This window comes from Anas acuta, chromosome 2 (assembly GCF_963932015.1).
Source record: "Anas acuta chromosome 2, bAnaAcu1.1, whole genome shotgun sequence".
Classification (NCBI taxonomy): Eukaryota; Metazoa; Chordata; class Aves; order Anseriformes; family Anatidae; genus Anas; species Anas acuta.
In genome coordinates, this window is record NC_088980.1 from 1,205,758 (window position 1) to 1,694,369 (window position 488,612).

At 51.4% G+C, this 488,612-nt stretch overlaps 19 protein-coding genes, 7 long non-coding RNA genes and 3 other non-coding genes across 44 annotated transcripts; 14 read left to right on the forward strand and 15 right to left on the reverse strand.

The window, feature by feature from the left end:
* Nucleotides 1-2,855: 2,855 nt before the first annotated feature.
* Nucleotides 2,856-19,993, forward strand: LOC137851973 (uncharacterized). 5 transcript variants are annotated; one of them, XR_011093598.1, is made up of 11 exons: nucleotides 2,856-3,422; nucleotides 4,097-4,464; nucleotides 5,705-5,765; nucleotides 6,369-6,618; nucleotides 7,547-7,644; nucleotides 7,738-8,094; nucleotides 11,594-11,696; nucleotides 13,245-13,430; nucleotides 14,495-14,659; nucleotides 16,551-18,144; nucleotides 18,808-19,993. It is a non-coding gene; the product is annotated as an uncharacterized lncRNA (long non-coding RNA). The 5 variants fall into 5 exon arrangements; XR_011093594.1 differs by having other exon boundaries at nucleotides 6,369-7,644; XR_011093595.1 differs by having other exon boundaries at nucleotides 6,369-7,644; nucleotides 16,551-18,098.
* A 1,587-nt stretch (nucleotides 19,994-21,580) lies between these two features.
* SMARCC1 (SWI/SNF related BAF chromatin remodeling complex subunit C1) lies at nucleotides 21,581-99,771 on the forward strand. Of its 2 annotated transcripts, XM_068673148.1 has the most exons (29): nucleotides 21,581-21,919; nucleotides 28,197-28,316; nucleotides 32,031-32,116; nucleotides 33,472-33,498; nucleotides 35,708-35,789; nucleotides 36,679-36,771; nucleotides 39,573-39,642; nucleotides 41,945-42,014; nucleotides 43,086-43,161; nucleotides 45,014-45,139; nucleotides 45,824-45,942; nucleotides 47,219-47,343; nucleotides 48,089-48,148; nucleotides 48,813-48,850; nucleotides 51,226-51,347; nucleotides 54,074-54,145; nucleotides 58,524-58,637; nucleotides 59,416-59,569; nucleotides 59,896-60,009; nucleotides 62,214-62,273; nucleotides 65,943-66,201; nucleotides 66,846-67,007; nucleotides 75,721-75,776; nucleotides 77,674-77,788; nucleotides 78,678-78,832; nucleotides 84,020-84,154; nucleotides 87,797-88,055; nucleotides 97,655-97,831; nucleotides 99,365-99,771. In XM_068673148.1, exons 1-29 carry the CDS (start codon nucleotides 21,596-21,598, stop codon nucleotides 99,448-99,450), a joined length of 3,456 nt encoding a protein of 1,151 aa, XP_068529249.1. In that variant the 5' UTR covers nucleotides 21,581-21,595; the 3' UTR covers nucleotides 99,451-99,771. The 2 variants fall into 2 exon arrangements, with proteins under 2 accessions (XP_068529249.1, XP_068529250.1); XM_068673149.1 differs by lacking the exon at nucleotides 33,472-33,498.
* Nucleotides 99,772-105,935: 6,164 nt separating this feature from the next.
* CSPG5 (chondroitin sulfate proteoglycan 5) lies at nucleotides 105,936-111,042 on the forward strand. Of its 2 annotated transcripts, none has more exons than XM_068673151.1 (5): nucleotides 105,936-106,118; nucleotides 106,926-108,165; nucleotides 108,723-108,911; nucleotides 109,521-109,593; nucleotides 109,728-110,219. In XM_068673151.1, the coding sequence occupies exons 1-5, from the start codon at nucleotides 106,052-106,054 to the stop codon at nucleotides 109,776-109,778; spliced, it is 1,620 nt and encodes a 539-aa protein (XP_068529252.1). In that variant the 5' UTR covers nucleotides 105,936-106,051; the 3' UTR covers nucleotides 109,779-110,219. The 2 variants fall into 2 exon arrangements, with proteins under 2 accessions (XP_068529252.1, XP_068529251.1); XM_068673150.1 differs by lacking the exon at nucleotides 109,728-110,219 and adding an exon at nucleotides 110,617-111,042 and having other exon boundaries at nucleotides 105,937-106,118.
* Nucleotides 111,043-116,283: 5,241 nt separating this feature from the next.
* Nucleotides 116,284-125,741, forward strand: ELP6 (elongator acetyltransferase complex subunit 6). The gene is made up of 7 exons (XM_068673152.1): nucleotides 116,284-116,442; nucleotides 118,833-118,911; nucleotides 120,120-120,190; nucleotides 123,276-123,403; nucleotides 123,735-123,927; nucleotides 124,749-124,895; nucleotides 125,152-125,741. The coding sequence occupies exons 1-7, from the start codon at nucleotides 116,389-116,391 to the stop codon at nucleotides 125,275-125,277; spliced, it is 798 nt and encodes a 265-aa protein (XP_068529253.1). The 5' UTR covers nucleotides 116,284-116,388; the 3' UTR covers nucleotides 125,278-125,741.
* An 852-nt stretch (nucleotides 125,742-126,593) lies between these two features.
* On the forward strand, nucleotides 126,594-165,957 carry SCAP (SREBF chaperone). Of its 2 annotated transcripts, none has more exons than XM_068673153.1 (24): nucleotides 126,594-126,662; nucleotides 129,656-129,752; nucleotides 135,737-135,923; nucleotides 143,405-143,534; nucleotides 144,821-144,978; nucleotides 148,234-148,454; nucleotides 149,291-149,396; nucleotides 150,257-150,429; nucleotides 151,026-151,152; nucleotides 155,402-155,514; nucleotides 156,435-156,529; nucleotides 158,777-158,875; nucleotides 158,981-159,199; nucleotides 159,714-160,147; nucleotides 160,653-160,847; nucleotides 161,480-161,681; nucleotides 162,386-162,501; nucleotides 162,715-163,264; nucleotides 163,509-163,594; nucleotides 163,850-163,932; nucleotides 164,723-164,889; nucleotides 165,034-165,114; nucleotides 165,248-165,454; nucleotides 165,567-165,957. In XM_068673153.1, exons 3-24 carry the CDS (start codon nucleotides 135,802-135,804, stop codon nucleotides 165,810-165,812), a joined length of 3,930 nt encoding a protein of 1,309 aa, XP_068529254.1. In that variant the 5' UTR covers nucleotides 126,594-126,662; nucleotides 129,656-129,752; nucleotides 135,737-135,801; the 3' UTR covers nucleotides 165,813-165,957. The 2 variants fall into 2 exon arrangements, with proteins under 2 accessions (XP_068529254.1, XP_068529255.1); XM_068673154.1 differs by lacking the exon at nucleotides 126,594-126,662 and adding an exon at nucleotides 128,947-129,315.
* A 654-nt stretch (nucleotides 165,958-166,611) lies between these two features.
* On the reverse strand, nucleotides 166,612-178,274 carry PTPN23 (protein tyrosine phosphatase non-receptor type 23). The gene is given in 26 exon segments (XM_068673155.1): nucleotides 166,612-167,412; nucleotides 167,497-167,607; nucleotides 167,708-167,846; nucleotides 167,940-168,044; nucleotides 168,128-168,312; nucleotides 169,049-170,368; nucleotides 170,370-171,219; nucleotides 171,398-171,577; nucleotides 171,707-171,858; nucleotides 171,955-172,109; nucleotides 172,471-172,791; nucleotides 173,063-173,208; nucleotides 173,393-173,458; nucleotides 173,673-173,787; nucleotides 173,974-174,053; nucleotides 174,190-174,248; nucleotides 174,555-174,611; nucleotides 174,815-174,862; nucleotides 175,001-175,132; nucleotides 175,508-175,588; nucleotides 175,798-175,929; nucleotides 176,269-176,318; nucleotides 176,506-176,582; nucleotides 176,825-176,952; nucleotides 177,090-177,164; nucleotides 178,094-178,274. Coding segments are annotated over 26 exon segments (5,418 nt in total). The 5' UTR covers nucleotides 178,178-178,274; the 3' UTR covers nucleotides 166,612-166,842.
* A 3,208-nt stretch (nucleotides 178,275-181,482) lies between these two features.
* LOC137851983 (GTPase IMAP family member 1-like) lies at nucleotides 181,483-184,183 on the reverse strand. Its single transcript, XM_068673160.1, has 2 exons — nucleotides 183,909-184,183; nucleotides 181,483-183,350 (listed from the first exon to the last, which is right to left on the reverse strand). Exons 1-2 carry the CDS (start codon nucleotides 184,130-184,132, stop codon nucleotides 182,507-182,509), a joined length of 1,068 nt encoding a protein of 355 aa, XP_068529261.1. The 5' UTR covers nucleotides 184,133-184,183; the 3' UTR covers nucleotides 181,483-182,506.
* Nucleotides 184,184-184,541: 358 nt separating this feature from the next.
* Nucleotides 184,542-195,830, reverse strand: MYO1G (myosin IG). Its single transcript, XM_068673158.1, has 22 exons — nucleotides 195,411-195,830; nucleotides 194,894-195,102; nucleotides 194,715-194,808; nucleotides 194,428-194,593; nucleotides 194,289-194,342; nucleotides 192,164-192,259; nucleotides 191,964-192,080; nucleotides 190,244-190,450; nucleotides 190,021-190,166; nucleotides 188,934-189,048; nucleotides 188,666-188,836; nucleotides 188,523-188,593; nucleotides 187,539-187,613; nucleotides 187,299-187,431; nucleotides 186,912-187,078; nucleotides 186,616-186,823; nucleotides 186,011-186,234; nucleotides 185,771-185,915; nucleotides 185,582-185,686; nucleotides 185,385-185,498; nucleotides 185,008-185,162; nucleotides 184,542-184,927 (listed from the first exon to the last, which is right to left on the reverse strand). Exons 1-22 carry the CDS (start codon nucleotides 195,503-195,505, stop codon nucleotides 184,771-184,773), a joined length of 3,024 nt encoding a protein of 1,007 aa, XP_068529259.1. The 5' UTR covers nucleotides 195,506-195,830; the 3' UTR covers nucleotides 184,542-184,770.
* A 1,347-nt stretch (nucleotides 195,831-197,177) lies between these two features.
* LOC137852845 (small nucleolar RNA SNORA9) lies at nucleotides 197,178-197,311 on the reverse strand. Its single transcript, XR_011094072.1, has one exon. It is a non-coding gene; the product is annotated as a small nucleolar RNA SNORA9 (small nucleolar RNA).
* A 360-nt stretch (nucleotides 197,312-197,671) lies between these two features.
* CCM2 (CCM2 scaffold protein) lies at nucleotides 197,672-209,363 on the forward strand. Its single transcript, XM_068673159.1, has 10 exons — nucleotides 197,672-197,908; nucleotides 203,087-203,260; nucleotides 203,532-203,615; nucleotides 203,768-203,951; nucleotides 204,501-204,637; nucleotides 204,784-204,919; nucleotides 205,060-205,117; nucleotides 206,104-206,242; nucleotides 206,712-206,850; nucleotides 207,647-209,363. Exons 1-10 carry the CDS (start codon nucleotides 197,879-197,881, stop codon nucleotides 207,925-207,927), a joined length of 1,362 nt encoding a protein of 453 aa, XP_068529260.1. The 5' UTR covers nucleotides 197,672-197,878; the 3' UTR covers nucleotides 207,928-209,363.
* A 288-nt stretch (nucleotides 209,364-209,651) lies between these two features.
* Nucleotides 209,652-218,711, reverse strand: NACAD (NAC alpha domain containing). The gene is given in 11 exon segments (XM_068673156.1): nucleotides 209,652-209,818; nucleotides 209,913-210,035; nucleotides 210,115-210,246; nucleotides 210,330-210,476; nucleotides 210,719-210,802; nucleotides 210,905-210,993; nucleotides 211,089-211,340; nucleotides 212,522-214,067; nucleotides 214,168-214,779; nucleotides 214,782-215,837; nucleotides 218,473-218,711. Coding segments are annotated over 11 exon segments (4,164 nt in total). The 5' UTR covers nucleotides 218,581-218,711; the 3' UTR covers nucleotides 209,652-209,803.
* Nucleotides 218,712-219,982: 1,271 nt separating this feature from the next.
* On the reverse strand, nucleotides 219,983-226,925 carry TBRG4 (transforming growth factor beta regulator 4). The gene is made up of 11 exons (XM_068673161.1): nucleotides 226,772-226,925; nucleotides 226,251-226,682; nucleotides 224,775-225,092; nucleotides 223,594-223,765; nucleotides 222,858-223,015; nucleotides 222,542-222,652; nucleotides 222,020-222,164; nucleotides 221,480-221,722; nucleotides 221,177-221,288; nucleotides 220,970-221,084; nucleotides 219,983-220,105 (listed from the first exon to the last, which is right to left on the reverse strand). Exons 2-11 carry the CDS (start codon nucleotides 226,641-226,643, stop codon nucleotides 220,004-220,006), a joined length of 1,869 nt encoding a protein of 622 aa, XP_068529262.1. The 5' UTR covers nucleotides 226,644-226,682; nucleotides 226,772-226,925; the 3' UTR covers nucleotides 219,983-220,003.
* On the reverse strand, nucleotides 220,177-220,318 carry LOC137852843 (small nucleolar RNA SNORA5). Its single transcript, XR_011094070.1, has one exon. It is a non-coding gene; the product is annotated as a small nucleolar RNA SNORA5 (small nucleolar RNA).
* Nucleotides 221,797-221,940, reverse strand: LOC137852844 (small nucleolar RNA SNORA5). The gene has a single exon (XR_011094071.1). It is a non-coding gene; the product is annotated as a small nucleolar RNA SNORA5 (small nucleolar RNA).
* A 1,739-nt stretch (nucleotides 226,926-228,664) lies between the features above and the next one.
* On the forward strand, nucleotides 228,665-230,938 carry LOC137851631 (cathelicidin-3-like). The gene is made up of 4 exons (XM_068672925.1): nucleotides 228,665-228,913; nucleotides 230,229-230,336; nucleotides 230,451-230,534; nucleotides 230,787-230,938. Exons 1-4 carry the CDS (start codon nucleotides 228,740-228,742, stop codon nucleotides 230,859-230,861), a joined length of 441 nt encoding a protein of 146 aa, XP_068529026.1. The 5' UTR covers nucleotides 228,665-228,739; the 3' UTR covers nucleotides 230,862-230,938.
* A 739-nt stretch (nucleotides 230,939-231,677) lies between these two features.
* Nucleotides 231,678-233,952, reverse strand: LOC137851632 (cathelicidin-2-like). Its single transcript, XM_068672926.1, has 4 exons — nucleotides 233,709-233,952; nucleotides 232,631-232,738; nucleotides 232,463-232,546; nucleotides 231,678-231,825 (listed from the first exon to the last, which is right to left on the reverse strand). The coding sequence occupies exons 1-4, from the start codon at nucleotides 233,880-233,882 to the stop codon at nucleotides 231,715-231,717; spliced, it is 477 nt and encodes a 158-aa protein (XP_068529027.1). The 5' UTR covers nucleotides 233,883-233,952; the 3' UTR covers nucleotides 231,678-231,714.
* Nucleotides 233,953-234,211: 259 nt separating this feature from the next.
* LOC137851634 (uncharacterized) lies at nucleotides 234,212-235,131 on the reverse strand. Its single transcript, XR_011093306.1, has 3 exons — nucleotides 234,796-235,131; nucleotides 234,627-234,716; nucleotides 234,212-234,535 (listed from the first exon to the last, which is right to left on the reverse strand). It is a non-coding gene; the product is annotated as an uncharacterized lncRNA (long non-coding RNA).
* A 3,015-nt stretch (nucleotides 235,132-238,146) lies between these two features.
* On the reverse strand, nucleotides 238,147-255,020 carry KLHL18 (kelch like family member 18). 2 transcript variants are annotated; one of them, XM_068673166.1, is made up of 10 exons: nucleotides 254,794-255,020; nucleotides 248,238-248,368; nucleotides 247,898-248,038; nucleotides 246,057-246,255; nucleotides 244,739-244,899; nucleotides 244,351-244,487; nucleotides 243,285-243,522; nucleotides 241,483-241,587; nucleotides 241,066-241,177; nucleotides 238,147-239,820 (listed from the first exon to the last, which is right to left on the reverse strand). In XM_068673166.1, the coding sequence occupies exons 1-10, from the start codon at nucleotides 254,926-254,928 to the stop codon at nucleotides 239,434-239,436; spliced, it is 1,746 nt and encodes a 581-aa protein (XP_068529267.1). In that variant the 5' UTR covers nucleotides 254,929-255,020; the 3' UTR covers nucleotides 238,147-239,433. The 2 variants fall into 2 exon arrangements, with proteins under 2 accessions (XP_068529267.1, XP_068529268.1); XM_068673167.1 differs by having other exon boundaries at nucleotides 243,285-243,507; nucleotides 254,794-255,019.
* A 40-nt stretch (nucleotides 255,021-255,060) lies between these two features.
* On the forward strand, nucleotides 255,061-273,945 carry KIF9 (kinesin family member 9). 2 transcript variants are annotated; one of them, XM_068673163.1, is made up of 23 exons: nucleotides 255,061-255,198; nucleotides 256,126-256,183; nucleotides 257,386-257,547; nucleotides 257,885-257,981; nucleotides 258,309-258,474; nucleotides 258,579-258,685; nucleotides 259,186-259,410; nucleotides 260,437-260,520; nucleotides 260,638-260,730; nucleotides 261,169-261,316; nucleotides 261,910-261,974; nucleotides 262,744-262,821; nucleotides 263,397-263,465; nucleotides 263,767-263,871; nucleotides 265,203-265,258; nucleotides 266,410-266,500; nucleotides 267,745-267,878; nucleotides 268,049-268,231; nucleotides 269,249-269,457; nucleotides 269,899-270,078; nucleotides 270,959-271,074; nucleotides 272,840-272,944; nucleotides 273,217-273,945. In XM_068673163.1, exons 4-23 carry the CDS (start codon nucleotides 257,886-257,888, stop codon nucleotides 273,319-273,321), a joined length of 2,415 nt encoding a protein of 804 aa, XP_068529264.1. In that variant the 5' UTR covers nucleotides 255,061-255,198; nucleotides 256,126-256,183; nucleotides 257,386-257,547; nucleotide 257,885; the 3' UTR covers nucleotides 273,322-273,945. The 2 variants fall into 2 exon arrangements, 1 of the variants encoding a protein (XP_068529264.1); XR_011093602.1 differs by lacking the exons at nucleotides 265,203-265,258; nucleotides 266,410-266,500; nucleotides 267,745-267,878; ... (4 more) ...; nucleotides 272,840-272,944; nucleotides 273,217-273,945 and having other exon boundaries at nucleotides 262,770-262,821; nucleotides 263,767-263,832.
* LOC137851989 (uncharacterized) lies at nucleotides 271,478-272,840 on the reverse strand. The gene is made up of 2 exons (XR_011093603.1): nucleotides 272,314-272,840; nucleotides 271,478-272,131 (listed from the first exon to the last, which is right to left on the reverse strand). It is a non-coding gene; the product is annotated as an uncharacterized lncRNA (long non-coding RNA).
* Nucleotides 273,946-274,961: 1,016 nt separating the features above from the next.
* SETD2 (SET domain containing 2, histone lysine methyltransferase) lies at nucleotides 274,962-320,038 on the forward strand. Of its 3 annotated transcripts, XM_068673162.1 has the most exons (21): nucleotides 274,965-275,279; nucleotides 280,697-280,712; nucleotides 283,519-287,963; nucleotides 289,580-289,711; nucleotides 290,621-290,749; nucleotides 292,902-293,025; nucleotides 294,260-294,337; nucleotides 294,571-294,668; nucleotides 296,677-296,803; nucleotides 298,146-298,280; nucleotides 298,763-298,891; nucleotides 300,442-301,083; nucleotides 307,951-307,999; nucleotides 308,769-308,949; nucleotides 311,164-311,851; nucleotides 312,526-312,660; nucleotides 312,971-313,110; nucleotides 314,171-314,282; nucleotides 318,720-318,800; nucleotides 318,978-319,079; nucleotides 319,240-320,038. In XM_068673162.1, exons 1-21 carry the CDS (start codon nucleotides 275,242-275,244, stop codon nucleotides 319,399-319,401), a joined length of 7,743 nt encoding a protein of 2,580 aa, XP_068529263.1. In that variant the 5' UTR covers nucleotides 274,965-275,241; the 3' UTR covers nucleotides 319,402-320,038. The 3 variants fall into 3 exon arrangements, 1 of the variants encoding a protein (XP_068529263.1); XR_011093600.1 differs by lacking the exons at nucleotides 311,164-311,851; nucleotides 312,526-312,660; nucleotides 312,971-313,110; ... (2 more) ...; nucleotides 318,978-319,079; nucleotides 319,240-320,038 and adding an exon at nucleotides 303,558-303,735 and having other exon boundaries at nucleotides 274,962-275,279; nucleotides 308,769-308,857; XR_011093601.1 differs by lacking the exons at nucleotides 308,769-308,949; nucleotides 311,164-311,851; nucleotides 312,526-312,660; ... (3 more) ...; nucleotides 318,978-319,079; nucleotides 319,240-320,038 and adding an exon at nucleotides 303,558-303,826 and having other exon boundaries at nucleotides 274,962-275,279; nucleotides 307,951-307,980.
* On the reverse strand, nucleotides 319,789-325,720 carry LOC137851988 (tumor necrosis factor receptor superfamily member 16-like). Its single transcript, XM_068673168.1, has 6 exons — nucleotides 324,861-325,720; nucleotides 323,857-323,992; nucleotides 322,615-323,001; nucleotides 321,767-321,989; nucleotides 321,537-321,682; nucleotides 319,789-321,022 (listed from the first exon to the last, which is right to left on the reverse strand). Exons 1-6 carry the CDS (start codon nucleotides 324,918-324,920, stop codon nucleotides 320,718-320,720), a joined length of 1,257 nt encoding a protein of 418 aa, XP_068529269.1. The 5' UTR covers nucleotides 324,921-325,720; the 3' UTR covers nucleotides 319,789-320,717.
* Nucleotides 325,721-327,005: 1,285 nt separating this feature from the next.
* Nucleotides 327,006-328,175, forward strand: LOC137851992 (uncharacterized). Its single transcript, XR_011093604.1, has 3 exons — nucleotides 327,006-327,864; nucleotides 327,956-328,045; nucleotides 328,083-328,175. It is a non-coding gene; the product is annotated as an uncharacterized lncRNA (long non-coding RNA).
* LOC137851991 (D-serine dehydratase-like) lies at nucleotides 327,748-332,650 on the reverse strand. Of its 2 annotated transcripts, XM_068673173.1 has the most exons (8): nucleotides 332,568-332,650; nucleotides 331,666-331,896; nucleotides 331,274-331,554; nucleotides 330,220-330,406; nucleotides 329,241-329,362; nucleotides 328,974-329,163; nucleotides 328,786-328,891; nucleotides 327,748-328,665 (listed from the first exon to the last, which is right to left on the reverse strand). In XM_068673173.1, exons 2-8 carry the CDS (start codon nucleotides 331,812-331,814, stop codon nucleotides 328,576-328,578), a joined length of 1,125 nt encoding a protein of 374 aa, XP_068529274.1. In that variant the 5' UTR covers nucleotides 331,815-331,896; nucleotides 332,568-332,650; the 3' UTR covers nucleotides 327,748-328,575. The 2 variants fall into 2 exon arrangements, with proteins under 2 accessions (XP_068529274.1, XP_068529273.1); XM_068673172.1 differs by lacking the exon at nucleotides 332,568-332,650 and having other exon boundaries at nucleotides 331,666-332,516.
* Nucleotides 332,651-333,200: 550 nt separating this feature from the next.
* Nucleotides 333,201-361,462, reverse strand: NBEAL2 (neurobeachin like 2). 2 transcript variants are annotated; one of them, XM_068673169.1, is made up of 55 exons: nucleotides 361,266-361,462; nucleotides 356,851-356,939; nucleotides 355,164-355,295; nucleotides 354,121-354,202; nucleotides 353,741-353,853; nucleotides 353,552-353,634; nucleotides 352,588-352,673; nucleotides 351,857-352,124; nucleotides 351,645-351,751; nucleotides 351,331-351,414; nucleotides 351,162-351,245; nucleotides 350,924-351,022; nucleotides 349,358-349,929; nucleotides 349,144-349,276; nucleotides 348,945-349,064; nucleotides 348,537-348,864; nucleotides 348,366-348,448; nucleotides 348,131-348,223; nucleotides 347,546-347,717; nucleotides 346,908-347,041; nucleotides 346,649-346,808; nucleotides 346,473-346,575; nucleotides 345,737-345,890; nucleotides 345,415-345,573; nucleotides 345,174-345,333; nucleotides 344,945-345,030; nucleotides 344,004-344,705; nucleotides 343,743-343,921; nucleotides 343,504-343,663; nucleotides 340,861-340,998; nucleotides 340,451-340,756; nucleotides 340,131-340,280; nucleotides 339,621-339,778; nucleotides 339,413-339,537; nucleotides 339,218-339,338; nucleotides 338,960-339,117; nucleotides 338,557-338,690; nucleotides 338,322-338,429; nucleotides 338,082-338,177; nucleotides 337,866-337,990; nucleotides 337,634-337,774; nucleotides 337,407-337,537; nucleotides 337,217-337,326; nucleotides 336,996-337,113; nucleotides 336,819-336,916; nucleotides 336,607-336,723; nucleotides 336,443-336,532; nucleotides 336,232-336,341; nucleotides 335,953-336,125; nucleotides 335,706-335,800; nucleotides 335,484-335,600; nucleotides 335,240-335,401; nucleotides 335,008-335,156; nucleotides 334,784-334,919; nucleotides 333,201-333,743 (listed from the first exon to the last, which is right to left on the reverse strand). In XM_068673169.1, exons 1-55 carry the CDS (start codon nucleotides 361,314-361,316, stop codon nucleotides 333,639-333,641), a joined length of 8,247 nt encoding a protein of 2,748 aa, XP_068529270.1. In that variant the 5' UTR covers nucleotides 361,317-361,462; the 3' UTR covers nucleotides 333,201-333,638. The 2 variants fall into 2 exon arrangements, with proteins under 2 accessions (XP_068529270.1, XP_068529271.1); XM_068673170.1 differs by lacking the exon at nucleotides 361,266-361,462 and adding an exon at nucleotides 358,902-359,110.
* Nucleotides 361,463-362,027: 565 nt separating this feature from the next.
* CCDC12 (coiled-coil domain containing 12) lies at nucleotides 362,028-380,423 on the forward strand. 2 transcript variants are annotated; one of them, XM_068673174.1, is made up of 7 exons: nucleotides 362,028-362,206; nucleotides 373,130-373,200; nucleotides 378,502-378,581; nucleotides 379,408-379,469; nucleotides 379,554-379,588; nucleotides 379,765-379,841; nucleotides 380,058-380,423. In XM_068673174.1, the coding sequence occupies exons 1-7, from the start codon at nucleotides 362,057-362,059 to the stop codon at nucleotides 380,135-380,137; spliced, it is 555 nt and encodes a 184-aa protein (XP_068529275.1). In that variant the 5' UTR covers nucleotides 362,028-362,056; the 3' UTR covers nucleotides 380,138-380,423. The 2 variants fall into 2 exon arrangements, with proteins under 2 accessions (XP_068529275.1, XP_068529276.1); XM_068673175.1 differs by lacking the exon at nucleotides 362,028-362,206 and adding an exon at nucleotides 372,078-372,146.
* Nucleotides 380,424-392,990: 12,567 nt separating this feature from the next.
* LOC137851994 (uncharacterized) lies at nucleotides 392,991-395,250 on the forward strand. The gene is made up of 2 exons (XR_011093605.1): nucleotides 392,991-393,077; nucleotides 394,361-395,250. It is a non-coding gene; the product is annotated as an uncharacterized lncRNA (long non-coding RNA).
* Nucleotides 395,251-415,201: 19,951 nt separating this feature from the next.
* LOC137851995 (uncharacterized) lies at nucleotides 415,202-428,884 on the forward strand. Its single transcript, XR_011093606.1, has 3 exons — nucleotides 415,202-415,273; nucleotides 420,682-420,767; nucleotides 427,308-428,884. It is a non-coding gene; the product is annotated as an uncharacterized lncRNA (long non-coding RNA).
* Nucleotides 428,885-469,212: 40,328 nt separating this feature from the next.
* On the forward strand, nucleotides 469,213-477,092 carry LOC137851996 (uncharacterized). Of its 2 annotated transcripts, XR_011093608.1 has the most exons (3): nucleotides 469,213-469,440; nucleotides 470,190-470,448; nucleotides 475,531-477,092. It is a non-coding gene; the product is annotated as an uncharacterized lncRNA (long non-coding RNA). The 2 variants fall into 2 exon arrangements; XR_011093607.1 differs by having other exon boundaries at nucleotides 470,190-477,092.
* The last annotated feature ends 11,520 nt before the right edge of the window (nucleotides 477,093-488,612 follow it).

The following is a 488,612-nucleotide window of genomic DNA, read 5'->3' on the forward strand; positions in this document are numbered from 1 at the left end:
AGTTTGAAGAACAAATCACTAAAGCTTTAAAAGCAAACAAAAAGTAGTTTTAAAATGCTGGAAGCAGAAAGTTGTTTTTTTTTAAATAATCCCCAGACCAAAGACCCCCCATAAAGGAAAATCTGTCATACCTCGCGCATGAGTTGTCACCGATGGAACAAATAAGACAGATCATTTCCTGATCCCCTCTGTGGTGAAGGAGAAGGCTACAATTCCCTGCTGTACCTTTTAAAACTTCCGATGATCTGGATGATGTATTAAACGTCAGAAAAGGGGATACTGGATCAAACTGATAAATTGCTTTTTAAATCAAGCCCGAGAATTGTGAAAGAAAATTGTGCAGTCAAGCTGCTAAAAAAAAAAATATAAAAGGTGTCTCTAATGGAAATTGTTAGACTGGACTGTCAGTGGATAATACATCATGTCTCCATTTTTTATATGAAACTGCATGCTTTCATTTCTAATATCACTTAATGGCTCTCGTGAGGAGGCATGACAGGAGCCGTGTAATTCGGGGGCAGTAAAAAAGTTACAGGGGCTGAGTTCAGTGCTGGTCAAGAAAAAAAACGCATGCATTTCCCCCAGGCCCTCAATATGACACAGTTATAAAATATCCAGTTTTATCTCACTGCATGAAGTAACTTTATAATCCATTCCCAATAAAGTAGTAGTATCAAAAATGGAAAATTGCAGCACCTTGGAAGTGTACTGGCCCATTAAGGATCTTGGGAAAACAAACCAAAACACCACATTTTGTTCCTCTTTACCTTCTTAATTTTTTATTTTCCTCTTCTTTTTCCCATTTTTGCCTTGGCTCCAGCACCTTTTTGTGGTCTAATATTTGTTAAAAAGGATGCATTTTTCTTCTGAACTCCACTGGGCTGGAAGTCCAACCAGCAATGAGACCATTTCTTCAGCTTCAGCTGTGCCGTAAAATAAACCTCTGGGGAAAGATATTGCATGGCCAAATGAGACAATTGTGAATTCTTAAATGTTGTTTTTGGCTCAATACCTTAGAAAAAAAATATTTAATCAGATACTAAATAACTTTTTTGGAAACTGTGTTCTCAGTCTATTACATCAGTAACAAACCCCTAATAAAGCACTATACAGAGCATAATGGCTAATCTGTGACCCTTTTTTGTAAATCTTTAAATGAAAATATTATTGTCCCTTCTGAATTAACTCAAGACATCCCAGGGCCTGACGAGCACGTGCAGAAACACTGCGTCTTCACCCAATATTTCTTTGGGTGGTTTGAGTGCTTTGGCCGTGCACGGCCAGTTCATGTTTTTTGGTTCTTATTATCTATAGAGTAGATTACTCCCAGGACAGTCACGGCAGCTCTGTTTGATGGTAATTCTGCCTCAGTTTGTCACAAGAAAGTAGGGAAGGGCAATTCAGGAAGGTGTAGGCAAGGACAGCCAATGGTCACTGCCTGACCTTCCCAAGCAACCTCAGCAAAGGCTTCACACATTGCACCTTTCTTGTGTGAGATCTACTGATATAAGGGATTATAGTTTTATTTTTTTTTTTTGTTTGTTTTGTTTTTGCCTAAAGTACGCACACTGGGTACCCCACTGCCCCCAAGTCACCCGCACCAAGCGCTGCGCTCCCAACGGAGCCCCGTGGCTTGGTAGGAATTAATCACAGGCTGAGCCGTTTCTGTAATTGGATTAGGAGCTGAAATGAGTTGAGGAGGGAGGAAGGGCTGCGCGCTGGGAAAGGGCTTCTATGGGCTGCTGAGGGCTGCAGCCACACAGCGCCGCCATGGGACAAGATGGCTGCCGGCGCCAAGACGAGCCTCCCCCTCCTTGCCCCTCTAATATAACCTCGGGGGGCGGGCTGACAGCTGTGATTGGCTCTCCGGCCTGTCCCTCTCCTCCCTCCTCCCCTCCCAGCACGTGCAGGCACTATTTACCCGCTCTGATTGGTTCCGCAGCCGGCGCCGGGCCCAGCAGCCAATCGGCAGCGGGCACGGGGGCGGGGCGAGTGCTCGCCTCAGGTTCCCGCTCAGGGCCGCCAGATCGCGCTGTGGAGACGGGGGCGCCCGGTGGGGCCCCAGCGTCTGAGGGAATTGTCCAAATATTTCTTAAATTCACGTCCCTGGGCAGCCTGTCCCAGTGCCCGACCACCTCTGGGTGCAGACCCTTTCCCTAACACCAGCCTGACCCTCCCCTGTCCCAGCTCCATGCCGTTCCCTCAGGTCCTGGCGCTGTTCCCACAGATGAGCCGCACTTTTTGCAACCGACCTCTTATATTCTGACAAATGCTGTACCCTAGTGTACTTTTGCTCACTATAATATCCTTATAATACCAAAACACACCTCCATCCCAAAAGCTACCCCCCTCCGAGGTTCAACCACCCCTCACCGAGCTCTGAAATTCTCGGAGCCTATTTAAACAGAAATAGGAGAATTTTTCCCCAATCGCAACTAAGATATGCTTGACTAGAGCCACTCAAGCTCCACCTAAAAGATAGAAAACAATATAAATTGGCCCAAGAGAGAGGGGAGGTTAGGGAAGATAGGTCCTTAGGACCTCCTGGGCCCAGTCAACGGGCTGAGCCTCTCTTCCCCTCCCAACAATTGGGCTGTTTTTGGATGAGATTTGAATACTTGGTTATAAATCTTTCTAGAGTCTTTGATCCTTCTAACGCGTTAATTTCTAGGCTGTGTACCTGTGTGACCTGTGTATTTCATGCACGCTAGCTTGCTTTTGCAGACAGTCACTATCACTGGCAATCCAAAGAACCTGTGTACCTGTTGCTGTAATAAATCACACTTGATTGCATTGTTCCTGGTCGTGATAGCTCTAATTAAATGCAACTGGAGTAAGGGTGGATATATGTTATTTGTGAATCTGTGATTGTGATAGTTCAGTACCCTGAATCCAACCGGCCCCAAAAGACATATTTGTGCGTTAGGAAAGGCCCAAACTGTGGTGGCTCTGTGGTAACCTGGAGATAATACAGGCTGTAAAGCTTTTTATTCCTGCCTGCTCTGGTTGCTGAGTGGTTCAGTGCGCGTACCAGATCCTTTATCTCCAAATGATGTTTGTATCTTGTCGGGTTTTATCTGTGAAATGCCCTGAGGTTTGCTGTTTTCTACAGAGGGGAGATGTTAATTAGTCTTAGATGTGTATTAAGCTGTGTTACAGAGATGTTGGGTGTCTTTTTCTGATGGTTTGTTGAAGTAACTCTTCCCAATAACCAGTTGGCGCTTGGAGCTTCTTGAGCATCACCAGACTGGAAGTGCCACCATTCCTCTTCCCTCAGCACTCCGAGGCAGCAAGGAGCAAAGCGACAGCCCTCAGAGGGTTATTTCTGGAAGGATACAGGACCCAAAAACCACAAAGGAGTTTGTTGTGAACTCTGATCTGCCAGGAGGTCGGGAAAGTGGCAGAGCAGAGGGCATCACCCAGTGAGCTTAAGTCTTTAAGTGTTTCGTGTTTCCCTTTTTTAATAAAAGAGTTCAGAATTGATTACTTGGCTGCCAAAAATGGACCTGAAAATTCTTGTAAATGTACCCAGAAATCCAGGATAGCAATTTTGTAAGATGATGCCCTTCCCAGCAGTTTTTGTCTTGTTTTAGTGGTGGAGGATGGCACTGCCCCTCTTCTTGTTCTTCTTGCTTATTTGTCCAGAAGCTCTTTCATTGAATACTTAGAAATTTGCAATATTTATTCATTTTTCTTCCTATTAGTGTGCCGTGTAGTTTTTCTTAAAGATCCAAGCCAAGTTGCATTGAGGAAAACTGCAATATTTTGGAAGGATGTTGTGTGTTTGTTTATTTGCAGCAGAGGCATATTAAAATGAAACTTAATGTTAAAGAATTCTTCCTGATTTTTTTGCTTCATTCTGCTCTTACAAAACAAACAAAAGAAATTGCATGATAGTACCCTGAAAGATACTGGTGTTGTCAGATTATTCTCTCAGGAAGTACTGTGGTTGTGCTACTGCTCTTTCTGTGGTGTGTTTTGATTGTTTCAGTTGTGTTACCTCATTTATTTTTTTTCCCCAAAGTCCTGATTTGTTTGGTGAACTGGATGCTGCTGCCTGAATAGCTACTTGTTCAGTGTTTTCTTTGTGTTTCAGGCTGTGGCCTGGCCATAAAAACTGCATGCTGTTTGGAACGTGGCTGGGAAGAAACAATTATTTTTTAACTACAGCAGAAGCCGTAAGGTCTGAGCACTTCTGGGAGCTCTGGTGTGAGTAACAATCAGCTTCAGCCCGAGCGCTTGGCTTGAGAGAGCCAGGAACAGCTGCAGCTGCTCTGGAGGTTCCCTGCCTGGTCTGCACTGTTAAATCAGCTTTTTTTTATCACATTCAGTCTGCATATTTGCCATAAAATAGCGTACCTAAAGGAACGTCATCGTTTCCAATTCAGAATTAGTGCAGAAACATAATGAAATACTGACTTTGGAATGGGTAGTAGCTGAAAAGAAGAATGGAATCAGCAGCAGGTGGGGTTTTTCACTTTTGGCTTCGTCTTGATGTATTCTTGGCTGCTTTGCATCCCTCCAAAGCAGAGGAAACGAGGGGGCTGTCCAGTGGGGCACGCCAGGCAGAAGCTTGCAGATTTGTACTATTTTATTCTCCCTACTTCTAGACCCTTTGTGTAGTTACCTGTCATTTAACGAGATGTTGATGTTCTTTGCTCTATTATTAGTTAATCTCCAGGAGTTTTTTGAGAAGCTAAGACTTGAAGCAGAAGAAATATGACTTCTAGTGGGCTGTTCTAGCTTAAGAGCTGAATGTGCCCCTGTACGTTGATCTTTCTCATGTCAGTCTGTGGCAGACTCGATATATTTTGAAATCGACTTCTTTATATATTTTGAAATTGATTTCTTTTTTTTTTTTTTTTTTTCGTTTGTTTGTTTGCAACCGATCTGTGGAAACTCTTATTTTCTAATTTTGGGGACTGCTGTTAATATAGTAGCTCCTCTCCAGAGCTGTGGAAAGCTGGGTGTGCATTCTACACCTGGAAGATCCCTCCTTTCTGGCAATATGCCTAAACTAATGGCAAAAGTACGTGGAGTTACTCTTCTGTCTGGAAAGAAATGTTGTAGTTGATGTAATGCGGCTCTGTGAAACAGCAGTTCTGTTCCACCTTGCTTACCTGATGTACAGTTTGCTTAAACACAGGTTGTGTGTGGCTTACTGTCTGTCGGCTACTCTTGTTTTGGGGGCAGAAGGCAAAATCTGCTTTGTGGAGTCATCCTAGCTTCAGCAGAACAGCAGTTACCGAGGCTGTGGGAAGTGTGATGTGCCCAAGATACTGATGCTGGTGATAATTGCATAATGGTAACAGTAAATGTAATATATACTTCGCTAATTATCCGTATGAATGCTCCCACAGGTTGTCCTGTGTTATTTTCCAGAATGCTTGATGTTTGATATAATTAGTTGTACGATTTTTCCCAAGAGCAATTTAGTGCTAATAATTGCCTGCTGTTACGGATAGACTCCTGTTTCATAGTGTAGGCATTTTCTTTTCCTATGGTCAGATTCCTTTTTAGTTTTCTTCTCCTAGTTTTCCATACAACTAAAACCAGCAGAAGTCCTGGGAGTACAGGAACTTGGCTTTTACAATTCCAGTGTCAACGTTTTATTTCTGTCCCTTTGGGTGTTCTGGGACTCCCCTGGATTTGAGAGATTCGGTTAGGGTACGTATTAAGAATTCATTTCTTAATTTCTTTGCAGTTAACTCTCCTAGAGCAGTTGGGAAGCATCAACCCATCCCTTTGAGATGTTGATGGAAAATGTAAGCACAACTAGAACAGGTTCTGAGGCCAAAGGTAGAGATCTGGGGAAGCTTTCAATTCTCTTTGATACAATCCTAATACTATGGAAAATAATGATTTCTAAGGGCCCTAGACTTTCATAATATCAGTGTCTCATACAGCACAGCAAAATACAGGAAAACAGTAACTTTTCAGAAGCTTTCAATCTTTTCTAAGTAACTGGAACTGGTGCTAGCTCGATGTCAGTATTTCTTCAACCCACTTAGCTTATGATTATCTTTAATTTGCTGTGAAGCAGTTACTGTTCTCTGGCAATTATGATGTTTACACGGAGATGAATGCAGATGCATGCAATAAGCTGATTGTTCTGCGTAGTATTTCCTTCCGTGCACAAGTACGTGCATAATTACAGCACAGGTGCTATACAGCACAGACCACAGCGAGTAACCTTAACTCTCCTGTAAGGAATGCTGACCTTCCAGCTATCTTCTGCACTATTCTTCTCTTGAGGAGATATTTTGCTGGTGTGAAAACCCATTAAGCTACTGGTAAGCATATTGAACACTGTCCAGAGAAGTAGCTTAGTGTCTCAAGTGTTTTTTTTATTTATTATTATTCCACAGAGCATGCACTGGTGAGGATGAAGAGGCAACGCGACTGGAGCAGTAGAAACTGAACTGCAAGGTGGCCAGCTCTCCTCACACATGGTAAAAAGGAAAAAGTGTGGGAGGAGAATGGTAGGCTTAATTGTGGCAATTACCATCTCCTGAGCAGTGCTCATTAATTACTGCCATGCTGTTCTAAATAGTCTAAACTCTCAGAACACTCTCAAATAGCAGTCACTGGTGCCTGGTGGTCCACGACCAACACCAGGTAACGTGCTGAGGTCTGTGCTGTGCCTTGTTTTTCTTTTTGCTGATCTCAATTAAGATTTCCTGTACCTGTGAGCTCTGGAGGACCTTGAAAGCAGAAGGTTAATGTTGACTCTCCAAACAAACAAACAAAAACTCTCACCTTCGTCTCCTACCCCAAAGCGCCCTGTAGGAGATGCTGTTACCTCTTGTTTCCTGTAGAACGTGCGGAAGCAGGTCAGCAATCAAGAACCACATAATTCTGCAATGATGGAAGTGAAGAAATATTTTCATCATTAAACCAAGTCTTAAATCAACAGCTGTGTGATTTGTGAAAGCAATGTTATAAATCACACTGAATAATTTGATCTTACTGTACTATTTTAATGTTTCTTTAACTTTTTTGATATTTTTCTTGTGTACTAACGTATCATCTGGTATCAGTTTACCAGTAATTTGTACTTGGTGTGTGATCACTGCACTTGCTTCACCTTTTGCTTTTTGAAATCTTGTGGTTTTGTGTGTTCTTAAAGTCTTGCTTCTGTCAGATTGAGTAGATAAACGTTGTTAAAAAAGGAATTTTAAAGCCTTGTTTCATCATTGCAGCACTAGGAAGGGGTTACAAAGGGGTTACAAATTATTAACTTACGAATTTGCATGCCCACTGAATCTGTGCCACAAAGAAAAGAGTACTTGGTGCAGGAAACTTTGAATAATCCAATGGCAGTAACAAGATAACATATTTATTTATAAATTATATATACTTATAACTTTTGTATGTTTTAACAAAATATGTTTTATTGAAATTGGACCTGCCAAATATTTTTCTCTAAAACAATACCTGTTTTTTTTTTTTAAAAAAAAGACATCAACAACCAAAACAAAACCAAAAACAAATAAACAAAAACAGAATAGTTAATTCTACAAAATTTGCAAGTGAATTCTTGCAGGTACTCCTACTGGAAGACACAGGACAGCCTGGCAGTGTGTGTAACTATGTGCATCTCCAGGTGTAGAGAATGAGGAGCAGGAATCAAAATTGCTCTTGGTAAGTGGATATTTTGGGTCTCACGTGTAGAACAGTCAAAACCCCGCTGTGTTCACTGCTCACAGCTACCTTTTTTATTTGTTTTATTTCCAGAAAGTTGGAAAGATCCTTTGCTCCTAGGACAGAGCAGGGGAGAGCATCACGAATCTTGCTTCTGAGTCATTTGTGTATAGTGCCTGGCCAGTGGTGCTTCTGCTAAAATCTGTCAGAGCAGCTGCTTCCTCTTGAAGGAGAGACAAAAAGAATATTTGTAGTATCTTGGTGTCTGAGAATTGCCTGTGCATTCCTGTGTGGTGCCCTCCACCGCCAGCATCTGATAGATGAAGTCAGTCATTCCCAGCCAGCTCGTAAGCATCATAGTGCTGGAGAGGCTTCGTGATCAGTGCAGCCAGAGATGTTTTCATCACATGTGGTTTCAGGCTGAAGTTCTCCAGGAAACCTTGTTTACAGGTCAGTGGAAGTTTAAAGATAATTTCAACTGAGATTGACTTTGCAACAGCAGCTTTTAGCTGGCTGTCACACTCTGCTATAAAGCCACATAATACTTAGCTGGCAGATGTATTTTTTTCCCCTCAGTGAGTAAGATAGAACCTGAAAGGTGGTGGAGTCTGACCTGAATGTCTCTGTTTATACATTTTTGCGTGGAACAAACTATAGGATTCATTGTTAGTGGACGCTGTAGAGATAAATGGTTTCAAAAGTTGACTGGAGAAGTTGAGAAATGCACTGAGAACGATTCAGCACAGAGATGTCACCTCTGGCTCAAAAGGTCCTTGAGCAGGAGGTTGCTGCAAGGTGCAGAATATGCAGGCAGAGCATTGATACCTCCTGCTTGGGTGTACAGTTTTTCCTAGACATCAGGAAATAAGGTCTAGGAAATGATGTCTTTCCATTCTTAAGAATCTTTTTGGGCTAGTATCTCTTGATGCAAGCTGACGCAGCTCTCTTAATGGACAAAACGGGGGGAAATTTGCCTGAATTGTATTTGGCAAATTCATAATGCCCGCAGCTGTGCACCAAGACAGTTGCCTCTGAAAGACTCCAGGCTGAGCAGCCCCAGCTCTCCCGGCCTCTCCTCACAGCAGAGGGGCTCCGGGCCCTGTGGCATCTTCCCGACCCCACACCAGGCTCTCCCCAGTGTGCCCAGGTCCCTCCTGGACCGGGGGCCCAGCACCAGACCCCGCACCCCAGGGGTGTCTCACCAGCACGGAGCTGAGGGGCAGGGTCCCCTCTTGTGACCTGCTGTGCAGATTTCTCCAAGTATACATTTATTTTTTTTATTTCTGCTAGTGATCAATAACTGAACAAATTCCTAATGGATTATCCCCGTGTTACGCACAGGAGCACTGCTGATCTTCTAAAAGTGGCTACTGCAGTTCTTGCACTTTAATTCTGCAGATAAGAAGCCTCATTTTCAGGTGACTTATATTATAGAAATCCAGAGGATTCTGGAGGTAGTAGACCAAATTATAAGCTTCTAAATCTGTTTAAATGGCAATCTTAATCCACAGTTGCTTGCAACATGGTATATCAGGTCTCTTGTTGTACTTTAAGATAACTACATGCCTAACTCCTCAGCCCAGCTGAAATATTTCCTGCTTTCTGTATTCCATGACATTTTAGGCTTGCTCCCGTCGCTATTTTCCTTAATCACAAGGAAGGCATTACACTTTGTGTCACCAAGTTTGGTAAAAGACCCTGTATTGGTAGTGCTTGCTCCACGTCCCCCTTATCAATAGGGCACATCTCTTCATAGGGCAGCCCATGGCTAATAGTTTTATTAGGATGAATGTGTCCCTTAAATCAGCCTGCTGGGGTTCAAGAAGCTCTGATTTAGTGAGAAGTGCTGCTTGCTGTGCTGCCAGTGGGCTGAACTGCTCCATGCTTGGTCTGGTGGAGGCAGGTGTGGAGGCAGGACAAGGAGTAGCAGGAGAACGGCCAGGAGCAGGGGTTGTGGCAACATAAGTGCTGCAAACACAAAAGGGAATTGGGGCTGTTGCTTTTTGCCTTATCTAGCTCTGGCTGGTGTGGAGGGGAAGAAGGGGTGCTGCTCAGCAGCCAGGCTTCCCTTCTTGTTACCTCAGACCTGTTGTTTGCTGTGTAAAACCCAAGTCTTGATCTGGTTAGGTCTGGTCGCCTTCATTCCAGCTTGTTACTCCCCAGCCTGATTTTCAAATCGTGCACTAGGCAGTGTTTTCACTAATTTAAGCACAGTCTGTTCAATTTACAGTTGGTGGTTCTATCTTTGCCTCTGGTACATAAATGCTTTTAAGATTTTTTTTCCTCAGTGCTGTTTGCTCCTCTGTAGAATTGGCTGGGTGCTTGAGCTGGGGATAATTTTCTAATAAGTGGACTCCGAAAAATCTTTAAGATCATCCGTTGCATCTAGCTTCCATCCCAAGATGTGTGTGAAACTAGAAGTGCCCAAACAGGAATTCTTGTCATACACTAGGAATTTGTTCCCCCCTGGTAGGAGAAGAGACAAAGTGGTTTGGAGCATGTTTAAAATGAAGACTTCTGCTTTGGAACTCGTCAAATAAGTTTCTGAGGATAATTCCGGTGCAGCATGGTAGGATCTATCTTTGATCACTCCTGAACAAGTAGATGCATATAACACAAACCCAAAACGTAAATGTTTTGTCTCCAGCTTTTTTAATTAAAAAACTTTCCCTCTGCTCGTGTTGGAAACAGTTCAAAGTATCCTGCTTGTCTTGTTCCTGTGATTCTAGTGATGGTGTTTGAAGCTTCTCTTGGAAGGAAGGATTTGCTATCTCTGTAGATTTCTAAAGTGTGTATTTTACAAGCTATGCCATGTATTAAGAAGCTTTTAAAATACAAAGTTTATTCAACAGTCAGAAGAGAATGAAAGCCCTAAAATTCCTCTGTATTTAGCTTTGATACATTGAGTTTCTTGTTCAACATGAATAGAAACTTCTATTCATCCCTAGCTTTTATTGGGTCACCAGGTATGCTCGTAACCAAAAATTCACAGTGGAAATCTCGTGCTAATTTGTGAAAATAGGTAGAAACATTGGGAAATTGCAAATCAGTTATGTACGTCTGCAGTTTTTTTTTTTCCTCATGCTATTTAGATGTGGAATGCTATAAAATTTATAAATTAGCAGTGGAAATCAGTTTTCTTTGTTGTGTGACAAAGAACAATAGCGCAGACATGAACACATGTGTATGGGTTTTTGTTGGAGATGAAGGTAGTAACCGTTTCTGGGCAGCAATCTTTGTTTCTTGTTCCACGTACCTGGAGTGATGTGGCCAGGAACTGTGCAGTGGTGGCCTGGTTCCAGAGGCCTGGACAAAGCTGCAGCCCAGCTGGATGATGATGTGAAGAAGGTCTTGTGACAACGCACTTCCACAGCTGGCTCTGGAATGAGAGTGCTGTGAGGCAACAAATCTGCTTATTGAAATCTAAGATCAGAATTAACCACAACTTTGTGGTGAACAGAGAAATAGAATATTTGCCAGTGTCATTTTTTAATGTAAAATAAATCACTTATTTTTTTATCAGCTGATAATTAAGCTGCTGACTGAAGCCTTGTTGAAGAAGGAATGCACATTATTAGTGGCTACCACATCTGCATTGGCTGTAAGACTTTCTTAACTAACTTAACTAACAAAAATATACTTGTTAAGACCCCTCAGGTCCGTTCCTACGTTGAGAATTTAGCAATCTGTATCCCTTGAGGGATGATTTAGCCAAGACTAATAGTGTGCTGAGAACAGAAATGCAAGCATTAGCTGCTGATGTAAATGCTGTGGACATCACCACCACAGTAACCAGGTCCTGCAGCTTGCTGCTCTCACCCTGAGGTGGTTATTTTTCGTTTGGTTGCAGTCTGCATACTGGCTCCTGCAGCAGCACTTCTCAGATCAGCTTGAAAGTTGCAGAGATTTGGTGAACAAAAGCAGTTTAACAGCCTCGCCCCTACACCAGGGTACCAGACAAAATCTGCGTCACTGCTGGAAACCGCCCATTTTGCACGTATAAAAAGCATGAGCTTGTCCAAGCTACTGCCGTGTCTCACTTTAGCAGAAAGGTAAGTGGAAGTTTTGCCCTGTGGTTACTCAATTGTGCTGCATTTTTATTTAGAATATGTAGTTTTATTTTTAGCAGAAACTGTCATGATGTTAGACTCTGGTCTAATAAGTTTCTAAGCACTTTCCTAAAACTTATATTCCCAGGTATGTTTAAAAAAAGTTGCTAGTTCTTTATTTAACTATGGCTTAAAAATTGATTTAGGAATTTAAGTCCTTAATAAGCAGGTAACTGTTTCCTGAATAACGATGGGCAGAGCACACCTCAAACTTTTAGCCTGGCAGCAGTCTTCTACTGTTTACCTTTGTGGAGCTGATTACCTTGGAGTTGTCCACAGAGAAGGGAAAAAGAAGTGGTGTGTGGGGGGGGAACAGAAACAACAAAACCAGACAACTGAGATAATTCTGAGATATCAGGCCTGATGAAATAAGCATCCTTTGGATGCAATCTGTGCGATGGTGAGATACTAAAAATGTCTAATACATTAATTCTGACAAAGAAAGTCTGTGGTCAGGTGCAGTGGTAGTTCAGTATCCCGCTCATATCTTATTTGCTTACTTGTAGCCTTTTTCATTTACAAGTAATTTGATGAATACAAGTGTTCGTTTACAATTAATTGAATGAATTACAGTGAATTAGCAAGCTGCAGATCAAGACAAAAAGATTGTTACTCTTTCTAGTCTGATTATGTATTTTTTTCTTTTCTCAGAGCACAAAGCTGATACGACTTCATTCCGGCTGCTTAGGCTATAGGTAAAAGCAGTATTCTTACCCCCTGTCCTGGTCTGTCTGATCTCACAGCACCTGGACAGTTTTAGGGAAAGGGGCATTTCTTAGCAACAGCGAGGGGAAAAATGGTTGAGCAAACTGCCAGGGCTATTTCAGTTGCAGCTTACACTCCAGATAGACAAGTGAGCTAAAAATGGAGAATAAGACAATGTTGGTCAAAGTGACAGATGCTGCTGTCAGTGGATGGCTGGCCTAGCAGTTTTATCAAGCTTTTTGTAAGCACCAGAGCTGTGAGGAGCTTTTAAGGAAAATGAGAATGAGCAGCATGGGAAAAAGCATGGATATGTTTGAAGTGTTCTTTTTTTTATAAAAAGGCAAACAAATGTTGTGGATTCACTAGATCTGCAAAGAAACAGCCCTGTTGGCTTGGAAATAGAAAAGTAGAGACCAACACTAAACAAGTCCCTTAATGCCCTTAATTATCTTAATATGGTAACTCATCCGTGGTCAAGATGAGAAACAGCCTGTTGTAGTGCTCTTGCACTCCAGTTTTAAAGCATTTCTGACTCTTGGCTTTATTTTTCACCCTGCAAATCTGCTGCTGGTTCCTGTTAGTTGTGCTGGGGTCTGTGTATTTGTGACCATCTCCTCAGCCTGGAGAAGGTTATGCCAGAGAGGTGCCTTTCAGTTTCTCAGTGAATGGAAACTAGTGCACCTATAGAATGCAGACCTGGAAGTACTAGGTCTAAACTTCAGTTTTATTTATTAAATCTGAAGTGTGCTTCCCTTTCCAATTGTTTGATCTTCTTTCTTCTGCTAGCTGCTGAAACCTCTCACCATGAAGTGCAGCTGTGAATGGCCCAACTCTTGTATCCTGTGTAGCTGCAAAACCTCTCTCCAGACAACAAAACCTCTCTCCAGACTATAGACCCTGATACCACATCCCTAGGAGAGCAGATAGCCCTATAGGACCCTGGCTTCCATCCCATACTGTCCTTATCTCAAGGTAAGTCTAAAAGGATCCCTTGCTGAGCCATTGCACTCTTTGTTCTCCCTCCTTACATAAAGGAGGTTTAAAAATATGTGAATTAAATTGTAACCACGTTTCTGGAGGGTAATGAAAACCAGCCAGTGACGTTCTGCAGCTCACCTACAGACACTCCAGTGCAAGAAGGATGCAGCCTGGAGATCTTTGAGCCTCGGAGACCATGCTGTGCCTTGGCTCGTGCCCAAGGCAATTGCCATACTTGCTTACTGTAAGCTAGCTCACTGCTTGTAGAACCAACTCTGTGTCTTCTCTGAGGAATAGCATAATTCTGGAGACTTGCAGAAAGATTATTTGAAGTTCCTTTTAACCCTCTGCCTTGGAGAGCTACTTGAAAGCCTCAAAATCTAACGCTGCTTTTAACAGGCTGTGTGGTGGTGGTTTGGCAGACCCCCTGGCACCAGTTTTGTGTGTGTGGAATCACTGAGTCTGACAGGCTCTGCACTGAAACACTGGTGGCCTTTTTGGTGTGTTCTGTACTAGTATGAACTACGCTTCCTAATGCTGTGGAACTTAACGTTCAGTTTCTGTTCAAATATCTGAAGAGTGCAGCACTGTCAGTGCCTTTAACCACGGGAGGAGAAGAATGTGCACTACAGAGTTTGTGAGCGGGTTAAGGGACCACGAGGAAAATACCCTTTTGATGGTGCAACTGCAAAAGCATAACTCCACAATGGTTTTGGTATAACTTACTTAAATCTCTCAGCTCCTCGAATAAGGCTGCAAACAAGCGCCAAGCAACATGTAGCTGGCTGTCATTCAGTTCAGCATGCTGCAGGGGTGGGAAGGCTCGGTTGCCAGGTCCAGGCTGTCAGGTTGCCAGGACAGACGCTGCTGATCTGGGGCCGTGCTCGTGCTCCTCACTCTGTATCCCAGCACCAAAGGGAGGGAAAGCCTGCAATCAACCACACTTACTTTAGTGACTGTGCCACTTTTCTGTTTTATCAAAGTACTGACAGATGCGCATTGCTAATGATGTGTGTGAAGAGAAATCTTGCGGTCACCAAAATAACTTTTCTTTGCAGGCAACCCTCTCCACTTACACTTTGACACCTTGTTAAGAGAGGACAGATTGCACAGACTGCTGAGCCATAAACTCAGGACTCTGAAAATGTCCAATTTTGGAAAGAAGCAAGATCCAACTAGCAGTGCATTCCCAAAGCTACCCTCTTCACTTCTGCTCGCCTCCGGTAAGTTAAATAAAACTGAGTTTGAGGTGACATTTAAAAAATTAAATGTGGGCTTTTAACCAGTACCTGAGGGCAGCCAGTCAAAGTATAATGGAGTCAGCAGCAACCTTTCTTCCAGGGGAAGGAAACTTGACCTCTGTCATATAGTAACATCCAAGCAACTGAGTCCAGCAATTTGTAAGCTGTAGAAATTCTGATCACCTTGGAAGGATGCAGGAATTCTTGCTTTAGCCAAGATAAAACAAACAAACAAGAAAAAAAAAAAAAAAAAAAAAAAAAACACAAAAACAAACAAAACACCCCTTGCTATTCTTTCTTTCTTTGGTAGGGAAAATGCAACCCAAAAAGAAGCTGTTACGAACCTTTGTTTTAAATCAGATTAAATCAATATTTCCTTGGCAAAACTCTGACATCTTTTTCTCATTCTTCATCAGCCCATGTCAGCTGATGATTTTAAAATGATCGATGGCAGTTTAAGGTGAATGACAGAAGGCTCAAACTAGTTTCAAGCTCAGGAGAGGGCAACCCAGCTAAAACATATCCTAGTTCTTTAAGGAACTGGGGTTGCTGTTCCATTTGGTGTTCTTTAAAAGACATATTTTTATGCCAAATATATATTTTTAAAGTAACATAAATGGCCAACTTACAGTCTGTGCTTCCTTGACATTCTTGTAAGGGGACAATTCCTACATGTGCAGTACTCACTATGTTCTGCGGTTGCTGGTGCAAGCTGTAATGAACAAACCCGATGGAAATAGGAAAAAAAATAATACTACAAACAAAAGAACCCAAAACCCTTCATGTTGAAAGCACATCAGCAGCCTCCAGTGGTGTTCTTGGCAGTCAGGACCTCAGCTGCAACTTCACGATGTTCAGTCTGAGCTGAGGTAATTTAGCCTTGGATGGGGATGGATCTTATTGCCTGAGAGCAGTGCTGTGGAGGTATCATATATCACTATGAAATATCCACAAAAAAAATAAAATATATATACACAATATGAAATATCCAATATATATATATTCAATATGATATATCCACAATATATACACCCTTCAATATCAGCTGAGGACGTGATGAACAAATGCAAGGAACCTGTTGGAGGGTGTTTGAGCAACACACCAGGATAATTCTATCAACTGCTCAGCAGCTGTTTGGCTTTTAACTGATCTGGTTTCCTTATACCTCTTTCTTTTTTCAAGCATGTAGCCGCAAGCTTACACAAAAGCCATCCTTACTGATGGGCAGTATGTGTGCAGGGGGGGTGTGAGGCACCAACCGTGGAGAGTATGCACTAAGGGATGCTGCAGGAGAATTTTTACACACTTTTAACTCAAAGATCCTCACAGGGTTAGGTTTGTAGGGAAGATTTGGCTAGTGGAGTCATTTGGCACAACAGGCTTAGAAGATGGCTCCATTTGTGGAGCGTGGAATAAGCCAGTCCCAAATGGAAAAAAAAAAAAAGTTAACTGACATAGAAAGTGTATCAAGTTAAGGTTACGCAGCACTTCAAAGCAGAACACGTTTGTATTAAAATCAGCATGGTTAGTAATTGGAGAGGTCGTTAGAGGTGGGACAAGCCTGACGAGTTCTCCAGTGAGGTAAGCTTTTTAAAGTGGCTGTACCTGGACTGTATTTTTGTTCTTGAGGGCTGTAACTTCTTCACCTCCTGCTGTATTTGGGAAACAACCACCCTCCTGGAGCTGACACGTTCAGAGCTGCAGAGCATTGGCACTCTGTTTGAGGCTCTCGTGTTACATTTATTCTCTAATTCCTTTTTTTCTGCTCTGTTTTCCCTTGGGGGGAGGTAACCTTACAGCGGCAGCAACATAACCAACCGGTCTTAGGTCGGTCTGACTTCACCTCGGGTTTCTGTTCGTGTTTTATGAACAGGTTTGTTGTTGGAAGGGGAAAGGCAGCTCGAAGGAACATCCAGTCACAGCTCTCCTGTTTCCAGTCCTCAGGCACAAAAACCCATTTCTCTGCACCACGCACTGGCCACGTCCCCAGAGACTCCTCCAGCCCCTTCTTGCAGTCACATCCCTCTTGCTGGCAGCTGGGCGATGATGAGTTGAAAGAAAAGCTGTGGAAAATTGATCTGAGAAGGGGGAGTAGCCTTAGAGGAGCTGGGGAATACCTCCTTTACCTAGCATTGCCTGGGGCTGCGGGCACACCAGGCACTCAGATTGGGCTTTGCTGCTAATGGACTGCTAGGAAATGCATTTTGGATGCTGTTATTAAACGAACAGCAGCAGCTACTTGCTTGTTTCCACAGGCGGCGCTTGGCTGGCTGTGTGCCGGCTGCGGTGCTTCCCCAACCAGATGGGTTGGTTTTGAATTGAGTGCTGAGCGCGTTCTGCTCATTCCTTTTTTTAAGCATGGAGCTAAAAACACGTTACAGGGCTATTTTAGCTACAAGTTAATAGTAAAGAACTTAATTGCTTAACGTGTATTTATTTATAAACTTAATTTTGGAACGTAAAGTGTGGGGGAAGCCCCCAGTGTAGGGTCATCAGCCTCTTGAAACATCCTGGAAATGTGAACTCCAGAGCGTTCACTGCTCTTAAAATTTGGGTTTGCTTTGAGTATACATGTTTTTGTTTTATTTTGGTAAAAATGGGTAAAAGTTGAACTCTCTGCCTTTCCCTCAGTGGGAGCAGCAGTAGGCCTGTCTCTCCTCTCGTTATATTTTGAGAGCTTCCTATTTTTGAGACCAAAAATCAGTTAAAATCAGAGCTTCTCTCCCAAAGCTGACATTGTCTGGTGTTTTCCCAAGTTGGTGAGCAGCAGAGGGGGGAGAGGGGCTGACAGAGCATCTTGTTCTTAATCCTCACTTCTGGAAAAGGGCCAAAATAGTGCAGTCACCTGGGCAGAACGATGGAGTGCCTCCAGGTAACTCCAGCTGTAGCAGTTCCCTCTAGTGCTGGTGTGCTTTTCTGCTTTTGTCTTATTTCTTTTCCACAAGTGTTTTTTTTTCTTCCTCTTTTAATGCTTAACTGTTCTCTGCATGCTCAGGATTGCAGCGATTGCCCAAGAAGCCATGAGATGCTTAGTTAAAGGACCAATTTAACTAAATTAGTGCTTTAATTGCTTAGTTAAAGGACCAATTGGGCCGTGTGACCATCTTGTGTAGAACAGATAAAGCAGTTTGGCCCGAACCATGCATCTCAGCTCACATTTTTCACTGTACAGTGATCTTACTTTTACTTGGGTTTCTTGCTTTACCTAACTAACCGTGCTCCAAAAGCTGCCTTGGTTTGGGTCCTCCAACAAAGCTGATGGCTGATGGGCCCGGCAGCCTCTGCCAGCTCCTCCAGTTACTGGATTTAATTGCGTTAATGATCTGTACCTGCACTCTTCTACTAGCTCGTGTAGCCCTGAGGCTTGCAATAACTTGCAGTCCCTCTGTGAACAGCAGGACCAGAGCGATGCTGTCTTGAGGTGAGGACGCCAGATCTTCCTGGAAATGCTGGGTGAAGCAGTAGAGGTGAGGTTACTCTGGGAAGGTGGTGCTTGTCTGTTCTCCAGGGATCTGGCAAAGAAGTACTGGGTTCTTGACATGAAAATAATACCAGTGGTCAGAGCAGGATCATACCGTAGCATCGGCGTGTAAAGGCAATGCTAGGGAAAGTTAAAATTGAGACAATTCTGAAAAGGAAGCATGTAGAGGCTGGTCACTATTCACCAAGTTATTTTAGTATTAAGTATTTAATATTTAGTACTTTAGTATTAAGTATTTAGTATTTAGCTGGCCTTAGCTCGCATGTACTCTTCTAAAAGAATTACACTGGTATTTAAAGTGAATTCCATGAAAGGTGTTTGAGCTACATACGGCTCAAAGGATACTTCAGCTGCTGTGAGTGCAGAGACATGGGCTGGCTAAAGGATTCAGAATGGGATAAATAAACTTTCTTCTTTGTTGTCATTCTAAAATAACGTTGATCTGGAGTTTGAGATCACTCCTGGTGTGTGGGACTGAGTTACCTATGTGACAGTGAATAGTTTCAGTTACCCATATTATGAGATAACCACCTTCTGCAAAAAACAGTCAGCTTTGCCACAGATTAATTTCTGAAGCTACCAGAAGAACTGAACTTCCCTTTCATCCTTACAGATAGTCTCACAAGCACTGTCTTATGCTTCCTACCAGATCTGTGCTGTGCTTGGGCTCAAGTGCGCAGCATTTGCTTTGGAAGCCTTTTCAGGTGAGCCTGTGAAGAAAAGGAACCTAAGTGGAGGTGGCAAGGCAGTAGACTCAACACCACCAATGGACAGCTGAACTGGTGATCCTGGAAATGTGAACTCCGAAGTATTTACCAGTCTTAAAATTTGGGTTTGCTTGGGCACACTGGCAAACAGAGCTAGTGCTCTAAATTGGATCCGGGTGTGAGCTTTCAGCAGGTGTTGGGGGCTGGGACGAGGTGGGTATTGTAATATTCTTTGAGCATGATTGTAGGCTCTTAATTCCAGCAACTGCTCCTTCCTCTCCTTTTCACTCCACAGAACGTACAGCCTTGGGAGCCTCACGCGTTTCCTCTTCTGGATTCTGCACGCCAAGGTGTGGGAACAGCATTTTGCCTTTCAAAATGATCTGTGAAGTTCAGATTTCTGGATGTTTGGTTGTTTTTATTCTCCCCAAGTGTCCTTCCTCGCAAGTATTTATTTCTGGGTTGGAGTGTTCAGGGGCGGGAGGAGCTCTAGAAACTTGGGGTAAGCCCAGGAATGTTTTTATATCGGGATGATTTTGATGCAGAGCTGTTTTCAGTCTAGATTTGATAAAGTCGAAGTAAAAAATACCCAAGTGTAGCCTTGACACATTCTGTAAAATAGATTTCTTCATTCAGTGATACTCTGGTTTAGAGTTCAGGTAGCTCAAAGACTGCCCTCTGCCAGAGGGGTCTGGTTCCCTCGTGTAACGGTGCCTACAAACCTGCACACAGCCTGCAGACAGGTAACTGCAGCCTGGCAGGTAGGGGTAGGTGCCTTAGTTTGTACCAAAATGGGGAGTTCATGAAGAAAAGAAAAGCTCTAGGGTTAAGTGGGGAACCACCACACCTGTGTGCAGGTTTCTGTTAGTGTTTGTGTGAACCAAGGACTTTGCTCTTTAGGTTGGTTTGAGAAATGTGAAAATTGGAGAAGCCCCCAGCTTTGTCATTCACACTTTTCTGTAATTGAATGAAAACTGAAGTATGGAAGTATACTCAATTTTCTTTACTAGAATTTGACGTATTGTATAATTACATACAGATTATTTTCTGCCTGTCACTTGTTGAGTTTTTTATTTTGAATGATGGGATTCACAAATAAAACATTAGTAAATAAAGTGTTTTCAAAAGAGGAAAATTGGATAAAATTGCCTCATAATGACTTACTACACAGTACTAGATGTGATTGTGGAAAGACATGATAAATCTGAACGTACCCAGCAGTGAAGACTTGGTGCAGATCGGTTCATTGCATTTCAGTCCATCTGACTATTTTTTTTATATATTTTTTTTGAAGCCAAAATAAGCACTACGTTTTCATGTGCTTTGGCTCCTTACCCATGAATCTGTCTCTGTTTGAAATCCTTCGGGCTGTGAGATGGAGCCCAGGAGTGTGATCCCAGCTGCTGACTGACCCAGCACTACTTCTCCCTGCAGAGGAAGCCTCCACATCCCTGCCCTGTTCCCAAGCGATGCTCTGGGATCTTCTGATGAAAGCAGACAAATTCTGCTTAACATTCACTCGTGAATTTATTAAAGACTGACAGCATCAAAACTAGGTAGTTTTAAATAGGGTACGTTTGCACCTTATTTACTCTCTAGTTATGTTTCTCAATTTCCCTATCTTCCACTTTTTTTTTTTTCTTCTCCCCAAAACACTGTTTATGAGACGATTTTCTCTCTGTAAGCTCTGCTCACCAAGGAGCAGTGCTCCCAGCCTGAGGACGATGGGGCTCTACCACATCCTGTGGCAGCCGCTTAGGGAACAAACAGCCTGGGCTGAAGCTGCATGAGGTAAACACTTTTTGTTTCTCCACAGGAACACAAAGATTACCTGCCCTATACCAAGGGCTCAGCTGTTTAGGAACAGGGAAGGGAAAAAAATAAGAACCTAACTTCTGTAATTACTGTAATTACAGCTCCCAAGGGACAGCTGTGAGGAAGTGTGTGGGCTTGATGGGCAGCTGCAGGAGGGCGCAGGGCTCTCCACACAACTTGGCTGCCCAGGGAAGTGGTGGAGTCCCCATCCCTGGAGGTCTTTAAAAGACGTTTAAATGTAGAGCTTAGGGATATGGTTTAGTGGGGACTGTTAGTGTTAGGTCAGAGGTTGGACTCGATGATCTTGAGGTCTCTTCCAACCTAGAAATTCTGGGATTTTGTCTTGTTCGCTTCGGGTGCTGCACTGCCACCCTCCCCTTTGTTTCTGGTAGCGCCTTGTGGCAGTGGGCTTCCTCCCACGGGGTGGTTCATTAAGGCTCTGCTAAGCTGCCGTGTTTTTTTGTCACAGAATCGCACAGAATCACAGAACTTCTAGGTTGGAAGAGACCTCTAGATCAGCGAGTCCAACCACACATCCCTAAGCTCTACATCTGAACTTCTTTTAAAGACCTTCAGGGATGGTGACTCCACCACTTCCCTGGGCAACCCTTTCGGTAAAGAAGTTCTTCCAAAAAAAAAAAAAAATTAAAAAACAAAAAACAAAAAACAAAAAAAAAAAAAAAAAAACAATAAAAGCCGCTCAAAAACCACCACGAGCCAGCCTGTGAGGCAACCCAGCCCCCCGAAGGGTGAAGCGGGCGTGAGGCGCAGCGCAGGCGCCAAGATGGCGGCCGCGCCCTGTGTGTGTGTGTGAGGAACCGGGAGGGAGGGAGAGGGGGGGGGGGGGTGGCTGCGGGGCGGGGTTTCCCGGTCCCCCCCGCGGGGGCGGAGCGCGGGGCGGGCGGCGCTCGACGCATGCGCGGCGCGGGGCGGGGGGGAGGCGCAGGGCCGCGGCGGCGGCGCTCGGGGAGGCCAACAATGGCGGCGGCGGTGGCGGCGGGAGGAGGAGGTGGAGGAGGAGGAGGAGGAGGAGGAGGTGGAGCGGGGCCCGGAGCGGCCGCGGTGGCTGTGGCGGCGGCAGCGGCGGCCGCCGCGGCTGCTGGGGGCGGCCCGGGTTTGGCGGCGCTGTCGGTGGCCCGGCGGAAGGACGGCGGCCCGACGGGCAAGTTCTGGGAGAGCCCCGACACCGTGTCCCAGCTCGACTCGGTGCGAGTGTGGCTCGGGAAGCACTACAAGAAGGTGAGGGGGTTTTAGGGGGGGGGACACAGGGAGCATGAGGGGGTGGTGTTGGCCTAAAGGGCGGGGGGTGCAGCGGGGGCCGGCCCGAACAAAGGCGGCGGCGGCTGCCGGGGGGGGGCTGGGCCGAGGGGGGTCGAATAGGGCCGGGGGGGGGAAGCTGTGGTGATCGGGGGCTGCTTCGGGATGAGAAGGGCTGGGGGGGGCTGCTCAGGTAACCGGGGGTAGGTCCGGTAACCGGGGGTTGCTCAAACTGGGCCGGGGGAGCGGCTCTGGGAACTGGGGGCTGCTCAAATCGGGCTGGGGGGGCGGCTCCGGTACCTGGGGGCTGCTTAAATGGGGTTGGAGGGGGCAGCTCTGGTAACTGGGGGTGCTCCAGTACCCGGGGGCTGCTCAAACTGGGCCGGGGGAGCTGCTCTGGTAACCGGGGGCAGCTCTGGTACCCGGGGGCTGCTCAAACTGGGCCGGGGGGGGCAGCTCTGGTAGCCTGGGGCTGCTCAAACCGAGCCTGGGGGGCTGCTTCAGGGCACGGGGACCGCTTGGGGACGGTCCTGTTACCGGTCCTGGCCGTTCCGACACGAGCACAGCAGCTCCAGGCTGGGCCCTGCACTGTTGTGAGCTCCGAAACCGGCTGGGAAAACGTCTCAGGTTGTGGCTGTTGGTAAGAAACTGTAACACAAAAAGCAGCGCCCCTGCTCCCTGCCGTTACCGGTCACCAGCAGCATCGTGATTCCGAGCTGGAAGACCCCTGTGAACCCACAAAACTTCAGGTGTGTGAAGTGACCCCGAGCTGGTACCGGTGTCCAGCAGCACCGGGTCCCCGGAGGACCACGGCTGGCAGGAGCTGCTCCCGGTGCTGCCCCCCGAGCAGAGCCCCGCAGGTCGGATCTCAGCCCCGTACACCCCTTATCTGTGCCACGCTCCGAAGCAACCCTCGTCGCTCATAATTAGGCTGCACTTATCGGCGTTACCGGCTGTAAAGATTAGATACCTCTGTTTGTTCCGTGGGCTCCGCGAGGTAATTAAAATTGGGTAAAGAAACCCCCCTCCCTCCACCCGCTGGATTTCAAAATATCGCTGCGGAAAATCCTTTAAAAATTGGGAAGTGATTCTTGGCTGGGGAGACAAAGAAACGGGTGATTGTTGTAGGCGCTGCTGGGGTTTAGAGAGTGTCTGTGAGGCTCCCGGTGGACGCTGTGGTTGGAGCTGGGTCGTGCTGCTTTGTGCGGGGGATGCTTCGCCCTTAATCCCGTTTTCCTGTAGCCCAGGTGGCAGCTCTGCTGTGCACGCACGGCCTCTTTCAGGAGAGCACGCAGTGAGCAGAGGTGACCGTGCCCAGCTCGGTGCTGCCTGCCCGGTGTCTCCAGCCCCGGGGGCACCGAGGAAGCCGTGGCCGTGTTGGAGAGAACCCAGCGAACCGCAGCGAGCACAGCCCAGGTCCAGGAGTCAGCCAGCGAGGGGACAGAGAATTGCCTTTGTGAATCTGCTCGTTCCCGGTTCCAGATTAGCCAGGTCTTCAAATCCACGAGAATTCTCCATGTCTCTAAAGCGCAGCTCGAAAAATAAGAGGTTCAAATAATAATATGGGCAGCTTGTGCTGCGTAGCAGGAAACCAGCCCTTGTTAACCAGGAGCAAAGGGCTGCGCGGGCAGCGTGGCTGGTGATAAATTTGTCACGGTAGTGGCGTGGGTTTTGTGACCCCACGCTGCTGCAGAAGGGACGTCCTGCTGTCCCAGCACAAACCTCCCCTGCCCCGCTCCTCCGTGGCCAAAACGCCAGCAGCGAGGAAGCCAGCGATGGGCAAAAACACACCAGGGGCTCCTGCTGGGCAGGGGGGACTCAGCTGGTTAGTAAAGGGTGCTGCTACAGGGCGCAGGGATGTTGGGGCATGCTGTTTGTGAGGGCAGATACGATGACAGAAAATGATAATTGTTTGTTGAAGCCTTCAGCCCCGTCCTGGCTGCGTGTGGTGCATGAAAGCCTCCTTGTGCTGTTTCCCCAGGCTGGCAGCTGCAGGACCCGGCTTCATCCCAGGCCCTGCTGTGGGTATTTGGGGCTCGTGTCTGAATCGTGCCGGGGTTTTAAGTCCTGGAGGAGCTGAGAGTCCCGTTTCGTAGCGTTTGGTGTCCCTTAGAAGCAGGAATTTGCACTTTAAAAGCAGGGGACAACAGGGCAACGCACTTATTGTATAAGCGCTCAGCGATCTCGGGTGTTCCGTGCTCAGTAATTCCTTTGACATTGAGCAACAGATGGCTTATGTGAAATGCCTTGTCATGAAGTATTTAAAATACCTCCTCTTTTTTTTTTTAAACTTTGCATGTGCTAAGAAGGATATGGAGAATAACCCCAGCCTTACAGTTGCAGTCCCTGAGGACCATTCCCCGTGCGTTAGCATCTCCAGCTTGACACTTTGGGAGATGTGGCTACTTCTGGCTCCAAAAGCTGTGCCACTGAGACAGGAGGCTGCAAAAACATGTTTTTTGGGGTGTTTTGTTCTCTTTTTTTAAAGAGCAAGGGGAATGTTGCCTTGGAAAGGAGTTAGAGGAGAAGACAGAGCACGGGCTGTCTGTAGGGACGCTAACCCGTGTGAGGTAGGGCTTGGCAGCCCAGATGTTTTTCTGAATATTTAGGACCCACTTTTACAACTTCAGGTGTTCAGTGCTGGGAAGGGGCAGGGGTCTGGGTGCTGGGTGCTCAGCTGGGGGCCACCCACCCGCTGCTTTGCCACGAGCTGAACCCGGGGTGCTGACCTGATCGGGTGTTTCTTGGCAGGCTGGCTGTGGTTTAATAGGAGGGAGGTTTTTCCTTCGTGTTTGGAGCTCTTTTGTGCTCTCCCCCTTAAAAAAAAAGAGCTATAAGCTAAATGAAAGTATTTTAATGCTGGTTTTCCCCTCCCCGTTACCTAGCTATTTGAGCTGAAATGTTCTTTGTTTGGGAGAAGGAAAGGATTTTGTGTCAGGGCTACGCCGTGGAGCCGTAACGGGGTGATTTAAGGTTAGCAGCCACATCAGAACTGGACGTCCAAATCTGTCCCTGGGGTCTGCGGCAAGGGCTCGTCCGGTGCAGCCGTAATGGCAGAGCTCGCTGGGGAAGGTAAGTGCTTGCTGCTGCTAGGAGTGGATGCAGTGGTTCTTGGATGACTTGAGTTATACTAAAAGGCTTCCGAGCGTGTGCGGTTGCTGTTTGATGCCAGCGCAGCTCAATGACGCGTCGTGTTTTTCGTGTTAGTAGTTGGCAGGGAGGTGTGCAGTACAGAGCAGCCGTGACCAAAACCCTCTTACACCGAAGCTGTTGGTCCATCATTTCTAGAATTTATTGTTCAAAGGTCTTTTTTTGCTGCAGAATCGCTCTCTGCTTCCGTCTGCTGTGCAGAGCAGTGCAGGTGTGTTGGGACTTCAGCCTTCTGTGCTCCCCCGACAGCCCCGAGAATCCCTCAGGAAATTATCCGCCTTAATTTTGTTTCGCTACAGCCTACGAAGCCAGATCCGTTTGTGTTCCCGGCTGGTGTGCGTGATGAACGAGAGGTCTGGGTTCTTGTGCTTCCTTCTGAAGGCTTTGTCCTCGTTCAGGGGAAACCTCAGGCAGGGAAGTGCCTTTCCTGCACAAAGAAGGGGCAGAGCAGGGTGGCAGCGGGGGATTCCCAGCCCCTGCCTTCTGACAGCCTCCAGCCGGTGCCGCAGGGAGCAGCTGCCTGAGAACTCGTGTCTAAGATTGCATTTCCCAGGCACGCTCATGCCAACGTGCCTTTTTAAGGAAAAACATTATGAAAAATGCAGGAAGCCAGCATCAAAACCTCACCTCTGAGTCCGTTCTGTTCAGACAGGTGCCGGTTCTGCTTGACCTGAGCCCCGTGTTAAAATGGGCGCTCCTCAGCCCTTAAATCACAGCCACGTGTCCCCTGCTGCTGCTGGCAGTGCTGACTCCCAACTGCAAGTGACAAAGAAACCCCCAGCTTGGATGTTCCCTCATCAGTTCTCATTTTCTGGTTTTGTTGCTTTGTGCGAAGAGCGTTCTTCTCTGGTTCTTTCCTGAGTTACCTTCCTGTGGGATCCTTGGAGCAGGAGCCGAGATAACTGCACCTAGGGGATTATGCAGAAGGCAGAACGAGGCTTTGGTTTAGTGCCATGAAGAAGCTGTGAGCTTAAGTACACGAAATGGGTGGGAAGGGCAGGAGCTGAATGCAGGTTTGGGGTCAACGATTGCTTGTTTTGTTGTGTGGCTTCAGAAGAGATATTCAAAAGCCACTTCTGTATTATTTTTTTTTATAATCTACCTGGAGCGTGCCTACTGTGCATGCTAAAGGCATGGTGTCACAGTGTGCTCTGTTTTACTGGGGAAAAAATCTTCATCCCTCAATCTGTGTATGCACACAGAGTGCTGTGGGTAGCTGGGTGGACAGTTCCACCTCGAGGTAGCTGGACTCAAGCTGGAAGCAGCGGTTTTGCTTTTTGGATGTGTTTAACAGGTACGGCGTGTGAGCATCTGCATGACCAAAGCTGTTTTGGTAACAGGAACGGGATTATTTAATAGGATTGGGATTGTTTCATCCGCTGGGCTTTTATTTTCATGCTCGTGCAGATCTCAGGTCTGTCGTGCAGCAGGTTCCTGCTTTGCCTGCCCCTCCGAATTTGTGTTTGGGTGCAGGGTGATGGGCCCGGCTGAGCTGTGAGGACTTGGGTAAGGTGATGGTGTGGGGTCGAATGCCCAAAATGATGGGGGCTTTAGGGTTTCTAGCTGTGACGTGCTGCATCTGTGCACATTCTGGGTGTGACAGTTGCCTCTTCTAAACCTGTACGAAAAAATATTAATTAACAGCTTTAAAAATGCACAACACTGTATGCATGGAAGTAATCCTTCTTGGTTTAGCAGCCCTTAATGAAAAAAGGTTCTGGCAGGAGGATTGGAAGCGTTGTTCTGTGCCTCCCTGCTGGAGGGTTTGGCTGCCCGTGACAAAGGCAGGAGAGGGGCTCGCTCCCTGCTGAGCCGCAGCACCTGGCGAGGGGCTCGAAGTGCAGATGCTGGATTAAGTGAGGCATCTGGGCTAGTCACGTGCTGCATTTACTGTCCTGCCTCGCATCTGTAATTCAACAAAAGATTGCTTAAAACTGCTCTGAATTCAGCCACAGCAGGCAGGGCTTCTGGTTGGAAAATTATATGTATAAAAATAGTTGCTCGCTGAGAGGAGAGCAAGGCCAGGGGTTTTAAAAAAGCCTGAGAGCAAACGTCTTCACTTTTGGTTGGATTCTGACAGCAATAAAGACTGATTTATCGCTGTTTTGTATCTCTGTGGTAGCTGACGGGAATTGATAGGAATTGTTAATTGCAGAAAATTGTCCCAACTGCCTCCTTTCATCGTGGAGGGAGGAGGAGCAAGGAATAACCAGCTTTGGAAGGACACCGAGGGAGTCTTTGGGGTGTTTGTGTCCTTTGTTGCGAAGTTTGAATTTTTCAGATGTATGTCTGCTTGTTTTAACTCGAATCTTCAAGTAGTTGGATACTTTAACATCCGAATGGGAAAGTCAGCGTGTTTGTGGTGTCTTTCACTGCATAGATGGGACTTTGGAAAGCTTGGTTCCTGCTAACACCACCCCTTTAAACCTTTGAAGGTTCTGGCTCTGGTTTAAAATTATTTTTTCAGGTTTCTGGCTCCTTTTACTTTAAGAGGCTGTAGGAGAACCTGATATGGTACAAAAATGACTGTAGGGTAGCTGATACTGCCCTGTACCCTATGTGAACAAGGGGTGGTTGTTCTGCTCTTGGAGGTCTGGCTTGCTGAGAAAAATACATCTAGTAGGTGCATATAGTATACTACAGGTACTGAAAACTCTGCAGCCTATTTCTTTTTTTAATTCCGTGCTGTGATTTCTCCCTTTCCGTGTATGCTTTCTATTAGAAGTGTAACTTTGGGAAATGTTCATGTTGTTGCAAAGCATATGCTAAAGTTGCTGCAGAAAGCCTTGGGTATGTGTGGGCCAGAATTAAACCCGTTCCTTTAGTAGGATCTATGAAACAGATGGAAGTAGTTAATATTTGTTTAAAACACCCGTGGCTGTCATGGATTGATGATGATTCACAGATAGGTCCTATGTTTTAGGAGTACAGCTTGAAAAATGTGCGTCGTGCTTGTTCTGTGTGTGCCCCATCCTCCCTCCCCTGCCAGCGATCCTTAAATCTTAAACTGTGCCCTGCAACTGATAAAAGCGCTCTGGGGAATTAATAACCCAGCCTTCGCATTGTGTTATCCTCTATTCCAAGTGAGCGTGTGTGTTTTGTCTTTCAGTATGTTCAAGCAGATGCTCCTACCAATAAAACGCTGGCTGGGCTGGTGGTGCAGCTGCTGCAATTCCAGGAAGATGCCTTTGGAAAACATGTCACCAATCCTGCCTTCACAAAGCTTCCTGTGAGTACTGGGGTTAACCCTCTGCTGCTACAATAGCCTATTTTGTTCTTCATCCCGGGGCCGCGCTGCTGGCGTGCTTCCAGGTGACGGGGAGATGTGTGTGTCATCTGAAGCTTTTGTTAGTGCATCCTCTGGAAGGGGTGAAATTGCTCCTTTTTGAAAAGCAGGTTTTCAGTTCAACGCAGCTTATTTTCTATACGTTTGGAAATGATTTCCTGAATGCTGTGGGAAGGTTTTAATTTGTGGTGCACGTTCTGTGTAATCTGCTAAACCTTAAGTCGAATCCATTTGGATTGATGCACCCTAAATTGACTGAATAACATGCATTTTCCAAAAAAAACAAGTTTAATCAACAGAAATGCCCAGTGAAACCTTCTATCCCGTGATCCTATCAATGCTGAAAATTGGCTATGCCATGTTTTTGGTAGTGCATAGTTACCTAGTTCATCTAGGACAGTTTTCCAGCCACTCAGAATATTGGTATACAGAGATAATATTTTTGAAAATTGCTTTTACCATGTAAAATTCAAACTTGGTACATCATTACCAGCACTATCTTAGTGATAATGTTCAGAGATCAGCCCTGTTGTGCTTGGAACCCTGTACACCATGAAAAGATTCTTGCCCACATGAGTGTGAACTTTAAACACTCGGTGAAGAGGGATGCAGCAGATGTTCAGGACAATAAGCTCGGGATTTCAGTTGTGGAGGGCAAGGACTGCAGCATCCTCATGGTATCAAGCACCCAGTTGGCTCGTTTAGGGTAGGTTTTGCGGGCCAAGACAGCTGCCATAAATGTGTTTGTAAGCATTGTGGACATCAGCAGGAGGGTCTTCACTTATTGCCACAAAATACTGGGAACCTAAGATCGTGCAATTTAGGATACTCTTGGATATACAAATTCACTTGGGAATGTTTATAACTCATTACAGTATCCTAACCCGAAGTTTTTCTGAAAATGAAAGTAATTCTATCTTTGCTTCACCACTTACAGAATACTACTGTTTATTATTTTATGGTTGCTTTTTTCCAGCACAGTTTGCTTGTGTAACTTCTTATTAAGAGTGTGAACTCATGCACGTTGTTTCCAGAAGGAGTTTTCAGACTGGCTTACTGGGGGATTCTTGCGATGTGTGGGGACATACCAGGAAGCACCACAAGATGCCATTAAAACGTAGCTCACCTTCTTCCATTCTGATCTGGTGACATCTCAGTGGTGGTGAAAAGGATCAGAGATGAATGCTGTGGTGCTTTGCTTTGGCAGCGTGGACCATAAAACTGTACCCATTTTTCAGGAACAAGTTGGCACTTAGTACAGGGTGCTAATTTGGAGCTGTTGTTGGCAAAAATTTGGTACAGGAAGGCATCTGTAGCTGGATATGGGTTAGGTGAAGGATTGATACAGCATACTTGCAGTCCTTGTCTTCTCATCACTGCATTTAAACGCATGTTGTCTAACCTTAATAGTTCTCAAATACAAAAGTGTTGATTAATTGTCTTAAAGACAGCTTTGCATGTTTCAAGCAAAGATAATGGTAAGATACTAACTCTTAAAAGACAGCAAACTGTGAGGTCAGTTGGCATTAATTGCCTTGTTGTGCTGGATTTCGTTGTGTAGAAGTGTTGGGGAATCTGTAGGAGGTTGCTGACAGTTACATCTCGGCAGAACAAGTTTTGTCTAATTGCTAAAAGCTATTTTCCTTTCATTAAACCGGCTGCTGCCACTAGCATAAGAGGGTCCTGCTAGAGGCAGTAGAAATGGACGCCAGTCTGTGAGGGGAATTTGTGCTGTTCTTCACAGTGAGGTGTTGGCCGGACCTCCTGTGCATGTTGGCACGGCCAACACCTCCCAGAGCCTCCGGTAAGACAGCCAATACGCCAGGGAAGGAATTACAGCCTGGAAGAGCTGTAATTCAGGCTCCTGATCAGCCCATAAGGGACTTGAGGTTGCTAAGGATAGTGCTGAAACACGGGCGGCTCGAGCTCAGGTACGTGTGTGGTCGCCTTGGATCCTGACCGCTCTGCACACAGGAGGGTTCTCAACAGATGGAGGCCGGGAGCGGCGCTGCTCTCGTTGAATGCTTGTGAAGGATTTTGTTTATGTTGTTCTTGGACGCTGGCGTATCAGATACCTCACAGAACTGCTTTTCTTTCCACCAGCAGCCCTAGAGCCAAGGAGGGCAATGTTTCGTTTAGTTCCCATGCTCCCATATTAGCTTCCTGATTGAGGAATGAATTTTAGATGCTTGTCAGTAATGCCACGAGGATAGCTTGAAAAATGTGCGTCGTGCTTGTTCTGTGTGTGCCCAATCCTCCCTCCCCTGCCAGCGACCCTTTGGTGTTCGTTCTGTGTTCCTGAAGCGTCATTTAACTGAGTTAAAGAAAATTACCTATTCTGATTGAAAAAAGTAAGTTAGAATCCGGATTAGAAATGTTTCTGATAAGGAAAAGCTGCCCCAAAGCTGCCATGGGTGTGCAGTGCCTCCCTCTTTGTGTGCCCTCGGTTCCCTCAGAAGGCAGCTCGCAGGCGGCCATTGCTGTCTGGAGCCCGGCCACCAGGCCGCTCCCAGTTCTGTTTGCAGAATTGTGTGAGTTTTTTAACTGAGAAACATAAACCAGGCCAATCCTGGAATGTTCAACACTCCTGAGGGAGGACGGGTTTAATTTCTCCTTCCAGTACGGGGCTGGGGTCTCTGCAGCAGGCCTGTGGGGTAGGCGCTGCCCCAGGGCTGTGAGGCGTGGGCTTGCATCCTTCCTCGTGCTGCCAGGGGACACGGACACCCAGGCAGAATGTGCCTTTCTGCTCTGGAAGCTTATCTGGGTGACTGACTGGCCTAATTTTATCAGTTGGGTTTATTATTAGAGCAGCTTTCTTTAGATGTGCCTGAAGTTGCCTGGGGAATGGACCTGTTTGCCTAAGTAAACTCTTCGAAAGTCCTGGTTTTGTATAAAAGTTGCCAAGAGCAGCGCCGCAGTTATTAGAAAGAAGTTCATGTTTGTAACTAATTACATGGCTTAAATAAACTTAAATCGCTTTCTTTTTGTGGTTCAGTCAAATTGATTTATTAGTCCTTTTGGAAACAATCTGTAACAAGAGAGAAGGCCTGGTGAACAGAAACAGTTTTAATTTGTTCTGTAATCATGACATGTCAGTTTCTTTAACCAGTTTAGTTCATAAATGCTGTTGCATGTCTTTCTCCTTCCTGTTACAAATTGTGTATTGAGAACTTCAGATCCACAGCATGTCAGTACCCTGGGGATCATGCTTAAAACAGATTCCAGTGCTGCTTCTGTCTGGCTCAGCTGTAGCTGAGCTCTCCAGTTCTCCTCCATTGCTAAGATTACTTGACAGTAACTTATTTTTTCCGAGAATATACAAACATCGTCACAGGAGATATTAGCAAGATAGCAAAGAGAATTCCAAACTAAAATTAGGGGAAAAAAAGTGCCTTTCTGTGTAGGCAGCAGTCCTGCGTGACTTCAGAGAACAGGCTTGGTGAGACTCAGCAGAGCTTTCTGTCCTGCTTGAATTTCACTTCTTGTCAGAGTACCTGTTTGTGAGAGTGAAGAAATGAGTTGGATTTAGCGTTTTAGGGCAAATCACACAGTGACAAGGTGTAGATGTCTGAAACTCAGCTGCCAAGTATGTATTCATTGTTAAAACGATGACATGAAAGTGAATGTCACTGTTCTCACTTTCCTTTCTGGCTCTAGGCAAAGTGCTTCATGGATTTCAAAGCTGGAGGTACATTATGTCACATTCTTGGTGCTGCTTACAAATATAAGAATGAACAGGGCTGGTAAGTTTTTATTTTGATTTATACACCTTCTGCATGAAATTAAGCACATGAAATGGCTATGCAAACTACTCGAGATTTAATACTTTCTGGAGAACTGGGTAGGCAAGGGAGTTGGAGATGGGAAGAGGAATTTTTTTCCCCTGTTTTGTGGATGATAGCTTTTTTTTTTTTTTTAAAGACATACCCTCACTCCTAAATTTAAAGACAAGTTGTCCAAGTTTGAGCTCTTGAACTTCTAGGTTGGGAGCTAATTACAAACTTGAGACTTTTTTTTTTTTTTTTTTTTTTTTTACAATTTATGTGCTGTATAACTGAGCAAACTAACTGGTTATCTTACAATTTATTTTCCAGCTGTAAGATACAAATATATCTTACTGTGCTGATTATAGGGTTTAGTTATGGCTAGGAAAATACGAATCGTCACCATCACAAAGTAATAAATACAAAGTGATCCATTGTTTATCAACCTCCGTAAATGAGGAATGTGAGTAGTTTAGACACTGCCCATGTAGCTATTGACACTAGTATTAAAACTATTAATGTGATATCACAGTGGTGGTTTGACTTGTTCAATTCTAAATTATAATTTTTACAAGAAAGCAGTAGCGTGAATTATGATATTTGAGAACATGGGAAAAAGAATTGAGGATGAGAAGTCATGAGATAAAAGTAAGCAGAGATTGTTCTCGTACATGAATTTTAATAGCTCTTGATCTGACGTTGTGCAGACCTGTAGGAGCATTCCTGGAACTGACTGTTTCTGTGGCCCACAAGAGCAAATTAAAAGGCAAAAAATCAAGTTATTCTAGTACAGCCGGTTGTTTTTCAGGAGTTGTTTATACTCATATCAGCTAATTGGCTCTCTAAGATGGTTATATCAGAAAGCCATTAGTCTTTTTTTTCCCCCTACTCTGATATTGCCAACACCCAGGATGTGATATCTGTAACATTCTGCGTGGCGTCTCTTTCAGGAGCGCCTTGCTCTGCCTTAAGGCAAAAGAGTTAAATATTCATGAGTAGGACATACTTAAACGTTCCGCTTTCTTGCCTTAACAAATTTAGTTTTCATTCATTGAAATTTGTCAGCAAAGCTCAGATACACAGCTGCCTCCTCTCGTCTCACTCTCTTGCTGATTCCTCAAAACTAGTGGGTAGTGCCTTGTGTTTGTGCATGTGGGATGTAGAGGGAAGTAATACTTGAATTTAACTCTGTGGATCAGACTTAGATCTTGGAATGTATCCTTCACTGACTCAACCAAATAATATGTGGTGTTTTGCCTGAAATATGATATATTTTTTTAATGGTATGCATTGTCGCTCTTGCTTAACCTGTTTGTGAATGATCTGTCTTATAGGAGAAGTACCTTTCCTCGTCATAATAGGTATGTCTCAAAAATGCACTTATCCAGTGCAGCTGGACATACCTTGTCTATCACTGCAATTCACGTAGTTGTTGGCTAAAACCTGCCAGAGGGTATCAGTTAAACTGAGGACAGAGAATTGGTACTACCATTTTATCTAAATGGGCAACTACGAAGTGTTATTTCTTAATATATTGACATGCTTCTCTTAACGTATGGATTTCAGAAGCAGGTAAAAGTCTGGGGGCATGTATAGCATCAAGTGAATCTGGTGTCGATTTTAGGCAACCAAATGTAAAAATTTTGGTCAACCTTGAATGCCTTAAATGTCTTTTGTTTCATGGTTACTGAAGACTTTTTTTGGGTGTCTTGGAAAATAGTTTGTATTTATTTGGCGTTTGTTTTCTTTCACTTCCTTGAAGCTCTATTACACTTACCTGAGAAGCATACATTTTAAATAGACTATAAAGCTGTCAGTGCACAAATCCTGGAGAAGATTTTGGCTCTTAAAATCCTGTGCATCTAGGTGTAAAGTATTTTAATGCATTAAGTTGTGTTGTGCAGTGAACTGGCAGACCTCTTGATGACTTCTTCTAGAAGTCAGCATTGAGCTTTCAACATGCACAACGCAGTCTAGAGAGGTCACAGTTTTAAAATTAAAAGAAGATTTCTAATAAACATGTCAAATGTTATCATTAAATTATTTGCCAGGTCCTAAGAGTCCATTTGAGGATAGAAACAGGCTTAGACTAACAGCGGATGTTTGCTGGTGCTGCCCAACGCTACGGCATATTTATGTGGTGCCACCTGCTTGGACAACTTCTTTTTGAAAATACTAGAAAGCCTCAGACGAAGAAAAAACGTGGTGGCCTCAGCTGCGGGGTCTGTTAAATTTAGTAGTATAACGCTGGTGGGATTCCATTTTTGGGTAGTAATGGGTTTTGTGCCTCAAAATCAATTTTGCTTTGCTTACCTTCATTGTATATTTATGAACTTTTAAAGATTGATTTGCTGTGTTACTGGAAACAAGCTTGTGTTTAAAAGAAAGTGCCATTAAGGATGCGGCTGCAGCAATAAATTGTTGTGCTTGAAGTTGGGTGTGAAGTGAAAGCAGCCTGTCAGTCACCCCCGGGTAATTAGAGCACGGCTCCTTCGCTGCATTAAGCAGCATCTTGTGCTAAAATCCCGATTCCCGCCCTGACCGCCAGCTCAGCACTCTGGTTAAGTGCATTTTCAGGCTTATTGACAGCTTTTTTTCAAAACTAGCAGTGCACCAGGCAGTGTTTGACACCTAAGAGTCACCAAGCTGATCATCCAAAGCTGCTGAGGTGTGTGGGGTCAGGCCCAAATCCCTCCGAGGCCCCTACAGCCCTGTACCCAGTTAGTGGCCCTGAGTCGGTGCCAACACAGATGCTGAGCTGTGGCACTGGTGTCCTTACTGTCCAGCCTTTCCAGTTCTCTGGGGACACTGCTCCAGTTCTTCAGCTGAGGTGATTTCATCCATGACTTCTGCACGTGTCGGGGGACCTGGCAGAACACATGCTGAGGGCTCTCGGGGTTCTTCCTCCCCAGTAGGAAATCTCAGATTGTGTCACTCCATCCATTTCTTAAACCTGCACCGTTATTTCCAGAGTTTTTGATTACTTTGTCAATGACGTGGGGAACTTGAAAGCACCAGAGTCCAATAAAGACGATCGTAAAATGCTGACATGGATTAATTAGCGACCTACATGCTGGGGGTGGGGGTGTTCTCAGGCAGGTCTGTGGTTCAGGAGATCCCATATAATGGGTTGCTCTTTGTTCCTGGGTTAGCATCTGGGACTGGTGGGTGGGTGCAACTGAAAATAAGGAAAACACAAGAACTTGTTCGCGAGTTTCCCCCTCTAGTCATTGAAACCTACCTTGAATATTCGATTACGTCCCTATTTAATGATCCTTTGCAACTGTAGTGGAATGCACAACCCTGCTACAGGGTTTTTGCTGGATAATTTTGACCTTCATGTTTCCTAAACATTTCACGAATCAGTTGCATTTTGCTGATTGCTTCATGGTGATTCTTTTTCTTGTGAGAGTTACCAAGTGAAGCAAAAATATTTCTGATCGTGCTTCAAATGTTGTTACATAGCTACCGCAATATACTGCTTTTTATGTCAAACATGAAAGATTCTTTACTACTAAATGGAGGAAAGTTATTTTCTTTTTAATATTTTTGAATCATTTCCTTCAACAGGCGGAGGTTTGACCTGCAGAATCCATCCCGAATGGATCGAAACGTGGAGATGTTCATGAACATTGAGAAAACACTAGTGCAGGCAAGAAACTTGTACAAAACCAACTAGTTTCTCTGCGTGTGTTCATGTGCTCAGGAAATGTGATTCACTAGCACGTGTACCTTGGTTGTGATCCACTGAAGAGCTTCATCTGTAACTTCTGGGGGTGCATTTTAGACTCACTTGTTTTATCAAATGTACAGGGTTACTACCAGAAGGTAGTAGGTAACAGCTGTGTGAAGTCTGACTTGAAGTTATTTTTTTCCTTTTTTATTTTACTGTTGCATGTGAATAACGGAGTATTTTTCTCAAAGTCAAAAACCTGTGGCTTATACTCAAATAACATAGTAAAAATGTAACTTTCAGGTGCTTGTCAAAAATGGAAATAGGAGGAAGGACAGCAAAAATAAATGATACTTCCTTATTAAAAAGTATTGCTATTGTATGGCTGCTTTAACACATAAAGTACATGTTAAAATTGCAAATAGAACAAATATATTTGTAGACTGTAGAAGTGCTCAAATCTACATGGCAGATGAATTCTTTTTCCCGCAAAGTCTTCCAGAACCTGTCAAAAATTCTTTGTAATCCAAGACACAGTTTTCATTATAGATGCTTTTGTGAAAGCAGGAACATAAGAACAGCTACAATGGGTTGAGTTCCTCCATCCGTGATAATGTCCCTGACAGGGCTAACAGCAAATCTGCAGAGTCCAGATGTAAACACACGATAAGGCTGTGGTAGGGAGGTTGCAAGGGAACTAATATTGTCGTAACGATTTTGGAGCTGGAATTAATGTCTCGTATCTCAGCCTGATACGTGCAGTTCCTTTTGAGCTTTTTCAAGCATTGGTGATCGTAACAGGAATTTTTTGGTTTATGTCACAGATGGCCTACTAATTTCTTATTTAATTTCCTATTCCCTCCTCTAGAACAACTGTCTGAGTAGACCAACCATCTACCTCATTCCAGATATAGAACTGAAGCTGGCTAATAAATTAAAGGATATTGTCAAACGCCACCAGGTAACTGTTATGTAGAATTACTTAAAACATGTTGTGTCTCTTGTAACTTTGTAAGACCGAGTATATTTGTGTGCTTTCAGCATACCAGCTGCATTTGGATCGTGTCTCGACAGCACAAGGCAGCAGCAAGAAGTCAATTAAGACCAAATGTTAACTATTTGTAAAATGCCATTAGCAATTATCCTCACATGGAAGCAGAATCATAACTCTGTTCAGAAAGTAAAGCTGTTGAAGTTTAAAGTAGTAACCAGTTTGAGATTTATGATTTCTCAAAGACTTTGCTGCTGGCCCAGCAGTGTTGAATTCCTGCTTACATAGAGCAGAAGCTCACAGTTTATCCAAACCTGAGACCAAAAAGGTAGTGTGTCATACAACTATTCTAGATATGTGGGAACAAGCATAAAGAAGTTTTAATCTTAAAAGAGGTAGTGATTTTTTTTTTCTTGATTTATTTTACTTGATTTTTGTCTTGGGCTGAACAGAGCACAAGCAACATCCGTCTCCTTTCAGGTAGTGTATTTCCCCAAGAGTCAACGTCTTGCCATTGTGATTTAATACATTAAATGACGAACTGAACAAGATGAATAGCTTCACCTCTTCAAAATGTAAACAGTCTTGTCACTTGCCTTGAGAGAAATGTTCTGGAAAGTGAACTCTTCTGACAGATAGGACCAGGTGAAGAACTGGCTCTGAATGAGCCAAGATTACTGCTGGTTACAAGCTGTGTAACAAAAATGTAATGGAGACAGCACTGAAAATAGCTTGATGCAAGTAAAAGGATATTATTTTAAACGACCTGTAAACTGTCTGGGTCCCTTCCCACCCAGACTGCGGTGGTTCTTCATCAGTGAATGATTTAAGAGACTCTGGTGACAAAACTGCCTGCTTTAAAAGGGATGTGAAGAAATAAAAACAAATTGTTTTGAATTCTGCTTTTTGAGTTCTCTTCCTTTGAAGAATTCAAATCCTCAGAATTCTTCAGAATTCTTAATTTGTGTTGCTGCCAGTGCTTGCTCACTGTCTTGATTTTTACCCATTGTCATTTTCTTCCTTTCCTTCCCCAGTAATGTAGCTCCTTTTCCCCGATGTTTTCATGTCCTGCTGCAGTCTGTGCAGAAGAGCTGCATCACTCTTGCCCCAGCACAGTGGTAGTGGGATCTCTGGACTTAGGATCATCAGGAGGATGTTGTCCTCCCTGCACTCTTTGCAGATGATGTTACTGCTTCTTGTAGTCAGACCTTATCTGATTTTCTTTATAAATGTTGAGGATTCTTTTCAGAAGAACCAGAATAATAATTTAGGATCTTGAAAGCAGTTAAGGAGTGAGATGAGCATTTATATCTATCTGTCTCAAAAAAAAATGTTCTGGCAGTAGAGAACTCATACATCTTGTTATGCCTCCAGCTTCCAGTCGTATTCAGTTTAGCAGAGGCAGGAAATAAGCCTTATATTTTGCTTACATCCTTCAGAGAGCTGATTTAAAGTTATCTCTCCCTTTCTCTTCAGTCAACGTAGCATCTAGAAAGATTTCCTGTTCTCCTAGTTTCTCTGTGTTGTTTATTTGAAGCTCCTTAGGGAACAAATGAAACTTACTGGTATGATTCATAAAGGTCAGGTTAGATACCTGGAGAGTTCTCTCCAGCTCGTGGGCAGTGAAGGGAGAATTTCCATTATTGTTCTTGAACTCTTTGCAGGTCCTTCAGTCGTGCCTAACCATTTTCCTTCTCTTTGAATGATTATAAATTCTTCTCACTTTCCAGCTTTCTTTTTTGCTGCTACTCAGAGCACCTCCTCTCCTTCTACCCAGTTGTGCAAACTCTTGTTGGGGTAGAAATGATCGTTTCAGTCCCTGATATCAGAGTAGTCTCTGAATATTTCTACCATAACATAATGCATCTTCATGCTTTTTGAAATTTTTCTCCTTTTGATGCTGATCACTCCTTCAAATAAGTTGTTCATACATTGTTTGCTGTAAACTGTCCCATCTGCTCTTAAGTCCTTTAAATAAATCTGTCAAATAGTTATGGAGCGTAAATCTTAAATAACATTTTCATAAAAAAAAATTATAGCAAAGCATAATTCCTCTTCTGCAAAAGAGCCTGAGTTCTGTGAATTTCTGCTGTCTTTGCCAAAGGCTATTCATCTGTGGAGACTGGCAGTGTCTCTGCAGCAACTGGGAGAATCCAGCTGGTCCCCCTTGTGAGGAAAGGAGAGGGTTTTCTTGATTGACTATGTGGTATTACGCATTTGTTTAACAGATATCTAGTTATAGAGCAGAATCTTTTTCCATGCTGATACGGGTTCAGTAGATATATATATAAAATTGTGGCATCTACATAAGCACGAGGAGTCTGCCTGTTGCTTCTCATACATGAAGAAAATTCCTTCAAGAAGAAAAATTGTGCCTGTGTCTCAGTATGTGACTAAAAGTTGTGTAAAGTTAATGTTTCTGATTTACTCCCTCCTGTGATGTAGGAGTCTTTTTACAAAGAGTAGGAGTTCTTGTCATTTAATGTACAGCCTTGAATGCTGGGGATATCCTTCTCATGTTAGCCATTTCTAGTTAAGTTCCCGCTTGTCAGAGTTAATATTATGTAAATTGTAGTATTTAGAAATTGTCTCTTGAAATAATTGCTTTTTTCTAGCGCTCATTAGAGGTGGTATTCTTCATGGTTGCGTTGTGGTGAGCCTCGAATATTTCTAGGTTGCATGGAATGTGAGTGAAAAGAAACAACTGAGAAATTTGGGGTAATGTGAAGGTTTCTCATGCAGTGTTGTCTTTCATTTCACTCTTCCCACAGGGAACAGTAACTGAAGAGAAATCAAAGGCTACCCACCACGTTTATCCAAGTCCTACCTCAATGGATGATGGTAAAGATGCTTTCCAATTGTTTAAGTGGAAATAATCTTGTAACTACATTCTGTTAACGCTTATGGGAGACTTCACAGAGGCACAGAATGTTCTTAGCCTGCCTCTGAGAGCTACTTCCAAAGTGTTTTTAGGATTAACAACTCCAAATCAAATCATCGTGTGTCCTACTTCTGTTACGTATAACACTCACATCTTTAATAGAGGTAACGTTTTCAGGAAAGGGTGCATAACACTGACTACTCTTCAGTGATTGAGTTGGAAATCGAGCTATTAATATTTGTTGAATGCATTATTCAGCGTAATACAAAGCAAATGAACGTTTTCTTTGGCCCAAATAACATACTGAAGGGGACCAAAGCCTAAGAGTCTGGAAGAACTGAAGAAGAAATCAACTTAGATGAAAAATGAAGGAATATTGATGGATGTGGGGGTTTTAAAATTGAAGTTTCCACTGTTTTTTTTTTAGTTGTTTTTGTTTTTTTTACTTCCTTGACGTGTCTGCCCTGTGTGCAAGAATTGGTTGAAATGTTGAGTGAAACAGCATTAGGAAAACATGAGATGTGTGAAAGATCGTAGATGCCAAAGTAAAAGGGAGTGAAAACTTTCTGCCATGTTCCACTCTTCCCAGGCAATAGATTGGGAATGCTGATACGTTATCGTTGCATGTGGTTTGGCAAGGTGGATACAATAACATGTAGACTCGATAGATTTGGGTTGTTGTCTTTATTATGATGCAGTCTGTCTCTATAGGAAATAGGCACATCAAAAGCAATTAAACAGTTGTATCCTTCAGCAAATAGCTAAAACAAGCTCTTATTTTTTTCATCTCAAATACATTTCATTGTCTAGGGGATGATGATCGTTGAATCTGAGCTTTGCTATCATTAAGTTTGCTTTTTCTGGCAAGCCCTGGCATCTGATCTCCACTAGATGGAAGTGTTCACTTCCATACTGGAATGGTCACGGATTGTTTGTCCGCTGGTGCTTGGTTCTGTGTGTCCTGTACTTCTGGGAATATCACGTCTAGCTACAGCTTTGTATTTATTTTTAACCACCTCAGGTTCTTGGAAAAGGGTTGAACACAGTAGTTTCTGTCTTGTGGGCAGTGAACATGCAGGTGTGCTAGATAGAGCTCTCTTGCAAAGCCTGATTGCAGTAAGGTGAGAAAAAAGCTGTGAATTCAAGCAGGGTAACACTATACAGGTGCAAATATTCAGGGTTTTTCTCTGGGACATACTTTTCTTTGAGTTGCAGGGGATAGGTCAGATGTGCAGTGTGCAGTTAAAAAAAAAAAAAAAAAAAAAAAAAACACAAAAAAAACAACAAAAACACCACCACCAACAACAAACACCTTAAAATACCAGTCAAACTGAGCGTACACCCTATCACAAGATCAGCAAAGCATTAGCGCTGCTCAGTAAGCCTGTGTTAACACTGATGTGAAAGGAGAAATTTGAAATCCAAGTCTCACGAAACTCCTGGAAATGTTTTCTTTAAAGCTGGTTTCATCACCACTCCCCATCACATCACTCTCTTCCTTCAAAATTTTATTCTGTTCCTGCCGTCTTCTTAAATACATGTTGAGGGTAGAACTTGGTACTGGGAAGAGGGTCTTGTGAAAGAAGTGTAAGTCAATAAAAGAAGCTAATGAGGGGATTCAGAAGTCGTAAGGATTAAAAAAAGAGGAAAAATTTACCAGTTGACGACAAAGTGTTTTGGGATGTTTAATTTTTCCATTTGCACAATTTAAAAAAAAAAAAAAAAAAAAGTCCTGACAGACTGGAGAATCTCTCTCTTGTTACCTCATTTCTGTTGTCTTTAATTAGTCTTTAGTGAACGTCATTTTGGGGGATTTGCTCTGTCTTATCCCAACCAGACAAAGCACCTGGGAGATGAGATGGGACAAGATGAGCTGACGGTGCTTCCACCTGTCAGCCAGGAACTCCCCTCCCTTCTGTTGAGGAGCAGATGACTGTTTCAAGCCCCACTGGGTCTTAATCATGAGCTTGTTAGGGTATGAATATATATGGCCAGGGCAGGAAATGTAATAATTCGCTGCATTAAAATGATTTGACTCGTGTAACATCTGTCATATACAAGCAGAGCACGTGAATGTCTATGCATGGCAAAGTTAATGCAAGCAAGTGTATTACTGCTGCAGGTCAGGACACCGTAATTTCATTATAGAAGACTTCATCAGGGAGAATTGCAATGACTTCTCTATGCCTGGCTTTGGAAAAGCAGGCTGATGTTTGGTGTGCTAAGTCTGAATCTGATGCTAGATCTCTTTCCCCTTTGCAGATGAATGGCTGAGACCTGTGATGAAAAAAGACAAGCAGGTGCTGGTACACTGGGGATTCTTTCCAGACAGGTAAATAAAGGTGGGGGAGGAGAGCACACCCCAAATCTTTCTCAAGTTTGTTAAAGGCAAAGTACTGATTAGAACTTGCAAGGAGGTAAATCCATGTCCTCAAACAAGCTGCTCCTTCAGCTTGGTGAAGCCTACCTGTCCTGAAACCAGTGCACTGTGCTCTGTGGCTGTCAGCAATGAACCTGCATGGAGAACATCCCAACTGTGTAGGCTACAACTGTGCTCTTGTTCTGCAGAGCAGCAGGCTCAGACCTGTCTTTGACTCTTCCTAAAACGTAATCTAAACAGGCACTACTGCATTCCTGTTGTTTTGGCTCTGAATGACTGAATGTCACTGTTTCTGTTCCAGAACAAGCAGTGGTTGTCTTACAGGTATAACCACTCAGTAATTTAGTATTGTTTTTTTCCAAGAATTGAAAGGATTAATCGGTGGTTTTAACGCTGATCATGCATACTGATTTATGGTACTGTCAGGTGGGTGAAGTTAGGAAAGGAGCCTAGTCTTCTGCAGAGCCAGTAGGAAGGCTGCAATTTCCAAAGGGCACAGTAAGCCTTTCCACAAAGTTAGGAAGACTTTAAAGCCAAAAAGGAGAATAGTGTGTGTGGGAAAAGTGGATATAAACAATAGCTAGATCCTACAGCAGGAGGGATTGAAGTAGAGCATGCAAACTTTTAGTCTAAGAGTCTAGTATCTCTTGCTTTAAACTCATAAAAACAGAAACGACTTAATTACTGCCAGAGTTTGAACAGGTGACTCAAATTTTATCTGTACCCCTGCATCTGGAGCTGGAGCTGACTTCACTGAGATGGATTCTAAATTCAAAAAGCTAATAACGTGCATTAGATGCCCTCGACACCTCCCTTTTCCGTGTGCCCTATTCCAGTAGCAGAAACCAGTGATTATTCTTTTGTTTAACTTTCATTGAGTGGAAAATGATTTGCTATTCTATCCCAGCAGTATGATTTCAACATGTCAAAACTGCTGAATAAATATCCCTGCTGGTGATCTTTCTGTTTGAGCAGCCCAGGGGACCAATTTTGTTGTTTTTTTTTTCTGACTCTTCTCATTAGCTATGACACTTGGGTTCATGCCAATGAAATAGATGCTGAAATTGAGGATCCTCCAATTCCTGAAAAGCCATGGAAGGTAAGTCTCTCTTAAACAGTTTCTCAAAGTTATTGTATTGATACAGCTCATCCCCAGGTGTTACTGGCTAGATGTTTTAATGCGCTGCTGAGTATCAATGGCTGCATTTCCATATATATGGAAAAACAGCACTATTTCTAGAGCTGTAATGAAAATACCTGAAACATTTCCTTGGTCTGGGAAGGAACGCTGTTGAGAAATTTCTGGGGAGTGAAAAGGGCAAATTAATGCATCTCTGATAATGCCAAAATTACCATGTTTATTTTGGCATGACTTGAGGTGGTTTGTGTTAAAAGTAAATCCTTCCCCTGCTGCTGAAACGCAGCCATCTCTGGGATGAGACTGACTGGGCATGATAGTGTTATACAGTATTTAAGGAGGGGGTTGGGGAAAATGCTGTATCTTTATTTTTTTTGAAGAATGTTGTTAGAGGAAAGAATTACTAGTTAGAAACCCCAGGTTATTTCACACCTCTCACTGGGTTTAGAGCATTTTCTGTGTGCAGAAAGTTCATCTGTTCCTGTAAGAATGGAAATGGCCAAAAATATTCGGGCTTAGATTATGTGGAAATTGAGTAGCTTCTTAATGAGAATTTTGGAGAACTGAAAATCTCAAATTGAATTCTGTGGTACAAATAAAATCTTGTTTTTCTTCTTGAATTATTATTACTGTAGTGACAACTTAATCTTCAGTAAAGTAAAAGCAAAGTAGAACTGTGGTGTGGTTTTAGATCATGTGTGGCCATGGGCTCCCCGACTCCCCTGTTTCTCCTGGCTTGTTTGTCTTGGCTCGGTACTGATGTCGGTACCAGCTTCTGTATGCCCTCAGTACCCTGCAGGGTGCAAGTTTCTTGATTTGACTGAATTTACCAAAAGCCTTGATATTGCTAAAGAATCGTGGTACACGAATGCATGCAGCTGTCCCTAGAATAAGAGCCAACGAGAACGTCTCTGAGAAAACCAGCAGCTGTTTAAAGAATCCCTGAGGGTCTCATCTCATCTTCCTTCATGGCAAGATTCACTCTAATGGGAGCTCTGCTCTTTGCTGATGTCACAGGGAGGAAAAAGATCTTTCTGATTTAGTTCGTTGCAAGAGGACAATACAAAGCAATTGCAATCAAAAGTAGTAAATACTCCTTTATTGTCCTATTATTGGACTTTTTTATACATAACGTCGAATGTTGTTCTGTGTCTGTGCTCCTGTGCTGCTAATCTGAATAGCAGAGTTAGGAAAGGGCAGCTCAGGTCAGAAGGTAATTTGGTCTCTTCAAACACTACTTATTCCTAGTTGTTCCTCAGAAATAAATGGCACATACTATGCTTTTTGTGTATAAATCCACTGAAGCTCAGTTTATTTTCATTGTTCAGTTATGTGATGTGAACTGGAATTTATTTAAAGATGGTATTTTAAGTCAAGATAGTCAATGTTTTCTTTTCAAGATATGGCCAACTCTGCCTATTTTTTTTTTTTGTCTCCATTGTGGCACATCATATCCGCTAAGCTGATCTGTGTTGTACTTGAAAGATTTTGATGGTAATTTTTGGCATCAAAAATGTACTATTTTTGGGACACTTAATATAGAGCAATTGTCCAGCTGTGAGAACTGACCTCGCTCTTCAGATGACTTAAAAATGACTGAGGAACAGACAAGGCATTAAGTAGGCTTGCAGGCACGTTCATCCTTTATTGCATTGCCTCAGAATTGTCATTATGTGTAAAACTCATCTGAGATATCTGTAACTTCAGACCCTAAACAAAACTGCAGGTATTCCCTTTGTACTGTTAGGTCTGCTGTGGAGTTAAGTTTTCAAAACAAAATATCAGCATGTCAATATATTGTTTTGTTCTTTAGGTTCATGCCAAGTGGATTTTGGACACAGATATATTCAATGAATGGATGAATGAAGAGGATTATGAGGTAGATGAGAACAGGAAGTCAGTGAGTTTTCGGCAGAGAATCTCCATGAAAAATGAAGAGGTAGGTGGTTCTTTGCTTATGAGTGACCTGTTGAAACATTAATATTCCTTCTCTGTGCAAAAGTTGCTAAAATTCAATCTGTTTGAACAGATTCAGGTACCTATGATAATACAATCTAGTTTAATTTTCATCTGACATTTCTTCTGTTACATCTTTTCAGAAGCATAAATGTGTCCTTTTTATTTTTTTATTTTTTACCCTCATCCCCCTTGCTGAGGATGCTAAGAGATCAGACCCACTTTGTACTTTCTCTTAAGCGAAACCAGGGAGTGCATTGAACAGTGTTGTTTAATTTCCAAATTTTCCAATTTTTGTATCCCTCCTGATGCAGGAAGTTAGGACTCTGAAAACATGCCCGTTTAACCTTGAGGCCAGGCTGCTCGCTGGGAAATCTTTCCTGATGGATGGAGTATATTGAACACATCAGAAATTAGCTGTTAAATCTTGCTTATATAGCACAGTTCTTACATAGATAGTTACTGGGGTATCTGGGGGATGGCTATAAAAAAGTTAAGGTTTTCCACAATGTCAGATGTGTATTTGGAAAGTATGGAGCTGAATATGGTGCTTGTTATATTACTACTTTTAGCTCCTTTGTTATAAGATGTATTAAGGAAGAGTAGCCTCCAGCGTTTCAATAACTGTAGTATTTGGGATGAGCTAATACCTTCATTTCTCTAACAGCCTGTACGTAGTCCAGAGAGGAGAGACAGGAAAGCAGCAGCAAGTACAAGGAAGAGAAAGCATTCTCCTTCTCCACCCCCCACTCCTGTGGAGTCAAGAAAAAAGACAGGGAAGAAAGGGTAAGTATCTAATTCCTGGAAGCTGAGGCTAATTTTCTTGAAGATATACTTATGGGAAGATCTGTCCTCTGTCACTTTTCACACCTTAGATAATAGTAGAATAATTGTTTCTGCAATAGATTAGCGTGATTTTGCTAGTGCAATACTTATAATTTCCCTGCTCCTCCGTAGAAATGTATTGCCTGCAGGTGGAGGAGAATCTAGTGCAAGTCATGATATTATCTCAGTGACAAGGTTCAGTGCTGCATTGGGAGTAGAACTTGCCAAATGAAAGTTACTCAGCTGCTTCTAAAAGAAACCACTTCTGGTAGTGAAAGCAAATAGTATGTGTATGCTTTTTGAAGCAGAGAGACACAAATTGCTGCATTTAACTGAGAAGTTTTTAATCTACATCGCCAGGTGTCTTAAAGTCCACTTCTCAAATGTCATTTTACTGGAGTAGCACTTGTTGATTGCAGCTGGCCTACAGATTGGTGTTTTTTGTTTCTTATCCCCTTGGTACTCATTCAACCTTTATTTAAAGGTCAAGATTATATGCAGATAACAGCTTATCACTTACGGGGTTTGTGCATGGTATGGAGGAGAGTACTGAAGTCCTTAAAAACTCAAGTCTTGCTTAGTAGTCTTGTGGGGCTCTGGGGGGAAAAAAAAAAAAGGGACTGGAAATTTATCATCTGAGATGAGAAAGAATTAGCTTATCTGACTTTTCTGTTCCTAATGTCAAGTCTGAGTTAAATCCTGTAAGAAGAAGCTTCTGGCTTTGTTTCCAAAAAGACTTTCTCTCTACACAGAATTGATCATAAAATATATATTTTTTTAAAATGAGGCAGTGTGCCTTGAAATGGTCTGTTGCCGCCTCTGTTCTATGCAGCAGATGCCTTTATTGCAACTTTAAAAAGGAAAAATGTATGCGAACCACTGCTGCCTTGAATCTCACTAGTATGCAGGTGTTGCCAACATGCTGGAGACAGTTCTGGGTTGGAATTAAGAATTTATACAGTGGTGTTCTACAGTCTTGAAGCAAGATCATTAGTTATTTGAAACCAAGAGATACTTCTGGGTGAGAATCCGATTATATTGCGAAATTGAACTTGATAGTGTCCTTTCAAATGTTATTTTATTTTAGCAATATGGAGGGACTAGTTTTTGTTAACTCCACAAGCACCAACGTTTTCTCAAAAATATGTTAACCCAATCCTTTAATCCTGCTACCTAGTGAAGAATAATGTCTAGGTGAAAACGTCTGATGGTTGTAGCTGTATATGATCTCTTTTAGACAAGCAGCCTTATATGGGAAAAGGAGAGGGCAGAAAGAAGAAGATGAGCAAGAAGATCTTACAAAGGACATGGAGGATCCCACACCGGTACCTAATATAGAAGAAGTGGTACTTCCCAAAAATGGTAAAATATGTATAAACTGGATTCTTTGAATGTTAAAAGAATTGCTTACACTGTATAGAGAAAATAAATGTGTTATGAAATCTTTGGAATACTTCATGGCCATGGGGCCAGGTAGTCTGTGCTCATCCAAACTGATCTTGACGAGGATATGAATGTGGCTTCCAGGAAAGGCAACGGATTCACCTTCTTCAGGCTTCTTGAAATACATTTATGACAGTCCACTTGAATGTTTAGTTTGGCTATTTTAGGTTTGCTCTTGCCCAGTGAGTTCATGTGTTGGGGTATGAAGTTTCCTAGATTAAAAGAATTCTGATCAAGGTAGTGGAAACTCTAGTAACAGGCCTGATGCAAGGGAAAAGCATCAACTTATGCAGTAAGTAAAGATAGGTCAGAAATAAGTTAGCCTAACAAGTCCTTAACACCAAGACATTTTGGGTGTCACATAGTTTGACGTTCATCTGGTTTGAATTTGCACGTAAGAATCGTTCCGTGTTGTGCAGGTGGGAGGAGCACAGTACAGTGACTGCCTCGAGAGATGCTGCATTGTGTTCAGATGGGAAATTAGAGAGGAGCCAAATAAATGGTCTGTTGTTCTCCGACGACACTGACCAGATGAACTCTTCTGAACTGCAAAAACATGACCAACAAAATGGTTTATTGATGAGATAGTAAAAACGTGTTAAACTTTGATAATTGTATCTTGTCTGATGATTGCTCATTGGGATTTCAATCTTTCTTTTTGCAGTGAACCCAAAGAAAGACAGTGAAAACACACCTGTGAAAGGAGGAACAGTAGCGGACCTTGGTAAAATAAATGCAAAAAGACACATGAGTGCACACACACCCCTCTTAGAGTAAAGTCATGCCTGTGGGCAACAGAATAAATATTTTTAAATCTCTCAGTTTTAAAAAGAATCTATAATTCTACTCTTCTATTGAATTAATTAATTTTTCATATGTATTCCAGCTGGAATGTACTTACTGTTTCCCTTTTTAAGGCTTTTTCCTTGTAGGCATTGTTTATTTCTTCTGAAAGTGACATATGAGCTCTTTTTGGTATATTTTTTTTCTTACTGCGTGGATTAAGCATTAGGGTGAATCACAGGTTCCCTGAGCTTTGCTAGTCCTTTGGCGTAAGAGAGAAACTAGTGTCCCATATCCTATTATACAAGGCTACATCTAGGGCACTGGGCCAGGCAGTAATTAATTATGGGTTCCTAAGTGTGGAAAAACTCTAATTATCCTTCCTCTGTATTTCTGCTCGTATGTGTTCCTTTGTCTGGGATCATTGGGTGCCTGCATATGGATGAGATTGTCTTAATGATGTGTGGTCCACTCTGCTTTTCTTCTCACTTCCCTCCCAAAACAAATGAAGCAGTCTTTCCAATTAAGCAATTGCATGGCTAGAAAGGATTCTGAGTAGTCAGGTGCATTTTATTAGTTTAATTCCTGATACTTTTACCTTTCAGATGAACAGGATGAGGAGACAGTGGCAACTGGAGGAAAGGTAATAGCAGTCATTTCATACTGAATTTGGTAGAAACTGAGATCTTCATCTTCAGAAATTTACGCCTGTAATGTTTCTCAAGTGATATATGAAATCAAATTGGTTGCTGGTGGGCATGTCGGTTTGCTATTACAAAAATCCTGTGAATAGCGTGAGATTATTTTGTATTTATAAATCTAAGATTTTAGAAATGAGTAACAAAAACAGGTATAAAGTATTTTTAAAGAAACTGTTTTCAGATTCAGGTTTCTCGAAGGCTGTGCTTTCTCTTTAGGTTTCGGGACTAAATCTAAACCCTAAATACGTTTTCTGATCATTTTTAATGGATTTGCCTGTGTAGTGTCTGTATCTAATTGCGTTGTTGGTATGCCAGGCACTATTCTTAACAGCTTGCTGAGTAAGATGCCTGTCTGATCAGGCAGGTAAGAGAAAGATCACATCTGTTTTAGTTCATACATTGCAGGCCTGCTGACACAGATGCTTGGACGTGTCCTTAGTTACACATTAAGAAAATCTGACTTTCTCTTCATACTGATGTATTTCCAATTATATTGGATATTTATACTGAAATACAATAAATACCTGTTTTACAGAAGTGCTTAAAAATACTTTTTTCAAGTTTTAAATTAGGGAAAAAAGACCACTCTAGATAAGAAAAATGCTGTTTAGCTAGTAAGCAACCTTTCTTACAGGTTTTAGGCTCTGGTATCACACTAAGGAACAGTGGGTTTAAGTATCTTGGTACGTACACATGGACACGTTGCCAAAATTCTTAGGTGAGCAATCTGTTTCAGGCTAGGGACACCATCTTGGAAAGACTGCAGGCTTTTCCAGTATGAGAAATACTCTTTTTTTTTTTTGGTGGTGCACTTTCTCCACCCCTGCACGTAGAATGACCCCTAACTGTGGAACTCATGCTGCAAGTGTTCTTTCCCTGTCAAGTTGGAAGAGGCTTGCTTTTATGTGCTATCCTAAACGTTTGTAGGTTGTTTTTTTGTTTTGGCCATGTTTTTTATTTACTGAATGTATTTTGAGAGCAGAAGGATATTGAAGTTGTGGAGATGAAGAGAGGATGGATTTCTTTTCAGAACAGCCAATGTCAGGTCCAATGTCAGGTCACTAAATAGATTCAGAAGGATGCCTTGTCTCTGGAGGAATTTCATTGCCCCAAAAGATGCAACATGGTGGTCTTAAAATCTTGCTTTAGGGACGTGATTGTTTTTAACAGCCTTTTCTGTTTCTTTGAAATCTGACTGGCTTAGTAATTCAGATAAAGAAAATCATTAAAAATTGAATTGCCTGTGGTAAGGTACGGAGCTCAACTATCAGTTTTTTGTTAGAAATGCACAAGAAAAGTGATCTAGTGAAAGCCTTAAATTGCCTCGGCATACAATAATCTGTGCTGATGTCATATGTAGCCTTAATTTTCTGATGGGCAAGCAGTGATTTCTTTAACCTGTTAATGCATGTGACCCATTATCAGCACTTCATGCCTTCTTGTTAGAATATCCCCTATTTACTTTATTACCAACAGCCTTCCTAAAGAAACCCCTGCCCTCTCGTTCTCGCATCTGGGATCTATTAGTCTAAGTTCTAGCACGAAAGGTTTGTCCATCTCCTGTAACAAACACAGGGTGTTTATATTCTGTGCCAGAGTTTTCATGGCATGGTTACAATTTGAACTTAGTATCTCTTCTTCACAACAGGGAAGTATCCAAGACCAGCTTTATGATCGATTAATGTGAGTTTATCCAAGCAAAAATGTAGGGTAATGAGATGCAGTTTTGCAGACGTGAAATTATTACCGCTGACAAGTGTTTCCCAGTGAAACTAGGAGAAGTAATGAATCTGGTTTCTTTTAATGTTCTTTTGAGGAGTGAGAAAGTTCATGGGAAAGAGTGGCAAAAAATAAGTCATCTTTACAAATCATAAAAATTGTTGCAGCGTCAGTATCTGGAGATGGCAGCAAGAGCAAGGCTGACAACTTGCAAAATTCTCTGGATTTGTGCTGTATTTATGTCTCGTTGCAGTATACTGCAGTATTGAAATGCAGACATGTTCTCCTATAGTTAGACTTTAAATTTTATAGACAAGACTTGAAGCGTGATCTAGCTGTATTGCCAAGTATGTTCGTAAGGTTTGACAACTGTCCCTGTAAAAACTTTTTAGTGGCTTTATGCTTCCTTTATTCTTTTATGAAAGCTGATTGTTTCTTGTCCCTGAGGCTTTCCTCACTGACAATAGATTGCATCAAAAATTTTATGCTGCAGAGGATTGGAAAGCATTTGTTATAGGCTAACTCAGCTGCCTGAGAGTTCTTAGGTACCTTCTGTTGTTTGCAATGTGTTAACCAGTGCATTTCCTCTGTGATACAGGAAGATGAAGACCCTAACAAAGGCGATCAAAGTCGGTCAATTGATCCAGGTGAAGATAACGTCACAGAACAAACCAACCACATCATTATTCCAAGCTATGCATCTTGGTTTGACTACAACTGGTAAGAAAGTCATTTGGTACCGGGCACGTAGAGTTTTGAAGGTGGTTTCTCGTAAGTCATGATAAGAGCTGAAAGATTTTACTTCCTTTTGGGTCTAATTCCTTTGTATGGGTACATCTTTCCCACCCATAAATATTCCCAAGATGACTTCTGTCAGTTTTGGGGAATTGGGAGTGAGGAAGGGGATTTCAGATAGCACAGATATTCAGTCTGCTATATCAGCATTTTTTGTTTTGCATTGATTTTTCACGGGAGAATTAATTCCTTTTTCCTTCCCTACTTTCCTGATACTTGTATGAGGATAAGTCCTCAATTGTGCAGGGAGGTCAGTTGTTCCATTTCAGGATCCTCTTTGGAGACATAGGTTTGTGACTTGATATGACCACTTAACTTGCTAGGGTAATGCTGATTTTCTCTGTATACTGAGTTTTTTGTGGTGTGGGAATGAAAGGAACGAAAGTCTCTCTACAAGTTAAAACTCTTAGGTAGGTTTTTGTTTTTAATAAAAAGTTACTTTGGAAACAGGATAAGGAATGGATGTCTGGGAAGTCTGTTCTTTGAGCATGCGTTCCTTTGAAGCTCTAGGAATCAAGGCAGTGTTTGGACTGGAACCCAAAGAGAAATGCTAGGACACTTGAGTACAAGGATTCACGCCTTTGGTTCAATTTTCAGCTCTGGCAAACTTTATTACATGGAATCAGTTGCTTGGATGATGTCTGTGCTAGTAGCTTGAGTTGACCTAAATCCTCATAAAAAGAACCATCCATTTTCTTAGTCCCCTTGCTCTCCCACTTGGAGATGGTCCTGGAAGCAGAAACAACAAGGAACACAGCCTGAGTTTATAGGTGCTCCAGTTGCTTTTGAGCAGAGAAGCTTGAGGTGTATGTACAGCTCTGTCATGCATGCAGAGTGAGCTTGAGCTAATTGAGGTGTACTTTAACCCGAGGTAGGTACGTCTATAGCCTCTGTGCTCAATTCCCTTTTGTGAAATGAAGGTACAGTAATACTTCCCTACTGGGAAAATTATGTCAATGGTGACATTTTGTCACGAGCTGACTCTTCTGTTATTGTACAGGTGCCCTCTGGGAGCAGTTGGTTAAAACCTCCTTGGGGTGTATTTGTAGTAGCAGTAGCTGTGAGGGTGTTCCTGAGAGCTAAAGCAGCCTGTGAAGCACAGCTCAGAGACTAATGCAGCATTTCTAAAGAAAGAGAATGAACTTCTCACTGGCTCAGATGTAGCCGTGCTGACCTTATAAAAGGCAACCTCAAAACATCTCTGTGACAGGAAGAGTAGGTATCCATAAGGTAGCAGGATGTGAAAAAAGCTTTGATTTTTGCATTCTAGTGCTCCAGAAACAATCTGCACATTAAGCTGATTTGGCTTTGAGGCTGAAATAGCAGCACAACTTTGGGACTGACATTTTGGTGTCCCTGAGCACTTCTTTCATCTGGAGAAAGGTTTCTGTAGTCCTGGGGATGTAGAGAGCATATACTTAGTGCTGTGCAGCCTCAGACTTCAGGTGTGACTGCTCTTGTGGTGCCAGAAAGATGCTTCTTGTTTCATGTGAATATATAAACTACTGTCTGCAGCCCTCCCAAATTGCAAATATTTCTTTGTGTCCAGTTGCAACAAATGTGAAGCAAGCTGAGGAATAATTCTAATGTGCCTCTCTTAAAATGTATTATAAACTATTGTTTTAGCATAGTCATGACTAAAATTAATTTTCTAGTAAACAGAGAAACTTTTTGATGCTCAATTCATTTTCAGTGTAATCGCTTATGCTATGGGTGATTTCATTGCAAGAACCAAATAATTTGCTTGCTACTAAACTCTGAACAGTTTATCAGTTAATCTTCCTCTTTAAGTTAATGTTCTTTGCAGGAATGACAAGAATGAGCAGTGTCAGTATTGAAGGCCAACTGCATGTTTGGCCAAAAGCTGAAAAGATAGAGAAGATCATGTATTAAAAAATAATTGTACTTCCTTTAAAAGTAACTACTCTTAAAGGAAACTTGTTCTCCAGATTTTAATTTGAATGATGTGCCATTGTATGAAGTTACCCTCAAGTTATTTTAACAAGTCCTGCATCTCTGATACTTTATAAAATATTTTTGAATCTTGAAGCTCTTTCCTCCTTTAGTACTAGGTGTATTACAGCCGTGGTTTGGATTTTAGTTTCCTAATTGACCAGGGAGGTGCTGGCAGTGCTCTTGAAGCCAGTCAGTCTCCTGCCTGACTTGTGAGCAGCAGTAATTTCTGTAGATAAGTTTTGGAGTTGGGTTCAAAGCATGCGCTTACACTCCCGTCTTCTAAGTATATACCATAAAAGCGTGGTTTATTTGAGAAATTTTTGGTTTCTTGGGTGAGTGCTAACAGTAATTAGTCTAGAGCATGGAAAGATGCCTCTGTTGGAAGGCAGAACTTGTGAATGTGCAGATGAAAATGGGCTGCTGCTCAGTTTTCTCTTCAGAGTTTGTTTATGGCGGCATTGGGTACGTAGTTTTGCTTCAAATCAGCGACTGAATGTTGTGATGCCTTTTTAATATGGCTTTGTTTATTTGATGAAAATGCTTAATTCAAAGGTTCGTGCTAGAATACTTGGGTTTCTAAAAAACTAAGTGTTTTCCTTCCCATAAATGTGCTCTCAAGATAGTCATTTGAAGGCGTGTAGAGTACTCTAAGATTATTTACGATTTGGCATTTGAATTGTGTATTTTTGTTACAGTATTCATGTGATTGAGCGTCGCGCTCTTCCTGAATTCTTCAACGGAAAAAACAAGTCCAAGACTCCAGAAATGTAAGTAAAATGTGAATATAGGCGTGTGAGAGTTCAGCAAGATAAAGGAGGCTTTAGTGTCATGAATCCTTCAGACACTTCCTTTTGTACGTGTGTTAAACAGATACTGTCAGTGCATAAAAGAAGGAAAGAGCACTGCACAACTACTACTTGTAGTTTGATAATGTCTGTGCATTATTGTAGTAGTAGAAGTAAAACTTTCATTATCATTTCAATAGTTATTAATGGTTATCCAGGAAAAAAATCAAACTGGTTTTGCAGAAATAATATCGGAACAAACTCCTGGACTTTTTTTTTTTGTGGTACAGGACTTATCTTACAGAGACATGTTAAAAAAAAAAAAAAAATCCTGGTACTGTAGAACCTTAATGATCCTCCTGTTTTTCTTGCTCTCTTTTCATGACACGCTGTGTTTTTGAGACTTGAGAGTTTTGTGTTTAAGCACGGATGACAAGGTTTATTATAGGATGCTGTGTCAGACTGTGGAATGGATTTTCCACAGTTATCTGTGTTGATTTCATGGTTCCTTGAGCAGGTGATGGGTAATTCTGAAAGAAAGGTGAAGGTTGGAAAGTGAATATTAGGTAGTCTGATTAAAATCAGAGAGCTGGAGTTGTGCAGTGCAGGAAGAAAAGCATTTGTTTATAGCTGTTCCAAACCCTCTAGTGATTTTTCAATTCTGATCATGCCTCTTAAATGTAGGCAGAGTACTCTGGGTTGAATTTAGATCCAGTTTGACCCTATCTCATTGCCTTGTGGGGTCTGGTATCTGCAGCAGAACTTAAGTGTTCTTAATTTGAAATTATACAAACACAGTTGTTTGTAAATAGCTTTCAAGAAGTTTTAAAATAAATCACAATTGAATGCTGTCCTGAAATGTTGTAGGTCTTTCCAGACATCAAATTATTAATTTCTCCTCTGATTTAGTGAAGAGACGAGATAGATAAGCTGGTGATTTTGCATCAATTGCTTATTTTGGATATCTACTGTAAATCTTGTGTGTTAGTAAAGGAACAACTTCCCTTCCTTGAGAATTTTCTGTTACAACAGTAAATGTAGTTATTCAGTGCAGTCCTGAAAGGTGATTGATTAAAAGGAGATTGTTCAAAAGCTTTAAGTTGACTATGTACCTGCTTTTCTTAAAACGATTATCCTAAAACCTGAGAGTTCACAAAAGATCAGTGAACGCCACTGTATGCTCGTTGACTTGAGCAATAGAACCAGGCAAGTTAAGTTTACTTTATCATGGTAGCAAACCTCAGTTTAGTTGCAAAGCAGCTTTTGGGGATTTAAAAAACATTTTCTCGTGAACTGTGAAATCAAGTATTTGAGGGGTCTTCTCAGTATGTTGTAACCTGTGCAAAACTGTGCATTTTTCATACGTAATTCTCCAAACGAGCTTCTCTTAGTGTAAATGGTAGTGTTAATATCATCTTGTACTGTTCTTCCAACAGGTAAACAAAACAGAAAGTGTTGTTGTAGCTGAATCTCTTCTCAGGCATGGCTGGTATTTCGCAAGGGTTCTGATCTGATTTTGAGGTAGAAAAGATTAATTAACCTTTTCAGACTGGGAGACCTCTGACGGTAGCTGCCAGATGCCCAGAGGAGGTCACGGAGAGGATGGAGCCAGGCCTGTTACTGGGACAGCAGGAAAAAAATAAACTGAAACCCACCAAGTTTGAGGTTGATACCAAGGGAACTTCTTGAACTCTGAGCGAAATGAAGCACTGGGATAGGGGCCTGGAGAAATTGTGCAGTGTTCTTCCTCAAATGTTTCCTGGCTGTACAAGGCCCTAATTAACCCAGTCTGGATTCAGCGTTGAGTAGGAGGTTGGCCTAGAGACCTTCTGAGGTCTCTTGTATGCTGACTGTTTTTGAGTCTCTGCTCTTTGCTTCCAACTTCTCTATGTTTGAGTTTTGGAGGTAATTCTGTGTCCATAGCAATTCCAAAATGTATTTGATAGTAACTCTGCTTTAAGTTTTACTATTCAGTGTATTTTTCTTTGAGGGCTTCTAGTGCTTCGTGTTTAAGGCTGCAAACAGGCAGAGTTGTGAAAACACCTTTCAAGGGTTCTCAGCGTTGTTCCTCAACTTCCAGGTTTGGATAGTTAGTGGATAACTTCCCAGTAGCTGCAGCCAAAACCACAGCAATGGGCACCAGTTTGTGGCCCCTGTAAGTGAGGACACCCAGTAACTGCATGTTCCTCCTGGGCTGTTGGTTTGTCTGGAGAGAGCTTGGGGACAAACGTGAAGAAAGGTTGCCCCCTCCAACCTTGGTTACAGCCTGGTGGCTGGATCTGGAAGTATATTTGTCACTGATACGGGACTCCCTTCACCTCTTATAATCCTGGGGATGTTATTTTTGTCCCCGTGTAGGGATTGCAGGAGTAGCACGTGGTCTCGGCACTGTGTTTTGTAACAGAATAAACATCCTTCTGCGTGGAAATGTCTTGCCTACAGCTCAGTTTCCAGGCCAAACAAAATACCGTGTCTCAAGAGCTCGCACAGGTTCCTTCTTGTGACAGTAGGGCCTGGGGCCTGGTTTCTGTCTGGAAAGGGTTTTAACTAAATACTAGTTGACTTTTCTTTCTTGCTGTTGACAAGTTATAGCCGATGGGGCATGTCACTCTTGAAAACAGATTCCCTTCAGGATAAACTGCAGGGATATTTCTGTCTTAGGCTTTTTTTTCTCCACCTGGTAATGTGACCTTATTATTAAGCTATTAAACTTGTTCCTGCAGCCAAGAGCACTTTAAGGTAGCCTTTCTCCAAGCAGGTGGCAACCCAGTTCTCTCCAGGAACATTCAGAAATCTCCCCAAATATTCCTTTCTGGAAGAAGCTCCCTTTTGTTTCTCGCCTACCACAACAACATTCCACACCTGGTCCCATGGTGGTTTTCCAGCAAGTTCTATATATAACTTTAGAATGGAGGATGTGGGATTTTGGCAGGAATGGGTCCCTGCAGCATCTGTCTGCTTATGTCTTGCCTGTGAAAGACACTGGTGTTCATCCTCTGCATGATTTATATTCTCGAGTATTGAGTGCTGGCTGCATTCAAGATGTTAAATTTTTAATAGGGGGAGGTAGAAATTGTCCATTTATAATGCACCTTCTCATACAGATCTTTGCTTAGGGTCCTTGCCTGTGTCTGTTGGCAGATTTGGTTTTGTTCAATCTAAAGAACAGGGCGAGCAGTAAATTTATGGTAGGTTTTGTTCTGAACAGCTTGTATTAGGAAGCATTGGTACATTCCAGAATCTTATGGAAAAGATCGACCAGTGTGTACAGAGCAGGAAATGGGCTGAACCCCAAAAATTGCTTACTTGGACTGTTGTGCACTGAAGTATGGGAGTCTCATGGGAGTAGCTTCTTCAGCTGTTCCCAGCTCAGTGCGTGGGGAGTGCTGTGCTGGCTTCTGGATTCTTTCCCTCTGCTTTTCAGAGATTTTGTCTTCTCCATTTGGTTCTCTAACTTTTTTCCTTGTTGGTATTTCAATGTATAAAAAGTCTTCATATAGAAACAGTAATGTTCCATCCAGCATACAACTTCAGTTTTTCTGTGCAGCTTTTTTCCTTGCAGGCTCACAGAGAGGACCAACTAGGATTATTTATCCTGTTTCTGTGCCAGGACCAGGCCCTGTTAATTTTTCTTTTCTGCAGCTTGCAGTCTGTTGAGCAAATACTCGGTTAGTGACCAAGTTATAGCTGTAGTCAGAGTGCTTTGGAGTGGGGCAAGAAGGACGACCTGTATTTGGCCTCTTTCCACCGAGGATGCTGTGTCTGTCTTCTAGAAACTTAAAGCCAAAACGGAGTGGGTATACGACCAACTGTACATCCCTGATCTCTGCAAGTATTGTGTTTGTAGTAGAGCAGAAGCAAAGGTGTAAAAGAAGGTGTTAGCTTTCCTCTTCATAATGTTAGTGCTGGAAGAGCACATGTATCAAGGAGTTAACGCATCTTTTACCTTCTGGCATACCTGGTTCTAGACTTAATACTACTGCTTTTGGTTGCAATGCTTTCTGAGTACTCAGCAAATACTAGGTAACAATTTGAGCTGTTTAATTTTGAGTTTTACTTGCCCGCAACTCTTCGTGTGATTGAGATTTAAGTGTGCTTTGTGCTGCTAATAGTTACAGAGAAAATCCAGAATGAAACATCTGGAAGAGATGGATGGACTGTATTCAGTATATAAAACATAAATTCTGCTTGTATATTTTGATACTGATTTCACCTTACTACACTTCATCAATAAAAACTAGCTGGAGGTGTTTGCTTGTCAGTAATAAATGTGTTTGGAGAAGGTGAATCCTAAAATATATATTCTAAGCTTTGTTAGACACCAGTGTATGATATGAACTATGTGCCAATTGTCTTCCAGATACCTCGCTTACCGCAACTTCATGATTGACACCTATCGCTTAAACCCTCAGGAGTATTTGACCAGCACTGCCTGCAGAAGGAATCTGACTGGAGATGTGTGTGCTGTCATGAGGTAAAAAGCCAATCAAAAAAAAACAACAAAAAAAACACTAAAAATGGATTTTTCAGCCATTGCTTTCACTTTAACAAAAAGAAATAGAAATGCTCCAGTATGACAGGATAGGTGTGGGAAATAGCCATTGGGCTGCTGATTAGCAGACTGTTCCATGATTCTATGGTAACCAGAATGTTATACTATCCTTTATTTATAATATTTTGTGTGCTGAACCATGCCTACAAAGTTTGAATCTTAACTTGTAATATTTAGGTTCTAAATATTACAATATTACTGTTTAGTACAGTTAGTGGAGTTCTTTTCAGACTTCTTCGTTTTGCAGTTAAATTTTGTTGGTTTTATATGTTTCACCAGTCTGAAGTTGGGAGGTACAGCAGGGTCCTAGAGTCTGGAACTTGCTAAAAGTAGACCCAGTGAAGAACAGCTACAGATAGATGAGGGAAGCAAACCAAGGGTTGTGCAGCCCTCACATGGATATTCCATCTGCACATGGCTCCATGCATGCAGCCCTGTCTCTGCTTTGCCTTTGTCTTTCTTGATTTCCTGTTATCTCGAACCAAAATTTCATGCTTTGGTTTAGCTAACACACTGAAGTGATACTCTCAAGTCTGCACGAAACTCATATGTAATATTCATTGGTCATTGTGATTAGTGGAGGATTTTAGGAGATTATGGACCAGTTTGATCCCAAACCAAAGCTGCTTCCTTCGCTGTCTCCTTTCTACATAACCAAAATGGCTTTGTTAAGATTTTAATTTGTCCTGTTGTCTCATAGAGTACATGCTTTTCTGGAGCAGTGGGGTCTCATCAACTACCAGGTGGATCCAGAAAGTCGTCCCATGGCCATGGGCCCTCCTCCTACTCCTCATTTCAACGTGCTCGCTGATACGCCCTCCGGCCTGATGCCTCTCCACATCCGCACTCCCCAGGTGAGCCCTGCAGGTGGCATGAACTGTTTTTGCCTTAGATATGGGAAATTTGTAGCTCTAGCCAGTGTCTTGGAACATCTTAATAGAATAATGTATGCGTGCTTTGCTGAAATGTTCTCCGTCCAGGTTTGTGGCGTCAAGTAGTCAGATTCTCCAAAGTCACGCCTGTTAGTGTTGTGTGTAAGTGATACTGTGTAAAGACATCTCTATAGGTCACATTTTCAGCTTTTTTGTTCATTTTTGTTCTGCTTAACGTTGGTCTGAAAACCTTGAATAGCTTTCAGTTCCTGACCCTCTGACCTGTCTTTTGTTCTGTTTGTTTGCAGGTTCCAGCTGCTCAGCAGATGCTGAGTTTTCCTGAGAAAAACAAAGAGAAACCTACTGATCTGCAGAACTTTGGACTTCGCACAGATATTTACTCAAAAAAGACTTTAGCAAAGGCAAGTCTGTTTGTTTTTGTTTTGTTTTTTTTTTCCCCTTGTGGCTTCTATTAAACATTCTTCCTTAATTGTCCTCTACTAGATGACAGTGAAATGCCTTATGTTACTCTTTATATTCCTCTTTTAGGTTTCTTCCTTCTCAATGTAGGATGTTAGCATCCCTCACTCACAGTTCTATTGGATACCCAGCTTTGTAGAAGTGAAAATCGTGTGCCTATCGCAAGCTAGTCAGTACTGTCTGTCTCCAGACACTGAATTCATGTTACGTTTTTTGCATGTTTTACTTGAATGCTTCAGAATCAACAAACTTACAAATAATTCAGTACTGAAATTGAAATCTTTCAGCAGCATCTTTAACTGTCCTGTTTTCCAAGTCTGAGCAAGGTTTTCCAGACTGAGAACTAGAAAGCCATTTAATGATAAAAGGTGTCACAAAACCATTGTAGGGGACTTTTTTAGCACTGTCATTGCACCATACTGTATAATTAGTTAAGTTCTGAGATGCTGTTGCAGTGATGCTGCTGATTCCATAACCTGTTGACTTCAACTCCTGCTGCTGTTTGTTACTTGCGTGGGTACTTGATAGTGCTTGAAGCTACTGTGGAGGAATACGAGCTTAACACTTCAGCATAGCCTTCAGTCTGGAAGGTCTGCAGTGTTATGCTGATTACTGCCTCTCTCGGGCTGATGTCAGGCTAATTCTGTGTCAATGGTTTCTGTAAGTACCATGATTATTGTGCTAAGAGATCACAAGATAACTATATTAAATTGGAGGGAGAAAAAACCACTACAACACCACACAATGTTTTTAGAGATCAGCATTTTTTTTTATAGAGCCTGATTCCACATCACATTTCATGGAGTGACAAATTCTTTTAATTTAGAGAGAAATATTTACAAAGTTCATAAACCTTTCAGTGATTCTAGACTTTGGTTCTGTTTGCAAGCACCTGTAATAAATTTGAGCACACTTACTTGCAGAAGCTGATTTCCCTTTTTGCTTTGCGTGTTTGTGGCAACTGCACTTGTGGCCATTCATACCAGCTTGAGAACTGATCAGTAGCTTGATAGCTCACTTAGCTTAGTATTTCCTGTGGACTAATGTTATTTTTGAAATGCATGTTGAGATAGGATAGATTTATGTACCCCTTTTCCTTCTGGTGTGTTTTTACATAGAGACATCCAATCTAGATAAATTTATTTTATAAGCAGTTGACAATATGATTTTGTCTTTATTTGATGTGTATAGATTAGGGTTGCTGTAATAGTGGAAAAGTTTTCACCAAGAGTTTTGTAGCTTCTAGGAAATTCGAGAAGTTAACCCCAGGGTGCAAATTTGGGAGAAGTAACGATTGGAGCAAGTGATGGCTAAATATGCAGATTATCTTGCTACTACTACTGCTGTCTTTTCAGATAGCTCATCTCATTATCTGTTAAGATCTTTTTTCTCTCTACGGAGTTACTTCTTTTAGATAGCTGAATGGTATGTGTTGTTTTTTCTTTTGTTTTTGGACCAACCTGTGCTTTTACACTATCCAGTCTGCCTTGGAAGTATACCAGAGGTTTGAGAGGTGCTGAAGTTTGGTTGACATAACCGCTACTCTGTCGAAAAATGTGCCCTTTAAGCTGACAGTAGCCCAGTTGTGCCTGAATCGAGTAATTCTGTCTCCCTGACTGAGAGCAGCATCCATCTTCTGCACAGCAGCTGATGAGGGGCAGTTAGATACCGTGCTCTATCTGTTAGCTGCTGCTGTTCTTTGGTGGGAATTGTAGAATGCTCTGTGTAAACTGCTCTGTTCTTGACTTAATTTCACTGGCCAAAGTCAAACTGACAGGAATGCTATCAACTTTCCCGAGGATTTTTATTATATAGAACATCATCTTTTCACTTGGCTGTATTTGCGTGCAAGGATAGGTGGGAGCCAGGAGAAAAGGGTACCAAATCTGTACCCCCCCCAACCTCCCCAAAACCTGTGGTAATGCATTTCTCAGCATGTTTTAGCTATGTTAAGTAAACTTGTGAACTGAACTTGTGTATTAGATAACTAGGCAGTGGTGAGCTGTAGAAGGAATGTTTCAACAGGTGGGTGCTTTAGATATTGAGTTGATCAAATAACAAAAGATTCTTCCCCTTTGTTCTTTTTTTTTGTTTTAATTCTGTGCAAAGAAACGCATTTCACTTTTTTTTCTTCTGTCTTTTGTAGAGTAAAGGTGCAAGTGCTGGAAGAGAATGGACAGAACAAGAGACGTTGCTGCTATTAGAAGTAAGTTCATGAGGGGGAAGGAATTCTTACATAACTGGAGGAGGAGTGTGGTTGAGTATCTGTGTGTACAAGGCTGCCGGTCTGTCTCTTGTGACTGTGGCTTCTGAACTGGTGGTAAAAGGTTACAGCTCTCCCTCGAAACCCTCTCTTTATTTGACCATCATTGCTACAAGAATGCAACTACTAAAAAGAGATGGTAGTAACATCTGTGTACTCAAGGGACTTCATGAACTTTAAGGTTCAGTTCTGTTGAACTCATATCTGCAACCCAGAAAGTAAGCATTTGGGAATGTGTGCATAAACTCAAGAACAGATCTTGCAACACAGAGAGGTCTTCTCAAGAATTACACGAGATAACTGGAGTCACGTTGGTACCCTGAAAAATAGGTCAAAGAACGGTTGGCACACTGGATCAGGTCTTTGTCTCCAGATTGCTTAGTCTGAAGCTGTTGAATACGATAATTGAATCTTGAATTTCTCTTGAATTTCCTACCTGGGATGAAAACCATCACACAAGGTGTACTGCATAAGTACGTTCTGATCTTTCCTACTGGTGTCAGGGCAATGTGGTTTTTCATAGCGCTTTGTCAGAAGACTCTAGGTGGCCTGAAATAATTAATCTGCTGCCATTTCCTGTAAAAAGAAAAAAAGAAAAAAATATAATCTTGTACTGAGCTTTCTATTACAATATATTCTTGGGGTAGATGCTGGGTGGGATGTTTTTCTTCCTTTCATATAATCCAGTTTTGTTACAATTCAGGGTTTTTGCGAAAGAATTCCATTTTGGGATGTTTTTTGTTTTTTTTTTTTTTAACTTACAGATAGCTTAAACTAGCATGAAGCTCTGTGATTGCTCTGGCTTTTTTTGTTGTCGTTAATAAACCCATTGAAAAGTTAAGAATCTTTATACGACAAAGTGTGAGCAATGGATATGAACCGTGCTGAACAATACTAAACTTTTGTGCTACTTCTTTTCTGAACGAGACAAAGTGCCTCAGCAGCAGCATGCTTTGATTCAGCCTTCACAGATACAGAAAGCGAGTTCATCAAATAGCCAAAACATTTTTTTTTTATGTCGGACTGCACACTGTTTAGCCCACATTTTTGTGTCGGCATGTGGAAAAATTTTGCTTACAGGGTGAAAACAGCTAAGATATTGTTCGTGGTGTTCTTGTATGGAGCAAACTTAGGAGTAATATCTTGATACACTGTCGTCGTTGCTTACTGTTATTAAGATTTAAGATCCATTCTTTTATGTGTCTGTAACTTATGATCATACACAGCAAGTAGTAGCCTAATTAAATAATCCAGATGGCGTATTCATTTTTCTTTTAAAGAAAAAAAAAAACTCAAGTCTTGAGATTGCAAATTTATTTAATGTGAGTTTAAATTAATAATGTTCTTCGTGGATTTATCCTATGAATAAATCAGTGAAGAGAGTATATCAGTTCAAGCATAAGTGATTCAGTTATAACAAGGCAGCCCAGTCCAATTAAATCCTCAGGGTAGCTTTGGGCAAATATACATGCAGTGGAGTTCCAAAGAATAAATCGTATCTAAAATAATTATTGTCCTTCCTCCCGTTGACTGAGTGAATAGGGGACGCGGGGGAATCTCGCTCCCCTCCCAGAACCATCTTCCCTGCCACACTGCTGCTCTGCATCTCCGTGGAGTTGGAGGCACTTTCAGCTATTTATAGTAAGGACAACTGTTGGGAGAGCTCGTTTGTATAGCAGAAAAATAGGTAATGAAGGAGAAGGAGAGAAAAAAAACCCTGCATGGCCATAAAAAGCAAAACTTCATGCAATATGCCAGTGTGACTAACGACGGGCAGACAAAGACACCCAACTTGAGATGGAATTAGGGAAAGTGAAATTAATGTTGAACATCAAATAAATACTTCCCCGTGAGGATGACCTAGTGAACCGAGGAGTTTGATTTCTTGAAGCACTGGGGCAAGATCAGAAGGAGGTGAAGGAGGTCAGGCGAGGTTTATAAGCAGTTAGGGACCATTGATCGCCGCGGTATTGAGCGGGCTGTCCAACGTGGCTCGTCCTTTGTTCGTTCCCAAGCCAAAGTATTCTTTCTGCAGAGCTGTTAAAACCCCTCTCTTTGTCTAGTTTGTGGTCTGCAACAGTTTCTGTATTGTTCTTTCCATCCTAGGCTCTGCTGGAGCACAGCCTTTCCTCCTTCCCCTTCCCTCCTTCCCTTACTCTGCTGCTTGCCCATTTAATCTTAAACCCTGTGTTTTGGGGCCGGAGCAGGGAACCAGTGGCCTTCTGAAGGTGTACTGGGGTTGGCTCCCTCCTCCCCACCCAATTTAAGTAATGAGGTTTTTGGGAGAAATACAAGACTTCAGCAAGGTAAAGCTTAAACCACTTCCAGGTCATTTTTCCCAAGTTGGCTTTCAACATCCACAGTGCGCCCAAGTGCACAAGTAAAAAGCAAGTTGACTTCTATGCCAACTCCATTCAATTTGAAATTCAAATGGGATCTGTAAGTCAAGGCAACAGATGTTTACTGTTCACATGCAGCCTCTAGGATTAAATATTTTTGGAAGACTTCTGATAGGCCTTTGTTTGAGTTTGCAGATTTGTTTATTTTTCTTGTTTGGTTCGTTTAACTTAATAGGCCTAGAAATCAAATTGGTTTTTACTTTGCCTAGGTGACTTGATCATTAATCACATCAATAATGTAAAAGTTGTTTAGGATACTTAAGCTCTGATTTTATGCAATCTGAATGTTTAAATAATTAAGGTAGTTTTCAACAACAACAAAATCTGCTGAAGGGTAATATTACATTAGGCTAGCACTTTTTTATGGTACTAATTTATTAGGGTTTTTTTCTTGAAAATTAATGTCGAATCTTTGGTGTCTCATATTCGTTAAATTGTTTAATTGAAGCTTGGCTGAAGTAACTTCAGAAGTGACTGGAATTAAGAATTACAAATCTTTGACTTAATCTGGAAGGTCCTTACTTTATCAGGTGTCTTACCTGCATAATAACAACTTCTTAACTTGAATACTTGCTGAGAGTCGGACTGGGTTGTAGTTCCTAGAAAGCTGATCCCTTTTTGCTTCGTGCTACGGAATATATTTTCCCTTTTTCCTTGGTGTACTTTGATGCTCTTTTGTTTTCATTACATCTGCTGGATATTTAAAATGGACTTCACCATCATATACAGTGCAAGTAAAATAAACACCGTTCCTGCCCCAAAGGGCTTGGTGACTTAAGACATTAATTGGAGAGCACAAGAATGCCACTGCGGGGAGTACTGGGGGGAATTAAAAGAATTTGCTGAGGCTTTGTAGGATAAGCAAACTATTTCTCTGTGAAGTTTTTCATGTGAATGCAAAATGGGGAAATGCTAACTATTCAAATCTTACTATTAAATCCAAAGTCTTCTGACAGTTCTCTTTGGTATAGTAACAGCACAAAACTCATGTAATGCTCTCAGAAGCTTAACTCATGTGCCAGCGAGATGTGTGTTCTTCTTCTGCGGAATAATTTCACTACTGAAAAATTAGGATTTAAATCGTTGCTTGATTCTGTTGTTGTTGCATCACCAAAATAACTAACATCAAGTCTTTTTGCATAAAGCAGTAGTGTTCTTTGTGTTGTTTTTCCAGATTAGCTAATATATATACCATGATCTTCATCTTTTACAGGCTCTGGAGATGTACAAAGATGACTGGAACAAAGTCTCGGAGCACGTTGGGAGCCGTACCCAGGATGAGTGCATTCTCCATTTCCTGAGGCTTCCTATCGAAGACCCCTATTTGGAGAACTCCGATGCATCCCTTGGCCCGCTGGCTTACCAGCCCGTTCCTTTCAGCCAATCTGGCAATCCAGTGATGAGCACTGTTGCTTTTCTGGCATCGGTGGTGGATCCCCGGGTGGCATCAGCTGCAGCGAAGGCTGCATTAGGTATGAATTTGCCCCAGAAGTTTTTTTTTTCACCTTGTCTGTACAATATTCTGCTGTGTCAGCCTGCTCTTAGAATCAACTGCTTATAGAGGTTATTCAGGATGGATAATAAGTTCCTCAGGTCTGCTAATACCCAGGTTTGTGTCCTGTTGTTACTGAACCCACCAGTTTACAGACAAGCTAGAATAACTCCTAAAAGCCACTGAATATCTGAAGAGGGCTGGCATCCCCCCTTCTGTGCTCATTGAGTAGTAATAGTTTGCAAGCACTGCCCTGTAGTTGGTGTTGTGTGTGACCACTGTTGTTATTTAGCTCTTTAAAAATGCACAATGTTAAACCTGTAGTTTTCCTGTTTTAGCTTGTGTTAAAATTATAAGCCATGGTTATATTCCCTAAGAAACTCAATGAAATTGTTCCTCCTGCTTTTTTCTTTATTTTTGCGTGTAAAAAGCATTTTATAAAAGTGGGAGGAGAATCTCTTCTACTTGGTTTGAGAGGGAAAATTATCTAGAGTGAAAAGAAAGAACATTGAAAATTGAGAATGCATTTTGTCACAAGATCTACCTGCATGCTTCTCTGAGAAAATAACTTAAATTTTACCATAAAACGCATGCAATATGACATATCTGTGTAATTTTTAACAGAGGAGTTTTCTCGAGTCAGAGAGGAAGTACCACTGGAGCTAGTTGAAGCCCACGTAAAGAAAGTACAAGAAGCAGCACGAGCCTCTGGGAAGGTGGATCCAACGTACGGGCTGGAGAGCAGCTGCATCGCTGGAACAGGTCCAGATGAGCCAGAGAAAATCGGTAGGCTGTCCGTCGGTTCTGCATTTTGCAGAAATATCTGCAAATCAGATTTCAGCAGGCACTTTCTGACTCATAATAAACCTTAGGTTCGCCTCCAACGGGAGATGGGAATGGTGGTAAGGAGCGCGTGTGACAGGCCATTCCACTTCTACTCTCTGCGGATTATTAACTCCTGACAATGAATTAATGAACTTAGGGCCAGCTTTAGTTTTAGCCATTTGTTTTCCTACTGCTGGCTAAGTGAAAATGCCATCGCTTGGGATGTGTACAAGTCGAATGGGCAAAAACACCAGAGTGGAAGATTTCATGCCAGTTCCATGAGCATGAGAGCAGTTGAATGATGATGGCTTTCTAGCATCATAGTTATGGTAGAGCAAACAGAGGTTTATTGGCTCTTTGTGCTCCAGCCGAGCCTATAATGTTCTGTCACACCTTTTGGCAACTAGTTTTAGTGTAAGTATTGCACTGGGTACACTAACTGGTGGTAGCAGAAGAGCAGCTTTCTATTAAGAGGTGATCTGGTACGTGATGGTTCTTGGCTCTGGTTGTTGTACGTTACACTGCGTACTAACAAGCTCTTGTTTTGGAGTTCAACTGAACTGTTTTCTGTGGTATTCAACAGCTATTGTGGTATGAAGTTTGTTATCTGCAACTTTGACAGTTGCAAGTTGTTTATTTTTCACTATGGTGAGTAAAGGTGTATCTTGCTGCAACTCCCTATAAAGCTTTGTGCAACCCCATTCCGCCTCCGTTTTGGCTCTTCTACAGCAGTGAAATGAGTGAGGAGGGACATTCAGCTACCTACCTGTTAATTTTCCCAAAGACTTCCATCCTCCTGCGCTTGGTACAGACCTACCAGCTTGTCAGTACATCTTAATTTTTCTCTCCATCATTGTTGGCTGCTGTTTTCTTCAGCTTACCACAAGCTGTTTTGGAGAGTTTAGTGACTGCATCTTTAAATGCCACTGCAGCTTTGGATAAAACTGAATGGAATATAATCTGGGTCAACTGGGAGGCTTGATTTGGGCTGTGCTAGTGTGTCTCCTACTTGACCTGCTGTCACCCTCTGTGTAGAGGCATGAGCCTCATAAGATTTAAAAGTCGTGTGTAACTCATTAATGTGTTTCTTAAATGCAAAAAGAAATTAACAGGCCACTCAATCCTTCTCATCTTTTTTTTAGTCCTACGCTCAGTGGGACAGACTTGATATCAGGCAGCTCGGTGCTTTGGAAAGAGAGAACATGTTGGAAAGGAAACACTGGCATCTGGAGTATCTGCAGTGCTCTGCACAGAACTGTCAGAAAGCATCAAAGCTCTGTTGAAAGTTCAAGGGGGTTGGTTTTATTTTCAAGTCTACTATGAAACAAGTCTAGGTGTTACTCCATCCGAGACTAGGTTTAATGTGATGACTACTTTTAAAGTAAACTAAGCTTAGGCTTATACATACATGTTTTTTTTCTGCTGTGGCTCTGTTCAGCTCTTCCCTGTTTTCTGAGTACAGGTTTCACTGTAGCATGCACATTAAGGACCTCTGTATCGTGTATACTTTGAGTCTTAATTCTTAATTCTGCAGCACAGTTGTGGAAGTTTATCATCGGCATCATTAGTGATATCGCTGGTCTGGCAGCCCTTTCTGTAGGAGAATTTGCACACAAGTTGCAAATAGCAATTCTGAAGTGCCTGTCATTTAATATGGGGAGTTGGAGAGCAGATGACCATAACACGATTATTTCTGAATGAGCTGTGTGGTGAGTTCTCTAAGTAATACTGTCCTGTTATAGCTAATGCGATTTGTATTGGGCTGTGACTAATGGAATAAATTAGGACAACAGCAGATGGTTCTCCCTGGGGGAGCTGCTCAGCAAGAGTGAACTGGGTCACTCCGCAATCTGCAGCTCCTTCCACCTCCAAAACAGCTTTGCACTGGAGGGCGTAGGGGAATCCGTGGCTTGCACGTGCAGAGGTGTGTTGGGTGTTGAAGTGCAGCGTTGTGGTGTGTAACTGCTGAAATGGAGCCCTTTGGCATGACTAGACCCGAGGTATTGTATCTACACGTCGCCACAGAGAACTAAAAATGTCTACGGAGGGTTCCATACTGTAATTAAAGCTCATCAGTCGGTGTGTTTTAGAAATAAAATTATACCATAGCTCTGCGGTCTTTTGAAAGCTCTTAATATTGGCGAATTGTAGGCAGCGTGGGATGTGAAAGGGGGGAAATGGGGCTGGAAGAGATTCCTGGAGCTTACATCGATATCCAAGAATCTCATTCTCGTCCTCATTGTTCAATTTCTAAAGGCTGATGATGATTCTTTTTAGATTCATGTTGTAAAGCTTTGTTCGAATTAAGAACGGACTTGAGTGGTTCAGATTCTGTGATAAGCGTGGCGGGTGCTGGCTTTTAGTTTCCAAGATGCTACACAGCTGTGGGTTGTAGATTGTGGTGGAGGAGATTCCCTGCGTTTGTTTTATTGAGTGAATGGAGGAGAGCAAACAAAGGAGCCTGTTCTCCATCCAGGCCAGGGATTTTGCTCCAGAGAAGGGGAATATTTAGTGCACCTGTGGTGCGTAGTATCCCTCTTAGGTCTTTACTGAGTACGTGTGCTTTCTTAATAACTTTCCAAAGGTGATTAACTCCGTTGCCTGCATAGATGTGCATCGAATTAGGCACAGGGGAGTCTCTGAAGTGCCTGTGTTGGAGGCAGTTACTCGTGGATTGTAGAAATACTCTACCAAGTATTTCACTGGAAGCATTTCCAAGTGCGCGGAGGCCTCCAGCTGTAGCTCATCTGGGACAGCAGGCACTGGGGGGATGGTGTCTGATTTAGGGGCTCCCCTACAACTGTAAGCGACTTAAACAGATGATTGAATTTAACACTTTATGGACGATCGTGTAACGTTCTCAAATACACATAGCAGAAAACATACCCAGAAGAAGCTATTTTGCTTCATTTTTGGCGGGATGATTTCTCATGCGGTCCCTAGGGTGTGCTTTCACTCTGAAATAATGCACACATTACTAAAATAAACAGACACTGAACAGTTCCTTCGCTTTGCATGTGTGCAGGTGCCTGTAAGCTAGCTCCGTGCCGTTGGAGGGTTGAGCCCATCAATCCCCCCATCAATCCCCTTGTGATGGACTCGCACAGCTTCATGAATCTGGAATTCCTTCTCTGTAGCAACCTTGGGGCCACCGTGCTGTCCATGTGCGAGCTGCCTGGGGCGGTGGCAAAGGAAGCTCTGGTGGCCATTGAGTCCTGACTTTCTTTGAAAGATAAAAAATTATGGCTTAGATGGTAACGTATTTATCACGTTCAGACCCAGGATTTTTCTATAGCTATGGTATATTTCCTCTCAATTAAGTATTAATAGCTAAGGCTGACTTCTGACACGTTGCACGTGTCACCTTATTGAAAACAAAGGGGAAGGGATGCCTCGTGGGCAGCTCAAAGCTGGCTGCTGAGCTCAAACTTCTGTGCTCTGCATTTATATGTAGGGTTTGGCTTCCTGTTCTTCTAGCAACAACAGAAGCTACTTATCTGCCTGTGCTGCGAGTGTCTGCTTGCTGGTGATGCAGTAAATTATGACAGTGGAAATTTTACGGTTCCCCTTGCTGACCTGAAGTCGATTTAACTTCTTTGTAGAGTCACTGGGCTCCATCAGAAGGCAGTGATAAATTCTTCATGTATTAGAACACGGCCCCCCCCTGCTCCTGGAGATAACATGCAAAGCAGAACAAGTTGCCGGAGAGCAACAAATATTTGCTGCTTCAGGTGTTTGAAGAAGGGCGTGGAGAGGCAGTGCTTTCTCCTCTGCAGGTGCTTTCTTCCTCTAGAGAGATGCCTTGTGACCATCTGCCTGCTGTTGATTTAAGAAATGCCATTAATTTCTTTTCCCACATCCTGCAGGTTTCAAGGTATGATACCAGACCTGGCGAAGTGTTAAAGAGCTTCACCGGTGCCCTGTAAAAGGGATTATTGGGTCTTAAATTTCTCTTCTTTTTTTATTAGGAACACGTATCTCTAATTAATCAATCCTCGTTTTCATTGTCAGTTCTGTTTTCATTACCTCATCCAATTACGTCGTTGTGTTTTTAACCTCTTTCAATCATTAAGGTGTTTGGATCTCACTGAAATGCAGGAGTAATTTCTGTTATTCTCATGCAGAGGCTCAGAAACATGGTGTATTTTTTTAAAAATTTCTTCATTCTTGAATTCAAAATTAATTTTTTTGAAGCTCTAATGGCTTAGAGGTACTTCCTGCAGCCCGTAAGCTAGAAACAAACCTGCTTGAATCCCAATAAACTTATTTAATGCCCAAACTAATAACCGATCGCTTTTTTTCTTACTACATGTAGTATTTCAGCACGGTCTCCTCGACGTGTACAGGCACGGAATGGTTTATGCCAGTGGGAACCGCAGAGGCGTAGCGCTGTCACTGCAGATAGAGGCTCGCTGGCTAATAGAAGAGAACAGTTTTCAAAAGCCATTGACTACAACCTGCCTAAAGTTGTCATCCTGATTTTAAAATAACATTTGATCTTCTAGCCAGGACTCGAAAACCTAAGCTAAATCAGGATGTTCACAACAATCTTACTGTCACACACACACCCCTTCCAACTCTTCCTGCAGCTGGATGCGTCCCTCTGTAATACAAAAGCGTGCTGAGCTTAGGGAAAGGTTTGCTAGATGTAGCAGGGGAGAGTTGAAGGGCACTTGCCTTACTGAGAGATGCTGTATTTGTTTTTTTTTTTCCTTGAGATTTTTTTTTAAAGCTTGGGGGAAAAGAGTTTGCCCTCTTAGGGTGTGTGTTTGCCTTGGGACGGCTTCTGTGGCAGGAGTCACTCAACAATGGTCTACAAGTAAAAAATAAATGCTTAATAAAACTTGCCCCAGTACACATGGGGATTTAATAGCAAATGCCTTCGACCCCATGCTTGATAGGTAGCACGTTGTAAACCTCCACGAACTCGTCCTGTGCTGGTATCTTTGCTTTCTGCAGGTAATCACACGTTGTTAGTCACTGCTCCCCTTTATCTCGGGACTGGAAACCTTGACGTGCATCGTAATCAGAAAACCAAAACCACCACCCCAAGCTGATCTTAGGGTAGAAAGAGAAGTCAGTCCTATCTAACAGACCCGGGAACAAACTGGCTTTTTGGATAGAGCAGGAAGATTTGTGTCCTACAGGACTTGACTTTATGGTGTCTCAGGGGCAACTTGCATGATTCTTACCTCCAGCTTTCTATCACATATGACCAGGAATGTGTATCTAGCTGGGAGTGCTGTCCCCCATTTGGTGATCCTGAGCAAAAGGCATGCAGTTGCATGACAAAAACTTTGTAGAGATTTTTTTTTCCCCTCCAGCAGACTATAAAGGTGAGGCTGCAGGTTTGTGGGGACTGCTCAGACTGGAAGCCCTTGGGAGGTGAGAGCAGTGCAGTGGTACGGGGTGCTGAGACCTGAGTCCAGGCTGAGGAACCTGAGCTACAGGCTGTCAGCTTCCAGAACAGCAAACGAATCATCACATTATGAGCTCTTAAGACAGACATCTCCTCTTTTCTACTTAAAGCTTCAGTTTATGGACATTTTTTTGTAGCCTGCTTTACTCTGAGCTTCAGAACTGCTCTGCTCCTCCCTGCATTTAAGTTCTGGGTTGTTCATGCAGACCTTTTTTCTTTCAGTTATACTGTATCCTGATGGTAGGAATGACACTTCTAAGCACAGGTTGAAGCTCTGCTTCTAGGTTTGAAACAGCTGGCTGAGAAAATCTAACCTAGGTTTCCCCTGAGTTGTTATTAGGTCACCAAATCCTAACTTGGAGTTACAACTTCTGAGAAGGTGTGTCCCTATCCACAACGAAGTTAGTTTTGGTGGCAGATACTTCAGATAAGTAGGTTTATCTGCTTCAAAAACCATCATCTCTGTCAGAGATTGTTATTTTTTTCCATATATATTGAGGGGATTCTTGTAAAAACCTTTCCACAGAACAATTGCTGTTGAAGGAAAACATTTTGTGCATCTGTTTTGCTTCAGCATAGCACGTGGGAATTCCCAGTAAAGTAAGGGTTACAGAAAATGAGCACCCTTACACTAACCAAAGTCTTCAGAAGCTTAGAGTTGGATAAAGGCTTTTCACCAGCAGATTTATACTGGTACAAAAGCATATGCTGGAGCCAGTGATCTAAATAAGCTCCCTTTTTAATGCCTCCATACATGAAATTTTACTGGTGTCAGGTCTTTTGGGTCTCAGGTCCCAGACAAAGAGTACAGGATTGTGCTGAAGTTTCCCTTTTGTTCTTACAGAACATCTGGGTGCTGCAAACAGATCGGTGTTTCTTGGTTGAGTAAACAGTCCATATGGGAAATATATTGGGAAATAGTACTACATTATTCAGATTCCTTTGTGGTATTTGCTATCAATGCATTTGTTGTTATCCTCTTACCCTGAAGAGACCTGCTTTCGTTAGCAGGAACGTTTAATTAAATGTTCTGTAAAGGAATAAATGAATGAACCAAAGGCTATAAACAAACCAAAAGATCTGTCCTGAGGACAGGGATATACTAACCCCTGTTAAAACACTTCTCTTACAGGGTGCATGCATCCAGCACGTGGTAACAGCTTTACTGCTGTAGCATTGACAGAAGATGGATTTTTTTTTTTTTTTCTTTTGCCTCGTTTTAGTCTCGCATACCAGTTGGGCTATTTATTATCTCCCTTTGCAGATGCCAAAATTAGAAGGGATGATAACTGGTCAGCTGGTACTCAGACAGCAGTCTGTAACTCAAGGGGGTCTGGCTCTGTTTTGGCAGAACCCTTCAGATGTCTCTGTTGTGGCTGTTTGAATGCCACACAGACAGTAAATAAGAGGTTATTAGCTTGAAGAGCTCAGTCTCGTCAGCCAAAAAGCAAAATGAGCAGCAGCAGGAAGCATGTAGTCGAGTATCGAAGCTGAGGCTGGGCACTCCGAAGGTGCTTGTGGTCAAGGTCAGGTTTTTCTGTGTGTCTGGGAAACTCATTTTGGGTTCAAAATATGAAAAATGCATAAAAGGCAGTGGGTGGCGTCCAGACCCACACATCCAAAGCAGTGAGAAACCTGCCAAGTGTCCAAATGGTTCACGTTATGTGCTTCTAGCTTCTTGTGACAACGCCGTTGTGTTCTTTGGTGTTAGCACTGAAGGCACACGCTAGCTCTGCTTTTTTAGAGTATCTTGGAAATCGTGCTCTTTACAAATCTGGGAGCCTTATTTTCTTGCTCTGTACCAAACCAACAACCAGCTCTTATGCTCAGATGCGATGCGTGGCTTGTTGAGTGCCTAGCTGGGAAGCTGCAGTTGGGTTTTTAAGGAGTCGTAATAATATTTTGTTCTCAGAAAGCAAATAAAGCGTTTGGGTTTAACCTGGATCCCTTCATTGATCTTTCTTCAATACAAAGCCTCAAGTATTGCTCTCATTTCAGCTGAGGAGGAAGCAAGAGAGTGAATGATTAAGGCCTGAGTGAGAGGATTGTCCAAGAACATCTATCGCAGGGCACCTTTTGGACCAGTTTCTTTGACTCAAGCATCATTGTTCAGTTCTGATTCACTGGGACCTGTGGTTCTACATCGCATGTGAAATACCTGGAAAATCGATTCGATTGTCTGTAACCACACGCCGTGCCTGGCATCAAGTGCTAGCAGGCAGTAACAAGATATTTGGCCTCGTGTGCTCTGTGCTGCTCCCCTTTTGGTAACTCATACGATGTAGGAACTCAAAAACATCTTCATTCTTCTAAATGTGTTTCTGAGGGCTTGGATACTTCTCACAGTGCTCTGGGGGGAAACATGCTTTGAGGTAAGCTCAGGGTCGGGCCGTACCTGGGAACCCAGTGGTCATGGTGTTTGTGCAGGGAGCAGCAGGTACCAAGGATGCAAAACGGGGCACGAGGCTGGGTTTCATGCCAGAACCACCAAGGAGAAGAATTGCTCGCCTCCAGTGCTTTTTGGGGCGAAAAACAGCAAGAGGTGCTTAGTGTTTAACAACAGTGTCAGCTTTAACAAATTGGCTAGGGCTCAGTATTACTTCGGTGTTGAATAATTATTTTAAAGCCTGCTTTGGCAACCTTCAACGCAGAACTCCGGTTTTTTTACCACCTGCAAGATGCAATTTAGATCTTCAGTTGACCTGCAACGCGCGACAGTGCTGCTGGGTGGACCTTTCATCAAAAGCAGCTCAGGGGATCTTGTGCTAAGGAGGAATTACAAGTCTGGCAGCACTGTAATTGAGGTTAATCATGCAGCTGACAACCATCTACAGAATCAAATTGGCTGTATTGGGAAAAACATTTTATAATACTTCGCCTTACCAATGGGAATTACTGTATGACTTGAATACTGCAGAGCTGTACATTATACTCCTCTTTATGTAACTAAGATAGATAGATTTGGGGTTTTCTCCCTGTGTGGGTAAATCGGGTGTTTGAGTAGAGCACAGATAACTTAATGCTTTGTCCTTCTTGTTGGACTGTAAATAAAAGCCTGTTAAATTTAAATGTGCGAGTAAACTTGATGTTTAAAGTAAGATTAGTGTAATAGAATTGGGTTTTCCAGGAGTTTAGTGCTGTATGGCTTTCTTCATAAGCTACTGTCAGTAGAGAACAGAAAATTTCAGTTAACTCTGAAATAAGTATAATAAGTGGATGTTGTGACAATTCTAAGGACTTTATTTATATTCTCAGATGGAGCTGAAGAAGAAAAAATGGAAACAGAAACAGATGGGCAGCAGTCTGAGAAGGTAAGCTTAGTTCAGCATGCTGTTTCTGAAAAGATACTTCTGATACTTACAGACCTGAATTACTAAATTCCAAAGTGTCTGCTGAAAAAAAGGTAGGTGGTAGTGTGCTGGTCAGTCCTTAGTGAATGAACTTCCCTAACAGTTCCCAGTATTCCTAGTACTTCGGTTTTTAATGAGTGATTAAGTCACAGAGATGTTGCTTGTGCTGGACAAATGGCTGGCGTGTTTTTTCCTAGTCCTGAGAAAAAGTTGGGACTGGGAGGAAATGCAAAGCAGGCAATATCAAACTAATTGTAGAGACTTAAGCTGCAGAAGGACATTGGTTTGTTCTGGTTCATGACTTGTAGTAGTCCAAAGCAAGCATCACTTTGAAGTCTTGCCCTAGAAAAGTTTGTCTTTTGGCAAATTGCCTTTCCGAAGTTGAATACAGCTTTCAGCTCCGTCAGGATTAGAGAGATCAGGGCTTTCCTGGAAAATGGTGAGTTGTTTGGATTCCTTGCAGTATTTGGCAACCATTTTTGAGTAGCTTGTGTGGAGCTGAACAGACGACCTGAATGATTATTAGCTATTGTCACAAGTCTCCAGTGGCAATGTGAGTTAGGTCTGGTCAGTCTGTGCGATCACTTGGGGCTTTGTTGGCTGTTTCTGGAACCGTTCTCAGTTCCACGGATGTGGGCAAAGGAGATCTGACTAAATGAAGGTGTCCATAGCTGAGCTGGTCAGTAAAACTCCTCTGCAGAAGTCAGTGTTAAAATTTGGTTATAGGTGTGTGTAGTGTGTGCTTTTGATGTCAGGTGCGATGCAGCCTGCCAATAAAAATCAGATTAGAAATTAATTCCTTCAGGCTGTTGATAATGCTTACAAGAATGCAATTTTTTTTAAGAGGGAGTTTTATAACATCGTGTCTACAAACGCAGTACCTCTTTTCAGACGGTCAACATTAGGTCTGGAACAATCACAGCCAGTGGCATTAAACTGCAATTAAAACTAATATGCTGGAATTCGAACATCACTCTGCTAAATGAGTAGTGGTAGGCACTTATCTGCAACAACAGATGGCATTTCTGTGTTGCGTGCTTCATCAGAGGAATGAGATAAAGTGACGTAAGCGTTGCTGTCTGTACACTTGATGTTACTTCTCACTTGCTCTCAGATAGTTCTTACGCTGTATTCCTGATAAATAGTTGGGTGCACTTAGGTAGATGCACGTATAGAAGACTTCTTGGTTAGAGCTTGAAAAGATGCTTTGTTCTTTAAATCAGAATAAACGAGAAACATTTTTGGATTGGATTATTCATAAGTGGAAAATGATATTTCCAGTCCTATGCACGAAGCTGCTGCTGATTTTATGAATACTATCTTAAGGCACCTAGATTTTTAACAAATATTTGTATTTTACTTTTCAACCATTGCTCTTTCCCACCAATTCCTGGACAGAAGCACCCCCCTGCAATATGTAATTCCGTTGTAGTGTTTACTGCCACAAGATGCTGTTGTGACCTTGGCATTTGGAGGTGATGTGGGTATTGCTGAAAGCTGTATGAGTTGTTAGATGGAAAAGATAGGAGAATGGTGCACAAACCACCAGAATAAATGGTGACAGCATGCGGAGTAGATGATATTCTTACCTGTCATCTTACTTCAGGGTTTCATGTGCCTTCAATCGAAGCATTTTACCTGGGTTACTATATCTGGTAGATTTCCGTCCAGTATGGCAGTTCCTTTGTCTGTTCAGATTGTGGGCATGGTTGTCAAAATGGGCTGAAGTCGAAGTCAGTCTTTAAAACTTAATCTCTTCCTTTATGATAGTGAATTAATTTGAAAGCTATATAAACCATGTTAACATCGAATGTCTTGCGTAGCTCTCATTCTCCAAACAATCCTTCATCCCATTTAGGTTGAAAACAAAGTGGAGAGTGAAATTGAGGAAGGTGATAAAGCACAAGAAGGAGAAAACGAGAGAAACCCAGAAAAAGAACAAGATAGCGAAGTGACTGCAGACACCAAGACAGGTAATGATTCCCAGCTGTTCCTCAAGCTGCGTTAGCTTTAATAGCCTTCCTCTAAAATTGTTGGAATAGACTATAAACTCAACTGTGGCAGAAATATTTTGTCTTGCACATCAGGCTGCTTCATGGTTCAGTAGTAAATACTCTAGTTTAATTTCACTGCAAAGCTCAGGCACTAAATTCTTTCTTGAACTCATTTTAGACCTCAGCTGAGCTGAGCTTTCAGTGTGTGTTATGACTGGGTGAAGAAATTGCAATGGCAAAGTGAGTATAGGTCCCAAATTCTTTTTTTCTGCCTGTATTACACACCATTTGATCATTTTTGATGCAAAGAAATGGGACTGCTCACTTCTATGCTTATAAGGTGATGTGCTAGCTCCATTTCCCTGTGAAGTGATGTGAAGCCTTTGTTTTGACAGGTTAGCAAGTCCCTATTTTCCCTACCTAAGTTGTTACTCTTGTTATTTATTTTTAACACGTTCCCCTTGTACCTGGTGGATACATTGATTTTCTCTGGAACTTGCAATCAGTATTTTAGCACCAGGTAGAACAAGCCATGCTTGGATTCACGTATAAAAGCAGAGGTAATAATGGAGTTGATTTGGAAATGCAGCTACACGCGTCCTAATGAAAGAAAGCTGATGGCAGAAGATGAATTGACAGGAGGAAAACTAAAAATGTTTAAACTTGCCGTGTTTGTTGGATCAGATCCTCTAAAATTGTTCCCACGTCAGCATTTGGGCGAGTGGCAGTAGTGTTACAGAGGAATGTGGCTGTGGATGAATGGATTTGTTTGGCCAATAGCAGTGCGTGAAGTGCAATTCCCATCCTGAGTGATACTGTTAACAAAGGGAGAATGCACGTAACAAAGGTGGTGGGAAATCTCTTTCAGAAGAAAAGGAGACAGAAGAGAACAAGGAGAACGTTGATGCAAGCAAAGACAAAGAAAATGAGGCTGGGAAGAAGAAAGTGGAACATGAAATCTCGGAAGGAAACGTAGCTACAGCTGCAGCTGCTGCTCTTGCCTCAGCTGCCACCAAAGCAAAGGTTTGTTTTATGCAAATATGCGTTGGCTTGATTTCCAGCTCACGTTACAGCTGTTTTTAAAATGGGCCTTTGTTCCAGATCTGTGGAATTTCATGTTCTGGTCCCTAATACCTTGAAAGACCACATGTCATCTTGAATTTATTCTGCTCGAACTACGAAGTGCAATTGTGTATAATTTAATTTAGGCTGCTATTTGTATGTTTATGAAGTCAAGGAACGTCCATAAGAAAGAGCCCCAAAACTTTTGTCATCTTTTGTAAAGACTTTTCTCTGCTCCGTAGGGCTGGTTGTAATGTCGAAGGCATAGATCTGGATGGCAGCACCCTTACGTTGCCTTTCGTGCTGTGCCACTCTGTTCTGTGGCCTTCACACAAGCCCTCTGTACTTGGATCCTTTGTCTGTAAAAACAACGTGATGCTCAATTCCAGTGTTATAATTTGTTTTATAGACAACTTGGTGATATTTGTGTTAAGAGGTGCTGTGTGTCTGTTAATGATAGACAAAAACATGCTTTTAAACTTCTGTTTGTCTGTAGGCTCTTAATGAGCTGTGGTTTGAATCAGTGTTCTGTCTAGTAGCTTTTCGTTACCCTGTAATTACTAATTGCATGCTGTCCTTTGTTCCTTTTCTTTGAGCAGGAACCAGACTGCCTTTACTTCTTTCAGAATATCTTTTCCTAAACCTGTTTTCTCTTTTCATATTTTTGGGGACTCACATTTTAGTTTGGGTTTCTTACTGCTTTGTGATTCAGTGCCATATTCCACAGCATTCCATCTACTTTCTGGATACCAAAAAGCAAAGTGTGGATGGTATTTATTCCTGATGGATTTCCAGAACATAATGGTGGACATAATGAGGTGTTGTATGTGTTGTACTGACTTTCCAGTCTTGTTTTTTTTTTTGCCCCTTGAACTTTAGACCTATTTTTCCCAGATGCATCCTGTATATTGAGGAAGTATGATGATAGATGTTGTTGAAATAATACAATCCCTCCTTTATGAATCCAAGAGATTGAGGGTTTTTTTAGTTGGCTACCTTTCAAATTAGTTTCTAAAATCAAAAGCTGCATGAATTAACATTCCCCTTGTAGTCTTTTCCAACCTAAATGATTCTGTGATTCTATGATTTTCAGCCATGTTTTGTTTTAAAGTGTGGCATTTAATCTCTGTTTTATGGAAGTCTTCTTCCTCCAAATAATAAATTATATTCTACTTTCCTTCCTTTGGTGCTAATGAGTGCTAGAGGGAGAAGGGACTTTGCTAATGACAATTTTCATTATGATAATAATAATATTCTAGAAGAATTTTAGCTTTATATTACAGGAAATAATATAATTAGGATGTTCACACTTAGAGTAGAATTCAGGTTCAACAGGGATTTCTCTTTCCACTTGCATTAAAAAACCCAGACAATATTAAGGCTTTCAGTGAGCTGTAGCTTGCCTGAGAAAGTAATTCGGTTTTTCATATTAAGCTAAAGACCTGGTCATGTGAAGAGCTGTTAGTTATTTTCCTTGTGATTTTATAGCGGAGGAATATCGCAGTTATCTTCTAAGGAGAAACAAGGGTCAAAGGCAGGCATCTGAAGTTGTTTTTCTTTTGTGGTAAGTAGCTGTAGCAGCGAGTTCTGTTTGAGAAATGGCATCCAGCGAGTGTGCTCATCTTGGGGAGAGGTTCTGTATTCCTACACGGAGAATGAAGCAACAATTTTAAATGCATTTTTACAGGTTATGGCTTTGGTACAAACACTATTAGAATTATTTAAGACCCTTTTTCTCATTTTCTTCTTGGATTCTTAAATCGATGTAAGCAGGCTTTTTTCTTTCTGCACATAAGCCTGGTGGTTTGTTTCACACCAGTAGGTAGCTCAGCACCACTGTGCTGCATTCTCACTCCCCCTCCTCAGAAGGAGAAGAGAAGAAAAGATGCTCATGGGTCGAAATAAGGACAAGGAGATTGCCCACAATGCTAATTGGTGAGCAAAACAGACTTGGCATGACTATTAGTGCTCCCCCCAGCCCCCCTGCTCCACCGGGGGCTCCTCCACGGGCTGCAGCGTGGAGATCTGCTCCGTGTGGGACCCATGGGTGCAGGGGGACAGCCTGCTCCACCAGGAGCCTCTCCACAGGGCACAGGGGAACTTGTGCTGTGTGCTTGGAGCACCTCCTGCCTCCTCCTTCGCTCACCTTGGGGGCTGCATGGCAAAGACCATATGGCTTCTGAATTCCTGTTTTGAGATAGTTGCGATCTAATGCATCTTTTCTAGAAGCCACTGATCTCAAAACTGCCAGTGATGCAAACCCCCCTATAATTATCTGTAGGTTTTTTTCCGTGGGTGGTTAACTTGCTGTTAAGCTTTATTTCTAGTCTGGTGCTCTTCAGCCACTATTGTACCACTGCAGCGTTTTCCTATTGAATTAAAAAGTCTGGTTGGCAACTGCTTGTTCCACGTGTAGGTATTCAGAAATGGGAAATTCAGAAATAGAACAGACCCTGTTACTAAATTGATTTCTCCTTATTTGTGGGAAGCTGTATCCTATTTTCTGTTTATAGGCAAATCAGATTGTCTTTAACTGGTTCCTTTTGGCTGCTGCTCTAGAAATTTGGTGTAGAACCTTCTTCATCTCCTGCTTGAACGTGTGCAGGACAGGATTCAGCAGTTCTTCTCCTTGTGTGCCTTGGTTTAGATAAAGATGGCAAATACACAGACCTATTTCTTGTTTTCCTTTGCAAAAGACGGAGCCCTGCGAGCCTCAAAACAAAAGTGAGGTGAAGCACACGGTCTTCTTTCACAAAATAGAAGAGAGGAGGGAGAAGAAATCATTTTCTCTGCCTGTTGCAGTTCCAACTAATCTCCTGCGTGTGGATGAGAGGTTGTCACGCTCCCTGTGATGTGTTGCAAGGACACTACCTGTTTTCCAGGCATCTCATGCTCTGGTTTTACAGTTGCACGTACCCATTGTCACGCTCTTGCTGTGGTTAGCCCCTCTCCTAACTGAAGCAGGGGCTAAAAATGTTAGGGGTGGGTTAGGTTCTGTGAACCCGCCTGTAAGGTTTATTTGCTGGGTCTGTAGCTAGTCTTGCGATTCCTCTCTGAGTATTCACTCAGAAGGAATTTGTGAGCAGAGGAAGCAGTGGGTTTTGTGGCAGTGGGCATGATCCCAGGCAGGGAGGTGCTAATCCTCTTGTCCTCTTGGTGCTTACACGGGGAACAGAAATTGTTCTGTAACAGCACTCAGCCAGAGGCTCTGCTGGCTTGGGGATGCTCAGCTCTTCCAGAGTGGCAGTGTCCCAGAAAAATGTCAAAATGTCATATTTTTTTTTTGCTTTCTGTTGCTTGTTAAGCACCTTGCTGCATCCATCTCCTCAGTCAATTTAAATCACTGTTAACTTTTATCCGTTTTGTAAGCTTCAGGGTTGGCAATGACTTGTTCTTTGTCCACGTGAAAGCCCTGAGTAATGTCAGGCTAAGGAGTGTTTTCTTCACATCTCTTCAGAAACAAATTCTGCGAGGATTTCCTTTCTAACGTGTATTTTGAGACATCTTTTACCTAATCATGTGTCTCGCTGATCTTGTTAATTTGGTTTCATTATTAAAATCACACACATCAGGCAAGGCAAAATGACTGTCAGAGGCTTTGTGCACCAACAAAGGTGCTTTTGTCACTGCCTTTTGTACAGAGCAGCCTGTTTTATTAAGCCATATTAATTGATGTTGTATGTTCTAGTTCTGTCAGCAATACAATTAGTTTATTTCAGGTGTGCACCATCAAGTTTGGTCAACACTTCAGTGAAGATCCTGCCTGAATTTCGCACCAGCATGCCAGCAGTTGAACTTGGGATTGTTCTGGTTCCCTAAAACTGGACCTTACTGAAAAGGACTTCCCAAAGACTTGCTTTATTGTTGGTGTGTTGTCATTCAACAGCGTTCATTTCCAGTAAAACATTAATGGTGGAAACAACATCAGAGATCTGAGAAATTCTGCTTCTGGTCAGGATTACCACTTTTCTAATGCTGCTTTCCTCCTCGGTATTTCTTCCAGTTCCAAGCAAAGATTTGGGACACAGCCTGCTTAATGTGACTCCCTGCTTGCAGGTTGGGCTGGTTGAGATGAAGCATTTTTCTTCCTTATTCCCTTCTGCCCTCACCTTGCCCTTCTCAAAAGGCAGCCCCCTGTCCCCCAGCCCTCGGATGGGTCAGGCTGGCTCTGCCTCAGCGCCCTGCTCAGGAAACATCCTGGGACTGCTGCTACAGAAACTGCCCAGCAGCGTGTGCCCATGAAAAACGTTTTATTTTGAGTGTATTTTCAGTTTGAACAGTGGGCTTGCAGCAAAAGCTGGTAGAAGGCATCATTAGCATGCCTTTCACACTTGGCAAATGTGAAATGCTTTCACAGGTCGTCTTTCTATCTACCTATCCTATATATGTTCTCTATCTCTTAAGTCATGTACGTATCTGCCTGTGTATGTGTTAAAGCTAAATCCTCGCGAGGAACCTGTTTGCATTTTTCTGCAGCTCTGTTTCACACTGTTTATATACAGCTTTGCAACCTGGTTATTGAAGGAAACCAGAGGGTGTGTTTTTTTTTTTTTCCAGTTTCTTTTCATAGATTCATAGAGGTTTCTCTGCAGTGTCTGCCCTAGCCTGAGGTGGAACTGCTGCAGTAAGAAAGCTTCTGATTTAGCAGTATGGTGGTGAATGTAATGGGAATGTACTTTGCTAGATACATAGCTTCTAATTTAACTGAGCAAAAAAGAATGTAATGGCAGAGGCGTGCAAGTCATCTCAGTGTTTGTGTAGGTTTTTCCTGGTAAAAACCTCCTGTATGGGTTTTGGTGAGTGCTTGGATGACCTGCAGCTTACTGAGTATGACCCAACCTTTGCTTCTTTGTTTGCATTTCCCCTGAACATGCTGCGTTGCACATTCAGAAGGCTTTTGGGCAAAGCTGGTTTGCTTTCGAGTGCTGAGCATCCACGATACCATTTGTTTATTTATGTAAAAGCTCAGTAATCTTCCAAGGGCTTTTGGTTCTGAGCATAAAGTTGATAATCTAATACCCTGCTTTCTGTCCAGAAGTGGAACAGAATGGCTAAAGCTAGGTGCGGAGGTAGTTGGTAATTTGTTTCCTTAAAAGTGCTCTATTTTGTGAAATGCACGTAATGCAAAATCCTGTGTTTTCTTCTCAGCATCTAGCAGCAGTGGAAGAAAGAAAGATCAAGTCCCTGGTTGCCCTTCTGGTGGAAACACAGATGAAGAAGCTGGAGATAAAACTTCGCCATTTTGAGGAGCTGGAAACCATTATGGACAGAGAGAAAGAGGCAGTAAGTAGTGGGGACACTAATCTGAAATTCTGGATTGTTATCAGTCACTCCAAAGACTTCGTGCCATCAGCAGTTTCAGCTGTTTCTGACCTTTAGTCATTTCTTTCTACCCCAGCTCAAATTCGTAATTACCCCATTCTGTTGTGTCTGAGCCCTCCTTCTCTGTCCAGAATCTCCCTTTTATCATAAGCAGCAAACTGGCAGTATCCCAGATTTGCTTCCCGATCCTTTTTCCTGTCATGGAAGCACGAGTGTGGACTCAGACCTGGGCCTGTGCGTAGGCCTTGTGATGTGAATGATAACTGACAGCAGAATGGCTTTTCCCTCTAAAAGAGACTGAAATGGATGGAAACCTTGCTTCCCTAGAGGAAGAGAAACCAGCAGTGTCTGCCTTCTATTCCTGACCCAGTTCAGATGGGAGATGTGGTTTTAAGCAGGTAGCTTGTTTTTTTGGAGGTCATTCTCAGTAGCTCTTGGAAAAAAAAATCCTCGAAGTGAGATGCAGTGGCAGAAGGATACATGCTCAGGAGTAACAGCTTCTCATTTTGAGATGAGGGATTTGCCTGAGCTGTAGAGATAACAGCAGGTGCAAGAGAAGGAAGGAAACTGTAATGTCAAGAGATGAGAAAGGGTGATTGCTCACAGGGAACAGAAAGTTATCAAAGGAGAACAAAGCTCGATTATCAAACCTGACAATGAAGCATGATCGATATGGAGGATACAGAGGAGGAGGAGCTGGGCAAGTAAAGCAGAGAAATTGTTCGTTTGACTTCAGTCTGATGAGACAGTAGCCAGGGTACAGATTGTGACTGAGGTCTAGCCAGCTGCAGAAAGTAGTGACCCCGAGAGAGCACGTGTGGGGCATCTCAGGCAGGGTTTGTGTTGTTACTAACACTGTGTTGTGTACTAACACTGTTAGTACATCTCACTGAGGACTTGTGCATCCCAAAAATCAGCATGTAATATGAGAGATGCTGTCTCGGCCTACCAGTGACTGGATTACACATCAATTACCGAGTGTTTTTCCATCAGTGGGGCTTTCAGAGAAGCAATTTTTCTCTGGCTACTGTAAACATGACCCAAAAACTTATTTTTATCAGAGAGCAGTCAATTTTTGCATTTTTCTGTTGTTTAGCCTGCTCATTTTTGTCAATAGGCGATTACTCCAGGTGTGTTGAAGATATCGACTCATAGTTCTAGGGGTTTTCATGTTTGCCCTACCATGTGAATTTAATGGAATTTACATCCTCACTTTGGCATTAATCACATTGATAGAATTTGACGAACTGTGGTCTTTTGTTGTAGCAGAATGTCAGCAAGAATTTCTAGATTGCTCAGCATCCTCAGCCATTTTGGTGTGGTGTCTGCCTCTGACACTGATTGGCAGTGCAAGAAATGGACCTAACTATTCTGAAAAGGTTCTCTGTAGGTTTCTTTCTTCGGGGGATATATTCTATTACTGACAGGGTTTTTTCCACTTTGAGGCATATGACATTTTCCTTTTCAAAAAGTGCATACAAGTTTTTTTTCCTTGGCTGTCTAGTAGTTAAATTTGGACTTTTCACCTGTCACTATGGATGTTTGGTGGAATAATTAAAGCAAAAATTTCTTTAGTGCTGTTGCACGCTATGCATGTGTCCTTATTTGTTGCATTATAGTCAAGGTGCCTTCATTACAGTAAAGGTGAGGTGATTCCAAGTGTTGAAAGAACTCTGTGCTACAAAATGAAGACTGTTAGGTTTTAGGCAAAACAAATGTACTTGGTGTTCAAGCTGAGGTTATTTCAGTACTAATTCTGATTGTGTACCAAGGATCCTGTTGGTAGGAGCCTTGTTGACCCAGAATTTATAATCACATGTGAATGCTTTTCTTTACTGTTCCTGTTATTTTCTGAAGATGGAATTCGTAGTATGATGACAACTTGCATAAGTGTACATATAAAGCACTTGTAAGAGGCCCTTCCAATGGGAATCACTACAAAAATACGTTGCTAAAAAAACTGAAAATCATCAGGAGTGTAGTATTCATGAATGTGTACCTAGAGCACGTGGTGGATTTAATGAAATGAGCTGTAGGGGTTGTGCAGCAGACTAAAGCACGCTCATCTTCGCTGAGATAGCCAAGCTTCACTCTTGCCTGACACTAACCTGCAGATTTTATGGAGTTTGGAGAATGCAGATTACTGGTAATCTGCCCCCAAAAAATACGCTTTTACCACCATCTTAATTCTGATCTGTACAGCAGAAATCTGTAAACCTGCTTTGGAACTGGTAGCGACATGCAAGAACCTGATGCAGAACCAGGGTATTTTGGGCTCTGCACCAGTTTTAAGACCACCTTTTGTGCCATAACTTCTGTTTACGTGCCTTTCTCATCCTGAAGGGAGGGAATGTGTAAAAGAAAATTAGTGAAAAGTTCCCTTAAGTACAAGGTGTTTTTTCAGATACTGGATGCTGTTTGGTGATGCTTTAAAAAGCATTTTTTGACTGCTCTGACCTCTTAGATGAGGTGTAGCAGGATAGGGTGCCATGAAGAGAGCAAAGCAGGAGCGTAAAAGAATATAAAAAGTATGGTGTAGCAGTTCTTCTTGCTTAAGCCTTTGTTTCGGGTCATTTGCAGTAATTCTCTTCTGAACCGCCTGTCACCTACCGAATCTGTTTCCATACATGCACAATTACACCATTGGTGTATGTGTCTCCTCTTTTTATCGAGTTCCTCCCACTAATGGATCAGATTGGTCAAGGACAAAGGAATCACGGCAGCATGAATAATCACATTGTGGTCCCTACATGCCGAAAAACAGCCCCCAACAAGGAGCATGTATTATTCATCAGCTCTGTCCCCATCTGGTTCTGCTGGTGAATGTGTGCTCTGTAGTGGAATTTCATTTTCATCCCTGTTTTGTCAGCAGTCAAACTGCTAACACAAAGCATCGGTGGAGCTTCGGGATTTCTGGAGAACTTCCACGAGGTGGAAGTCTCCTTGGCAACCTGCTTTTCAGATAAATAATGGAGTAAATCTTAAACACTCATTCAAAATTTGTAAACTAGCTGCACAAACGCTTGAGAAATATTGAGAAATATTTTCTGAAACTTCTTTATCTTTTCATTTGGACATTAACTATGAGGCTGTATAATTTGCAAGCAATCTTTTTACATTAATTGGCCTAAGTTACATGAGGCTTTTCTTTAAATAATACTCATCTGTAATGCAAATCATGGGTGTTTGGATGTCAGGGTGCACAGGTCCTACACTTACAATGAAGGTACAGATCAGGGTCCTGCCTGTAGTCACTGAGCAATGCTCCTGCCTGCATCTTTGGTCCTTCCCTGGAATATCTTTGGTTTATTTCTCCTCATTCCAACACGCAGAAGATTGAGAGAAAAACATCCAGTTACTGCTAGAACTGCATTGAGGCTGAGTGTTCCATACGGTTATTATCGAGTAATGTGTTAATTTTATTACTTTAGGACAAAACAAGGTGACTTCATTGGTTCCGGCTGGAAGCTGGCCTGTACCCATTACCAAAAACTGCTAACAAATTTTTTGCTAATCAAATGCCAATCCTATTGAAATGGCTTAAATATGTAGTTCTTAACCATGTTCTTCTCTTTGCATTTTTTTTCCCCGTTTTTGACGTAGTTAGAGCAGCAGAGACAGCAGTTGCTGACAGAACGCCAGAATTTTCACATGGAACAGCTGAAATACGCTGAATTAAGGGCTCGTCAGCAAATGGAGCAGCAGCACAGTCAAAACCCACAGCAACCTCACCAGCACTCCGGTGGGCCTGGAATGAACCCGCTCGGGGCACCAGCACATCCAGGCCTCCTGCCCCATCAGCAGCCCCCGCCGTACCCAATGATGCACCACCAGATGCCACCACCCCACCCACCACAGCCAGGTAAGAACTGGAAGGAGAAATCCCCCGAGGTTAGTCGTAACCACTCAAGAGTAGATTAAAATAAGAGGAAAAGGTATTGCCGGATGAAATTGTACAAGGTTTTGTGGATGTTCTGTTAGGTGGTATTTTATATTGGTGTTTCTTGTAAAATGGAAGCAGCTTTAGCTCGATGATCCTTGTGGGTCCCTTCCAGCTCAGGATAATCTCGCTTTGCCTGTAGTGCAGCTTCATTTTAGAGTTTATGTCCCAGTATTAGATGTGTGGGGAGAATCTGGGGGGACTGGAAGGGACGGATACCTTAGCAGTGTATATAAATACCTGATGGGAGGGAATGAGGAGGAGGGCACCAGGCTCTTCTCAGCTGCAGTCAGTGACAGGCAAGCAGGGATGGGCACAAATTAAAATGTGAAATTCCATGTCAACACAACAAAACCCTTTTCCGTGATGATCCCCAAGCACTGGAGCAGGTTGCTTGGCGAGGCTGAGGGCTCTGTGCTTGGAGTTCGGTGCTCACTCCAAGCCTCTAAGGTGTTTGTTTCCTTTTTCTTTTTTTTTAAAAAGCTTGTGAGCTGCCACCAACTATCATTTTCAAATGCTTTTGAGCTCGTTTGTATTTCTTTAGACTTTTTTATGCCAAGTGATCTCTGCTCCTTCAACAGCAATCATTCCCTCAGATTCTCCAGTTCATGACACATCTAATCGGGTAAAAAACTTAAGGGAAAGGCCAAGAATGAGAAACAGAGGCAGAAAGCTCCTTAGGCAGCTTTATTTGGCAGGAGACCTGATTCTCATATGCTCCTACCCCCCTACTTAGGGCTTTGCTTGCTGCCTTCTGCCCTTCAGTTATGCTTGATGAGAGATGAGAATCACAGAGCTGTGTTGGTCAGGAAAATTGCTTGAAAGCCCAGCCTGCTGCTCTGGGTAAGCCTGGCTGGATCCAACAGCTGAGGGACTTGTCCTGTTGAGGTTTAGATGTGTTCAAGGATGGAGATGTTCCTAATACCAAGGGATGGAGAAATTAGGTGGCCAAGTGACCATGTCTAACAGAAGGAGGAACATCCGCTGAGAGTAAAAAATATTTCTGCCATTTACTCAGAACTACTACTTGTTTTTTGGCAAAATTAATAGCCCTGCTGTTAAGGGGCAGAGTTGCTAAGAGTATTTGTGGTTTTGCCTTAAAACAATTTTAATGTTGAAAGGGATTGGGACTTTGCACTTGTGCTGTGAAGATGTTTGTGGGAATTAGAATTGAAGGCTTTGCTATACTTGCATATCGTTGAAATGATCATTTAAACTGGAATGTATGAACCTGGTAGACTGGATTGCAGCAAAGAAGAGCTTTTGTCAGTTGTCAAATGCTTGACCTAAAGCCATTCTAAAATTGAATTCTAAAGCCTGATTGGTTGTTAGCTAAAAATCTTTCAGAAGATCTTGTGTAGCTGAAGAATCTGGAAAGTTTAGAGTGTCACAATCAAGAATAAGACATGGTAACCAAAAGTGCAAAATAGATTGAGTTTTTGCCTTAATAAAAGCCTGAGGTAAGGGCAGTTTGGAAAAGCCCTCTGTTGATTGTATGGTCTGAAAAAGAGCAAAAGTGCTTAGTAAACTAGCAGGGTTTGCAGATGACCATGAAATGTGAGGCATCAAATCCAATTGTGTGAATCTCGGCAGTAACAAAAACACAATTCAGCCAACAGCTGCAGAGCAGTGCCCATCGGAGGGGAAGATAAGAGTCATCCTGTGATCTAGATGCTTAAGCCGTCTTTTCTCAAGAGGTCAGGGTCAGCGAGTTCATTGAGCACTTGTGGACAAAAAGTTAATTCTGGAATTGTAGAACGGGGACGTGATAAAATATGCTATAATTTTTAGATTCAAATAATGCTGTGGTTTGATTTGTCTATTGTACGCTGTATTGGCAATTCAGTTTGTTCATTTAGTGGAATGAAGAAACGTTCTGTGAAATGGAAAAACGGCAAATTGAAAACAGTGCAAAGGGAGGGGGAATCACGCTGCATATCGTTAGACCCGCTCCTATTTACAAGGTGCTATCGAGGCTGAAAATGTAACAAGATTAAATGCGTTGTTGTATTCACTGGGGGACTAATAAAGCCTGATTTCTGATATATTTGCATCCCTGCTTCACATAATGCCTTATTACTTCAGCCCCATCATAATCATCCAGGCCCTCTGTATCTCCAGTGATCCCTTCCAGCGAGTACTATGCGGAGTGTGGTACGGTGTTAATTAGTCAGCACATCTCTTTTTCAGATTTGATTAAAGTTAGTCAATAGATCGACTCCCCCCCTCCTGTTAGAGGGTGGCAAGCTGCTGGACAAGGAGCAGCACTGCGGGCTCCCTGAGAGGGAAGCATCTGGTGCCGTCTGTCGGCGTGCAGGCACAGGAGGAGGTGGATTTGCCTTTCACTGAGCCCTGAGTTCATGGGCTCGGTATCTTTATGAAGGTGAGAATGCAGATGCCTTTTAGGAGACTGGGAGAATCTGAAAGCAAAATCCTTTCCTCTGTACTGAGATGTCTCAGACTGATCCTGCCTAAAAAGCAACGTAGTCCATTTTCCTCGGGCTCTTCAGTGGCAGAAATAAAATTTCTAGTTCTGTTAGAGATGCTGGGGAAGTCCACAACGTAGTACCAGAGCTCTTCAGCTTCAACATGAGCTGGCTGAAGGCAGCAGAGCTTTGCACATCTCAAGGGCAAGGAGAGGAAAGAGAAGAGCTCGCTGTTCCTCGAGCAAATTCAGGACTTAACATGCTGAGCCACTCCAGGCTGTATTTGTGGCAACAGGGATGCTTCAGCCCTCGGAGAAGGTAACTCACAGCTTGACCTGACTTTCTGTTTAGGTAGCTTAAGCTGCCTGCTGTGTGCCTTTGGTTTCTCTCACAAATCAGTAGGGTCTGTGCGCAGGCGGTGCGTGTGACAGACACGAAGCTGCCATCTCCAGAAATCCTGCTGGAACCCTGAGGCACTCAGCGATTGCATTTCGCGTGTGCACACACCACGTATTGTATACATTTAAAAAAAAGAAAAATCGCCTATTGCATCATTTTGGTCCTGTTGAATCTGTGTTAAATAACTACAGAATTCCTATTGTAATGTATGTATTTTCCTTAACTTCATTTTTTAGGGCATCTTAGCAGTAAGATAATTTCACGATACACTTTTTCATGCATAGATCAGGAACAAATTTTGCTCCTCAGCTGCTAATTTGGGGTCCTTTGGAACAAACTGGGGAACTTGACCTTCCTGGCTGGACGTCTGTGCCTGAATTTCCCTCAGTGCGTACCTCCTGGTGTCATGGTGGAGATCTGAAATTCTGGAGGGTTTTTACATAGATTGACCTCACCTAGCAGACGTAGTCCCAGCTAGAGAGGGCCGAGACACACATGTAGAAGAAATCTGAGAGCTGTTTTTTGTCAGTCTTAGCTGAATTGGTGAACCTCGGGCTTCGGAGCTGTCAGTGTGCTGCATGCCAGTGCTGAGCTCGAAATCCTTTTTGCAAGAAAAACAATCAGTTTTGTACCCAAATTCTGTCTCTGTCCATTAATAACCTGCTTCCCTGAAAGTGGACACTTCAAGGAGGGATGCGTGACTTGGTTCTCATCAGTGTTCCCAGCCAGGTTTCTGACCTTAACGGTGGCAAAAAGTGTAAGTGTTGGGTCAGCAGACCGTGAAGAAAAAGCTGAGTCCAGTGTCTTTAAAGTGATTGACGTAAGCTGAAGAGATGGCAAGGAAACAAAGTGATGAAAAGGTCTGAAAGGCGTTTAGAAATGGAAGAAAGAAATCGCTGCTTGCAGCTCCTCTGGATTCAGCGGCAGGCTGGGCCCTCTCTTTGCTAGTCAGCACGGCTTGATGGCTGAAAAGACACAGCTTGGAGTTAAAAATTGGAAGTAGGACTCTGCTGGGTCTGCCGTGACGTTCAGCTGAGCTTGGTGCCTGCTGCTCCAGCCTGGCTTTTGAGCTGGGCTGCCTTGAGTTTGTGCTTCGGCGCCGGGATGTGACCAGGTCCTGGTCAGCTCGGTGGTGCTGGTCACTGTTTTCAGACAAGTTGTTAACCCATTTCCTACATTCTTAACCCATTTCCTACGTTTTTGACTTTACCACAACTCTTAACTTCATTTTGACTGAGCTTATTTTCTTCTCTCCTGTCCCTGGAAGGCATTTAAAATAAAGAAAAATAACGTTGGATTCCAGTTTCTCACTGAAAAAATACACCTCGTAATTAGAATATAAAATAAAACTCCAATTTTTTTCCTGTGCTCCTGGCCTTGCAGCTGGTTGCATCATCTGAAGCACGTTTTAGGTTGCTCAGTGTTCGGGTTTTCCATTAAATACTGAGAAGTGCCTTGCCCAAGTGATGCCTGTGTGTGCTGTGAGAAACCTGCAGCTCTTGGAGGAAGGAGGAGGTGTGTACTAATAGCTGGGATTCGTTAACTCCTCCCTTCAGAGTGGATTTTCAGCTACTAAATCATTTCCAACCCAAAGCAGAAATAGAATAAAGAGGTAAGGATGCACCTTCCACCATGACTTGATGAGCAACTTCATAGCATTTTTCCCCAATATTTTCCACATTTTTTTTGTCGAAATACTTAAAAATAAAAATCCAAATTGAGCTACTGGTTGCTCTTTAATTTCCTGCTGAGCTGGCTACAATCACACGATTTTTTTTGTCCAGATCAGGATTTTAGGGTTCGCTTCCTTCTGGTAAATATTTTCCAAGGACTGTCGGTGCTTCCTTTTTTTGCATATCACGAGCTTGCTGGCAGGGGACTTTTACCTCGATTTCTTTGCTCTGCTTTCATGCTGAAGGCTGTTTGTGGGGCTGTTTGTGGGCACTTTGTACATGGTTTTGCCCTGCTGGTCATGAGGGCAGGCAGGTTTAAAGCCTTTCTTTAGGGCTTGTGTCACATCACCTGCAAAAACCTGGGTGTGCAAGTAGGAAACGAGCTGACCAGGGGACCACGATTCCCCTTGGGGATGCCAGGTGACATTTTGCTGACTTGCACTGTGCTGAACATCTGCAGAGCTTCCCCGGTGAGTTTGAGCAGCTCCTTGCGAGGAGGTATTATTGAGTTTTTATTAAAAACCTGAATATTTGAAGGTTCCCAGCGCTGCTGTGTGTGAGGCTTGTCCTTGCTGCTGTAACACACGAAGCGGCCTCTCGACAAAGGATCTCACGTTGGGTTTGCCAGACGAGCAGAGCGGAGTGGTGAGTTTTTGGCTGGCCCCAAAGCCTGCTGTGGTGTGCCCAGGTTTTCGGAGGTGCCCACACAACCCACACGATGCCTCTGCCTGGCATCGAATCCATCTGAGCGCACCGTGCTGGAGGGAAGCGCCAGAAACGCCGCGTGCAAGCCAAGTGGAAATTCAGCCTCTCCCCCGAGACTCGATGCGAAATGAGTTATTGTGCCAGGATTTCAAAATGCTTTCTCTGAAATCCTGGCCACGGAAAGGGGGAAATGCCCTCACGTAGCGCTGCTTTGCGTGGTAAATAGCAGGGGTGTGCAGGAGGACCGGCATCGGCTCGGGCTCTGTGCATCGCACCCTGACTGCTACAAAAATCCTCGGGGTTTGCCACTGTAGTGCCCCTCGGGCAGCTGATTTAATAGAGGTAGAGGCTTATTTAATTGAGATAAATACCTTGGAGATGCTGCAAAAACTGCTCCTCGTGAGCTTCCCTCTAACGTGAATCTGGTGATAGTGGAGCGCTTCGGAGCAGGCATTAGGAAATGTCTCCGATCTCTAACGTGTAAAGGATTTTTTATTTTTTTTTTAGTCCGCTAAATCTCATTTTATTGAACCTTTTGGCTTTATCTCTCCCTGCGTCTGCTGTTTTTTAAGCTCTCCCCCTTATGTAGGTCACACTTCCACGTTTTATGCTTGAGCTGCTGTCTCGAAGCGCTATCTCTTGTGAAATAAAACAGCGTATGATCTCTGTAGGGATGGCACTTCGGTTTTGCCATGGTGGTGGTAGTAATTTCCCCTCTGTTAATCCCAGTTTGGTTGGGTATCGCTTGATTACTGCTCAAATTCAGCATTTTGGAGTTCTCGATGTGATCAGATTGTTCCTCTGCAAGTACCTTAAGCTCATTTTAAGACAAAATCGTTGCTTATCCCATCAGAAAGGCGACGAATGGCCGGCCAGCCCTGTACTCACACACACTCTTCTCCAGCTTATGGGGAAAAAACCGCGGTGCCACTTAATTTTAAACCTCCAAGAGAGAAAAATACTGACAGATACCTCGGTTCAGATAGCTGGAACTTGCCAGCGAGTGTTGTTAGAAAATGTGGAGTAAGGATGCGATTCGAATTTACAAAGAAACCAATTTTTAAGTTGATTTAATTGGTGCTTACGACCTCGTGTGAAGCATCCCTGGGTATGCAGTAAGCCTGATCCAGCTTCGGGTGTTTCAGACGAGGCTTTCCCGTACTGATCATTTTATTTGCATGGGGGAGAGTCTTGCAGGCATGCAGTGCTCGAAGGAGGAAAGCCAAATTGTGCTTGGGGAGTTTCAGGCTTGTGTCAAAGGGCAGCTCCCAGACGGGATTTCTCAGTTCCTGGTTTTTCCTGGTCTGAAACACCACTGGGATGTGCTGATTTTTTTCCACTTTTCTCCCCCATCAGCCTTTGTTTTGCCAGTGAATAACTTCCCTGATACCTGTGAGTGTCTTGTCCTTTTGCTGCAAAGCCCTCTGCATCCCCGGGCTGTTCTGTCTCCCTTTTCTCATTTTGGCACAGGTTCAGACCTGCCACCGTGGTTTCAGCTGCCCGGTGCCTGCTCGGTAGCCTCCCTTTGCTTCTGGATGTTTGCAGATGCAGTTGTTCCCCTTCATTATTTTTTTTGCAGCTGAAAACACAAGAGTTCATTAAAAAATAAAGATGTGCTCAAGCTAGAGTTCTTCGCAGCATAACAACGTCGTCGTGGCGCACCGAGCGCGGCTGTCCTTGTCTTGTCTCCTTCCAGAGCACAACGTTTGAGTCAAGGTGAGGGAGGATGGGGACGTGGCAAGAAGCAGTGCTGATCCTGCTGGGGTGAGCTAACCCAGATCTGGACGCATCGTGCCAGTATTTAAGCTTGGCAGGCCAGTTTCTCCCTTCTCTGGCAAATTTGGCTTTTTATGAGGAGTTTGTGGCTTGGTTTGTGTGTGTACTGGGTCAGCGCAGAGGCTTGTGCTGCTGCCTCGGATCTGGTAGGGTATAAATCTTTCCTGGAAAGTAATTCCTTTGAGTTGGCAACAGCCAGGACACATTTCATAAGTGAAGAGAAGAGGCTTGCTTGGTATCAGTCAGCAAAGTGGCCAAACAAATCTCGTTTTCTTCTGGGTAGATGGAGGTGGCTGTTGCTGCAGGCTCTTGGTGTTGTTTTAAGCGTTTTAACAGAATTTTCAGCGACTGAAATTCAAGCTGTCCTCTCGTATGCTGTGACTGCAGTGCCACAGGTCCTCACGTAACGCCAGGCATGGCAGAAGCGCCCGCGTCTGTCTCGTGCAGATCAGGAGCTGCCCTCGTGCAACACTTGAGAGCTGACCTGCTGCCACCGAGCTCGTAGAAGCCACCGAATCGGTTTCTGCACATCGACAGCCTTGCAGGTTGGTGCAGAGCTGCCTGCTCCTCGTCTCCCAGCTGTGCTGATTCCTGGATGCTGGAGGATAACCACGGGCTGAGGTTTCTGAGCTCTGCCCTGATACAGAACCGAGACACAACAGCCTTGTGGGGATCCCTCCAGCTCTGCAGGAGGGTGGTGTAGGATCTGTGGGTGTAAACCCAGCAGCACCGATCCTGGAGCTCCTGCCCCACTCCTGCACGACTGGATAACCACATCTTTAAGTGCCAAGCTGTGCTGGGTTGTTGCTTTCAGTGACACTGATCTCGTGATGCCTGCCGTGTCCTGCCGTGCCCTTTCTGCCCACTCCCCAACCCCGAGTGAGCTGGACCAAAGCAGATGCGTCGATGCCCGTGGCAGTAAATTCATGCCAAGTCTGCTTAAATCTTATCCGAGCGCTGCGTGTCGATGTGCTTGAGGGCTGGGTGCCATGCAGGAGGACTGAGACAAGCAGGAGCCTTGTGAAATGCAGCGAGGACAAACGCAAAGCCTGAGCCTGGGAGGATTTGGACCATGCATGTTGTTAGACCACGCATCTGGGGCACTGGGCCCACCAGTATAAGAAAGATACGGATAAACTGGAGCCAGCCGAGGGCCACCGAAGACCATCAAGGGCTGCATCTTTCTGCATGGAGAGGCTGAGGATAAAGTTGTGCAGCGTAACGTTAGGAAATGCCCCGAGTTTCCTCTCCTGTTCGGTCTGGTGACCGGAGGAGTAAGGATTCGAGTCACCTACTCACCATCACCAGAGCAGGAAATCTTCGTCCCCAGCAGGAACAAAATAAAGGAATAAAATGAGAGATTAAAGGCTCAAACGTGGGCAGGTTTTGTGGTTGGCTGCTGCTCTTTAATAAGAAGTGATGGAAATGCCACGGTGTGCGCTGCAGGCCACTCGCCAGTGACAGTGTTTGGGGATAAACACACAGATCTTGTCTTCTGTGAATTTTGTGTTTGAGAAATTGGGTGTTTCCAGAGAGCTTCACATCCCAGAGAGCTTCACATCTGCTGCTTGCAAGCGTGCTGGTCTTGCTCCTGCGATGGAGCAGCATCAGCTTGGACATCTTGTTGTGTGACCGTGAGTTCCCGCGTTGTTTTGTGGTCTGGTGCTTCCAAGTCTCTCTGAATTTTGGGTGATTTTGGCATCGGGGCTGTATGAAGCCAGCGAGCTGTGGTGTGTTGGATCCTTATCCCCTGGTCCTGCCTTGCCTTTGTGCAAGGACAGCCTGCCTCTCTGCTGTGATGCTTTTCTGTCCTGTTCTCAGAGCCTTCCCCCTTGGAGGGTTGTCATCGGGCTTTGTTTCACATAAATGGTGAAATATTTCAGGTTTTGGGGTGAAGTGTGCTCCTCCGGAGTAAGCCTTTACAACCCCTGCCTAATAGCTGCTTCACTAACTACATATATATGTAAAAATATAATTGGATTACACAAAATAATCTCTTCAAATGAGGCTTTAAAGCAGCAATCAGCAAGTTTTGGTGTCCAAAGCTGCGCGGTCCTAACAATTCTTTTACACTGCTGAAACATGAAGGTCTCTCACAGAGCTGATAAGCAAAGGAGATTTATTGGAACCTCCAACACATCAGAGTAGTTTTTTTTTTTTTTAACAGTGGAAATACTTATACAGTATAATTTCTAATTAAATGATTTAATTTCTCCCGTTAAATTAATCCATTAGGCTCCGCGGCTGCTCTTTTTCATCAAGTGCTCTTAATTCAATGTCTCGTTTGTTCCAGCAGTTTGTTTCCTGTGCCTTTGTGTGGCTGGATATTAAATGCCATTTCAGCAAGGCTTCGTGTAAAGAGCTCCATTACCTTCCACCCGCTTCTCCTGCTGATGCTTTCGAGAGACGACAAGTGCCCAGGAGCTCTCCCTGCTCCCGTGTGCAAGGCAGCTTTTCTCCCTGCTCATACAACCGGGCTGTTTTCTACCCATATCCACGTTTCTCCACGTCTCAGTGCCTTGTCTCTTCCATCCTCTTGCAGGTCAGATGCCAGGGCCCGGCTCGATGATGCCTGGGCAGCCCATGCCAGGCCGGATGATGCCCAGCGTGGCGGCCAACATCCACCCGGCCGGCGGCGGTCCCCCCCCACCCGGCATGTCACCGATGTCAGGGAACCTCATCGGACCCCGCGTTCCTCTAGCAGCTCCCAACGGCATGTGTAAGTGATCTCCTCGGGTAATATTTCATTTGTGCCTGGCGTGGTGTGGCTTTTCTGTGGCTCGCCTCGCTGCTGGAAGAGTCACCGTGGTTGCAAACCCCTCCGTGTGCTGCAGGAATAATATCTGTACGTGTTGGCAGCCAAAAACTGGTTCCCGAGGTGTGCTTGAAGCTTTAAGTGCTCGTCTCCCCTCTAGGCATCCAAACGCACTCCATTGTCCTTTATTTTATTTATAACATCCGTTATTTTATTCATTACGGTGCTGAGGCTTTGTAGTCTTTGTCAGAAGCCTCTCTCGGCTAAGTCGGCGAGAACGCACAGCGGAGCCTCACGAACAAACCCCAGCTAAATCCTTAAATAGCTCAGAATATAAAAACTGACAACTTAGCGCCGTGGATTGAAAAAGAGGAAGTACTAATTTAAAAAAAAGTATATTGGGAACGTTCCTTCCATGGTATAAATACCCTGAAAACGAAGTCGATTTACGCCAGCCAAAAAAAAAAAATAAAGCTCAAGTCAGTAGCCACCGTGTGGGTGTTACTTGAATGAGCGTGAGGATTGTGGCCAAACCCGGGGAGTAGAAGAAAAGCTGAATGGCTGCTGCAAGAAAGCTGCTGCGGTGGCTTCCTCGATAAATTCAGCCCCGTTACCTGCAGCCTGGGACAAGCTGCTGGCCTCCCTCGCTGCTGTCCCCACCCAGCCAGGGATTGTCATTGCTTTTAGTACCTCTGGCCAAAAATAACTGGGAGAAGTCTTGCCCGTTTGGGCTCCAGCTGAAGGGAGTTGCCGAGGAGTACTGACTCACTGCTGTTCATCAGCAGAAGCATGAATTACTTCTCCTTCGGATGCTATTTCTGTGCAGATCCTTGCTCTTTATTCTCCTGGTGCTCTAGCTTTCCTTAGTTTTTTTTTTTTTCTTCCATTTTTCTGAGCCTCCACCTCTGGGAATATCTCATGTCAGGTTGTATTCCTGCCTGCTCTTTTCCTCCACCTCGCTTTTTTTTTTTTTTTTCCTCCCCTACTAAACAAGTCAGTCATGTTCCATTAGCATCTCCTCCGTGCGCACGAACGCTGCCCTTTTGTGGCCCTCGTTTTCTCCTCTTCCACTTGCTGCAGCTGTGGATTCCTCTGCTGTAACCTACATACGGCGTGCAGGGCTGTGTGTGTGCGAGGTGCATTGTTCCACCTATTTTAAACAGCACGGGGCCATACCTAAAGGCTTGAGCACGGCGATGAGAAATTCTAACCCCAGCTCTGAAAGTTGCACGATGTGAACTTCCCCACCCCGTGAGCTGCACGCCTCTCACCTCCCCTGTGCAAACGGGGAAGGTTTTTCCCCTTTTCCCCTCTTCCGCAGGGTGCTCAGGGGTAGGAGGGGTGCGATGAGACGTGCTGGGGGCTCCTGTGATTCTTCGAGGGGGGGAAGCCGCAGCCGTGGCCGTTCTTGGGGCTGGTTTGAGCCAGCCACTTGTGCGTGCTGTGCTCCTCCAGATGTTCAGCACCCAGCTCACCGTTTCTCTGCTGTCCTTGCAGATCCCCCCCCTGCGCAGCCGCCTCCACCAGCGGAAGGGGTGACCCCACCTCCGGCAGGAGCCCCGCCGGCCTCAGCAGCTCCCTAAAGCAGTCGAGGAAGAAGGAACTTCTACAGCAGCATAGTGGTGACCAAAAATAACTCCTCAGTTACCTTCTGTTCCCCGGGGGGCTTTTGCCTCCTGTTCACCTGCCCCAGCTCCTTCCCCTGCTCCCCTCCGCTCGCAGCCCGTCAGGATTTGGCATTCCTTTGGGAAATCTTTAGATCAGAAACGCCAGCGATGCTCCCGTGTTGCTGGTGGGAAGCCCTTTACGCTTCTTCTTGCCTTCCGGAGCGTCCTCAACTCTGGTTTTCTTTCATCTTGGTGTTTTGAGCTTTGGGTTCTCCTGGGAAGCATAAAAAACAAAAATAGGAAAAAAAAAATGAAGGTTTTAAGGTGGAAGCATTAACCGAGCTTTAGGATGCAGCACGTGCCCAATCCACCTGTGGCTTCGTGCTTCAGGTTCTCCAGGCAGAACGAGCAAAGCATCAAGATCGGCTGCTAAACCAGCGTTTTTTGGGCTGAAAAGGAAAATAAATAAGGGCGTGCTGTAGCACGGAAGGTGCAGGAATGCCAGCCATGTTCATTAGAGGGATCTGATCATTAAGGACAGTAGCTGAGTCCTGGGGCTGCCTCGCTAACTTATTAAAGAAAATATTGATCCAGTGCGAATGAAGCCAGGAGGAAATCAATTGGAATAAAACCACTCACCGGTAGGAGTTTTTCTTGCTCCAGTTTTTACCTTCCTTTTGCCTTTGAAGGTGGTAGTTGAACCTTCCCTCTGAGTAGTTTGGTCCAGTAGCCAACTGAGGAATAAAAAACCACGATTTTTAGTCCCTCTTTTTGGAGCATATACTTTTTACTTTTTAAAATGAACAAAATTAAAAAAATAAATAAAAAAAAAAAAAAGTAGGTAGCAAAGAAGTGCTAGCATACGGGATTGGGTTGGGATGGCTGGGGTGCGAATGCCACAGAACTACCTCCTGCGACAGCCGGCGTGGGCAGAGGGCAGCGGCTGCGGGATCGGGATCAGGATCAGGAGAGCCCCTCGTGCACACAGCATCTGCTCCCCCGCCGCCTCGAGGCTGCTGTCGGTGGGGTTGTGGCCAAGGGAAAAATTTGGGAGGGATCTGAACGAGACCAGCGAGAGGTCTCCCAAATAACCCGAAACCCGCAGAACCCCCTTTGTCACCAGGCTTAAAAACAAGGCTTTGCTTTGAGGAGCGCTCAGGTCATCGACTCATCAACAGGAACTTTCGGACTTCGGGTCCTGAGGGTGCCTGAGTTTGGGGTGAGCATTTCTGGGCTGGCTGCACCCCCGGGCAAGCGGCTGCGGCCTCGATACTCGCAGCGCGTAGGAATAACGCTTTCCACTGTCAAGCTCTAAGAATCCACAGTGCCTAGCAGAGAACGGTCAGGGCCCGCCCGCCTTCCACCTTCCACCAAGGAAATTCCTTCCCAAATCTTACCTTTCCCTGCAGGGGCTTTGGGGTGAGCGTGGGATTCTGGTTCAGACCGTAGTCCGGTTTTAGAATAACCTCAGGTTGTTTTTAGCGCGATCAACTTCAAATATAAAGGATCCAGACGGAGACTTATTTTTTACTGTACTAGTGCTGATCCTACAGAGTACCTGAATTCTTGACACTGTTGTGTTTCTGTATAAATAATACGTGTGCTGACTTTTTTTCATCCTGATCCTCTGGATAGGGCCGGTTTTATTCCTGCAACGCAGCCACCCAATTTTGTGAAATAAAAAAGTCTTTTTTGTACAAAGCTCGGGGCCCCCTTTGTCTGCAGTCTGGTTTCTCGGGGTGTGCGTCGGGGATTTGCTGAGCGCTGCTGCTACAACTCGGGGCTGTTTGGGGCGAGCACAAAGCCAGAGCTTGGTACCGGCGAGCTGGGAGACATCTGAGCACGGCAGGTGAGTGAAAGCCCTTCACAATGCACTCGGTGAGCTGCTCTGGGGAATATCTCAGCTTTTAAAACCTTTCATGAATGTGGATGAGGTAAAACAGCATTCAAGGCCCGGGATGATTTTCGTTTTGATTCCTGCTGTCTCACACCCTTGCTGTGCTATCGCTGCCTCGGACAACTGCTCCCGCTCGCATCCCTGGCTGAATTAAACACCTGAAAGAACCCCTCAGAGGTGGCGTTTCCAATAGAGGACTGGGCACACTGACCTAGCAGGGTCCCACCTGCTTGGGGTTTCCTCCTTTGTTGCAGGACAGCACCGGGAGGCACGTTTGGGGTGAATTTTTGCTCCTGCTCACACCTCCATCATGCGCAGGGTTTGCGGAGGAGCGGCGGGGCAGCTGCCCAGACAGCCACACGTGCACACGCCACAGCTTGAACCATCTCTGCATCTTAACAACATCCCCAAACTCCTGGCTGCTCGCCGTGCCTGGCAATACCAGCTCCACCGTGTGGTTCCTGAAAAGATCTTTTTTAAAAAAAAAAATAATAAAACTGAATTAAAGCAAAAACTGCGTGCTAGGACACCGAACGAGTTTGGGGAGCCTGAGGGTGCGCATTGCCCTCCGCCGTCCTCCTTGTTCCAATTCCTCCTCCTTTCCCATGAGAAACTAAAAGGATTTGGCGACTCTGGAAGCTCCTTTTCAAGCTGTGCAGCCCCAGGTTGGCAGCAACAAGCACGGAGCTGCTCGGGATAACCCCGAGGGTGCTGCCAGCCCTCGGGGACAGGGGGAAGAGGCTCGTGGAAATTGAAGCCTTTGGCCAGGGGTCACAACTCGGGGCCCCTTTTTGGCAGCCCCAGGGATGCTCCCTGCTGGTTCGAGGCTGCTGGGGGGCTCCTCGTGCCCGGGGGTCACTGTGTAGGGTCCGAAACGCCTCTTTGGGGTGAATTTGGATTTATTTCCCCTTGTTTTCCTTCCTTCCAAGTTGAAGCGTGCTGGGAACCACTTGGTTAGTGCTGAAACCAGCAGTCTGCTGCTGAGCAGAGCCGTGGGGAGGGCGGTCGGGAGCAGCAGACGGTGAGATTTGGGAAGACCTGGACCCACGGCTCAGACAGCAAGGATCCATTTGGATCCATTTCACCCAAAAGGAGCCCAGGATGCAGTAGAGGACGCGGGGAAGCGGGGGCAGCCTTGGTCCTGCAGCATTTGGAGGCTGCTTGGGGTGGTGGGAGCTCGGCTGTGTGCGCTCAACGGCGCCTTCGATTCATCCTCTCCTCCTCCTTCCCAGCAGCAAGGAAAGGAAAGCCTTGAAGCTTGAGAAGCGTTTCTGAAGTGCAGCGAGCTCGGTGCCACCTTCGCAAGCCTCTGGGCCCCGCGCAGAGCTCGGAGGGGCCGGGAGGTGCTGGGGGCACCGGCCCGGGCTGGGTTTGCTCTCACTTCTTGGTGCTGTGAGCGTGCCAAGGGTGCTGAGCGCACCCCGCAGGATTTAACGGTGCCGTTCTGCTCATAGGGCCGCTCAGGCTGATTTATTTTCCTGTATTTCTTTGATTTTTCTTAAATCTTTGCAGATCAGAGCTGCTGGGCGAGCCCTGAGCTCTGCCCTGCCCGCAGCGCGAGCAGCTCTGAGCCTGCTGCCAGGAGCTTCCCCCCCATGGGCCAGGTGGGCTTTTTGGGGACCTGATGGCTTCTTTTGGGGACCTGATGGCTTCATCAGCTCTGAGAGGGTCTGAGCAGCTCCAGCACCCCGGGGAAGCAGCTCCTGGCATCGAAATGTGCTCAGAGAGAGCCCTGAGTCTCTTTTCCTGCGCTTATACCCCAAGCACGGCTCCTGTCCTAGGTTTATGGCAGTGCTCAGCTCAGCTCAGCTCTACGGGGTTTGGTGGTGCCTGGTAGGTGCGAGGTGTCCGAATTCATCCCCTTTTAACCCCCAGGAAGGGCTGGGATCAGTCGGGGGTTTAGGGCTGGCAGCTCGGCCGCAGCCCCCGGGTTGTTTTTAGCACTGCTGGGGCTGGTAGCTAAAAAATTGGCACCCGGCAATTAAAAAATTTGCCCCACGCCTCCCTCCCAGCCCCGTCCTCGCCCCCAGCCCCAATTCTGCCATGGCCGAACCCATTGCTGTGACAGCGGGGACCCGCTGGGACCTCATCCCCATCCCCTGCCCCATGGGGAGCACCCAGGCCCCCGCTGCCTCTTCCCCATCCTCATCCTCGGCTGCTGCTGCCGCTGCCCTCGGCGGCCCCAAGCCCGGTCCCCTTGGAAACAGCTCCGTGCCCGGAGCCCCGGTGCATTCAGGGGCGGAAGCGCGGGGAATATTAAGCAGGTGCAGCCCCTTCAATCCCCCTTTGAGCGGGGACAGAGCGGGGTTTGTTCGTGCCGCGGGGAGCCCGGCCAGGCGCAGCGCTGGGGGGGGGGACGGGGGGCACCCAAATTGAGCCCCTGCTCTCAGCATCCTTTACCAGGGGGTGTCTTTTTGCTGGGTCTTTTTTCTTGGGGTCTTTTTTTTTTTATTGGGTTGGAGGACACGAGGTGACCTTGGGGACCCTCGGGCGCTCCCCAAGCATCTTGGAGAGGTGCGGGACCGCGGGGGTGTCACCGCCCCGACCCCCTGCTTGGCCTCAAAGCACTTCAGGGACACCTGAAACAAAAAAAAAAGCAGCACCGTGGGCACGAGCTGAGCCCCCTCAGCACCCCAAAATGCCCCCCATGAGCACGGTGTCCCCGTGTGTGCCGTGGTGTCCCCATCACCGCGGTGTCCTCGTGTCCCCACGTGCGCCCGGGGACGCACGGGGCTGTGTCCCCGCACCTTGGCGGTGGCACACGGGGGGATTTGGGAGCTGCCCCGGGGTGGGCAGGGGGTCGCCCCCCTCCTGCCCCCCCCATAGTTCCCCCATGGCCCCTCTGGGCTCCCCCCAGCCCTATTATTACACCGGTCACGTCCCGGAGATGATTTTTTCCTTCCCTGCTCAATCCGGCCTCTGTGCGGCCTCTCCGGCTCCTGATGGGCAGGGGGGGGCCTGGAGCAGCCCCCGGCACAAATCCTGCCCGTGCCCCCACCCTCACCCCCCCCCAAAGGGCAGAATCAGCCCCCCCACACACCCAAAAATTGCCCCGTGCCCCCCACTTTGGGGAGCATTTTCTGGGGTGGGGGCCCCCCAGCTGGGGGGGCTGTTTGGGGGGGTCCCTGTGCTGGTTGGAGATGCTGGGGGGGGGTCCTGGTGCAGGAAACCCCCCCTTCATCCTACACAGTGTGGGGGGGGCTCAGTGAGGGATGCTGGGGGGGGGTCCCACCATGGAGCCCCCCTGTTCTGCCCACGTCTGGGGGCTGTTTGGGGATGCTGAGAGGGGGGCAAGTGCTGGGGGGGGGGACACAGAGAGTGGCTGAGATTCGTGGTGCTGGGGAGGGATTTAGGGGGGAGAGGGGGGAGATGGGGGGGTCCTGGTGCTGGGAGAGCTATGGGGGGGGGGATCTCGGTGCTGGGATCGCTATGGGAGGGGGGTCCTGGTGCTGGGAGGGGTGCAGGGGGGAGACATTTGGGGGTGTGTGGGGGGGGAGATGGAGGGGATTCGTGGTGCTGGGGAGGGATTTAGGGGGGAGATGGGGGGGTCCTGGTGCTGGGATTATAATGGGGGGGGTCCCGGGTCTGGGAGAGCTATGGGGGGGGGTCCGGGTGATGGAAGGGATGCGGGGGGGGAGATATTGGGGGTGTGGGGGAGAGAGATGGGGGGGATTCGTGGTGCTGGGGAGGGATTTAGGGGGGAGATGGGGGAGATGGGGGGGTCCTGGTGCTGGGATGGCAATGGGGGGGGGGTCCAGGTGCTGGGAGAGCTATGGGGGGGAGATATTGGGGGTATGGGGGAGAGAGATGGGGGGGTCCTGGTGCTGGGATTATAATAGGGGGGGGGGTCCCGGGTCTGGGAGAGCTATTGGGGGGGGTCCTGGTGCTGGGAGGGATGCAGGGGGGAGATATTGGGGGTGTGGGGGAGAGAGATGGGGGGGATTCGTGGTGCTGGGGAGGGATTTAGGGGGGAGATGGGGGAGATGGGGGGGTCCCGGGTCTGGGAGAGCTATGGGGGGGGGGTCCGGGTGATGGAAGGGATGCAGGGGGGAGACATTGGGGACGGGGGGGAGAGAGATGGGGGGGATTCGTGGTGCTGGGGAGGGATTTAGGGGGGAGATGGGGGGGTCCTGGTGCTGGGATTGCAATGGGGGGGGGTCCCAGTGCTGGGAGAGCTATAGGGGGGGGGGTCTGGGTGATGGAAGGGATGCAGGGGGGAGACATTGGGGATGGGGGGGAGAGAGATGGGGGGGATTTGTGGTGCTGGGGGGGGATTTAGGGGGGAGATGGGGGGGTCCCGGTGCTGGGATCGCTATGGGAGGGGGGGGTCCCGGTGCTGGGAGGGCTACGGGGGGGAGTCATTAAGGCTGGGGGGGGGCAGCCCCTGGGTCCGGGCTGTCTCCCGCTCCCATCACCGGCATTTCGGGGCTGAGGGTCCCATCCCGGTGCCCCCCCATCCGTCCTCCCACCCCCCCCACACACCCCCTCCACCACGGGCGGAGCCGGTGCCTCCCGCCCGCCCCCAGGCCCCCCCCCTTCCCTCAGCCCCCCCCCCACCCCCCCCCCAAGGCTCGGAGCTCGGCGGCGGCTTCGGGAGCGGGGGCTCGGGCGGTGCCGGTGCCGGTTCCCGGTGCCGGTTCCCGGTGCCGGGGGGGGTCCCGTGGCCCCATCCATGCCGCCATGGCCCCCCCGCCCCGCGCCGCCCTCGCCCTGCTGCTGCTCGCCGCGATCGGCCCCGCCGCGCCCGGTACGTGCGGGGACACCGGGACGGGGGGGGGGGGACACACACCGGGGGGGGGGGTCCCACCGTATCCCCCCCCCCAGCCCAGGGTTGGGGGCCGGTGGGGCTGAGCCCACCTGTGGGAGGGCGGGGGGCGGCCCCCGAGGCTGGCGGGGATGGGCAGGGGCCGGGGGGGGGCTGCGGATGGGTGGGGGGGGGGGTCGGGTGGTGGTGGGAGGGTTGGGGGGGGTTATAGGGGGGTTGGGGGTGTTATGGGGGGCTGGGGGGTGATATAGGGGGCTGGGGTCCGCAATGGGGGGGTTAGGGTCTGTTATGGGGGGGCTGGGGTCCGCAATGGGGGGGCTGGGGGATGATTTGGGGGGGCTGGGGTCTGTTGGGGGGGGGCTGGGGTCCTTTTTAGGGGGCTGGGGGCTGTTATGGGGGGGCTGGGGTCCGTTATAGGGCGATTGGGATCTGCACTGGGGGGATTGGAATCCGCTATGGGGGGGGGATTTGGGGTCCGTTTTAGGGGGCCCGGAGCCTCCCGCCCCCCCCCGGAGGGAGTCGATCCCCTGGCAGGGACTGGATCCCCTTGCCGGGGGGGGGCAGGATCCCGTTATGTGCTTGGGGGCGGGGGCCGGATCCCCTTGCAGGGGGGGGATCCCCTCTGCAGGGCTGGATCCCCTCGTAAAGGGGGGGGGACTGGGGGCAGCGGGGGCGATGCTGGGGACCCCCGGGGGTGTCACAGCCGGGGGGGGGCTCCCGGTGTGAACTGGAGCCCAGGGGATGCTCGGGGCCCCCCCTGACACCTCCGTGTCCTTGTGCTCCCCGCAGCACCCCAGTGGCCCCCCCATAACGGCAGCGAGGCTGAAGGCAGAGCCTGGGGAGGGGGGGGCTCCCCGGAGAGGGACCCGGCAAACAGAGCCCCCCCGGGGACCCCCAACAACAACACCACCAACCCCGGGGGGGTCCCATCGGCCGGCGAGCCCCCGCGGGGACCCCAGCTAGAGCCCCCCGGGGGGGGCACGGCCTCCACCACCCACCCGGAGCTGGGGTGCCCGGGGTGCGCCGCCGGTGCCGCCGCTGGGGAGGGCGACGCCAGCGCCTTGCCCCCCACCCCGGGCTCGGCCGAGGACAACGAGGTGGCCACCGGGGTCACCTGGCCTGGGGACAGCAGCAGGGTGACCATCGGGAGCCCCGAAGAGGCCGGCAGCGGCGAGCACCCCACCAGGGCCTCGGTGCCGGGGGGGCGCACGGCCTCCCCGCCGAGCATCCCCGATATCCCCAACCCCAATTTCGGCACCGATTCGGCCGAATCCGACCCGCTGCTGGCGGCCGGGGGCTCGGTCCCGGTACCGGGGGACTCGGGGCAGGAATTTTGGGTGGCCTCATCCAGCCCGGCCCCGGCGCAGGGGGCTCGTGGCCGTACGGAGAGGACCTGGTTGGAGGTGCTGGAACCCGGCACGGCCACGGTGCCACCACCGGGCACGGCGGAGCCCCCGGCCCCCGAAATCATCGACGTGGATTATTACGATCTCTTCGAGGGCGGCGAGGGGCTGGGGGGCGGCCGGGGGGCTGCCGCCGGCACGGCTCGGAGGGAGCCAAGCGGCGGGGTGACGCCGTGGGGTCTCCACGAGCTCTACGACGACTTCACGCCCTTCGACGAGTCGGATTTCTACCCCACCACCTCCTTCTACGCCGAGGGCGACGAGGAGGAGGAAGAGGAGGACGAGCTGGAGGAGGAGGAGGAGGAAGACGAGGAGGAGGAAGATGGGGGCTTGGAGGACGAGAACGGCTACCGGCCACCCCCCTCGGCCGTGCCCCACGTCCCCCAGGCACCTCGGGGACCCCGAGCCAGCCCCCGGCCACCACCGAACCCCCCCGGTGCCAACGGGGGAAGCCCCCCAGGAGCGCCACGACCCGGGGAGCGCCCGGTGCCGGGGAACGGCACCGAGTGCCGGAGCGGCTTCGTGCGCCACAACGGCTCCTGCCGCTCCGTCTGCGACCTCGTCCCCAGCTACTGCCACAACGGAGGCCAGTGCTACCTGCTGGAGGGCATCGGGGCTTTCTGCAGGTAGGGATTTGGGGTGGCAAGGCTGGGGGGGGCTGCTGCGCCCCGGGACGCGGCGCATTTTGGGGAGGGCGCACGTCCCCGTGGAGGACGTCGGGGAGAGCCCCAGAAGCCTCCTGGAGGAGGGCGCAGGGTTTGGGGTGGTGCTTGGGTTCCCCGTAGCTGGTCCCTGTCCCCTTCCATGGGGCCGTGTCCCCTTCTATGGGGCCGTGTCCCCATCCCCAAGGCCACACCGGGGGCCGGGGGCTCTCCGCCGCCCGCTGCATCCAGGCAGGAATTGGGTCAGGGCTGCGCGGACGAGGCTCCGGCCGCGGCGCCTGTCGGGATTGGCACCGGGGGGGGGACACACACATGGGGAGGGCTCCAGCAGGGCTGTCCCTGCTTTTGGGGCAGGAACCCCCCCAGTGCCATCCCTTTATGGGGTCACGCACTAATCCCATCCCCGCCGGCTGCCCTAATCCGCGGATTTCGGCTGCGCACGGGGGGTTTTGGTGCCGGGGACGGGTTTTTTTTTTTTATTTTTTGGGGGAGGGAGGACCTTGATCGCGTCCCCCTCGTAGGTGCAACACGCAGGACTACACGTGGCACAAGGGGACGCGCTGCGAGGCCATCGTCACCGACTTCCAGGTGCTGTGCGTGGCCGTGGGCTCGGCCGCCCTGGTGCTGCTGCTGCTCTTCATGCTGACCGTCTGCTTCGCCAAGAAGCTCTACCTGCTGCGGGCCGAGAACAGCAAACTGCGCAAAACCAAGTGAGCTGGGGGGGGGGGACCCGACCCCAAAACCCCCCGTGCCCCCAAAGCCCCCGGGAGGGAGCACGACCCCACCCCAAAACCCCTCGTGTCACCAAAGCGCACGTCCCCGCGTGATTTTGGGGTGGCACGGGGTGGGGGTGGTAAAAATGTCGCTGTTGCTTTGTGGATAATCATTTTGGAGAGTCTACTGGTTCCAGTTTGTCTGCCCTACTGGGAATGGGGGGCACTGGGATGGGGAGGGGGTGGTTTTGGGGCCATAGGGGGGTGGGGAGGGTGCCACCGCCCCTCTGGGGATGCTGTGGGGTGGGTGAAGGTCGGGGTCGTGTCCCCCCACCCCGTCCCCAGCCACTTTTCCCCGGAGCCATGCGAGGAGAACGCGCTCCCAGCGCGGGTCCCTAACGAGCTCTTAATTAGCGTTTGCCTGGGCCAAGTGTAATTAGCAGCAAACCTCACGCCAGCCCTTGCTCCGTGGCCGTGACTCCTTCCTGCCCCCGTCGCTCCCTCCACCTGCGGGCACCCCCCCAGACCCTATTTCTCCCCCTAATCACCCCATGGGGACCCCCACCCCAAAAAAAAACCCCATGGGGGTATCTCCCCCCCCCCCAGATACCGCACCCCGTCCGAGCTGCACAACGACAACTTCTCCCTCTCCACCATCGCCGAGGGCTCCCACCCAAACGTAAGGATGCTGGGGGGACACCGGGGGGGTCCCCGTGCCGCTGGGCTTTTTGGGGTCTCGTGGCCGTGGGTTTGGGGTGGGGGAGGTGGGCGCCGGGGTCCCACCACCGCCGTTTTTTTTTCGGGTTGCCACAGAGAGACGCCAAGTGCCTCGCCGCCTGCGAGCCGCCTCTAGCCCGGGCCTGAGCCGATTTCCCCATCTTTCGACCCAATTTTAGCACCCGTAGTGCCTGCGAGAGACCCCCCCCCCGGCAGGAGGCTCCCGCTTCTTGTGCCCCCCCTCTCCCCGCCGTGCCCGTTTGGGGCCGCGTGATCCCCAAACCGGAGGGGACAGCAAAGGGGGGGGGTGGACACCCCAATAAGGTTTTGGATTTTTTTGGGGTGCTCCTGCGGCCACCAGGAGCGAAGGATAGAACAAAATGCAATAAATCAGTAATAAAATGCAATAAATCGATAAAATGCCATAAATCCCACCCCACGGGGCTCCTGCCGGCGCTGTTTGGGGTCGCTGCTTGTCCTGGGGGGGGGGACACACACGGTGGTGTGTGGGGGGCACGGTTTTGGGTGCTGGAGGTGCCGGGAATGAGCAGGGATGGGTCAAACCCTTTTGTCTGCCCTTCCCGTGGGCTTAAACCCTACGGGATGCGTGTGGGGGATTTTTTTAGTCCCCTCGGTGCCCTACAGGAGGCTGGGGGTGTGGGAAAGGTGGGGGGGGGATGAGGTTTTGGGCGCATGGTGACCTTTTTGTGCGTAAAAAGGGTTACGGGATGGAGAGGGGTCTGCCAAGGAACGGGGACAGCAGGAGGAAAAAGGTTTGAAACCCCAAAAAGGGTGAGAGTGGGGGGAGAGAAGGGAGGAGAGGGATTTAGGATGGGGGTGCCCAGCACTGGAGGTGCCCAAAATTGGGGTGTTCGGGGTTTTGGGCACCGGGAGCCGAGGGGAGCGCACTTTGGGGTGCTCCGTGGGGGGTTTGGCCACCCAAAATCCCCCAAACCCAAACTCCTTTCTTTCTTTTTCTCTCTAGGATGACCCCAACGCCCCCCACAAGCTGCAGGATTCCCTCAAATCCTGCCTGAAGGACGAGGAGCCCCCGAGCATCCCCAGCGCCGCCCCGGCCCCGTTAGAAAGCGGCAAAGGGGGCGAGGCGGGGGGCTGCGGGGTGCCCTGCCTGCACAACAACCTGGCTTAGGGCACGTTTGGGGGGGGGCACCCGCCTCCCAAATCCCCGTGTCCCCCCCCCGATCCCCGCCCGTGGCATGTTTTTGGTGTGTTTTGTCTAGGGGAACAGCGCCGTGTCCTTGTGGGGTCCTTGTGGGGTCCTTGTGGGGTTTGTGCTTCGTGCTCCGTGTCTGCCGCTTGGCTCCGTTCCGCGCCGTGGGTTCTCAAAGCCTCTGCTGTTAACGCCACTTTTTTTTTGTACTTTTTTGTCTGCTCCCACCCCAAAACCCCACTTTTTTTGGAATATGAGTCAAAACATCCCAAAAAAAAAGAAAAAAGGGGAGATGTTGAAATAAAACTTTTCTTTTTTTTTTTAAACTTAAGCCTCTCTTGCCGGTGTCTGCGCTCTCCCAACACAGGTTGCGGCTGCTAACCCTAAACCTAACCTCAAACCCAATCCTAACCCTGACCCTAACCTCAACCCCAACCCCAACCTTAACCCTAAACCTAATCTCAACCCCAACCCCAACCCTAACCCTAACCCTGACCCTAACCTCAACCCCAACCCCAACCCCAATCCTAACCCTAACCCTGACCCTAACCTCATCCCCAAACCCAACCCTAACGCTAATCCTAACCCTAAACCTAAGCCTAACAGGAACCCCAACCCTAACCCCAACGCTAACCTCAATCCCAACCCCAATCCCGACCCCAACCCCAACCCTAACCCCAACCCCAACCCTAACCCTAAACCTAACCTCAACCCCAACCTCAACCCCAACACTAACCCTAACCCTGACCCTAACCTCAACCCCAAACCCAACCCTAAGCCTAACCCTGACCCTAACCTCAACCCCAAATCCAACCCTAACCCTGACCCTGACCCTAACCTCAACCCCAACCCCAACCCCAACCCTAACCCTAAACCTAATCTCAACCCCAACCCCAACCCTAACCCTAACCCTGACCCTAACCTCAACCCCAAACCCAACCCTAACGCTAATCCTAACCCTAAACCTAAGCCTAACAGGAACCCCAACCCTAACCCCAACGCTAACCTCAATCCCAACCCCAATCCCGACCCCAACCCCAACCTCAACCCTAACCCTAACCCCAACCCCAACCTCAACCCTAACCCTAACCCTGACCCTAACCTCAACCCCAAACCCAACTCTAACCCTAACCCTAACCTCAACCCCAAACGCTAAAACTAACCCTAAACCTAAGCCTAACAGGAACCCCAACCCCAACCCCAACCTCAACCCCAACCCCAACCCCAACCCTAACCCCAACCCTAGCATCAACCCCAATCCCAATCCCAACCCCAATCCCAACCCTAACCTTAACTCCAACCCCAATCCCAACCCCAATCCCAACCCCAACCCCAACCCCAACCCAAACCTCAACCCTAACCTTAACCCTAACCCCAACCCTAAACCCAACCCTAACCCCAATCCCAACCCCAACCCCAAACCCAACCCTAACCCCAACCCCAAACCCAACCCCAACCCCAACCTTAACCCCAACCCCAACCCCAATCCCAACCCCAACCCCAACCCTTTCCCTTCCCTTTTCCATGCCCCCCATCTGCTCTGTCCCCATCCTGGCACAGGTTCCCCCAGATCTGTGCATGGCGTTGTGTCCGTCACCCCACAACGTGCTCCCGGTCCCCTCCACCAGACAGACTCGCTCCCTGGGCACCTCCGACCCTTTTTGGGGCAAAACCACAGCAAAACCCATTTTCCACGCGTCCTGCAGCCTCCAATCGCGGCGATTCTCCCATCCCCAGCGAGCTGACGGAGCAGGAAGGAAAATCTGGTGGCTTCGGTGGCGTAAATCAGGAAAAAAAACCCTATTTCCACCCGGGATCGCAGGGGGGACGCAGCTCCTGCCGGAGAGGAGCTCGGTGGTTCCTCGGGGGGAGAGAGAGGAAATTAATCAATTAATTAAGCAATTAATCAAGAGGTGATTATCAGCGTGATTATGCCCCTCTGGCTCCGGGGTTTTCATCCCTCGCCGTGCCTCAGTTTCCCCTCCGGCCGCTGCCACGTCCCCATCCCGCTGCCTGCCCCAAAGAGGACAGAGGAGCCCCGTGACTTTTTCCATCCCTGTAGGGGAACGAGCCTCCTCCCAGCACCCCCAGAGCCCCAACCCCATTAAATGGGGAGCTCGGGGATGGCCATTAAATTTAAACGCCTCGCTGGTTTCATTTTGGGGTCGGGGTGGCCCTTTTGTGGCCGGGCGACGGCTGGCACAGGACATGGGACGAGGAGAGGGGGCTGGCACGGGAGCCACGTTTGTCCTCATCCCTTCCCTCGTCCCCTTTTCTCCCTGGGACACGTCCCGGGAGCAGCGTGGGGACAAGGAGCCTTTCTTCCCTCGGGCTGGCCGTAATCCCGATGGTGTTAGGGGCAATGGGGTCAGGCTGGTGGGACCGATCCCAAACCTTTCTCAGCCTCCTGGACCGTCTGCGGGGGCTGCCAAAACCCCGTCCAGCCCTAAATGCACACACGGGGGGGGCTCCTGGGGACCCCAGGGCGTCTCGGCTGCTAAGGGGAGCCCCCAGGTGATGTGTGGGGACCTTGGTGGCCGCGGAGAGGGGGATGCCACCGATTATTCCTCGATCCCAGCCTAACAGGGAGCAAACCCCAGAGCCCGTGCCGGGTTTAACCGAGAGGAGGGAAGCAAAATCCTCTTAGCTGGGCAAAAACTGCACAGTGCTGAGCTCGGGGAGAGCAGCTGCGGCTGTTTGCTGATGCCAGCGCAGCTCCCGGCACGGCTCTCACCCCTCTCCATCGCCGCTTTCCAGCTGCGGGGCCGGGGGATCCTGCAGGGATTGGGATGAGGGGAGAGGAAGGAGGCGAGGAGGAGGCTGAGCACGGCCTGAGCTCGCTCCTGGCCCTCGTGAAGGGATGTGGAAGGAAAAGGAGATGAAAATGAGTGGGCTGAGAGCCTGGGTGAGGCTTTAGGGGCGCTGGCAGGGCTTCAGAGGAGCGGTGCAAGCAGCAAACCCAAAAGGAAATGCCCCAAAAACAAGCTTGGATCCGTTGCCGGCTCCTCGCTGACCTCGGGCTCAGGAAAAAGGTCGGCAGAAAGTGGGAACGAGGGCGGATCACCAGGGACAGCCACACGGGGGGCGCAGGCATGTGGGGGAATCCGGCCGGCCAAATCGAGATGGGAATAGGAAGGAAAAAGGGCAGCGCCAGCAGGAGGAGGGAGGTGATGGCAAACGAGGGGCTGAGCACTTTTTTTTTGGTAAAACCAGCCCTAAACACGCCAGCTGCAATGAGTAAGGGAAGTGGAATTAACCCAGAAAGTGTTAATTGGGGTAAATGAGAAGAATAAGCAGTGTACGTGGCTTGGAGGGGGATTTTCTGAGCTTTATCCTCAGAAAACTGGCTGAAGGCACCCGGGACCTGATCATCGGGGGAGGTAAAGCAAAGGTTTTCTCCCTAAAAAATCTCTTCCCACACGCTCACACCAAGGAGCCCGGTGATTCCAGTTAACCCTCCCCACCGTGCTCTTGGGAATTGCTTCAAACACCGCACGGTGAAGTGTTTGGGTGGTTTCTTTTGGTGAATAATTGCTTTTTTGTCACTCGTTTTGGTCCCACATGGCACGGGAGCTTAAGGGTAAGCAGCACGGTTACCTACGGGTGCCACGATGCCATAGGTGCAAGGTTTGCTGCACTGCAAACACCACAAAAGCAAAAAAAAGGCAGGAATTTATGTTAATATTAATTTAGAGGGCTCTGAGGCTCCTGGAGGAGCTGGAAGGGAAGCGCTCCGGGGAGAGAAACGTGACGGTGCAGGCAAAAAGGTGGCCAAAAAACGCCCCGATCGCTGGCATATAGGAGAGCTCTGAGTTAGGAACAGCTTCGGGCTCTGCCAAATCCCTCCGTGAGCCAAACCCCAAGGGCTGGGAGGACAGGAGGCGAGGGAGTTAAGGCAGGGAGCCCGGCCGGAGCTGGTTCCCCACGCCCCGAGAGCCAGAGCCGGGTTCCCAGCGCTCTGAAAAGGGCAGGAAAACAAAAGGCCAAGCGATCCGGGCTGTTAAAAAAGCTTTCAGCCGAAGCTCCTCCAGCGAGGAAGCCGTCCAAGGGAAGGAGAGGAAGCCCTTTCACAGCTCTGCAAGTGGTTAAAAGGCAGGAAGCACGGCGCTGACCCCAAAAAGTGGGTTTCTGGGGGGTATCTCGGGGTCCGGGCGCCTCACCCAGCGCTGCGTGGTCCCAAAACTCTTCTCCCAAACCCCCAAAATTTGCAGCTCAGGGGCTTCCCAAGTTGCTCTCAGATCTCTCCTCCATGGCTTAGTCCCCTTTCTCCTACCAACTCACCCTCCTAAGCCCACAAAACCCTTGAATAGTGATAATTTGTGGTTCTTTCTAACCAATTTGTGTCTCCTGGCTCTTGCTCGGCGCTTGCCATTTCTCAGCATCCCCTGATGCCCCCTAATGCTCGCAGCAGACGAGGCAGTGCTGGGACCGCGCAGCTCCTCCAGTCCCCTTGGCACATCCAACGCTCCACACGTCTCCCTCAGCCGGGCAATCCTCCTTTATACTACAAAAAAAAATAAATAATTGCAAAAGTAAATAAGGGGCAAGCGCATTCAGTGCCAAAAAACGCGGATCCAGGTGCGGGGGGTGAAAATAACTCTACGTGATTTGGATGCTCACGGCTGCAGGCTGTAAATTAGCTGTTATTATTCGGAGAAGACGCCAGGAATGATCTCGGCTCTGCTGTGAGAGCCCCAAATTAATGTTCTTCAGCACCCCAAAGTGCCGGTGACTTTTTGGGGAGTGTTGAGGACATCGGAGAGCCCTCGTGAAGCCACCGGCGTGCCATGGCCTGGGTGAATGGCTGGGTATTGAGGGTGGTGGCTCGAGGTGTAGGGTCTGGGGGGAGTCCAGACACTGGTGGCGGACCCCAGGGGTGATACTGGGCCCAGTCCCGTTACTGGTGTGGATGACGGGGGCAACTCTGTAGGACTGAGGTGACCTCGAGGCAGGCTGAGGGAGCCCTGGGGCCGAGCTCTGCCAGCAGGTGGAGGGATGGCACCGCACAACCACGGCACCACAGCGGGGTCGGGGTGCGAAGGGACCCCCAAAAACCCCCCCATGGCCCCGAGCCCCCAAACCCCCAGCCCCCCCCCAGCCCCATCCAGCCTGGCTTTGGGCACTGCCAGCGATGGGGCACCCCCAGCTCCTGGGGGCAGCCTGTGCCAGCAAAACTGTGACAGATTTCCCCTTCATTTTCCCCTAATTTCCCCTAATTCTCCCCAAATCCCCCTCTTTTCACCCTAAACCCCCCCAACTCCTACCACGACCCCCCCCCCCCTCCCCACCCCAGCGCCCCCTCAGGGGCTCTCCTCAGGGGCTCTCCTCAGGGGGGGCTCCCCTCAGGGGGGTCTCCTCCACCCCAGCCGCCATTTTAACACCGTGGGGACCCCCATTAATGGCGGGGGGGGGGCTCCTCCATCCTCCTCCCCCCTCAGTCCCCTCCGTGAACACGGAACCGGAGAGGAAGGGGAGGGAGAAGAGGGCTCCGCCTGCCGCATGCGTGGCTGTGGTGTCCCCCCCCCCCAGAAACGCACACACAGCCCCCGGTAAAGGGCACCGTGAGGCAGCAGCAGCCCCCCGGCCATGCTGGGGGAGCTCAACGAGCTCCTGGGCGCCTCCCCTCAGCGCCCGGGCACGGTGAGGGAGGTGATGGCGGGGGGGGGGGTAATGGCGGAGGCGCGGGCGGCCGCCATGACGCGGGCACGGCCACGCTGCCACCACAAAAACTGTCCCCATCGCCACCATCAGTGTCACTGCTGTCCCCATCTCTGTCCCTTCTGTCCCCACAACCCCTAGGGGGGCTGCCAGGCTTCTGCCCCCATCGGGCGTGGGGCTGTGGTCCTAAAAATCGATGGTAAAAGCGTTGCCCCAAATGTTTTCTAGCCCCTCTGATGTATGTAGCCTGCTTTAGGCTGCTCTTCTCGTTTATTTTGTCCCTGTAGGGTGGGTTTTGGGGCTAGTTCCTAAGTCTTGTGAGGAGCATTGAGGGAAGTGGGGGTGTTTGGTATGGAGAAAAGGAGGCTGAGGGGAGACCTCATCGCTCTCTGTAAATACCTAAAAGGAAGGGGTGGGGAGCTGGGGTCGGCTTCTTCTCATCGATAAAATGGATAGGACCAGAGGGAATGGCCTCAAGTTCCACCAGGGGAGGTTCAGGTGGGAAATTAGGAGATATTTCTGTCAGAAAGAGCAGTCAGGCGTCGGGACGGGTTGCCCAGGGAGGTGGGGGAGTCCCCGTCCCTGGGGGTGTTCAAGGAAAGGTTGGACGTGGTGCTTGGGGACATGGTGTGGTGGTGACATTGGTGGCAGGGGGTGGTTGGAGCAGGTGATTTTGGAGGATTTTTCCTGGGAGGGGGTCTCGATGGACGGGGAAATCGGAGAGAAAATCAGGGGGAAGGACCGTGGCCAAGCGGCATCGTGGTTTGACGCTGCAGCCCTGCAAAGTGGGGCTTGAGGCAAATTGGGAATTCAGAAGAGCAAAACCGACAGGAGGTTTGGCCTCGAGATCCCGAGTTTTGACTTGGCAGCGTAGGCAGAACCTAGCAGAGGTGCCAGGCATCTGTGCGGGGATTTGCCTCAGATTTGTGTTGGCTCTTCCATCAGCCGGGGATGTGGACTTCAACAACACACCCAGATGTCCTACCACACCTGGGCTACAAGGGCTGGCCAGAAATCAGTGTCCTGCTGCGTTTAAAAAGCACCAGCCCTTTGCAAATCTCCTCTTCCCATCTCTGCCTTTCCATTTTCTGCATCGTCGCGGTGAAATCCACGCCATTTTCCAAGTGCTGACTGCAGGGCTGGTAGGTGGAAGATGCTGCTGCCTGCGTGGGTGTATCTGAGATGTCACCCTCAGATGTCATCTGAGATGCTTGTGACATCCGCCGCTGCCCTGCCGGTTGATTTTGGCAGTTTCTAACAAGTGGCTGCAGCTTCTGCTTCCTAGCCCGCAGGTGGAAAGAGCACGAAAGCAGCGTGAGGAGAGACCAGGGAGAGAAAGTGCTGCAAGAAGAAGGCATCCCCTATGGAAGTGCTTCACCCCAAGCCCTTTCTGGCCTTGAGAAGGACGTGCAGGTGGGGGACGAGGGTCAAACCATGCACCCCCACGAGCTGTGGTGCAGCTGCTGCCTCTGGAGGTGCACGGTTCGGGTTTGCCACCCCTCACGTACACGTTGGGGATGGAGAGTTTTGGGCACAGCCTGAGCAGCTGCAGTGCGACAGCGAAGTGAGGATCGGCAGGATTAAAGGTCAATAATGGGAAGGTTTTGAAGAAGCTGAATAATGTGTGCTCTGCGTGGCAGCATCCCACTGTGTTCTGCTTTCCGAGAGCTGTCAGGTGGACTTCGCTTCAGCGGTGCCTCCTGCTATTGTAATGCCCACCGAGGTGCACCCTTTTTTTTTTTTTTTGCATGGAAAAATGCTCTCTGGCTGGGGCAGAGCAGCCTTTCTGGACCCGAAGTCCTGCCTTGCATCCCGTGCAGACACATTCAATATTTGCCGTCCCATTAGCACCGCTTCACGACACGTGTCAGGCATCGGGGAGCTTGCAAATTGCCTGTGGGTAGCGTAGGGCTTTTTGTTTTTCTTCTAATAGACTGGAAAAAAAAAAGATAAAAAAAAGCGTTGGTAAGTTCTTTGTGATTAAAAACAACCCTTCTGTGATTTGTATTGATTAAAGAGAAATCCTGGCTAAGGTTGTAATGGCAACAAGCGCCTTGATGAGACGGGTGCTGATAACAAGCAGGCGCTGATGAGCCGAATTAATTTCCTGCGTGATCAAAACAAGGTTTATACTTCGTGCGGGGAGCTGTGTTCCAGTGGCTTTTAGGTGGTGGGCAGAGCTTGCACGGAGAGCTCAGCATCCACTGCTGCCTCTCCACGGACCTTTGTAAACGGATGGGTGGCTGCAGTGCTGCTTCTGCCTCCTCCATCACCTGCAGATCCTCCCCTGGCTGCAGACCCGAGCAGGCACCTCGTCTACCCAAATGGAGCCTCTCATCCTCTGTTCAATTCTTTTGCTTCTTCTTTTCCAGGGCAAATTCACGCTGCTGCGGGACACCAGGACGGACGGCAGCTTCCTGGTGCACCATTTCCTCTCCTTCTACCTCCGAGGTACGCGAGCAGCAGGGCTCTGCGAGGCAAGGGCTTTGTCTTCGCCTGGTCCTTGGAGCTTCCTTCCCCGAGCACTGATTCTCCTTGAGCAGAGGCTGGTTTTGCAGAGCACGTGGCGTCCCTGGATTAGCACAAGGCGTCAGGATTTATGGATCCCAGTCCCGGCTTGTTCTTGGGACGTGCTCCATAGCCTTGGGCTCTTGGGACTTGCCCCGTAGCCTTAATCTCCCTGCAGCTCGTTTCGTCAGCAGCGCAGCGCAGGCTGGAAATCACAGGGGCACCCCCAGAGCGAGGTGATGAACGCGGTTCCTTCGCTACCAAGCCTTTAAAAACACAATTAAAATACAGCAGGAACAACTGAACAAGTAGATAAGCCGGGAGCGGGTCAACAAACAAACAAGCAGAGGGTTTGATGAGTTGCCTAATTGCTTTTCGGCTCACCTTTCACCTGGGAACAAGCTGCCAGCCCCTGCAGAGAGGGCGCTGGGTGCCTGGGCTCCTCCAGCTTTCTGCTGGCAAAGCAGCCGGCCCTGCAAAAGCGGTGAGACCAAACCTCTCCGCCTTGAAACTCAGCTCCGAGTGCTGTGGGGCTGAGAGCATCCTGCCCCCCCAGCTCCAGCTTCACCCTATTTTTAAAAACGAATCTGTGCTCCCTGGTAGGGAGGAGCAGGCACAGGGTTCGTGCCCGAGCCACAAGGCCGGCTTGTCACGTGCTGGCTTTCCCCAAAATCACGTTTGAGCGAGGTGGCTTTGTCAGCGGTGCTGGTTCGGGGTGTAATTCCAGACAAGGTCACTCGCTCTGCGAGAGCCAAAACAGGGATTTTTGGCACGCCAGCGATTTCGGTCGTTCGTGTCATGGTCGGTTGTTGGCCTCCTTGCAGCAGGAGCAGCAAACAGTGCAGGGAGATCCCAGGGCAGAATGGCATGAAATAGAAAAAAAGACCCATATTTTTTATTTTTTTCCCCTCTTTCCTGTTCTTTCCGTTTCTTTTTAACCTGACTAAAATTTTCCCAAAATCGGGGAAACCCACAGAGAGGTGAAAATTGGGAGCCCGGCCCCGAGCAAGCGGAGGGGCTTCCTGGACCTGCCTCACTTCCAGGCTTTGGCAGACAGATCTGCAGCCTGGCTGATGGGATTTGGGTGCCTCGACAGTGGCAGCTTGCAAAAATCCGAAATAATAACGCGCCTTTTTGTCTTCCCCCCCCAGCTGGCTGTAAGGTTTGCTTCGTGGCCCTGCTCCAGTCCTTCAGTCACTACAACATCGTGGCACAGAAGCTGGTAAGTCTCCTGGCACGGGTGAGTAATTCCAGGCCCAGATTTTGTTTTTTTTTTTTGGAAAGAAATGAGGATGAGGGATGGGAATTGCAGGTGAGCACAGATTCACGGGTCTTGATGGGGCTTGGTGCTCCTGCAGCAGGGAACAGAGGGATGTGGTACGGGACAAAAGCCAGGATTAGGATTAGGATTAGGATCAGGCTTGTCTGATTAGGATGCTCACTGCAGCAGCCCCACCGGACCCCCCCGCCTGCTTTCTTTAGGCTTAGAGGAGTTTTCTGGTGTTCCCCAGACAAGCCCAGACCGGTGGGTGTAATTTTCACTGCGCTGTCCTGAATCATTTTGGGCTGAAACACCCATAATTCAGGATGATATCTGCATGCTGCTCTTGGCCTCTGGGCCAAGCCATCGGTTAAAGGCAGCTGAGGAGCCACAGGTGAGGACGTTCTTAACAATCCCCTTCCCACGGTGAGTCAGGCAAGGGCTACGTGTACCAGGAAAGGAAAAAAGCTCAAAAACCAAGTCGGAGAGGTCGTTCCCAGTGCTGGGAACCTGCTGGTAAGGACTCTGGGGTGTTGGAGACCCAGGTGTTGCGGTGCTGGTGTAGTCCCGTGAACGTGGGATGAATTTTGGTCCTTGCTAAAGAGCCGTATGTCACTTCATACTCAGTTTTCACCCTTTAAAAGGAGATAAATGGTCTGAGAGCCCTGCAGAGCGCATCCCCGCTGAGCAAACCAGGCGCTGCGAGCACCAAATAGTTCCTGCAGACAGCAGGAAACCTTGGGGGGAGCTTGCTAAGTGGGATGGGGACCCCCTGACCGTGTCTGCTCCAAAAAGCAGCATCACAGCTCGGTGGGTTTCTTCACGGGGTGAAATTTCCTGGTATGCATTTTGCCTGCAGGTTGGACCTCCGTGGGTTATTTCTGTCTGGGTTTCCCTAAGGTCTTGCCTTTGCTCGCTGCCTAAACAAACACCTGGGGTGGTTTTGGGCAGGGTGGTTCCGCTCGTGGACCTGTTGATGAGCAGAGCCCTGTTTATGAGTGGAATTTGCTCCGTTTGTGGGTGAGATCCGAGGCAGAAATCCTTCCCTCTGCGGGCTGCTGGAGCCAGGGGGGTAGGATACAAACTTTGCAGCGGTGTCCTGTGCTCCCCATTGAAATCTGATGTTATTTCCCACTTCCCCACAGCATTGCCAGCTCTCTGCAGCCCAGAACCAGTTCCTTATCTCTTGGCCAAGTGCAGCGACTTCTTTTTACTTGCAGGAAGAAGCTTCCCTGTGTTGTTTTTCTTTTTTTTTGTGCCTGTCCTGCCTCCGCAGTAACAGCTTCACCTTTTCCTTTCCTCCTCACCCCACTCCTGAGGCTCCACGCTGAATTCTGAGGGACAATTAATGGTGTTACGGCCTTCCAGACAGCACGCTGGGCTGTAAGAAGACTTAATAGCACCGGGGCAGCTTGCCAGGTCGCTGTTCCACCCTCATTTTTACAACCTTTGCTTTCTTTTAAAGGAAAGACGCATTTATCCCTGCTCTTGCCTCCTCCTCTGTCCTTTGCTGCGACGCCGAGACCCCAAAACTGAGGACACTGCCTGCTCAACCTCTGCTTGCCCCTGCAGGTGCTGCCCCAAAGGAGAAACCTCGCAGGATCTCCTGCTCACGGCGCACTTTGCACCGTGGCTGCTGCTCGAGTTCGTGACCGCCGCCTCGCCAGCTCTCAACCTGCAAATATTTTGCTGCCCAGCGGCGAGTTTTTGGCTTTTAGGGCCGTGGGGGAGAGCCGTCGTGCTCCTGTGTGGAGCTGGCAGCCCCCGTCAGGCCGGGCTGTAATTTCAGAGGCATCTCCGGGCTCGATCGATAAGGGACGGGTTGCCAGAGATAAGGTCTGCGGGCGATAACGGAGCGCGGCGCTGCGGGGTGGTGAAAGCTTTCAGGGCGTGCTGCGGCTCCACAGCAAGGACGTTTGTTGTGGCAGGCCTTTTAGGGGCCGAGCAGGTGCCGTTGGCTGTTTTGGGCGCTTTTCTCACCAATTTTGAGCTTCCCGTGCTGCTCCCTGAGGTGCTTGCTGCTCAGGTGGGTTGCAGCTGCGGTGCGGTGGCGTTAAACCTCATCCAGTGCTGGGGGCAGAAATACAGAGGTAGAAGCGGACGCATCTCTTAGCTGTGCCTCCTCCTCGTGCAAAGGGAGAGCTCTCGGGGTGCCCGAGCACTGGGAACGCTTGGAAAACCTCCAGGGTTTTCAGAAGGAGGTGCTGGGAGCGTGCCAGGCACTGGGCTCGAGCTCCTGGGGGAAAAGCTGCTCCGAGCCATCGGCTCCGGCGTCGCCAGCTCCGTGCCCAAGTGTCCTGCAGCTCCCAGCAGGGCAAAAAGCAAAAAAAAATAAAATAAAAAAATCAGGGAATTGGTTTTTCAGCATCCTTCTGGTTCCTGGCCTCTGGCTCAGCGCTGCTGCTTCTTGAGGATTGCTGCACGGAGCAAAAAAACATTTTAATTTCTGAGAGTCCCGTTGTGAATTTTCACCCAAAACGTGGGCTGAGGCAAGCTGGGGAGCTGCGGAATTGCCAAAAGTCGCCCGTGATGATAAAGGAGGATGAGATTGATGAACAATGCCTCAGGTTTTGATCCTCTGTGCGTGTGCTGCTCCCAGGTATCGGGGTGCCCAGCCCGTGCCCTCCTCCAGCCGCGTGGGTCGTGCTGAGCAGCTGCCAGGGCGTCGAGCTTGCCACAGCGATGATTGGAAAGCAGCAAAAACCCTCCAGCCAAGGAGGTGAAGCAATCAGCACCTGCCAACACCCTGCCCCTGTCTTCTCCCTGACTCTGGATGAGAATTTTCTCCCGTGCTGCCCTCCCGGGAGCAATTCCAGCTCGTTTGGGCACCCCAAATCACTGCGATTTCTTTTTTTCTCCTCCTGGCAAAATAAAGGGCAGTGACCGTGTCCACCAGCTCCTGCAGTTCCAGGAGTCACCGAGGCAGTGGCTTTATTTTATTGAGATGAGATCTGATCCCAAACGGGCTTGCTGATCCTCTTGGGTCTGCTTGCACCCTTTTTTCTGGAGCTGTTTGCTCCACGCCGTGGTGTTTTCCTCTCCGCAGGGAGTCAGCCTGACAGCCGCCAGGGAGCGGGGCCAGCTCGTCTTCTTGGAGGGCCTCAAGTCCTGCCTCGACCTCTTTTTTGGGGAGAAGGAGCCGTCGGGAGAGCCCAGTCCTCTCCAGTTCCTAAGGTAAGCCCCTCTTCTGCTGCTCAGAGAGGGATTTTTCCCCTATTCCCCAGCATTCCGGGGCAATTTCTGCTCCCATCCTCGCTGCCGAGCGCGTTGGAGCTCTAGAGAAAACATATTTCAGCTCTCCACATGGCTTTTTGTCAAATAACTCACAACCCAAACCCTTTGGGGTCGGGTGGAGGGGCTGGCAGGGAGGCATTGAACCCGGTTGTGGCACAGCGTTGGGGACAGCAGGGGTGGCACGGGCTGGCGATCCCCTTTTTGGGTCAGCGGGGCGAGGAGAGGGACACGAGGGCGGGCAGAATCCCTCCAGATCTCTTTTTAATTCCAGCGGGAGCACCTCCAACCTCAAAGCCTTGTTTGACTTCGTCCGGACCTCGCTGACACCCGCCGAGGGCGACTCGTGGCAGGGCCCCGTGCTGCTGGTGGACGATCTCAGCCTCCTGCTCAGCCTGGGCGCCTCGCCGGTGGCCGTGCTCAATTTCATCCACTACTGCCGGGTCGTGGTGTGCTCTCAGCTCCAGGTACTGCTCCCTCCGTGTGCTTCAACTCCTGGCTTTGTCTCCTTTACCTTCCTCTGCCCGGTAGGCTTTTGGAAGGCTTTGTTCCTCCAGAAAGTCCAAATCATCATCCCAAGGCCACTTTTGGGGGATTGCATCAAAGCCTGGGGTCCCCCTGCAAGGTTTTTTGCAGCTGGTTTCCCCGGAGGTGCTGTGGGAAGGGCTCCCCGTGCCCCTGATGTGGGGACACATCCATCCTTTGCTATTTACACCACGGCCACTTCTCTCTTCGCTCGAGTGAGAAATAAAGTAGACGGCCTCAAATTTTGTTGTTCTCCACCTCGAATCGTGCCGGGGTGTTTGCCCTGTGCGTGCTGACAGGGGACGTTCAGCTCGCTGGGAATATTTACCTCCAAAGCAGCTAAAAAAAAAAAAGATAAATCACGCTAACACGCTTCTATTTCTGCCCAAGCTGTTCCGAAGCTTGAAAGTACATTTTAATTGATTGTGGATTTGGGGTTATTTTAAGCCCTTGGCAATCTGCAGAGCCCCTGGGGATGTTTGTACCGGAGCTGGCGCTGCTCGGGGGAGCTCTGCTTTCTCCAGGAGCTGCGGAGGTTCGAGCATCCCGGCTCTGTGGCCGTGTCTTTATTCACCTGCTGTGAATTCCTCCGCTGTTTGCAGGGGTTTAACTGGACAGCGGTGTGGGAACAAAGGCCTGGTGAATTTTGGGCTGCAGATTAGAGCAGATTGCACACACACACACGGATATACGGGGTACAGAGAGCGAGGTGTGTCCGAGAGGGGTCCGAGGGGCTCAACACCACCCGGCTCTTTCTTTCCAGGGGAACATCGTGGTGCTGGTTCACAGCAGCGAGGATGGAGCGGATGAAGAAAACGAGCTGCTCGGGACCGCCCTGAGTCATCACAGCGACCTGATCCTGTGGGCAGAGGGGCTGGCGACCGGCTTCTGCAAAGATATTCACGGAGAGGTAACGGACCAGCGGGGTCTGCAGGGTTTGCTGGAGCCCCCAGCCCCTTATGGCTGCGGGGGGGATCTCTCAGTGAGGTCCTGCCCCCTGGAGACTTCCCATTTCTGCAGGGGCTGCCCCCAGGGGTGACAGTTTGGCCCCAGGCACCGTCTGATGGATTTTGTGACAGCGACAGCCCTCCCCGGTGGTGTTGGGGGACACGGGGTGAGGATGCTGCGGCCCAAGGGGTGACGCTCCTCGTCCTTTCCCTTCGCAGATTAAAATAATTAAGAGGCTGTCGCTGCAGTCAACGGAGCAGGACGTCGTCCAGGTCTACCAGTACAAGATCCAGGAGAAGAACGTCAGCTTCTTCGCGAGGGGGCTTTCTGCAGCCGTGCTGTGACACAGCGAGGTCCAGGACATCAACTTTTTGGCAGAGCTGCCACCGAACCACCCCGCCGGCCTCACCCCTGCCTTCCAGGAGCAAAACTGAGAGAGGACTTCGACACGCAAGCGTGGGCAGCGGCTTGCCAAGAGCTTAGCGCATCCCTTTGTCCTCCCACCCTGTTCCCAACCTACCAAGGCCACGAGGAAGAGCGAAAAACGGCCGAGGGTGTCCCTCAAGAGCGTGTGAGCACAGGCAGGAGGGTGCCCCGAGGGCCGGGTGTGCCTCGCCTTTTTTTCCGCTGGTGCCAGGCTGGTGCCAGGGAGCCACCACCCCGCCCTGCCACTTGGCGAGGTGACGCAGAGCTGCTCGGGGAGCGTGTCGCAACCCTTACCTTTCTCCCAGCTGGGGCGGAGAGGTTTGCTCAACGCCCCGTTAAAAAAAAATAATAATAATAAAAAAAAAAAAAACAAAAAAAAAAACCCACGGTGCTATTTATACGGCCGCTCACCTCACCTCGCGCTGGTGTTAAGCCCCTGGGGCGGTTGCTCTTTGCTTTATTTTCCCTCTTTTCACATAAAACTGGTTGTGCCCGGGTGTTTGGGGTGTGAGCTCCCAGGCTTGGTCTTGGTTTTGGGTGATGGGTGCTTGGGTTGTCTGCTGCGCCCTGATCCTGATCCTAACCCTAAACCCTAACCTCTCACCCCCTTAACCCTAACCCCCAGCCCCCTAACCCTAACCCCTAGCCCCCTAATCCCAACCCCAACCCCTACCCAATACCCGTCTACATTTGAAGCACAGCCTGTAATTAAAATATCAAATATATCCTAAAATTTGCCAGCACCTGCCTGTATTTAAAATGCTTTTGGGGGCTCCGAATCCCTCCTTTTAATTAAAACAAGGATGCGGGGAATTAAATAACCAAAACCGGGCCCCGGGACTCGGTCAGGAGCTCCCCTGTGAGGGTGCTGAGGGGCACACGGAGGCGCTGGGCTGCGGGGGGAGCGGCCCCGGGGTCGGGGTCCCGGTCCCGGTCCCGGTCCCGGTCCCAAGCCCGAGGTCCCAGCTCCAGCCCCAGCCCCTCCACGTGCTCCGCCAGCCCCCAGCCACTTCCGGGTTCTATCACAAGACCCCATAGCCACGCCCACAAATGGGCGTGGCCACAGCGTGTGGGCGGGGCAACAGCGCCAAGGGGGCGTGGCCTGGGTGAGGGGCTGCGCGGCCAGGCAATGGAGGGGGCGTGGCTTAACCATAAGGGGCGTGGCCTAATGCAAAGGGGGCGTGGTCACGGTGACGCCGGCCGGGGGGCGGGGCCTGCTCTGCGCGCGCGCGCCCGGCGGGGGGGGGGGGTGGGGGCGGGGAGCGCCGGGAGCGCGCGCGCGGGGCCGGCGGGCGGCCGTGAGGTAAATCCCGGGGAGGGGGCGGGTTTCGGGCTGAAAAACGGGGCTAAAACGCCTAAAAACGGGACAAACGCCGCAGGAGCGGCCGCAGAGCGCCGCGGGGGGGGCTGTGAGGTGAGGAAGGGCCTCGGGGGGGGTGGGAAGGGGGTGGGGGGTGGTGAGGTTGGGCCGCTGATGGGGCCCCCCCCAAAAAAAAAATAAAAAGGGCCCAGCCTCGGGGCCCCCTCCCCGAATTTGTGCTCGGGAGGAGGCCGCGGGGGGGGTGTGGGGATGGGTTGGGGCCTGGTCGGGGTGTGCTGTGCTTCCGGGGGGTGTGTGGGGGGGATTGGGGGTTTTTTGGGGGGGGTTTTGGGGGGATTTGGGGTGTGGGGGGGTGAAGGGAGGGGAGTGGGATGGGGGAGGGAGGGGGAGAGGGGTAAAGGTGGTGGGGGGGGTGGGGGGGGGCTGTGGTGGGCAGGGGGTAATGGAGGGGGTGGATGGGGCAGGGAGGTGCTCATCAGGTGGGGGGGTGGGGGGGTGGTCAATTGGACAGGTAGGTAGGTGGGTAGGTAGGTAAGGAGTCAATCAGGTGGGAAGGTGGTCAATCAGGCAGGTAACTAGGTGGGTAGGTGGTCGATCAGGCAGGTAGGTGGTCGATAAGGTGGGTAGGTGGTCAAGCAGGTAGTTAAGTAGTCAATCAGGCAGGTAACTAGGCAGGTAGGTGGTCAGTTGGGCAGCTAGGTAGGTGGGTAGGTAGGTAAGTAGTCGATCAGGCAGGTAATTAGTCAATCAGGCAGGTAACTAGGTGGGTAGGTGGTCGATCAGGCAGGTAAGTAGTCAAGCAGGTAGGTAAGTAGTCAGGCAGGCAGGTAACTAGGCAGGTAGGTGGTCAATGGGGCAGGTAGGTGGTCAAGCAGGTAGTTAAGTAGTCAATCAGGCAGGTAGGTGGTCAATCAGGCGGGTGGGTAGGTGGTCAATGGGGCAGGTAAGTAGTCAATCAGGCAGGTAACTAGGCAGGTAGATAGTTGATCAGGCGGGTAGGTGGTTGATCAGGCAGGTAAGTAGTCAATGAGGCAGGTAGGTAGTTGGGTTAGGTGGTCAATCGGGCAGGTAGGTGGTCATTGGGGCACGTAGGTGGTCAAGCAGGTAGGTAAGTAGTCAATCAGGCAGGTAACTAGGCAGGTAGGTGGTCGATCAGGCAGATAAGTAGTCAGTCGGGCAGGTAACTGGGTAGGTGGTCAGTCGGGCAGGTAGGTGGTCAAGAAGGTAGTTAAGTAGTCAATCAGGCAGGTAACTAGGAGGTAGGTGGTCGATCAGGCGGGTAGGTGGTCAATCGGACAGGTAAGTAGTCAATCGGGTAGGTAGGTAGTTAAGTAGTTGATCAGGCAGGTAGGTGGTCAGGCAGGCAGGTAGGTAGGTGGGAAGGTGGTCGATCAGGCGGGTAGGTGGTCAATCAGGCAGGTAAGTAGTCAATTGGGCAGGTAGGTAGGTAGTTAAGTAGTTGATCAGGCAGGTAGGTGGTCAGTCAGGCAGGTAGGTAGGTGGGTAGGTGGTTGATCAAGTAGGTAGGTGGTCAAGAAGGTAGTTAAGTAGTTAAGCAGGCAGGTAACTAGGCAGGTAGGTGGTCAATCAGGCAGGTAGGTTGGCGGGTGGGTGGTCAATTGGGCAGGTAGGTAGGTGGGTAGGCAGGTAAGTAGTCGATCAGGCAGGTAACTGGGTAGGTGGTCAATCGGGCAGGTAAGTAGGTAGGTAGTTAAGTAGTTGATCAGGCAGGCAGGTGGGTAGGTGGTCAAGAAGGTAAAGTAGTCAAGCAGGCAGGTAACTAGGCAGGTAGGTGGTCGATCAGGCGGGTAGGTGGTCAGGCAGGTAGGTAAGTAGTCAGTTGGGCAGGCAGGTAGGTGGGTAGGTAGTCAATTGAGGAGGTAGGTGGTCAATCGGGTGGGTAGGGAGTCAACCAAGTAGGTAGGTGGCCAGTTGGGCTGGTAGGTAGTCAGCTAGGTAGCTAAGTAGCCAATCAGGCAGGCAGGTGGTCAGTCAGTTGGGCAGCGAGGTGGTCACTAGGTGGTCATTCAGGCAGGGAGGTGGTCACTAGGTGGTCAGTCGGGCAGGGAGGTGGTCAGGCAGGCAGGTAAGTGGCCCATCAGTCGGTCACCGGCTACCTTGGGGCTGCCCCAGTGCTGTGGTTCCCCGGGGACTTTGTGGTGCCGCGAGGATCGCTCGCCCCAGCTGGCGGCCCCAGCCTTTGAAGTTTGGTTAAAGTTTAGGAATCGATTTCTGGCCTGGAGAGCAGGTGAGCAGGGTAGGACGGGTGACGATGAGAGGAGCTTTTTGGGTCCCCGAGCGCTCTGCTCGTGATTTCGTGCCTGCTGCCCGGACACCAGCGCGATCCCGAGCGCGCTGCCCGCTTATCTGCACGAAAAAACTCTTCCTGCTCCGACACGGGGCACGGTCTCCTTCGTGGTGAAACCTGTAGCTGTTCCGACAGCACGCCGGCCTGATAAATTTAGGCTTAGACGAGCGGTTGTGTAACGCGGAGAGGCGATTAGCTGGCTTGAATTCACCAGGAAGGAAAACACCCCAGGATTTTCACCCAGCGCGCTGCGTGCGCCGAATCCTCGCGCCGAAACAATTCCTCTCAGTATTTCCAGCCGCAGCGCTGAGCTCCGCACAATGCTGGGTATTTTTCCAAACGTGATTTCAGCGTGGCAGCGTCACAGAAGAGCAGAGAAGAATCTGGTTTATTTTATTTTTTTTTTTCCCCCCTGAGGAGCGTTAAAATAGGTTTCGGGGCATCCCGATCTCGGCGATGAATGAGATCTGTCGGGCTTTCTCTGAAGACAGCCGAATTCAGGCTAAACTTGAAGCTGGGGGGCTGTTTTATTGCTGAGATCTCTGGCTGCCCTGCTTCATCTTTAAATTAAATAACAAACTGGTCCCGTGCAAGTCCTGGATGTGTCCTGATGCGTCCTGCTCGCTGGATGGTTGCCTTCACCTGAATCTTTTCTCTTGTTCCTCAGCTGAAGGCGGTCTCGGAATGGCCGGAGCCCGTTGTACCTAGCAGGATTGGATTCTTTTGGGAAGAAAAACCGAGCCTGAGCTCCTGGCAGCAGCACGGTGAGTCTCAGCTGGAGCCGAGGAGAGGAGGAGGGTCCTGAGGGTCGCCTTTCTTTGCTAAAAAAAAGCCCCAACGGCTTGGCTCGTGAGTGGAGCATTGTGATAAAGATGCCGGGGGGGATAATAGCTGGTTTGTTTGGGGAAGACAATGCCCGAGCCAGGCTTCCAGGCTCATTATCTCACAGAGGAGTTTTTGGGGATTGTTTCGCTGCTGGGAAGAAGGAGCTGGGTGAGCTGCCAGTCCCGGCTTTTTTGGGTATTAAAAAGAAAAATATTTGGTTCTGAGCGCTGCTGGAGCTGGCAGAAAGCTCCCCGGATCGGATGCTGATGGTCCTGGTGGCTCACTGGGGCTTGCTGAGCGCTGCTGCTGTAACCTAGAACCTGCTGAAAATCAATCCCCTGCAGGTGAGTCACCGGACTGATGCCTGCGTAACCCCTTCTGGTTAGAGTTGTGCATGACTTTTTTTTGGGGGTGGGAGGGGAACGACACAGGGAAATACCTGAAAAAAGCTCTCCTGCCCTTCCTGAGCGGGTTTCTGGGCGGTGGGGATACGTCCAGATACCGTGAGCCAGCATCAGTGGCTCTTTCACGCCTCTTTATCCCCTACCAGAGAAGTTTCTTTCTGAATTCATCACTTCAGAGCCCTTCCAGTTTTAGTTTATTGTCTGTACTTCTTCAAACTTCAGTCCCCGAAGCTTCTGCTTCGCTGGGGGAATATTTATGAAGTTCCTGGTGGTAACAGATACCTTATTGATCCGTACAGCGACCCAGGTGGTACTGCTTAAAAATTAATAGCCTGCTGCTCGGGCTTGCACCTGCAGAAAGCCCTGGGTGCATCCAAAGAGAGCGTGCAGGAGGGAAAAGGGACTGAAGGTCTGGAAAAAGGGAAAAAGCTGCTGGAAACCCTTGTGCAGATGTGGTTTACCTGGGAAAACCTGAGCGTTGTTGTCGTCTTTAACTTTCACCTTGCTTTCAGCAGAGGTGCAGAAGGCCCAGTATTTATAGGGGCAGAAAGTCTTTAAAAGTAGCTGCTAAATGCCCTAAAAGCCCTAAAATCTTCAGGAAATGGCACCGGTGGAAACCGTGGACAGGTAGAAAGCCAAACCCAAACAGCAGGGGCTTTGGGGCTGCCGTGTGTACCAGCATCCCCACGTAACCCTGCGTGCCTGTTGCATCACCCTGCTGATATTTTTGGGGGAAAGCAACTCCCTAGCCGCTTGCTGTCAGGCAGCAGCGTCGAGAAATAAAAGGAGCTGCTTGCTCCAAAAGCTGCTAACCCGTGCGGCACGGACAGAGAGCCCTGGGGTGAAGGTGTCCCCAGCTTCACCGCACGTTTTATTTTGGGTGCTGCTTTGCAGCTTCCTGGGATGTTGCGTGGTGCTGGTGCTGGAGGAGGCAGCCCTTCCCCGGTTGTTTCCTCAGATGGCCTTGGGTTTTAGAGGTCTGCTGTATCCATTAGCTGCTAAAATCCTTTCCAGATGGAAAGTCTTCCCATATTATTATTTTTTTTTATGGCAACTGCTCCTTAATCACCCTTGGTTGGGCTTCTCTGTGCCTCTTCTAATTCTGCTCTGTGTCCTCTCTGAGGTGAGGAGGAGGAGGAAGAATGACCAGGAGGTGATGCTGCTGTTCTCGCACCTTTCTTCCAGGTACCTCCTCCTATTAAAATGCTCAGACACTTTTTATGATCCTTTTTTAACCTCTTCTGATCAATTTCTGCCCGTACGAAGGTCCTGCTCCTCCATCACCCAACTGCTCAGCTTTTCAGGAGCTGAACCCGCTTGGAGAAGCCCGGGAAGACTTTCTGAATTGAATCTCCGATCTCTGTGCAGATTTGTGAGGCTGACTCTTCTCCAACGTGTTGCGATAATGATCCTCCCAGCCCAAAATTTTGTCGGCTGCTTTCTGCTGACTTCAGAGCCCGTGCCATGGTGCACTTCCATATCCCTGTTATCCGTTAGCCCTGCAGATTCCCTGGCAGGCCTGCTCCTGGTATCTGAAATGGGATTTTTGCTCTTCTAATACCCCTTTAATTCCTTTAAGGAATTAAATCTCTGCTTTGGCATTCAGTAGGCTTTGATAAAATATCCTCAGGTAGGTTTGGGGCATTTGAAGGCGTCTTTTGGGAAAGGCTTGCTGCCATTTGTGTGTTCCTCGGCGCTTGTTCACCTCTTCCAAAACTCCTGGCAGCCTTTTAATGACTGTTACAATAACGGTGACTTGTGTTTAAGTAAATGCCAACTTCTTCACTGCTGGAAATGAATTAAAAGCCAGCCGCTGGCTTTTAGACCATCCCATTGTCTCCTTTGCCTTCTTTCTTTTTGTCCAGAGAGCACAAACCTTCTGTCCGAAACTTCGCTCAGCAGCTTAGTGCCAACACTGGAAATGAAACTGTCAGGGATTCGGGTAAAGGTTTAATTTAAAACCTTTTCCTAACTCATTTTGCAGGTTTTCTATCATTTGTCTCCCTATTACTGCCCCGTGTGAGGGGCAGACTGGTGATACTTCTGCAGTGGTATTAAATGATGCTAAAACCATATTTTAGGAGAAGCTGCCTCGTATGATCGTGTTTCTTTCTGTGTAGTAAATAGTGGAGCCCAGATCATCGCTAACGAGAGTCGGGTTGGGCAAGAGAAGGAAAGATTGGGAAACGCCAGGAAGAAACGATTGGGAAATGTTTTCGTGTGCTTGGGAAGGCGTCGGTATTCCTCGCTTCGTTCGGCTGGCTGCGAAAAGAGGAGGAAACTTTGAATTTGTGTGGTCTGCCTTGGATGCTTGTTATTTTTGTAGAGATTTGGTGTTTTATGGTGGAGCATCCCACCACTCCCCTGTACCAATTAGGTTTCTGATGCCTACTGCAGTGATTGTTATTGTAGGAAGCAAAAAATGAGCTTTAATAGGAAACGGATTCAATGAATTTGCTGCTCCTGGGCAGGAGTTCAGCTGAGATTCTTCTCTTGGGGCACGAAGGTGCAAAAGACAGACTGGAAATGGGTTTGGAAGCTTATTTTTGAGCGTTGGTCCCTCTTTGGTAGCTGCTTACATCGTCTATGATGACTTCTCAAAGTGGTTTCTTTCTGAAAGCTGATTTAAAAACCCAATTCAACGTTTTCAGTACTGTTCTGGCCCTCTATGGGATGGCGAGGATGTCGTCTGAAATCACACCGATGAGTTTCTGCTTTCTAGAGATAAGAAGCAGCCTTCCAGGAGGGAACAGGGGCAGCTCCGGAGCCTCGTTCCCCCAGGGCTGTGTTAGGATCGACCCGTTGGGGCCGGAGCCTTTAGGAGGTTAGTGCCGTGGTCGGGGTTTTCCCATAGGAAGCGTCCTGCTCCCCGTGCCCCGTGCCCTCTCGCAGCACAAAGCACCTTATTCTTCTCCTGGGAACGCGAGGGGCTGGGCGTTGGGGCTGATTGTGTGGCCTTTCTCTGAAGGAGGGCCGTGTCTCCAGCGGATTTCTTCCTTTCCCATCTCTCAAGTCCTCAGAAGAGCTTCGTCCCTGGCCCTGGCTGGAGGAGAATTCCCGCTTGGCAAGTGGGATGTGCTGAGAAGTGAGTTCCCGGGGTGTCTTCCCCTCTTCCTTCCCCTTCTGCTGCTGCTGCTGGGACGTTTTGGGCTGGGAGCAGAGCTCTGGAAGCTGCTGGCACCAGTCGCTGCTGGCATCTCGGGGTAGGAGCTGCCTCTGCAGCCCAACAGAGGGCAAGGAATCTGTTTTTTTTTTTAATTTTGGTTCGTGGACGATCTGGCCTTGGGGTGTTTTGTGCCTCTCGCAGGCAGGAGCAGGATGCTTTGGTTTTTTTTGGTTGTTTTCTGGGGGACGTTGTGCTGAGTTTTGGGCATCGCAGTGAACTCAGATCCGTAGAGAGGGCTGAAGAGAGATCAGGGAGCTCTTAACTGGGCCCCAAATCCATTTTTCCCTCATTTTTCAGTCTGGTTTTGAAGCCATCTGGCTAGCTTGGTCTCGAGTCCTCAAGACCCATCGGTCCCGCTGTCTCCTCTTATTTTGTGATGACTGAAAGTGGAAGCTTAATTCCGATACCTCTGGGGATGGAAGATATTTGGGAAGCCCGTGCTGGCCTGACAGAGGCAAAAAGTGTGATTGCAGCCCCGGGAGGGTGACTTGGTGCTGGATCAGGTGCTGAACGATCGGGTTTTGTGACTGCCTAATGCTGAGGCATGCTCCGGAGAAGCTTTTTTGGAGGACTCCAATGTTTAAATCTATTTATCTTTTTAAAAAAATAAATAAATTACTGTTCATAATGAAGGAAAAAGCTTTCCCAAAAGCTTTTTGGGAAAAAAAAAAAGCTTTCCCAAAAGCTTTTTGCTCCTAGCTGCACTCCCTCGTACGGAGCCTGCTCTGCTTTAGGGCAAGGTGCCGCTTGGGAACGGAGAAAATTTGGAAATTGGGGACATTAAAAGCTAAACCTCGCTCTTTTGAGCCTGCTGTTTGCTTTTGTTTCCTACATCTCCGACCCTCAGTGCTGTTCTTTTGCAGGCGAAGGGCACGAGGCACACGCACGGTGCTGCAAGGGCAGAAGGAAACACCCCAAGGTCTCATCTCCATTCAAACTTTGGCTTGGATCTGCAGTCATGCAAAACAGGGGAAAAAAAAAAAAAGACACTCTGAGCGGATTCTATTTTAATATTTGTCCTAAACTCAGAGGCTTTCTTTTGAGTTACCTAACCTCCGTTTGCAAAACCGGCTTTGAATAGGGGCTGTTCCTGCCTTCCACTTTTATAAGCACTGTTGTGACATAAAGCTAACAGATTTCAGAATTGCAACCCCCCAAAAACCAGGAAGCACACGTTAGCTTTGGAACACTCAGGTTTTCCTTTCCATGCTGATATTTCACATCATTTGCAAGCAAACCCGAAATCCTCTTTGCATTCGGTAGAAGCCGTTCCCGGTGGGACGCTGCCCCCAGGATCCCTGGTAGAGGACGAGGCTGGTGGTGCTGGTTCTGAACTTGCTTTTATTTTGGCTGCCTTCCCCTTTTTGTGATCGGTGAGTGCTTGAAGGGTTTTTTTTTTCCCCAATCCTTGCGTTTGCAGCATGCAGGAACCACATTAGTGTCGGTGGGGCTGATGTGAGGCGCCTTCCTTTTTGTTCCTTCCCCCTTTCTGCTTGTTTCAGCCTGGCCATCAGGTGAAGCCGTGTCCTGCTGTTGTAACGGGACAGGCGTGGTGTGTGGGTGCTGAAAAGCAGCAGAATTCTGCTTTTAGGGACTTTTTAATATTTGTTTTTTGTCTTCTGCCTTGAGGTCAGGGGGATAAGCCTTATATGCGAGCCCCAACATAGCGTTGTGTAGCTCTAGCAAGACTCCTTTTGGAAAAATCACTGGTGAGATGAAATTTAGGATCTTCCAACTTATTTTCTGTATTTCCTTTCCCATTTTACTAACACAGGCTGAGCTCTCTGCTCCTGCTGTACGTTCACCAGGGGTTTGATGTCACTTTCAGTGATCGGTTCGGAGCAGGAGGCTCGTGTGTGCAGGGATTTCCACTCCACAAACAGCTCTGGACGATGGTTTTGTTGTTGCAAGTTGAAAATAAACTTTATTTGGTTTATTCTCTCTTGAGCTCAAGAATTGAAAGGGGCAGGTAGGCAGTTCCCTGTGCCCAGGACAGCGATGTCGATCCGTCCAGCAAGTCCTGGTGCCTTGCTGAGAGGTATTAACGAAAATATTTGTCCAGGTTTTTCATTTGGTCATTAGGGTGATGTGCCGGTGCTTCTGTTGCTAAAATCTGATTATTTTAGTTGTGCTTCCGGGGAAAAAGAATAAGTAGATTATTTTAAAATGGGCATGAAATGGAACTTCACCTGAAATGAGGAGAACTGTCAGTATTTCCTCTCGGATAAAAACACCAAAGTAGTTCAAACCCAAAGTTTTAACTCCAGAAAAAAGCAAGTTGGTGGCTCAGCAAGCCGGCGGCGTTCGCTCTCATTTCTTTTTCTCCCTCCTGAGCTTTCCTCCTGCTTTCCAGGTGGACAGGGTGCCCCCGAAGCCCTGCTGTACCCCGGGATGGCAGCGAGGTGACGGCCGCTGAGGATGACCCTGACTGAAAAGCTGCGCGAGAGGATATCGCGGGCCTTCTACAGCCACGGGCTGCTCTGCGCCTCCTACCCCATCCCCATCATCCTCTTCACGGGGCTCTGTATTTTGGCCTGCTGGTAAGTCACCAAATTCTGCCTGTCCTGGGCAGCTGGGCTCCGGGGGGCTGCTCTGGGGGCTCTCACAGCAGTGCTCGGGTTCCCCTGGGCTTGTGGGGTATTCCAGAAATCCTTTTTTCCTTTATTTTTTTTTCCTTAAATGTAGATTTTTGTCGTCATTTTGTGTGGGACAAAAAAAAACAGAGAATTAAGTATCTCCATGTGGCTTAATAAGTAAATAAAAAAAACAACTAATCAGCAAATCAAAAACTAATCAGCAAATCAATAAGTAAAAGTGATCCCCAAACACCTGGTGGAAGACATCAAAATCATAAATTGAAAATGGGGCGAAAGAAGTTGGTTTTTCTCTCCGTACTTGCATATTTGGTTCTCCCTGAAGCTTGTACCCTTCAGCCCTTGCCTTGGCATGAATGTCGTGTTTGTTCTTGTGAATTCTCGACTTTCCTCGAGGTTTGAACGTGAGCTGTGGCTGAATATATTTTGACAATCAGAAACGTTACGTTCCCCTTAATCCTTTCCAGTGAGGCAATGGAAACACCGACTGGGGCTGTGACAACTTTGGGGCTGTGACAACTTTGCTGCTCAGGTCTGTGCAGAGAGGCACGCAGGTTCAGTCCGTGTGGTTTTAAGTCTCAAGGATCTTGTCTCCTGTGGTCGAAACAAGCCACGTGTGGTGAGCTCTTCTGCTTTTAGAAGGGCTCCACCTGTCCAGGACAGTTTTTCTTTGAGCGTTGCTGAGGGTAAGACAGACTTCAACACATCAAAAGTAAAAAGGCTGGTGAGGAGATCGAGGAGAAAAGCACTGGCTCAGTGCTTTTCTCGTTTTGCACTGCTTTGCACGATTTCTTTCAACTCTTAACGATAAAGTTTTATTTCCAGTTCTGTTGGGCAGAAAGATGAAACTTTTCCAAGGTCGAAGCAAGTGGGTTCTTTGTTCTGCTTATCACTTGTTGATATGATTGCAAGTGATAATCTGACTTCAGCTCTGCTGGATGCAGATTTCGGGTGTCAGGGCTGCCATCCAGCACAGAGTTCCACCACGAGTCCCTAACCACCGTGCCCCAGCTCTCTTGCTTGCTTTTTGCCTCTTCAGAGCTCCCAGAGGCATTAGGCTCCTATTTTCAGTTACCTTCCAGGTGCTGTTCCTGGGGGTAAATGCGGGAATTTGAGATGACTGCTTCAGTGTGAAACATTTATCCATTTATCCATACACATGCTGCAGGTTGGGAGGGGTCAAAATAAAAACTGCTTCTTAATATCCTTCCTAAATTCCAGATTTCCCTGACAGGAGGAGGTGTGAGGTAGGATTGCCAGCATCTGTCCTGGCCAGAACTTGCATGCATCCCGTCTTTCTGGTACTGTGTTCAGAGCAATTTGAATCAGGGTGTCTCGCACCAAGCTCCTGAAGCTTCAAACCAGGGTTTTTTTGGCAGGTTTGCTTAAATAAAAAAAAAAAGGGGGCAAAAAATGGCCCTGGGAGGGACAGGGTTTAAAAAATATAATGACACCTTGTGAGAGAAAGAGCCTTGATAAAAAAAAAAAACAAACAACTGGAAGTGCAGCGTGCTTAAAGTTATCCTCTAGAAACACTTTTTGGGGATGTTTCAGTTCCTGTTCCGTGCTGCCCTGCGTGAACTGGTGTGAACTGGTGTGAACTGGGTGTTCATTTGGGAGGCAGCAGCACTGAGACCCCAACTCTTCAGGGTGCAGCCCTAAAACAGCCGAGCATTTCAGCGTGGTGAGGACGAGCTCCTGCAGGATATCTGTGGACAGGCACAAGTTTTTTTTGCTTTCAGCTCCCTGTCAGTTTTCTCCGCAGCCAGGGCTCTGCTGATCTCTCGAGGTGTTTGAAGTGCTGCCCCCAGCCACGTTTCCTTCCTGATAAACCACCTTCTGTGCTCTCAAACGGAAAGAGGAAGCCGTGCTGCAAGGACCACGGAGCAATCGGAGACTCCTGTTTGCTGGTGGCTTTGCAGTTGCACAGATTATTTCTTGTTCTAAATGCAGGAACAAAAACTTTTACCCAGGTACAACAAAGCCATGCTATCAGTTAGCAGCTGCATTACATTTTGGGCTCCTTGACTTGTGCTAGAAGGCGTGTTCAGCTCCGTGAGGTGCTTATAAGCACGAATCTGAGAGGTTTCTGCCTGGAATAATCTGCTATTTATTTATTTTTCTGCAGGCTAATCTGCCTGCAGTTGTTAGCCCTGTGGCTAGCACAGCTAGAGCTGCTGAAAGCTCACTCCCTGACACAAGGACACCAATTACAACAGTAGAAACCCAGAGCAAGATATTCAGTAGCTTTTCAGCTTGCCTTGCACTAAAATCCTTCTGAGTAAGTGGGTTTTTATCCCGACGGTTATCAACAAGGAAGGAGCTGGAACAACTTGTTGGGAACATCGCTCCCTGTCCCCGAAGCGTGGGGAAAAAAGAGAAGGTGGCAGAGCACAAGGGAAACACTCTGTGTTCTTCCTTACATGTATTTATTTAGGCAGATAACCACATCTAAGATACAGCATTTTGCTGAAGCATCCCAAAATCTTGAAAGGGAGAGAGGTGGAGCTGTCTCCGTCTGCACCTGTGTGCTCCAAAATCCAGGCGAGCTGGTAAAACCCTACTACAGAAGAAATTAGCTCAGATATTCTCATTTTCTTCCACAACACATCAATAAACCAAGCGTGTCTTCATGTTCAGATATTCATCTAACTCCTAAAATCCGGAATAAACCACCTGGCCCACGATTACACGAGCACAGAGCCATGGAGTGGCCGAGGCTGGAGGCCCCCCTGGGTCCCTCTGGTCCCAGCCCTGCTCCAGCAGCCCCCAGAGCTGGTGCCCAGCCCCAGGAGGGGCTGGGGGCTGCTCCCTGCACATCTCCAGCAGCATCCTGGCTGCAATCTGCACACACAGCCACGGGTACACCCCCTTCTGAAAGCATTTTGCTGTCTTACAGGCTCGTGGCAGCCCGTGGAGCTGCGTTGCCGAGAGCTTCTTCGTGTTCCACCTCCCCAGGGAGCACGGCCACCCCTGGGAGCGCATGATGAAACGAGGAGCAAGTTTTGTGTGGCCAGACCTCTCTCTGAGAAAGCAGCCTGGCAGCACAGAGCAGGGAGAAGCTGTACTTGGGCTGCTCAGACCTTTTAGGGAGGCAGCGCTGAACAAACCCGATTTATCCAGCAGCAGGTACTGCCTGGCCACTTCGTAAGGCTGAAGAGGGACCCGTTGCTGCCAAATATCTGCTCCCCAATACCCATCGGCAGGACCCCTTTTTGTCAAACATCAGCTTTCTCAGCAGCAGCGGGATTTCAGGTCTTGGCGCTGCTTGGTTTGGGGCTGAAACAGTAAAAATCTTGTTCTGCAGCGCGCGAGGTGGAGGCGGTAGCTATTTTCGGGCCGTGCATCTCCACCCTCCTTGTTATCTAAGACCTGGCAGCTCCCCTCTCCTCCGTGTTCACCAGCAGAAGTCTTTTTGGGGGCGAATATCTCCGCTTGGATTCTGTGAAGGAGGAACATGCAATTGTAGGGCTTGCGGTCCTGTCGCGCTGCCAGCTGCCGCAGGCTGACCTGGCAGGTCTCCATCCTGGCCCTGGAAACTGTCTTGGAAATATGTAAAGTAGCTGGATGAACATTTTTTTGCTCCAACCCACCTCGTGCTTGGTAACCGCGAGCTGCTCTTGCTTGGATTCAGCGCCGCTGACTCGCGGATAATTTATTTTTCTCCCCTTTGGGATTCGAGGAGGGGCGTCAGGGCGCGCCGTGACACGAGCAGCTCCAAAGAGCCCTCCCCAAAACCAGCCCTGCTCTTTGGATTTCCCTCTGGCCTCTTTTGGATCTTCTTTTTTTCCATCTCCTGCCTCTAAACTTTCCACTCCGGTGTTCGCCTCTTCCCCTGATGGTGAAAAAATGAGAGAAATGCGAGGAGAAGCAAACCTGGACGCTAAAAATCACCGTCCTGTAATTCACCTGGAGCAGCTCTCATGGGACGTGCCCGTGGAAAGGACCCAGGCTTGTCCCAGCTCCCTGTCCCTGCTCAGTGGCTGTGGGGAGCCAGGATGCTTCTGACAACCTGATATTAGCTCTTGGTATTTTTGTTTATTTGCTTTTTTTTTTTTTTTAAGTACCTCTTAAAGGATGCTTTAACATCTGATGTCCGAAATAGCAGATCTAGTGAGTTTCTTGCTATTTTTTTTCACTTTTTTCGCTTGCTGTCCCAGGTATCGCTGACTAGATAGCTGATATATCCCACCTAAGGCTAAATTCAAGACCTGACATTTTAACATCTCACCCAAACATTTGCAGTGAGTGAGCAGGATGGGATCCTTCGCCGTGCACAGATGTCTCGGGGGGGGCTTTTTGCCATCAGAAATCTCCCTTCTGTTCTTCCCCTCATTTTACAGCCCTCGATTCTTCCAAGAAACGCTGCTTGATCTTTCCTTTATTGCCTTCGCCTGTGCTTTGGATTATTTTTTTTTTTGGACAAATTGGAAAATCCTAAGGTGAAAAAAAATCCAACCGAAACGAACCCGTCCCTTGGTCGTGCAGAAATAGCCACTGAGGAGTTAGGAGCCGCTGTGCCCGGTGTTTTGGGAGGTGCCTTGCACATCAGGATGGGAGTGGTTGGCTTCTGCCCCCGAACGGAACTTTTTTTGTTAAATAAGTTTTACAGCAGGAAAAAAAACAACGATTCTCAACAAACCTTTGTATTAGCAGCAGTCAGGCAGTCTCTCATCGGTTACATGTTGTAATTCTGTGATTTTTGGATGCCTCTGGTGCTTCTGGAAGCCGTGTACGAGCTGCCAGGGGTCGGATGAACTCGCTTCCTTCCCAGCTTCACGCAGCAAAAGCCGAGGTTCGGGAGCAGCAGGTACACAGCAAGAGGAAACCTCACCAGAGAAGTCAGCGACACCCTCCTCCACTCCAAGCAACAACCGTTTCTGTTGCTAAAAATGCATTTATCGAGATGTAAACACACCACTTTTAGGTTCTCTGAATTACAAATGTTTTCCTCGTGGCCCTTTTTGAGATCTCGTGCCCGTTTTTGGGTTTTTGTCAGGCTAACAACAGAGCACACCCAACGAGCCTCGCTCCCCCTTCCATTCTTCTTTTCCAGCTTTTGTTGTTCGGCCCCAAACCTCGCCTTTAGGATGGTTGGGGCTGATCCCTGACCCAGCAGAGTCCTGCAGGGAAACATTTTTTTCTCTCATTTTTTTCTTTGAGAACCTGTGATCTTTGTGTTACCATTCTCACACTGCTCATCCTCTTTTTTCTCAAGCTTCCACCTCATTTTGGAACAGTGATGCCTTCTACTGCCCACTTCCCTACTGAGCATTTCTCCTGATTATGACTACACAGCTACCTTGGACTACAGAAAAGTCATTCTCTCCTGCAAAAACACAACTTAATTTCTCACAATTCCCCCCTACTTCTTTTCTTACTCCTACCGTTGTTTTTGCACCTCTTCTCCTACTGCATTTTTGATTTTTTCCAACATTAAGGTGCAATATTCTTCTTTGGATGTCACGGGGGATGAAAGATATTCAATGTCATTTTTATTACAATGCCAACAAATAGTTGTTTGAGCCAATTCTATTCAGGTAGTCACGAAATTAGTTTCTCCCAAATGTTTCTAAATCCCCAGGAACTGTCATCTTGAGCTACTCTATGCAGGATCTCGTTGTATTTTTTATTTTTTTTCCCAAATATTTTGAGATCAGTCAAATTCATCCCATTTGATCTACATATATAACTAGTATTAATTATAGTGCACGCTCCTCCTTAGGAGATTATTAATAAATCTAACACTATTTGATTCTAGAGTACTATTTTGCAAACTTATCAAACTTATTTTCCAGTTCTTCAACATATTTACAATAGCTTTTTCTAATTCTCTCACCATTAACCAAGGTAAAAAACCACCTTGCGAAACTGTAAAAAGCTGGAGAATTTTACTAAAGGATTATCTGGGGTCCACCTAATTCTGCGTGTGGTCTCAAGGGGGCTTTGGCTTTGTGGGTCTTCAATAATGGTTAAATCTGGAATTATCACCTCCATGGTTTAAGCTCCTTTCCATCCTAGGGGCCACTTTTTCCTGGCTTTATTCTATTTCTATAGCCAGTACCACCCCTTGCCACTCAGGACAGGCTGTCTGGTTACAGGATTCTCGTCTTGTACCTGGTGTGCATTGTGTCTATCAGCATTCCCGTGGCTACAATATTCAGTACAGTATGGATTATTCCCTACTTTTTGGCTATTTCCACACCCAGGGTCAGTGCTGTTGCCCCCTGAGTTTCAAAAGGCACCTTTGATAACACAGTAAATTGTAACCAGGATTATGTGCAGGGAGCTCACCTTCAAAATCTATTCCTTCCCAGGACTGTGCTTGATCTGTCATTTTTAGAAATTTAGAGGCTCCAGACACAGTTGCTGCTGGAAACAGCAATCAGGGACAAGGCCTCTTCAGTCTTTCCAGGCATCTGGGTGCAAATCCGACAATTATTTCAAGATAAAACTCGAGAGATGTTCTGGGTTCATTGGAAATGCTGATTTTTCCCTCCATCCTATCACTAATCCATTGAGAATAGGTATTGCTAAAATAAAATACATCGTTTCTCTCTCTCTCTATATATATAGCCCTATAGTAATTAAGAAATAATAACTAAGAAAAACAATAAAAATCACAAACTAATAAGGATTCTTCTGGTGGGGATTAAGTACCCCCCTTTCTCCCACTTCCAGAGTGTTCCCTGATTCTGTGCAATTCAATCCCTTTTACTCATTAATTCATTGCGAATTCTTCTAAGGAGGAGTTAAAGGTTTACAACAGATAATTTTGGCAGTTTTAACCTTAAAAGTCTTTGTTAATGCAGTCTCTGTGGTATCAGGGTTGGCTTGGAGCTGGGATCTCCGCTCAGTTTCATCCCTTCCCCTTCCAACTCTCCGGGCACTGCCCGTGTAACAGCAAATCTTGCTTTTTCCTGACATGCTTTTAGTGACTTTAGAGACCCCTGGAGCTGACACCGGTATCCTAAACTCCCCGAAAACATGGTTTTGAGCTAGTTTCGGGTATTCGTTGTGCAATAGCTGCTGCGCTGACCCGCAGGTCGTAGGGGCCAAGGAGCAGGAGGATAAATATCACTGAGCTGCTTTGGTGGCTGCTTGCTGCTGGTGACATGAAGTTAACAACAAATACTGGATTTTTAAAAATTACTGTATTTTTTGGGGTTTTAATTAAAACCCAAATTTGGGTTTTAATGAGGAAAAGCAGGTGATTAGGATGGGGTTTGGGTAGGAAAGTGGCCACCTAAATACAGTCCTCGTCTCGTTTCTGTGCAGGCTGGGGAATCGCTGAGCCATGGCTGTGCCGTAGCACTAACTTTTAGGTGATAATTAATAATTTAGGTGCATTCCTGCAAGAAGAACTGTTTTTTAAAAAAAAAAAAAAAGCAAAAGCCTGATGTTTCTCACTTCTGTCTTCATCGTAGCTACCCCCTGCTTAAGCTGCCGTTACCTGGAACGGGGCCCGTGGAGTACAGCACCCCGGTGAAGGATTATTTTCCCCCCTCTCCAGACCCCGTCTCGCAGCAAGGAGACCTCGGCGAGCGCCCCGACTGGGTACGGCTTGGTGTGGGTGTGAAAATGAAGGAGCTGGAGCAGCTCTGCTGGGAGGAGAGGCCGAGGGGTTGGGGTTGCTCAGCCTGGAGAGGAGAAGGCCCCGGGGAGGCCTCACTGCGGCCTTCAGGGCCTGCAGGAGGGCTGGGGGGGAATCCTGGGCAGGGGGTGTAGGGATAGGACACGGGGTGATGGCTTTAGGGTAAAAGAGGGCAGATTTAGGTTAGATAGTCAAAATCTTTCACAGTGAGGGCGGTGAGGCCTGGTGCAGGCCCAAACCATTCCACGATTCCACAAAAGTTGTAAAATGCTATTTAAGGGCCCATTTTTCAAGAATTAACGCAGATAACCTTGTCCTAAGGCAAGCAGTAGATTTTATGAAGCGTTACTAGGTTTTAAATACATTTAATGAAGGGTTCTGGGATAGCAGGCCCCAGTTTCCTAATGCCAGCTGAAGGCATGCAGTCTCCCTAGAGCAGCAACCACTTGACTGGTACCTATCATGCAGGTAAGCTGGACTTATAACCTAATATTCAAGGGTAAGGAATTAATATTTCTGTTGCATGAACGGGATGGAGCCCCGATGCTTTCCAGGAAGGCTGAGAACAGGTCCAGGACATCAGGAACCAATTGTAAAATGCTCCTTTGTAGCCTGCATTGTTCCTTTTCATTCCAAGGTCCCCATGAAGTGGAAATTGGCTTTTGGCTTGATGTTTGTGATGCCTCCAGCTCTCCACTCTCCCCACGTGTGCTCTTCTCATTGTGATTGATATCACTTAACCCAGAAGCTTTTTGCTTTATGCTGTTATCTCAGGTTGCTGCTGGCTGATTAAATCTCCTGCTTCCTTGCCTAGTGTTGCTAATTGAGCCCAAAATTCTGCCAGCACTGCAGCCCCTAGAGCAGGGGACACAGACCAGGAAGAATTAAATGGCACGCAGCAGGATCAGCACAGGCTGGGGGAACCACCGTGTGGGAGAGGCATCTGTGAGAGGCAGCGAGTCCCCGCTGCTGCCTTTCCTTCCAAATTCAGCAGGATCTGGGAGCCTCTGCCTCACACAGAAGCACAATACACCGATGACAGAACGGTCAGTGGCAGTTTGCCTCTGTGAGAAACAGACTCTTTTTGTTCTCCTTAGGTTACTACTGCCATGTTTCACCTCTTAACTTGGGAAAGAAAAATAGAGTCTGGCAAACCCCTTCCTGAAAGGTTGCCAAGCTGTGATCTAATTCTGCTCAGCAGCTTCCCACTCACCATGTGTTTTCATTCTCCCTCTGGTTTTCCCCACAGTACGTTGGTGCTCCTGTGGCCTACATTCAGCAGATCTTTGTGAAAGCCACCGTCTCCCCATGGCAGAAGAACTTCCTCGCCGTGGATGTGTTCCGTTCGCCGCTGTCCCGCGTCTTCCAGCTCGTGGAGGAGATCAGAAACCATGCCCTGAGAGACAGGTAGTTACTGTTTGTCAAGGATTTGTGGAGGAGGCAGACCCCCAGGCTTCTGTGCACACCCATCTTCTAAATTATTCCTCCTAAATCTGATTATTATTATTAGCTTATTAGATTATTAGCTTTGAATGTGTCAGATTCTCAAAATAAAATGAGAGGTCGCTGCTGAGCAGTGGTGGCATATCCCTCCTGCAGGCACAGCACTTTGGTTTTCGTGCTAGAGGACTTGCCTGTTCTTTAATTACTGATAAGTGTCAGGATCCCTCCGGTCAGAGTCTTAGGCAGAGAGGTCTGGAATGGTCCTCTGAGGTTATACCTTTTATAGCAGTTTCACATAATCCTTTTCATAAGCATGTGAGGTTTATATTAAAGCAGGATCATTTGGCCCCACCATGCCTATTCTACAATTTTGCATGGTCAGGAACCTTCTCCTGACTTTCCACTTTTGGCAGTGTTCAGGACTAGTTTATACCTGCTTGGTTTTGTCCTGACGCAGCCTTCATGCAAAAATATCTCTTTTGTGCCTTATTTTTAATCTCTTTTGTGCCTTATTTTCCATGGAAATGACTTTTCTGAAATACAGTGAGGTTGCAAGTCCCTTTTTCATGGCCAATCACATCAGCATTTGTCAGGTGATTGATTGATGCCTCCATGTCCATCTCTCTTTTTATCATTTCCAGCTGATGAGCTCCTACCTGATAGCAGAAATTTTTTTTTTTAGTTCCCAAGTACACGGCCTTGCACTTTGCACAGTTAATAGAAACGGTATTAAATTTAGCCCAGCCCTTACAACATCCATTTCAGATACTCTGTTCCCTTTCTGTGTTAGCAGTGTTGCTTTATTTTCTGTCCTTGACAGATGTCTCTCTGTCTTATTCCAAGGTTTTCAATAAAAATATAAAATAAATACTGGTTCTCCTAGCTGTCCGTGAAAAATTCCACTTTGTTTTCTTCAAGACCAGCGGTTGCCCTTTCAGCAGCCCCATGGCCATTTTCCTGTTAACCCATTTCTTCACTGAATTACATTTTTTTGTGCTAACTTCTGTCTTTCCCGTGATCTAAAGCGTTTTCTGCATGGTGCTGAATCAAAAGCCTAATTGGGCCTGAGTAGATGAGATCTGCTGTGCTTTCTTTATCTAAGAACTCAAGTATTAAAAAAAAAAAAAAGGATCACTCTGATTAGTTTGGCATATTCTCACTTTGAAAAACAAGAATACATTTTGCACATGTTAATTTGCTTCTGTTTTTTATAATGTGTTTCCCCTTGAGCTCCAAGTTTGTATGTGTTGACAAGTTCTTGGCTTGCCAAGGCCAGAAAGGCTTTTCCTCCTTCTCTTTCTTTGTTCAGTGAGAATAATGACACCGACAACAGGCCAAGCGTGGTGAAAAACGGTGAGATTAGAGCCTTTGATCATCTCCTAGCTTTTTAGCCAGGAGCTTTCTTCATTCTTTGTCCTCTGATTCACATAGCTAGGGAACATCTGCTCTTTGTTCCTTTCCTACTTCCCTGGCAGCATCCTTCATTGCTTCATTTTTGAGTGTTCCCTTAGCCACTCTACCTGATGAGTTGTCCTTTTTTAAAACCAATCCTTGTGAGATAGCTGTCTGCTTTCTCTGATAATATTTAGAAATGCCACTCCTGCTGTTAAATACAGAGCTTTTGCTAGCAGCTCTCAGAGCCTTGGCACTGACATTCTCTCTGTTTTCATGCCTTCCTTTATCACACGTGTATCTTTAGATATTATCTGTGCATAGCTGCCAATTACAGGTGAGAAACAACTTGCTCCTGGTATGTGTGTCATCTGCTTTGTCTTGCTGTGTTACCCTTGGTGAGCAATGAGGCGGTGTGGGAGCAACATTAAACTTACACAGCCACCAGAAGGAAAAGGCTAGGTAGGGATTTAGGCACTCAGACCTGGGATAAGGTCTTCCATTTGGTGTCAGACTTGCATATTTCAGGAAACAGCTAGCTTTGAGAGAAATTCTGAAATTACCCCAGAAGTCATGAGGAAGTTCCTTCCCATCGGTTGCTTTGTCAGTATCAAAGTTAAGCGCAGCTGATTTTCTTCATATGACAAAAAAAGCATACTTTTATACTAAAGTGGGACAGAAGCAGCTGATGATTGCTGACAACTGGACAGGAAACACAAGGTGATTATATTTGCATCAGCAATAAGATTGTTGAAACTGTGAGCAGTCATCATTTGTAAAGTCAGAAGCAACCTGAAATTTGTTGTAGTGTAGCAGGTATTGGCTCGATTCATTATTTTTGATACTCATCTCTGCATCTACAACGTATATTGGACTTGCCTCACAAATAAGAACTCTTATAGGCTTTTGTGCAGTATAAAAAGCTGTTGCTGTTATGTTTCAAAGTTAGTTAAAGCCTAAATATAAAACAAGAGTCTCCTTACTGTGCCTGGGGCTGTTATCGGAGGGGTCACAGCATCAGTCCTTTTGGATTCTCTTTTAGAAAGCTTCTGTTCCTATGAACACAGTATTTTCTAGCATATTCTCTAGTATTTTGTCTTGACAGATGTGACTTTTCCAGGTAGCTTGCCCTGTAATGACAAGGTACAGATTCTGGAGGGAGAGCTGACAAAGTCATAACTCAGTCATCACTTGTTAGGTTCCATATTTTCTCTCTGCAGTCATGATAGGAGAAAAATCCTCTAGAGAAGGCATTTTAAAATAGGACTCCAACACCTTCTCTGTCATCCGTGGGGCTGAAGCCAGGGAAAACTGGCCTCCAATGTCTTAAATTAGCCTTTGTTAAATATACTCTCCTTGCGCAAACCCCTCTGGTTGCCCATGCCACAGTGAGGGAAGTGTTCTCTTTTGGATCAGCTGCTCTGGCTTGTCTGGCCAAATGGTGTGCTGGTGGGTTTTGTAACTGAGCAGTCACAGTCAGATGCTATTGTAAGCCCAAGCTGAGCCTTTCCTGAGTTAATAGTTGATAAGGATTATGTAATGGTGCTAGCAGGAAGTTCTGGAACAAATCTACACCTTAAATTATCCACCTCAGGCATTCAACATATGTGGAAAGAAATATGCAGAAGAGTTGGAGGTCTTTGAAGAACTCCAGGGAGACAGTTTCTCTGTAGACTGGAGGTATCTGAAACGTGGAACTGAAAATTGTGGCATCTAGGAAAGCTCTGAGGCCATAAAGCATGCAGAGAAATGATAACAGGGTTCTGGAGTTTGCACACTGTTACGGTGAGGTCCCACAGCGGCGTCTAATCTTTGTTTGCATTTCAGTTCTGGTGTCAAGAGCTTGGAGGAAGTCTGCCTTCAGGTTACGGACCTTCTCCCTGGCCTCAAGAAGCTGCGGAATCTGCTCCCCGAGCATGGCTGTCTGTTACTGTCTCCGGGGAACTTCTGGCAGAATGACCGAGAGCGATTCAACGCCGACCCCGATATTATCAAAACCATCCACCAGCATGAACCAAAGACTCTGCAGACATCAGCTACTCTCAAAGGTAAGAGGCTGAAGTGCCAAAGAAGCCCCCTTTCTATAGGTTTAAAAGTAACAGGTGAGTTCTCCAAGCCTTTTTGTTCTTCTTACTCTAGATATGCTCTACCCTTTTTCCCTTGTGCCGTTGTCTATTGTATTCAAAGACTGCCTCATTGTCACAGGCAAACATTCATCCTTTTCCCTCTTGTGATTTTGCTGTCTTTTGCCTTCATATGCCCTGAGATGACACTGGATCTCATGAAAGTATTTTTGCTTTCTTAATTAAAAAAAAAAAGAAAGTCTGACCATGTCTGGGGTCTTATTGTTCAGTGGTTCCACAAGGCCAGGGGAAATGCTGTTCCTTTGTTTTTAAAGGAATTCTGTAGGTATCAGGAAGCCTGTTAATGTGACAGGTCTAAAAAGGGACTTTATATCCATAAAGCAAGTTTATTTTAATGGTTATTTTTTGAGCATCCATAACGTATGCACGCTGTGGTTTGGAGCACATGGAGCTTTTCTTTGACAGCTCATTCACAAGCAAGAGAGAGGTCCACAATATCCTGGGAATTCCTGGACGTAGAGGTAGTGTTCATCATTGTGTTTTAAGCCTTCATTCAGCCCACCAGCTTAACAGGCGAGACGTTTAATAGTCCTTTGTGATGTGAAACTTCCTTGAACACACAGCATGAGGAACAAACAGGAGGAATTAGGGGTGTGTGAGCAGCTGGAGGGCCGTGCTGGTACACATTGATAGGTGCTTCCTAGGAATAAAAGCCCTTCTGCAGCATTCTTCACAACGAGTCTTTTTTTTTGCCTCTTTTGCTGTTATCGTAACGTTTTGTTCATCCTGTGTTTTTGCAGATCTGCTGTTTGGACTCCCTGGAAAATACAGCGGGGTGAATCTGTACAACAGGAAGCGAGTGGTGTCCTACACTGTCACACTGGGCCTCCAGCGATACGACTCCAGGTAGGGAGCTGGAGCTGGGCTATTTTTACATTAGGGATCCCTTTTTCTGGACAAGTTAGCTCTTTTCTCTGCTCTGATTATGGCTAACTTTTTGTTTAATCCCCATTTTCTTGTGCTTTAGAGTATTTTGGCATCCTCTGAAGGTGCTACAGAAAAGCAGAGTGCTGCTTTGGGGATAAAACTTGCTGTGCTTTAGGGAAATAAAGCGCTATCAGTGCTGTTTCTTTCTTTATATATAAAAAAAGTAAATATAATACCCAAAGCTGCCAGTGGGAGTTCCTCTGATGATGGCTTCATCTGCACACCGAGCTGTCAACTGTTGCAGCCAAGGCCCAGTAGGGCTGTTTTGACCCAGTTCCCGGTGCGTGGAGTTGGAGTGTTTTGCTTTCCAGAAAGCAGTAATTCAACCAGTACCAACTGTGAAACCCCTCTGGCAGTTTTGGCAAAGCTGCCTTGGATTGAGCAGATCTGAGGACTAAACAGATTTCCCCGCGGAATGCCTAGGACAAAATTGGCAGCCCAGGAGTCGAAACCTGCCCTGCTGCTGCCCGGACAAGAGCCCTTCAGCCTCAAGGACTGTCATGTAGGGCCTGTCAGCAGCAGCACTTACATAAAATTTCGGAGATGTTTGAGTCTGCAGGATGTTCTGTTCCCCAGGGCCAAATTTTGTTGACGATGAGCCCTTGCTTTAAATAATTTTGCTGAGTCTGCACAGTTCTCTTTTGAATCTTCGTAGAAATCAAGGTCTGGGGAGATAACCACAGCGCAGATGTACTCTGCCCTCACTGAGCTCCTCCTTGGGATTGTTTGCTGGTTGTTGTGCACGGTGTGAGTGACAACTTGCTTTATTTTCACATCAGGTTCCTCAGCAGCCTCCGTTCTCGCCTCAAGCTGCTGCACCCCAGCCCCAACTGCACGCTGCGGGAGGAGAACATCGTGCACGTCCACTTCAAGGAGGAGATCGGCATCGCCGAGCTGATCCCCCTCGTCACCACCTACATTATCCTCTTTGCCTACATCTACTTCTCCACACGTAGGTTTGTGGGGTGGAGAGCCTAGAGAGCAGAGCAAGCTAAAAATCCACCTGTAGATATATATATATACCTGCCAGCTAAGGGATGGGTGGTGGGGCACAATTTCCAGGGCTACATATGGGAAAAACGAGTTCCATCCACAGCACTGCAGTTCCTCCTGTTTCAGCAGCAAAGGTGATGTTGAAATTTTATCCTTGTGGTATCTTCTGAGGTGTTCCCTGTCTCACACAGCTTTAAATGTCGTGGTAGTGATGCTTTTTCCGATGTGGACAGACCAATTTTTGGTCATTCAGATCAAATACATGTTCTGAGCTTGTTGCTTTAGACCTTTCCAACCATATTTAAGTTCCTTTTTTCATGCCCTAGCAGTGCTGTACTGCCAGTACAAGCTGCAAGCTCCTGTCCCATCCTTGTAACAGTTCTTAGGTACTGTGAGGATGTGGGATCTGCATTTCAGACATGGAACTGCCATTATTTCTGGGCTGCAGCAAGTCAAGTACCTGCAGAATTAAGTCAGACTGAGGATCCCTTCGTGGCTTTTTATTAATATGTTCTCTTCTGCTTTGTAACAAAGACTTTGCGTTCTGTTTTTCAGGGAAGATTGACATGGTGAAATCCAAATGGGGCCTGGCCCTGGCAGCGGTGGTCACGGTGCTCAGCTCTCTGCTCATGTCCGTCGGGCTGTGCACGCTGTTTGGTTTGACCCCTACTCTTAACGGAGGGTACGTGTCCAGCACCAAACCCCTTCCCAAACGAGGGCAGACAGAGGTGAAATCGTTTGCAAACAGCTGTTCAGTGCTTAGCCCTTAAAATCTAGTATTTTCCATATAAGCTTAGGTGACAGTGTTTAGACACTGCTGTGTAAAATTATAAACAGACTTCTTGAGCTGAAGGACCTGGTGGTTTTTGTCTGTCCAGCAAAAAGACTCGACTTTTTCTTCCTGGAGAAGCCTTATTGCTTAGCATTTGGCTCTTTCAGCCTAAAGCAAAAGGTATTATCGGGACGACGTCTTAATTATAAATCTGATTTCCTGGCAGCTGAGCAGGCTCCCAAATTTCTTCCTCCTGCAGTGACTTGTCTTAGCACCCAGAAGCGCTCGTTTCTTGATCTTGGGCTCGCTCAGAAGGATCTTTCAGAGTGGCAGCGCTGCCCTGGTTGTGCCTGGAGGCCAGCTGGGGAACTTTGCAGCCATCTCTGACATTTGGCAGCTTTGCTTTTGGCTGGGGCTCCTGCACACGTTGCTGTTTGGCCTTTTGATGCGGTGATTCCCACTCATATTTGTGTCAAGTTGAAAACACCTGAGAGCACCATTAATTAAAGTTCAATTTGGAATCTTTTTTTTTTTTTATTTTTCTGATCCCTTTCCTAAGTAATTAAGGACGTACCCACCAATTTCCTTCTCAACTCCTCCTTCCAGCTGGAACAATTCAAAGTTTGACCATGAGGGAGGTTTCTCAGTGCTGGTGATAGTTTACCAGGAGCCAGACCTAGGTGGAGGAGTTCTGAGAAGCCTGGAAGAGCTGCGAATAATTGACTTCAGAATCGAAATGATTTAATTATTTGTTCCTATTTTTACCTATTTAGTGGTAACTAAGAGTCTTAATTATAGATCAAGACCAGATCAGGATAGGATCTACTGGAAATTTACAATTGTAAAGCAAATAAAAACAGTGTTTGGATGCAGATACAGGGGGGCATCCCATCTTGGTGCAGTCTGGTTTTAGTTAGTGCAGTGACCGTTACCATTGTCACACATAAGGGCTAAACTAATCCAGTTATTCCTCCTGCAGGCTGGACAGTTAATCAGTTCTTGTTTCTTAAAGTAGTTTTCCTGCAAAAATTCTTTGCCTTAAAATGATTGCACAGATGATTTCCTCCGGGGTTGAAACTTAGTCCTTGCAATACTTTATAAATGCTGTTTAATTGGATGAAGGACACTTGGGTTCTGTGGTGATGGGTTCTGATGACATCGAGGTTTTTATTTTCTGATGACATTAATATTTTTTTTAGCAGGTTGGTTGTGCTCTTTTAGATAAATGCCATGTGCTGGTAATGGTGGTTGTACTTTTTGATGCAAGTGATAGGGAAGGCTCCCTCAGGGCTTGATCTGGCTCTTATCCTAAGTGCTATAAACGTTTAGACACCATAGGGGAGAGAGGCACTTTGACTGAAGCTTGTCTTTTCCTTTCCTAAATGCTCACAATTTTCACTTCTCAGCAGTTGTCACAGGTGGGATCACGCTGAAAGCAGGAAAGATCTGGATGAGACCAAAGTGGCATTAATATGTGAGCAAGCTGCATAGAGAATGGGTTGGGACTGCAGGTACCCAAGGGATCCTCCGACCTTTTCCTGATTCCCCAGGGTCTGCCAGAGCACTTCCCCTCTTGTTATCTGATTCCTGAGTGGGGACAGAGTGTTCTTGGTACGTCCTAGACCCGATGCTAACGTGCTAGGGGTTGGCCGGCTTCAGGGTGCGGAGTCAGATTTGTTTGGTTAAACTCTGAGCTGAATTTTGACCTTTTTTTTATCTGTTTTGTTTACAGCAGAGCCTTCTAGATACGGGTGTGTTTGTTTTTAGTGGCACCCGTATTTAGGATAAGCCTCAGTCCCTCACCAATTTTTGTAAGGTACTGAAGTAGAGCTTGGTGCTTAGAGATCAGTACCTGCTTACTGCTGCTGTATGATATTAAAAATTAGACCTTAAACATTATCAGTCATCTTTTATCTTGCTTTGATAGTGTCCCCTTATCTTAAAGCACATTTCAGATATTAATGAAGGCAAGGTTGAATGGGTGAGGTCTTATTAGTCTTTATTTTACAGAAAAGAAGAGTGAGTGGAGATTGGTGCCGTGCTGTGCCCAGGATTTACGGCTGAGCAGTAGGGTATGCAGAATGCCCAGAGATCACTGACGTGGGATACGAGTGAGCTGGGGCACTCTGAAAGCCTCTGAACGATTCCAGAGCACAGCCACCACGAGCTGCTAGCTCAGCTGGCTTAGAGGAGTCATGCTCTTAAATGACAACCTGCTTCTCTTTATTGATTTTAATTTTTTATGTATGATTTTTTGTCCTAAATTGACTGGCTCAGATGCAAACATTTACATTTTAGATAGAAGAAGCTGATGGGATGGCTCCATAAAGCTTCCAAGTGATATCTTCTGAGTTTATCTTCAGATAAACCCAAGATTCTCCCTGCTCACATACATACATGGGGTCAGGGAGCTGGAGGAGATGCTTTCTTGGTGGTTCATGGTGGTGTTTCTGTTGGCTGATGGATGCTGGATCTGGCTGTGATGCTGCTCCTTCTGATACCCAAGCGAGCAGTGAGCTGTGTTGCAGTGGACCATTATCAGGTTGCTCTTAGCCTGCTAGCCATTTACAATGAAACCTGCTGACTCTTCAAGGACCTATCTAAATTCATAACCCGTGCCTGCTAATTAATAATCTTCTGCAGCCTAAGCAACTGGTTAAGTAGGAGATAGTTGAGAGCATCACAGGTTTCCTTTTCCAGACTTTACTGCCTTCTGAAGGGTTCCTGCAGCTCGGCTGCAAACGGTGCTGGACACCGAGTGCTTCGTGCAGGACCGTGTGAGGACAGGATTCTGCAGGAGCGTGCCCTTACAGACCTCAAAGTCTTATTTTTTCAATTTTGTTTTTACTTTTGCTTTGAGTGGAGCTCTTGCTGTTTCAGCCTGCCATCTGTTCAAGGAGCTGGGACGGAATCGCTGAGCCAGCAGTGATCCCAGGCAGGGATTTTTCCCCCAGCTGGGCTTGTAAGGGACGGGCTGCTGACAGCTCCACGTCTGCAAGGTTTGTTGAAGCCAACATCAGATGAAAGCAGCGCTGGGAAGATGGTCCTTGGGGGTTGTGTCCTGGCAGAAAGCAGGAGATGTTCTCCTGGAACCCTGGAGTTTCGATTTCTTAGCTCTGAGGGATCTGCCAAGGGCTGCGTGTAGCTGCACGCACACACCTTCTCCTCTTGGATCTGCACAGACGAGCACAGCACAAATTGATCCCCCCCCCGAAAGGACACAGCCCTCTTTTTGCTTAAGTTTAGCTGGAGGGAAGTGAAGAGATTTACCACATGCATGGATCAGCTTCTTCTCTCCTACTGAGCTGGGCTGTAAGTAGTTGAAAGAGAGAAAAAAAGTGAGAAGAGAGTTGGATAAAGTCACATTGGTGGCTTTGGGTAGTCTTTCTCTTCTGCTTGAACATATTCTGAAGGGCAAATCCATTGCAGGGCGTATTCTTCAGTCTTGGGTAGAAAATATCCCTGGGAGGGTTTAGTTTGTTCACATCCAAAGCGTTGTATATTAAATATTGCTCTGTGTCGTGAACAGAGCTGCGTGCACATTGTTTGATTTCCTCTCGACTGAGAAACCCCTTCGTGTGTCTTCTTTACAGCCCGAGACCTTGCTGTTTGTTTCTTGGTTTTTGCAAGTTTATTTTCATGTAATACTTGGCTGTGATTTAGCAAGATCTTCACTCTTGATGGTGGGACACGGTCCCTACCCTCCTGGTTTAATGTTCTCTTGCTGACTGTTCCCAAGGCTGCTGCAGTGGTGCCCAAATCCATCTTTTTGATTGTCACCTCTTTTTGGAGACTTTCTTGTAGGGACTGTTTGAGGGGCGCTGTCCTTTGGGGTTCTTCTTTGGGGACCCAGGAGTTGGATTTGATGATCCTTGTGTGGCTCCCTTGCAACTCGGATATTCCATGATTCTGATTCCTGACCCTAAGGAGCATCAAGACTGATTTAGTGGTTGTCTACAATGGCTGTTTTTCAGAAAATCACGCAATTTTGTAAAAATATTAATATCTATCCAACGCAGATGAAATCACACCTCTCACCTCAGCACAGAATGACACTGCACAAGAAGGGGTTTGGCTGAGAGCGGTGGATAGTGTTTGCTGTTCACTTTCTTTACCCAAAGATCTCATTCTCATTTTTTTTTTCCTCTGTTTCTCCCAGAGAGATCTTTCCCTACTTGGTCGTGGTGATTGGCCTGGAGAACGTGCTGGTCCTCACCAAGTCGGTCGTCTCCACGCCTGTCGACCTGGAAGTGAAGCTGCGCATCGCCCAAGGTAGGCACCTCCTCTGGGAAAATGCTGAGAGAGGAAAAAAAAATGGGGAAATTCCCAAACTGGGAGATGGGGAATTATCTTAATCGTGGTCTGTAGAGGAAACGAGGACCTTGTGTGTTGAATATGAATCAGAAATTGTATTCTCAAAGTCTTTTGTACTATTTTTGTTATTTCTAAGAACTAACACAAGCCTCTAACTGTGGGCACTGCTTTTTAAGATTCTTGACTGAAGCATTGGCAAAACAAGTTTTAAAAAGTGTCAGTGAGAGAGAGCTGTGTCTCCTGGTAAGGATATTTAGTGCCTGTCCTCGTGTCATGAATATTTTAAGTGCAGTCCACAGGTTGTAAGAAGTTCTGCTGAGGCTGTGACCAAATTATTGTCCCTGGTACAGATACACTCTGCAGCTGCATAGGGATCTGAGTACACTCAAACCATGGATAAATGTGGTTTGCAAATTTAAAAGACGTTTATAAACATGAGAGGTTCTGGAGTGATCCCCAGAAAAATCTACCGAGCTTTGAAAATAAGAGTGCTTTGTATCCTGGATCAAAAACAGGACTCAAAAACTCACTGGTTCCTGACTCGTCTGAATCTCCGCGTTGTCCTGCTCGGTGCCCTCAGCCTGCCAAAATCAAGGTGGTTCTGTGAGCTGAGTCTTCTTCAGCTCCCCAGATGGATAAAAATCCATCTACTGCTCTGGGGCTGGGTGATAACCCGGCTGATAAACACATGGGAATCTACAGGGCGATTATAAACACACACCCAAATAGGTCAGCTGAATTTTAGCCTAAAAATGCCCTTTTTTGTCTGTTGACTAATTTTAAAGAAGGGGAACCCAGGGAGGAGTCCTTTCAGCTCTGCTCACGCCCGCTCACTAGGGAACGCTCTCCTTTTACCTGTCTGCGTGTTTTCTCCCCAGGCCTGAGCAACGAGAGCTGGTCAATTATGAAGAACATGGCCACAGAGCTCGGGATCATCCTGATCGGGTATTTCACCCTCGTCCCAGCCATCCAGGTGAGTGCCAGGCACCCGCTGACATTTCACAAATGATATTGTCTAACACACCAAACCTTATTTTCTGTGGCTTAGTAGCAGAAGAGGTGACTCAGGGAAACACCTCCCTTTCCACTCTGTTTTCTCCAGTGGGTTTCGTGCAATCCCAAACGCTCCTCCCTGCATCTCGAAGTGTGTCCCAGACCCCCTGGCAGTGACCCCCTCATTCTGCCCCATCATTTTGAGGCCTCTCACCCCCAGAACAAGGGGCTGGGCACTGTGCTGCTTTCTGTTTGTGCAGGGGAGCTTCCTATCACGGAGCTGTGAGCTCGCTAATCCCCTTCAGCAGTGGAGGGGAAACCCAAAACCAGTGCAGGATCTCCTCTGGGGAAAGGGTGGGCGGTGTTTTTGGGGCTGTCTCACCGAATTTACAAGCCTTTGGGTTTTTTACAGCCACAGACATGACAGTCTCTGTTCCAGGGCTGAACAAACTGAAACCTCAAGGAACAATCTAGTAGATTGGGTCTCCAGTAGAGGGTCTAACACTGAAAACGGTGTCAAGGTCTGGAAATTCCTAGCACGGATTTGAGCAGGTGCAGGCAGCAAGGCAGCAGCATCTGCGCAGCTGAAGGCCAGTGCTGGCCGCGCGTGGGCTGAGCGTGTCCTTGCTGTGACATTGGGGAACCACCAGCAGACAGACTGCAGATTAAAGTGGATGATAATCTAAGAAGATTAAACAGCCAGCTTGAACGGCAGCGTTGCAGGTCCTTGAGCCTGGCCCTGGGTGGCCGAGAGAAGTTCAGCAAGAGAGGAGCTCGAGCAGAATTCCCCAGGCTGCACCCAGCCACGTGTCCTGTCCGAATTTTTTTATTTGAAGCTGATTGCAGGGGTTGCTCAGGAAAAACGCCAGCGTGACCCACCCTTTGGGTGTAAACTGGGCTCATTCCTAGGGTCTTTTAGCTCCTCGTCCTGGCAGAGGAGCCGTGGGAAGAGCAGCACATCCAGGGACGTGTCCTGGGTGCCCGTCCTGCTCCTTCTGGAGCTCACCCGCTGAAATTGGGTTCAGGTCTCGCTGTAGGGGGTGCAGAACCCAAGCATAAGAAGATTTCAGATTCCCAGGGCCAGCAGTTTCAGATAGCTCTAATCCTAAATGGAATGAGTGGGGGTATTAGTGGAATTAATATTTATACGCAGAGCTTGCCGTTTGTGGAGGCTTTGGCTGAGTGGAATCCAGCTGGGTGCTGCTTTCCCTCTGTTTTCCTCCTTTGGAGAGGAACCTGGGCTGTGTTTTCATCCCCAGAACGTCTCGGGGTGTTGTGTTTGCTCCCCAAACCTCCCGAGGAAGGGATCAAGCTGCGGTCAGAGCCTGCGAGAAGCTGGGCAAGACCCAGGCAGGAGGGGGACAAAAATGAATCTTGTTCTGCAAATGGGGCTGGATTCTTTGATCTCTTTAGCCCCAGGTTGCTGCTGGTGCCTGCTTTCGATGTGCTTGATCTCCCCGAGTTCCTAAATCTCCTCTGAGCCCTGACAGGTCGTGGCAGCGACCTGTACCTTCGAGGGGTGTCCCTGGTGCTGGGCTCGCTCGCTGTGCTCCTTATTTCTGCAGTGGCACCTGCTGGGGAAGCGCAGCATGGCAGGGAGCTCAGCACCCATCCCGAAATAAGGACCCAACCCTAAATAAGCACCAGCCGAGGGTGTGATTTAAACAGCCATGGTTTAGCTGGAGCCCTGGAGCTCCTAATTGTGAGAACAAGGGAGTACAGGGGCTTCGGGGGTCTTTGTGTGGTGGGAGGACACCTGGCTGAGCCCAGCCCCACTGCTCCTGGAGGAGTTTTCCATCAGGGGGAGGTTTATTGGTGCAGGGAAGGAGGTTTATTGGTGCAGGGAAGGAGGTTTATTGGTGCAGGGAAGGAAACCAGCACTGCTGGGGGCTCTTTGGGCGTGCGATTTGCGCGCACAATCGGGGGCTGAGAGCTTTGGGAGCAGGGACAGCACCTCTGCTGTTTTCTCCCGGGACTCTTTGAGGTTTTGTGGCTAAGAACAAAAAATCTGGATGTGAATAAACGCGCTCCCGAGCTCTCACACTGCTCTAACACCAAATTTTCAACCGTTCCAAAGCCCCGATGGCAGGACTGTGGTCAGTAAAACACCCTCAAGCCCGTGCCCTGGGCAGCAGGGTGCTGAGCTGCCCTTTTCCTGGAGCTGGGATCTCCACCCCGTGTCCCTGAGCTGCCGTAGCTGAGTTCTGTGTGTTTGTGCTGCCTGCAGGAGTTCTGCCTCTTCGCCGTGGTGGGCCTGGTGTCCGACTTCTTCCTGCAGATGTTCTTCTTCACCACCGTGCTCTCCATCGACATTCGCCGCATGGAGGTGAGGACGGGCTGGGAGCCCTCGTCCCGGGGCGAGGGGAGCGTGCCCTGGGGTTTCCCACCTCGTTTTTCTCCGTTTTTCTGACTCCTGCTTCTCTCCTGGCAGCTCGCTGACCTGAACAAGAGGCTGCCAGCAGAAGCCTGCCTGCCCCCCTCCAAGGCCGTCACCCGCTCGCAGCGCTACGAGCGGCAGCCAGCCCTGCGGCCCGCCACCCCCCACACCATCACCCTGCAGCCCTCGTCCTTCAGGAACCTGCGCCTCCCCAAAAGGCTCAGGGTCATCTACTTCTTCGCCAGGACCCGGCTGGCCCAGAGGCTCATCATGGTAGGCATGGCCTGACCCAAACAGGCTTCCAGGGGAAAAAAAATATTTAAAATGGACATTTTTACACATTCTTGCTGTTTGCTCTGAGAGATCTCTGCATAAGCAGATTTTCAAGGAGCTGTACGAGGGGAAAGAGAAGGTATTTACAGAGCAGAAGTCGTATTTATTCCTGCAGGCGATGTGGGATGAAGGCACAGGGATGTTTCTCTCCGTGGAAGACGAATTCTTTCCCTTTTGGGGGTGTGACTGTAAGAGGGACACCAGATCCTGCCCTGCTTGTCCCCAGTGCTGTCACCACCAGCAGGCTGGGGTGGGGAGCTCACAAAGTGGTGCTCGGGGTCACCATAAAGGACAAGGATCTGCCTGGAGCAGGACCCTAACGGAGGGCAGGGTGCTCCCCTCGCTGGGGTGCTGCTGATGGGCTCAGCCAGGCGGTGAGGGGGTGGGGGCAGCAAGAAGAAAGCCGAGCACTAAATAATTTTGAAATAATTTTGTCTCCTCTCTCCTCACGCAGGCCGGGACGGTGATTTGGATCGGAATCCTGGTGTACACGGACCCCGCTGGGCTCCGCACCTACCTCACCTCGCAGGTCACCGAGCAGAGCCCCCTGGGGGAGGCGGGTTTGCCCCCTATGCCCGTTCCCGGAGGGGTCCTGCCTGCTGGCGACCCCAAGCTCGATCTCTCGGTCTTCCCGGCGGACCCCGTGCAGCTGTCAGAGAACCAGACGCAGCAGCGGGAGCAGAAGTCAGGCTTGGATTCCCTGAGCAGGCTGGAGGCGAACCAGCACAGCTGGGCCCAGGGACATGAGGGCAAAGGGAACGGGCAGACGGAGCTGGGGACCGAGGCGGAGGTCACCTGGGGAGCGGAGGATGAGGAGATCTGGAGGAAGCTTTCCTTCAGGCACTGGCCGTCCCTCTTCAGCTACTACAACATCACCCTGGCCAAGAGGTAAGTGCCCTTCTGCCCTCCGTCCTCCTGAGTTTGGTGATTTGTGTTCCACGTGGCTTGCTCCAAAAGTGTCTCGAGGAGCAACCTGTTAAACAGGCTGTCCTGGGGTGCAGAGGTACCAGACTGCTGGACTGCTTATCTGAAAATAAGGGCTGTGTTTCTTTTTTTGTGCTTTTGGGTGTATTCCCTCATCCTGGATTGCATTTTTTTGGAGGTGACAAGCTCAGGTGACTCGTATGCTTGTCTGTAAGTGATGGGATGGTACATGTGAGGAACAGAGACACTGAACAAACCTCTGGGTGATATCTGCTGGCCTCCAGCGTTCAGGAAACCAGAGCAGATCACTTTATTTTCACTTAAACCGTGATCCACCCAATCCCATGGGTAGCCCATTCCGCTGGTGGCAGCCCGTCCTGCCTGCTGCTGCGAAGCCGAGCCGAATTTGGGATTTTTGTCTTCCTTGTGCTTGCTGTTCCTAAGCTGTTCTTCACCTCCATCCCTTCAGGTACATCAGCATCCTTCCAGCCATCCCGGTCACGCTCTACCTGAACCCCCAAGAGGCCTTGGAAGTGCGGCACCCCCAAGAAGCCAACCGCTACCACCCCTTCCTGGCTTCAAGCGGCGCCAAGCTGGGGGCTGCAGCTCAGCCTGACCAAGCCTCCCCCAAGCTGCAGGGACACCGGGATGTCACCCTGTACAAGTAAGAGCCCTTGACACAACCCTGCCACCGTGCCTCAGCTCTCCGGAGACGCAGGGGGCTCTTTGGCTGCTTGGCTCATCCCCAAAAAGGGGAAAAAGGAAAAAAAATGTATCGAGGATTTGGCTTTGATGCGTTTTAAGTGGATGGTTTAATGGTGGTGTTAAAGCTGGTGCTCCTAGCACACACGTTATGGGGTGTGTCCATGGGAAATAGGAATTTTTGGGGGGAATAAATGCCATGATCCAGCCATGGGTGTGAGATAAATCTCCCGTGCAAGCAGAGAATTTCCTTTCCTGCTGAGGAGACAAGCTCCCAGCTCGCCACCTGGATCTGCATCCTCCTTGGGCTGTGTTGAACACACTTTGTACCACCCTGATCCCCACGTAGCTTCTTTTTTTTCTTTCTTAACTGCCTGTTCTTCTTAGGACAAATCTGAAAATCTCATTCAAATCAACATTTTCCTGTAAAAAAAAAATCTTTAATATTTCAGAAATTATTATAGCTTGTTGGAAGTTTTTCTCAGCTGAAAACCTCGGACTTTTTGACATGTGTTTGTAGTGTTTCAAACACTTCCCACGAACTGCTGATGGGATCTTGAGCTCACCTCGTTCTCTGTGTCTCTCTCCCCACAGGGTGGCTGCGCTGGGCCTGGCCTCGGGCATCATCCTGGTCCTGCTGCTCTTCTGCCTGTACAAGGTGTTCTGCCCCAAAAACTACGGGCAGAACGGGCTGGCCCACAGCAGGAGGAAGCGGGGCGACCTCCCCTGCGATGACTACGGCTACTCCCCGCCCGAGACCGAGATCGTGCCCCTGGTTCTCAGGGGCCACCTCATGGTAGGTCGGCCAGGCGCAGGCGTCGTGAGAAAGGCAGCTGGGTGCCGTGTGCCACACAGCTTTATTTTCTTTTTTTTCACTTAAATAACTGCCCTCGTGAAAGACAGGCTGGGTATTTAGCCCGAGAGTAACACAGCTTTGGAGGTTAACAGCAGAGGTGATGCTGGATGGGTGCATTTTGGGGTCTCGTAGCACGAAATTACCTGCAGGATTTTCCCATTCCTTCCTGGAACTTGCTCTGAGGTTTCTGCAGTCTTCTTCTGAGGTTTCTGAATCTTTTTTTCTGCTTTCCCAAAAGCCAGTGGGTAGGTTTGAGCCGTGAAATATTGTTTCCAGTGCTAAAAACACCCCTGGGTGCCCACAGCAGTGCGCTGCAGCTCAGCTCCCTCGTTTTTCTTGAGGCAAAAGATTCTCCTCCCTGTTGGGAAAGGAAATAAAGCGCTCAGCCCCCAGTCAGACAGAGGATGAACAAATATACTCTTCCAGATGAGCTGCACCTCTGTCCCTGCGGAGCCTTTGTCTGCTGAGTGCCGATTTATTTCTCAGACTGCAGCATTTGCCTTTGTTTTGGGTGTCCCTGACGCTCCTATCCGAGGTTGCTAAGCCAGCCGTGGCGTTTGGACGTGGAATTTATCATCTGTACGGTGTCTCTGAGAGCCCAGAGGCCTCGCTGGTGCTCAGCTCTGCTCCTCCTTCCTTCCCAGGACATCGAGTGCCTGGCTAGCGACGGGATGCTGCTGGTCAGCTGCTGCCTGGTGGGCCAGATCCGGGTGTGGGATGCTCAGACCGGGGACTGCCTCACCGTAATTCCCAAACCGAGGTACGTGATTGCTCTGCGGTCGCTCAGCAGCCGGCACAACCCCTTCTGGAAGAAATCAGCAGCCACAGTCCTCGGGGCAGCCTCGATCCCTGCCATACCACGCTTGTGCACACTAATTCTTGCTGTCTTTGTGGCTGTGGCATCGCTGTGCCCATCCCAAATTCTCTGACTCGGTGAGGACGGGAGCGCTGACCCCCTGGTGCTCTCTTCCAGGTTGCGACGGGACAGCAGCGGCGTTTTTGATTACCAGGAGAGCTGGGATCACAGCCCGGACGGCAAGAACAGCCTGGACGACTCCTTTGAGAGCAGCCACCAGCTCAAGAGGATGCTCGGCCCGCCCCAGCCTCCCCTTTTCTGCGACCAGCCGGACCTCACCTCCCTCATCGACACCAACTTCTCCGAGCAGGTGAAGGTGCCCGAATCGGAGACGCGGCTCCGGGCTGTGGGCGGGCGGCAGAAAGAGGCTGGCTACGACTTCAGCAGCCTGGTTGGCAAAGTGTACGAAGAGCACAGCACCTCCAACTGCATCAGCTTCGCCGGCCTGCCCGCCCCGCACGCCCAGGCTGGGTCCCGCTCCCTGGGCTGCGGCAACGAGGAGGGAGGCTGCAGCAGCCGCAGGAGGAGCCTGGGGGACGAATCTTTCACGGGCTTTGACAAATCGTCGCCGCTTCCTTCCTGGGGAGGAGATTTGGAGAGCTCTGTCTGGAGCCTGGACCTGCAGGGGAACCTCATCGTGGCCGGCCGCAGTAACGGGAAGCTGGAGGTAAGGGGCAGGGCTCCCTGATGAGTGGGAACTCGACACGGGTTTTGAAGCAAGCTTTCATTGGAGACGATACCTCCAACGAGAAACTTTCAGAAACAGTTCGCTTTGAGTTTGGTTTTGGAAATTAAATGAGAATCTTTCCCTCAGGATGACAGCAGCCTGCCCCGCGGCCGCTCGGTTTCACGGCCGTGCACGCTCAGGGACCTCGTGCTGTTGCTCACGCCGTAATTTTTCCTTCTCCCAGGTGTGGGATGCCATCGAGGGCACCCTGCGCAGCAGTAACGAGGAAGGGCAATCGGGCATCACGGCGCTGGTGTTCCTCAACAACAGGTGTGTACTCGGTCTTTCTGGTGGCTGAGGATCCGGAATAATTCTGAGAGCTGATTCCTTTGGGTCACCACTTTCTGTTTGCTGTTAATTAAGAAGCTTTTCCATCTGCTGGCTGATTCTGTGGCCTGAGCTCGACGCGATGTCCAAGTCCCCTTGCAGGCAGCAGTGGCTCCTCGCAGGGGGTGGCGTAGTTTGGTCCTGGTGCTCCTGGCCCTGTGAGGAGCTGCTCTTCACACGTGTGCATTTCTCCCCCAGGATCGTTGCTGCCCGGCTGAACGGCTCTCTGGACTTCTTTTCGCTGGAAACACACACGTCCTTCAACCACCTGCAGTTCCGAGGTTAGCGGGCATCTCACACCCTCTTCAAAAGCTCTTGTAATCCTGCTTTGCTCCAAAAATCCCTGTTGCAGGATGCCAAACCAGAGGTTGCGCAGAAATGAAGAATAATTTGGGAATTCCCTGTGGAGCTAAAGCATTTGGAGTGCTCGTTTTTTTCTCCAGTGCCTAAGTCTGGAGGCTGGGGGACACATTTTGGTGTCAGCTCTTCCCTGCACCTCGTTCCTCTCCCACCCCACACTTAATTAATTGCTCACGCAGCAAGGTCTGGTTTTGTTTGCACAGCACAGAGCCCCACGCAGCCAGGAGGTAGCGCAAGGCTTCAGCACAGCCACACACAAATTAAAACACATTTGTGTGTTTTTTTTTTTTGGTTTGCAGTGCTGGGGTCATTGGAGTTCTTCATTTGATCTCACTTGAGCTCTTCAGGGATCTGTCCTGCCAAAGTTGTAGGGCACCAATTCCCAGCAGGGAGCTCTGCTGCTGAGCTGGGTGTTGGAGACGCTCGCTCTGTTTTTTTATTGTATCCCGGGACCGTTTGGGTTGGCAGGACCTCAAAACCCCCCCAGTTCCAGCCCCTGCTGTGGGCAGGCTCCCCTCCCACCACACCAGCTCGCTCAAAGGTGCTTTGCTACTGCTGGCGTCAGCCAGGGTGCTGAGCATTCAGCTCTTTGAAGGACCAAGCTTGAATTCTCCCCGATTTCAGCCCCGAGGCATCCCTGATTTGGCCTCTCTGGCTGATTTTGGCCTCTCTGGGTGATGTTGGGCACTCAGCCGTTTGTTTTTGCCGCAGGAGCCCCGAGCAGGAGCAGCATCCCCTCCTCCCCGGTGTTCAGCAGCAGCGACATCATCATGTGCCAGCTCACCCACACCGTGTCCTGCGCCCACCAGAAGCCCATCACGGCTCTGAAAGCCGCAGCGGGACGCCTGGTGACGGGCAGCCAGGACCACACGCTGCGGGTAAGGCTTTAGGGCTTCCTGCACGGCTGCTGGAGGACGTGCTGGGGGCACAGCCTGTACCTGCGGAGAGCTTCATAAGCAAGAGCTAATTAGCTTCATTAGCAAGAGCACGAGGGATGCTCACGGTGCCCTTCTGCCCCGCAGGTGTTCCGGCTCGAAGATTCGTGCTGCCTGTTCACTCTCCAGGGCCACTCGGGAGCCATCACGGCCGTGTACATGGACCAGGTGAGGCAGCAGCTGGAGGAGCAGCTTTTATTTTTGGCTCTTTAGCCAAAAGGAAGAAGTTGAGGCGCCGCGGGGCCAGGAGTGGGGCTGTTTGCTCGGCCCCGAGGTGCCTGAGCCGCTCCTGTCCTTGCAGACGATGGTGCTGGCGAGCGGGGGCCAGGACGGTGCCATCTGCCTGTGGGACGTGCTGACGGGCAGCAAGGTGAGCCACATGTACGCCCACCGCGGGGACGTCACCTCCCTCACCTGCACCACGTCCTGCGTCATCAGCAGCGGCTTGGACGACGTGATCAGCATCTGGGACCGCAGCTCGGGCATCAAGCTCTACTCCATCCAGCAGGTGGGGAGCGGGGAAAGCTCCGGGGCGCTTGGAAAAGAACAGATTGGGGGTGAAATCGGGGCTGAGCCCTTTTGGGGTGGCCGAGTGTGCTCACGGTGCTGTTTCCTCGCAGGAAATGGGGTGCGGAGCCAGCCTGGGCGTGATTTCGGATAACCTGCTGGTGACGGGCGGCCAGGGCTGCGTCTCTTTTTGGGATATCGGCTACGGGGACCTGCTGCAGACGGTTTACCTGGGGAAGAGCAACGAGTCGCAGCCCGCCCGGCAGATCCTGGTGCTGGAGAACGCCGCCATCGTCTGCAACTTCGGCAGCGAGCTCAGCCTGGTCTACGTGCCCTCGGTGCTGGAGAAATTGGACTGAGGAAGAGGAAGAGGAGGAGGAGGAGGTGCTGGAGCCTGGAGGCGAAGGCAGCCCTGCTTCGTCTTCCTGGCAGCGAGGCAGGGGCGTTGCTGTGGGCGTCCTTGGGGTGGTTCCCCGGTGTCGGGGGGGGACAGGAGGATGGCAAACCGTGTCCGGGACAGAGCCCCCAGCACAGCGGGGCAGGAGGAGGCCCTCGTGTGCCCCCCCACGTGCCTTGGAGTGTGGGCTCCGTGCTCCAGCAGCTCCTTGCCCTATTTATTTATGTGCTGTATATAGTTATTTATTCTGGCAGGAGGGCGGGGGGAGCTGCAGGCCGTGGTGGAGCTGCCTCCCCCCCCCCCTCGAAGCCCGGTCGCCTTCCTCACCCTGCCCTTCCTCCTCCTCCTCGGCAGGGGAGGCGTTTCTCAGGGCTGGGGAGGGCACGGCCTGCGGCGGGGGGACCAAAGCGCCCCGGCAGAGCTCCAGGGCCCCGCAGCTCCCCCAAAAATTCCTCCTGATTGTAGAGGTGGGAGGGGGCGGCCGCAGGGGGGGAGGGAGGCTGAGGGGGGGGCTCCTTGCTACCGCCCAGGTCCCCCCCCCTCTGCGCCCGCGCGGTGCCTCGGGTGGCCTTAGCCCTGCTGTACGCTTTGTTCTGTACAGTGGCAGCATTTTTGTACCGGATCGTGTTTTATAATGTGTACAAAGACACCCCCATTAAACGGAACTAACCCCCCCCCCGGGGCCGTGCTGGTGGTGAAAAACTCCCCAGGGTCGTGGGGACAACACATGGGGAGGGGACGTTTTCCAGACCCCGCACAGCGCCAGATCGACCTCTTTATTTTAGTAGCAAAGAGCTGAAAAAGTCAGTTCTAAGGGAGTGAGAGAAAGTGGCGGGCGCCGTACACCTGTACAAAGCTTTGGGGGGGGGGGGAAGGCAGGGCCCCCCCTGCGCTCCCCAAATCCCCCAGGGGCCTGCCCAGCACCCTGGGAGGCAGGAGGCCGGGGGCTGTGGCTGTAGTGCAGGATTTTGGGGGGGGTCCGAGCCCCTCCCTCAGCTCTTGTTGAGCGTCCAGAGCGGGTCGAGCATGCTGAGGGGGTCGTCGGTGGGCCGGGGCCCCCGCAGCCCCTCGCCCGTCTGCGCCTGGAGGAAGTTTTGCTTGTTCATCCGCTGCTTGCCCTTCAGCGACGCGTCCAGGGTGAAGGCCTCGGGCGTGAGGGAGGCCAGCAGCTCCAGCGAGGAGGAGGAGGGAGCAGAGGCCGGGGGCTGTGGGGGCTGCGAAGGCCCCGAGGGCTCAACCAGGGGGGGCTTGGGGGGCTCCTCCTCCACGTGGTTGCTGCTCTCGGCCTCCGCTGGGGGCTCGGGGGGCGCTGGGGGGGTTGGCTCAGGGATTGGGGTTTTGCTGCCATCCATCACCCCATCCAAAACGCCATCGGGCAGCGCTGGCAGCGCCTCCGGGGGGGCAGGATCAGGCCCCGGCGCAGGATCGAGCCCCCAGCCCCCCCCAATTTCTCCCCCTGCTCCCGGGGGCTTGATGCTGAGCTTGGCGATGGTGGCCTGGATGGAGCTGATGGACAGGTCCCCCCCCAGCACCAGGTCCTGGGGGTCCTGGTGGAAGTAGAGCTGCGAGGAAAGAGCCCCGTGAGCCCCCGGGGGGGGGTGGGCACTGTTTTTTATCCCCCCCCCATCCCAGCTCCCTGCACCCACCTTGGGGGACGTGCTGTTGGGGGGCTTGGGGCCGGGCGTGCCCACGCCGTGGCGCTGCAGGACCTGCTCCGCGTGCTGCAGGACGGCCTCGTAGCAGAACTTGAGGTGGAGCTGCGGGGACGAGAGCGGGGTGAGCACCCCCCCAGGACCTAGGAGACCCCCCCCCAAGGATCTGGGGGCACCCCAATACCTCCCCCTTTCACCCCGTTACCTTCTCCTGCAGCATGTGCTTGCGTTGCTGCCGCAGGCGCTTCACCAGCTGGGGCAGGTCGGGGATCCCGTTGCCCGCCTCCACCTCCTGCATGGCCGCGTAGAGCAGGCAGAAGGCGCCCGTACGGCCCACGCCGGAGCTGCGAGGGGAGACCCGACCCCATCAGGCACCCCACAACCCCTAAAACCCCCCCTTTTTGTCCTAAAAAGCCCCCTCGCGGGGTGCAGCTCACCTGCAGTGCACGACGATGGGGGTGTGCAGCGGGCGCTGGTGCAGGTAGTGGCCGTGCACCTCCTGGATGAAGCGCAGGAGGCTCCCCTTGCTGTCGGGCAGACCCCTGGAGGGGGTTTAAAGGGCTTTTAGGAACCCCAAATCCCCTCCCCACACCCCAATAACCCCCCCCCAGCCCCGTTATCGTACAGCTCGGGCCAGGAGGTGAACTGCAGGTGGATGACGGTGCGCTTGAGGCTCTGGTCACGGTACTGCAGGGTGATCATCCGCTCCACGTGGGTCGGGGTGGCCTTCAGCCCCGTGAGGACGAGCGTAACGGGGCCCTGCACCACCGGCTGGCCCCGCTCCGCAGGGAAGTACCGCAGCACCTTTTGCTGGGAGGGAGAGGGAATAGGGTCAGGAGGAGGGAATAGGGTCAGGAGGAGGGAATAGGGTCACAAGGAGGGAATAGGGTCAGGGAGAGGGGAATAGGGAATAGGGTCAGGAGGAGGAAATAGGGTCATGAAGAGGGAATAGGGTCAGGAGGAGAGAATAAGGTCAGGAGGAGGGAAATAGGGTCAGGAGGAGAGAATAAGGTCAGGAGGAGGGAAATAGGGTCGGGAGGAGGGAATAGGGTCACGAAGAGGGAAGAGGGTCAGGAGGAGGGAAATAGCATCAGGAGGAGAGAATAAGGTCAGGAGGAGAGAATAAGGTCAGGAGGAGGGAAATAGGGAATAGGGTCACGAAGAGGGAATAAGGTCAGGAGGAGGGAAATAGGGTCGGGAGGAGGGAATAGGGTCACGAAGAGGGAAGAGGGAATAGGGTCAGGAGGAGAGAATAAGGTCACGAGGAGGGAATAGGGTCACGAGGAGGGAATAGGGAATAGGGTCACGAGGAGGGAATAGGATCAGGGAGAGGGAATAGGGTCACGAGGAGGGAATAGGATCACGAGGAGGGAAACAGGGTCATGAGGAGGGAAGAGGGAATAGGATCAGGAAGAGGGAAATAGGGTCACGAGGAGACATGGGGCAGCTCCGCGGCACCCCTTAAAGGCTCACACCACCCCATTGTGGACATCAAGAGAGATATTTGGGATTTGGGACCACGCCCCGAGCCCGCTCGGGGTTTTACCTTCTCCAGCTCCTGCTCGGACACCAGCATGACGACGACGGACACCTTCTGCTCGTAAATCATCAGCCAGAAGTCGGCGGCGGTGCCCAGCAGCGGCGCTTGGGTGGCGATGACGGTGGGGCAGTAGGGCGAGAGGTCCTCCACCCGGCTGGCGTTGATGTAATCGTCTTTCCCCGAGCGCAGCACCACGCGGTTCCTGTCGTAGGGCATGATGTCCTGGTGCCGGTTCTTCATGGAATAACAGCGGGCGATGGCGATGGAAAGCTGCCGGGCGTCGCGTTCCTGGGCGTCCTGCAGCTCCTTCCACACCGCGTCCAGTTGGGTGCCACCCCCACCACCCCCAGGGGTGGGTGCCGGGCGCTCCAAACCTTCCAGGAGGCCTCGGAAACGTTCGAGCTCAGCCAGGAGGCGCAGGACGCCTTCGGGTTTCTCGTAGGGGTCCTTCTCGATCAGCTGCACGGCTTTGGGTTTTTGGCCCTCTTTGGCGTCCGCCTTGGTGGGTTGCAGCAGGGGTTGCCCCACCGCCGCTTTGGAGCCCCCGTGTTGGCTCTCGGGGCTGGAGGACAGCAGGTCGTCGGTGGAGGAGCTCTGCCGCTGGAATTGGGGCTCGCCGGGGGGCAGCGAGGGCGGGGGGCGCTGGGGGGGTTGTAGGGGCAGAGGGGGCTGTGGGGAGGGGGCTGGGGAAGGGATCAGGGGGCCCTGCACCGCTGTGGGGCCTTGGAGCTGGCTCAGGACGGGGCTGGGAGAAGGGGCGGCGTGAGGGGGGGCAGATTGGGTGGCGGGGGAAGGTTGGGGGGGCCCCATGGGCACGGTGCCGCACGGGGCAGGGCTGGGGCAAAAAGGGAGGGCTGGGGAGCTGGGGGGGGGCACGGGCTGCAGCCCCCCCATGGCGGGGTGTAGGGGTTGGGCTGGGGGCACGCTCGGCCCGGGGGGTCTGGGTAGGGGGCTGGGGAAGGGGAGGGTCCCCGTGGGTGGGGGGAGCCCGTGGGGGGGCAGCTTGTCCTGGCCAGGCAGGGGGTAGAGCTGGGGGCACAGAGGGGGCTGGGGAGGGGCTGGGGGGGGCTGCAGCTGCCCCACGGGGCCGGAGAAGGGCTGCTGGGCAAACTGGGGGGGCAGCGGGGGGCGGGCAGGGGGTTGGAAGGGTAGGGGGAGCTGGGGGCGGGCGGGGGGGAGGAAAGGGGCTTGGGGGGGGAATTGTTGGGGGCCCCCCAGGCCTTGGGGGCGAGCTGGCAGCTCCATGGCGGGCTGCAGCTGCGCCGGGGGGGTGAAAGTGGGGTGGGGGTGCTGCCCGGGGGGGAAGGGGTGCCTAAAAGGCTGCTGCAGCCCCCCCGGGGCGTAGGGGAAGGAGGCAGGGGGGGCAGCAGGGCGCTGGGGGGGCAGGAAGGTGGTGGGGGGCACGGCAGGACCCTGATTTGGGAGGCGGGGGGGGGCCGTGCAGCTGGAGATGGGGGCCTGGACGCTGTCCACGGTGGTGGTGGCCGGGCGGGGGGCCGGGCCCTGCTCGGGGGCACCCATGGGTGGGGGCTGAGCACCCCCGGGGGCCGGCCCCATAGTTGGGGGTCTGGGGGGGGCGGCTGCAGGCAGCCCGGCTTGGTTCAGCCCGTAGGAAGCAGCGGGGCCGTGTTGGGGGGACGAACGTGGGGGCAGCATCTGGGGCACCCCATAAGCGGGCTGCGGAGGGCCCCGGAGCAAGGGGGCGGCCGGGAAGAGTTGGGGGGCAGAGGAAGGGGCTGAGCTGGGGGGGGGGGACGGCGGCTTGGGGGGCAGAGGGCTGCAGGAGCTGCACTGGAAAGGCACCGGGGGCAGAAGCAGGCACGGGGTAGTGCCCGGGTAGGGCAGGGAAGCGGGCGGGGCTGTAGGGTTGCAGCGGGGCGCTCGCCAGCCTGGCCGGGGGTAAAAAAACCTCGGGGGGGGCTGGGGGGCGCAGCCCGGCTGCTAAAGAGGGGTCGAGGGTGAGAGCGGCCAGCGTGGAAGGGGGCAAACGAGCCAGGTGGGCGGCCAGGACGTCGGGGGGGAGGCTGCGGAGCTCCTCGGGGAGATCGGCCAAGCCCAGGGGGCCGAGCTGAGCCCCCTCGGCAGCTTCGGGGCCGCCCCCGTCCAGCTCCGGGGGTTTCTTCTGCAAGGCAGGTTTGGGGGCCGTAGGGCGGGGGGGCGGCTGCTTCTTCAGCTCCCTGTTGTGGGAGGGGGTAGGAGGAGTCAGGGAGGGGCTGCCAGCCCCAAAAAAATCCCCCTCCTGCAGCCCTACAAGCCCTCAGCCACCCTACAGCCACCCCTGACCCCATAAGCGGCACCCAAAGGTGCTTCCCACCTCGCTGGGGTGTCCCAAACCCCCCCCAAAAGGGCACCTACTTCTCCAGGATCTGCTGGCGGTTGGCTTCGGCAGCCTGGCAGGCCGCCCGGGCTTTTTCCAGCAGCTTGGCGGCTTTCCCCTCCAGGTCGGTGTAAAAATCCTTCCCCTCTTGGGATTTCTTCATCAGGTCCTCGTAGGCTTCGTAGGAGGCCACCAAGGTCTGGACGGTGGTGTTCCACCTGGGGAGGTGGGACAGAGGGCTGAGCACCAGGGCTGGCGTGCAATTAACAGCAAGCCCGTGCGTTAATTACCCTTTTTTCTGTGTTCCCCAACCCCACAGAGACCCCAAAACCCCACAGGCTGCTCACTTGTGCTCCACCTCGGCCAGGGCCTTGCGCACGGCCGCGTATTTGACGTTGGCGTCGGTCAGCGCCTTGAGGATGTTCTCCTGGGCAGCCAGGTTCTGCTCCAGGTACACCTTGATCTGGTCGTATTTCTTCAGCTGCTCCTCGAAGAGTTTCTGCGGGGAAAAATTGGGGATGGGGGGGAGCTGAGGGGGTGCAGGGAGACCCCCCAAAACCCCGGGGAGGGATGGAGAGGGGCGGGAGGACCCCACCTTCATCTCGGAGCGGTCGGCGGTGACGAGGGAGGTGGTGATGTCGTCCTTCTGGATCATCTCCCGCAGCTGCTGCTCCAGGGACAGGCGCTGGTCCCGCATCTCCTGCACCTTGACCAGGATCCGCTTCAGGTTCTGCAGCACCTGCTTGTCGTCTGGGGGGGGCGGGGAGCACTCAGAGGGGGCACGCGGCGTCCCCAAAACCCCAAACTGCTCGTGGGGTGGGAAGTGAGGGCAGGGGGACAGCGTACAGCCTGTCCTGGCACACCCAGGTTGGATGTTTGAGCCTCTGCTGGATTTATTTTATCCCCGCGCCATGATTTCAAGGTTCCAGGATCACAATTTGGACATTTTGGGGGAAAAAAAATCCCCCACAGCCTGCCTTGCACCAGGCTGATGCCCCGAGAGCATGGCTGACGTTGAAAAGAACCCAAAAAACGCACCAGGGGGGTGCAGAACCCGTGCCCCTCCCCGTTTTGGGGCACGAAGACGATGCCAGGGGGGCTCCAAACTCACCTTCGGTCAACGAGGGCGAGGGCAGCGCCGCCCGGACCTGCTCCAGGGGCCCGCTGAGCAGGCGGAGGTTGCCGATGTGCAGGTTCATGGCCTTGTGCAGCTCGGTGTTGGTGAAGCTGGCTTTTTCGTGCACCTCCAGGTATTTGGAGCACTCCTTGCTCACCTCGGCCAGCCCGGGTGAAGGAGGAGGAGGAGAACCCGGCGGGGCCGGGCTTTTCCCCAGCAGCTCCTGGAGTTTCCGCTCCTGAGCTTCGTCTTCCTCCAAGAGGTCTCGGATTTCCTTCAGGGAGGCCTCGACGTCGGTGAAAACCCCAGAAAGGACTGGGAGGGAGAGACAGAGGATGGGAAGAGCTGAAATAGTTCCCTGATCCCCACCACAAACCCTCCCAACCCTCATCTGCTCCAGCCCTGAAGCACCAGCAGGCAGAAAAACCCATGAGGAAGCACCACGTGCTGTGAACAGCCACCAGAAGAGGTGATTTTAGGATAAAAATTCATAAAGGTGTTGAATTTGTGAGTGGGGAAGCCGTTTCCGACACCGAAACGCAACCAGGGCACGGATCCGCGTCCCGTATCCCCCCCCCAACCTCACCCTGCATGGACTGGACGAGGTTTTTGACGGTGTCGGGGCGCACGCTGAGGGCGGCGCACTTCTCCATCAGGACGGGGGGGATGTGGCTGTACATCTCCAGGTTGTCCACGCTCTCGGGGTCCAGCTGCATCGAGTCCATGAACTGGCTGCGGGCAGGAACAAAGCCCTGAGAGGCGGCACAAGCTCCCCCCGTGAGCCTAACAGGGCTCCCCAACCTCCCCACCCCAAAGCAAGGGGCTCTGAGGAGCAGTTAATCGGGGTTCGCTCGGAACTGGGCAAACTGGGAGCTCGCAGCGGGGTGGGGAGAGGCTGGGTGGGGCTCACACGTACTCCAGGACTTCGTTTTTGGCTTCGATCTTGGCCATCACGTCCCTCAGCAGCTTGGCCTTCTCCTCGCTGCAAGAAAAAAATCCTTTTAGGGGCGGGATGGGATATGGGAAAGCACCCGGATGCTGCAGGAATCAGCCCGGGGACATTTTAGGAGGGTTTAGGGAAAGCCCTGCAGCTGGTTTGGCCCCCTCTGGACCCCATTAAGAGGCCTGGAAGCTGGGTTGAGGCACGGGTTCCTTCCTCTGTCCTCTTTTGGGGTCGTTCCCTGCCCAGGACCCACCTGTAGAGCGAGGAGGCCTCGTGGGCAGCCATGGGCACCAGCTTGGCGAAGATATCGGGGCCGGTGACAGCGGGGTCCGTGGGGTTGACGGGGAGAGCTTTCACCAGCGGGGCACCTGCGGTCCCAAAACAAACACGTGCTGGTCCCAAATCTCCACGGGGACGCTCCTCGGGTCCCAAAAACCCTTCCTCCTGCTCAGCACCTTCACCCCAAAAGCTCCCAGGGGAGCAGGGCATCGCCAAACCCCACTGTTTGGGGTTCCCTGAGCGTGCACCCCGCCATCAGCAGCCTTCAGCCTCACCTTTCACCGACTGCAGGGTGTCCAAGGCGGGCACGGCTTCGTGGTAGATGAAGTCGTTGTCTTTTTTGGCCGAATTGTACCTAAAAACGAGACCTCAGGCTGATGGGAAGCAGGCAAAAACACCCCAAAAGGCCCAGACCCTATGTGAAAACGCTCCCTGGGTGTTTCTGCCCCCCCCCCCCCCTAGTTGTGTCCAGGGGATCTTTGCACACTCACTTGCCACCGATCACGTCCATGGTGAACCTCAGGGCTTCCTGGACGGTTTCGGGCTGGCCCTACAGAAACGAGGTGAGAGGGAGTGAGTGCAGGTGAAATAGGGGGATTGCTGCTGCCCCCATACCCCGAGCACACCCCACACACAGCAGCAGCCCCTCCTCGAGCCCCAAAACACGACCAAAACCCTCAGCTCCACACCCGGGAGCTGCAGGGCGAGAAACCCAGGCAGAATCCAGCCCCTCAGGCAGCCCCAGATCCCCTGTCCCACATTTTCAGGAGGAGTTAAAGAAAAAAAGAAACAAAAAACAAACAAAAAACAAACAAAAAACAAACAATTCCTGCTGCCAGAGGAAAAAGGAACGCACCTTTGCCAGTTTGATCGCCTCGTTGAGTTTATCCAGGGCGCTCTGGAAGTAAATGACCTGTGGGGAGAGGAAGAATTAGTCCCAGGTTTGGTAGAGGTGCCGGAGCTGGCACCAGCACCCCCCGAGGGCTGCAGCTTCCTTCAGGGGCTTTCTTGGTGCCCCTTTCCTGCTTCCCTCGGGGCTGGGGAAACCCCAAGGGGGTGAAAATCTCCTCCGGGGCTCAACAGGACCTCGACCCACGCTGCCGCAGCTCTGCTTACCCTTTCCCCGAACTTCTGCTGCTCCTCGGCTTGTTTTCCCATGTGCAGCTGTAAAAAAAAGAAGCGTCAGAGCTCCTCGTGGAAGGGAAATCACTCAGCCAAGAAATTCAGCCCCCTGGATCCTGTTTGTTGGCCATGAGGGGGGCTGAGAGCGAGGTGTGTCCCCCCCCAGCCCCAAAAACTCACGTGGGCCACGGCGGCGAAGTAGTAAATCTTCATCTGGACCAGTTTCTTCCAATCTTTCTGGATTTTTCCCAGCAGTGAGGCCGTTTCCGAGTTCTCCAGCGCCCGGCAGGCCTCCTTGTAGTAATCCACCACCTGTGGGGTGCAGGGAAGGGGATGTTTGGGGTGCCCCCAAAGAGCCAGGCCCCCGTTTGAAGCGAGAGCAGCCCCAGGAAGAGCTGGGTTGGGGCAGGTTTGGTGGCACCGGGCTCGGTTCGTCCAGCTGGCGGGTGCTCTGCTGGTCAGTTTGGGTTAAAAATGGGTTAAAAATGGGTTAAAAATGGTGTTTTAAGGAAATCTGCCACCCTTACGCCTGCCTTGGAGGAGCTGGGGGCTGCTCAGGGCTGGCTACGATGCCATGGGGCAGTGCTGATGCCACGCAGGGCCCGGACAGCTTGTCCCCAGGTGTCACCCGGCGCTCACGGAGCTGTGACAGGAGTTGAGCACGGAAAAGATCCCCCAAAAGCTCACCTGGGCGCTGATCCGGGCCACGAGGAAGCTTTTCCTGTTGTCCAGCATGGATTTCTCCAGCAGACACTCCTGCGCCTGGCCCTGTGGAGGCAACACTGGCTGTCCCCACGCTCAGATTCCCCTGAAATCCCCAAATCCCTCCAGTATCCAGCACCAGCACCCGCCAGTTACATCCCCTTTGACTTGAAAACCCCACAGGATGCCCCAAAAGCGTGGCACGGAGCCCTGCTGCCTCCTGAGCCCACCCCAAAATCAGCAGGAGCCCGCTGGCAGCGCAGCCCCTTTCCTACCAGCATGAGGTTGATGTTGAGGTTGAGGATCTGGTGGCTCATGTCCACGCTGTAGGAGTGGGGGAAGTGATCCCGCAGGTAGGTGAAGGCCCCGGCGGCGCACTGGAAGTGGGTGCACGAAACCTTCATGCCCTGGGAAGACAAAAGAACGCGTCAGGTGTGCACAAACCATGCCAGAGGGTGGCTGTGAGGAGCCCGAGGGCACATTTGGCCTCAAAGCAGGGACACAGCAGGAGGCAGGGGGATAAAATCCAGCTCAGCGGGGCTAAAAACGCTCCCACGGGCCCCCCAAGACCCCAAAAAGCAGCTCCCAGAGGCCAAAAGCTGAGTTTTGAACCCAAAAAGCTCTCAGGGGTGTGCATTGATGTTACAGCCGAGGCCTGAGGGCTGTCAGCATGTGGCTGCTGGCCCCCAGGGGGGGAAAAAAAAAACCTTTTTAGGGATTTTTAGGGGCTGCTCGGGGGCTCTTACCTCCTCCGACACCCTCTTGTCCATGGCGCCCAGCATGGAGTGCAGCGCACCTGCGGGGAGAGGAGCAGGGCTCAGCGGGCTCAAAACCCCAAAAACTGGGAGTTTCGCACCAAATCTGCGGGCAGCTGGCTCCAGGAAGAGGCATTCAGCACAGAGAAGCCCCAAACTGACAGCAAACCCCCAGTACCGAATATTTAAGGCCCCCCCCGGGGGCACAGCCGCATTTCTGACCCTCACCCAGGTTGTAGAGGATGCAGGCCTGCTCGTACTTGATGTCCTCGTGGGTCACCGTCTTGCCCGAGAAGATTTCGGTCCTGCAAGGAGAGAGGAGGGGGCTGCTTACCCCCTGCTCACCTTTTTGGCCCTTCCTCAGCCCCCTCAGAGCCACCCCGGGGGCATGGTGGCATTTTAGGATGTCCCCAGGCCACCCCAGCAGCACGGGAAGATGTCCAAAAAGCGCCACAACAACCAAAAGTTTGGCATTATAGGACTTGAGCCTCAAACATCAGGGAAAATTGCACCCCAAAAGGGCAGGAGGAGCCCCCCCAGCCCTCACCAGGCAATGGGGACCGCGGCCTCCTGCTCAGCACCCATCGGGATCCGGCTCTGCAGGTAGTGGAGCTGCCCGAAATATTTCCTCAGCGTGCTGCAGCCCTCGAAGTCCCTGGGGACATTCACGGCGTTCTAGAGGGAAGAAAGAAAAAGGGAGAGAAGAAGCAGTAGGCAGAAAACATCGGGGCTGTGCAGGGAGCGAGCTGTCACCCAGCTCCCGTGGGCAAATGGGGGCGATTTGGGGCCGGGGGGGGGAGCAGGGGGCTCACCTGGCGCAGCACCTCCAGCTTGCGCAGCTCCTCGTTGTAGTTCTCGGGGTTCTCCCCGTAGTTCTTCAGGACAAACTTGGAAGGGGAGGGGGAAAAAAACAGGTGAGGGGGTGTGACGGAGCGCTGAGGTGTTCATAAACACCAGGGGAAGGCAGATTTACAGAGATTTAAGCTTCCCTCCACGTTCAGGCATGGAATAAATCCCCGGGGGAGGTGTTTGGGGCTGGCAGGATGGTGCTGAGCCGGCTGTGGGGCCTGACTCAGCCATGGGGCGGCTCCCGGTGTCACCCCGTGCCACGCCCAGTGTCACCACACAGCTCCTCTGTGGCCGTGCCTCCAAAACTGGCACCAGCACCGGAGAAATCCCCCCCCCCAGGGCCCTTTAGGGGTGCCTAACTGAGTCCTGACCCCCCAAAAAAAACAAGGGGAGGAGGAGGTGTGTCTGCCAGCAGAGCCTGCCCACTGTGGGTGAGGAGCTGCCTCTGCTGGGGGTCTCAGGGAGGGGTGGGGGCTCGCCTGCATGGGATCAAACATCATGAGGGCTTCAGAAACGCACCCCCACAGCCAGGCGGGGATGAAAAGCTGAGGGGAGGGGCTCCCAGCTCTGCCCCCTGCATCTTCCAGCCCCAGGGGCAGGCTCAGAGGCACCGCGGAGCCTCACACCAGCCCTGTCAGCATCCAGCAACTCCCTTCAGGAAGGGGAACGGGGACGAGGCGCCCCCCCCAGCCCCCGCGCAGCTTCCTCACGGCTCCTCAGGGCTCCCCCTGAGGCCTCCTGAGCGAGGAGGAACCGGGCCCTGAGAGGAGGCCGGGCCGGGCGGCCGGCCACAAACCTGCCGACTCACCCCGGCACCGGGGCGGGCTCCCCACACCCCCCCTCACCCCCCCCACACCCCCCTCACCCCTCAGCCCCCCCCCCACACCCCCCGGGCTCCCCTCACAGGCCTCAGCCCAGCCCCGGGCCTTCCCCGTTCCCCCCCCCGTTCCCCTCCCCAACCCCTCACTTTCTTCACGGCGGCGTTGAAGGCGAACTCTCCGGCCTCCTTCAGGTCCAGCCAGATCATGGGCATGCGGGGCACGGCCTCCATGGCGCCCCCCGGGCCTGGCCGGGACCGGGCCCCGCCGCAGCCGCCGCCGCCGCCACCGGCCCCCGCCGCGCGCGGCGCCTGACGGGAAATTCAAGCCACTTCCGGTTCCGCCCGGAAGCCCCGCCCCCTCACCAGCGCCGTTTCCATAGCGACTCGCCCCGCCCACCCCGCTGCGGGGCGGCGTTGCCATGGCGACAGCCAATAGGAAAAAGGGAGGCGTTGTCATGGCGGCGCTGTTGCCATGGCAACGGGGGAGGTTGAGGCCTACTCCAGGCTTGAGGCCTGCACCGGGTGCTGCCGGGCCCGGCCCGCCCGGGGTCGCTCCTCACGGCCCGGGGGCGCTGCGGGGGCTCGGCCCCGGTCCCCCTGCGGCTGGGGCGGCCCCAGCCCGGCTTCCCCGGGGCTCCCCTGGGAGCCTGAGGGTGGCTGAGCCAAGGGGTGCTCGCCTCCAGGCCCAAAGGGGGTGCCTCAAGTAGGCGTCCTGCCAATTAGGAGCACGTTTTAATAAACACACACATTTTAATAAACAAATTTTAATAAACACGTCTTAATAAACACATTTTAATAAACATACTGTTATTCCCTATTACCTGACACCTGATCACCCCCCGTTTCACTGGCCGAGTACCACAAGTTCACAAGCTAAGCCTAAGCCTAAACCTAACCCTAAACCTAACCCTAACCCTAAGCCTAAGCCTAACCCTAACCCTAAGCCTAAGCCTAACCCTAACCCTAACTCTAGCCCTAACCCTAACCCCATACCTATATATACACACTATTCCATATATATACAATATTTTTTTCTTCGACCCTTTAATTTCTCCTTTTTCCCTTTTTTTTCCCACCTGTCTCGTGTTTTGAGAACCTGTGATCTTTGTTTCGCCGTTCCCACACTGCTCACCCTGTTTTTCTCACGCTTCCACCTTGTTTTGGAACAGTGAGGCCTTCCACTGCCCGCTTATCTTCTTGGCACTGCTCCTTGTTATGACTGCACAGCCACCTTGGACTACAGAAAATCAGTTTTCTACCGCAAAAACAACCTAGTTTCTCACACCTGCTGATAGCCCGAGGGTGCCCAGGCACCCAGGAAGGGCGGTGAGCGGGGATCCGATGCACTCTGACCACCTCTTTTCAGGGTTTGGGGGGATTTAATGCAGAATGTACCCATCTGAAGTGTTTGGAAACGGCACAGAATTTCCATCGAGCAGAGTGCAACAAATCACTTGACCAATTAGGCTCACCGCAGTGTAGCAATTACCTCTGACTCACCACACAAAGGTGAATTTCACCTCCTCTCTCAGCGAGGTGCCTGCAGTCACGATGCCGGGCACACCCAGTGGGCTGGCACCGCTCAGGGATGTGACAGTGGCTTCAGGTCCAAACGCTGCCCTCTTTTGCCCTGTATTTCCTCGGGGTGCTGCTGTATTACTCTGATGGTGTGCAGAGCTGAATTCACAGCTCTTTTGGCCAAATAAAAAAACACCAAAAATCCTCCACGACGAGGAAGCCCTTGCTCCTGAAATCCGGAATATTTGGTTAGCCAGCAACAAGGCATCCTCTGGTTTCCTTCAGTACCAAGATGGGTTTGGCTGCTCTTGGAGCTGCTGTGGTCACTATCGCTCCCCCCCACACCCCTGCTTTTCTCTTCAGAGCTTCCTTCCGTATGTTTCTAGAGATAACCGAGCGATATCAAGGTCGAATTATAGAGCAGCGTGAGGATTTCATCAGCCGCAGTGTGCTGGGAGCTCTGGTGAGCAGCCTTTAAAGCTGCCGTACCAGTGATGCTCAGTGAGGGTGGCTTCCACTTCTGCTGACATAAACCAGACCCTTGCTGTCACACACACTTTCCACTTCTCTTTCCTCTAAACATTTTCAAATTTCAGATGTGTGTTTTCTAAACGCCCCCAGTTTTCTCAGCCGAGACTCTCCTCCCAGACTCATTTTGGTTATTCCAGTGCTGGTCAGGTATTAGTGGTGTTTCCAGAAAAAAAAAAAAAGTCACGTATGTCACATATTATTTACATTTTGAGTGTGATTCAGACTGCAGCTCCTCAAGAACCGTACCATGGGGTCCATCCTTCAGGAGCACACTGCCCCAGCATGGGTCCCCCTTTTGGGTTCTGCTCACAGAGCCCTCCCCCTGCAGCCCCCACTACCAAAACCTCAAATATTTGATCCTTAAATGTTAACCAGCCTTTTTGGGCCCTCTTCTCTGCAGGGCCTTATCCCACAGGATTGGGTTCTTCCAAGCAGAAGAGGCCAAATTCTTGAATTCTCGAGCCTCCTTGAAGAGGCCAAATTCTGCTCCTTGAAGAGGCCAAATTCTGCTCTCCTGAAGCCCAGGGTTGGTTACGTGTTTGCTTTTCACCCTCCTCCCTACCTTTAGGATCCTGAACTCCACCATCTCACGCTCCCTGCAGCCAAAGCTGCCTTTGACCTCCCCATTCCCAGCAAGTCCATGTTACTGGTGAGCACGAGGTCCATCGGAGCATCTTTCCTTGTTGGCTGCTCTATCACTTGGATAATAATAATAATAATAATAATAATAATAATAATAATAATAATAATAATAATAATAATAATAATAATAATAATAATAATAATAACAATAATAATAATGATAAAAAAGGGATAAAAAAGGATAAAAAAAAAGGATAAAAAAGGATAAAAAAAAAATCACAGATGCGCTCCAGGATCCTCCTGGATCGTGTCCTGCTGTGCTGTCCCCTCTCACAGGGCTGAAGCCCCACATGAGCAGGGTCTGTGAGCAGGAGGCTGCTCTTTCTGTCGGTAGAGGGCCACATCTCCCTGATCATTTTAAAGAAGTCAGGGCATTAATTTAGGCTCCTTGGAGCTCTCTTTCCGAGCTTTGGGTTTGCTTCAGACTTGGGACAGGGTTGTCCCCAACCCAGAGACGTGCTCTGAGCTCAGAGCAGGACATTCATTCCCGGGGGTTCCTCAGGAAGATGGGCACAGCTATCTTAAAATTTCTCTGTCTCTGCTCAGGCCTTCCTTCTGCCTGGCCGTTGTGTGAGAAAAATCTCAATAATTTTTTTTCATACAGGGTCTTTTGTGAAGCTATTTTATTCACAATTGCAATGCAAGCAGGAGTGCACAGTAAAAGTTTATCATAACCCTATATCCCCTATGACCTGACACCTGATTTCTCTCATTTCCTCACTACCTATACCTTAAATACTTATATTTACCCCTTATATACTATACTTATATCTTATAGACCTATACCTTATGTACCTATACACTTCTACACCATATAGGTACAATTTAATTTGACCAACCATTAATTTCTCCTTTTTTTTTTTTTTTTTTTTTTTTTCCCTTCTTTTGTGACTAGCGGGCTCGTGATTTTTGTTTTCACTGCTTTCCTGCTGCTCACCCTGTTTTTCTGAGCTATCCTCCTTATTCTGGGACAGCGGGACCTTCCCTTTATCTCCTTAACGTCCTCCCCACTGCCGTGCCTGCACAATCACTTTTGCATATGCAAGGTTAGTGGGATTTTCCACTGCAAAACCACCTTTTATTGCAAAAACACAGCTTTGTTTCCCACATATCTATGCCATTACCAAGCTTGGTAACCCAGGGCTACAAAAAAAGCCAACGGGTCTTCCGTGAGTGACCAATTGTTGACATTCCTGGCTTTTTTTTGACACCAATAATGCCTCAGAGCACTCCACGTGCAGGTGGACGTGGGCACCCTGTTAATTGCTCAGCCAAGGACAAGGAGGTGCTGGTGTTGTCCGAAAAAGTGGCTCCTTTACCAAGAAGCCAATTCGCACGCACTCAGGAGAGAGATTGCTTTTATTCAGGCCTCAGAGCTCGATGCAGTTTCCACAGATCAAACACAGCCAATGTCGACTTCCTGGCTCCATGGAGACATGAAATTCATGACTCTTCTAGCGATCTAATACAAATTCATTCTCATCTACCTGAGTTTTGTGCTCATGTGGCATCATTCTTAATGGCTGCTTTTCAGGAACTTCTGTGCATGGCTTCCTTTCTGTGGGGTCCTTGGTGGTGTTCCCCGATGAAGCATCCTAACCCCTTTGATCCATCGATCTCCTACATATATGATAACTGATTAAAGGGAAGCTCAATAAAAATAGACAATTCCTCTTCGTTTTTGCTGCAGGCACAAGGATGCCCGCTGAGACATCAGGAAAGTCTTTTTTTGCTGTGCGGGTGTCTGAGCGCTGGCACAGGCTGCCCAGAGCGGTGCTGGGGTCTCCATCCCTGGAGATGTCCAACACCCAGTGGACACGGTCCTGGGCAGCTGGAGTGGTGCCCAGAGGTGCCTCCAGCCCCAGGCGTTCAGCGGTTCCGTGGTGCTGGCACTCCTCGCACCCGCATGATATAGTAACCCAGGGAAATCACAGCCACGGTGAGGGCAAACAGCCCACAAGCCACGACAACTGTCCTGCGGCCAGACTGCTCCCTCTTTATCCTGCCTGCTCTGTACCTCCACATGTGATACGCCACCTCCTCTTCTGTTAAATTGGGCTCCAGGTACATCTCATTGCTGTAGTACCTGTCCCCATTCTCCTGCACCATGCAGCGGACCATCCCCATCAGCTCCATGACCTGGTGGTCCCGTTCGGCTCCAGCTGCCCGGTTGTTGAAGCCACAATACCTCTTCCCACACCTCTTGATCAGCTTGTGGAGAGCTTTGTTGTCTGTACAGGACACGTAGTCCTGCAGAGATCTCTCCCCCAGCTCTTCCGCACGGGTAAATATGACGATGGTGTGCCTGAAAACATCAGCTCCAAAGATGTCCTGCAGTCTCTCTGCAGCCTCCTCGTCCTCCTTGGTGAATCGGCCCAGCTGGGTCACCAGCAGCAGCGCGTGGGGGCCCGGGGAGGACAGCCTGATGCAGCGGATAATTTCTTGACGCACCTCACTGCTGGCACCTCCGGGGTTGAAAATGTCGGCCGTGTCAACCACCGTGAAGTCCTCGCCGTCCCAGTGCCCCTGTGCTCTCGCACAGCTCACGGTCACTGGCTGGGTGGACAGCTTGGACTCAAAGACACGCTTCCCGAGGAGGGTGTTCCCCGTGGCGCTTTTCCCCCCACCAGCCTTCCCGGCCAGGATCAGCCTCATCTCCAAGCCCCCGCCAAACCCAGGCAGCACGTGGACTCGCTGGATGGACACGGACACGCTGCGGAGACAAAAGCAGACACCCAGAAGGGATTTTCATGAAAATCAGGGATGGTTTCGAAGCCTCTGTGTGCCCCCGTTTTGGGAAGGGGTCGTGGGGTGCAGCTGGGTCAGGCTGCGGTGGCACCGGGACAGACGGGGTCCCCTGGATCGCGCTGCCGCGTGTGCAGCCACAGCAGCGCACGGAGAGCAGCGAGGAACCGAAAATGAAAATAAAAGCCAGAGCCGTAAGGGGCTGCGGGGAAACAGAGCAGCAGGGCAGCCTCCGTGTGTGCAGGATCATGGGGGGGCGAAGGCAGCGTGGTGGCAGGGACCTTTGGGGTGGTGACACTCGTGCAGCCACGGCCCCGCGTGGGGCTGAGCACGGTGCCCAGGGGCTCCCCCGATCTGGGGCTGTGCCCACGCCGAGCATGGGGAGCGAGGAGTGGGGAGAAGGGAAGGAGAGAGGAGGGGACAGGGGGAAGAGCCCCTTCCCACTGCCCTGCGCCAGGTCCCCAGGCCCCCTCGGAGCCCTCCCCGCCGGCACGGAGCCTCGCGGCCCCTGGCCTCCCGCCCGTACCTTCCTGCACGTCCTGTGCTTGCTGCTCCCAACCTCCAGGAAGCGAAAGCGGTGACGGAAGCAGCCCAAAGCACGGCCCTCGTGTCAGCGGGATGGCACGCAGGGCGCAGGCAGTGCCAGCACCTCCTGCGGGGCTCGAGGAAGGGTCCCAAAAGAAGCAGCCGTCCCTGCGCGTCCCCAAATCCACAACCATCCCCGAAACAGCCCGGGCACATCCCTGGCATTGAGCTGGAGACGAAGCAAACCCAACTGAGCAGCCCCAAGCTTCGTGATGATGTTTTCACAGCAGCCCTGCAGCACGGTTAGGGCGAAAATCATCCCCTTGCCACCCCGTTAAGCAACACGGTGCCAGGAGGAAGCAACCCAGCACGGCCCCGGTGGCGCAAGCAGCGGTTGTGCAGTGACACAACAACCCTGCCAACCCCCAGAAAACACCCGGCACGCAACAAATGTGATGCATTGACCCCAGTACCCAGCACACACACGGATATTGGGACCCAGAGACCGCAGGACACGGGGGCACAAGGACCCCAAGTGTTAGGGACATCGGGATCTGGCTCACGGGGGTCCCCACGGGCTCCAGTGCCCCCCGATTTGGGGCTGCACCGTGTCCCAGACACACTCACAACTACATTCCCATCCAGCTCTCTTTATTCCCAGTGCACTCAGAGGCTTTGGCATCGCCCAGGGGAAGGGGGGGGATGCAGGATATGGGGCACACGGGGCCGGGGGAGGCTCCTGGGCACGTGCCAGCAGGACGGAGCACGGGGCAGGGACGAGGACGCTGCTGTCCCCCTGTCCCCACCGCGGCGCCGGTGGCGGTGCTTGAGGGTGAGGGGGGACACTCAGGGCGGCCACCCCCTCATCTTTCGGGCCAGTAGAGGACGAAGCCGTCGCGGCTCTTGCGGAAATCGGGGCCGGCCAGGCCCGGCTTCTTCTCCACGGTCAGCAGCCTCTTGCGCCCGCGCAGGCTCAGCTGGATGCAGTCGGAGACGCGGACCTGCAGCTCCCTCTTGGTCCTGCAAGGGCACGGCCTCAGCACTCAGGAGGTTTTAGGGGGTTGCCCCCCACCCTATAAGGCTGTCCCGGCCCTACTCACGCTCGGCAGTGCTCCAGCAGGACGCCCACCAGCTCGCCCACCCGGTTGTCCCCCGGCGGCTGCGTCTTGTGCAGGCAGACGGCCAGGTCGTCGTGGTTCTGCGTGTGGAAGACCACCAGCTGCGCCTGGCAGCTCGTCACGCTCAGCCCTGTCACCTGCGGGGTGGCACGGGGGTGTCACAGCACCACAAGGATGTCACGACACCACAAGGATGTCACGACACCACGAGGGCGTCACGGCACCGCGGTGGTGCCACGGCACCGCGATGGGGACTGCGTGATGCCCCTATCCCACGTGGGGGGGACATGGGGACATCGGAGGGGACAGGGGCAGCCAGGACGGCCACCCCGGTGCCACCCGGTGCTGGGGACACTCACGGTGCTGAGGGGCAGCGCCCGCATCACCCGGTACTGCTGCCGGGGCTCCAGCTTGTAGAGGTGCTGGTCGGTGATGAGGATGGCGCGGTCGCGGCTCTTGTTGAAGCGGTTGATCTGCGGGGCAGGGACAAAGTGAGGGGGGGGGGTGACAAAGGGGGACACCGACGGGGACACACCGGCCCCGCAGAGCCCCTCACCTTACGGACGTGCCCGGAGAAGAGGACGGAGCCGAAATGCACCTTGTCCCGCAGAGCCTGCACGCGGCGGGCGAAGGGCAGCGCCAGCCCGGGGTTCTCGCTGGCCTGCGGGGACGGCGGTGTAGGGTGGGGGCGCGCAGCGGGTCGGGGTGGGATTTTGGGGTCCCGCCATCCACGCCGCGCCCTTACCGAGGACAAATAGTCCCGCGCCCAGCCCCGCTGGCACCCCCAATCCTTCCGCAGCCCCTGCAGCACCTCCATAGCGGCCACCTTGGCCCGGATCTGTGCCATATCCGAGGGGGGGATGTTCTTGACGATCTGCCTCGCTCTCCACCTGCGGGTTTGGGGGGCGCGCGGGGCGCTCAGACACCACCACGGCATCCCCAGCGCACCCCCTGCTCGCCACGCACCCCCGCGCGCTGCTGGCACCTGCGGAAGAGCTGCTGGCTGTTCTCCTGGAAACGCTCCAGCACGGCCGGCGGCACGGGCCAGGCCAGGCTCTTGCCGAAATCGGGCATGGCACGGACCCCCTGGAAACGCCGCAGCAGCTCGCGCAGGTACGCCTTCACCTTGTGCCTCTTGTAGGAGCTCATGATGGTGTAGGCGGCGCGCAGGTAGCGGCACCGCCGGCGGGCCAGGGCGCCTCGCCACGCCTGGAAGAGAGCAGCCGGGATTTTGTCCCCACCAACGGGCCCCCCTCGGGGGGGATTTGGGGTGCTGTCACCGCCTCCGGGGTGGGTGGAAGCGCTGGGGACTCTCCCCGCCGTCGTTGTCCTCGTGGATTTGAGGTGGGGGTGGCAGGAGCGCGGTGCCAGGCTCCCTGCTCGGTGGGGACGGTCCCCAAAGTGCTGCCCCTAACCCCAAAATGTGCTGCGGGGCTGGATGTGTCCCCTGAGCCCCCCTAGGAGTGTCTGAGGAACCCGGAGCCGGCCCCATCCCCTGCCCCGCAGCCAAAAAAACCACCCTGCGCCAACCCCCGAGTCCTGCCCTGTGTCACCCTAATGTCACCCCCACGTCACCCCGTGCCACCCCACCTTCTGCAGCAGCAGGACGATGATGGGGATGAGCTGCGCCCGCTCCTGCTCGAGGGAGAAAAGGGTTCGGGGCGTGCGGATGAAAACCTTGCTGTGCCCGTACGCCACGTCGTCCTGGAAGCCGTGCTGCTCCAGGAGGGCTTGCGTGGCCTCGCGGTCGGTGGCCATCAGGTGGTTGGGCCACGTGTATTCGCACGTCATCTTGTACCTTGGGGGGGTATAAAAAGGGGTCGGGTGAGCGGGATGGGGCGTGGGGGCTGCTGAGGACCCCATTCCTTGGGTTATTGGGGCCGTACCGCAGCAGGAAGCGGTCGTAGGGCTGGCGGTAGGCGAAGCCGGCGCGGCGAACCCGCACGTTCTCCAGCAGCCCCAGGTAGGCGACCTGGTGGCGGCAGCGCTCCTCGTCGAAGAGCGTCGGCGACTTCTGGTCGTTGGGTTTGATGCAGCGCACGTAGTAGGGCTCCTAAGGAAGGGGGCTGGTTATAGGGGAACGGGGGGTGGCCCCGTTTCCCCGTCCCCGCGCAACTTGGCGCGCTCCCCGAGCCCGCGTGGCACCAAACCTTGGGGTTGGCACGGGGACAGGAGAGCTTGGTGGCTCGGGGACACTTTTAGCCGATTTGGGGACGCACCAGGCTGGCTTGGGGACACGTAGGGACGCGGCCAGCTGGTTGTAGGGCCGGTACCTTGGAGGCCAGGTTTTCCACCAGGGCCACGATGGAGTTCTTGAAGAGGGTGGCGGCCGTCAGCGGGCGCTTGGTGACCTCGGTGATGCTCTGCTCGCCGTCGGGCCACATGGCACGCAGCACGGGGTCGGCGCTGGGGACGGTGGTGGCGCGGGGCTGGTGACACCGGGCTCCTCTGCCACCCCCCAACCCCGTGGCAGCGTCCCCTGGCCGTGTCCCCAACCCCTCGCTGTCCCCAACCTGTTGTAGAGCAGCCGCTTGAAGTCCTGGAAGAGCGTGTCCTTGTTCTTGTCCAGGAAGCCCTCCACCGAGTACCTGCGGGAGGGGGACACCGTGCTGGGGGGGCAGGGATAATGGACCTTGAACCCCCACAAGAGACCCCACAGCCCCGCCATGACCCCAAATGTTCCCCCATGCCCTCTCAAAGTCCTCCGTGGCCCCAACGCCCCCCCCCAGGGTTTTTTCGTGGTTCCCTACATCCCCATGGCCCCCCATGGTTCCCCAAAACCCCACGGCCCCCCATGGGTGCCCACCCAAACCCCCCAAATCTCCAAACGACACCAAAACCCCATGGCCCGCTGTGGTTCTCCACAGCCCCATGGCCAACCATGGACCCCCCAAGAGCCCCCACAGCCCCACCATGACCCCAAATGTTCCCCCATGCCCTCTCAAAGTCCTCCGTGGCCCCAAGACCCCCCCATGTTTTTTTTGTGGTTCCCTACATCCCCATGGCCCCCCATGGTTCCCCAAAACCCCACGGCCCCCAATGGGTGCCCACAGTCCCCCCAGTGGCCACCCACACCCCCAAGTCCCCAAATGACACCAAAACCCCACAAATCACCCCATGGCCCGCTGTGGTTCTCCACGGCCAACCATGGACCCCCCAAGAGCCCCCCCAGCCCCGCCATGACCCCAAATGTTCCCCCATGCCCTCTCAAAGTCCTCTATGGCCCCAAGACCCCCCCAGGGTTTTTTTGTGGTTCCCTACATCCCCATGGCCCCCCACGGTTCCCCAAAACCCCATGGGTGCCCACCCAAACCCCCCAAATCTCCAAACTACACCAAAACCTCATGACCCGCTGTGGTTCTCCACGGCCCCGTGGCCAACCACGGACCCCCCACAGCCCCGCCACGATCCCAAATGTTCCCCCATGCCCTCTCAAACTCCTCCGTGGCCCCAAGACCCCCCCAGGGTTTCTTCGTGGTGCCCCCCAGCCCCCATACGTGACATCTCCGGCGTAGTGCTTGATGCGGAAGTCGCGGTTGAACTCCATGGTCTTGTCTGTGGGGCAGAGCTGGGGGGGCAAAAAGGTGTCAACCCCAGCCCACGGGGCCCCCCTTTTTGCTCCCCCCGGCCCCAAAAACACCTTGCGGCTGCTGTAGTGGGGGTGGCGACCCAGGCGGGTGTCCATGGAGGCCAGGAAGAGCGCGTCGGTGACCGTCCCCACGGCCAAGCAAGCCTCATCCAGCAGCGCCAGGATGCCGCGGTGGGGCTGCTCCACCAGCTCCACGATGGGCTCGTTGCTGAAGTACTCGATCTAGGAGGAAGGCAAACGTCCCCCAAAATCACCCCCCTATTCCCTGGCGCCCCAAAATCTCCCCCCGTTGGGTGATCCCGGCCCCGTGTGCGCTCACGTTCTGCCAGGCGATGCCCTCGCGCTGGTACTCGGCCTGCTCCTGCCGCAGGATGAGCTCGATGAAGAGCTGCTGCAGCTTCTCGTTGCAGTAGTTGATGCAGAATTGCTCGAAGCTGAGCCCGGGGGGGGCGTCAGGACGGCCACGGCCACCCGGCCCCCCCAGCTCACGGCCCTGCTGCTGTCCCTCCTGGGTGACATCCCCTCCAGGTGTCCCTCTGAGCCCCATCCCCTCCATGCGCTCCTCCTAAATCCCATCCCTTCCACGTCACCTCCCCATCCCCAATCCCTTCCACGTGTCCCCCCGAGGTGTCCCCTGTCCCCTCCTGGTCCTCCCCATCCCCAATCCCTTCCATGTGTCCCCCCCAGGTGTCCCCTGTCCCCTCCTGGTCCTCCCCATCCCCAATCCCTTCCATTTGTCCCCCCCAGATGTCCCCTGTCCCCTCCTGGTCCTTCCCATCCCCAATCCCAGCCCCAGTCCCTCCCAGGTGTCCCCTGTCCCCTCCTGGTCCTCCCCATCCCCAATCCCTTCCATTTGTCCCCCCCAGGTGTCCCCTGTCCCCTCCTTGTCCTCCCCATCCCAGATCCCTTCCATTTGTCCCCCCCAGATGTCCCCTCCTGGTCCTCCCCATCCCCAATCCCATCCCCAGTCCCCCCGAGGTGTCCCCTGTCCCCTCCTGGTGTTCCCCAACCCCAATCCCTTCCATGTGTCCCCCCCAGGTGTCCCCTGTCCCCTCCTGGTCCTCCCCATCCCCAATCCCATCCCCAGTCCCTCCCAGATGTCCCCTGTCCCCTCCTGGTGTTCCCCATCCCCAATCCCTTCCATGTGTCCCCCCCAGGTGTCCCCTGTCCCCTCCTGGTCCTCCCCATCCCCAATCCCATCCCCAGTCCCCCCGAGGTGTCCCCTGTCCCCTCCTTGTCCTCCCCATTCCCATATCCTCCCCAGGTGTCCCCTGTCCCCTCCTTGTCCTCCCCATCCCCATATCCTCCCCAGGTGTCCCACATCCCCTCCAGGTGCTCCCCCAACCCCATCCCACCTCTCCCCCGCGTCCCTGTCCCCCCCCCCCCCTTAATGGGGACCACGTCACCTGTTGGTGTCGAAGATCTCGAACCCGTAGATATCGAGGACGCCGATCACCGTGCCCTTGCCGTGCAGGCGCACGTCGTAGCCCCGCGCCGCGATGCCGGCGTTGATGCGCCCCACGATCCAGCTGAAGAGCCGCTCGTAGACGGCCTTTGGGGACAAATTTTGGGGTCTCAATGGGCACCCCGGAGGCCCCAGTAGTGGGGTTTTTGTGTTTCCCACCTCACCTTGGCGCAGGCGTCCCTGCCGTAGGCGGCCTCGGTGGGGCTGTGGCCCTTCTCGATCAGCTCCCCGCCGCCCGTGGCCACCGTTCGGGCCAGCAGAGCCTTGCGGAGGTTTTCGGGGTCCGTGGCCGTCAGCTGGGCCAGCACCCGAAGCTGCTCCGGGGCCTCCAGCGCCGCCTCCTCGCCCTCCGCCACAAAGCGCACGTTGCCCTGTGGATACTGGGCTGTACTGGGTTGAACTGGGGCTGTGCCGGTGGGGCTGGGCTGGGGTGGGTGGTGTTGGGGTTGTGTTGGTGGGCATGGGGCTGTACGGGTGGGTGTGGGGTCATATTGGTGTGCACAGGATTGTAGTGGTGTGTATGGGGCCATACTGGGGTGCACAGGACTATACTGGTGCGTGTAGGACCAGACTGGTGTGCACGGGACTATACTGGTGCGTCTGGGACCATACCGGTACATGTGGGACCATACTGGTGTGAGTGGGACCATACTGGTGCACAAGGGACCAGACTGGTGTGCACAGGATCATAGTGGTGTGTATGGGACCATACTGGTGCACAGGGGACCATACTGGTGTGCACAGGACCACACTGGTGCACGTGGGACCATACTGGTGTGCACAGGACCATATTGGTGCGAGTGGGACCATACTGGTGCACATGGGACCAGACTGGTGTGCACAGGATCATAGTGGCACGTATGGGACCATACTGGTGCACGTGGGACCATACTGGTGTGCACGGGACTATACTGGTGCATCTGTGACCATACCGGTGCATGTAGGACCATACTGGTGCACGTGGGACCACACTGGTGTGCACAGGACCATACTGGTTTGTGTGGGACCATACTGATGTGCACAGGATCATAGTGGTGCGTCTGGGACCATACTGGTCCAAGTGGGACCATACTGGTGCGAGTGGGACCATACCGGTGCATGTGGGACCATACTGGTTTGTGTGGGACCATACTGGTGTGTCTGGGACCATACTGGTCCACGTGGGACCATACTGGTGTACACACCACTATACTGGTGCATCTGGGACCAGACTGGTGCACATGGGACCATACTGGTGTGTCTGGGACCATACTGGTGCACGTGGGACCATACTGGTGTGCACAGGACCATACTGGTGCACGTGGGACCATACTGGTGTGCACAGGACCATACTGGTGCATCTGGGACCATACTGGTGCACAAGGGACCAGACTGGTGTGCACAGGATCATAGTGGTGCATATGGGACCATACTGGTGCATGTGGGACTATACTGGTGCACGTGGGACCACACTGGTGTGCACAGGACCATAATGGTGCATTTGGGACCATACCAGTGCATGTGGGACCATACTGGTGCACGTGGGACCATACTGGTTTGTGTGGGACCATACTGATGTGCACAGGATCATAGTGGTGCGTCTGGGACCATACTGGTCCAAGTGGGACCATACTGGTGTGCGTGGGACCATACTGGTGTGTCTGGGACCATACTGGTGCACGTGGGACCATACTGGTGTACACACAACTATACTGGTGCATCTGGGACCAGACTGGTGCACATGGGACCATACTGGTGTGTCTGGGACCATACTGGTCCACGTGGGACCATACTGGTGCATGTAGGACCATACTGGTGCACATGGGACCATACTGGTCTATCTGGGACCATACCGGTGCATCTGGGACCATACTGGTGTGTGTGGGACCATACTGGTGCACTCACCAGGTGCAGGATGGCCGCCAGGATGCGGTGCACGGCGCCCACCTCCTCCGGGGAGAAGCCGATGATGGCCATCGCCTCCCCCACCGCCCGGAACCCCTCCGCGTCGTCACCGCCAGCCTGGGGGGGGGGGGGGGGGACGCGGGTGAGGAACGGGACCCCCGGGACCCCCGCCCACCCCCCGCGGACCCCAGCCCACTCACGCTGCTCTGGGCGCCCTCCCGGGTGTAGCGGTAGGCGCCGGGGTCCCGGCAGAGGTGCAATGAGGCCAGCAGATCATCAGGGGCTCCCAGCAGCAGCTATGGGGTAAGGGGTATGGGGTCAGCACCCTGCCCTGGGGGGCACCAGGACCCCTGTCCCCGTCCCACCAAGCCTGGTGTCCCCTGACCTGTCCCCCAGTCTTGTCCCCACGGTGTCGCATCCTGTCCTGTACTTCCCCATCCCATCCCATAGATCCTATCCATCCCATCCCAATCCCATCCCATCCATCCCATAGATCCCATCCTACCCCATCTCATCCCATCCATCCTCATCCCATAGATTACATCCATCCCATCCCATCTGTCCCACCCCATCCATCTCATCCCATCCATCCCAACTGTCCCATCCCATCCCATCCCATCCCATCCCATCCCATCCCATCCCATCCCATCCCACCTCTTCCATCCCGTTCCTATCCATCCATCCCATCCCATAGATTCCATCCGTCCCATCCCCTCTCATCCCACCTGTCTCATCCCATCCTTTATGTCTGATCCATCCCATCCCAGCCATCCCGTAACATCCCATGGATCCCATGGATCCCATCCCATTCCATCCCATCCCATGGATCCCATCCCATTCCATCCCATCTCGTCCTGTCCCATCAATCCCATCCCATCAATCCTGTCCCGTCCCATCCCATCTACCCCATCCCATCCCCATCCCATTGATCCCATCTCATCCTATCCCATTGATCCCATCCCATCAATCCCATCCCATCCATCCCAATCCCGTCCCATCCCATTGATCCCATCCCATCCCATCTCATTCTATCCCATCAATCCCATCTCATCTCATCCTATCAATCCTATCCCATCAATCCCATCCCGTCCCATCAATCCTATCCCATCAATCCCGTCCCATCCCATCCCATTGATCACATCCCATCTCATCCTATCCCATCAATCCCATCCCATCAATCCTGTCCTGTCCCATCCCATCTACCCCATCCCATCCCCATCCCATTGATCCCATCTCATCTTATCCCATCGATTCCTATCCCATCGATCCCATCCCATCCATCCCATCAATCCCGTTCCATCCCATCCCATTGATCCCATCCCGTCTCATCCTATCCCATCGATCCCATCCTATCGATCCCATCCCATCTCGTCCTATCCCATCAATCCCATCCCATCCATCCCATCCCGTCCCAACCCATTGATCCCATCCCATCTCATTCTATCCCATTGATCCCATCCCATCCATCCCATTGATCCCATCCCATCTCATCCTATCCCATTGATCCCATCCCATCAATTCCATCCCATCTCATCCTATCAATCCCATCCCATCAATCCCATCCCATCTCATCCTATCCCATCAATCCTGTCCCATCCCATCCCACCAATCCCGTCCCGTCCCATCCCATCGATCCCATCCCATTCCATCCCCATCCCATTGATCCCATCCCATCTCATCCTATCCCATTGATCCCATCCCATCAATCCCATCTCATCCTATACCCATCCCATCGATCCCATCCCATCAATCCCATCCCATCCCATTGATCACATCCCATCTCATCCTATCCCATTGATCCCATCCCATCAATCCCATCTCATCCTATACCCATCCCATCGATCCCATCCCATCAATCCCATCCCATCCCATTGATCCCATCCCATCTCATCCTATCCCATTGATCCCATCCCATCAATCCCATCTCATCCTATACCCATCCCATCGATCCCATCCCATCAATCCCATCCCATCCCATCTACCCCATCCCATTCCATCCCCATCCCATTGATCCCATCCCATCTCATCCTATCCCATTGACCCCATCCCATCCTATACCCATTCCATCAATCCCATCCCATCAATCCCGTCCCATCCCATCCCATTGATCACATCCCATCTCATCCTATCCCATCGATCCCATCCCATCAATCCCATCCCATCTCATCCTATCCCATCAATCCCGTCCTATCCCATCTACCCCATCCCATCCCATCCTCATCCCATTGATCCCATCCCATCAATCCCATCTCATCCTATCCCATTGATCCCATCCCATCCTATACCCATCCCATCAATCCCATCCCATCCCACCCCACCCCACACCTGGTAGAAGGAGTGGAAGTTCCTCTCTCCCGGCTGCTGCTGGAGGATTCGGGACTGGAAGAGGCAGCAGCGGGTGGGTGCCGGGGGGTCCAGCACCACGCCCCCATAACCCACACCCCACACCCCGCGCCCCACACACCTTCTCCAGGAGGTAGTTATGGATGTGGCCGCCTGTGGGGTCACCCTTGAAATCGAAGTTGATGTCCATATACTTCCCGAAACGGCTGGAGTTGTCGTTGCGGTTGGTTTTGGCGTTGCCGAAAGCCTCCAGGACGCAGTTGGATTTCAGCAGCACGTTCTTCACCCTGCGCGGCGCGAGGACACGACCCGCTGACCCCCCAAAAAAAAACCCTAATACCCCCCGTACGGGCACCGAGCCCCCCCGGGACCACCCTACTGTGCACGGAAACGCGGTGCCGGCCCCACCTCTCCACCTCGGCGCGCTGCGTGGGGTTGGTGATGGCGGCGATGTACTGCATGATGTATTTACTGGCCTCCGTCTTCCCCGCCCCGCTCTCACCTGGCGGAGTAAGGCACGAGGTGGGCGAGGGGACGCGGTTACGGGTTCCTGACCCCATTGGGGTGACCCTTTTTTCATAACTCACCCGAAATGACGATGCAGGTGTCCTTGGCGCGGCGTTTCATGGCTTTGTAGGCGGCGTCGGCCAAGGCGAAGAGGTGCGGGGGGCGCTCGTAGAGCTCGCGGCCCCGGTACCGCTCCACCGCAGCGGGGCCGTAGAGCCCCATGGGGCGGTACGGGTTCACCGCCACCACCACCTCCCCGATGTAGGTGTAGATGCGGCCCTTGGAGAACCTACAAGCAGCGGGGCGGGCTGAAACCGCGCCACGGGGCACGGCGGGGAGCGGGCTCTTCCTTGCGGGGTGCGGGCAGGAAGCGGGGGCACCGCGGTTGGGGTGGACGGACAGAAAATGGGGTTGGGGCAGACGGACAGACACGAGGACGGAGAGGATTTGCACCCCTAGGGCTGCTTTCCCCACACCACGAAGGATTTGGGGGCTCCCGGTGCCGGCGGCGCCCCCATCACCGCCTTAATAGGATCGGCATCGCGGGGCGTTGCCCACATCCTCCTCCATCCCCCCAAAAAAACCCCGACCCCATACCGCAGGCGCAGGTTCTCCATGAAGTGCTCCATGGTGACCTCGTCCAGCAGGACGAAATCGGCCTTGCCGAATTCGGGACCCTCCTGCTCCGCCATGCTGCCCCCACCCAACGCGGGGGCGCCGCCCAAATTCCCCCCCTCCGCCACCACCGCCCCGGCTTCCTGCACCGAGGCAGTGGCGCAGGCGCCCCACAGGACTCGGGGTGGGGGTGGCCCGGCCCCGTCACCACCTCCCACGGGTGGCTTGGGGACAGCGGGGGCCACGGGGTGGGGATTCGGGCTCGGCGCCACGCCCTGGGGTGCTCGGGTCGCGCCCTGCAGCACCCATCCTCATGGAGAAGGTTTGGGTGGGTGGGGGGTGTGGGGTGGGTGCCATAGGGCTGGGACCCCCACCCTTTTATCCATCGGGACCGCCGTGGTGTCCCAAATTGTGGTCACACAGCGTCACTTCCCTCCGGAGGTAGCGCTGCTGCGTCCCCTGCACCCGTTCCGGTGCCTGCCCGCATCCGGCCCCACGCCCACGGGCGCACCGGGAGGGTGTGGGGTGGTTTTGGGGCCGTTCCACGTCCCAAATTCAACGCCCGTTCGTGAGGTTGGCTGCCCAAAATCCCAGGAAGCGCAGCAAAGCTGCACGGACCGCAAAGAGACACCAGGATCGGGAGGAAATTGTGTTTATTGGTCTGATACACGCTGTACAGCACCAAACGGGAGAGGTTTTACCCCAAAACATCACTACAGCGCTCACCCCTCCTCAAACTCAACGCCTGGCCCTACAGAGAGCGGCAGGTTCTGTTTTGGGGGTGGGGGATCCGAGCGCCCCGTGGCATCCGGCAGCTCCTCGAGGTGTCTGGGGAATTTCTCCTGGAATTAAACAGAATTTTGTTAATCAAAGGAACGAATCAGATGCTTTTTTTTACCCAGGGTGACCCCAATTTCCAGTGAGGGGCCCCCCAAACCTCACCTTACTTCTGTAGGATCCAGGCAGAGCATCACGGGGGGGCTCAGCTCGCTGCCCACGCCTCGGCGGGGGGCTTCACGGGGCTGGAGCCGCCTCCCCTCTCTCCCCGCAGCCCATCGCGGTCCAAAATCGGGATTTAAAGCCCTGAAAAAGAGTCCAGAATGGTTAAAAAAGCCCCAGCAGGCACCGCAGGCAGGGTGAGCGCCACCGGGGTGTGTCCAAGACCCCCAACGGCCTCCCCAGGGGGTGCAGGGGGAGGCCCCGGAGCTTTTGGGGTTGTTTTGGCAAGCGCTGCAGGAATGGTCGGGGCCACCGCAGGCCCCGCCACGCTGGAAGGCTTGCGGTGACCGCAGGCAGAACGTGAGGAAAAACCCAACAGGGTGAGGAGAATCCTTATGGGGTGCAGGGCCTCAAATCCTACAGCACCAACAAAGCCTCCCTATTACCTGCTGGGGTATTAACCTGCCCTGCTGCGGCCCCATGGTTGTGGTTTTCCTTCGGGGACAAATTTGGTGCCCCAAAAACGCCACGAGGTGGTTAAAAATTCAATGTAAGCCTCTTCCAAACCCTCTGAAATCGGTTAAAGGGCCGTCAGGGCGGCCCTGCTGACTCACCTGCTGGATCCGCGCGGCTTCAGGCGCCTTCCTCAGCCATCAGAGGGGAGGCTTGGTCCTAAAAACAAGCAGCAGGGTATTAGGAGAGGGAAGGGACGGGAAGGGGGGGGCTCTGCAGCCCCAGTGGGAACAGGGACCCCCCCCCCACAGCTCCCTGAACCCCCTCAGGCCCCTCACAGCCCTGTAGGGCCTGGGGCCGTGTTTGGGATTTCTATAGCCTGCCCTTTAGGGGCACAAGGGGAGGCCTCAAACCACCCCGGGGCTGCTCTGGCAAGCGCTGCAGGAACGGCCGGGACCACGGCAGGGCCCGCCATGCTGGACGGCTTGCGGGTAGGCCTCACCGGGGGGAGCAGGCCGCAGCTCCCCATCCCAGCCCGGCCGCCATCACCAAAACCCATCCGGGGCGAATCGCGGCACCGCGCGGCTCCCTCACCCTTCCCGCGGCCATTAGAGGCGGCTCCGGCGGCGGATGGCGGCGGATGGCGGCGGATGGAGGCGGATGGCGGCGGCGCCGAGCTCCCTCCGCGGCCGCCATGGTGGCTGCAGCGCCTGACGTCAGCACGCCGCCGCAGAGGGAGGGGGCGTGACCTCGCCTTATATAGTCATGGATATGCAAATGAAGTGGGCGTGGCCACGCTTCCCGCCCAGAGCTGGAGGACTGACGCCAGTCCTCCAAGCGCCGCCGCCGCCGCGCGGGGCAGGCCGGGAAGGCGCCGCCCAAGATGGCGGCGGGCTGGAAGCGGGGCCGGGGGCGCTGAGGCGGCCGCGGGGCCCCGGGGCTCAACCGGGAGCTCCCCGAGCCGGGCCCGGCCCCCGCCGCTTCTTCTTCTTCTTCTTCCCCTTTTCTACAACGCCGGGGATGCCCCGGGGGGGGCCGGGGCCGCCTCCGCAGCCGCTATGGAGGAGGAGGGCAGGAAGGGCCGCAAGGTGAGCGCGGCCCCGCGGCCAGGCCCCAAGCGGCGCCTCACGGCCCGGCCCCGGGGGGGGGGGGGGGGGGGGGGGGGGGGCTGAGGGGGGGGCGGGGAGCGGGGCTGCTGCTGCCGCGGGGCCTCGGGGGCGCCTTTTCCCTACATTTTCCCCCGTATTTCCCTCTTTTCCCCATCTATTCCCCCGTTCTTCCCCCCCTTTTCCTCAGATTTCCCCCTCTTTCCCCGTTTTTCCCCCTCTTTTCCCCCGTTTTCCCCTTCTTCCCCCAATTTCCCCCCCTTTTCCCCTTCTTTTTCCCCTTTTCCCCCCGATTTCCCCCTCTTTCCCCCTGCTTTTCCCTGTTTTCCCCATCTTTTCCTCCCTTTTCCCCCTGCTTTTCCCCCGTTTTCCCCTTTTTCCCTCAATTTTTCCCCCTTTCCCCCACTTTTTCCCTTTTTCCCCCACTTTTCCCTGTTTTCCCTATCTTTTCCTCCCTTTTCCCACTGTTTTTCCCCACTTTTCCCCCCTTTTCCCCCTGCTTTTCCCCTGTTTTCCCCTTCTTCCCCCAATTTTCCCCCCTTTCTCCCTGCTCTTCCCTATTTTCCCTATCTTTTCCTCCCTTTTCTCCCTGTTTTTCCCCCCTTTTCCCCCGTTTTCCCCTTCTTCCCCAAATTTTTCCCCCTTTTCCCCTGCTTTCCCTGCTTTTCCCCCCGCTTTTCTCCATTTCCCCTATCTTTTCTTCTCTTTTCCCCCGATTTTCTCCCTTTTCCCCCTGTTTTTCCCTCGTTTTCCCCACATTTCCCCCTTTTCGCCCCCTTTTCTCCCCGTTTTTCCCTTCTTCCCCCAATTTTTCCTCAGATTTTCCTCGATTTTCCCCCATTTTCACCTCTTTTCCCCCTCTTTTCCCTCTCTTTTCCCCATTCTTCCCTCTTTTCCCTCTCCTTGCCCCCCCTTTCCCCCCTATTTTCCCTCTTTTTTCCCCATTCTTCCCTTTTTCCCCCTCTTATTGCCTCCCCTTTCCCCCTCTCTCCATACCCCTTACCCCTTCCCCCCATTTCCCTTCTCTCCCCTCATTTTCTCCTTTTATTCTCACAGTTCTGCTTGCCTTTTGCCCTTTTTTTTGCTTATTTTCACCATTTTACACCTCATTTCACCACAAGATCCAGCTTGGGGCAGCTGCTCGCCGCTCAGAGCCCCCCTGGCTGCCAGCCTCCAATCCCTACCCTGGTTATAGGGACAGCAGCGGGGCTCCTGGCCGAGCCCTGTGGCCACCAACACCTCAGTGGTGGCCACCGAGCCCCCGGTAGCCCCTCTCCCTTCGAGCCCAGCCAGCACTGACCGACCTGGCAGCTCTGTGGGGCCCCATAGCGCACCCCAGGTAGGAAGTCTTGGCCCCATGCTCTTCCCAGGACCCCAAACCCGGATCCTGGTGCTTTGAGCTCTCCTCTCCCCGCCAACCTCTGATCCTCCACCAAAACCCAATCACTCCTCGCAACCTGCTCCCCAAATCCACGCTCCCTGGTGTCCTGTGGGGCTGCAGGTCCGACTGGGACCAGTTCCCTGCCCATTTTCTGCCCGTTTTCCCTCGTGGTGGTGCCGAACCAGCTCTTCGCCACCCCCCTGTGGTGTTTTTGAGCTTGGAAACGCCATCGAGGAGCTCGTTTGGCTGCTGGGACGGAGGTTCCCAGCCCTGGGGGCTTGGAGGGAAGCTCTTCCCCAGGGAAAGATCTCCTCGGGGTGTGGGTGAGCTACAGGATTAGGGGCTGGGATGGGGCAGGGGAGTTCCTTCAGCCTTATTTGTGGGGCTGGGAGGAAAATCCTGCTGTGGGGCAGGGCTGGGAGGAGGAAAATCCAGCTTTGGGGCCGGACTGGGAGGAAAATCCTGCTTTGGGGCCACCTGAACGAGGGATGGGAGCTGCAGGAGCGTGTGCTGAGCATTCCCTGGGGCACGGACAGCCTGGAAGCCTCTGCAGGGTGACACGAGGAGAGCCCCCAGCCCGAATAGAACACCCCGAGGGACTCGGGAGGTGTGAAAACAGCCCCAAAACAACCCCAAAACGCTCAGTTTTGGGTCTGCCCCTTTCCACCTCCCCTCCTGGGGTGCAAAGAAGGGAAATCATCCCCCAAAAACCCTCCTGAGATGGATCCCCAGGCTGTGGGGGGTGGCAGGGAGCTGCACCCTCGGGTTTCAAGCTCAAAAAAAAGCTTTTTGGGTGCTTTCCTCAGCGTCTGGACCCAAAACTCTCCGACTTGATGGCTTTTTACCCAGCAGCGAGCTTCCCCCTAAAAAAAATAGGGGTCACAGCGACCCGTGGAGCCCCCGACCCTACAAAAAGGGAAGCAAATTGGGTCGGAGAGGGTCCCTGGGGCAGCTCCAGCTCGGCCTCGCCGGGCTCCTGGGAGGCAGGAGGAGGAGCGGGGCCGGAGGAGGAACGAGGCTTGGCTAAAAATAGCCGGGGAAAAATTCCTTTCCTCTTGCCTCGAAGGAAAATCCCGCAGCCCGGCGCCTCGCCTCGCTCTCTCAGGGCTTTCTGACGCTTTTTGGGGCTCTTTCTCTCATTTCCTTGAAGACCCGTGTGGGTTCTGGCCCCCTTTTCTCCGGGAAATCGTCCCTAAATTACCTAAATTTAATAATCTGGTTTCAAGGAGCGGTTTTGATGCCAAGCACGGGGTTCCTGCCTGGGAGCTCTCTTTTCCCAGCCCAGGAGCCGGCTCTCTGCACCCTGCAGATCACCCCGAGAGGATTCCCTGGGGGGATTTGGGGCGATTTGGCCCCAAAGGAGATCCCAAAGCTGGTGGGGGGGGGGGTTCGGAGGGGATGGATGACTCGGGGTGCTGGAGAGCAGCCAGCAGGGTGGGGCAAGGAGCGACCCAGAACAAAACCCTACAGGACAAAACCCTACAGGACAAAACCCTTCCTCTCGTGCCCCCCCAAAGCACAAAGCTATTTTGACCTGGCCCTAAAGGGTGAGAGCCAAGCTGGGCGCCCCAAAACCTGATGTTGACACCCCTGAATCCCCGTGTTGCCTTTATCAAATTCCCCAAAGTCAGAGGGATGCGTGGAGAACCCGATAAAAGTGCCAAAATAAACAGAATTGTGGGCCCGGTCTGGGGACGGGTGACTTTCAGTGGGGTGGGGAGGGGTAAAGGTCCCCAGGAGGGGTCCTGGTGGCACCGGGGTGGGCTCCGGAGATCCCTGTGCACCTCCAGCTGGTCCCACAGCTCTGTGTCTGCGCCCGCTCCAACGGCCACACGCCGAAAATCAGCCCAGGAGCCCTGGCATGTGTAGGGCCGAGCTGGGAACGGGCTGTAGGGTCCATAAAAACAGCTGTAGGGTCGGTAAAACCAGGTGTAGGGTCAGTAAATCAGCTGTAGGGTCAATAAAACTGGCTGTAGGGTCAGTAAAATCGGCGGTAGGGTTGGTAAATCAGTTGTGGGGTCTGTAAAGCCAGCTCTAGGGTTGGTGAAACCAGCTGTAGGGTCAATAAAACCGGCTGTGGGGTCTGTAAAGCCAGCTCTAGGGTTGGTGAAACCAGCTGTAGGGTCAATAAAACCAGCTGTGGGGTCGGTAAAACCGGCTGTAGGGTTGGTAAAGCCAGCTGCAGGGTCAGTAAAATCGATTGTAGGGTCGGTAAATCAGCTTTAGGATCGGTAAAACCAGCTGTAGGGTCAATGAAACCGGCTGTAGGGTTGGTGAAACCAGCTGTAGGGTCTGTAAAGACAGCTGTAGGGTTGGTAAAGTCAGCTGTAGGGTCGATAAAATCGGCTGTAGGGTTGGTAAATCAGCTGTAGGGTCGATAAAATCGGCTGTAGGGTTGGTAAATAAGCTGTAGGGTTGGTAAAACCAGCTGTAGGGTTGGTGAAACCAGCTGTAGGGTCACTAAATCACCTGTAGGGTCAATAAAACCTGCTCCTGCCCTGCTGGAGGCACCCCCGTGCCACTTACAGCAGCCCCTTACCCCCTAATCCTATATCTGCCTCTTTTGGGACCTTCCCTGTGGTTTCTGAATCCTGAAGGCATCCGCAGGTGGGGGCTGCCCTCTAGGGACACCCAAAAAAGCCTTTTCTGAACCCATTTTGCTGCACGGAGCTGAGCAAAGCACCTCACTGGGGGGCTGCTTTTGGGGTGGCCTCCTCCTGCCCCTATTTCCAAGCACCCGGCTGTCTGCTCAAACACCAAGCCCTAAAAAAAATCCCCGCAGCCCTCGGCATCTCCCGGACGGAGCCGGAGCGCCCAATTTTTACCAAAACAGCTGAAATTTGGAGGAGAAACTGCTCCAAACCCGCTCGGCTTTGGGATTATCACCCTACTGGGCTCACCCCCTGCTTCCCGGGGCTGAGACCGTGCCATAACAAATCCCGTGAGCCACCAGCCTGACCCCAAATGGGGCTGCCCCCCCTCGGACCCTCCTCCTTCCCCAAAACCCCATTTTTTTTTTGGTGAGAACCGCCTGTTTTCGTCGTTTTCGCCGCTCGCAGGAGGAAGCTGCGGTTGGCGCGCTTCCGGGCCGCGATCTGCCACCCTCCAGCAACCGGGGACGGCTCCCCCCGGGTGGGGACGAGGTTTTGGGACCCCCTCCTCGCTTTTTTGGGGGCGCTTGATGGAGAGCGAGGTAGGTGCGGGCCGCGCTCGGCCCCAAAAACGCCGCGGCTGCGCGGCGCCACCCTAAATTCGGGCTCCCCCAGGAGCAAAATCCGGGCCGAGCCCCGCTTGGAGGAGAACCCAAATCTCCGGGGGCATCCCCAGCCCTGTCCCCGAGGGGATTTATTTGGGGTTGGCTCATATTTTGGGGCAGATCGGCGCAATTTTTGGGGCCGGGTGCTCTCGTGTGGGGTTTTTTGGAGCCCCTCGGGCTCTTCCCAGGTCGCGTTTTGGGGCCGGGCTGTCCCCGATGTCCTTGTGGCAGCGGGTACGGGCGGGGAGAGCTGGGATTTGCTTCCCGACCACTTCCCTGTCCCATAAGCGATATTTTGGGGTTATTTCGGTCTCTCTCGTCCCCGTAGCTCTCTCCTCCTCGTCTAAATCCCCAAAAAGCAGCTCGGGGAAGCCTCTGGGTGCTCTTAGTTTGGGGTTTTCTGCCTCACCAGCCCTTTGGGCTCGTAGCTCTGACGCCCGACCCTATCAGCCCACGCTGGGGTCCCCAAAATTCGGTTCCCAGCCCTCCCTCACCCCCCACCCTCTCTTTTTTCCCCCCGCAGCCTGGGATCGTGTCCCCTTTCAAGCGAGTCTTCCTGAAGGGCGAAAAGGGTCGCGACAAAAAAGCCCAGGAGAAGGTGACGGAGCGGCGGCCCCTCCACACCGTCCTGGTGTCCCTGCCCGACCGCGTCGAGCCGGACATCCTCCTGAACGACTACATCGAGAAGGAGGTGAAGGTAATTTCGGGGAAACCTCTCCCCTTTTCCCCCCAAAACCCTCTTGGGGTCCCCCACAGGCAGCACGAGTGCGGGGTGGGGGCAGCCGGCGGCTCTTTCGCTTTCTTTTTCCCCCCCCTCGTGGCTCTGCCTCGCTCAGTTCCCTTCCTCTGCAGCTCTAAAATGTGAGCTTTACCTAAAAACGAGTGGATTTTCGTGCTCGGGTGCTGCCTGGCAGCTCAAAGAGGGGTTTTGGGGTCACGCTAACCTCTCCCTACTGCTTTTTTCCCAGTATTTAGGCCAGCTGACCTCCATCCCGGGCTACCTGAATCCCTCCAGCCGCACCGAGATCCTGCACCTGATCGATAACGCCAAGGTGAGCCGCCAAAAAACCGCTCAAACCCCCCCAAAAAAGCCTTAGGGTGGTTCTTAGGGTGAGAACCCCACCCCGAACAGCATCCTCCCCCCGCCCTACTACCGGAGGAGGACGAATTCATTTTTTTAACAGCTTCTCCTGCCCCTTTGCAGCGAGCTCACCAGCTCCCGGGCCAGCTGAGCCCCGAGCACGACGCCGTGATCAGCCTGTCGGCCTACAACATCAAGCTGGTGTGGCGGGACGGCGAGGATCTCATCCTCAGGGTCCCCATCCACGACATCGCCGCCGTCTCCTACATCCGCGACGACTCCGCTCACTTGGTCGTGCTGAAAACGGGTAGGTTTAGGGTCAGCGGGGCAAAAACAAGCCTTGTTGACGCTGACCCTAAAAGCTCGGCGGCAAAAAATGCTAACAAGGTTTTTTTTGAGGCAATAAATGGTGTTTTGGGGGTGTGGGTGCCCCCGAGCTGGTCCAGTCCCTCCTTTTTTCTCCTTCTGGGGGCTGAGGGAGGGTTGGGATCCTGCCCCCGCGGGTGGTGGGATTCACAAAATGCAACCACGCCGGGTGAGGCGGAGGATGCTGGATCCAGGCCACGTTTTTGGGGGGTTGTGGGGATGTAAAAACTCCTCTCGTGCCCAGAAATTCCTCCCCCGGCCCCGACAGAATTGGGGTTGAGCTCCTTAGGGGCTGGAACACCGAAGATTTAGTGGATTACAAACCCTGCGACAGCAGAGGAAGGGCTGGGGGACGAAAAAAAAAACAGATTACGGGGCTCTGATCCTGCTGCTGGCTTTTCGAGGCTGTGTGAGCCCTGGAAATGATGGCAGAAATTGATGGAGGTGCCCGAAATCTGCTCCCTGTGCCATCTCCTCATGTTTCTCTCAGCTCAGGACCCCGGCATCTCCCCCAGCCAGAGCCTCTGCGCCGAGAGCTCCAAGGCGCTGACGTCGGGCTCGCTGTCGGAGAGCGGCGTGGTGCCCGTGGAGGCTTGCTGCTTGGTGGTGCTGGCCACGGAGAACAAAGTAAGGCTCCAAAAACATCACCCACAACCCCAGAATCAGCCTCAAATCGCACTGGGGGTGGGGAAGAGGTGCTGTTCGCGCTAATTTGGGATGTAGGGCACGGAGCTGCCCCACACGCCTCCCCTTTCCCCCTCTCCCTCCCCCAGGTGACGGCGGAGGAGCTGTGCTCCCTGCTCAGCCAAGTCTTCCAGATCGTTTACACCGAGTCCACCATCGACTTCTTGGACCGAGCAATATTCGATGGGGCGTCCACGCCCACGCGCCACCTGTCCCTGCACAGCGGTGAGTTTTTGGGATCCCCTTTCCAGCCTCAGCCCCCTTCCAACCCCAAAATCCGAGCCACAAAGCGACGTGCGTGCAGGGTGGGGGCTGGGGCAAGCTCCTGCCTCCCAAATTTCACCTCTCCAACATCTCCCTCGCAGATGACTCTTCGACAAAAGTGGACGTGAAGGAACCCTACGAGACAGAAGCCAGCACTGTGTAAGTCGAGGGCAGGCACAGCACGATGGGGATAAAAAAAAATCCTGGCTCAGGCAGCCTCGCTGCCAGCTTTAAGCCCCCCCCCGAGCAAAATTGCTGCCTGCTGAGCCCGGCTGGAAGGTTTCCCAGCATCAGCAGTGTCTGGGCGCGACGCGGGGCTGCCAAATCAGCAACCTTGGGCGTTTTGTTCCCGTGCTGCTGGCCCAAGGTCACGTAGGCACCCAGCTGCTCCCGAATCGGTGACCTCCGAAAAGCAGCAACAGCAGCTGGGGGCTGAAAAACCTGGCACACAAAGCCTGGTGGACACCGTTTAAATCTTAAAATCGGAGAATTTAAGATTTAAATTCTCAGAAATTAAGGTTTAAAGGGTGTCTACCAGCTTAATCTTAAATTCTCCCATTTAAATTTTAAATCATTCTGTTCACCGATTTAAATCTTAAATTCTCAGATTTTTAAATTCTCAGATTTTAAGATTTAAATTCTCAGAAATTAAGATTTAAAGGGTGTCTACCAGCTTCATCTTAAATTCTCCCATTTAAATCTTAAATTCTCCGATTCACCGATTTAAACCTTAAATTCTCAGATTTTAAGATTTAAATTCTCAGAAATTAAGATTTAAGTGGTGTCTACCAGCTTAATCTTAAATTCTCCCATTTAAATCTTAAATCCTCCAATTCACCGATTTAAACCTTAAATTCTCAGATTTTAAGATTTAAATCTTAAATTCTCATATTTTACGATTTAAATTCTCAGAGTTTAAGATTTAACCCCACAATAAGATGTTTTGGGGGACCTTTTCCCCCGATATTCTGAAATAAAAACCACGTGGAGGGGGATTTCTCCCTCCCTAGAGCTTTGTGTGCAGCACATCACAAATCTGAAGCTCTTCTCGTTGGTCCTGCTGCCTGGCAGCACCCCTCCAGGAGCGGGGTGACCCCGAGCTCCTCAGGCTTAGGGGATTTCCTCACCATCTCTCCTTGTTCCAGTTCCTTTCCAGAAGCCTTAGAGGCTGGCGACAGCTCCCCCTCCTCCTTCCTGCCCCAGCAGTCTCCCCACATCAAGACCGTGAGCGAGAGCGAGCTGAGCACCACGGCCACCGAGCTGCTGCAGGACTACATGATGACGGTAGGGAGAGATTTTAGGGAGAGATTTCCTTCTCTTTTGGGGTCTGCGTGCTTTTAGGAACACGTTTGCACCCTCAGCAGCCCTTTTTCTTTAGGAAATCTGCTTTGGCAGCAGGGTTGGACCCTCCTGTGATCCCTTTTGTCCCCTACAGCCCTGTGATTTTGTGCCCGAGCTCCTTTCTTTTGGCTTTGGTGCTGTCTGGGTGCTTTGGGATCGTCACCTTGTCACCTATAATAAGTTTGTGCTGGTGTGGGAGCACCTCACACCATTTTCAAGGCAAATCCTGCTCGCTTCAGCCTCACCTTGTCCTCCTGCAGGAGCTCCTCCACCCCCTGCTCCCCTCACAGCGTGCTGGGCCGCATCACAACACCCCGACCCCATCATTTCATCCCCCTGATCTCCCTCCGAGCAGCGAGAGCTCCCCGAAAATAAACCTCTGCCTTTTTTTTGGCGTGCTTTCTCTCCTCAGCTACGGACGAAGCTCTCCTCCCAGGAGATCCAGCAGTTCGCCATGCTGCTGCACGAGTACCGCAACGGGGCCTCCATCCACGAGTTCTGCATCAACCTGAAGCAGCTCTACGGGGACAGCAGGAAGTTCCTGCTGCTGGGTGAGCGGCTCCCCTTCTTTTTTTCCCCTTTTTCCCCCTTTTTCACGCTGATTGAGGCTGCTGCTGGTTGTTTTTTGGGCTCGGCGTGAGCTCCTCGGCCACAGCAGGGGGTGATGCTCGGGGTCCTGTGGGGTTTCTGCGTGCTGGCAGCACTCTGAGGCTGTTCCTGGTCAAATTTGGCACGGGACAGGTTTGGTGTTCATCCCTCCGCTCTGCACAGGGTTTTTTTGGGGTTCTACACCATCAGGAAGTGAATTTATAATCCCAAAAGGACCGGCAGCACCCCCGTGGCCCTGTGCAGCACCAGGAGGCAGACGTTATATGGGAAGGGAGCAGGACCCTTCTATTTCCCCTCCCTAAAAGGGTGCGGAGAGCCTCAGGGGCTCTTGGAGTCCCCTCACCTCCATCTCCCTGCTTAATTTTGGCTTCAATAACCCGAAACAGCACCAAGAGCAAGAGATGTGAGCCCCCAGCGGGGTGCGGGGACGGATTAAAGGGTCCTGAGCCCTCCCCTCCGTTAATCACACGCTGATTAGGGTCATGAGCTCAAAGCCCAGCGACGCGCTCGGTGCTGAAGCAGCAGGCAGCCCTTCTGAGCTCCCAAAATCCCACCTCAGCCCCGTGAACTCTCCTCAACCCCTATCCAGCAGCGTTTTGGGGCCGCGAGCAGGAGAGGCGACCCCAAAACCGCCTCAGCGAGCCCGGGGGCTGGGTGACACAGCTAAAATTTCCCATATTTCCCCTATTTACCTTATTTACCTCATTTTCTTCTTTGTTTCTCCTTCCCTCGGGGTAGGTTTACGACCCTTTATTCCCGAAAAGGACAGCCAACACTTCGAGAACTTCCTGGAGACCATCGGGGTGAAGGACGGGCGCGGCATCATCACCGACAGTTTCGGGAGGTACCGGCGGACGCTCAGCACCACCTCCAACTCCACCACCAACGGCAACGGGGCCGCGGGCAGCTCGGACGAGCAGTCGGTGCCCTCGGAGGAGGACGAGTGGGACCGAATGATTTCCCACATCAGCAACGACATCGAGGCCCTGGGCTGCAGCATGGACCGCGATTCCTCCTGAGAGAGGGATTTTTTTAGGGGATGGAGCAGGAGGGAATTCGGTTCCCGTCCTTATTAACAGCTCAGCCGGCCCCAAAACTGACCCAAAATTTCCTCTCCAGGCCTGGCTGTGCCGCCACGAGGATTTGGGGGCAGGAAACCCGGCCTTCAGCCCACCCCGCAGTGGTTTTAGCACCAAAAATAGGGTCGGGGGAGAGCCCCGAGCTGGCTGCAGCCCTCTCCCCCTGCCCGGTTTACAGTTTTTGCACATGGTGTCCCCCCCCCTCGGACTGCTCTCCTCTTCCTCCTCCTTCCTCCCCCCCGAAATCCCAATGAAGTTTACCACAATGTGAATTATTTAAACCTTCGCCTCCCTGGCCTCAGAGCATTTCGCACCCCACGGGGACCCAAGGACGGCTGCAGGGCCGAGTGGAGATGTACATATTTTTTTTTTAAACAAACACCCAATTTGTGTTTTTTTTTAACCCATATCCCAAGAGAGGGGCTGCAGGGGACACGGGGCTGGATTCGGGGCACCCAGCCCGGCCCTACAACCAGGGGAGAGGGCAGCAGGATCCCACAGAGGGGAAAAAACCCAAATTCTGGGCGTCCTGGGGAGAGATTCTCCTCATTTAGGGCAAATTTAGGATTTCTGCTGCAGCATAAAGCCCGGGGATGAAGGCGGGCAGGGAGAGGAAGAGGAGGATGAAGGACAGGGAGCATGGGGGGGGCTCCAGCAGCCCGGAGCTGTCTGGGACCCCAAACACTTTGCTCAGCACCCTGCCCCCCCAAAAAAAAACGCATTCCTCACCCTTTATCCTGGGGCTTTGTGGGGCTTTGGCTGCTTTTTGTGGGGTTTTGTGGCTGGGACATGGCCCCAGGGCACCCCGGGCAGCAACTTTTCCACCTCACCGGGCACAATTTTGGGGCTCCTCCTGCTCAACCCCATTTAAGGGGACAAAGGGGAGCCCCTGCACCCCCAGCAGCAGGGCTGCGAGGTTCATTTTTCTTTAAAAAAGGAGAAAAAAAGCCAAACTCGAGAGCCAGGGGGAGCGTCAATGGGGAGCATCAGCCCCCAGCCCTGGATCCGCCGAGCCCTCAGTGCCTTCTGAGCTAAAAAACCCCAAACCCACCCCAAAACACGCACAGACGCTCCCGTCACTGCCAACTCCTGGAAAAATTGGGGAAGAAAAGGCTATTTTTGGAACAGTTGTGTACGGGGATCTCACCCAGCAGCTCTATTTTTTAAATCCTCTGTTTGTGGGGAGAGGCGGCCAAGATCCAGCCCTAAAATCCAGAGCTATGGGGTGGGGGTTCCCCATGGGGACCCCCCCGGCCCCGTGCTGCCTCTCCCCACCCCAATGAGCCCCCAGAGCCCCCCCGCGTGGGGTTGGGGGCGTTTTTTTGGTGTCTTTCTGTACGGAGCACGGCTCGAGGGAAATATAACGCTGCACCCACCCCGCTTCGTCTCCTTGCTGAGCCCTCGCTCGCCTCCGGGAGCCCAAAACCCAAATCTGAGGACCCCAAATGGGGCTGTTCCCCCCCCAAAAAAAACCAAACACCCCCAAATTGGGGATGCACAACCCGTAGTGGCCCCATCCCAGCCCCAGGTGCCACTGTGGGGTCTCCGTCCCCCATCCTCCATCCCCCCCAAACCCCACTGCCTGGATAGGGGGCTGCAGGAGCCCCCCCAAACCCCAAAAATCCCACAGAAGGGACCCCAAATGAGCAGGCGTGGCGGCGGGGTGCGATCCCAGTGCTGCATGAGGCCGTTTATTGAGCATTACAGAGGCGAAGGCGTAAAGGGGTAAAGGATGCTCGGGGGTAGGGGAGGGGGAAAAAAAAATAGGAAGAGGAAAACTGTGCACCTATACAGGGGGGGCCGGGGGGCCCGGCTGCTACATGGTCAGCTCCTGTGGGGGGAAAACATAAAATCAGGCACTGCGGGATGGGGATAACCCTATAAAAAAACCCAAAATCCCTTTTTTTTTTTTTCCCCTGGCTCACCATGATGGCGTTGACGATGTCGTTGTTGTTGTGCCGCAGCGCCCGCACGGCTTTGGGGCGCGAGACGTTGGCTTGGGCCATGACCAGCTCGATGTCCCGCACCTCCAGCCCCGTCTCATCCACCTGCGGGGTCGGGAACAGCGCCGTCAACCCCAAAAAAAATCCCAAAAGGGGAGAAAAACCCATTCCCGACCCGCCCTACCTCCTCCTCCTCCTCGCTCTCCTCCTTGATGGTGAGCGCGGGCGCCGTCTCGGTGATGAGGGGCGAGTGCTCCATGGGCACCTTGAATTTCTCCGCCGCCGCCTTGTGCACCTGCTGCGACAGGTCCTCGATCTGCGGGGACGAGGAAAAGGGTCGTGGGCTGCTCCTTAGGGTCCTTTCCCACCTCCCTGACCCCAAAAAATCCCAAATCCCACCTTGGCTTCCCCGAAAACGATGTAGATGTCGGAGGCGGGGCTCTTGAAGACGTCGGGTTTGGTGATGACGAAGAGGATGTTCTTGGATTTGCGGATGGTGATGCGGGTCACGCCGTGGATCTGCCTCAAGCCCAGCTTGGACATGGCCTGGGGGTTTTTTTTTGGGGTCACGCGTTGAGGATCAACCCTACAGACCCCGCTGGGGCTTGTAGGGCCGTGCCCAGGGGGTCTCCAACCCTCAGTAATGGGATAAAGCGGGATGGGGACACCCAGCCGCGACCCCAGGGATGGGGGCAGCACCTTGGGGAGCACAGGGGGTCTAATCCCAACCCCATAACCCCCAAAAATAAACCCTATAGGGCAGCACCACCCATCCCATCCCGTCCCACCTTCCTAGCCTTCTTCTCGCTCCGGCTCTGCTTGGCTTTGCTGATGCTCTCCTCCCCCGTGCCCAGCGAGTGGGTGAGCGGTGCCTACGGGGACAGGGACAGAAGTAATGGGGTTGGGGTCACCAAAATCCCTCGGGTGCCCCGGGATGGGGGTTTTGGGGCTTTGAAACCCCCCCAACCCTATACCTGGGTCTGCGCCGGCCGCGGCTCCGCGCCCTCGGGCTCCTCCAGCTCCGGGATGGATTCGTCGTTGCTCTCCGACTCGTTGCACGACCCTACAAAAAATCCAAAAAGGATCGGGTTGGAGACGCCTCCACCACCCCAAAAAAAAACAAAACGCCCCCAAAAAAAACAAATCTCCCCACTTTACCTTTATGGTTGGCCTCTCCCCGCCGCGGCGCCGCCTTGTCCTCCAGCAGGGCGATGGCAGGGAGGTGTTCGGGGGCGCCGGGGCAGTTATAGGGCAGCTCGGCCTCGCTGGACGAGCTCGATTCGGATTGCACCGAGCCCCGGGGGGCCCGGCGGGGTCCCCCCTCTGCCGCCTCCGACCCCCGCGTGGTTTTGGGGCCGCCCGGTGCCTTCCTGCCCCGCGCCTTCTCCTTCTGCGGGGACGGCTCCGGCGCTGCGGGGATGGGGGATATTGGGGTCACCGCGGTCCCATAAGAAGGGGAAGCCCCCTCACCCCAAATTGGGCTTGGTAGGGATCCCAGAACCCCCTCCAGGGGTTGGTACCCGGGATGCTCACCCCAAAACCAGCACCACCCAACCCAAAACACCTCCGGGGACCCCAAGGGGATGGGAGATATTGGGGTCACCATGGTCCCATAAGAAGGGGAAGCCCCCTCACCCCAAAATTGGGCTTTGTAGGGATCCCAGAACCCCCTCCAGGGGTTGGTACCCGGGATGCTCACCCCAAAACCACCACCACCCAACCCAGAACACCTCTGGGGATCCCATGGGGACGGGAAATATTGGGGTCACTGTGGTCCCACAAGAAGGGGAAGCCTCCTCACCCCAAAATTGGGCTTGGTAGAGACCCCGGCACCCCCCCAAGGGTTGGTACCCAGGATGCTCACCCCAAAACCAGCACCACCCAACCCAAAACACCTCCGGGGACAGGAGATATTGGGGTCACTGTGGTCCCACAAGAAGGGGAAGCCCCCTCACCCCAAATTGGGCTTCGTAGCGACCCCAGCACCCTCCCGGGGGTTGGTACCCGGGATGCTCACCCCAAAACCAGCACCACCCAACCCAAAACACCTCTGGGGATGGGAGATATTGGGGTCACTGTGACCCCACAAGAAGGGGAAGCCCCATCACCCCAAAATTGGGCTTGGTAGAGACCCCGGCACCCACTCCAAGGGTTGGTACCCGGGATGATCACCCCAAAACCAGCACTACCCAACCCAAAACACCTCTGGGGACCCCATGGGGATGGGAGATATTGTGGGACCACAGTGACCCCAAAATTGGGCTTGGTAGGGATCCCAGAACCCTCTCCAGGTGTTGATACCGGGGATGCTCACCCCAAAACCAGCACCACCCAACCCAAAACACCTCCGGGGACCCCATGGGGACGAGAGATATTGGGGTCACCGTGGTCCCATAAGAAGGGGAAGCCCCCTCACCCCAAAATTGGGCTTTGTAGGGACCCCAGAACCCCCTCCAGGGGTTGGTACCCAGGATGCTCACCCCAAAACCAGCACCACCCGACCCGGAACACCTCCGGGGACCCCATAAAGACCCCCACGGGGACGGAGGGCACCTTATGGGGACAGGGGGCACCCTATGGGGTAGACTCACCCTCCAGCCTCTTCCTGGAGGCCGGTGGGGCCGCCGGGTGCTCCTCCAGCCTCGGGGCGAGCCCTGAAGTGTCCTCCGAGCGCGGCGGTGAGGAAGAGGAGGAGGAGGAAGAGCCGGGAGGAGGCACTTGGACGAGTTTGGAGGCCGCCGGCACCGAAACCTCAACCGGGACCTCTTGGGGTGCGGGGTCCTCGGGGGTCCCGGGCTCTGCTGGGGGGTCCGAGGGCACCGAAACGGCCTCGGGGGGGTTGGGGGCAACCTCCCCGCGCTCCTCGGGGAGGGGTCCCGCTGTCACCTCTTCTTCATCTTCATCATCATCATCCTCCTGCTGTTTAGGGGGTGTCGGGGGGTGCTCGCCCTCCACCGGGACTTTGGCATCGGGGTCTTCACCGGGGGGCAGCGGGGGCTCCTCACCCCACGGAGGGGTGCAGGGGGGGCTCCCGGCATCTCCCGGCTCCTGGGGGTCTTTGGGTTCAGGCTCGGCGATGACGGTGCCTTCGGCCTCAGCCTGGGGGGGCTGCGGAGGCTCCGTAACAGCAGCAAGGACGACGAGAGGGGGGCTTTGTCCGGACCCCCCCGGTGCCGGGAGGTCCCCAAAATCGCCCTGCAGCATGGTGGCCACGCGCCGGCGATCCTCCGAGCTCTCCGGCAAGGCACCGAGCGGTGAGGATGAGGAGGAGGAAGATGAGGATGATGATGGTGGTGGGGGTTGGAGCAGTTCGAGGGGGGCCGGGGGGGTCCCCACGTACACCTCCCGCTCCGAGGCGGTGAAACGCAGCGGAGGAGGCGGGGGGGGGCTGGAGGAGGCCGGGGGTAGGAGGCAGAGAGCCATGCAGGGCCGGGGGGGCAGCGAGGAAGAGGAGGAGGAGGAAGGCTGGAGGCCTTCCCCCGCGCTGTCCTCGGGGGCGGTGAAGAAGCTGGAGTCGGTGCGGGAGCGCGAGGTGTCCAAGGGCTCGGGAGAGGAGTCCTCGGAGGAGGAAGAGGAGGAAGATGAGGAAGAGGAGGCAGTGGCGTCCCACTCGGCCTCCACCTTGGTTGAGGCCGGCTCCAGGTCCTCGCCGGAGGCTTCCTCGGGGTCCTCCGCGTCCCCCCCTTCGTCCTCGTCCCCCGGCTCCTCGGTGGCGGCGCTGTCACCGTCACCGTCGCCCGGCGGTGGGGACTCGCTGCCCGCGGCCTCCCCGTCCTCCTGGAGGGCCTCGACCTCCTCAGCGGCCTCCTCCTGCTCCGGGGCCTCCTCCGTGACCCCGTCCTGCAGCTCGGGGGCGTCCTCATTTGGGGTGGGGGCCGTCCTGCCGGCCTCGTCCTTGGGGTCACCTCCTTGGGGTGGGCACGGAGGCTCCGGGGCCTCCATCATGGTGGCCTCAACTCGTGGGCGCCGTTGGTGGCGGGCAGGGTGGGGGCGTCCCCCCGTGGCCATGGGTTGGGGGTCTTTGGTCTCCCCGGCGCAGGGGGGCTGTGGGGGTGCTGGCTGCGGCCTCCAGATCCACATCGGGGTCGGCCTCCGGGTGGGCCTCCACCACTTTTGGGTCTCCGTCACCTCCGGGGCCTCCACCATTTTTGGGGTCTCCGTCACCCTCCACCACTTTTGGGGTCTCCACCATCTCCGGGACCTCCACCACTTTTGGGGTCTCCACCATCTCCGGGACCTCCACCACTTTTGGGGTCTCCACCACCTCTGGGACCTCCTGGGCCTCCACCACTTTTGGGGTCTCCGTCACCTCCGGGGCCTCCACCACTTTTGGGGTCTCCACCATTTTTTGGGCCTCCACCACCTCCGGTGTCGCCTCCTCGGCCTCCTCCAAGGGCAGGGACTCCGTGGGGACAGCAGCCTCCATATGGGGTGGCTCCTCTGGGACGGGGTCGGGCTCTTGGAGGACATCGGGCTCCAGGGTGGAGGCCTCCTCCGGCTCCGAGGAGGATGAGGAGGGGCTGAAGGCCTCCCCCGTTGGCTCCATGTTGACTTCTGTGGCAGGAGCCTCAACGGAGGCCACCTCAGAGGCCTCCACCACCACCTCCTCCTCCTCCTCTTCCTCATCCTCTTCATCCTCCTCTTCCTCAACCTCCTCCTCTTCCTCAGCCGGGTGGGCACCATCTTGCTCCCCCTTTTCGGCAGCCTCCAAAATTTGAGGCCCGGAGGCCGCCTCACAATTTGGGGCCCCCCCCAGCGACGGCCCTCTCCTCCCGGCCACGCAGATGAGCTCGATGTCCCCTGAGGAAGGCTGGGGGTCCCCGGGGGTGCCGGCGGAGGCCGGGGTGAGGGGGGTGGCGACCCCCCCGGCCCCCCCAAGGCGTGGCGCTCGGTGCCGTAGAGCCGCTCGTCCTCCTCGCCGTCGTAGGAGGCCGAGTCGGAGGAGGCCGAGGTGTCGTCGCGGAAGGCGAAGGACTCGTCCACCCCCTCGTTGATGGAGGTCTCGGAGAGCGAGCGGAGGAAGGAGGCCGAGGTGCTGGCGTCTTCATCCTCCTCTTCATCATCTTCCTCATCTTCATCCTCCTCGGAGAGGGGCTCGGCCGCCGGTTGGGCCGGCACCAAAGTGATCTCCACGGCCTCGGCCTCGAAGAGGAGGCTGCCGCGGAAAGGCAGCAAGGCCGCGGGGATGAGGCCGCCGGGGGAGCCTTCATCCCTCAACGCCTTCCCACTGCCCCCGTCCTCATCTTCATCTTCCTCCTCCTCCTGCCTCGCCGAGGCCTCATCCTCATCCTCGGAGGAGGAGGAGGAAGAGGAAGAGGAGGATGAGGAGCGGTGGGTGAAGGCCGCAGGCCCGGCCTCGCCGTCGGGGGCCTCGACCAGGAGATTTGGGGAGCAGGACGGGGAGGTGCTGGCGGTGCCCGAAGACCCCCAGCTGCCCCCCTCGGCCGTCATATAGGATCCGGAGGGGGACGTGGGGGGGGAGCCCAACCCCTCGCTCCCCACGTCCCCCCCATCTTCATCCTCCTCTTCATCATCCTCCTCCTTTTGGGGTCGAGCCCCCCCGGTCCTCACGGGGGTGGAGGGGGCGGTGAAGAAGAGGTCGGGGTCCAGGTTGGAGGCCTGGGGGGGGCGGTTAAAAGGGTGGGGGGGTTCCGGAGGGGTTTTGGGGGGGCAGCTCGTCTCCTCGCCCATCACGATGCGGGTGTCCAAGGGGTCTGTAGGGGGGGCAGAGGGGGTGTAGGGGGGTTTTGGGGGGGTGGGGGGGGGCAGCCCTTGCTGGGGGGGGCCGTGCTCGGCCGCATGGGGGGTGGAGGGGCCGGGGGGGGCGTCGCAGCTGGCCCCCTCGGGTTGGGGGCGAGCCTCCTCCTTGGTGGGCATCGGGGGGGCCACGGCGGCAGCTGTGACGACGTCCCTGGGGGGGCTGTGGAGAGAGGGGGTGAATTTTGGGGGGGGGCAGGGAAACCCCCTATGTCCTCATAGACCCCCCCCAAAAAAAAAAATAAATGGGGTAGAGCCCCCCCTTTGTGTCCCTACCCAGGGAGGGGGGGGCTTTTTGTCCCTAATTTAAGCCCAGGGGGACACATGGGGGGGGTGGGGAGGGTTATAGGGGTGACCCCCCCCAAAAAATAAAATAAATCCCCCTATTTGAGGTTTTGGGGTGGTGGGAGCAGCCAGACCCCCCCCACACCCAGTTCCATCCCTTGGATGACACAGCAGCACCCAGGGCATTTAGGGCTTGGGGGTAACCCTAAGCATTGAGACCCCCCAATTTTGGGGGAGGACATAACAGAACCCCCCCCACCCCAAAATCCATCACACCCTCATCACTGCGTGGAGTTGAGGGTCCTGACCCCAAAGACAGGAGGGGCACACAGCCCTCCCCACCCCATAAAAACCCAAAAAAGCCCCAAATCACCCCAAAATGCCCCAAATCCCCCCCAAAAAAGCCCCCATTACCTAGGGCTTTTATGGGGGGCTCCATAGGGCAGGGGAGGCTCCAGCAGCACCCAGAACCCCCCCCCAGGACCCGAGGGGGTTTTATAGGGGCGGGGGGGGGGGGGGGGGCGGGGCTGTGGGGCTGCTGGGAAGGGGGAGGGGCCGCCCCTGGGAATTTTTTTTTGGGGGGCGGGGGGGGAGGGTCCCATAAAAGATGGGGACACTTTTTGGGGGTGGTTTTGGGGGCGTAGCAGTCCCCCCTCTATTTTTTTTTGGGGTGATGTTTGTGCTGCACTTATGGGGTGCTGGGGGGGGGGGCTGTGCTTTATGGGGGGGGCTTTGGGATCCCCATTTGCACCCAGGATGGGGATGGGGGGGGTTGGGGGGGGGCTTTTTGTCCCCAATTTAAACCCGGGGGGGGGATACAGGGGGCTGGGGGCAATGGGATTGGGGCACCCCCACTCTGTCCCTATAGGCTTAAACCCTGTGCCCCCCCCAGCCCCAAATTCACCATGGGGACCCCCCCCAGCTCTGTAGGGTCCCTTTAACCCCTTATTGCCCTAATCCCCCCTCCACCTTCCCCCATCCCCTCCCTTCCCCCCTGGCCCCATTTGGGCACTGCCCCCCCCCCCCATATCCCCCACTCCCTGGGGGGGGGGCAGTGGGATGGGAACACCACTGGGGCCCCCCCCCGGCCCTATATCTGTGGGGTGACCTTGGGGAGCGGTGACCGATGGCCCTTGGATGGGGGGGGTGGGGGGGGCGTGGGCACCCTTGGGTGCTGTGGGGTCTCCTGGTAGCGGGGGCACAATTTGGGGCCGGGGGGGGGCAGGGTGGTGTCCCTCCCCCCATATGGGGGGGGGGGCAGGAAAGCCTCAGGTCGAGCGCTGCCGCCCCGCGTCCTCCGTCCCCGTGTCCTCCTCTGTCCCTACAACCTCCAGCCCTATATCCTCCAGCCCCACAGCCTCCAGCCCTATAGCCTCCGTCCCTGCAGCCCCACAGCCTCCAGCCCTACATCCTCTGACCCTATAGCCTCTGTCCCCACAACCTCCAGCCCCCCAACCCTACAGCCTCCATCCCTGCAGCCCCACAGCCCCTGTCCCTACAGCCTCCATCCCTCCGACCCTACATTCCTGCAGCCCTACATCCTCTGTCCTTGCATTCTCTGACCCCACAGCCTCCGTCCCTCCAGCCCTACATCCTCCAGCCCCACAGCCCCCATCCCCGTGCCCTCCATCCTCTGTCCCTCTGGCCCCACACCCTCCATCCCTGCACCCTCCAGCCCCACAGCCTCTGTCCCTACAGCCCCACATCCTCCGGCCCCACAGCCTCCATTCCTCCAGCCCCACAGCCTCCATCCCTGCACCCTCTGTCCCTACAGCCTCCGTCCCTGCAGCCCCACAGCCTGCAGCCCCCCAGCCCCACATTCTCTGGCCCCACACCCTCCATCCCTTCATCCTCCGACCCTACACCCTCCATCCCCTCAGCCCCACATTCTCTGTCCCTGCAGCCCTACAGCCTCCCTCCCCCCAGCCCCACATCCTCTGGCCCCCCAGCCTCCAGCCCTACAGCCTCCAGCCCCCCAGCCCCATATCCTCCACCCCCCCAGCCCCACAGCCTCCATCCCTGCAGCCCTATAGCCTCCAGCCCCACACCCTCCAGCCCCCCAGCCCCATATCCTCCACCCCCCCAGCCCCACAGCCTCCATCCCTGCAGCCCTATAGCCTCCAGCCCCACACCCTCCAGCCCCATATCCTCCACCCCCCCAGCCCCACAGCCTCCATCCCTGCAGCCCTATAGCCTCCAGCCCCACACCCTCCATCCCCCCAGCCCCATATCCTCTGGCCCCACACCCTCCATCCCTGCAGCCTCTGTCCCTGCAGCCCTATAGCCTCTAGCCCCACACCCTCCATCCCTGCACCCTCCATCCCCCCAGCCCCACATTCTCCGGCCCCACAGCCTCCATCCCTGCAGCCTCTGTCCCTACAGCCTCCATCCCCCCAGCCCCACATCCTCCGACCCTACAGCCTCCGACCCTCCATCCCTCCCCGCTCGGCCTCCCCCACCCCTTTTATTTTAGGGCCTCCATCCCCGGCGTTGCCGCGAGCCCCTCACCTGCCACCGACGAACCCGAGAGAGGCTGGAGGCCGGGAGCGAGGCCAGGAGCCTCCGGCTGCGACCCGGGGGGGCTGCTGGAGGCCTCCTCACCGGGCATGGCCGAGGGGTTTTGGGGACCCCCCCCCCCTCCAAGGCCCCCCCCTTCAGCCCTGGCTTCGCTTCGGCGACGTTGGGCGACGGCGGCTGCGCCGGGCGAGGCTGAGCATCGGTGTTGGGGGGGGGGCACACACAGAGCCCCGTCATCCCGGATGATGTCAGCAGGTTTGGTGTTTTTTTTTTTTTTTTTTTTATTATTATCCCTCCCCCTTTTCTTTTTTTTTTTTTTTTTGTTTTGTCCCTTTATTTATTTATTTAGCCCCAAAAAGAAAAGCACGAGGGGCGTGCGCCACTGCGGTGCTGCGGCACCCCCCGGGGAGGGCGCATTTGGGGCGCGCAGGGGAACCCCCCCCCCCTTTTTCCCCCGTTATTTCCCCCATTATTTAATTTTAAAATAAAAATCAGCCCCCCCCCATGCCCCCACAACCCCTTTTCCATATTAACAAGGGCTCGGAGCCCCCCCCCGTGCCCCCTAAAACCCGCTGACGCCGCACATTTAGGGTCCCCCCCGCGGCGTCTCCAAACCCGCTGTCCCCAAACCCTCTGTGTGCCCCCCCCGGGGGGGTTGGGGACAGGCTGGTGCCACCCCCCCCCCGGTGTCCCCATGGCGCTGCCACCTCTCCTCCCGTTTCCATGGCGATGGGGACGGCTCCCTGGTGATGCTGAGGGGGGGTCACACATTTGGGTACCCCCCCCCGCTGTGCCGCCAGACCCCATCCGGGCGCACAGATGGCCCTAAAAGAAAGGGAGGGGGGGGCCTAGAACCCACGGGACGCCCCCAGGACACCCAGTGCCCTTTTGGGGTAACCACCCCAATTGTCCAGACCCCAAAACCCCCCCCAAATCTTTCTGCCCCCCCCCCCAAAAATCAAAGCCCGAGGCGGGTGCTGGCGCGCTGCCGGTGCCAGGAGCAGCCCTGGCCGTGACTCAGCAGCCGCCGCCTCAGCCCCATAGCAGGGCCCTGCCGGGGGGGGCTCCGACCCCATTAGGGGGGGTGGGGGGCGTGGAGAGGGGTGGCGGTGACCCCAAAACCAAAAACCCGCTGTTTTTAGCCCAGATGGTGGCTTAATCCCCCCCAAAAAAAACCCTCCTGGTGGGGTTTTGCTGGCTGGGGGGCGTGGAGTGGGGACAAAGGGGTTGGGGGGCTCCCTGGGGGTGCATTTGGGGTCCTGCTGCCCCCCACAAAGCCCCCCAAGGCTGCACCCCTCATCCTCAGCTCTGTGGGGGGGGCCAACCCCAAAAGCAGAATTTTGGGGGTGCAGCGAGCACCCCAACCCTTCCCCTGCTCCCCACACCCCAAAAACAGACCCCAAAAGCCTGGCCCCGAGCGGCGCAGCCCCCCCCGGCCCCGTAGATGCAGCAGGGTGGAATGGGGGGGTTTATTAGGGGAGGTTTCTTTATTAGGGGGGGGTTTTGGGGCCACGCTAGCTCGCCAAATCCTTGGCCAGGGCCTTGTTGAGCTTGTCCCTGAGGTACGCCACCCGCTGCCGCTCCAGCTTCAGCTCCAGGAACTCGTAGTGGGGGACCTGGAAAGGGGGGAAAAAAATAAAAGGGTGAGGGTTGGGGGTCATAATATGGGGTATTTGGGGTGCGGGGGTGCTGTGCGTGGCTTGGTTTTGTCCCCGCAGCCCCACAAGCAGGGGCAGGGGGCCCATGAAGCACGACCCTATTGCTGTGGCAGCCCCTGGGCCGGTCCCCGCCACGGGGTGGAGGCGGGCACCGAATTTGACAAGGCTGCGGGCTCCCAAAGCGACCGTTTCCTCCTTATTTTCCCCCAAAAAATCTCCAGCCACGATTCGGGGGGGGCACAGCACCTCAAACTGCAGATTTTTGGGCAGAATGTGGCCAAATTCGGGCTTTTTGTAGGGTGAGAGCCCCCCAGGGCCATGTGTCTCACTGCCCCCGCTGCCAGCAGGGCCATAATTCCCCCCCCAGGGCCATAATTCCCCCCCCAGGGCCATAATTCCCCCCCCCAAGCTATAATTACCCCCCCCCCGGTCTATAATTACCCCCCCAGGAGGCTGATTAATGCCCCGGGGCAGGGATCAGGGCGCTAAGCCCCTGCCTGCTGTCCTCCCCTATTACTGATCCCCCCCCTCCTGGCGGCTAATCCCGCTGTAGGATCGCTGGGGGGCTTTTAGGGGGGCTCTGCCCCGCTGCAGCGAGCCCCCAGGAGTAGGGGGAGAGGGGCAAAAAGCTCCCAAAACCCTTTGGGGAGCGTTTGGGGAGCCTTTTGGGGATTGGGACGGCTTGAGGGTGACCCTAAACACAGTAGGGTCACCCCTTGGGTGCTGTCCCGCTCCTCCAACCCCAAAAAATGAGGAAATGGGGGCAAAAGGAGGAAGATTTCTCCTAAAAAGAGGTGAAAAGCAAAGTTTGGGGCTACTCACGTCCACCAGCAGGAAGCCGGCCGCCTGCACGTGGCGCCGGGCCATGGCGTAGCGGCCCAGCAGCTCCTTGCCCCTATTGCTGAAATTTGGGAACTCCCACCTGAGGAAGGCGACCCTACAAAGGGAAAAGGGGAAAAGGGGATGTCAATAGGGCAGGGGGAAGGAGGGAGCTCGGCCCCGAGCTGGTTTTTGGCTCCCAGCCCCAACCTCCTGGCTCCCGGCGGCAGCGGCTTCGTCCCTTCGGCGTGGAGGAGGTGGGGGGCGGCGAAATCCTTTATGGGGAGGGGTTTGTTCTCGGCGTTCACCACCACCTCAGCATCTGCAGGGAGCAAAAAACCCAAAAGGAGGCTTTTAGGGACACCGAGCTGCCGCCCCACAGCTCCCTTCGCACCCAAAAAGCCTCAGGAGAGGTTGGAGGCTGCACGAGAAGGGACGACCCCAAAATGTAGGGATTAAGCCCCAAAATCGAATCCTCTCCCTCCTGGTGGTGCGAGGAGAGGGCGCGCTCACCGATCTGCCAGCCGTAGATGGTGGGGGCGTCGAATCGTGCCCTGTCCTGGCCGCCCAGCACCCCCGTTAGGGCTTCCCGCAGGCTGCCCCGCAGCTGGCTGCCTCCTTCCCCCGCTGACCCCACAGTTCCCAACAGATTTGGGGTCAGGAACGGGCCCTGGTACTCGGGGATCTCCAACCTGGCCGTGGCGTTGATGTGCAGCAGCTTCACCCGCAGGTTTTGGGCTTTGGGGGACGGATCGGCTGGCGGGGAGGGGGAAAAAAAAGCAGAAATTAGGGTGAAAAGCCCCCAAACGAGCAGCCCCAGGGCACGGTGGGGGTGTCTGTGGCACGGTTTTGTCCCCAAAGTCCCACGGGAAAAGGGGACGAGGGGCCCATGGGCGACAGAGCTCGCTGTAGCAGCCGGCTGGCCAGTCCCCGCCACGGAGGAGGAGGCAGGGACCGAATTTGACGGGGCTGCGCCTCCCAGAAGGGCAGATTTGGGGTGAAAACCGCCAAATCTTGGCTTCTCGAGGTGTAAATTTTTAGGGACGGTCTCACCTTGGATGCGGGCGCAGAAATCGGGCGCCAGGGCTCGCTGCAGGTAGTGGGGCTTGGCTTGCTGCAGCACGCACAGCGACCACACCAGGTCGCTCAGCAGCTGGGGCTCCAGCCCGTCCAGCTGGTCCCGAAGCTCCTCGTGGACCTAAAAAACACAAAAAAAACACAGAAAAAGCACCCCGAGGAGCTCCAACCCCCTCTGTTTGCTGCTTGAGGCTTTGGGACCACTCCGTGGTAGCCTCGTGGTTTTTTTTTCCCTGCAATGCCTCAAAAATTAAATTAATCAGAGGGGTGGTCGCACTAAATGAGCTTTGAAGGCTTCTCTAACCCTCAGGATTGGGATTTTTGGGGCTGTTCCTCCTTGGGTGGGCTCTCTGGTCCCGTTAGAGCAGCTCAAGGAAGGTTTTTCAGCCTGTCCTGAGCTGTGGGGTCCTGATTCCCATTCCCTACAGGGCCCTGGAGCCTCCCCACACCCATTTTTTGGCTCGGGATGTGTGAGGAGGGGAAGGAGGAAGCTCGTACCATGTTAAAGAAATCCTCGCTGCCGCTGGGCTGGAAGTTGAGGCGGGCGAAGGAGAGGATGATGCTGCACAGGTGGGCGACCGAGAGCTGCTTGGCGTTGTCCAGGGCGTACTGGGGGACACGGGAGACAAAAAAAAAACAAAATTGGAGCGAGCAGGGACAGAAAAAAGACTCAAAACACCACCAGGGATACACCCAGCCCCACGGCAGGGCAGGAAAACGCAGGCACGGGATCCCTCAGGAGTCATTTAGGGTTTTTTTAATTTTTTTTTAGGGGAAAGCTGAGCTCTGGGGGTGTTTTCTTGCGCCCCCTCACCTGCGCGATGGCCTCGAAGAGGGGGAGGCTGAGCCACTTGAGGAGGGCGAAGGACCTGATGCAGCGCGTCACCTCGCCCGGCGTCATGCTGGCCACGTGGGGCTGCAGGTCGGTGGCGAGCTTCTGGAAGACCTGGGGCTGGTGGAAATTCAGTTTTCCTTTAAAGGGGCAAAAAGAAGAAAGAAAAAAGAAAAAGCGGCAGCCGCTGACACCGAGCTGGCACGGGAGCTGGCAGGGTGCCACCAGGCTGATTTTATAGGGCCAGGAAGGGGTTGGGGGCATCCAGGAGGGGAGTGAGCCCCCTCTAAGGTTGTTTATTATGGGATAATCCTTAATTTTTTTAGGATAAACCCGACCCATGAAGGCTATGGTGCTGCATTTCCCTTTTTCCTGCAGGCTGGCAGGAAAACCAAGCTGTAATTGTGACCACACACACCCAGGCCGTGCCCAAACGGGCTCTGGGGTGAGGCAGCAGCACGGAGCCGAGCGTTCACACCCTGAACTGCCACAGGAGGTCTCCCTCAGCGAAAAAAAACATGATGGGAGCACAAGGAAGAGCTGAAGGGCAGGGAAATGTTGTGCTGTCAGCGTGTGGGGCTGGAAACGAGGTGGCTGTGCTGGCTGGCACCCCGCTGCCAGCCTCCCTGCTCCGTCCCAGCTCACCCCGAGGATCTCAGAGCGCAACTCGAGCACCCTACAGGAGCTCGCCGGGTCCCAGCGCGGCCGAGGGGCTCACCATAAGCAAAAATCAGGTCGGTCAGGGTGGCGAGGTCGAGCTCGGTGTGTTTCTGCAGGAGGTGGTAGGACAGGGCGCGCAGCAGGGGCACGCAGCGGCGGTTCTGGTAGGCCAGGGCCAGGGTGATCTTGCGGATATCTTCGGGGCTGAAGTGCTCCGCCAGCTCCAGGGCCTGAAAAAAAAAAGGCTGGGATGTCAGGGGGAGGCAGGCAGGGAGCTGTGGATGAGGGGGGTGAGGTGCCACTGGCCCAGGTGTCGTTGGTTGAGGTGGTTCTGGCAAAAAATGGGGGGATTCTGGCACAAAATAAGGGGTTCTAGCACAAAATAAGGTGGTTCTAATATAAATAAGGAGATTCTAGCACAAAATAAGGGGATTCTGGCACAAAATAAGGGGATTCCGGCCCAAAATGAGGTCGTTCTAGGACAAAATAAGGGATTCTAGCACAAAATAAGGTGGTTCTAACACAAAATAAGGGATTCCGGCACAAAATGAGGGGATTCCGGCACAAAATGAGGGATTCTAGCAAAAAATAAGCTGGTTCTAACACAAAATAAGGGATTCCAGCACAAAATAAGGGGATTCTGGCACAAAATAAGGGATTCCGGCACAAAATAAGGTGGTTCTAGGACAAAATAAGGGATTCTAGCACAAAATAAGGTGGTTCTGGCACAAAATGAGGGGATTCTGGCACAAAATGAGGGATTCTGGCACAAAATAAGGTGGTTCTGGCACAAAATAAGGGATTCCGGCACAAAATGAGGTGGTTCTAGGACAAAATAAGGTGGTTCTGGCACAAAATAAGGGGATTCTGGCACAAAATAAGGGGATTCCGTCACAAAATGAGGGATTCTGGCACAAAATGAGGTGGTTCTAACACAAAATAAGGGGATTCCGGCACAAAATAAGGGGATTCCGGCACAAAATAAGGGGATTCCGGCACAAAATAAGGGGATTCCAGCCTCACAGAGCAGCACATCAGCCTTCAGGCAGCTCCCACCTGCCAACTCCCCTCCTGCGTGGCTCCTGGGGGGGGGAAACGCTTCTCCTGAGCACCTGAGCTGCTCCGAGAGCTGCCCGTGGGCACGCAGCAGGGCGTTATTACAGAGCTGAGGCTGTTTTTTTCCCCAAAAATGCTGATTTGAAGGGAAAGGAGCAAACTGAGAGCTCCCGGAGCCCCCACCTTGTCCTCCAGGCGGTCCATCAGGGCCGGGGAGACGTGGCCGACCTTGGCCATCAGCGTCACCACGCTGCGGGTGCCCTCCAGCTCCGTCCAGCGCAGCTCCAGCTTCCTGACCACCTCGGCCAGCAGTTTGCTGTCTTTTTGGGGTCTGGAAGCCAAGAATTCGGCCAGGGAGGCGAGCTGGCGGAAGGTGAGGCGGCGCAGCCTCCACAGCACCTCGTGCTCCACCGACTGCATCTCCCGGCTGCTGCTCGGCAGCCCCAGCGAGTAGAGGCTCTTCAGGACGTTCACCAGGGCGTTGTTCCACACCTGGGAGATCTGGGGAGAGAAAAGGAACATAAAAAAACATCAATCAGAGAGAGCTGGGGCAAAAAGATGGCATTGCCCTGTGGTTATGGAGGGAGCTGGTGCTCAGGGGGCTTGCACCAGGCGGCTCTGAGCAAATAAAACCTTCAACTTCCCCTCCAACCCTTTACCTAAAGTCCTAAAACGGTGCTCTTCAACTTTTTGGGGCTGAAAAGATGAAGTAGGACACAGCTAAGAGGCAGGCTGCTGGCCCCGGGCACCTCAGAGCCTTTTCCCTGCGCCCAAGCCCTAAGATTTGGGATCTTTGGCTGGTCGAGGTGTTGCGACGTGGTTAATGACCGCCTGCTTCAGCAGGGGGCTGATCTCTTGGGATCCCTTCCAACCCCTACAGCTCCCTGATTCTGCGATTTTAGTTTATTTTATGTCATTTTTAGTTTATTTTATGTCATTTTTAGTTTATTTTATGTCATTTTAGCCTGCATTGGAGCCCCTGAGCACCTGCAGATCCCCTTCTCGCATCCCACACTGCGTTAGCCACGACCGCAGCAGCTTTTTGGAGAAAAATAGCTGTGCACAGAGAGATTTTCCTTCATTAACTCCCAGCTAATTGCCTTCACAGCCACCCCTCTGGGCAGCGAGGCTGTGCTGCCACCTTCTCGCTCTCCTTGCAGAGCTCGGCCCTGCCAGCAATGGGGGATCCCTGTTTTTAAGGAAATATTCTGGTGATGTGGGGGGATAATGGGGGAATCCCTATTTTTAAGGAAATATTTTGGTGATGTGGGGGGATAATGGGGGATCCCTGTTTTTAAGGAAATATTCTGCTGATGTGGGGGGATAATGGGGGATCCCTATTTTTAAGGAAATATTTTGGTGATGTGGGGGGATAATGGGGGATCCCTGTTTTTAAGGAAATATTCTGCTGATGTGGGGGGATAACGGGGGATCCCTATTTTTAAGGACACGTCCTGCTGATGTGGGGACCCTTTTTTGAGCCGAACCCGGTGCTGTTGGGCACCAAAACGCCTCAACCACCAAACTTTTGACCAGGTGGCACCTTCGGCTCACAGAAACAACTAAAAATGAGTGGAGAACGGGAAAAAAACACCCATAAAAGTGGAAGGAGGAGGGAGGAGGCACCTTGAGGGCTGTGCTACGTGTCCGGGCACCCACCTGCGAGTCCATCACGCCGAGCAGCTGCTTGAAGCGAGGGTCCTGCAGCAAACCCTGCGGCTCCAGCTGCTGCTGGGCGGCCAGGCGGGACAGGCGGCCGATGAGCAGCGAGGCCTGGTTGCTGCTCAGCCCCGGCTCCTCGCTCAGCTCCAGCAGCTCCCGAGGCCCCTGGGCCGCCTCCAGGAGCTCCCTCAGCGCCTTGGGTCCCTGCGCCCCGGGCTTCTCCTCAGTTTTTTCCTTCAGGGCCGAGCCCTCGGCGGCGGCGGCGGCGGCTCCCGGGGCGTGAAGCGAGGAGGCCCTGGGGGGGTGGCGGAGGCCTGAGGCAGGGCCGGGCCCCAGGGAGATGGCGGCGAGGTGGCGCCAGCAGCAGCGCCCCACCAGCCGCGCCGCCATGCTGAGAGAGAAGCCGGGGCTCAGCGCTGCATCGCGAGGCTGCGAAAAGAAAAATTCAAATTAATTAATTTTTAAAAAGCGGCCCCAAAACGCGCCCCCCCCCCCCCTTCTTCTTCTCCGTGCCCTACCGCGCCCCGGTGCTCCTGCCGTACAGCACGCCCCGTGGCCAGGCGCGCACTGATGACGTCACGGCAGCGACGCTGAGTCTTATTGGCTCGCCGCGCGGCGCGCAGCGCTCTGATTGGTTCAGATACAGAGAGACAGGAGAGCGGCTTCCGGTGTACGGCGGCTGGGCGCCGCCATTTTGTGCGCAGGGCTCGGCCCCTGCCCTTGTGCTGGGTCAGGGAGGGAGGGGGGGGGGCGGCTCTGTTGGGGGAAATCCGGCCCTTTTTAACCTCATCGGTAATAAAAAAAGCATTTTATGGTGTTGGACAACTTCCTCATGGCTCATGCTTGGCCTTTGGCCGTGTTTGTTGCCCTTTCGGGGCCGTTCCTCCTCCTCCTCCTCCTGGCTCCGTGCCCGCCGGGTCACACAAACACCGAACACCCAAAGCCAGAACCCGGAAAAGAAAAAAAATAACTAAAAATAGTCCAATCTGAACAGAACCACCCCAAAACCCAGCCCCTGTGCATGTGGGACCCAGTGCCTGACCCCCAGCCTGCCCCTGGCACTGTCCCCACGCGGCCTCCCCTCGGCTCCTCCCGGCCCCACAACCCAAAGACCCCCGGCTGCTCCTCAGGGCTCCTGCCCCACAGACCCTGCATTGACCCCGGGGCCTTCCTTTGGCCTCCATTCCCCTCCATTGGCCTCCTTTGGCCTCGATGAGCCTCCATAGGCCTCCTTTGGCCCCCATTGGCCTCCATTCCCCTCCATTGGCCTCCATTGGACTCCTTTGGCCTCCATCAAGCTATTTTGGCCTCCTTTGCCCTCCATTGGCCTCTTTTAGCCTCCATTGGCCTCACTTGGGCTCCATTACCCTTCTTTGCCCTCCTTTGGCCTCTGTTGGCCTCCATTCCCCTCCATTCCCCTCCATTCCCCTCCATTGGCCTCCATTACCCATTTTTGCCCTCCATTGGCCTCCTTTGGCCTCCATTTCCCTCCTTTTACCTCCTTTGCCCCCCTTTGCCCTCCATCTCCCTCCTCTGCCTCCCTCCACCCCCCTTTGCCCTCCTTCCCCCTCTCCTCCCCCCCCCGCTGCCTCCAGGGCCCGTGGCCCCGTGCTTGCCCCGCGGCAGAGCCGTGGCAGATTTACGGCCTCCCGGCACTTCCCAGCCTCGACGCCCACCTTCGGGGCCGTTTCGGGGCCGCCCTGCGCCGCCGCTCCCCTGCGCCTGTTTGCTCAGGGCCGCCGGCCTCCCCCTTTGCAGAAAACCCCGGCCGTGCCCCAAAAAAAAAACAGCACGGGGGGCTCATAAAAGGGGGCTCAGCTCCCAAAACCGGGCACGAGGAGGAGGCTGAGGGGGGAAATGAGGCCACAGTGGGGTCCCGGTGCCACCCTGGGGCTGGTGTCACCTCAGGTTGAGGAGCCCTGGCAGGAGTTGGTGCTGTGCAAGTGTCACAGCCCCAAGTCCCTATTAATGTTCCAATTAATTAACGTCCCTATTAATGTCCCTATTAACGTCCCTATTAACGTCCCTATTAATGTCCCCATTAACACCCCAATAAACGTCCCTTGCACCCGCTGTGTCCGTGTCTGTCCCTTGCACCCCTTCGTGTCCCTGCTGCACCCCATAGCCCCCCCCTGAGTGCTGCTGTCCCCACGGGGATGTCCCCGGGGTGTCCCCAACGGGTCCCCTCCCCATATTCCTGCCCCTCAAGGGCCGCTGTCCCCATGTCCCCAGGGTGTCCCCAGGGTGTCCCCAGGGTGTCCCCATGTCCCCAAGCCGGCACGGAGCAGGGCAGGGCACGGCCACGTCCCCACCACCACACCCCCCGTCACCCCTCGCCCCTCGCCCCGCCGCCTCCCCCTCCCCAAAACCCCAACGGCCGCCTTGTGGCTGCCCCCGTGGGGCCCCGAAATTTCCGCCCAGGCCGCGTTGCACAAGGCCGGGGCCGCTAAAAGGCGGCGGGGGCTGCGGGGCGGCACGGGGCGAGGATGGCGAGCTGCTGGGTGCTGCTGCTGCTGGGCCTGGGGGGGGCCTGCGCCCTGCCCGCCCCGGCCCCCCTCGCCTACAGCCAGGCGCTGGCCCAGGCCGTGGACTCCTTCAACCAGCGCCCCGAGGTGCACAACGCCTTCAGGCTGCTCAGCGCCGACCCCGAGCCCGCCCCGGTGAGCACGGCCAGGGGACGGCGAGGGGACGGCGAGGGGACAGCCTGGGGACACTCTGGGGACCGCCTGGGGACATTGGGGGGACGTCCTGGGGACACCCGTGGGGGTATTTTTGGGATATTGTGGGGACAACCTGGGTATATCAAGGGGGATGATGAGGGAACATCTTGGGGACACTGGGATACCTTGGGGACACCCTGGGGACACCAAGGGGACACCCTGGGGACACTGAGGGGACATTGGGGTGACGTCCTGGGGACACCCGTGGGGATATCTTTGGGATATTGTGGGGACAACCTGGGTATATCAAGTGGGATGATGCAGGGAGCCCTTGGGGACACTTTGGGATACCCTGGGGACACCCTGGGGACACCCTGGGGACACCTTGGGGACACTGAGAGGACATTGGGGTGACCTCCTGTGGACACCCTTGGGATATTTTTGGGATATCGTGGGGACAATCTGGGTATATCAAGGGGGATGATGAGAGGACAGCTTGGGGACACCCTTAGGACACTTTGGGGACACCCTGGGGACACCTTGGGGTCACTGGGGTGATGTCCTGGGGACACACGTGGGGATATTTTTGGGCTATCATGGGGACAACCTGGGTGTATCAAGGGGGATGATGAGGGGACCCCTTGGGGACACTTTGGGATACCTTGGGGACACCCTGGGGACACCCTGGGGACACCTTGGGGACACGTTGGGGACATGAAACGGACACTAAAGGATCTCTTGGGGACACCTTGTGGCCATCGAAGGGACTTCTTGGGGACACCTTGGGGACACAGAGGGTGCACCGGGGGGACGGGGCAGGGGACGCTCTGAGGACACCCTGGGGGTATCGGTGGGACAGCCTGGAGTCCTTGGGGGACACCCTGGGGACATTGAGGGGACACTGGGGGTATTGGGGGGTACTGGGGGGACATTTTGGGGACATCAATGGGACTCCTTGGATCAACTTGGGGACACTGGGGGGATATCAAGGGGACATAAAGGGGACACTGGGGGGGCATTGAGGAGACATTTTGGGGACATTTTGGGGACATCAATGGGACTCCTTGGAGCAACTGGGGGGACATCTTAGGGACATGAAGGGGACACTGGGGGGGCATTTTGGGGACACCCTGGGGACACCTATGAGACACTTTGGAGAAACTGGGGGGACACCGGGGAGATATCAAGGGGAAGTGAAGGGGATACTGGGGGGGCATTGAGGGGACATTTTGGGGACATTTTGGGGACATTTTGGGGACACCTTGTAGCGACTGGGGGGGTGCTGTCACCGTGTCACCCCCCCGTGTCCCCGCAGGATGTCCAGCTCAGCTCCCTGCGCAGCCTCAACTTCACCATCATGGAGACGCGCTGCCCCGCGCGCACCGGCGCCCGCCCCGACTCCTGCGACTTCAAGGAGGACGGGGTGAGTTGGGGGGGTCCTTTGGGGTCTTTGGGGACGGGGACAGAGGTGACAACCCCATGGGGGGGGCCGCGAGACCCCCTTATCATTGTCACCCCCCCCCCTCCCTGCCCGCAGCTGATCAAGGATTGCTCCGGCCCCGTGGTGCTGCAGAGCGGCCGCCCCGCGCTCGATGTCACCTGCGTGGACTCCACGATGGAGGTGACTGGGGGGGGGACACCACAAGGGGGGGGACATTATGGGGTGTCCCCAAGGATGCTCGGGACACTCAGGACCCCCCCCGTGCTGGTGGTGAGGGGAGGGGACGCACAGGCTGTGGGGTGGCCCCAGGGATGTTGGGGACCCCCCTGTGCCGGTGCCTCTCCGGGGGGGACCTTCCTCGGAGGGAGGGGGGCGCATGGGGACACTCGGGGTGTGTCCCCCCCCCTTGGTGACACCGTTTTGTCCCCACAGCCCCGCCAGGTCAAGCGCTTTTGGCAACTGGTGCCGCTGGCCATCAAGATCTACAGGGCCTGGAAGAGGAGATGAGGCCCCCCCGCAGCCCCCCGACGCCGCTGTCCCCCCCTTTTGGTGTCCCCCCCCCCCAAATAAAGCTGCTTCCCGGCCGTGCCGTGTCCCCTCCGTGCGCTTTTGGGGCGCGGGGGGCACGGGGTGACGGGGATGGGGGTGGTTTTGGGGGGCAGCGGGGTGGGGGGAGTGGGGTCTGTCCGGTGGGGGTCCCAAAATGATGGTGCCCCCCCCCCCAGTGAACCCACGGGCATGTTTTGAGCTTGGGGACTTGTGGATATGGGGCACGTCCCCCTTTATGGGGTGGGGACAGCCACGTCCCATAGGAATTGGGGACAGCCACGGGATGGATGGGGCACGGGGGGGCAGGTTTTGAAGTGGGGGGCTGCGTGAGGCTGTGGGGACATTTCAGGGGACACGGGGGACATGGGGACGGCACCACAGCTTCATCTATGTGGGGATACGCGGGGCACGGGGTCCCCGCGTATCCCCACAGCCCCATCCCAAACCCCACTGATGGCCCCGGTGGCCCCATGCTGACCCCCCCCCGGGGGCATTTGGGGACATCCTGGGTTGGTGGGGGACTTTGGGGGAACAACCCCTGTGATTTGGGGACAAAACAGCACGGGGATGGGATGGAAACCACTTGTGGGGTCGGGGGGGCTTAGCAATGCCCGTTATGGGGTCGGGGATGGGGTCCCCATAGGACGCTTTGCAGGGGACGGGGGCAAAAAACCCGGCTGGGAAATGCCCCCGGGGACCCCCCCACCCCATGCCTGTTTCCCCCTGGGGACTTGGGGACATCTGTGGGGACGGGAGGCAAGGAGAGAGCCGGGGTCAGGCTTTGGGGTCGCGCTCGGCCCCGTTTATTTGCTCAGCCGAATCTGACGGAGGCGCCGGCTTTCACGTAGATGTGGACCCGGGGCCGAATATGTCGGATCTTGCCCAGTACGCGGCCGAATCGGCCCCGCTGGACGAGCACCGGCTGCGGGGAGAGGGGAGAAGGTCGGGTGTCAGCAGGACCCCAAATCGGGGAGCCCAAATGTGGGAGCCCAAATGTGGGAGCCCAAATCCGGGAGCCCAAATCTGGGATTCCAAATGTGGGACCCCAAACGTAGGACCCCAAATCTGGGATTCCAAATCTGGGAGCCCAAATGTGGGATCCCAAATGTGGGACCTCAAATCTGGAACCCTAAATCTGGGAGCCCAAGTCTGGGACCCCAAATCGGGGACCCCAAATCTGGGATCCCAAATCTGGGAGCCCAAATCTGGAACCCCAAGTCTGGGACCCCAAATCTGGGAGCCCAAATCTGGAACCCCAAATGTGGGACCCCAAATGTGGGACCCCAAATCTGGAACCCCAAATCGGGGACCCCAAATCTGGAACCCCAAATCTGGGATCCCAAATCTGGAATCCCAAATGTAGGACCCCAAATCTGAGCCCCGCACGCGCCCAGGACCCTCCCTCCGTCCCCCCTAGGATGGTGCTGTGGGGTCGTGGCACCACATCCCCGAAAATTTTGGGGACGGGGCCACCGCGGGTACACGGGGAAGGAGCAGGGCTCAGCCCCCACCCCATCCCCACCCATGGGTGCCCCCAAAACCCCCCCCAAAAAACTCACATCGGAGGAGGCGTCGGAGCAGCGCAGGTCGATGTCGGGGGTGCCTTGCTGGAACGTCACCGGCCCCGAGCACTCCTTGATGGCCTGGGGACATGTATGGGGTCACCCCACGTGTCCCCAGGCCCCCAGTGGGGTTGTGTCCCCCCCCCGGGACCCCCCCGGACTCACCCCGTTCTCCTTGAAGTCGCAGTCGTCGGTGGGGACCCGCGAGCCCGGGGCGCAGTCGGTCTCCATCAGGGTGAAGTTGAGCGCCCGCAGAGTGCCCAGGTCGATGCCCTGCGGGGAACGGGCACAACGGGGACCCCCCCGGGATGAAAACCCCCCCCCAAACCCATCGCCAGGGGTCCCCTCCGTGTCCCCAAGGTGTCCCCAAGAAGTCCCTTCGATGGGCACAAGGGGTGCCCAAGGGATCCCAAAGTGGCCCCAAGGGGTCCCCGCATCATCCCCCTTGATACAACCAGGTTGTCCCCATAATATCCCAAAAATATCCCCACAGGTGTCCCCAGGATGTCACCCCAATGTCCCCTCAATGTCCCGAAGATGTCCCCAGGGTGTCCCCAAGGTGTCCCCAAGGAATCCAAAGTGTCTCCAATGGGTCCCCGCATCATCCCTCTTGATATACCCAGGTTGTCCCCACAATATCCCCAAAATATCCCCAAGGGTGTCCCCAGGACGTCCCCCCAATGTCCCCAGACTGTCCCCAGGGTGTCCCAAAGGTGTCCCCAAGGGGTCCCCAAGGTGTCCCCAAGGAATCCAAAGTGTCTCCAATGGGTCCCCGCATCACCCCCCTTGATACAACCAGGTTGTCCCAGTGATATCCCCAAAATATCCCCATGGGTGTCCCCAGGACGTCCCCCCAATGTCCCCAGGGTGTCCCCAAGGTGTCCTAAGGGTGTCCCCAAGGGGTCCCCGCATCATCCCTCTTGATATACCCAGTTTGTCCTCATGATATCCCCAAAATATCCCCACAGGTGTCCCCAGGACGTCCCCCCGATGTCCCCAGAGTGTCCCCAGGTTGTCCCCAAGGTATCCCAAAGTGTCCCCAAGATGTCCCCGCATCATCCCCCTTGATATACCCAGGTTGTCCCCACAATATCCCAAAAATATCCCCAGGGATGTCCCCAGGACGTCCCCCCAATGTCCCCTCAGTGTCCCCAGGCTGTCCCCAGGGTGCCCCCTTGCTGTCCCCTCAGTGTCCCCTCGCTGTCCCCTCGCCGTCCCCTCGCTGTCCCCTGGCCGTGCTCACCGGGGCGGGCTCGGGGTCGGCGCTGAGCAGCCTGAAGGCGTTGTGCACCTCGGGGCGCTGGTTGAAGGAGTCCACGGCCTGGGCCAGCGCCTGGCTGTAGGCGAGGGGGGCCGGGGCGGGCAGGGCGCAGGCCCCCCCCAGGCCCAGCAGCAGCAGCACCCAGCAGCTCGCCATCCTCGCCCCGTGCCGCCCCGCAGCCCCCGCCGCCTTTTAGCGGCCCCGGCCTTGTGCAACGCGGCCCTGGCGGAAATTTCGGGGCCCCACGGGGGCAGCCACAAGGCGGCCGTTGGGGTTTTGGGGAGGGGGAGGCGGCGGGGCGAGGGGCGAGGGGTGACGGGGGTGGTGGTGGTGGGGACGTGGCCGTGCCCTGCCCTGCTCCGTGCCGGCTTGGGGACATGGGGACACCCTGGGGACACCCTGGGGACACCCTTGGGACACCCTGGGGACATGGGGACAGCGGCCCTTGAGGGGCAGGAATATGGGGAGGGGACCCGTTGGGGACACCCCGGGGACATCCCCGTGGGGACAGCAGCACTCGGGGGGGGGGCTGTGGGGTGCAGCAGGGACACAAAGGGGTGCAAGGGACGGACATGGACACAGCGGGTGCAAGGGACGTTTATTGGGACATTAATAGGGACATTAATAGGGATGTTAATAGGGTTGGGGGTCCGTGAAGCCCCTACAACATCGGGGGCTCCTCAGGACCCTCTGGGGTCGTTGTGGCTCCGCTGGCCCCGGGTCCAAGTCCAAGGGCGGCCACGGTCCCGCAGGCGCTGCCTGAAGCTGGCCCAGCGCTCCCGGATCCAGGCCCCCCAATTGCGACCGGGCTGTGGGATGAAGCAGCGGGGTCACCCCTAGGGCTGACCGGGACCCCCCCCCTGTGATGTCCCCCCCCTGGTGTCCCCTTTGTGTCCTCACCCTCGTGTGGCAGCTCGGGCAGGCGGCCGGCGGCGTCCCCGTGGGCTGGCACCAGGCGTCCTGCACGAGGAAAGTCAGCTCCTGCTGGGGCTGGGGGGGAAACCAGACCCTCAAAAACGGGGACGGGACCCTCTGTGGGGTCACCCCCGGACCCCCTTTTGGCACTCACCCAGCCCCGTTGGGGTCCCGTCACCCGCAGCCGCAGGGCGCAGGGAGCCTTGGAGCCGCGGTGGAGCAGCCGCAGGGCCTCCAGCACGGCCTGAAGGGAGCCCGAGGGCCAACGCCATGGCTGGGACGGTGGCCGGGATCCATCCTGCCCCGGAGCCACCGATCCCTCCGATCCTATAGGGACGGAGCCGGGAACCTCGGCCGTCGGGGTTCCCTCCAGCCCCGGCACCGGGGACGTGTCCGGTTGTGGCGAGACGGCCGCGGCGGGCGCCAGGAGCAGCAGCAGGAGCAGGCAGCACGGCCTCATCCTGCCCTCAACCTCCTCCTCGTGCCTGGTTTTGGGAGCTGAGCCCCTTTTATGAGCCCCCCGTGCTGTTTTTTTTTTTTTTTGGGGCACGGCCGGGGTTTTCCGCAGAGGGGGAGGCCGCCGGCCCTGAGCAAACAGGCGCAGGGGAGCGGCGGCGCAGGGCGGCCCCGAAACGGCCCCGAAGGTGGGCGTCGAGGCTGGGAAGTGCCGGGAGGCCGTAAATCTGCCACGGCTCTGCCGCGGGGCAAGCACGGGGCCACGGGCCCTGGAGGCAGCAGTGGGGGGGAGGAGAGGGGGAAGGAGGGCAATGGGGGGTGGAGGGAGGCAGAGGAGGGAGATGGAGGGCAAGGGGGGGCAAAGGAGGGAAATGGAGGCCAAAGGAGGCCAAAAGAGGCCAAAGGAGGCCAATGGAGGGCAAAAATAGGTAATGGAGGCCAATGGAGGCCAACGGAGGCCAACAGAGGCCAAAGGAGGGCAAAGGAGGCCAAAGGAGGGGAATGGAGGCCAAAGGAAGGCAAAAAAGGGTAATGGAGCCTAAATGAGGCCAATGGAGGCTAAAAGAGGCCAAAGGAGGGCAAAGGAGGCCAATGGAGACCAATGGAGGCAAAATGAGGCTAATGGAGGGCAATGGAGGGCAATGAAGGCAAAAGGAGGGAAATGGAGGCCAATGGGGGCCAAAGGAGGCCATAGGAGGCCAAAGGAGGGCATAGGAGGCCAAAGGAGGGCATAGGAGGCCAAAGGAGGCCAAAAGAGGCCAGTGGAGGGCAAAAAAGGGTAATGGAGCACAACTGAGGCCAATGGAGGCTAAAAGAGGCCAATGGAGGGCAAAGGAGGCCAAAAGAGCTTGATGGAGGCCAAAGGAGGCCAGTGGAGGGGAATGGAGGCCAATGGGGGCCAAAGGAGGCCTATGGAGGCCCATCAAGGCCAATGGAGGCCAAAGGTGGCCAAAGTAGGGGGATGGAGGCCAAAGGAAGGCCCCGGGGTCAATGCAGGGTCTGTGGGGCAGGAGCCACGAGGAGCAGCCGGGGGTCTTTGGGTTGTGGGGCCGGGAGGAGCCGAGGGGAGGCCGCGTGGCGCAGGGGCAGGACCCCACACGCACAGGGGCTGGGTTTTGGGGTGGTTCTGTGCAGATTGGACTATTTTTTATTTTATTTTATTTTTTTTTTCCGGGTTCTGGCTTTGGGTGTTCGCTGTTTGTGTGACCCGGTGGGCATGGAGCCAGGAGGAGGAGGAGGAGGAGGAACGGCCCCGAAAGGGCAACAAACACGGCCAAAGGCCAAGCATGAGCCACGAGGAAGTTGTCCAACACCATAAAATTCTTTTTATTGTCAACGAGGTGAACGAGGGGCCCCGAAACATCCTTATTTCAGCTCCATGCGGGACGGGGTTCATGGGACGGGGGTTTTGTGGGTCCTCTCCTGCAGGGAAGATTTGATCCCGAGGATTTAGGATGGTGCCGGGGCCCTGAGGCCGAAGGCTTGCGGGGTCCCTGGGCTTCGCCGACCTTTGGAGCGGGGCTGCCCCGAGCCGCTGGGCTGAAGGATAAGAAATCAGAGTGGGCTTCAACCCTAAAAGGGGGTTATTGCCCCCATGGGGACCTCAGCCCTGAAATATTTGGGGAAAAAGGGGATGGGGGGGGGGTCTCACCGGCTGCCGGCCGCACTCCAGCATCGACAGCGGCACGTCGGGCAGGAAGGCGAAGACGGAGATTTGGGCCACGCAGTGCTGGACCTGGAGGGGTCAGGGGGGAGAAACGGAGGGAAGGGGGTTCCCAGAAAGCCCCCACCCTATTTAGGGGCAGCGGGGAAGCTGAGTGAGGCCAACCCCTGAGGGACCGAATTCCCGGCTCCGGCACGGGGAGGAAGCAAACAACCCCAAAGGAGCGCCCCAACCCCGCGCTGGGTTCTTGTCCCGAGACAGGGCAGAGCTTTTGTGCTTTTTGGGGTTTTTGGGGTCACCCCACACCTACCTGGCCCGGCCGGGCCCTGCAGCCAGCATTTCGGGGCACGGCGGGGTTTTTGGGGCAGGCCGTCTGGCGGGCGGTGAGGTTGATGGTGAAGTGCGTGCCCCAGTCGAACTCCTGCAGGAGGGGGGGGGTTAAATAGGGACGGCATCCCCTTAACCCCAAAAAAGCATTAAAAGGGAGGGGGAGGGTTCCCGAGCTCGGCCCCTACCGTCCTGCTGACTCCCTGCAGCTTCAGCAGCTTCATCCCGCTGCCCGCATCCTGCCCGTGCGCCTCCAGCACGGCTCGGGCCAGCTCGCGGGGTGCCGGTGGCACTGGGAGCACTGGGAGAACTGGGAGCACCAGGAGCAGCACGCCCAGCAGTGGGGTTTCCATTGGGGTTGTCCCGAAAGCGAGGAATGAGGAGAGAGGAGCGAGGAGGGAGGCTTCCAGCACGGCGCCACGCACGGGAAGGGATCGGGTTGCCGGTGTTTTTCTTGGAGAGCCAGCTCGGGGTGGCCGCCCCGGCAAATCCCCGAACCTGGCAGCTCCCCGCGTTCCTGGAAACCTTCCGGCGCTGCCTTTTTGCTGGTTTTTATCCCCAAAAAGGGTGGCGGGCCCCTACCGGAATGGCTCAGAGCCCCACGGTGAGCCCCAGCCTAGGAATTGCTGCTCGCATCTCTCTCTCCGGCTCCAGCACACGACAACATCTGCAGGAACACATCTTTAATGGTTTTTTTTGAAGTCAAATATTTTAATTTTCCACGGGGCAGGGGATGGCACCGAGCAGGGCAGGGCAGAGCTGGCACCGCGCTCTCCCAGTTTGCCCCCTACCACGAGCCACGTGGCCCCAAATCCGGGCTTTTTCCAGTTTTCCTCCCCCAAAGCTGGAAATCCTCGTCCTCTCCCCTTTCTCTTTGGTTCAGCAAAGCAAAAAAAAAAACCCAAAGAACGAACCCCACACGGGGCTGGCGGCGCCTCCTCACCCGTGAGAGGTTTTTAGAGCCTCGGTTCCCTCACCCTCCGCTCTGCAACGCGCAGCCTGGAAAGCAACTCCGATCCCAAGGTGTTTTTTTTTGTATATTTTTCCTTTTTTTGTGTGTTTTTCTTTTTTTAAAGTGTCTTAGCAGCACGGGAACCCCCCCCCCAAGGAATTTGCCCCCCCAGTGAAGCCGTCCGTGGGTGCAGGGAGACAGAGGAGTGCTCGATAGCTCGACCTAAAATATCCACAGTACCCGAATATACAGACATCCACATTTACACCCCGAGTCCAAAAATCCCAAGAGGGGATGGAGGAGAAGTAGAAGCTCGGCTGGGGGAGCTGGGGGGGCGCCCCAAACCTCCCCAAAACCCCAAAACTTGGGCACAAGATGGACGCGAACCCCCGTGGCTGCCCCTCGGTGGGGTTAGTGTTTGGGGGGGCTCCATCCCGCCGCACCTCCTGGCTGCTTTTTGGGAAATCCCAGCTGCAAACCAGGAGGGGAAAGGTTTATTTTCTTATTTTCTTCATCTCGATAGACGAGGGGACGCCGATCTTCCAGGGGCATCTTTCTGATCACCACCTGGGCTCCCCGCTGCCGCTGGGGCAACCCCGGGACCGTTGCTTAGTGTCATTTTCGTTTGGCATTCCCCCTCGGAAGCTGGGGGCTGGTTTAACCGCCCCCCTTTTCTCCTCTTCCTCCTTTCTCCATCGTGCGGCTCTTGCGGAGAGGTTTTCCCCATCGAGCTGAAGAAAGCCCCGGGAGCGGCGAGCGGCGCCTTGCGCAAAGAGCACCTCAAGGAGCAGAGCCTGGATGAGCTCCCGAGGACCCGAGCTGCTGGGTTTGGGTTGTTTTGATAAACTGGGTGAGGTCCAGGGGTGCCCAGCAGCAGCTGACAACGCCAAACACCGCTGAAGATCAACCCCTAGGGATGTCAGGGCTGTTTTGGGGCCGTTTTGGTGCTGGCAGAGGTGCGCGGGCATTCCCCGAGTCCTAAGTGGCCGTTGCTGTGTCACAATCAGAGCTGCTCCCCCCCAAACCCGCAGCTTCGCTTCCCAAAGTCTCGGGCCGACGTGGCTCAGTGCTATTTGTAAAACAAGCAGGGAGAGAGGAAGGATTTGCTCAGCCACGCGGCCGCAGGAGCGCTGGGGAGGGCGGCGGGCGGCTCCCTGCGCGCCCACGGAAGCGCTGGCACCGTTAATTCCCCCCAAAATAAAATAAAATTTGATCTTTCCGGAGCCTCAGTCCAAAAGCCGAGGGGGCAGGGGATGGTTTTGTCACCTTGTGTGTGGCTGTGAATGACACCGGAGCACCTGGAGCCGCGCTTCTCTTTGCCCACCCCCTCGGAGAAGCCGCTCTCGGCTGCTCTCCCAGGGAGGGGCAGCCCCAAAACCTCCCCCAAACCTCCTTCAGATGGTGAGGAGGGGGATGCAGCCCACCCCCACCCCTCCCTCGTGGCACACCATGGGAGCCATGAACGTCCAGCGGTTCGTCTCCGGGTCGTACATCTCCACCGAGCTGAGGTTGGACTGGCCGTCGTAGCCCCCCACGGCGTAGAGGCGGCCGCAGTTGGCCACCAGGGACACCCGGCTGCGGCGGGTGTTCATGGGGACGATCAGGTACCACTGATCCGCCACCGAGCTGTACACCTCGGCCATGCTGAGGAAACCCGAGCCGTCGTAGCCCCCGCAGACGAACATCTTGCTGCCCAGCGAGGCGGCGCCGTGGCGGCAGCGTTTGTTCAGCATGCTGGCCACCGGGTGCCAGGTGGCCGTGTGCTGGTTGTAGTACTCCACCTGCAGGCACAAAACACAAAAAGGCAAAGAGTTCAGGAAACGAAACGCAAAGGCAAAGAGTTCAGGAAGCAGCCCCGCGAAAAATCCAGCACCCTCCAGAAGCCCCGCGACGGTTTTTGTTGTGTAACCCCCAGCACGTCGGGATGCTCCCAGTTCTCGTTCCTTGGTTTCACCCCTTTGGGTTTTGTAATGTCTGTAATGAGGTGTTGCTGCACAGACCACAAAAAAACTCCCCCCTAAACCTCCCCTCCCCTCTCATCTGCTTTTGAAGACGTTTCCGAGGCTCCCAGGTGGGTTTTAGTGGCTGCAGTTCCCCACGGCCACACCTCGACCTCTCCTGGTGCACTCCGAGCCCCCAGCTCCCTGTCCTGCACCCCAGCTTCGTGCCCTCCTCCTGTGCAGGGAGCTCCTCCACATTTTGAAGAGCCCAGCACCTCCTCTGCGTGGCTGCAGAAGGGCTGCGTGCCCTCAAGGCAAAACAAAACGACCCAAAAAGCAGAACACCAACATTTTGCACCCCTTATCCTTCTGCAGGGACCATCAGAGGGACCCCTTCCGCAGGAACTCCACACGTGGCCAGCTCAGGGCTGAGCCCAGACGAGCAGAGCTGTCATTTTTTGGCTCTGGGGTGCCTGCTGCAGACAAAAACCCACACCTGAGTGAGGTGAAAATGCAAATTGCTGCTCCCTGCAAACCCCTGGCTTACAACTTGCTTCCTGAGAGCAGCGCATCAACGCCAAATCCAATCCTGACACTGAAGGAGCCTTCCCTGTCCCCCTGAAATCCTGCTCTGGGGAACGTGCCGAGCCTTGCACCAGCAGCTCCCCCTGCTGCGAAGCTCATTTCTAGGAAAATCTTTCCGAAAATGAAGCCACCAAAAAGGCAGAGGGGAAGCAGGGGAAGCGCCTGGCATCTGGGTCTCCAGAGCTCAAGGGACGCCAGGATAAAAGTTAAAAAAAAATAAAGAAAGCAGGGAGACAACAAAATGCACGCACTCGATGCTTTTGTCCCCTTTTGTGGGGAACAGGAGACACTTTAGCTCCGTTTTCTGCGGGTACCTGGCTAGCTCCTTTCTTCCCGAGCTGGAAAAAGGGCTCTGGAAAGGCCAAAATCTGACGGTGTAAATGCTCGAGGCACTTTTGGTTTCGTGGGGAGAGGGCACGGAGCCCTCCCGACCTGAAGCTTCACCTCCCAGCTGCCTGCAGCAGACGGATTTCGGCACGAGGCCTTTGGGAAGCGACTTACACTGTTGAAGATCTGCAGCCCGTCGTGCCCTCCCGACACGTAGATCCTGCCCTCGAAGACCGTGACCCCGGCGGCGCTGCGGTTGGAGCTCATGGGGGTCACCACCGTCCACCTGGGAGAGAGAAAAGAGAGCTCAGGAAGGGCTCTCCACGTGCAGCCACAAAATTATTGCAGCACTGTCAGCTTTTCCAGGACTGGGTTTCGGTAATTCTTCTTCCACTGCCTGTTTTATTTTTATTTTTATTGAAATCTTTGCTTTTATCTCCCTGCATCAAGGCGAAGTCCTGCGGGGAGGACTCAACCACCTCCTCACACCCCTCACCACGGGTTTTGTTATTTTTTTTTTTTTATCTCCCAGCGGTGCCACGTCGCTGGCAGCAGCAGGAGGAGAAGCTGCAGGGCGCAGAGAGCTCTTACTTGTTGGTTTCTGGAGAATAGGACTCCACGGAGTTGAGGGAGGAGTTCCCGTCGTACCCGCCGCACACGTAGATCTGGCCGTCCAGCACCACGGTTCCCATCGCGCTGCAACGAGCAGAACCCCGGGGGGTGGCTTTAGGTGGGGGCCACGCGGCCTAAAACACAGCAAATCTGCACAGCCTGCCTCGTTTGCTGCCTCCTGGGTGTCCTGATTCACCGTGTGGGACCAGCGGGGTGATTTCAGCACGGGGAACATCCCGCACGAGGCACCTGGAGAGCTGAGCAGTGTCCCCATCCCAACCAGGATGGATCTGAAGGCAGCAGGACACCAGATGTAGTGGTTAAACCCCTCTTTAACCTCACCTGGATCACCAGCACACCCCCTTTTCCCCCTTTTTCCTGACTGGAGGAACTAAAACCAAACCCCGAGGAGTAATTGAGTCACGGGTCAAAATCCCACTGGTCCTGGCTGCCCGTAAAGACCTTGGAAATGAAGTCACAAAAAAACTCCTGGAGAAGTTTGGCAACAACAGCGGAGCCCCAGCACTACAGCAAGAGCCAAGGGGTTTGTATAGTAACAGATTTGGGCAGATTTAAGCAGATTTTCCTCTGCACGAGGGCATCTGACCCCCAATTTGCTTATCTTTGAGGCTGAGCAGCCCCATCATGGAAGAGCGACTGCCTCTCGCCATGGGAAAAGCCCCCAGGAACCTCGCTGCTGGGGAAAAAGGGAGCTTTCCTGCCACAAATGAACCCCGTGGGCGATCTCCCTGGAAAGGATTCCAGGAATTTCGGTGAACTCTGCCTCCGAGCCAGCCCCAAAGCTCTGGATAAGAACCAGAAGGGCCCCGGGGGGCTCGTTTCTGTGCTCCCCTGCAGGAGGGTGAGAGCAGCAGCTCAAACAAGAAAACATCCCGGACCACAGAAACCAAAGCAGGCAAACCACGCTGGTCAAAAAGTGCTGCAAAGCTCCCAGGGAGCAGCCACGAGGGGGAAAGAAAACCACAGCAAAAAGCCTTGGAAGCCAAGGAGAACGTCCAGCCATGGTGTTGTGCTGGGGAGGACGAGCTGACCAAAATAACAGGGGCTGTGCCCCCAAAACCAAGCACTGAGCAATCCTGAGGCTGGCCAGGACACAAACACCTTCTGTTTGGCTGGATGTGTCGCTCTGAGGGCTGTAAAAACACTCCTCTCCTCTCCAGCTGCGATCCTCCTGTGCTTTCTGTGAGGGGAAGAAGAGGCAGCACGAGGCAGAGATGGAAATCAGGCGCACCCTGACACCTGGCAGCAAAAGGAGGAATCCCCACACTGCGCTCACCAGCATTTTACCCACATCTAGAATCAAAATCTGAAGAAATGGGGCTCTAAACCCATCCTTTGGGACTCCAGCTGAAGCCCTTAGAGGCCCGACGAGCAGAACATCTCCGCTCTTTTGGTTTGGTTTCATTCCCTCGTGCTCCAAGAGCTCAGAGACCTCTGGAGATTACAGCTCAGCTGCTTTTAACCTAGCCAGGTATTAAAGGCTTTCCTGTGCTGCACAGGTGTCACTTTGAGGAGTTTTTATAAAAGCTTATAGAGCTGCTGACAGTTTTCCCCTCTTACCAGAAAGCAGAGCCCAGATTTCAGCACAAACGCCCCCAAAAATGGTTAAGGGAATCTCACCTGCTCCCACATTGCTCCTCTCCCCTCCGTGTTTTTTTTTTTTTGCTGCTTCTCCACGCAGGAACCTCTCTCCCTTGGCACGCCAGCCTTCCCCAAACCCCATTTTCACCCCTCCAGCTCCCCTTTCCCACAGCCCGTACCTTCTCTTGCTGTTCATGCTTTCCACTTTGGACCAGGAATCCATCTCGGGGTTGTAAACCTCCACCGTGCTCAGCCTCAGCTGCCCGTCGTAGCCGCCGATGGCGTAGAGCAGCCCGTTGACCACGGCTACACCCACCCGGCTCCGAGCCGTGGTCATGGGCTGGCACTTCTCCCAGCGGTTGGCGATGGGGTCAAAGACTTCCACCACGTTCAGCGAGTCGCCTGCGTAAAAATTTGCTACTCAAATTAAAAGGGGGAGACCCAGTCCTCGGGCTCTGCTGCGCCGTCGCCCAGCGGAGGTGCAAATCGTGGCTGCTGAGACCCCAACAGGAGGGGGCTGGCTCTGGGAAAGCAGCCAGGCTCTCACAAATCCTATTGCAGCCCCCCTGCTCCCCCAAAATTAAGCCAGAGGCATTTCCCAGCCACATCTCTACTCGTTCACATTAATTTTTCAAAGCAGGCTCTTTGTGAACTGCACCCTGTGATGCACAGGGTTTGTAGAGGGTTTTAAACCTTGCATGTCCCCGGTGCAATTAGGGCTGCCAAGTCCCAGCCTGCGGAAGTGGGGCCTTTTATAGCCTCAAAGGGGCAGCAGAGACCTGCTCCACCACAGATGATGGTGCTTCTGCTTTCTGGGAACGTAACTTCCCTGGAAATCACCCATGGGGTGAAGGCAGAGTGGGAAATCCCACAAGGCAGAGCCCAGCACGGACCCACTGATGGGATCCTTCATCAGCGAGCAGCTTTAAAATCAAGTTTCCCAGGTTAACGAGGTTATCTGAGACTGGCAGATGGTCTCATTAACATTTTCTATCCCTTTTTTGTGCCCTGACGCAGCAACCCTAACCCATTCAGCTTCACATCTCCACGTTCTGCATTGTTATAGGGAGGATGCTCTGATTTACACAAGAGCCGTCCTAAATAAGCCCGACCTACACCGAATTTCTAGTGGGCAGATGTTAAATTACAGGCACAGCCACCTGGAGCACTTCAGTTCCTAATCCCACGGCCCTAACCAGCAAACCCACAGAGCTCTCCTCGTCAGGGAGTGGATGTGCAAGGTACCTGCTGAGTTCAGTCCCCCGACGGCATAAATCAGTCCCGCGATCGACGTACAGCACCGGGGACGGGTCTTGAACGCCGGGAGGTGCGGCCGGCGCTCCGGCATGAGGTGATAATCTTTTGCCTCGTCAACCAGATCCCTGAAATCCAAGAGAAATATTTCATTTGGGCAGTGCTGGCTTCCCCCGTGATGAGAGCTGACTGAAGTCAGATGCGGATTTAAGCCACTGACTTCCCAGCTATCGTTTGTCCGGACAAAATGCCCTGCTGGCAGGTTAAAACCGGGGAGTTTTTCACTCTATCCACAAAGAGGATGAATTTTCCTCTCCAGGACAGCCACATCGTGCTCCAGCTACCTCCCCGTGGGCTCAAACCCCACGCCAAGCCTCACCTGCACTTGTGGCAGCAGCGCACGAGGTCGTCCTGCTGCACGCGGTCGGCGAGGAACTGCGGCCGGCACAGGGGCAGGCGGATTTTGGCCAGCAGCTCGGGCAGGAAGGGCTCCCTCTGCTCCCGGTCGTAGCGGATCCAGGCTAAGGCAGCTTCAAACACCTGCCCAAAGAGAGGTGGGGGAAGTTGGATTTTATTTTGGGCTTGTTTTTGGCTTTTTCCCCCTTCCCCTCTCAAGTTCCTACTGCTGCGGGTTGTCATTTGCAGGAAGATGAGAGCTGGGAAGAGTTTTGTCAGGCAAAATGCAATTTTTTTTTTTTTTTAAAGTGTTAAAATTCAGTAAACCTGTGAAGAAAAAAGAGAGCACGGTGCTGCTCTTTGAAAACCAGCAGGCGGTTTTGATGGAGACAGTTTTTCCAGCCGTAGCTCAGCACACGATGGATGCCTACAGCCGAGCTGGGCTCTCTCAGCTCCCTCTGTGGTCCCCGGAGAGAGAGGCCACAGGTTCAGCTCAGCTGGCCTCTGAACCAAACCTCACCACGCTCTGGGTGTCTTGTATTGCAACCTGGGGCCGTGGAGAAAAGCCCACAGCAGCCCAGAACAGAATTATGAAGTTTTTCCCCGATGGAGCAGATCTGGAGCCTCCCACGTCGCCTCTCCCGAGGCTTTCAGCACAAAAAAAGCTTCTTCCCCGGGACCACGGGGAGCTCATCTCCCTACAGGGAGGCAGTGGCAGCGCTGCTTTTGGTTAGTCACCTCCTCGGAAAGGGCAGGACGGCTTTTTCTGGCTCAAGGACAGGTTCTGCTCCTCCTGCAGGCTGCCAGCCCCGCACCGACAGGTTGGCGAGGCTGCCGACACGTCCTGAAGCGGCTCAGCCCTGCTTTCTGGGAACACGCCTGTCCAGAGGCGCTTTTTGATGCCAAATTCATTCGTTAGAAAATCTTGGGAGACTCCTCGCACCTCCAGAACCTTCTGGGCTGGAGCAGGAGCTCTGTAGGAGCTCTTCACCCTCAGCTGAAGCAGCAGGGTGTAGCTGCAGCTCCTCCTCTGTCAGAAGCGAACCAAAACACCTCGATGCAACATTCTGCGAAGCCTACGCTCCAAGAAACCCTAGCAGGCATTTCCCAGAGCAAAAAAAAACCTCTCCCAGCACAGACAAGAAGCCAGGCAGCACAGCTCTGCCCTCCTCTCAGGGCTCCCACACTCCAGGGCAGCTTCCCAGCTCCGCTCAGCCCGGGAATGGGATATTTATTTTTATTCCATCCCTCCACCAAGCAACCAGAAACCCCCCCGAGGAGGATAACAGCCACGCAGGTACCTGCTCCTCGGATTTCACGTTGAGCTCGTCCCTGGAAACGAGCTCCAGGACGTCTTCGAAGGGCAGAGCCAGGAATTCCTCGGACATGGACACCTCCACGAAGTGCTGGTGGATGAAGCTGTTGGCGGCGTCGTAGAGCACGGCGCACATCATGGTCTCCGCAAACTGCCGCACGCCCAGGCAGTTCTTGGGGTGAAGCCTGGGGAAAAGGAGATTAAATTAAATTAAAATTGAATTTAATTTCACGGGAGGATGGATGGAATTGCAAACGGGCTCAGCGAAGCACCAGAGGAGACGCGGAGCTGTGTCCTCTGCCAAGAAGGGTTTAGAATAAAAGGTTGCAGCTCAAAGTGAAGGCACCTGCACGGAGATTTGGAGCCAAAGGATGGAAACCATGACTTGAAATCTCCCCTTAGACCTGCCAAGGAGCCTCTGCACTAAGAGAAGTTGTCAGTTGAGGGGAAACGTGAGGCTCGCAAAGCAATCCCTCTCTCCCACTTCTCTGGGCTCCTGGCACCTTTATAATTCCAGTGCTGGACACAGCTGGGTGCAAGGACACAGCACAAATAACCCAGAAAACAACACATTTTTCCTGAGCACCACAGAACAGCACCTGCTGCACCTCCCCGAAGCCATTTCCTGCCATAAGGAAGATTTTTCACCAAAGCTGCTTCTGCAACGAGGTTGGGCAGCGAGGAGCAGCGCTGCAGACCCCAGCTCTGCCCAGCACAGCCACTGCAAAGAGCTGCTCAGTGCCAAAAATGTCCTTCAAGGACACCCAGGAATGAATTTCAGGCACCCCGTGGCTCCTGGTGGATTTGGGCTAACTGCAGCAGCCAAACCTCAGAGAAACCAACTCACCTTGTTTAGTCCAGGTATAAATATATCATAAATTATTATAAATATAAATATAACCACCCACAGCTCGCTGGGACTCCTGAAGCAACACAACCCACCTCCTCCCAGCTTGGCGTCACTTCCAGCGCCCCAAATAAAACGTTTTGGCAGGAAAATTTAACACTCTGATCTTATATAACTTGATTTTAAACCTGCAGAAGCTCAGGATTCACCTGGGACTGTAAATTGAAGCATTTTGTACACGGAGGAAATGCACTTTTTTCTCCCCAAACCACAGATCTAGGACACCTCTGTTTGGAAGTGAAATAACAGCTGGATGAGACGTTGCATTCTTTTGGGATTTGTGTTTAATGTCCACCACGGACACACAGAGCAGCTGAGGGGAACCAGGCTGGGGAGGGAGCAAGGGAAGCGGGTCAGGTTCCTGGCACTGCCTGAAGCTGCGTGCGGGATGTTCCCAAGGAATAACCCCGCTTTTTGCTCTCCAGATCACGCTGCTGGAATGAAACTGGAGGCAAACACCAGCCAGGGGACTGGAAAAACTGGAAGCAATTTAACGCTGCCAGAGATTCCCATCCAATGCCTCACCGAGTCCGTTCCAACCCTTTGCTACGGGCAGCAGCAGGCAGAGGACGTGCTGTGATGGGTTTGTTAGGGGCACACACACATCATCGTGCTGGGCTAGGGTCTGAATTTTTGGGTACACCTGCGTGGTGCCAGGAGTCGATGATCCTCGTGGGTCCCTTCCAGCTCAGGATATTCTACAATTCGGTGATTCTAACTCTAAAAAGGGAAATGTTCATCCAGTTTTTCTTTAGGATTAATTCTCCTGGCTGGCCAAAGCTTTATGCTGTCCCCAGAACCTTGCAAGCCACAAATTTATAGGTAAGAGGAGCAATGAGCCTCATCGTGCTGCCTCCTCCGGGGCAGGCAGAGGTGATTAAAATCCTTCTGCTGCAGAGGGTGAGCGGTGAGCCCCTTACCTCTCTCTGAGGAAGGTGCAGCAGGCATCCTTGATGTTCTGCAGCTGGAGGAAGCTCGCCCCCATCAGCAGCGACTGGACGTTCTGCTGGTCTATGGCCAGGTGACCGTTGTAGGCAAAGTTGATCAGAGCCTCGAGCGCGCTGAACAAAGGGCAGAAAAGGCAAAAAATAAATGATTTCAAGCCAATTCCATCAGCCGAGCACAGGACACTGCTGAGAGAAATCCTTCCTGGTGCAATTCACACAGAGGGCAGGCTTTAAGCCTTGCAGGTACAATGCCAAGCCCTACAAAGCACTCACTCTGTCAGGATCAAACCTGCTGAGGTGCCCGGGAAGTTACCTGGGGTCCATCCCTTGCATGACAATCTCATCCTGCTTGCACTCCATCATGTCGTTGGTGAACATGGCATGGAAGTACGGGATAGAAGCCGCCAGCACGATCCGGTGAGCGCTGAACTTGTGGTCCCCAACCTAAAGGAGAATTAAAAAAAAGGGAAGGAGAAGATCAGCATCATCCACCACCAACCAAACCATCTGGATGAATCGCTGCAGCACAGCTCTGCCTGTCCAGCAGTAACCGAGGGCTGAAAGACAATTTCCAGGGTTTTTGTGGACGATTTTTCAAGGCGAGACAGCTGATGGTGTCTTTTAAACTCAGACTTTTGAATCTGGTTTTCCAGCCTCCTTTTGAGCCACCGTGGCAGCTCACCTGGGCAGGATGAAGCAGGGTCAACTCCAAACTGCTCACAAAGAGCCACAACCACGGCGCCCCGTGCTGATGTAAATCATTGTTCAGCTGCGTGCACAAGCTCCAGATGCTGTGCAAGATTTTGTCCTCCTCACAGTAACACAGCTCTGATCATTACCCCTCTCCGTTGGTTCACAGTTTTTTCTTTTCCCCTCTAATTTCCAGGCTAACCTGACTCACACGAGTTCCTACCTGAGCTTGTACCAAACTGCCTTTTTCTCCCGCTTCAGCACTTCTCAGTTTTCCCACTTTCAGGAGTTTTCCTTTTTTCAGCTTTGTTTGGCTGGGACAAACAAGCTGGCACAGCAAGTCCTCTGCTCTCCGGGCCATCCAAGCAGCCCTTCTCTTCTCTGCAAAAAGCTTCGTTGCCCTTTCACGTCTAGGCAGCACGTTAGCAAAAACCTTGCCTGTTTGGGGTTTTATGGTTACCTTGAAAACACAGCCCTGCCTCTGCTGCCCATCTCCCTGCCTGTGGGTCCCAAACGTCCGACCTGCTGGATAAAGCCAGAGGAGTAAACACCTGAGACGTGTTTCTTTCACGTGGTTTTTGCTGAAAACATTTGGAATTAAGGCAAAAGACTAAGGCGCTGGGAACCACTGAGCACGGGGCAGGATGAGAGCCCAACGGGCACAGGACAGACACAGGGAAGCTCTCTTTTTGCTGCCCCTATTCGCCAGGCTCAAAACATTAAAGAATAAAGTGTCTTATCTCTAAAACGCTGGAAGATGTCGTGGTGCCTGGCAAGAAGTCAGCCCCGCAGCCGCGTTGCTTTGAGTTACCAGATAAGTACAAGATGTATTCGGGTGAGCCTTCCCGTCCAGGCAGCGCGGAATGTGGTTGAGCAACTACTGAAGTGGGCACGAAAAACAGAGCTGAATTCTGCTTCCACCCAGACACAAACTTGCCAAAAATCACAGCTACTCAAGTGTCATTTCACTTTTTTTTTTTTTTAAATAACAAGTAGGATTAAAGCTGACTAGACGTGTATTAAACGCTACAGAGCTGCTATCCCCTAGATATAATTGGAGTTATAACCAAATTTAACCTTATAACCAAAGTTAACCAGCTGTTGCAACTGGTGTTAAGTTTATTCAAAACAAGCCTACCATGCTAGCCAACGAGGAGAAAAGCCCTCTGCTTTGGAAAATAACCATAAAGCACAAAAGCGACACAGGCTCAGGTTTATTTTTAAAACAGATCTGTGCCTTGGACATCACCTAAACCCTGGTGCAAGCCCCCAGTTTGACAAAACGCCCCGTGCTGTCATCCTGAGCAGCACTGAAGGATGGTGGCATGCAGGCAATCAGTGGTAATATCCTAATTGAGCCAGACCAACCCTTCTTACAAGCCATCGTTTTTACAAGTCCGTGGCCGCGGCTCCAGACCTCTACGTCCTGCTGGCAGCACGAGCCTTGATTTGCCTCGCCTCTCTGATGGACAGACGTCAAATTCTGTCTCCACTGCCTGCACCTCTCCCTAGGAAAGGCAGAAAGGCCACACACGAGAGGTGTTTCAGGCTCAAACCCCAATTCCACGGGACATGAGCACATTTTCAAGTGTCTTTGTGGAGCTGTGCTCCATCCCCAGGGGCAGCACGGCTTCAGGGATGGACATCCCTGGTCCCCCAAAACGGCCTTGGTGTAAACAACACACCCAGTTATGACAAAAGCAATCATCTGCAGCCATTCAGCAGGATTCCAGGCGTGTTAATTAGGCTGTGTCATTAGAGGGAAGGAAAACCTGGTGTGGGCAGCACCGGGCAGCTCTGAGGGCCAGGCGCCCTCCACCCTTCTTCAAGGGGAGGATTTCACCTTGGGGGAATGCCCCCTTTGGCAAGATAACCAGGGATGGTCCTGCACAAGGCAGGGTTTGAACTAATCAGTGTGTTTTAATTGATTAGGAGTGTGTTTTAATTGCGGCAGGAGGGACGTGGGCTCCCCACGCGGGGCTAGGCCTCGCGCAGGCCTCGCACAGGCCCCGAAGCTTCCCACACACTGCCCCTGCCTGACCTCGCAGATGGAGGAAATAAAACCGAAAGGAGCTGGGTGAAAAAGGGAATGGGTTTCTGCTGGCCTAGCAGGGGAAAGGAGGGGGACAGGCACAGCCCCTGCCCACAGGGGCTGCATCAGCAAGAAGCTGGGCCGGCCCCACGCTGCCACCGCCACCAGCTGAGGCGGCTGCCTCCTGGTACCGGGCACAATTAAACCTCCATTTTTTTTCATTTTATTTATTTTTTTTAAACTTGCTCACGTAATGATAGAGGGCCCTGAGGGAGATTTCTAAATCGGGATCTCTGGTCAAGAAGCCAGCGTTACGGCCGTACCATCGCCGCTTCACAAGTCCCGCAGGAAGGGCTGAATTTCTCCAGCCCTGGTTTTCCTACCTAGGACGAGAAATACTCGAGGGGATGAGCAGGCAGCACACATCCCCTCCGTTCTGCCTCACTTATGATTCAATAAATGCTCCTCGTCTCTGGATTTGCCTCCCTCCTGAGGGATCCAACATGCTTTCCTATGTCTGCCATGTCTGACACCACAGCTCGTGCCCTTCTTGCCATCAGCTCCACCACGGGCTTCCATTTGCCCCAAACCCACCACAAACCTGCCCATCAGCTCCAGAAGTACCAGCTGAACACTAAAAAAGAAGTAGAAAAAGCTTTGTGGGGTTGAGTAACCCCGTTTTTGCCCTCCGAGCCCTCACGCAGGCACAGGGACGGTCTGCTCAGTTCCTGTTTTGATTTTTGCAGAGCAGCTCTCGCTCGGCAGCATGGCACTGGGAACCGACTGCCCCTTCCTACATTCACCAGCTGCCTCAAAGGAATGATTTTCCTTTTGGTTTTGCGTTCCTACACAGCTGCATTTGCTCCAAGCGAGCGAGCTGGGGTCTCCTTTCAGCAGCAGCTCCCTTCTTGAGGTCTCAATCGCCCACCTAATGCCATAGGATGAGCTGCTGAGGACCTGGGCTGCCTTTCGGGATCCAGCCCCTCTCACATCACGACCAGAACCCGGGCTGGGGATGTCAGCCTTCAGCTGAAGCTCTCGGTTGCCCTACCAGACCATTTTGTGGCTGTGGTTTTACAGAAATCAGGCGCTGCCGTTGGGTTAAGCACAGATCGGCGCGTTTACCTGGCACTCCGAGGGGCTGCAGCCCATCTCCAGGCTCAAACGAAACTGCTCGGATGCGATCGCATCCCCACCACGGATCAGCAGAGCTGTTACAACTCTGTTTACACGAGCGTCAAAGAAGAGAAATACTCCAGGAACTCCACGTCAGCAGGGGCGCTGGGAAGAGGCCGGAGGGCAGCTCCTTGGGGCAGCACTCCCACCCCTTCCCCAGCCCGAGCAAAAAAAAAGGCTTCCCAAAGCCTGAAGGCTTCTTTTAAGGCACAAGAACCTGTTTGAACCCGTTTCCCAGAGGCACGAGCAGCACCGCTGCTCGCAGAGCATCTTTTCCCACCACGAACGTGACAGAATTCCCTTCCTCGGGCTGCTTAATAGGATGCAGGCTCTCCCTCACGCTCCCACACCCCAAAAACCTCAGCAAGTCGCAGGGCACGCTGAAGCTCCCTCCACAGCAAAGTGGTGTAGGTGGCATGAAGGCATCTATTGTTCTCGTTACGCTGCAGAGCTGAGAAGTCTCTCGAGCTCTCTGCTGCAAAGAGATTTTATTTTTTTTTTAAAGAAATGTTCATCTTTCCTGACACGCCGTGATTTGGCCTCAGAGTGGGAATCCAAGGCATCGTGGCGAGATTTTTGCCAGGCAGAGGGCACCGAGGAAAAGGCTCGGCACAGAAACGCGTGGGTTCTGCGAAGGCTTCAGGTTTAGTGCCTGCGTGAGGCTCTAAAAATATTCGTCTTCATATAAGGGAAGAGCAGCGAGAGCGGCTGGGACGTGGGGACGGAGGTGAGCGAAGAGCTCCAATAATCCAGAGCAGCTCCTTCCTCCTGGGTGACGAGATTTAAGTAAGGACCTTAGCAGAGAGGCTTTGGGTACACCCGAGATTATCAGATTTTCACATCTGCCAGCTGCTTGAACGAAGCGACAGCCTCGTTGTGCTCGGGATCTCCCCAAAACAGGCCCTCACGTCCACGGGGACGAGCTTTTCAAGGACTGCTGAAGCCGCCTGGAATTCCACTTCTCTGCCCCGGCGGGACCAAGGGAGGCTCCTCCACCTCTGCTCTGCTTGGCAGCAGCTCTCCCGTGCATCTGCTGGAGCCTGGAGACTTTCAAACCAGCAGCCTGCTTTGGAAAATTTGGTCCAAACATTCTCTTTACAGGAAGCCAACAGGATTCTCACCTGTCAGGCCGATTCGGATGGTGTATAAAATAAATAATAACCCCCCTCTGCAGCTTGAAAGACCATTTGCCAGGCTAGCAGTTGTTTTTTGAGACCTTCCTAATTATCCAGAGCTCTTCTAGTGCAGGTAGCTTGGTAAAAAGCTGATTTTTTAATCAATAAAGCTATCTCGGAGGGGATTTCTCAAACCTTGTCGCCCCAACCAGCTGGGCACGAAGGCTCCGGGTGGCTCCATGCAGCCTCGGGGGAGAGGCACAGCTCAGCTCCAGCCTGCTGAGATTTGGTTTCCAGGCGGGAGCAGGGCTGAAGGATTTCCCTGAGCTGAGGCGGAATAAATAGGGGCAACGTGAGCAAAAAGGGGAAGGGATCCCAGCCCCTGCTGGATGGATTTCCAAGAGGAATAATGAAAAGAAGACGGAAAACCAACGCTGCCTCCTGATTTTGAGCTTGCGTGGGCTGTTTTGGGGATCTCTGCTAAATTATCCCGGCGGAGGAGAAAGCTAAGCCTTGTTTTAAGCAAACCAGACCGATTTGAAAACCGATTTTAAACCTCTGCAGAGCCGCCAGGCTCCATGCCCTCCCGGAGAGGGAGGAACAAAATCTAACAGCAGGAGGGGAACAGCAAGCGGGGCCACGGCAGCGCTGCTCCCGCTGCGGTTAGCGGCTCAAGGTGCCTCGTTTTGCCAGGATTTGGGATAAAAAGCAGCAAATGGGCAGTTCCGGGGAGCATTTTCCCCAGGGATTGCTCTGCAGGGGCAATTGGAGCTGAGTCGGCCGGGTGACACCTCCCTGAGCAATCCCACTGCGGGGTGAATGGCAGGAGGCCCCCAGGGACCCCGCAGGACCCCTCCTGTAGCCCTAAGGACCCCCCAGCACTCTCCCTACAACCCTAGGGACCCCTCAGAGCTCCCCAAAACCCCAAATACCTCTCAAAGCCCCCCCCAAAGACCCCTCAGGACCCCCCCCTCCATCCCCAGGGACCTCTCAGGGTCCCCCCACAACCTCAAGGACCCCCCAGGGCTCCTCTTGGAGCTCCCAGGACCCCTCAGATCCCCCAGGACCTCTCCAGGACCCCTCAGATACCCCCCCAGGACCCATCAGACTCCCCCAGGACTCTTCAGATCCCCTCCAGGACCCCCTCAGGACCCCTCAGATCCCCCCTAAGACCCTTCAGACCCCCTCAGATCCCCCCTAAGATCCCCAGAACCCCTCAGACTCCCCCCCAGGACCCCTCAGGGCCCCCCCCGGTCTCCCCTAAAGCCCCCCAGACCCCTCAGATCCCCCCTATGACCCCCTAGACACCCTCAGATCCCACCCAAGCCCCCTCAGATCCCCCCTAGGACCCTTCAAAATCCCTTAAACCCCCCCAGGACCCTCCAGGACTCCTCAGATCCCCCCTACGACCCCTCAGGTCCCCCCTAAGACACTCCAAAATCCCTTAATCCCCTCCCAGGGCCCTCCAGGACTCCTCAGACCCCCTCCAAGCCCCCTCAAAACCCCTTAAACCCCCCTCAGGCCCCCCCCAGGACCCTTCAAAATCCCTTAACCCCCCCCAAGCCCCCCCAGATCCCCTCCAAACCCCCTCAGATCCCTCTCAGGCCCCCTCAAAACCCCTTAAACCCCCCTCGAGGCCCCTCAAAATCCCTTAACTCCCCCCAAGCCCCCCCAGGACCCCCCCAAACCCCCTCAGACCCCCCCCCAAGACCCCTCAGACCCCCCCCAGGCCCCCTCAGGCCCCCTCAGATCCCCCCCAAACCCCCTCAGGTCCCCCCCAGGCCCCCTCAAAACCCCTTAACCCCCACCAAGCCCCCTCAGATCCCCTCCAGACCCCCCCCAGCCCCCCCCAGCACCTTGAGGGTCACGTCGCACAGCTTGCCCTGCCGCCGGATCTCGCCCATGACGCCGTAGCCGCGGCTGGGCAGGTCGCCCACCGAGAAATGCACCAGGTCCTCGGCGTCCAGCTCGGCCTCGGCCGCCTCCAGCATCCTCCCGCTGCCCCCCCCCTCGGGACCCCCCCCCTCAATTCCCTCAGCCGCCGCCCCTCAGCCTCGCTTCGCCTCCCCCGCTCCTTGTCCCCTCCCGGCCCCCGTAGCGCCGCCCGCCCGGCCTCCAGCTGCCCGACTTCCGCCCTCACCCCCCGCCGCGCCTTCACTTCCGCCCTCCCCGCGCTTCCGGCGTCGCCGCCGCCGCGCGGGAAAGCGGCGGTTGCCATGGCAACGGCCCCGCGGCCTGGCCGGAGCTGAGGGGGCGCTGAGGTGGGGAGGGGGGGGGGCCCTGTCACCCCTCCCAGGCTTTTGTCACCCCCCCCAGGCCTTGTCACCCCCCCCAGACCCTGTCACCCCCCCCAGGGCCCTGTCACCCCCCCCTCAGGTCCCTGTGACCCCCCCTCCCCAGTCTTTGTCACCCCCCCCCAGGCCCTGTCACCCCCCAAGCTTTGTCACCCCCTCTAAGGCCTTGTCACCCCCCCCCCCCAGGCCTTGTCACCCCCCATTTGGGCCTTGTCACCCCCCTCAGGGCCCTGTCACCCCCCCCCCAGGCTTTGTCACCCCCCCAAGGCCCTGTCACCCCCCCTTGGGCTTTGTCACCCCCCCCCCCCAAGGCCCTGTCATCCCCCCTAGGCTTTGTCACCCCCCCCCAGGGCCTTATCACCCCCCCCAGGTTCCTGTCATCCCCCCCAAGGCCCTGTCACCCCCCCCCAGGCTTTTGTCACCCCCCCTTTTGGGCCTTGTCACCCCCCCCAGGGTCCTGTCACCTCCCTCAGGTCCCTGTTACACCCCCCAGAGCCCTGTCACCCCCCCCAAGGTCTTGTCACCCCCCCCAGGGTCCTGTCACCTCCCCCCAAGCTTTGTCAACCCCCCAAGGGCCTTGTCACCCCCCCCTCAGGGCCCTGTCACCCCCCCAAGGCCCTGTCACTTCCCCCCAAGCTTTGTCACCCCCCCAGGGTCCTGTCACCCCCCCCCCCAAGCTCTGTCACCCCCCCCTTCAGGCCCTGTCACCCCCCCAGGCTTTGTCACCAGTGTCCCCAGTGCCACCTCCAGCCCCCAGCAGGTACCTGGGGGGGGGGGGTGGGGGGTGCCCTGCTCAGGGAGGTGCTGGGATACGGGGGGGGGGCTTTTGGTGGGGGATTGGGGGTCCCAGCTGAATTCTAGAACATTCCTAATGGTTTCCTTGGTTCCTTCCAGAACAATTCCGCCGCCCCCGCCTCGCCTCCCACCTCCGGACCTGGCCCAAGGCACAGAGGTGAAGCCGCCCCCCCCAAGTCTGATGTCCCCAGGAACTTTCTGGGCCACCCCTGACCCCAAATCCCCGCCTCACGCCTCCCTCAGGCCCTAATCTTGGTGTGGGCGTGCTGCTGCACAGGGGAGCCCCAAATGGAGCCTCACATTAGCAGGGGAGCCCCAAATGGGGCCAAATTAGCAGGGGAACCCCAAATGGAGCCCCAGATTAGCAGGGAAGCCCCAAACGGAGCCCCAAATTAGCAGGGCAGCCCCAAATGGAGCCCCAAAAGGAGCCCCACATTAGCAGGGGAGCCCCAAATGGGGCCAAATTAGCAGGGGAGCCCCAGATTAGCAGGGGAGCCCCAAATGGAGCCCCAAACAGAGCCCCAAAAGGAGCCCCAAATTAGCAGGGGAGCCCCAAAAGGAGCCTCAAATTAGCAGGAGAGCCCCAAAAGGAGCCCCAAGTTAGCAGGGGAGCCCCAAAGAGAGCCCTAAAAGGAGCCCCAAGTTAGCAGGGTATCCCCAAAAGGAGCCAAATTAGCAGGGGAGCCCCAAACAGAGCCCCAAACAGAGCCCCACATTAGCAGGGCAGCAGCAAATGGAGCCCCAAAAGGAGCCCCACATTAGCAGGGGAGCCCCAAATGGAGCCAAATTAGCAGGGGAGCCCCAAATGGAGCCCCAGATTAGCAGGGGAGCCCCAAATGGAGCCCCAAACAGAGCCCCAAGTTAGCAGGGCAGCCCCAAACGGAGCCCCAAATTAGCAGGGGAGCCCCAAATGGAGCCCCAAGTTAGCAGGGGAGCCCCAAATGGAGCCAAATTAGCAGGGGAGCCCCAGATGGAGCCCCAAATTAGCAGGGGAGCCCCAAATGGAGCCCCAAATTAGCAGGAAGCCCCAAACGGAGCCAAATTAGCAGAGGAGCCCCAAACAGAGCCCCAAAAGGAGCCCCACAATAGCAGGGGAGCCCCAAATGGGGCCAAATTAGCAGGGGAGCCCTAAATGGAGCCCCAGATTAGCAGGGTGTGAGATTTTGGACTCTGGGGACGATTTTGCTGCGGGAATCTGGGGAAAGAGCAAGGAGCCACGTTTGGGTTCGTTAAACGCGACGCTTCCCTGGGTCTTTGTGTATTTATAATTAGTTAAACGGCACGGGGGGCTTCGTCAGTCACTCACTCACCTCTTATTCAAACAGAAATCTTGGTTCAGATCACGTCTTTACATTTCAGGTGATGGAGAGCCCGGAAAAAAGCGGTTAATGCACGAGAGAGACCAAAAATCCTGTCCGAAAGCAGAAGCTGGGGCTGGATCTCGCCTGCTGAGCACAGGAAACAGAAAATACAGGACCTGTGTGCTCCAGGGATTAAAAAGGACTCACCCGGGTGCCTCAGGTGGGACTTTATAAAAAGGGGAAAAGAGCATAAAAAGGGGAAAAGAGTATAAAAAGGGGAAAACAGCATAAAAAGGGGAAAACAGCGTAAAAAGGGAATAACAGTATAAAAAGAGGTTAACAGTATAAAAAGGGGTTACAAAGACACGAGAAATACAGGTTCAGGTTGCTCAGAGTGCTGGATTTGCTGGCACCCAGCAGCCTGCAAGGCCTTTTGCCTCGCTTTTGGGGCATTTTGGCTTCGTTTCGCCTCAAGTCTCTCGCTCAGAGCCTCGGGAGCAGAGATTTGGGTGAGCCGAGGTCGCAGCCGGTGCTTTTTCGTGGTCCTCTCCCTGCAGGATGGAGGCAGCAGAGAAGAGGGTCCGTACGTTTGCACGAGTCAAACCAACGGCCGATTTTGCTCAAGATATGATCAAATTTGGGCCAGACAACAAGGTAGGAAAAAAGCAGGCGTGAAAGGTTTGGAGTTTGATTTCCCCATCCACACCTTCCTGACTTCACCCCACAATCCTTGTGTTAACACCAACCCAATAATTGCCCTGGCTCATCTCTGAAAGCCAAACGGATGAACCTTTCTTCCTTTTTTTTGACCTCCTGCCGCCAGAAAATACCCGCAGGAGCAGTAAAAGCAATCACAATATTTTGTGTTCCACCTTCTGCTTACCTGCAGCTCTCCAGTGGGTGGGTTTTTTTAGATGCTAACTGCTGGAACTCTTCACAACTGCAGAAATTAACCTTTGTTTCTGTTTTGGGGGGGTTCAGAGCATAGATATTTACATCAAAAAAGACGCCAGGAAAGGAATTGTGAATAACAGACAGACTGACTGGTCCTTCAGGCTGGACGGGGTCCTCCACAACACCTCCCAGGAGCTGGTGTATGAGACTGTGGCCGAGAAGTTGGTGTCTGATGCCCTGCTGGGCTATAACGGTGATTTCTTCCTATTTTGACTCTTTTGATGGTGAGGGGAGAGTTGATCTGAGGGAGATTGAAAGATTCCCTCCTGGGTTTATTTCGTTTTCATTCTTTTCTAGGCACGATCATGTGCTACGGGCAGACAGGGGCTGGTAAAACCTACACGATGACGGGAGCGACGGCCGAGTACAAGCATCGAGGAATCATACCCCGAGCTATCCAGCAGGTACTGAGCATCCTGGTGGGAAAAGAGCCCAGAAGAAGTAATAAAAGCATCACTTTTATCAGCATTCTGCTGCTCATAAAACCGTTTTAACACTGGGTATGTTTTATTTGGTTTCCACCGCTCCTTTTTTTTTAAATTTTATCTCAGTGATGGTCCTTAAGGAAATAAAGGATCCTGTAACATACGGTGAGCTCGTGGTGGGATTTCAGAGCATCGGGAGCGTGTTGGGTAGCTCGCTGCTTCCTGAATGTCAGAAGAATGTAAGAAGAAACCTTCAAGGCTTTCAAAAAACATCATTCTGAGGAATCCTACTCAAAACATGGACTTAGCCCTGTTCAGAATTAGGATTAGAATTAGAATTAGAATTCAGCCATGGTTCAGAATTAGCCGTAGATGAGCTCAGAGCTGTTCTACAAGTCCCAAACAGCTCCTCTGAACAGCCATAAACAGTCCTGCTTGTGAACGAGTCCTGCCACTGCCATCCTTTTTTCTTTCTGCAGGTCTTCAAAGCGATCGCGCGCTCCGTCGATTCCTTCATCACCGTGCGGGTCTCCTACCTGGAGATCTACAACGAGACCTTGTGCGACCTGCTGGCCACCACCACAAACAGCGGGGCCGGAGACGTGCAGATGGCTGTGGTGGACTGCCCACGGGGCGTTTACGTCAAGGGTTTGTCTATACACTCCGTCAGCCACGAGGAGGATGCTCTCAATCTCCTTTTCGAGGCAAGCCAAGCAAATATTCCAATTCTCTCGGTGGTTTGGGTGAGGGGAGAGGCAGGACAGCAGGAAGAGGGTGGCCAGGACTGCCGGAGGGAGCTTCAGCCCTCTTTGTTCTCTCTCTGCTGCGTGGGAGAAGTGGTAACTCCTTGTAGTTTCCGTGCTCTTGCAAGGAAATAATCCGTGGCAGAGAGATTCTGGAAGATCTCTGTGGAAAAACCCAGGTTTTAGGGGGTGTGAGAACAACTCAGGTGATGGAGGAGATAAATTAGGGGTGAGGCCATGGAAAGCAGCAGCGCTGGGGATTCCAGGCAGCACCAAAATAGTGTAGCCACAGATTTTTGTCTTCATTTCACAAGGCTTGTCTGAAATACCAGCTGCCTCACCGGCCCCTTCAGCAGACTGGCTAAGTCAGAGCTCCAAGAAAAGAGTTTTACCACTGACATCTCTGGCATGGTCACAGCACAGGCAGTGTTTGTCAGGTTTTACAGCAGGGCTGCTCACACCATGTTGTCTTTGTGAAGGAAGTTTATTTGGTTGTGGCTGCATCCTTCTTTTACCTGCGGGTGCTTTAATTTGTAAGGAAAACATGAAAAAATTGTTGGTGCTGTTGGCAGGAAGGGTGTCCTTACCAGGAGCCCTCTGGTGTCCTTAAAATCCTTGATTTGCCTTTTTACTGATGGGACTGGTGTCCTAAGCTAGCCCCTGTGACTCCCAGGAGCTCCCATTTTCCTCCTAAAGAGTAGCAGGATGGTGAAAATGAGCCTTGAAATTGGAAATACAGAGAATATAGCTGGTAAGAGGCACAATTATGGCACAATTATTATGATTATTAACCAACCGTGCTGTGAAATGCCTTTTGAGTGAGAAAGTGACACAAATACCCCGCGCTCCTGCACTGGAGGCTCTAACCATGTGAACAACAGGCTGCAGAATGAAGATTGAACCACTGTTTCTTTATCTGTGTGGATTTCTAGTTTCCCTTTTGCAGAAGCTTTAAAATATTGTCTTCAGTTCTGACTCCCTTTACAGGGTGAGACCAACCGAGTCATAGCAGAGCACTCACTGAATAAGAATTCCTCCAGATCCCATTGCATCTTTACTATCTACATCGAGGTAAGAGCTCCAGCAGTTATTCCGGGGGCTCAAATGACTGAGGATCTTTGTGTGGCTGTTTTTTTACTCTTCAGTTTTGCCTACAGCGAAGTACAGCCCATGCTCTTTCCCCCTCAGTCTCGTTGCAGAGCTTTCTCAGAAGTCAGATGCATTAATTCCAAGATCAACCTCATCGACCTGGCGGGCTCAGAGAGACTGAGCAAGACCGGGGTGAGTAGTGGAAGAAATATTTGATGGACGTGGTGGAGAGGCTGGTAATCAACATATTGGAGGTGAAATTTGAGGGTTTTCCACAACAGAATTCGGCCTGTGATAAATAGGAGAGGCTGTGACAAATTCTAAGTCACATTAATGCATGGGAGAGTGCTCAGATGTTGGCAGGTGTTGGCTTTGCCAAGTCCTCGTGGACGTGAGTCCCATCCTGCGTGTGCCTCCCAACCCGAGCCAGGTTCAGTTGGTTTATCTGCCCCTCAGTTTATCCAGCTATCAGTTCTCCACAAAGGAAAAGGCCAGAGCCATTCGCTCTTAGGACAAAGAACTCGTGCTTTTCCTCTTCATTCCCCGAGTGTCAGTGCAAATCTAGATCTAGATGAGAAATGTTTGATCTGGTTTAGATCCCTGTCCTCACGCTTTGGATCTTGGTTCCAGTCTGAAGGGCAGGTTCTGAAGGAAGCCAGCTACATTAACAAGTCTCTGTCGTTCCTCGAGCAAATCGTCATCGCCCTGGCTGACCCGAGGAGGGACCACATCCCCTTCCGACAGAGCAAGCTCACTCACGTCCTCAAGGACTCGCTGGGTAAGAGCTGTGGGTCACAGCCCCAAAGAAAACCCGTAGAAAATCGTGTTTCAGGGAGCCTATCAGCTGTTCAAGCCCTTCTAAACACATGGAACTAATTTTTGTTCAAAGGACGCCTGGTTTTCCTCATCAGCAGGCACAGACAGTACAAAGGCCAGGCTGCTCAGGCCAATAGAAATTCGCTGAACTTCCCTCAGTTGGAACAGTTGAAAAAACTAGGCAGCACAAAAATGCAGCACGTTACAAACCTCTCCAGCTGCTGCTCCTTTAGCATTGGGCTCCAGATGAGAAACCCGAAGCCGAGGTGCGTCCGGAACGTGCAGGAAAGGCTGAGGAGAAAGCAGCTGAAGACAGGCTGCAGGCATTTGTGTGGAGGAACCGAAGTCATCAAAACTCAGAGGGATGTTTGATGTACTCATAAATTATTCTGTTCCACTGGATGGGAACTTCAGAGGGGCACTTCCCAACCGGCCACGTTCTTTGCTGCTTTTTCTGTTTTTCAGTCAGCACATAACCTAATATTTTCCAGAAAAGGGAAGAACAGCAACAAAATGATATTCTTTGCCTTTTTTTTTTCTTTTCTATTGTTCCAGGAGGGAAATGCAACACTGTCCTAGTGGCGAATATCTGCGGGGAAGCTTTGCACGTAGAAGAGACTGTAAGTTGAACTGATTTCTGCAGAATTACAGTCTTGTTCCTGCTGCTGCTGCAATTGCATCAGCCCTGACTGCCTTCAAAGAGTATTCTCTGGAGGGTTGTGGCTGGAGTCCCAGAGAAACATCCTGCCTAATTCTTCAGAAACATTGGATAGAGCTCATCTTATCTCAGAGGCTCAGAGAACAGATTGATCTCACCAGTCTGCTTTGTGATGCGGAGTGGTGAGCAGCCTGGTTTACAGAAGGCCCCAAAATTTGAGATCGAAGCACACTGGACACTGAATTGTTATTTTTGGTTCAGATCTACAAGTGTGTTTTGAATGGTAAATTGTGTAATGAAATTGATGGAAACGGGATGATTTTCAGGCTGCAGGGGTTTATTCCCGAGAGATCACATTGCAGGAACTAAGCCTGAAAGCCACCGATCCGTGATTTGGAGGTGTTAGGACGTGTTATTTTGCTCAGAACTGTGTGTGTGTGTGTGGGGGGGGTGTTTTCGAGATCACAGCTCTGTCACACAAAGAGCTGTCCACGTGCAGGACAGAAAGCACAAAGAGATGGTCTGAAGCTGGCTCATCCCACAGAAACCAGTGAGCACTGGGGGATACGCTCCTGGAATCATAAACCCTGTAATTCTCCGTGTAGTTAAATGATTTTGCTTTAATTTGTGCTGGGATCTGATCTGATTTAATAGTAAGGGATTATGAAAATGAAATCCTCACCGATATCTCTTTCAGTTACTGTTTAACAAAAACAACACGTGTTTTTCAGTTGTCTTCTCTTCGTTTTGCTACCAGAATGAAATGGATCACGACAGAGCCAGTCATCAATGTGACGTGTGACCCCGAGGTATGTAGAGAGCAGCGTTATTCCTGCTCCTGCTGGTACAATGATATTCCTGCCACGATTCCAGGCAAAAAAAAAAAAAATTAAAGAAATCGATGGCGGTGTTTTAGATGTCCTGAGTGCGCTTCCACAGCTGAAAGGGAGCTGGCAGCAGGCAAAGCTGAATGAATTACTGGTGGCCCCAAGAAGAAGTTTAGAATTATTGGGTCCGTAACACATGGGGTGTGTGAGAGCCCTGCTGCACTTCATGGTCTGATCTCGCTGGTGAGCAGCAAAGCAGCTGGGGAGCTTCCAGAAGAAGCTGGGAGCTGTGCAAAAAGCTGTCATTTCCTCTTCAGTCCCTTCGTTTTCGCTGGGAGGTGTGGATGGGAAAGAGAAACCAACGTGCGTTTAAGGAAGCTGTTGTGCTTTGATGCTCCAACAGGCCCCTAAAGCAGCTCAGTGTTGGTTTGCACCAGATCCCACCAGATTTGGGTACTCCCACCTTTCTGGACACACATTCCGAATCGTCAGTGCCTATTTTATTTTCAATAACAGCATTTAGTTACTCGCTCACCTTTTTTTTGTTTTCCTGCTAGGAGACAGTGAGGGCTTTGGAGAAGGAGATCGTTCTTCTGAAGCAAGAACTGGCAATGCACAACAACCTGGTGAGGAACTGCCTGCACCATCTTACACAGCACCTGCCAAAATCATCATTTTGCAGAGTCACCACCTCCTGTAGATGCCTGGTTTCTTTTTTTTTTTGACTTGTGAGGCCCTCCTCTTGTTTGGTTGAAACACGAGAGGGAACACACTCCTTTCAGCATGCTCCCAAGTCCTATTAACTCTGATGAGAAGTTAAAATCAGAAATTAAGCTCAAAGCTTCCCTGGGCACACCAGGTGTTTGCCAGACTTGTACTTGCTGTGCTTTTTTTAATATATCAATACTTATTCACCTTTTCTCTCAGGCAAATCGATCTTTGGTGACTTACGACCCTCTGACTGATGTCCAGATAGCAGAGATTAAGTCTCAGATCCACAAATACCTGCAAGGAGCCATCGATGAAATTGAGGTAAATAGCTTTTTAAGCAGAGAAGGACTTGGATACCGCTTCCATCCCATTTTATCCCAGGGCAGGATCAATGAAAATGTCTTCTGAAGAGCTGTCTTTAACCTGAAATCCTTGTTTTCATACCATTTTTGCTTTTTTTGGAAGCCTGTGATGGTTTTACTCGGGTAAAACCTTGCCGTGTAAACCCACTACAAAGCTCGAGGAGACTTTTCCTCTGTCATGAAACCCTTTGAATCGGTTTGTGCATTACTTCTATAAATAAGTAACATCAAAAATTTGCCCTGTCAACATCATACTAAAACTTTTGCGAGGTGTGTTGCCAAAATACGTTCAATCTCTTAGAGACAGGTTTGTTAGGACAGTTCTACAGCCTGGAAGTACCAGTCAACAGCAAAATGATTGCCAAAAGAACCAGCTGAAGTCCCCCCTGCACAAATATTTCTGTGGGGGCAAACAAGAAGGCGACCCCATGCAGTACAGGCTTGGGGAAGGCGCTGGGTGCCCACAGAAAAGGCCCTGGGGTGCTGTCTGTGAGGTGATGGGACTTGGTAGGCCAGGCAGATGGTTGGACTTAATGATCTTGAAGGTTTTTTTCCAACCTAAATGATTCTAAGTGTTTCTGTGAAGCTGTTTTATATCTGAGCTGCAAAATGGGATGTGGATGGGTGCGGAGCAGGGAAGGCAGAGGACTAAGGAGTTTCACACGGGGAACGATGTCTTTGGAGGGACTGAAGAATCTTTTAGAGGCAAAGTTGAGAGCAGGGAGAGTGCATTTCACACTTTGGTCTGTATCTTACACCTTGGGAGACCTCAGGGCAGATTCCTGCTCAGTTGCACCCTCCCCATTTTTTGTCTGTCTGTGTCTTTGCTCCTGGTCTCTAAGCAGAGGCAGTGACAAAGCTCAAATGATTTGGTGTCATGGCTGAGAGGGCTGCAGAGAGTGCTCTGGCAGTTCTAAGTAGGCAGTCTTGGAGGGTAAAGAAAAGAAAAGTGACATCATAATCTACAAAGTCAGTGGATGCCATCTGTGTAATTTGTAAAATTATTGTAAAAAATTAATTATCTGGCTGGCTGTGCACTCCGTGGAGCCTACCTATCTAGGTCTGGCTCTAAATCTAGGCCTAGCAGCTTCCTCTCTCCCTAAAAACCTCCTCAGAGTGAGCAAGGTGTCAGCCTCCAGCCAAGTACAGGATAAAGGTAACTCCCTGTGAGTGCTGATAGCCACCAGCTGGAAAGCAAAACCCTCACGATCTGAAATATTTGCATCAGTACAGCTGACCACAGCCTGGAAATGCTGACTTTTGTCTTCACTGTATGCATCTCTTCCTCAGATAACGAATGTCAGGCAAGTCCAGGAGGTATTTAAGCAGTTCAAGCTGATTGTAAGGTAAGATATTCGGGACTGATACATGTCACAGTGAGGTTTAGAAATCCCATCAAGGTTTTTTCTGTGATACCACGCTTACCAGGACATCGGTGGAGAAGAATTATTAAGGATAGGGAATAACTTGTAACCGAAAACAGAGTTCTGGACAATTTCTGATGGCTTTTGCTCAAGAAGACTCTTGCCTCTAACCTTCCAGTGCTCATAAGTCATGTGCAAAGGCTCTTGGTGATAAGTTAATAACACTGCTCAGCAAATAACCACCCCTGAGCATGGGAACCTCAGTCGTTGTGTATCTCCTGAGTGCAAGGCAGGCAACAAGCAGGTCTGAAGAAAAATTAAACGGTAGGATGAGGTGATTCGTGCTGCCCTCCCCACGCCAGCATCTAAAGGCCATCAGTGTGTAGGTATTTATATTTAAAGGGGAGAAAGTGTGAAAGTGCCTGTTGGGAAATGTCACGGTGGGTGCTGAAAGCTGTGCTTTGGGCTGAACGAGGGAAGGTGAGTGGCAGGCTGGAAGAAAAAATGAAGACAGGCAGTTTCCATGATGCAAAACACAAAAGGACAAAGAGGAATGAGGGTGTCATCAGGCCGGGCAGTCGGGATTTTCAGGGACACAGGAGCAAAATGGTAAAATTCTTGCCCAATAATTATCATTTTTTAACTTGTGCCTCCTTTTATTGTGCCAAAGCGATGGGCTTTTTTTTTTTATTATTATTTTTAACTTGCAGGTTCTCTAACAATCTTCAATCTCTTATAGTGTGCTTCACCTGCTCTCTTTCAGTGAAAAAAAAATCACCATTTAATAATCAATAGATTAGAATAAGATTAGATATTAAAGTGATATAACTGTACAGATGTGGTATTATTCGATCTGGACCATTGAAAGGTTAAGCTCAGTATTTAAACAGATACCAAAAAACTTCCATAACTGTGAGGCCTGAAAGGACATGATAAAAAAAAAAAGGGTGAGGGGAATGGAAAAGGTTCCAACACCACGGGAAGAGTGGAAAGAGCAGAATGGGGTGTTTGGAAGTGAGATCTCAGATAACAGATGTTTTCTTTGGAGACGTGATGTTGGCAGGTATTGCAGGTTTTGCCATGTGAAATAATCCTCTGGGAACATGAAGGTAAAGGGCTGCTTTCTCCCATAGGCAACAGGAACACGAAGTGGAAGCCAGATTACGAAGCAAATATGCTCTGATCGACAAAAATGACTTTGCTACTATTGCTGCTGCTCAGAAGGTAATTCCTGGTGCTTGGGCCTTGCCCAGAACCCATTTCAGGATTACTTCTTTGCTGCTGAACCCCGAATTGCCTCGGGTTCTGAACTTCTCCCTGCTGAAATCTAAAGCTCAGAAATATTAACACGGTGAGTGTGCCAGGAAACTCGCACAGAGCAGAGGGGCACCAATTAACAGAGAGTTTAATTCCTGGCAGCAGGGCATTAGGCCCTCTATCTGAACAGAATAATTGAGAACACGGTAATGAAGCAAATATAAATTAATAGAAGGAGGTGACCTGCCTGGCAGCCAGGTGGCTGTAAAAGGCAGGGTCAGATCCCTTGCCTGTGTTGAGCTCCTCCTTTTAATCCTTACAATTTCCGCAGCAAAGTGAACTCTAAAACCCAGAAATCTCTAAACCAGAAACGCAGAACTCCGACCTGTGGTTATAACCTCTTTTTCCTTGCTCGTTTCCATCTGTGGAATATTTTCTCTCTGCAGTGGTCGTTCCCTTGCCTTGCTTTTCCCAGTCAAGCAGAGAAAAATAACCATTATCGGCTCTGCAGAGTCATGCACTCGTCCTGTGGTTTAACTGTAGATGCTTTGAATATTTCGGAAGACAGGCGAAAGGGAAAAGGCACATTATTTGCATAACAGCAAAACAGATGGGCTCTAGCAGGCCAATTCAAGTCTTTATTTAAAGACCTGGAAACCAAAACCAAACCCTAACATGAGCGGATTTTAACGCTTAGTGCCCCCTTCTGCATTATGGTTGAGGCAATTTGAGAGGTCCTGCAGGAAATGTCATTCTCTTCCGTGTCCCCCTTCCCTGAATGAAGACTTCTGAGGATGCTTTTCCATTGCATTGATGCCGTGGTGCTGTAGGAGGTTGCTGTTTGTGTTTTAATTTGGGATGTTACCAGTCAAACCCTGGGAGCGCTGTCTGAATTACTCACGGCTCAGAACTGCCTAAAATTGGGAGGGAAAATTTCCAGTAAAAGCTTGAGCTTCGTTTTGTGACCCTGGACCCGAGCTATTCTCTCCCTGAGTAGCTGAAATACTCAGCGTATTAATTGAAGGATAATTTAAGGATTTTAATTCGTGCTTCATTTTTATAGAGGTGTTTCCCTGCAGTCCTTGGTAGTGAACAAAGATTTTGGGATTCGGTTGTGTGACAAGATGAAGGGGCTGTGGGCTGTACCGCGTGGTTTGATCATCTACAAAGCTCACACCTCCTGCTCTGTCTTTTATTTCTCCTCTTTCCAGGCACGAGTGGTCGATGTGGATCGCCACTTCTTGGGGAAAAAGGAGAGACGGGAACTGGGGACCAGAACGACTCCGATTTCACCCAAACCTGATGGGAAGAAGAAGAAATCCGGGAAGGGCAGCGAGCACTCCAAGTGAGTGAAGCAGGCAGGCGGCTCTCCTTTTTCTTTGCCATCAGGAGCCGTGTTAAACCTGCAGGTTTCCTTTAAACTGCTTGGAACAGAGCAGAGCAAGACCCTTGCTTTGATTCCACTTCCCTGTTGGGAAGAAATTACCCTGCCTCCTCTTTTTCCCATCATCTTAGGAAGGAAGGAACTAGGAGCTATGTTTCTGGGAGAGAGCTGGAAGCTCCTTTACTATCCAAAAGCCAGGTAACGATTCCCATCAAGGATTTGGACGTGAAGGAGAGAGCAAGGAGCGAGGATACGGCCAATATTGACACGCAGCCCTCAAAGCCAGCCTCTGCAGAAGGTTCCCAGCGGCCCAGGTAAGCTGTCCCTGTGAAGGGAATAGAACTCATTTGCCAGTTTTTAGTGGGTGCATTGCATTTCCCTAGCACAATTCCCTTTTTCAAGGTAAAGAGGAGAGATTCAGAGAGCTTCCTTGCTTGGGTGGTGACACAGCAGGGTTTTTATGGACACCAGTGGACCAAAACGTGCTGGTGGCTTCCCCAGCTGCCCTGAGCTCTGCCAGTTGCTCTGTTAAGTGATCTCTGCTGACCAAGAGTCAGTTCCTCGTTTAAATGTGATTTTTTTCCCTTCTCTCTGTATATTCTAGAGCCAATATTTCTGTTTTTACATTCCGGGCATGCCTGCAGGTTTTACCTTCAGCCACTGAGCTATCCCAGTTCACTCCATTTCCACCTGGTCCCCTGTGAAAGTCGCAGCACTCCTCACCCCTCGGGCAGGGATGCCTCGTGAGCAGCCACAAAACCCCAAACACTCGTGAAAAAGGGTCAATATCCGCGTGAGGTCATGGCAGGAAATGCCATAGCAAGAGAGAATTGTGGAGAGGGCCCCAAAACGCAGCAGCGTGCCAGTTATCTGCTGGTACAGCGACCAGAACTTAGCACAGGAGGGCAGCACTGAATTGCATTTCCTCCTGGATGGTGTAGACGGGGTAAAAAACGCTCGGGGTACCAAGACCACGGGCTCGATGTGCTCAGCAGCGTGCCCTCTGCTCGCCTTGCAGTATTCCTCCCAAATTCAGCGGGACTGACACGTGCCAAGGGCTTTGTTTGGCAGACGTGGCCAGTCTGTGCTGGGAATCCAGCAGGAAAAGAGCAAAAGCATTTTGGCTTAACACTATTAGCCATTTTTGCTGAAAATTCAAACCCTTAGAGATCCACTTTCCAGGGAAAACTCCATTCCGAGGCGCTTCCTAAGGAATCCTTCCTTCTGGGAGCAATGCAGAGGGGAAAAAGGGGCACGGGGGCTGTCGTGGGGCTGGCACCAGGGCGCAGCCAGCACGGCACGAGCCCTCGCTCTTTGAATTTTTGTTGCAGCTCCCCTCCGTCGAAAACGGCGGCGTTTGAGCAGTTCAAGGAGGAGTGTGGAAGTGAGATCAACCGGATCTTTAAGGAGAACAAAAGCATCCTCCTCGCCAGGAAGAAGAGGAGCGGTACAGTAGCCCGGAGGATCAACTTCATCAAGCAGGAGATGGAGAACATCAAAAAGGCTCTGGAGGCCCAGAGGCAGGAGCGGTGGCAGCAGGGTAAGTCGCTGGCTACACAATGAGCAGCATCGGCTTGAATCTGTATCAGAGGGAGGCTTTCTCTTCTCACAGACTCACCGCTTTTTACTTTTTTTTTTTGGGCCTCTTTCTGATGACATCTACCAGCTGTGGGTGCTGGAAACCACAAGGGCAAACAGATTTGAGGGAAGCTGACAACGCGAGATGTTTATCCTAGAGAAGCAGCGTTGGCTTTAGTGGTCTTTTTAGCAGCCTTTTGTCCCCCAAACCCTCACCACAGCTGCTCAGGGTGTTTTTTTTTTCAGCAGGAGCCAGGAAAGCCCTAAGCAATACCCTAAGTGTGTGTCCTTCCGTGTCCCATCTCACGGGGGACTGAACCTTGAGTGTTTCCAAGCACAGTGACTGCTCCGTGGCCCTCTCCACCTGCACGAAAACCCTTTGGTTCCTTTCCCTACCCTCCAGGGGAGTACGTCGACGAGACGGGACACCTCATAATCGACGAGAAGGAGTTTTTACTCATCATGAAGATGAAGGACCTGAAGGAGGAGTACCGGGCGGCTTACGCTGAGCTGCAGGACCTGAAGGCAGAGATCCAGTACTGCCAGCACCTGGTGGACCAGTGTCGGAACAAACTCATCGCAGGTATGAGTTTCTGAGCAGCCTCGGGCTCAGTTGGGGTGTGTGAGGGCAGCTCGGCACCGAAACACTTCCCAGCTGTGCTGCCAAGCCCCTGTCGTGCTCTGTTGTGGTTTCCCTTACTGCCTTCCAGACTTTCTCTTTTTTTTATTGACGATTCTTGTGGTTTCTTTGTGGCGTAATCCTGAACTTCTGCGGATTCTCTCTCGCAGATAACGCCACGCTGTCCCCTGCTCGTGCCCCTGGGCACATCCCAAGAGTGACCGTGCAGGAACTTGGCCACGGGTTTCTCTTAGCTCTGGCTTTGGCTTCTGCCAGCTGCCTGTGGCATCCCGGAGCAAAGAGGTCTTGGAGCTGAAATCAGGGTGAAAAAATCAGTGGTTTTCATCGCATCCATGGTGCCTGCGTTCCTGGCTCCTGTGCCACGAAGCGTTAATAAGGACAAATTTCCTGCAGCACCTGCTGTGGGTTATCAGGAGCTATTACGGGCTGGAAAGATCCTGTGCTCCTTTAGCATTTGGGATTGAAATGTGACCCCAAAACGTCCCGGCTGCTCCAAATCGCCCTCTCCAAGCTCCCAGCTGGTGGGGAGGATGGCTGCGGGACGCAGGAGCACTGCCATCTCGTGGCTGTTCTCTCGGGTGCACAAGCCCAGGGGACTGTCCCCAGGTCCAGCCACCACGTCCTGGCCACCTCCTGGGTCTTCCGACCTCATTAACTGTCTTTATTGCCCCCCTGTCCTAATTAACGAGCTCTTCCAGCAGATTGAAAGAGAAGAGCTCGGAGCACCCATGGCCTGCGTGATCCGTGAGCAGGGAGCCCGAGGAAACCCAGCCTCGCCTCTGGTGGCTGCAGCCCCCTTCAATGCCCCATTTTTGCCTTGCAGAGTTTGAGATCTGGTACAGCGAGTCCTTCCTCATCCCCACCTACGTGCAGAAAGCTCTCAAGCCCGGTGGCAACATCAGGCCTGGGATGATTCCCATCGACAGAGTCACGCGCCTGGTGAGTCTCGCCGCGCCGTGAGGGCACAGCTCAGCCCCTGGGAGGAGGAAAAGGAGGAGGAGGAGGAGGGCATTTGGGGCAGCTCTGCCTTTTTTTCTCCGAGCGGAGTGGCTGGCAGCAAAACGCTGGCTGACAGGACGCAGAGAGCAGCTGGCTGCTTGCTCCCACCGTAGCTTTATTGCAAAGAGGCCAAAATAGGACACGGTGCTCGCAGCACCCGGGTGTTTGATGACTCTTCGTGAGCAGGCACGGTGCCCAGAGGTGCTCGGGGTGCTCGGGAGGCTGGCAGTTGGGATCTGTGATGGTTCCAGCCAGGCTTTTGTGCTTCGTGTTGTGGCAACTGGTGCGTGGCCAGCCCTCTGGTTAGCAACCGCCGCTTGGGGGAATCCATCGTCTGTTGTCATTCCTGACAATGGGCATTTCTCCTGATTTTCTTACTTACCAGAGCTTCTTCTCTGCATTATTTCCCTCCGAAGTCCTTCCAGGTTTGTTAAATATCAGCCTCGGAGCCTTAATGCTGTTCCGTAGGGCTTCCACCCTGCTGGCACCAAGAAGGGGAGCGTGGCGAGGAGAGAAATCCCCTCCTGGCCACCAGGGACAAGTCCTCTGTGCCACACCACGTCTCCGTCACTGCTGCCCAGCCCCAAAAGCGCTGGGGTTGGGAAAAGAGGAGCAAAGAGCACCTGCAGGCGGGTTGGGAAGGAGTGGAAGGAGGGCGTGAGCTGCCTGACCCCTGCCCTAGGCGCACGGCCCCGTTTCTAACCCACGTGCGCCGCGGGACTGGGGCTCCCTAGAAAGAAAACCGAAACTGAGACCTTTCATTTCTCTGCGTCTGATCGTTTTGACCGTAAATCTCGGTTCAGCATTTTCTTTCCTGCCTTCTAGGAAGGCACGTGAAGAGCTTCAAGGCTGGTGGCGGACAGGTTCTTCCTCTCCTCCTGAGCGAATTCCCTTGGGGCTACGAACAACAAACGTGACGCAGGAAAAACCAAAAGCAGAGTTTGGTTTTAAGCAGGATGCTGCGATGTACCGGGCTGGAAGGTTGCAGACACTGACCCTATAAAGAGAACAGCAAAAAAAAACACATAAAAACAAAACAAAACAACAACACCAACCAAAAACTGACCCCAACCCCTCTGGGTAATGGGGTCAGAAGGGAAACTGCCTGCCTGCACTGGCCCAGGATGTCACTCGTTGGGGAAAAGAAGAGGAAATCCATCCCCGGGCACTGTTACTAACCCCAGTTACTCAGTGCGTTCACACAAACTCCCTTAATGCTTCCCAGCCCTGGGTTCCTTGTCATCGCATCAATTAAAGCCCCAAAGATAAATGAAGCACACCTTCGGGCGACGCTTCGCAGCTGTGTCAGGCTGGTGACGTTGCAGGCAGGGAACCAACACCGACCCCGTAATGCTGCTCAGTGCAGGTTTCTCATTTTCCTTTCACAGCTGCAGCCTCCCCATCAGCACCACTGACCCCATTCCGGGTCCGTGAGGGCACCAGCACCTTCCTCTGGGGGTTTCATTCCACTCTTGGCTCGAGTCCTTTACCTTTCATCACCCCAGATTTTCACTGTCACCTTCTCCAAGCTGCTCGTCGAGGGAAAGTAACCAAAAGAAGCCAGAGCTATCCCCAAATCTGCCATGAAAACACCACCAGATAGCTGGCTGCTGTCTTCAAAACCCGTGCTTCCATCCCAGCTGAGCTCTGCGTCTCCACGTGTGTTTTTTTTCATGGATTGGGGTCTCTTTTTTTCTCCCGGCAGGAGGAGGACGAGCAGGAGAGATTTGAGCGGCTGCAGGAGCTGGAGCTGCCGGCCGGCCCGGAATCGGCCTCGTTCTACAAAGCGAAAATGAGGCGAGACCAGAGGGTGAGCTCAGCCAGGCCCAGCTCCTGCCCGTGTTTGCCGGGATGCTGGACTAATTCTGCAGCTAATTCTAAGCTCCTGGAAACGTTTTTTCCCCTCTGCCTGATGTAGAGACCCCATCCCGTGCTGGTCTCTTCTGCTTTAAAGCGATCCCAGCACTTCTCAGCTCTCCTCCCTTCCTGGTGGCGAGGGCCATGTCATGAATTTGGGTTTTTACTGGTAGCTCTGCTCGGAAACCAGGGTTTTGTTAATAAATTTTTGTTTTTTCTCATCAGCACACGTACGCCAGAGCCATGTCGTCCCTCGGGCAGATGCACAAGAAGCCCGGGCACATCACAGCCGCCAGGAGCAAAACCCCGAGGTCTCTGCTCGTCACCTAGCTCGGGCTGGAAGCTGGCAGGCAGCTCAGAAAGCACCCCGAATTCCTCCCCGTGATCGCTTTCTCCAAAATAAACGGTGGGAGATCGAAACAAGCAGCTTGCTTTTGTGCTGCTGGAGTTACGGGAAGCGAGGCGGGGCGCTCCGACAGCCCCTGCACGATGAGGTTTTAGGGCAGAGAGGTTTCACAGCTCCTTCTGCCCTCCCTCCTGGTGTAGGGTCGCGTTTTCCCGGTGCTTTCCGGGGAGGTGATTCTGCTCCAGGGTGAGATCAGCTGGAAAAATCGAGGAGTTTGTGCTGCTGTCATCTTTGAGGGCCTGCGGGGCGGAGGTCCTCCTGCTCGCAGCACCTCCTCGGGGTTTCCGCTGCTTAGGATAAGGAATAAAACTCCGTGAGCTGCTCGCCCCGTGGCCCCAAATCTGGGAGAAAAAATAAATAAATAAGGACATCGCAATTTTTAGACACTGCAAATGTTGTGAGCCTCCGATCCCGAATGATGGGGGGAGGTTTGCACCACACCCCAAAGGTACACGGGTGTCTCGGGGTGCTGCAGCAGCCTCGTCTTTCCAGGAGCCCTCCCCAGGGTTTGTAAAATCAATGAAATAAAAGGATTTTTGAAAGGGCAAGACCGTTTTGGGGTAATTTTGGGGTGTTTATCTCTGAAACGTGGCCTGGCCGCCAGCAGGACCACGTGTCGTCCTTCAAGCAGGAGGAATGGGGTGGGTATGGGGCAGGGGGGTCTGGGCGGGTGCTGGGGTCTGGGGGTGCCAGGGTCCCGGGTGCGATCCTGGGGTCATTCTGGGTTCTGAATTTGGGGCTTCCAGATGTCCTTGGGAGTCCCAGTGTCCTGGAACTGATCCCAAGGGATGCTGCTGGTCCCAGGGGGTGCTGGTGATCCCAGGGATCCCAATGATCCTGGAGGGGCTCCCGTTTTTCCTTGGGGGTCCCAGCATCCTGGTACGGATCCTGGAAGATGCTGCTTGTCCCAGGGGGTGCTGGTGATCCTGGGGAGGTGCTGGTTTCCCGGGGCTGAATTTGGGGGATCCCAGATATCCTTGGGGACCCCACTGTCCTGGTGCTGATCCCACAGGGTGCTGGTGATCCTGGGGGTCCTGATGATCCTGGGGGGCTCCTGGTTATCCTTGGGGGTCCCAGTGTCCTGGTGCTGATCCCAGGGGGTGCTGGTGATCCTGGAGAGGTGCTGGTGTCCTGGGGCTGATTTTGGGGATCCCGGCGGTCCTTGGTGGTCCCAGTGTCCCAGTACCGATCCTGGAAGATGCTGCTTGTCCCAGGGCGTGCTGGTGATCCTGGGGGGGGTGCCGGTGTCCCGGGGCTGATTTGGGGGATCCCAGATATCCCTGGGGACCCCAGCGTCCCGGTCCCAATCCCTGGGATCCCGCTGATCCTGGGGGGCTCCAGTTTTTCCTTGGGCACCCCAACATCCCGGTGCCAATCCCTGGAATCGCGCTGCTCCCGGAGGGGGATTTAGGGGGGGCTCCTCCCGCTTCTCCCCGTCCCAGAGCTCCGAGGAGAACCGAAATCACCCCCAGTACCCCCAGTACCCCCAGTACCACCAGTACCACCAGCACCAGCGACGTCGCGGCGGCGGTGGTGGTGGCAGAGGAGAAGGAGGAGGAGGAGGAGCCGGGGCGGACTCGGCGCTGTGCTGGGCGGGCAGGGCCAGGGCCAGGGGCTGCGAGCGGATGGCGGGGCCCCAACGGAGGCCGCTGAAGCTCGGGGCCCTGCGGACGATGTGAGGGGGGGGAAAGGAGGCGGCGGAGCCGAACCCGAGCCCGAGCCTGAGCCTCCCCCCCCCAGGCCGGGCTCGGAGGGGGGGCGGACAGCGGCCTCCCCGTCCCCCCCCCCCCCCCCCCATTTTCTCCCTTCTTTCTCCTCTCAGCCCCGACGGCTTCAGCCCGACCATGGGGGACTTCTACGACCCGGAGCACCCCACCCCGGAGTAAGCAAGGGCAGCACCGGGTGTGTGGGGGGGGGAGCAGCACCGAGCCCCCCCCTTTCCCCCTCTTTGGGGCCGCCGCTTCCCGGCCCCGCGGCCCTGAGGCCTCGGCGGGCCCCGGGAGCGGTGGGGGAAAGGGGAAAAAAAAAAAAAACCTCGAGGAAGGGAAGGGAGGAGGGTGAAGGCTTCTTCTGCTTTGTCTCCCGGTGGTTGTTGGGTTCCCGGTGTTTTTCGTGGCCCGCTTCGGAGCGGTGAAGGGGGGAGGCCGGGGTAGGCCGCGAATCCCCGGTCTTGCGTGAGCGCCGCGGCCGGGAGGCGGAGGGGGGAGGCCGGCAGCGGAGCGGAGCCCTCGGGGGGAGGAAGGGAAAAAAGGGGAAGGGCTCCGGCAGCGCTGCCCTGCTCCCTACCGACCCCGGTTGGGCCGTGCGGAGGGTCCCAGGGTTTAGTTTGGTGGTGGAGGTGTCCCAGGGTTTTTTTATTTTCGGCCCCTTTTTGGCTGTGGGTGTGCGGGGCAGCGCTTGGGAGCCTCAGGGTGCTGCCCCTAAAGCTCTTGTCGTCCTCTCCCCGCTGTCTGGGGTTGTTTGGAGGTGAGGGGAGTGAGTCCCTGCCCCGTTTTCGGACAGAAAGGGCTCCGAAAGGAGGGGGAGCTCCTCATGGCCGGTGAATTGTGGCTCTCCCGTCACGGGGCTTTCCCCTGACCCCCTCCACCACATCGTCCTGCTTTCCTTGTTGCCTGTGGAAGAGCTGCCTGTGGTGTTTTTCACGTTGTATTATTATTATTTTTGTTGTTCTTGTTGCTTTGGACGCTGTCTTTGCATTTGTAGACGTCCCCCTCCTCCCACCCCAAAGGATTCGGGGCTGCTCCGTAACCGGGACCGGCGGCCAGCTCGGGGCTGCGAGGAGGAAAACACCCGGCACGTAGCGGCCCCGTGCCGCTGCTGGAGCAGAACTGAAGCTAGAAACAGCCCCTTTGGAGCAAGGACAGCAGAGCAAACCTCCCGAGCGAGCGCCCCGAGCCGTGCGCTCGCCCGCCCGGAGCAGCCGGGGAACGATGCCTGCGGTTTGAGCCTGCTAAAATTAGGGAGAGACGGAGGATTTGGTGCTGGGCCGGGCTAGGACTGCTGGCCGTGGTTGTTGAGGTTCTCTGGGACGTGTTTGCCTGCTGCGGGAGGGTTGTGTGGGACAAGGAGCGAGCCCTGGAGGTGGGCACCGTGCTCCTGCTTGTCCCGAGCTTTCCACCCCGTTGCTTTCAAATAGCTCCACTATCAGCCACTGAGTTCTAGCCTGGTGTAGGTATTTTGCGTTTTGGGCTAATTTAGAGTGAAATGAGTGCTGGTCCCCTGCTGAAACAGCCTCTGAGCGTGCAAACCGGGGCTGCGGGGAGAAACCAGAGTGGTTTCTCCAACAGCTTTTATAAAAAAGTGCTCTGAACGAAACGGTCCCGCCGTGCTGGGACCTTGGTGAGGCCCCACACTGAGGTGGATGGATCCAAACAGCCCCAAATTCCAGTTTTCTGCTCGCGCCGTGGGCTTTTTGTCGCTTTGGGGCTTTTTTTTTTTGGCTTTCTGTAGGGATCCGGATTCTGCCTGCTGCTTCTGCCCCCAGGATCGCTCTCGGTGCCTCCCAGCGCCTCGGCACAAGGCAAAGGCACACGGCGAGGATCGGAGCCTAAAATCCCAAACCTAGGTCCCCTGGTGCGTTGTCAGCAGCGGGGGGATGTCAGCTTCTTTAAGGAAAAAGGCTTTTTAAGCCCCAAAACGCCTCTCTGATGAGCGAGGGCCTGGAGCAGGGCAGCAGAAGGCAGGAGGGCTGCCTCGCCACCCCTCTTTCTAACCCGGGTTATTTTTCGGGTTTTGTTTCAGCTGGCAGGCCGGGCTCTGGGTTCGGAGCCCGAATTTGGGGCTTTTTATGGCTTTCCGGGCTCTTCTTCCCCAGGTTCTTCCGCAGCTTCCCCCCAGTGCTCTGCCGTTCCTCCCTCGCCGTGCCCACGGCCCAGAAGCAGCAGCTCCGAAGGGTTCACAGCGTTCAATTAGGAAAAGGGAAAAAAAAACACCACCAGCACCAAAAAAAGGGCGTCGAGCAGTCGAGGTACCGGTGCCTTCACCAATTCGGAGCGGTTCGGGATGGAGTAATTAAGGATGGAGCAATTAAGGCCGGAGAACAGAGCCGTCGGTGGCGGCTGCAGGCTACCAGGCAGGATTTTGGGATTTCCAAACAATTCCGGGAGCTTTAATCACCTGCGGGTAATTAATTGCTCCGTGCTGACCCTTGGAGTGGCTCGGAACGGGCTTCGTGTGGCCGCGGCGCGAGGACGAGGACGTGACCGCGCCTTCAGCCGGGCTTTGTCAGCACCAGCCTCCGATCAACGCGGGCACGGAGCAAGCACCCAGGGCTCTGCTGCATTTCCCTGCTGTCGCCGAGAAGTTTGGAGAAAACTGTTTTATTTTTTGGGAGTTTTGGAGGGCGTTTGCTGGACCGGATTCGGTCCCATTTGATTTTTTCTCTTCCCCTGCCTCTCTGGAGGTGGTTTGGGCTCTCCAGAAGGTGCTCCTCTTCCTGCTGCTGCCTCTCCCCGGCACGTTTTACGCTTTTGGGATCAGCCCCAGGACTCCAGGAGGAACGTGTCCGGAGGGCAGAGCCTTGGGGCCGAAGAAAAATGTGGGTCAGGAGGCAAAAATTGATGGGAAATCGTCAGGGAGGAGGAGGAGGGGAGGAAGAGCCGTGCCCAAGCAAACCCGCCGTGTGCTCCAGAGCTTCCCACAGCAATTCCAGGAGTTTTTTGGGATGGAGAGGGGCAGGACACAGCTGCCTTAAAGCCTTGGGGCTCAAAATGCACCCACGGAGGTTTCGCCTCGAGATCCGAGCTCCTTCCAGCTGGAGGAAGGCAAATCCTCAGCGCTTGCAGCACCAACTTTGGAAAAAAAAAAAACCCAGAGCCTTGTGCTCCTGCTTCCTCCAGCAAAGAAGAGGAGGAGGAGGAGGAGGAGGGTGGGTGGAAGCCCCCAGGACCTGCCCCCCAGGGGAGGGGCCACCTTGCTTTTCCTTTTGTTGCTTTTTTTTCCTTTTTTCCCCTTTTCCCCCTCTTCCAGCACCCAGCCCCAGGTGAGGTGGAGCCGCCAGCAGCAGCGATGACTGTAAGTGAGCGCAGGACTTGCTGGGGGACGGATTTTAATTTTTTTAATTCTGCCTTTTCCCAGCTTCCTCGCCTCCCTCGGGGGCGGCCGTGTCCTCCGAGCCTTGCGCTTGGGGGCCAGGAGCTGATATTTAAGCAGGATTTCGGCAGGATTTCCCCCCAACCTGCGGTTTTAATTCAGTTTTGGGAGCAATTCCCCGGCTTTCCAGCTTCTTTTTGAGCCAAACGTTTGATTTCTCCCCCCTCCTGCCTCCCTGTGCCGCGTCCCTTCCTCTGCGTGGCTCCTTGGGGGACGGAGCGGGGTTGCCCATGAACATCCCTGCCTTTTTTCCAGATTCCCCAGGCAAGCAATATCCTAGAGCTTCAGACCCGTAAGTTTTACAAACCCACTCACTTTCGAGCCCAGCAGCTGAAATCTGCAGAGATTTCCCCAAATTTGTATTTTTTTTTTTTTTTTTTTTTTGCCGAGGTGCCCGGGGAGCTGGGCAGTCCCCCAGGCTGCCATTTCCTCCGGGATTTTGTTTTTTGCACTCGGTTTTCCCTAAGAAAAGGAGGCAAAATTGCTGCCCAGGTAGGCTTTCAGATGGACCCGTGCTAATTCCTGCATAATGCCGGGCTCAGGCTTTTTTTTTTCCCCCTCTTACAGAGTCGTTAGCCCTGCAGGTCTGAGATAAAAAGAGTTGCAGGCTTCCAGAAAATAAAAAAAAAAAAAGGATTTGGGGGAGATGAGGCTCTGCTCAGCCCCCTTTTTTGCCAGTTTTTGTCATTTGGGCTCCAGGAGCCCGAGGGCGTGCTGTTTGCTGGCTTTTTTAGCATAAGCAAAGCCTCACAAAACCCCACAAAGCCGAGCTTGGGCTGTGGGTTCGTGGTGTGTTTGCAGACCCATCCCTTGCGTTTTATTTGGGGTTTTCATGAGCCCTTCCTCTTGAAATTAAAAAAAAAACGCCGGTAAAAGCCCGAGCCCGTTGCTAATTTTAACAACTCTTCCTTTTACACGCCCGAGGATAGCGAAGAGCTGGGTGCTGGGACGGTGTCCCCGGCTCGGGGACAATCCTGCTTCGCTTCCTCTCTCTCTCTCTCATATCGTGGAAAACCCGTGTGACTCCCAGCCCGGCGTGGGAGGAATTTTGGCAAACCGTTCCGGGCGTCTTGCCTAATTTTGGCAACCCTATTTTTGTGTTGGAGGCTGGGGCAGAAAGGAAGAGGCTGCGGCCCCGGCTGCCTCCCCGCTGCCTTCCCGGCCATACCGAGGGAAAAAAAAAAAGTTCTGGTTTGCCTAAAAGTGGCTGCTCTCGAGGAAATCTCCGGGGCTGAAAGCTGCGCCCGGGACCTGATTCTTGATTACATCTGATCACCGGTGTGAGCGTTTTGGGGTTGGGTTTTGGCCATGCTTGACCCTGGTGCCGTTCTCACCCCCTCCAGTGCTCACTTTTGAACTTTTAACTCCTCCTTCCTGATGGCCGTGCGTTTTGGGAAAGTCTGGATCTCCGCTCTCTGCGATCCTAACAAGGATTTGCTCCTTTTGGGCAGCGATTTGTGCCAAAATGCTGTTCCTAAAGGCTTCCTTCCGTCCACCCCGTCGGCACGGCGCTGAATTACCGGTGTTCCCAACCCCATTAAATCACCTGCGTGCCCTTTGTGTATCCACGGCTTGCTCGAGCTGCCGGGTCGTGTTTCCTCAATAAAAACAAGCCCTGTTATTGCTGCTGTAGGGGTGATTTATCCCCCGTTAATAAGCTTTATCAGCCGGACCCGAGCCTCTGTCCTAAATTACCGCTGGCTATAGGGCTTTCGAGCCGGTTGCTCCTAATTCTCGGTTGATGATTGCTCAAATGGGGAAATACCCAGTTTTTTCCGTGCTTTCGCTGCAGAAATGTGCCTGAAACCTCTGCATCCGTTTGTGTGGTTTCCATTTAGGGGCCAAAATATTTCCCGAGGCTCTCCAAGTGTCGGGCACGGCGAGACCAGAGCAGCGCGGTTCGTCCTCCTTGCTCACGGAGGAGCTGCTCGGCTGTTGAGGCAGGATCCTGGCTGGCTTGCCAACCGTCAGCATCCAGCAGGATGCTTGGTTTTGGGAGATTTGCTCCGGAAAAGCAAATTTCCTTGCAGAATTGTCCACGTTCAGATCCCCGAGGTGCCCTCCGAAGCCGCCGGTGGCTGGGCGCAGGCTGGCGCGGCCACGCTTGGGGTGGCAGAGGTCTGACGGTGAGTTTTGTGGTTCTGCCTGATGTTCACCCTTTCTTTCTCTTGTTTTCTTTTGCATGTTTTCCCGGCTGGATTGCAATAGAGAAGAAGAAAATGAGGTGAGTAAAATGAATTCCTTTCTTACGGCACTCCTCAAACAGACTTTAGCCCAGCGTAGTTCGGAGTTAGGGATTTCCTGAGCCTTGGGGCCAGATAAACCAAAGGGCAAAACCGAACCCTGCTTGCTTGGACAGGGATGAGGGACATCTTCATGTTTTATCCCGTTTTTTTGGGGTGTTTTCAGGTCAATGATGAGGTCTGGAGGGGCAGGGAGTGCCCTCAGTGCCACCTCTGCATCTCTTTGCTCGTGGCCACGGGCAGCGGAGCGCGGTGGTGCCTCTGAGTCACTGCTGCAGGTAGGTTCTGCTCTCTGCACCACGACAAGATGAATATTTCAGGACTTCATCCATGGAAAACGAAGCCTTCTGCTACATTAATATGTGGGGAAAGGAGGAAACTTTCCGGGACTGGAACGTTTTATGACACCCCAGCTGAGGGAAAGACCGCCGCTAAATAATTTTTGATGCTTCGGGACCACGTCTGCTCTGGCTGAACGTGCTGTGCGTGCTCCTGCCTCCCCAGCGGGCTGGAGAGCTGCAGGGACACTGCCTCGTGCTGCTTCAGGCGTTCCTCAGCAGTCATTCATCTCCGTGGAGTACGCAGAGCGAGCTCCTGCCGCCTTCCCCCGCTGCACTACGCCCACGGCAGCGTGCTGGGGGAGCGTTTTGCTGTCTGTAAAGCATGAAAGGCAGGAGAACTTTCCCACTATTCCGCCAGTAATTGCTCCCTATTAAATTTCCAAAGCTACCCGTGGAATATATTTTACATTTATGTAAGCCGTGTTTTTTAAACTCGGTGCTATTTAAGGAGAAAAAAATATCCCTGGAAGGGTGAGCATGTGAGGTTGAAGCATTTGTTCTGAGATGCGTGATCTCTGCTGAAGAGATACGAAAAGCAGCAGAAGGAAGCTCTGCAGCTCCTTTTCTTCCCTCCAGTCCTGCGTTTTGTGCAAAGGTGGCTGGGTCCAAACCCCATTACTCGTCTGCGAGCTCAGGTTTCAGCTCTGTTGTGCTTAGAGGTAGGAAGGTTGTAATCAAAACAACTGGCGTAGATTTCCATAAATGAATTTTGGACATAAATAATTTCACCAAAGTTCTGCTAAGACAACTCCAGAATGCTGATGCACTGTATTTACTGTGATTATTTATATTTTTATATATATATATAGGGTATAATTGATTTAACAGGTGAATCCAGTCCATGATAAGAGTTTGGATTCAGATTTGTAGAGACTCCTTCCCTTAGACATCCAGATACGTGTGAAGATGGGAACCTGATTTCTTAGGTTCTTCCAATGCATATGCCCAGGTCAGGGTAGAAAGGTGTCGATTTCTGGTTACAGAAGGAGAAGAAGTGACCCGATAAACTCACAAAATGACGTTCCCTTGCTCTCGAGGAGGCTGAGCCCAGCATCCTACAGGAGGACGGTCTCGGTAGCGTTCAGACATGGAGAAACTCCAACCAAGTGGGCTGAACGCTTGGTTTTGTCCTTTAAAAAGGACAAAATGAATTTGTGAATTTGGCTGTGTGCACTTGTGGATCAGTCTGTTGTCTGGGTTCAAAAAATTGATGATTTCTAATGTGTTCATCCCTTCGAAAACAGCATTTTCAGCGGCCTTTCTAGAGATGGGAGTGGGGCAGTGTTGGTGAGGAAGACAAGCACGTGGACGTGCCTGTTTTCAAAATGGGATGGGGCTTCCGTTCCACCACCCTCCTTAATAATTTACCGCGGTGCCTTTAGCCTGAGCAGCTGTGCATTGTTCTGCAGAAGTTAAAGGATAACTAAGCACATCGTAAGTCACCGTGGGCAGCAGGAAACCTCCGCTGCTGCCAACGATGTGTTCATGCAGTAGTTATGGGAGGGAAACCTCGCCGTGTACGGTGTTCCGACTGCTAGAACTGTTTGCGTTGGAGTCATGCTCCTCGCCCAGAGTGTAATTAGAATAATGCAGTTTGGATTTATGGGGATGAGGGAGATGGAGAGGAGCACCCCTTTAGCACAGCGGGACAGCATTCTTTTTGGGGATCGTGCTCTCGTTCCGCTGTGGTGGATAGCGACGGAGCTTCTGCGGAGACAAGCCCGTAGCTTTAAAATAGGTGGACAAACGCCAAGGTAAATAAACACGCTTTGCTTTTTGCTCTGAAAGCTGCTAATCTTGGGCTTGGATAACTGCATTCTGTAAGGTGAGAGGTTCTTTACTCTGTGTTGACCTGCTTGTTAGCCCGAGACTTGTCGGGAAGGATGAATGCCCGAGATAAAGCAGCACGTGGGAAAGGAAGCCTAAAGCTGTGGCCGTAGCTCTTGGTAGCCTGACTCACTCCGAAACCAAACGCATCCAGGTGCAGTCTGCCGGGGTGTGAAAGCAAACACACCTAAGGCTTGAAAGTGCAGGGTGTTTGGTGGTGTGAGACCATAGAAACAGAACAAATAAAGTAGCGCTCTCTCTTCGATTAACTTAGTGCGTCGAACCCCTTCTTTTTTTTTTTTTTAATAAGAATTAAAAAAGAACTTTCAGCTTGGTTATTAATAAGTCAGTTAAAAAGCCTCAGCCTGAATCCCAGAGGAGATACTGTTCAAGACTCGAAATGAGCAGATAATTGATTTTGATCAAAAGAGAGGCAGGCTCAGAAAAGCAGCGTGGCTGCGCTGTCCCAGACTTCAGCCCAGGATATCAATTTCTATTTTATAATCATAAAAAATTCACCAGGTAGAAGAAAATTGCTCAGTGCTCCTGTAGAACAGAGTTGTTTTTTTTTTTAAAAAAAAAACTTCCTCTTACAGCCTTTTTTTTTTGTCTTTTCCAGGGCAAGACTGAAACCGTGCAGAAAGCTGGCTTTATCAAAGGCCCAGTGTTCAAAGGCGTTGCTTCTAGTCGCTTTTTGCCCAAAGGCACCAAAACAAAGGTTAACCTTGAGGAGCAGGGAAGACAAAAAGTGTCTTTCAGCTTTAGTTTAACCAAGAAAACCTTACCGAACAGATTTCTGACCGGTCTCGGAAACGAGAAACAAAATGAAACTCAGAACTCCCCAGCAGTACCCCTTCAGCCTGACTTTAACCCCAAAATTAAAATGGACCTTGGGGATGCTGCTGGTTCAGCTGAGGAGTCCTCACCTCCCAAACCGAAGGTAGAACTGGGGAAGATCCATTTTAAGAAACATTTACTTAGCGTCACTACCAAACCACCGCCACCAGCTGCAGCAGCGACGTTGCCGCCCTCGGCTCTGGCACCGGTAACGGAACCGGTGGCAGCGGCCGCGGATTTCCCGTCGACACCTCCACCGCCTCCTCCACCTCCTCCAACAGCATCACCAGCAGCATCCATGCCAGTTCCCGCAGCAGCAGCCTTGCCACAACTGCCCGTAACGCTCATGTCGACGCTGCTGCTGTCGCCGCCCGTAGAAGCAGAAGTCCCGGCTTCGAAGGAGCCGTGTCGCGTGGTGCCGAAGGAGGCTTTGGAGCTGGACGTCAAGCAGGATGCGGTATCGCACGGTTTGGAAGAGCACGTAACTGTACACACGGCCGAGCAGGTGGAAATAACTCCACAGAAGGAAGATTCCCATATTGGGAAAGACGACGAGGTGTCCGACAGCTCCAAGGGTGCTTCTCTGTGCTCTAGGAAACAGGGTTCGAAGAGGAAGTTCTCCCAGTCCGACGGCGTGTTGCTGGGCTCCGAGTCTGATGAAGACTCTGTGAGGACTTCTTCCAGCCAGCGCTCGCATGAACTGAAGATATCCAGTGCGGAAAAAGAGAGAGATCCCAGGAAAAGCTCTGCGTCGCTCAGGGGAGAAGACCTGGTGAAGTCCTCCTCGCGCTCCAAGTCAGACAGAGATGAGAAGTACTCTAGCTACTCCAAGTCGGAGCGAGATTCGCGGTACTCGTCCTCCCGGTCGAGGTCAGACAGGGACAGACGGCGAAGCCGCTCTCATTCTCGTTCCCGGTCCGATCGGGGCTCCCGAACCAGCTCTTCGTACTCGAGGTCGGAGCGCTCGCATTACTACGAGTCCGACCGCAGATACCACCGGAGCTCCCCTTACAGAGAAAGGACAAGATACTCCCGTTCGTACGCGGATTCGAGGGCGAGGGAGAGCTCTGATTCGGAAGACGAGTACAGGAGGACACATTCCAGATCTAGCGACTCGAGGCGCACGTCATCCCACTCCTCTTCCTACAGAGATTCAAGGACTTCTTACTCTAAGTCGGACAGGGACAGCAAAATAGAGTCATCTCATGGTGACATGGAGAGGAGAGGAAAGTCTTCTTCAAAAGCAGATAGAGATTCAAAACGGACTTCAGAAAGTGAAGTAACCAAAAGGTGCTCTCCCCTTAATGAGCTCGGGTATCGAAAGGGGACATCCCATTCTAAGCCTGACAGTAATGTGAATTCCTCCCGTTATAAGTCCACCCCTTCAAAGACCCCTGCGCCAAAGCCTGATAAATTTAAGAGTTCTTTCTGTTGTACAGAATCGGTTGAAGAAATAAAGCAGCAGTCTAATTCTCTAGATTTAGAGACCTCTTGTCTAAAAAGCAATGAGATCCGAGTGTCCATTGCAAAAAGATTTGAAAGGGAAAAGACACTTTCTCCATTAAATCAGTTAAATGATTCACCCACTTTTAAAAAGACAGATGAATCAAAAGCTGGTTTTCCTCATTCAAGGTCCGAGGAACTTGCAGGAAATGAATGCCATGACAGTGTTAAGGAGCAAGAGACTTTAGCAAAGGTAAAGCACGAGCAGTTAAGAACGTGTTTCCCTATGGAAATGAATATAAATGGGTCCCCAGAGGGTAGGTCTGATGACTTGGGAACTCTCAGTGCCTCCAAAACAGAGGATGTCGCAGCGTCTTCTGACGATAGCCTGTGTAGGTCGGAAGTGTCACCCGTTGTAAAGACGAGTAAGTTGTATCCGTTGCCATCGAATGGATTTGAGAGCACGTATGCCTCTAAAGAGCACGAGCTAGGCGATTCTCGTGTGCAGTCCAGCGAGTGTAGCAGCCTGTTTAAGGAAACGGAGGCTCCGGTCCAAGAGCAGCAATGCGAAGCTATGCCTTTGCCAGTGGTGAATGTAGATCATTCTAAAACTTTAATCAAGAAGCTGGATGATCAGGCGACTCCATGCGACAAAACCAAAGAATCAGTTTTTTGCTACATTTCCGATGATGCCACCCCTTCTTTGTACCATTCGGAGGTTGAAATCGAAGCAGAACCAGCAGATCTAAAAGTTACTTCCGAGGCGTTTCTGGACGTGCACGTCGAACCACAGACGGTGACGTGCGACTATGAAAGCCCAGAGGATCAAAATTCCAAGTCGGCCTGTGAAGACGATCAGTATCATATGAACCATGCCCATAAAACGAGCCTAGCTGTGGACAGCTCGAGCAGGGATTCCTCCCAGGACGGCTATTCCCCCCGAATCAGGTTGGACAATCCCGTGGTCGTGCATCATCCCGAGGGAAACGTCCCCTCCAAGTGGGACAGGGCCCCGCCAAGTCATTGTGAGAGGCCAGCACACCATGTGGAAGCTGAGGAGATGCTGGAGGTGGACACCCGGCATGTCGACCTTCCTTCGGCGAAAGGCAAGCTGTCGTTCAAGGACGAGCATTCGTATTACTCCGAAGTGCCGCTGGAGCACCGCAGCAGAGAGGTCGCGGTGGAAGAAAGCGCGGTTTCTACCGAGGGACTTGGGTCTGACGACCTGAAAGAGCAAGGCCTTGGCACCTCAATTGAGGACGCCGGGAACGGGCCCTTGGTGGCGTCGGCTTTTCCAGACGCTTTGTTTCCATCTTGCGACGTTGTGGTCACCGCCGAAGAAACGGAAACCCTAATGCAAGCCCCGACGTGTGACAGCAGCGGCGGCGCCTCCGAGTTCGTTCCCGCTCGCCATGACGATTACTCGGACACGGCCGAGAGCGACAGCGAGGCGGGCAGCGACGACAGCGAGACGGAGGATTCAGATTCTGACGACGGCATGCCTCGGAAGCGGCTCCAGTCGGTTGTGGTCGTCCCCAAGAACTCCACCATCGCCATGGAGGAGAGCAGCCCGTGCTCCTCGCGGAGCAGCCAAGGCAACCGGCGCTACTCGGACCACTGGGACGATGAGAGGCCGGAGCCCAGCCGGCCTTACTACGAGGAGAGGCCGGAGAATACGACGAGTAAGAATGGCCCGCAGGCAGAGAGCAGGTGCTCCCCTCGGGGCATGGAGAAGAGCCCGGCCTCTTCCACCGAGCTCAGCAGGAAGGAGCCCGAAGAGCTTCGTCCAGACGCTTGCCAGCCTCAGAGTGATGGCGTTGACAGCACGAGTCAGGCAGATTTAGCGGCGGATTCCGATGGCAAACCCAACCAGGACGAGAGGCTGAAGGAGCTGGTGTCCGCGGGTAGACCTGGTGGCCTGCAGGAGGAGCAGCCATTTTGTCTGCCCGAGAGCTTGGAAAGCGCCGATAACTCCCGACACCAGGCCAACGCTTCCCAGCCCGACAGCAGGCAGGGGAAGGGTGGGCTTAATCAGTCTGGCCTCGGGGAGTTCTCCAAGGTGGACGGTTTTCATACAGGGGAGGATTTGGGTGGTTTAGGCTGGGATTTCTCCCAGCCGGAGAAGCCCAGTAGCACCTACCAGCAGCCGGATAGCAGCTTCGGGGTCTACTCAGGCTACGTTTACCAGCCAGGTTCGGGAGCCTACGGCGGCTCTCAGAACTACTGGCAAGGCAACGGTTATTGGGACGCGAGGTCTGCTAGCAGGCCTTCTGGAATTAATTACGAACGGATTCAAGGGCAAGTGCCGGATTCCCTAACGGAGGATCACGAGGAGTACGAGGAGGATGACCGCTGGGATGATGAGTGCAAGGCTCGTTTTCCCAGCTCCCCGAGTAAATTCCACGCTCCTGAGCAGAAAGAGGCAGGTTCTGTGCAAGCCCACGAGATCAGCAGCAATTCCACCAAGGAGCCGGGCTCCGCCGGTGAGAAAAAGGAGGAGGTGAAGGCTTTGGAAAAAAACGACGTGAAGGAGCGAGGGCCGCCAAAAAAAAGGCGCCAGGAGTTGGAGAGTGACTCGGAGAGCGATGGCGACTCGAGGGAGAGGAAGAAGGTAAAGGCAGAGGGGGAGCAAGCGGAGGCGGCACCGCAGGACTCCTCCATGGTTGGTCGCTTGTGCATCATGGATGACTTTAGAGACCCGCAGCGCTGGAAGGAGTTTGCCAAGCAAGGCAAGATGCCCTGTTACTTTGACCTGATTGAGGAAAACGTGTACTTGACGGAAAGGTAACTGAGTTTTCTTTAATTTTATTTTTTGCCTTTGACTGTAGCAGATTTCAACTTGTATTTGATTCTGTGATAGCTTTTTTTTTGATTTTTTTCTTCCTTTTTTTTTTTTTTTCCTGTGTTTTCTGCTGTTCACCATTCATATGACCCCCCCCGCCAGTGGTGGGGCTGCAGTAGAGCCCAGAGCAGTGCAGCAGCATCACCCCCAGGCCTGTCAAATCTCATTTTTTCAGAGTCCCCAGAGGACAACCCTCAAGACGAAGGGAAATCTGGGCACGGGAAAGGTTCTGGACACACGTCGGGTGTTTTCAAAGGCTTTGGGTGCTTGCACGTAATCATTTATCATCTCAAACAAGTTATTTTAGCTCTAACAGCTGCAATGTGAAATACCAGAAGTGAGCTGCTGATTGATGAGCCCCTCTGCATGGGAATATTGACCAGGACATGGTCCCTTGGAAAAAAAATAATCTGTTTATGAGCTTTGAGCTTCAGTAAGTGTGTTGCTTCAGAGCTCAACAGCCTTCATCCTTGCTCAAAAATATTAAATCCCGCTTTAATGGAGCTCTGTACCAGTTTGTAACCAGTCCTTGGGCAGCCTGGGGTAAGGCTTGCTCATCATACATGCCTGCTAAAGCTCCTTTCTCACCTCAGGATGCCTCCCTCTGATAGTCTGAGGCAGAATAAAGCAGGGCTGTTTTTCAAACCCCCAAATAAACACCAAACCCTTCTGCAGCGAGGGCATGGCAGCGGTGCGGGGGAGCTCCACGGGTGTGGATTTACACACGCGCTGTGTTTTCTGTAGTGGGTCTTGATACTCAAGTGTTTGTTGCTTCATTTGGCTGCTCTGAACTGTGTTGTTCGCCAAAATGCTTTAACACATTTATATAAAAAACACATTCTTAATTCAGAGCCTGAATATAGACCACTTACGTGTAGACAAAACTTGCTGTTTATTTCAGCCCAAGTTTTTTTTTGTTTTTTTTCTTACGCCTTTTTTTTTTTTGTCTTGCTGGGATCCTCACTCCAAAGCATTTCCCTTGCAAGGGCTAATTATCTTATGGGAATTAAAATATCACTTAGTAGATGCCTTTGGTGCCCTACCTTTGCTGTAACTCCAGTTTTCCTATGTTTTTTTTTTTAAATCATCCTATTTGACAGTAAAGCAGAGGTTTAAGTAGCTAAACCCTTCAATTTGCTTTTTAAAAATAATGCTTTTTAAAAACGATACACGTGCCCACTAACGTTTTGTGTGTTAATATTTTAGAACATAGGTTTTCTCCTGGCCTTTGAATCGGCGAAACCAAACGGAGCATTGCAGGATAGCTGGGCTTGGAGGGAGCTCTGGAGATTGTCTCCGTAGCGTTACGTCCGATTACAGAATATAGGATTTCAAAAGAGGCCAATCAAAGCCTTTTATCCTCTTAATTTAAACCTTATAACGTGTGCTATGTGGTGAGAAGTCTTTTAGCTGTAAAATTTAGAGCTGACTTTTCTGAAAATTGGCTTCTTTACTTGTATGATGAAATTAAAGGTTTTTAGTCCTGCCTCTATGTGCAGGTACGTACATGGATGCACACAACTATCTCAGCTGTGTTTCAATGACTTGTCTTCCGCAGAAAGAAGAACAAATCTCACCGGGACATCAAGAGGATGCTGTGCGAGTGCCCTCCTCTCTCCAAGGAGGAACGAGCTCAGGGGGAGGTCGCTTGTGGAGAAGACTGTCTCAACCGCCTGCTCATGATCGAGTGGTGAGTCCTGCTTCTTGAGTGGCCACCGTTGTACATGGGATGACTTTGGAGCCCCAAAAAGTGTTCAAACCTTTCTGGTCGTTGGCAGCAAGTTGTCTTCACACTCTTATTTCCAGTGGCTGCCGTGGATTGAGCGTCAGAGCCCACGTACCAGCGTTTAGATCTGACCTTAGATCTTCTAAGCCAGTGCCTTCCTCAGTAACCTCCTGCTAAAAACTGACTGCAAAGTCCTCAGCTCGTGAGGTTTAATTCTCCTCTGTCATAAACATGGTTGAAGGGAGAGAGAGAAATGCAGATGTAGCTCTGTGTGAGATCCTCATCTCCTTTCACTTCTCCTTTGATGTCCCTGCTCTCCCCAGAGCCCTACCAGCCTCCTGCTCTTGTCTCCTCTCCTCTCCTGGAAGAGGTTTGGAGGCCAAGGAAGCGTTGCTTGGCATGAGCAGGAGGCAGGGCTAGGTGCATGTGGCTAAAAGTGATGGTCACAGCAAGGGATTGGCACCCTGGCATGCGGATCATTACCAGCTGGGGTGGAAGGAAAGGAATTGCATGGCAGAAGCATTGCCCTTTGGTTTTAATTTAGCCCAGGCAGCAGATGTAGGGAAGGGGGAGATCTCAGGGGAAGAACCCATAAAAACGTGGAGAGAATTGGCCACTTCAGCCCATTTGGATTATACGACGTGCGAGCGCAGTAGCATTTGGATTGAAAATGTTTTTTTATCTTCTTTCCAGAAATAAATCGTCTGCATTTGCATGTTGACAGTCAGATGGTTATGCTTTTTATAGCAAAACACATTTGAAAGTTTTACGCTGCATTTATTATGGCTCCTCGGTATCTCTTCCCCATCTGAGCTGTTTCTGTTGCCGCCGTCGTCCTGCTGGGAATTGATTTGTTCCATTTCCTTCCCTTAGTTCTTCCAGGTGCCCAAACGGCGACTACTGTTCCAACAGGCGCTTCCAGAAGAAACAGCATGCAGATGTTGAAGTGATCCTCACTGAGAAGAAAGGTTGGGGACTCAGAGCTGCCAAAGATCTCCCATCGTAAGACTTTGCTCTTGGAATGACGTAGCTGTGCTGTTTGACTCCCTCGCGAGTGGAAAATTACGCGCTTGCAGTTTCTTAGCTTCACCGCTGTTAGGAGATGTGCTGAATTTCCTCCAGTTTTCTGTGCTGTCCTTGCTCACTGTCGTGTGTTCCCGGCAGTTACCTGCATGTACGTACCCTAACCGAGTATTAGATCACCCACTGGGGTTTTCCCCTCGTCCACCAACCTGTTCTCAGCAGGCTTTCTGGCAGACGTGCCTCTAGCTTCCTCTCGTGTTTAATCTGTGTTCCCTCCTCTCCGTGTTTGGCTCCGTCCCATCGCTTCAGAGGAGAGTCTGTTCTTTTTCTCTTCCCACCTCTGTGAAGCTTTTCCTCTTCTGGAGTCTTCCTCCTCCTGGCTGCACTGTACGGAGAACCTGTGGGGCTCCTTCCTCCCCCGTTAGCCTGTCGTTAGCCAACTGCTGTGCTTCTGAGTGCTGGTTCTGCATCAGTGATGCCTGCAGACCCAAGTCTGGTTTAGACTTGTATCTATTCAGCTAAACACAGATTTTTTTTTTGCATTTTTGCACCTGGATCGGTGCTGCTGAAGTGCAGCGTGTGCAGGGAGCAGGTCTGGGCCAGGAATGCTCTCTCACCAGGTAGGATAGACCGAGGAGTTGCCGGGAGCCTTCTGCCACACCAATTTTTCTCATAATCACGATAAGAAAAAGAGCTTTAAGTCCTCGAGAGAAGAAATAGGACTGCGTGGTTTCAAGGAACTGCTTAGGGCTGAAGCACGAAGGTGCAGCAGGGAGGAGCAGGACAAACAGGAGGCAAATCTAGGGGATTTTTGGGAGTGTGGAGGCTTTGCCACGGGAGAGTGGCTGTGTAAGGAGTGGTGCTCTTACAGGCTGCGGGACATCTGGATGGTTTTTTTACCCCAGGTTCAGACAGCATCATTTGTCGTGCGTGTCATCTGAGTCTGGGTCCCCTCTCGGATCCTTGCGGGGCCTGCAGGAGTCAGCTGTGAAGCTCTGCAGATGAACAACAAAAGGCTTGGGAGGATAAATTGGTGGCGTGCCTTGCTGCGAGGAAGCAGTGCCGTGCTGCTGGGAGTTTCACCAGGCGCTGGGATTTACATTTCAAAAGGCTGCGGGGATGGGCACGGGGAGTCTGCTCAGTCTCAAGTGCATGAGAGAGACTGCGAGCTCGAAGTCTATCTGCCTGGAATTTAATTGTGCAAAGATTTTCTCTAACTCGGGGTATTTCAGTGAGTTTCCATGGAAACTGATTTATTTTTTTTTTTGCTTCTGTGGAAGAGAAAGATTTCTGTTGAGGAATCCAGCAATGGGTTCTGCCACTAGGTATGCTGTAGGTCTTCCAGCGGTGTCTTTTCGTGCTCCATCAAACACCCGAGGCTAATTCAGAGGGGAGATTTGACTGCTTTAGGGGAATGCCAAGTTATCTAAGATGCACTGGAGACAATTCTGCTTGTGCAGGTGTATTTAACCCAGAGAGCCTTCACCCGGGTTTAGGTGCTGCTGCCTCATATGGACACATCGAGCCCAGTTTTACTCCAAGTTTTTAGGAAACCTTTTGGAAGCCCAAGCTCTGCAGGTTGTCCTGGAGATGTGGTGGTGAACCCTGCGGCGTGCTGGGCTCGACGACGTCGAGAAACAAGGGGAAGGAAATAACCACATGAAAACAACCACGCGAAGGCCGCCTCGAGTAAGAGAAGAAAGAAATGAACCGAAACAAGAGCAGCAAAAGGAGCTGCTGCAGTTGGCTCGTGTTCGTCGAGGGACTTGGACGCAGTTCTTCAGCGCTCGGTGCAGAGATCTGAGCCTGCTGCTGGCTGCAGCCTTGCTTTTGTTTCTGCTTTGCGTTGTTTTTGTTTCATCCCTGGCTCTTTGGGTGGAAAACCGCTTTTTTTGGTGAACAGGGAGATGGGGGAAGGTGGACTAAACAAGGAAACTTGGGACAGGCAGCAGGAAAACCTAACAAATTTTTTATAGCAGACTGGAGCATGCCGTGGAAATGGCAAGGAGTGCAGCGGGTGAGGGTTGAGCTGGCCCTTTGCTGTGTTGGGGTCAGGGTAATTGGTGCTTCTCCTCCATCCCTGCTTCCAGATTCACCTTTCCTAAGGCTTTCTCCCTCGTGTGCTTTGCAGGAACACCTTTGTGCTGGAGTACTGCGGGGAAGTGCTGGACCACAAAGAATTCAAGGCGCGTGTGAAGGAGTATGCCCGCAACAAGAACATCCACTATTACTTCATGGCCCTAAAAAACGACGAGGTGAGCGGTGAACCCACCAAAACTCTGCTCGGTGTGAGCACAGTGCGTGTGCAGAGCAACGCTCTGAGCCTGCTGTAGGTGTTTTTTTAGGGGAAGGCCACTTGGGCTGTCTTACTGCCCGTTTTTTAACCCGTCGCTCAGTCCCAGCCTGGTTTAAGAGAGGTTTTGTAGCTTGGCTCTGTTCCGGGGTCCTTAAAATAGGTGAGTGGAAGAGGAGGAACTGTCCTTGTGGCAGTGGGAAGGGATGGGGTTATGAACCCACCCCTTCCACATGAGCAAAACCCTTTTGGGAGAAACCACGCCAGCACCCCAGAGCTGCTCAGAGCTGAACTTTGTTATTTTACCAACACAAACCACTCCAGAAAACCCAAGAAACCAAATTTCCTCACTCCCCCAGCCCACAGAAGTACGCTAAACAGGGCCGCTTTGAGCTGGCGGACTCCCTCCATGCAGAATTACCGTCATAGAAATATTTATACGCCAGAAGTCCTTAATTATTTATCTTTGCTCCAGCTTATCAGCTATTTTAGACCCACGGAGCTGTGGAGCTGCAATGCAGGGAGCTGCAGCGCCGCTTACCTTGGGCGGTGGGCCCTGGCCTGCTGCGAGCGAGGTGTATAAATAGAAATTTAATACCCTATTCTGCTTGTCTCTCCTCTGAAGATATATTTTTTTTTTGGGGGTCTTGGTAGCTTTACAGTAAAGGAGCTAAAAATACTTTTCTTTTCCCTCCACGTAAGCGATTTTGGTAGCTGCCACGGGATTGTTCCGTGATCCCAAGGGAGCACAGGGATGTATTTCCCCCAGTTAGGGAGGGTGCAGTGATCCAGAAGGCAAATCTCCCATTAAAACACAATCTGCGGGGCAAAAACGTTCGGTTTCACCAACCCAGATACTCGTTGTGCCACGTATCAGAGGGTCAGAAAGCGATATTAAAAATTTAGGATGCCAACCACACTGAATTGCTCTGTATTAATTCAGAATGAAAACTAAGAACCACAGACCGGTTGCAAAGTGTTCTTTTGGGGGGGGCTTTTGTCATCCCTGTAAAATCCATTCTCTCCAAATCAAACAATTTTGATAGCTGAGGGAGAAAAGGTGAGTGACTTGTGCAGTTCTCCTTTGTGTTGTGCACAAAAATGCCTCGTTCCTGGGTACTCTGCCCAAAATTTCTGCCTAGTGCACGGGGAGGAGGGGCAGTCCTGCTCTATTTGTTGTTTCTTTCCTTTTTTAGATAATAGACGCTACCCAGAAAGGAAACTGCTCCCGTTTTATGAACCACAGCTGCGAACCAAACTGTGAGACACAAAAGGTAAACTGCTGCTTCGAAGCTGCTGCTGCTGGCTTCTCAACTTCCCAACTTCTCAACTTCTCATTAGGCAAATGTAAACCTTTGAAACGGGCAAGTGCAGCTGATTCACTGAGCAGATTTAAAACTTATCACCCTTGCTTTGTGAAGGATTGGTCTTGCTAATTTAATAGGGAAAAGAAGCCAAGCCTGGCTTTTGCAGTAATTGTTGTCATCTTGTTTTCTCCTCGCCTTAGTGGACTGTGAATGGGCAGCTCAGAGTCGGATTTTTCACCACCAAACTCGTCCCATCGGGTTCGGAGCTGACGTTTGACTACCAGTTCCAGAGATACGGGTAGGTCTCCCCTCTCTCTGCTTAAGCTGCTGCAAGTGGGTTTTTGGGAGTGTTGATGAAATCCTGCTAAAAAACTGAAAGCCTCACCTAGCGGAGCGGTTGTAAATGAGCACGAATTCAACTAGATAAAAAATCACCTGGATAAATTTTCATCCATTACAAACAAGAGATTGTAAGAGGAATTTTCTGTTTTATTTAATATTTTTTTTTTCCAGTATCACTTTATTGCCTCTTTCTTACCCTTCATACCATCTCCCTGCAGTGGAAACTTCCCAGATAATTACCTGACTGTTTCTTTCTTCTGTCTATTAATTGGCCAAGCTCTAGGCTTTGCCATGCTGTTAAATAATGCCTCTTCTTCCCCACCCATTTCTGTTTTACAACTTAGCAAAGCTTGCAGGGGCTGTAAAAGCCTAGCAGATAGCACGTTTCCTCTTCCTGCCTGGCTGCAGCTTGGGCTTTGCTCCCTTCTCTGCACTTGAGCTGAATATTTTCTGTTACTGCTCGTCCAGGTGAAATATTTCCCTCTCTTCAAAGTGATCAGCACAAAATAGCACCTGACAGTCGTGGAAGGACCTGCAATTACGAGATTAATTGTGGATCCAATTTATAATCCCTAGGCATCTTTACCGAATTTAGCAGTTTAATGAGTGCCTCTTCCTTTTTCCTTCTGGATCCTGCTTTCTGCAACAGCACGGCTCTTCCTGTAAGCAGAGGCTCGGAAATGCATTTTTAGTTGTGTTCCACATCGATTCATGCTAAAATGTCAGACGCTGTCACGTCGTGTTCTGTTCCAAGCATTAATCAGGCACGGATCCATGAAGATGAGGCAGGATTTGGCCTGGTAGCTCGTTAGAGCCCCTAGGTGGGATTCATCAGCCTGAATTTGCACGTCACAAAATTAGTGCCTTGTACCCAGGCGGGTCAGCACAGAGCTGTCTCTAAAGCTGGGAAAGTCACTATTCAATACGCAGTCTGTAGGGCCATCATTTTATTTGTGTCTGTATTAATTTGGCGTAGCCCAAACCATTAGGTTTGGTGTTACACCTGGGCTCTGTCTCCAGGGAGTTTTTTAGCTCTGATCTTGTTCGTACCCTTCCTGATCTCAGCTTCTGCTTCACACGAGACCCCGCAGTTCGGCTTCTCCATTTACCATTGGTGATGCAGAGCCAACTTCCTCCACTCTGTTTCTAAAAAAACAAAACACAAACAAAACAAACAAATAAAACCCTGCACACCCTCCCAAGCAGTTTTGACGTATAGTTTAAGATTTATGGCATTTCAAGTAGAAAATACAGAGGCTTTGTAAACATATTGGCTGAAGACAAAGCAATTTAAATCTCTTGTGCTGTTCATTGCTGTAAATCTCTGCAAAAAAAGTCTTCCACCTGAATCTTTCTACTTCCACGAACCCTCAGCCCGTTCTTTATTTTGTTTTGAGCAATAAAATGCAAGCCTTTTTCCTAAGGAACGTGTGATTTTGGTTCAGACCCAGCAGCCCCACCTTCACCTTTCTGGTTCTTGGTTCTTGACCTAGGAAGAGCCTGGAACTGTACCAGGCTTTGGTTTCTTGTGGAAATGACAGGATCACAGCAGCTGTTTGAGGATTGAGGGGTTTGTTTGAATGTTCAGTGGCCAGAATGAAAAGCCTTGGCATGCAGAAAGTCTCTGTCCCTTTTCTTCTGAAGGCAGCTGGTGAAAAAACCACACTCGCTGCCCTGTCCTTGTGGTCTGGGCAGCCTTGCTTTGCAGCAGCGTTGCAGGGAGACTCCAAGACAGAAAAAAACACCCGAAAAAACAGGGATGTGATGGCTTTCCGTGTTTTCTTGTAGCTGCTTAGCGGGTATTTGAAAAACAACGGAGAGGAAAGAGAGAGCAGTGCCTGGGCAGTGCAGTAATGGCCTTTATCATCGCAGTAGCGGGATGCACTTAGGAGTAAGATGAAGCAACTGATTGGAAATGCCATCGATTCGTTATTTAATGTTATTTTGCTTCTGCCCACGAACAGCAAAGAAGCTCAGAAATGCTTCTGCGGCTCGGCCAACTGCCGGGGTTACCTGGGGGGAGAGAACAGGGTCAGCATCCGAGCGGCTGGAGGGAAGATGAAAAAGGAACGCTCCCGGAAGAAGGATTCGGTGAGTGTCGTTCTCCTCTGGCTGCGAGTTTGTTGTTTGTTTTCTTTTGTTTTTCCCTTAAGAAGCAACAGAGGGTTGGCTGAGGGCATGATGCCCTCTTTGTAAGTCTTCGGGTCACCGCTTCCCGTTCCAGGACGAGGCTGCTAAATTCCACGTGGCTTTCACAATTCCTTGGGTTGCGTGATTTTTGAATTCCAGGGAAAGACAAAACAGCGCTGGCTTCACTGTGTAGGACGTTACCTGCACTTTGACAGCTCAAATGGTGCAGATGTTTGCCATCCACGGGCTAGGATGTGAAATTGGAACCTCTAATTGCTTTGGCCTAGAGGCAAGTCAGCGTCGAGGAACTTGCAGGGACGTGCCTTGTGTTTGCTTTGACTCCAGCTTCAGTTGTGTTTGCAGATGGATGCGAATGAAATTAAGTAAGCTAAATCCAGACTTTTTAAAGCCTTTTTATAGCTCCTCATGCATATAATCCTCTCCAAGTGGTTACGTGAGCCTTCTCTCTACGTTGAGTTGCAGCGATGGATTTGTGTGGTAGGCGGAGGAGGAAAGTTTGCAGAAAAGTGGTCAAAAGGAATTTAAATAACGAATTTGAGTGCAAAGAAGTGATTTGCACTCCCCTTACTCTCTACTAAATTGAATTTTTCTGTGCTTGAAGCAAAGCCCTATTCCTACAAATAACATTACATATTTTTTTGGGAGGTGCTGCCTTCGAAAAGGCCAGCTTCGTTTCCATTTGCTGCGTCTGAGAGTCAGGGAGGCAAGAAATAAATCATCTGTAGGTGGGTTTGGAAGGCAAATCGGTGCCACCGAGCAGTGGGCTAATTGTGGAGGTTGATGTTTCGGTGTCTTCTCGGAGAGGAATGTGCCTCTGGTTGTAAAGGATGTAAATACGAGCTAGGAATTCGGAGAAGTAAATTTCTCTGCAATTAAAACCAGGATAATCTTCTCGTGCACATCTGCTTTCCCTCCGTGAACAGGTAAATTTCCAACCAGAACTATTTTGGGGGCATCCACCTGGAATTTCCCCTGCGGAGCGTTGTGCACGTGGCGTAGAGGTGTACATCTCACAGGCTGGTGGCAACAGCGCAGCTCTGCGTGGCATTTAAGCCCTAAACAACATGGAATGGAAACCGTAACGCAGCAAATAAACGAAACCCAACCAAATTGGGGCAAATTAAAGCCAGACTTCGCCCTTTTGCTATGTGAGCAGTGGTCAGGAGGGGCTCCCGAAGCCAGGGAAAGGAATTCTCCTTGGCGTCGTGTAGGTAGGGTGGTGTTTTATGCGCCTGGCATGGTCGGAGAATTAATTTCCTCGTGGTTTTCTTCCTCCTGGCAGGTGGACGGGGAGCTGGAAGCCCTGCTGGAGAACGGCGAGGGGCTCTCGGATAAGAACCAAGTTCTCAGCCTGTCCCGGCTGATGGTGCGCATCGAAACGCTGGAGCAGAAGCTCACCTGCCTCAAGCTCATACAGGTGGGAAGCTCCCAGCTGAGCGGGGAGGGATCGCTGGTTCAGGGAGGTCGTTTTAGAGCTTTTTAGAGTTAGAGGGGATAATAGAAAATGCTGTTTGAGTTGTGCCAGCACACTGAGAGGGGGCTCGAGCAGTTCTGCTTGGTTTGTAGGCGATGTGTGGTGCAGCCCTTGCCTTGTGCTTGGTGAACTGATGTGCTTGGGTCATGAAATGCCCATTTCTAGAAGCAAACGACGTTGCAGCTGTCTTATCGTGGTTCTAAACCTCCTGCTGCGTGTGTTACTGCTCCGAGAGCAGCAGCCACGTCCCCTCGAATTACATTCGACGCGTGCTGGGCTTGGCAGGTGCCTCTCTCTGGCTCCCTGCTCCGGGTTTTTTCAGCAGCGAGGAGTTTGACAGGAGTTTGGCATGTGGAACCCGAATTCTTTTTGCCCGTGTGTCGCTGACCCTTCCCGTGGCCTCTCTGTGACTTTGACCCATCCAGAACACGCACTCGCAGTCGTGCCTCAAGTCCTTCCTGGAGTGCCACGGGCTTTCCCTCCTCTGGATTTGGATGACGGAGCTGGGCGACGGCCGGGGGAGCACCGCCAACAACCTGAAGCTGCAGCTGGAGGTCAGTCCTTCTTGCCTCGGGTCTGAGGCTTTCCTAGCCGCCCTGCTAATTGCTCTGGGTTTATTTTGATTGCAGCTGATGATTTTATTGATAGGCATGCCGCATGCCAAGCCTCCGTGAAAACAAACTGCAGGTATCCGTGCAGCGACGGCCTAAAACTTCTGCTTTAAGGGGGGAGTAAAATACACGGAAAGAATTTGCCTCTGTGGTTTTCCTTACATTTCGGAGTTAGTGACATGAGCCAGGCTTGCACAGCAGCGGCAGCGATCTTTATTCCTTCCATACTGCACGACAGAGGGAATCTGAGGTATTGCTTTGACGGGCCCGAGTGGAGCTTTGAAGGTTTCTGTTTTCTGTACGCGCTTCGGCATCGCACGCAAAAACCAGCTGGGAGTTCCTTCCTTAAAGGGGCTTCTGCCAGCGCTTTGCTGGGCGTTTTGAGAGGCTCACCCTGCCCCGAATCCAGCCAGAAAGCAGAAACTGCCCGAGCCTCAGGGCTTGAGGGTGCCTGTCCTGCTGCTGACCCCCCCTTTGTTTTCTGAGCCTGCTCCCGGAGCTCCACGCGGGTTTTCTCTTTTCGCCTTAGTTATTGGGTCGTGCCACGCTCATCTCGCCCTGGCCCCAAGAGGAACGATGTCTGACAGCCCCGTAACCCAAAATTTTTGGAAAGATGGCACGGCAGAAGGCAGCGAGCACTTAGAGGGACACCGAGAGCGTTGACTTGCTGGGGCTGGGGCTTTGTCTCCACTCCTGATGCATCTGGTCACTGCACCATTAACTTTGGTGTTTTTCTATAAATCAAATACACTCTTTTAAAATCTGGATCATTCTTTACTGAGCTGCAAGTCAGGCTTGTCATAGGGGTCAGATCACACTTTTTTTTTTTTCCTTTCCTCTTCGTTTTTTATTTTTTTACGGTCATTGTTTTAGGAGTTGGCCTTTGGGCCATCAGATGGCAGAAATCAGCATAATGCCATAAAACCATCTCCTGTCCTTCCTTTTGTCCTTCCTTCTGGAAGGATTGGTTTTAAAAAAATCAGTAAATTGAAGTGCTGCAACAGGACTTTCTGCCTCTTCCTTCAGAAAAAAAAACAAAACTGTTTGCTGGGGATTTGGGCTCTGTTTTCGGGAGAGGTTTTGCACCACCATGGGATTGGTTTTAATTTTTTTATTCCGTGGGCTATTAAATTCATGAGTGTACAATGATGGGAGCTCTAGGTAGACGCAGATAGGATGACTTGGCATAATTGCCAAGGCTCAGTGGTGCAAAGTCTGAGATTTTCTCTACTCCAGCGTGCCTGGCTGCGTGCTGGTTTCAGATGCTGGCTCCTGGAGCAGCGTGGATCATCCAGAAGTGGCTGTGGCCACCTGTAGGTGTCTGAGCTCGTTGAACTTGATTTAATTACAACCCACTGCCTATTTTTTCTCCTCTCATGGTTTATTTGCCCTCTTTAGAAGCTCACCGTTGCGTTTAGCCCTGAGGAGGGCTGCGTCTCTCTCCTCGTGACCTGTCGCAGTCCCATTCACCTTGATTTTCTCTCTTCAATCAGATCATGAAGACGCTGGAGCTGCTGCCTATCCCCACCAAGAACATGCTGGAGGAGAGCAAGGTGCTCCCCATCATTCAACGCTGGGCTCAGACCAAGACCGCCGTCCCGCAGCTCAGCGAGGGCGACGGCTACTCCAGCGAGAACACGTCGCGGGCTCACACGCCGCTCAACACGCCCGATCTTTCCGCCAAGCAGAGCGTGGAAGGGGACACGGACACCCCCAAAAAGCTGGTGTTTCGGAGGCTCAAAATTATAAGTGAGAACAGCATGGACAGCGCCATCTCGGATACAACCAGCGAGCTGGAGGGGAAGGAAGGGAAGGAGGACCTGGACCAGCTGGAGGGAGCCCCGACGGAGGCGTCGGAGGAGCAGCAGCAACAGCAGGAGATGAAACCCGCTGCCGACGTGCCGGTGGAGAGCAGCAAACCTCAAGTTGTGGAGCTGGAGGCCGAGCCTGAAGTGGAGGTGAAGGAAAGCAACGGGGCGAAGCTGGAGGAGCCCATCACGATGGAGACGCCGTCGCAGGACGAGGAGGAGGGCGTATCCGACGTGGAGAGCGAGAGGAGCCAGGAGCAAACCGACAAAATCGTCGACGTGAGCGACTTGGCCACCAGGCTGCTCGACAGCTGGAAAGACCTGAAGGTAAGAGGCACCCCGGGGTACCCGCAGCACCACCACCTCTGCCCCTGCTGAGGCCAACGCGGAGTTGTTGGCCTTAAACGCGGCGCAGCAGGGCTGGGACGTGGTCCTGCTGGTAAATCTTGGACATCTACGATTGCTTTTGGGGCTTTTCGGGTGCTTTCTGTGTGCATCCTTTCATTGCAAGCTCCCCCGTCCGGGATTTCAAACAGATTTCCAGGTGGTTTTTGGTCCAGATGTTGTCCAGGTGGTGTTGTCCAGAGTTTTTGGTGTTGCACACCAAAGATGGTGCAGGCTGGCCACCACAAAAACACCTCGTGGTGGTTTTGGGGTGGTTTTGGGGCTGCTCAGGGTGAGAGCCACCTCCCAAATGATCAGGAAAAGGACCTAGTGACAGCGTGAGAAGCGTTTCTGGTTGGAATGCCCAGTGCCCAGCTCGATGCCCATTCAGCAACCTCTTAAATTAAGTTATGGGAAGCTCGTCAGCGTTTCCTGTCCCGTTACCACGTGCTCCACATCTGCAACGTGCAGAGCCTCCACAAAAACCCATCTGTTGGCAGCATTTTGGCCTCTTGATACCACTTTTAATACTGGGATAACCTCTAGATGTGCGTAGTTTGGATATAAACCAATAAATGCTCAGTTTTGGGGTGTTAATCTAAGCTTTTAGGGGCTGCTAGAATATCCATCTGCTTTCTGGTCCGCTTCCATCAAGATCTTCCTGGAGAAAACGATGTAAGAGTAAGGTCAGGGGGCTGCTGGTTGCTTTTTCTCCTCCCTGAGCAGTGCAGGTGGCCTTCTTGGCCACTTGGTCTTTAGCTGACATCAATCTTTGATGAAATTTGGGGTGAAATTGAGTTTTGTAACCTGCTGCTCAACGCTTCGGGCATTTTCTGGGGGTTTCTTTAGGTCTTTGGAAACTCCTGGTGGATCTGCTGCTCCTATAGGATTATATTTTGGGGAGAGCAAGGAGGGCGAGAGCCTTGCTTGGAGGTGTGAAAGCATTTATTGAGGATCCAGCAGAGCCCTGAGGCTGCGTCCACACCAACAAAACACGAGGAGGGAGAAGAAAGGGACCTCTGCACGTCCCCGAGCACCCAGCTGAGATGGAGCTGAGTCCCTGCTGGCTCTGCAGAGCTTCCAAACGGGGCAGCTTTGGTGGAAAAGGTGGTGGGGGAGTTCTGCCCTTCTCCTAATCAAGCACCCGCCCGGTTTTAATTAGTGCTCTTTAAGCAAACTTACATTTTAGAGCGCATCATCTCGCCAAAGAGCTGTGTCCGTTCACTACCGTGGCTGCAAACATTATTTTATAAAACGTGGAGTTTTGTGTAAGACTCAAGGGAAATCTTACCTTAATTTCTGAAATTTTCGGAAAAACCAGATGCTCTTGAACAGAATTGTTTGGGCGTAATCATTTGTGCCATAAATCGTACCGGGAGAGGAGGCGAGACTTTACCAAACGAAACATGAGCTGAAAGGTCTTGCTGTAGAAAATTAGGCTGAGGTTCTTCTTCCTTCCCTTCTTTACCGAGTGGATCTGCCAAATATTGCTCACCAGCTTTTAACGTGCAGACTTTTTAGGTTTGCTTGGCTCTTTCGGTTCCTTTATGCGAGCGGCACTGCCAGGTTGGGGTTGGGGTGGGACTGGAAGCCCTTTTCCTTCCTGGAAAGGATTTTCCCTTCCAGGTGGAACTGGAAGTCCTGGATCCTTGGGGATGTTAAAGCTGAAAACCAAAAAAAAGTGAGCTCCTGCTCCTGCTTTGGAGACGCGCTCGCGGGGATCCCCCAGCCCCGTGTTTGCAGCGCGAGGTTTTCACGTGCTGCAGGGCTGAAACCTGGAGCAGCACAAGGGAGATAAGTAAAAGCATTAAGGAAAAAGTTGCCCAAAACGGGGCACTTCTCCAAAATGGGCACTGCGAGCCCGGATTTGGTCTGACACCCGCCGGTCCCAGGAGGTTTGGGGTTTTCTCCGGAGCTCGGAGGAGCTCGGGGTACCCGGGGAGCTCGTGCTGAAGCCCGTGGTGGAGCTCTGGAGCTGTCACCCGTGCGAGTTGGTAGCTGGGATGTGTCTTCACGTCCCCTCGGTGATCTTTTAGGCGTGCTTAGGACTTTCCTCGTGCCGTGGCAGGGATGCAAAAACCCCGAGGGGCACGGCCCGAAAAGCAGAGCGCTCTCGGGGGGGGGAAACCACGACCCCGTGGGTGCCTCCTGTGCCGTCCTCGGCCACGAGTTAACTGCTTCTGTCCTCCTTTCACCTCTCGGATGCTGGTTTCTGGTTAACTACCCTCTGGTTAACCCATTTCTGGTTAACAACAGCTCAGCCCCGGGTGGCAGATGCCCGAAGGAAAAGAAACGGAGCTGGCAGGAGGGTGGCCGGGAGTTGGGGGGGGGGGATCTGCAACCTCGTAAATTTAAGCTATGTCCTGCTCCGGTCCGTGCTGATGACCCCCCTGGTAATTTCACCCATTTCCATCCAGCTTCTCAGGGCAGCAAGGAGCTTGTTAACATCACCAGCTGACCATGTGTCTCCTTGTCCCAACTCCGTGCTGAAGAAGGGAGCGAACGTAGCGTGCGCGCCGCGAAGAGCCGGGAAGATGGTTGGGAAGCTGGATGGTGATGCATGAGCAAAGTGATTTAGGTGCAAAAAGGACAGAGGTGTGGTTAACTCGGCGCTGCCGACGGTATTTTGCTGCGTCCATTGGCCGGGGGAAAAAAAAAAACCCAGCTCCCGGCGTGAAAGGATTAAGTGAGCTCTCTCTTTTCTCTACCTCTACACACGGGGACGGCTGCCTCGGCTTACGGGGCTTGGCCACGCCGGCCCCGTAACCCCCAGGGAGCTGTGGCCGCTGCTACACCCCCCCTTCAGCACCACACACACCCCTCACACACCCCCAAAAAAAAAAATGGGGACGTTTTCAGCCTGGGCTCGTGCCCGCGGATCCCAAGCTCCGGGGCCGCGGTGCATTTTTCCCCCGTGCTGAAAACGGACCCGACCACGGGGGCTGGAGAGCACGCGGGGGTCTCCCGGTGCTTTTTCCCCCCTCCAACCCCAGGATTGTGCTCCCGTCCCGTAGCAGGTAAGGTCCCCGTGGATGGATGTGCTCCCCTCTCTCTCTCTCTCTCTCTCTCTCTCTCTCAGCATCTCGGCGTGTTCTGGCAGCACCCGCACCTTCTGCAGTAGGGTCGGTACCGCCGAGCAGGGCACGGAGGACTTGCACCCCTCTGGTGTTTGGGATTTGCGGGTGTGAAGCCCTTAGGGGCTTTTTGCGGGGTGATCTCAGTGCTGAGGGGAATCGGGCAGGTTTGGAGCTGAGCACAGTGTGCTTTCCTAACTCTGGCCCCCCAAAGCCAGCCTTTGGGTCCTACAGCTCCACTGCCCATCCCATAAGCGTCCTACAGCACTCTGCTACCCAAAACATCTCAAATCCATCCCTTAGAGAACCAGAGAGCTGCAGCTGGGAGGCTCCAAACCTTCTCCTTACTACCTGAAGCCTTCTTTTGTCATAAAGAGATTTATTTTCTTTTAAGAAGCCCTTTAGGAACAAACCAAACGCCTTGGATTTGTAAGGTTTTACCCGAACACTTCTTCCCCAAACAATTTAGCAGCTCAGGGCCAAGGCGATGCCCAGGCTGTTTGATTTGGGCAAGGTGGACTTGCTCTTCTCCAAAACCCCCTTTTGGGAGCTTAATCGTTTCCCTGATAGGAAACAGCAAATCTTGGGTGGCCCCGACGAGCTGAGCTTTTAATTTTCCCCCAAATAACCTCTCCAAATCACGCTTGACACATCTTCAGAGGGCAGCACGGGGAAGCTGCTCTCGCCAGCCCGGGGTGAGCGGCTCTCGCTCCGGCACGCTCTAATTAGGGCGCTTGTAATTTGTCAGAACTTACAGCGAGAAAACAGCTCGTGGAAACAATAGGCGCTGGTGAGCGGCCAGGCTGTTGTTTTTTTTTTTCTTTTTGGCCTTTATTTAGGGAAGTTTTGGGCTCAGTCCTTGCTCCCCTCCCTACCTTAGCATCGTGCGCTCGTGCGCCGCGGATGGGGATGCGCTCGGGACGTGCATCCTGCTGCACCCACCCCCTTCTGGGCGTGCGTGCAGCCCGCCAGCCTCATTTCGGGGCTTTTTTTCTTTTTTTAAGCTTGTAGCAGACCCGAATCGTGCAGCTAATTTTTTGTGTAACTCGTTAAAAGCTGTTCTCCAAGGTAGAGAACCGCCTGGGCTCCGCTGGCGGCCCTCCTGTGCGCTCCGTGCGCTCGAGCTAGCGCCTTCCGATCCCAAAATAACCCAGCCTCGCTCTGCAGCTCTCCCTGCCTCTTGCTTTGACCACCATCTGCTTCCCATAGAGCCGATCCCAAATTCTGCTTTGTGCCCTTTTCAAAGGCTCTGCTGCCTCCGCTCCTCCCCGGAGCGGTGCCGGCGGTCCCGCTGCGTGCCGAGCCACGCTCCAGCCGTACCCAGCTCCGGTTCTCCATCCTTTCGGACCATTCTTTCCCCTATTTTCACGTTGCGTGCCCTGCTGGTTATTTTTTTGGAGCTGGGAGGAGCCAGCACCTCCTCTCCTGCCCCTACTGATCCACCTCGGGGCTGGTTCTTGGCACCTCGTGCCCCCAGTGGTGGCTCCTCCGCAGTCGGTGTCGGTGTGGGAGTGCGGCGTGGGCTGCCCGGGGTGCTCTGCTTGGTTTTAGGGCGTGCTGCTCCGCTCTGCATCCGAGGAGGGGCTTTTAGGGCTGCTGGTGCAGGAGGGGGAGAAGAAAAGAGGAAAATCCAGCACTAACGGGTGCTTTTGGGGCTGCAGGAGCAAGGCAGCAAGAGAAATCCTCCCGCATAACTTGGTCGCTCGTGCCTCCGGGATTCAGCTTGGAGAGGGTTTAAAGAATTGGTTTTAAGGGCAATTTGGGGCGCTGCTGTGCCGCACCTCTGACCTTCCAGGGGAAGTCACCTCTGTCCCACGCAGGGTTTTTTGGTTTATGGGTTCAGAGCCGTGTAGGTTTTCCTATCCCAGGGGCTTCCTTCCGCATCCCTCCCACCCCAAGCAGCGAGGTGCCGCTTTGTTTCCCGGGTGCGAGGTGTGCACCAGGCTTTGTTTAAAAAGAGGAGAATTGAGGGGAAAAAAAAAAAAGGGGGGGAAAAATAAACAGGTGTTTGACCCTACTTTAAAACAAATCTCTGCCCCAATCCCTTCGTACAACCCCCAGCAGCACTTTGGGAGGGGCTGTGACTCGCGGCCAGCCCCCGAGAGGATCCCTGATTCCTCGAGTCATCTCCAACCACCTTTAAAAAAAAAAATCAGGGCGGAGAATCGATGTTTTTAAGAGAAAAGGTGGTGTTGGGCTCGGGGGGTTCCTCCTGCTGCCCTAAAAGCAGGCGAGGAGCCAGAGGGGACCCCCTCGCCCCGTGGCACCGAGGCACCGTGACCTTCGTGCCCTAAATTTGGCAAGGTGAGCTCCTCCTGAGCTGCTTCAGCAGCAAATTTCTTAAAAAAAAATAAAGTTTACGTAAGGGTGAGGATCTTGCAGTCACGCTGAGCTGGAGGTTTTTGCTTTCTGAGTTTGGGATAGCTTTGAATCCCAAAGCAGAGGTAGGCACTGGTGGAATAACACAAGCAGCCTTCGTTCCCCCTATAAATCCCCTTCGTCCTCATCCAGCCCCTAAATTAAAGGATATTTTGGTGCTACACAAGCACGGCGTTTTCCCCCAGGGTGCCAGGGTTGTGTTGATGCCTTTGCTGTTGCATCAAGGAGAATTAACTCCGCTCGGAGGCTCGTGGAGCAGGTTTGGCTCAGGTTTTTGCTTCTGCTTGGTCTCTAACCCTAAAAAAACACAACCCTAATGAACCCAGAGGTCTGGGATCTCAGCACGTCGCTGCTGGAACTGCTGCTGAGGAGGGCAGAGAGCAAGGGCACGATCCAGGGTGGCAATAAAATGGAAAGGAGTCTTGACTTTTAGGATTTTGGGGCTTGGACAGTCAGTTTTACTATTTATTTATATAGTGTGTGTGTGTATATGGTGTACATGCACATGATATAGTGTCTGCATCACACAGGTGGGAATATCGGTTTTTCTAGTAGGATACAACACAATTTGCACGCTGAGTGCCCGAATATTTCATATAAAATCGCAGCTGAGAGCACGGTGGGGCATAAAACCCTCGGTTTGTGGCCAGCAGGGACCCAGCTGGTCGACGTGCAAAACCAGGACCCTAAAAAGGGGACCCTAAAAAGGTTTTCATCCTCCTTGCCAGGTCCTGTCCCGTTTTGCTGAGCTAATTGATGTGTTTTTAAGTTTTTCCCACTCACGAGGGTGCTGTAGCTCGGCACCACGTGGCACAAAGTCCACAACCGTGGGCTCTGCCTCAAAACCTGAAGTCACAAATAATTCCCCCCAGCCTGGCACAGCGCACACCCTCTTGGATTTTTCCTCCAGGCTCTTTTCCCTTTATTTTTGCCTTGATTTCTGCCTTTAAACGAAGGGCAGAGCCTGCTGGCTCCACCACCAGCACCCCCCGAGCTGCAACGGGTGGTGCGAGGACTTGGGCAGCGCGACCTGCCTTAAAACACCTGCAGAAAAACCATGCCCAAAAAATATATTTATTTATTTTTTTTTAAATCATGGAATCGTGCAGGTGGGGAAAGAGCTCTAAGATCACTTCGTCCAGTTTTTGGCACAAAAACCCCACCAAACGTGAGTTGCTGATGAAGGATAGCATACAGAAAGCACCGCGATGGTTTGCTTAAAACCAGAACTTTGCTTAAAACCAGAACTTTGCTTCAAACCAGAACTTGGCTTCAAAAGACAATTTTTCAGCCCTGCGGGCGCCGGGGGTGTTCTCCCATGGCCAGTTGAAAATCTGACTTGTGGCTTGTTTTGCAGGAGGTGTACCGAATCCCGAAGAAGAGCCAAGCAGAAAAGGAGAGCAGCGGTACGTCCTGATGCTTTTTTTTTTTTTAAAAATCCTAGAAAACAGGTGGATGTTCACAGGGTACGGTGCCAAGAGCCAAAACCAGTCCACCAAAACCAGCCCACGGTGCAAAGAAGCTCACCCAGCTGATCGAGGAGCAATTTCTGCTCCCTCAAAACATTACCCCTACCCCCTAAAACGTTACCTCCGGGCTTTGGTGGTTGTCTGCAAATCTCTCTTCCTTTATCCCCTCACCCAAATTTTTTTTGGGAGGCGGAAACAAGAGCGCAAGGGCGCATTTGGGGTTTTTGTTTGACCTGAAACATTTTGGTGGCTCTGAAACATCCCCGGGCTGAGCCCAAACCCTCCAGCACCACGGCTTTCAGTGCAGGCTCCGTTCAGTGTCGATGTGCTCGGGGAGCTTCTTGCTTTCTGAACAAGTTTTTGGGTGTAAAAACTCCTCGGGAGACGCGTGCTGAGGTTCGGAGCCACCACGTTTCCACCCTGCTGGAAGAACGGGAGGAGGGGGAACCGGCGGGACCTAAAAATAAGCGTGGTGCATTTTCAGCCATTAGGTAACAGCTCAGGGGCTGGAAAAGGACCTAAAAATAGAAATTAGGATGGAAGTTTTATTTTAACCACGCTGCAGTGAGGCTGATACGAGGGAACCTGAAATTTGCTTGAATGGAGACTCTGTTGGCTGAGACAGAGGAGCCACTGAAACCCCGGGAGCTTGAAACTTGCTGAATTGTAACAAAATTCTCTTTTTTTACCCATTTTCCCTAACCAGCCGACCGTGGGAGAGAGGCGTCTGGCCACAGGGATCAGACTCCCACCCCGAAAAACCCCGTCCTGAGCCGGGAGCGGGATCCCGAGCGGCAGAGCCAGAGCAAGGAGAAGAAGAGGCGCAGGGACTCGCTGTCGCCGCCGTCCTCGGCGTACGAGCGCGGCACCAAGAGGCCGGAGGACAGGCAAGTGGTCCACGAAACACAGGTTTTGGGTGTGTGGGAGCACAGCCAGGGCTAAACACGGGGGAAATCAGCCCAAATAGTCTCCGAAAACACGCAGGGATGGGGAGAAAATCTCCTCGTGGGGGCACGGCGAGGTGTGCTCCCCAACCAGGCGTCGTTCCGGGGTTTTTGTGGCTCCTTCACCCTCTGGTAAGGCTCAGCTTCATCCTCACAAGGTGTTTTGTACCTCTGCACCCAAACCAAGCAGCATTTTGAACACAAAACACCCAGAGGACATCCCCCAAAAGCCACGAGCCAGCTGAAAGGCACCAGGAGGAGGGACTCTGGGCACCACCGCCCCCCTGCTCCCCTTTTCCTTCCTCTTTATTCATTAAGAAAGGGAAAACACGACAGGCTTGTGTTTCGGGGAGATCACATTAAATCAGCAACGGGATCCCCTTTACAGAAGGCGGCTTCCTCTTGTCCCTCTTTATAGGATCGTGAAGCAACCTAATAATTAGGGAACAATCGCTGGTGAGTCAGCCAGGCGAGAGCCTACCGGGAGAGTTTGAAATGGCTGGGTAAAAAAAAAACTCAACCCCAAAGCCACGATCCCGTAATTATCCCTGCAGGGCACGGAAACCCCAAAAACGCCCGAAAACGCCCGGAAACCCCCAAAAACGCCGCGCTCCTCGATTTTCTCCTGCCCTCCCCTTCACGCGAGCTGCCTCTCGTGTAAACTCCCCGAGGAGATGTGCTTTTGATCCGCGAAGCCAGCCCACGAACACGGGGTTAGGATATTAAACATCCAGGGGATGCTTTGTAGGATCCATTCCCCCGATGGCTGCAAACCATTTTTGCTCGTAATCCCCCTTTTACCACGCTCGTAACTTCTCCAAATATCTACCTTTGATCTGCGATTTTCCATGGTTGAGGTCTGATCAAAGTCCTCCGTGCTTTTTTTTTTTTTTATTATTATTTTGTTTTTGTTTTTTAACTCCTCGGAAAAATCCCTCCAGCTGCTCCGCGTCTCGGGACGAAAATCCTTAAGTCTTCCGAAAAAAAAAATTAAAAAAAAATCCACATTTTATTAATTTTTTTTTAAGCTAAACCCGCATCCAAACAGCACCGTGCTGCTCGCCGTTCCGTTGTTCTTACTAACGGCTGCACCTCGGGGCTGGGGGGGCTCGCTCTGCCGGCAGGAGGGATGGGGCACGGCCCGAAACGAGCCCTGGGCGAGCCCTAAAAGCCAAAAAAAAAAAGGAATTGAGACGTGGGCAGCCCGCCGAGGGGATAGGAGTGGGGGGTTTTGGGGTCCTCCTCTCCTCCTTCCTCCCTTCCTCCTCTCCTCCTTCCTCTCTTCCTCCTCGCCTCCTCCTCTCTTCCTCCTCTTCCTCCTCTTCCTCCTCTTCCTCCTCTTCCTCCTCTTCCTCCTCTTCCTCCTCTTCCTCCTCTTCCTCCTCTTCCTCCTCTTCCTCCTCTTCCTCCTCTTCCTCCTCCTCCTCTCCTCCTCCTCTCCTCCTCCTCTCTCCTCTCTCCTCTTCCTCCTCTCCTCCTCCTCTCTTCCTCCTCTCTTCCTCCTCCTCTCTTCCTCCTCTCTTCCTCCTCTCTTCCTCCTCCTCCTCCTCCTCCTCCTCTCCTCCTCCTCCTCCTGCTCCTCTCCTCCTCCTCTCCTCCTCCTCTCCTCCTCCTCTCCTCCTCCTCTCCTCCTCCTCTCCTCCTCCTCTCCTCCTCCTCTCCTCCTCCTCTCCTCCTCCTCTCCTCCTCCTCTCATCCTCCTCTCCTCCTCCTCTTCTCCTCTTCCTCCTCTTCCTCCTCCTCTCCTCCTCCTCTCTTCCTCCTCTTTCTCCTTCCTCCTCTTTTCTTCCTCTCCTCCTCCTCCTCTCCTCCTCTCCTCCTCCTCTCCTCCTCCTCTTCCTCCTCTCCTCCTCCTCTCCTCCTCTCCTCCTCCTCTTCCTCCTCCTCTTCCTCCTCTTCCTCCTCTTCCTCCTCTTCCTCCTCTTCCTCCTCTTCCTCCTCTTCCTCCTCTTCCTCTCCTCCTCCTCCTCCTCCTCTTTTCCTCCTCTCCGTGGCTCACCACGCGCGGTCAGGCAGCTAAAAACCAAAAAATTGGGGCAGCTGCTGCTGCCGGAGCACCTTTATTACCCACCACGAGCAGCACCCCCTTCCTTTTTGCTCAGGACCCACATCCCGCTGAGTCCTCACCCTTTTTCTCCCCTTCTCTTCCCCCTCCAGGTATGACACGCCGGCGTCTTCCAAGAAGAAAGTCCGCCTCAAGGACCGCAACAAGCTTTCCACCGAGGAGCGCAGGAAGCTTTTCGAGCAGGAGGTGGCCCAGCGGGAAGCCCAAAAACAACAGCAGCAGCTCCAAAACCTGGGCATCGCCTCCCCCATCCCCTACGACTCCATGGGCTACGGCACCCCCCACCACAGCTTCATCGGCTACCCCCCCGGCTACCCCATGCAGGCTTACGTCGACCCCAGCAACCCCAACGCGGGCAAGGTGCTGCTGCCCACCCCGAGCATGGACCCCATGTGCTCCCCGGCCCCCTACGAGCACCCCCAACCCCTGGTGGGCCACTCGGTGGACGCCGCCCCCATGCCGGCCCCCCCGCAGCCGGTCCCAGTAGTCCAACATGTAGCCACCCCCCTGGAGGTGACGCCGCCGCCGCCTTACGTCCCGCAAGGTGACCCCGTGGGCCACCAAGAAGCCAACGTGGCCACCGTCCTGCCCGTGCCCACCCCGGGAACGGTGCAGGGCCAAAATTACGGGGTTTGGGACTCGAGCCAGCAGGCGGTGGCCGTGCAGCAGCAATATTCGCCCGCCCAGTCGCAGCCAGCCATATATTACCAGGGGCAGACCTGTCAGACTGTTTATGGGGTGACGTCCCCCTACTCGCAGACCACCCCGCCGATTGTACAGGTAATAATTCCCCCCTTCCCAAACATCACCTTTTTGGGGGTGAAAACGGCCCCAAAAGGAACCGTGCCAGCCTGAGAGGGGGAACATTTTCTGTGGTCACCCTTTACTCGTGTTTTTTGGGGCCGTCCTGCCTCGCTCTGCTGTCGTGGAGATAAAATCCCATCCAAGATGCTGAGAAAAACCCATTTATACCCGTTTAAAACTCGTTTTCAGTGCACAAAGACAACAAAACTTCCCGTGGTGGAGGCAGGGAAGGGGCTGTGCCAAACTCTCCATAAATTCTGGGTCTTGGTGCCCGGAGAGGAAAATGTCCGGGTTTTCAAGCATTTTTGGGGTCTTCCTTGGACCTTTCCTTCGCTGTCTTTTCCCATCTTTGGGGCTTTTTGCGTTTGGGCAGCGGGGAGCAGACGGAGACGTGTCGCGGTGAGGCTGAGCGGAGTGCCCAAAACTTTTAGTTCCGAGTTCCTCCTGCCTTTTAATGACCTCAAAAATCCCTCGTTTGGGTCAGAATCACCGTTTTTTTCCGTTGCGTGCTGGAAGCAGGGGCAGATTTTTGTTTCCCCTTCCACGATGGCAGTTTCGGTGCAGGAAGCCGCTCCGTCCCCTTCTCCCTGCCCTTCCCGGGACCGACGCTGACCCCAAACCCCTGTTTTTTTTTATGTATTTGGTTTCAGAGTTACGCACAGCCCGGCCTGCAGTACATCCAGGGGCAGCAGATTTACACGGCTCACCCCCAGGGGGTCATCGTGCAGCCCCCCACCGCCGTCACCACCATCGTGGCAGCCGGGCAGCCCCAGCCCATCCAGCAGGTAACGGCTCGAGGAGGGACCGGGGGGGGTTTCCACCCGCATTTGGTGACCCCAGGGTGCTGTGACATCCCAAAGAGCTCCCTCCATCACCTCCTCCTGCTCCCCTGCAGCTGGTGGAAGGGTTTTTGGGGGCGTTGAGCCCGGCTCTGAGCCCTCCGATGGCAGGAATTTGGGGTGGCACAGCTGAGACGGCTCCGTATGGGCAGCACGAGGGCACCTGGGGGTATTTTGGGCTGCTTTTGTTGCTGCTGCCCCTCTTTTTCCATCACTCCCGTGTTGTTTTTTTGTTTTTTTTGTTTTTTTTTTTTAGCCAGAGCTCGTGGTGAGCAATAACCTCCTGGACTTGCCTCCGCCGTCCCCTCCGAAACCCAAAACCATCGTCCTGCCGCCCAACTGGAAAACAGCCCGGGATCCCGAGGGGAAGATCTACTACTACCACGTCGTAACGAGGTAAGGGAAAACGAGGAAGGGGATAACGAGCTAAAGGATAACGAGGGAAGCGTTGTGTGTGGCTTTGGTGGCAGTGCCAGGCAAAGACCCCGCTCTGCGCAGCCTCTTCAAGCCCTCGGGAGCTGCAAAATCCTCCAAAGGGGGAGGATTTCTTCTCCCCCTCACCTTTTCCACCTCCTATCATAGATTAATATCGTAAATGTTACACTTCGGAGAAAGTTTTTTTATTATTTTATTTTTTTATTTAAACCCCGAGTGAGATCTTTGTGGGAACTCGCCTGCCTAAAGGGTTAAGGCTGAGCGTTTCCCTGCAAGTCCTGACGGCGTCTCGACGCACTGATGGCTCCGTGCGAGCATTTTCTTTTCTTCTTCTCCTCCTTCCTGCTCCCTTCAGCACCAAGAGCGGCGCCAGCAGCCCAACAGGAGCCCTTCCAAGCCCAGAAAATAATAATAAAAAAAAGCACCTTCCCTGGTGGAGCTTCAGAGCAGGAGGGGGAAGGAGATCTTAACCTGTCAGTCCACTTATTTTTTATCCCGTGCAGAGGAGCCCGCGTCCGCGTCCCGGCTCCACGCAGGCGCAGCTCGGAGATGGAAAATAGTTGCTGCGTTAGGTCACCCCCGTGCCGCAGGAGGGCTGCTGGAGATTTCTCTCTTCCTCTCATCCCTTTTGTTTAGTCTGCTTTTAACCCAATCTCCCCACCTGCTGGGAGCCCCTGCGTGCCCTGCAGCACCACCCCGATCCCTGTCCTGCTCTCCCTGCTTCCTCCTGGCCACTTTTCTCCCCCGATGTGCTTCTCACCCCCTGGCACCACCTTTTCCATGCTCCCACGTGCTGACGCCCCTCTCGAAGCCATCCTCGACGCCAGGACTGTAGCCCTGTTGTGCTGATTTTGCCCAATCCGGGGATATTCATCCCAATTTTCTCCGTCCATCCCGCGTGAGCACGGCCCCTCTGTTCCTGAGGAGTCGGAGCGAGCCGTGGTGCCTCGCCTGAGCTGCTCTGGGCAGGATTGGGTTCTTTGGGGGCTCACAGCTCTCTTTTTTTTTATTTCTCCTCCAGGCAGACCCAGTGGGACCCCCCGACGTGGGACAGCCCGGGGGATGACGCCAGCCTCGAGCACGAAGCCGAGATGGACCTGGGGACTCCCACGTACGACGAAAACCCCATGAAGGTGAGTTTGGGGTCAAAAAGGGGGAAACTCCTGCCTCCACCTCCTCACCTCCTGCGAGGAGAGCAGGGAAAACACAAGAACCGTGGCAGGAGTGCTTTTATCAGGCTGTAACTCCGGGAGCAACCCCACCCCTCTCCAGTTTTGCAGCAGTCTTTTGGCTGATTTCGCCTTCGATACCGGAGGCGACGTCTCCCTGTCCCTTTTCCCCGACGTCCCGTTTGCCACCAGGATCCCAGGGGGTTAACGAAATCCTCAGAGCGCTTGAGCTGGGATTCCTGGAGATTGGGCTTTGAAACGACATGATTTGCAAATATTTATCCTCCTGTAAAAAAAAAAAAGTTAATTAGGGAGTGCTCCGCCGCCGAGTGCTTTCCTCCTGCGACTCCGCGGAGGAATCCAAAAAAACCTGTCATGATTTTTGTCCTCTGGCATCCTGCTGCCGTTCTGGGACCTCTCCGGGGTGTGACGGAGCCCACAGTGACCCCACAGGCTCGTGCCTTGCAGGATTTTTGGGTGCTCTCGGGGAAATGCGTTCAATCCTGTGAGTTTCCAGCGTGGCTGCGGTGCCCTGGCTGTGCTCAGCGTTAAAAATTCATTTTTAGCTCCTCGCGTCCTCCAGCGTGCTCTGCACCCACTGCAGCCACCTCTGCACCTTCCTCAGGGGCTCTGCTGAGTTTCAGAAGGGTGCTTGAAGGGTGCACGGCCCCTTTTTGGGGACACATCCCCTGCTCTGGCTTTTCCTGGCCCTTGGCACCACTGCGACGCGCGCGGGGAGCCCTCCGGCACGCGCCCGCCGCGCCGAGCTGCCTCCCTCCCTCCCTTTTTCCACGGAAAAGGAAACGAATCCCGCCTCCGACAGGCAGAAAAAAAGAAAAAAAGCTGAAATTGGGAATTTCAGGAGCTGGTTGGGCGGACGCAGGCGGGTTGGTGCCGGGCTGTGGCGCTCCCCGAGCCCGGGGAACGCGTGGGAGCCGGGGAAGGCAGCGGGGTCGTGCTTTGCTGCTTGGTTTCCTGCTTTTTTTTTTTGTCCTCTCCTGGCTGCAGAGGCAGAGCCAGCCCCAAACCCTTGCCGGGCGCTCCCCAGCTCGCAGCAGGGAGCTCCAAGTGACCTCAAAACATCCCTGGCACGGAGGGGAGAGCGCGTGGGCTGACTCCGCCGGCTTCCAAACCAGCACCAGATTTTGGGATCCGCACCCGAGGGCGCAAAGGGGGAAGGAGAGGCGAGGCTGGGATGGGGCTTCCCGATCTGCTGGCCCTGCCTGGGTCCCAAACACTCTTCCCAGAGATTTTTTCGCTCCCAAAACCACCTCTCCTCCTCCCCACGCCTGGGCAGCTCGCTGCAGGTGCCCCCCCAGCTCGCCCCTCTCCCGAAACGCCCCCGGTCACCTCGCTCCCGGCGTGCCCCCTGGGTGATTTTGAGGTTATTTCTTTATTTCTGCTTGTTTTCCTCCCCAAACAGAGAGGGGAAACGCCGGGGCTGCTGCTCCCAGCGTGGTTTTCTGGCTTCCATCACGCTCTCCCTGCGTGCGGGGCGGCTGCGTTGGGGTTTTCCCGTGCCGTGCCGGGGGGAGGCTGCTCTGGAAGTCGTCTGCGACCTCCCTGCGTGCCTGCTGCTGGCTGCGCCGGGATGATTGAAAGGAAAAAAAAAAACCCAAAAACCTCTCCCTAGGCTGATGTAAGACTCGGGCTGTGTGTGTGGGGCTCGACTGCACCTCAATTCCTGCACCGGGCGTCCCCGCGGAGGGAATCCAGAGCCGTGCCGTGGGCACTGGGGGGCTCGTGGCCTCTCCATCCTGCTGCAAATCCTCAAACTCTGCGTGGAGACGCTTTGCTTTCCTCTCCGACTCAAAGATTTGGGGTTTTGCTGCCTTTTCCTGAATTTCCCCCCGCCCCGCAGAGCCCGGGAGCTCCTGGACGCCGCCGAGTCCTGTTGCGACTCGCGCCCCGAGCCCTCGGGGGAGCTGCTCCCTGCTCCCCGCCCTAAAAATCCCTCAGCCTCGCCCCTCTGTGCTTCCAGAATAACCTCGGCGAGGGGGAGACCTCCAGGAACCAGCGGGGTGGGGAGGAGGAGGAGGAGAGGCCGGGCTCTGCTGGGCTCAGCTTTGGCTGAAGGCGTTGCCCGGATGATGGGAATCACGAGTTTTGCGTCCTCGGGGTAGCACCGTGTGCTAAAACCCTGCTAGAAGAGGAAAATTTGGGGCAATTCCTTGCTGCTTGCTCCTTCCAGAGCATCAACTGTGCTCCCCGAGCCGCGGCGGAGCCACGCACAAAGCATTTTGGGGCTAGGCTGTGCTTTTTGGGAGGGCACCGTCAGCAGGCGCCGTGGGGCATCTCCCTCCCGTCCTCCAGGATCCGCGGGCTCCTCGTGAAGCCCTGCGGGACTCGGCGAGGCGCTCACCCTCCAGAAAATTGGGGGCTCGCAGGCAAATCTTGGCCAAAATGCCAGCCAGGATCCTTCCCCTGCTCCCTCACCGCTCCCCAACAAAATCTTTTTGCGCTCGGGATATCGGCGCGCTCCTTAGGGATCTTGGCCCCCCTTTTCGTGGAGACGAATCCTCAGCACCCCCAGCACCACATCCTGCTGCTTCACCCCCCCTTCCAAAAATCCAAACCGGCTCTGAGCAGCCAAAAACGGCACGCGGGGACACGGGGGACACGGGGGACACGCACCGTGGGCTGCGCCGTCGCTCCCCGGTGCCTCTTGGTGCCCTCGGTGCCGAGCGGGGAGCCGGCGCGGGGCCATCTGCTCCCATTAGGGGCCGTTTGATGTAGGTACCCGGGACGAGGGAGGGGAAAAGGGGCTTTGATGTGGGGCCAGCAGAGCCGGCCCTGCACTAATTCACTTCGCTCGGGAGAGCTCCCGGCCGTAAAAGCTGCCCGGCGGCGTTTTATTGAAGCCCCGCGCTGCTTTTACTGCCGGGACTTTTTCGGCTCCTCCGAGGGCTGCTTCCTGCGAGCTGACACGGCATTCTTCGGGGGGAAGTTTTGGCTTTTTTCGGCGCTAAACACTTCAAAAAATCCACAAAACCATGGGGTTGTGTTTGTGGGGCGGGTGTTTCGGTGGAGGGTGGCGCAGCGATGCCGGGCGACACCAGGTTCATCCCCAAACTCCGAAATTCCATTAAACAGGCAGAAATTAAATCCGGGAGCTGCTGCCTTTGCTTTTGGGCTCGGTGCTCGGAAGGAAGGGCCAGAAATTCCTCCGGAGCTCCGCTCCACGGCTGCGTGGAGCTGCGGGTAATTCCCAAAAATGCCCTCTCCAAACCTGCTGCTCGCCGAGCCGGCGTCCTCGGCATCCCTGCGGGGCTGGCACCCGGTGCCTCGCGTGCGTGCTCGGGGCCAGGAGGAACCCTCTGCTCCGCCACGGCTTGGCCAGGGCAGAAATTTGGTTTTTTTTCGGGGCGGGATGGTGCCGGCGAGGGGAGGAGGAGGCTTCCTCCAGCGTTCCTGGGATGGCCGAGCGCCGCAGCCGAGCGCCTGGCTTTGATTACGGCGCCGAAGGAACTCGAAGCAGCCCCGGGGGTGAGGAGGGACCGGGGCGCAGCACGCGGGGCGCAGGCGGCGGCACCCCGGCGTCTCCCCACAATTCGGCGTCTCGGGGTGCCGAATTTGGCCTCGTTTCACTCTTTTTCCCAACGTGGGGTCCTCTCCGGGCTGGAGGAGCAGCAGGGCTGAGACGCAGATGGGGATCCTACAGGCACCCAAACGCTTTCCACCCCGCAGCACGAAGCGCCACGGAGCCACCCGCTCGGAGAAAGTCGCCGATTCCCCTTCCTCTCATTGCGCCTTCACACGCACGGAATAAATAGGGGAGGGGGAACCCCTCCGAATTCCTCCCCCCCCCCCTCCTCGCCTGCAGCTAAACATATTTTAGGCTAATAATGGAGACCGCAGAGCTCAACCCCTCCCTCCCCGGGCCAGCCTGGGCTCCCAGAAGCCGCCCTCGCCGCGCAGCCATTTCCCAAAGCAAACAATAGGGGCGGATTTGGGGAGGTGGGTGCCACCTCTGCTGGGGGGATTTGGCCTCAGGAGCACGGGTTTGGCTCCGGGGAAGGGTTAAGGGACGCTGGGGACATGGGGTGGTGGGACGGGTGCCGGTGGGGGCAGGCTTGGTGGCGAAACCCCCGGTTTTGGTAACGCGGCGTGCCGCTGAACGAGCACTTTTTGGCTGTGTTGGTGTTGGAGCTCATCCCAAACCCCAAAAACAAGGTCAGGGGAAGCTCGTCCCCCCCCGTGTGTGAGCTGGGAGCACAGCGGTGCCATCAGAGGGTTCCTTTTTGGGGAGGGAGAGGTGCCCCCGTGGGCTGTGCCTCTCCGTCAGCTCGCCGCCGCCCGCCCGCGCGCGTCTGCGTCTGGAGCCGGCCCGGCAAAGCTTGGTTAATTATTTTAATTTCCCTACTATCGTTTTATCTCCCTTTTTTCCCCTCCCCGTTCCAGTCTTCCAAGAAGCCCAAGACAGCCGAGGCAGACACGTCGAGCGAGCTGGCTAAGAAGAGCAAGGAAGTCTTCAGGAAAGAAGTGAGTTTCCCCAGAGCCCCGGGCGGGCGCCGTGCCGCCCGGTGGCACCGCCACGGGGTCGCGCGGGCTGATTTGGGGCATCCCAGCACCAAAACTCCCCCCGTGGCACCTGGCCCGATGCCGTGGGGTGGGGAACGGGTGGAAAGCTGGCGCTGAGATGTTTCTCCCCGCCCGCAGATGTCCCAGTTCATCGTGCAGTGCCTCAACCCCTACCGCAAACCCGACTGCAAGGTGGGCCGGATAACCACGACGGAGGACTTCAAGCACCTGGCACGCAAGGTAACGCGGCTCGGGGTTGCGGAGAGGTTTTTGGGATGAGGGAAGGAAGGGAAATTGGGGCTGTTTGTCCAGAGGGAGCTTTAATAAAGGTGCTGGGGAGGGCAGCGAGCGCGGTGCCGCCGCCGCCGCCGCTCCTTGACCCGCCTCTCCTCCCGCGCAGCTGACGCACGGCGTCATGAACAAGGAGCTGAAGTACTGCAAGAACCCGGAGGACCTGGAGTGCAACGAGAATGTGAAACACAAAACGAAGGAGTACATTAAGAAATACATGCAGAAATTCGGGGCCATTTACAAACCCAAAGAGGACACGGACTTGGAGTAAAACCACCACCGAACCCCCCCCCCATCTCCGGGGCCGGGCGGGCGCGGGACCCCTCTCCGCCGCCGAATTTCCCTTCCCCGATTTGACACCGACCTGTGAATTTCTGCAGAAGCGGGGCTGTCCCCACGGCCCCCCCCGAGGAAGAGCGGGGTGGGAGCGCTCTTCCCAGCCCCCCCACCACCTCCTCTCCCCAGGCTGACCCGGGCGCCCACCCCGGCGGTGCTGTTCGGCGCGCTCCCCGCGCGCACCTCGTGTCACCAAGACCTGTATTATATTTTAACGTATATGTGAATATATTGAGAATTTTGTTTTGTTTTTATTATTTTTATTTTTTTTTGCTTTTAGCCCAACACGTGCTGATATCACGGGAACACTTTGTAAGGATAGTTTCGTTTTTTGTTTTTTTTTTTTTCCGTTTCGTTTCGTTTTGTTTGTTCGTTTCCTCGTTTTTGTTCTGCAAGGTTTAATCTGTTATCATGTAAATATTCAGGAACAGGCCGCCCCTGGATTTCTGGCAGGCCTCGTGCTCTGTTGATAAAGATTGATTTTACTGCTTAAATCATTTTACTTTATTCAATTTTTACGGAACTTTTTATGTAAAAAAAATTAAAAAAAAAATAAAATAAGATGAAATCAACACCGTACCTGGCCTGGAAAAGGTGTCTGGGCGCGGCAGGAGGTGGCAAAGGGTTGGGGTGGCACTGCAGGGTGGCCCTCCCCGGCATCCCTCCCCATTTGGGGATGGGGACCCCCCCCTCCATGACCCTTTTTGCACCCCCGTGAGCCCCAAAACGCAGGGGGTGGAGGGGTTTTGGTGTCCTGGAGCAGCTTGGGGTGACCCGGGGGCACTTTGGGGCTAAAAGTGCTCATTCTGGTGTTTGGCCTCCCTGGTGCTGCTGAGCTTGGGGGCTGTGGGGTTGGCCCCAGAGGGTCCCTGGGTGCTGGGGCAGCCGCCTCCAGCCCCTCGTGTACCCCCCCCAGGGCCCCAAGGGCAGGGGGACACAGGGACAGAGGGGACACGGGGATGGAGGGGACACGGGGACGGAGGGGACGCGTCACGGTGACAAAAGGAGCGACACCAAGGCACGTCTGGCTGTTTAATGCACCCCCTCTCCCCAAAAATACAAAAAAGGCCTTCCCCCCCCACCCCACGCTCCTAAAAAAGTACAAAAACGGCTTAAAAAAGAACACACGACGCGAGACCGCTGCCGGCACCCGGGGGCTCGCCCGTCCCCAGGGCACCGCGGGCGGCGTCCCCGAGGGGCTCGGCGTCCCCAAATCCTGGCGGTGGCCCCAAAAGCCCCTCGGGGGTGCGCTCACACCACGGAGCTGGCGTCCCCCGGCCCCGCCAGGCGCTCGGCCACGTCCTGGCGACCCACGGCGGCCAGGGCCAGGCAGAGGGCTTCCAAGGTGGCCCCTTCGGTGGCCGCCCAGGCGGCGAGCAGGGTGCGGGCGGGCGCCTGGCCCCGGGCGAAGGTGCCGATGGCTTCGTCCCCATAGCCCAAGCGGGCGGCCAGGCTGCGCCAGTCGCCCCCGGGACCCCCCGTTTCCAGCAGCCTCTCCACCTCCTCCTGCCGCTGCGGGGGCAGCGCGCCGTAGGGACGCCCCTCGGGACGGGGTGCTGAAAGGGAAGGGGTCAGCGTCGGCACCCCGAAATGCGTCGTGTCCCACCCCAAAAACAGCGTTGCTGCTCCTGCGGCGTCTCCTGCAGCTGGATGTGGGGGCTCCCCGATCACACGTGGGGGCTGTCCCCCTGTGATGCTCCCCAGGGGGTTGGGTGTCCCCAAATCCCACCCGAGTGCTCCCCAAGGGGGCTCCCCAACCCTATCCGGGTGCTCCTCGGGGCACCGAGGTGCTGCCCCCCAAGGTGCGGGTGCTCCCCAACTCCAGGGGATGCTCCCTGACCCCATTTTTGTGCCCCTTACGCTGCACCCCAACCCCACACGGGTGGTCCCCGGATTACGGGCGCTCCAGATGCACCCTGACCCCTCCGTGTGACCCCAAAACCCCCTCCAGATGCCACCAGGCTTGGAGCTGCTCCCCAACCCCATACCTGCAATGTCCAAAACCACCTCGGGGGACAATCCCATCCCCAAAACCGGTGCCCCCCCGGGGATGGGGAGGACGCTGCTCACCCTTGCCGTGCTGGTGGGGCTCCTGCAGGCTGTGGGTGTCCAGGAAGACGCCGCTGTCGCTGTGCAGCTTCTCGCCCTCGGGCGCCGTCCCCAGCTCCCCGGCGCGCGCCTTGGCCAACTGCTGCTTCTGCCTGCACGTGTGCCAGCTGCACGGGATGGGGGGGTCACCCTGCGCCCCCCAAAACCCCTCCACGTTCCCCCCCTCATCCCCCAAAACCTTCAAACCTTACCACTTGAAGGCCACGTAGGCGAGGAGCCCCACCACCACGGCGGCCAGGATGGAGCAGTAGACGGGGATGATGTCCTTGCCCGTGTCCTCGGGGGGGGGCAGCATGAACTCGGAGGAGGCGGCCGAGGCGGTGGGGGCCGCGCTGACCCCCGGGGCCGGCTGCCGCTGCCGGGGCTCCTTTTGGGGGTCCCCCTCCGCCCGTTTCAGGATCTGCAGGTCCTTCTCTGCAGGGATAAAGCCCCCCCCCACCCCAGCAAAAATGAGGGGAGTCCCAATGATCCCCCCCCCCCTCCCACCCAGCTCTGCTGCCTCAGTTTCCCCTGGGAACAGGGGCAGGTTGGGCAGGGGGGGTCCCCAAAACAGCACCCCAGGGATGGTCCACGGGGTTTTGGGGGGTTGGGAGGAAATCGGAGCCGGCTCTGGGAGGGGGAATGGAACAGAGAGGCCCCCACCCCCCTACCCCAGCCCCCCCAGGCCCTCCCCATCCCTTCCTGGCCACATCAAAGCCCCCGCGCCGGCGCTGCCGGGAGCATCTGCTCGGCGCGCGGGGCCGCGATGACAGCCGCGGGGCGGCAGCTGCCGGTGGCCCCCGTGAAGGGGGGGCGCAAATATAACTCTGGGGGGGGGCTCAGAGGGGGCTCGGTGCCTCGGTGCCACCCCGTATAAACCCAGACATCCCACGCCAGCCCCAGGAGGGTGCGGGATTTTGGGGGCCCCCCCACCTCGCCAAGGTTTTTTTTTTCCCCGCCGTGCGCCCTTGGTGCGCAACGCGGGGCGCGCGCAACGCGGGGGCTACGGATGGGGAAACTGAGGCACGGCGAGCTCGGCCACGTCCCCCACGGCTCTCACCCATGCAGAGGGTGTTGGAGAGGCGGCTGCAGGCGCGGATCATCACCTCGCCGGGCCCGCAGGAGGGTTGGCAAGGCAGGCAGGGCGCCTCGGCGCTGCGCTCCTCCGAGTAGAAGCCTTGGGGACACGGCTGGCACTCGGCGTCCTGCGTGGGGGCGCAGGGTCGGATGGCACCGTAGCCTTCGTGGCACAGCCGGCAGGGTTGGCACGGCCTCCCCGGGCCCGTCCCGTTGCCGGCGGGTGGTCGGAAATGCCCGCGGGCGCAGCGGGGGGCGCAGAGGGTGTCGTGGGTGGCCGTGCAGGGCTGGGCGAGGGGCTGCGAGGGGGCGCAGGGGGTGCAGGGGCGGCACGGCTCCAGCGCGCTGCTCACCGCTGAGAAGGTTCGGTCTGGGGAAAAGAGGGGTGAGGGGGGTGAGAAGGGGGTTTGTGGGGGGGATGGGGATGGGGATGGGGATTGGGATGGGGATGGGAGTGATATAGGGTCGGGGAAAGGGATGGGGATGATGGGGATGGGGTTGGGAAAAGGATGGGGATAAGGGATGGGGATGATGGGGATGGGGATGGGGACATGGATGGGGATGGGAATGGGGACAAGGAGGATGGGGACTGGGATGGGGACAGGGACAATGGGGACAGGGACAGGGATGGGGAATGGGGATGGGCACAGGGATGGGGACGTGAATGGGGATGGGGACAAGGATGGGGATGGGAATGATGGGTATGGGGAGGATGGGGAGCAGGATGGGGACATGGATGGGGATGGGGATGATGGGGATGGGAATGGGGACGGGGACATGGATGGGGATGGGGACAATGGGGACGATGGGGACAGGGACATGGGATGGGGATAGGGATGATGGGGATGGGAATGGGGACAGGGACATGGATGGGGATGATGGGGATGGGGACATGGATGGGGATGGGAATGGGGACTGGGACGATAGGGACAGGGACATGGATGGGGATGGGGAGGGTGGGGACAGGAATGGGGACAGGGAGGATGGGGACGGGGACAGGGACATGAATGGGGATGGGGACATGGAGGGGGATGACGGGGACAATGGGGGCAGGGACAGGGATGGGGATGGGCACGGGAATAGGGACAGGAATGGGGACATGGATGGGGACGGGAATGGGGACAGGGACAAGGATGGGGATGGGGACATGGATGGGGATAGGGACAATGGGGACGGGGATGATAGGAATGTGGATGGGGATAATGGGATGGGGACAGGGACTCACTCTCGGCGCAGGGCTCGCACTGGGTGTTGGTGCGGCCGCAGGGCACGGCCACCCCGAATCCGGGGGGGCAGGAGGTGCAGCACTCCCCATCCTCCGTGTAGGTCCCGCTCGGGCACTGCTGGCTGCGCGCCGGCACCTGCGGGGAGAAGGATTAATTTTTTTTTTGGGGGGGGGGGTTCAAAAAATCCGGGTACCCCCCCACGCCCTCCGTGCCTCAGTTTCCCCTTTAACTCTGCCCCATGTTCAGGGATGGATCCTGCACCGCGGAACCCCAAAATTCGTTCGGAGCCCCCCCCAAAAATAATTTTGGGGTGCTCACACGGCGATGCCCCCCCCCCCATGAACAAAGGAGCTGATTGCGGCCCCCCCCAGCGCCGGGTCCTAGCGGGTGGGGGCTGGGGGGGGCGGTCCCGAGGGGCCCCCCCCCGGGTCCCAGCTTGCGGCCAGATGGGGACGGGGAGGGGAGGGGAGGGGAAGGGGAAGGGGGGGGAGGCCGCTCCCACGGGGGGAGGGGGGGATAAAAGGGGGAGAAAAAGGGAAAAAAGGGAAAAGGGGGAGGAAAATGGGAGAAGGGGGAGGAAAAAGGGGGAAAAAGGGAAAAGGGGAAGGGGGAAGGAAAAAGGGGGAGGAAAAAGGGAAAAGGGGGAGGGAAAAGGGAAAAAGGGGGGGAAAAAGGAAGGGAAAAGGGGAGAAGGGGGGAGGAAAAAGGGAAAAGGGGGGAGGAAAAAGGGGGAAAAAGGGGGGTGAAAAAGGGAAAAGGGGGGTGAAAAAGGGAGAAGGGCGAGGAAAATAGGGGAAAAAGGGAAAAGGGGAAGGGGGAAGGAAAAAGGGGGAGGAAAAAGGGGAAAGGGGGGAGGAAAAAAGGAAAAGGGGGGAGGAAAAAGGGAAAAGGGGGAGGGAAAAGGGGGAAAAAGGAAGGGAAAAAAGGGGAAAAGGAGGGGAAAAAGGGGCAAAAGGAAGGGAAAGGGGGTGTCAGGAGCAGCCCAGCCCCGGCCCCCCCGGACCTGCGGCGGGCAGAGCTGCAGGGCCAGCAGGAGGCAGAGCGGGGCCCGGCCCCCCCGCATCGCGCCCACGGGCACGGGGCCGAGCCGGGCCGAGCCGCGCCCCCGCGGCCGCTGCTGAGCGGGGAGCGCCCGGAGCCGGCCCCGGGCACGGCTCGGCCCGGTTCGGGGCAAGTCAGGCCGAGTTAGCCCGGTTCGGCTTGTCCCGGCTCGGTTCGTCCCGGTTCGGCTCGGTTCGTCCTGGTTTGTCCCGGTTTGTCCCGATTTGGCTCGGTTTGTCCCGGTTTGTCCCGATTTGTCCCGATTCGGCTCGGTTTGGCTCGGTTTGTCCCGGTTTGTCCCGGTTCGGTTCGACTCGTCCCGGTTTGTCCCGGTTTGTTCGGCTCGGTTTGACTCGGTTCGTCCCGGTTCGTCCTGGTTTGGTTCGGTTCGGCTCGGTTCGGCTCGGTTTGTCCCGGTTTGGCTCGGTTCGTCCCGGTTCAGCTCGATTTGTCCCGGTTTTCCCGATTTGGCTCGGTTTGTCCCGGTTTGTCCCGGTTCAGCTCGGTTTATCCCGATTCGTCCCAATTCGTCCCGGTTTATCCCGATTCGTCCCGATTCGCCCCGATTCGTCCCGGTTTATCCCGATTTGTCCCGGTTCGGCTCGATTTGGCTCGGTTCGTCCCGGTTCGGCTCGGTTCGTCCCGGTTTATCCCGATTTGTCCCGATTCGTCCCGGTTTGTCCCGATTCGCCCCGGTTTATCCCGGTTTATCCCGGTTTATCCCGGTTTATCCCGGTTGGCCCCGGTTCGTCCCGCCCGGTGCCGGTCCCGGTGCCGCTCCCTTCTCCCGGCCCGGCTCGGCTCAGCCCGGCTCGGCGCGGCCCCGCAGGGAGGGGCGAGAGGCGCCGCGCCATTGGCTGCCGCCGGAGGGGGCGGGGCCGGGGGCGGGGCCACGCCCGGCACGGCTCGGAACGGGGCCGCCCCCAGGGGCTTGGCCCGGGTGGGAGCCGGGGGGGTGGGGGGGCAGTGACTGTCCCTTGGGTGGGTGTGGGGATGGTGTGGGTAGGGAGGGGTAGGGGTAGGGGTAGGGGTAGGGGTGGGTGTATGTATGGTGTGCGTGGGGGTAGGTGTAGGTACGGTGTGTGTAGGTGTATGTATGGTGTGTGTAGAGGTAGGTGTACGTATGGTGTGTGTAGGTGTAGGTACGGTGTGGGTAGGGGTAGGTGTATGTGTGGTGTGTGTAAGGGTAGGTGTAGGTACAGTGTGTGTAGGTGTAGGTGTATGTATGGTGTGTGTAGGGGTAGGTGTAGATGTAGGTATGGTGTAGGTAGGGGTAGGTGTATGTATGGTGTGTGTAGGGGTAGGTGTATGTACGGTGTAGGTAGGGGTAGGGGTATGTATGGTGTGTGTAGGGGTAGGTGTAGTTCTACATACGGCGTGTGTAGGGGTAGGTAGAGGTGTATGTATGGTGTGTGCAGGGGTAGGTGTAGGTGTATGTATGGTGTGTGTAGGGGTAGGTGTATGTGTAGGTGTACATACAGTGTGTGTAGGGGTAGGTGTAGGTGTACATATGGTGTGTGCAGGGCTAGGTGTAGGTGTACGTACGGTGTGTGTAGGGGTAGGTGTACATGTACGTATGGTGGGGGTAGGGGTAGGTGTATATGGTAGGTGTATGTATGGTGTGTGCAGAGATAGGTGTGGGTGTATATATGGCGTGTGTAGAGGTAGCTGTATGTGTAGGTGTACATATGGGGTGTGTAGGGGTAGGTGTAGGTGTACATATGATGTGTGTAGGGGTAGGTGTACATGTAGTTGTACATACGGCATGTGTAGGGGTAGGTAGAGGTGTACATATGGTGTGTGCAGGGGTAGGTGTAGGTGTACGTATCGTGTGTGTAGGGGTAGGGGTATGTGTAGGTGTACATACAGCATGTGTAGGGGTAGGTAGAGGTGTCCATGTAGGTGTACATATGGCATGTGTAGGGGTGGGTACAGGTATGTGTTGTGTGTGCAGAGGTGGGTGTAGGTGCATGTGGTGTGTGTAGGGGTAGCTGTACGTATTGTGTGTGCAGAGATACGTGTAGGTGCATGTATGGTGTGTGTAGGGGTAGGTGTAGGTGTACATATGGTGTGTACAGGGCTAGGTGTAGGTGTACGTATGGTGCGTGTAGGGGTAAAGGTAGCTGTACACATGGTGTGTGTAGGTGCACGTGTAGGTGTTTGTATGGTGCGTGTAGGGGTAGGTACGGCTGTACAAGTGGTATGTGTAGGGCTAGGTATAGGTGTATGTGTAGGTATACGTATAGGTGTATGTGTGGTGTACGTGTAGGTAGGTGTGTGTATAGGTGTGCGTGTAGGGGTAAGCATGGGTGTACATAGGGTGTGCAAGTAGGTGTAGGTGTGTGTAGGTGTAGGTATAGGTACATATGGAGTATGTACGTATGGAGTAAGTATAGGGGTGTGCGGGGTGTAGGTGTAGTTGTACAAATAGGGGTGTGTGTAGGGATAGGTGTGCATACAGGGATGTAGCTGTAGGGATAGGTGTGTATAGGGGTACATATAGGGGTGTGTAGGGCCGTGTATGTGTAGGGCTGTGTGTAGGGCCGTGTGTGTGTAGGGCTGTGTGTAGGGCTGTGTGTAGGGCCGTGTGTGTGTAGGGCTGTGTGTAGGGCTGTGTGTAGGGCCGTGTGTGTGTAGGGCCGTGTATAGGGGTGCGTGGCCACTCGGGCCGCCCCATTTCACCCACCCCACTCCCACCGTGTCCCCAGGACCCCGTCCCCACCCCACACCCCCATCCCAGGCCGGGCACTTCCCATGGGGCGGCCGCATTGGGATGAGCCGGCTGACGTCACCCGGCCCCGGCTGTGCCCCAAAACCGCTGGGTTTCACCCCAAAGAGCCCAGAGTGCCTGCAGAGGGGGAGAGGAGCTTTATTGACCCCTCCTGGGTGGCGTGGGTGCGGGACTTGGGTGTGGGTGCAGGGTCTTGGGGTGGGTACGGGGGTCTTAGTGTGGGGTCTTAGTGTAGGTTTGGGGTCTTAGTGTGGGTACAGGGGCCTTAGTTTGGGGTCTTGGTGTAGGTTCAGGGTCTTGGTGTGGGTACAGGGTCTTAGTGTGAGTATAGGGGTCTTAGTGTGGGGTCTTAGTGTAAGTTTGGGGTCTTAGTGTAAGTTTGGGGTCTTAGTGTAGGTTCAGGGTCTTAGTTTGGGGTCTTGGTGTGGATACGGGGTCTTGGTGTGGGTACAGGGTCTTAGTGTGAGTATAGGGGTCTTAGTTTGGGGTCTTGGTGTAGGTTCAGGGTCTTGGTGTGGGTACAGGGTCTTAGTGTGAGTATAGGGGTCTTAGTTTGGGGTCTTGGTGTAGGTTTGGGGTCTTAGTGTGGGGTCTTGGTGTAGGTTTGGGGTCTTAGTGTAGGTTTGGGGTCTTAGTGTGGGGTCTTGGTGTAGGTTTGGGGTCTTAGTGTGGGGCCTTAGTGTAGGTTTGGGGTCTTAGTGTGGGGTCTTGGTGTAGGTTTGGGGTCTTGGTGTGGGGTCTTAGTGTAGGTTTGGGGTCTTAGTGTGGGTTTGGGGTCTTAGTGTGGGGTCTTGGTATAGGTTCAGGGTCTTGGTGTGGATATGGGGTCTTGGTGTGGATACGGGGTCTTGTTGCAGCTATGGGGTCTCAGCGTGACTGCAGGACCTCGGGGTGGCTGCAGGACTTTGGGGTGGGCGCAGGAACCCCGCCCGGTTCAGGACGCCCCCTACCAGCCGCGCACCGGGTGCCATAGGGCCACCACCTCGCCCTCCTCGTGCGCGTAGTACACCGGGTGCATGGCAGCCGTGGCGCAGGCCTGCGGGGCGAGAGGAGGTGCCATACACACACCCATACAGGGGGGGGACAACGGGGTGGGGGGGACAACGGGGTGGGGGGGACAGCGGGGTGGGGACAGCGGGGTGGGGACCCTACTCACGTGGAAAGGGACGAGGGCCAGCACGGTGCCCACCGGGAACCTCCCGAAATCCATCCGCCCCCCGACGGGCTCCAGCAACCCGTGCTCCTGCGTCAACCCCGCCAACCTACGGGGCCGCGCCGTCAGCTCCCCGTGCCGTGCCATCACCCTAATGAAATCCCTAATCCCCCGGTGTCCCCAAAACTCACCGGAGCTGGGGGTGTCCCTCGACGGTGGCGCAGCCGGCGGGGGTCTGCGCCCCCCCGTGCAGGGAAAGCGCCGCCCAGCCGCAGTCCAGCAGCAGCTGGTTGCGGTGCGGGTAGTGCCCGATCACCCGGGTGAGGACGCGGATGGCCACGTCTTGGGGTTGGCACGACCCCAGCAGCGTCTGCTGGAGGTCTGGGGAGTAGGGGGGATTAGGGGATCCCAAAAAAATGCGGGGTGTTGTAGGAGGTGGGGGATGTAGTAGGACGAACCGTAGAAGATGTAGTTGCCCGGGTGCACCTCGGTGAGCTCGGACATTTCGGGCACCGGGTGGCTGCAGGATGGAGTGGAGCCGATGCTGGCTTGGGGGCACGGCACGCCGGCCTGGCGCAGCCTGGGGGCACGGGAGGGGTTGTCACCACCCCCCCTGTGTATGGCCGAAAGGGGGGATGTCCCCCCCACCCTAGGGAACCGTGGGGTGGTGGTGGGTGCGGCACCCATGGGTGCCGCGGGGTCCCCAGCGGGGTAAAATGCGAGCGCAAAAAGGGGACCTTGGCGCATTTGGGGAGCCCCCCAGGATGTACAAAGGGGGCATCCAGATGTGCCCGGGCGCCCCCAAAATTTTATGGGATGCGCCGGTGAGTTTTGGTGTGCCCCCCAGATGTGTAAAAGCGGCCCAAATCAGGCAGGTTTCCCCAAAATGCTCCATTTGCCCCCTTTTTTTTGTGCCTTCCCCACCCCATGCGCCAGAGCCCCCCCAGTTGTGCCCAGGACCCCCTGGTCACACTCTCCTGGGTTTGGGAAAGTGGGGGCACAATGGGATTCCTCAACGGGACCCCTCCCCACTCCCACACACCCCTGGAGGGTATTTTGGGGCATTTTGGGGCTTTTTGGGCTGCAGCACATCCCCGTTGTCGTGCGCCTCGGGGACCCCGCTGACCTCCCAGGGCAGCGAGAGGCATCCGGCCGCAATTCGCTCCGGGATGCGAAATCCCCCTCGTCCCTTCCCCGGGGACAATAGGGGGGGGGGGACACACAGAGCCCACTTCAAAGGGGGCCGGGGCATCCTCGTCCGGCTCCCCGGGGCGCCGGGGGCTTTGTGGGGTTTTGGTTTATGGCACCGGCAGGAAGAGGGCGATTTGCATTTACAGCCGGGGCCCTCTCGGGGCTGTTTTTTTTTATGGGATCGGAGCTGGCCAAGGGGGTGGGAGATTAGGGGATGTTTTGGGGGGGGTTGGGATGAGGACTCACGAGGCCACGAAGTCGAGGACGGCGGCGGTGGTGGCCCTGGCGATGGCCTGGATGGCGGGCACGCCGCTGCAGCCGTAGGTGTTCCCGCAGTGAGCGTAGACCCCAACCAACGTCACCTCTCCCGGAGCCTCCTCCGCGATGGCCCGGGCCAGAGGGAGGGCACCGGGGTCCGTGGGGCGCACGCCGGCTGCCGGCAAGGGGATGCGGGGGGGAATCCGGCTTAAAAATGTGGGGTTGGGGGGGTCCCGTTGCCATAGGGAGGGGCTGAAAGGGTCTTTTTGGGATATGGGGTGTGGGGGATGCAAAGGGTGTGCCTGCCCCCATGGAGCATCCTTGTGGGGTGTGGAGAGAGGGGTTTGGGGTCGGGGTGTGATGCCCCGTGTTGGCTGAGCTGATGGGGTTTGGGGGTTTGGGGTTTGGGCATCTCGGCCCCGTGGAGCATCCTTGAGGTGGGTGGGTGTAAATAGGATTTCGGGGGGCCTTAAATATCCCACGTTGGCTGAGATAGTGGGGCTGGGGGCTTCGGGCATTGTTGGGGTGGGTGGCTGCAATTGGGGTTTGGGGGCTAATGGCTGAGCTTCTGGGGATGGGGGCTTTGGGACTGGGGACACCAGGAATCCCTCCCCCAGGGAGCAGCCTTGGGGTGGGTGAAAAGGTTTTTTTTTGGGGGGGCTAAGGGATGTGTAATGGCTCAGCTGCTGGGTTTGTGGGTTTAGGGACTTATGGGGCACGCCTGCCCCGCGGAGTATCCCTGAAATGAGGGGTGAAAAATGGCTTTTGGGAAGCCTGAATGCTCCATTGGGGTCGAGATGCTGGTGGTGTGGGCTGTGGGGTTGGGGCCCTATGGGATATCCAGGTGGCTGGAAACGGGGTTGGGGGCTCACGGACCCACACTACCTGGGGGCTTTGGGACATCCCCGCAAGCGGGCTGGTAAGGAACGACGGAACGAGGAATTTTGGGGGCCACGACTCAACCACCCTATCCGTGCTGCTCCGCGGGGACCGGCGGCAAAAAAACCCAACCCCAAATCCCCCTCCCCGTGCCCGTCCCCACCTCTGCCGTTGCCGCAATCGAGCTTGAGCCAAACGAGCCAGCGCTTGCCGCCGGCCAGCGGGCGCTGCCGCAGGCACTGCAGCGCCTCGGGGCTGTCCAAGAGCACCTGGAAGGCTTCGAGGCGCTGGGCCAGCTGGGCGCACTCCTCCAGGCGCCCCGTCGGCAGCGGGAACGCCAGTAGGATGTCATCGAAGCCCCCGTCGGCGAAAAAACGCGCCTCGGCCAGCGTGGAGACGGCGATGCCGCGCCGCGTGCCGCCCGTGGCCAGCGCGCCGCCCTCCCTGCCGGGAGGGGAAAAAATAAAAAAAAAATAATAATAAAAAAAAAAGGGGTTTGGGGTGGAAATAAGAAGGTTTTTGGGAAAAAAAAAAAAAGGGGGTGGTGGCACTCACAGCGTTTTGTGGGTCTTGACGTGGGGGCGCAGGCGGAGGCCGAGGGCTCGGCAGCGCTCCTGCATGCGCTCGGCGTTGCGGCGCGCCACGGCACGGTCGACGGCGAGCGCCGGGGTGGGCAGCGCGTCCAGGCGGGCCCCCAGCCACATGGTGGGATTTTTTTTGGGGAGGGGGGATGGTCCCGGCACCCCCCCCGTGATCCTATGGGGATGGGGGTGGGATTTGGGGGTGCTGGGAGGCGGGGGAGTGTTGGGAGGTGAGGAGGGTGCGTGGGATGGGGATGGTGGGGACATTGGGGACACTGGGATGGGGACATCTGGGACAATGGGGATGGGGAGACTTGGGGCTGGGGAAGCTGGGGACAGGGACATATGGGGCACTGGGATGACTGGGACTGGGATTGGGACAGCTGGGACACTGGGACTGGGATTGGGACAGCTGGGGCATCTGGGATAGGGACGCCTGGGATTGGGACACCTGGAACATTGGGACACTGGGAAGACTGGGAACGGGGACACCTGGCACTGGGATATCTGGGACTGGGACACCTGGAACACTGGGACAGGGACATTCGGGACTGGGACACCTGGGTTTGGGATAGCTGGAGCAACGGGAACAGGGAGAGCTGGGAAAGGGCCACCTGCTACTGGGACACTGGGGGAACAGACTGGGACACTTGGGATTGGGATCTACGGCACGGGGACAGCGGGGCCCAGCCTTTGGGGTCGGGGACACGGGGGACACCGCGGGCTCTCCCCGTCCCTCCAGCAGCCACGTCGGAGGCCGGGACCCCCTCGGGGAGCGACGCACGGGAGCTCTGGCGTGCCTCAGTTTCCCCCACCGCCTCCAGCCCTGCCTCCCTCCCTCCCTCCCCGTCCGTCCTTCTGTCTGTCCGTCCGTACCTCCGCCGCCGCGGCTGCTCCCGGCTCGGCTCCCGGAGGCCTCTGGCTGCTTCGGCTCCACGTGACGCCGTGGGCACCCGCGGCCAGCCCCGCTCGGGGACAGAGGTCGCTGCCAGCCGTGGGGCCCCGGCGGTGCCGGGGCAAGGGAGGACACGGGCGCCGCGGGGGCCGGGCACGGGGACGGGGACAAGGTGGTGGTGGTGGTGGCGTCCGTGGGGACAGCAGCCAGCCCCCCGTGGGGGTCCCGAGGCCGTGGGGATGAGGTTTTTTTTTTTTTGGAGGGGTTGTGGGGACAGGAGGGGGTGGGATGGTTGCGCTCGTGGCACCGCGGTGCTCGTGGGGACCCGGCTGAGACCCCACACGCTCGTGCCACGTGTGCCTGCCGGGATGAGAGGTGGCTGCCGCGTGTCCCCGTGTGCCAGTTGGGGACACGCGGGGGTTGCTGGCCCCCTGCCCGGAGCACAGCCCGTGCCAGGCTGGCCCCGCTATGTAGGGCAGGAAGAAAGGGCCCCGTGGCTCGCCGCATCCCAAAAACACAGCCTGGGGGGGGGGGGGGGGGGTGAACGCCCCCAACAGAGACAGCTCGGGGCAGACAAGGGCCTTGTGCACGTTTATTTTTTATAGATAGATATATTATTATTCTTTCTTTTCTTTTTTTCTTTTTTTTTTTCCTTTTTTTTTTTGTAAAAGAGCTAGAAATCGATAGAAAAAAAACAGTCGGGGAAGGGGGAAGCCGGCTCCTGGCCAGCGGGCTTGGTGGGGGGGGGGGACACACAGCACCCCCCCCTTCCCAGCGAGGGGTCCCCCCCGGGCACCTCCTCGCCCCCCTCATCCCACTGCTGTCCCCCCAGCCCAGAGGGGGGGCTGAATAAGGCCACGGCGAGGGGCCGAGCACGCAGCCCCGGCTGCGGGGAGCTCGGGGCTCACCCCTCCTCTCCTCGCCCCCCGGCTCGCCAGGGGCTCGGGGCGCTGATGTGGGGGGGTTACGGGGTCCCCCCCTTTATCGCCGTGCCCCCCAGGAGGGGCCGGGAGCTGCGGGAAGCCCGGCGGGGCCGGGTGTGGGGTGGCAGCCTAGGACCTGCCCTCGTTGGGGTTGTACTCCGTCTCGCCAGCCGAAACCTGCGAGATGCGGCGCGTGGAGCGCCACAGCCGCCGGTGGAACTGGCCCGGACGCACCTAGGGGAGAGGGGATTGAGCACCCACCCCATGACCCGTCCCCTTCCATGTCCCTATTCCTGTTCCCTTCCATTTTCCCACCCCTATCCTCATGCACAGCTGCGTGCTCACCCTTTCTCAATTTCCATCCCTAGTCCCGTATCCATCCCATTCCAATTCCCATCCTTATCCTTTCTCCATCCTCTTCCACATCCCCATCCCCATCCCCAATCCCTTCCTTATCCCTACCCACAACCCCTATCTGAATCCCCATTCCCATCCAAACCCCATCTCCTTCCTTATGTGAATCCCCATCCCATCCTGTCCCACTCCATGACATTCATCCCATCCCAATCCATCCCATTCCATCCCACCCCAACCCTCTCATCCCATCCCAATCCATCTATCCCATCCAAATCATCCCATCTCAACCCAACCCACCTATTTCATCCCATTCCACCCCAATCCTACCCAGCCCAACCCAACTCAACCCACCCATCCCATCCAAACCATCCCATCCCAACTCAACCCAACCCACCTATTTCATCCCATTCCACCCCAATCCAACCCAGCCCAACCCACCCTTCCCATCCCAATCCAAGCCATCCCATCCCAACTCAACCTAATCTTCCCATCCCATCCCAATCCAACAAAACTCAACCCAACAAAATCCACCCATCCCATCCCAACTCAACCCAACCCACCCATCCCATTCCATCCCAATCCAACACACCCCAACCCAACTCAACCCACCCATCCCATCCTAATCCAAGCCACCCCATCCCATCCCAACCCATCCCAATCCAACCCACCCCAACCCACCCATCCATCCCATCCAAATCCAAGCCATCCCATCCCATCCCAACTCAACCCACCCATCCCATCCCATCCCATCCCATCCCATAACACCCCAACCCAACTCAACCACCCATCCCATCCTAATCCATCCCATCCTAACCTATCCCACCCCATCCCATCAGGACATGGGGACACAGCGACGTGACCTCCCCCCGTCTCGCACTGCCACCCCCAGCCCCACAGCCAGGCGGGGCCGCGCTCACCTCGGCGGGCTGCCCGGCCCCCACCACGATCAGCTTGCCGTCCTCCAGCCCCACCAGGATGTGGCTCTTCTCCTTGGTCACCGACACGCTGTGCACGGGCACCCGCATGGGCACGGGGGGCATCGCCGCCCGGAGGCTGCAAAAGGGGGAGAAGATTTGGGGAATGGCACCCCACGAACACCCCGAGGGGGTGCTGGTGGCACCAGCGGGGTGCCAGCCCTCACCTCTGGAGGTCACGGATCTCCAGCCCGCACTGCATGGTCCCCAGCACCACGAATTCCTCCGTCACACACATGGCTGTCACCTCCTGGTCCAAGGGGACGGAGGCGAGGTGCTTCCCGTTGACCGAGTAGAGGTGCAGGGCGAATTTGTCCTGCGGGAGGGAGTAGGGGGAAGGATGATGGATCAAAAGGACCCGGGGAAAAGGGGAGGCGCAGCCCGGCTTTGTCACCTCACCTTGAGGGAGGCGCGCTCGCCCACGGCCGTCTGGGTGACGATTTGCCCCTCGGGCCCCACGGCCAGGTGGGTGACGGCGGCGGGCAGCGAGCTCTCCGCGGGCGGCCGCAGGGATTTCATGAAGAGGCCCCGGCGGATGGTGTGGATGATGATGGTGCCGTCCTAAAGAGGAAGAGGATGAGGGTGGCGCGATGGCCGGTGCCTTTTTCCCTGGGATGAGGCTCGCCACCCATCCACGGCTCACCTTGGAGCCCGACACGGCCATGTCCAGCTCGGTGCTGATGGCCACGCACGTCACCTCGTCGTCGTGGCCGTACAGGACCTGGACGGGCTTGGGGGCCAAGCCGCTGGAGAACCCGCCCTGGTGGAGGGGACACGGGGACCTCAGGGACCTCGTTGTGCCACCGTAAGGCCCCAGAAATCAGCACCTTCACCCCGAGAGCCGGCACACAGCGCAGCCCCGTACCTGCTGCAGGACCTGCCACACCATGCAGGTGGTGTCCCGGGAGCCAGAAATGAGGTAGATGCCACACAGGTCGAGCGCCAGGCAGGTGACAACATCTGTGACACCCCGAGAGACACTGTGAGCCGCTGGGCCCTGTCCCCGTGTGTCTTGGCAGCCCAACCCCAGCAGGTGGCACCAAGAGGGCTGTGGGGATGTCCCCTGCGTGATCCCAGGTCCCCTTGGCACCCCGAGGAGGGTGACACCGTACCTATGTGCCGGGTGATGTGCCCAACGACCTTCCCTTTGCCCAGGGAGGTGACACGCAGGCTGTTGTCCCAGTGTCCCCCGCTGAAGAGCAGCTTTCCATCAGGGGACACGGCCAGCGTGCGGGAGCACAGGTCCGCGCCGGGGGCGAAGGGGCCCTGCAGGAAGCGCTGGGTCCTGGTGGGGGGGGGACAACACAGGATGGAGGCAGGGACACGCTCCTGGCACCGCAGGGACCGGGAGAGCTTGCGTGGCCCTGAGGGATTCGGGGACAGGGACTCACTTGGCGTTGGAGACGGTGGGGTCTTTGGTGAAGCTGAAGTAGTTGGAGATGTTCTTGTCGTAGGGCAGCCAGTTGTGGGTCCCCAGCAGGCCGTTGGCACTCACGGTGACCTGGGCAGAGGAGGGGTGACAGCGGTGACGTGCCTGGGGGACCCCCAACACTGTCACCCTCCCGGTGAGGAGCACCTGTGCCTCAGTTTCCCTGCGCTCACCAGGACGTCGGGGGATCCCTGAGTGATGAAGGAGTGCGCCTGGTTTTTGGGGACCACAGCCTGCACCAAGGCCACGCCGTCGCTGATGCCCTGCGGGGAGGACACAGCTGGTGGGTGCCCCGCTCGCCGCCGGCACCCCCAGCACCCCGTGTCCCTGTCCCCACCTCCACGAAGAAGGACTTGAGCTGGTCCAGGTTCTCGAAGACGTTGGGCGGGCGGGTGTCCAGGCGGGCCAGCCTGCGGGCTGCGCTCTCGGCCGACAGCCGGGCGGGATGGGGCTCCTGGAGGAAGGGAGAGGGTGAGACCCGTGAGAATGGGGGCAGAACCCCTTGAAACGAAGCTGGGGGGGCTTGGATTTTTGGGGGGACTGAGCTACCTTGAGCAGCTGGCAGGGCGTCTGCCCGAAGTTGCTGATGATGCCCTCCAAAGCTTTCCTCTGCGTCTCGTCGGCGATGGCGTCCAGGTCCACGGCGCCTGGGGATGGGAACGGGGGGGGATTTTTAATGAGGTCCCACCCGTTGGGTGCCCCCCACCCCCTGTCCCTGCAGCTCACCCTCGTAGGTGCAGTAGTAGAAGACGTTGAGGGCCTCCACGGCGGCTGGGCCTCGCTGCTTGTACCCGAAAATGAGGTCGATCCACTCGTGGAGGTGTGCCGAGACGTACTCCGACTCCTGCAGGGGCACGGGGTGTCACGGGGGGGCTGGGGACGCCCTCTGCCCCCCCAAAAAGGACCTTTCCCCAGTGGGAGAGGAGATGGGGGCTGCACCATCTCACCAGGGCTTTGCGGTGCTGGTAGATGAAGTCCTCACGGGAGCGCGCCCACCGCGGCAGCACCACGTCGTTCACCTTCTCGTTGGAGATCTGCAGGCAGCCCAAGTCGAAGCCTGGGGACAACAGGGAGGGGACAGAGGGTCAGGAAACCAGTCATCCTGTCCCCATTCCCATCCCCGTTCCCCCCCGGTACCGTTCTGGTTCTCCAGGAACTCGGGGAAGTAGAAGAACTCGGGGATGAGCTCCTTGACGTCCACGGGGTTTTCCATGCGGGCTTGCCACGCCGCCGGCACCGAGTGGAACTGCCGGTCCGAACAGTCGAACCTGGGGGCAACGGGGGGGACACCGTGGGACCCCGGCGGTGGTGGCGGTGGCTCTGCGTCCCCCCCTTCCACCCCCCACCCTCACCGGGGTGCTCACCGTCCGCTCTGCAGCTGGATGTGCAGCGTGGTGAAGGGCTCGGTGCGGATCAGGTAGTGCATGACGCCCGCCGCGTTGGAGTAGTGCGTGCCGTAGTGAAACTTGTCCACGGTGCCTGTGGGGTCCTCAAAGCTCTCGTATCTGGTGTTGGAGGGGAAGCAGCAGGGTCAGGGAAGGTGCCCCAGTCCCTACACCACCCCACGGTCCCTGTTTTTTTTTTTGGGGCACTCACTTCTCCTTCACGTCCCGCGCGTGCCTCTCGTTGGCCACCCCGATGGGCTTGGAGAGATCCCGAAACACGGCCGGGTCGGTGAGGTCGAGGGTCTCCGAGACGTAATCCCGCAGGATCCAGGGGAACTGGAGGGTCAGGATGGGGGGTGGGTGAGGCTTTGGGGGGGACCTGAGGCCACCGGGCAGCCCGGGGTTGGGGGGACACGGGGGCGCTCACCACCGGGTACTGCGAGAGGTCGTTGTAGGTGCGCCCCGCGATCGTGTTCAGCTGCATGAGGTACTCAAAGTTGGAGATCTCCCGCAGAACCCATTTCTGGAGCAAAAAGGGGGTGGCTGAGATGATTTTGGGAGCAGAAGGTGGAGCAAACCCCACAGCTGGCCCCGCAGGGGGTGCGTGGGCACCACCCTTTGCACGGGCACCCTTGGGGGGGACATGGGGAGGGGGGGACACGGGTACCTGGGTGAGCCCCGAGGCTTTCAGCAGCTCCTGGGGCGAGCGGCTGCCGAAGTAGATCTGGCTGGGGGGCCTCAGCCCCAGGATGCAGGAATAAACCTTATTCCTCACCTGCAGGGACGGAGGCGAGAGCCCTGCTGATGCTCGAGGTCCCCACGTGGACCCGACACGGTCCTGTGACTCCAGGGGGCCCCGGCTGGAGCTTGGGGGGCTTGGGGGTAGAAAAGGGTGGCACCACCTTCTTCTTGAAGTTGAGGAAGTAGTTGGCCTGGTCGATGAAGAAGAGCTCGAGCGCGGAGCGGCGCAGGTTGTAGCGGCGCAGGTGGACCTCACGCAGGTGGGACAAGGGGCGCTTGAAGTCGTAGCCGATCCCTGCCGGGGGAGCACAGAGCCCAGGGGGGTTCAGAGAGCACCCAGAATGGGGGAGAGGCAGGGGACGAAGGGCAGGGATTGGGGATGGAACCAGGGAGAGCACCCCAAAAGGTTGGCCTCACTGGAGGTGGGCTTTGGGGTGGGATAGGGGATGGACGGGGGCATCTTCACCCCGCTGCGCCGCAGGGAGCCCCCCAAGGAGCTCCAGGAGCAGGGGTTGGGCAGAGATTGTCCCCCCTCCCCGTGCTCTCCGAGGCACGTGCCCTTACCTCCCTCCGTCTCCTCCTTCTCGCTGCTGCCATCGTAGAAGTAGACGTGTTGGGTTGTCACCTCCAGGCGGCCGGGGACGACGGCCACCGTGGTGATGAGCTCGCAGTCCTCCGAGACCACCAGCTTCTCCCGCTGGTTCTGCTCCTTGGGCTCGGCCCTGGGGGGGGACAGGGAAAGGGTGAGGACACCCCCAAAGGGTGAGGACACCCCCCAGGTGAGAGGGACTTAGGGTCGCGGATGGGGACGGGGACACTCACTGCGTGTCCAGGACGGGGAGGTCCTCCTCGGCCAGCTGGTCGTCCTCCAGCTCGCTCACCTTGGCCTCCTTGGCCATGGCGAGCGGGAGGGATTCAGCGGGGTTGTGGAGGTTATCAGCTCCTGGAATGAGGGGGGAGATCAGCGGGCAGCCCCCCCTGGGGACACGAGGACCCCTGGGTGCCCACCAGCCTCACCCAGGTTGTCCCGCAGGGCGCTGGCCTCCAAGTGCTGGTCGAAATTCAGGTTGGGCACCAGCTTCAGCCTCATCCTCGAGTAGGTCTCGGCGCTTGAGAGCTTCCAGCGAACCTCGGGCGGGTTCCTGGGGTGCAGGTGAGGATGAGGGACCCCCAGATCCACACCCGTACCCCAAACTGGAGCTGAGGTGGGGGTGTGGGTGCTCACCGGTCAGCCCAGGCGGAGCGGGGCGAGGTGAGGAGGCGGCAGAGGGAGCGCCACTGCTTCAGCACGGTGCTCTGGTGGTTGTTGGCTTGCTTCAGCACGTTGGCGTGCCGGGCGTTTTCGGCCTTGGCACGTTTTGCCGCCGGCTCCAGAACCAAATCCTGGTGGAAAGGGGAGGTGACGGTGAAGGTTGGGGGTTGGGGACGTCCCTGGGGTGAGGAACACGTCCATGGGGTGACGACTGTGGTGTGAGAACATCCCCAGGGTGATGTCCCTGGGATGAGGAGCACGTCCTTAGGATGACATCCCCAAGGTGAGGAGCACATCCCTGGGGTGAGGAGCACGTCCTTTGGGTGACACCCCTGGGGTGAGGAGCATGGCCCCAGGGTGAGGAGCACATCCTTGGGGTGAGGAGCACGTCCCTAGGGTGACATCCCTGGGGTGAGGAGCACGGCCCTGGGACAAGGAACACGTCCCTAAGGAGATGTCCCCGGGGCAAGGAGGAGGCAGTACCTGGAACATCTTCCTGCTGTCCGCCTTGTCCCGCTCCCGCCGCAGGGAGCTGCTCATCATGGCATCGTAGCAGGCGTTCCAGAAGTTGGACATGTGGTCGTGGCTCCTGGCGAACGTGTCCATCTCAAACTGGGCCATGGTGGGCTGCACCTGCAGGGATGGAAGAGAGGAGATGTCTGTAGGGTGCTCAGCAGGGCACCAGCACCTCCAAGGTCACCCCGGCATGGGTTTGGGATGTCCCAGCTTGGTGGCACTCCAACATGAGATCCACCTCTAAGCCCAAGAAGAGGGTCCCAAACAGGGTTCCCCGCGCCACCCACGTGCTTCTCGATGAAGCTCCTCCACTCGGGGGTGCTGCAGAAGAGCTGGAAGTCCTCGTAGAAGGTGGGGCTGCCGTTGGTGGGGGGCAGCGAGGGCAGGAAGAGCTGCAGCTGTAGGGTCTCGTAGCACTGGTCCATCAGCGTGCGCACGATGGGCACCAGCCAGGAGAAGGTCTCCGATTTGGCGTCCAGCGAGCGTCGCAGCGGGGTCTCCAGCTTGCCCAAAAGGTAGCAAGCCTCATCCTTTTTTGGGGCCGAGGCGGTCTGCAGCAGGCTGTGCAGCTTCACGTAGGCCAGCGAGTGCAGCTTGGTGGGGAGAGGGGACGCACGGGGGGCGTGAGGTGAAGCCTCCTGCCCGGCCCTAAAAAGGTTGGGGTCTCCCCCCCCTTAGAGCCCCCCAGGTGACCCACCTGGGGGTCCTGCAGCATGATGTAGCCCACCAGGACGCGCAGCCCCGTCTGGGCCATCTCCTTCAGGTCGGAGGTGCCGTTGGCCAGGTGGTACCAGACGCCCAGCTTGTCCAGGAGGCCGCTCACCCCCTCGTAGATCTGGGGTTGGGGGGCACAGTGAGACCCCCGTCTCCAGCCCCAAAGGTGGAGCCGGGTCCCCATCTCCCAGCCACCGTTCGACACCGGTTCGGGTTATGGGGAGGGGAAGGAATTAGGGGCAGGGGAAAGGTTTGAGGGTTGGGGTTTATGGGAATGGTGTAGGGTTAGGGTTAAAGGTTAGGATTGGGGTTAGGGTTGAGTCTTATAGCAAGGATGTAGGGTTAAGGTTTAGGATTAGGGTTTAGGAGGTCTGGTTAGATTTATAGGTTATAAATTAGGGTTTAGATAGGGTTAAGAGTCTGGGTTTATGGCAAGGGTGTAGGGTTAAGGTTAAGGGTCAGGATTAGGAGTTAGGGGTAGGGTTTACAGCAAGGATGTAGGGTTAGGGTTGAGGTTCAGGGTTAGTCAAAGTTCAGGGTTCAGGGGGCACAGTGAGCCCCCCGCCTCTCCAGCCCCGGAGCCGGGTCCCCATCTCCCAGCCACCGCTCGACACCAGTTTGGGTTATGGGGAGGGGAAGGAATTAGGGGCAGGGGAAAGGTTTTAGGGTTGGGGCTTATGGCAAGGGTGTAGGGTTAGGGTTAAAGGTTAGGATTGGGGTTAGGGTTGAGTCTTATAACAAGGATGTAGGGTTAAGGTTTAGGATTAGGGTTTAGGAGGTCTGGTTAGAGTTATAGGTTATGAATTAGGATTTAGAGTACAGAGCTAGGGTTTAGGGCTTGGGTTTAGGGCAAGGGTGTAGGGTTAAGGTTAAAGGTCAGTATTAGGTTTAGGGTTAAGATTAGGATTAGGGTTAGGGTTGAGTCTTATAACAAGAATGTAGGGTTAAGGTTTAGGATTAGGGTTTAGGAGGTCAGGTTAGATTTATAGGTTATAAATTAGGGTTTAGATAGGGTTAAGGGTTTGGGTTTATGGCAAGGGTGTAGGGTTAAAGTTAAAGGTCAGGATTAGGAGTTAGGGGTAGGGTTTACAGCAAGGATGTAGGGTTAGGGTTGATAGGTTTCAGGGTTGGGATAAGGGTTTGGCATTGGGGTATAGAGTGGGGGCTTAGGGTGGTGGTTTAGGGTTAAGGTAGGATTGAGGTTAGGGCTGAGTCTTATAACAAGAATGTAGGGTTAAGGTTTAGGATTAGGGTTTAGGAGGTCTGGTTAGATTTATAGGTTATAAATTAGGGTTCAGATAGGGTTAAGGGTTTGGGTTTATGGCAAGGGCGTAGGGTTAAGGTTAAAGGTCAGGGTTAGGAGTTAGGGCTAGGGTTTACAGCAAGGATGTAGGGTCAGGGTTGAGGTTCAGGGTTAGTCAAAGTTCAGGGTTCAGGGGGCACAGTGAGCCCCCTGCCTCTCCAGCCCCAAAGATGGAGCCGGGTCCCCAACTCCCAGCCACCGCTCGATACCAGTTTGGGTTATGGGGAGGGGAAGGAATTAGGGGCAGGGGAAAGGTTTTAGGGTTGGGGTTTATGGGAATGGTGTAGGGTTAGGGTTAAAGGTTAGGATTGGGGTTGGGGTTGAGTCTTATAACAAGGATGTAGGTTTAAGGTTTAGGATTAGGGTTTAGGAGGTCTGGTTAGATTTATAGGTTATAAATTAGGGTTTAGATTAGGGTTAAGGGTTTGGGTTTATGGCAAGGGTGTAGGGTTAAGGTTAAAGGTCAGGATTAGGTTTAGGGTTAAGATTAGGATTAGGGTTAGGGTTGAGTCTTATAACAAGAATGTAGGGTTAAGGTTTAGGATTAGGGTTTAGGAGGTCTGGTTAGATTTATAGGTTATAAATTAGGGTTTAGATTAGGGTTAAGGGCTTGGGTTTATGGCAAGGGCGTAGGGTTAAGGTTAAAGGTCAGGGTTAGGAGTTAGGGGTAGGGTTTACAGCAAGGATGTAGGGTTAGGGTTGAGGTTCAGGGTTAGATTTACATAAATTAGGGATAAAGATCTTAATATATAGGATTAGGTTATAGGGTTTGGGTTTAGGATAAGGGTGTAGGGTTAAGGGTTAGGGACTAGGGACAGACAGGCTATAGGATTGGGGCTCACAGCAAGAGTGTAGAGTTAAGGTTTAGGGTTACCTTTACAATTTAGGTTTACAGGTCATGAGCCAGGGTGAGGTTTTAGGATTAAGGTTTGGGTTAGTTCCTAGAGTTAGGTTTATGGGCTACAGATTTAGGGCTAACATCAGGATTAGGTGTTAGATTAGGTTTGAGGATTAGGGTTAGGTTTACAGCACGGCTATACTGTTAGGGTTGGGTTAAGGCTTAGGGTTGGGGTTAAGGCTTAGGGTTAGTGTTGGAGTTTATGGCAAGAGTGTAGGGCTGGAGCTAAGTTTTAAGGTTTGGTTTACAGGTTAGGGTTAAATTTACAGGTTAATGGGTTAGGTTTTAGGATTAGGGCTTGGGTTAGTTTCTAGGGTTAGATTTACGGGCTGTAGGTGTAGGGGCAGGGTTTGGGGGCAAGGCTAACCGCAACACAAGGGTTTAGAGCCCTCCTTGGGGTCAGGACCCTCCCCGTGGCCGCTCACCTTCTCGCTCCACAGGGCCTGGTTGTTGTGCCCCTCGGAGAACAAGAAATCCTGCAGCAGCCGCAGCAGCTTGAGAGCATTTTGGGTGAGGCCGGGCAGGGCGGCCGGCCCCGATTCCTTCAGATCCGTCAGCGCCGACTCCAGCATCATCTCCAACAAGCTGCGGGACAGCGGGGAGCTCTGTAGGGTCCCCACCACCCCGTAGCCCCCACCTTGACCCTCCGTAAACCCCCACAAACCTGCGCTTGATCTCGTCGGGGGGCCTCACCAGCTCGCAAGCCGTGCCCAGCTTGGTGAGGACGGAGAAAACCTGCCCGCGCTCCCTCCACGCCGCGTCGTCCCAGCCTTCCACCCCGCGCCACGTCACCGAGAAGACGATGTTGGTCAGGAGGTTGCACAGCTCCTCCTCGGGCGTTTGCTGCCGGAAAGGTGGAAAAAATGTTTAGGAAACCCAGCTGGAATTTCCTAAAAGGAGGCGGGCGGCACGGCTCGAGGCTCACCTGGGGGTTGCTGGTGTTGGAGACGTTGTCGCTGGGCAGGGCGTCCTGGTAGCTGCTCTCATCCAGGACGTTGGAGAGGCTGGAGCTCTTGCGGGTGCGCATCCCCGGGAAGGGTTTGAAGCTTTCCAAGGGTGAGGGGGTCCCGGGGCCGCTGGCGGGCGTCTGAGCGCCGCTTTCGGCCGTGGCGATGGAGCTGGTGCTGGCCAGGTCGAGCCCCAGGTCGAAGGGCGAGGTGGAGAAGGGAGAAAGCGGGTGGTAGACGCCGTCAAAGGGGACGTCGCCGGGGTTGGAGGACGAGCGGCTGGCGCGGTCGGAGGAGTCGAAGGACTTGAAGTTGTAGGAGTGGAAGGACTTGGTGCGGCCGCTCGGCGAGGTGGAGTGGTCGGAGAAGCCCTCGGAGAGCTCCTGGTCCGAGGCCTCGTAGCCCAGAGGTAGGAAGACGTCCAGCTCCTGCAGCTCGGCGGGCGGGGGGCTCGTGCAGCCCCCCGCCTCCTTCCCTCCCGTCTCGGTGCCTCCGTCCCTGCCGGGGGGCTCGGAGAGGCGCAGGAGCTCCAGGCAGCCCCCGCTGCTCGAGAGGCTCAGGCTGTGCTGGCGGGACTCGTAGGATTCCTTGACGTAGAGCTTGGTGAGCGTGTCCTGCCAGCCCGCCAGCCTCGCCAGCTGCTTCACCATGTCCTGCTGCGCGTAGATCAAGTGGAAGAGCTGTGGGACGAGATGGGGAGACACCCAGCGGGGTCACCTCAGCTCCACGAAGCCTCTCGGGGGGGCTTGGACCCCACAAAGGGCAGGAGCAGGGCGGTCAGGCTGGCTGGCAGTGGTTCTGAGCACCCCAGGTCCCATTGTGGGGTGTTTTCGCTGTCCCCATGTCCCCGTGATCCCATGGGGGAGCTCAGCCCCGTGGTGACCCCGTGGTGGCACCCCCTGCACCTCGCTCGGCTCACCTTGCGGCAGATATCGAGCCGGACCGTCAGCTCAGCCCGGTGGGACAGGTACACCACGGCCACAAGGTCCTTGTAATTTGGAGGATCTGCAGGCAAGGAGAGAGTTTTGGTCCCCCAAAAGCCACCAAAGCTCCCCATATCCACCTCCAGCCAGCCCCACTGAGCTGGGAAGCCACCAGGATGGCCCTGTGGCGTGCCACCAGGACGGGACAAAAAGGGGACACGGTACCTGCCCCGAGGACCTGCTCCGAGAGGCAGCGGAAGAGCAGCATGGAGCCGGGGATGTCGCTGAGGCAGGCGATGAGCCCCTGGTACCCGATGTCCTTCAGCTTCAGGCGGTTCTTGCAGCGCTCGGGGACCTTCTCGTACTTCAGCATCTTGTAGAGGATCTGGCGAGGCACAGCGGGGTGGCGGTGACCCCGTGGAGAAGCCCCCACCCTCAGGGGACGACACCGGGGACCCCTTCTCACCTTGAAGACCCTTTCCCGCACTTCATCCGAGAACTTCTTCTGCACCAGCAGCGAGAAGAGGACCTCCACGTGGCCCGGCTCGAAGAGGAAGGCGAAGAGCTGCTCCTGGGCGGGCGAGCCCTTCAGCAGGCTGTGGATCACCTCCAGCGCCCCGCAGACCTGCAGGCAAAGGGTGCACATTGTCCTCCACACACCCCACCGGGGTCTCAGTGGCTTCTCCCCACCTGCTCGCTGAGCTTCTCCCAAGAACGAGGCCAGCCCTACGTGTTTGGGGACTTTTTTTGGGGCGGCGTGGTGGGATCTGGGCGGCCGGGCGCCGTACCTGCTGCTCGTCCTGCGCCGCGGCCACGTAGTTGAGCAAGCTCTGCATCTCCTCCCCGGAGAAGCTCCGGCAGAAGAAGTCCTTCACCAGGCTGAAGAGGGAGGTCTGCACCGTCTTGATGTCGTCCGTCGTGGTGGACTTCTCCCTGGAGGCCCTGGGGAAGAGACACACGGGGATGTTCCCGCTGGGGATGCGGACAGCTGCCCTTTTGCCTCTCGTCACCAGCACAATCCTAAATCCCACCACGGAGCCTGAGGAGCTCCAGGACAGCGGGAACATCCCCGCAGGCACCCCAGGAAACACCCAGCCCACGGGTTTGGGTCTCTGCAGGGTGTGAGAATCCCGTTGCAGAAACCCACGGGGTCAGGCAAGAAAAGGGCATCAGCTTGTTGCAGGAACCACGACGCTCCCAGTTACTGCTGGGGTGGATTTTGGGGCTAATCAGTGGCAGATCTGGGTATGTTAAAGACCATGCAACACTTGGGGATGGGGCATGGGGAGCAGAAGGTCCCGTGCACACCATAATGCTCCATCAGATTTTCCCCATGACGTGCTCGCAGAGGGGATACTACCGAAAATAAAAGGTGTCCACCCCAAATAAAAGGTGTTCACCCCAAATAAAAGGTGTCCACCCCAAATAAAAGGTGTCCACCCCAAACTGCACCTTCCAGGGCTCAAGCCCACCACAATACCAGTGCCTGGGGGCCGGGCATCCCCTCTACAAGCAGCAGCTCACCCGTAGTAGGTCCGGATGGAGTCGAGGACGTACTGCACCCCGTACTTCTTGCGGATGCGCTGCTTGTGGTCCTTGACGACGTTGGCCAGGTACTGGATGTGACCTGCGTGGAGAGGGGGGTGAGCGGCCACCACCGGGCCCCGGGGAGCCCCCCGCGGGTGCCCTCCTGCCCTCACCTAGGCGGACGGCGAAGTCGCTGTTGCTCCAGATGCGGAAATCGAAGAGGAGGTGCTGGTAGAGGAGGTGCAGCAGGAGCCCGCTGCCCTCGGAGGCCACTTGCTCCATCAGGATCTGCGAGGCCATCAGCGTGCTCATGTCCAGCAGCGGGCCGGAGACCTGCCCGGGGTGATAAGGAGATAAGGAGATAAGAAGGGGGGGTTTGTGGTTTGGGCAGCGATTTTGGGATGGAGCCCGGTGGTTTCGGCAGCTCCCTACCTTCTGCAGGAGCGCCCCGATGATGGCCGGCCCGTGGCACTGCACCAGGCTCTCCTGGTTCACCGGGTGGTGCTGGATGAAGTTTTTCACCAGCAGCAGGAAGGCGGCCACGCTGTTCCTCTCCAGCCTGCTCTCTGCAAGGCACGGGGAGAGCTGGGAGCCACCAGCTCGCTCCCACCAGGGTCCTTCCCCCCCTTTCTGCAGCCATGGGCAGCCTGGTGACCCCACCACAAAATTGGCCCTTCACCTAATTTCCCCCAAACTTAACCGAGCAGAGAGCTCAGGTTGCTCTGAGAAACCTCATTTTTCTGCCCGAAAATTAGCAGCTGGGTTTCGGGAGGAATCTCATGTCACCAAGGCTTCTGTCACCAAGACATCAGGTTCATGCAGGACACCGGGGACCTCATGCAAAAGCAAAACCGGAGCCAGGCAGGCTCGAGCCACCCTCACCTTCCCAGAACCGCTCGTTTATGACTAATTAGGTCATAACAACCTCAAAAGACGTCAACGATGGTTTTTCCACTGCCCCATAAATCCCGGTGCCCCAGGCAAGGTTTTGCCCGTGGTAGACACCAGCCCACGTGGCAGCGGGGTTACCTACGGCACTGCTCCTGCTTCACCCCACTCGGGGACCTCACCTGAGGACCTGCCCAGGGGGATCAGCATGCCCTGGGCGTTCCTGGAGGACGTCAGCTCTGGCCCCACCAGGTCGTTGGTCTCCTGCTCGTCCTCGGCTTCCTCCTTCTTGCTCACCACTTGCTCGAGCAGGGGCAGCAGGACGCCCATCCCGCCCACGCAGTTGACCACGTCCTGCCGGGGGGGGGGGGGGAGGCGAGAGATTTTTTTGGGTGTCCCCGAGGGCTGCGTGGTGATGGTGGTGTAGAGGAGGAGGTCGCACGTCCATCTGGGGCCAGGGACCCCAGGGATCATTCTGCCAGCTCGCCCAAGCTGGGGAACACCCCAAAAAGTGCCCCAAAAGCACCTTTTCCCCTGCAGCGACCACCCATGGACACTGAGGACCTCCAGGGCTGACCCTGGTGGCCCAGGGGCCATCACCCTTGGTGGACCCATGGGTCCCATATTCCCCTGATTCCCCCACCATAGGGTCCAGGGGAACCACCAGGGCCATCCAGCACCCCCTGCCCCACATCCATGGTGAGGCTTGGCTGCCTCCAAGCTATGGGGTGGGTGAATCAGGCCGAGCCCCCCTACACCCAGCATACCTTGACGTCCCAGTTGACCACCTTGTGCCCCGTCAGCCTCCCGTCCAGGCCGTGACTGGGAGAGAGGTCCAGGCAGATGTTGTTCCTGCAGGCCTGGAAGAGAGCACAGCACCCCGTGAGGACTCGGGGACACTTGGGTCCCCACCATCACCCCAAAAACATCACTGGGGGAAGACGAGGTGGGTTGGACCCCGAGGACCACGAGGGGAAGGTCAAGCACAACGGGAGCCCTCACCTGCGGGGTGTAGTAGAGCAGGAGTTTGCTGCTGAGCTCCACCAGGTCGCCCTCCAGCGTAAATGGGGACGCCACGTTTGGACCTGGGGGAGGAAAAAGGGCTGAGCGGCGAAGGGCTGGAGACGTGGACCCCCCCAGCACCCCCGTGGATGTCCCCCTGCCCCCACGTACCCGAGCAGAAGAGCGCCTTGACCTGGGTTTGCTGCAGCGCCTCGCAGAAGATGGCCACGGAGCCCAGGTGGCCCTCGAGGGACGTGGGGGTGCCCCACTCGGTGTCCTGGCTGCCGGCCGCCGTGGTGGCCACCACCCCTTCGGTGGGGGGCTGCAGAGGGGTCCAGGCGTGGGGTCCCAGGGCGGCGGGGAAGGATTGTGAGCGGCAGAGAGCGGGGTGCGGGGGGAAGGCCAGCTCCGGCCCGTGGGACGGCGGCGGGTGGCTGCTGCCGATGGCCGTGGTGGTGGTGCGGTGCCCCGCCGAGCCAATGCAGCAGGAGGTGAAGGACTGCAGGGGACAGGGAGCGGGGTTTAGTCCCCAAGGTGCCACCCAGAGCGGGGTGAGGTGCCCGGGGAGGGGTCCCTGACCTCGTGCAGGGAGGGGAAGCGGAGCTGCGCCGTCTTCCGCAGGTGCCCGTCCGCGTAGATGCTGACCACGTTCTGGCCGAAGGGCCGGCGGCCGGCGACGTGGACGATGTCGACGCAGTGCTGCGGGGTTGGGAAGAGGGTTTCAGCCCGTCCCTGTCCCCACCACGGGGATGGGGACGAGGACGGGGACATCGCTCACCCAGGCTGAGTCGTTGAAGGCCACCTCTGGCAGTGCCACTGTCATGTAGTCCTTCTTGGTGCAGACGGCCACCACCAGCATGCCGTCGGCGGTGAAGAAAGCCTCGAAGCCCGTCCCGCTGGCCGTGAAGAAGCTGCAGAAAGGGAGGACAGCACGGTGAGGATGGCTGCACCTCATCTTCCTCACCCTCCTCTTGTCCCCAGGCCAGCCTCACCTGTAGAGCTGCCTCCTCTTCGGCCTCGCCGGCGGGCCGGGCTCCTCCTCGCTGAGGCAGAGCCAAGCGTGGAAGGCGAAGGCACCGCCGGGCCATTTTTGGACAGCGGGCACCATGATCCCGGCCATGCCGGGGGTCAGGTCGAAATATTGCAAGGCTCGCGGGGGTCCCTCAGCCCGTGCCATCCCCGAGAGCGCCCGCAGCACCGGCGCCGTGTAGGGATGCGCCCCCCGGCCCCGCTCGCGCCGCAGCAGCCGCAGCAGCTGCCGCAGCTCGCCGGGCCGAATGGAGAGGCCGCCCAGCTCCCGCAGCAGCTCCAGCAGATTTTCGGAGCAGGAGGGAGGCAGGGCGGGCTCGGCAGCCAGGGCGGCCAGCAGGCTGCCCACCATGCCCGCCTTGACGCAGGTGAGGCGGCCGGGCAGCGAGGCTTCGCACAGGCGGCGCAGGCGCTCGGCGAGGAAGAGTTGGAGCTCACGGCAGGACAGCGAGGGGAGCCAGGCCAGCAGCAGGAGCAGAGGCTGCTCGTTGCGGATGGGGAGAGCCGGGAAGGAGCTGTGGTCGCCTTCCACCGCCTGTTGAAATATAGGAGATGGTTGGTGCGGGCATGGGGAGAGGGATGGGTGCTCCTCCTGACTGGCCTGGGTATGAAGTGGTGAGCTCTGTGCGCTGAGCGTCTTGGAGGCTCCCGTGGACCAAGGGGTTTGGGAGACCCTCATGAAGGAAGGGTCTTGGGAGACCCCTGTGATCCAAGCTCCTTGGGAGACCCTCATAAACCACGTCCCTTGGGAGACTCTTGGGAAACCTCTCTTGGGAGACCCTCATAAACCACATCCTTTGGGAGACCCTCATGAATGAAGGGTCTTGGGGCACCCTCATGAACTAAGCCCCTTGGGAGACCCTCGTGAATGAAGGGACTTTGGAAGACCCTTGTGAACCAAGACCCTTGGGAGACCCTCATGAATGAAGGGACTTTGGGAGACCCTTGTGAATGCAGGGTCTTGGAAGACCCTTGTGAACCAAGACCCTTGGGAGACCCTTCATGAACCAAACCCCTTGGGAGACCCTCAGAAATGAAGGGTCTTGGGAAACCCTTGTGAACCATGCCCCTTGGGGGACCCTCGTGAATGAAGGGCCTTCGGGGACCCTCATGATCCAAGCCCCTTGGGAGACCCTCATGAATGAAGGGTCTTGGAAGCCCCTTGTGATCCAAGCCCCTTGGGAGACCCTCTTGCACCAAGTGTTTTGGGAGACCCCCCACCAGACAAAAACTCTTGGAGACCTGCACGAGCCAAGCCTCTGAGAGACCCCCACGCACCAAAATCCTTGGGAGACCCCCGTGCACCGAGCGTTTTAGGGAACCCTCCCGAGACCCCTCCCCAAAGGCTCAAATCTCCCCAAAGCTGAGCGCCACTCAAAGCTCAAGGCGGTGAGGCCACCTCGGGATGGGGACCACGGGGACCCAGCAGGGACTTGGGGGTGAAAGAAGGGGCTGCAGCAGGCAAAGACCGACCCCACTGTTCCCCTGTAGGATTCCAGCACTCGAAAAGGAGCCACGGGAGCACTCACCATGTTGAGGAGCTCCTGGAGCAGGCGCTGGGTGGGCTGGCCCTGGCTCCTCAGCACCTCGTAGAGGTGGGCATAGCCGATGCGTTCCTTGAACACCTCCTGCAAGCACCCGGGCACGTCGGGCTCTGCAGCGGCCCCCTGGGACGAGCTGCTTTGTCCCCAAAACACCTCGCAGCTTGAAAAAAAAAAAAAAACCCAACCCCAGCTGCGCCGGGAGCCGTCCACCCTCCTCACCCACCTTGGCCGAGGGCGAGTTGCTCATGATGGCCGTGAGCACCCCGATAGCGTGGACCGCGATGGCATCGGAGCCGACGTCAAAAACCTGCAGGAAAAGGGGGTGGGTGGGTTGTGGGCATCTCCCCCGACCCCACTGGGCTGCTGTGCCATGGGGCAACCCCACAGAATACCTGCTGGAGCGCACCGCCCGTCGGTGGCTGCACGGGGAGCTTGTCCTGGGCTTCACCCGCCTCCTGCGTGCTGTTGAGGTAGAGCTGGGGCGAGGAAGGAAAGGCCAGGGCGGGGTGTAGGGGGAGAAAAAAATAGGGTCAGGCACCATCCCTGCCCCGGCTTGGGGTGAGGGCGAGGTGGGGAAGGTGCCGGGGTGGCTCCTGGAGCGTGGCGTGGCGTTTCGAGCCGTTTCGAGCCGTTTCGAGATGGGGAGGATGAGGATGGAGGCGAGGATGCAAAACCCCCAAAAAAAACCCCGAAGCAGTGCAGCTACCTTGCTGTTCTGCAGCAGGCGGATGATGTGCTCGAAGCAGTTGTTGCTGAGGAAGACGGCTTGTAGGACCGGCCGATCATCACAGCTCAGCATGGCCGGGATGGCATCTACAACACCACATCCACCGGGACAACAAAAACCTCTCTCAGCCCCAAACCCCCTCCGTGACCCCAAACCCGCCTCCGAACCGCCCGAAACCCTTTGTTTTTTACCCAACATCTGCACCCTCAGGGCGATGAGGCCTCCGGGTGGCATCCCCGAGGTCGGGTTGGCGTTGAGCACCTTGAAGTAGCCGTCCAGAAGCGAGCGCAGGGGCACGGGGCCGGGGCTGCTGGCGTGCAACGCGTGCACCGCCGCCACCACGCCGCGCAGCGTCAGCTCCAGAAGCCCCGGGCACGGCGCCGGCCCCGTGCCCCCTCTCCGGAGCACCCCCAGGAGCACCTCCAGCGCCGCCGGCGTGATGGCTCGCAGAGCGTTGGGCTGTCGGGAACAAGCAGATTTTTATTTTATTCCTATTTTTTTATTTTATTTTATTTTTTTTCCCCTCGCCAAGGTAAATCCCCGCGTCTAAGCCAGCCCCCGGCGATGCGCGCGGCGCTCCGGGGCTCTCCGTGATGCTTTCCCGCCCGCTGCTGGCAAATTAATTAAAAAAAAAAAAATTTTTTTTAAAAAAGTTATTTTTTAGGGTGAATTGAGGGCGTCACCCATGCTGCGATTTCTAAACGTGACCCCAAAAGGTTTTTGGAAGTCAAGCTGTTTAATTCCGGCTCAATTCGAGCCCAGAATCCTGCTTGGAACAGCTCAGGTTTGGGGCTGGGTCTTGGTTTCCCTCTCCCCAGCCCGTGCCGATGTACCCAACCCCATAGGGGGGGCAGTGAGGGTTTGGCAGAGCCGTGGGGACCCCCCCGTGTCCCCTCTGTCCCCATCCCCACCCCAAAAATACCTTGGACCCGGAGAGGATGGCCCCAAAGAGGTGGATGACCCGGAGCTGGAGCTCATCGGGGAGCTGCCCGCCGGGCTGGAAGCTCTCTGCAAGGACAAGGGGAGATGGGGGAAAAAAAAAGGGCAAGAAATTCCCTTTTCCACCCATCCCACCCCAAAACCCGACCCGGAATCCGTGGCGCTGGACCCTGTAGGGGGAAAACGGGCACAAACACCTCGGATTTGGGCAGCTTTGGCTGCAGGGGGGAGTTTTTTGGTCTAAAACCCCGGGGTTTTGTGCTAAAATCGAGCTCAGTTGGGGATTCACTGCCGGCACGGGGAACAGCTTGCCGGGAATTTTAGGGGCTTTCTGCAACCCCATTGCCCGGGGGGGGCCTCCCCTTTTTGGCTCGTTTATGGGGTTTTTAGGGTTTCCCGGCCAGGCTGTATTTTTGTCAGCCCCGTGCACCACGACGGCCAAAATTTGGGTTAAAAGGACGCCGATCGCTCGGTTTCGGTGCCCTTAAGCCATCAGTCTCGCCCAAAAAATCCCATTTCTTTGTTTCTTGGGGCTTTCGAAATAAGGTGAATGTGTGGAAAAGGAGGATTTTGCCCCAAAAAGGAGGTGGGGGGGGGGGGGGGGGCGCATCCTGCAAGAACTGCCAGGCAGACTGGTGGGGCGCACCTGCGTTCGCAGGGTTTCCCCTCCCAGTCAATTCTAGGCGATTGAAATCAAAATAAATTAAATTTTAGCATCGAAAGCTCAGGTTTTGGGGCTGGGGGGGGGGTCCGAAAGTGATGCCCCCCCCTCGGAAAGCCGCCTCGAGTTAATCCCCGTGAAATCCCTTTAAGTCCAGCGTACTCTGGGGGGGTGGGGGTGTAAAAAAATTAAAGTGCCCAGAAAAAAAAAAAAACAAAACCAGCTTCAGATAAAAAGATTTGGCCCTGGGGGGGGTCACCAAAAAAAGGGGGGGGCGCGGATTTACCTTGGAAGAAGGCATCGAACTCGGGGGGCAAAGCGGCGGGGGCGAACTTGTACTTGCTCTTCTCCTGCGAGCTGACGACTTCCCTGGAAGGAGAGGAGTGAGGGGGGGAGATGAGAGGGGTGCAAATATTTTTTTTTTTTGGGGGGGGGGACACGATTTTTTTTTCCCACCCCCCCGGGGGGGGCTCACCCGCTCAGCTGCCGCCGCCAGGTCTGGTAGGGGTCGAAGAGGCACTCGCAGAGGTGCAGGGCGTAGAGCATCACGCTCTCCAGCTGCGCCCCCTCCTCCTGCCCGCTTCTCAGCTGTGTGTGGGGGGGTGTGCAGAGCACGGTTAATCCCAATTAATTAATAATTAATAATTAATAACCCCCCCCCCACGCCCAGAGCCCCCCCAGCCCGCCTTCTCCCTGCTCCATCCCACCCGTGCGCCATGGAGGCGCAAAGCGGTCCCTCTCCTTTCCCCCCCCCCAAAAAAAAAAGATAAAATTTGGGGTCCTGCAGAAGCTCAGTGCCCCCCCCCGGACCCTAAAACCCTTTTAGGGTGGGGGGGTCACGGTCACGGTGCCCACCTTACTCGCACAGCCCCGCAGCAGCGCCAGCACCTCGGGGATGAAGCCGGGCGTTTTGTCCCCCTGGACGTTCTCCAAATTCCTGCAAGGTGGAAAATGCAGTGGGGGGGGGGACACAACACACCCGGGGGGGGGACAATATAACTGGGGGGGGGGTTATAACACCCCCGGGGGGGAGATAATGGGCTGGGGGGGTGGGATAAGGAGCCATGTCCTCGGCTGACCCCGTGTCCTCCCGCACCACCCAGCCCCATTGTTTGGGATCTGGCCCCCCTCCAGCGCTAAATTTACTCGTGGCGAGGGGGGGGGACAAGGGGGGGGGCACAGGGTCCCGGGCTGGGTGGCCCCCCAGGGGTTGGGTGGGGGCGAGAAGAAGGGGTAGGAAGGGGGTGGGTGGCTGGGGGGGGCCCCCCAGGAGGAGGAATAGGGCTGGAGCACATGGGGGGGGCACCTGGGGGGGGTATCAGGCACCTGGGGGGGCACCATACATTTTTTTGGGGGGGGGCGTGATGAATTTGGGGGGGCACGATGCATTTTGGGGGGGCACGATGCATTTTTTGGGGGGGCACGATGAGGTTTTTGGGGAGATGGTGTGATGGACTTTGGGAGGGGGCAATGAAATTCTTGGGGGGGGGCAAAATTAAATTCTTGGGGGGGCACAATGCACTTTTGGGGGGCAAAATGCACTTTTTGGGGGGGCACAATGCATATTTTTGGGGGGGCAACGTGATGCACTTGGGTGTTGACACCATGCGCTTGAGGGGGATGCACTTTTGGGGGGCAATAAACGTTTTGGGAGCGGGGAGAGATGCCTGGGGGGGGGCAAAATAAATATATTTTTTGGGGGGGGGGCAAATATTTGTCTGGGGGGAGGAACGAGCACCCAGGGAGCCCCCACGGAGCCGTGGGACCCCTCCTCTCCCCCAACCCTGGGGGTCTATCCATTTGGGGAGGGGTCTGTCCTTTTGGGGTGGGGTCTGTCTGTCCGGGGGGGGTCTGTCCTTTTGGGGGGGGGTCTGTTGATCCGGGGGGGGGCCACCCACCTGCAGATGATGATGAAGAACTTGAGCAGCAGCAGGGCTTGCCCGTGCCCCCCGCACTGCGCCAGCCGCTGGCTCAGCACCTGCAGCACCTCCCGCGGCAGCACCGGGATCTCCGACGCCGAATCCTCCGGCCTGGGGGGGGGGGACAAAAAAAAATTAAAAAAAATTTAGGATAAGGCAGAAAGGGACCTCCCCCACCCAAAAAATAAATAAAACACCCCCCCCCCCAGCCTCCCGCGGGGCCGGATGGCTGCAAACCACCGAGCGAGGCAGCGGATGAGCCGCCTCCGGCGCTGCAGCAAAAACCCCAAAACCCAACCCCGGCTGTGAACCTAGGGCAGGGGGGGGGATGTTTTTTTAAGGGGGGGTGATTTTTTTAAGGAAGATATCATTTTGGGGGGGGCTGGGATGATTATTATTTTTTTTTGCGGGGTATTTTTTGGGGGGAAGGGTATTTAAGGGGGATTTTTAGGGGCGTGGGTTATTTTTTTGGGGTGGGTTATTTTTTTAGGGGGGGTTATTTATTTGGGGTGGGTTATTTTTTGGGGTACGGGTTATTTTTTTGGGGGGGGAGGTGTTATTTTTTTTTTCTAAGGGGTTATATTTTTAGGGGGGGTGGGTTATTTTTATGGGGGGTGGGTTATTTCTTTGGGAGGTGGGTTATTTTTTTTGGGGGGTGGCTATTTTTTTGGGAAAGGGGCATTTTTTGGGGGAAAGTTGTATTTTTGGGGGGAGTATGTTTTTTTTGGGGGTGTATATTTTTTGGGGTGTGTATATTTTTGGGGGTGATGTATATTTTTGGGGGCGGTGTATTTTTATGGGGGGTATTTTTTCTTGGAATAGGTTATTTTTTTGGGGGGGTGGGTTATTTTTTTGGGATATGGGTTATTTTTTTTGGGGGGGTGGGTTATTTTTTTGGGAAGGGGATATTTTTGGGGGGAGGCTAACTTTTTGGAGTGGATTATTTTTTTGGGGGGGGAATAACTTTATTTTGGTGTGGGTTATTTTTTGTTTTGGAGTGGGTTATTTTTTGGGGTGGGTAGTTTTTTTTTGGGGGGGAATGGGTTATTTTTTTGGGGAATGGGTTATTTTTTAGGGGGGTGGGTTATTTATTTGAGAAGGGGGTATTCTTTTTGGGGGGAGCCTAACTTTTTGGAGTAGGTTATTTTTTGGGGGGGGGGATAACTTTGTTTTGGTGTGGGTTATTTTTTGGGGTGGGTGGGTTATTTTTTGGGGGGAATGGGTTATTTTTTTGGGGGGGTAGGTTATTTATTTGGGAAGGGGGTATTCTTTTTGGGGGGAGCCTAACTTTTTGGAGTAGGTTATTTTTTTTGGGGGGGGGGGGGATTATTTTGTTTTGGTGTGGGTTATTTTGTGTTTTGGTGTGGGTTATTTCGATTTGGTGTGGGTTATTTTGTTTTGGTGTGGGTTATTTTGTTTTGGTGTGGGTTATTTTTTTGGGGGTGGGTTATTTTTTTTGGGGGGGTGGGTTATTTATTTGGGAAGGGGGTATTTTTGGGGGGAGGCTAACTTTTTGGAGTGGGTTATTTCACTTTGGTGTGGATTATTTCATTTTGGAGTGGGTTATTTCGTTTTGGGGTGGGTTATTTTTTTGGGGGTGGGTTATTTTTTTGGGGTGGGTTATTTTTTTTTGGGGGGGTATTTTTTTGGGGGGTGACCCCCTCACCTGCGGGGCTCCAGCGAGGGCAGGGCAATGACCTTCTCGAAGTTCATGACGAAGGCCTCCAGCCACTGCTGCAGGTACGCCAGGTCCTTCTGCCGGGGGGGGGCGGCCGTCAGGTCACAAATTTATTTATTTGTTAATTTTTTTACTTTTTTTTCATTATTTTTGCCCTGGGGGGACCCCTGAAGGCCCAGGCTGGGTGCTGGCCAATCATATCCCAGGAGATCCCCCCCGCCAAAGCCGCCGGCCAATCAGTGCGGGCCAAATCCAGTGCCTTGCAGACACCAACCAATCAGCACACAGAGCAGAACAACCTGTAGAGGCGCCGACCAATCAGCACACACAACAGAACCACCTGTAGAAGCGCCGACCAATCAGCACACAGAGCACAACAACCTGTAGAGGAACCGACCAATCACCACGCAGAGCACCTGTCCCCCACAGCACCTTCCAGCCAATCAGCACCAGGCGCAGCCGCTCGAAGACGACCCCTGCCCAATCACCGCTCGGAGCGACCCAACCCCTCCACCTGCCAGCCAATCAGCACACGGAGCACCTGGTCCTCCAGGAGGGCGCCAGCCAATCAGCGGGCAGAACGCCGGCCCCGCCCCCGGGGTTGTGCAAGGGGTGAATCACCCAGCCCCCACCCCATAGAGCACCCTTGGGTGCCTGGGAACCCTATGGGGCACCCTAGGGTGCCCCTGCCCCCCTGCACCCCATAGAGCACCCTTGGGTGCCCCATGCCCCTGTGCACCCCATGGGGCACCCTTGGGTGCCTGGGGACCCTATGGGGCACCCCGGGGTGCCCCTGCCCCCCTGCACCCCACAGAGCACCCTTGGGTGCCCCTGACCCCCTGCACCCCACAGAGCACCCTGGGGTGCCTCAAGCCCCCCTGCACCCCACAGAGCACCCTTGGGTGCCTCAAGCCCCCCTGCACCCCATAGAGCACCCTTGGGTGCCCCATGCCCCCCTACACCCCACAGAGCACCCTTGGGTGCCCCATGCCCCCTTGCACCCCATAGAGCACCCTTGGGTGCCCCTGGCCCCCTGCACCCCACAGAGCACCCTGGGGTGCCCCATGCCCCCCTGCACCCCATAGAGCACCCTTGGGTGCCCCATGCCCCTATGCACCCCACAGAGCACCCTTGGGTGCCCCTGACCCCCTGAACCCCACAGAGCACCCTTGGGTGCCCCATGCCCCCCTGCACCCCACAGGGCACCCTTGGGTGCCTGGGCACCCTATGGGGCACCCCAGGGTGCCCACATCCCCCTGTACCCCATAGAGCACCCTTGGGTGCTGTGCACCCCACGGAGCACCCTAGGGTGCCCCGTGTCCCCATGCAGCACCCCGGGCCACCCATGTCCCCAGGCACCTCATGGAGCACCCTTGGGTGCCTGCACACCCCACGGGTCTCCACGGCCCCGTGCACCCCACGCAGCACCCTGGGGTGCCCCATGACCCCGTGCAGCACCCTTGGGTGCCTCGTGTCCCTTGTGCACCCTACAGAGCACCCTTGGGTGCCCATGTCCCTGTGCACCCCATGCAGCATCCTGGGGTGCCCCATGACCCCGTGCAGCACCCTTGGGTGCCCCATGCCCCTGTGCACCCCATAGAGCACCCTGGGGTGTCGGCAGACCCCACAGAGCACCCTGGGGTGCCCCACGCCCCCGTGCAGCACCCTGGGGTGCCTCCAACCCCCACGGAGCACCCTAGGGTGCCCCATGTCCCCGAGCACCCTACACAGCACCCTGGGGTGCCTCCAACCCCCTAAGGGTGCCCCACTCCCCCTGCACCGCCCCAAGCTGCCCCCCCACGCAGCACCCTTGGGTGCCTTCCCCCCGGGACCACCCCACAACCCCCCCCTCACCCCACAGAGCACCCTTGGGTGCCCCCATCCCCGCGCGGCACCCAGCGCCACCACCTCCCCTCGACCCCAAACCTCCTCATCCCCCCTTTTCCCTTTTCTCCCCCCCACGGGTGCCACCCATGGGTGTCACCCACCCCCTCCGGCACCCTTGGGTGTCACCCACCCCCCCCCCAGCACCCCGTTACCTCCGGGGGGGCCCCGCGCTCCTCCATGGCCCCCGGAGCCGCCGCGGGAAGGGGCGGTGGCGGGACCGGGGAGCGGAAACGCGCGTGGGGACACCGGGGTGACGGTGACACCGCGCTCCTGTTTTCTTGTTTTTTTCACTTTTTTTTTTTAATATTTTTTTTTTTCCTGTCCCCCCCCCCTTTTTTTTTGCTCCGTTCTTGTGTAAAACGGGTCAGGAAATGCCAAGTCACCCGCGGCCCCAACGACATTTCCTCCCCCCCCCCCCCCTTAGGGGGTGGCTGTCACCGCTGTCACCGCTGTCACCGTGCGCCCTTGGGGGGCCGCGGGGGTCTCCGCGCCCCCGCCCCGTGCCACCGACCCCATAAGGACATCGGCACCGTCCCCAATGTCCCCACCCCAATATCGCCATCCCGATGTCCCCATCCCGATGTCACCTGTGCCACCGCCGCCACCTCCCCGTGCGCCCCCCCCCAAAGTTGTATGGGGTCCCGCTGGTACCTTGGTTCCTCGTCCGCCCCTTTTTGTCCCCAAAAAGCCCCCCCCTGTTGGTGTCACCCCACCGGGGTGGTGTGCGGCCCTATATGAGCGTGCCACCCCGATGGTGTGGCCGGTGGCCCCGTATAAGTGCCCACCTGCGCAGCGTGACATGTCCCCACAGCGGTGTGCGCGCCCCGGTGGCACGGCCCCTGTCCCTATAAGCACTTGTCCCTATAACCCTGGTCCCTATAAGCACGTGTCCCTATAAGCACCTGTCCCTATGGCCCCGGTCCCTATAACCCCAGTCCCCATAACTCTGCCCCTATAAGCCCTGACCCTAAAAGCCGTGCCCCTATAGCTCCTGTCCCTATAACCCCTGTCCTTATAAGCACCTGTCCCTATAACCACCTGTCCCTATAGCTCCCGTCCCTATAAGCACCTGCCCCTATGGCCCCGGTCCCTATAACTCTGCCCCTATAAGCCCTGTCCCTATAAGCCCTGCCCCTATTACCCATGCCCCTATAGCTCCTGTCCCTATAACCCCTGGTCCTATAAGCACCTGTCCCTATAGCTCCCATCCCTATAACCCCCTGTCCCTACAACCCCCTGTCCCTACAACCCCCTGCCCCTATAACCCTGTCCCTATAACCCTGCCCCTCTAACCCCCTGCCCCCTATAACCCTCCCCCTATAACCCCCTGTCCCTATAACCCTCCCCCTATAACCCCCTGTCCCTATAACCCCCCGCCCCTATAACCCCCTGCCCTATAACCCTGCCCCTATAACCCCCTGCCCCTATAACCTTGCCCCTATAACCCCCTGCCCTATAACCCCCTGCCCTATAAGCACCTGCCCCTATAACCCCTGCTACTATAACCCCTGTCCCTATAACCCCCTGCCCCTATAAGCACCCCCCCCCCCCCGGCACCACAGATAACCCCATACAGGACGCCCCCCACACCCCACACACCTCCCCCTGCCCCCCCAGCGCATCCCAGTCCCCAAACTGGGAGCACCCCAGTGACCAGTATCCCGGCCCCACCTCCTCCCCGACTCCAGATTCCCCTTTTTTTCCCCCAAAATACACTTGGGGGGGGGGAAACCCCAAACCAGGGGGGTCCGGAGCAGATTCCCCCCCAAAAAAACCCCAGAGTATGGGACCCACCCCACAAGTTGTGGGACCCCCCCAAGATATGGGACCCCCCTCTCAAGATGTGAGACCCCCCCCCAAAATATGGGACCCCCCCCAAAATATGGGACCCCCCACAAGATATGGGATCCCCCCCACAAGATATAGGACCCCCCCTCAAATTTATGGGATCCCCCCTCAATTTATGGGACCCCCCCCAAATTTCCCCCCTATAAGGGACATGGCTCCAATGTCACCGCACCTGCTGCTGGAAGGGGGGGGGGGGGGACACAAAAAAATGGGGTTGGGGGCACAACTGGGGATAAAAGGGGGGCTGGTGGCTGTGGGGGGGGCTTTTTAGGGTGTCCCCAACCCCCCCGGGCATTTAGGGGAGGGTCGCGGAGCCCCCGAATTTGGGGGAAGAGGAGGGCGGGGGGGGGGGGGGAGGGCACCGAAGCCTTAAATTTAAAGGGATTTTGGGGTGGGAAGCCCAAAACTATGGGGGGGGGGATTTAGGGAGGGGGGAAAAATGGGAAGGGGGGGTCAAAAAACCCTATAAATTTAGGGGTGGGAAGCAAGGGGGGGGGCAAAAAAACCTTAAATTTTTTGGGGGGGGCGTGGGTTTGGGGGTTGTAAAGGGGGAAGGGGAGGGATGGGGGTGAAAAGGGGTGGAGGGGGTTTTAGGGGGGAGTGGGGGGGTCCCTAAATTTTAATTTTTTGGGTTTTTTTTTTTGGGGTGTGGGGGGGTCCGGGCTCACCTTGGCGAAGTAAAGCATCCAGAGCTCGTAGAGGCGCTCCCGGGAAGCCATGCCGAGCCGGGCCGAGCCGGGCTCAGCGCCCCGGGGGGGCCATAGCCCTGAGGGGGGGGGTTTGGGGTGAATTTTAGGGGAAAAAAAAGGGGAAAAAGGGGAAGGATTTAGGGTCCGGGGGGGGGGGGCACGGTGCTGCCCCCGGCACGGCTCGGCACGGCTCGGCTCGGCTGCCAGCTCCGCCCCGCTGCCGGGCCCTCCCCCAGGTGCTTGCTTTAAAAAAAAAAAAGGGGGGGGGACATACACACATATGGGGAGGTGCCCCCCACCCCAAAAAATGCATAAAAATACAAATTTTAGGGGCAGGTTTTTGTATACCCCCCCCCCCCTTCCTCCTCAGCCTCCCCCCGGTGCCCTCACGCAGCCCCCTTATGGGGGGGGTGAAGGAGGGGGGGGTGTGTGTGGGGAATGAAGGTGAGGCGTGACACAAACGGGATGCCCCCCACCCCAAAAAAATATAAAAAAAATAAAAAAAATGAGGTGAAAAACCTTTATTTTGGCCCCCCCCATCCAGCCGCACCCCCTTTCCCCCCCACACACACCTTCCCATGAGGAGAAACACTCAACGATTCTTTCTATATTTTTAAAATTTATTAAATTATCGTCAAATTTATTTATTTTTTTAAATTTTGGGGGGTGACACCCCAAAAAAAAGAGACCCCCCCCCAAAAAAAAAGCCCCCATCGACGCGCTCGGCGCTCGGCTCGCCGCGCCTGAGGGGGGGGGGAAGGCGGCACAAAATGGCGGCGCCCAGCGGCGGCGCCAAGGAGGAGGAGGAGGAGGAGGCGATGGCGGCGGCTGTGGGGGAGGAAGCGGAGCTGGGGAGGCTGGAGGAGGAGGCGAGGAAGCGGCAGGAGAGGCTGCGAGCCCTGAGGCAGCGAGCCCTGCAGGTAGAGGGGCTGTGGGATGGGGGTGCCGGGGGGGGGGGGGGGGACTAAAAGCGCTTCAGCGCCCCTAAAATCCTCACAGCGCACCCAAAATCGCCTCAAAATTACCAAAACCGCCTCAAAAATCACCAAAACCGCCTCAAAATCTCCTCATGGCTCCGTCCCGCCAGCCCAGGCTGCCCTCAGCCCCATCCAGCCTGGCCCTGGGCACCCGCAGCTCCTGTGCTGAAAATGAGCATTTTTCCCCTAATACTTGACCCAAATTCACCCTCTTTCGGCTTAAAACCGTTATTCCTTGACTTAAAATCGTTATTCTTTGTCTTATTGCTGTGCTCTGTGGTAAATATGTCGGGGAGGTGTGATTCTGGGGGTGTAACGGTTCAGGAGGCATTGGGGGGTGGTGGCTTTTGGGGTATGGGGTTGGACCTAAAAATATAGGGGAAAGGGGTTTTGGGGTGTAGGAACAGGGTGGTTTTTTTTGGAAAAGGATTTTCTAGGATTATCTCTTCCAGCTGTGAGGCCTTTTTAGGGCTGACCAAAAATTTAGGGCGCGGAATGATTTGGATGGGAAGAGATTTGTCTTTTTTTGGGTTAAATCTGTCCTGTTGCTGCAGCCCCATTTAGGAACTGGGAAGCTGTTGTAGGGTTTCCGTGGAGGATTCCCTACTCCAGGCTGAAAACCTCGGTGGGGTCTGGAGCCACCAGGTTGGCGGGGCTGAGCATTGAGGGGTTCAGGTTATGGGGTGCTGGGCACGGAGGGCGGCTGGTTTTTAGGGTGAAAAAGCGTGGTATTTGGTGCTGGGGTTTGGCTAGGGGTATAGGGGAGGGTGATGGGGTGAAAGGTGGTGGGATGGGGCTGGGGAAGGGGATTTTAGGGCTGTAAGGTGAGGAGGGTGGCGATGGGGTGGGTGTGGGGTAGGAGAGGGGGTCTGAAGGGGTTTGGTAAAAAGGGTGCAAAAAAAGGGAGAGGAGGGAGCTGGGATTTGGGGTTTGATGCGGGTAAATGAGGAATATTAGGGTTTTATGAGGGGCTGCAGGGAGAAATGAGGTGCTCTGGAGTTCAGTCCCTTGTCCCCATCCACGGGATCTCGTCTATGGGATCTCCTGGACCCCATGGATTTGCAGAGGTGATGTCCATGTGAGATGTGGGGAGCGACCCCAAAGCGATCCCGGGGCTGCTTTGTAGGGCATTAATCCCAGAAGCTTCCTGGTGGCTCAAATCCTCGCCTGAAAAAGCACATTTTTTAGGGCCGGCTGCCCTCATCACCTCGCAAATACTGAACTCAGAGTGTTGAAATATTTTTGAAATATTTTGATTTGTTTCCCCGATCGGAGCTGAAAGAAGAACGGGTGTGGGAACCCGGTGCCGCCTCCCGAATTCTGCCAGGCTCCGGCGTGTCTCGGCAGGTCCCGGCCTTGCTTCCTTCACCCTTTTGGGGTTCCCGAGGCGGGTGCGAGCTCTTCCCCTCCTTCCACGTCAACCCCAAGCTGTTGGTTGAGGTTTGTATGGTCCGGGTAAGGTGGGAAGGTGCCTGCCCCTATACCGAGACCTTTTTGGGGTTTCTACACCTCGTGCTGCCTTGAAACACCCGTCATTACCCGTGCCGAGCTTTTAGGGAGGGGAAAAACCTTTCGGTTTTTCTTCTCAGCAAGAAAAAATGATGGAAAAAAGAGCTTAAATTTTTTTTTTAGGTTAACATGAAGGGAGCGAGGCTTCCCGAGCCCAAAACCCGCACGCATTTCCTCGTGGCAGGGAGCAGGGACTTCTTGGGGCAAACCGAGGCGAAGCTGTGGGGCTGCACATACATCTCTCCAGGATTATTGCTTTTAATTTAATTTATTTTTTTTTATCAGGCTCCGAATTTCACCCCTTGCCTCCTTGCTCGGTGATGCGTGGTCGTAAAAAAAAAAAAAACAAAAACCCTCCTGCTGGATTTCCTTGTGAGTCACCCGCCAGCGGAACCAGTCCAGCCTTCCCCCAGCCTTTAGGGCGTGCTTGTGCCACCCCAAACCCTGGCAGAGGGCGTGGTTGGAGCTGTCTGGCTGTAATCTCCGCTTTGCAAGCTTTCCTTTTATATTTTTTTGGTCTTTTTAAAGCCGGATCAAAATGTTTTACAGCTGCTGCTCCCCGGCTCCGAGGCTCCTGCAGCTCCTGGCCCCGTGGAGAAGCCGCTCCTGCAGCCTGTCCCTTCTCCCAGCACAGCACGTGGTTCGTTGTAGCTGCTCCTGAGGCACCAGAACTTTATTTTTTGGGTGTTTTTTGGGTGTTGGGATCCTTCCCTGCATTAACCAGACCAGTTTTATTCCCCTGCAGTGAGCGTGATGGGTGCTGGCTCAGCCAGCTCGGGCGGCACAACCTCTTTCTGTTCCGTCGCTGCCGCTTCTGTGCGAGCCCTGCTGGTTGCAAGATCCCCGTTTTACACCCAAACAAACCCAAAACGGAGCCGGGGGAATAAAAACCGACAGCAGCCTCTTATCTGGCAGCCTTCGGAGAGCCGTGGGAGTAGCCGTGGAGCAAAACCGCGCCGGGAAGAGGAAGCTCACGGGGAAATCGTGCAGCTTTTAACGGGGCTGTGCTCGTTTTCCACCAGCCTGGGACGAGCTTCGCTCGTGTTTTTGCTGCCACCTTTAATTACCAGGAAACTCCCCCCCCCCGGGTTCCTGCAGTGGAAGGATGGGGGCTAAAACCTGACAATCTGCTCCCTCCCTGCCTTTTTTTATTTTTTTTCCCTTGCCTAATGGCTGCGAATCAGATGAAAGCCTCCAGATTGCGTTTCTCAGGGAGACTTTTTATCTTTAGTGTCTTTCGAAGAGGATCTTTTTGCTCACTTTAAGCTTAGGCAGGGACACAAAACGCAGAGAGGGACACAAAATGAAGTCACGAGCTTTGGCTCACTGCTTTTATTATTATTTAATGCCATGTTTTGAGGTCCCAGCTTTCCTGGATCCGTTCGAAGCTCCTGCCAGGTGAGGGCTGCGCAAAACCACGAGCGCTTTCAGGCCGGGGACCTGATGCTTTCACAAACACTTTACAATTTTCCAGGTTAAAAAAAAAGGATCCCAGTGGCACGGAGCTTGCCCTGGGAAGCCGAAAACCCTCGTGCTGCCAAGTCCCTCGTGCTGAAGCCCCAGATAAAAAGCTGCCAGGGAGCTGTGCCGGGGGGTGCCAGCCTCTCCGAAGGGCTGCAGGTCCCCCGGGTGACTCTCGAGGAGCCGTATTTCCATAACCACAACGTTCTGCCAGGCGAGTTGATAATTAACTGCGGCTCCTCCTGCTCGGGGAAGAGGTTGCCCTTGGAACAAGCTTTCTCAGGCGTTCAATCTGCCCCTTTTGGGGTCAGATGGGCGTTTGGCTCAGGTTTACGTCGCTTCAAAGCCCCTAAAAATCGCCACAGCTCCTCCAGGTGATGCGATTGGGAGAAATTTGGGAGCTCTGTGCACGCCAGAGCTTCTCCTAAAAACACTGGGGGCTTTGTGAAAGCGAAGCCCGTTTGGGGATTCGCCCGTTAGGTGGAAAACTGCTTGGTTTTAGAAATAAAATCCCTTTAGAAAGGGATTTGTTGGGTTTTCTGCCTGGGTAGCAGCAGCAAAACGAAGCAGTGGTGACACCAAGAAGCACGAGCGTTATCTCCTTGCGAGGAGCCCGGTGCTTTTCCCACAGCTCCTTATTTTTAGCCCTAGATATGGGAGCAGCGGGGAGGAATTCTTGTCTCAGCTCTTGCTCGTAACCTGCCCTTGCCCCTCTGACTCAGCTCCGAAATAATTCGGGTGTGTGGCTGCTGCTGAGGTGAGAGGAAGCTCTCGCTGGCACTGGTGGCAGCTGAATGAGAGTTTCCCTCTGCCTTTCCCTGCCAGTTTTTATTTTTTTTTTCCCCTCTGTGATGTAGCAGCCCCTATTTGCAGCCCCAAACTTAAATTGTGGGGTTAATTTTTGAGGAGGAACTGGCAGAATTTGGGATCTGTCTTCCCCAGTGCTCCTTCATCCTGATTTCCTTTCGCATCGTGGTGATGGGCAGTGGGTTTTCACGTAATATTTCTCTTTCCACCTCTACCTGTAAGAAAAATAGATCGCTGCAGCTCGAGGGCCATGCAAACATCACAAAAATAGGAGGTTTTGTATGGAAGGAGACTTTTTTTTCTTATTTTTAGCCCGCCCTGCTGAAACATTTCGGTGCAAGCTCAGCCACTGCTGCCTTGTTATGAAGTTTAAGTCCGAAAAACGTTTTGGGTAGAGCTCCTGCTTTACGAAACCCCAGAGAAAATACCCACGAGCTGAATCCAGAGGGAAAATCTGTAGGAAAACCAGCCTACTGGCTTCTGGTCACAACCCAAAGCAGCTCCTGCAGGAATTTCTCTTGGCACCGTGTCCTGAACGCACCTCACCGGCAAGGCCGCCTCGGCGCGGGCTTTGTAAGCTGTGGTTAAACCCCAGAGGCTGCTTGCTGGAGAGGAACCGCGTGGTTAAAGGTCACTTTGGAGCTCCTCTTCCCGTGTCAGCGCTCGATTCCCTTTCGGATGTTGGGTTTTGGTGTTTTTCAGAGGCTTTTCATGCCTTTTTGACAACTTGGGGTGTTTTTTGGTGCTAACTGGCGCTCGATGCCTCTTTTCCGGAGGTGATCCAAGCAGCAAACTCCCTCCTCGATGCATTTAGGACAGAGATTGTTTGCCAAATTAAGAAAACCCGCTGTAAAAACCCGTTTTTACCCGTTTCTTGCAGCTGATGCAGGTGCTTCTTGGCTCTCTGAGCCCGTGCAGCACGTAGGACGAGACCTGCAGCTCTTCCCTTCCTCTGGCTCCGGTATTGTTCTCGCCTCTTTTGGGATTTGTGTGGCTTCGTGCCCAGCCCTCCCCTGCCTGGTGGCCTCGGGTTATTCCCACTGCTCGAGGCCCTGAGGGAAACAGGGGAGTGGGGAGTGCTGGTGGGGCTGTTTGGGATTTTTTGGGGGGAATTTCACGTTAAGACACAAAAAAGAAAAGGTGGAAAGCGGCTGCCTAGCGCCGGGTTCCCCATCAGGGAGAGATCAGCTTAAGGAGAGGGCTCCAAAAACCTGCAGTGCTGGTGTGGCCGGGCACAAAAATAACGGGAGAAAATAAGAAATAGGGCAAATAATGAGATCTCTGCTCTGAAATAGTGCAAAACCAGCACGGGGAGGCATCCTCTGTGTCCAGCGTGTGCGTGAATTTCCCTGGGTGTTTCCCGGTGGTGTTTAACACTTAGAGCCCTGGCTTTTTTTTTTGTTTTCCTGTTGCTTTTGGCTTTGTGGCTGTCAAATCCTCCCCGGGGCGGTGTTTGGTTGTTGTCCTGGCTAAATAACGAGGCGATTCAAAGCAGAAAAACCCCCAAACCTGGCTGTCCCTCTCCTTTTAGAGCAGGACCTGCGGTGTGGAGGCACGAGGGGATGCTGCTCCTCTTCCAAAATCATCAGCAGAGAGCGTCGCGGGGCTGACCCGAGCAGCAAAGGTGCCTTTCTCCCACCCAGCCCTGGCAAACCCAGCGAGCAGAGCAGCCACGGAGCTGTTTTTTCCTTCTTTTTCGCCCCAAAAAGCCTCAAACCCAGCTTGGGAGGCAAGCGGGAGCCTCGGTGGCGAGCTCTCGTGGCCGTGTCACGCCTCACGTCGGAAGCGGCGCCTTGGCTAAATCCCAGGCTTTTGTCTCGATTTAGCAGCGCTTTTTTTTAGGGCCAGAAAGGCGGCGGGGCCGCTCCTTTCCTCCGCTCGGCTCCCGAGGCAATTCCTGCCCTTCCCAACCCTTTTTCCTCCCGTTTTTTCCCCAGCCTGCGTGGCTCCACGCCTCCTCTCGGGGCACGTTTTGGGAGCTTCTGTGTTGTGCCATCCCATTGGGATCGCTATTGTGGGGACGAGCAGGTCTGCCACAGCCCCGTTAGTGGGATCGGGAAGGGCTGGGGCTTTTATATGGGATTTAGGGGGTTTTGGGGTGCTTGGCTGGGCAGGCTGCAGGCTCCAGTCCCCGCAGGGCGAGCTGTTAACAGCCAAACCCCAAAAAGCAAAAACCACCCCGAGCTCATCCCGTTAATCCCACAGCCCCTTGGACGCCCTGCCGTTATCCTGGGTGCCCGTTGCGTGACCTGTGGTGGTTTTTATCCCAAACTAAAAACCTTTTGGGAGCTTTGTGGCTCTCCCAAAAACGAGGGGATCATCTGGAGTCCCCAAAAGCTTCTTTAGGGGCAGGCACAGCCCCGTACACCCCTTTGGGCCGCTGTATGGCCGCGTCCTGCCCCTGCTGCCACGCGCTTGACCCCGCTGCGAGCTGGTTCAGGAAGCTCGACGCCTTGCTTGCTTTTTTTTCCCTTTTTTTTTTTTTCCCCTCTCCTCCTTTTGTTGGGTTTGTTTGCCTGGGCGAGGGCGAGCCCTCGGAGTGGTTTCCCACGGGGCGAGGCGAGCGCCGCCGGGGACAGACAGGTGACGAGGACAGGGTGGTGGCACCAACACCCTGTAACTGGAGCAGGTAGAGGAGGAATCTTCCTCCCTTCCTGTGTAATTTCGGGTTCTTTGCTCTCCCTTTCCCTTTTTTCCCCTCTTTTTTTTATTTCGCAGTCGATGCTCGCGCTAAATCTCCGCGCTATTTGCTCGGCTTCCCTGCTGCCCGTGCTGCTGCTGCTGTTTTCAAGAGGTGTTCCAGCATCCCCCGAGGGGTCTGCCTGGAAAATTAAACCTTCGGAGAGGTTCTCGGGCTCTTTAGAAATCCCTAAATAAATAAAATAGGGACAGAATTACGTAGAGGGAGCGCTTACTCCACGCGTTTTTGGGGAGCCACGGAAAAGGAAGGGCTCGGGAAGCTTCGTGCAGGGAGTTACTCGGCTTGGCAATTAAATATTTTGTTTTCAGATGGATATTGTGCATGGCTGGAAGTCCATTTCCCCTCGCAGCATCCCTCTGGGGTAGTTTTTTCCCCCAATTTCACGGATGGGGAATTCAAAGCTCTTTGAAAGAACGTAAAAACCCAAAATGAGGGGCTGTGCCTTGCCGAGCTGTCTCCGAGCTACACAAACAGCTCGGTAATGGCAACATCTCCTTTTAATTTCCCTTAAATCCCCTCGTAGCCTCCAAACAAAGGATTTATAACGCCATCAAGGACATCTTGGTGCTCTCCAGGCCCCTCCAGCACCTTTCTCCCTGCAGGAACCGAGGCCGAGGAGAGCCCGTGGTGGGTTCGGGCTGGTGGCCCCGCAACCAGCGGGCTCTGGTTTAATTTATGGAGGGGAAAAATTAAAAAAACAGCCTCCAGAAAGCAGGTTAATCATCAGCTCCAGCAATGCAGAGTCAGGTTTGTCTTGCGCCCAAGCGGCACCGCTTAATTAGCACTGCGGGGCTGTGATTTCGGTGTGAAACTCGGGTGTTTTAGCTAACTTTTTAAAAAAATATATAAATATAGGGCCAGGGAGATTCATGCATGGTCCCTCGCCCTTCTGCAAACGTTTCACCTTTTCTTCAGGGTCCTGGTGTGTGAACGCAGACCTGCTTGTAGTCTTTTTTTCCCCTTTTTTTTTTCTTCTTTGGAGAAATGAAACCGGCCACGGGCAGCGTTTGGTTCTGTTTCCCCTTTTGTCCCACAACAGAGGTGGCATTAAGGCACCGAACCCCGAGCCAGCCTGCTTTCCCCTGCCCTCCCGCCCTGGAGAACGCAGGTTTTGTCCCCTAAATAACAACAGTTTTGTCCCTGGCAGCTAGGGTAGGGCTGACTTCTCAGCTTAACATAAATTTGGGGGAGATTCTGATGATTTCTGAGCATTCGGTGCTATAAATCAGTCATTTTTGTTGGAGCAGGCGGGAGCGATGGGCACGTTGAGAGCAGCAAACCTCAGCCTCGGCGGTGGTGCTGTGGGAAGAAATACCTGCGAGTGTTTGCTGTGTAAACAGCACAATTAAATCATAAAGCGACGAATTAGGAGCCCCTTTCATCTCGGAAATGGATTATTTTGGGAGGCGCTGGCACAAAGCGAGGGGTTGGATAATTTTTTTTCGGAGGTTTTGTTCCTTTGCTCTCCTTTAACCATTTCCATAGTAACCAGCGGGGACTGAACCGGGATTATGGCTTCAATAAGGAAAAAGCTGCGGGGCCGCAGCTCAGGCTCTTATAAATCCCCTATTTATACGATTACCGCGAGGAGCAAATGGTTTCCAAACAGCTCCTGATCAATTTTGGTGGATCTCGGGTCCCAAAACATCTCTGACTCGCCCCACAGTGAGTACATTCAGCACAGAGCTTGGAGAGATCAAGGAGAGCAGCCAACGTCCCCACCGAGGACGATGACTGCTCCTTACCTGGATGAAACCTGCTTATATCAAGCAAAAAATGATGCTGTGGGACCTGGGAGCTTTTATTTTTCTTTTTTTTCCTTTAACACCAGCTCCTGCAGCCAGAAAGGAGGAAGAGCAGCTTCAGGGATGGAGCCTGCTTTTTTTTTCCAGCCCTGACCCCTTTTAACTCCTCGAGAAGAGACGTTTATTTGCCGGAGAAGCACTTGACTGGTAACAAAACCATCCTCCGAGCCTTAAATGAAAGATAAGGAGAGCTTCAGTATTCCGGTCACTCCCCGAGGAAAGCGAGCTGCTGTTAGCTCCCGGGAGGAGGAGAAGCTGTAGGGCAATTTTGGTGACTTTTAGGGGATCCAGGGGATCCCCAGCTGCATTTAATGCGGGCTGAGCAGCCCAGGGGATTTGGGGAGGGGCTGGAAATGCAGCAGGACGGGCAAAATGAAAGATTCAAGCAGAAATTAAACCCCTGCAGTTTCCTTCCTGGGATTTTGGTAAGGGCCAGCCCTGAGCAGAGGGGGAAGCAGCTCTTCAGGCTGATTTTTAAGGCGGTGGAGAGAAGGAAACAAATAAAAGATTGGGATTTACGAAGCCTCCTTTGGGAAGGAGGTGAGAGCCACACTTGTGTCACGCGGGGACGACGAGCCGGCGCTGATGAGAGGATGTTAGGTACCGAGCAAAACCACTCCAAATCAGCACTCGTGGCTAATTTGCACCTAGGAATCCTAAAATAATCAGCCCGAGAGGTCGTTAGCCTGCTGCGTTTTGATTTTGATCTTTTTTTTTTTTTGTTCCAAGCACTGGATAAATTCCAGGGGGCTGGCAAAACACCGCGGTTTGAGACTCCGGGCAAGAGGGGTGAGCTGGGTCAGCAAAATGATTTATTTAGGGCCCTTTTTGGCCCTAAACCTTTGAAGGCGACGCAAAACCCGGCCTCTTCCCTTGTTGTTACGGTGGAAGGAACCAGAGGGCTGCACGGGGCTCCTGCCAGGAAGGAAAAGCACCGAAGCCCAGGGGGGGAATTTCTCATTTCTCACATTCCTGGGCACGGTGCCCGGATCGCCCGGCACTGGGGGCTGTGACCTGGCTCCCTGCAGCCACCGGGATGGGCAGGAGGGGTTTGTGTGCTGGAACAAGGAGTGGGAATCCCAAAATTGCCAGGATTGAAGGCATGAAGGATGGGAGTGACTTTTTTTGTTGGCAGGTGCTTGGCAAGCGGCCTCGCAGAGCCCGGCTGTGTCTCCAGCCTGAGGAGCAGCTCGCCACGGGGTGCTAGAAAAGAGGAATCGGGCGAGGGTGGAAGGGCAGGGGGGTTATTTTCGGCTCCTTTCACGGTGGTGAGGTTTTAGGTAGGGGAAAGTGAAGCTGAGCTGAGAAATGAGAGCCCAAGTGCTGCTGTGGGGCCGCCACCAAGCGCGGGGAGAGATCAGACACACGTGGGACGAGCTGGTGATCGTCTCGGGGAGGCGATTTGGGGAGGAGCCCTTCGTGCCCTGAGCTGAAGAAACGAAAGTTGTGACCCAGCTGGCGAGCACGTGAAGAGGACAGAGGGGAAAATTCGGAGCCCGGCGGGGAACCCTGAAGGTGCTGCTGCTGGGGCGAGCCATGGGGTAAATCCAGCGAGGGCGGAGAAGGAAAAAGAGACGGGGCGGCGATGAAAGGAAGAGCTGTAAGATAAGATGTGTGCTCGAGCCTCTGCCTCTATCAATAAATGATCACGTAACGAGACCCAGCTCAGCCTGTGATCCCACGCAACATCCTCGCCCCAAACCCCTGCTTGTGGGGGAATCGCCTCCGAGCAGCCGGCTGCGTGCGGGAGGAAGGAGATGTTTTAAAGCATGTGTGACCCCTGTAAGGCTACAGGTGCTTTAATTGCATCTTTGCAGCTCTCTTTACACCCAGCCCTGCAAGCTCCAGCCTCCTGTGGGTTTTTTTTTGGGGTGAGGAAGGCTGGAAAGCAGAGGAAGGAGCACACCCCTCTGCCCAATTTTCAGCGGGGGGTGGCGGGGAGCACGGTTCAGAGGGCGCGCCGCAAATGGCCCCGTGCGGTTGGAGACGTGGCGGCGCCTTGAACCTCGCTGCCGTCCTCATCATCCTCATCATCCTGTGCTTGCTCCTGCTTGGCATCTCTAAAAAAAATCAGGAAATTAACAGGACTTTAGGAAATATTTGGGTGGCGACGGGGAATGGGTTGCAGCAGGTACCTGGAACTGGGGGCTTTTAACCCACGCTCGGACGGGGTTAAAACAGCCAAATGCTGGTTTTAGGAGTGATTGTTGGTTTTTTTTCCCTTTATAAAGAGCACCTCCAGCCTGCGCCGGGCCTGAACCAGCAGCGAGCCGTTTGCACCCGCGCTGGTTTTTAACCCGGGATCCAAAAAAACATTTTAAATCTTACACATTCAGGGCTTTTTCTCGCAGTTTCGCCAGGGAAATCCTTCCTTCCTCGCCTTTCCTGAGCGCTCCCGCTGCCTCTGAGGGCAGAATTGACTTTTCCCTGCCAGTTCTTAGAGTGCTAAGAGGAGAAAAAGGGAAAGGCGGCTTCATTTCCAGCTGTCAGAGCTCAGCTGTGGTTTCAAGCCCCCGTTCAAGCTCTGAGCTGGGCTGCCCTGACCCTGCAGGGCCTGACGGAGCAAACTCTTTCTCTTTTCAGAACAAGAGCAGCGGCGAGCCCGAGAGCAAGCAGTTCAGAAGAGATGACGAAGAGGAGACCGTCAGGCACAAGTAATTATTTATTTATTCCCAATTCTCTCTTTTATGCACTGTTTGGGCGCTGCCCTCGTGTTAGGATCGCAGAATTGTGGGGTGGTTGGGGTTGGAAGGGACCTCAGCGACCCCCTAATTCCACCTGCTGTGCCACCACCACCCCAGGTTGCTCTGAGCCCCATTGTTTGGCTTCTAACATGCAACTCAGGTTTGGTTTTGGTGTGAATTTAACCTCCTTCTGTAAAGAATCTGAGATGGGGGAGCACCGAGTAAAGCCCTCCACCCAACTTGCTGTATTTTTGGGGGCAGCAAGGGGAAGGCGATGCCCTCGGAGGCACCTGGAGTACAGATCCATTCCACATCTACCACTCCATCCCCATCACTCACACCTGCGTGGTTTAAAAGTGCATTTTTTTTCCACGCACCGGGGCTTTGCAGCTCACACCTGGCCCACTGCTGCTTGCTCTCATCACCAAAAAACGCGAGCGCAGGGGAACCGCGGAGAAAACGGAGCGAGATCCCCTGCTGCTGGGGAATAACTCCTGGCAGGAGCTGCGAGCCTTCTCCAGAAGCACCAGGTGGTGTTTTTTTTTTGGGTTTTGGGCTGGGAGCGCTTCTCGAGAGCGATCTCAGAGGCTGAACTTTCATCCGGAGGCGCCGCCGGTGGGTTTCGTGCCGGCAGAGTCACGGGATCCGGGCTGAGGCTGACGCAGGAGTTAAAGATCTCGGAAACGCTGCTGAATAATGAAGGAGCAGCTCTCGCTTTGCAGCCCTGCCACCTGATCTGCGGCGTGGCGAGGTGCTGCGGGGTGCTGCTGCCCTCGGACGAGGAGCATCGCATCTCCTGCGCTCCTGGAGGTCTTTTTTCCAGCGTCAGGGAGCTCTCCTCGTGCAGCAGGTTCACCAAATCCTTCCTCTGCCTGCAGCGATGCCCTCGAAACCTCACCGAGGTTACGGGCAGAGCGAGCAGAAACCCCTGTGCAGTCACCAGGAAACTGCCCGTGGACGGAGGGCATCTCCTAAAATCCGTGGGAGTGATGCCTCCGGGGAGGGAGGCAGCTTTTTGGGGCGAAAAACTTTCCTTCCCAGCTCGCTTTCCCCGCAGGAGTCTGGAGCTCTTTGCCAGGATCCAAATGTGACTTTTGCAAGGCAAATCAGGGCAAGATCGGCTGGGCAGGAAACGTTTGAATCCCAAATTTGGCCGAGGCGAGTCGTAGCTTCGCAGCTCAGCTCCAGCCCATCCAGGGATTTCTGTTCGACAAAATGCCCTTTTTTTTCGTCGAATGCCCTTTTTTTTTCTTTTTTCTGCTGGCTGAAATCGGCCGCGTGCTTCGAACGAGACCTTGGGGGGGGCCAGCAAGCCGCTAACTCGCTTCTCATCTCAGATTTTCATTTCCCGGTGAGCTCGGCTGAACTTTCTCAACCCTTCGAAAAGGGGGAACCGCTGAGCGCCCAGTGCCTCGCCGCCGGCTGGTGCTAAAAGCTTGAGCTGAGCTGATCTCTGCTCCTGCTCCCGGGAGCTGAAACGTACCCTGGCTGCTCCCTCACCCCCTAAAAAACAAGAGCCTGGGTGGCTGGGCTGCTTCCTCAAGCTGCAAACCCCCAAAAACACAGCCAGGCTTTAACCACAGCCTGGTGCCTCCTCCCATCCTCGGGGGCCAGGACTTTGCACCCTGCTTTGCAGATCTCTTCTAGCTGCCAGCGTGACGACACGATTTGGGGCAGCTTCCTGTTTTTTTTTTTTCTGCTCAGCTCACAGCTCTCCCCCCTCTATTTTTTATTTTTTTTTTGTGTGTTCCTTGTTATTATCTCTCACGCCGCGAGATACCGCGGCGGGAACAAGTGCTGACGAGGCCCTCGGTGCAAAACGCAGCAATTTAAGCTCGGCTCTGCCTCTCTGGGGGGTTGATATTTCTAAGAGTTTCAGCGCCTGGCTTTATTTGCTTCCCAGCTCTGCTGCCCAGGGGCGTCGGGGCGTTAAAAGCGTGAATAAAAACCCAAAGCAGGGCTTGCAAAAAGGAAGGGGGATCAGAAGCCGTCGCCGTAGCTAGAAATTAAGCCTCAGCTGCTGCTGTTTCACCACTGAATCAGCCCTGAACGTTGCAGCTCAGCTGAGTGCTGGGCAGGAGCCGGGGGAAGAATGTCACGGGGCAGGGCAAAACCACTTGTTTTTATTTTTTCTTTCTTTTTTTTTCTTCTTTTTTTTCACACCTCCCCTCTGCACGAAGAACACAGCAGCAAATCTGCTCCGCCAAGGCAGGAGCACGGTATCTGCTGTGTGGTTTTCCTCCCTCCCGTCCTGGAGAGGCTTGTGGAGGGCTCAAAAAATATTAAATACGGGGAAAAAGCACTGCACATCTCTAAGCAGGTGGTGTTTTTTGATAGCCAACCCCCTGCCTTGCCCCCCTCCCAGCAGTGCCCTCTTTATTTCAGTTTTACGTCCCTCCCGTAACCAAACCGGAGCGTTTTGGGGGCTGAATTTTGGGTGTTTTTTCCCTCCCTGCGTCCCGCCTGCAGGCAGGGGGTTGGTGTGATGCTCGGGACCCCCGAGCCTGCCCTGAACATCTTTTTTTTCCCAGCTTCAGCCTCGTGGCACCCTCCTGGTGCATTCGGAGTCCTCCTCCTGCAGTGCCCGGAGATGCGTCTGCCCGCCCCGAGCCCCGTCTGCGCTCCCCGAGGAGCACGTCCTGAGACAAAAAACCTCCAAAAAAAACCCCAAAACCTCCAAAAAAACCCCAAAAACCTCCTCGGCGAGCTTGGGGGCTCGAGGTGGAAGAGAGGCGCCTGTTTTTTGGCATTCCTCGAGTGCCTCTGGGAGGAGGATGCGCTGCGACACGCTCGGCTCTGCGCCCAGATCCCTCTGCAGGGGCTGGGGGAGCTGCCGGGCTCTGCCCCTGCTTGTTGCTCCCTCCTCTCCTGCCCCGGGTGAGGAATCCAGGGACGGGTGAGGAATCCAGGGACGGTGGGAAAAGCTTCACCCCCTTGATCAAACAGCAAAAAAATTAGGGTTGTGAAACGGAACCTGCACCATAAGTCTCGCAGTGCCCCCAGAGGGTGGTGGTGCTGCAGCAGCCCCTCGGCACCTTCTCTTGGGTGCCCAAATGTGGCCTCCCAGGAGCAAGAGAGACTTGGGGAGGCAAAGAAAAACCCAAATTCTTGCCGTGGTTTCTCTCTGAAGGGCGAGATGGAAATTGTCACCAAGGATATTTGGTTTTGAGCAGCTTGGAGCGGCCGTGCCAAAAAGTGGCCAGCTCTGAGAGCAGCTCGAGGAGGTGGAAGGGCAGCAAATTCTCAAACCAGACACCATTTCTCCACGCCTTTGGGAGAAGATTGCCCGAAACAGCTTGAGGCAAAGGTGTGAGAACACCCAGGACTTCCCTAAAAGAACGCAAAGACCTGGGCTTTATTCAACCCACCCCTGCGGGAGACCCCTGGCTGTCTCGTTAACTGGATATTTTTAACCTTTTAAATCCTTCCTGCTGTTTTGGGGGCTTGCCCTTCATCCGTCTGTCTTTATGGATGGATAAAAAATTGGGGAGAGCAAGGCAGCAGCTTCTGGTGAGCCGAGCACCGCGGGGTTCGCCTGCCGAAATCCCCCGCGGGTGCTCCGGGCGCTGCCGATTCCCGGAGGCAGGTGCAGGGAGCTCCTCCAGCATCCAGCAGCTAATTAAAGGGATCCCTTTCTGATTTCTGCTTTGTTTTCCCCTCCCTCCTGCAGCTGTGTGCGGCTTTAACAAGGAGCTGAAAGCACCGGGGGGAACCGAGCTCATGCCCTGCCCATGGCACGAGGGGAGCTGGGCGCAGCCCCGTGGCCGCTTCCCCTTCTGCTGGTGCTGCTCCCGTCCGTGCCAGCACCTGCTGGGTTGTGCAGTGCTTTTTTTTTTTCATTTTAATCTCGTGGAGAAATCTCCGGCGAGCACGGGCAGCGCCGGCTAGCAAGGCTTTTGTTTGCCAGCCCAGGTGGGGCTTTCTGTGGGCTAAGCACGGAGCGAGCAGCTTGCCCCGGCAGCCCCTCTTCCCTGCTCGTTCCCCGCACGGTGCCGGCCTCCTGATGAATTTGGGAAGGGGCTGAAGCTTGTGGGAACGTTGCTAAATCCATTTCGGGTGGCGTGGCCGGGGCTGAGCAGCCAGCGTTGCCGGCACAAGCTGGTGATGTTGAAATAGGGCTTGTCAGGGTGCAATGCTAACGTCTCGCTGGCCTGAAGGAAACAGCTTGCTCGGCTCCCAGCTCTCCTTTCAGCCCCTCTGACCTTAGGGCAGCCTGTGTTTGGTTTCTGTTCGGCTGTGGGAGAATCCTAAACGTGAGTTAAACCCAGCAGAAAGCGGGGGAGAGGCCGAAAGTCGGTGTCCTGCAGGCTCTGGTGCTGCCTCTTGCTCCGATAAATCCTCTCCAGCGAGCAGGAGCAGGCTGGTGGCCAGATGTCCAGCATCACAGCCTGACACCCCGTTGCCTCCCGGGTGAATTAGCTGCCTCCCTCCCCTCCGCCTCCCAGGTGAGCAACAAAATTTGGCTGTCCCTAAGCTCCTGGCGTGCCGGTGAGAGCTGTGCCTGGCCGTGGCATCGCCTTCTGCCAAAAATAATCGCTTGATCATCCGAGATCAGGCTTCCCGAAAAGCCCTGCCTTGCTGGCTGGGGAGTGACGCTGCTGGGTCTGGGTTAATGCAATAAATTCCTCCTCCCGGGGCACGTGTGTAAAAAAAAACACCAAACCAACCCTGTAAAACCTCACAGCAGCTTGTCCTCGGGGGTGGCTGCTTCCTGTGCCGGGCGCAGTCCAGGCGCGCCTGGCCGGGGGGAGGTATCGAAGCAATGGGCTAACCACGAGCTAATCACGCCCCTGAGTTTCTTTGAAGCATCCTTTCTCCAACAAGCCGGCCGAAACCAAAAGAAATGGCTCGTTTCTAGCCCAATTTGAGGCAGGGGAAGGGGGCAACCGGATGAATTTGCCAGGGGTGGGGAGGGCAGCAGGGTGCTGCGCCCCGGGGCTGTGCGCTTGTGCTCCGGGGTGGATTTCCCCTTGTGCTTCCCACCGCTCCCATCCTTCCCCTTCTCATCCTGGGCTGTAGCTCGTGTCCTTTTCTCATCTCTTGCTTTGCTGCAAGCCCCAGGGATGAGCTGTATCTCACCACGGAGCCTGGCAAAGCTGGAGCAAAGCCCCTGCACAGCCCCATCGGCACTGCCCGAGGCAGGATCAGAGCCAGCAGCGAGTGCCTGGGTTTGTGCTTGAACCCCTTAAACCCACCCAAAGCCTTTTACGTGCATTTAATCGCCGGCGTGCCCACCCCTCACTGCCCTCTGCTCTTCTCCTTCCTCCCCAGGGAGATCAAACTGCGAAACTACGACCCCGAAGATGAGGAGCTGAAGAAGAGGAAGGTGCCCCCGGCCAAACCGGCCTCAGGTGAGCAAACCCCGGGAGCTGGGGGCGAGGGGGGACCGAAGCAGAAGCAGAAGCAGCGGTGGTGCTGCTGCCAGATCAGGCAGAGCCCTTGCAGGGGTTTTATTAACTGCTGGGACGAGGCTGACAGCACCCTCACAGCACATTTCATCCCGTGCCTGCAGCAACCAAACCCCAAGTCCTGGGGCACTTTGTGCAGGGGCTGGGGAGGGAGGAGGACGGGGGAACCGGACTCAAAACGGTTTCACATTAAATACACCTCGGGTAAACGCGTTTGCTGGAGCAGGATTCAGTTCATCCCTGAGGGATGTGCTCAAACCTCGTTGCTTGCACTCCCTCCTTGCACCGACACCTCGATTAGCAGAGGGAAAGCTGCGTGCTGACCCCTGAGCTCCCCTTTTTTCCCTGATATCTGGAGCTCCTCACAGAAGGGCAGGGCTGGAGCTGGGTCCCTGCGAGGTGCCCCACGCTGCGCCCTCGGAGGTGAGTCACAAATTGCAGATTCAAACCCCGCCGACCTGCCGAGCAGCTCATCACTGCAGACCTTGCCAAATAGGACTCGAACCCAGAAGACTTCCCTGCTGCTGGGTGCTCTTTGTGGGGTTTGCCTCGCTTTCAGGTGGTTTCGGGGAGTTTCTGAAAGGGTTTGGGTGGCGGAAGGGTGCGTGGACCCACGGGGATTCGCGTGTAGGTGATTCCTCTGAAGGCGACGCCGTTCAAACAGGCTTTAATAAGCTGCTCTGAAACAAGTCCGGGTTTTCTGGTGGGTTTTTCCCTGCTGTCCCCTTGCTGTGCCTTGTGCTGACGCTGGTCCTGTTCCCCCATCTAGTGGAAGACATGGTGAAGGAGCAGCTGGAGGCTGCCAAGCCGGAGCCCATCATCGACGAAGTGGTACGTGCATCGAGAGCTGCTCCGTTTCGGGCACTCCTCTGCCTCCCTTCCAGCTCTCACTGCCTCTCTCCTCTTCCTCCTTAGGATCTGGCAAACCTGGCCCCCAGGAAGCCGGACTGGTGAGTGCTTGAGGTCCCGGTGTCACCATCCCCTCGGGGTGGTCTGGTTTGGGTTAGATTTGCTAGAAATGGGAAACTCAGCTTGTCCTGCTAGGAAAAGCGCAACGTGGCCCCTGCCTTCACGTCTGCCCGGGGTTTGGGATTTGTTCTCACCCTCTCCTCCTCCTCCTCCCCAGGGATTTGAAGCGAGACGTGGCCAAGAAACTGGAGAAGCTGGACAAGAGGACTCAGAGAGCCATTGCTGAACTGATACGTGCGTGAGGGTGCTGCGGGGTGCTCTGCGGGGTCACCCCACGCAGGGCACACGTGGGGAGCTCCCTGCCTTGCTGCTGGGCTGGGGAGGGACTGGTGGAGCTCGATCCCCTTCCCAAAAGGGGAAGGCAGCCGTTTTGGGGTTGCTCTGCCTCTCCCTGTGGGTTTCCCAGTACGGGAGGCCGATTGCTAAGCAGCTGCTGCTTCTCTCTTGCAGGAGAGCGACTGAAAGGGCAGGAGGAAGAGCTGGCATCAGCAGTCGGGTCGGCAAAGCAGGATGGAAGCGACTCAGACTGAAAAAATCCATCCAGCAGCCTCGGGCACGGGCTCTGCCAGCAGCACCGAGCCCATCGCCGGGACACGCTGAAGCCCCCAAGTGCTGCCGTGCAGCTGCTGTGTGCTCAGGACCCGCTCTGTGCTGGGAAAAGCACCCAGCTGAGAGGCTAACGTGTTTTTTTTTCTGCTCCTTGACATTCCCAGACCCTGCGGGCTGTGCAGCCTGTGCCCCTCCTCCAGATGTTTTTATAACGGACAGAGTTTGTTGGAAGAAATCTTTTCTTAATAAAACAATCCCGCCGTGGAAGGAGCTGTCGCTTGTTCTGTCAAGGTTGAGGCAGCTCAATTAATCCTCGGGGACTTCAGCCCACTGGGTCTGCAGGTCCTTGTTCCCTTCATGTCCCGTGGCAGCGGGGATGTTGCAGGTCGGGCCCCTCGGCCAGCCACGGGGGCTCCCGAGTTCTTCTTTTTTGGTAGAAAGCGGTTTTGTCCCGAGGTAAAACATCTGGTGCACATAACCCCGACAGCGGGATTTAGAGCAGAGTTAACCTGTGATAAAAATAGCTGGTCCTGGTAACGCAGGCATCCCGCTGCTTTTAAAAGCCTGTTGAAAAAGCAGCTGGGAGGAGAGGTCTGGAAGGGGGGCAGAGCACGTGGTGATGCTCCGAGGGGCTCGACCTGCTTGAAAAAGAGCAGGACCCACCGAGCTGTGGCACTGACAGCTTCTCCATCGCCAAAGCAGAGCTGTCTGCTGAGCTGGTGGCCTTCCCTGCTGATGAATTCGGGAATATTTCACGCTGGCTCCACCGTGTGGGTATTTTTGTGCTTATTTATTAATTATCTTGGCCATCGCATGCCTGAACGTGCAGTTCCTTCACCGGGAAGGAGCTTGGGGAACGCGATCCCACGTCCCCTGCAGAGCCACGGCCTCTCCTCCGTGAGATGCCCTGTAGATGTCAGCAAACCTCCGCTCACAAAGGAGCACACCAAGGGGTGTAAATTCCCTGAAAGCTCTTTTTTTTCCCCACTTTGGCTGCGGGCACAGCCCTTCCCGGAGCAGAGGTGTCCGTCTTGTCCCCTTGCTCGTGGCAGAGCAGCTGTTTGAAGTCGTATTTCCTCGCCACGACAAAAGGAAAGCAATTAAAACCTGCTTTTTTGGACAAAGGGAGCGTTCTTGAAAGATTTGTTTTCTCTTCCAGCAGTTTTAACTTAACCACGTTTTTTTTTTGGGATGCGTTGCGGTGTCCCAAGGACCCACCTGAAGCCCCCTTGGGGAGCTCAGTCCTACACACATGTCCTTGGGGTGCTGCTGTGGTTGAAACACCCCAAAAAACATCACGGATTTGCTTCCCTCGGTTTCCCTGGAGGAGAAGAGCTCCTCTGAGCGCTGGGCTGGAAGAGGACGACCAGAAACGAGAACCCCAAAAACCAGGAGGTGACTTGGCTTGGGGTCCTTTGCGAGGTGGGCAGCAGGACCAGAATTAACAATTTCCTCTCCTTTCTGCCTCTCCTTTTTTATTATTTAGTCTCTGCTGGTTTGCTATGTATAATTTTGTGTGTTTGTAAACATATAAATTTATATTTCCCCTTCTTATTTGCAGAGATAAGATTATAAGATTATAATTATCAGATTATAATTATCAGATTATCTCCAGCCAGGGTTTGGAGATGCTCACGCGCTGACCCCAAACACCTCGTATCCCCGTTAGGATGCGCCCGGAGTGCCAAACTTTCATATTTTCGGCACAAAATTTGCCACGGGGTGGCCGTAGGAAGGCTTGGTGAGCCTTGCAGCGTGCCCTGCTGCAGGAGCTGCCCCTCAAAACCCAAAAAAAACCAAAAACGGGGACGTTTTGTTTTTTTTTTGTTCTGCAAAGCCCTGCGTTCGCCGTGAAACTTCGCCCACAAAGCGCTGGTGGCTTGTGAGCGGTTTCAGATGTCCCGTTTCTGCCCCATTCTTTCAGCCAAGAGCCTGGTTTCCAGCAAACTCTGAATATTCATGAGCAATTTTTCCAACCATGCGGGGACCCTTCAGAAGCAGCCTTTCATGGCTAAATAACACGAGCGGGTAAGGTTTTGTTTCTGTTCTGTGGAAAATCTCATGATTTTGGGTTCTTTTCTCCAAAAAAAAAACAAACCAAATTCAAAGCTCTCCGCAACACAAAAACAAAATAATAATAAAAAAAACCTGTTGGGCTACCCAAAATGCCACTCCAAAGCTGAGACGCATGCTCCGTGATTTGCTAATAACAGAACCCATCTCTACCAAAACGCTTCTTTCGTTTCTTCCTTCTTCCAGAAGCCGTTCGGCCACGCCTGGGGAGTGTTGGAAAAACTGTGATTTCCAACCCAAAGGGCTTTATTTCATTTTTTTTTTTATTTTTTTAAGAACACTCAGACCGCTCTCCCAGAGAGCTCAGCTCAGCCGGACCCCGCAGTCGGCCCCGTGCTGGTGGAGCCTGGTGCTAAGGCGCTTTTCCCCGTGGCGATGCCCTTGGGGCTGCAGTGCCCCAGCACCTGGGGCTTTCTTGGACGCCACCATGGACCAGTTTTCCCAGTGATCAGAGAAAACTGGTCCACGGTGGAGTAAAAACCATCAGCTTGCTGATTCACCCAGCAGGATTAGCCCTCCCATCCCTCCTTGTGCTCTCGGCTCCCTTCGGTCTTTCCACTTGTGCGTTGGAGACTGAAAATCCCCCCCAAATTCCAGCAATATTTGTGCCTGGCACCTGCTGGCGGGAGTTGCGGTCGGTTTTGCCAAGCTGGCATCTATTGGGTTGGACAAAACCCTGGCACGGCTCCCAGCATCCCAATCCCACCGCTTTGGGTGCTCGAGGACGGACGTGAGCGATTATCACAGAACCACACAGGGGCTTCGGTGGGAAGGGACACCAAAGCCCACCCACTTCCAACCCTGCTTGCTGAAATTTAAGTGAATTCTTTTCTATTTCAGAAGAGAACCCACTTTTTTCCCCACTAAGTTTATTACTTTTTCAAATATCTACCTAAAGCAGAATTATTTTTAATTTTCGAAGGAGTAAATCTCAACGATGTCAGCTGGATATTAGAAAACAGAGGTTATTTAGAAAATAGATAATATTAATAATAGATAATATTAATAAAATATAATGGGTAAGAAAGAGCAGTCAGGCTTTGGGATGGGTTGTCCAGGGAAGTGGTGGAGTCACCGTCCCTGGGGGTGCTTAAAAGACTGTATACCCCTGTAGGTAAGGGCACGCCATCTATCAAACGTTATTTTCCCAAATGGGGCGTTTTTTTCTTCAATAATTAAGCAGTTCTTGACTGATTTACTGTGGCATGACTTGCTTGATACCATGTATTTTTATTTTTTTTCCTGCCAGGTTACACACTCTGCCTCAAAAATCGTTATAGAGACAGATGTAAATCCTTTTTATGAGTTGAGGAACTCATTTCTTGCTGCTTTGTCCTAAGAAACAGGGAAAAAAAAATAAAAGGGAAAAAAAAAGTGGCTTTCTCCATAGTGGGCTCTGCTGTCCTGTGCTCTTTGCTTTCCTGGGGCATTTATTGAATTTTCTTGGCCACCCCTCTGTGATTTTTTTGGGGGCATCATCTTTTGGTTAAGGCCCTTGGGCCTCATCTCATTAAGTGCCTCTTGATTTAGTGCCCAGGCGATGCTGATGGGCTTGGGAAGGGAATTTAGCCAAATCAGATTAAACCACTTCAGCTCTGAATGAGAACATCCTCGCTGGGTTTTAATGCAGTTTAATTTCCAACCTTAATGACTCTGTGATTCCTTCCTTCCTTGCTTGGAGAAGGGAAGGGGAGAGGACGGATGTCCATTTTTTGGATGTGAACCATGCTTTGAGCTGTTTCTGGGCTTTAATCGCTTGCATCTGCCCAGCAGCCTGTTTTTCTTCGCCGATCTGGAGCGTGATTGCTTTGCTGCCTTGTACCAGCGAGTGTGGAAAGCGCTGATACGAGGCAAAATTGACAAAATTGTAAAACACGTCCCCGCAGTCCACCTACTGGGATGGAGGCAGCCAGGTTTTGTCCTGGGGGGAGCTGGTGGGCAGCTTCTCACCGTCCTAAAATGCATGAAGTCCCTAATTACAACTTACCACTCCCAGGCACTAATTGCATGGCCACGAGCAGAGCAGAGGGCACAGCCCCAGCCCTAACTAATGATTTTCTTTGGGGCATTAATGGGGTGACCAGAGGCAGAGAAGCAGCAGAAGGGGGAATAAAGGGGACCAGCAGCACATCCCAGATGTGTGCTTTGGTGCTGCAGCCTCCAATCTCAGCCAGGCTCTGTCACATAGAGATCTGGGATGTGGGATGAGCACATCACATTTTGCACATCACATTTTGCATGTCCTCTGTTTTTTTTTAATTTATTTTTTATTTTTTTTTGAGCCTTCCCTCTAGGCCTTGAGATCTGGAACTATGTTAAAGAGAAATGGAGATTTTTCTTGTTGCCACACAAAAGTAAGGACGGACCTTTTAGAAAAAAAAGTGAAATATGGTGCAGCTCGGAACAAAATAACATCAGATATTGATGCGCTGGATGAGTCCCTTGGATGGTGGCTCACCCAAAAGTTTTCAGCTTGCCTGTTTGATCAAGAAATAAGTAAAAGCTTATCATCCACCCATCCTTCCACCCATCCTTCCATCCATGGGTTGTCCATCATTCCTGCTCTGTGGACCAAAGGACACAGGGTTACTAGAAGCTGAGAACGACCTGGTTTTGCATGTGATCTGTTGATGCTGCAGTGTATGGACATTTATTTATTGCTATGTGATAAATATGTAAAGGTATTTGTACATCCATTTTCATTTTACCCCACTAGCTTGGAAGCAGGATAAAATTTGGGAACACCCCCAGGAGATATAACCTGCTCAGAGATTTGCTCTGGAGAGATTTTTTCCTGTAGTTCTTCAAGAGGGAAAGTTGCTGACTTTGTCAAAAAGAGCAACTGGGGGCTGCTGAAACAGCTAAAGAAGTGGTCAGTTGGTTTTCTCAGGGAAAAAATGAGGTCCAGCTGGAGGAGTTTCAGTCCAGAAGAGATGTATTTATTGCGATCTCTGCCCCGGATCCACATGGGGTGCCAGGCAGCCTTGATCTACTGAAAGGATGCTGCCAGGATTTGTGCCAGCTCAGGCTCTAGGATCTCCAGTTTTTGACATATAATTTAGGATGAGAAAGAAAAGATCCAAGGGACCGGAGGAGACTGGCTTCCTCCATCCTCTTGGTCACTCTCTCAAACCTCGGGAGGATAACTCGGGACTGAGCACAGATGGGTCAGGACTTCTGAGCAGGACCAGGGAACTGCAGAGCTCGCTGGGTGGTGATGCTTTCTGTGGATGCTTTCTGTGGCTTCAAAGTTTCCCAGCGCTGGCTGAAGCATCAGAGAGTGGCTCCTCAGAGCTCCCTGTGTTTCTCAAGTGGACTTAAGAACGTAAAAATGTCCCCATTCGGTCAGAAAGCAGCTCTTCCATCCAAGGATCCTCTTTCTACCAGCTGATATTCGAGGATAAGTACAGGGTGGGCGAAAAACAAGGTAGTCCTTTACCCTCACAGCTTTTGGCAGCCAGGAAGTGGTGAGAAACCTGGGCCTGAAGTTTTGTCCGGACCATTGTGCCTAAAGACATCATCACGTCTCCTCCACGAACACACCTGGTCAACAGGAGTGGAATTTCTTCATTTTTTTATGGCTTGGTGCGTTATGGATTGGGTGGAAGCCAACGATGCTTTGCCTCCAGGTCTTGGTACAACAATAACAATGACCCCTGTGCCATCAAGTGCTGCAGGAGGGGGGCAGAAACCAGCCCCATTCCCCCGTGAGCTCTGAGGACAGGACTTTCAGGGTGCAGACAAGTCGGATACCCTCCAGTAACCCTCCTGAGGGTGCCATGTGGAGTCAAGGCTCCCTCCCCATTCCTCTTCCTTGGACAACCAAGACCTCATTCCACCAACCTCATTTTCACTCACCCAAATCCTTACCTAGAAACACGTCCCACAAAGTCAGCAAGGAATAAAATCCTGAAAACATACGAAGGAAATACCTTCTCCATCAAAATAAAGTGATTTTCCTACAGAAGACAAACCCCACTCCTCTTGGCCCGGTGACAGCTCCTAAAGAGTGCTTGTCGTCTTGTCATCTCTGAGCAGCTCTCCCTCCCAAATATCTTGCTAAAACAAGACACCCAGGAAGCACTTCAAGCTTTCCGTGGATCTTTATTTCTTCCTATTACGATATTTGAAAGAAAAATACCCCAAGTGTTCCAATAAGACTCCCGCTGAATTTATTACGTGATTGCTGGAGAGCAGAAAATGCCTCGTCTTGTAGGCATTTGGATACTGCAGCTAATAATAGCTAACCCATGCTATTATTAATTATTTTTTTTCCTTTGGGGCACCTGAAGAGCTGAGAAGAACCAAAGGTCGGATGAGCTCATCCCACCTAAGCGCCACCAGCAAAGGTTCGACGCGATTTTTTTTTTGGTGAGGGCGTTTCGGTCGCAACTGCCTGGCTGCGGGCTTTTGACCTATTGTTCGCTAAAATAATGACGAAGAAAAAGAGGAGAGAGGGACTTACTGCTCATCTGCATTTAATGGAGAATTATGGTTTTGTAAGCTGAGGGTGGTTCGTGTCCCGGGAACGCTTGGCAAAAGTCACCGTGGCTTGATGTTTTGCAAAATGGTTGCTCGAGGCGTTGGTGCTACTGGGGCTTTGTCCTTCGGAAAACTGTAGAACAGCTAATGTGCAGAATTTCTTCAGGACCTGTCCCTCTCGCTGCGTGAAGCATAACGCTTTGGAGTGCCAAAAAACTTCTGGCAAGCGTTTTGAATGGAGATGTAAGGATAGGGGTCTTCCCATGCCTGTCAACGCTTTGGTTTCAGAAAGAGAAAAGCTTTTCAGCTGGTCTCCATTGGAGCCGCGATTAAATCATGTCAAATAAAGAGGCAGCACAGAAAGTTTATAAATGGAAATGCATGAACGTCTCACGGAGGCCTGAAATAGTTTTACATGCTTTTTATTTATATTTATTTATTTTCTGCGTTAACCAGAGACTTTTGGGGTGCGCAGCTACTCGCAACCGGCAGAAGTCGGGCAGAAATTTGGGTACGAGTCCTACTTTAATATAATCTGTATGGCTTCTCCGAATTGCTGTGACAGTCAGACTGGAAGGCAACTTCACTCTTAGATCCCGTGAAGACGCCGCTCTTCTTTATGCATGTGCTGGCTACGTCTTGCTGAAGTCAGTAGGAGCTTGGCTGATGAAGGACCTTCAAGTTTGGCAGGAGGCGGCGTTTGAACATTCATACGCCCTGATGATCAAACGGAGATGGCTTTATTGCCTCCAGCGAGGATACGAATCTGTTTTCGTTCTGTGGAAATAATAAACCCAGAAGGAATACTAACCTTCTTGCAGCTTTTTACATTGCTATTGGCATTTCGGAGATGAAGGCTGTAGCCAAGCATCTTGCTGCAAAGTGATAAAGGGGCCAGAGTCAGAGCCTTTTGAAATTTGGGGAAAAAAACTTCCACTGTCTTTAATGAGCTTGAATTAAACTCTGAAATGTTATCCATCTGGATCCCATTTCCAAGCAGAGTGAGAGCTGGAGCGGAAGGTAAATTAACCTAATAGCAAACTTATTTTAACATATAGCTTAAGGAACAAGGAATGAGTAGGGGAAAGCTCTTTTTTTTTTTTTTTTTTTAATAAATGAATATTACCACTTTCTTAGGTGATTGAGAAGCCAAGACTGGGAGAAATGGCATTGCTGGAGCCTCCATAAACTCCAGTCACAGAAATTACAGTATTTTAGACTGTGGAGGTATTTAGTTTATGTCTGAGCGTGATCTTTGAGCATGATGAAGACCGTGGCTCTACTTAAAAGGCCTCTCAAGGGCGTTTTCAAGAATATTAACTGTAATGAGCTATTGTAAGCAGGGGACATCTAACCCTAAGAGAGTTGACTTCTTTCCAGTTTTTGTGGGAGTATAAAGTGGAAGCAAACCCCAAACTTTTTGTTTTATTATATATTATTTTAAAATAAATCATTTTCACAGGTAATGGATCATTGGAAGTCCTTCTTGGTGGGTGATGACATTTATGCTGGGTTTGGGTAAAGAAGGTGTAGATATCCTTAACTTTAGTCCATCGGACAGCATAGCAGCTCTTTCAAACTCATTGTTTTGCAAAGGAGCAAAACAAAAACTAGAGTAAAAAAGTTTTATTTATGAAGATGACAGAAGAAAGTAGTGAAAAAAAGTTGTTTCCCAAGCAAAACCTTGTTTACTTTTTCAATCAGCATTTAAAACACTTTAATGCTTTTGCAGGACAGAAGTGCAAATACTGAAATGAGGAAGACCCCGTTCAGCATCACCTGCAGTGGGACTGGAGATGATACAGGGCGCGAGCCCTCACTGCCACCACAGCCGAAATGGCCACGAACCATTTTGGCTCCGAGCTGCTGCTTACAAGAGGTCTTATCTGTCCCTGCATTTTTCAGGGTGTGTTTTTTATGATTTCTTTTTTTTTTTAATTTTGTATTTTTTTAATTTTTTATTTTTTTATTTTTTTATTTTTTATTTTTTTATGTTTTTATTTTTTTATTTTTTTATTTTTTTATTTTATTATTTTATTTTTGCGGTTGAAGACCAATTCTAAAGACAATATTCATTGCTCTCCTGGGCTCTGTGGCTGTCTTTTTTGCTTCCCCAAACGCCTCATCCCATCTTCCAGTGAAGCCACCGTGTCCCAGGCAGCCTGACCCCTACAGCAGAGAGATTTTGCCCTGGTGTGATCTACAAAAGGAGGCTGGGGGCTTGTCCTTCTATCTCCCCCCACGGCATGCCAGTGGCCGCTGTGCAGAGCCCAGGAGCCCTGGCTTTTAGGCGTCTGCGTCAAGATTCTCCCCGTCCTGCAATAACTCCTTTAAGCAAGCTCTAGATGATAAATAAACCAAATCCCAAGTCCTCCATGCAGGCGTGCACATACGCACAAACACTCCCCGTTGCCAGCCAAAAAAGAGCCAGCTCCACTAATGTCATAACTGCTAATTTATGCAAAGTGCCTTGTTTTGCCATTGAAGGCTTTTCATTCTTGACTATTGTCCAAGCAAAATCCCATTAGGTCCTAAAAATTAATTTAAGGCACATTTCCCCAGTTGTTTACAATTACCCTCCACACTAATTCAAGCAGCATGCCGATCCCCTCCCGCTGGCTTTAATTTATTTATTTCAGCCTAATTTCCCGCCTCCCCACAGTCACTTTGTGTGCGCTGGAGAAGGAGAAGATTCCAGAGCTAGCTGCCTTGCAATGGACAGAAACTTTATGGCCGGCTTCCCCAAAGAGTTGTGGGATGAGCAGTGTGGGATGTGACTCCCACCTCTCTGCTGGAGCTTAATCTTTGTACCACGGGAAGGTGAGAGCTGGGGAAGTCCTGGAGCAAGTCTTGTTTCACCTTGGTCCTGGGTACAAGGCAACCACGGGTGTAGAGTCCTCTTTCATGTCCATAAAAATCTGTGCTTATGACCCCATAACTCACATTTGGGGTCAGCAGGGAACAACGGGAAGGAGCCTGGTCTGTAGGACAAGCGTCGGTGCAAACTGGGGAGGGAACCTGCTGGGCTTGGAGGTTTTGGTGGAGGTGTTTGGGGTTGGTGAGGGTGAGGTGAGGTGGGGAGGAGAAGACAGCTTTGGTGTTGTCCTTGCTGAGTTTCGGGAGCTGCCTGGTGGATGAGGTTTGGGGTTGGGTGCCAGGCTGTGACCCCAGTCACTGGGGCATGGATCTACCAACACATTGAGCCATCTGGAGATGGGACATGGTTGGAATACACTGGATCTCCATAAAATACCAGAATCATGGAATCATTTAGGTTGGAGAAGACCCTTAAGGTCATCAAGTCCAAGCATCAACCTAACGTGCCCAAGTCCAACACTAAAACATGCCCTGAAGTGCCACGTCCACACATTTCTTAAATACCCCCAGGGATGGGGACTCCCCACTTGTTTGGGCACCCCTTTCCCATGCCTGCCCACTCTTTCCGTGAAGAAATCCTTCCCCATGCCCAGTGGTATCCACTCCAGCTTTATAAGAAGACTCACTGGTTGCCCGCAGCAGTGCCTTGATCCTGCCACAGCTTGTCCCCTCATTAGTGACATCTCATGAGGAATGGGACCCTCCTGGAGGCATTTCTCAGCCTTACCCAAGGTTCAACAAAAAACCTCTCTAATATTCTGGATATCTATTTAGCAGTGTCCCAACAAGCCCCCTTTCCTTGTCTCCTTCTCTGTCTCTAACTTTTCCCCGTAAATCTTCTTGTTTCGTGCAATGTCAGGTCCCCATGTGGCACAACACCTCCCCGATGCTGGCTGCTGAGCTGACTTGATTTCCTATTTTTCTACCCCACTTAAACGATTTCTCCCTGCTCTCACCATGACCCTTTCGGATAACCCTCCTTAATTGGGGTGGCAACACCGAGATTCCTATCAAATCAATACGAGTGCATTAAAAACGACCTTCAGTGAGAACACATTAGCCAGCTGTAAAGTGCTCTGTAGGGCTGTAATGTATTTTTTTTTTTTTTTGTGGTATAAAGCTTTATACAAAGAAAATTTCCAGCGCCCTTGATGAGGGTGATTGAGTTGAGAATTATATTTCCGTGTAGGTAATTGAACTGAGAGCACAGCAAGCTGGTACAAAGTCTATATAATCATGGATTTTTCTGGGGAAAAAGTGTTTTAGGGTGGGCGTTGTACCCATTCTTTCTTCTAGAATTTATTTGGACTCAGAAGTTTCATCTGTTCTTCACGCTGCTGAATGCTTTGGCAGGAGGATACGGGTTTAATCTCTATTTATTATTAATACAACGTGATGGCAGAATTCAAATCAACAAGGGTCAAGCCGCAGAGTCCTGCTTTTGAAATTAATTCCTTGTAAATCCCCGCAGAGCCTATCGGGCACCCATAGACATATTAAACAATTAAGAGCTATGCCCCGTATTCAAGATCTTGTCGGCCTAAGAGAGCCTGACCTAATGAAGTAGCTGAAATTCTCGTTCCGCTTCTGCCATTTTAATTAACATTAGCGGAAATAATCTTAATGAACTCAGCTATTAATCTTTCCTACCTGGCCTCAGACTCCTTGCTATTAATCAGCTCCACATTAATTGTTACTGTTCCTGGTGTGTCGGACTAAGATAACTTGACCCCTTCTCCTTCTCTGTAGGAATTGAGGTCATCGGTGACGAGTCCCACGAGCCCTTGAACCAACCCTATCAAATCTTATCTTCAAGCCCATTATCTCCTTACCCTCACATCCAATCCCCCAGGAAATGCCCTCACTTCCCTGAAAGTTCAACCCCTTTTTTTCCCCCTTCAGCCTAAAGCTTTCCATTGCTTCTCTTTGGGGTCAACCTTTTGGGACAATGTCCATGTATTCCCTCCCAGCCTTCGTATGAAGTCCTGGAGACCCAGGGGACACCCAGCTTGGGGTGGGAATGGCCCAAAATCAGTCCCCTGGTATTTTTGTTCCAAAATGGAAAGGAAGCTCAGGAAGAAGCCCAAAAAGTTGAACTGCACCACCTGAAAGGCCTTTATATTTGTACAAAATCCTGTACCTCAAAATGGAAATTTTGATGGCATGCTTGTTTCTATACAATGGAGATTTTTTTTTAGGCTGGACTTTTTTCTTTTTTTTTTTTCTTTTTTTTTTTTTTTCCTGAGCTGGCTGAAATCAAAAGAAATGGGTTTAAACTCATATTTTTAGTCTTCTTTCTAGCCACCTAAAGGAAAAAAAAAAAAATCACAGGTATATCAACTCACACATAGTTTTTACAATCAATTTCTTTGATAAAATACAGAAGCAAGAAATTCCATGAAAACCAAACCACTTCCACTTTCTCCCTCACTTTTTCATGTGGACAAAAGACCCGGCCAGGCTTTCTGCCTAGCACATCTTCCAGACTCGGAGCCTCCTCTCCTCTAACAGAGCATCTGCTTGGGGCTGCAGAGACAGCTGAGGAGACGGTAGGGGAGGGAAAGCAATCTTTTTCAAAGTCTGATATAAATAACACAATCTTTTGGCTTTCCTGTGCTCAGAGGCCGTGGGGAGACTCGCAGACAGGCCGTGGTGTGTCAGAAATGATGTTGGTACAGAGAAGAAATGGGGTTTGAAGAACTTTCTGCCTTTAGTATATTACCCTCCCTCTGGAGCTTCTGTGTTCAATCATTTTTATTATTATTTTTTTTTAAACTCTAAACAATGATTATGCAACAGCCAGAAAACAAATGACTTTTTGCCTACCGGCCTGCTGCTAGCTTGGATTTAGACCCACTCCATCACACTCCACCCCAGGTGTGAGCAATCAACAGCAGCCTACCACTTTCTGCACGCTGCCACATCAAGATATGCTCCTGCAATATCCTGGTGACAAAAAAAAATAAAAATCAGTGAAATTGCAGAAATCCTCTGGGTGCTTCATGGTCTGTAGCATCTCATTTCTGGATGGTGGATCCTGTTCAGGGGCTCAGTTTTAATGTGTAAAAGCCCCGTGTCTTGGTGTCCTGTTCTGTCCTGTCTTCTCCTCTCCTTTCCCCTACATCCATGATTGTTCGCACATTTTCAGGGACAGCCCCCACCACGAGCCCCTCTTGCTACCAGCTTGTGCTGCCCCTTGGACCTTGCTCCAGCTCAACAACAAGCACCTTGTCTGTTATTTCTTGTTAGCTGCCCTCAACAGCTAACACCTCACCTGTTATTTCTTGTTGGCCGCAGGTCAACTCAATTTAGAGTCAATTGAATTGCGTAATTAACTGATTAGCAGCTGTAGTAATTTGCATAGATCCAGATAAAGGGGTCATTAGGAATTAGAAATTTAATGGGGGTCTGTTCCTTGCTCGTGGATGCCACCAAATAATGGGTTTAGCACTGGTGTGATTGCTGCTGGGGATTGAACCAAGAAACGCGGTGAACACAACTGGCTCTTCCCTCGTCCCTCTCTCCTCCTGGAGCCTGATTTCTCCCCCTGGCCATGGGGTGGAGCAGGGAGAATGGAAGAGGAGGATTTAGGGGAAACTCCACCAAATGCACACTGAGCTAAAATTAGGAGAAACCTTGGGATAGTCTAGGACTGGAATCACTCCCTTCTCTTTCCCTCTTTCTCTTGAGGTGTTGTGAGAGGGGGTCCTCGCTCCCTCCTGGAAAGAGGGACAAAAGGGGAAGAGAAAGGAAAAATTATATTCTGTAGTGAAAGAAAAACGTTCAGGAGGGCTGGTCTGGCTGTGGACACCTCTGATCACCCCATCCTCTTCCCCATCCTGGAGATTTCGGATGCAGGAGGGAAACAGCTTGCTGGCAGCTGAGCTGAGCGTTTCGTGCGAGTAAATGGATGTAGGCAGCAAGCTGTAGAGGGCTGTCTCCACACGCCAACGGAGCCACGAGCTGCGCTCAGCAACCCTGGCCTCGGGCCCAGGAATTCAGCAGGGTAAAATAAAGAAGGCTGGGGCCGTGATCGGCAGCTGGGGTTTTATGATCGCGGGGTAATAAAATTTGAGGCATTAATATGCAAGTGAAACATTAGTGCTAAATATTGGAATATGCTTTAAAAGGGTCCACAAAGGATGTGCCCAGGCACAGGCGTTAGCAATGAGCTGCCTGGGAGAGAGAAGGCAGGGCCAGGGCCCCGTGGCTCTGCCTGGCCCAGGGAAGGGGTGGGATGGGGTGATCGAAGCACTTTGGGAAGGAAACTCCGTGGCTATACGAAGGCAAAGTTTATTAGAAGAATCGGCTTGTCTAGGAGGAAAATAAATTTCTTTACAACGAGGCAGACTGCTTAGCACAAGCCCACGTGCTCCTGTTAAGCTCTGCTGTATTTTCACCAAGTCCACTGGAGAAAGAAGCCATCGGTCCCTGCTCCACGTGTAAAGGTGCTGGGCTGAGATGGAGAGGGATGGCTGGCTTGGCTCTCTCTGCTCTGCACAAAGAGGTTTTCTCCTCTCCTACCATTCCCCCTTGGAGCGACGAATCCCAGCACGAGGCAGCTCGTGCTGCTTTGTGCCCACGTGGAGTTAAAGAGGCAACTGATGGCATAAATGAAGATAAGCAGAGCATGTTTTTATATATATATCTCTGCTGCTGTGCTGCCAAGCCCAGGAGAGTGGAACTAAAAATATGAATATGTGTAGTAAATGATTGCTGCACATTTATTTTATTTTATTTTATATATTTTTTTTATTTTACTTTGCATTTAGTGTTGCTTGGACACGTCATCTCAACTGCTTCTGGGGACAGTGACAGCTGGCAGCACGTGCTATAGATCCAGACCTGAGATCCCATGTAGTGGGGGAATCCCTGGCACAGCCGTGCCATGGGACAAGGGGAAGCCACTGATGCTCCCAGCAATGTCCCATCCTTGTCCTTTGTGTTTTTGGGCTTCCCCCCCCTGCAGCTGGGATGTGTAATACTTTCAGCCCAATTTACCAGCCTCTGCCTGGTCACATGTGAGCATCCCCTGCATTAGGGATAACTGGATGTGCAGCAACAATGGACCCTAGTAAATAAATGTGGGTTATGAAACTCCTTGGTGGTCTGGGGTAGGGCACAACAGACATTTCCTTTGGTTCTTAAAAGCTGAGATCAGGCAAGTGGTAATCGTGTTTGATGTTTCATACTTTCATAAGGAGCTCACAAAGCTGGTCCTAACTGAGGAGCCTGGGAGGATGCATCTTGGCTGACTCTCTGCCTTCTCAAACGAGCCTCACAAGGCTTCGATTGCCTCTTTCTTGGCTGAGCTGCCTCTCTCATCTCCTTGGATGCATCTTTGCTGCCCTTGGCACACCTCTTCCGCCTCTTCACGTGGACTTGGCTCAGTTCTTGACTCTATGACCTCCTCTTCATGTCTTTTAGCTAGCTGCTGAACCTTTCTCCTCTTCTTCCTCTCATCTCGTGCCACCATCCTCCTTTCACCACGACTCGGACCCCACCACCCCCGGCTATGATCAGTGACGTGGAGCCCATCGCTGCAGGGATGCTCAGGAAACCTGGTGCAAATTCGTGGCAGGCATGTACGTGAAGTGATGAATTATTTAAACTACATCAGATCGCAGCCTGGATGGTCCCATTTGGAGTCAAAACCCCCTTCGTTTGGTTTAGCTCAATTTCACACCAGGAGTTAATTGGATTCAAGTTGCTTTTGGTCCTCAACAAATTCCACTTCAAAGACGGCGTGCCCCAGAGCAAGTCTGCTTTAGGAACTCATTTCCTTGGGTGCCTCTGAGTAATTCTGCCCTTCTGTTCCCCATTCACCAGAACAAGCCCTGAACAGGATTTTGGGTTGCCAGTCTTCATGAGAAGAAAGCCCATAAAGGACATGCAAGGCACTTTAAAAGGATGTGATTGATCCCATAATGATTTCTCTGTGTCAGGAGTAGTGGATAATATCAACGAACCTCAGAGATAGATACACTTGTATTTGGAACAGCTTATTATTATCCCAGGGATGGTAAAAGTCTGCGAGTGTACCAGATTGCTGTTGGTACAGATGTCTGAAGCCAGAAAATAAAACACGATGCCCATAAAACAGAAGGCAAAGAGTCCCCAGATGACCTCTGGTGAATGCAGAATTCCTCAGCTCTGTTCTGTTTGCTGTGTTTTTGACACACACCACACCACCGAGAGATGGGCAAAAAGGGGACTGGAGCCAGACCATCAGGGTTTGTCTCCTAAGGAGAAAAAATGAGCTTAACCAGCTGGCTGATTGTAACCAGACACATTCACAAGAATGATCATCTACTGTTTGTTTGTTTGTTTGTTTTCAAAGATGGAAAGATCAAAGCTTTCAGCAAAGGTGATAACACTCAGCCAAGATGATAATGCTCAAGCTCTGCCCACACTGTGGTATTTATGCCCATTTCAGATCAAATTCAAGCATTTCACTTAGCCTGAAATAACTAAAAACAAAAAACAAAAACAACAACAACAAAAAAATAACACAAGCAAAACAAACCAATCAACAAACAAAAAAAAAGATCAAACTTATTAGTTTATTATTAATTCACCTTTGATAATTTATAGCTCACTTAAAATAATGTAAGTACCATTTCAGAAACTGGAAGCAGAAAACTTTGTTTCAGAATCCTGTAAGCAGAAATTCCCTCCTCAGCCCCACCATTTAGAAATAAGATATTCTGACATTTTTAGACTATTCCCCACTGTTTTTTTTAAAAGCTAAATCAATGAACAAATTAAAGCCAGTCCACTAGAGTTTCCCCATTTTGGACAAATTCAGGACTCTCTGGAAAATATCACCCAAACCTCTTTGAAAGGGGCCTAGGGGGCTGCAGGAGAGGTTATTTCAGTGTGGGCTGCTCTTGCTGTCTATGGGTCAACACTTCGTTGCACTTTCTCTGCAAGGATTTGCACAGGTAGGAGGCTGAGATTTTCCCTGGGATACATGAAAGCCACTTGAAACCAAGAGAGGGCAGCAAGCAACTTCTCCGTGCTTGAGCCCAGCCGGTGCAGGAGAGAAGAAGAGAAGCCTCCTGGTGTTCACCCTTTTTAGTTTAAAACCATTCCCACCAACATCAGCAAATACCTATTTTTATTACCTACATGTCCTGGACAGGAGTAGCTCCTGCCATTAGGACATCATCCCATGCTGGAAGCATCACCGCTGCTCAGGCTGACCCTGCAGCAAGCAGAGCTGGAAAACAGCTTTTTAAGAGGCATGTTCCTGACTCTAATAACACCCTTGGTAGATCTCCGGTCTCCAAAATGCCTCACTTTTTTATTGTCCCACATTGCAGGATTACTGCAGTCAAATTGAGTATTGCTAAATGCTGGATTTCTTCCTTCTCTTTGCTTTGCTGCTCCGGCTACTTGTTAAACTGAAATGTTGTGGGCAATAGTTCAGCACTGAGCTGTACCTCTGGGCATTTGGCAAATAAATGCAGTATTCCTCTTGGAGTAGAAATATATTTTTTTCCAGGAATGCAGAAAAGGTTGATTAAATGGAAACCTGAGAACCGTTCACACAGAGGCTAGGCCTGGTGCTGCCACTAAAGTGTGAGGTCTTGTGTTTGGAGACCTGTGAAGTTTCGGATACTGTCATCCATGGTGAGTGGTCCTGCAGAGGTGGAAAACCAGAAGGAACCAGACCCATCGCGTGTGCAAACCAGCTACAGCACTGGGCATTGTCGGGGTTTTTCCATCCTCTAGGGCTTTCAACATGAAGGACTTTGATTTACCTGGGACGAGGGGAACAAAATGTGTGGATCTGACCCAGGTTTTCAGGCTTCTGACAGGATGTGAGGCACTGGAATTAAAAACAGCAAAATAATTTGCATCTTGGATTAAGTCTCATCCCGGCTTCCAAAAGTCAAAGACTGACGCAAGCTCTGAAGCACAAAGTATTATATCTCTTCCAACACGCTCACCATTAATTGGTGTGCCTCTCAGTCTAGCAGGGGAAAAAAAATAAAATATGGCTCTTCTGAAGGAAATGGTTTGTGTAAATCTTGTGTGACAGTCTGCGTGCAACTTGCATCACCACTGTGTAGGTGCCCATGGGCAGATGTGTCCAGCTCAGCAGGCTACCCTGGGCTCTGTTTATATTCCACAAAGAAAAATAAGCAATTTTTAAGGTGTGATTCATCTGACCTATTTTAGACATCAGTTTAAAGTGGGATGAGTTATTTCAGGAATGTCGCTGACTCTACTGGCTGTGTCTCTGTTGACTGTAGGGAAGGCTGGAGGTACTTTTTGGAGACATCTACCAAAGCTAAATCCCATTTTGATGTATAAGATGAGCCTAGGTTGGGCCAACACAGAAATTAGCCTGAAAAAAAAGTGAGGGCTGGTGACCTGTATGGAGGATCTTCCCACCTTGCAGCAGCAGAGTACTGTAAATGAGGGCTCTGATAGAAAACCTCAAAATTCCTCAATTCTCAGGCTAAAACCGGTTTAGGTGACTTTTTTTTCTTTCCACCCCTGTGTCACTGACAAGACCCCATCCACACCTGATGAATATTTTAATGGTGGAATCCCATTTCTGCCTGTGTCAGCGTAGGTCCAGGTAGAGTCGTTCTTTATTTTATGTTGGGATAAGCAAAATGCATGTGGTTGGGCACCGATCTCAACTTCATTTCCATCCACACTGAAGCTGGCAGTTCGGAAGGATATCTGGTGCTACAAGGACCCCCAAAATGGGTTCCAGACACCGCCACTGCCAGCGTGTCTCTGCACTCATACCTCAGATATCTGCAAATTGAAGAATGCACGTGCTGGTATGTGACTGCACAGACAGGACCAAAATAATCTGACCTTCCCTCGTGCTTGCAATGGACTGGTGACTCCAGCATCGAGCTGGCGGCTTCTCTTTCTATTTGGGGTTTTGTCTTTACGACAGACAAGTTTGGAGCTGGAAAATGCAAGAAAACACTTATTATGCAGAGGTTTTAAATAGCTCCTGCCAGGTGTGTTGGTGTCTCTAATCTCGTCGGTGGGAGCGTGGCTGCTCTTGGTGGATGGGAGGTGAGAGCAACACCCAGGGAGGTTTCCCTTTTCAGTCCACAGGCTTGCTGAAGTTATTCATGGGAGTTTTTCTGGGGATTTTACTGCCTTTTGGATCGGGTCCTAAATCATGCGCTGAACTATATGTTGGAAACCACATCCACCAAATCACATCCTTCAAGTAGCAGAGAAGATTGTAGATTAGGTTTCACTTGGAAAAGCAGAAAAGGCACAGCACAGCTCGAGCACGAACCTTTGCCAGGAATGGCTTCCCGTGCTAAAACTCAGCTGCACTTCAGGACAAAAGGATGCTGAGCTCGGAGGGCTGTGACAGCTAGACTGAGCAAGCGAGGAGAAGACAACATGCACTGAGAGTGCTGGTGGTGAAGCAAGCCCACTGGCTGGAGCTGAAGCACCAGCATGACTCAGCGTGTTGTTAAAATACTGTGGGAAACCCAAAAAATGGCATTTTGGCACGGTGCTGCATGCCTTGCACGGCGCACTATTATTTTAAGAAGAATGGTGTAATACATAGTGGTGTTATAAGATATTATTGTAAGAATATATATACCTCACCAGAGTTCCAGTTGGCAGGAGGGGGCTCCAAAAAAGATCAGGGGTGTGGTTGCTGCAACACACAGCTTGAAGTGATGTAAAGGATGAACATGAAAAAGGGGAGTAATGGCAGGGAGAGAAACTGAGGCACAAGAGAACTGACCTGAGCTTTTCACAGGGATGCAACAGGAGAGTAGTAAATGCCTTGGGTTTCTCAGAGCATTGTCCTGGCTTCTGGACCTGATTTGTGCCTGGCTTATATTACAATATTTAATCTCACAAGTGGCCAAATTGTCTATGCTCTGGGGTCGTTTTTATGTGTTAGAGAATGGCCTAAACCAGGAGGGAGACCCCATTCATTCAGGTGCCTCCTGTCCTCTGGATACCCGTGCATGGTGGGGATGTTTTGCCTTCCTTTCCTGCTCCTGCTGAGCTTGGTGAGATGAAGAGCAGGAGTTTAAACACAGAGAGCAGAGCTGAGTGTGGACTTGGATGGTCCCACAGCCAGATGCAGGAGCAGCGGGGAGGTAAGAGGTATCCGTCACCTTCAGGTGATGACACCTGGCTTTGGCCACTACGGGTGATGGCTGTGAAAATCTTGCGGTCTGAGCCTCAGGATTTCTGCAGAGGCACTGAAAATCCCTCCCCACACTGCAATGCTTTCTGAATATTGATGAGGGCTAGCTGGTATTGATGGTGCTCAGGGCAGGATCCCAGCTAAAATACGTGAAGTTGGGAGCCTGAGAAGTGGCTTCTTTCTGAGAAGTAGCCCACTTTAAGTCAGCGATTACCAGCAATTAAATCATCTAAACTCTTAAATCAGCTCTGCCTAAGTCTCCGGGCACACAAAAGGTTTTGCAATGATCTAAGAGTGGCTGAGAGGTCTCGGGGAGGAGGCAGTGATGCTTCACACCTCTGCTGCCCTGACTCCAAATGCCTGTGGGCAGCTGACGTGCGGAGCAGTCCTGTACCCTGCAAAGGGAGTTGGGCTTCTTTCGCAGGTCATCTGCTTTTCAAGTGTAAATAGGATGCATATATATTTTCTTTTCTGTTCTGGGACATTTGTTGTTGTCTATAACACGCTGGACCACTTGCAAGTATTATAAGGAGGGTTTCGGTTGCTGGCATTGATCCATCAATTACTGGCATGTTGACATCTCCGCTTGGGTCTTATGAAATTTGGTTTGATCGCTCGGTTTTGATGCCTCCAGAAATTCTGTTCCAGCTCTGAGCTGATTTAGAAACTGTGGAGATTTGCCTGGACAAGTGTTCTCCTTCATGCCAGTTGTGACGTCTTTACAGGCGATGCGGGGCGATTCGTTCAAAATAAGTCCTGTGACACATACCACAGCCGAATCTGTCTTTTTTTTTCTTTATCTTTTTTTTCTTTCCAGAGACTATAAAGGGAGTCTCAAAACCCTGCAGACGCAGAGGTCTGCCCTACAGTCTGAATTCAGACAGAAATATCCTGTTTGGTATCTGTGGAAGGACTCTCTCATCACACGTCACTGCAGATGTTGCAAAGACCCAAACGCATCCTGCAAAGAATAGGTGAATAGAGGCAAACTGAATATTTGAAAGCCTTTAAGAGAACACTCTGCAGGCTTCTCCCTCAGCATGATTTATGCCAAGCTTTGAGAGTCTTTTGCCTATTGAGGAAGAAAATAGGAAAGAAACACAGAGACACAGAAAAATAGGAAAGTGTCAATTACATCTATGAAAATGAATCCTCCCGAGCATGTACTCCAAATCCTACTAATGTGATTTAAAATATTTTGTATTTTATCAGCTGCAAAGTCAGTTTTCCATCCTTGTCTCCAGATGAGATTTTACCTGAGCATTAATTGATCTGCTCTGAGACCCAGCTTCATCATTCAAAATTTTAGCCACGGAACAGTCTTGGGGTGTCTCTGTAGCCCATGGAGAGGTTCACCTCGTACCTTTTTTTTGTAATTTTGCACCTAATTTTTGTACCTTGCATCACCTTTTGAATGTCTCTGTCTCTACTGCCTAAACGGAGAAACATCTGGCTCTAGCTGGGCCCTCGTCTTGCACCAGCAATTTTAGGTGGTCAGGCAGTAATAACAAGCAAGACCCCGAACCATTCCAGCCATGTAGGATACATGGATTTATGGCCACATTAAATAAAACCAAGTAATGAAATAATATACGTTGCACAGGGAGGGAGCAGTTTCTTGTTCATGACCCCGCTGGCCAGACTCCAGCTGCAAGACAAGGGGGACTATTGTAACGGGCTTAAAGGTTACTCAGTCTCCAGCTCCCACCTCGCTTGTTCTCAGCTTCTCTTTTTATTGCTTTTTTTTTGCTTCCAGATCTCAGCATTAACATCCAATCGACTCTATTTAAATGCCCTTGTTGCTGGAGAATCCAAGAAAAATGTTGTGCCCGGTGCCTCTTGGGGCACAATCAGTCCTGTCTTTGCTCCATCCTGTTGTAAAGGCACAGACTAAATGAGGTTGGGAGGCACCTCTGGATGTCACTGGGTCCCTACTTGTCTCACACCTCTTTCTTTACAGTGTCCTGTCCACAGGGGTTAGAGGCCTGACCAAATCTACAATCTATTTTTGGGTTATGTGAGGGCTACAAAGGATGGAGACAATGCAGAAGGCTCACTGAAGTAAACCAGACTCTGTACACACAAGAAGATATGACCCTGGCTATATTCAAGCTTAAAGAAATGATGTCTTTATATCAGCAACGTGGAATTAGAGTGAAAGGGGGAATTGAAATACCCAATAGCCAAGTCTGGTCTCTTTATCATCTCCTCTCCAGCCTCTCCAAGCTAGCGAGTCGGGGAGGTTTGCCTGATGGTAATAACCCTGCGAGATGGCATCAAGGAAAACGGGAGCTTGCAAGCCTGTCTTGAGAAAAGGAAAAATCTAGTCTAGATATTCAGCACAGGTCAGTGTCTTTTTGGGGGGTGTCGGCTGGGCCGTCTTTACCCTGTCACATTGGGACTTTTGAGCTCATTTTATCTGCTATATCATTGCACATGTGTGCACGTATATGTGCACGCACACACACGGACTGATGGAGGATGTTAAGTGCATAGGCTTCCTGAGAGCAGAGGACCTGCTTCGGATCTCATTTATGTTGCTGTAAATCAGGAATAATTCCCCTGAAATTGGTAGCGCCGGGCCACTCTGAGAAAAACCAAAACCAGGCTCATTGCCTGCATTCGTGCGGAGAGTTTCTCCAGCCAGCCTCCTTCAATGCTCTCTTGTCCACTTCCCGTTTCAATTTATCCCCCAAATCCTCATTTCCTTCTGCTCCTTTCCCTTCGGGCAGCCCGTCGTTCCCATGGGCAGGGGCTGCTACAAGCCCTGCAGCAAGAGCTGGAGGATTAACGCACTCCGGGTTGGACACTGGACAAAGAGTCCACACACGCTCCAGGAGAGCCTGGGACAGAGATACAGGCATAAAAGCATTCCCCAGCACTGCCTGACACCAGGAGGGTCTTCTCTGCCGAGGAGACTTGCCCTGTGGCTTCTAGCACGCGTATAATTTTTGACGAACGAGGCCCCAGGGCATTGGCTGCAGACGGAGGGCTGTTTTGATTGTAACAGGCTTTGATTCAGAGGAGCCAGAAATTATTTATTTTTCGTTCAGCTTCCCTCCTCCCCTTCGTTCTGGGTTGGGATTGAGAAATTCTCTTTGCCAGCCCTCGTGGGCTCCAGCCACCTCGCTGCCGGCCTCGGATAGTGGCGAGCTCCTGGTGGAGTGGGCACTGAGCACCTGAAAATTTTCCCTGAAAATTTTCCCCATCTCCAGTTCCCCAATGATCTGTGCAGGCAGGGAGGAGATGGCAACCCTGATGATCAGTCCCCTTGCAAGGAGTGATTCCCTTCATATTAAATGCAGAAGGAGCAGGAGAGGAGGTGTGTGGCCCCTCTCTTCTTGTCCCGTTTTGGAAGAAGATGAGCCTCCTTCACAGCGCTCAGAGCATTTTTGGCTAATATCAGGAGGGAGAGAGAAATAACCTGGGATACCGTCACAGCTCTCCTTGGCAAACTCCTGTTCCCTAGCAGGTCCAGACCCTTAACTCATTGCTTGGTGTCTCGGCTGAGCAAGGAAATATTCCTGAGCAAGGAAAAACACAGTGCAGTGCTGCTCAGATGCTGGTGTTACCTCTGCAGGGTGCCTCATGGACAGACACCCTGCGGGAAAACAAGGGCTGTAATTCACATGCTACACCCCAAAAAATGAGAGAAACGGGTTTCCTGGTCCGTAATGCCAGCTGTCAGTGCTGACAGCAGCATCACCTAGCAGCTTAAGACCACTGGGGAACTACGCCAAGATGTCTCAGGTCTATTCCCAGCCAAAATTTTTGACTGACAAATGAAACACTTGGCCTGAGATCAGCCAGGAAGCCTCTGGCAGAGCTGGGATCTGGGCTGGCACCTCGGGTTCTCTCTCCTGTGTAATGCAGATTGCCAGTGCTCCAGGCTTGTATAAAAAGAAAGACAAAATGGGGAGGAATGGGCATTTATCACCCGATACAGTGCAAACCAGTCTCCTCCCCAGGTGAGGTTCCTGGTGAGGCCCAAGCTCTTCTCCCATGGAGATGACATTTATTGTGGAAGTTACTTTGCAACACTTTTTTTTTTTAAGTTACTTTTATTTTTAATTTTTTTTTTCCAGACATCTACATTTTCCTTTTCTGTGCTGGAGTATGAAAACATAGGGGTAAGCTTTCAGCTTAGGGACAAAAAAGAACTCCTGGGTTTTCACCAGATAAATTAGAGGGATGTGCTGGAGCAGGCCAATTACATTCAGGAAAAGGTGGGCTCTGTCTTCTGAACAGGTCAACAGCCTGGGATCTCCAGACTCGAACTACAAAGCAATCATTTTTTCATCAGTTTTTGGTCCACAATTGGCCCTGGAAAGTGCTGTGATTTGGGGAGGTGTGTGGGAATCTACCCTAACTGTAGATATCTTTTTGGTCGTCTGATTCTGTTTCCATGAAGCTGGTTTCCTATACATCCCCCAATGCTTTGTTTTATTTAGTGAGGAGGAACTGGGGCTTTAAAGAGCTATTAATTTGACTTAAGTCTTAGTTTAAGGTAAGTGGAGTTGCACTGAGGTCTTTGCAATCAGTGAATAATTTGCTCTGTTGAAGACATCTACCTTTTACCCAAAACATCATCCCATGCCTGGTGTTTTCCTTCTGGGAAGTCCAGAGACCAGAAAACAGAGAGGGCTGGATGCAAGCAGCATCACTGCTCCCTCCCATGTGTCCCCTGCTTTCACTGCTGCCCACGGCTTTGCTTTCTTCCAGGGCTGCAGCTGGGACCACACCACATCCTTGACTTCATGCTCCAGGCTAGGTGCAGCTCTGAAAAACTCCTGGACATGAACCTGTGGATTCAGATCACTCAGAAGGTTGGACAGAAGAAGAAGGGAAGCGTCTGGGGATAGCAGGGTTTGTTTGCATAAGTTTGGTTTCCTGGTCTGATTTTCTCATCCAAAAAAACAAAAACATGAGCAAAAGTTGTTCCTACTCGGTACTAAATTTCTGGCTACTTTTTACATGACCACAGCATAATTAGGATGACCAAGACTGTTTTCGACTGTTGGCTCATAGTTTGTTCAACACCAGAACTGAAGCTTTGGACTTGCATTTAATTGGCCTTCAGTAGGCAGTGACAAGCATTTTGGACAAGCATTTTGGGCCTTTCTGAACCCCAGTGCTGGGACAAATGTCTGCACAGACACTGCCAGTTACACACAAACACTAAATGTCTTCTATCCAAACATATTCTGATGAAACAATGCTTTCTCCAGATCCCCCTGCCTCTTCCAAATCCTCTCCAGGAAGCAAAGTGACACAGTTTTGGGTCGATCCGCACTGACATTTTTTGGAGCTGTCACTTCCATGGCTCATCCCCCATTCTTTTGGATGGGCCCTGACGAGGCTACATCAGTCGTGATGCACTTCTCTCTGGATGAGACGCTGTAATTCACGTCTGGAATGACAATGACAGAAAACCGAGCCAACCTGAGCTCCCTGGTCCTTGGGAGAGCTGCCAGGATTAGGATTCGTGAAGTACAAGACCCGTCTGATGATCCACGAGTTCAGGCTGATCCAGATCAGTATGGTTTTCCCCTTAAAATAACACTTCTCAGATGTCTCAGCAGAGATTTTTGACCTCTTCAAGCATGGAAACTCCAGTATTTCAGCTCTTCTTCCTGCTGAGACGGGAACAAACATGGTAAGAGCTGAATTTGGCTATTCTGATTTCCACGGCCATTAGCAACTCAACACCATGTTCCCCTTATCTACACTACAAAGTGACTGAGGAGTAGGTGGTGATCTACCGTGCTACTACCTTCCGAACCTCCCACCAACTGCACACGCATTAAAAACACTGAAATCTCACTGGTGGCTGATTTTTTTTTTTCACTTTGCAAAGTGGGCTTCATTCCAACACATTGTAAATGCCTATAATCTTGAGATCCTTTCAAATCCAGTCACTATGCAGGCTTTGCATGATATTTTAATGATTGGCAGCGAATTTTAATGACAAATTAACAAGGTTACAAAGGAAAACAGAGCCCCTTCTGAATTTTGGTAAACGGAAAAGGAAGAACATATTTACTAAGCTGTCAGGACAGTGTTTTTTTTGGCTACTCCTGATCTTAGCGGATCTCAAAACTCATCGATGAAAAAATATTGTGGATTCATTGCTCTTTCCATTGAGACCAAGGCTGGCATTCTTGAATGATTTATTTACCCAGTTTTATAGATCATACGTTGTGAGTTAATTTGGGATTGTGACAGCTACTTAAAAATCATCCATTTGGAAAAAATTACTTGCTGTCAGAGGAATAAAAATAAAATGATCTCTGCTTCTTGTATACATTCAGAATGACAAAGACTCTCATAAGCTTCAAATGTTTTTTCTGATCCTGATTCAGCTCTTGGGTCATTTTTCTTGGGTTTCATTGGTGGGGGCATAAACGCAGTAAAACAGAGGTGTTTAACTGATGGTCTTGAGCTGGATGTCTTGCATTTACATGACTGAGAGTGGGAGGGTGCAAGTACGGGGCTTGGGCTGCCCCCAAGCCACTGCATTGTCTATAGGACCATTGCTGACCCATCCCAACCCTGATATGCAGAAGTATTTTTTTTTTTATTTAATTTTTTGCTGGTTGCCTTCATGACTTGGCTGGCTAGTCTTTAAATTTTGCTCGCAGCCTGTTTTCACTTGATACCTTATCTCCTTTCCCTTAACATTTGCTTGGCTAACCTGGACACTGTAGGATACTCCTTTGGCTTGAATGGATACTCTGGATATGCCATTTAAATGCTCTGACCATGTATTTATTTGCCTCTTAGCTTTCTTTTCATTTCGGGCTCTGCAAATCTTCAATGACAGCAGGTTTGGCTGTACTCTAACAACCTCCCGATGGAGGCTACAGGAATGTTTTTTGTTACTATATTTTTTTTTATTACCCGTGTCTTCTTTCCAACTTTCTTTTTCCCCGTTGAGACTCTCTGAAGAGTGGGATCATCATGTATTCCTTTGTTCCTCTTGCTTAGACTTTGCTCCTTTCAAGCCAGTGTCTTTGGGTGCTGCAGACCTGGAGGACCAAGCACCACCCTGATGTGCTCTTGCACCCCATGGTGAGTGCCATGGAGGCTGGATGGTGAACGTGGCTCACACCAGGGCAGGGCATCACAGTGCGGGGCAACGTGCTGAATACTACAGCATAAAAAATATCTGCTTCAAAACGTGGTCTACAGGCAGAGGGGCTCTGCTTAGGGCCATGATAATGCTTTTGGAACTGGCCCAGGATTCAGAGATTGGCTTTGAACACCAGAGCCGTGGCTCTCACCTTTCTGCTTTGAGCTATTTAGAAGCTGGTTATCTGTGTATTCTCAGCCTACATCGTGGGAATGATAGTTCTGGTACACGTTCCTGCAGTATCTTGTCTCTGTCAGGACAGGAGATTCCCCAGACACCTTGCTCTCCCTGCTTGGGCAATTTGGGAACCAGCTCCGTGTGGCTCAGGCACTGAGTGGTGCCGTCAGCATCTTTTCAGATCCTGCAGAGCTGTCATTGGTCCCCCGGGGTTGTGAAGTGCTCTAGAAAGCAGAAATGCCAGATGAGGTGGTGTGTGATTTATTAGATACTGCATTACAATACCATGTAAGCCGTAAAATCCAGGGGAATTTTGGAGTTCATATATGCGTCAACACTGTGGAGCAAGGAGTCTCACCAGGCAGACCCACGGTAGGAAAAAAAGCATCTGGACATCTTGATACCAGCAAAGTGTCAGTGATTTGGAAGGAAACCATGGAAAAAAGTACTGGAGGAATTGCCGAAAGGGCTCCCTCGGCCCTTAGGAAAAATGAAAATAACAAAGCCTGTTCAGTTTATTAAACAACACTGTGGATGCCTTCTTGCAATTTTTCATAACCATATGAAATATATTAAGAGGAAAATACATGTCAAGAAGGTTGGTAATCAGTATCAAGTAGCAGATGACATTTCAATTTCTGATCTCACTTTCATGAGCGTGCAACTAATAAAAATAGCCCAGAGATCTGCCATGGAACACGCGCATGCAAATTATTTCTCAAGTGATATTGGAAGTGCATCTGCTTGTCTGAAACACACGGATCATTTAAGTTGCACATAAACCTTAAGCGAGACATGGGTGGTACCTGGATCTTATGAGAAGCCTCTGGTCCAGCGTTGCAAGAACAACCTTTAAACAACCAGATCTCGTTCTGAATGGCATCACTTTATTTATGATTTTAGGTTCTGGAAAAGGGAAAATTTTCCATAGTTAGGTAATCTTTCTCCCTGCTCCAACGTGGACTGGATCCTGAAAGTGGGGTCAGGAAGGTTTTGTTGGAAATCTGTCTGGAATAGCTCAAGTGATCCAGCTTTTACCTCATGCTCCTTCATTGGTCTTTGGGCAAGAGGGGTGACATCTGGGCCCCACGACAGGCCGAATTCCCAGCTTGTGCTAATTGATGGGACTCCAGTAACTGCTGGACCTAAAAACCACAGCACGTGGCAACATGGCCTTGTGATTTCACTGAGCTCTCTCTTTGGTTTTCTTTCTGGTTGTTTCTAGTCTTTTGTAGAATCCCATTGTATCGATGGACATCCAGTTTCTGGTTTGATGGTGTTTTGTGCAATCTGAAAAAATTACACAAATTGCACCTTTCATTACAATAGGAAGTCATGGGCTTCCCTGCAACAAGAGACTTAGAGTCAAACACTGATACCTCCATCCTAAAAGGGTTTTCCTGCCAAAAAGGCCATAAAGCACCGGGTAGGTGCCTTGTTCTGGAAGAGACAAAGAGCAGGCACACTTTATGTGGCACTCAGCTTTTGTAAACACATTTGTATCTCCTGTAAATCATCACTTTTGCGAGCTGAACAGTGCCAGCTTGTGCAATTGTGGGATCCACTTCATGCCATGGACCTCACCCTCACGGCCCTGCTCTGAACTTCAGAGCCCGGCTCTGCTTTCTCCACCTTGATATTTTTCTGCCTTCTACAATTCCTGTAGCTACCAGACTGAACCCACCAACATTTTTTTTCGGCTGTTCTCTGCTGCAGGCTGAATTTAAACCTTTGCTCTCAACAGAAGCCATCAGACACTCCAGAACTTGGACCATAGAGGGGGTAGTGCTGCAGAGTGGTTATTACATTTAGGTAGCTCTCAAAAACATTTTGGAAGCAGGCACCAGCACCCAAAACTCTGTTCAGGCCAGTGCTGTAACCATCAGATTTATACCTGGTCTCTGTTGCATGAAGGTACAACATCAGCACACGGGAATACAATGATCTCCTATTTTGCTTCTCTGGGACCTCTGAAAAGGTGGCTAGACTGAGGAGAAAATTTAGATTATTATTGTTGACCTTAACTTCAGGCAGCCTTAGTCGGGCTGACAGCTTTTACCTCTCTAAAGCCTTGGCTGGCTTGCCCAGCCCTGGTCTCCTGGGTGCCCTTGCTGCTATAATTGTAGTGCTAATAATATTTGCATGTCTGAAAATGTAGCAGAGACATTTAGGGGGATGCCTCTGACATTCCTGCCCTGTGTCACAGAGACGCTTTCAGCTATTCCAGCAGAAACATAAGCCTCACTATTGTGGCTTGTGGGGCGTGCACCGGCATTGCTGCCTAGCTATGTTATTGGCCATTAAATCCTCCGCTCCCTTTCTAAATCTGGCCACAGGACTCGACTTTGCAGGCTTTGGCAAGGGTGAATTCCACAGGATGTGGGTCTATTTCCTCCAATTTCTTTTAAATGCGTCCACTAGTTAACTTTACTGACTGTTTTCCTGTTCTCATTTCAAGGAGCAGGGGTGAAGCGCGGAGGGACGGAGCTGTGGCTGTGACACTTTTGGTCCCTCCTGCTGCAGTTGGATGTTCACCTCCCGGCTGCCTTGTTTGGCCCTAAAATCTTATTGGAGATGCCCAAGTAAGAAACCTCCTTACTGCAGTCAGGACAGAGGATCCAGCTCCTCCAAAGAGGCTGATTCCACTTGTCCTAAAATCTGATTCATCCCCATCTGTGTATTTCTGCATAAACCATAGGCAGAGCCAGGCAGGGATGTACTGGAGAGGGTAGAGGTTTTGGTGCCCTCTTTTTTCTTCCTCCATTGCCCTTGTCCCTGCTCAGCACTGGGATTTATGCACGCCCAGTTCAGGACCACCTTTTTCTCTGCAGATCTCCAGTTTCACTGGGGACATGGTGGGAAAAGACTATGATGCGCAGAGCTGGAGGATCATCACATCTTCCAGATCTTCACCTGGTGCTGGGTCTGGCTCTGCCCTTCCCCTGGGGCTGACCCCACTACGGGGAAGGCAGGGGAAGGAGAAAGGATCCCCCCAGCACAGGGGCTCCTTTCCTGTCCCTGCAGAGACCCGCAGTCAGGCACAGCCCATGCTAAATGCTCCAATCTGGTATTTTGTTTTGTTGGAGGTGAAGATTATGGCATTATTGGGGTCCTTAAAAACAAACAGATAAGGTGTAGCTCAACTCTTATTGACTACAACACTTAAATATCTCCTGAATTTGAGATATTAATGGAAATTGAAACCATTTGGTAGTTTTCCTACTCCCCTTCCCTCCCCCCCCACCTTGTGCTACTGTGAATTACTCTGTGTTCCCCCAAATTATCATTAGTTATTTAGTAGCCCTAAGTGAGAATGAGAATGTTGTATTTATTGGGCATTTAAACATTTTTATCACTGGTTTCTGCTCCAAAGGGTAACATTTTTTACAGGAAAAAAAATTACAAAATGCTGGTATCTCAGACTATCTAAGTATTTCATTTTAATAGTGCTGACCTAGTTGGTTATGAGAATGTTGAATTGCTTCTCTTTGGTAATAGAGAATGGTTTTGTTTCGAAAATGCCACAACAATATAATTTGTCTTAAAGTGAAATATATTTTAAGAAATGTAGAGTGATTTTGAAAGCAGCAGCTTGTAAAATACGAGTCAAAGATGAATTAATAAAAATGATAAAGGGAACGGATGCATTTTCTTTATCAAAAGCAAGTATTGAAACATCATTGAAGCAAAATGGGAAAATAGACTCAATCTGTTTCAGCATTTTCCCAGTGATGTTTTCTGGCATTCCCAGAAAATGCTGTGATTTCAATTAAATTGCTGCTCTAGCTGTAAAATTGTTATCTAAAACTTCCTTACTGCTCAGCTCTAGCACTTATCTCTGGAGGGTGGCACACTGTGGGGGTGTAATTCATTTAACTTGGGATTTTTTCTTTTTCCTTTCATTGTCTAAAATGTAGATATCTATTTCCAAGGAAAGATCTGGGCACTCTCAATCATCTGGGCAAAGAGATAGGATCCTCCACGGATCCCTTTCATCCTCACAAGGTGACTGGGTACCCGGGATTGCCTGATCTGAATTTCCTACAGCTGCCTCAGTTTGCCTGGGTGCACTTGTCCTACTGTCATTCATCGGGATGGAGGTGTGACCATAGTAGAAGAATATATCAATAGTGGCCTACAGGTACTTTGGAAGGACATCAGTACAACGTGCTCCGTAGATGAAACTGTAAATGCTCATTTTTTGATCTGATTTTTTTTTTTTTCTTAATTTCTTCTTCTTCCGAGAAAGAATCCCTTGGACACTGGTTCGCCATCAGTGGAAGGAGTGACAGATCTTTAGGCACTGCAGTGCTGTGAAGTAAAATTATATTATATAGATTATATTTACATAATATAATTTTTATATAATTAAATATAATTATATAAATTATATTATATAAATATATATATTATATAAAATTCAGAGGCTGGAAGGGGACTGAAGGAAAAACACTCTGCAAAGGTTACCGGGCCAAAGCCCTGGGGCAACTGAAAGCTAAATTAAAAGGGGAAAAAAATGAATATCCCATACTAAACCAAAAACCAAAACCCTAATGAAAACACTAAAAGCAATGATTAATATGACAACTGGGCAGCTTTCCCTGAAGACATGAATTCCCATCAGAGTAATCAAATTTGTCTTAAAAATGATAAATAGTGCTACCACTAACCTAAAAATGTACCTTGATCCCACCAAGCTCAATCTCTTCAAACACTAGCTGCTTCATTGAAAAAAAAAAAAAGTATTTAAATAAACAAATAATATAAAACAAAACCCACAGTCCCAACACGGATTTTTTCAAAGTTACCTCAGTCTTTTTTGGCTGTTCAATCCACTCCCTGGTGTCCAGGTGTAAACAATTCCCAAAAAGAGACGTCTGTATCCCTGAATTCCAGAAAAGGTAGCGCTTTGTCTTTCTTTCCCAAAAAGCTGTCTTTATGTGAATTTCTCAACCAAACCGGGGATGTTTAGGCCTTTTGATTATTTTTTCCCTCCTTTTTTTTTTTTTTTTTATTTAAACATCCCCCTCTGCTCCCATTGGTGGCCCTTTATTTCTTAATGATATTCTCCTTCCTCCTGTGCAGGGCTATCTCATCTCCTTTTCCACCGCCTGCTCCCCCCCAAATCCCACACTCCTTGGCAAACCTTTGTGCTTCATACCGATGCTCGCTGCCTGCCCTGCCCCTTGGAGATGGACTGGCCCTAGCACGGCTTTCCAGGCCAGGATGAAAGGGGATATTTGTGAGGACGGTCATACAAGACGGGTCAAACTCCACGTATGTCCTCGATGTGAAAGCTCTGAGCCTGTGGTTGTTGGTTCTTGCTCTTCGTCTTCAATCCTCTTGCCTGCAGCTCCCTCCTTGTGGCAGTTTGTGGCTTTTGGAGGGTGAGAAGGGATGAAGGATGCAATGTGGGGAGAGGCAACGTTCACCTGGACCTCCTGACTCCCTGGGAAGCCAAATGAATAGCTTCACCTTTGCTATGGCTTTGCATTGATTAACTCATTGGGACTAAGGCTAGGTAATGCTACTTTGAACTAGAATCAGTTTTATTTAAGTTGATCTTAAAGCCCTTTCTTTTTCTGTCTCTCCTCTGGTATCTTTTCCAGCCAGGAGCCCTTATCTCAACACTATTAAGGTTTGTATTTGTCAGGAGTGGTGTTGTACAGCGACTTTGTTGCACAAGAGATAGCTGAGCATAGTCTTCCATAGTTTTTCACCAGTTCTCTCCTTTATTTAGCTAGACAACTACTTAAACCTCCCCTAGGCTTCAGAACACCTTTATAGAGGAGATGACAGTAATTCAGCTTTCCCAGGCAGGATGTGGTGGCTTTGCACTAAAGAAAATCAATTCCAGGAGAATCAGGCTGCAATACGTCAATTCGAAATAAAAGTGGCTTTTCTGTTCTCTGGTCCCCATTTCCCAATTTCTCTGGTCCCCAAAGAACATTTCCCAATTTTTATCAGAGTGCTGACCGAGAATTATCCTCAGGATGCTGGATTCAGAGAAGACTGGCCAGGACTTAGGACCTCTTAGTGCCATTCTCTGATTTTACTCACTTGGTTTTGAGGCAAGCATAAATTCTGTTCTATTGGTCTTCCTCGCTTTTATCTTCCCTTCTGACGTTTTCAGATTTACTTTATTGGCCAACTTTGGAGCTCTTGAGTACCTCCTCTACCTGTGAAGTCTACAAAGGGTTCACAATTTGCAGGCTCCGGCAGCTTAGTCAACCATCATTTGGCTGTCATCTCTTAAACCGGGACAAAGATAACATTTACAGAGATGGAGCTGTGGTCCATAGCTGGTGCTTTGGATTGCTGTGATACCTGTATCACTGCCTACAGTAAGATCTTCCTCACTTAGCTTTGCATACCAGCAAATATTCGTGCTGTGGCTTCAAGTGCAGCAGGAAAAGTCATTTTGGTTGATATTGGTTGTGTCCTCCTGGGAAAATATTTTGCTCTTTCTGTATTTGGTCTTTTGCTGCTGTGACCATTTTGTTAAAAAAAAAGTAAAGTAAAATAAAATAAAGTAAAATAAAATAAAGTAAAATAAAATAAAGTAAAGTAAAGTAAAGTAAAGTAAAGTAAAGTAAAGTAAAGTAAAGTAAAGTAAAATAAAATAAAATAAAATAAAATAAAATAAAATAAAATAAAATAAAATAAAATAAAATAAAATAAAATAAAAAACCAAACAACTCTTTTCTTCCAGTGCCTGCATTCACAGCAGAAATTTGGCTGGTGTACCCCTTTGGGGTGTAGTTATCTTTCCACATCTTGCCAAGCAAGGTAACACTGGCAAGAGTCCTGGGATGCGGGGCTGGCTGTAGTAAGCCCCAGGTGCCTTGCTGGTTTCTGAAGTGTGAGCTGAACTTCAGCATGATTTTGAGAAGTTTCCTGCAGAAAGAAAAAGAACGTGGGACACTTTGTGTTTGTTGGAGTATATCTCTGAGATTCAGGCTTGAAGAGTGATGAATTCCTGCCTTGAGGGTGCTTTTGATGGCTTGTTGATGCCAAGTTGGACTAATCTGACCAAACAGGTGCATCCACATGATACACATCAGCCTCTTAACCACTCACCCCGTGCTCTTCATGTCAGTGAGTCTGGCTGATATCACCAGCGGAGGTTAGTCCACAGCCTGTCCCAGCCTGAAGTGGGTGCCCATGACCTGCCAGCTGAGTCATGCCCTGCTTGTTTCTTTCCTGCTGCTGTAAGAGGGTCTAGGGTGATGGTTCCAGCCTGAAGGCTCTTCTAGAAGAGATGTCAGGAGTAAAGAGACATGAATCACACCCCACCTCTGTAGCCAGATACAACAATCAACAGCATTTTCTCACTTGCAAAACTTGTATCTCAGATGCCTCCTGTCCACGTCCATGTCTGATAATTGGACTTTTCCAGTTCTCCTCCCTTGTTGAGTACTGTGTAAATCACGTTTTCTGGCTGCACAGTGTCAGTGCATGACGTTTTATTGAGCACAAGTGGCAGTACATCACAATACAATCTGTATAACGTTTTTATAGGAGCAATAACATTTGAAAGATTTTACTCAGAACTATGCCCCATGTTCAGGGAGATGAGACATATGTAGGTAGTAATAATATTGTCCAGAGCCACAAATAGCTCTGAATGAAGCTCTGACCCAAATGATTGAGTTTCCTTTGCCTCTTATTGCAGAAGCGAGAGCAAATAAGATTTTGGAGTGATGGCTGACCGAGGGTAAGGCTGCAGAGGATAAGGTTTGTAATAATCCCTGAATTTGATGGAGTAGCTACCAGCCAAGGTGAATGAACTGCCAATTGACTGCCTGATAACACTCATTTCCACCCCACTTTGCTTGCAGTTCTTTTCCCTCTTGTTTTCCAAGTCATTAAAATAATTAGGTCAAACAAGAAGCAATTGTTTATCACCTACATTTCCTGTTGAATCTTTGACTTCATTGTCAGACCTGAAAAGGGGATTATGTGCTTGGAGGCTTGTTATATCATTAACTCCAATTAAAGAAATTACTTCTCCCAATAAGTGTTAGATCTCTAAATATATGTGATGTTGTTACCCATGGTGGATCTACTGGGATATTTGAGTATTCAGTGGAGGCACATGTGGATTTAATTTACGATCAGGGAGGTACCATACAAGGAGCAGGTAAATAACCTGCTGGCAAACATGGCAGGACTAATGAAGAGCCACAATCTGCAGTCCTGCCTAGGAAGCTGGTAGGTATCTACCGAACTCAGAAGTCTCATTTTTTTAATTTTATTATTTATTTATTTATTTATTTTTTCCAGCAAAGTTGGGTTTCATTGATGAGAAATGAAAAAAGACCTTTGGATTTCACCCTACAGTTTTCTATATTTCAGTTAAGCAGTGGTATGGGTTGCCAAGAGAAGTTGTGTGGTCTCTGGAGGTTCTCAAGTTCCCACCATCCCTGGAGGTTTTCAGGACCCAAATTTACAAAACAACGGGTAACCTGCTCTGGTCCCACACCTGACCCCACTTGGAACAGGAGGTGGGACTAGAGACCTCCTGAGGTCTCTTCCAACCTAATTTTTTTTTGTAATGCTATGGTTTTCAACTCTATAACTTGGAACTGGGCCACAGCACATATTGAAGAAAGCACCTGGTCCTGATTTAGATAATGTAAGCGAGGCCGTGTTTCACATAGCAGCCGAACCAGCCTGTAACGAGTCTCCCATCCTATGACAAGGACCATATGTCGTTCCATGTGGTGCTAACTGGTTGGGAGTGAGAGAGATTATTACATCCTCTTTCATCTCTGGGATAAATCTTCCTAGATGGAGAATCTATTTCCTTAGTGAAGCTGTTCCATTGATTGAATCATGCTTGCAATAATTTTGTGCATAATTACTAGTTCGGGTCTTTCTGGTTTTCACTGCCATTAAGGGCGTTCTCTGTCTCTGCCTCTCACATGAAAGAGTCTCTGAAACACCAGATACCTTCAACCCTTGTAGACCTTTCTCATCTGGGATGTAATCATCTCTTAGTCTTCTCTGTAATATGTTCGAAGTCCTTAATGTGTTCAGCATGAGATTTGGCAGGTATCCAAATCCCAATAGGGCGAGGAAGACTGTCTTGTAGCAGAGCCCTGGTAGGTCAAAGTGGTCCGTCATGATTCACAAATGATTCAAGCAAGCCAGTGCCCAGCACTAAGTGTTCCTCACTTGATTTATAGGTTTGCCTTCAACAAAAAAATGAAAGGGAAGGCAGGATGACTGCATCTTGCAGTTATGACCTCAAAGCAAAAGCAGCTGAGACAAGACCAAAGTGAGTTCTCTGTTATTCAGAAGGGATAAAGTTCAGGGGAAAACCTCAGGGCACAGTGAGTCATAGAGACGAGTTATCGTGCCATGGAGTTGAGGTACCTACCAAAGGATGGAGGAAGTTTAATAAAGAATGTACATTTGTCTGTTTTCTGCAAAAATTTTGGATGTGTCAGTACAAGCTGAAGCGACAACACTGGCTAAAAAATTTTCCCCAATGTCAGCCCTTCCAGTCCAAGGAGAGACCTGGAGAGATATGGCCATGAGTTACTACCTGGGGGCACTTTTCTCTTTCTACTCAGTGCACAGAAAAAGGAAAAGACTCCCAGCTTAGATCTTCATCTGTTGGGGTGAAGACAGGCTCTACATCTGTGGATCTTTTTGGATCCCATGGACTTGAGAGCATGATTCAGCAAAATTTAATGATGGCTTTTTGACAGCTAAAGGGGAGCCAGAGGTCTTTACACCCTTTGAGACCTCTGGGCAGAAGTGAGGACTTCTAAAACACTTCACTCGTGGTAAGTAGTGGTGAGCAGTGTGTGTCTGTGGTAGGTCAGACCTGCTTCTCTCCAGAGACAGCAGTGGCTGTAAAAATGCTCGGTTTGCTCAGAATTCAGTGCCAGGCTTCCAGATATGCAGTGCGTGGAGAAGACAAGTCCTACCTTTGAAAGCAGTGGGATGTGGGTCTCCAAGACTTCATTGACTCTGTGCCTAAGCTGCTAAATACATGAATCCAACTCTCACTCTCTCTAGCTACCCCTCCATAACTACTGGTTGACTCAGTGTCTTGACAACAAGGCACCTTCCTGGGTATGGACCCTGAAACTTGTTCTTTTTGTAGGAAATCCATTTTGAGAAGCTTGCATGTTGCTCCCTGCTTGGGCCATGTACATGAAATTGTTTGGTTGGTACAGATGTAGGGTGGAGTGAAGGGTTTGGGGAAAACTGGATTCAGGATTAGTCCCTTCTGGGCAAGTTGTGGGGGTTTCTTCCTCAAGGTGCTTCAAGGGTTAAGCCAGCAGGACTGGGCTGTGAAGGGAAGATTGATTTTTCTGCCTGTGCTGTGCATGGCATGGCATGAAAATGTTTGCAACGTGAGCTGGTGCATGGATGTTATCGTAGAGAACCCTGCCAGAGAGCCCAGGGCTGTGCTCAGCACTGGATGCCATCCTCTGCTGAACACCAAATGCACACGTGTCCTGGTTATTCCTTCCCAAACCTCCTTGATCCCCTCCAGGATGGAGGGAGCCCAGATCTTCTGATGCTCTGTGTGTGAAGAACTCACCGTTCAAGGATGCTGCGTGCCCCCAGAAATCTTAAAAATGCAGAATTGGCTTTGCCAGGCCTCCTGCCCTGCTATTTTATTTACCTGCCTGCTATTTAGGGAGCACAGCTTCTAAATAACTGCACCAGGACAGGGGTCGTTTACTGCAGCCGTGTCCCTGTGATTGATGCTGACTTCGTGTCAAAGAAAACAACACAAAACAAAATAATACCACCAACAATAAACACAAAAATCAATCAAACAAAGAGAATTCAGCTTCTTCCCACTTTGTAGGGATTTGGGTGCACTTTGGGATGGACTGTTTAGATGACAGATGATGTGAAAGGCACTCTAAGACAGCTTCGCCCTACTAGGAGCTTTTTGAATCAGCTGCAAACGTCAGAAGTTCTCCCTTTCCTGAGCTGTTTTTCAGCACTGGGTTTATATCTTGCTTTGCACCCCCTTCTCCTCCAGGTGGAGAGGAGCTCGATTCTTTTTCAAAGCTGCTCTTGTTGGATTTCTGAGCTGCATTTCCTACTCTCCCAGAGCAGGAGACATGCTGATGACAGGCAAACCACGGCTGACAGCTGATAGTCGTGTTGCCTGACCCTCCGGTGGAAGGCAACGGGATTTTCCAAGTAGCATAAAACCCAGAATCAATCAGAATTGCTTAATTTTTCCGCAGCTGGATCTGAAGCAGCTTTGGGCTTGGTTTGCCCAGGGAGCTGGACCGAGTCTGAGCATCACAGCAGGTTTTGGTCGGATCCTCAAGCACCCATCCTACACAATGACATCTTCATTAAAGGGTTTTCTGCTTCCTTACACAATTTTCTCTGACAAAACCTTCTGCTTCACTCTACAACTGCTCACAGCCCCTCGTGCGGTTTGCCCTAAATAATCTCTGGGGAACCTTTCTGCCTTCCACAGACCCGACTTCCCTTTCCACATTATTTCAGCACAGCAATGAGCAGCTCTTATCTAATTAGGGTATCTACTTAGCGATTTCCTCCCGCTGCCACTCGCTTTTAGCTCTGCGTGGCTTTTGCGAGGTTGGTGGTTTGCTGGTCAAGCTGCACGTGTGAACCTGCTCCAAAAAGAGTGCTCAGCCAGAAATACGGGTGCCAGACAGAGCAGGGTGGCCAATCTGCTTCAAAAAAAGTGCTCAAGATATCAGAAATACAGACATCAGCTAGAGCAGAGTGTGCAGCGCAACCCCATGCAAACCTTTTCCCTTCATTTCCCCACCTCTGTGTTGGCATCTTGGCCAAAATTGCTCCCTGCCAGTGTCAGAAATCTCTTTTAATCTTAGCTGGAGATGTTTCTGTAAGGCGTCTCCTGCGTGGCCACTTGCTGTTGTCGGCCATTTGCTGTTGTCTTTTCCCTTTCTTTTTCTCTTGAAAGTAAATAGCTCTCCCAACTGCAAAACCCAAAGTGCCTGTCTTGTTGTGGATTAAAGAGTGTGTTTAAAATCTCTTCCCTCTGATGTTTAATCAGGGCTGAGCCCCACGGCAGACTTTCCTTCCAGAGAGCTGTAATTTTCTTTCTCCCTGACCTGACCACTTGTCTTCAGAAATGTTGCAGGAACCTGATATTTCTGAGAGCATCGGCCCTCTTCTTGAAAGCAGCTGGAGCTGGCCAGTGGGCAGGACAATTATGACAGAAATGAGCACAGCCGGTGATAAAACAAGGTTAATTTCCTTAAGAGCCAGCGAAAACGTATCCCTCTGAGATGCACCGTTACAGCCCAGATTGTTCCACCAGGCCCCATAACTCCAACATTTGGAGACCGGAGGCTAAATTTAGGCACGTTACTGTTTCTATTTTAATATCCTGGAAATGGCTTAGAGTCCGGCGCTGGATGTCAGTCTGGGAGGGCAATTTTGCATTCTTCCCACCGAGCCCCCCGCCGCAGGCTCTGGTTATTACACGCCTGCCAATCCCTCCCCGGTCTGCTGCGCTTGGGGAGGTTCGGTAAAATGATGAAAATTAGAAGTGAAACTGGTGTGTGGTGCTCAGCAGGGGATGGTTTTAAGGTGGTAAGAGGAAGATTTCTTCTCTCTTGTCACAACGCCCAGATTAGTGGCTTCTCTTCTTTCAGCTTGGGAAGATAAGGTGGGGTCATACTCACTGCAGGTCCCCTCTGTGGGTGATGGAGAAGGTGCTTCTCCTCCTGCTTCTGCCCTGACTCTTGAGAGTGACCAGTGCTGTAGCTCTCCTGGGCTGCTACTCCTTGCACAAGACCAAAGTGGCTGGTGGACAGCAGATTTGGCTCATCAGCCCTGCAAGACCCTCTCAAGCTGGGTAGAAAAAGGCAAGACTGCCTGAGGCTTGTGGCTGTGCTGCTTTAGAAACAGCAACAATAACCCAGGCCACGACATTTCCTGAGTTTTCAGTGTTTAGCCAAGCAAACTGGCTTTTCAGACAGAGTACCTTTGTAAAAACCTCTATCTATAATATCCTAAGGAGGCTGTTGGTATGCGGTGGCTCCTCATAAAACAAGAGTTAGCGCACCGTGGCGTGGAACCGTTACACCACAGACAACAACACCCTGCACTTAGAATAAGAAATGGCTGGCGTTTCTCATTTTAAGAGTGTCACGGAAAGAAAACACATTTATTTTTATTTCTTTCTCTCTTTCCCGGTCAGAATAAAGCCCCTGTTGTATTTCTGTGCACATTGCCATCAGGAGCCAGGGCAGAGCTGCCTGTTCCTAAGCCATCCCCAGCCTAACTCCATCCTCCCCACAGTGGAAGGTCCCTGTTCGGCTTTGATCAGTGGCTATGTCCTCCCAGTGACCCTCCCCAGGCTCCTACTGCCCTCTCTCATTGATCCTCACCATTGCTGTCCTCCTGACCTTTATCTGATGGCTCTGTTTGTTTCTGCTTCATTCCCCAGGTGCTGGGCTGCAGCAGAGCATTTCTCGGCGGAATTTTTCCACGGGAAGAAGGGAGCTCAGTGGTGATGCTATCGGGACAGCTCAGAGCCCTGACTCATGCAGTTGCACTTAAAAAGCAATTGAAAGGCACTGGTTTCTTGCCTTGTGGCCTATGAGATAAGTATTGATTCCCTTTTATTTTAGGTCTCTTTCTTCCCGGATCAAGATTGAAATTAGTTTCTGGAAGGAAGGCTTGTCTGTATTGAAGATCCTTCTGTTTTACGATGAAGGTATTTGTGTGTTGATTAAGTCATAACAAGCCTATTTTATGCTCTCTTATGACCTTTCCTTTTGAAGATCTCAAGACACTTTGAATGCATCAAAAGGACCTTACCCTGTCCTACAAAGCCTTTTGACTTTGACCCAAACTAGGGAAACGTTGCCCTGTGTGACAATTTTTTCTCCTGTTCTTGCTGGACAGACAGATCAGTGAAGTTCAAGGACAGGACCTTGGCTTGCAGAGGTGGGGGCTGCACCTTGGTAATTTTGGGGATTATGTACTGAAACTAACATCCATCAGACATCTCTGGGCTGAGTCACCATCAGAGGTGGTTCCTCCAAAGCTCTGTAAGAAAAAACATTACAGGGGGATGTCCAGGAGTGGGTGGAGAGGACAATATATTTGAGTAGCAAATCAAACTTATTTGGGGTCTTTCGGGGGTAAAAATTGATCTCAGACCAGAGCATCCATGATGCTAAGCATGACGTCCTCTCGCTTCATGCCTAACACATGCGTTGAGGAAAAGCAGGATGAAATTTCCTCAAGGTTGGGTCACCTCTGCATGGTCTGGTGTTTTCTGGGACTGCAGCTGGCTTAGAGTCCATGTCCCAAACACAAGAGCCCTCTCAGGAGGAGGGATGGGGCCCTGAGCTCCCGGCAGCACTGTGTGCCTGCATGTGAGATGGTGCAACTATCTAATTACACAGAGGAGTAATTACTGGTGGTGTCAGGTTGTGCTTCATGGTCTTCCATGCAACCTGATTTTGTGGCAAGACTGGAAGCTATTTCCATTACCTACTTAACCTTACTTTTGTAGGTGATTTTACAGATTTAATCTAAATGGGTTTAAAATTATTTTTTTTTTCTCAAAAAAAATTTGTTGATTTTCCCTTTTGTTAGTTACAGCAGAAATGTGAAATATTCAATGTCCAGAAACAAGTAAAACAAAAAGAGAGAGGAAAAGCAAAATGAGGGATGCAATTAAAACATCACTGTTCTGTCAGTCCTTCACCACATAAAGTCTGGAACTGCAACAGGAAATGTAAACAGAAAAGAAAATAAAAAAAGGAAAGTAGCAGTAAAACATGGAGAGCAAAGACAGCTTTTGGTGGGCTGGCACATGTTTTAAATGGAGCGTGCTATTGTTGCCAAAGAGTTTCACATGCAGAGCCACTGGGAGGATTTTAGCAGGGAAAATTGAAAACCACCTTCCCCAAACTTCAATAGGGTCACATTTTTCTCTTCCTTAATGAAGATATAACACGTGCTTTGAGTGCTGCCAGCAGGGGAGTTGGTTCCGGCAGGATTCCGCTCTTCCTTAGATTAAAAAAAAAAGGAAAAAATAAGGAGTCAGAATGGATGCTGTTTTCTGAATCCTTTGTAGACTCACAGAAAACAAGGCTGGGAGGGGTCTTCAGCTGTCTGAGCCCATTTCTGACCTGAAGGCAGACTGCGATCCCCGTGCACACATGGCCCCTGATATGGTCCTGATGTAATATGTGCATCACAGATGGCTGAGGTATAGGCACAGACCAGCAGAGACTCAGTGTACCATGCTAGAGTGAAAAGTTCTGTTCAGAAATGTGGTTTACATTTGGTGCTTCGTCTGAAATTAGACATGAAAAGCAACTCAGACCGTTGACACACAAACGAAGGAGTAAGGGATTTGGCTATGGGCTAGCGACGCACAGAAAGACTTTGTGCATGGTTTAAAGACCTCAAAATGAACGAGTCCTGCCCCACTGATGTTAATAGTCTTTGGGGCAGCCCTTGAGCTTCTTCTCAAGGCAAAGCACGGACGTGGCTCCTAAATAGGTTCTAGAAGGACATATGATTGTGCTTGTCCCTCTTATTTTACTGGGTCATTGATGGGAACATCAATGTGTGTGCTTCAACTCTTCCCCTCCAGAATCATGCTGGTACCCAAACATTTATTTGTGTCGAAACCCTGCTTGTGCAGGATTTAATCCTGTTGCTATCTCCCCTGATCCCATGCAGACTCCAGCACATCTGGGAACTGAGCACTCACGTCCAGATCCCAAACTTGCTATGCAGCAAATGTTTCTCTGCAGAAGGTCCTTCCAGCCTTCAGGAGATGTTTGGCACCTGGAAGTGGTGAGAATGCAGGAGCTGAATTGCTGAGCAATACATCACTGCAGAGCACACCATCCTTTCTGCAGCCCCTGCCAACACCTCTCAGTCCCAATTATCCCTTGGAGGGTGACATGAGCCAGTGCTGAGCCTGGGAAGGTTTCTTCTTTGAGGAAAATGTTCAAAACACACTCCAAAGCCTATACAAAATCTCACAGAACTCCACAGTGATCCTAATCTTGGTACACTTATGTATTTCCCCAGCTCAACACCTTTTTTTTTTCATGATTCCTCCTTGGTCTCTTTAGAGGACATTTTCATCAACTCCGGAGGCTAAGCAAGCCACAGTATTTTTCATTACTTCTTGGAGACTCTAAAGGTTTGGGGAAATATAAACAAAGGATTAACACTAAAATTGAAGAAATGTCTTCAACCACCTTTGGCTTGCAGCAGGTCACAGACTGAGGACTTAAACCTGGGTTCTGCAGTTTTGCTCTTCTTGGTGGAAAGACCTTCTTCTCTCATCTCTATCCTTTTAATATTTTGCCACATTTTCTTCTGAAGTTTTATTCCTGCAGCTTCTTCCTCTTTTCTCCTAGCCTTTTTTTTCCACATGTGTTCAACAGTCAATGCTAACGACCTTCTTCAGTGTGCATTGGTCAACCTCTTGGCTTAGCCGGGGTCCGAGGTCTGACTCAGTCCTTTTCCTTTCCCTGCTTACCATGTTATAGCTGTGCATGCTCATCCTGTTTGCAGTTTTTTTGGAAAAGGCCCCAGTGGGAAGCTTGAGTCTTGTGGCACATGGCAGGCATTTCAACTCTGCAATTATCTATTGGTGCTGCTAATCTGCTTCAAGTGGAGCTGGCCGTGCTCAGAATGTGCTTGTGGCTTTCCTCATCTTTGGCTCTTTGCTGTGGTTTAGGCCCTTTCTGAATCCCCCAGTGTTCAGGAAGAGCTGGAGCAGTTCCCACACTGTTTCTTCTCCTCCTTTACCCTTTCCCTGGTTCCTTGGCATTCTCTGGATTTTAACTTGCAGCCCGTGTTGTTTTTTAAATGCACGTTGAAAACCTTTGGTTCCCCGTGTTTACTTTGCATTGGATGTGAAAGGAAGATTTGTCTCTATATTTAACCTGTTTCCCATTCTTTCTCTTCTTCCCATCTCCTTTACCTCTTCCTGCAGATCTGATGTTTCTCCTGTCAACTTCCCAATGATTTTCAGCTGCAAGGCAAATATGCACTGGGGTTAGATACCACAAGGAACTTTCAAGTGGAGACGTGAGCCCCTTTAGGAAACCTGCTGGTGTGAAATACTGCATATGAAGCACTGCCCGAGGGAGCTTGGTTATGGAGCAGAGAGGCAGCACAGCCTCCACTAGATTTGATTCTCTGCTCTGTATAATCATTTGTGTTTTTGAAAAGGGAGCAGAAAATGTACCATGCTAGAGGAAGAAACATCTTTCATCCTCTCTTAGCACACAGAAAACAGGAGATAATCAAGACTTTGTATATGTCAGTTCTGGTTAGAAAAGTAGGAAATGATTGATAAGATGATCTGCTGCAGAATATAAACTAGAGGCTTCATCCAGTGAGCCCAGCACCAGACTGTACAATGCAGGGACTCCTGAGATCAGGAGCCTAATTCTCTTTCTGTGGATCTCTTTCCTGGGAGTAATATTTAAAAAAGGACTCAGAAGAAGTGAGGAATGATACCCAAATCTCACATTTCCAGGGATAACTTGCCACGTTCCCAGCGGGTTATTTACCTTCATTATTAAAAAGCTGCACTGAGTAGCTACTTTATATGCATCTAAATTCATCTTTCACTTCCACATGCTGCTGGAGCCTGCCTCTGTCTTTTTATCATAACCCTTTTTCCTGTTGCAGATTTGTGTGAACTATGATTGAATTGCTTCTCCAGGAGTCTTGCCCATGTCCAGAGAAGTATGTGACCCAAGAGGGCTGTTTTGTTTTCAGCACTGTGTGGTCCTCCACAGAGATTCACATCGCCTTTTGTCTCAGCTTCCGTCATGCCAAGCCTGAGCAATTTGCCTGCTTTCTACAAGATTTTGCTTTCTTATTTGCAATCTCTATTTGGGCACCATTGTATTCAAATCAATGAAGTCATCTGCTCGATGGCTATAAAAAATAAAGTAGGAGCTGGCAGAGGGTTATTTTGAGATCAGACACATTTGTGCTAGCTTGGCTGTTGGCCAGGAGGTCATAAACGGAAAAGGGGACAGTATAGTCTTCCTTTGACTATTACACCCTGGTTTTATCTTCAAAACAACACAGCAAAAATAGAAAAGGTCTAGACGTGAGGCTAAAGAAAAGCTATACCATTCCTGTAGCAAGGGACTACAGAAATAATCCTAATCAGGCACCAAGAGCTTCCCCTGGCTGTGTCTTTGTCGAAATTCCCTGAAATTACACTTAAATTTCAGCAAAAAGAGGCCAGCAAGGCCCAGTAATTGGAGGTGGGACCAATGTGATAACCAGTGTGAAGGAGATGGTGATGCTCGTTTACTCAACCTCATACACGCAGCAGGGAGCAGACATTTCCAATGGAAAACTGGGGGCTTTGTGCGTAATGCTTTCTAGAATGTGTCCACTTTTCACTCTGATGTCTATTTTGCAAGAAAAAAAAACCACCACAATAATCTTCCTTTTGATGTGTTTCTCACGTAATTCACTGAATTGTTAACATGATTGTCTTGTTACTGTGCTTCCTTGCAAACTAGCTTCTCTGGTAAGGCTGCATCTCCCAGGGCTTTTCCTTGAGCTCAGAGGGGAGGAAGCAGATATTTCTGCAGAAAATTTTCTCTGGTCATATTCCCCCATGTTACCTTGTGCCAATGGGATGAAGATTGTGGTGTGTCAGAATTTACCCAGCCAAGGTGGTCTTCTTCAAGATGTTCTACTGGGAACAGTTTCTGCTCCTGAAATGTATTTTTTCCTGGGAGGGCCCTTATTAGCATGGCCAGGGAACATATTAGCAATTAAATGGACTGGACATCTATGGGATATAAGCCCTTTGTGACCCCCAGTGTGACAGAGAGTGCTGTGTTTAAGCCTGATTAGGAAAGCAGTGGAGAAGGACTCACTCCTACCAAGGGAGCCGTTTCTGAGGAAGAGAACAGCAGTGCCAGGCAGCGAAGGTTATTGAAAGTTGCTTCAAACCATCACTTCAGGACCTCTCAGTGACTTCAGTCACAGCAGGTTCTGCTGAGCTAGACCAAAGCAGACCCAGTGCAGAGTTATATCCCCCTCTGCACAAAAGGATAATAAAGTTAGCCCATTCTGATACCATTATTAAGGCTTTTTTTTTAAATTATTATTTATATATATATATATTATTTTAAAAGGAGACTCTTGTTTTGTTCATCTTTTCCTTGCTTTACTCACTTGGTAAATAGCTAAATCCCTCTATGGACTTTACTTTCTAAATCTGTACAAAGGGGCCCAAAATTCTTTGCCTGCCTGCGTTAGACCACACCCGTGGGATAATGAAATGTGCTCCCCTTTCCCTTCCACCTGCTCATCTTGACCTGGGACCCAGGTGCTCCCAAAATATAAACCATGCTTTCGGCAAGGCCAGCCAGGTGCTCCTGAAACAGAAACCACCCCTGAGGCTTTGCAGAGCTCACAGCCACGGCCAAGGCCCCAAAAATCTGGGCCTCTTCTCTCCTCTGCCCTCCGCTAGTTGCACAGTCATGTTCACCATCTTTCCAAAGGTGAGGCATGGTGAAGAGCTGTGGGATTTTTTGCCAGAAAAAATTAAGCCTGTTCCTATAGAAGGACTTTGTCTGCCCCAAACCGACTGGCTCATTCTTTGGCTCGAGGAGGCATGCCTCTTCCCAGGTCTGACTTTACTTTGGAAGTGTTCATCTCTGCAGATAGGGGAACAGAATGTGTTCCCACTGCCAACGTAGCTGCACCTCTGCTGCCAAGAGTGAAAGGTTGCAGGAATGGTTTGCAAAGAGCCTGTGTAATTGTCTGCAGCCCTAGGAAAGACGAAACCAGCGCTATTTCAAACGGGGCTTGTTGCTTCAACACAGGATAACCTCCACACCTCCTCCAGCCCAGATTGGCATAAAGGCTCCTTGAGGCGAGTAAAAGCAGATGCACATATAGCCTGAATATCATAAACACACTCCCTGGGGATACATCATCCCAGAGGCTACAGAGATGCCTTGTCAGGATGCTGACGGCTCAAGAAGAGCTATGGCCAAGAACAGCACATGTTTAGTCCTAGATGCAGACAGGACGGTGCTTTCATTCTGTTCCTCTTCCTCTGCCCTTGTCTTTCGGGATTTCTGAGCAGCAGCCCCCATCCAAAGGATGCTGTCCTCCTTTGGGATCTCCTCTGTTTGCTCCTGTGGGGCTTGGGCTGGGCTGTGTGGGGTGATGGACAAGCCACTGAGGTTATTCCCCCTCTCCTTTATTTTTTCATGCTCTGCAGGCTAAGCAAAGGAACCAGAGGAAAACGCTAGGCTCAGATTTCGGATAGCCCAGCCCATGCAGAGCATGACCTGACTTTGCCCTGCGGGGTGATCTCGTGGCACTGCAGGCTTCGTAGCCACGTGCCAGCCCCCCGTGGCCCTGCTATTCTCTGGCTCCCCAGCAAGGAGCTGCCTCCAGCCACGACACGGGGCTGCGTCCGTGACTGCAGAGCAGCCGGGGAAGAGGGCTCAGCAGAAGTGGTGATTGAGCCTGGAGAAGGAACCGGCCACTTGGTCTCTCGGGGTGGGATTTCTCTCCATTGACTGCAGCTGCCGACACGTGGGGCATCCAGTCAACAACAGCTCTTTAGGCTCCCTCTGAAGTCAACGGGGAGAGATCAGGGCCTCCACGGGGAGCCTCATTCTGCCATTAGACTGGTGTGCAGCAGAGACAGCCTGAATTGCCTTTTGAAGGCAGTTTCTCATTCTCAGAAGGGCTCTAGAAAATGAGCTGAGACAAGATGCTGGCTTTTGATGGCTAAAACTGCCTGGGATGAACCCCCTGCCTTCTAAATCCAGACTCCATTTGTGGCTGCCAACGTTGATTACCAGTCCTACTACCATTTTTACCCTTGTTAGTAGAGTTGATCTAGTAGTGAGGGACAAGGGTGGAGATTTCTCCCAAAATTGGCCCCTTCGGTGGCAACATTTGACACATTTTCTCTCCTATTCCTTTGCAAAATATGGTAATATTTCAAAGGTTTTTTTTTTCTTCTTCTCTAACTTCAAAGAGCCTAGACGCAAAACTCAAAACACACAGCAATATACCATGAGCATAGTCTGTCTTTGACATTTGTTGACTTCTTTGGCTTTAGACCCTGTAAGAAACCCCAGGGAATTCACTACTACTATTCACATAATGAAGTGTAAAATCTTTTGGTAGCAAAAGCTTCTAGCAAATACTTGTAAACTAAACAAAACCAAGGCATAGGCTCAAGAACTGGAACTCCCTGTCGATGCTGTTTAATAGTTAGCATGCTCTGCAGCACAGCTTTGACCCATGCCAACTTGTGGTCTCCTAGACGTGTCCCGGTAATTGTATGCACATGGAGAAGGACATAGCATGAACCAGGAACACCCCCTCCTATGCAGTACAGAGCAAACCTCCATTTCTGGGGCAGGGGGGAAGAGTATTAGCCGTACAGATGTGAGCCATACTGCATCACTTGCCATCAGGACCAGAACTGTCTGTACTGCGTAATTGTCACAGAGGTCTGGTTTGGGTTCAGGTCAAGCAGAGTTTTCCCAGGGGAATCCCAGATATGGTTTGGTTCACATTGGCCAAAAGCAATTTCCAGTGGGTGGTCTGGGTGTGACCACCATGCTCTGGAGTTGGGGAGCAGAATGTGTTGGACCAGCCGACCACCATGGCACACAGGGAGGGCACAAAGGACCAAGGGTTGCCCGGCACATCTCATTTCCCGGTGCAGATACCTCCACGGGCATCTCGACCTCTTGGTTCCAGCTGAGTAGAGCACTTAAGCCGGAGCTTTCCAACTGCTGGTGGTATGTGAAGCACATCCAAATGCACGGAGAAGAATCCAGTGGTATGCATCATTTTTCCTTTCCAGGCACACGGGTTCATGTCCAGTGCAGTGTGTCTGGTGGGTCTTCAGTTCAGAGCCCACAGATGACTTCTCTGACTAATTGGGTGCATCGATACAGTTCAGGAGCATCCAAAGCAGCAGCAAAGCAGTGACAGTAAGCCTGGAAATAATTTTCCACTGCTGCTTTCCCAACCTCTTTGAATGGATATCCTTCATGCTTGAGCAACTTTATAAGCTAAATATTCACACCTCATTGATCGCCGCCTGGATGTTTATAGGGCCTGGGCAAAGCTGCCGTAATAGAGGGAAGGATAAGAGAGTGGAGGAATAACAGCAGATGCCTCAGCGAGGATTCATGTGCAGACTTGGACTCGGGGAATTATCTGCCTCTGTCTCAGCCAGGAAAGTGGTAGTTCAAAATGACATCATGGGATGCCCTGTTAATTTTGTCTCTGTGCGTGCTCCCAGATCAGATTTCACTTTGCAAGTTTCTCAGCTGTTATTTAAATCTGCCAAGAAACACGCACGGAGAGTGAGACCAGCTTGTTTCTTGCCTCCCTGTGCCACTGAACCTGCATCTCATGGGAAAATCCCTAGAAAGAGTCTGGTGTTGTTTCTTCTGCTCTATCATGCCAACAGACATGGCAGCTAATCCCCACTATCAAATTCATGCAAATGAGTTTGCATGAATTTATCAAATTCAATGTCCCCACTACCATATTGATGCAGTGAGAGCAAGAGACACCAGCAAAGAACAGTAACACGGAGTCCAACTGTCTCATTAGCTCTGGATACACAGATCTCCACTGGCACAACTTGACTGACCATGGGAACGTCCCCAGGGAGCTTTATCTCACTGAAATTTAGACATTTATAAAGCAAAAATCTGCACTGGTGCTGATCAGCCTGCATCCCCTGCACTGACTGTGCTGTGGCTGGTTTCATTCCAGAGCAGAAGTGTAAAATGGGGTGGACAGATTGCACCTCAGTAGTGCCAGTGTCTCTCCATGGGTTATAATCAGATGCTGGCGTGTCTTGCTGCAACGTGGATGACAGCAGTGATATGAGCTGAATCCTATTTGCTCCCCCTATTCCTCTTCCCATCCTCTATCTTCCCTGTTTATTCAAGTCAACGCAGAAATGTCAGGTTTTTTGGGTATACTCCTCCTCCTGAGCATCCCATGCACCATTGTAGAGCAAAGCATTGGGTAGACAATGGTCTACCTAGAGATGCATTGTGCCTCTTTCCCTCCCCACTGGCTCTAGAGGGATCCCCTCAACTAATAAACAAGATATTTGGCATAGAGTCATAGGTTTGGTCATGGAGATGGCTCACAGAGGGTAAGGTGAACCCCATCCTCATGATGATTTTCCTTCCTAGCTTAAGAAAACATAGAATGAACACACAATGCTTCTTTGGGGAAACATCCTACAGTGATGAAGACCAATAGAAATAATAGTAATGAAACCAAACCTATTAAAATTCCCCAAATCCAGCTTTTTGGAGAGATGCAGAATAGTAGCTAAAACAAAAATCACCAAACTTCCCAGAAGGTGCCATTGACTTCTCTGTAGTTCCTAAGGCATAAATTATCATTCAGTTCAATTAATTAATATTTGTGAACAGGGTTAGCTGCATGGAGTCACTGTGCAGTGATGTGATTGATTACCTTCCAAGAGCAGCTGAACATGGTGATGGGCTTTCCTGCCCCACAAAAAGGCTTTGTGTTATTTTGAGGGTTTTATTCCTATCCATGGGATTTCCTGCCTAACATTCAGTTTGAGAAATAAGAGTTGGAAACACAGAAGGACGTGGGATACAACAGTGCTAAATCTGCACACATATCCGAGGGAAGAGCCTCAGCTGTGGGACATGCTGTGATTTCTTTTATCTCCCAACCCCCCTCCACACAGAGATGTCAATTTGCAGTAAAGTTTATTGATCTATTCATTGCTGAAATTTGCTGCACAATGTGCAAAAGCCACAAGTCTGTATTAGCTGTTGAAGGATCTTTGTGTGTCAACAGGAATATTGCTAGGACACGGAGATGATATTTTTGTTTCCTCTCGCCTGGCAGTTTACGTATTTTCCAGCCTATCTGCTGGAGCTGACATTAGTGTATCTGGGGGCTGAACCATTCACCTGGCTGACCTGGTCAATAACTTTTCTTTCTCTTTTTTTTTTTTTTTTTTCCTTAATTGTCTCCCAAATCAACTAGGTGAGCAGACTCATTTTTGACTGCAGGATAGCTAGATCCAGCACAAGGACTTGATAGGAGAAGAGGAAGGTGGGGAGAGGGAACCTGAGCTTGGCTTTGGCGGATTGTTAGATTTGGCTGCTGTGAAACCTCATCCTTTTCCATCTAGCTTAAACTGGAAAGACTTAATCCTCTAGAAGTGCTTATGTGTTGTCCCTGAAGTCTTCCCCATGTAGGCTGACAAATGTCTCTGCTGCTTACCAAGCAATTCTTTATGGCTGGAACACATAAAGCAGTGTGTCAAACTGACCAGCCACCCTTTTTTGTCCCTAAAAGATGACCTGTTCTTGGTGAAAACTGATTGGTGAGCAGTCTGGGCATCCACAGTCACCTCATTAACTGCATGTCCTTACTCTTATCACTCTTCACTACCACTCGTTCCTATCTTTTGGAATATTAAAAACCAACAAAAACTTTTAGGTGCATTTCTGGTCATGGTAAACTGGTTTGGGATGTACTCTGTCCACAAATTTGCACGAGACCTGCCTGTTATTATAACTGATGGGCAACGGGAGCCCCTAATTGTTAGCATTCAAATAAATTGTCACGGCAAAATGAGATATGAACGATTGCCACTTGTGTCTCAGATTCTCTTAACAACACCGTGCCATTTTAGACTTTATTGATAATAGCATTATTGTTCCCATTATCTTTCACAATGATATTATTTGAATCCGCTCTTGCTCTCTATTACCTCCAGCGTCATTAAATAGGGAAGATGCATTAAACACACCAATCGATGCTTCCCGGCCATTAGCACAACTCCTGCTGGTAGAATCGCTCCTGTCCATTCCCCTCTTTCTCCCACTTGCATCATAACAATTCAATTCTCCTCACTATAATCAGAAACAGCCTCATACTGAAGAGCACATGAAAATGATTCTGGGCATTAGATGTGATTTAGGAGATGCTGTATAGCCTTGTTGTCAAGTCAAAGCTAAGTTACTTCTCTTTTGGCAGCCTCCAGGACTTCTGATGGAGTTCCCAAGGCAGATGGTGCAAATCTGCCTCACCCTGACCCTGTCAATAGAGTTGTATTGTTTAAACACACTATGAATCTGGCTCACCCCCTGTTTGCACATTAATTTTCTTTTCCTGTGTAAAACTTTTTTTTTTTTTTCTTTGCCTGTCTCTCATCCTCTTTTCTGTGCATACCCGGCAGAGGACAGTAATCTGTCAGAGCAAAAAGCGAGGTTCACCCATGGTTTGAGCTATCAGCCTCCTATCTTGTGAATGCTGCTTAGCAGCCCAACCCCTAGGTGGAGAAACTTAAAGGCAAAATCCTCATATCTCCTCCTGTGATTGCTACATTGAAGTAACACTGATTTATGATCAATGGTAATAAGAAAGGCAAGTACAAATAAACACACATAACCTCGTAATCAATGACATTAATTTCTCTTAAAGGACCATGGTAAACATCTGTCCTCAACAGGATGAATCATCATCTGGAGGTGCAAATACCACTTCCCAGTGTCCAGAGGGCTGAACAAGATATCTGCTCTCCAACCACCTGAGTCGCACAGGATGGTCAAAGAATCACGGGTAGATCGTGCTGGTCTCCATCTACTTACAGAACCTGTAGGACTGGCTGAGACAAGCTTCCCCGCTGTTTGACATCCAAAATTAGGGAGGAAGGATACAGGTTCAGATGTGCCATTTGCTTTCGTGCTGGAGTCTATTTGTTCTCTCCGATGCCACTACACAGTGTTTCTCCAGAGAGGCTATCACTGAAATGGGGCTGGGAAGATCCTTGAGAAATTCGGTCATCCATCCTTGTGATGCTTTGGAAACCTCTTGAGATCGAACCAATGCACATTGTGTCATATTGTGTATCAGCATTGGGCACTCTTGGGTTGTGTTTGTCACTGCAGGTGGGTTTTGGGTGTATGTGTGCACAGTTTCATCTCCATTTTTCTCTTTCTCCCTTTCTGTGGTATTTTGAGGTCTATCCATTGTCTATCACACTGGGATGCTGACCAATTTCCAGGAACAAATGAGCCTTTGTGAAGACATTGATTGCAAACTGTAATTGTTTCAGCAGTTCTCAGTTTTCCAGGAATTTTCAGGCTTTTTCTCACATCATTGTCTCTACCTTTCATAGTGGACTCTTATTTAATTTGTCATTTCAACTTGTTTCAAAAGCTTTTTTTTTTTTTTTTTTTTGTCCAGCCAAGATACATGGTGTCCTATGCAGTGCTGGTATGCTTTAATGCTTTATTTCCTGAGTTTCTGTCTAAGTTTGACAGTTAACCACCTCTGTTTGGGTTCAGTAAAAGTACTGAAAGCATCAAGTGTTTCAATGTCATTTATTTCTAGAAATAAATAAAGAGTTTTTATCTTTTGCCTTAGCTACAAAATGGAGACTTCTGCTCCAGAAGGAGCAATCATGAACAATGGTGGCGAAGTAAAATTAATTTCATAATTTGACACAGACGTTTTCCCTAAAATTGTTGCAGTGATGACAGAAATATTAGCAATTCAGCTGCTAACTCACAAAATCTGTTCTAAGAAAGATAAGCTTATTTCCTGAAGCAGCTTGAAAGGAATGCCTTTTGTGTATAACTTAGCATTTTTTTTCATGAAATCATTAGGGCTTTCTCAAAATGTATTTGTGAATTTTAGAAGAGAATTTAACCCCTTTCTCCAAACATGTTTGGAGAAAAATGTGTTCATTTTCTTTCACTGGCAGAAGACAGGGCGAGTGTTCATCCAGCAGAGCAACAAATGCAGCTTTTCCTTTAAATTCTTTTTGTTGGAAATCCTGGAATTTACATTAAAAAGGAAAATATTTGTTAAAAAGTTCATTTTAGTAAAGATCATTAGAAAATCAGAAGAAACACCTATGCAGCTCTTGAGAAAATAAACCTGCTACCAGAGACCCTATATCTGAGGTCAGTGATACAAGTGAAAGGCTTGAGGGATTCTCCATGAACCTTCCTCATTACAGGCTTTCATTCCTCCTGCTCTCCACTCTCCCTTGAAAAACTTCAGCCCTTTGGCTGTGGTTGTATGTTACACATGGAGCTTCAATTCCTTCATTACACCTTGCTGAGCTATGAACCTCTCTGGCCTTTGGTATCACCAGTGTAGGCATCTCCAAAACTGCCCAGAGTAATTATCAGCAAATTAATTGGGGAAAAGCTTTTTTGTAGAACCTGACAACATATCTTCATCACATTGACTTTAAAGTCCAGGAATGTCATGTCAGTGGATGCCAACAGCCCTGATTAGTCAAAGGGGTCACTGAAGCTGGGAGATATCCAACCCTCAACGAAGCAGAGAGGAAAAAAATATCTTGTGGCGTAGAAGTCTCCAAGTGCTGTTTGCCAGGATGGTGAAAGTGACTGCACTACAGAAGGTGGAACAATGTTGTGACACTGCTTTGATGGCACTTTAGCATTATTAATATCACCTTTTTTTTTTTTTTTTGCAATTAGCTTGGGGAAAATAGCCAAATTTCACGAAGAATGGCAGCTTGATCAGATGCAGAAATGCTGCTGAAATGGAAATGATGACTGTTTCTCCACCTTTGACAGAGGAGATCAAATTAAGTGGCCAGAAAGATAATTTCCTTTTTACAATCAGTTCAAGTTCGTGAACTCTTCACAGGCAGACAGGCTAATTATGGAAAAAGGTGGATGACGTTATTTGAGATTTGCATATCAGGGCTTGCTGGATGATCTTAGAGCGATAGCTTTCTCACCCTAAAAATGCATTCACATTTGAGTCAAAAAGTGACCTGTTTCTGGGGAGGAAACAATCTGCATAATACAACAACAACAGAAAAAGTCAGTAAAGTCATTCCTGGCAGGCAGTGTAAAGGTCTGTCTGTAGTGACTCATGACTTAATTCCTTGTCCTGTGGAGATTGTTCAATCCTGTTAGGCACTGAGCTGAGCTTCTTCCTATGATTTTTGTGCTAAAGTCATAAAAATCCTTACTTCTCTGGACTTTGGGCTGGCAGGGGAGAAGGGTGGTCCATTCCTGTCCTATGTTACAAGCGCAATTATTTTACTAAATACTCATCATCTTTGTTGATAACTACACACTCAATTAATATATTTAGTAAAAGTATATTTTACATAGACTTATATGGCATTAAGGGTGCTTTCTGGGGGAGAATTAGGGAGCTTATTGGATAAAAATCAGTGAACATAATTGAATTATCTTGAATCTAAGACATGCCAAATGGATCTGGAGAGTGGCAGGTATGTTGGTAGAGCAGAGTCCATCTCCCCTCACACTCGTGTGTTTTTCAAAGACGCTGTAGCTGTGGGAGTAGCAACCCTCAGGGACCCTGCTCACATGCTGGGTTATTATTACAGCGATGGGAAATCACACAGTATTACAGTCTGGCAAAACCTGAAAGGACTTGGCCTGTGCCTCAACGGGAAGTGAGGCTTGGACCGGTCTCTGGGTTATTTTGGACCCATGGTGGTTTGATAGAGGCAGTTGCAAAGATTGTATCATTGCTTGCTTTGAAGAGCAAGCAGATTCAGGCAGATTGTGCCCCATATAAACTTGGAATAAACAATCCATTGGGCTGATTCAGCCAGCCCCCCCCCCTTTTTTTTTTCTTTGTACTTTGGCTGTGTTTTCTTCTCCTATCCATCACTCAGTCAATTAATCTGCCATGGGGACATTTGCCCAACTGTGTTAGACAAGCAACAGTCTTTGTCAAAGCACTTCCACGGTTCAGCACAAACATCTGTGGACAATGTGTGGTGCTGCTGCTAACGGGGAGATGGACAAAGCACACATCCTCCTGCAAGCCCGGCTTCAGGAGGCAGATACGGTGTTTAAAACCTTCATGCTTCTCCCTTCGTGCTTTTCAGATAAGTCCTGTTTTCTCCCTCTCTCTTTCTGTTGCTATTCTTTGAACGACAGACTAAACCCAAAGTCTTGCTTTTGCCTGTGGATCTAAAGAGATGATGGAGATTCCATCTATTTATTTATCTATTTATTTATTTATCTATTTATTTATTTATTTATTTATCCATTTATTTATTTATCCATTTATCTATTTATTTATTTATTTATTTATTTATTTGTTCTGTGCAACAATCTCAACTATCTCCCACAAGTATCAACGCTGAAAAGGTGTGTAGCTGTCCCACCAGCTGTCTCTACTGGATAAGTTCTTACTGTTTTCCCAGCTAGAAGCTGGGTGTGCATCCTGAGCAGTCTCATCCTCCAGTCAATGGCTGGAAAGGGAGGCACCTCTCTGTTCCAGGGAGTTGGAAGGGTTTGTGTCAAATCAGATCAAATCTTCCCTTGTCCAGGATCCTGAATGACCAGTCCACTTTCCAGCAGGTGCTGTGGGAAGGTGGAAGATCAGGGCAGATGCTCTGGGACCTTCTCAGACTCACCTCCTCCTGTCATTCTGCAGCTCAAGGCATCCCAGAGCTGACAGGGATTTTTGGGTTTGTCCCTGCTTGCACCACCTGCCCAACATCAGTGAGATGACTCACCTTCTGGTTCTCCTGGGTGTGAAGGGGGATTATGAGAGTAGTTTAGATGTCTAAGACGGGACTCTTCCCACTCAATATGCTCAACAGGCACTTGCTTTGGATACTAGCATGAGATGGTCCATGTCTGAAAAGTTCTTCTGATACCTGCTAACCAAAAATGGGGTTTAAATAAGGTCAGCTGGAAACATCCACATTTTGAAAATCTCCCCATTGCTACAGGAGTTTCACCTTTAGTGTTTGGATAACCTGTTACCTAAACTCAGCTGAAGGAGAAAGAAGGTCTGATGCAGATAGCAATGAAGCCACCTAAGCATGTGGTGGCCCTGGTAGACATGCATCTGCCTCTTTAGGTATCTGTAATTTGAAAATAAGCACTCAAAGACTTGTCCGAAGCCATGTGGAAAAGCTCTAGTGGAAATGAGAACCAGAGAAAAGGTTTAGTTATGAAACTTCCCGTCGAGCCAACTAAAGCCAGAGGAATAAAAGATAGTACATGGAAGGAGGGGAACCATGGTTTGTCTTTATGAGGGATGACCTGCCTGAAACATCTCACTCGTGCTTATTCAAGTGATGTCAATCAGTGACTGTGAAGGTACTAAATTTAACATTATTTGTTTGGTTGATGCTTGCTTGCCAGAGCTGGATAACTGCAAAGGAGCAGGTGCAAGACCATATGCAACATAGCTGAAAAGCCTGTGCCAGTGCCTGCATTGCTGGGTCGTGGTGTGGTACCCATTCATCCCTGTCCTTCCTTTGAAGGCGTGGTATTTTGAATGGGACAGCTCTGATGCCATCTGTGCCAGTGACCTTGCCAATTGCCTTTGTCAACCTCAAAGAAATCAGTGGGAGAGGGAAAAAACACAGTTCTGGATCCTTTGCATTTCGTCTCAGATCCTGCTTATATCCAAAATTAAAAAAAAAAAAAGAAAGAAAAGAGGAATTTGAGTCCGATAATAGACACAGGCTGCAAGAGAGAGCAGAATCCTCCAACCGCAGCAGATTCTCATTGCTGAAACGACATCTGCATTGGATGTGATGTACACGGGTTCTAACAAAAAATTTGGAGGCAAGATGTGTTCCCTACTTGTTGTGCTACGACTTGCAACCATGGGAAGTGATGAGTGCGTGTGAGTGATAACTGGCTGGTGATTGCCTCCTGCGTGACAAACTCGGCGTACTGTTGGAACGGGACCGCATGGGTGGTGCTCGGGACAGCTCTGCTTTCCCTGTCTCGACGACCCCTCCTCCTCACAGATGCCAGATGGGAGGAATGTCTGCACCACAAAGTAAATATCAGGCTGGAGAGTGGGTATAGGCTTGCTGAGAGCTGCAGTCTATATGCTTACTGCCTGGCTCTGGAGCTCAGACACCATGGGTGGGATCCATCCTCCAATGCTGGATGTTGGCAAAACAAAATCTCTGCCTGAGCTAGCTCCATGGCATCTATTTACTGACATTTGATCAACGTATTCAAAGGAGCCAAGGGTGTGATTTGTTTCATCCCAACACAGGCACTTGAAGTGTGACAAATGACTCGTCCCCTAAAATTTCCTGCTTCTCTCCACCTGAGCTATGGGGAGAGCATCTACAAAGCTCCTGCCCTGGAGACTTCTGGAGCTGAATGCCCACGATGTGCTCAGGTGGTAGACGAGGAGGGTAAGTTATTCCTATAAGTGACTCATCCTGACTGAGCTGAGCTTTTTTTTTGGAGAACTAGGCTTTTATCAGGGTGATGGGAAAGTTCTTGCTCCCTCCAAGCCAGAGGGTTCAAGCTAATGTTATGCCTGACATTGAGCACCTGTATAAACAACAGATAATTGAGTGAACTCAAATCTGGACCTGATGTGCTGTTTAGAGAGCTCCTTGAAGGACATGCAATTTGGAATCATAGATTTGCATAGAATCGTAGTTTACTGAATGGGCTTCCAGGAAGGCTGGTCTAAATGACCTTGAGAAAAGCTGAAATGCCTGCCCTAGGTGTATCTTTCAAGAATATGGTGCTAGCAGAGAAGGAAGGTGCTGGGAAGGCTGGAGCATCATCCCCAGACAAATTTATCACCAGCAGAGCTCTACTGAGTCATTGATGCTTCAGCTGAGCTCATTCCCCTGCCCTGCTCGGATGTTCACAAGTTCCAATCGGCTCTCACAACCCTTCAGAGAAAGCTGCTATGGGTCACCGGAGCCTCCTCCTCCCTGCCCTCAGTCTCTGCCTCGCAGCCAGCAGAAGTCACGGCCAGGAAAAGGCACGCAGGAGGATGGGTGTTCGAAAAGACGGGCCTCACAGCTTCTTGAGGCAGCTGGGCCATTGTGAGCAGATGTGGCGAGAAGCGGAGAGCTGGCACAGCAATTAGTTCTGTGGGGCACACTACAAGCTGCATATATTAAGAGCAGACCTGCTTGGAAAGCTTTTAGACAGAAACGAAACATCCCTCTTTGGCAAGATGTTCAGCGGAAAATTTCAAGTTGTCAGTTAGACCCTCTCCTTTCCCCCCTCCTTTTTTTTTTTTTTTTTTTTTTTTTTTTTTCCCCTCTGCTTTTGGCTAAAAACCTTTTGGTTTCCAGCTACTTCAATGAGAAGATTTCACTTGTTAAGGTTTTGGTGGAAAAGAAATAAAAGCCAGTACTGATGGAAATGGATATGCTCCATGGCATTTTTCACCAAGTTGGAGAGAAACATTCATGGGTCGGGAAGCTTACCTGACCTGCCTAACAAAAGGAACCACCTTGCTGCTCAAAATCTGCCGTGCTCGGCATTTCTAGATCATCACGGCTGGAACAATGCCGCTAATAAAAACATCAACAGGAAATCTGTGCTTGCTTTTAATTAAAAATGGGATATTCGTCAGCAATCACTACTGGTTGAATTCTGCCTCAGCAAAGTCAACCACTTACCCCGGAGGGCATAGAAGTGGCTATTTCCAGGCTGTGTGGTCTTGGGCAAGCTGCTTTCCCACCCCGTGCCTCGGTGGCGTGGTCTCTCACACACTGCACGTCTTCCTCCGGACCACTCCGTCGATTGAACAAAGCCCTAACAGAGTTAATGGTTATTATTAACACATGGCTGCTCTGCTCATCTGCGTTGTAAAACCCTCGGTGCTGCTCAACATGACAGCCGCTCTCCCGAAATAAGTGCTGTTGTTTTTAAACATAGCTATTATTTTTACCCGCATATTTCTGAGTCATTTGGGGTCAGAGTATTGATTCCATTTGTCACCCAGCTTTATCTTGGCCGGAAAATGTGTTTGCAAATAAATAATCAGCAAGAAGGAATTCATGGGATGTGATGTAATTACTCCGCTTTCCTGCAGGGCCAAAACATCTTGTGAATTGTAATAATACGGCTCCTTCTCTCTCTCTCTCTTTCTTTCATCTGGCTCCCTCACTTGTATTGCTTCTGAGTTAATATCTGAGGATTTCACGGTGGGTCTGTTAATCTCTCCCCCTCTTTTCACCTCCTTCCAGGAGAACTCGAGGCAGAAGGTAGTCCAAGTGCTGAGGGATGCAGAATTTGGCAGCGGGGTTTTGTCGGGTGCCCCTGGGCAGGGAGCCCATGCCCCCAGGCTGCCCAGAGGATCCCAGCCTAGAGAGAGCAACCCACGAGATTCTCTGGAAATGGGGAAAAAGTCCCAAAACCAGGACTGCGACCCAGATGCAGGTTCTCTCTTTAACTTCTGTGCCTTTGTATTTCTAGCTGGGATTGATGTTTCTCTGTCCAGGTGGGTGGCTGCACTACATGAATGGATTCATGACACCCTCCTTGAACCTTGTGGTTACTGCTTGCTCCACTGACTCCACTGGCTTTATAAACAAAGGCTAGAATTGCAGTGCTGCATCCAACTAGACACACATCTCCAGAGCTTCTTCGGACATGCATTTTTATTTTTTTTATTTTTACTATTTATTTTATTTATTTATTTATTTATTTTTGGGTGGTGGTGCAACACATCTGGAAGAAGGATATCAAGGTCTCACCTGGGTCCATAAAGAGGTATTCCCTTGGGACTGAATAACTACAGAGGCTCGTGCCCTGAAATGAAGGATGCCTTCAACATACCTTGAGCTGGCACGACTCAGCTGCCCTCTGGATGGCCTCCCTACCGCCTGCCTTGCCCTTCCAAGCACCGCTCCGACCCCAGGGCATCCTGCGGGTGTGTAACGCGTGGGATGAGCCCAGAGCTGGGAGAGGTGAGGATGTCATGGCAGGACAGAAACCCGGCTCCTGGTCCTCTCCCAGGATCAGCAGATTGCTCTGCGTTCCCACGGGAGGGAAACGGAGAGCAGCCAGAGTTAAAGGCTTCACCTCGCCCCTCGCCTACCTCCATCACCCCCTCTGGAAAGCAGACCCCTCTGCTGCCCTCTGACAAACCAAAGTCCACACCAGACTGGTGCTTGACACTTTTTTCTCATGAGCTCATCCCCTGGGCTTTCTTACACCCATGGATAAAGGGTGGCTCGGTGCACTAATTGTTGTCTGAGATAACGCCCCATCACAATGGGTGTCAGGAAGCTGATGCTTCCCCTGCTGAAGACATTGCAAAAGGAAACAGGTCCATGAAAGAGGCATTTCGCTGTCTGCTGAAGTGTGAAGTGTGTGGGAGGCGAGCGGTCCACGCCAGGGCCATCAGCAGGCTGATAAATACAGCATTCCTATCCCCACCCTTCCTTGTAAAGCGAAAAATAAGTTTAATAGCAAACAGACAATCAAGCTGTCCTCAGCTCTCTGGTTACGAGGTGTCTCTGGTTCCAGATGGCTCACAGGATTGCCAGGAAATGTTATTATTAAACATGCTAAAAATGAGGGAATCGGTGCAAGGTGTAGCATTTTGCTCGGTCCTAGGTTTAAATTGAAATGCTTGTGGGAAGTGGAAGCAGGTGGGGACCCAGCATTCCCAGGATGAGAAGAGGGGATGAGGAGGGCTGGGGTGTGATAGGAGGTCCAGGACCCCTCAGACTAAAGGATGGATCCCAGTTGTTGCTGGTGATTGATCCCAATTGCTCCTTTCAGGTGTGCTCGCTGCAGGGTGCTCTCACCAGCAAAGAAATGTGCAAAATCAAAGACCCCCGGAGTATTCATGCACTGAACCCACGGAGAGTGAGAAAAACCCAGTTCCCATGAACTAAAACAGATGCCTTCACACAGCACGGAGCTATTGTTTCCATGTGATAGAGAGCATCATTTTTCGGGTCGGAAAGGCTCATTCCCTCCCAATGAGTGACGTCTTAGTGTGTGTTGCCCCGGCTCTTTCATGATGAAAGGTCTGTTTTCCAGACTGAGACCTCATGGCCCTGCCTCCCTTTGACCTTTTGTTCTTTAAAAAGATGACTATTTGCTTGTTTGGGTCTGCTCAGATGATCACATGGGCTCTTCTTGCTGGAGTCATTCAATGCATTGTAGCTGTAAAAATATTTATGACCCTGGTGGTCCAGGCCTGGGAGGAAATCCCTTCCCCCAGAGGATGAATTTCATTCATATAGTGATGTCAGCTTTCTGACAGCCTTATTCAAGTCATGTTGTAGGGGAAGGACCTCCCGAAAGGTCACCAGCTCCCACCAATGCTAAGAAGGAGTGGAATCACCCAAATCTATTCTACATTTTTGAGGCTCCCAAGGTCTGTGCCCCCAGCATCAGAAGGATGTGAATCTGTTAGAGTGTGTCCAGAGGAAGCCACGAAGATGCTCAGAGGGGCCAAACCCCAAATCCTAATGACCATATAAATGGCACAATGGTGTGGTTTCAGGAGACAGAATGGTGATGTGAAGCCAGCACTTCTTGGGAGCACGTGTGGTGACAAGAAGGGAGATAAGCTTGGTGACAGAGCAGAAGATAAGCAGCCATCACCTCTCTATACCATGCTCCCTGCCCTCCTTCTTTCTGGTTCTCTCTGTTCTGTCAGATGGTCTGAGTGATCCACTGAGCTCATTAAACCGAGCTGTCAGCTTGAATTTAACTGTGACTTTTGGTCTTGCTCTTCCAGATCTGAAAAATGGTTCATGCATCTGTAAATTCACCTTCTTTTTCCAGCTATATTATTAAGTCTAATAAAATGCATTACTTTTACCTACAGAGCTGTCCTTGCATGTGTAATGAAAGACAGGCAGTTCTGGCTTTATTCCAGCCTTGTTTTTCCTGCACAAGAAATGGAGAATTTTGTAGCTAAGAAGTTGTGTTGCCATTGCCCCCCCAGATGAGCAGAGGCAGAGGCACCAGATGAGCAGAGTCACCTGGAGGCAGGTAATGATGATGTTCTTCTGTCTGGTCCTGCTCCACTTATAGGGTAGGATACCTCCTTTCCCTCATCCTCATGAAGTCTTTGGAGCAAGAACTTTACATGAAACGTCTTTGTTGGCATGCTCTGGGCACGGTGTTGTTTAGATGATCTCCACATCTCTTTTCCAATTTAAATGATTCTGTGATGCTAGGCTATACGTTGACATATTCTTCTCTGTGGCGACCAGCAACAGGACCTGAGGGAATGGCACGGATCTGGGACAGGGGAGGGTCCCTTTCAACTCAGGGTAGTGAGATCCAGTGCGTCCCTGTCCCTGTCAGTGCCCAAGGCCAGGCTGGATGGGGCTGGGGGCAGCCTGGGCTGGGGGCAGGGGGCCATGGACATGGCGGGGGGGTTGGAATTATGTGATCTTTAAGGTTTCTTCCAAGCCAAACCATTCTATGATTCTGTGATTCTATAACATCTATTAATGCTAGAGACTCCGGTCTTACCATTGACTAAAGAAAGATATCAACTAGGATATGATAAAACGACGACCTAAATTGATGCTTATGAGCATTTGCACATAAATATATGCATATATACTTAATAGGCTTATGAATTTAAGTTTCCAGGCTCATTTTAAGGAAATTTTTATAGGTGCCCTTGGAGATCAAGGCACGGAGGTGAAAGAGAGAGAAAAAAAAAAAACAAACAAAACACAATCATCCACAGCTAAAAGCAAGAAAAGCCATGGATTCAAGTGCTGGTCACTTTGTAAAGGCCTGGAAGGAGCTTCGCCTTCCCTGAGCTCAACATTTGAGCCTGTAAGCCTCAAATTTGAGCCTGTAAGGGCTGACTTAATGTAGACTTCTAATTTTAAGTTAAATTTCAGCTGGAGACAGCCTTCCTGAGGCATCTGCAGATCTCCTTTTCATGTCTCCTGAAACTGAGCAGATACTCCAGAACTACTCTGCTGACATGGGCTTTGTTGGATGCTGTGGTGACACCCCTATTGAGATGATGGATTTTTGTTTTGAAAGTGCCCACACACCAGTGTAGTGAGTGCTGCAGGGAAGCTATGAAAAACAAAGTGCTCAGTCTGCAGAGAAGGGCTTGGCCAGTGACAAAAATTTGGGTCGGAGCAGCAAAAAAGGAGAAAGCAGAATTTTGACAGTTTATTTTCTAGCAAGCTCCATCTATCCTAAGCAAAAAAACAGGCGATGAGCATCAAATATCGGATCAGAGGAACATGCAATCATCTCATTGATTTAAACTGTGACGGAAACTTGCACAGAAGACAAATGATGGCAATTAAAACCATACGGTTTGGGGATGTAAATAGCAAACTGGCTGGAAACTGCAGTCTGTGTGGGTGCATATGAGTGAATGGAAGAGGGACATGGAATGCACCGAATAAATAAATAAATAAATAAATAAATAAATAAATAAATAAATAAATCTGAAGATTTTTCAGCCATTTCAAATAAAAAAAATGTCAGGAGGAAGCGATGTTTCTGATTCAAAGCTGAATCTAGACATCATTTTTAGAGGATTTAATAACTCCGCAATATGCTCATTTCTGTTTCAAGCTGATCCCAAATGAAGTCTTTAGGACTTTTATTTTTAATCTAATTAATCCTTTTCATTCCAAGGGATTGATTTCAATCCCTTTCCCCAGTCAAACGAATAATCTGTTTTCATTTGGGCCTAAATATTTTTTTAGCTTTGGCAAACAAACAAACAAAACAAAAAAAGTATTGAAAAAAAATCCAACAGTATTGCACAGCTACCCTAATTCTGGCATTTCCTAAATTTTAAGTGTTTGATCCTGCAGCTCTAATGCTTTTTGAAGGCAGGTGTCTAAATGTAATTAGAATGGCTTATGGGTTTCCACAACAGGCTGCTGTCCCACGAGCCCAACCTGTGATTCTGCCCAGCTCTGTTTCATAAAACGAAACCAGGAAGCCTCCCAAACACGGCGTTTATCCTAAGATTTATGTAACAAATTAATTGCCCTTTGAGCTCCGGCTAAAGATTTGTGGGCCTGCGAAAGTGTTTATGAAACCCAGCCGCCTTAGCTTCCCCCGCACGGAGCTGTGCTTGCTCTTGTGACAGAATTAATCAGGGAGGTATGGCAAGCCAGAGAGCAGGACGACAAAGCCCTGGCCAGTGCCAATGGGAAGGACGCGAGGCTTTGTGAAAATAATTAACTTCTTGTAAAGGGGAATGTCATCCTTTGGCCACATGGGGATTGAAAATGACTCCTCTCCGTTTATCTTCTCTCTATATATTTTTAAAGAGTTTTCTGTTACCTGCTTGGATGAAAATAAAGTTGTTGAGTTCCCTATTCTGGCTTGCAGCAGGTGAACCTGTTGCCTCCCCTCCAAGCTCCCCCCTCCACAATTACGTTCCCGAGGTCCTCAGAGATCAGAGCTGCTTTCAAGTGAGTTTGGGCCAAAACCACAGCTGGCCAGGGCCAATTTGTGCACTTCCACATTAATCTGCTCGAGCCCTGGGCAGGACTGGATTGTATTTAAACAGACCTGGGTTGGTCTGGAGTGAACCTCAGCTGAATTTCTGTGCAGGCATGACACGAAGGCAAGCCAAGTTTCAAATGAACTTGGGCTGATTTTTATTGCTCCAGTCAATCACAGACATTTTTTCTCTCTCCATCTCCTTTTTTTTTTTTTTTTTTTTTCCCTTTTAATTTTGCTTTTATTCTGAATTTCGATACTGAGAGCAACACCCTCTCTGCCAAAAGGAATGTGAGCCAAAGCTCTCCCATTTCTGCTTCATCTTCAGAGATGGAAGTAAAGTAGTAATTTCTAGTTTCAGCTTCAGCCTTGTTCCTTATGCCATGCCTTTGATGCTGGAATTTAACTGGTTCTGCAGAGGGCATGTGGATGGTGAGCAAAAAGCAATGCTGATGAGAAGGAAAACCTCCTGAGTGAGCCCTGCAGAGGCTGGTGCTCACACCCCATCTGAAAGCCTGAAGATCCAAGCTATGTTTAAACTACATCATCCTTTGTCATGGGTTTTAACAATTTCTTGTCCCCAGAAGGACACCTGTCTGTTAAGTACTCACAGCTGTAGGGCACGAAAGGTATCTCTGCTGGAGACATCCTGCTCAACTTCATTTCCTTTACTCTTCTCATTTTCAGGGTTTTCAGTACCAGGATGTTTCACCAGGAAGGAAAGGAGGAGCATTTCATGACACCTCAGGTTTGCAGCTCCAAGGTGATGGAACATGGGCAATATCAGCTCCGTGTGTCATTAACAACCCAAAGCATGGACATGAGGCTTGCTTTAAGCCAATGCACTGGGCTATGTTTTAAATCTCCATTTGTATTTATCATCCCTACACACCCCCGTCTTAATTCTCATGAAATGTCCAACCTTTGCTCTTCCATGTGCCCAAACCACAGAGCGGTATCACCTGGTGAGACTTCTCCGTGCTGATGCAGGCAGGAGATGCAATGCTCCTTCCCCGTGCTAAAACCTGCAGTCACCCTCCTGGAATCACAGAGGAATTCAGAATAAAGTGATTATTGCTGGAGTTTCAAATAACCCTTTTCAAGATGGTTGTTCCTCTCTGGACTAATCAGTTCCACAAGCGCAATAAATTGGACAAGGGCTGCTTAGAGGGAGCTGAAGGAAAGCCAAGGTTTGCAGGCTGAAGCACAACCTCTAGCTCCAATTTCTGCTCTGGGGAAAGAGTGGTTGGGGCTCTCGGGGGAAATTTTAATTGATCAAATTTCACCTTCCTTCTCCGAGTCCCCCTTTCCTTCCTGCTCCATCTTTCTCTCCTTTCTTTCCCTATTGTCATATTTTATTTTTTTTTGAGGTATTTTCCCTGCTTCCTGAGAAACTAAGTTCATGACCATCTTTCCGCACATAACTTCACACTTTATGGGAATTAAGGTCCAGCATGCTGCAGAGATCAGCTTGATTTCCTCTGCAGTCTGGATGTGATTTTCATTGCTGCAGTAGCTGAGAAAGCTGATAGCATAAGGGCAGGGGAACACTAACTCCCTCTGAAACATGCTGAAATTGTCTTCCCCTGATTTTCTTTCCAAACACCACTCTGTATAGTATAATAACACCTTTGCATTCAAAGACCTATAAATCCTTCTAGCATCCAGCTCAGACACCCGCCTGAACAGACACACAGCAGTGGGTCCATATACTCCCCACATCAAAATCCAGACTAATTTAACAAGCAAAATAAATACAAATTTAATCTCCCTTTCCCCCTGTTTTTCATGTATAATGTGAAGGGGATGTTGCAGCCTCTCCACCAGCTGGATGGAGATTGTCTCTGGCTCTTGGTGGGGAGAAATTCCAAGCAGGATTTTACATCAGAAGCTGAAAATTGGTTGAAATGTGTCTAAGGAAAGGGTTAGGATGTGGAGGAATTTGCCCAAAGGGAAAGATTAATTGAAACATCTCTTTAATTTCTCAGCAACTCTTCTCTTTCCAGAACTGCAAGAATTTGGTTGGCCTGACTCTGTGATGTTTTGCTGTTTGTTTTGCTGTTTGTTTTGCTGTTTTATTTTATTTTATTTATTTATTTATTTATTTTTCTGTTTTGATGTTTGCAGGACCTCACTGCTGGTGTTCCTGAGTGCCTGCACTGGATTTCAGATATATTGGCAGCCTCATTGTGCTGGGCAGCTTAAGCCTTATGCATACAAATATAAGGATGTTAGCATAAAAGTGGAAGACAAAAAGGGACTAGAGAGAAAGGCCATTTCACCGACTGAGTGGGGATGTCCTGAACTCTGTGCACATTTGCTGTGAGCTTCCTTCGACGAGTCTGTGCTGGTGATTCAGCCTTGGAAGTGTGCTGTCCATCTTTTCATCCTCGCCAGGCATTTCTCCTCTCCCTCACACCCTTCTTAGCAATGCATTGTATTTATATGCTACTTCTTGGTTTCAAAATCACCATTGAAGCATCATGTCACTAACACAGGGTGACAGAACAGACAACTGAGTCCCCTTTCCAGAGCCATCACTCGCTTAGAAGGACAGACGTGAATAAATCGAGCTGTTAGTCTTGATGCTTAAAGACTCTTCATTCAGGTCTTCCCTCTCCCCTTAGTATTGAAACCACATTTCTGAGGGGTGTTAATCTACCTGATGGATATTACTCTTGTGGATGGATATTACTCTTGTGGGATGCCTACTTTAAGCTTTTAGCATGGGAATGAGGATAAAAAAAACGCCCTCTGTTTTTTATGCAAAAAAAGAAAAGGAAGGGGAGAAATCAGAAAAACCTAAAAGTGAAGAGGGAGCGGATTGCAACAGGGAGAAATCCTGGTGGAATGGGCAGAATGAGCTGAGACAGCAGAAGGGATGGAGGGAAGAGCCAAAACACATGGCTGTGGCATGTTTATCCAATTATGTGATAGTGTCTCTCTGTGATTGCATTAGCCTATCTGTAACGGGACGAGCTCCTATAGCTTCAGGGAGGAAGGACAGATGGCTGCCTTGACACACTCGATTAAAAATGTTGCTGCTCTGGATGCCACAGATAGCTACATAATTAATTGGAGAGGAAGAAAACAATTTGGGAGCTCATCAGAATGCCCCAAGGACATCTCCAGCAGTGGGAATGTTGGGATCTCCACTATCAGCTACCGGCAGACGGTCGGGATGATGACAACCCTCAAACATCTTCCCTCACCACAGCAGCCTGGCTGGACTCCGTGCTCATCCCCATCCCTCCAGTGGTGGACCAGATGGGAACTGGGGTGGAGAAAAGCTCTTCTTTTTGTTGTGTTGGTGCATTTATAAGAGCATAGGTATCCACTGACCCCCACCCAAGACATATTAAAATAGGACTTAGTGGGCAGAATTGTATTATTTCTTTGCTATGGGTTTTATGCACTAGAATATATACCCTTGGATATTTTTCTTTATGTTCTTGTTCCATGACAGAAACCTGTCATTTCTACCTCTGGATGAGAGTGTCTTCACCACTTCTCTAGGAACCTGCTTGGTAATTAAACTAATTTCTAAGAGGTGGTCACTCCGCAGCCCATGCTCTGGTAGAGCCGTACTTCACAGCTTTGCAAAATGCCTCTGTCGTGGGGATTCAAGTGGCTGAATTCAGTTCTACATCAGTGAGGAAATGACCACTTTACTTCTTGAACCTCAGCATCTGCATCTATGAAGGAAGATGTAAGAAACAGAGGTAAGAGGTAATTGCATTCAGATCTAATAGTGCAAAAAAAAATAAAAAATGCTAATTCCAATCTTTTGCTTGCACAGCATGAAAGTTTTTAGCATGAAAGCACCCAGCAGACCCCAAAGCTAAAATTTGACTACCTCCAGAGTAAGTAAATCTGTGGCAGCTTCCAATACTCTCTATTATACCATTATGCTCTTGTTTAAATATTTTTGCCTATGTTTTCTTTCTAGACTGTGATTCTGCCACAGGATATAAGTTCACAATCCAAACAGCGAATGACAGGGTACATCCTAAGGAACAAATCCAATATGGAGTCACGCTAATAACTCTTTTTAACAGAAAAGGCAATGACAGATGAAGAAACACCAGAAATAAAAGTGTGTTATTTATCTGGGTCCATTCAGAGAGCAGGCAGCAGCTGTTTCCATTGATTATTTATCTCTGATGACTTATTGAACACGAGTGAAACATGAGTGATGAACACAAGTACAATGAGATAGGGAGGAATAAGATGATTTTTAAGGTCCCTTCCCACCCAAATATTTCTATGATTCTGTGATTCTACATTGCTGTGCCCATGGTACTAAAAAATAACTCCTGACATGGGGTGGTCCATATTTTGCAGGTTGTAGCTGCATTTTCTGCTCTGGTCCTTCCCCTCATCCACAGCTGAGGGCATAAAGAGCAGATCCAGCGACCACATGAAGTGACCAAGATCAGCTTGGAGAACTCAGCATCCAGACACTGAGATTTCATGCAAGTTGTGTTTTTCCAGCTTGCCTCTGTCCCAGGACCTCATCCACGCCTTGTGTGATGGAATTAATCCTTCATGGTCACCCCTGGAAGGCCCAGATCTCTGTGCAGGGCTTTTGGCTGTTTGCTTCGTGCAAGTGCCAATGGCATCTATGAGTTCATTGTGGTGAAAGCAGGCCCTAATCTTACTGACTTTCATGGGTGCAAGGGTGCTAGATGGAGAAAATACACTCTTAAAAATTTACCCTGTGGTAAATAGGTAGCCAGCGGTGGTGTTACGTTGCAAGGTGCAAGACTGTGTTGATTTATGTGGGTATTTTTAAAATTGTCTTTTTTTATTTTTATTTTTTTTTATGTTTTTATGAAGTTTTGTTTTATCTGAATGGATTTGAGAATGTGCCCCAAAGATACATATCTACCCGTTATCAACTTTTGTTATCTCCCACAATTGCAAGGACATTTGGACCAAAGAATGAGAGGAAAGAGTGCTAAATTCTGGGTCTGTTCAGAGCAGCCTGGACATGCACTGGGGAGGACGAACATACTTTTGTCCAAACTTGATTGACCTGATTTTTTATTTTTTTTTTTTAACTGCAGTATTACTATAATTGCCTGTAGAGAATGAAGTCAGTGCTTGGAACAAGAGAAGTAATTTCTCAGAGGGTCCCGAGCCCAAAAGAAAATTGTTCATTTTATGAATGAGTGAAAATGTTCAGTGGTTTCCCCATCAAGGCAGATTTTGAAAGATTTTTGGCTTGTGTGTAGAGGAATGCAGCGACTTCAAGTTAAGCTCTGTTCAATGCATTCGCTATTTGCTCCGTCACTTTCTTTCAGGCAAAACATTTTTTAGAACAGCTGCTACATATTACAGATGTTGCCTGGCCAGGTCTTCCTCTACATGCAGAGCCTAGACTATTAATCGAGGACTTGCTTATCTCTGAAATAATGGTGCTGACTTTCCTCTGGGCTGAGTATTGTTCATTGTGAATATAACTGATTTTATGACTCCCTCCAAAACAAACTGCACTGAGTTCAGTGGGACACCACCACGACAAAGACGCTATTGTCCATGAAGAAACATGTTGAAGCCTGAGTTTTTCATCTAGGCTTCTGCTTAAATGGTGGAGGTTGCAACATGGTAGAAAACGCTCAAAATACAGCAGCCTGAACTCAGGGCAATAAATAGTTCAAACACAAATATTTTCCTGTAGTTTCTTTACAATACTGTCAGGACAGAGCCTTAAGTGGTTGCTAAGGTTTAAGGAACAACCATTACAATCTCATCAGAGTCTAAACATTGCTGTTCTCATATTGCAAGAGCAGGTTTGATAGGATGTGGTCAATAATGTCAGTCAAAACAGGTCAAATGCTGAATACTTCTCCTGAAGTGGCAATAAAAAGCACACTGTAGATGAAAGTCCTGTTCTCACAAATTATTTGATGAATAACAGGTGAACTAGTAGAGATTTTGATGTGCTGTCTGACAGTTTGTCAATGGGGAAAGAAATTAAATCTTCCAAATAAATAATCTATCTTTGCTCAGTTGGGTATATATATCTATTTCAGACAAGGAATCATTTGTTATGGTTAGTATTTATTACAGACACTGTGTGCCTGGACCTTTATTTATATGCAGAGCCCAGCACTTGTGTCATCTTTGAAGAGCTCTGAGCTCTGATGAGAGCTGATGGCAGCAGCCGTCAAGTAATTCAAGGCTCCTACAAACTGTGCTTAAACCGATCATTATTGTAACAAATCTGTGGTCACCTTGGACCTTGCAGCTGTCATTGCACTGATTTTATCGATATATCAAAGCAACCGTGGCAGGGAAAGGAGAGCTGAGCCCAGTGCTCAGGGAATTACAATTGACTATGGCTCGATATGGAGGATCTTCTCATCCACTGCCCAGATGGCCCTGGTGTATGACTGAGCCCTTCTCCTGCCCTCCAGCAGATGATGAGACACTTAAGACCTCTTTTTATTTGAAAGCTATTACAAAACGCATCAACACCCCACCTTTCTTCTTAGTTGCTTAAGCACGTTCTTAGTTGCTTAGGTGTCCCTGCTCTATCGGCTCAGTCAATATTAATTAATATTTCTGTAATTACAGGAAAATAGGAATTGCTATAAACATGCAAAATGGTGGGATAAAAAGCTGGGACAGAATAAATACAGGCAGTTTATTATGGCACCTTCCTTTGGAAGAAACCAGAGGACTTCTCTATTTTCTTCTCCAGGAAGGGTATTTCTCTGTGTTGCCCACCTAAAGATCTGAACAAAATTTCTCAGTTGTGGGGGGGGGAGGAAACCTCAATCTCAGCAAAGCACAAAGCAAGGACTTCTTCCTGCTCTTAGCCACGCTCCTTGTGCCCCTTACATCCCCTAAATGCCGTGCGAGGTCACGTCCCCAGCACTCCTCCTAACAGCCTGGCAGCTGTCCTGCAGCTCTGCAGGTGCACGCATACAGCCTTGTGCACGCAGCCCCCTGACTCACAGAGCTCCTCCAGACCCACATCAACCAGGCAAGGGGTTTGGAGGGGAAATAACCCCCCCGAGCCCAGCAAGGAGCTGGTACAGAAGAGCAGATTTGCTGCAAAAGCTGCCGCCAGCGGTACTTCCACCTCCCACCGGCAGCACCTGCTCTTGGAAGGACTTTTTGGGTTGACTTCACCCTGCAATCACAACAGCCCACCCTGACGAGGGTGGGTCGTGCTCATCAGCTGCGTGGGGCTCACACAGGTGCTTTTGAGGCTGCCTCGGTGCGGAGCAGAAATGCTCCTCGCCACGGGTGATGTTGGTGCTGCAGCTTGGAGAGGCAGCCCTGGTTTTGTGAGCTGGCAGCGATGCAAAAAGCTCTAAGGCATTGCGCCCTTCCGTAAGACGTGCTGGTCTCACTTTGTTTATTTAAAAGCTGCATGCGGATCCTTACTCGCTGCCAAGTGTCTTGTTTGTAAGATAAAAAATTAAATGCGTCAGAAAGCTGCTAGCCTTAAAGCAGCTTGAAAGAAAATAAATTATTATTGTTGTCGTGCATTCATCAGGAGAGGAGGGAGACTCAACAGGGAGGCGATGGGAAAACACTCCCAAAGTCTGAAGATGAAGGGAAGAGGCGGGTTATTTTCTTTCTGAAGTCAGCAGATGCTGAAATAATGACAAATCATTAGCCTCTGCCATTTTCCTGGTCCTGTGGTCTAATCAGCAAGGCCCTTCTCTCAGTTGGGCTGATGCTTTTGGCTGTCTCGGTCTTGCAGGTGGTGGGGTGGGGTGCTGTGGGTGACATGGTGTTTTGGTGTTTCCTGAACATGGTGTCACTGAAGGGCCTGGGATTGAAGATTTCTGATGGAGAGATGGAGCCTGCAGCAATGAAAATGCTGTCCTGAACACAGCACTCAAGGCTGAGCTCCTTAAGTTTCCTCCTGCCCTGTGGTTTCCTCATTGGCATATCAATCCCCACTCTTCTGAAAAGCATGGGGAAAGATTATTTATTTGCATTATTTTATTTATTTGCATTATTTTACTTATTTATTCAATTTTTAACTTGGGGAAAGTGAACACAAAATGCAAAGCTACACAGCAAAGCTGGGAAGCGTCCTGCTTTAGGAAAGACTCCAAAGAAGAAAAATCTTGGTGCAGGATTAAAAGCAGAGGGGCTGGTTTGTATAGGATGGATATCATGGGAAAGAGACATAGAAATGGTCTTCAAATATCTAGGAGGCAGCTGCAGAGATGGAAGAAGGAATTGTTACTCCTGTCTCCTGGTAAGTGATGGTCCAAAGCTCCAGAGGAGGAGATATCAGGCAGGCTCTGGGAAATGTTTCACAGCAATAAGTTGTTGAAAATTTAAATTGTGCAGCTGGAGAAACAGAGAAATTTCCATCAGTGGAGGATGTCATGACAGTGTCGGAGAGCTCACATAAGAGTGTCAGAAATGAGCCTGAACTCTTCAGAAGGTGCATTAGATGTCCTCAATTATTGCTACGAGGTCTCCTGCCATGGTTACTGGGCACAGTTCTGGTCTCCACAGGTGGACCAGATCATACCTACACGTACTGGAGTTAGAAGAAGAACAGAAAAAAGAGTCGTCAAGAGGATGGATGCATTTCTTCACGAGGAGAACATAACAAGTCTAGGACTCCTCAATCTGCAGAGGAAAAGAGAGGGCAATGCACTCCGGGTTTCCAGCATCACAAAGGCAGTGGATAAGGTGAAAGCAGAACTGCTCAGAAATCCTGCAATGCCACAGCTGAATTTGGAGGAGGATTGGTTAAAAACTGATGAAAAAATGTTCTCTGCAAAGTAGGGAGTGAAGTTCGGGTACTTACTGCCTCAAGACGCTGTAGGTGGCATCAGAAGGTCAAGAAGGGACAGGAGACAGCCAGGCTCATGTATACCCCTGGAAAGCCTCTCTTCTTTTATTTTTTTTTCTTTTTTTTCCCTCTTTTTTTTTTTTTTTTTTCCCTGTTTTGTTTCTTCTCTGTGCAACTATTTGCCAGAAAAAATCTGTTGTAGGCTGAGATTATTTTCCTTTGGCAGGAGAGAGTAAAAGTTTTCCTGCTTTTAATTGTTTTCCATCTCCCGAGAAGCCTGCTCTGTTTTCTGGTGGTACAGCAGCCTCTACTGTGAAGCTGACATTTGAGAAGTTTTGGATTACTTCTTTTTTTCTGTATTTTGTATTAACAGAAGAAAAATAAAATCTCTTCATGCATATTCCTGGCAACAAACTTTTCTGCAATAGCACCAGATATGCCAGCCATTGATTTCAGGATAAAACGCCGGACAGAACAGGCTACACAAGCTTCTCACTCTGCTAGAGAACTCCTTGGGTTGCAGATGTTTTCAGCTGGACAGGTGTCTCACCTTAACCTAAATTGAGAATTTCTGATGACAAAAAAAAAACAAACAAAAAACCAAACAGCATCTTAAACCTGCCTTTCTCTTGTTCTTTCTCAGTGACAATCAACCCTGACCAAACCAAACCAAGCCAAACTATATTCTTCTACCTAAAATCATGACATCTGGGATGACTGTAAAATAAAAACAGGATGGTTAGTTTTCTTTGGAGGTTTTCAAAGGAGGAGGTTTTCAAATCAGTGGCAAATGGGGTTGTCTTTAAGCACTTGGTTTGGGAAATCAGGGGTGGTATTTGCTAGAGAAAAGCTGGTTTTATGCAGTAGGGACATCTTCATCTGCACTGGTGAGCCCTGCTCCCTTTCTAGTTACCAGGGCTGGGTCAGTATGGTCATAACGTAGAGAGAATGAATTGTCTCTAATGTCATCCTACTGTCAATGTTTAAAATAGGACTAATTAGCCACACTCTGAAAGTGCCTATTTCCTTCCCCTGATTTTAGGGTGAGGCCAGCTTGACTGGCAGAGAGAGATGTTACCCCACAGACTTGATTCAGTTGCCAAAATGAGACCCCTGAGGAGTCTGAGTACCTGATTCCTCCTGGCCTCCAGAGTTGGCTCCCAGAGGGTGCTGACCTCTCCTGGTCTTGCACCACATCTTCAGTCCCATGCAGATGTGGCAAAAGCCCTAACATGTCACAAATGGCACGGGGTGCCCTTGTTTAGGCAATTAAATCCTCCCCTTCAGGGCAGGTGAGACCAATCCCACTTTCTATGTCTGAAGGTACGAGATGTGTTCTGGATAGGGATGAGCTACTGACATTTGGGATGGGCAGCATCCTCTGGGTGAGGGGAGCTTTGTGTAGCACCCCAAGATAGAAAGACATGAAGCTCCACCAACAGCAAGTGTGGTCCTTTTGGGATATTTACTCACCCCTTTAGCTGTAACAGAAACTACAATAGGTGCTGGGGTTGCCAAATGCAAGAACAGGTAGAAATGGGATGTGCGAATTTATGGGATCTCCAGAGAAAACCAACAAGGGTTGAAGAGGGGCTCCCAAGTCAGGCACGGGGCATTCAATGGAGGAAGCAGCATACGGAGAGAGGGTACAGAGCAGAGTGCCTCGGGCAATGATCATATATCCCAACATGATTGCTGAATCTGTGGGCTTGGGGAAAGGGGAGGCAGAACAAGCTGCTGAGTTAAGCTGCTGAGCAGCCTGTGTATTTTCTTCACGCTTAGCGTATCATGTGCTTTTTCTGGTGGTTAGCATATGTGATGATTTAGTAGAATATGTTAATAAATGTGCAAGGTTGTGGCAGTGCAGTCTTTGATAGGGACTCTGAGCCTCCTCCACTAGGCTACACCGGGCTTCCTTCTTCTCCTGCCTTCCCTGGCCTAAAATCTGGTTGTTCCCCTGGGCCTCCTGCACCTTCCTCCTCCCCATGCCCTGGGAGGCAGGCTGGGATCCCAAAACCCAGCACACCAGACCAAAAGTCCCCTGTAGGTCCCAGGCCACCGTCCCGTTGGGTGGCAGGCTCCCAGTCACCGCTCTCGTGTCTGGGCCGTGGGCCAAGGCCTGCAGGGCGAGGCCTGTTTTCAAGTGAATCCCTCTGAGACCGTGTAGCTCCTTCTTCAGTATTTTTTTTTTTATTCCAGTTTCAATTATTTCCCCCCTTTGACAGAGAGAACAATATATGGGCACGGGTGACAGATAGCTTACAGAGCTGACGGGAAATTAGTGCAGCCTGAAAATCTACATGTGTGGCTTTCAGTCAGAGTGAAAAGAAAGAGCCTGGTATTGACTGATCTCCCCTCTCCCTCCGATGACAAGCTATACATTTCTCACTGCCACATGATGTGATGCTAAAGGAAAAGAAATGTCAAAGCAGGAGGAAGCTGCAAGGGCTGCAGTGGGCTCCCGTTGCTTTACAACCTTTTTGGGAGGCAGCCTGGGAGCATGAGGAAGGAAGATATGAAGCACAAAGAACACGATAAAGGAATAGCTCCAGGTATTAACATGATGAGCATCACAGGACATGGATTATGCATGCAGCTGGGTGGGTTAAAGAGGTTTTAGTGACTTCTGATCCCGTTCCTCTTGCCTTGTGAGATCTGAGGTGTGGGCTTAGCTGGCCTTTAGGCACTGGCTACAGAGAGGGTGCATCAAGAGAAGAGGTTTTGCTTGGACCAGCACATAGCTGGCAGCAAGACCAGCCATGCAACAGGTGAGATACAAAATAGGCTGCACTGCTCCTAGTTTTGGGGGGGGAGGGCATCCCACTGCCCTGTCTCCGTGCTTTGCAACCAGTAAGTCCCTGAAATTACCTCTCCCAGTCTACGGAGAGGTGGTCTCACCACTCAGCACAACAAGAGATGGTGATGGAGCTGGCTATGGAAACCACACCTGGTGTTCAGACCTTTCAGGACGTTGCTGAGGTTTGAGTCAGCCCCTGTGCAGGGCAGGGTGAATTGCTGCAGCCCATGGCATGCTTCACAGGTTTTCTTTCCATTCAAGTTCCTCACCCCGCTGCTCCTCAGTAATGTGCCTGCTTTCCCTGGGATGCTGGCTGTTGTGTGCAGCACGTTGGTGCACCCCCACCTCCAAGAAGGAAGTGTGCGAGTTGCACCATCGCCTTTTTTTCTGAACCTAATCAGTACCACTGCTGTAATAAATCCCATCCACCCAGGACATAAATTCAGCTGGCATATGTATTCACCACAGAGGCTTCAACAGCTTCCTGCAGGGTCTGTGATTTCCCAAAGCTTGGCAGCTTTTCCTCCTATCGGTTACTTTGTCCTATAGGAAGGACCACCCAGAATCTCTCTTGCTATTGTTCCACTTGGGCGCAGCGCGGCGGCGTGCGAGATGCTGATTCTGCAGGTAGATGTGGCCCTGGTTGATTGATCTTTAATAGCCTATTAAAGGTTTTACAGCCAACCTCATGGACGGCTGATGAACTGACCCCACGGTTGCTGAGCAATTTCAGGAAGCCTGTTACATATTTTGCAGTGGAAATGAGGCATTAGGAAAATGTCCTTGCTTTGAAGCTCCCACCTGTGCTTAAGGTTAACCCTGGAAGATGAGCACAGGGGCAAGAGGGACCTCAGGAGGGTTTCTGCTCTCTCCTCCTGCATCAAAGCTGGCTGCTGGGCTCTTTGCCCCTCAGGTGTGCTGCCCTTGCATGGGGGAGAGAAAGGAGAAAACGAGGTCAGGAGTTGTTGGGACAGGAGAATGGATGGAGGTTGCTCCAGAGGAGCACCCATAAAACAAGGCTGGGCTTTGTCCAGCTGGGTCTTGAAATGCTCCAAGGATGGAGACTGCACAGTTCCTCTGGGCAACATTTTCCAATTTCTCTCTATCCTAATGGTCAAAACCACACCACTGAAAGGAGAGAGCACTGATGGGGAATGGCTAGAATTCACAGTTTTTAATATTTTAATGGAAATAGAAGAAAGTATCTACAATTCTAAGGAAGAATAGCAGTCCACATGGTAAAATAGATTTGCTCTTCTGAAGATGTGGGCTTGGTTGTGCTGTCTGACTCCTCTGTTACTATAAATGAGTTCATTACCCCTTGTAGAAAGAAATTCCCAAACTGAAAGCAACTGCAGTGAAAGCAAGCTAATGCATAGTCTGCAGTGGCTGATAAAGCAGCCAGTGCAAGCCTGGGAAGGAAAAAACCCGAGACATTAAAGAGTGACAAACACAACTTGAGATAATCAAAATGCAGCCTGGAGACTGGTTAGCCCAAGCTCACAACTCCAGCTGCAATTTGAAGGTATCTGATTTACCATCTGCAGCAAGCAGATACGTTTCCACCAGGCTTCCACTCTGTCGCCTCACAGAAGCATCAAAGAGGAGACAGCAGGAGGAAAAAACAATTCCCAGTTGGCTCTGCTGCTGCTGCTGACAGTGGTTGAAGATTTTGTCTCTGGCTGGAGCAAAACATGGGACTTTTTTTTTTTTTTTTTTTTTTTTCCCACGACTATGACAGCTTAATTGGAGCGGCATGAAATTGCCTTCCTTTCACAGTAAGTAACATCACATTTGACTGTGCCCTCCCCTGTTCTGTGTCAGTAGAGCAACTTCTGTGCTTAGTCGCAGCAGCATGGAAGTAGACAAATCTCTAATTGAGTCTCTTGCTGTTGGATATTCAAGGCTCAGTTGTCCACAGGAGGCATTTGAGATGCCCTGAGGTATCTTAAGCATCTATACAGCCCCAGCAAATATGACATAGCACTAATGAGAAGTCTTACACTTATATGTTGGCTGGGGGACAAGGAGGACACACCGAGGTGTCAGATGGCGCAAGATGCACGTCTGGTAAATGCAGCCACTTTGACGTGCTGTAGAGCAACCACAAGGCTTTGATTTTGCAAAGCTGTCATATTTTACATCCTGCGCGTCAGACCCAGCACCCAGAGATCGCGGCATCCCCACACATTTTTGCAAGTGTCTGAAATTGAGGCTTCAGAGACAGAGAGGACAAGCAGAACTACCTTTGGAGGTGTGCACGCAGGTTGGCTCAGGTTTATGGTTTAAAATAGCCAGTGGGGGAGGTAAGGAGAGAGAAAAACTCATTTCTAGACCAAGAGTCATAGAGGATTTTTCCTGTAACACACACAGATACGACTGGGAGTAACCAGGGCTTGATCTGGGTCTATGCACTCATCCTCAGGAGCTCTGAGAGCCCACCCACTGGGGGACTGAGTCAGTATTTTTAGTGATCCCTTTAAGTTTAAAATCAATCCTTTATGCAACAGGCAGAAGCTCCCAGCTGTGGATCCAGTTTGCCTTTGGGGTTCGGGAAACCACCCAGCATCTCCCCAGCAGCTGCTGAGCATCCCCATGCCTGCAGACTTCACAACCTTTACATGTGCATAGAAGTTTGGTGAAAAACATCTCCCTCTCACCTCATGCATCCACATTAAGGCAACACAGAGCGAGAAGTGTAACAGAGAAGATTGCAATTACAAGCAATTAGCTTAAGAAGAAGCCTGTTCCCAGGTGGCAGCTGGTGTGTGATGAGGTTGGCAGAGTAATGAATTTTGACTGCAAGGACGTCTCTTTCTTCGGGAGGGTCTTGGTTGGTTTTTGTGACCTTAAAGTTTGTCTCTGCTGACATTCACTGCAGGTGTGGAAGCGTGGGGAGTAGAGGGGAACTGCTTTGCCTATGACCAGCCTGGGTCTGAAAGCAGTGCTGCATCCCTGATGGTCCTCATCCAGAGGCTCTGCTGTGCCCCAGCTGCTGGGGTCTCGCTTTGCTCCCTGCGTGGACGTGCTGCTAGCTTGTCCTTCTGTCTCAGAGGCTCCCCTGCTTTCAGAAAGTTTTTTTTTTTTTTTTTTTTTCCCACCTCTGTGCCAAGCGTTTCTGTGCATTCGGTTGTGTGTGTGCACACTTGGGCACGCCAGGCTCTCCCCACTATAAGTTCAGAATAATTTCAGAATAAATTCAGGAGTGACACCGGCCATGTGGGGAGCACCGGACCTTTGCACTGCATGGACAAACAAATGTTTCAGCTGCCTTGTGCAGTTTGGTGACCACGGACATGGGAATTCCCAAAGCCATCTGAATAACCAAGCTGGGGAAGAAGCAATCAGACTTGAAAGGGGCGGTAGGGGCTCCACTCATGTGAGCATTACCATGATGAACCTCTTATACTCCACTCTCCTTAGCTGTGTTACTAATTACACTCTGTGTTATTAAACTATATCTCCACTCTGGGGAAGAGGCAGGGGGAAGAAAACAAACAAAACAAAGCATTCAGTGGGGGCTTGGTACTTTCAATCTGTGTCCCATCTGTCCTGGAGACTGAGAGCACTGCCTCTTCCAACCACAAACGCCTGGGTCTGGTGCAGCACTGACTGGGAACAACCCTCCAGCATGCGTTGCCTGAACATTTAAAGATGATTCAGAAAGCAGGGCACCTCGTGAAATCAAGGGACACGTCTCTCCGACAAAAGAATACCACAAACATATGCACTTTCATAGCTGCTTTTATGGTTCTGTATATGATCCTTAATAAAGTCAAGATCTGAGAGACAGCTGGCTCTTTACTCAGTGGTGGAGAAGAGAGATTGATGGATGCTGCTGAGAAGACCGAGGAGCCCTTTTTGTGCAGTCTTTCCTAGAAATATCAGCTGTGACCAGAGGACAGTGCTAATACCAGGGATAGGGGGGTGACTTCTCGGTCTAGAACAGGCAAGGTGCCAGTTTCAACACTCAGACACTCAAATGCGTTTCAGATGGGCTGCCCTCACTTCATCCTTAAATATTTTAAGAGACAGCCCATGGAACTGCAGAGCTCATAATGACTGTTCTGCTGAGTACATGGAAGATGGATGAGGCGCTTGAAGACAAGGAACGGAAAAAAACGCAGTACCAGCCTTTAAAAAGGGAGAGAAAGAGGAATGAAGGAATTATTGATGAGTCAATTTAACTAAAATTTCTGAGAAAAAGCTGGAATAAGTAACTGTACCATTTGTAAAACCAGAAAGCATAGCCTGGGTGCCAGGTGAGCCCAAGAACAGATTTATGAAGAAGGATGAGGGTCTCGTGGTGGAAAAGGAGGTGAAAGTGATTCGGTTATGCCTTTATAGAGAAGTTTAGCCTCATACTGTGCTGCACCAGCAAAACCACAGCCAGAAGCTGTAGGGAAGGTGGTCCTTACTCTTTCAGGCACTTGTAAGACCCCATCTGCAGCACTGCCCAGGCTGGGGCTCTCAGTCCTGAGCAACCTGCTCTCCTCTGAGCAGGGTTTGTGCCATGGGAATCCACAGATCCCTTCCAGCCTATATAACTCTATGGATCTACAATTTTCAAGAGGGTCTGGATTTCCATTCAGAAAAGGGAGAGTTTGGTTCCTGTTGTTTCTATTTGGATCTATCTTAGTTTACTTGATTATTCAGCAAGCCCAGTCAGGTGCCAGTTTTCTTACAAATATCATTGTCCTAATTGCAACCTCCTTGTCCAAGTAGCTCTGCTCTTCATCTCCGAGATAAAAGAACTCTTGCAGATGAAGTGGACGAGACTCAATTCCTATGAGATATTGATTGTGGGGGAGCTCCATCATTTATTATATAATGAATTGACTTAATAAGGCCCATTATAGAAGGAAACAAAACAAAACACAACGCAACAGGCTGGCTGGAGGATGCTGAATGTCTCAAAGGGTATTTTCACCTAAGCTGTGTCAGCGTGTAGCAATTAGATTAGCTGTTTGTGGCTACTCGATTGACGGCACACTGAGCTGACTAATCTGCTCTGATGACAGGGGACATGCTGCTGAAGAGAAAAGCCCACAGTAAAATTACAGAAACGTGGCCTGAGCAGACCCTGAGAATTTTCCTAATCCAGGTCCTTAAGTGTGCTTAAATATGTGCATGTAAGCTGCATCTATACCGAAAACTAAATGGGACCTATTCATGGCCCTGGGGGCTGTAGCACAGTGTAAATCCTTTTGATTTACAGATTTGGGGTCACCACATGAAAAAAGGGTGACTGGAAGATAACTGAGGCTGTGGGAGGATTGAGTGAGTCAATTTTCCCATTTTTGACAGAAAGGCCCTACTTTGGGTGCCCTGGCTATGTGCTGTAGGGACCTGACCCTGGGTGGGATGACCCTGGGCCATGATGTGATGCTGAAAAATGTCAGAGGGCTCAGGAGGTGAATTTACAGACTGAGGACAACCGATGAACTTGAGCTGTTTTTATTTCAGTGTAAAATGAACAGGTGGGAATTCCCAAGGCCTAGTTTCACATCTGGAAGTAACTTACTTTGTGTGGATCTGGCAAATTTACTTAATTGACAAGCATCAGGAAAAACATTAAGAAGAGATAAAGTAGGGCTCAGGAATAATTTACAGGCCAGTTTTTCTGCCCTTCCTGTCTGTAAATAATTTTCTTGCAGGTCCTCCTCTTATTCCACTGAGTGGGCTGGTAATTACTTACATGCAGATCTCCTTCACTGGAGCATTAAACGGATTCAGTAGCAGCCATTCAATTTAAGCTGCACTTCTTAGAAAAGCAGGTCAGCAAAACGTGGACGACAGCTCTTCCTCCAGATTGCTGATGCGTTAGTTTTGGCTGATTTTTTTTTTTTTTTCTGCAAAAATAAGTTTGCTGGTGGATGGGTTGGCTTTGCTGTTCATCTTTGCACCCAACTGTCTTTAGGGTCTGTAGAGCTGCTGGCTATACAAAGTCCTCTAAAACTAGGTTCTCATTTTGCAGCAGATTTATAGATTTGGAGATTTTTATCCAACAGAGGTGCTGCAATTCAGAAATAGCAGTATTTCCTGGAAAGCAGAATGATGGCTGGGTTATTTTTCCCACTTTCATGCGTGTCCCACTACTTTTTTTGGTCACATGGAGAAATCTGTTGAGTGTCGTACTCTGTGGCTGTGACCCTTTGTGGGACATGATGGCTGCTGAAAGAAAACGTGAGATTTTAGTGGTGACCCTATCCTATACATCAATATGCATCTGATTAATATGCATATGGGGTCAACCTCCTTTCATGTTTATGCATGGGGACTGACAGCAGACCTTTGGAGAAAATTTGGATCATTGCAGGGCACCTTCCCCTCTCCAGGCTGCAGCTCCACGGATGACTTCTGCAGGGAGGCAGTCTGATAGGAATTGATTTTTCTGTCCCTCCCTGCCATTACCTAGTGCCTCCAAAGCCCTCCTAGAGTTGTCCTCCCTGGCAGAAGGGAGGAGGGAAGGGGAAGACAGAAGAGTCTTTGCTGTTTATGTGTAGGAGTGGGCCAGATTGCCATCAATGCAGGTATTTGGGAAGATTTTAATGAGCCTTGCCTCCTAATTAAAAGGTCCCTGGAGGGATCTCCCATCCCATTAATCTTGGCTGTTCTTGTATAAATCCACAGCAACAGGGTTTTAACTCCAGGGAGGAAGATTTTGCTAGAGTGGAAAAGCCTTCTCTCCTTCAACTGGTTAGAAAATTCGTCAACTCTGGGAGAAGATCTCAGGCCAGGCTCTCATTTGACATATTCCTGCTCAAATGTCTCTGAGGGAAACGTCAGATATGTGAGAGGTCTGGAGGTGGGAGGTCTTTCCCAGTTTTGGTTATTCCATACAGCAACGAAAATAAGAATTTGCTTCATCTTCGTAGGCCTTGGAGGAATCAAATCAATAAAACACCTTGTTGCAAGAGACAGTTTGGGGTGATCTCCTGGGACTCAACAGTCCCAGGCTCCTCTCACTTGGGAACCTGTGCTTCAGCCCCGTCCTGAGAAAGTCCCTCGTCACAGGCTCTGCTAACAGCTGCAGCAACCTGGCCTCTAGCTGTGGATGCAGCCACAAACCATCTGCTTTTTCTTTCTTTTTACACCATACAGATAAGGCTGTGGAGCAGGTGGTCATCTGTAATTGTAACAGATCACAGGATACACCTCGTACTGAGGTTTAATTGTTAGCCCTGGCTAAACTCTAGGAAAGGAAACTACTTTCTGACTCATTAATTTGCAGAACTGTCCTCCTTCTGTGACTCTAATTCGCAGTGTTGTCCTCCTTTTTTTTTTTCTTTGCCAGAAGCAAACATTTTAACCACTGTTGTTTTGGGAAGGTAGCAGAAAATCCCTGCCCCTCCAGTTTCTGAAAGTGGATTATTATTATTAATATTTTTATTAATTGTATGAGATCACTAGAAGAAAACTTAAGCCCCATGTTTTAATGAGCAAGGAAGGTTATTCTTACAGAGCTACTGCGGGCACAGGGTGTCCATACACTGTGGGTCTCTGAGCATCTGTCTCATTCCCTTCTGCAGAGAAAGGGTCCCAAACTATCCCCTGAACCTCAGTGCTGGGCCAGAGAGATCATGGTCTAAAGCTGCTGAACTGTAAATCTGACCATTGCTGCATGTGAACCAATCTGGTTTTGCTCATTTTAGGAGACAGAGGCAGCAGGTCTGGTTAGTTTTCCTCCCAAAAGTGTGAGCAGCTTTCCCTGGCTGGTCAGACAGAGCAACCAGGGACAATATTCCAGGAGCACACGTGCTTCTTTCCAGATGCAATATTCAGCTGCATGTGGGACATCACTGAGTGAAAGGGAGTGGGTTAGAGGCTCCCTGGGTTTCTTGGCTTGAGTATAGAGGCCCACCATAGAGGCTCCTCTCTTTGTGTCCCAGGTTTTCCTCTGGACCATGGACACCATGAGTCAATCCAATTTGTGGCTGCAATTCTTTTCATCCCAAAGTTGATGCCCGTCATTTGTTGATCAACCTCAATAGCACTTGCTTTTTTCCATCAGTCATAAAGTGAGCCTCGGTGACCGCTGGAGCTTTTCTGTGATTCTGTGACCAGCTCAGCTGGGGACTGCTGTACTGGCTTCATATATATATCTATATATCCATATATCTATATATCTGACACATTCCAACATTTCTGCCCCAATTCCCTGTCTGTATGAGTGGGATAACACCATCTCCTCACTTCATCTGCATGTGTATGTAGGGCAGGGATGTCACAGGCACAGAAGTTGGTGGAAGATGATGAGGCCCTTCCCAGATTACGAGTTCCAGAGGAACAGCTGAAATGGAAGATCTGCCTCCAAGCAGCATGACAAATGCAATTGCTGTTTCTGATACGCTTTCCGTTCCTTGCCTCAGGGTTCAAGGCCTTGTATTATTGATGACAGCGCATGTATTTAAGGAGAATCTAAAAGGTTTTCTTTCCCCCCACTTTTTCAGCCTTTTATAGGCTTTGGCTTTCAAACAGAAGGAGAAAATTAAAATTTTAATATGTGCCAGGGACCCTTGAGGGAGGTCACGTTATTTTAATATTTCATATTCCCCTCTTTTTTTTTTTTTTGCTATGAAAGTCAGGCACAATCCTGCTGTTTCTGCTGACTGTGAAGGGTCTTCAGCCTTGGTGCCACCAAGGACAGACCAAAGGTGGCTCCGAACCACCTCTTGTGTCCCTGGCCAACCGCCCAACACCAGTATGACTGCCAGATGGAGCTGCTTTACGAAGGGATGCCCTAGTCTGTTTTATTGCCCCTTTTTCTCCTTTCCTCACTCAAGAAGCCTTGCTGTAGACCTGCAAATCAGCATCTTTGATGGAGAATGACTGGCAAAGGGATCCAGCCTGCTTTTCTAAGCAGAGACTGCTCAGTCTACGGGGCTGTAAATTAAACATTTACAGGGATACGAGCAAAAGGAAAATGAGTAATAAAATGTAAAAAAAATGCCAGCCTTTATTTTTCCTTCATTTCAACAACCTGCTGAGATATTCTCTCAGGGAACAGTTTGGCTGCGTCCCCTGAGGCCAGCATGGGGCTGGTATGGGGAGGGGAGAGGAAATGTTGTGGTTATAAACCCCAAGGGGCTCATAAGGAAAGTCACAGCATTTGCTTGCAAAGCAGCCGATGGTTTTCTTCCTCAGCCCTCACCTTACCAAGGGATGGAGCTAACTTTAGCCTGACCTCAAACAATAGGAAACCCATTGCGGGGGTGCACCCATTGCAGGGGTGGCTTTTGTGCACGTGTGAGCTCCGTGGCATCACTGAAAGCTTCAGTTTGCCACCACAAAGGGGTTTCTCGTGCTGGGGAGGATGTGCTGGCAATGCGTGGAAAGTTTCACTCTGCTCGAGCTGAAATGTTCCGTTTCCACCTTGTTTCAAGTGTTTTGTCCTGTGAAAGCTATATCCGCCGTGAAACAGCAGTTAAAACAAACATTTGCACATTAATGGAATGGAATATTTCCAGCATATTCCCCTTTCTGAAGTGAATTATTGGCTTTTTTTTCCCACTTCGAGCCAAAAGCAGAAAATAAAGCCATGCATTTTTTTTTCTTCAGATAAGGATGAGGGATATCATGCAGCTCTTGTGTCATAACACATGGTCAGATGTCCTCTTGTCCACCCAGATGGAATAGCTCCATGCTTGGCTGTATCTCCTGGTGGGTGCTGCCCCCGAGCTGGGTGATGTTTGTGGGCCACGTGAGCCCTCCTCACACCTTCGGTGCAGTCAGGCAGCTTGGCTTAAATGCCCAGAAAGGCAGCTTAAGCCAACACAGCTGACTTTGGACCAAAGAACAGCACGTGGCGCACGAAACACCTCCTGGAAGTACCTTTCCATCTTTGCTGACTCTGCAGGAAGCCCAAAGGGCTGGTGTTGAGCAGGGTGGGATTCAGCTCCAGCTGCAGACACCTGACTTCAGACATCAGCAGCCTAAAAGTGTCTACTTGTGCTTGGGATATCAGTGACAATTAGTGACAGTTTCAGCGATATCAGTGACAATTAATGATTCGGATCCTACGTGTTGCTGACTAACGCCATCTGAGATAATTTAGAGCATCTATATCCCCCCTTACATATAAAAGAGAAGGAGGGATTTAAACAGCATGAATGAAGTTGCTCAAGCTGGAACCTGTCCAGGAGAGTGAGGTTAACACCTCTTCTCCTACAGAAAAATGCCAGGGGATTTCTAATGTGGTGAAGCCCTCTTTATTCCAAGTCCTTTGAAAAACCTGGGAGAAGAAACAAAGGACACCTCTTGAAGAAACGCACACAATAAAATGTCTTGGCTTGGATCAGCTGTGAGATGGAAAACACTCAGCTGGTCAGATAGCAGGCTTGCCAGTAACATTTTTCTCTTATGCTCCATTAAATCTTGTTGATCCTTGGCTTAATATCTTATCTTCACGATCCTTGGCTTTATGCTTACCCTCTGATTTTTGATCTGACTTTCTTCCAACCGCCATTAACAGTCAAAAGGAAATTCCAGGAGACTGGATGGTGTCTGAGAATGTCGCCTATGACATGATAGAAAGCTACACGTATTGGCTTTACCTTAGGGTTAAGACATTGCCACACATTGGGGACCATTCTACTAACACATATGTTGAAGATGAGTTAGTTTCTCACTCTGTCTGCAGGAGAGATGCTGCTCAGGTAGATGCCCTGGAACAAGCTCACATTTGCAAGACATCTGGCAACAGCAGGCTTGTTTGCTCCGTGCCTGGACTCCCTGTCCTAGCAATATTCTGTAACTATTTCATTGAATAAATTCTGAAAATTCTCCTTTGCCTTGGTGCAGTAGAAAGACAGCAACTGGCCAGTTGTTATCAGAGTAGAGAGTGCCTCTGATGCAGACTGATGACTTTTCATAGTTTTGTTGGTGCATCTGCCTTTAGCAGAGCCCATCCTATGTTTGCATCCTGCCAAGCTCACTGGAAGTTCAGTTCAGCAGAAGCTTTGCAAAAACCTCCTTGGCCTGCGTCCTTCCTGCTTTCACATGGCTTTATTTCAGCTCGTTCACTGGGCGTTTGATTTCCGTTTTCCCTTCACACATGTGCAGCTCCTCACATGCACGCTTCCCACCAGCCCTTCCATGGAAAGGTTTTTAAGTTCCAGGCTGAAGTGTTAACGATGCTGGAGGAGAGGGTCAGCACTTTTCTGGAGTGTGTTGGGAAAGGAGACATTGTTGATTCCTAGCGAGGAAACGTGCAGACCATTTTCTAGACCTGGAAAGAGGAAAACTGGAGTTGCTGTGTCTCCAGCTAGCATGTTGGACTTGCAATTACAACGCCAGCAGCAAGATGAGGTGTGAACTTAGTTTCTATGGATGATTTAGTGGTTGGCAAAGGCTGGAGGTGGTAATTGGTACCATTTGTGTTAATTTTGTCAGCATTTCCCCCCTGACTGATTGGCTTGTGTCAGCTTTTTATTTTTTATTTTTTTTTTGTCTTGTTTTTGCTTTTTCATTTTAGGGGAACGGAGTTGTGGTTTCACATTCTTGTTAAAGACTGGGGCTGTGATTTATTCTGGGTGGGGCTTGAGGGAGAGCACAGGGCAGGAGTTTATAATTGGACTTGGTTTCTTATTGGGTTTTTAAAAAAATAAACTGGCCGGAACAGCAGTAGAGCCAAGTAATTCTATTTCACTTCACACTAAATTTAGTAAGATGAGGAAAAAAATAAAAAGCTCAATTTCATGAAACCGTGGCAATTCCTGCTTTTCACCTAAAGTTTTCCTCCCTTTCCTTCAGTTTGTGTCTACCAAGAAGAGACACACATAAACGTCAACTTTCCTGGGCTCCAGCTTTAAAAACTATAGTCTTTATATAGCATTGTAGGGCTTGTGGCAACAGTAATGGGTCTTTTTTCCTGCTAGATCAGGGTTATAAACCTCCCTTACAACAATTCTAGCAAAAGCCCCCCAGCCTTATAAAGACTTCTTCTTGCAGGAACAATCTCCAGAGGTCAGGAGGTGTTTGTGTCACCAGGTTTATTTAGGAATTTTAACAAGAAGGTCCTTTTATCTCCCAGATTCCCTGATACTTGATAGGAAAAGGACTGGATGCTGGCAGTTTGCTTCAAAAGCTGCCCCATGGGAACAAGTTTAGGCTGAATTCATCTCACTCTGGACCCTTCCAGATGAGCTTGCCAACTGGGACACCTATAGACAATAAAGAAACGCAAAAACTATTAAGACACAATATATGTAACCTGGTTTTAATATTTTTTATTTTTAATTAAAATTTATTAAAATTAATTTAATTAATTTTAATTTAATGTATTTAACCTGTTTTCAATGTCTGCTTTGGATGAGATGAATCACACTCATGACTGAGTAACCATCCTTTCAGTAAAGAGGGAGCCCAAGGCAAGCAGGTGTCATAGAGAAACCTACATTTGATTAGGAGAACTCTGCCTTATTTATCGGGGCAATGCTTTTCTTGGCAAAAAGATAGGAAGAACCCCCACCACCAGAAAGAAGTGGTAGGGCAGTTTTCTGCCCAGAAAGCCATTTGCACTCTTCCAATGGTTCCTCAGGCTGTGGAAGAGGTAAGTTTATTTTATATCTTGATTTAATTTAAGAAAACCTTGAAGAAAACTTTGTCTCCAGGGTTGGAGCCCCAAGTTACCAGGAGAGAGGAGACCCCAGCCCCAAGGCAGAAGTGGATCTGAGAAGGTAACTGAGTTAGGCTGAAAGCCCAGGATGGCTCTGCCCTGCTGGGATGGAGCTGGGGGCACAGCGGGGCTGTTGTAGTTGGATCCTGGACAGCACTGAAAGTCATTTAGTTTTAATTTTATTTTTCATTTATTTATTTATTTATTTTTGGAGGAGAATAACACTACGCTTCTTTCGATGGATTTTACATAGATATTAGTTGCAAATCTACAAACATACCTATAAAATTGGGCCTTTTAGGCGAAATCACTGCACAAACAAAAGTGTTTGCAGAGGAATTAACCTGGCTGAACTGCCGTCTGTCTGGGTCAGGAGCCCACGTCTACCTCCCCCTGCACTGGTGCACGTCATCGGGGGGAGCATCGAGTACTCTCTGCTCTGGCTTTCCTCATCAGCTCACATTGCTCAGGACAGGGCAGCCAACACGGGGAAAAAGGGTTTTTCAGAGGGGATGGGTGGAGAAAGAGCAGTGAAGTCAACAGCAAGGGTGGGCAACCCTTTGTCTACCTTCCCTGGTGACTGGAGATTCAGGATGCTGGGGCAGAAGGCAGTTAATACTGTCAAGAATGGGGGCTACCTTGTCTATGGGAAGATGTTCTGGATGTTTTGTTTTTTTTCCCAGGGACTCATGGATGATCTTGAACTTGTGGCTCATAAGGAACCACGAGCAAAGAGCTGTGAACTCACAGGATTTGCACCATTTACAGCCATGAGGTGTGATGACTAAATAACCATTGATTTGGCACAAAGGTCTCTGATGAACTGCACCAATCATGATGCCCCATCTTCATCCCAAAAGGCAAGACAGCACAGGAGTGCCTTGGTTTTCCTTGACAGATTCTCTTCCATGGATTGAACAAATGTGAAATTACTGGGTGAATGTAAGTGTCCTGATTTACTGCTGGTGTCCAGGTGACAGAGCCCCATGGTGCTAGCTGTTTTGAGGGAACAGTGATGCTGGGAGGACTCGTTCAGTGTGATCAGGGAAGGACCTGACCCAGGTGTGAGGACCTGTGAGGATTTGGGCTGTGCATGTTATCAGGGGCGAGCTCGTCAAGCTGGTGGCTGGGATTCAGGATCAGTGTTTTTTTTTACCTTCCTGCAAGCTTTTTCCCAATTTTCCTGGCCTGTGGACTTGTGTCCTGGGAGCCTGCTTTGGAGTTCACTGAAATCAAAGGCAACATTTGCTCTGCTGGCAGCAAGGGTTGGACTGGGCCTTTTGGGGGTTCTGCCTGCAACCCAAGCCAAGCTCTAAAAAGGGACTTTCTGAGTGCTTGCCTCAGTCCTTTTATTGTGCTTGGCCAGTGCCACAGATGAATTTAGGTTATTTTTGTGCTCTCCTTCTTTTTCGCCCCAACCCGTGCACCCCTTCTCCCCCTTATTCTTCATGGACATGCATCAAAGCCCACAGGGGACATCACGGCGACCATAGGAAAAAAAAAAACCCTGAGCACACATGTCCAGCATTAGTCAGACTGCCGCTCGCGCTGTGCAGGAGGAATTTAACAGATCCCTCAAGATTTTAAAGCAGAATAACAAGCATGTTTGTTTATATTTTTATTTATTTATATATTTTGCTGGAGAGGGCGGGGGTGGGAAGTTGGGAGGTGACCAGCGACCCGTTTTTAAAGGAGCTCTTTCGACATTCCACCCCCTGAAAAAAGAAATCCCCTGAACACGCTCAAAATAGCAAGATAAATAAATAAGTAAACAAACAAAATGTGGCTCACTGCAGGCACCTCCAAAGCAGAGGGACATGAAGTCACATTCCTCCTCCCGTTTTACCACCACAGCATTTTTTTTAAATTTTTATTTATTTTTAAAGAAGAATGGGACATTCAGGCTTTGAAACGGCCAGACAAACTTTAACAGGGGATCAGGTAGGGTGGTGTCTGTGCAGGACATACATGTGGATGTATGTGTGTACATTATTTACAGAGAAGTATTTGCACATAGATATGTCTGCATGTATGTCCACCTGCCTGCTAGACCTAACAGTGTGTCTTTAAATAGAGTACGACTGAAAAAGGGTCTGGTCTGCTCCTGCAAAAATCTCACCCTTAAAAGCAAAGTGAGTAATTTTATGTGCAAAAGCTGTGTGCAAAGCTCTCGTCCACATGGTCCATGGGGGACCTGGAGGCATCTAGCCCTGCCACGTTTGTCACTGCTGGCTGTATGGCCAAGGACAGCGCAGAGCAATGGAGCTCAGCACCCAGACTCCAGCACAGAGATGGTCACCACGACCAGACATCACTCTCAGCCAAAGAGGAGCAGAAAATGGGAAGGGTCTGAGTTAAGAAGTGGTAATTCCTACATAGGAATGTGCAAAAAAAGGAGTAACAGCACAGTCAGAAACAAGAGGCATCCCACCACATTTTGTGACACAGAATTATTAAGGTGTAAAAAACAACCTAAAACAAGCTGTGAGTAGGACCAACCCAAGGAAACAAGTCTGTAATTCTGTTGCAACAGATGCCAAGTTGGAGCCCCGGGTCAGTGACATGATCCCTATTATTCATGGTCGTGAAAGGCCACAGAACATTGCCCTTAGCTTCCAAGACCTGAAAGCTGCTGAAAGTAACAGCTGGAACATGAGAAAAATGACAGGGCTGAGCCCTTTGGGTTTCACCCCTTTCTCCCTCTTGCTTATCTCCCTTCTTCTGACCAGGAACATGACCCTCAGCATTGCCCTTGTAAGACTTGGTTCCGTCCTGTTCTTGCCTAATCACGTACTGAGTTCAGTGATTGTGAACAGCACCTCCCCTTCACAGAACTGCCACATCCTCAGTTTTGCAGGAATAAACTCTGGGCCTCCAGAAGCCTGGGAAAATTGGGAAGCAGAGGGGTGGCAATCCATCCGCAAGGATTACCAAGGAGATGAGTTATGTCAAGTACTAGGAAAAAAGAGAACTCCCAGGAAGCATTAAGCAGCGCCTCTGATGAGAAACGGATAGGAGGGAGCCAAGTGATTGCCGAAGGAAAGCCCCGTGTTGTGACACTGTGTTATATGGGAAATTGATCTCAAATGACCTAATGGTCCCTTGTTGCCTTAGGAAAAAAAAAAAAAAGATCTGTTAATTTGTTCCTGTTAGTTTTTCATGAAAGAGAAGCTGTGAAGGAAAATGAGCTAGCATAAAGAAAGGACTGCTGAAAAGAATTTGCTTCCTGTAAAGTAAGCAGTTTTAAACGAGGGCCTTGGAGCAAGTCCTAGTAAGGACAAACCCCACACTCTCACAAATGGGGACTTTTTACTACTGAAAATTTGCCTGCATGACCTCACGTAAACAGGAATATTAGAGGAGAGTTGAGGTGCTGCAGATACCCAGATGCCCTTTTAGCATATTAAAGGAGAGGAGAGCTGAAAATATGGACACTGATCAGTACCTATGAGTGACATCTGCCCACGTACAGCTGGGAAAAAGTATCAGGGCTCATCAGCACACAGAGCTTGCTGTCTACATGTGAAGAAGACTTTGCTGAGAAATGGGAGAGAGGCAAAAGTCAGGTCTGGGAGTGTCACAGGCAAAGTGTCAAAGTGGCAAACTGCTTGCCAAGTCCTGCCTGTACTGAGGAATCACCATAAATATGGTTTAGTGGGTGACATTGGTGGTAGGGTGCTGGTTGGACCAGATGAGCTTGAAGATCTCTTCCAACCTTAATGAATCTAGGATTACACGCCGTGCTTTAAAGACGAGCATCCTGAGCAACCCAAGCAGCAAAGCACACGCCGAGCACAGCGTGTGCCGAGCCGAACTGGGGCCCGCTGCCTACATCCACAAGACCTCCGTGGGGAAGCTCGTTGGCTCTTCCTGCCTCTGCTGCTTTTGTATCCCTCACAGCCGACTTCCAGCGCGTGCTGAAATCTCCCCAGCCACAGCGCGCATCCCCAGTGAATTCGAAGACAATGCTGCTTTCAAGGAGCAAGAGGGGTAATTACAAGATTAACAATTGACCTTCCCTCATGTGTTTTTGTGTGCATATGGGCCTCCAAGGACAGGATTTGTACTTTCTGTCCTGTTTAGAAAAACATGCTTGACCATATTTATTTTTATGAAGTGGTGTAGGTTTGGCCAAGAGAAAAGCATGAAGCAGAGTGTCCTTGAAGCTGTAAACAGGGGAGGAGCAGATGCTTTTTCCCTCCTGCAGAGAATATGAAGCAAAGGAAAAGAAGAAAAGCAGAGCTGCCCAGGAGGAAGGACTGAAATGTGCAGTTACCTGGTTTGTAAGGGGCTGAGAAGTTCCCTCCTGCTTAAGTTTAAATACAGCTGGATAGAACTTGCATAGGCCTGTGTTTTGTGAGGGACTGCTGGGCTGGATAGAGACCTAGCAAATCTAGTAAGACAGAAAAAGGGAAATAAAACCAGGAAAGGATACGTTCCCCAGGACGAAGGTGTCCTGAGTGATGTGACCTTCACAACCCTAGCAGTGCATCCACCATCAGCAGTCCATGCTTGGCCTCAGGAAGGTGGATATGGGGCTGAAACACCCATGAGTGGCAGGGCTGAGGGAGCAGCACAGGCACTGCTGGAAGTCTCTGTTTGGAGGTGTTTTTTGGTATTTTTCACACAGAACTAGATGGTGAGCCATGAATAAATGTGGGGTTTTCTGGTCTGAGTCCCCTACAAGCCATAAGTGTTGCTGGGAGCCCTTCTGGGAGCCATAGCCTGGAATTGGCATGGTGAGATCGTGCTCAGACCACCTCCGTGTTTTGTGTCTTGATGGTGGGACATAAAATGCTGAGGTGAACCTGGTTGTGTCTGATTCTCAGAGGTTTTGAGTCAATTTACCTCATTTAGTAAATGCTGGACTGCATGTGTCAAAGACATGTATGACAAAGAAGAGAAGCCACTTGGCTTTCTTGTGTCTTGTCCTCATCGTCTTCTGTGGGCAAGAAAGTTGCTTTTGAAGTAGGAATGATGTCAAGACTTGGCAATGTCAGAATTGGCAATGGAGGGGAGGTCAAAACTGGGGAAGACATCAGTTTTGACTAGCAAAAACAGTGCAGAGCAGGGATATAACCGCTGTGGTTTTTAATACGAAGGTCAGTAAGAAAGAAGAATTGTTTAATCTCAAGCAGAATGTCAAAACAAGGGCAAATGAAGATAAAGTGTGCAGGGATCAATTCAGAGGGGAAATTAGAAGGTCTCTAAAAGGTAGAAAATGGACATTTTGGAACAGGTTCAGCAAGAAACAACCAAGGACAGATCCTGGACATTTTTCACATGGTGCTCAATCATTCTGGGGAAGGATGGTGGGTATTTCTGCTTAGGACAGGAGGGACTGGGCCTCTTGGGCTGCTTAGTCCTTCCAGATCCCTGGTGCCTCTGCAGAAGGGTCAAGTTCCAGGGCAGACAATTCTTGGGTGATGCTGGCTTTGCACATTGAATGACAGCGTTTAGCAAATGACATCCACGTAGAAATCCACTTCTGTCTGGGTTACCTGAAGTTACACCAACCCCTTCAGTCTTTGCACACCTTTTTGCTTAAATGGCTGCTCTTCAGATCAACACCTGGCAAATGAGGTGTTGCCAGCACTGTGAGATGCTATTTACCAGCTTACTGCTGAGGAAACAATGAGCAGGAGAGTGAAAAATCCCTTTGACTAAAACAGGAATAAATAAATCCTTGCCATAAACACTGGCAAAGAGCTGAAGAGCTCAGGAACCTCAAAAGGAAAGGCATCTCGAAACAGAATGAATTCAAAAATACACCCTGAAAACGCAAACAGAAAGAGCTTGAATACTTCATTAGTATAAACAAGGTACAGAGAAAGCTGAATTCTCCCAGCTCATTTATTCCAACAAATCCATCTGAAAGCAAGAGTTTTATTTCCCCCCGAGTGCAATTTCCTCTTACATTTTTGGTCAGTATTTCACAGCTTGTCACTTCATTTTCTCCCCCACCCAAAGCTCTGAGAGATCTTGTTTGCAGATGATTGAAGGATTTTATTTTTCTCCTTCCAGATGTGGCTGCCTCTCAGATGCAGTTGATACGACAATGGCACGGCCGTGGAAACAACCTTTTATTCCTCCAGCCTGGGCTGGATTCCTCTCTTGGCAGAGAGGCACCTGGATAGGACTCTTCAGAAGACAAACTAGAACATGAAAGCCTGGTTCTCACCCTGAATTTCTCCCTGGAGGAGTTTGGACAGCAAGTTCAGGGGAATTCATGGGGCAAATCAGGCACCTCTTTGTGTAGGTGTCACAAAACCAACGTGGTGTGGGTGCCACCAGAACCTGGGGTGTCTCCAGCAATAAATGGGAATGAGGAAACGTGCTTCTTAAACACTCATCACCTGGGCTTCTCTCTGTGGCCTCAGGAAGGACTTTTTTTTTTTTTTTTTTTTTTTTTCTCTTATGAGTTCTGTTACTAAAGAACAACAACTCTTAAATCAGCATAAGGTTAACGGGGATCTAATGTCTCCGTAATGGTCTGGATGCTGAAATGCAGATATATAACTCAGCATGCTCATTTAATACCAAAGGCAGATGGTTTCACTATTACAGCTTGTTGCTAGAGAGGAATTTATCTGGTAATCCAATAATCGTAATTGTATTATTTTGATAATAAACAATGAGGCAAATTCAAGGGAGGCAAAGGCTAAATGCAGCAGCGGCTGTCCAATCAGCCTCTGGTTTGTTATACATCATATGATCTTTAATCCTGTTACCATACCAGAAATGGATTTTCAGCCCAGTATAAACCAATGCACCTTTACTGAAGTCACTTTAACCTGGTCAATTTTTGGTGCTTTGAGCATGGAGATACTTGAGTGATTGATGCTGTTTAACTTGCAGTACTCATTTTAAGTGTGAGTCATAAAGGCTGCGATTCCAGTAAAAGACTAGGTCTGCCTCGTATCTAATCAAGTAATTGTATGTAATTGAAGATAATCAGAAGTCTGAGATCTAGAACACATAGCAACAAGGAAGCATGCATTTTAAAAAGGCTCCCACTTACATGAGCACTGAAAGCAAGTATGTTGGCCCCCCCCAGCCCCATGCAAGGCTTATTGCAGGGAAGGAACTCATTCCTAAAGGAGATTGTTTTGTATATTCAATATTGCTTTTAATTAATCAGAAAATGCCCATTCTCCATCGTAAAAAAAAATTCTGCATGTGGGATTTTTCTAGAAGAGATATGGCGTGCTATATTTGTGAATTTCCTTAGTCCACATCTACGCGCAAACATAAGCAAACTGAACCAGAAAAAGACACTCTCATTTCAAAGCAATCATAGTGAGGGCAGCGCTGGAAATTGGAGACTACCATGGAAATGGCCACATGTTCTGAACAAAGTTCTCTCTTTTAATTTGAAGCCCTAAAGAAGACAAGACTTTGCTTTTCACCTCACTGTGTCTGGGGTGAAATTGCCAGAGGCTGGACAGTGAAGAGCTGCAATAACTCGCCTCCACTAGATTTTTACATCAAACAGGTCCCCTTCAATTTCACACAGCATGTTTTCACCCCGAACACGCAACCAGAATCTAATAAAATAAAGTGGTTTTGTTCTGGTTTGTTTTGTACAGGAGCAATGTTTCTGCCATGTACCACTGAAGCCTCTTGCACAGAGAGGTTCCATCAAATCTCAAGTGACATCACTGATGCAATTTGCAGCAGAGACACAGAGTTTTTGGAGGATGAAAGTCTTAAATTTTAAGAGATTACTGACCCACGAAGACCTCTCCTGGATTACTGTGCCTGTAGGAATTTAGCCAGGATGCCAATTGAACCAACAGCCAAAGCACCTCAGGTCTTTGCTTAATCCATTAGATGAGCTCATATTAAGGTGCCAGGCTGGAGGTGGAGTGGTGGGGCACAGGCACATTGGTGTCTTGAAAAGGCATGGAAACAGAGACTTTACTTCAAAATCAGAGAGAGTGAGACCTTTGAAAGTTGGTATGCTTCTTACAAATTCATTTCTGCACCTCCCTTTCTTCCAAGCAACCTTGCACTTTATGAATGCATGATTTTTTTATGATTTTTTTTTAAGCTTCTCTTCAGAGACATAATTTCCAGCTTAATCCCCATAGCCCTCAGCTGCATGTGCCTCCCTTGATCCTGAGGTCTGACTTTCCCCCACTCCCTGCCAAGGTGAGTAAAGTCTGCAGGAGGAGGATGATTTAATGGTCATTGTTTGTCAAACCCTCAAAGCTCCCTCTCTCTGATTATTTGACCGTTTTCCATGGTGCTTTGCTGTGCTGGGAATGGCCTTCACAGCACCCTTGACCACCTCTGTCTTCCTTCTTCCCCTCAACAAAACATCACTTGCTTTCTTCAGTCCTCCAATAGCCAGTTCAGTCTGTCCTAATCCAGATAAATTATTCCTGTAATGGTTAAGGGACTGGTGGGACAGAGGTATTTTTGCTCACCAAGTATCCTGGGACACCGTGGGGTGCCCCATCCTGTTTCTAACCACATCCCTTCCCACCACTCTGGGTAGTGCTCCAAGAAAAGTTCAAGAGCTTGAGATCCTGAAGCCAGGGAGATGTGAAAAATAAAATAAAATCTGGAGCTTTTCAGCCAAGCCTGGCTCCACTGAGCACAGCTGAACGAGTCCCCTAGGACAACCTATGGGCTGTCCCCAGATGAGAGGCAGACCCATCAGAAGAACACCCCGGAGGTCAGCAGAGTCCAGCACCAGCTCTGCATGGTGTCATTTTGGAGCCATGGTCCAGGCAGTGTGTCCTGGTTCTTGTGGCTGATGCTGAGCCACCATCTCACATGGCTTGCAATGCTTGAGCACCCCAAACTCTTGAGGTGAAGGTGCTTGAGCACCACAACTTTCTCCTGAGGGGGTCAGCCTGCTGCCTGAGCCAGATTTTTGAAAAACTGCACTTTTTTTTTTTTTGGGTGGGGGAGGGAATTATGGTGTTTCACAGTGTAAAGCAACAACAAAAAAAAATTACTGTGAAATGAGAACCGAGAGCATGTGATATAACTTCACCTTTGGGGCCATTTTATGTTGTTATTAAAAAAGCTGGAATAAAGGCAGGATAGCGATTCTTGCAACAAAATAAAAAAGAAATACTTGTAAAGGCTTTAATAGCTAGAAACTCTGTTTTATAGCTACACCAAAAGAAAGATCCACTCAACTTCATATCTTTTCACCCTTCCATGATTATTAATCCAGAGGGGATTTAAAGGAAAGGGATTATTCTCCCTGGCTTTGTAACACTACGCTTCCCAAATCGTGACACTTAAATCCACGTGGATGCTTACAGCATGATCAAAGCAGAGGAAATTCAGCTGTGAAGGTGAGATTTGCAAGTGAAAATGTCAGTCTGAGTGAGCCTCACTCAGTGCCCCCATCTACCTGCCCTGTGCCTTATGGGGGTGGATGTTGGTCTGGAGGTGGGCTGCAGAATACAACCAGCCCCCCTCCCATTTTGGGGGTCTGAACGGCTTGCCAAGGGTCTGAAGAAATGCAAACGACTTTCCTGCATATAGCCTCTTATGTGGGGATTTCTGGGCAGGTTATATACCCTGCACACAAATGGAGCAGAATTGGGCTTTGCAGCAAATAAGCATGAAATTTGCTTTCCTTGATATTCAGCTATTTTTTTCCATGGAAGCTCTCAGCTTGGTGCATGCCTTTGCCACTATAATTACTCAGTGAGTACATTAGATTCCTGCTTTTCATTTTCATTCATTCTCTTTTGTTTCAATGCTCTTTTTTTTTTTTTTTTCTTTCTTTTTTTTTTTTTTTTTTCTTTTCACTGAGAAAGGAGCATTCTTTTCTCGCTGCCGGTCTTACATCTAACAACTCACGCTTGACACTTTGGGGTGCTCCTTGCTGGGAGGGTAACAAATGTTTGCAGGAAGCACTGCTGCTTTAGCAGTCTCTGGCAACGTGTCAAGGAGGGAGAGCTGACTGTCAGGAAAGAAGCACATCAACTACTGACGGGCATTATACTTGAGTCCAGGCCAAGTGTCTGAGTCCAGTTAGTCTTCTGATTAAACGAGGGAACGTGCCTGTGGGGCTTCATGCAATTTGTCAGCATGGAAGGGGCCTGGGAAAGTGTGATGTACTGGGAGAAGAAATGCATAGGCTTGCAAAGATACAAGAGTTTTTTTGTAGGAGTATATCAATAGGGTGGAAAAATGAGAGGCTGGTGGTCACAATACCCACATTCCTACTTAAAGTAATTGCATTGTCACCAGTGCATTAGGCTGTTGGAGGCCAGCATCTCTGGGTGAAGCAGTATCTTTTATTTTCCCTGGGTTTATACAGCTTCTGGTACAGTATGTATGGGAGAACAGGAAGGATACAGACTATGCCTGGGGATTTGGGACGAAAGCAAATCAAAACAAAACAAAACGCACAAAACCACACATACAGAAGAAAAAACAACAACAACAAATGAGTTAAAGGATAGCACTTTTGCTTTTTGAAGAACAGTGTGGAGACTGAATGGGCTCAGGCAGAAGGGCTGTCTTGGGGGTGATACATATAAGAACATTGATATACAGAACATATCGATGGGCATATGATGGAGACAGATGGAGGTGATAGATGTCCCTGCCTTTGGCAGGGGCGTTGGAACTAGATGATCTTTAATGTCTCTTCCAGCCCAAAGCATTCTGTATTCTCTGTAAGAATAGGCTGTAGGAACATTGGATGGCTGCACTTTAAAGGTATTTCTATGCCACTATCCCGTCTTTGGCAGGGATCACAGACAAGTGCCCAAGACATTGTACAGAAACAAGACACACATACATAATTTTCCCCTCAGATACTCTTTCAACCTCTGACCAGCTAAGTCCAGGTAGTTTCTGACTGGTAATTTCTGTGTATTTTACAACCCTTAGCAGACTACTTTGAGCATCTGCACTACCCTATGGCAAGGCATTACACAGCTTAGACAAGGGAACAAGGTCTGGCATTTAGGCACGAGCTGGACATCCCAAGACACTGCTGTGGGCAGTGGAGAGAAATCAGCAGTCCTGCCAGGCAGTTCATCTGTCCCAGGAGAGCAGCTGAAGTGGAGTCAGAAGAATCACTGTTAACCTCCACTTAAATCCAGCAAATGATGTCCAGAGCACTAATTCACCTTTTTCTGTAGAGGTTTAAAATAGATAGGATGAATTACACGGCACTGGGTGCTGCTCACCTGGGACCTTCCCTGTGGCTGTAAGGTAGGCTTGGATTTTTTAGGGACAATTTCCTTCTGTCTGGCTCTGTGTGCAGGGGAGAATTCAACCCCGGGGTGAGTCCTAGGCTCTCAGTGGGAGACCGACTGTACTTAATGAACCAGCCTTCTTTCCTTTGCCTCCTGATGGATAGCAAGGTGAACGTAGGGCTACAAACCTGTGATCTCTCCTCCTGCAGAGTAATGCAAAATGCATGAGGTTTAGACAAAGGGAAGTTAATCTGCTTACATTTATGAGAAATAGTCCCGGGCTTCCCTTGCAACAACATCCCCCCAGGTGCTCAGCAGGGTTTGCTAAATGATACAAACAAATTAGCCAGTAATTGACTCTTCATTTGCACTGAACATTTCTCCCTATTCTTTATTTGAAACGTCCCCAACTACACCGAGTCCTGTAATTATTCCTTTTTCTTTTTTTTTTCTTTTTTGGCCCAGATATGTTTTATAATGAAAGAGTATTAAGAGCTCTCCCTTTGAGGGAAAAATATTGTTATTCCTGGCTGTGATAAGCTGAGATATTATTAAGCTTCCTGTGCGAGTCTGTAAGCTATTCTGCTCTTCTGTAGCACTTCCCATGAGATATCTGCAGAGTGCTTTGCTGTGGGCATCAGACTTAAAGGGTGGCTGCAAATTACCCGAGGAAAGATATGAATCCTAACCTACTGCTCTGGTCAGCACAGATGCAGTTAGTGGTGGGGGTCAGTTTTTGCTGGAGGCTTTAGGAGGTTTTTCTTCCTCCCCAGTTCCACCTAGAAAGATAGGACAGAAGGGGGGCACCTACAAGATAAATCCTTTCCCTTCAGTAGTTGCCAGGAAAGAGGAAGTCATTCCTAAATGAATGTGGAGCCATGACAAATGTGGCTCTTGAGGCTGAGTACCCCCAGGGTGATAGTAAAGGCTTTGCAGGCAGCATAAAAACCCTGCTGGGCATTGCTGCTGTATGGACAATTGCTCCTTCAGGTCCACCAGAACACTGGGCTTGATTCAACCCTTAGGAGTTCTCCTCTGGCCTTGGTCTCTCAGCTCTTGTTTCCTTGGTCATGGCACCTGGGCAGCTTCCAGAAGGAGTTTGGGTCAAAACGAGCAAAAGGAACAAAGCCTCTTCAACATCTGTCTTGTAGAGATAAGACCCAGGGCATTTTGAGGGTTCGGTTCCTTGTTAAGAAATAATAATGTAAACTTGGATTGTGTTTGCCTCACCAGTTTAAGCTAATCTGGCATGTCCTGATGGAAAGAGTAGTTGGTGCTCATGCAAGCAGCTTGGCTGGTTGCTGCACGTGGGGAGAAAGAGGACTTGGGGGAAAGCCATCAGGGAAAACTTATCTGGGGAAATTTCAACAGTGCAAAGCAAGTACTAGGGCTTTCATGGGAATTTAGGGCTTTAACTGCTTCCAGGTTTTTGGAAATCTCCTCTATGGAATAGGCTTGATGTAAACACGCCAGGGACAGAGAAGTGCAATCATTAGCAAAAGAACAAGGAGAGACATAGGGAGCTGTTTAGAAATATCTTTGGGTATACAAAGCATTAAGAACGATGACAAAATCATTTCGCTTTGCTGCAGAGAGCAATCCCTTGGCATCTGCTTAAATCTGGAAGGTGGACAAGTGTCTTCTGGCCTGTGCAAGGCTAATGAGGTCGAAGATGTATATAAATACATACTATTTACCAGGAAAGAGGACGTTAGTTGAGGAAATGAATAATTTCAGAGGGTATAAACTAATCAGAGATGTTTGGAGAAGGAAGATGCTCATATAATTAGATTTGAACCAAAGGGTAATGCAATCAAATGATAATGAAGGCCGGTTGTTTATCACCTGTTGTAAAAGAGTTGTCTAGGCAGAGAATAAAGAAAGAAATAGTTATGTCTCTCTAAAAAAAAAAAAAAAACAAAACCACAAAACAAAACTTCAAATAGCCTCTTATAGATTTGTAGGGTTTAAAGCAAAATAGGATAATGAGATCTTCAAATCTGACCTCATGTATGTCATTGTTCTCCCCACTTTGCAGTCATCTCTGCGCTGATTCTATTACCTTGTGTTTGATGATAATAAATCTTCTGGAAGAGGATCAAGTCCTATTAAAATTTGTGAGTCAGTTTTGTAGCTGCAATTCTCAGAATTGCATGGATTTAGAGTCACGGAGAGTTTGACGCCATACTTAAATTAATAATAATGATAATAATAAAAAAATATTTCTTATTTTTTTATAGTACGCTATGAAATCATTAAAATTGAAACTCTGTTAGGAATCATCTTGGCTTTTAACTAAGTGCACTGTCTGTGGTCAGTTTAGAGGCTGGAAGAAACACAAGCTTCATTTTGTGATCAAATTGCTTTAGCACACCACTGGGGCTTGCAGTTTGCAGTTTTTTTTGCATCCTGAAAAAAACCACACCTCTTTTGTGATACTCCCTGGGATTCTGGAAACCTTGAGAAGCCTTCTTCCAGACAGCAGCACACAAAAGGGCTGGATCTTCATCCGATTTCCATTAACTCCTAAGCCCAAGCTGGATGCATTCAGCAAAGCTGCTAGTTTTTTTTATCGCAATGCTGAGGTCTATTGAATTCTTTCTGTTTCCTGGACCCGGCACCTCCAGTGGGTGAGTGGTATCATAAAATACACCCTTGGCCTGCAGTGCTGCACAGCTCGGTGGCATTCAGCATCTTAACCTAGACTTAGCTCACAGACAGGCTGTGGAGGGAGTTACTGAATTACACATGGATGCAGTTGCCTTGGCAGTAGGCCCCGTGGTTGTAGCTTTGAATCACAGCTCATCCTTTTGAGGTAAATCAACTTCATTACTCTGCAAAGATCATTTAGAAGAAACTTAAAACATGGGGGCCTGCTTTGTTGCTTTCTGCAAGAGATTAGGACCAGTTTATCTTCTATCTCCTGGCACCTATCAGGGTTGGGGTTGACAGGTGCCAAGTGCCCGATAAACTGAGCAACCGAAGTCCCCTGGGGTTCACCTTCTTTTCCAGCAGCTCAATATATTCCAAAAGTGAGTAGTGCTCTTGAACTAATGCAAGAAAGATAAGCATTTCCTCATCTTGAAGCTCATTCTATTTAGAGAGAACATAAAACAACAGTAGTCTAGGCCAAAAATGGAAAAACAAAACAAGCAAACAAAAAAAAACCAACAACCTGTCATCAGTGGAATAATTTGATTTATTTGAAGTAATTTAACCATCAGTATTGAAAGAGACTTTTCTGGGTGTTGAACTGTTTAACAAATGCTTTTGAGATCTCCTGAAGAATGAGCAAACCGTCTGGGCTGTGCTCTCTGAAAGGGATGTCTGAGGGTGTGGAAATTCATTTTTCAGTGGCGAGATGTTTCTCTGCCCAGGGGTCACTATTCTTGTGGAAGCATTTTTGTCGGGAATATGAGGTCCATCTAAAGGCTAAAGAAATGAGACGTGAATGTCCAAAGGGAGGAGACTTGAATGATAAAGGTGAAGGGAGTAACATAAGAAAGTAGGGAATTTTCAAGAAGCCAGGGCGTTGCAGTGTGCCCATTGCAGTGTGTGCTATCCAAAGTCTGTGGGCAGTCTCCCAAAACTGTCTGTTCTGTGCAGACAACAGCTTTGATTCTGGTACATCCTAGTACTTCCCACTTACTCTGGTATACAAATGAGTAAATCTATGTAAAATTAATGACTGCTATCTCTAAACTCCATACTGCACACCAAAGTCTGTGAACAGCACATGGGAAAGTGAACTTTTATTAGTTCACCCTACTAGAGAAAAGATTCATGGACAGGGGGACTGGATTTGGGCTTTTTTACTTTCTATTTTTTTCTTGTTACCTCTTTGGGGTCGTGTGATATGTGTGTTCTGTCACATAGAGAGGGATGTGTTGGAGAACTGGAGTCACGGGGATGAAAAACAGAAGTTACACTGGGATGAGTCACAGGGCAGTGCAGAACCAAATGGCAAAGACGGGTGGTTTTCTGTACTCCCACCAACTCCTGGGCTTGGACAGTTAGGGGAAGGGGGTAATTAATGGCTCTTTGAGCTGAACCCAGGGCAAGGCTGGAATTCTGAGTCCCTGAGCTCACAATGAGATCCACAGAGTTTAATTCCCAGCAGACAGGATGTCCAGAGGCCAGCCTCACCACTGCTCCAAGTGGGCGCAGCCTTGATGGTGTGTCATGGGCTACCCGTGCGTGTCTGAGTCTGGTCCGTACAGACAATGAAGTGCACTACCTACACCTTTAGCCACCACAGACCACTTTCTGGAAAATATTTTGCATTCGTCGGAGACATGGAACATGTCACTGTGTCTCAGCTCTGTATGTGTTACATGTTTTGCAAAGTGCCAGGTTTGGGACCGTGCTGCAGTGCTGTCTCAGCAGGCATTGCATGCCCACGCAACCTCGTGCCGTCTTTGCAAGTCATGAAACACCCACCCAAAAGCTGATGCTATGAACATGCTGCTCTGGCAGGTGGTGGGACAGCCCTCCCACTTCGGCATGCACCCTGAACAGAAAAAAAAACAACACACAATGCACCCATGAAAACATTTCTTAGAGCCACAGGGACACCACATGGGTTGAGGACAAAATGCTGCGTAGTTCTGACATTCAGAAATAAATCTTTTTAACATTTGCCGTTATAAGGTGACCCTAAATTCCAAGTTTCAATTCAAGCTCAACTTTAAGCACCATCATCAGGGCTAAATTAGTCACGGGTAAAATGAAAGACTGAATTTTGGGTCAAACAAAATTTCTCAGGTTCAACCAAAACAGAAAGTCCAAAATTATTTAATTAACAAAAAGTTTTTTTTTTTTTTTTTTTTTTTTTTTTTTTTTAATATTTTTTGCTGAATCCCTCTTTCTGCTTTTCCCTTTTCAGCTCGGTCACTGAAGCAAAACTACCATTATTCATCCATCTCCACGCCAGCATCTGCAGAGGGATTGCGACAGAAGTGTAGCGAGGGCCAGCCCACACCATTCGTCTTATAAAAATGTTAATGTAAGTCTGGGGTGATAATGCATGTGTCAGTGGGGTAAACTCTTTCTTCAGCTGCTCAAAGGCAGTGTGGAGATGGGAGGATTATGTTCGAGAGGTCTGCACTGCATATCTGGAGTGACAACATTATTTATTTCATTATCATGAGAGGTGTTTTTGGAAACCCATCCCACACAGAGCTGTGGGCAAAAACGTAGAGAGCATGAAGAGTAAAACAGCATTGTTAAGTCAAATGCAGCTGAAAACCAGACTCAGCAGAGGCATGGAAACCAAGAGCAACGCAACTGAGATAGGAGCATGTAACTGCAAAGATAGCAGAGATATGAGCAGGGGCTGTAACGTCGTGTACAGGGGGAATGTGGTCAGCCAGGAACAACCGCAAGAGAGGGTTAGCGTGGTCTGAGTCAAAAGAAGTAACGGATGTTGTCTGAAAAAACTTGCCTATGAAGAGAAACGGCCTTACCCCAGGGACAGCACTCAGTAAAGCTGGCTGACCTAAAATCGTTGGCCCTGTGAGCTCGGCTGATTCTCGCATTTGCATTTGCATGGGAGGAACCAGAGACAGGATGCTCTCTGCTGAGTGAAGCCAGCATTTATAATCACATTGTGCTTCAAGGGCAAAAGTAAGCTATGACTTGAGTCTCCGTGACTCTCTTCTGACCCAGGTACCCTCAGTAAATGAAAGCACCAAATGTTCTGAGATCTGACTTGCCCCACAAAGAAAAGATGCACTTAGAAATCTAGCACAATCTTCCAAGCCACCTGAACTTGCAGGTACCCAGATCCCACTGGGAGTGAGAAATAAAGCCTTTTGTGATGGGGCTGAGGGACCCATTTTGGGTGGCATCTCCTCCTGCTGACTCCCAATTCGCTGTGTTCTCTGCTTTCCTTGTCTCCTATTTAAAATTCTCCTAAAAAATCCTCATCTGGCCTTGTTTTCCTCTCTTCATCTATGTCAGATTGCTCCTCTCACATCTTTACCGTAACACAAAGATTTCACAATAATAATAGTAATTCTACCCAGTCTTAAGTAGTACCATGGTGAGAAAATTTTAAGCACTCTATGGACAAGACCCCTCCAATCATTCATACTGGATATGGATGTCCTAGCGTGCTGAAGACATCTCATATAATTTACTCCTAACAGACAATGTCTGTTCTTAGCACTGCTGTGGGAAGTAATCCCAAGGCCAACAACACGAGCATATGCAGAATGCAAAGCCCAAGAGGATATATGGAGGGATGCGTATATACATGTGTTCCTATATAAATGTGTATACATGTATATACACACAAATGCACAAAAATATTTATATATGCATGCATCAGGAGTAGAGCTGGGAAGGAAGATATATAGAGGGAACACACAGAGGGATGCTTCTCATTTGGCCTAGTGTTACTGGACAAATAAATGCCCTGGCCAAGATTTTGGCCATAACGATGCCTAATTTATACCTAATTTATACCTAAGGGATTCATTTTATGCTAGAATGCTTTTCAGATACTCTCAATCCTGCAGTTTCATTCAATCCCATTGCAGGTCTTTTGAATGTGGAATTGATTGTGACCCTTAGAGGGAGAGGAATGGGGAGAGAAAGAAAATTCCAAACTGAAGCCATTTTGCCTTAGCCTCACATTCCTATAAAACAACTAGTTTGTTTTCTCAGTGAATGAGACCACCTAATCTAATTACACACGTATAAATCACCCTTTTCCCCGTGCTGGCCATTTATCTTAATCTGTGGCACATGAATGCAAGGGAACAGCCTACACGGTGTATTAATCAGACATGAGAGTCACATTGAAACTTCCAGACACAACTCTTTTTTGAAAAGGTATTCCCTATGCAAAACACCAGGGCTAAAAATAAGCACAGCAGGGTCATGGTGGCCTCTTGCTTTGCAGGGCAAAGTCTTTTTGACAGCTTGTTAAGAAGTTACCCAGCCCTGCACTCTGGGAGTGTTGGTACTCCATCCTACTCAAAATTTCCACTAGTGTCAAGGGATGATGTAGTCACAAGGTGTGGGGACTCTGAATGCATTCTGAGCAGCTGTGTTGCTTTCTAACCTTTCAGCCTTCACGCTTTTGTCTAGCCAAAATTTACCTTTGCCCTGACCTATCAGTTTTATGGAAGCACTCGGGATAAAGTAGACCTTTAGTGAAACTGAGGACCACTGGTTATTTGTCAGTTTTGAATGAATTTGGGATTGCTTTCTACTTTTAGGCTTCAAGCAAGGAAGACTTCAGATGCATATAGAAATTTATGAAATCATCTTTCTCCCATACCCACAGCAAGATAAGGGGAGATGGTGGAGCTATGAACAAACAAGGCAGGACTGAGCTAAATCCAAGAAAAGACAAAATCTCCAGCTATTGATGTAATTAGCCGAGGGACTGAGGGAAAGCAGGCTTTTTGCAGCATTCCAGATGTTTAACAGTTTATGTCTTTGCAGAAACTTAAGAACTCATTTCCAAACAGCCCGATACTTTTCTCTAGGGAAGTGATTCAGAAAGCAACAAGGACATGTTTTCCTAACTGTGAAGATTAGGACTTGGTGGCATCAAGCCGGCAGATAGTAGCTGACCAGAAAAATGTGCACAATAATAAACATGAATAATTGTGCTGGGTTGGTTGGATCCCTCTGGATTAGACTCGTGTCTGCTTTTCCTTCAGCTTTTTCTTGCCAGACACTCCCCCAAATAAGTCTTGCTCCCCACCAGACTGCATTGCTAGTTCTCGTAAGTTTATTGCAAGTTTCCCAAGAGCTGGCATTTTCCTTTCATGACTCCATTCCTATAGTTACCAGAGAAGTCAGCTTTCTTTCAAAACCAAAATTAAATTTCCAGTCCTCGTGGCTGCGGAGAAAAACTAAACATGTCCAAAGTCTAACCTGAAGTCACATAAAATAGGACTTTTTTTT

Bases quoted from the DNA above. Each gene is read 5' to 3' on its own strand.
- SMARCC1 (XM_068673148.1), top strand. From the start codon at position 21,596: ATGCGCGGCGCGGGGCGGGGGGGAGGCGCAGGGCCGCGGCGGCGGCGC. The intron at 45,140-45,823 runs GTAGGTGGTTCT...TTTCTCTAACAG, and splicing joins TCTCCATGAAAAATGAAGAG to CCTGTACGTAGTCCAGAGAG. The intron at 54,146-58,523 runs GTAAGTAAAATG...ATTGTCTTCCAG, and splicing joins AAGTCCAAGACTCCAGAAAT to ATACCTCGCTTACCGCAACT.
- CSPG5 (XM_068673150.1), top strand. From the start codon at position 106,052: ATGGCCCCCCCGCCCCGCGCCGCCCTCGCCCTGCTGCTGCTCGCCGCG. The intron at 108,166-108,722 runs GTAGGGATTTGG...TCCCCCTCGTAG, and splicing joins GGCATCGGGGCTTTCTGCAG to GTGCAACACGCAGGACTACA. The intron at 108,912-109,520 runs GTGAGCTGGGGG...CCCCCCCCCCAG, and splicing joins AGCAAACTGCGCAAAACCAA to ATACCGCACCCCGTCCGAGC.
- ELP6 (XM_068673152.1), top strand. From the start codon at position 116,389: ATGCTGGGGGAGCTCAACGAGCTCCTGGGCGCCTCCCCTCAGCGCCCG. The intron at 118,912-120,119 runs GTACGCGAGCAG...TTCCCCCCCCAG, and splicing joins CCTCTCCTTCTACCTCCGAG to CTGGCTGTAAGGTTTGCTTC. The intron at 123,928-124,748 runs GTACTGCTCCCT...CTTTCTTTCCAG, and splicing joins TGGTGTGCTCTCAGCTCCAG to GGGAACATCGTGGTGCTGGT.
- SCAP (XM_068673153.1), top strand. From the start codon at position 135,802: ATGACCCTGACTGAAAAGCTGCGCGAGAGGATATCGCGGGCCTTCTAC. The intron at 160,848-161,479 runs GTAAGAGCCCTT...CTCTCCCCACAG, and splicing joins CGGGATGTCACCCTGTACAA to GGTGGCTGCGCTGGGCCTGG. The intron at 161,682-162,385 runs GTAGGTCGGCCA...CTTCCTTCCCAG, and splicing joins TTCTCAGGGGCCACCTCATG to GACATCGAGTGCCTGGCTAG.
- LOC137851983 (XM_068673160.1), bottom strand. From the start codon at position 184,132: ATGCCAGGGATGTGCCCGGGCTGTTTCGGGGATGGTTGTGGATTTGGG. The intron at 183,351-183,908 runs GTACGGGCGGGA...TTGTCTCCGCAG, and splicing joins AGCACAGGACGTGCAGGAAG to CGTGTCCGTGTCCATCCAGC.
- MYO1G (XM_068673158.1), bottom strand. From the start codon at position 195,505: ATGGCGGAGCAGGAGGGTCCCGAATTCGGCAAGGCCGATTTCGTCCTG. The intron at 194,809-194,893 runs GTGAGTTATGAA...TTACTCCGCCAG, and splicing joins CACCTGCATCGTCATTTCGG to GTGAGAGCGGGGCGGGGAAG. The intron at 188,837-188,933 runs GTGAGCGCACAC...CCTTCCTCCTAG, and splicing joins AGGGCATCGCCTGGCAGAAC to ATCGAGTACTTCAGCAACGA.
- CCM2 (XM_068673159.1), top strand. From the start codon at position 197,879: ATGGAGGAGGAGGGCAGGAAGGGCCGCAAG. The intron at 203,952-204,500 runs GTAGGTTTAGGG...TGTTTCTCTCAG, and splicing joins CTTGGTCGTGCTGAAAACGG to CTCAGGACCCCGGCATCTCC. The intron at 205,118-206,103 runs GTAAGTCGAGGG...TCCTTGTTCCAG, and splicing joins GAGACAGAAGCCAGCACTGT to TTCCTTTCCAGAAGCCTTAG.
- TBRG4 (XM_068673161.1), bottom strand. From the start codon at position 226,643: ATGGCGGCGCGGCTGGTGGGGCGCTGCTGCTGGCGCCACCTCGCCGCC. The intron at 221,723-222,019 runs GTGAGACCGTCC...CCTCCCCGCCAG, and splicing joins TTTCTGCGCCCGCATCCAAG to CCGATCCGTCCCCCAAAGCC. The intron at 221,289-221,479 runs GTGAGCGCGCCC...TGCTCCCTGCAG, and splicing joins CATCTACGGCTGGCAGATCG to ATGCTGAGGTGGTGGTGAAC.
- LOC137851631 (XM_068672925.1), top strand. From the start codon at position 228,740: ATGGCGAGCTGCTGGGTGCTGCTGCTGCTGGGCCTGGGGGGGGCCTGC. The intron at 228,914-230,228 runs GTGAGCACGGCC...GTGTCCCCGCAG, and splicing joins CCGACCCCGAGCCCGCCCCG to GATGTCCAGCTCAGCTCCCT. The intron at 230,337-230,450 runs GTGAGTTGGGGG...CCCTGCCCGCAG, and splicing joins GCGACTTCAAGGAGGACGGG to CTGATCAAGGATTGCTCCGG.
- LOC137851632 (XM_068672926.1), bottom strand. From the start codon at position 233,882: ATGGCGAGCTGCTGGGTGCTGCTGCTGCTGGGCCTGGGGGGGGCCTGC. The intron at 232,739-233,708 runs GTGAGCACGGCC...CGTTCCCCGCAG, and splicing joins CCGACCCCGAGCCCGCCCCG to GGCATCGACCTGGGCACTCT. The intron at 231,826-232,462 runs GTGAGTTTTTTG...CTCTCCCCGCAG, and splicing joins GCTCCGACGCCTCCTCCGAT to CCGGTGCTCGTCCAGCGGGG.
- KLHL18 (XM_068673166.1), bottom strand. From the start codon at position 254,928: ATGCTGGAGGCGGCCGAGGCCGAGCTGGACGCCGAGGACCTGGTGCAT. The intron at 248,039-248,237 runs GTAACTTCCCGG...CCCTTTGTTCAG, and splicing joins ATGCAAGGGATGGACCCCAG to CGCGCTCGAGGCTCTGATCA. The intron at 244,488-244,738 runs GTGAGGCTTGGC...CTTGGATTTCAG, and splicing joins CGCTGCTGCCACAAGTGCAG to GGATCTGGTTGACGAGGCAA.
- KIF9 (XM_068673163.1), top strand. From the start codon at position 257,886: ATGGAGGCAGCAGAGAAGAGGGTCCGTACGTTTGCACGAGTCAAACCA. The intron at 260,521-260,637 runs GTAAGAGCTCCA...TTTCCCCCTCAG, and splicing joins TCTTTACTATCTACATCGAG to TCTCGTTGCAGAGCTTTCTC. The intron at 265,259-266,409 runs GTAAGATATTCG...TTTCTCCCATAG, and splicing joins CAGTTCAAGCTGATTGTAAG to GCAACAGGAACACGAAGTGG.
- SETD2 (XM_068673162.1), top strand. From the start codon at position 275,242: ATGGGGGACTTCTACGACCCGGAGCACCCCACCCCGGA. The intron at 311,852-312,525 runs GTAATAATTCCC...ATTTGGTTTCAG, and splicing joins CCACCCCGCCGATTGTACAG to AGTTACGCACAGCCCGGCCT. The intron at 312,661-312,970 runs GTAACGGCTCGA...TTTTTTTTTTAG, and splicing joins AGCCCCAGCCCATCCAGCAG to CCAGAGCTCGTGGTGAGCAA.
- LOC137851988 (XM_068673168.1), bottom strand. From the start codon at position 324,920: ATGCGGGGGGGCCGGGCCCCGCTCTGCCTCCTGCTGGCCCTGCAGCTC. The intron at 323,993-324,860 runs GTCCGGGGGGGC...TTCTCCCCGCAG, and splicing joins TGCAGCTCTGCCCGCCGCAG to GTGCCGGCGCGCAGCCAGCA. The intron at 321,990-322,614 runs GTGAGAGCCGTG...TTATCCCTGCAG, and splicing joins CTCCAACACCCTCTGCATGG to AGAAGGACCTGCAGATCCTG.
- LOC137851991 (XM_068673172.1), bottom strand. From the start codon at position 332,036: ATGTCCCTGTCCCCAGCTTCCCCAGCCCCAAGTCTCCCCATCCCCATT. The intron at 331,555-331,665 runs GTGAGTGCCACC...CCCTCCCGGCAG, and splicing joins GTCAAGACCCACAAAACGCT to GGAGGGCGGCGCGCTGGCCA. The intron at 328,892-328,973 runs GTGAGTTTTGGG...GCGGCCCCGTAG, and splicing joins GAGGGACACCCCCAGCTCCG to GTTGGCGGGGTTGACGCAGG.
- NBEAL2 (XM_068673169.1), bottom strand. From the start codon at position 361,316: ATGGCTTCCCGGGAGCGCCTCTACGAGCTCTGGATGCTTTACTTCGCC. The intron at 345,891-346,472 runs GTGAGCTGCTGC...TCTCTTCCCCAG, and splicing joins TCCATCCGGACCTACTACGG to GGCCTCCAGGGAGAAGTCCA. The intron at 345,574-345,736 runs GTACGGCGCCCG...CTTTGCCTGCAG, and splicing joins CGGCGCAGGACGAGCAGCAG to GTCTGCGGGGCGCTGGAGGT.
- CCDC12 (XM_068673174.1), top strand. From the start codon at position 362,057: ATGGCGGCGCCCAGCGGCGGCGCCAAGGAGGAGGAGGAGGAGGAGGCG. The intron at 362,207-373,129 runs GTAGAGGGGCTG...TTCTCTTTTCAG, and splicing joins TGAGGCAGCGAGCCCTGCAG to AACAAGAGCAGCGGCGAGCC. The intron at 373,201-378,501 runs GTAATTATTTAT...CTTCCTCCCCAG, and splicing joins GAGGAGACCGTCAGGCACAA to GGAGATCAAACTGCGAAACT.